Source organism: Podarcis muralis, chromosome 11 (genome assembly GCF_964188315.1).
Source record: "Podarcis muralis chromosome 11, rPodMur119.hap1.1, whole genome shotgun sequence".
Taxonomy (NCBI): Eukaryota; Metazoa; Chordata; class Lepidosauria; order Squamata; family Lacertidae; genus Podarcis; species Podarcis muralis.
In genome coordinates this window covers 63,684,534-64,253,675 of record NC_135665.1, presented here as the reverse complement: position 1 = coordinate 64,253,675, position 569,142 = coordinate 63,684,534, and the positions used below count along the sequence as shown (strand labels likewise).

At 47.2% G+C, this 569,142-nt stretch overlaps 14 protein-coding genes, 2 long non-coding RNA genes and 1 other non-coding gene across 30 annotated transcripts in view; 10 read left to right on the top strand and 7 right to left on the bottom strand.

Annotated features, from left to right (window-relative positions):
• Window positions 1-20,556: 20,556 nt before the first annotated feature.
• Window positions 20,557-25,646, top strand: DCTN3 (dynactin subunit 3). The gene is made up of 7 exons (XM_028749020.2): window positions 20,557-20,713; window positions 23,075-23,159; window positions 23,454-23,540; window positions 23,865-23,948; window positions 24,412-24,470; window positions 24,959-25,018; window positions 25,266-25,646. Exons 1-7 carry the CDS (start codon window positions 20,600-20,602, stop codon window positions 25,353-25,355), a joined length of 579 nt encoding a protein of 192 aa, XP_028604853.1. The 5' UTR covers window positions 20,557-20,599; the 3' UTR covers window positions 25,356-25,646.
• A 3,499-nt stretch (window positions 25,647-29,145) lies between these two features.
• Window positions 29,146-49,368, top strand: LOC114606682 (NACHT, LRR and PYD domains-containing protein 3-like). The gene is made up of 7 exons (XM_028749145.2): window positions 29,146-29,586; window positions 39,212-39,511; window positions 40,754-42,425; window positions 43,234-43,404; window positions 45,573-45,743; window positions 47,020-47,190; window positions 48,054-49,368. The coding sequence occupies exons 2-7, from the start codon at window positions 39,229-39,231 to the stop codon at window positions 48,178-48,180; spliced, it is 2,595 nt and encodes an 864-aa protein (XP_028604978.2). The 5' UTR covers window positions 29,146-29,586; window positions 39,212-39,228; the 3' UTR covers window positions 48,181-49,368.
• TRNAV-GAC (transfer RNA valine (anticodon GAC)) lies at window positions 42,729-42,802 on the top strand. Its single transcript has one exon. It is a non-coding gene; the product is annotated as a tRNA-Val (tRNA).
• A 2,227-nt stretch (window positions 49,369-51,595) lies between the features above and the next one.
• Window positions 51,596-71,714, bottom strand: SPATA31F1 (SPATA31 subfamily F member 1). The gene is made up of 4 exons (XM_077935957.1): window positions 71,285-71,714; window positions 67,453-67,457; window positions 65,785-65,827; window positions 51,596-63,639 (listed from the first exon to the last, which is right to left on the bottom strand). Exons 1-4 carry the CDS (start codon window positions 71,712-71,714, stop codon window positions 51,596-51,598), a joined length of 12,522 nt encoding a protein of 4,173 aa, XP_077792083.1.
• Window positions 71,401-75,153, top strand: RPP25L (ribonuclease P/MRP subunit p25 like). Its single transcript, XM_028749015.2, has 2 exons — window positions 71,401-71,555; window positions 73,769-75,153. The coding sequence occupies exon 2, from the start codon at window positions 73,797-73,799 to the stop codon at window positions 74,352-74,354; it is 558 nt and encodes a 185-aa protein (XP_028604848.2). The 5' UTR covers window positions 71,401-71,555; window positions 73,769-73,796; the 3' UTR covers window positions 74,355-75,153.
• Window positions 75,154-102,070: 26,917 nt separating this feature from the next.
• Window positions 102,071-266,922, bottom strand: DNAI1 (dynein axonemal intermediate chain 1). Its single transcript, XM_028748145.2, has 20 exons — window positions 266,736-266,922; window positions 255,159-255,203; window positions 248,751-248,849; window positions 247,061-247,141; window positions 242,551-242,677; window positions 241,164-241,282; window positions 239,564-239,683; window positions 235,353-235,412; window positions 232,434-232,568; window positions 220,578-220,662; window positions 218,410-218,527; window positions 214,047-214,090; window positions 195,918-196,168; window positions 182,098-182,187; window positions 177,433-177,520; window positions 175,178-175,257; window positions 167,812-167,960; window positions 166,282-166,381; window positions 146,247-146,432; window positions 102,071-102,198 (listed from the first exon to the last, which is right to left on the bottom strand). Exons 1-20 carry the CDS (start codon window positions 266,766-266,768, stop codon window positions 102,094-102,096), a joined length of 2,115 nt encoding a protein of 704 aa, XP_028603978.2. The 5' UTR covers window positions 266,769-266,922; the 3' UTR covers window positions 102,071-102,093.
• Window positions 266,923-267,242: 320 nt separating this feature from the next.
• On the top strand, window positions 267,243-325,139 carry FAM219A (family with sequence similarity 219 member A). 2 transcript variants are annotated; one of them, XM_028748147.2, is made up of 6 exons: window positions 267,243-267,573; window positions 301,147-301,246; window positions 317,625-317,727; window positions 320,054-320,134; window positions 320,942-320,996; window positions 322,593-325,139. In XM_028748147.2, the coding sequence occupies exons 1-6, from the start codon at window positions 267,514-267,516 to the stop codon at window positions 322,746-322,748; spliced, it is 555 nt and encodes a 184-aa protein (XP_028603980.1). In that variant the 5' UTR covers window positions 267,243-267,513; the 3' UTR covers window positions 322,749-325,139. The 2 variants fall into 2 exon arrangements, with proteins under 2 accessions (XP_028603980.1, XP_028603979.1); XM_028748146.2 differs by having other exon boundaries at window positions 267,244-267,573; window positions 322,590-325,139.
• Window positions 325,140-341,004: 15,865 nt separating this feature from the next.
• On the top strand, window positions 341,005-370,135 carry SPMIP6 (sperm microtubule inner protein 6). Of its 3 annotated transcripts, none has more exons than XM_028749580.2 (7): window positions 341,005-341,874; window positions 353,888-354,035; window positions 359,740-359,852; window positions 361,430-361,505; window positions 363,491-363,704; window positions 367,473-367,562; window positions 369,984-370,135. In XM_028749580.2, exons 1-7 carry the CDS (start codon window positions 341,740-341,742, stop codon window positions 370,087-370,089), a joined length of 882 nt encoding a protein of 293 aa, XP_028605413.1. In that variant the 5' UTR covers window positions 341,005-341,739; the 3' UTR covers window positions 370,090-370,135. The 3 variants fall into 3 exon arrangements, with proteins under 3 accessions (XP_028605413.1, XP_028605414.1, XP_077792696.1); XM_028749581.2 differs by having other exon boundaries at window positions 341,019-341,874; window positions 363,491-363,699; XM_077936570.1 differs by lacking the exon at window positions 341,005-341,874 and adding an exon at window positions 349,163-349,975.
• Window positions 370,136-371,025: 890 nt separating this feature from the next.
• On the top strand, window positions 371,026-402,538 carry LOC114606350 (myogenesis-regulating glycosidase). 2 transcript variants are annotated; one of them, XM_077936569.1, is made up of 3 exons: window positions 371,050-371,158; window positions 393,313-393,511; window positions 399,044-402,538. In XM_077936569.1, the coding sequence occupies exon 3, from the start codon at window positions 399,242-399,244 to the stop codon at window positions 401,276-401,278; it is 2,037 nt and encodes a 678-aa protein (XP_077792695.1). In that variant the 5' UTR covers window positions 371,050-371,158; window positions 393,313-393,511; window positions 399,044-399,241; the 3' UTR covers window positions 401,279-402,538. The 2 variants fall into 2 exon arrangements, with proteins under 2 accessions (XP_028604322.1, XP_077792695.1); XM_028748489.2 differs by lacking the exon at window positions 393,313-393,511 and having other exon boundaries at window positions 371,026-371,158.
• A 13,320-nt stretch (window positions 402,539-415,858) lies between these two features.
• Window positions 415,859-422,052, bottom strand: LOC114606349 (myogenesis-regulating glycosidase-like). Its single transcript, XM_028748488.2, has one exon. It carries the CDS (start codon window positions 421,761-421,763, stop codon window positions 419,679-419,681), a length of 2,085 nt encoding a protein of 694 aa, XP_028604321.2. The 5' UTR covers window positions 421,764-422,052; the 3' UTR covers window positions 415,859-419,678.
• Window positions 422,053-431,068: 9,016 nt separating this feature from the next.
• LOC114606352 (uncharacterized) lies at window positions 431,069-444,395 on the top strand. 2 transcript variants are annotated; one of them, XM_028748491.2, is made up of 6 exons: window positions 431,069-432,031; window positions 436,816-437,289; window positions 438,298-438,432; window positions 440,604-440,660; window positions 441,382-441,472; window positions 442,775-444,395. In XM_028748491.2, exons 1-6 carry the CDS (start codon window positions 431,977-431,979, stop codon window positions 442,992-442,994), a joined length of 1,032 nt encoding a protein of 343 aa, XP_028604324.2. In that variant the 5' UTR covers window positions 431,069-431,976; the 3' UTR covers window positions 442,995-444,395. The 2 variants fall into 2 exon arrangements, with proteins under 2 accessions (XP_028604324.2, XP_028604325.2); XM_028748492.2 differs by lacking the exon at window positions 440,604-440,660 and having other exon boundaries at window positions 431,079-432,031.
• Window positions 444,396-445,618: 1,223 nt separating this feature from the next.
• Window positions 445,619-451,758, bottom strand: NUDT2 (nudix hydrolase 2). 2 transcript variants are annotated; one of them, XM_077936567.1, is made up of 3 exons: window positions 451,602-451,758; window positions 448,125-448,267; window positions 445,619-446,139 (listed from the first exon to the last, which is right to left on the bottom strand). In XM_077936567.1, the coding sequence occupies exons 2-3, from the start codon at window positions 448,258-448,260 to the stop codon at window positions 445,826-445,828; spliced, it is 450 nt and encodes a 149-aa protein (XP_077792693.1). In that variant the 5' UTR covers window positions 448,261-448,267; window positions 451,602-451,758; the 3' UTR covers window positions 445,619-445,825. The 2 variants fall into 2 exon arrangements, with proteins under 2 accessions (XP_077792693.1, XP_077792694.1); XM_077936568.1 differs by lacking the exon at window positions 451,602-451,758.
• Window positions 451,759-452,175: 417 nt separating this feature from the next.
• On the top strand, window positions 452,176-490,682 carry KIF24 (kinesin family member 24). 5 transcript variants are annotated; one of them, XM_077936563.1, is made up of 14 exons: window positions 452,176-452,790; window positions 452,892-453,091; window positions 465,289-465,910; window positions 466,142-466,331; window positions 468,806-468,903; window positions 471,726-471,941; window positions 474,950-475,037; window positions 477,477-477,598; window positions 479,297-479,402; window positions 481,036-481,107; window positions 481,902-482,011; window positions 485,262-487,589; window positions 488,109-488,202; window positions 488,447-490,682. In XM_077936563.1, exons 3-14 carry the CDS (start codon window positions 465,303-465,305, stop codon window positions 488,585-488,587), a joined length of 4,173 nt encoding a protein of 1,390 aa, XP_077792689.1. In that variant the 5' UTR covers window positions 452,176-452,790; window positions 452,892-453,091; window positions 465,289-465,302; the 3' UTR covers window positions 488,588-490,682. The 5 variants fall into 5 exon arrangements, with proteins under 5 accessions (XP_077792689.1, XP_077792687.1, XP_077792688.1 ...); XM_077936561.1 differs by having other exon boundaries at window positions 465,286-465,910; XM_077936562.1 differs by having other exon boundaries at window positions 452,882-453,091; window positions 465,286-465,910.
• LOC144329242 (uncharacterized) lies at window positions 469,092-471,731 on the bottom strand. Its single transcript, XR_013394733.1, has 2 exons — window positions 470,394-471,731; window positions 469,092-469,922 (listed from the first exon to the last, which is right to left on the bottom strand). It is a non-coding gene; the product is annotated as an uncharacterized LOC144329242 (long non-coding RNA).
• UBAP1 (ubiquitin associated protein 1) lies at window positions 482,044-526,929 on the bottom strand. Of its 3 annotated transcripts, XM_077936565.1 has the most exons (8): window positions 526,739-526,929; window positions 525,370-525,539; window positions 513,341-513,381; window positions 504,134-504,258; window positions 499,490-500,404; window positions 495,059-495,259; window positions 493,960-494,061; window positions 491,791-493,036 (listed from the first exon to the last, which is right to left on the bottom strand). In XM_077936565.1, exons 3-8 carry the CDS (start codon window positions 513,372-513,374, stop codon window positions 492,896-492,898), a joined length of 1,518 nt encoding a protein of 505 aa, XP_077792691.1. In that variant the 5' UTR covers window positions 513,375-513,381; window positions 525,370-525,539; window positions 526,739-526,929; the 3' UTR covers window positions 491,791-492,895. The 3 variants fall into 3 exon arrangements, with proteins under 3 accessions (XP_077792692.1, XP_077792691.1, XP_028604323.2); XM_077936566.1 differs by lacking the exons at window positions 491,791-493,036; window positions 525,370-525,539 and adding an exon at window positions 482,044-482,310; XM_028748490.2 differs by lacking the exon at window positions 525,370-525,539 and having other exon boundaries at window positions 526,739-526,928.
• Window positions 526,930-534,612: 7,683 nt separating this feature from the next.
• Window positions 534,613-559,648, top strand: DCAF12 (DDB1 and CUL4 associated factor 12). Of its 2 annotated transcripts, XM_028748329.2 has the most exons (9): window positions 534,614-534,929; window positions 539,212-539,466; window positions 543,007-543,213; window positions 543,660-543,720; window positions 545,704-545,897; window positions 553,737-553,802; window positions 554,945-555,107; window positions 557,657-557,835; window positions 558,940-559,648. In XM_028748329.2, exons 1-9 carry the CDS (start codon window positions 534,861-534,863, stop codon window positions 559,096-559,098), a joined length of 1,353 nt encoding a protein of 450 aa, XP_028604162.1. In that variant the 5' UTR covers window positions 534,614-534,860; the 3' UTR covers window positions 559,099-559,648. The 2 variants fall into 2 exon arrangements, with proteins under 2 accessions (XP_028604164.1, XP_028604162.1); XM_028748331.2 differs by lacking the exon at window positions 539,212-539,466 and having other exon boundaries at window positions 534,613-534,929.
• A 2,837-nt stretch (window positions 559,649-562,485) lies between these two features.
• The window catches only part of LOC114606283 (uncharacterized), a 7,023-nt gene continuing 366 nt past the window's right edge, over window positions 562,486-569,142 (bottom strand). The window contains exon 2 of the long non-coding RNA XR_003708816.2: window positions 562,486-562,752. This is a non-coding gene — a long non-coding RNA (uncharacterized LOC114606283). The remainder of the gene's footprint in view (window positions 562,753-569,142) is intronic.

Below are 569,142 nucleotides of genomic sequence, written 5' to 3'. Positions count from 1 at the left end.
ACCCAGAGCCAACTCTGTGAAAGCTGATAGTCCCCTAATTTTATTTCAAAGCAGTCACTGGCATCATAAGCCACTTGAGTTTGATTTTCTCCTAGAAAGGTGGAACAACAAGCAACCCTTTCCAAGCGAAGTGGAGTCCAGTAGCAAAGGCCCTCTGCCCTCCACTTTTTAAACTCTTGGTACATGTGGGGGAGGGATGCGGGTGGCACTGTGGGTTAAACCACAGAGCCTAGGACTTGCCGAACAGAAGGTCGGAGGTTCGAATCCCCGCAACAGGGTGAGTTCCTGTTGTTCAGTCCCAGCTACTGCCAACCTAGCAGTTCGAAAGCACACCAGTGCAAGTGGATGAATAGGTACTGCTCCGGCGGGAAGGTCAACGGCGTTTCCGTGCGCTGCTCTGGTTCACCAGAAGCAGCTTAGTCATGCTGGCCACATGACCCAGAAGCTGTACGCCGGCTCCCTTGGCCAATAAAGCGAGATGAGCACCGCAACCCCAGAGTCAGCCACGACTGGACCTAATGGTCAAGGGCCCCTTTACCTTTACATGTGGGGAACCTGTGGCACTTAGCTCTTGCATTCCAAACCCCATCAGTCCAGGCTGGCAGAGTCAGTGGTCAAGGCTGATGGGAGTTGTAGTTTAGCAGCACATAGAGGGCCCTGACTCGGTGGTGGAGCATCTGCTTGGCATGCAGAAGAAAGGAAGAGCCTGCTGGATGAGGCCCATGGCCCATGGAGTCTTGCGTCCTGTTCTCACAGGGGCAAACTAGATGCCTGTGTGAGACCAGCGAGCAGGATTCGAACACAGGTGCGCTCTTCCCTCCTGCGGTTTCCAGCAACGGGTATTCAGAAGTGGAGTCAGAGCAGAGCTATGCTGGCTAGTAGCCATTGATAGCCCTCTCGTCCTCCACGAATTTGTCCCATCCTCTTTTAAAGCCATCTGGGTTGGCGGCCTCCTGTGGGAGGGAGTTCCACAGTGTAACTTTGTGCTGCACGAAGGACTTCCTACCATCTCTCGTGCTGGGATAAAATTATGCCTCTCAAAATACTTCATTTACTACCTGTCCATAAGAATATCTTATTTATATCCCGCCCTCCCCAGCCAAACCAGGCTCAGGGCGGCTAACATCATAGTACAGTATATAATACACAAAATCCAATTGAAACAATCCAGAATAAACCATTACTGAAGAAAGTCAAACATAAAGTATACATTCAAAGCAACAAAATTAGCAGGAAACTAAAACGTTTTCTTAAAGTTTCCCAAATAAAAAAAAATGACAAAGGAGAATTACGACCATGGAATGCACATTTAACACAGCAAAGTTACCAAAAATGAAAACTTAAAAAATCCTAAGGCTCTAAACCAACACATCCCATGCTACACCTGTGTGTAAAGCCAATCTGTTTAGCTGGAAGCTAAATTCAGGGCTGCAAATGCATCAGCAAAGCCTTAGAAACTGGATGTTAAGAGTCGCAAGGATGGAATGAGGGGACAGTGGATTAACCCAGCCACCCTAAAAGCACCTTCTGTGGATAATTCTCCCTTCTGACACTTTGTAGGGAAACGGCTGGGCCTCTTCTTATGCAGTGGCACATAATCTATAAGGTAATCTATATTTATAGAGTGTCGGTTGTCCAAGGATCTCAGCAACTGGAGTCTATTATTTAACTTGCACTGACATGGACATTCGTTGTGAGCAAATAATAATCTGAAGAGGGTCTGGAAGCAGCAGGAGGTTTTCGGTGAAGCCACAGTTTGTCACGAGGAATCTGTGGCACGTCCATCGTCAGGGGGTGTGGAACCCAGAGAAATAAAACCACTCGGGTAATAGATTGCGTTCATCACAAACTTCACTTTATCTGTAGCTTGGAAGTGGCTCAGACGTTTGTTGAAACAACAGCATAGCATTTCACAGGCTTTGCATGGCATGTTAGAGAGTTTAAAGGACTTCCTATGCCATTAGTTCAATGATCCGCACAACAGCCAGGCAAGGGAGGGCAGTATTAACAGCCTTTATCCCCTTATGTCCCTGGGAGACACATTTCTGAGAGCTGTTCAATGAACTCATTGCCTGAGATCCTGTTATGAAACAATATTCAGATAATAGCCCCACCACCACCACTGTTAATATAGAGGGAAGTCTTCCAGTGTAGGACCCTGTGACTCCTAGTGAAATCTGGGAAATAATCTCTACTCTAAAAAATGAGAAGGTGGAATCATTGGAGAAGTGTATAAGGCAGCCTGAAATTGATGGGTATCTATCCTTGCACCTCTAGTTACATAAACACTGGTCACTTTCCTTCTCAGTGGAATATTAGCATAGTCCTTCCTATCTTTAAGAAGGGTGATCCTAGCAAACCAGCCAATTATCACCCTATTATATACCAAATAGGGGCGCAGGTGGCACTGTGGGTTAAACCACTGAGCCTAGGACTTGTTGATCAGAAGGTCGGCGGTTCGAATCCCCGCGACGGGGTGAGCTCCCGTTGTTCGGTCCCTGCTCCTGCCAACCTAGCAGTTTGAAAGCATGTCAAAGTGCAAATAGATAAATAGGTACCGCTCCGGTGGGAAGGTAAATGGCGTTTTCGTGCGCTGCTCTGGTTTGCCAGAAGCGGCTTAGTCCTGCTGGCCACATGACCCCGAAGCTGTACGCCGGCTCCCTCGGCCAGTAAAGCGAGATGAGCGCCGCAACCCCAGAGTTGGCCACGACTGGACCTAATGGTTAGGGGGTCCCTTTACCTTTACTATATACCAAATGCCCGTTAAAGAAATCACATTATTGGAATGGAATCTAGTATTAACATTGCAATCTTGTAGGTGGGAACTTAGACTGATAGAGGAGCAGCCTATCTATGGTCTGTCTCTGAGCTCATGGCAGAATTAAGTTTTGAACTCAGGACCGTCTTATTCAAAGGCACACAGTCCTTTAGCCACTGCCCTAGGTCACTGTTACTCAGGTGGGCTGGGTCAAAGGAGCATTTCCGTTTTGTAGGCCGCCTCGCTCCCTTTGAGTCCAACCCTATGCATATTTCCCTGAAAGCAAGTCCTACAGGTTATATTTCTGAGTAAATAAACCACATTGCAGCTTCTGGTTGCCCAGTGTTTACTCACAAAGGAAGGTGGGTGCTGCAGCTGAACTGAAATTTGCTCCCCTAGATTCTCCTCCATAACTTATGATGTTGAGTTTCCTAGGACGCAGGTGGCGCTGTGGGTTAAACCACTGAGCCTTGGGCTTGCCGATCGGAAGGTCGAAGGGGTGAACTCCCGTTGCTCGGTCCCTGCTCCTGCCAACCTAGAAGTTTGAAAGCACGTCAAAGTAATAGTAGATAAATAGGTACCACTCCAGCGGGAAGGTAAACGGTGTTTCCGTGCGCTGCTCTGGTTCGCCAGAAGCGGCTTAGTCCTGCTGGCCACATGACCCGGAAGCTGTATGCCAGCTCCCTTGGCCAATAAAGCGAGATGAGCACCGCAACCCCAGAGTCGGTCACGACTGGACCTAATAGTCATGGGTCCCTTTACCTTTACCTGACCTAGTACCCTCCAGTTGTTTTGAAAGACAATTCCCAGTGGGAATTGTAGTCCTGAGCATCTGAAAAATACCGTGTTGTGGGAGGCTGCTCTAGATATTTATTCACTGAACGCTCAAATATTGGCCCATATCCACAAGTGTTTCTGCAGGCTCCTTCATCCTCCTCCATAGCTGATCCTTCAAAGTGCCTGATAGACCTACAGTTTGCATTTGAGAGTTGCCCTCAAACGATACAGTGGTACCTCGGGTTAAGTACCTAATTCGTTCTGGGGGTCCGTTCTTAACCTGAAACTGTTCTTAACCTGAAGCACCACTTTAGCTAATGGGGCCTCCTGCTGCCGCCGCATGATTTCTGTTCTCATCCTGAAGCAAAGTTCTTAACCCGAGGTACTATTTCTGGGTTAGCGGAGTCTGTAACCTGAAGCGTATGTAACCTGAAGCGTATGTAACCTGAGGTACCACTGTATTTCACACTGAGCAGTATTTGAGAGAGAGCATGCCATGGCACTGGGCAGTCAAGAGAAACGCAGAGTTCCCAAGACATAAACAGGACATATTTCTCCTGCCCTTTCCTCTTCCTCCTCCCCTTCGCACAGCTGACTTTGTTGTGGGTTAAGCTGCAAAAGGAGAGTTCTTGCAAAGACGGGTGGTGGCTAATAAACTCCATTAACATCCCAGCATCCACCAGCATGTTTATGTGGGAGATAAGCAAGCAGAAAGAGGCAGGGGGAGTTGCAGAGCAGGTGGTCTTGCCCTGGAAGTACCTCAGGACAGCCTTGTAGGATCGCTGCTCTCCAGGCATCCTTGGGAATCTCGCTCTGCACCCCCACCCTGATCCTCAAAGGTGAAATCCTGCCCTGCAGCAACAGCCCAAAGGCGGTCAAAAGGGGACATCGATTTCGGACAGAAATACTCAGAACTGCAGGGAGAGGAGGAGTAACAGCAGAGCAAAGCATATGGGGCAGTTGACTTCCTTATGTTCATCTCACAACATTTTGGCCAAGAGTTCTGTGTTACCCCGAAGCTCACATGTCTGTGCACAACACGTTTTATCTACAGTGGTCTGTTACAATAATGCAAAGCAATTAAATGTGTGTGGTTGCTTTAGTCTTTTCTCTGGAAGCGTTGACGGAAGAGCAGCTAACCAATATCTTGAATAAATTTTTTAAATGCATCAGTTTGATCCAAGGGCTTGACCACACTTGAGCATTATTTTGCTGTTTATCCACTCTTTCCCCATTTGAATCAGACCAGAGGGGTCCACACCTGCACGCATTTGAATTTGTACTGTATATGAGGAACCACGTAGGTTTTCCCCACTCACGCCAATAGGCACTCCCTTCTGTGTTTCCCCACCTTCTGATTTGTTGAGTCTGTTCTGCCAATAAAATTCAGACAGCATGCATGCAGATAGGTGCACTTGCACCTTCTAAAAAAACCCCAAATATCCCGACCCAAGAAGTGTGCAAAAGCACAGAGTCAGGCAACTGTAAATTTGCTTGTGCAATTTTCTGGTTTTATGAAAATCTGGGGGTTTGAAAGAATATCTATGGCTAGGGCTTTTTGCTCGTGCAGTTTTCCAGTTTTGTGCAAATCACAGGCATCAAAAGAAAAATGGATATGCACACACATATGCAGAGAGAGAGAGGGATGGTTAAATTCCTGACACACCTTTACTAGCGTACTGGAAAAGAAAAGAAAGCAATTGTAAATTTTCAGCAGCACATGCTTTTCAGATTGCTTCCCAATAAACCTGGAGTCGAAATTTTAAATGTTTGCTTGCACAGTTTATCTGTTTGCACGAATCTGAGGCTTCAAAAGAAAAGAAAAACTCAGGGCATTTCTGAGAAGAAATGAAAGCACTGGGAAGCATCAGGCACAGAAAGGGGAACAGGAGGAAGTGGCAACACTAAACAACACCAAAACAAATCCTTTGCAACCTCACACAGAGCAATTTGGAACTCTCCCATTTTTGGGATTGTCCCTGCATGGGGCAAACTTGAATTTACTGGGGGAAGGCATCAAGACTGGTATTTTTTGAGGGTAATGCCATGTACACTATGCAAATTAAGCAGGAATGCACTGTGAATTCTGGTGTGGACAAGCCCTTGCAGTATCTCATTTTTATGAGAAATTCTCTCTTATTAAACCCCAAACAACCCTCAAACCCTCTTCAACCTCTAATTTGTTAAGGAGGCAAGTGTCTGCTCTAGCAGATGGATATCTTCAGAAATAAACATCTCTCTTCTGTAGGGTTCACTACACACTGCCATTTCTGTGACAGGTGAAGGCTGTATTCCGGCACACTTTCCTGGGGGTGTGGCCCGTTGAAAAAGTGAGGCTAACTCCTGAGAAAACATGCTTGGAACTGCAGCGAACATTTCCTCCGTTCCTCTCTACTCGGGCCACTGCTAACCCATTGCTAATTGGATAAACGTACTGGCTATCCCATAGTTCAGGATTTGTCAATGTGGCGCCCATCTGATGTTTTGGATGACAACTCCCATCAGCCCCAGGTGAGAAACCAGGTAAACTCTTAATAGCTACAATAATTCCTTTCTGGTACAGTTGATTTAATGTATCTTCTAGGTAGGTATCTGCATAAATATAGATTGATGATGATTATTTCGAGCCCCCTCAGCTCACCACCCAGTGCAGGTGAACTGCCCACACTGACCGAAATCCAGCACTCTTCCATACCCTCCAACATTCCTCCAATGAAAATAGGGACATCCAATTCCATAATGGTAATATTTTACTATTTATCTTTTACTGGGTTGCCCCAGCCACTCTGGGAAGCTTCTGACACATATAAAAACATTGAAAAACACTTCCCTATAACAGTCATACCTCATGTTACGTCCGCTTCATGTTACGTTCTTTCAGGTTACGTCCTGCGGCAACCCAGAGGTACTGGAAACTGTTACTTCCAGGTTTTGCAACTCGTGCATGCGCAGAAGTGCAAAATGACATAATAAGCATGCGCAGAAGTGGCAAATTGCAACCATCGCATGCACAGATGCGCCACTGTGGGTTGCTTTCTTTTCATGTTGCAAACGGGCCTCCGGAATGGATCCCATTTGCAACCAGAGGTACCACTGTACAAGATTGCCTTCAGATGGCTCGGGGGTCAGATAACTCCATACCCTCCAACATTTCTTTGATGAAAATGTGAGCTGCTCTGGTTCGCCAGAAGAGGCTTAGTCATGGTGGCCACATGACCCAGAAGCTGTACGCCGGCTCCCTCGGCCAGTAAAGCGAGGTGAGCACCGCAACCCCAGAGTCGTCCGTGACTGGACCTAATGGTCAGAGGTCCCTTTACCTTTACAGAAAAGTAGGACATTCTGGGATCAAATCCGAAACCGGGGTGGCTTCTCTAAATCCAGGACATCCCTGGAATACAGGGACAGTTGGAGAGCCTGCTGTTCTGAAGACAAAAGAGATTACTGTGGACTTTAGGAAATGTAAACTGAATATTCAGCCACTCATTATTGAGGGGAAGTGCGTGGAACAGGTCTCGATGTTTCGATTTCTGGGAATGGAGTTGAGAGATGACCTAACCTGGGGAGAAAACAGTAAAGACCTGATGAAGAGAGCACAGCAGAGGTTATATCTTCTGAGAATCCTCCGGAAAAACTATCTCTCAAAGGACCAGTTGGTGGCATTTTACCATTGTACCGTTGAGAGTGTATTCACTTATGGTCTCTGTGTGTGGTTTGGGAGCTGCACAGTCAGGGGAAAAACAATGCTGTCCAGGGTTGTAAAGACTGTGGAGAGAATAATTGGGTGCACTCTTCCCACCTTGGATCAAATCTATGCTTCCAGGTGCCATAAGAAAGCTGCAGAGATAGCGCAGGATAGTGCGCACCCCGGAAATGACCTCTTTCAGCTTCTGCCTTCTGGAAGAAGGTCCAGGGTTATAAAGACTAGGACTAGCCGCCTGAGAAACAGTTTCTATCCAAATGCGATTTTGGTTTTAAATGCAGTGTAAGGAGTCTCTGTGGGAGTATATTGTATTTAATTATGGGGTATCAGAGTTTTTAGGGGCTAACCAGGCTGGGATAGCAGGCTTGTGGGTTTTTGAATGTCTGATGTAGATTTTCAATTTCGTTGTTCTGTATGGGACAATGATAATAAAGATTATCATATCGTAAGGGTCCTGCTTTGGGGCTTACAATTGGGGCATCTGGTTGGCCACTGTGAGACGAGGATGCCAGACTAGATGGGTCATTGGCCTGATCCAGCCACAGGCTCTTCTGATCTTATATTCTTTAGCTGGTTTTGCCTGCGGGGGGAATGTTGTCATCTGGCTCCTGGAGAACTGCTTTCTACTATCAAGCATCCTAGGAGAAACAGCCACAAGCTGTTGGAATTTCCCCCCTCCAAGTGATGTTTGCCACCTTTGAGCAGAAACGGTTTTTAAACACTTAGACTAAACGTGTGTTTATTTCACATTTCTCATGGCATGGGTGCTGCTGTGTTCCTGCAGCCCTAGAAATGCAAAAGGTAAGAGAGAGAGAAAAGGAGAAAGAGAGAGAGAGATTCATTCTGGCCCCTTCCCTCCCCTTGAAAAGGGCCAGGCATTTGACTAAAGTTATTCCGCACATGACTGGGCCTGTCCAGGAAGGCCATTCGGACATGCCAGAGATAGATGCTCTGGGATTAGAGGCGCTAGTTTAAAGTGCATCCGAGAGGTAAATATTATTACCCTGCCATGTGTGTTCTGGGGAAACTCAGGGAAGTGTTCATTGCAGCAACAATCGCGCCTGTTGCTAGGATGTTGTCACCTAACACTGATATTTATTGTTTGTTTATATCGTTTATATAAATCCTGCAGCTACCCCCATGCAAACCTGCCTAAGGATTAAGGGCCTGGCTATATATTTTGAGCAGGGTTCTAGTGCTGTTTGAGAATGGTTTTGTTTGGAGTTAGTCTTATGTGAATAGCTGAATAAGTCTAACAGATCACATCTTTTTGTTTTTGGTCTTTTTAAAATCGTGAACCATCCAGAGGATGCAATTAAGGGACAGTCTATCAATCTTAAAGGGGGGGATTAGGATCCTGATCAGAGGTAATTTTCTGGGGGGCCCTGTGAGGTGGGTGGTGACCAGAGAGAGGACCCCCTTATTGCTGGTGGTACCCACTTTTAGAATACGCCCCCCAGAGACGTCTTTTTAGCACCTTCCTTTTTTTATTTTAAGCACCAAGTTAAGAGATTTTAAACTTCCCAGACTTTTAATGAGCAATGCAAACTGATCTCAACTTGATTTTTTGATTTTTTTTACAGCAGTTGTCTATTTCCAATTTTATCTGTCATTTTATCATGTGACACTGCTGGTTTATCTGTTTATTGCTATGATTCGGTTATTATTTGCATGTTTCAATCACTTTTTATGGATTCCAGATTTAAGCTTTTATCTCAAGATTTGAAGGCGGCTATAAATCCTTGAAATGAATGACTAATAATAACCACCATGATACCTGTTATTTGGCAAACTGCCCTGCAGTCTCCATTAATGCTTGCATTCTGCCTGGTCCTCTCCCATTTTGCACCTACAGTGCGGAGAAACCAACTTACCTTAGATCACACAGTGGGTCCCAGGTGGAAGCGAGACTTGAACCCAGGACCCAAGTACAGCATGACACCCCCTGACAACCAGCGGTTTTTTTTCCTACCTCTTGTTTGCTTTTAAGTTACTCGTTTTAAATATTTTATTCTACCTCCTGGCAGTTTGCAATGTAAGCTAAAACGCTACATTGTATTCTCAATAAAATACAATCAGCACTTAATCAAAAAAAGTCACAAAATAGAGCAGGGAGGCATGTTTATTTTTTAAAAAAAATATTTATATACAGCTCATGAATAAAGAAAACATCAAAGTGGTTAACAACAACTGCGCATAAATCCATGCACTATTTTTTTAAAAAACCATTTGAAAAAAGTTAAAATCAGAAATTTAGATAACAATTCCCCAGACATACACAGAATACTGCAGTCTGAAGCAGACTGCAGAAATCTGTAAAAAATGTCCTGGAAAACCTGGACGTATGGCAACCCATGTCAGCACTGTTGTTTTTGCAAATTTTTGTTTAAAGAAGGCACACACTGGATCTCTAGTGGCAAAGAGTTCCACAGAACTGGGTTGACGATGCTAAAGGCTCAGTCTCTTGTTGCTGTTAAATGAGCCTCACCAACAATATCCATTGTGGGTCACAGTGGTGGTGAAGGAGGCAGTGATGGCTGAGTAACTAATTCTAGTTCCCATAGGCATCTATGAGATGCTGAACTCTGAAGCCAAATCATCCTTGGAGCAATTGCATCAGGGTTCATGCTTGCAAGGGACCCCAGAGTTTGAGAGCTTTCAATTATTTTATATACCGGTATATTTTTTGATCGTCTTGTGTACCGATTAATCCCCCAGGGTCTGAGAACTTTTGCTCGTCATTCTGCGGCTGTTCCTTGTGAAAATCTGGTCTTATCCACTGAATCAGAACTTATCAGATGCACAGAAAAATCTAAAAAAGAATTTTGCTTTGATTCAGTGGCTAATATCAGATTTTTGTAAGGAACAACGGACCCGGGGAAATTACCGTAATTGGTCCACCATATGGTCCAAATGCCCAGCAAGCGAAAGTGCAGATGAGGCCTAAGTCTCTAGCTCTTCAGGAAGTAAAGTTAGGAATCAAAATGTGCAGGGCACCAACCAGACTGGAGACGAGGTTTTCCTGAAGTCAGGGATGCGGGATTCATATTGCCCTGCAGAGAAACTCCAGACATTGGAAGGGCCTCTGTCCTTCAACTCTGTTTGGCTGTGAAGTCAACCTCTCCCCTTCTCTTGCAGGGATCTCCGAGAGCTTGTGCGGCAGGTAGTTTTCGGCAGCCACGGGTCGGTCCTTGACATTCCTTTTGTGGGTTTGGAGAAGGGTGCTTTGGGGGCGAAAGGCAGCGAAGGAGTGATGGTGGAAGATCACATATTTTGCTGTCCCGAGCTAGGGCGTTTGAATGGGAGTGAGGGAGAAAACTGATGGCAGTTGTGGCTTCCTCTGTGTCTTCAACCACCTGCTCACCTGTGTGCTGGCACACTTGCTAAGGATAGGACCTTGAAGGAGGTGGGAGAAAGAAGTGATATGCCGTGTTCCTTCCAACATCACCTCCTGTGTGTTGCTGGTGTCATGGATCTCCTGCTTTGGCAAGAGAGAGGAGGGAAAGAAAAAGGTGGGGTGATTTCCCTTCTTGCCTGGTTGTGATCTTCTGCATGGGATCATTGTCCTCGCCAGAACGATTTGTTGAAATGGGCATTCTGTAATGGAGGAGGAGGACCAAGCATCTGTTGATTAAATAAAACTAAAACTTGGTGCCCAGATGCAGGAATGGAAACGATCAGGGGCCCAATCCAGACCCCTCCAGGTTTTATCCATCTCCAAGGCAGATTTTCAGGGGCTACAGAGAGGAAAACATGCCATCTAGTGAGCAGATGGGCTAACTACAATTTGGACTGAATTTGCAAAATGAGAATCAGAAGTCTCATACCGTGCGTGTGCTTTCCTGGGAGTAAGCCCCATCAGTGGGAGATCTGAGTAAACTGGGCTGCAAAACTTCAGTTGATACAAAATGAGTTTCTTAATTTCTTCTGTCTAATTTTGTTTTATAGTCTCATATGCCGCCGCAGTGCCTTTAAACGTTGAGCTGGCTATAAATGTTTTCACGAGAGAGCTTTGAGCTGCGGTTTTGAGAGCCGGTGTCATGCAGTGGTTGGAGTGTTGGGCTGTGACCCGGGAGAGACAAGGATTCAATCCAGACTCACTCATGAAAGTCACTGCCTCTCAGCCTAAACTACCTCTCAGGGTTTTTGTGTGGATTAAATGAGCAGCGGGGAGAACTATGTACTCCACGTGGAGCTCCATGGAGAAAAAAGTGGGATATAAAAGCAATGGAAAATAAATAAATGAAACAGCGAAGCAAAAGTGAGACAAAATAAAAGAGAACATTTGTGGCATAAAAATTTACAGGATTTTGGCAGGAATGTGTGTACAGACTGGAGATAAGCAGTGTTGGAAAGGTACTTTAAAACTTTATTTTTACAATTCATTATATACCATTTCCCAATATTCTGTTACCCTTTATCAAGTCCCCATCCCAAAACTTTCACAGGTGCAAGCTGTATTGAAAGTGGGATCCACGTGTGACTGCTCTGATAGCATCATGGGCACAAATCATCATGTATGTGCCATAAAAAGGATGCTTTGAGGGGCTCTTTGTAGAGTTTATGGGACGCGGGTGGCGCTGTGGGTAAAAGCCTCAGCGCCTAGGGCTTGCCGATCGAAAGGTCGGCGGTTCGAATCCCCGCGGCAGGGTGCGCTCCCTAGCAGTTCGAAAGCACCCCCGGGTGCAAGTAGATAAATAGGGACCGCTTACTAGCGGGAAGGTAAACGGCGTTCCGTGTGCGGCTCTGGCTCGCCAGAGCAGCAATGTCACACTGGCCACGTGACCCAGAAGTGTCTCCGGACAGCGCTGGCCCCCGGCCTCTTAAGTGAGATGGGCGCACAACCCTAGAGTCGGACTCAACTGGCCCGTACGGGCAGGGGTACCTTTACCTTTACCTTGTAGAGTTTAGTTGTGTGTAACCCACTGGGGTTTTTACTTCTGAAGAAAGATGCAAAGAGGATCAGACTGCAAGGGGCAGTGCTGCATGTTCCCGCATTATTTCTGTCCAGAAAGGCGCTCTTGCCCTCTAGCTTTCTTTTAATTATGACATCTCCTCTTCCATTCCCATGCATACCCCTCTTCCCCAGTTGCAGAAATAAATCCACTCCACGGGTTTTCACCTGGTGGTTCATGCCTTTTACACTCTGTTAATGCGTTTTAATGATGAATTCTTTTGAGCTGGCCACAAATGCAGAGGGCTTGCTCTTATTTGTTTATTTAAAGCCCCCCAAATATGGGCTGCTTCCCCTACCTGCCGCCGTAAAGAGAGAAGCAAATGAGAAGGCTGTCGATAAATATTCTGGGCCAACCCTACGTGCTGATGGATGCCGGAGGTAAACGGCTAGACAGCTGCTGCAGACAGACAGATAGCTGCAGCAGATATCCAGATAACTGTAGACTAAGGGATACAGGAGATATATAGACACTTCATGGAGAATCCGGGCAGAGCTCTGCTAGACAGATAGCCCTGTAAGCAAATCAATGGCTACTGTACACAGAAGGACAGCAAGACAAAGCCAGAGCCAGGGAGAATAGGTTTTGAGGAGCAAGGGACCACATTTGTACATGTCACACAGATTGGAAGCAGCAAAGTGTGGACCTGAAATTTCCCCTTCAGCAGGTTGGAACTATGGGGGCTTCCAAAGTCTTGCTACTTTTTTAGGAGGGGGGTTCTATCTCATACTGGAGAATTACAGCAGTTTGCGAAATCTCTCCTGGGAAAAAAATATAGTTTATTGTTTCCACTACAACCAGCAATATTCAACAAACCCAGCCAACCCCACAGAAGCACCCAATGTCTAGTTACACTTAGTTTTAGAGTCAGTTCAGTTTTTAAGCAAATGTTTCATTCCACAAGTTGCTGTGTGTTCTCAGAAGCCTATAACCTTCTTTTATAGAAATTGCGTATGTAATAAAACTAGGTCAGGAAAAGTGGTGGTTTTTTGGTCCATTCAGCTCTCTTGGACATAGGTCGTCAGTTTGTCCCTTGTTATTCGGTCCCAAAGTTGTGAGATCCAGATCTCAAAGGCATTTAGAGCCTTCCAATACCTTGCCACAGTAAGCTATATAAAGCAATCACCAGGTGAGTAATGAGCTTGACAGCTTTAAGAAAAATGCAGAGAGCAAACCCAACCCTGTATATGGCATTTATTGACATGACTAAGGCCTTCAACACTTTAAATTGCACTGCCCTGTGGACTGTCCTTCTGAAAATCGGCTGCCCAGGTAAATTTGGCTCCTCCACATTAACATGGCGGCAACAATTGCGGATAACAGTGGCTCTCATACTGAACCATTCACAGTGGGATCAGGCGTTAAACAGTGATGAGTTATCGCCCCAACTCTATTTATTATCTTCATCGCCATAATCCCACACTTTGTTGAAGGGAAACTCCCCACCAGAGTAGAAATCATATATCGAACAGATGGAAAGCTCTTCAATCTGAGTAGGGTGAAACCAAAGAGTAAGGCTACTGTAACTTCCGTCATAGAGCTTCAGTATGCTGATGACAATATAGTGTGTGCACACGCAGAGGATGACCTCCAAACCATCCTAAATATCTTCGCAGAAGCTTACGGAAATCTTAGCTTATCGCTCAATATCCCAAAACCCAAGGTGCTGCACCAACAAGCACAAAATAACCCCTCTGCAGCGCCACGAATCCAACTCAATGGTGTGACGTTGGAAAATGTTGACAGCTTTTCCTACCCGGGCAGTTATCTTTCCACAAGGGCCAACATCGATGCCAAAATCCAGCATCACCTGAGCTCTGCGAGTGCGGCTTTCTCCTGATTGAAGTGTTTAAGGACCGGGACATTCACAGGAAAACCAAAATGCCATTGTACTATCATTGAACATTCATGGGATTACGATATGCTGGCACTTCCGTCCCTGAAATTTCAATAAATATTTTCAAAATAATTGTTTTGAAAAACTTGTAAAAAGGTAAAAGTATACTGGGAAATGATTTATAATGAATAAAAAAAAATGTTTAAAACTGCTTTCCCCCCAAAAAACCAGAGTCTTTTTTGTTGGGAATAACCCAGACAGAAATTCCTAGGTGTCAAAAAAGGTTATTTATGTATGTAACAACTGCAGCCTGTGTTTTGTTAGCCCAAAAATGGAAAGTGAGTGAGGTCCCAACTAAAGAGGATTGGCAACTTAAGTTGACAGAATATCCAGAACTTGCAGATTTAACACAAAGAATAAGAGAGCAAGAAAAACATATAGTTGAAGAAGAGTGGAAAACATTTATTGAATATATGGAAAATAACTGTATACAGCTAAAAACACTGGAGGCATTAAGATAAATTCAACAGAATAAATAATTTTTGATGGATGTAAAAGTTTTAAAACCGATTTGAATGGTTTAGTAAAATATGCAGGAATATGTGATATGTAAAATGAACCATGGAAAGAGAAGGGAAGTCATTGGATATTTTAAAGTTTGTAAAATGTTTATTTGGAATTGTAAAATTAAAAACTTAATTTAAAAAATTTTAAAAAAAACAAAACACCTTTTTCGTAATAGTAAATCCAGCTATGTTTGTTTCACTTTACGTAGGAAATCTCGTTTCAATAATTGACTAGCTCTAATGATCTGTCTGCACACCATTTCCTTCTTTTTCCAGGTTGTGAGTATGGCATGTGTTCATGATTATACTATGTGTTAATGGTCTCATTCTTTTAAATAGCCCTAGATTTTCTGGAAGGGAGTGGGGCATAATAAAATTGTGCAAACCAAAATGTAGTATCGGTTACATGGTCGCAATTCATGTTACAAAACAAACATCAAAGTTTTCGGAAACGATTACGAAATCTTACACAGGTTGAGCATGCAGAGATGAAAGAGCGTCAGAATTACGAAAGGGAAAGAACTGCGAAACAGGATGGGCTGAACAATTCACGAAAAATGAAGGAAGCGAGATGATATCTCCAATTCCATCCCTAGTCCACAGCTGGGTAGGAACACGACTAGGAGGAACCCAAAAGTCACAAAATGTGACAAGCATTTTGAGTTCACCAGAGCTCTTCATCAAGCAAGACGTTTCACAGTGGGATGAGGAAAAATAGCAATGAAAGAAGTGGAATAATTAGGCTGGATGTTACACTCATGAGCCATTCATCCTGATGCATTTGCAGGGAGATTAGATGATGTCAACTATTTATTCTGATTTCCTTGCAGGTAGTTTAGACGATGTTGTGTCAAGCAAGTGTTATCCCACGTTTCCCAATGCATTTTTCTGCAAGACCTCTGGTGGCACCTCCTGACCTTCTGCCCTGCCAGTCCCAAGGGGCACTAGACCCCATTGGAGAGAGAGGCAAGTAGGAGACTATGTCAGCACAACAGTCTTCCCCCAAACTGCTGCCCTCCAGATGTTTTGAACTACAACTCCCAGCCAGCGCAGATTCATGTGCTGCACTTCCAGAAATAAACATGGCAGGGGTTCGAATGGACGACCCTTGGGTCCCTTCCAACGCTGCAACTCTATGATGCCATGAGCTAGCGGCAGTAGCAGGAACTGTCTCCCTGCAGATAGGAAGTTGTGCTTGAAGCTTCTGGGCTGTGTGAACGACCTCTTACAGCCTTGAATGGGATTGTTTGACCCTTGACAACTGAAGCTTCACCCGACTTCCCAAGAGCTGACCCCCTGGCCAGTATTCCCTCTTTGCTTTTCCCCTGCTGGCTGGGCCTGACCCCGAAAGGGACGGCACATTGTCTGCTCCCAAGAGTTAGAAAACGCACCCAGCAGCAATCCGACCGAGAGAGGCAACATGATCTTGCTTCTGCGGGTCGCAGTGATGGCAGGGAAGGTCACCGCAAAGGACCGACCCTTCCCGTTAACGGCGTGTTGAGTGAAGTGGCCCCCGAACGCGCAGAGAGACTGCCTGCAATTGGGTTATTGACACACAATCTGCGGAAAACACTATCGAGATGGTTCACACTAATGTTATTTAGCTGCAATACTTCCGTAATAAAAGGAATCAATGGGGGAGAGAAAAGACCTGTCTGGGGGTTTGATTTTCTCATTTTAATGGCATACTTATTTACTCCCGCCAGCCCTCCGATCGGATTTTCATTACACCGGCTTGCGCTGTAAGTGGACCGGTATTGATAGGAGATGCTGACTTCAGCTGGCTTCCCGAGGGCACAAATTAAAAATTACTCATATTCAGTGACACGGCAGTGTGCTAAATGACTGGGCACATAATGGTTGTGCAGTTATTTGGGAGCACGTAAAGTTTTTAACATACATGGTCATGGATGTGTACACCAGCCCAAAGAACCAGGCATGTTTTCCATGGCTTCCTGTATGTTGAAGAGAAAGCCTTTTTAGGAGCATAGGAAGGAGCCTTTTACTGAGTCAGACCACTGCTCCATCTCTAGCTCATGGTTGTCTGTGCTGACTGGAAATGTCTCCCCAGGTTTTCAGCCCTACTTGGAGATCCCAGGATTTGAACATGGGACCTTCTGCTTGCAAGGGAGAGGCTCCTCCTCTGAGCTACAGACCTTTCCTGGGATGAAGGTGGAGCCTCTAGTTATGAGTGCCCAGGGGTATGGGACACAGAGGAAGGCATTTGAGCAGGGTAGCAGGAACTCTGCTTAGAGGTCAACAGTCTTTGTTCAGTATAAACTGCAGCAGAAGGAGGAAAACTGGGGAAAGGGGGAGTCTGTGAGCAGGAATAAACACAAGAATTTCCTTGTTGGATCAGACAGAGTCCATCCAACTGCCTTACTTCATCAGAAGAGGGGCATCAAAGGCAGGACTTTCTGTGTCCAAGACTGTAGGGTGCTTTTCCTGGGACAATCCACCAGACCTCCTTTATCTGCTTTGAAATGCACAGCCAAAATGGTTGCCACAGACTTAGTTTTCCCATTTTAATCCCAGCTGAAGGCTGTGTTGGATTGTTTCTGCCGCTCTGCGCTTGACTAGAATTGCTCTGTGATACGTTTAGCAGTTATTTTAAATGTGTTAAAATCCACTGTTGTGTTCATTTGATTAGCCACTTTGGTTGTAAGTTTTGTAAGACAGCAAAGCAGAAGTATGGCAAGAAAATAAATCTGCCTCCTGTTCCCCATGGTAGCCATCCAAATGGCCCTGGGATGCTGCTGAACAAGACCACAATGGACATTTATGGTGACTGTGCTGTCCCCAACATATGGAGGACATCAAGCTAGAGACAGTTGAGTCAGTGTCTTGATGGACTGAATGGACTTGATGGGGTTACCAAAGGTTTACCCACGCAAGGCAGAAATGCTTATCATCAGTAGAAATACCAACACAGAAGGCTAGGAGCCCACCCTTTCTTGGATGGGGTACTGCAGGAATCAAGAACCTCAAGACTCCAGTCCTCAAGACCCTCCACAGGCCACACCCCTTAAGAGATGTACATATGGAGACACTTTCATGCGGCTGGAATACAGCATGCTGCGGAAAGTTTGTGTTGCTTCTGTTGCTCTGCTTCCTTCTGCCTCTGACCTTGCCCACCACTGACATACAACCCATGGACGGTTGCCCTTGAGCTAGAAATGTGGCCCTTGAGCTGGAAATGGTTCCTCGTGCACCCCTTGAGAATTCAGGGCTTCCATTCAGATCCCTTAGAGGATTTAAGGTGAACCAGGGCTGCAAAGGCTGAGGGCTCATCCACAGTTCTGCTTGTGCCTAGAAAGCAGCTTCCCCCTTCTCCCATTCCTTTCCATGGGACGACCCGCTCTTTAGTGATAGATCAGAACAAACAGCAATCTAGGGAAACCCACAAATTGCCATTTCCTCCGAGCACTAAAGAGTGGTCTTCCCAGGGGGAAAGAAGCAGGACAATGCTTTCTAGGCACCGGACAAGCGGAAGTGTGGACCCCTGAGAAGAGGGGTGCCAAGTGCTTTTGCCTCACCACTGTCTTTCCACATTGAATCTTTGCAAATATCCTTCACCCATGACTGGGCTACCCAGCCAGATGGGTGGGATAGAAGTAATAAATGTTGTTGATGGTGTGAAACCAGGCAACAGGGCTCTTCTCTGCCCCGAGGGTGGGATCGGGGCCTCTGGGCATGAGCCCCAATGCTGACCTTTTCAGAAACTAGCGGATTTTTTCAGTCAATACTAGCCTTCCCTTCCTAACACAAAGTGAAGCTCAAATGCTTTGTAAACAAGTAAAGACTGCTATTCTGCATTGATTTTTTAAAAATACTTATTGTACTGTATTGTACTACTGTACATGTTGTAATGCCTTCTGGAAGCCCATTACAGATGATTTTCCACACCTTTAAAAACACTTTTCCAGACAGTGTGAAGGACGGTATAGAAATGTAATTAATAATAATAATAATAATAATAATAATAGTAAAAATTAAAACCTTTGGCCTTCCAGATGTTGCTGAACTCCCATTATCCACTGGGCTTGCTTGCTGGGTCTGATTAGAGTTATAGTTCAGCAACATCTGGAGGGCCAGAGGTTCCCCTCCCCTGAAGTATATGAACTGTCTCTCAGTTGACTCCTAATCTTTGAATCTCTGAAGTTTCTGCAGGATTCTGTTCACAGAAATGGCTCTGCAATAACTAATCCCATTGTTCCCAGCATACACCAGGGAATATGTTTTTAAAAGAAGATGTCCGCAAAGTGAAACTGTGAGGGGAAATTAAGCTTATCTAATTTAACGGTTTTAGGTTATTTTAAAAAGCAACACTGTTTTGAAAAGTAGAAAATTGGCTCTCAGAAACGGGGTGAGGGAGGTGAGTTGATGTATCAATTTTCTGTGAGAGCATCTGAAGACTACATCTAGTACCTAGAATGCCAATGTTCTGTGAAACACGGTGGACTATAAAATACAAAAATATCAGTGTGTTTGCGTTGTATTGCAACTAGCAGGACCAAGCAGCATTGAAACCAGACGACTTCCGTTTGCTCTGTGCACGATGCACATCAAATTTTTATTGTTTGCTTTGTGATCCTAAGCCCATATTCTTCTGTGCTATGGTTCCAGTCACCCAACAGCTGCAATCTGCACAGTTATTTTTACCAGAAATGAAAGAACATCTACGAGAGTTGCTGAGAATAAATGAACAACACAGGGAAGCTAGCAGGAAGAGCTTTAGGATGACAACAGAGAGGTGCAAGTGGATGTAGAAACCGCACAAGAGAAAAAACTGTGCCAATTGATACACACAGAGTTCTACTTGTGACCCGTCTAATTCCCCACCCAGACCCACCTGTAACCTCACTAAGGGCAAATTCATGGAGAACAAGGGTATCAATGGTTACTAGCCATGGTGGCTGGGGCGTGGGTGGCGCTGTGGGTTAAACCACAGAGCCTAGGACTTGCCAATCAGAAGGTCGGTGGTTCGAATCCCCACAACGGGGTGAGCTCCCGTTGCTCGGTCCCTGCTCCTGCCAACCTAGCAGTTCAAAAGCACGTCAAAGTGCAAGTAGATAAATACTTCCCTCTGGCGGGAAGGTAAACGGCGTTTCCATGCGCTGCTCTGGTTCGCCAGAAGCGGCTTAGTCATGCTGGCCACATGACCCGGAAGCTGTACACCTGCTCCCTCGGCCAATAAAGCGAGATGAGCGCCGCAACCCCAGAGTCGGCCACGACTGGACCTAATGGTCAGGGGTCCCTTTACCTTTACTTAGCCACAGTGGCTACGTTCTCCCTTGCTGGAGGCAGCAATGGATAGTTTTCCTCCCTCTCTCAAACACTAGGGCTTATGGACAACCCCTGAAGCTGAAGGTTGGGAGATTCAGGACGGATAAAAGGAAAGTCTTTTTCCCCCCATGCAGCGCATAGTTAAACTATGGAACTCCCTGCCACAAGAGGCAGGGATGGCCACCCAAATTCATGGAGGCAGCGAAGCCTCCGGATCCGGCTTATGGCTTGTCCCATTAAAGGCCTCATCCCACCCCAGGGCTCTATCTTCACTTCCCAAACTTTAAATGGCACTGGCAAGCGGCGGGAGAGATGCTCTGCCTCCCTCAACTAGGTGCCCTCCGTCGCTTCCGGACTCCATTTCCCAGCATTCCCAGCGCCGCGGCAGCCGCAGCTGATGGGAGTTGTAGTCCTCAACCTCGGGAGGCGGCAAGGCTTTCCGCGAAGGATCCGGAATCCCAGGGTAGCAACCCGGCCTCCCCCGCCCTGGCTAAAGTTCTCTTACCCGGGGCCTCGCAGCGGAGAACTAGGCCTCGGCGTCTCCATGGCAACGCCGAAAGCTGCTTCCGGGTCGCGAGAGGGGCAACTTCCGGGCGCCCGTTAAGGAATAGGATGCCATCACGTTCCCCCTCCGAGGCCCCGCCCTAACTTCCGGCGGGCGTCGCTTCTGATTGGCTCCCTTCCCGCCCGGCATCCGCCGGCGCTTCGGGTGTTGCCAAGATGGCGGCGGCGGCGGCTGTGGAGGTGCAGCAGCTTCAGGGCCGGGTGGACGCCTTGGAGGGCCGCGTCTTCGGGGCGCTCGCGGGGAGTGAAGGCGCGGCGGGGGCCCGAAAGGTATCGCTGCTGCTTCTTTCTAGCTAGAACCATCGTTATTTATTTATTCGTAGGCCGCCTTTTCCCCTGTCAGGGACTCGAGGCGGCTTGCAGATTCAAAGTCAGAAGAGCCGAAAGCGGGTCCGCTTCGGGCCAGGCTCCTGGACCAGGCCTGTATCTCCGGCCTGGCCGGCAGCCCCTCTCCGGGCGTTTCCCCAGTTCCTACATGGAAGCGCTGCCGGTGACAGAAGCAACCGCCTCCTTCTGGGCCAGACCCTTGTTGATCGTTTTCCAAAGCAACTACTCTATTCCGAACTTAAACATGGGAAGCGTCATGCTGGTGGTCAACAAAAGAGGTTAAAAGACTGTTTCAAGGCAAATCTAAAAAATGTAGCATGTTGTTGTTGTTCAGTCGTTTAGTCATGATGGCTAATATGAATAGGGAGAAAGAGGAGGAGGCTGCAGAGACACACAGGTTGAAAACCTCTGCCTCACTGCATTAACTCGCACGCGGATGATGATGCTATTATACTAATAAGCCTGAGAGATTACGGTTTATATCTGGGCACAGAGGAATATGTTGCTGTTTAGTCGTTTAGTCGTGTCCACCTCTTCGTGGCCCCTGGACCAGAGCGCGCCAGGCACTCCTGTCTTCCACTGCCTCCCGCAGTTTGGTCAAACTCATGCTGGTAGCTTCGAGAACACTGTCCCACCATCTCATCCTCTGTCATCCCTTCTCCTTGTGCCCTTCATCTTTCCCAACACCAGGGTCTTTTCCAGGGAGTCTTCTCTTCTCATGAGGTGGCCAAAGAATTGGAGCCTCAGCTTCAGGATCTGTCCTTCCAGTGAGCACTCAGGGCTGATTTCCTTCAGAATGGAGAGGTTGGATCTTCTTGCAGTCCATGGGACTCTCAAGAGTCTCCTCCAGCACCAGAATTCAAAAGCATCAATTCTTCGGCGATCAACCTTCTTTATGGTCCAGCTCTCACTTCCATACAGTGGTGCCTCGCAAGACGAAAATAATCCGTTCCGCGAGTCTCTTCGTCTAGCGGTTTTTTCGTCTTGCGAAGCAACCCTATTAGCGGATTAGCGCTATTAGCGGTTTAGCGGCTTAGTGGCTATTAAAGGCTTAGCGGCAAAAAGGCTATTAGCGGCTTAGAAAAAGGGGGGGAAAGCGAAAAAAAATCGCAAGACTCGCAAGACATTTCCGTCTTGCGAAGCAAGCCCATAGGGAAAATCGTCTTGCGAAGCAACTCACAAACGGAAAACCCTTTCGTCTAGCGGGTTTTTCGTCTTGCGAGGCATTCGTCTTGCGGGGCACCACTGTACATCACTACTGGGAAAACCATGGCTTTTACTATACGGACCTTTGTTGGCAAGGTGATGGCTCTGCTTTTTCAAGACTGTTTCAAGGCAAATCTTTAAAATGTAGTATAAACACCAAGAATTGGGAAAGACTTGCCTGCTAGCTCTCCAGTTGGAGAAAAGCCTTTACCAAAGGTGTCATGGGCTTTGAAGACACTCGAACTCAGGACGCAAGGGAGAAATGTGCCAAGAGGAAGGCACGCTTGGCAAATCCACACCATTATCAACTCCCACCTGGAAACCAATGCCCCCACTGTGGAAGGACTTGTGGGTCCAGAACTGGCCTCCACAGTCACAGACTCATTGTTAAAGCCGTGTTTATGGAAGACAATCTTGCTCAGCTAGGAGGGATCGCTAAAGAAGAAGATGATTTATTGAATTTATAAACCCAGAGTTCTCAGACCCTTGGCTTGTCCAGCTCAGCATGGCCTTTGTTGGTGGCTCCCCTTGGTTCCTTAAGCTCGTTTCTGCCCCCATTCTGCAAGGAAGAAAACTCTCAAGCTGACCGAATGCCCAGTTTTAATAATGATTTTTAAACCGTGTCATATAATTGCTGCTTTTCAATGCATTTATGCTTCTTTTTTCTTTTTTGGGCAATGGCTTCGAGTACACAAGCAAATCATATCCATAGCCAATCATCCCCAGTGGCCCCTACCCTATTAAAAAGCATTGTTCAGAATAGCTGTTTGCACAACACTCTCCTCCCAGGTATTCCCACCATGGACAGCACTCCCTCACACACATGCATGCAGTCATGCCTTCATGCATAAACACCCAAGCACACATTCGGTATTTGCAGCCCTCCCCTCTCCATTGGGGTGAGGGTGGCAGAAACACTGCCTTTTACTCTCAAAGAGGAGGCATAGGGGTTTTATTTCCCAACTGGAGATGAAGCTGTAGGTGTGGCGGGTCACTCACTGTATCTGGTTTACTTGACCAGATCCAGCTCGGTGCTTAGCCACTCCTGCTGTATGTAATTTGTCTTATAAGTTGTTAACAATGTCTTTTCTCTTGTAGATAGCAGATGGCTTGGTTAAAGTCCAGGTGGCTTTGGGGAACATTGCAAGCAAAAGAGAGAGAGTTAAAATTCTTTTCAAGAAAAGTAAGTACCGATTATATTTTTCAAAACAAATCAATCTGCAATAGGCTTAGGAGCAGCTGAAATAAAGGAGGTCTCATGATTGTCAGAGATTGCAGAACTCTAGAGAATGGCATCTGGGCTTATTGTGAATGTCCCTTGACCCTCATGGCAAATTCATGGCTAGAAGTCCTAGAAAAATTATTGAAAGTCATAACTGGCTCTGATCTGTTTCCAAGTATTCTGCCTAATCTGACAATACTTTTTCTGTCATTGCTATGTTCTAAATTTCTGATTCTCTCTTCTTTCTGATTCAAGTTGAAGATGTCATAAAATATTTAGATCCCCAGTACATTGATCGAATGGCTATTCCAGATGCTATGAAGCTGCAATTCATTTTAGCAGGTAATTCACAATATGAAATAGTTTTGGGGGTGGTTGTTTTGTTTTGGGTTATTCAATGTGCAGTGCATTCCTAAACATATCTGTCTAGAAGTAAGCACCACTGAATTCAGTGGCACTTACTTGAAGAAGAATACTTGCACTCTTAATGTCATATTCTAGATACATTAATCTGTTCTTTAAGCATTCTGTTTTGCTTCAGCCCAACTAAAGAGCCAGCTCCTTTCATTCGTTCATCTGCTGTGCTATTTGCTCTGTTGCCATTGAATGACAAAGTCGACTACTCTTCCCTCCACTGATGTATGTCATTCTATACTTCTCCAACAGAAGAGCAGTCCATCCTGGCTCAGGCAGCACTTCTGGAGCAAGTCAACAACCTGCAGCCATATTTGGACAGTGCACATATCAAAGGCAAGTCTTGTCCCTGATCCAAGTACCAACATCTGTTGCGGCTGGTTCATTCTGACTCACATTATGTTTTTATGCATTTACAGTCATTTTTGTGAAAATCATTGCATAATAATTCCATCTTCTCGTTTTGTAATATTGTTATCTACAAGCCTAGGTTATATGTCTTTAAAAGCAGACTGCCAAGCTAGCCCAGAAGAATTGCTCCCTGCCATTAAAGGGGGGGGGGCTGGATCATTGGCCTAATTCAGCAGGCTATTATGCCCACCAAGAAGAGAGGACATATTCATAGACATTTATAGCTGAGCTACTTGCCACCTTTCCTCCTAAAACTAGCCCCCTAGTTGTCTATATACCTATCCCATACGGAAGCCTGTTTCAAGGACATTACATCAGAACACCTAATAGTATTGAGTACCATTCCTGAGAATCAAGACCCCGACACTCATTCTGTGGTCTCTTGCAGCTGCTCCTGACCACGCTACCAAGCTGCAGAGGCTTTCACAGATCCACATTCAGCAGCAGGTAAGCTGGATGCTTGAGAACAAAAGCAGAGAATCATTGTTTGGCTTCCTCCTCTCTTTTCCAGTCGAAAAACTTGGCAGGAGCTGACACAGTTATCCTCTAGCTTTATCTTCTGTCACTCATATAAGCAAAGCGTATGAAGAAATTCTCCATATGCCCTGGACAAATGCCCCCCTGCATTCTAGGCCCAGCACTCTGCTATTTTGAGGTGCTTTCTTGCATGGCTGCCTAGTTGAGTTTTCTAAAATCTGGACTCAGATGTTCTGATGCAGCACAGCAGGAGCCTCAAATTCCCCAGCTGCATTGATTCCCTTCCCCCTTTTAGCAGTGCGTCAGGAAACGTTGCCATCCACACTTAAGAATGTCTGCCCACGTGGCAGCTCTTCTGTGGGAAGAAACAACCCTTGTTAGACTTACATCTTAGCACTGAAACACCAAATTGGCAACGTCATGAAACCCTGTCTGACTGAACCCTTCCGCTGTTGCAGGATCAATGCGAAGCAGTGACTGAGAACGTCCGGTTCCTCCTAGAAGATTACAACAAAATGGTATCCTTTTTGCCACAGTGCGGAGTACATCATCCCGCAGGGTGTGCCTTTGCTGGCTGCCGTGTTGAGGGACATCTGCCCCAGCTGTGTCAGCTCAGCTTTCCACTACCTGCCGCAATACTTCCATCTCGGACTATTTCCGGTCTTCCGTTTAAAGTCCTTCCCTTTTGGTGCTCTCTCTCTCTTCTGCTTTTGCTGATTGTGTTTGTCAGACTCCCAACTTCTTTTCCTTAAAAGATTGCCCCAGACACTTCTTCTTTCTAAACAGTTTGTGCAGTGGGACGAAATGCTGACCCAGCTTGAAGCAGCAAAGCAAGTCAAGCCTGTGCCCGAGTGAGGGCAAAGCGGCAGCTGGGTATCAGCTGGCACCTGTGGCTTTCTAGCATCCTCCATTCATATTCTCCTTGAATCTCGCAGTGGCTCTGCTGGTGGTTCTTAGAAATGATATCATGGGTATTCATCTGTAAGCCACATTTTTTCCTTTCCTGGCCTTACTGTGGGGCTCAATGTCTGTATATATTTCTTTTCCAGCTTATCATTTCCTCTTTAATTTATTTTATTCAACCAATAGGTTGAAGGAGCATGATCTGTCACACTGTGGACAACAATAAAATCCTAACAACCCCCAGTGCTGATGTGGCTTTTGTGTAGAGAAATGAGGCAATTCAGCTCAGCGTTTGCATTTCATTCGTATTTGTTTATAAAAATTAATAGTTCACTGTTCTCAGTGCACACAGCAATCGCATTAAGGAACACACTGTTATATGTTAAATTTAAAAAACCTCATTAAAGTAAAACCTAGTGTGTTGGAACTCCACCCCACAGCATCCTGAGCTACCCAAAATAGTATCCACAGCTTCTAGAAGGTGGTTCCCTTCACTTCTGGAAATTGTCAAGAGGGGAGAATTCTGTGAGTAAGAGGGAGCCAGCAAGGTTGACTCTCTACATGTAAATGTGATACATGCACGAGAAGATGGAGAGGGAGCTCTTGGTAGTTCTTGGAGAATGTGTGGGGATTGCAGGTCTCAGATGGGTTGGGCCCACTTCCTTTAAGAACTGACACTTCAATTTGAGTCCAGATGGAGCAGCTTGAACGTAGAACTGCGGCATCATCTGTTTCTGGTGAGCAGCTCTTTTGCCAAAGAGGCCTCTCTGCTATGCTCAAGAGCAGCATAAAACGGGGTTTGTTTTTATTATGTGTTTTGTAAACTCTTTCTGTATTTTTATGTTGTGAACCACCATGAGATCTTTGGATGAAGGGCGGCATACAAATTAAACGAATAAATACATAAATAAAAAACCCACTCACAGTGCTTTTCAGGAGCCTTTAGTCTAGGAAAGCCTGAATGCTGGTCTTGTGATCTGGCATAACAGCCTTCTTTCCAGGCGGAGTTGGTCCTGGCTCAGATTTCTAGGCACAGCAAGAGAGTGACCAGTATCCCAAGGTTGGAAGCCTCATTGACCAAGATAAGCTGAGTTGTGTGGGACCTGTGAAGGAGGATGGTGTTGCAAACTCCCAAGACTTGCCAGGCATAATTTTCAAGTTGGTTTGAAATGCCTTCTGATTGATTCATCCATATGTACGCCGGCTCCCTCAGCCAATAAAGCGAGATGAGCGCCGCAACCCCAGAGTCGGCCACGACGGGACCTAATGGTCAGGGGTTTCTTTAACTAGCTGCCAGAGGAGAACAACGGTGTTTCACAGCTGACGCTTCCCAACAGTCTCCATACTTGCAATAGCCACAATGAGGGTTAGTAGCTTAGCTTTCCTTCAAAACAAAAACTGACCCCATGCCCCCACTTTGTTTACTTACGATGTACTCCTGGGGAAAAGGCAGCGCCTGAGCCCAAGAGCAAGTCAATCTTACCCAGTTTTCAGAGTCTGGGAGCAAACTCAACAGCAATTTGTCCCAGTATGATTCCCATCAACCTGTATTCAGAAGCATTACTGCCTCACAACAGTGGAGGAAGATCACAGTCCTCATTGCTTTACTAATCTGATCTGCTGATTTGTTACGTATTTTGTATTAATTTTTTGAATGTAATTTTATTGTTGCTTCAGTGCTGTTCGTTGCAATATTTTTTTCTTAATGTTGCTGTTTTACAAATAAAATTGTGACTCTGATGGGGCATCTAGGGATTGGGATGGGATTTCCCAACAATTGGACTACAGTGGTACCTCAGGTTACATGCGCTTCAGGTTACAGACTCCGCTAACCCAGAAATAGTGCTTCAGGTTAAGAACTTTGCTTCAGGATGAGAACAGAAATCGTGTTCCGGTGGCGCAGCGGTAGCGGGAGGCCCCATTAAAGTACTAAAGTAGTGCTTCAGGTTAAGAACAGTTTCAGGTTAAGAATGGACCTGCAGAACGAATTAAGTACTTAACCTGAGGTACCACTGTATGCCGTTTTTATGATAGTATTCTTGTTCTGCTGCTAAAGGCGCTTAGAATAAAACACAGCCCCCTGGTTCTGCTGTGTTACCGGCTCCTCCATAAAGCTTTGATAACTTCTGACATCAGAAGAACCTGCTGGATCAGGCCAGTGGACCTTCGAGTCCAGCATCCTGTTCTCACAGTGGCCACCAGATGGGAGAAATTGCAAATTGTACTAGAGCGCAACAGCACTCTTCCCAGTTGCGATTCCCAGCCACTGGTATTCAGAGGCATAAATTTTCTGACAGTGGAGACAGAACACAGACATCCTGGCTAACAGCCATCGATAGTCCTCTCCATGCATTTGTCTAATCCTCTTTTAAAGCCATTGGTAGCCATTGCTGCCTCTTGTGGGTGTGAGTTCCATAAGTTCAACTATATGCTGCGTGAATAAGCCCTTGCTTTGATCTCTCCTGATCTCCAGCATTTCTCCAGGACATACATCCTTTTGGAAACTTCTATCGTGTTTCCCCTTCCTCGCCTTTCCTCTAAATTAAACCATCCTAAACACTGCAACTTCCCCTCATGGGAACATTGCATAGAATCTTAGAATTGCTGGGTTGAGAGGGTCCCCGAAGGTCCTCTATGTCGATATTTTCGCCCCCCCCCCATTGCGAGAATCTCCTGATCTGATGTTTTGAGAAAGGAGGGGGCGGAAACTGCTCTTCTATTCTGGAGAGAGTCTTATCTATGTAGTGACTAGATGGCTGAGTGGGAGCTGTAACACTCATGCAAGCGAGTAGTTCTTTAGCTTGTAGCAGCTATTAGAAATAAAAGAAGTTATTCTTCACAGCTAGCTTCCGCGTTATTTATACTCTGGCGCTCACAATGCAGAGTTGTGAGTCCAGTGCACTGAGACCTGCGTTCCAGGATTGGAAAGTCTCTGAAAGTGCTCCAGTTGCCTAGCCCAGTCGGGGCAGAACCAGTTATTGAGCCCAGTCGCTGACATCGGTTGAAAGGCATACTGACACTCTAGTCCAGGGGTCTGCAACCTTTAAGACAAAAAAAAGAGCCACTTGGACCCGTTTCCGAAGGAAAAAAAACTGGGAGCCGCAAAACCATTGCGACATTTAAAACAAATATAACACTGCATACCGTATTTTTCGCACCATAGGACGCACTTTTTCCCCTCCAAAAATGAAGGGGAAATGTGTGTGCGTCCTATGGTGCGAATGCAGGCTTTCGCTGAAGCCTGGAGAGTGAGAGGGGTCGGTGCGCACCAACCCCTCACGCTCTCCAGGCTTCGCACACCTCTCCGCAAGCAGCGGGAGCCCAGCGCTGGGCTCCCGCTGCTTGCGGAGAGTTGCCTGCATGCCAAAGCCTGCGCGCGCTGAGATCAGCGCGCCCAGGCTTTGCGGACCTCTCCGCAAGCAGCGGGAGCGCTCCCACGGCTTGCAGAGAGCTGCCTGTTTGGGGGCTGGGGTCGGGGGAAGCTCGAGCTTCCCCCGCCCCAGCCCCGCGCCTGGGGGGGAAAATAATTTCCCCCCCTTTATTTCCCCCCCAAAAAACTGGGTGCGCCCTATGGTCCGGTGCGCCCTATGGTGTGAAAAATACGGTATATTGTTTCTTACCTTAATGTCCGATCTGACAGCGGGCGGGAAGGTGACGTCGGGACAGTGCGTGACTAACGCATGCACCACCCCCATGCGACGTCACAGCCAGTACAGCGCCCACCACAGTGGGGAGTGTCGGGGCGCACAATGCGCCTCCTCCCCTCGCTAGTATCCGCCCCGGAGCCGCGGCAAAGGTGTAAAAGAGCCACATGTGGCTCCAGAGCCGCAGGTTGCAGACCCCTGCTCTAGTCCAACCTGCTGCAATGCAGGAATCTCAGCTATAACCTACATGACGGATTGCTATCCAGCCTTTAAAAAACTCCAAGGAAAAACATTGGGGCATTGCTGCCAGAGGAGGGGAAATGGTTGCATGTGGGTCTTTCTGCAGCAAGCCTTTCGCGTGACTTTTGCATCATAAGCGACGCTGCCAGAGCTTGGGGCCATGGAGGGGGAGCGGAGGGTTGGATTTTGCTTTCGCTTCGTTCTGTGAGAGCTGCCAGACAGTCTGCTCTGAGCTCTGAGGAACTTCCATCGCTGTGCATTGTTAAAACTCTGTGGCCTTCCTTCCTCAAAAAAACAAGGTCAGTGTGGTCTTTTTTTAACCACAAGGGACGGGCTGGCGTTCTTATTAATGGTATTGCATAAAGGTGACTCATCAGTCAGTGGATTTGGGTGCTGCCAAGGGTGGCACAGGAGGAGATCTGATCTCTGTGACAGGAGGTTATTTTTTCCCTGCTTAACCCTCACCCAGAGGTGTCCGAGGACACCTTGGGGTGCAACTCCCATTCACCTTAGCGAGGCTTGAGCCAGGAGTGTGCCGTGCCATGTGAACCGTGGGCAAGTGTGCTTCTCATTTTGGACTTGGCAAATGTTTTGGGGACGGCTCATAACGGCAGAAGAGAGAGTGCGCAGAGAAGAGGAACGACGAGAACAGGAATGCAGACTTGTTTTTAAGGGGAAATCCCTGTTTGGCTTCGGAAAGAAACCACATGTTTTTGCGCTGCAATGCTTCTGTGGGGGAAAGGAGGTGATGATTTCTAGGCATCAAGGAGCCTGAGGAGCGAGTGGGGAGGTGTGAGCAGAGGAAGAGGGGGATGACTTGGGGGATGGGGCCAGTGATTTGTGCGATCCGGTGCCATCAGTAAGGAGAAACCTTCCTCCATCACCAGTGCCTTCCTTGTCTCAAGGGAGCTTGAGTCCTCAGAGCCTTTAGAGCATGGGTAGTCAAACTAAGGGACGCGAGTGGCGCTGTGGGTTAAAGCCTCAGCGCCTAGGACTTGCCGATCGAAAGGTCGGCGGTTCGAATCCCCGTGGCGGGGTGCGCTCCCGTTGCTCGGACCCAGCGCCTGCCAACCTAGCAGTTCGAAAGCACCCCCGGGTGCAAGTAGATAAATAGGGACCGCTTACTAGCGGGAAGGTAAACGGCGTTTCCGTGTGCTGCGCTGGCTCGCCAGATGCAGCTTGTCACGCTGGCCACGTGACCCGGAAGTGTCTGCGGACAGCGCTGGCTCCCGGCCTATAGAGTGAGATGAGCGCACAACCCTAGAGTCTGGCAAGACTGGCCCGTACGGGCAGGGGTACCTTTACCTTTACCTTTAGTCAAACTAAGGCCTGGGGGCCGGATCCGGCCCAATCGCCTTCTAAATCTGGCCCACGGACGGTCTGGGAATCAGTGTGTTTTTACATAAGTAGAATGTGCCCTTTTATTTAAAATGCCTCTCTGGGTTATTTGTGGGGCTTGCCTGGTGTTTTTACATGAGTAGAATGTGGGTTTCAGGTTTCAGAAATATATATCATATAAAAATAAGATGGGCTCAGGCAGCCGTTTTTCACCGCTTTGCCGTTTTCACAATTGGTGGTGATCAGAAAAAACAGCTCAGTTGAAACAATTCCATACAAAACATACCAGAAAACACAGATCTTTAAAGTTCTGGAGTCAAATGCCTTTTTAAAAATGGAGCAAGCCCACAAAGTGACCTATAAATACATTGTAACTGGGTTTGAATACATTTGTTTTTATTTGGTGTTTTCCTCTAAGCCCAACCCTCTTGTGGATTTTATTCTGAGACTAAATTGTAAAGAAAAACAAATTTCGTTTTCAAAACAGCCTTGCACATTTTGTCCAACTGTTATTTAAATGCCTTCTTTGGGAGCTATAAAAACAAAGACCAGACACGCATGAATATTCAACATTTGAAAACAAACTAAACTGATTGCATACAGGTTGCCTATAAGCCTGCAGATACTTACTCAAAACCCAAATGAGCCTGCAGAGATCTCTGTTAATTGCATCATCTGCTCACATAAACAGGGGGCTGAAATTATTATCTGAAGGCAACAAATTATATATTTTCTTAAGAACTGTACACAGGTGGTTTTAATATGTGGTAAGGAATCAAGGGCCTGGTGGATATGGGTTCAAATCCCCACTCATCCATTAAGCCCAGTGGGTGATCTTAGGCCATTCACCTCCTTTCATCCTGACCTACTTCACAAAATTTAGGGAGCGTAAATAAGGGGGGGGGGAGAGAGAGACCCATGCATGTACCTTCAGCTCCTTGCAGGTGTAATAAAAATCTACCCTTATTCCCTTATGGGGGACACAAGAGCCCTTATAGAGTCCGTTGTAGGTTCTCCATCGGTCGGAGAAAATAACAGGCCAAACAGTGAATATTGAGAAGCAAAGCAGCTCGTAAGCCTGATCTTTATTGAACTGTTGCAACAGGGTGCTCCCCTCACACGCAGGAAAGGAGGAGGACCCAGAACCAAGGTGTGCCCACCCTTATATAGACATTTTAAATTGCCCGCCCTGGAGTCCAAGACCACCCCCAGAAACATCATACCCACATCACAGAAAGGGCGGTCTACAACAGAAATCTGAGTGCATTGTTTATCTCCTGTCTGGCAGGTTACCTGTTAATGGTCACTTGAATGGATTGCCTGGGGAGCCTGGCCAGTCTTTTCTAATGAAAAATACTTAGTTCCTGAGCCAGGTCACAGGCTCACCCTATTCAAACACAGACAGACATACCCTTAAGACAGGATTTGTGAACAAAAAGACAATGGGGAGGCTTTTCCATTTTCCTTCGACCTTGCAAAGAAATATTTGAGGTCAATTTGGGAGGGCCAAAATGGTTTCAGGGCTTTTCCTGTGGGGTTTCAGACATGTGGTTTATATATGCAGTTATGAACATTTATTATATATAATAAAGGAAAGGCAGGATACAGTGGCATAGCGTGGGGGGTGCCAGGGGTGCCGGCCGCACCGGGCGCAACTTCCGGGGGGGGCGCGCTCGCTGCCTCCGGAATCGCCCAGAGCCCCATGGCAGCGGCTCTCAGCGCTCGCTGCGGAAGGCGCGCCAGGCAGCCCCTCCTCACCGACGGGCAGCGTTCGCCTGCGGGGCTCGGCCAGCGCGCAGGGCTGGCCGCATGGAGTTGCCGGGGAGCCACCGCCGCCTGCCATGCCGCCCTGGCTGCTTCAGCCGCGTCCGACAGCCGGCTCGAGGCTCCTTCCGGCCAGGTCTCCCGATGGGGTGCTGCGGGCGGAGGCTTCGGCACCAAGCGCCACGCTGCCCACCCGCCCCGACGGGGCCCGCCCACCCGTTTGCCCCAGAGTAGAGCCGTCAGTATTAATGACCATAGTTAGGGGTTAGGGGGCGCAAATTACTTGCCTTGCCCCGGGTTAGGGGGCGCAAATTACTTGCCTTGCCCCGGGTGCTGACTACCCACGCTACGCCACTGGCAGGATAGAGATGTAATAAAAGAATAAATAAGTTAAATATATCTGACTTCCGGAGGCGGCGCGAAACGGCAATGGCGGTCCTCTTCAGCTGCTGAAGAGGGGCTCCGCGGAAAAGGGTCGTGCGCTACGGCACAGCGACGACCCATTTAGAAAATCCACGGGTAGAGTGAGCCCGTGGCCGTGGGATTCGGCGGGCACCAGGAGCTACCTCGGAAACGCAGAAGGGACCCCGTAAGGGGCTCCGGAACGTGGAGGGGGTAGCGGTGCTGTGAATCCATCGCTCTTTCCGCGGAAGTGAAGCCGCGCGGCTGCTGCTGATGAGCGCTGACCTTTCTTCTTTGAACATTTGATTGGAAACAACATACTCGTGAGTAAGAGATTTGAGACTTTATTTGAGCAGTAAAATTGTGAATTTCGGCTGAAAGCGGGAGATGCTAAAAAGGAAGTCAGTCTTCCGTCCCTGTTTAAAGTGCTGAGCAAAGTCTTTTCAAAACGGAAGCATGGAAAGGAGTTAAAAAGAACCTGGAATTTACCCTGCAAATTCGGAAACGACTGCCAAAAGTTAAAGACAAATTAAGACTGTACTATAAGTGGACAGAGTCTGGGTTATTCCTCTTTCTCTTTTGTGGATTATAAATGTTAAGAGACCCAGCTCTCGGGCTGGCTGGATACAAAGTAACATCAGACTGTGGTGACTGTGTATAGGGATACAAAGTTTCAGTGGGCTATTTTGCAAGTTATAAGAAAGGAACTGTTGCAAGCACCTTTGCAAGGATCTTTTATACTCTGCAGATTAAAGGGAATTTAGAGGGTTCCCCCCCTCTGTTTTGGATTTACCTTACTTGGGAACTTAAAGGAAAATTTTCATCTTTCCTCTCTAACTTCTGGGGTGCTCCCCCTGCTGGATTGTAGAACTATAAGTCTCTGAGAACTGCTGGTTGTTTTGGAATTTTTTTGTGTCTGGATGTTTACTTTCTGGATTGCCTTTCCCATGGGATTTACAATTTGACCTTGGAACATAGACAGCTGTGGAATGAGTGGTGCAGGAAAAACAAGGGCTGGCAAAAAAGCAAAACAAGCTGAACTATTGCAATTAACTTTGCCTGTGCAGCATCGTAGGTCATCGGTCCCAATTGTGACGGGTCTGCAAGAAGGACAATCTAAACAGCCAGTTTTGGAAGATATGGCTGCAGGAGGGCTAGACCCCATCTCTAAAGAAATATTGGACCAACTGGCAGCTTTAAACAAAAAAGCTGATGAACAAGCGGCTAAATTTGATCAGGTGACAGCTACAATTAATAAATTGACAGACCAAGTTGCTCAAAACACACAGGCGATAGGAAATATTGAAAAGACTTCAACAGAGAGTCGTAAACTAGCCGAGGAAGCAAGTGCAAAAGCAGACCAAAATACAAAAAGGATAGAGGAACTAAGAGGAGAAGTAAGACCACTGAGTAGACAAGTTACTGAACAGCAGGCCTACCTGTCTATGGCGGAGCTGAAAAGCAAAGAAAGCAATCTTAGGTTTAGAAATATCCCAGAATTAGAAAAGGAAGATCTGATCAGCTTTTTGACTGCAGAAATATCCAAGTTCTGGGGTTTGGCAGAAGAGAAGGACTTTAAAATTGTCACCGCCTTTAGACTGGGAAGAGTGGCCAAAAAGGATAAACCAAGAGATTGCTTGGTCATATTGAGATCTAAGCAAGAAAAAGATAATATACTCGGTCTACATTTCAAAAATTCATTGGTGATACAGGGAAAGACAGCAGAAATCTTCAGAGACATACCAAAACAGCTGCTGGACTTAAGAACTACATATAAAGATCTGGCAAGATTACTCAGAAACAACACAATTCCTTACAGGTGGGAATTCCCCCAAGGCCTATCTTTTAACTGGAAAGAGAAGAAGGTAAGAATTAGAACAGCGGAGGAGCAAGAAAAGTTCCTGAACGATCACGGGGAGGACCTTCGGAAAGGAACAGCAGGTACCTGGCCACCCCCCTTGCCTGGTCAAAAAGATCCACCACCAGGAATAGACGACAAGGGAGACAACCCTATTGGCTGACAAACTGATCCAGGATGTCTCTGCAGCTCTTTAGTTGGAACATTCATGGTGCAAATTCCCCTGAAAAAAGGAAAAGGATTTTTCACATATTGAGGAAAGAACAACTAGACGTCATTTGTCTTCAAGAAACTCATGTGACTAGGCTCCACAGAAGAGTATTAATTAACAAGAGACTAGGCCAAGAATTTATTTCATCAGACAAAGTCAAGAAAAGAGGAGTAGTGATATATGCTAAGGAGAGCCTAGCACCAAAATTTGTGTTCAAAGATGAACAAGGAAGAATTCTGGCGATTGAAATACAAACACAAGGAGAAAAATTTCTGATAGTAGGAATTTACGCACCGAACGAGGGGAAATCAGAATTTTACAAGAAGCTGCATGAGACAATGCTGGACCATGTTGACTATAATAACATCATTCTGATGGGAGATATGAATGGGGTTGTCTCCACACACATGGACAAGTCACAAAACCAAAACTTGACTAAAGATGGCAGACTACCAAAGACTTTTTTTGAACTTACAGACAATATGGACTTGATTGACATTTGGAGGGTAAAGAACCCTCTAGGTAAAGAGGGAACATTCTTTTCTGAGGCCCACCTATCTTGGACACGAATCGACCAAATCTGGATATCTAGAGGACTGGCACCTAAGACCAAAAAAATTGAAATCTGCCCCAAAACTTGCTCCGACCATAACGCCTTGAAAATGGATTTGAGACTCACACCAGCTGGATCCTTCAGATGGAGAATGAATGACTCTTTGTTTAGAGATCAGGAGATTGTAAAGAAGGCCCAAAAAACGATGAAAGACTATTTCGAAATAAACTTGAACACTTCGGCGGAAAAGAAAACAATCTGGGACGCAAGTAAAGCTGTTATGAGAGGGTTTCTGATACAACAGAACACTATTAGGAAAAAACTCTGGAATGGTAAAAAGGACAAGATTTTGGAAAAGATAAAGGACGGGGAGAGAAGGTTGAGACTTAACCCAAAATCAAAAGAAGTTTTAAGAGAAATAAAATTCCATCAAGCACAATATGCGAAACTGATAAATCAAGAAGTTGAATGGAAAATTAAACAGATGAGACAAAGATCATTTGAATCGGCAAATAAATGTGGGAAGCTGCTTTCATGGCAGCTGAAAAGGAGACAAAAATTGAACTTTGTTACCAATCTAGAGGTTGAAGGAGAATGTATTCAGAAACCAGAGGAAATTAGAAAGTGTTTCCAGAAATATTTTAAAAAATTGTATACCCAAGGACCCCAAGTTGAGACTGAGATAAATAAATTTTTAAAAAGCTACGGCCTGGAAAAACTAACACAAGATAAACAAACAGCCCTGAACTATAAAATAACACAACAGGAAATTGAAAGTTCCATTCAGAACATGCAATTAGGCAAATCCCCGGGCCCAGATGGACTTACCTCCAAGTATTACAAGACATTGAAGGAATACTTGACTCAACCATTGATGGAGGTATGCAACCAAATTATGGAGGGGAAGGGGGCACCAGAATCGTGGAAAGAGGCATTCATTACTTTGATACCAAAATTGGAATCTGAAAAGACTCAACTTAAGAACTATCGTCCTATCTCACTCCTAAACGTGGATTACAAGATTTTTGCTGATATTTTGGCAAATAGATTGAAAAAAGTTTTAAATGAAGTAATTCATAAAGACCAAGCAGGCTTCCTCCCCGGCAGACATTTGTCTGACAACACTAGGAACATTGTGGATGTCCTGGAACCACTACAGACAAACTTGAATACGAAAGCAGTTTTGATATTTATAGATGCGGAGAAGGCCTTTGACAACATATCTTGGAAATTTATGAAGAAAAATTTGGAAGGGATGGGAGTGGGAAGGGCGTTTCAAAATGGTATTGAAGCAATTTATTCAGAACAAAAAGCTAAATTGATAGTAAATAATGTGGTGACAGAGGAGTTTAAAATTGAAAAAGGAACACGACAGGGGTGCCCCCTATCACCCTTGCTATTTATTTCTGTCCTGGAGGTGTTGCTGAACTTGATTAGGAAGGACCAGCGGGTGGAAGGAATACAGGTCGGAGGAAAACAATATAAACTGAAGGCCTTTGCAGATGATTTGGTTTTGACATTACAGGAGCCAGAACCCAGTACAAAAAGAGCCTTAGAACTAATCTCTGAGTTTGGTCGGGTGGCGGGATTCAAGCTAAATAAACAAAAAACTAAGGTTTTGGTGAAAAACTTGACACCTTTAGAAATAGAGGGGTTTCAGAAGGAAATGGAGCTAAATGTGGTTAAAAAAGTGAAATACCTGGGGGTTAATTTGACTGGAAAAAATTTGAACTTGTTTAAAGATAATTATGAAAAATGTTGGTCTGAAATTAAAAAGGACTTAGAAATCTGGTCAAGACTGAAACTTTCCTTGTTGGGAAGAATTGCAGCAGTTAAGATGAATGTATTGCCAAGAATGCTGTTTCTGTTTCAGGCCCTGCAGATCGTGGACAGGGTGGAGTGTTTTGGAAAGTGGCAGAGGGACATTATGAAGTTTGTCTGGCAGGGCAAAAAGCCCCGAATAAAATTTAAAATATTAACAGATGCAAAGGAAAGAGGGGGATTTGCCCTGCCGGACTTAAGGTTGTACTATGAAGCTGCATCCCTCTGCTGGATGAAAGATTGGTTTTTGCTAGAAAACACTGATGTCCTAGATCTGGAAGGGTTCAACAATGCTTTTGGATGGCATGCATATTTGTGGTACGACAAGGTAAAGTCTCATAAGTTATTTAAAAACCATATTGTCAGGAAATCTTTGTTTATTGTCTGGATTAAATACAAGGACTTACTCGAAAACAAAACTCCGAGGTGGCTGTCACCAATAGAGGCTAAAGCCACAAAAATACTTAATATGGGGGGTGGCTGGGCAAAATACTGTGAAATAATAGAAAAAGTAGGGGACACTTGGAGGTTGCAGAGCTTTGAAAAATTGAAAGGAAAGGTGCGAGACTGGTTTCATTACGCCCAAATTTTAGAGATCTTTAAAAAGGACAAAAAAATTGGTTTCCAGGTGGAAAAATCAAAATTAGAGTCAGAACTACTTGAACCTAAGACGAAAGTGCTTTCAAGAATGTATAACTTGTTGCTTAAATGGAATACTCAAGATGAGACAGTTAAATCAGCCATGATAAAATGGGCACAAGATATTGGATACAACATTATGTTTGAAGACTGGGAAAGGTTATGGACCACCGGTATGAAATTTACGGCATGTAGTGCCTTAAAAGAAAATATTATGAAAATGATGTACAGGTGGTACATGACCCCAGTCAAACTTGCAAAGATATATCATTTGTCTGATAATAAATGTTGGAAATGTAAGGAGGCTGAAGGAACATTCTTTCACCTCTGGTGGACATGCCCGAGGGTGAAGGCCTTTTGGGAAATGATTTATAACGAGTTGAAAAAGGTATTTAAGTATACCTTTCATAAGAAACCAGAAGCCTTCCTCCTGGGCATTGTGGGCCAGAGAGTGCTAAAGAAAGATAGAACTTTCTTTTTATATGCAACTACAGCAGCAAGAATCCTTATAGCCAAATACTGGAAGGCACAGGAGTTACCCACACTGGAAGAATGGCACACGCAACTGATGGACTACATGGAATTGGCTGAAATGACCGGCAGAATCCGAGACCAGGGAGAAGAAGCAGTGGAAGAGGACTGGAAAAAATTTAAGGACTATTTACAAAAACATTTTAAGTTATATGAATGTTGAGAATTTGCTAAGTTTTGAGAAAAACAAGCTTCAGTATTGAGATTCGGAAATGATTGAAACTAAGTTATGTTTGAGAAAAGTTTAACTTTTAGAGTAAATAATTAGATGAAAATACAAATACACATGAAACAAGGTTTTAATTTGCTGTTGATTTTTATTGTAAAGAAAGCAGGGATGGAGGATGTGGGGAAGTCCAGTTGATGTTGAAAAAGGATCTGAAAAAGTGCTCTTTACTTTGTAAAAAAAAAAAAAAAAAGCTTTTGTTGTGTTATTGATGATGTATCGGTGTTGTGTTTTGACCCTGGAAAACAAAGCAATAAAAAATATTTAAAAAAAAAATAAAAATAAGTTAAATATATCTGAAACTTCAAAAGCTAATTGATAAAGCCTTTTTTGTACTTTGTTCAGTGTTGGGTCTCGATTCTTAGTTACATTAAGGGAGCCTCTTGTGGCTGTTTTAATGTTTAACGGTGGCCTGTTCCTTTAGTTGATGATTAGCAGAATGAAAAACGAAAGTTGCCACAAGGAGGTTTCCGTTTCTGGATAAGGTTTTTGCTTTTTGTGTGTGCGCAGTGAGATAGCAAGCCCAGGAGCAAAGGCAGTCTAACTCAGTCTCTCCCCCCCCCCCCGCTTCCCATTTACAGACACGTCTTGACTTGAAATGGAAGATTCGGGAGAACCCCTGGAAGATGCCCTCCTCTTTGCCCTGGACAACCTCTCTGAGGAGAACTTCAAGAGGTTCAAGAACAAGATCTGCTTCCTGAAGATGGAGGGCAGAGCCAAAATCCCCCGGAACAAACTGGAAAGCGCAGACACAATGGATACTGTCTGGCTCCTCTTGGATGCCTATGGCCAGGATGGGGCCTGGGAAGTGGCCGTGGCCGTCCTCAAGGCGGTCAGCTTGCGGGATTCGGCCACCAGGCTCCAGAAATGGAAACGGAACGGTAAGAGACTTGCACTCTGCTTACTAAGGTTGAATGGGGTGAAATGTTCAACAACTTTGGGCCATCTCCCCTCATTTTCTTAAAATTGAGCCCCCCAAAATAGGGGGGGTCTTATACATGGGAGCGTCTTATAGACAGAAATAGAGAAAGAGTGGAGAAATAGGAACAACCATACATATGTGGTGGAGGTGTGAGGAAATTAAGAAATTTTGGGTAGTAGTACATGAAGAACTAAAGAAGATGTTGAAAATATCAATAACAAAGAAACCAGAGCCATATCTCCTTGGATTGATAGATGAAGAGATATTTTTCTATATGCAAGTACAGCCGCTAGAATAGTGATTGCTGCTAGGTGGAAGTCACAAACTATACCCACAAAGGAGGAATGGATTTGTAAACTAAATGAACATTTAATTTTGGCAAAATTAACTGCTGTAATAAGAAACCAGTTGAATCAAAAATTAAAAAAGGAGTGGAACTGTTTTGATGACTATATGGCAAAATATTGCTCAAAAAAAAAAAAAGACACGCTAATATGCCTAGTTTAAAATGTGAAGTACTGGATGGAAGAAAAATTAGCAAGGAAAGTGAAATATACTCAGAGTTGCACAGTGATTTCATGCTCTTTATTCAGCTCATAGTGGTGAGGAGGAATGAATGAATGTCCCCTCAAAGTATCTGCTTTATATATCATATATCATCTGCACATGATTGGCTAATTCCGGAATTCTACTGTAAGCCAATCAGGTTGTGGATTCACTTCTATCTGGAGCATGATTAGGTGGTTCCTGCCAACCAATCATACTGCTGCATTGTTCTAGGACCAATCAGACTGCTGCCTTTTGGATCCTATTGTTCTAGGACCAATCAGACTGCTGCAGTTTGGATCCTATTCAACTCAGTACATAACAGAAAGATAATAAGAACATATAGATGATTTGAGAAGATTGTAGAATGCAAAGGTTATTGTAAATTGTATAATGTGGAGGAAATTGAGTGGGGGTGGAGGGAAGTGGGAGGAAGGAGAAAAGAATAATATGATGGATTGAGGAAATATAAATGTAAATGTACGGGGGGATGGGGAGGAAATGGTGTTGGCTTTGGTACATCTGTATTGTATTGTAATATGTGAAAACCAATAAATAAAAAAATAGAAAAAGATGGCACTTGCTAATAAAACAACTTATTTCCCCATGCTGTGGCCCCTCCCCTGACACCCCTCTCATTGTGTGATTACATTAGATCGCAGGAAGAAATATAAAAGCTGTATCCAAGAGAGCTTCGGGGGCATTCCTGAATGTGACTCCCCTTCTTCCGGCCAAGTGGTGAACCTCCCCCAAAGATACACAGAGTTGCTTTTCTGCAGGAAATGGGATCCTCAACAGGGAACCCACAAGGTTGCAGACATGGAGAGGAAGCGACGGGAGTTGGAGGTTCACCAAGGAGACGGGCCGGAAGAAGTCAGCATGGAGAATTTGTTTGGTCCAGACGCTCAGGGGGAAAGCTCCAGAACCATTGTGCTGCTTGGTCCCACTGGGGTGGGGAAGACCACAGCCCTGCGGAAGATAATGCTGGACTGGGCATCTGGCAAGTTCTGGCAGGAGAGGTACGAGCATGTCTTTTACATCTCCTGCAAAGCAGTGAACTATGGCAAGGGACCCGTGACCGTAGCTGAGCTGGTACTCAGCAGCTGCCCTCCAGGAACTCTCCTAGCAGAGGATGCCTTCATGAACCAAGACAGCATCCTCATCCTCATTGACGGCTTTGATGAGCTGGAGACCAGCAGGCTTCCAGGTGACGTCACGTGCAGCGACCCCCACAAAAAGCAGGCCGCCGTGTCTTTGGTGATGGGTCTACTCAGGAGGAGGCTCCTTCCCAAGTGCCATCTCATTGTGGCCACGAGGCCCATGGCTTTGGGGGCCCTACTGCCATGCTTGAGGTCTCCGTGGTTCGTGGAAGTGTTGGGATTTAGACCGGCTCAGAGGGAGGAATATTTCCAACGCTTCTTTGAGGCCAAGGAAGACGGCACTCGTGCCTTTGAAATCGTGAGAAGGAATGAAACTCTGTTCAGCTTATGCTTCCTCCCTGCTCTGTGCTGGATTTTCTGCACCGCCTTCAGGCGGAAACCCCAAAAGGACCTCCTTAATGCTATCCAGGAGACTGCGACCATCACAGAAATCCACCTGCAGCTCCTCTTCAGCTTCTTGGGTTGCAACCCAAAGCTGAGCAACTTGAAAGGTCTCTGCTCCTTAGCCAAGGATGGTGTTCTCCATAAGAAGGTGAGCTTTGGCGAAGAAGAGTTGAAAGAACATTGCATGGCCTGTTCGGACTCAGAAACCCTTTCTGTCCTCCGTAAAGAGGTCCATGCGGCGATAACTTACAGCTTTGTTCACTTAAGTTTCCAGGAATTATTTGCAGCCTTGTTCTATCTGCTGGGCACAGATGGGGACTCATCATTCAGGATCCTGAACGAGGGACTGGGAAACAAGAAAGAGTGCAGAGGCAACTCTTTCACGCTGGTGCGTTTCCTCTTTGGCCTCACCAACGCAAAGAGGATGGACCTCCTGCAAGAAGCATGGGGCTGCCAGATATCCAGGGCCAGGCTCTGGCAGGAGATGCTGAGATGGGTGGACCAGGAAGCAACACGTCAGTCCTTTGGGAGAGGGGAGCAACTCCTGGAGCTCTGCCACTGCATCTACGAGACGGAGGACCTTCAGTTTGCCGAGAGCATCCTGAGGCACGTCCATGACTTGGACCTCCGAGACCTGCTCTTCTCCAAGCTGGATTTTGCTGCTCTTTCATTTTGCCTAACAGCTTCTCCCTCTCTCTGCTCGCTTCGGCTCTCTAGCTACGAGTTGGGGCCCACAGCATTCCGCCAGCTCTTGCCAGGACTGCTGAAGCCCTCGGAGATCCAGTAAGTGCATCTGAAAGACCCACCAGTGATCCTTGTTGGGTCAGTGGGACTTAAGTAGGGTGGCCCTCTGTCCAGAATAGGGGCTCACCTCGTGGCTCAGTGAGTTTAGCCACCCAGGGCTCAAATTAGAAGGATGGCCCTACCATTGAGCAGAGGCAACTGCTTCAGGTGGCAGAAGCTTGGGAGACGGGAAGCAATGGCTACTGTTTTACAAGGCTACAGTGAGCCACTATTTTGGCTGAAGTCAGAGAGATGGGGCTTGTGGTTTTTGTTAGCAGCTTTTCCCCCTCACAAATGAACCAGGACTGGATAGCTCAGTTGGTTAGAGCGTGGTGCTGACAACGCCAAGGTTGCAGGTTCGATCCCTGTATGGGTCAGGTGCATATTCCTGCGTCACAGGTGGCTCGGCTAGATGGTCCCCAGGGTCCCTTCCAACTCTACAAACATATGATTCTATGGCTGGCTGCCCCAAAACAGAGGCCCTTGCGAGGAGAGAAGGCTCCCTGCTCCATCAAACCAGAAAACCAAAGACCACTTCCTAAGGTTTATATTGACTTGTGGATCACTAAATGGGAACATTTTACATAATAATAATAATAATAATAATAATAATAATAATAATAATAATAATTTTTATTTATATCCTGCCCTCCCCAGCCGAAGCCAGGCTCAGGGCAGCTAACAACAATAAAACAGTACAAAAGTACAGCATAAACAACATTCTAAAATCATTCATTATAAAATTAATTAATGTATACTGATACCGTTTGCCCTTTGTCCTAATCCTCCTGCTTTCGGTTTTCTCCAGGCTGAACCGCTGTGGGCTCCTATCTGCTGCAGGCCAAGATCTTTCCTCTGTCGTGGCGACTAATCAGCGTCTGACCGGTCTGGATCTGGGTGAAAATCCACTGGGCGATTTGGGAGTGATCCACTTATGCCAGGGGCTTCTCGATCCGCACTGTCAACTACAGAGGCTCCGGTACGTGGCTCCCTCTTCTCCAGCATTAAAATAGAGACACCCCAGACACGCCCTTCCTTTGATGCTGGAGGCAGCACATAGCATCATTCCCAGTAGCCAAGGGTAGCCTTACGCTTTATGAATTTATTTCATCCCCTTTTAAAGCCAACTTGGCAGCCATCGTTGCACCTCTTCCTGGTAATGATGAATGTGAAACGCAAAAGCATGAACGTTTTTGCAGTGCCTCTGCCTGCCTCGCCCGCAATAACAAGAAGGAAGTGCTCACTCTTACATTGTGTCCTATGGAACTCATTGCCACAGGATCTTGTGGTGGCTTTTTGTATATATGGCTCTGTGTGTGTGTGTGTGTGTGTGTGTGTGTGTGTGGCTCTTTGTATATATGGGTGTGTAACGTGTGTGTAACGTGTGTAACCTGGCGTGCTCTGGTCCATGGGGTCACAAAGAGTCGGACACACCTAAATGACTAAACAGCAACATGTGGTATTACAAATACATGGGATACAGATCTAGCAGGTGCTCAATAATAATTTAATAATAATAATAATTTATTCTTTATACCCCGCCCATCTGACTGGGTCTCCCCAGCCACTCTGGGCAGCTTCCAACCAAATATCAAAAACAATACAGCGTCACACATTAAAAACTTCCCTAAACAGGGTGTCTTTTAAAAGTAAAATAGTTGCTTATTTCCTTGACATCTGAAGGGAAGGCGTTCCACAGGGTGGGTGCCACCACCGAGAAGGCCCTCTGCCTGGTTCCCTGTAACCTCCCTTCTCGCAGGGAGGGAACCGCCAGAAGGCCCTCGGCGCTGGACCTCAGTGTCTGGGCTGGATGATGGGGGTGGAGACGCTCCTTCAGGTATACGGGACCGAGGGCTTTAAAGGTGACGTCTCAACTATCTGCCCCCTATCTCCTTAGCGGAATCAACAAACATAGGTAACATTAAAATCACAGATCACGCCCCAGTAGAAGTCACCGTTAAAATAGGAGAGGGAACACAAACCACTCCACCATGGTCCTTCAGCCCCATCCTAACTACAAACAAACAAATTAGAGAGAGTCTCACAAAAACTCTACAAAACTACCTCAAGTTAAATGATGTAGACAATATAACAAACCCACTCCTATGGGATGCAGTGAAAGTGGTCCCCAGAGGAGCTTGCATAAAAGAGAAAGCATTCCTTAAAAAACAAACGTCCTCAAAAATTAACGAAATAGAACAAGACAACTATCTGCCCCCTCCCTTCCGGTTCTGTTGTCATTATCTTGTAACTGGGTAATTCCTCCCCAAGCTGTTCAGCTCCTGTCTCTCTCTCTGCTTCTGAACATGCTACGGACAAGGGGAGCGCGTGACTACGTCCCCGCCAGATCTCCATCAGATAGAAGCTGGTCTGCCATGGAATGTATTCCCCAGTCCTCGTCTTCAGACCATTCCCTGACAGGGAGCTTGATATGATTAGCCCCATATTATAGATGAAGAGACTGAGTGTGTGTTCAGTTTCTGCCAAGATACTCAGTAAGTTCACACCTGGAAGTGAAATTTGGGATGGGGATTCCTCTGCTCACAGCAAATGATCATAACCACTTGTAGCTTTCATGAGCACATCGTTCTGATCACCAAAATCGCGGCATCTGCTGCTGCAAACAGTATGTCTCTGGCTACCAGATGTCGGGGAAGTAGCCCTGTGACGGAGATATCCACATCCCGCTGTTAATCTTATTTCATTTATTTTATTCCGTTTATGAATTGCTCCCCATAAAATATCACAAAGCAATTTCACAACAGAAACAACCAGCAATAAAAACAATGACACCATTTTGTTGATGAAAACCATGATCATTTGTTATTTCAAAAAACCTATCCGAAGCACTTTAATATGTAGAAACAATTTCAATGGTTATGTGGATGTCAACATCACATGGCTGCCTGTGAATTTATCTGCGGCACGTGGCTTCGTAAGACTCAATGCCAATATCCAAAACTCCCCCATGGGTATTCAGGGTAGAGGAGATCACATACCATGAAACCCACAAGCCTCTCATTAGCTTTGTGCTTCCTGAACGATGGGAGGAAAAGGTTACGGTCACATCCCAGCCTGGCGCTGCGAGCACCTATCCCAGCTGCAAAGCCCCTTTCTGGAGCTCATTTCCACCTCCATCTCCTGCAGGCTACATTGCTGTAACCTGACAGCTGGCGCATGTGAGCCCCTTTCAGAGGTCCTGGCATCCAAGCCGTCTCTCTCTGAGCTGGATCTGGGAGAGAACAACCTGGGCGATGAGGGGATCAGGAAGCTGTGTGAGGGGCTGAAGCACCCACAATCCAGGTTGCAAAAACTCACGTAAGTAGCTTCTTCTTCATCTCTGCTAATTCCCCCACCTCCAAGAGCTCTTCTCGCCGTTCCACAACTGTGCCCTGCAAAAATCCGATCGGCACGTAACAAATTTCATAGAATTGTAGAATTGTAGAGTTGTAAGGGACCACAAAGGATGTGGGTGGTGCTGTGGTCTAAACCACAGAGCCTAGGGCTTGCCGATCAGAAGGTCTGCGGTTCGAATCCCCATGACAGGGTGAGCTCCCGTTGCTCCGTCCCTGCTCCTGCTGACCTAGCAGTTCGAAAGCACGTCAAAGTGCAAGTAGATAAATAGGTACCGCTCTGGCGGGAAGGTAAATGGCGTTTCCGTGCGCTGCTCTGGTTTGCCAGAAGCGGCTTAGTCATGCTGGCCACATGACCCAGAAGCTGTACGCTGGCTCCCTTGGCCAATAAAGCGAGATGAGCGTCGCAACCCCAGAGTCGGCCACGACTGGACCTAATGGTCAGGGGTCCCTTTACCTTTACCTAAGGGACCACAAGGACCACCTAGCGCAGACAAGTCCAACTTCAAGTAGGTTGTGATCTACTACCCAGTATCAAAAACTGGCAGTGATCTACCACACTCTCCCATTCTCATTATTCACCAAGTGTTCCCTTCTCCCACCCCTCCAAAGTCATTTAAGTTTGTTTAATTAGTTAATTAGTTAATTAATTAATTAATTAAGGGATATTTATTTCCCAGATACAGTAGTTCTGTTTGGATATCATCATGACAGATCCAAATAGTTACTAGATGGACAAGTGAGAAAAGTTAAACTATATTTTTATATTAGTTTGCACAGATCTAAGAGGCCAGTTGGAGCGCTAGGCTTCTTTCTCTCTCTCTCCCTCCCCCCCCCCCCACCAGCCCTTTCTCTCTCTGAGGAGCCATTTGGAGCGTGCTGGGCTTCAATAAATCGACCAAAACTAATCCTGTGATTGACAGGTCGATCGTGATTGACGTGTTGGACATGCCTGATCCAGCCCCCTGCAATGCAGGAATCGTTTGCCCAACCTGGGGCTCAAACCCACGATTAAGTCTCGTGCCCTAGCAACTGAGCTATTTGAACAAATTAAAACGGGCATAACCTTCCTGTATACATTTGAAAAAGATCAGCCAAAATATAACTAAACCAAACTCTTCTTGTGTGTGGCATTTGGGACGTTCAGGTCCCAGTTTGTTATTTTGCCTGTGGGACATATTTTCTCTTCATTCAGTTTCATCTTTCCAGGTGTCGCAAATCCCCTTTGTCTTCCTTTGCAGGTTGCACCTTTGCGGTCTCACAGCCGGGGCGTGTGAGGATCTGGCCTCCGTCCTGGAATCCCACGAGAGCCTGGCGGAGCTGGGCTTAGGGGGGAACAGCCTAGGAGATGTGGGCGTCAGGCACCTGTGTGCCTCACTGGCAAAGCAGCACTGCAGACTCCAGAGGCTGGCGTAAGTATTCCCTTGCCCAACCTCTCCCATCTTCAGCTTTTCTGCATGTTGTTTAGAGTTCATAAGGGACGCGGGTGGCACTGTGGGTTAAACCACAGAGCCTAGGACTTGCCAATCAGAAGGTCGGCGGTTCGAATCCCCGCGACAGGGTGAGCTCCCGTTGCTCGGTCTCTGCTCCTGCCAACCTAAGCCACTTCTGGCGAACCAGAGCAGTGCATGGAAATGCCATTTACCTTTCTGCCGGAGTGGTACCTATTTATCTACTTGCACTTTGACGTGCTTTCGAACTGCTAGGTTGGCAGGAGCAGGGACCAAACAACGGGAACTCACCCCGTCGCGGGGATTCAAACCTCTGACCTTCTGATCAGCAAGTCCTAGGCTCTGTGGTTTAACCCACAGTGCCACCTGCGTCCCTCAGCACTATATAGAGAAGTCCTAAACAGCTGGAGTGGTTATGGGAGAGAGTTAGGACCATAGCTGTCAACGTTTCCCTTTTTTAAAGGGAAATTCCCTTATTCCGAATAGGATTCTTCGTAAGAAAAGGGAAAAGTTGACAGCTATGGTTAGGACCTGAAGGCCTTGGAAGGGATGGATTGTAGGCTGCTAGGAAACTAGGTCTCTGCTGTGCTCCGGGGAGAGAAAATGGCCCCCCAGGAAACTGTTCCCTGTTTCTGGCGTCAGCTTAGAGGCTTCCAGGTCTCAGTCAAACTAGCCAGTTGGCATCAGCTTTGGCAGCCATGAGCCTCTTTGCCTGAAAGCTTCGCCAAGTGGATGACCCCACTAGAGATTTGCAAGCAGACTTTTCCCTCTTGGGGGAGCCTCCTTTCTGACGATGCGGTTTTTCTCCTCCTTCCTCCTCCCAGACTTACAATGTGGACCCTAAATCGCATCACCCAGAAAAAACTGCAGGCAGCCCAGGCTGCACGTCCGCAGCTGATCCTGACCTCCTATTATCCACCCGGCTGTGCCGCCTTCCCAGGGGACGAGTAATGGGATATTCACACACGACTTAACACTCGAGCACCGGGAGATTGCTTGCAGATTGTGTGAAACCAGAGCCAAGCAACACCGGTGATTGCCACCCACCAGGTGTTGAGCTGCAAACAGCCACTTGAACATTGCACTGCTTACACGCATGTGTGAATTGGCCCAAGACTTCAGCAGTACTTCATTGTGGCTGGTGACCCTGCCAGGTAACAGCCCCTCCAGCCTTAAATGGAGAGCAGCAGGCCATCGAAATGTCTGACCTACACAGCTGAAAAACAAAACCTTCCAAGCTACCCAATGACCTGGATTTTCCAAAATCAGGTGTGGTGCCTCCAGGGAGCGAGGCAAACGTGGCTTATTTTTGGCAGCTATTGGGCTTTTGGCTTTCTGCCTGGACGCTGAGGTCCAGCACCAAGGGCCTTCTGGCGGTTCCCTCATTGCGAGAAGCAAAGCTACAGGGAACCAGGCAGAGGGCCTTCTCGGTAGTGGCACCCGCCCTGTGCAACGCCCTCCCATCAGATGTCAAAGAAATAAACAACTACCTGACATTTAGAAGACATCTGAAGGCAGCCCTGTTCAGGGAACTTTTTAATGTGTGGCATTTTAATGTATTTTTAATCTTTGTTGGAAGCCGCCCAACAGTCAGTGCCACATTCAAACTTGTGATTTATAAGGGAAGCCCTTCTAAGGGCAACAGCATAGTATTGTTAGGAATTTGGGGGCTCAGCCTGGATGATGCCCCAAGTCCCTTCCAATTCTTGGGATCCTGTTTTGCAAGGGGTGGAATGTGTAAGGGAAACCTTTTTTTAGGATTGAACTTCTTGAACTTTTTTTAGGGTTGAAGATGTTGAGGTTAGGATTTCAGATTAAACTGACCAGCAGGCCCCCGAAACGGATTTTGGACACCACTGGCCTAGGTGATGGGGTTTTCTGGCTGACCAGTTAAGCACTGCGATGGGCATACCCAAAGAAGTTGCTCTGTGCCATAGAACAAATGGGTGAGCCCTCAGCCAAGTGCTAGGTAGGACAATAACCAAGAATCACGTGAGAGCGCTGAGCTAGGAGCAGGCTGGAAGGTGGAGACACAGAGACCTGCTTGCTCTGTGCTGCGACTAAGACAGAAGTTGTTCAGGCTGCGAGCCCCTCCTGAGCTTATGCTCAGGTTGTTCCAATAAAACCATATATCCTAAAAGTGCTAAAGACAGCACTATCTCTACTGAGCTTCATTCCAAGGAAACCAATTCCTTGTGTACATAATTTTCAGAAAAATGTAAGAAGAGCCATGCCGGATGAGGCCACAGACCTCTCTAGTCCATCATCCTGTTTTATTTATTACATTTCCATACCGCTCTTCATCCGAGGACCCCAATACACAGTTTAAAAGGCCATGGATTGTTTAATTAGCCCAAAGGCCTAGGAGAAGGGGAATATTTTTTGGCTGGCACCTGAAGATATGGAATGAAGTCTCCAGCCAAACCTCCCTGGGGACAGCTTGCCACAACCAGCGATCCACCGCAGAAGAGGCCTGCTCTTGTGTTGCCGCCCTCAGGACTTCTCATGGAGGAGACACACAAAGAAGGGCCTCAGATGATGAATGCAGAATATCTGGGTTGGTTCATATGGGGAGAGACGGTCCTTGAGGTATTGCAGTCCTCAGCCATTTAAGGCTTTAGAGGTCCGACCCAGCACTTTGAACTGGGCCCAGAAACTAATGGGCAGCCAATGCAGTTGGGCCAGAATCAGTGCAACTGTTAGAATTCCTGCTCCATGATTGCAGTCAAGGGATTTTTTTTCTATCACATGACGGTGTATGTTTTGACTCCACAGAGTGAGAAGTGGCGAAGACAGGATGTTTGTGTTGCCGTGTTCTGTGAAGTGGGACTATTGTCCTTTGCTCTTTGCTGTCTGATGCTAGAGAGAGAGGGAGCCATGTTGCAGTGCTCCGTTTATGTTTATCTTTAAATAAAGTAGATTAGCCAAAATGCTGAGTCGCTGAGGTCTGTTAGGCAAGCTGCGAAGACTCTGCGGATCCCTAAGTGTGCCAGTGTCTGTTGGCATCGGTTGCTGTGATGTTCGGGCTGAAGAAAGCTTATGAAGCTCCTGAACGAACGAACAGGAGGGAGAGAACATGCCAGCCGGGCATGTGTCTCTGCCAGGGTCCTACTCGAGTGTAGGCTGAACTCCTGACAGCAACATGCTCAAACCGTCCTTCACCATTGAGCAACCTTAGCAGCTGGATTCTGCACCAGCTGAACCATCTTCAGAGGCAGCATTGCCGTATCTAGCCTAGAGTTGCCAGAGCATGGGCAACACATGCCACAGCCCCCAACACCACTGGCCAAGTAGATGCACCCATGTCCTGCTTGTGGTCACCCCAGAGGCAACTATGGTATGTTCTTCCCACTCATCTTCCCTAGAAATAGTGCCTCTGATACCAGGCCATGCGCTCGGCCTTCTCCTCCATGAATTTGTCTGGTCCTCTTTTAAAGCCACCTAGATTGGTGGCCATCAGTGCTCCTGTGGCAGGGAGTTCCATAGTTAAACTATGTGCTGTGTGACTTTATTTTATCTGTCCTGAATCTGTCCTCATTACAAAATGTCAGTTATGGGCTTGTGAGCACCACAAACAGCATTGGTCTGCAGGATGCTTACATAGGAGAATAAAATCACCAGCAAAACACACCTGTGGAGACAGAGGTGACCTATGATTACCTATGATGGTAGAGGAGCCCTTGTAAAAACAAACAAGCCACATATTCATGTTTTGCAGCACAGCTGCACTGGAAAACATTGGCTCTGAGATGGGAACTGTGAGTTGATGGTAGCTGGCATGATGGGAATTGTGTTCCCAAACATCTGGGGGGCACTAGGTTGGAGAAGGCTGCTATAGGGTCACCTGTGAGTGGTTTGTGACCTTCGTGTCCGCCAGCAGCCCTGAAGAGTTCATTTTTATTTATTTCATAAAATTTATACACTGCTTGATTGTAGAAAAGCAAAAACAACCCAAAAGCTCAAACCGGCTTACAAAAAACAGATAAAATTATAATTCTCAATAAGAAAAAAATAACTCAAGTTTTCCAGAATTGAAACTAACAACAGACTAAAAAGAGATTAAAACTCACATCAACTTTTTAAACATCTGGGCACGCTTGTGTGAACAAAAATGTTTTTAGCAGGCGCCGAAAAGAGTACTGCGAAGTTGCCTGTCTGGTATCAATTGGCAGGGAGTCCCAAAATGTAGTCGCTGCCACTAAGAGATTGTTTTTTTAGAAATGCAGAACTAACTCTTGAGAAAGTGGCATGCCAAGAACAGGTGCACTGCAAACATGGGAGCCCCCAGAACACAGCGCTAATGAGCTAGGCATTTATTGGTGAATATTACAATATGCAATCTTCCCGTTTAAAACCCAGAATTCTCCTACTTGCTTCGCCTCTCGCCACCGTGTCTGAGGACCCGCAACCCTTGATCCAAGGACAGTTTCCTCTCCAAGATCTTACTAAGGAGCGTCACTTTCTCATCAGAAGGCGCCGTGCCTACGAACTGCGAGTAGCGGCTTCGCTCCCCAGATCCCTGGCTGGCGGCGGTTTGACCAAGGGCCACCATCCCTCCCGTAACCTCTTTTGCTATTGCCTGCTGTGGCTCAGAAGCCGATTCTGTTGCCATATTACTCAGGACGAATCTTGCTTCCCAAAGCAAGGCCGTTTGGGAAGCTTTCGCCTTCTTCAGGGACGCCAGGGAATGGCTGTTTGTTGGGGAATTTTCACGCCTGCGGCTCCCCGTTGCTCCTCGGCCTGCACCCGGCCAATTGCCGCCACTGCTGCCTCCTCCTTCCTCCTCCTCCTCCTCTTTTACCATCCAGTCGCTTTTTGCGAACCCTTCCTCCTTGCTGTCCCAGTCCCCGACCTGCTCCCACTCCCACTCAGTGCTGAACTGGGACATGCTCCCCACCGACACGGGCCGTTGCTCCTCGGAGCCCGAGGAGGTGCCCTGCTCCTCCTGTCCTTCCACCGCCGCTTCGTTGTCCGGGGCTGAGTGCCTCTGGAACCCTCCCTCTGCGCCCAGGAAGCCTTCCTTTGGAGACGCAGGGACCGCTTGCCACTCGGAGTCTTTGGGGCTGTCACTCGAGGCCTCCTCCAGGCCTCGGGCTCCTTGATGGAGCGGGGCCACCACAGAGTCCTCCTCGCTCCCTTCCTTCCAGGAAGGAGATTTCAGGCTGAGGCATTCCTGGCACAGGGACTCTGAGGAGCATCTTCCCAGCTCCTTGGTGGCAGAAGATGCCTGGCGCCCTGTGTCGGTGGCCCAGTAGGCATCTCTCATGGTCTGGCTGGGCGAGTCCATCCTCTTCTCCCTGCCCCAGCCCACCTTCCTGCCTCCTGTCCGCAGGCCGCTCCTTGACTTCACCTGGCGAATGCTGCCGGCCATCCTGTAGGTTCTGGCCACGACGTCCTCGTAGGACGCCTGGGGTTCGACGGCGTACGCCTGCTCCAGGAAGGCCTGTTGGGGGGCAAAAAGGCTGCTTTGCTGCATGCTCTCTGTCCCCTGCAGAGGCCTAAGGTCTACCTCAGTGGCTTCCTGCTCTGGTAGAGAAGCATCCCTGATGCTTTCTCCAGAGGATGGACCAGGAACCTGCTCAATATCCTCTGAGAGCAGAGAAGAGGAGCCTCCCTCTTTGCCATTTTCTGCACCTTCCTCTTGGTCCTGCTGCCGCCATTTCTGCTCTGCCGCCAACTGTGAGGAGGAGGAGGTGGCAGCAGTGGCCTTCCTCGAAAAATGGGATGAAGAAGAGCACTTGGGTAGCTTGCAAACCTTCCTGTGCTCCCAGCCAGCTTCAGAACCCTTTGGCAACAGCGGAAGCTGCCCAGGTGAAAGGTGGCTGTCGTCTGCCATCCCTTCAAAGCTACCCTCCGGCTGCCATGGAACCCTCCTCGTCGTCTTCTTATTCCTCTTCCCAAGGGATGTATTTGAAGAGCGGGCTGCCAGGTGAGTGATTCTTCCGCAAGTATATCTCACCCTCTGGGAGCTGGGATTCCTTTCCGGCCGACGGCTGGCATTGTGTATGTACTTTGGGGGTCTGCGAGTGGGCTGTGAGAGAGGGGGGACCCCAGGCTCCTGCATCCTGTCAGGAATCCTTGAGCGCTGCACTTGCCTGGGCTTCTTCAACCAAGATCCCTGCAAAGGTTTCTCCTGCAATCGGCTCCTGCGGGGAGCTCCTCTCCCAGCCTCCCAGCCTCCCCTTGCCTCCTGGGCAGCTGTGTGGTTCCGCGTTTTTCCGCAGAGGCAGAGGGACGGCTCTTCTGTTTCCACCCACGACGCCTCTCCGCTGTCTTGCCCTCGTTCGGGAAAAAGCTCTGGGTGGTAGATGCGTGGATCTTCCCAACTCGAGCTGGAGTCTTGTTCCGTTTCCGTCTTAAATGGGGTGTCTGACGTGTCGAGGGTCTGCTCATACGTGGACAGCTGTTCCTCTTCCTCCTCTGGTCCATGAGCATGAAGAATAAACGCCCTTGCCGACTCCTGGACCACTTTGGGAACGTGCCATCGGTGCTCCACTTTCAGGCCCCGGATGTGCTTCTCCAGATGTTCCTTTGTGCCTGCATGCAAGAAATGCAGCTGTTTGGCACCAACTTGGACCTCCTTGCCTACGCGTCCTTTCTTGGTGCCTGCTCTTGTTCCTGCGGCAACGCCCTTTGCTCTTGTTGCAGCGATGCTCACTCCTGTGCCGGGCAGATGACTCTCCTGTAGCCCCCGGGGAACTGGAGCAAATGCACGCAGCGACCTTTGGACGGTGGCTGGCAGGCCCCAGTCATGCTGGATCTTCTTGCGTTGAATATGGAACTCCAGAAAGTCCTGGAGATGGCCAGCAAGGAAAGGCAGCTCTCTTTCACAGCTTATGCTTGTTGCAGAAGTGGCAGACAGGGTCGCTGCCAACAGCGTTTCCTCCTCCAGCTCACCTGACACGTTCTGCCTGTCCTGCCGTTTCCGCACAGAGCTTCCCAGCTCAAACGGGGAGCGGATACGAAAGGCCTCTTGAGTTTCCGGCCCCATTTCTACAACAGAAGGGGGCCTGGGAAGCCGAAACGCTCTCACGGCTTCCTGAGCGTGTTTTTGGAGGCCCCACCTGTGTCCTGCAGTCAGACTCCTCACGTGCGCTTCCAGGCGCTCCTTCACCTCTGAGTTGATGAACAAGAGCCCCCGAGTCATAATTTTGACGTTTCCCTCATCCCAAGGAAACGGATGGGCTACGCTCTTTCTTGGTGGCCTTTTCTTGTGCGACTCAAGGGGAAGAGGGGCGAATGCCTGCAGGGACCTGAGGACGGTGGAGGGCAGGCCCCAGGCATGCTGGAGTCTCTTGCGTTGGATGTGGAACTCCAGAGCATTCTGGGCCTCGTGCGGCAGGAAAGGAGACGTCACCTCAGGAAAGAAGAAAGTTGACACATCAACATGGGCAGCTGCAGCTTCTCTCTTGTGGTGGAGTTTCTGCGTTGCCTCTCTGCTGGAGTCGTCTTCATTGTCTCCTTCTGTCCCAGAAGCCAACTGGTTGTCGCCTTCAGTCTCAGAATCAGCCGCATCTTGGGGGGATGTTGAGGGAGGAGGCGAGGGCCGCCGTGACCGACCCAGTTCAGGTTGGGAAGCAGGCCTGGAAGTCATGAAGGCCCTCAGCGACTGCTGGACGCGTTCTGGAAGGCCCCACCTGCGTTTCTCAATCATACGCCTCAGGTGGCCATTCAGATGCTCCTTCCTTTCTGGGCTGAGGAAGGAGAGGCTCCGACTAACACTCTGCATGTCTCCTTCCTCCCATGGAATCCGACCGGCCACAATCTTTCTTGGTGGCCTTTTCTTGTGCGACTCAAGGGGAGGAGGGGCAAATGCCTGCAGGGACTTCAGCACAGTGGAGGGCAGACCCCAGGCATGCTGGAGTCTCTTGCGCTGGATGTGGAACTCCAGAGCATTCTGGGCCTTTTGCGGCAGGAAAGGAGACGTCACCTCAGGAAAGAAGAAAGTTGACACATCAACACGGGCAGCTGAAGCTGCTGCTTCTTTCTTGTGGTGGAGTTTCCCCCTGGGCTTCTGCGTTGCCTCTCTGCTGGAGTCGTCTTCATTGTCTCCTTCTGTCCCAGAAGCCAACTGGTTGTCGCCTTCAGTCTCTGAATCAGCCACATCTTGGGGGGATGTTGAGGGAGGCGGCAAGGGCTGCCGTGACCGACCCAGTTCAGGTTGGGAAGCAGGCCTGGAAGTCATGAAGGCCCTCAGCGACTGCTGGACGCGTTCTGGAAGGCCCCACCTGCGTTTCTCAATCATACGCCTCAGGTGGCCATTCAGATGCTCCTTCCTTTCTGGGCTGAGGAAGGAGAGGCTCCGACTAACACTCTGCATGTCTCCTTCCTCCCATGGAATCCGACCAGCCACAATCTTTCTTGGTGGCCTTTTCTTGTGCGACTCAAGGGGAGGAGGGGCGAATGCCTGCAGGGACCTGAGGACGGCGGAGGGCAGACCCCAGGCATGCTGGAGTCTCTTGCGCTGGATGTGGAACTCCAGAGCATTCTGGGCCTCATGCTGGAGGAATGGCAGCCTCACCCCGGGAAATAAGAAAACACTTGCTTCATGCCCCACACGTGTCGCTGTTCCCCGCTGCCCTTGCCAGAGGACCTTTTGCTTCTTGGTTGCCCTCCTCCTGCCCTCTGTTCCTTGAGGAGAGCTTTTGTTGTCATCGTCACTTGTCTGATAATCGTCTCTGGCCGCCTGCCAGGATTTGCACTGGCAAGGCAAGAGACCCACTTCAGATCGGGAGGGGGGCCTGGAGGCCATAAAGGTCTTCAGGGATTGCTGAACGCGTTTCGGGATCTCCCACCTGTGTCTGGTGGTCAAGGTCGTAATGTGGGCCTCCAGGCGCTCCTTGGTGTCTGGCTTGAGGAACGAGAGGTCGTTGGCGATGACCCTCACTTCTTCTCCATCCCAACGATGCGTCTTGGGGGCGTCCTCTCCCCGGTGGAGGGCAAACGGGGCCAGGGCATCGAGGGACTTCTGCAAAATAGACGGAGTGGCCCACGCATGCTGAATTCTCTTGTGTATGATGTGGAACTCAAGCAGCTGAAAGGCCTCATCCGTGAGGAAAGGTGGCTGCAGCGTGGGCGATATCTCGGCAGTTGTGCCCACGTTTCTGGCCGGCCGTTGTTTCCTCTGATGACCCTTTGGCTTTTGAGGGGATGCTTTTTGGGACGGCTGCAGCGCCAGGGACTCTTTGCCCTCAGAATAGGAATGGATTTCTTGCCGCTGGGACGAGACGCGGTGGTGTTTGGAGACTTGTACAGGAGACCTCCTTTCTCCAGCATGGAGAAGCCCTGGCAATTCTTCTCCCTCAGAATGGGAATGGATTCCACACTGCTGAGAGGAGTCGCGATGGTGTTTGGAGACTTCTACAGGGTACCTCCTTTCTCCAGCATGGAGAAGCCCTGGTGACTCTTCTCCCTCAGAATGGGAATGGATTTCCTGCTGCCGGGGGGAGTCACGGTGATATTTTGAGAGTTGTACAGGACGCTTGCTTTCTCCAGCATGGAGAAGCCCCTTAGACTCTTCTGCCTCAGAATGGGAAGGGACTTCGTGCCGCTGGGGTGAGTCGTGGTGACGTTTTGATAGCCGCACGGGGTGCTTTTTTTCTCCCGCACTGGACTTCTGTTGAGCAGGAAGAGCTGCCCTCACTGAACGCCGAACCATCTGGGGCAGCCCCCACCTGTGCTCTGTGGCCCACCTCTTCACGTGGGTTTCCAGGCAATCCTTTACATTCGGACACAGAAAACGCAGGATCCGGCGAGGAATCATCGCCTCCGTCACAGACTGCGGTGGGTGGGCAGCTGCGCCCCCTTTCCCTTGGCCCCCCGATTTCTCAGGGCTGACGAGTACTACTGCTCTAGCCTTTGCAGGCCCTTGCAGCTCCGGGGGAGGTGGGGCAAAGGCCCGTAGGGATTTCTGCACAGCGGACGGCAGGCTCCACTCATGCTGGACCCTCTTGCGCTTTACATGGAATTCAAGATATTCCCTGGCCTCATCTGTAAGGCATGTTGTTACCACTGGCAACAGGTCTAATTCTCTCTTTGGAGCCTCTCTTCCATGCCGTGAGGTTTCCGGGTGCCTCCCTCCCGGAGATAGCTCTGAAGGTTGCCCTCCTGTTCTGGGTAGTTGCTGCCGTTCACTTTCCACCTGCTTCTCCAGCGGGCTCTGGGCTTCTCCTCCAGCTGCCTGGAGGCCCTGGCCACCTGTGCCCAGTGGCATTTGGAGGTCTTTGCTGCAGGTGTATAGTGGAATTTGGTCAGCTTGGGAAGGCGATGCAGCTGCCTGGAGGCGCTGGCCACGAGTGCCCAGAGGGGTTTGGAGGTCTTTGCTGCAGGTGCATAGTGCAATTTGGGTCTGGTCAGCTTGGGAAGGCGATGAAGCTCCCCGGAGGCACTGGCCACGAGTGCCCAGAGGGGTTTGGAGGTCTTTGCTGCAGGTGCATAGTGCAATTTGTGCCTGATCAGCTTGGGGAGCAGACCCAGGAGGCAGGAACACCTTGACCGACTCCTGGACCAGTTTGGGAAGGCCCCATCGGTGTGCCGCAATCCGGCGCTTCAAGTGGGCCTCCAGGCTCCCCGCTGTGACGGGATCCAGGAAGACCAGGCGCTGGGTTGTCACGACCCTCACTTTTACTGCACGGGTTGGAGACCTTTGCAGTTTAGAGGGGGGCCGGAGAAAAGCAGAGAGGGATTTCTGAACTGTGGCTGGCAGGCCCCACATGTGCTGCAGCTTCTTCCGCAGAACGTGCATCTCCAGAAGATCTGAGGCGTCCTGTGTGAGGAAAGAGGCACCCCACTTCCAGGGTTTAAGGCCTGTTGCTGCAGGGCCCTTGGGTGTTTCTCTCCCTAGGGCCTTCGCCGAGCTTCTGACTGTGGCGACTTTTCCTGGCAGCAGCGGCCCAGGAATTTTCCCGTACATCTTGGTCAAGGATTTGATTTGCAAACTGGGTAGGCCCCAAAGACATGTGAGATGCTTCTGCTTGATGTTCAGCTGGATCTTCAACAGAGCCTCTTGCTCGACAAAAAGCAGGAGGGGCCTTCTGGGTCTCACCCCAGAGGGGAGGGAAGGAGGTTTAGGGAGAGGGGCTCGTCTGATGGGGCCGGCAGGTGCCTTCATCAACTGGAATTTGCTCTCCAGAGCCTTCTTCTTGAGATGGGTATCCAGAGTAGCTTTGGTGGAGCTCTCCAAGCATTGATTCTTCACTGGGGGAACATTGCAGGTCTTCCTCCGCCTCGCATCAGCCGCCCGGGATCCCGTGGCCTTTGTCAATTTCTTTTCCTTGCCACTCTGAGGAAGCGGAGCCCTTCCTGGGGGAGGAGTGGGGAGAAATTGCTGCAGGGAGTCCAGGACCTTCCGTGGCAAACCCCACCTCCGCTGCAGCTTCCTCCTCTGAATGTGAAATTCCAGGAGGCGGCACATGCGCCGAGGAAGGAACAGCAGCTCTTGATGCAGCACGCAGATCTGAATGCTGGTCTTGGGAAGGCCTGGCAGCCTGGGTGGTCCCTGCATAAAGCCCCAGAGCGACCTCTGCACGAGGGCAGGAAACTCCCACATGTGCTGCATCCTTTTCCTCCTGACGTGCAGCTCCAATTCCTCTCTGGACAACCTCTGGAAGAACAGCGTCTCCACTGCCAAAAACTCGAAGGCGGCCCCTCTGCGCCTGGCCGGAGTTCGGAAGGGCGGCCAGGGGGCCATCGCAGCCACTGCCTCCACGTAGCGTGTCCCCAGCCCCCACAGGGAGGCCAGGTAGTTGTGCTGCACGGCCAGTTCAATCTGACCCATTTGATCTACACTGAACAAGAGGCAAGAGCTACGGGGTCTCAGTGTCGCCAAGCTGGGACGGATCAGCCTGGGGAGAGTCTGGCTCAGGGACAGCGATGCCCTTTGCCTAGAGTGTCTGGGCACAGCAGGGAAGGCTCCTAGGTGCACCTCCAAACTCTTCTTAGTCACGTGAAGCTGCAGCTTCTCCAGAGACATGCCCTCCAGTGGGAGACACAGCTTGGCGGAATGCGCGGCCGCACCCACCATCCTTCTGCCCTTCTCCCCAACCGGCTCAGCACCCTTGGCACCAGCTGTCCACGGTTTGGCACAAGCCCCAAAGCTGGACTCCCGCGAAGAGCTTCCTGCCGGCAGCATCTTCTCCCCTGGGAACAGCAACTGCATCGATTCGAGGATCCTCCTGGGCAATGCCCACTGCCTCTGGAGCTTCAGCCGCTGGATGTGGTGCTCAAGGCGCACGCGGGTGCTGCGAGGAAGAAACAAGAGCTCCCTGTGCATCGTCTGGACCCAGATCTTGGTTCTGCGGGAAGCCCCTGGAAGCGGCACCTGTCCTGGAAGGGGGGGACCTTGCATGAAAGCCCTGAGAGAGCTCTGGACAGAGACAGGGAAGCCCCACTCGTGCTGGAGCTTCTTCTTTCTCACGTGCCGCTCCAAGGACTCCCGGTCCTCTTGCGGGAGAAACAGAGTCTGGACCTGGGAGAACCCAAGAGAAGCCTTCCTGGACCTGGGAGGTTGTGGGTGCGGCGCAGGGGCCATTGCGCTCAGGGCCTCCACGTACCGCTGGCCTAGCCCCCAGAGGGAGCTCAGGTGGTAACGCTGCACAGACACCTCAATCCTCTTGAAGTCCTCAGCCAGTACAAAGGTCAGGATGGGCTTCCGGGGCTGCAAGGGCTTGACGCCACGGAGAATCCGCTTGGGCAGAGGCTGCCTGGATGTCAAAACCACCCGTCTCCAAGAGCTCACAGCAACGGCCGGGAAAATCTCCCAATGCACCTCCATGGACTTCTTGGCCGAGTGGACCCTGATCTTCTCCAGGTTCTGGCGTCCCACGCTGGGGAACCCCCGGGACACTGCGTCCGCTTTCCTTTTACGGCAGACGGCGCAGAGGGTGCCCACGACGGGGGTGACGGGGAGGCTTTCAGGCCCAGCTTTCCTGAGCGTGCTTTCCGCCCCCCGTTCAGCAGGTGATTTCTGCCGGTGGGCAGCAGCCTTGAGCTCCGGAAAGAGCGACCTCAGAGACTCCACCACCCTCCTCGGCAGCCCCCAAAGGCGCTGCAGCTTCATCTTCTGCACATGCAATTCGAGGCGGTTGCGGAAGCTCTGCGGGAGGCACAAGTCCTGCACCAGGACACGGGCAGAGACCCCCATCTGCCTCCGGGGAAGCAGAGGAGGTGGTTCACATACGAGGTACCTGAGTGACCTCTGGACAAGGACTGGGAAGCCCCACTCGTGCTGGAGCCTCTTCCTGCTGACGTGACGCTCCAGAGCTTCTGCTTCCGTTTGTGGAAGGATCGTCACTTGCACTCCGCTGAAGGTGAAGGCTGTCCTCCTCCGCCTGGAAGGTCCAGGGGACCTCATTGCCCTAAGCGTCTCCGCGTAGCGGGTGCCCAGCCCCCACAAGGATGCCAGGTGGTTGCATTTCACCGCCACTTCGATCCGGCTCACCTGCTCTGCGAACACCGAGAGAGGCACGGGTCTGCGCGGCAGCAACGGCTTGTGGCCTGGGCGGATCACCTTGGGGAGAGGCCTCCTCAGAACGAGGAGCCTGCATCTCCAGGAGACTCTGACTGCAGCAGGGAAGACCTCCAAGTTCATCTCCAGGCTCTTCTTTGCAAGGTGGGGCCGCAAGACCACTTGAGTCTTGGCCAGCTGAGTGGGCGGGAGCAGCGGTGGGGCTGGAGCAACCATCCTCTGGGCCTTCTGCCTTCTCTGCCGACCGACAGCACAGGGCTTGGGGCCCGTTATGTTGCCAAGCTGACCCTGTGGGTGGAGGAGCTTCATGGAGTCAAGGACCCTCTGGGGCAGCCTCCAACGCTGGTTGACAATCCTTTTCTGCACGTTCTTCTCCAGCTCCCTCTGGGTGGCCCTGCTGAGGAAGGAGAGCTCAGGTATGGAAATGGACACCTCACTAGCCCTGGCGTTCCTGGGGCGAACCTGATGGCAGGTTGATAGGAGGATCCGGAGGGACCTTTGAACAAGCCCTGGGATCCCCCAGGCGTGCTGCAGAGTCTTCTTTCTGACATGCCACTCCAGCTCCTCTCGGGCCTTCGGACAGAGGAACCGAATGTGTGTAGAGGTGAAGCCGAACGCCGCAGATCTTCTGGGCAAGGGGAAGGTGGGCACTTGAAACACAGCACCCGGGAACAGCTGGGCAAGGGACCTATGGTACAGCGAGGGCAGCCCCAAGCGATAGGTCAACTTCTTGTGAGTAATGTTGAGCTGGATGTGACTGAGAGCTTGCAGGTCCAGAAAATGGATCTGCTGAGATCTCAGCTCTGGAGGTCTCAACCCGGGCGGGATGACTTTGGGGAGCGCAGGCTTCGGGGCTTGAGGGGAGGCTTTCCGAAACTGCTGGATTTTAGGAGCGGACACACCCAGCTGTGTCTCAAGGGCTCTCTTGGCCAAATTCTTCTGCAACGCCTGCTGCTTCCGGGCACAACTCAGCACCGAGCAACTCTCTTTTGCAAGCTTCTTGGAGGAGCTCGGCTTGGGGCCCGTTATGTTGCCAAGCTGACCCTGTGGGTAGAGGAGCTTCATGGAGTCAAGGACCCTCTGGGGCAGCCTCCATCGCTGGTTGACAATTCTTTTCTGCACATTCTTCTCCAGCTCCCTCTGGGTGGCCCTGCTGAGGAAGGAGAGCTCAGGTATGGAAATGGACACCTCACTAGCCCTGGCGTTCCTGGGGCGAACCTGATGGCAGGTTGATAGGAGGATCCGGAGGGACCTTTGAACGAGCCCTGGGATCCCCCAGGCGTGTTGCAGAGTCTTCTTTCTGACATGCCACTCCAGCTCCTCTCGGGCCTTCGGACAGAGGAACCGAATGTGTGTAGAGGTGAAGCCGAACGCCACAGATCTTCTGGGCAAGGGGAAGGTGGGCGCTTGAAACACAGCACCCGGGAACAGCTGGGCAAGGGACCTATGGTACAGTGAGGGCAGCCCCAAGCGATAGGTCAACTTCTTGTGGGTAATGTTGAGCTGGATGTGACCGAGAGCCTGCAGGTCCAGAAAATGGATCTGCTGGGATCTCGGCTCTGGAGGTCTCAACCCGGGCGGGATGACTTTGGGGAGCGCAGGCTTCGGGGCTTGAGGGGAGGCTTTCCGAAACTGCTGGAATTTAGGAGCAGACACACCCAGTTGCATCTCAAGGGCTCTCTTGGCCAAATTCCTCTGCAACGTCTGCTGCTTCTGGGCACAGCTCAGCGCTGAGCAGCTCTCCCTTGCAAGCTTCTTGGAGGAGCTTGGCGTCTTCTTCTGAGGGAATGTAGGCGTCTCTCTGGGCTGTGAAGGTGGCTTCATTTGCCTGAGGGCCTCCTGCACCCTCTGGGGCAGCTGCCAATGCTTCATCTGGACCATTTTCTTCAGGTGGAGCTCCAGCCTCTTCTTTGCTCTTTCAGCCACAAAGGAGAGGGCTTGAGGACCCGTCACCACAGTAACACCCACAGGGCCCCGCTGGGGCGCAGGACGTGGAGCAGAGGGCACAAAGCCTTGGAGGGACCTGAGGAGGGCCGAGGGCAGCCCCAGAAGGTGCTGCACCCTCTTCCCCAGCAGGTGCGATTCCAAGCTTGCTACCACAGCCTGGTCCAGAAAGGAGATGTCAGCTGCTGTAAACACAAACGCCTGAGCCCTGCTGGAAGATGGGTCCCTCGTGCTACGGGGGGCTTCACTCCTTCCCTCTCGAGGCGACGTCGTCTTGCGTCCCCGGCCACGGCTGGCCTCACTGGGCGAGCTCTGCGAGTACATTCTCATCCGGAGAAAGAAACTCTCCGTGTCTCTGCCGCTCGTCTGGGATTCCGCAGAGCTCTTGACCCGGCTGGAGTCCCTACGGCGCTTGCGCGGTTTACGGGGAACCTGGCCGCACCTGCAAGATTTGCCGCCCTCCAAGCTGCTGACAGACAACTCGGACAGGTCGGAAGCAGACGCCGCCCAGCTCATCTGTGACATCTCTTGCGTAGTGGACGAGAAGAGGACATCTTCCTCCTGTCCGATTAGGCCGCCAGAACGGCGGCTGCTTCCCCTTGAGCCCTCGGAAACACGCTCTGCGATGGAGAAGGTTTGCTCCTTATTGTCCGCCGGGAAGTTGGAGGGACGTAGAGGCCTGCCGCACGAGGCCGGTCTTGTCGGGGTGACGGGAGGATCTCTAGAGATGGGGTCAGGAGCGCTGGCACTCTGTGGGAAGGAATCAGGTGTGTCAAGCTGGAGCGGGCGCCCCACACAAGGCCCATGGGAGAGCGGGGCCCGGATGCTGGGGAAATTGTAGCCTCCTGCTCTGCTGCTGCTCATCAGCTGCGAGGCCTCCTGAGCTGCTTGCTCACACACCTTGCAGGCCACGTCATCGCACAGCAGTTGGCGGACAGAGCTCCCAGGAGCCCTCTGGGCGACGCCGTCTGGTAGCCTGCAAAACACCTTGTGCTTGATACCTGCGATGGGAAGAAAAGGCTTTATTAGATTTCTAGACCACCGTTATCTTCCAAGGATCTCAAGGTGATGTTCATGATTCTCCTTCTCCCCATTTCATCCTCGCCACAACCCGCTGAGGTAGGTAAGGCTGGGGGATATCCAGTTCCCAAGGTTGTGATAGGTAAAGGTAAAGGACCCCTGGATGATTAAGCCCAGTCAAAGGTGACTATGGGGTTGCGGCACTCATCTCGCTTTCAGGCCGAGGGAGCCAGCATTTATCCACAAGCAGCTTTCTGGGTCATGTGGCCAGCAGGACTAAACCGCTTCTGGAGCAATGGAACACCGTGACGGAAGCCAGAGCGCACGGAAACACCGTTTACCTTCCTGCCACAGTGGTACCTATTTATCTACTCGCACTGGTGTGCTTTTGAACTGCTAGGTTGGCAGGAGCTGGGACAGAGCAATGGGAGTTCACTCTGTCGTGGGGATTTGAACCGCCATCCTTCTGATCGGCAAGCCCAAGCGGCTCAGTGGTTTAGACCACAGCACCACCCGCTGTGATAGATCAACATTGTGATAGATGACAAGCTAAACATCAGTGATATTCTGATTTAACACTATGTCTGAAATAAGGATGGCTTCACGGTTTTCCTTGCATCGTGCTGAGGCAGCAGAGTTAATAGGCTGTAGGAATTGAGAGCAACAATGGTTGGCTTCATGGTTTTTCCCACATTGTCCTTTTTGCATAGCAAACACACACACACAAATCACGATTCACAATATATTGCTAGGTCAAAAACCAATATCATGATATGGACCTCAAAGTGGTTTTGGATGATACATTGATATATCGCCCAGCTCTGGAGGTAGGTTAAGCTAAGAGATGGTGACTGGCCCAAGGTCACCCAGTGAGTTTTGTGGCTGAGTGGGGATTCAAACCCTGCTCTCCCAGGTCAAAGCCCAAAACTCTAACCGTTACGCCACCCTGGGGCTCCTGCTCCCAGTTAATGGCGCCCTTCTGCAGTTTTGTCATGGTGAATTTATCTTCTTTCTTTCGAACTTTAATAAGTAATCAAGAGAGTTCACAACAAAGCAAAGAAACAGGTGGCAACTTCCTGTTAGAGATCCATAGGATATGGCTGAATATGACCTCAGGATGTGAAGAGGTTCGATCAAAAGCCAAACAAAATGAAAAATAAAAATAAGGATTCTTGTTCCCCTGCAGGAACAAAGAGGACTAGCTGTAATGGAGATTGGTATGTAACCAGTACCAAGTAAGACCAAATTTGGTGGGGATGTGCCAGCCCTCAGTCCATCGGATTGGTGGTGCCTCGTGAAACACCCATAGGAAACACAAACACTTGTTCTTCCCTCCCTCCCTCTTTCCTTTATTTCTATCCTCGCTTTGTTTCTTTCTTCTGCTTTTTTACTTATTCCATCTGTAACTTCTGTCATTGCGATTTTACTGTGTTATGGGGAAAGCTTAATAAAAAATCTTAAAGGCAGAAAGAAAGAAAGAAAGAAAGAAAGAAAGAAAGAAAGAAAGAAAGAAAGAAAGAAAGAAAGAACTGATGCCTTATTGAGCAGTGGGGGGAGGAAATGTCTGGCCCTTCTCTACCCCTGCCATCAATCCGTGTTCATGAGGTGGGGCAGCTGCCCCCTAAAAAATAACAAGATCCACCGCAAAGCACCATCTCCCAGCCTTCTCTTGGCTGGTAAACAGCAATGGGCAAATCTATCCATTTTGGTTCCTACTGCCCTTAATGACACAAGACCCCCATAAAAGTGCGTGGTTTAAAATTGTGCACCAAAAACTCCTCTCCTGTGGACTCCACCCACATCAGCTTCTCATGACGGGCTTCATTAAAGCAAAAAGGCTAATTGGACAGCGTCTGAAGGACTTAGAGCAACAGAACAATCTGGCCATTATAAAGAAATTCTGTCCTTGGCATGCCTTCCCCCCCCCCCCTTCTCAGTTTGATTCCCTGGCACCATATTTGTATAAATTAACCATCCCAAAATACAGAGGTGCCTTCACACTGGCCAGATTGGATGTGATGCCCTCTGCCGTACTTGAGGGCAGATACCAAAAGATACCAAACGACTCTGCCCCTGTGGAGATGGCAATCTGGAAGAAGCTGGGGGCCTGGAAGGAGACCTCTTACCTTCCTCGATCTTCTTCCGCCAGTCTGTGACCGTCCGAAAAAACTGCAACGAAGGAAAAAACACAAGCAGAGAGAGGTGTCTGTCTTGGCAGGGAACAAGGGAACAGGAGGCCTCTGCCTTTGTTTCTCCCCACAGCCCTCCCCATCCCAAAAGACTTCTTAACCTACATCCGTGGTTTTCAAGCAGTGCCTTGAATGGTGGTCAGGGATGCCGCGGGCAGCACTGGCCTCAGTCCCTCTTCCTTTCCCTTCCCTCCCTCCTCTGATGCCCTCTTGCATCTCTGATCCCAAAGGCTTGCACAGCTGTTTGTTGCAGCAGCCCTGGCTACAAGCTCCCCAGGCGAATGGCGTGTCTGGAGCTGGCCAGGCGGTGCTGGGTTAGGGTTACCAATGTCCCCGGTTCCCAGGGACAGTCCCTGGATTTGCAACTCTGTCCACGGACAAATTCCTTCCCCGGATTTGCAAACCTGTCACCGGGAAATGTGGCAACGGCAGCCTCAGCAGCCCGGAGCCAGCCTGGTAGCACAGTTGGCTCTGGCTGGCTTCAGGAGCTGATTGCTGCCACTGCCACTGCCAGAAAGAATGTACCGTATTTTTTGCTCTCTAAGACTCACTTTTTCCCTCCTAAAAAGTAAGGGGAAATGTGTGTGCGTCTTATGGAGCGAATGCAGGCTGCGCAGCTATCCCAGAAGCCAGAACAGCAAGAGGGATTGCTGCTTTCACTGCACAGCGATCCCTCTTGCTGTTCTGGCTTCTGGGAGTCAGAATATTTTTTTTCCTTTTCCTCCTCCAAAAACTAGGTGCGTCTTGTGGTCTGGTGCGTCTTATAGAGCAAAAAATACTAGTTGGTCGAGGGAGCCATGGACTCTGACCTACATCATTCATTGTCTCCCTCCCCCCGCAAACAGAAACAGAGCGCTTCCGGATCACCAGTTTAATAAGCGTTCATCCTGATTTGGGGAGGTTAAATCAGGTTTCATCAGGCAAGTCTCATCCTACATTTCCAATGTGTTTTCCAATCACTTTCCTTCATGCAAAAGGCACACAATCTTTCGGGGGAAGTGGGATTTGCTGCACAAGGGTTTCAAATCCACGTTAATTGTGCAACTGCAATATGCTAGCATGAGACGGAACCCCACAGAAAAATAGCAACATGTCAGGGCTTTGCACATCTCTGCGCGCGCACACAGTATGTCTAGGAGTTAAAACCCCCGCACACCCCAGCTCTCTGATCAAACACAACCTGCACACCTTGAACTCCCACGCTAACACACCACCCAGTATGAGCAAGCAATTAAACCCGCTGCATTTTTAAATCTTCCAAGTGTCTAGTTCTCATGAGAACTTTGAGTAAAGTTTGATTGAAAAGGTTGGCAATGCCTCATTCCCACACCCCGTTTTATACCGCAAAATCAGCACAAATTATATTTTCACTTCCTAACCCCTTTTCGAATTTTGGCATCCTAACCAGGGCATTTTGTTCCTCTCCCGCTTTCCCTAGCAGACAATAACTGCACAGTCTTACGAGGCGCCATAAGACGCCACATTCATGAGCATCCTGCCCAAAGCAGAGGAACAAATATTTCCTTACTGATTTCCAGCAAACAGAACCCTTGGATTATGGCTGTTTGCAAAGACTCGGTGGGCCAACCAAGGAGACTTACTTACCGGTTCTGCGAGAGAAAGGAGCTTTGGTGAAATTTCAGGGCAGAACGAAGGACGTCTGCAGTTTTTCCGCAGCCAGGAGTAAGCGCTGGCCAACATAGGGAAACCTCCCAGAAGTTTCCACATTAAATAGAGGACCAGCACCAAGACGGCATTCCTGCTCAGGGAGGAGAGCATTTTCCAAAGGAAAGCGATGCTTTTGTAGGAAACCATCTCCAAAGTCGAAACAAAAATCCACGGCATTGCGTTCCTGGCCAATGCTGGATTTGCTTCTGAGCCGGATGCCGGGAGCATTCTGGAGCGCATCACAAACGTTTCCGTGCAGGCGGAAAACACCTTTATTGCATCATCGTTGGACGTAAGAAAGGTCTGCTGGATCAGGCCAAAAGGGACCCATCTAGAGCAGCCAACCACAAGAAGGATCTGAGCACAAGAGCAACTGGGATGCAGAAGCACTGCTGCCTCCAACTGGGGATAGCAGCCATCGATAACTGCCTCCACCATGAATTTGTCCAATCATATAATAATAATAATAATAATAATAATAATAATAATAATAATAATAAATTTTTATTTATACCCAACCCTTCCAGGTTTAAAAACTGGGCTCAGGGCGGCTAACAGCAAATATAAAACATTGATTAAAATACGACTTAAAAACAGCACAAAACACAACATAAAATGCAGCATCAATATCAATCAAATTCAAAAATTCAGGGGTAATTCTTTGGGGGAAAACAAACAAACCCCAGTCAGTAGACATCAAATGACCACCAGGGCTAACTGGCCAAGTTGCTCCTACTAGGGCCAGCAAGGAGACCAGGGAAGAATTTAAATGTGGGGTCCCAGAAAGGCTTTCTTCACAGAAGGGAAAAGGGAATAGAGGAACAGGGAATAGAGGATCCTTGACATCTGATGGGAGGGTGTTCCACAGGGAGGGTGCCACTACCAAGAAGGCCCTCGGAGCTGGACCTCAGTGTCCAGGCTGAACAATGGGAGGGAAATGCAGTTCCCCAGTCTCAGCACCCCCAATCTCTGCCAAGCAATAGCAAGATTCCAGGGGTTTCTTGGTGCTCACCCAGGGTGGTGTTCCCGTTAGGGAAACCGAGGCACAGTGGAGGCTAGTGTCTTTTGTAAATGCGGTTTATTTTACATGTATTTACACCAGGGTTTTTTAGGGACGCGGGTGGCGCTGTGGGTAAAAGCCTCAGCGCCTAGGGCTTGCCGATCGAAAGGTCGCGGTTCGAATCCCCGCGGCGGGGTGCGCTCCCGTTGCTCGGTCCCAGCGCCTGCCAACCTAGCAGTTCGAAAGCACGTCAAAGTGCAAGTAGATAAATAGGGACCGCTTACTAGCGGGAAGGTAAACGGCGTTTCCGTGTGCGGCTCTGGCTCGCCAGATGCAGCTTGTCACGCTGGCCATGTGACCCGGAAGTGTCTCCGGACAGCGCTGGCCCCCGGCCTCTTGAGTGAGATGGGCGCACAACCCTAGAGTCTGTCAAGACTGGCCCGTACGGGCAGGGGAACCTTTACCTTTACCTTTACACCAGGGTTTTGTTTTGTTTTTAACAGGAATTCAAGTTCCCCCAACTTTTTCCCCAGAAAAAAGCACTGATTTACATCTGCAGACTTCAATGGTAGGGGTACAGAACATTATTGAAATTGAAATACTTTATTGTTACTTGTACAACTTGTATGCAGTGAGATTACAGGCGCACCCCCCACTCAGCTCTCTTATTCTTAATTCCCCTCGTTTACTGACGCACACCCACCAAACCCAAAAGTCCATTGCCCTGTTGTTATCTTTTCATTCAGCAGCCTAACAGCCCACGGATAGAAGCTGTTCTTTACCCTGTTGGTGTGACTAATCCTGCTTCTATATCTTCTGCCTGAGGGCAGGAGATCAAGAAAGTGCCTGCCAGGGTGTGAATCATCCCTGAGAATTTTCCTCACTCTCCTGAGGCAACGTTCTTCCGCAATATCATCCAGCGGATTCACAGGACAGCCCATAATATCTTGTGCTGTATTCACCACCCTCTGTAGGCACTTCCTATCAGATGATGTCAAACCAGCGCCCCACACCATGATGCACTATGAAAGGACACTTTCTATTGTGGACTGATAGAAGGAGATCTTTGTCCATGGAGTTTTCTTGCCAGGGAGACTGGAGTGGCTTGCTGGTTCCTCCTCCAGGTGGATCATGTTTGGTCAAAACTCTCCACTATGACATGTCCATCTTGGGTGCCCTGCTCAGCATAGTTCATAGCTTCTCTGATGTTATGTACTGAGTTGAATAGGATCCAAACTGCAGCAGTCTGATTGGTCCTATAACAATAGGATTCAGAATGCAGCAGTCTGATTGGTCCTAGAACAATGCAGCAGTATGATTGGTCGGCAGGAGCCACCCAATCCAGCTCCTGATAGAAGTGAATCCACAACCTGATTGGCCTACAGGAGAATTCCGTAATTAGCCAATCACGTGCAGCCCATTGTGTAAATAATGTACAGTGGTGCCTCGCAAGACGAAATTAATCCGTTCCGCGAGTCTCTTTGTCTTGCGGTTTTTTCGTCTTGCAAAGCACGGCTATTAGTGGCTTAGCGGCTATTAGCGGCTTAGCGGCTTAGCAGCTATTAACGGCTTAGCGGCTATTAAGGGCTTAGCGGCTATTAACGGCTTAGCGGCTTTAAGAAAAAGGAAACAAACTCGCAAGACGTTTCGTCTTGTGAAGCAAGCCCATAGGGAAATTCGTCTTGCGGAACGACTCAAAAAAACCTTTCGTCTAGCGAGTTTTTCGTCTTGCGAGGCATTCGTCTTGCGGGGCACCACTGTATATAAAGCAGATGCTATGAGGGGACTTTCATTCCCTCCTCACCACTATGAGCTGAATAAAGAGCATGAAATCCACTCTCAACTCTGAGTATATTTCATCTGAGTTATTCAAGCCCCTTCGCCATGGCAAGGCAGTGATCCATGAAGGGGTATGGACGTGAGAGCTGGACCATAAAGAAGGCTGATCGCCAAAGAATTGATGCTTTTGAATTATGGTGCTGGAGGAAAGAAAAGAGGGGGGGGGGCAGAAAAACTCTGAAATGTGCTAAAAATTGGAAAACACAAGAACTACCAACAGTGGAAGATTGGCAGATGAAGATTTTTCGGAGCTAGCTGACCTGACTGGAAGAATCTGCGACCAGAAAGGAGTTTCAAGAGGACTGGTGGAAATTTAAGGACTATTTGAACAAATATTGAAATATAAAAAATTTGAAATTACATGAAAGAAATAGGCCTAGGATTAAACTAAATTATAATTAAATAAATGGGATTTAGAATATTAAGAAATGTGAATAAGATGGACTATAATTGGAAATTGTTTTAGTTTAATAATGATATTGGAAAGCTGTTCAACTACGAGGAAACTCAGAAGGGAGGGACTAGAGGAAGTCAACCAAGGTGTTGGATTTGTAAAGAATTAAGTTTGTTGTTCTTGTTTATCTGTTTATTGTTCCTTTTTTTCTTCTCCCCCCCCCCCTTTTTCGTTCATTGATGTATTTTTCTATTTTTCCTGTTTTTGTGTATCATTTTGCCTTGTGGTTTTTGTTATTATTGTGGAAAATCTAATACAATTTTTTTAAAAAAAAGAAAGAAAAAAGAAAAAACTCTGAAATGAAGAATTTTCATTTTGGAAAAAGAGCGACTCGCTGAGAGCCTTCCTCCTCCGCCCGCGGAAACCCCCCCCCCCAAAAAAAAAACCCCAGGGGGGAAATCTTATTTGCAAGGACTCCGCGCATCTTCCGCGGCTGGGATCTCCATCTCTCGCAGCGCCCCCTGCAGGCGACCAACCCGCCCTGCGCGGCCCGCCCGTCTGCGGCAGGGGGAGGGACCCGCCGCGCCCTCGCCCAATCGCTCGTCGGGGGAGGCGGGGCTTCCCTTCGCTGTCTGTCTGGCTCTCTTTTCGCCCCGCCTCCTTCCGGCTCGCCGCAAGATGGCGGCCCCTCCGCGCGTGCGCAGTGCGGCAGAGCGCCCCCCTCTCGTCGCTTCCGCTCCCTGAGAGGCGAAGAAGGCGAGCGAGAGAGCGAGGCGGCGGCCGCTCCGTCTGTCCGTCCTCCGGCAGGTATGTCCCTTTGGTCTCTGCCTGGAATGCCGGAGAGGAGGGCGCGGAACGAGGAGGCCGCGGGGGCGGCGCGTCTCCTTCGCTCCCAGCAGACGAGGGAGCCTCTGGGCGCGTGCAGAGAGCCGCCTCCCCCCCCCGGCAGGAAAACACTCTGCGCATGCTCAGGGGAGCCCTCTGCCGGCTTTGCCTAAAAGAGCTGCGGTACCTCGAGGTGGGGGGTGCTCTGTGTGTGCGCATATATATATATATATATACACACACACACACACACACGTATGTATGTATTTTGTGTGTGTGTACGTATATATATATATGTGTGTGCGCGCGCGCATATATATATGTGTGTGTGTGTGTGTATGTATTTTGTGTATGTGTGTGTGTATGTGTCTCTGTGTGTGTGTATATATATGTGTGTGTGTACTGTATATGTATATGTGTGTCTGTGTCTGTGCGCGCGCACATATATATATATATATATGTGTGTGTGTGTATTTTGTGTGTGTGTGTGTATTTTATGTGTGTATATGTGTCTCTGTGTGTGTGTGTGTGTGTGTATGTCTGTGTGTGTGTGTATATATGTATATGTGTGTGTGTCTGTGTGCACGCATATATATATATATATATATATGTATTTTGTGTGTGTATATGTGTGTGTGTGTGTGTGTGTGTGTGTGCGCATATATATATATATATATATGTATTTTGTGTGTGTGTGTGTGTGTATATATATGTATATGTCTGTGTGTGCACGCATATATATATATATATATATATATATATATATATGTATTTTGTGTGTGTATATATGTGTGTGTGTCTATGTATATACAGTGGTACCTTGGGTTAAGTACCGTACTTAATTCGTTCTGGAGGTCCGTTCTTAACCTGAAACTGTTCTTAACCTGAAGCACCACTTTAGCTAATGGGGCCGCCTGCTGCCACTGCGCTGCCAGAGCACGATTTCTGTTCTCATCCTGAAGCAAAGTTCTTAACCCGAGGTACTATTTCTGGGTTAGCGGAGTCTGTAACCTGAAGCGTATGTAACCTGAAGCGTCTGTAACCCGAGGTACCACTGTATGTGTGTGTGTGTGTGTGTGTGTGTGTGCATGTGCATGCAGTCTTTTGTGTATAGATAGATGTGTACCTCTTTGTGTACTTGTACTGCACCGTTTATCTCCCTCTCCTCCCTGCATGCATGCACACAACCACCCCGCGAGGTAAGACAGGGACAAGGCAGGCCGTGTGTGAGTGTCTTCCAAGGTCACAACTGAGTAGGAGGATCCGGGCCCTGGTCTCCCCCCCCCCCCGGGTGCTAGTCCAGCGCCCTCAGCACTCAGCTTTGGGGGTGGCCCCTGAGCACTCAACCCCCCATCCATCCCCTATGAACCACAGGCTCACCTCAGCCATCCTGGCAGCACAGTATTGGGGAGCCCCCGAGACCTCTGGAAGGGACAGAATTGGACGAGGCTGCCCTTTCGGATCCCCAGCCTTAAGCATGTCTGCATCTGCCTCCATCCTTTTTGTGGTCTCCCTCCCTTCTCTCTCAGAGGCCTGTGATTGGGTAACATGGCATTCAGTCCAGAGTTGGCATTTGGGGCAAATCTTTTTTCTGACACCAGCTCAAAAGTTGCGGGGCTCTGCTTTTTGACTCCACGGTCCGCAGCAGCAACGCTTCATCCGAAGATCTCGGGACAGTTCACAGCATAAAAATACAAGATAAAAAGAAAAAATACATTTAACAAGTACAGTGGTACCTCGGGTTAAGAACTTAATTCATTCTGGAGGTCCGTTCTTAACCTGAAACTGTTCTTAACCTGAAGCACCACTTTATCTAATGGGGCCTCCTGCTGCCGCTGCACAATTTCTGTTCTCATCCTGAAGCAAAGTTCTTAACCCAAGGTACTATTTCTGGGTTAGCAGAGACTGTAACCTGAAACATCTATAACCTGAAGCGTCTGTAACCCGGGGTAGCACTGTACAAAGAAACAAACAACCAATGACCCCCTCTTGGCTTTCTATTTAGAGTTTAGCTCCTCTCACTTTCCTCCCCTTTTTGGTCACTGTTAGGAGATGGAAGGGTGGAGTGCATGAAACCCTGATTAGTGAAGCAATTGCTTTGTTACGTATTCATGGTATTTTATTTTCCTAGCCTTAATTGAGTCCCTGGATTTATTTGTGACTGTTGTGTCTTTCCCTTTCCCCCGTCCGGCCAGCTCAACCCAGGTGCCGGCAGTGGGGATCATGGAGAACTATCAGAAGTCCAAGACCGTGGAGAAGCCGTCGCCTCTTCCCTTCACCAACTTGCCCTCCGATATAATTGAAATGAAAGTGAAGGACGGCAGCAAAATCCGGAACCTGATGGGCTACGCCATTGGCAAGATGGAGTCGGAGGCCGTGCGGCAGGTCCTCTTCAGTGGCGCCGGCAAGGCCATCAGCAAGACCATCACCTGCGTGGAGATCATGAAGAGAAGGCTCCAAAACCTCCACCAGATCACCAAAGTGTTCTTTAGGCAAACGGAGGAGATCTGGGAGCCCATTGTGCCAGAGGCCGGCCTTGATTCTTTGACTGTGAAGCGGAATATTCCTGCCATTTGTGTCTTGCTGAGCAAAGATCCGCTGGATGCTCAGGAGCCAGGCTACCAGGCTCCCGGGTCGTTTGACGCCTTCTGGTTAGAAACGCTGAAATCCTCGGAGTCCCAGGGCCAAGCCAAGAGGAAGCAGGGGGGAGGCAGAGGGGCTGCTCATGTTAGGAAGCTACCCCGCTCTGGTAGACGGGAGGACTCTTACAAAAAGCCCTGAGCGAGCCCAGCTTCAGAACGGCAGCAACTGCTCCCCGAGACAAGGAAAGCCAGCTGGCTATCAGAATAAAGTGGGAGGCGTTAGGAACACTGGCTGCATCTGGAGAGGAAAGGAAAGGAGAGTCTGTCTGAATTCAGAAGTCAACTGGCGTTGGGCAGACTGAGAAGGGGGGTCTTGTGTTGTGGCTTTCCCCCTCGTTTGAACAGGGGACAAACAGGAAATGTGTCACTGGTTTGTGCCCAGCACGTTCAGGATTTGGGTGCTTGAAATGGCAATGTGCAGAATCTTTCTTCGTGGGACGGATAATCAAAACAGGGAGGAAGTCTTAGATGATTCCTTCGCTGGTGCCCTGCTGCCTCCCGTTACCTGTCTCTTCTCCTGATTCTGCGAGAGCCTAGCCCTTCGCCATCTAACCCACTTCCGTTCATATGAACAAGATCAGCAGATTACCGCAACCCCGGGATATATTTTCACATTGTCATCGGAAAACATTGCTGGTTTCCTTGTGGCCTGAGGGCCTCCATGCTTTTAGATTTTCTTGCTTTTGCATTAAGGTCCTGGGCATTCAAAGGAAGGGATACAGCACAAAGGTGAGAGGCGAGTGCCTCGTGTGTGATTGTGCCAATGGACTTCCTGATGTACCTGTACATGAAAAAGTAACATCTCATCAGGTGTTTGTAACTTAAGAGCTAGGAGTTGGACGCAATGTAATTTTGTTCAGCAAGTTTTATTTTTGTCTCCAAAGCAGTCTTGCCAGTAAAAGATACCAGGCCATTAAAAGGTTCGCTGCTCGTCCACATACCTGATGTTGGTCTGTCATCTCTGAACACATCAACCCCCAACTCCCATTCCATCTAAGGTGCTGCACTGCTTCCTCTCTCCTGTGGTCTTAATACACCTTGTTCAGTTCTTCTCTGGACCTGTCAGGGTCTGGTACTCCAAGGACCTCCCTTGGGGTGAGGGGTGGAGATTGAGGACTTGGTTCTTCTGTCCTCCTGGCTTCAAAAAGTGCTGGAAAGGGCTGACAATTAAGCCAGTAAAGGTAATAATTCAAATTTATTGTTATCTCCAAAGTTGACAGCTGATTATTCATTCAGGAGGGCTGTCCAAAGACTAAATTGAGATTACCAGCCCTTAGTTAGTTGAGGACTCTTGATTTACCTTTGCCAGGAGAAAATCCCATGTTTTCTTTAATAAGGCAAGGTAAAAGGAATTAAGAATTGAACGTTGCCTGTGGGTGAGCAAGAAGTATTGGTCCCAAACACCCTGTGATCTTGCTCCTTGGAGAACAAGTGGTGTTTGCATGATAGCGACTTTGGGAGTCCTTGAGGTTATCAGCCTTGTGATGTTGCAGCCGCTGCCTGAACTGAGTTGCCCCTGATAATATCTGGGTGTTGTTCCTTTAGCAGGGCCCATCATTGCTGTCACCCTCGCTTCATTCTGTCCTCTGCCTCTTTGAAACACTTTCTTCCAGACTGTGTCTGTGTCTGAATGTTGCCGCCTGCCTCTCAGGTCTGTTTCCTAAACTCATCTTTCCCTTTGAAGTGGCTTTCCTTAATCTTTTATGCTGTTTGCTGCGTGTAATTTGAGGTGGGATGTGTCTGCCAGTTCCCTTAAAATATTCACAAAGCCCCCTTCAAGCCCAAGGAAACCTTGCCTTTGATACTGAAGGCTGGCACTGCCGCGCTGCATTGCATTGGGTGGTCAGCCTCGATTCCCTCTAGAAACCAAAGCAGAGGAAGGCAGAATGTTGCTCATGGTCCCCTAGTCAGTTTCTGCCGGAATGAAGAGATGATGGATCCCTTCAGCTTGCATGAGCTGCTGGGATCAAGGGTTATTAATCCTCTGTGTCTGCCTGGAATGTGCTTTGTTCCTGCGGCTTGCTTTTCCACCTAGAAGTCCCTATCCACTTCAGGAGGGGCAAAGCAACTGAGTTCCATTTTCTAAGGCAGCCTCTGAACTCTCCTTCTGTGCCATTCTGGCTGCTCCTAGACAGTTGATTGCCTGCTGACAGCAATCCATCCTGGAGAAGGAGTCTGTGCCTCTGACGTTCTACCTAGACGTCATTACTGTGCCATGAAAGACTTCCTCTTGGCTGCTCAGGAGCAGTAGGGGCAGCAAATCTGAAGCAGGCACTGAGACCCAAGACAAGATCTGCCCCAAATAAGATGCATCACCCCAGAAGCTGCTGAGGACCCAGCAATCAAGCCAGCTCTCAAATGCCTCAATGACAACTTTTTCTCATTGGCATGAGAGAAACCGCCATTTTGTCATAATGGCCGAGAGATTAAGCCACGCATCAGGCTTGAAAATCACCTCTGCTGTGGACTTCATAGTTGGGCACAGTTATTATTCCCCACTCCCAGTATTCCAGAGAGGGGAAGCTGAGAGTGCCTTGCATATTGTCGATGCTTTTAACCAGGCTTCCTCAACCTCGGCCCTCCAGATGTTTTGAGGCTACAATTCCCAGCATCCCTGACCACTGGTCCTGCTAGCTAGGGATCATGGGAGTTGTAGGCCAAAAACATCTGGAGGGCCGAGGTTGAGGAAGCCTGGTTAAAACACTAAATGCAGCTCTTTGAACATTACCGGTTATTGGAGTGTAGCATGTTCCGGATGGGTTTAGCCCCTCAGTCGCTTTCCTTCAAGCCACCACAGCATGGAACGCACAAACAGTGAGCTTGAAAAGATGCTTAAGCACTGGGGCAGTGGATGGGTTCACTTAGAATAACTTTAAAAGAGCCATAGCTGTAGGAAGATTTGCCAGGAAAATTGAGATTTACCTGAAGCTCTTTGCTGTGCTGAAATGTCCCACCAGGGGGTGCCTGGCATTCTCCATGCAAAAAATGGCTGCGAGCCTTGATTAATTTCTGCTCCAGTTCCCTTGCAAACTGCCACGGCTGATCTATGGGTTTAATAAAGCAGTCTTTTGACAGCATCTTAAGTAAGCATCTCATCCTTTGGCCTGGGGCAGAGGAAGATAATCTGTGGGCAGTATTTTCCTACAGAGTCAAAGGTCCTGCCAGAAATCAGCATGAGTCCCAGGTTAGAACAGCCTGGGTGTGCAGAGATGTCAGCTGGGCTGTGGAATAAGGGAGGAGGTGCCTGCTATCGGACAAGCAGCCCCTAAAGTGTACCAGTTTAGGAAGCAGTTGGGGGGGCAGGGGAGTAGCGTTGAGACTGGCAGGGCCCAGAGGAAGTGGGCAAAGGGCACCTGGTGGTTCAGGTGGCAGAGCTTGGCTGTGCCTGGTGGTTTAGGGGGACGAGGTGGAGATTGATATATTCAAGACAAAACAAATAGCTCTCAGGCCAAGCTGAAAATGGCCTGTCTTCCATTATTATTATTATTATCATCATCATCGATGGCTATACTCTGTCTCCACAGTTGGAGGCAACAATACTTCTGAATCCCTATTGCTATAAAACTCAAGCGGAAAGAGGGCTTTTGTGTTCGAATCCTGCTTCCGGGTTTCCCATCTGGTTGGCCCCTGTGAGAACAGAATGTTGCACTAGATGGGCCATTGGCCTGATCCCGCAAACTCTTCTTATGAAAGGCCCAGGTAGGAGAGGAATGGAGAACCTGTGCCCCCAACTATTTCTTGACTCAGGTCAGAGGGCCATAAGTTTCCTACCTCTAAAGTAGTCTCTTTAACGCAGCTTGCCGAAGAGAGAGAGGTGGAAGAGATTGTGCGTGGGGTGCGGTCTGCCCACAAGGATCCAGAAAGCTTTGCAAACATGGTGGACTCAGAAATGCTGACCAAATTTACTCAGAGCAAAAAGCTAAACTGATAGTTAATAATGTGGTGACAGAAGAATTTAAAATTGAAAAAGGAACACGACAAGGGTGCCCTCTATCCCCTCTTTTATTCATATCAGTCCTGGAGGTGTTGCTGAACATGATTAGGGAGGACCGGTTGGTACAAGGGATAGAGGTCGGAGCGAAACAATACAAATTGAAAGCTTTTGCAGATGACTTAGTTCTGACACTACAGGAGCCAGAACCCAGTACAAAAAGAGTGCTAGAACTTATAGCAGAGTTTGGTCGGGTTGCGGGATTTAAGTTGAACAAACAAAAAACTAAGGTTTTGACCAAAAATTTGACATCTACAGAAACAGAGGGGTTCCAGAGAGAAACAGAATTAAGTGTGGTTAAAAAGGTGAAATACCTAGGGATTTATTTGTCTTCCAAAAACTTGAATTTATTTAAAGACAATTATGAAAAATGTTGGTTGGAAATTAAAAGGGACTTAGAGATTTGGTCAAGATTGAAACTTTCCTTGTTGGGAAGAATTGCAGCTATAAAAATGAATGTATTGCCGAAAATGTTATTTTTATTCCAAACCCTACAGATCGTGGACAGAGTGGAATGCTTCGGAAAATGGCAGAAGGATATATCTAAGTTTGTCTGGCAGGGCAAAAAGCCCCGAATAAAGTTTAAAATACTAACTGACTCAAAAGAAAGAGGGGGTTTTGCCCTGCCGGACTTGAGGTTATATTACGAATCTGCAGCCTTCTGCTGGTTGAAAGATTGGTTTTTGTTAGAAAACACGGATGTCCTAGATCTGGAAGGCTTTGATAATGCTTTTGGTTGGCATGCATACTTATGGTATGACAAGGTTAAAGCTCATAAATTGTTCAAAAACCATATTGTGAGAAAAGCAATTTTTGCAGTCTGGATGAAATACAAAGACTTACTAGAGAGTAAAACCCCGAGGTGGTTATCACCGATGGAGGCCAAGGCTCGAAAAAGGCCCAATATGGAGGCCAAATGGCCGAAATATTGGGAAATAATTGAAAAAATTGGAGACAATTGGAAGCTGCAGAGCCAAGACAAACTAAAAAATAAGGTGCGAGACTGGCTGCATTATGCTCAAATTCAAGAGGTTTTTAAGATGGATAAAAAAGTTGGTTTCCAAGTGGAAAAATCGAAATTGGAGACAGAACTACTAGAACCAAAAACTAAGATACTATCGAGAATGTATAACTTGCTGCTTAAGTGGAATACACAGGATGAGATAGTTAAATCTGCCATGATAAAATGGGCACAGGATGTGGGACACAACATTATGTTTGAGGACTGGGAAAGGTTATGGAACACCGGAATAAAATTCACGGCATGTAGTGCCCTGAAAGAAAACATTATGAAAATGATATACCGGTGGTACATAACCCCAGTCAAGCTAGCTAAGATATATCACCTGTCTGATAATAAATGTTGGAAATGTAAGGAGGCAGAAGGGACATTTTTCCATCTCTGGTGGACCTGCCCAAAAGTGAAGGCCTTCTGGGAAATGATTTATAATGAATTGAAAAAGGTATTTAGGTATACCTTTCCTAAGAAACCAGAGGCCTTCCTGCTGGGCATGGTGGACCAGAAAGTGTCAAAGAAAGATAGAACGTTGTTTATGTATGCTACCACAGCAGCAAGAATTCTCATCGCAAAGAACTGGAAGACACAAGATTTACCCACGTTGGAGGAATGGCAGATGCAGTTGATGGACTACATGGAATTAGCTGAAATGACCGGCAGAATCCGAGATTTGGATGAAGAATCAGTTGAGGGTGATTGGAAAAAATTTAAAGACTATCTGCAAAAATATTATAAGTTGTATGAATCTTAAGATAGTGCATGTTATTGAAAATGTTATGCTTTAGCAAATATGATTAAGCAAATGGTAAAATAAGTTACAAATGAGAAAAGAAGACAAGTGAACCAAACATATTATGTTTATTTTAAAGGTATCAAAAGTGAGATACAACATATTGAATGTGGAGACATAATAATTGAAAGTTGTAACAAGGTTTGAAATAAGGTAACAAATTGCTGATAATGTTATTACAAAGAACGCAGCTTTGGAGGGTGTGGGGAAGTCCAATGTTAAAAAAAAAAAACCCAAAAAAATGTTTCTTGCATTTGGTCTTTCTGTATAATTTGAAATGTACAAAACTATGAAAAGAAACGCAATAAAAATATATATATATAAAAAAAAGAAATGCTGACCAAATTTAGAAAAGATCAGGATTAGGCCTTGGAACAGAGGTCGCCAGCTTGGTGCCCTTTGAGGATGTGGAATTAACAACGCCCACCAGCTGCAGCTACAAGGGCCAGTGGACAAAGATTATGGGAGTGTTCAAGAACATCTGGTAGCAGCTACTCTTCCAGACGATGCCAGCAGATTTCAGGCATTTGCAAAAAAATTGCAGCAGCTATATATATATATATTTGCATACCATAAGATTGTCATATTCTTGATTGCTTTTCTTCCTTCAAATGCTGAGGCATCTCCCCAAAGGAAACCAGATTACTTCTCTTTAATCTCCTGTGTACAAGTCTGCCCTGTAATCCTTTTATAGGGAGGAATTAATCCATTATTCATTTGTTTCTTTTGTCTGATTGGGATTTGTAAATCTGCTTTGCAATGCACATCAAGTTCCTAAAGTGGAGAGCAGCGTTCAGAACTGAACTCGTTTATCTCCTGTTTTCCCTAAGCAATCATGGGCCTGATATAAACCCAAGCAGATTCCATTGCATGTTGGCGGTTAAAAGTCTGATTAATGGGATGGCTCAGCAGCCGCTCTTGGAGCTGACCTCTCTCAAGATGGCACGAGTTCCCCAAATTGAACAGAACATGCCCTATTAACTTCCAAGGACGGAAAGTCCTGGAGCAGCAACTGGTTTCTGGTTTTTGGTTATCTGGAAGGTGCAGTGGGGAGTCCCTTGAGGACACGCTGGAAGAATGAATGAACAAACAAACAAACAAATTTATACCCCACCCTCCCCAGCCAAGACCGGGCTCAGGGCGGCTAACACCAGGTATAAAAACAACTGATACAACTCAAAAACAAGATTAAAATACAATATTAAAATACAGCCTCATTTCAGTAGAAACTCAAATCAAAAACTTTTTAGGGATGAAAACATCAAATCTTCACCAAGGCCAACTATCCAGATTGGTCCTACATGGGCCAGAAAAAAGCCAGGGAAGTCTCCAAATAGGAGTTCCATCACAAAAGGAAAGAGGGGAAGGGGGTCAAGTTGATTCCAAGCCAAAGGCCAGGCGGAACAACTCTGTCTTACAGGCCCTGCAGAAAGAAATCAGATCCTGCAGGGCCCTGGTCTCATGAAACAGAGTGTTCCACCAGGCCGGGGCCAGTGCTGAAAAGGCCCTGCCTCTGGTTGAGGCTAATCTGACTTCCTTAGGGCACGGGACCTCTAGGGTGTTGCTATTTATGGACCTTAAGATGGAGATGGAAACCTTTAACAGTAAGGACTAGATGCTCGAGATTGCACAGAACAGATTTGTTCCTTTCGTTTATTTAAAAGCATTTATATTCGGCAAGATAAAATGGTCTCCAGGCTATTTCTCACTTTACAGAAGAAGCAGCAGAATACAAGAGGTTAATAGTGAGCTGGAACGCACAACAGCATCCCCCAACTTGGTGCCCCTGCTGTGGCAGGCAAAGCAACACCAGGCAAAGTCAGGCTTGCTTCCCAGTGTCTTGTTACATTCAGGCCCCATTCTCTGAGCTCTCCAGGGCTGATTTGCACCTCTCCACCTTCGGTTCCCGTGCCGGGGTCTCTTGCACTGCTCTCTTAAAAAGAGGGATGGAACGTGGACTCCAGATGGCAGGCAGAGCGTGCATCTGTCAGAGTCACTAATAGAAAGCAACAGAGCCTGGTGAAATCGCATTAGCTGCTTTCTGCTTGCTGCATCTTATTAAACAGCCTGGGAGGAGAGCTCTAGGACCATTTTTCTGGAGTGTGTGTGAGAGAGAGAGAGAGATTCTCAAATGTTAACTCAAATGTGCTCCCAGTACATTTCCGAGCACAATTCAAAGTGTTGGTGCTGACCTTTAAAGCCCTAAACGACCTTGGTCCAGTATCTCTGAAGGAGCATCTCCACCTCCATCGTTCAGCCCGGACATTGAGGTCCAGTTCCGAGGGCCTTCTGGCGGTTCCCTCACTGCGAGAAGCCAAGTTACAGGGAACCAGGCAGAGGGCCTTCTTGGTGGTGGCATGGCCCTGTGGAACGCCCTCCCACCAGATGTCAAAGAGAAGAACAACTACCAGACTTTTAGAAGACATCGGAAGGCAGCCCTGTTTAGGGAAGCTTTTAATGTTTGATGCATTACTCTATTTTAATATTTTGTTGGAAGCCACCCAGAGTGGCTGGGGAGACCCAGCCAGATGGGTGGGGTATAAATAATAAATTATTATTATTATTATTATTATTATTATTATTATTATTATTATTATTATTGCCTGTAAGTCAAAGATTCCTCCATCCATATCAGTATGCATCCTCCATTTCATATCAGTATGCAAACATCAGCCTTCGCCTCTACAGCTGCTGGTTGTGGCTCCATCCTTTTTGTGTTTTGCTCTTCCTCACATTCCTCCGAGCCCTGACCCTCCTTCACACGGTGCATATTTAACCTGTGGAACTCCCTGCCACAGGAGGCAGCAATGGCCACCAACCTGGATGGCTTTAAAAAACGACCAGACCATGGAGGAGAGGGCAGTCGATGGCTGTCAGTTTGAGACAGCAATGTTTCTCAATACCAATCACTGGAAACGGCAGGGAGAGGGCTTTTGCGCTCGGATCCAGCTTGACTCCGGTCAGCCACTGTGAGAACAGGATGCTGGAGTGGATGGGCCATGGGCCTGATCCTGCAGGGATCTTCTTAACGTTCTTACACAGTAATTTCGCTATTGGCTAAGCTGCAAGGAAACAAAAGCTGTCTAAGGCTTCGCAGGATGTGCATTCACCAGTGCACGCAGTAAAAGGAAGATGCATGCAATTGCCACACGTGGCAATTTACTGGCTTGCCAGCTTCTCCTAATGCAAAAAGTCCAGGATGTATTTTCCAACAGTCTTACAATATTGTTCAGGTTGGCACACACTCCTGTTTTGCAGGGATTTAATTTTTCAGATGTCAATTCTAGGATATTCTAGATGTCAATTCTTTGGATTTCCAGTACAGCGGTACCTCGGGTTACACATGCTTCAGGTTACATACACTTCAGGTTACAGACTCCGCTAACCCAGAAATAGTACCTCGGGTTAAGAACTTTGCTTCAGGATGAGAACAGAAATCGTGTGGTGGCAGCAGGAGGCCCCACTAGCTAAAGTGGTGCTTCAGGTTAAGAACAGTTTCAGGTTAAGAACGGACCTCCGGAACGAATTAAGTACACAACCAGAGGTACCACTGTATAGAATATTGGCGGTGGCTGCACTCTGTCGCTCTACCTCAGTACATGTAGTTACGAGAGTCTCAGGCTTGGAGTGGGACAGTATTGCAGAATGTGCAGAGTGGATAAAACCATTTCTTAAGGTTGCAAAAAAAAAAATCACCAGTGAAACTAAAGAATTTTAAGAAAACTGCAGCAGAAGACAGGCATAATATACAGACCCACACAAACTACTTGGACATGCTGGATGAAGTCGAAGTAGCTGTTGCAGCTCCAGGCCAGCTATCACCGGTGTCTACAGGAGGAATAATTACCCCATTCTGAAAAATGAAATCCCTGCACAACAGGAATGTGTTCCAACCTGAGCTTTTCCTAGTGAGCTATGCCGCCTGTAGGAAATTTATCCCATTTGAAGAAGCCTTAAAGTTCAAGACTCTTAGGCTGGGACGTGCTGCCCAGGGCTGGTGAGAGTTGTACTGAGAAGCACTCAGAGAGTGGCAGGTTGGGACAGGCTCTGTGGCAGCCTTTTCAAGTTCCCACCCACATTTAGCGGCTTTATTAATCTAACTCCATGTCCCGCCCCATTTTCAAAGGCCCCTTGATGAATAAAGCTGAAAGCGTGGCGTGCCGTTTCATGATAACAATCTCCCTGTTCTGTTATCAAAATCTTTTAAGGGGAGATCAAGGCCTCTCAGAACGTGCCTACTGAACAATTATGAGTGTTCTTTGCTTCCTTGAAGTTCACTTGAGCTCAAAATGCAAAAAAAAGCTGCTGGAATTTTGCTGCAGTGGGAAGGCCCTGGAGGGAAGGATCCTGCAAACTGGACAGGCGAACAGCTCACAAAAGGACCACCATGGGAAGGCAGGACAGGAGTGTTGCAGAACACAAGAACTGGTTTTATGGGATTGTCAGGCTAGACAGCTGGAATATGTTGTCTTTTTTATGTGTGTTTCTTTTACGCGAACCCAAGATCTACCAGAGAGATCCAGCGGCAAAAGCCCTACAGTCAGAACTGAAGGCCAGGGCACCTCAGGGCACATTCTTACCCTAGGGGTTTATTTTCAGTACCAGAACTGAGCTGAGTTTGCATTTCTCCCACACAAACATCCTAATACGGTTCATTTCATTTCTCTTCATTTCAGCCGCCCGATTCACTCAGGAATGTTGCTTTGCTCCTGCCATTGTTAAAACAATTTTGAGGTCAGAAATCCTACAGCAGATCAGCCAGAGAACTCCCCACCGGATCCCGATTCAACTTCTGCAGCCCCCAGTGTTAAAAGAGCTTCCTACACAATGTGGTACAATTAGTGTGTGGTAATACAATTTTGGGACGCGGGTGGCGCTGTGGGTAAAAGCCTCAGCGCCTAGGGCTTGCCGATCGAAAGGTCGGCGGTTCAAATCCCCGTGGTGGGGTGCGCTCCCGTTGCTCGGTCCCAGCGCCTGCCAACCTAGCAGTTCGAAAGCACCCCCGGGTGCAAGTAGATAAATAGGGACCGCTTACTGGCGGGAAGGTAAACGGCGTTTCCGTGTGCTGCGCTGGCTCGCCAGAGCAGCGATGTCACGCTGGCCACGTGACCCGGAAGTGTCTCCGGACATCGCTGGCCCCCGGCCTATAGAGTGAGATGGGCGCACAACCCTAAAGTCGGACACGACTGGCCCGTACGGGCAGGGGTACCTTTACCTTTACCTTTTAATACAATTTAGTACACACCAGTTTTATTAGTACAATTTAGTACATGGCGCAAAAGAAAAAAGGAATGAGGAGGGAAGAGGAAAGCAAGCCCTGGAGCAGCTGCCGCTATTTTTAGCTTCTGAAACAGGGCAGCGTTTAAGGACAAGGAATCAACAGAGTCGTGGAGATGGAAGGAAACTCGCCAGATTCAGCCTGCTGCTGATGCAGGAAATCCATGGCTACAGCATCCCTGCAAAATTCGAAACAAAATACTGTAGATGAATACACAAATGCTGAATTTTGCAGCTGGCATAACGGAGTCAGATGGAAGTAGGTTAGTCGCAAGCACAAAGGGCCTGGCATTGTTTCAGAACTGCCATGTTCCCAGAGCCCTGCCAACACAAGTCAATCTCCTTTTGCCAATGCTGTCCAAATTAGTGACAGTCCACCGAACAGAAATGCCGCCAGCCCTGTCCGTCATGCAGTTTTGGTTCCACCCAGAAGATGGCAGAAGCAACACAATGTCCAGTATTATATAGTGGTACCTCGGGTTAAGTACTTAATTTGTTCCGGAGGTCCATTCTTAACCTGAAACTGTTCTTAACCTGAAGCACCACTTTAGCTAATGGGGCCTCCCGCTGCTGCCGCGCCTCTGGAGCACAATTTCTGATCTCATCCTGAAGCAAAGTTCTTAACCTGAGGTACTATTTCTGGGTTAGCGGAGTCTGTAACCTGAAGCGTATGTAACCTGAAGCGTCTGTAACCCAAGGTACCATTGTAGATAGCTTTGCAAAGTTCTTCCCTCCTGGGTTCCACAACAATCCACAAAGGGTTTCAGTAAAAGGTAAAGGGACCCCTGGCCATTAGGTCCAGTCATGATCGACTCTGGGGTTGCAGAGCTCATCTCAATTTATTGGCCGAGGGAGCCGGCGTACAGCTTCCGGGTCATGTGGCCAGCATGACTGAGCCGCTTCTGGCAAACCAGAGCAGCGCACGGAAATGCCGTTTGCCTTCCCGCCAGAGCGATACCTATTTATCTACTTGCACTTTGACGTGCTTTCGAACTGCTAGGTTGGCAGGAGCAGGGACCGAGCAACGGGAGCTCACCCCGTTGTGGGGATTCAAACCGCCGACCTTCTGATCGGCAAGTCCTAGGCTCTGTGGTTTAGACCATAGTGCCACCAGCGTCCCTTAAAGGGGTCAGTAGGAGAAATCATAGGTGATGGGGGACCCCTCTGGCTCTGAGAGCCAATGGTCAGGCGCAATCTGCATTCTAATGGACACAGGTATTTTGTGTGTTTTTTCCTGGGGGCGGGATGCAGGGGGACACATACCCCTAAAAATTTTGTGAATCTAAGTTTGGCCCCATTGAGGGGTAGTATTTCAATATGAGTAGGAAAATGAGATTACCTCTAAACTTCTTCTTTTTTTAGAAGAAAAGCACTGCAGATATTATTGGCCTGTTTTGTTATAGCAGCTGGGTTTTTCAAATGTTGGATTCTGGCTAAACATTAGGAATCCCTTTCTGAGGGCAGGAACCGTTCAACAGTGGAAGCTCTTGGTCTCTCCATCATTGCAGATTTTTAAAGAGAGGTTGGGTGGCCATCTGCTGGGGATTCTTTAGCTGTTATTCCTGTGTCGCCGGGGGCTGGACTAGATGGCCTCTGGGGGTCCCCCCAACTCTATGATTCTACAAATTAGCTAATGCAGGACAGAGTGCAGAAGTCAAATCTATTAAAGCTGAATGTTCATTCCGGCCAACAGAAGAATCTAAACAATGTGGGGGTCGAAATTGCAAACACGTGAGAGAAATACGAAAAAGCCACATGATTTAAGCCTCGCTGGCTGCAGAGGCTTCCGCTCTGGCCAGTACATTGCCAATGCTTTGCCATTTCCACTGACGGCTTTTTCTTGGGGTTCTAAATCAAGACTCTCAGCCAGAGTCTCCTGTTGTGGTGATAAATGGCTTATTGTATCTCACGCTGGTTTTATATATATGGATGTAACTGGATATTTTAAGCGTTCTGAAGGTTTCATTGTTATATGGCTTGTTCGCTTGCAGAAGCCTTGCTGAAAAAGCAGCACAGAAAGCTTTGAAATAAATAAAAAAAACATCTTAAAAGCGACACACGTTTCTCTGAAGATGGCAATCAGCACAAGATGATGGTTCTGTCTCTTGTTTCCTCTGTGCGTTCCAGTCCGTGGGATCAAACCTGCCTCTCCTGTTATTTATGTTTTTTACCCATTTCTTGGTACTGCTGTTTCAATTAAAATGGCTGCTTCCCATATTATTGGCCCCATCAATCACATGTGCAAATTTGTCGTTTATCCTAAATTAGAAAGAAAAAGCAAGCTCCTGGCATCTCTTGAAGGCAGAGACCTGAACCTTTTCTTCCCCAACTCCTCTTACTTTCTCTGGATGTTGAAGCCCACACAGGGCTGTCCTCAGACAACCTCTACTCCTTCCTCTGGCCTAACTTTCCATGTGCCCCCACCCAGTCCGAGTCCTGCACAGACGAGGACAGCGTCCCTCGCCCAACCAGTCCGTCCACAGAAAAGGCGACAAGAAGCCGTAAAAATACAGTCACATCTTAAGACCATAAGAAGAGCCCATCGATAGCATTCATTTACTGCAGGGAAGTCCAACAGGTCGATCGTGGGGGGTCCGTGGTAGATCGTGGTCGATGGCCCCCCAAAATAATAAAGCTCAACAACTTTTGCTCCCTAAAAATCCAATGGGTAGATCACTGCCTGTTTTTTGATAGTGGATCGCAGTCTCTTGGAAGTTGGACATGTCTGATTTACTGCATTTAAATCTCACCCCCACCCCCAAGGAGTTCAAAGGTGGCCTACATGGTTCTCCCCCTCCTCATTTGATTCCCCCACAACATCCCTGTGAGGTAGGCTAGGCGAAGAGGCAGTGACAAGGTGACTCACTGAGCTCAAGTTCAGGATTTGAACCCTGGTCTTCCAGGTCCTAGTCCAGCACTCTAACCACTCTGCCATTCTGGTTCTAGTTGGGCATCCTGTTCTCACATGGGCCAACCAGCTGCCCCAACTGGAAACCCGCAAGCAGGATCCGGGCACAAGAGCCCTCTCCCTTCCTGCAGTTTCCAGGAACTGGAATTCAGAAGCATACCCTGCCCATCTGGCTGGGTTTCCCTAGCCACTCTGGGCGGCTTCCAACAAAATATTAAAATACAGTAATGCATCAAACATTAAAAGCCTCCCTAAACAGGGCTGCCTTCTGATGTCTTCTAAAAGCCTGGTAGTTGTTTTTCTCTTTGACATCTGGTGGGAGGGCGTTCCACAGGGCGGGCGCCACCACCAAAAAGGCCCTCTGCCTGGTTCCCTGTAACCTCATTTCTTGCAGGGAGGGAACTGCCAGAAGGCCCTCGGAGCTGGACCTCAGTGTCCAGGCAGAACGATGGGGGTGGAGATGCTCCTTCAGATATACTGGACCGAGGCCGTTTAGGCCTGTAGTAAACACTGGTAGCCCTCTCTTCTATGAATTTAGCCAATCCTCTTTTAAGGCCATTCAGGTTGACAGCCATCACTGCCTCCTGTGGCAGCGAGTTCCATAGGTTAATTATGCAGAATGGAACTGTGGTTCCATCTAGTTCAGCATCGTCTACTACGCGGACTGGCAGTGGCTCTCCAAGGTTTCGGACAGGGGTCCCTCCCAGCCCTATCTAGAGATGCCCCTGGGACGGACTGAGCTACAGCCCCTTCCCTAGCCTTGAGTTTCCAGACTGACGGTTTGCACGACCCACTACTGTACACAACTTTTAGAAGACATCTGAAGGCAGCTCCGTATAGGGAAGTGTTTAATGTTTGATGTTTTATTATGTTTTTATACGTGCTGGGAGCTGTCCAGAGTGGCTGGGGAAACCCAGCCAGATGGGTGGGGTATAAATATTATCATTATTATATATTCTTCATTCCAGCAAGAATTTTAAGCAGCAGTTCAATTTGCAGCTTTAACTGATTAAAGCTCTCCCCCCCAATTGCATCCTTCTTGACTGTTTATACGCGATTATACTGAAATGGCATCCAAATCCTTTATATCAAATAAAATAAATAAAAGCTCCCCCTGCCCCCCTCCCAAACACCTGCAGCCTTCTCACTTTGATCGTACTGTGGAGAGAAGAAGCCACTCGTTGGAATAACCATTATATATATATATATATATATATATATATGCTTTCGTAGATTTTCACGGGTATAGGTATGTAGGTTTTGGTGTCCTCGGGTGTCTTCCCGTGTAAAAGTTGGGGTGTCTAGGCGACGTTTCGACGAGGTCTCACTCGTCATCTTCAGGCTGGTGCTTTCGGCTTCTTGTTACTGGAACAGAGCAGGATCTCAGTGTTTGAGTTCCTATAAATACTGTTGAGGGGTGTGGTGTATAGCCTCCAATGTTCTGGGCAGAGAGGAAGTTCCCAGGCTAGTGTGCCTTTTCTTCTTTTGTTCCTTAGTTGCTTGAGGGATATCTTGAGTGATTTCTTGAGTGATATCCTGAGTACCACTTAGGTGGGTCATTAGGTGTGGATTAGTTGCTAAAGCCTTTGTGTCTTGACCTCTTGAACTTTGTGAAGAGTTTTTCTGAGAAGATGGCTGTAGTTGTGCTCTGGCTTGGCTTCGTGTATAGGGGCGAGCTGTGGTTTTGTGGCCTAAGGAACAAAAGAAGAAAAGGCACACTAGCCTGGGAACTTCCTCTCGGCCCAGAACATTGGAGGCTATACACCACACCCCTCAACAGTATTTATAGGAACTCAAACACTGAGATCCTGCTCTGTTCCAGTAACAAGAAGCCGAAAGCACCAGCCTGAAGATGACGAGTGAGACCTCGTCGAAACGTCGCCTAGACACCCCAACTTTTACACGGGAAGACACCCGAGGACACCAAAACCTGCATATATATATATATATATATATACCGACTCTTCGTGACCTCATGGACCAGAGCACGCCAGGCCCTCCTGTCTTTCACTGCCTCCTGCAGTTTGGTGTATATATATATATATATATATATATATATATATATGGTAAACGGACCCCTGACCATTCGGTCCAGTCGTGGCCGACTCTGGGGTTGCGGCGCTCATCTCGCTTTATTGGCCAAGGGAGCCGGCATACAGCTTCTGGGTCATGTGGCCAGCATGACTAAGCCGCTTCTAGCGAACCACCCGCCGGAGTGGTACCTATTTATCTACTATTACTTTGACGTGCTTTCAAACTTCTAGGTTGGCAGGAGCAGGGACCGAGCAACGGGAGCTCACCCCGTCGCGGGGATTCAAACTGCTGACCTTCTGATTGGCAAGTCCTAGGCTCTGTGGTTTAACCCACAGCGCCACCCACGTCCCATACACACACACACACACACACTCACTCACACAGTGGTATCTTGGGTTAAGTACTTAATTAGTTCCGGAGGTTCGTTCTTAACCTGAAGACCACTTTAACTAATGGGGGCTGCGCCGCAGGAGCCCGATTTCTGTTCTCATCCTGAAGCAAAGTTCTTAACCTGAAGCACTATTTCTGTGTTAGTGGAGTCTGTAACCTGAAGCGTCTGTAACCTGAGGTACCACTGTATATATATCCACATATCGTATTATATCACGCTTTCGAGCATCTCTCCCCTTCACTTTATTTTCCGATAAAAAACGAAGAAGCCACTCTGCACATGCTCAAGGGCGCCCGTGTTTTCAGCTCGGGGAGCGGCGACCAGGAGCCCCGCTCCAGGCACCTGGGGGCCGCTTCTTCGCGGTTTCCTCCTCCAAACGCCGCCGCGCGAACCCTCCCGCGGTTCGCCTCCGTCCCGCGATCCCGTCCCGGCTCCGCCTCCCCGCGCCCAGCTGCTGCTCACGTGCGGCGAGGCCGAGGGGGCGCGGCCTGGGAGGGCCAATGGGCTCCCCGCCAGCGTGAGCGCAGCCAATGGCGGGGCGGGGGCGGGGCGTCCTGCAGCCCTCCCGGCCCGCGGAGGAGAGCGCGAGGCAGGCGGGGGCCGGAGTCCGCCGACGGACGGAGGGAAGGAAGGAAGGAAGGAGGGCCGGCCAGCCAGCCAGCCTCGTATCCGCGGGGACTGCTCTCTGCCCGGTGAGTGCCTGGGGGTGAGTGGAGGCAGCGAGAGCGCCTCTGAGCGCGTGCAGAGCGCCCGGAGAGGGAGGGCGGCGGGGCTTCCTCGCGAGGAAGCGGATCGGGTTCGGAGTCGGGAAAGCGGGGTGGCCCCCATCCGAGGGATCGGGGCCAGAGGCAGCTCGGGGATCCGCCTTTCCCCCCCGTCTGCTTTTGCCTTCGCGGGTCGACTGCCCCCCCTAGACCTGGAGGTCGCGCTTCTGCCCCGGGACTGCGTCTCGAAGTGCGTTCACACGGCACTTTGGACGCGCGTCATTACCCCGCTTCCCAAGCGCTCCGGACCGACGGGCGTGCCCAGAATTCTCCGAGGCGGGAATGTGCTGCCAAGGTATCGTGTGAACGCAGCCCTTTATGGACCCCGTCTCTACGAAGCTTCCCTGCTTCTCCCACTAAACGGCTCTCCATCAGTGATGCAGTTTTTGGCTGAGGCCACTCTTAGTTTTTTTTGGGGGGGGGGCGCTCCCTTGAGGTGCAAAGCTCTACCCCTCCACTCCTGGCCTTTTGACTTTGCTCCTGAAAGGGAGGGGCGCTGGCAGCCGGCCCTCCCGGGATCCTTACCTGCCAATTTTCACCTGGCTCTGCACAGGTGAAATCTGAACTACTTCTTCTGGACTTTGGGGGTGGGGGTGGTCTCCAGGAATGTAGGAATCCCAAGTCAGAAAAAGTGCCCACCTGCTCCATCAGCTCACCTGGCAGTGGTCCCAGGAGGAAGAGGTCTGTCCGTGGGTCCGATCCTTTGGGAGCAAATGCGCTACAAAACCTGAGGATCCTAGGGAGCTGGCTGGGCAAAGCAAATCGGGGGCACTGCCAGTGAGCTATGATGGCGCCCGACCCCTTCCAATTAGAGGGGGAAATAGCAGGGTACGTCAAATAGTCTTGCACGGCGGCGGCAATATCTCACTTGAAATTGACAGACCGGGATGTGCTGGTCCTTGCTTAGCGTGTAAAAGGTCCCGAGTTCAGTTTCTGACATGTCCCATTAAACCTCTACAAAATCTAGGGCAGCCTTCCTCAACCTTGGCCCTCCAGATGTTTTGAGACTACAATTCCCATTATCCCTGACCACTGGTCCTGCTAGCTAAGGATCATGGGAGTTGTAGGCCAAAAACATCTGGAGGGCTGAGGTTGAGGAAGCCTGATCTATGGCCAAGTCATCTTTTTATTAGGCCAGCCGAACTGTAGAAATTAGTGGCTTTTTGCTTTCTTCTCATGGGGCAACCTGGCTCCCTTTGCATTTCCCTATATTGGACGGAGCATTTGGGAAGCAGCTGTCCATCAGAAGATACCCAGTTTCCCCAGCCTGGTACTCTCCAGATGTTTCGGACTACAACTCCCATCAGCAGGTGTGGGATTTGTAGTACCTCAGCATCGGGGAGCCAAAGGGTCCCCCACACCTGCAGAAGGTAGAATCATGGAAGTCTGGGTTTGTGTCACGCAGGTGTGAGGCCCCCATTCAATTTCCTGGGGGAAGTCCTGGAAAGTTGGTGAAGTTTGGGATAAAGATGTGTCAACAGATTTAATTCTCTATAAGGCAGTCATAGCTGTAAAAACGGGTGTTGTTGTGATCGATCTCACAAAGCTGTTGTGAGGGCAAAACATCACCCAAATTTCCAAGGTGTTTTGCACTCCGAAGTTTTGCAACAGCAGTGAGGAACCTCTCTCGGAAATTGCTGGCTGGGGCTCCGGGATTGCAAATACCGAGAATAATTCTGGGTGTTGTTCAAGGCAGGTCCTTGCCCCGTATTTCTCAGCCATGAGTAACCAAAGCCAAGCCTAGTGTACAAAAAATGGGCTAGACCTTCTAAATACAAGCAAAATCAAGTGCTAAAATTATGTATGTGTGTATCTCTAGGGTGATGCAAATAAACCCTCATTTACATAGGCTCCCCCCCCCCCCAGGGAATTATCCAATTCAGAATTTCCTGGGAAACCCCCGTCTCTGGTCTCGGCACCTGCAGAGGAACAGACGAATGTCGGGGAGTGTGTTGCGGCTCTGCTTTTCAACACAGGGCACTTGGGAAGTTTCCTGCCTGGCTAAGGCACTGCCTGCTAGTGTTGTTGCTGCACGTTTGTGCAGAAGGACTTCGGCCAGGCTCTTTTCCTTACTATCGTTTCGCACAGCCAACGGCTCCAGGGGATTTTCCAGCCTTCCATTGTTTCGGGCGCCAAAACAGCCCCCCCCTGAACAGGCATCTCCACCCACAACCGTGCAACTAAGACGGAAACAACTGCTAGTTCAGAAAACATTTTCCCATTCAACTTCCACATGCTCAGGCTTCAAAAAACATTTTTTCACGCTTCAGTTTCAAAGCCTAACAAGCTACAGCTGTTTTTTCTGGGACTGTCTTTGTGGAGGTTTGGGACGAAGACCAGAGAGGGTCTTGGTCCTACTAATTCTTGTTTCTGGACTGAGGTTGAGATGTTCTGGCGTCCGAGACCACACAGTGAGTTTTGCTCCAGAGCTGGACTTTGGAAACAAGCTTTCCCTAGTCCTGAGGTCTGTTCCATTGGACCACAGGAACTGCTTGTACTCTTTGGACAGCAACAATTGTCTCTTGCGGTAAAAGCACGCGCAGCAGAGCCTCACTTGCTGCCCCTGGCTCCAGGGGGATTATGGGATGGAGGTGAGAAGACTGTGGATCTTAGCCTGCTCTGTTGCAAGCACCCAGCTGGGCTTGGGTAATGAAATCCAGAAACTGCCCAAATCTTCCCTGGGAACTTTCTAACTGGTGCAGGGCCCCTGGCTTCAGCGAGCTGGTGGCGGGTGTGTTTGTCAGGCTAAGTTTGGGTCTGGAATGAGTGTTTTATTTTAATGGAGAGGGAGGAATGTTTTCCAGAGTGACGGAATCGTTTCTCCAGGCCCAGATTCCCCTGCCCTGCTTTGCAAACTGGGCCCACCTCCTGTTGGAGGAGACGGAAGGAGGAAGGCCATAGAAATGTAAGGAAAGCCCTGGATCAGGCCAAAGTCCCATCTAGCCCAGCAGCCGGACATGAGAGAGGTCCTACTCGAATGCTTAAATCCCCCAGAAACTGCTATTTCAGAGGCACACAGCCGCTGTGGCTGGGCGTATTGCTCAGCCATCACGGTTAGTAGCCACTGGAAGTCTTTTCCTCCTCTTCCGTAAGTTTGTCTAATCTCCCTTTGCAGCCATCCAAGTTGGCGGAAATTATTATTTCTTGTATGTATTAGGAGGGAGAAAAATGTTTCTCTTTCCACTTTCCCCCACTGTGCATAACTTTGTGCCCCTCCACCACGTTCTCCTTCAGTTTCCTCTTTCCTAAGCTAAAACACTCGCAGCTTTGTCACGTTCCCTTGTGAGAGTTGTTGCTGTTGTGTGACTCTTGCGTTTCTCCGGGGGTTGGGCCGGATGACCCTTAGGGGTCCCTGTCCCAGCCCCCTGATCACCCGGCTTCTGATTTTCTCCTCCCTTTGGAAACTGCCCTCCAAGGCCACTGCAGGAGTTGTTTGGTCCGAAACCGTCTCTTCTGGAGGTTTCTAAGATGCCCCCTTTCAAGAGAGGCAGGCAAACTGCTCACTTAAGGCAGCGTCTTCCTAGGTTAGGAGGATGCGAGAGAGAGGCCCTGTGATTTCCATTTGGGTTGGGGTGTGTGTGTGGCTGGGTTCCTTTAAGGTCACCAGCGCTGCAATGATCCCTCGAGACACGAAATGAGGTGGAAGATTCTGTTGCAGTGGCAGCCCTGAGGCTGGAGCAAAGTGTTGGCCGCTCCAAAAAGCAGACTCAGCCACTCGGAAGGGATTCGGCCACCAAAGATGTGCTTGCGAAGCGGGGATCTCCTCTTTGCGGGGAGCCTGGAGACGTGCTTCTGCTTATGTAACTGAGGCTGGTGTGCAGTTCTTGTGGACTGAGGCTTCGGGGCACTCCGATGAGAGTCGGGGGCCCCCTCTGTGCTCTGTCCCTGGTGGGGACCAGGGTGAGCTGAGCCCATGACATTGCCCCACAGTGTCCCCCAAAGGGGAAATGGGTAGCGTGCCCATGGAATGTTTAATATGCCTTTCCAATGCTTATCAAGAGCCTCGTGGGCAGCCTGCCTCCATCTGGGGCTGCCCCATTTTGGCAAGGATGTTGTTAGACTACAACTCCCATCATCCCCGAGGGCATTGGCCACACTGACCGGTGGGAGCAGGGAGTCTCAAAGCCCCTGGAGGGTAATAATAATAATAATAATAATAATAATAATAATAATAATAATAATAATAATAATAATAAATTTATTATTTGTACCCCGCCCATCTGGCTGGGTTTCCCCAGCCACTCTGGGCAGCTTCCAACAAAGACCAAAAATACACTAAAATGTCACACATTAAAAACTTCCCTGAACAGGGCTGCCTTCAGATGTCTTCTAAATGTCAGGTAGTTGTTTATCTCTTTGACATCTGGTGGGAGGGCGTTCCACAGGGCGGGCGCCTCTACCAAGAAGGCCCTCTGCCTGGTTCCCTGTAGCTTTGCTTCTCGCAATGAGGGAACCGCCAGAAGGCCCTCGGCGCTGGACCTCAGTGTCTGGGCAGAACGATGGAGGTGGAGACGCTCCTTCAGGTATACTGGACCGAGGCCATTTAGGGCTTTCAAGGTCAGCACCAACACTTTGAATTGTGCTCGGAAACATACTGTGAGCCAATGTAGGTCTTTCAGGACCGGTGTTATATGGTCTCGGCGGCCACTCCCAGTCACCAGTCTAGCTGCCGCATTCTGGATTAGTTGTAGTTTCTCCGTCACCTTCAAAGGTAGCCCCACGTAGAGCGCATGGCAGTAGTCCAAGCGGGAGATAACAAGGCCCTCCTGGCAGGGACATTCTGCTCTGCTAACTGGATTCAGGGCGCACCTGCATTTGCTCAGAAGTCCCCTTTTGTTTTTAATTCACTTCGGATGCTTAGCCGACAATGCTCAGCTTCATGGAGATGGTCGTAACTTCTTGGAAGTTCGCGATTCCTCAGCTGTTTTGCAAGTTCCTTTGAAACAGAGACGTTCCTGCTCAGTGCCTTTGCCTTTGCCGAAAGGAGAGTTTTGTTTGGCGGCAGTGAGGCTTGTGTTTCCGACTCTCCTTCCCACTGTGACGATTCTGTTAAATCCCAGGAGCTCCCGGCTGGAGGGTTTCCTGGGTGCAAGTTTTCCAGCTGGCGGGAGGCTGGGAAGGGAGGTAGGGATGGGGTTCAGCGCCTGGCAGAATCTGACCCTGGCTATCTGAAGGAGAACAAAGGCTGCGCTGTCCCTGGTGAATGAATGGCCTCCTCTGAGTAGCCGGGGGTGATATTTCCTAGGAGATGGCTTTGTGTTCTCAGCTATCTGGCAGTTCTGGCCTTGCTGTGCCAGCTGAGGCCCCGGCGGCCTTGACGTGAGCAGCAACTCAGCATCCAGCCCCTTAAAAAGAGGCCGCAACAGCAGCAAGGAGACACACACCCCCAAGTTACTCCCATGGGTGATTTAATTGCATAATTCAGTTGGCATTTTTGAGGTTTGATGGATTCCAGGTGTTTGGGGGAAGAGGAAAGGCGAGGGTCCAGTTTGTCTGTCCACTGGGAGCCACTGGGCGGGGGGGGGGAGGGAAGAGTGTGGAAGCAATCGGGGTCAAGCTCCTACGCCCGTCCTGACTCGAACTCAGGGCTCTCTTGGGGTTTCAGGCATTCATCCAATGCTGCCCAGAGGCTCTAAGCATTTCCTCCTCAACCTTGAGATATTATTATTATTATTATTATTATTATTATTACCCCATCCATCTGGCTGGATTGCCCCAGCCACTCTGAGCAGCTTCCAGCACATATAAAAATATAACATTTCTCTAAGGTAGTCTGTCTTAAAGTTTTTTAATGTGTTTATATTCCTATCGCACTTTTAAACTTAACATCAATTGTTGTATATTGCTTTAAATGTTTGTTTTGCTATTGGGATCGCAGTTCCATTTGTGTTTCTCAAGCTGGTCTCTGACCGTAATAAATTTCATGTTTCATGTTTCATAACATCAGACATTAAAAACTTCCCAATACAGGGCTGCCTTCAGATGTCTTCTGAAAGTTGTGTTGTTCTTTATCTCCTTGACTTCTGATGGGAGGGCGTTCCGCAGGGATTTGCCCAAGGCAAGAAAGTCAGCACACTCCGAATGGCCCACATTTTGGCCTTGTGTGAATCGTGGAGAAGGGAGATGTTGTGGAGAAAGGGCAGCAAGTGGGTGGCTCCTGGGGGCCACGGGAGGAAGTAGAGGGCCGCGCTGTGGCTTAAATGTGGTGGGAGACAAAGAGGGTTGAGGGAGAGCAGTGTTTCTCAACCTGTGGGTCCCCAGATGTTGTTGGACTACAACTCCCATCATTCCTAGCCAGCATGGCAAGTGGTCAGGGATGATGGGAGTTGTAGTCCAACAAGATCTGGGGACCCACAGGTTGAGAACCGCTGGCTTAGAGGGGGTGGCGGGGTTTTCAAGGGGGGAGGCAAGGAAGACGTGCATCTGAGGGAGGTGTGTTTGGGGCAGGGAGGTGGCAGGCGTGTGAGATCCCAGAGGGGCAGGCGAGAATGTGCAAAGCTGTTCTGGGTTCTGCGTGAGACTTGGGAGGTGAGATTTTTGTCCAATGCAGCTTCTCTGACATGGTTTGGGGAAACCTGTGCCTGCTCCTGGGATCAGTGTTGGTGTGGAAGAAGCTCTATCCTTTCCTAATGATTCCATGGGCCTTTTCTGTTCTTGCAGGGATTCACTTTCACCCCAGAAGATTGGTGAGGCCACAGAAGCAGCCGTGACCTCCTTTGGCCCCTGCTCTCTGCCTCGGGGGCCCCTTCTCGAGCACCGCCATCAAAGAGGACCTTTGCATTTCGGGACAGCGTCTGCAGAATCCGCCCAACAGGGAGAGTGACTTGCCGCAGTTTCGCAGGATGACCTTGGCGGATTCGAAGCCCGCCTCGTCGCACAAAGAGGAGCGGCATGTGGCGGGTTGATGGCGCTCGCTTAGAAAGTGGGGCTGCGGTTTTTCCACCGGGGGCGAAGCCATGTGGGCCTCTGGCAGCGGAGCCCTGGGGTAGCAAGGAGCGTTGCATGGTTCAAGGGAGGGAGAAGGAGAGAAGCAGAAGCGACAACGGCGCAGGCCCGTCTTCGGAGAGAGCCTGTCGGCCGCATAGGCAGCGGCGCGGCCTGCCTCTCTTAGCTGTGCCCTGAGTGCCACCTCCGCACCCCGGGGACCCAGGATGGGGGCAGGCCTCTCCACCGGGGCAGTCGTCGCTATCGTCTTCAACTGCGTCATCGCTTTCCTCATCCTCATCCTCTTCCTGATCCTCTGCAAGGCCTGCCGGACGCCATCTTGCCCCGACCAGAGCCCTTCTTCTGAGACGGACGACAGGGGAAATGAGGAGAAGTACCTGCTGCATCCATGACCCTGTTTGTCCGGCAAAAGCCCCCGGAATGGGGATTTCAGCCTCCCCTGTCTAGAACCCAGTTCGGTCCAATGGTCCTGGAAAAGCTGAGAGAACCGCAGCCTCATCGCCGGGCAGCTTAGGGACACGGGGCATTGGCCACGGCGAGGGCAGGGGTCTCTGGACCATGGAGGAAGGAGCCCCTCGTGGGAGCCCGGAGGAAGCTGAGTGGCATTCGCAGCTGAGGCGCAGCAGACGGAGGAACAAGCTGGGCTTGGTTCCGCCGTATTATTCAGGATTGCCTTGCAGGGGACTTGCCTGCGTCGAACTCAGAGGCTGGCCCTGTCAAGATGGCGGCCGGCATGGTGGCACAAAGGCAGCTTTGCCCGGGATCTTCCGGAACATTCTGCCCCGCCAGCCAGGCTTCAGTAAAACCTCGGATGGTTCAGGGTCCCCTTGAAGGAGATTCCTGTTTTCCTCTTGTGGAGGGGCCTCGCCTCCGTCTCTTCGGGGCCCTCAAGGCAGCCCAGCGGCGGAAGGGGAGCAACCGAGCCATGTTCACAGATCAGTGCCTTTTTGGAAGCCGTCTCCCGCGGGCCGCTGGGCATGGACGAAGCGTGAGGGTTGGGGGGCAGTGCGGAAGAGCACCCCCTTCTCCGATGGATGAGCTGGGCTCCCTCTTTCCAGCAGCCGGTGTCGAAACCTGAGGGGGCAGACAAACCTGCTGGGCGCTTGCTTGTGCCGTTGGGCGAGAGTCCAGTCCTGGGTCAAGTAGTATCTTTCCTGCCCACTCTCCAGAGCTTGCCCCCCCCCATCTCAGTGATGGAAGTAGGGATCCAGGCCCCAAGGGAGACAGGTTGGGGCTTATACAAGGGTGCAGGGTTTGGGTAAAGGCTGGTACCACAGATGGCAGTACTGGTAGAAGTGGCGGAAGGGAGCTGGGTTGAGAACATAGATGGATCATGATGAAGTGCCTCTTGGGAACTGACCTACCTGCTCCCATGGCCACATGATGAGGGCTTGGGTGGTCGAGAAACTTTGGGGATCTGGTCAGGCAGGCAGTGTTTTGTTGCACGCCCTCCTGCGTTCGCCCATCTTTGCGGCCGAGTCTCGGGGTCTGTGAGGGCGCCTCCCTCCTCCTCCTCCTGGGGGTCTCTGCCTTCCTCCCCCGTCCCACCCCAGTCACCTTCTCTAAGTGAAGCAATTTCCCAGCAGTCTTGCCCCAAGAGGCAGGAGCAAGGCAGCCGAACTAAGCAGAGTGCGTGTCGGGCCAGAACTGGGGTGGTTCTGCCACCCCAAAGCAGAGCCGTTGCAATAAAGAAGGGGGAAGTGGGGGGTTTGGTGCCTGGCGCAGCAGGATTCCCAGGGAGTGTGTATGTTTGTATGGTGGGGGGTCTCTGGGGGTCTCTCCGCTTCCTTGTGTTGCTAAGAGGCAGAGAGCGGCTTGTTCCCTTCTCATGCTAATGACTCTCCACTGGGCTTAACATGTCCTTTCCTGACTGTGATTTTACTGGAACAATGATAATAAAAAAACAACTTGCCTAGTTTCTAGCAGACAGAAAACCTCTTATGTTCCGCTTCTGTTTCCTGTCTCCAAAGGAACCTGCTGGGCTTCCAGGGAGGGGGAGGGCGAAGAGGCCGTGCACCCCTGAAAAGTGCTCAGCCCCCTTTTGGAGGGAGAGAGGCCAGAGTTGGGTGGGTTTGATGGAGGCAGCTGCGAGGCAACCGGCTTCCTCATCCTGGTTGTGAGGACAGCGCCGCTTGGCTTTCTGCCTCAGCCCTTCATCACGCAGGAGCTTAACTGCACCAGACAGTTCTGTGTCAGCGCATGGCAGCGGGGGAGCAAAGGTCCTTTGCGCTGCCCTGGGGTGGGCATGGAGGCATTCACAACAACAGGAGGAGTGAGGGTTAGACTGGAAGCACCCAGTTTTATTGAATTCATGTCTGTACCAGAAGGGACGAGGACACGGGTGGCGCTGTGGGTTAAAGCCTCAGCGCCTAGGACTTGCCGATCGAAAGGTCGGCGGTTCGAATCCCCGCGGCGGGGTGCGCTCCCGTCGTTCGGTCCCAGCACCTGCCAACCTAGCAGTTCGAAAGCACCTTCGGGTGCAAGTAGATAAATAGGGACCGCTTACCAGCGGGAAGGTAAACGGCGTTCCGTGTGCTGCGCTGGCTCGCCAGATGCAGCTTGTCACGCTGGCCACGTGACCCGGAAGTGTCTCCGGACAGCGCTGGCCCCCAGCCTCTTAAGTGAGATGGGCGCACAACCCTAGAGTCTGGCAAGACTGGCCCGTACGGGCAGGGGTACCTTTACCTTTTTTACCAGAAGGGACAGGATGAAGCTGGTGCTCAGAGAGCATCTCGACTTTCCTCCCCTTGTTGAAAGCAGGCCTGGGAGAGGAAGATTATAGTCGACACAGGGGGCAAAGGGTTTAAAAGAACTCCCTCTGCCCCATCGCTATGGGTCCCAATTTGGCGTGGGGGTTGGGCACATGCCATTTTGCAAAGATCAGCTAAAAGGTAAAGGGACCCCTGACCATTAGGTCCAGTTGTGGCCGACTCTGGGGTTGCAGCGCTCATCTCGCTTTATTGGCCATGGGAGCCGGCGTACAGCTTCTGGGTCATGTGGCCAGCATGACTAAGCTGCTTCTGGCGAACCAGAGCAGCGCACAGAAACGCCGTTTACCTTCCCGCCACAGCGGTACCTGTTTATCTACTTGCACTTTGACGTGCCTTCGAACTGCTAGGTTGGCAGGAGCATGGACCGAGCAACGGGAGCTCACCCTGTCGCGGGGATTCAAACCGCCGACCTTCTGATCGGCAAGTCCTAGGCTCTGTGGTTTAACCCACAGCACCACCCGCGTCCCAAAGATCAGTTAGTCAGCACCAAACTGCGTGACAGATATCACACATCCCCGTTTGGCCCTTTGTGGGATTCTCAGTAGGGTCTCTCTGGAGAATCATCTTTTTTGATGGTAGACATTTTCTCACTCCAAGCCAGCAAGTGGCATCTTCTGCAGAGGGCAGGACTGGGCCTCTTCCTCGTGATCAGCTGGAGAGACAGCTTTGCATACACACACACACACACACACACACACACACACACACACACACACTTTTTCTCCCCCCCCCCCCCCGATGTGCGGCTGGACGAGAGTCGTCCTGCATGCTCACTCTGCACAGCTGTCAAGCCTCGGCTTTTATTTTTCTGTACGCAAAACCAAAACCAAATCTTCTTTTGTGCCAGAACAAAAAGGTCTTCGGTGCAGCTGTCTGTGCGGGTCCAGGGCCCTTACAAAGGGGTGCTTGTTCCTGGAGTGCAGAGCTTCCAAGTTGCACGCAGGGTGGGGAGCGGAGGCAGCGGGGGGGGGGGGCACACTGGCCAGGCTTCACTTGCTGGTTTTGGCCACCGGTTCCCTCACCAGATTCAGCAGCTTGTCCAGCTTTGCAATCTCCACTTCTGGGCCTTTCTGGACCTCCTGGCCTTTCTTCTCCTAAGGGAGACAGGAGAGACGTGGTCAGAGGAGAGGCTCCCTCCCTGCTTGATTAAGGGGTTCCCCTAGTGCACAGTTTGAAACCCCGAGTCGGTGCAAGATGTGGGGTGTTTGCCTGCCTGCCTGCACAGTGGACTGTAATGCAAGTACTTTGGCTCTGTTGTCATCTAAGCTGACAAGAAAGGGTTGATTTTGGCCTGGGAAGCACTAGACGAGCCCCCTGCCAGCCTCATCAAACCTTTTCTGAATGGGTTCATCAGCTGCGTCCCTGCTGAGAATCTTGACTCCTGTCCGTGTGCCCCACTTAGGATTCCTCTAGAAAGCAAGGAGTGCCTTTCTGCCACTCCAACAGGGAAGGGAGAGGTGTCTAATGCAGCCTGCACAGCTGGTGTGGGGCAGCCAGGAGGCTCTCAGTGGGATGGAGGCCGGCCAGCCACAGAAAGGGTCGAGCTAAAAGCACTTCTGTAGCTATTTAAAAACCTCTTAAGTAGACCCTTTATTCACTTATTTATTCCATGTGGCTTAGTATAATAAAAAAAAAATAGCTTTACCTTAAAGCGATAGAAATACAACAGCTTTTGTTAAGAGTTCCTTAAAAGTCTAGGTGGGAATGTGGGCTGCGGGGAGAAAACTTGACAAATAAAAATAAGCAGCGTACAAAATGAAAGACGCCACGGGTCCAAGAAAGCTTCAGTGAAGAGACATTTTTAGAAGTGTCTAAAGGTCGTTACTGTCTCTGCCCCACAAATTGCCCGAGGGAGAGCATTCCAGAAGGTTGGTGGCATCACCAAGAAGTCCTGCTTCTGCGATGGCACCAAGTGACAATCTGCAAGGCTCTCTCAGAAGGTCTGAAAGATGTGTTTGGGCTGCTGTGGGGAAGGCAGTCTGCTAGGTACATCCTGGTTCCAAGTAGTTTAGGACCTTACATGTCAAAAATAAGATCTTGAGCATGAGGGAGCTTGCTGTCCCAGAAAGTGCCCTTGCAGCTGTCTTTTGCGCTAGCTACAAGGGCAGCCCTACGGACAGTGCATTGGAGTAGTCTAATCATGAGGTTGTCAATGTGTGGGTCACAAGGCTCTCCTGGTCCTGGAATGGTTGCAGTTTGTGCACCAAGCTAAGCTGGTATAGCTGAGCAGAGCAAGACAGTAATGGGAGTGGTTGCTCTGGTGTGCGAGAGTCAAACATCGCTTTGCAATCATACTTCTCAAAATAGCAGGGAGCCCAGTAACAGACTGGTGACTGGGAGCGGCCGCCAAGATCATATAACACCGGTCCTGAAAGACCTACTTTGGCTCCTAGTATGTTTCTGAGCACATTTCAAAGTGTTGGTGCTGACCCTAAACGGCCTCTGCCCAGTATACCTGAATCAGCGTCTCCACCCCCATCGTTCAGCCCAGACACTGAGCTCCAGCTCCGAGGGCCTTATGGTGGTTCCTTTCCTGCGAGAAGTGAGGTTACAGGGAACCAGGCAGAGGGCCTTCTTGGTAGTGGCGCCCGCCCTGTGGAACGCCCTCCCTTCAGATGTCAAGGAGATAAAGAATTACACAACTTTTGGAAGACATCTGAAGGCAGTCCTGTTTAGAGAAGTTTTTAATGTTTGACGTTTTCTTGCTTTTTTATTATTATTAATAATATTCTGCTGGGAGCCGCCCAGAGTGGCTGGGGTAGAATTTCTACCCTGCCCATCTGGCTGGGTTTCCCCAGCCACTCTGGGCTGCTGGCACTGTGGGTTAAACCACAGAGCCTAGGGCTTGCTGATCAGAAGGTCGGCAGTTCGAATCCCCGCGACGGGGTGAGCTCCCATTGCTCGGTCCCTGCTCCTGTCAACCTAGCAGTTTGAAAGCACATCAAAGTGCAAGTAGATAAATAGGTACCACTGTGGCGGGAAGGTAAACGGCGTTTCCGTGCACTGCTCTGGTTCGCCAGAAGCGGCTTAGTCATGCTGGCCACATGACCCGGAAGCTGTACGCTGGCTCCCTTGGCCAATAAAGCGAGATGAGCGCTGCAACCCGAGAGTCGGCCATGACTGGACCTAATGGTCAGGGGTCCCTTTACCTTTAACTGGGCAACTGTCTGCCAGCATTGCTCAGCCACAGGCTCCCAAGCCAGGTTATTCATTGCATCTGTGGGGCCCCTACAAATATTTCTCCTGGACACCTTATGCAGTTGGGCCACCTTGTCTCTGGGACAGGCAAGGGTGCATGTGAAGCTGACTCTAATCTGGGGAAGGGGCCAGGGTTTCAGGGATACGCTTCCCCTTCCCCTTGCCTCCAAACAGCCAAACCTCAACTTTTCCATCTACTGGTCCAGTCCCTACATGTTCTTAGGGAAGGCACAGTGTCTACGGCAACGGGACAGAAGCAGCAGCAGCAGCAGTGTGGGCTCTCGCATTTACAAAGGTTTGCGAGGCGACACTCAAGTTTGCACAAAGCAGGCAGTAAAGCATGGCGAAGAGTGCAATTTAATTAGGAGAGGTTTGTTTTGCTTGCCTAGGGCACATGGCCAGGAGTGCAGCTAATCTGCCGTCCCTTTCCATAATCCACCCAATCGAGCATCGTGGATTCCAGCTGACTCACGGAACAAATGAGGGCTACACACCATTGCAAGCAATTCTCTGCAACGGCAGTTCTGCAGGAGCCTGCACTGTAACTGAACCAACGGGCAGGTGGTTGTGCATTAGCACTTCTGAGCGGAGAGAGAGAAAAGTGAATGGGGTAGCAGAGAGGAATGGTGCTAAAAGGTTAGTCTGGGTGGCGGCAGTGCCTTTGGGGAGGAAGTGGGTCCCTGTCTACCCCACCCAAACTGATAAGGCAGATAGCATTTGCTCTCATAGCATTTGATAGGATTAGTGCTGGATTACTCGTCTGCAACCTCAGTTTAGAGACCTTGGGGATTAAGAGAGGCCACCTGGAGAGGCAAGGAAGCTTTGCGCACAGAGTGGATTCAAAGGAGGTGGCGCTGGTAGACTTCTCTTGTAGACAAAAATGACAGAGGCATTTCACAACTTACACGGAAGCAAATTTGGGTATAAGATGAACTGGAGGTTGCTGTACAGTGTAGCTCCCTAGAGAGTGTGGATTTACAAACATGTTTGTTACATTTACATTTTAAGTGTGCACTTTTAAAGGCAAAAAGCAAACGAATTCATGGAGCATAATGCTCTCAATGGCCACTGCTATTGATCACTGTTATGCTGGGCCCGGGGTAACCTGTGAAACTTGTCCAGGTCCAGTCCAGAATCTGAAGGTCCCGCTAGAAGTCAGTCCAACAGGGCCAAGGCAGGACACGAGGCAGGAAACCAGGCAAGGACAGGGGCAGGATCTCAGGCAGGATCTGGCATACAGCAATGTTGCTCTCGCAACCTGGGACGGGGTACGACAGCCTTTTATCTTTGTCGGGGTAACGGCCGGTCCTGATCCCCTGGCGACTCACTTCCATGTTTCGCCTGAAGGCGAGCACTCCTCCTGTGAGTACTCAGGTCTCTCCTTCTCTCAGACCTAAGTCTCTGCAGCTCAGGAGACGTTGGTGGGTTACTAGACCCAGAGGCCGCCTCAGCCTCCCCTGACCCAACCAGTAGTGGAGCAGCTGTAAGTGATGGCCCAGCTGGAGGCAACGAGGTCATCCCCGCATCTGGAGCCAGGGCAGGCTCAGGCCCCTGACTCGGCCCAGCTGGTGCTTGTTGCAGGGGAACCTGTGCAGACTGGGACTCTTCAGGATCAGGCCCCAGACTTGGTTCAGGTGATGCCTGAGGCAAAGGATCCGGTGCAGACTGAGACTCCTCTGGTTCTGAGTCCGAGCCTGAGTCCCAGGCCATCACACCTGTGTCCTGTTTCCAGGCTCAGAGGTCATATGCCTCTGGATACTGGTTACTGGGAACTGCAAGTAGATAGAGTGCTCTTGTGCTCAGGTCCTGTTTGAGGGCTTCTCATTGGGACATCTGGTTGGCCACCAGGAGAACAGGATGCTGGAGTAGATGGGCTTTGGTCTTGTGTGAGATGCCTCCATCAGAGTGTTTCTGATCAAGGCTGGTGGGAGCAACTGCTTGTGCTGGTGCCAGTGTGGGAAGGCAGCTTGATAGCCTTGTCCCTGAACCGAGAGGTCCTTGTGGTCCTCAGCAATGGTCCACTTGTGCAGATAACACCACTTGATGCATCACCTCTGGATTCCTTGCTGGTGGAGATCTCAGCTAAATGTAGGAACTGTCTCTCTTGAAAAATCGTCATGTTGAAGAGCATGCTAGGCAATATAAAAGCTCCATCTGTGGTGAGGCAGCAATGGCTCATTCAGACAAGCTGGTCATCACATACAAATCAACGAACGCTGAACACATTGGAAGGAATCAGTCCTCCTTAATTTGCATGCATGCACAGATCCAGCTGCAAAGCTTTGTCCCACCAGGGCCTGTGCTTCTATTTTTCTTTTTTTGCTGCATCCCTGTACCCTTCAAAGTGCACATGAGCAGGAGTTCGATTCAGGCCCACAGGCCGCTTAAGAGAGAGATGCAAAAATGAGACAGACAGCCTCGTTCATTGTTTATGGCAACTTGTGAGCAGGGAATTCTTGGGCCGGCTTGCCTCTGCATCTCTCAAACGGACAGCCTGCTGTTTATGCGCTTGCTTATCCTGCAGTGCTGGTCCAGAGGCCCCCGGTGCTGGTGCGGGGGGCGGACTCAGTTCACATCAGCCTTGGAATCGGGCAAATGAGAGCCAAAGACTGCAGCAAAGCGAGGCTGGGATGTGTGGCAAAGCGAGCCATTTCACCTGGATCCAGTGGCGTATCGTGGGGGTGCAGGGGGGGCCGGCCGCACCGGCCGCAACATCTGGGGGGGGCACTCCACGGGTTAGGGGGCACAAAATCCACAGGTTAGGGGGCGCAAATTACTTGCCTTGCCCCGGGTGCTGACAACCCACGCTACGCCACTGTCTGGATCCAAGGAATAATTCCAAATGAGAAGCCTACAGACTTGCACACTGTCGATGCAACAGAGGCTGGAGAAGAGGCTCTGAGAAGCTGGCTTTTCTCCCCATCCACAATTCTGGTAGCAATCTGAGCTGAGGCTCGGGTGCCATTTCCACAGGGTCCTCGACTTTCTAAAAGATTCTGTGCCCAAGTGGACCCAGCACGCTGCACACTCGGCTGCGACTCCGAAGACCGGCGAAGTCCCTTCCAGAGCCCTGAAACTCTCTGCATTCTTTGTTTTAAATGGCGCCTGGCTGATAAATGGAAGTGGGTCAGTTCTCAGTTGCAGAGGAGGTCTCGCTATCAAAGGGAACATTTTACTGCTGCAGACCCCCCTCCCTCCCTTTTCAGACGGCTACTCTTTCAGCCATTGTCCTGAGTGAATGCATGCTGCTCATATGGGTTTCTTTTAACTTCTGTGAGCATTTTGGGAGCTGCTCAGCTTGGACCGTATAGTTAACGTCTGTATAGTAAAAGCTATGGTTTTCCCAGTAGTGATGTATGGAAGTGAGAGCTGGACCATAAAGAAGGCTGATCACCGAAGAATGGATGCTTTTGGATTCTGGTGCTGGAGGAGACTCTTGAGAGTCCCATGGACTGCAAGAAGATCAAACCAATCCATTCTGAAGGAAATCAGCCCTGAGTGCTCACTGGAAGGACAGATCCTGAAGCTAAGGCTCCAATACTTTGGCCACCTCAGGAGAAGAGAAGACGCCCTGGAAAAGACCCTGATGTTGGGAAAGATGGAGGGCACAAGGAGAAGGGGACGACAGAGGACAAGAGGGTGGGACAGTGTTCTCAAAGCTACCAGCATGAGTTTGACCAAACTGCGGGAGGGAGTGGAAGACAGGAGTGCCTGGCGTGCTCTGGTCCAGGGGGTCACAAAGAGGCGGACACAACTAAACGACTAAACAACAACAACAACAGCTCGGACTGGGCAAGAAAGGAAGTTTGCCTGAAATTCGGCGCCAGCTCCTAGAGGCCGAGGTCCCTTTGCCCTCCCTGATAAAATATTTGAGGGGGCTGGGCCCCCCAAGGTTGATGGGCATTGCCATTCAAATGGTATGGGTGAGGCCCGCCATGTGATCAATTATGTGGGATGGGGCTTACCTGCCCCCCAATATTTTATTCAAGTTGGCACCCCTGCTCCCGAGGTCCACCCTCTTAGCAGCATAAGGAAGAGCCCCCATTGTACCCATGGCTTTGTTCTGACCCTCTCTCCCAAGTCTCTGTCTGCTTTCAGGGCTCAAAAAGGATACTGTAGATCTGGGGAAGGTTCAGCAAAAGGCCACCAAAATGATCAAGTAGTTTATTTCTCACCAATAATATTTTTCTAGAAAAGGAGGTGCCAGAACTCACCATGAACACCTCCCTTGTTCTCTTGTAATGGCAATGGCGCCCACCTGAGAGGTGCTGGAACTGAGTTCCCATGAGTGCTGGCCAAAAAAAGCCCCACTCCTCACCGAGCTGTAATTCTCAGCAACCTTAGCAAACTCCAGTGCCCCAAATTCTATGAGGGGAAGACCGTGCTTCAAAGGCAATTTAAAGGCGCAACGTGTACACAGCCAAAGACAAATGGTACGCTCCACGATGACCGGCATTTATTTGCATGAGGTGGCTCAGTGGAAAGAGTTATTTGCGGAGGAACAGCAGCTTTCCCACGATGATTTTCCAGACTGAGATGCTCAAAGCATTTCACATACATTCTTTCGGAACTCTTTATGACAACCATCTATGACAGTCCATAATCCCCATATTGCCAGTGGCTGTGAGAAGGTGAGGTCTGTGTCATGTCAAGTGAGATGCAAATAATGAAGGATTTCTCGGTTTGGGCGTTTGTTTTACCTAGAAGTGCTGTGCTTTATTTTACACACACACACACACACACACACACACACACACACACACACACCTGCTCTTCCTATCAATTTCTGTTTTCAGAGTCTCAGTCTGCAGGAGATGCCATTTCCAGGCAAGTCCTAATTTAAATGCAATCGCATCCGGTGTTCAAATGCTGTACACAATTTCAGGGGCTTCTGCGTTTTAATTAGAAGCCTCCTTTGCTCTGCCTAAAGCAGTGTGCTGTGCAGAAGCAGATTAGTCATGTAAAAATATATATATATAAATAGCAACTTCGATTCCCTTCGTATGTTTCCTTAGTGGAGGAGCAACAGAGCAGTGAGTGAATGAATGCAGATGAACCGGAGAAGTCTCTCTCTTTGCGTGGATTCAAAGTTCTCTTATGACAGGCTGTGAGTAAAGCTTTGTTTCACTGCTCAGCCCGGGTCAGGTCATCCGTCTCAGCCACCTCCAGTTAGGAATGCACTTTGGAGGGGAATCACTTTGCTGCAATAGGGCTGTGAAGAGCACAGAGGCGGCTCCCCATCCTTAGGACACTTCTCCCCCGGAGGTGGCCTGGATCGGATGACTTTGCGGAAGGAATGTGAGAACGTTCTACTGAGGCCAGTACTTGGGGTTAAGGGACAAGTTGTTCTCGGAGAACCTGCATTTTCAAAAGAGCTGATGAAAAACAGAGCATGCTGTGAGCTAGGAGGAGGCAGATAATGCTTTTAAAGTGATAAGGAAATCCCCTTTTGCCTCTCTTGTAATGCCCAAACTGAAGACTATCCAAGAAGCTGAATGTTAGAAGCTTCGGGACCAACCAAAGGAACTCCTTGCAGTGCAGAGTTGGGATTTGCTCCCATGAAAGGATTGGGCAAATTCATGGAAGGTAACGCTCTCATTAGCTGCTAGTCACGGTGGCTGTGTTTTACCTCCTGAATACCAGTTGCCTGAGTCCTCAGCAGGGGAGAATGTGGGCTTCTCATCTGGGCATCTGGCTGGGCACTTGGAGAACAGGGTGCTGGATGAGACCAGCCTTTAGCCAGCCAGAAGCTAGGCTCTTCTTAGCTCTTCTTACATTCTTGTTGAAGGTGAAAAAGAAAGACCACTGATGGCAGCAAGCCTTTCTGTAGAGGGAGTCACTTCGCTTCTCATCCCTCACTGGTTTCTTAAGAACCTTTTCAGGAAGATAGTAAGCTAGGAAGCCACCACCTTATACTGAGATAGGTCCTTGGTCCATCTATCTCAGACTGGCAATAGCACATCTGGATTTTAGGCAAGGTGTTCTACCTGGAGATGCTGAGTGCGTTTGAACCTTGGACCATCTGCCTGCAGAGCAGATGGACTGGTCCTGAGCTACGGTCCTTCCTCAGTTGTGCTCCTCCAGCCTAGGAGGGTGGGAGCACTCAGGCTCCAAGGATGAGGACCACAGGCTAGCCTAGGTTCTTCCTCGGGTAAGCATGGAAAAGGAGGCTGCCCCACCATGGCAGATTTACCTGACTTCAAGCATCAAGCCCAGCAGAAGCTCCTGAGCCACTTCCAAGCACATGTCTTTGTCCGCACAGTAAGATCCTCGAAGGATGCCTCATGCCTCACGGTCCCTTTGGATGGATGCAGCAAAATGCTCAGAAACACTCTGCCATGCCACGCAGCCGAGCGGAAAGCCCATTTCTATGCAGAGATGTAACTGGAGACAATCGTCTCAGGGAATTTGCTCCGAGGGCTGCCAGACGGCCTGTGCAGTTCCTCTCCAGAACTCTAGCCTCTCCTGATGCGACAATAAACTCAGAGAATCGTCTTGGTTTTATTTCGCTCCCCAAACGCCACCAGCACATCTTTCTGGGAATTAAAAGTCTGATAGCAACCAGCTGTGCGCCATGTTTTAAACTACCTTTGCCAATGTTTGTATTTTAATACGTGACTGACATTTCTCTTATATCGTCTGGCTGCCTTCCTCTTCATGCTTCGGCACTAAGAACAAGTTCACATGTGCAGAGGTGCGCACACATTGCCAAACAACTTTGTCACAGTTCTTTTATACCCTAAACAGTATTCATCAACCTGCACTTTAGGGCCAAATTGGAACAAACAGCAACCTGCAGAAATCCCAATTGCCATTTGTTCCGAGTCAGTGCTGAACTGTGGGTTTTCCTGGGGGGAAAGCGGTGAGGTGTGGAAAAGCCCTAAATTTGGCTTGGTCTACCCTTGCATGATCCCTCCTGCAAAAGAGGCCAGCTGCTGGATCAGGCCAGAAGTGGCCCAAAGGGAAACCTGAGAACAACCTGAAGGCAACAGCAGGGCTCTCCCTGCCTGTGATCTTGGCCTCTCTGCTACACTGGCTCTCATGCTTCTGCATCATGCGCCTTTGGGGCTGGGCAAGAAGACAACCTAGTGAGAGAGTTTAAGATTCCAGTCCCTGCCACGTTTGCACAAATGCCCAAGGCTGCATCCCTCTGTACACTCCCAGTGAACTCAGTGGGATTTACCTCTGAGTGGACAATCATTCTCCCATTAATTTGGATTGCACATTTAAGTGGCACGGATCGTCTGCATTCTCCATTTGTTGGATTCCTCTGGGCTTTGTATTTCCCCTGATGCAGAAGCAGGGATCTCCCTCCTATCTGATGTATCCTCTCACTCCTTAGCTTTATGTTACAGAAGCCCCCCCCCCCCCAAGTTGACTCGGCCATCCCTTGGGAGACAAGCCGATGTCACACCCAATTCTTCCTTTCCCCCCTGCTTTTTACAATGCACTACTCTGGTGCAGAATAACAAGGGGACCGATAATGCGCCATGCTGATTACCGGAGCATGTAATTTAATGCCAAGTCACTGGAGAGGATGTGCGGAGCTGAAAATGAAAACTGTAATTTCCTTATCACCAGGAGAACTCATTCCAGTGCAGTTATTTTCTCTCTCTCCAAACTAACCTTTGCAAAATACAACAATACAGGTGATGCTCACGCTCTGGTGAGAGAAGGCAGGGCGGCAGGGGAACATACGGCAGCTTGGATGAAACCAAGCAACTCAAATATTCCGTTCTTCCTTATAGCAGTTGGGTTGGTTCACCCCTGAGAGTGTGGGTGAATGGGCTTTGATGTCCTCTGGCATCCCAGAGGCAGCAGCAAAACTCGCTTGCAACTGCCCTGAATTGTGAAGCAGCTGTTCAGCTAGATAGCTCAGCTGGTTGTTGTTCTTTAGTCGTTTAGTCGTGTCCGCCTCTTTGTGACCCCCTGGACCAGAGCACGCCAGGCACCTCTGTCCTCCACTACCTCCCGCAGTTTGGTCAAACTCATGCTGGTAACCTCGAAAACACTATCCAACCATCTCGTCCTCTGTCGTCCCCTTCTCCTTGTGCCCTCCATCTTTCCCAACATCAGGGTCTTTTCCAGGGAGTCTTCTCTTCTCATAAGGTGGCCAAAGTATTGGAGCCTCAACTTCACGATCTGTCCTTCCAGTGAGCACTCAGGTCTGATTTCCTTAAGAATGGATGCGTTTGATCTTCTTGCAGTCCATGGGACTCTCAAGAGTCTTCTCCAGCACCATAATTCAAAAGCATCAATTCTTTGGCGATCAGCCTTCTTTATGGTCCAGTTCTCACTTCCATACATCACTACTGGGAAAACCATGGCTTTAACTATACGGACCTTTGTTGGCAAGGTGACGTCTCTACTTCTCAAGATGCTGTCTAGGCCTGTCATTGCCCTTCTCCCAAGAAGCAGGTGTCTTAATTTCGTGGCTGCTGTCACCATTTGCAGTGATCATCTGGTTCAGCTGGTTAGAGCATGGTAATGCCAAGGTTGCAGGTTTAGTCCCTGTAAGGGACAGTCCTGCATTGCAGGGGGGTAGACTAAATCATGGGTAGGAAAATTAAGGCCCGGGGGCTGGATCCGTCCCAATCACCACCTCAATCCGCCCCATGGACGGTCCAGGAATCAGTGTGTTTTTACATAAGTAGAATGTGTGCTTTTATTTAAAATGCATCTCTGGGTTATTTGTGGGGCATAGGAATTCGTTCGTTCCCCCCCTCTAAAATATAGTCCGTCCGCCCCCCACAAGGTCTGAGGGACAGTGGACCGGCTGCTGCAAAAGTTTGCTGACCCCTGGACTAAATGATCCTCAGAAGGTGGGGGACTCTCCTTCATTGGAGGTTTTTAAGCAGCGGTTGGGATTCTTCAACTATGATTTCTGCCTTGCGGGTACAGTGGTACCTCTGGTTGGGAAAGTGATCCGTTCTGGAGCCCTGTTCGCAACATGAAAGGAATGCAACCCGCGTCTGTGCATGTGCGGGTCGCAATTTGCTGCTTCTGTGCATGCACGTGATGTCATTTTGCATGTCTACGCATGTGCGAGCAGCGAAAGCCAGAAGTAACCCTTTCTGGTACTTCCGTGTCACCGTGGGACGCAACCTGAAGCAAACGTAACAAGAGGTATGACTGTAATTGGGTTAGATCATTCCAACTCATGATTGTATGACTTTAGGAAACTTGAGTCACAGAGCCAGAAAGGACCCAGAGCGCACACACAGACACACCCAACACAAGGCAGGGCACCGACCACCCCTCCAACCAGACTACACAATCCAGCAGCCCTCAATGTGCCACAACCAGGGATCAGGTGTGCTGCAGCGCAAAGAACTTCTAAGATTCAAGTGGCATTGAAACCAAGTGTTAAAAGGAGGGGATTGAAACTGGAATTAAGGGACCAATACTCCAACATGATCTGACCGGACTTGAACTCACACTTGTCAAGAACAGAGAAGTCCAACGTCCACTTTCATTATGCAATGTTTGCTCAAGCAGAGGGTTGGGGTCAACAGGTCCTGGCTATGAAAATGGCTGATAAATTTCCACCAACAACCTGCACCTGGATGCCACTGCTCTAATGCCTAACAAACACACACTTACTCCCTTGGGAATTCAAGATATGAAATAGTTTTTGCATTATGCTGAAAAGGTTGCACATCACGGATTCCTTTGATGTACAACTTTCAGAAGCTTCAGTGCTCTTGGTTTTTGTTCCAGACCCACATCACATGAGGAAGGGGGGCAAATCCTGTCTCTTTTATAGCGGGCAACTCCAAATAAGCATAGGTTGGGCTGGGTGAATCTGTGCAGCAGTTTATTCAAAAGATTTGTGAGCCACGGAGAGAAGCAAACATGACTCCCTTTCCCATAAATCCAGGGCGATTAGCAGAATCTGTTCAATTAACGTCACCTAAGGTCAAAGGCTGACTCACTTCTGAACTGGGGCTGCCCAAATCTTGGCCTTTTGCCTCTCTGTCTGGCATCGATCTTATGTTCTCACCATCCCATAATCAGGAAAATGACAAAATTAATTGCCGTGACATGAGACTCACTGCAGACATTTCCACTCACTTTTACTGCTCACATACAGTATTCTCTCAGTTACTCCACATAATAAACCGCAGAGTTAATAAATACTCCTATTAAATAAAAACAATGACACTCCTGCCATCTCCCTTTGATGGAACAGCTATTAAACATCTGCTGCAATTTATTCATGCTTCAGTTTATGCATTTCGATCTGAATTCAGCTGAGCTGGGAAGAATGGGAGGATTTTTGCAAGCTTGGCTGAGAGTACCTCCTGTTCTGCTTCTCAAACTATGTCTTCTGCCTGTCCTCAGACGCTTCTAGTCACATTTCTGTGTGGGTCTGTCACACCTTCAGGTAAATGTTCTTTGTGCAATAAGAGTGCACCTTCATAATCCGTTCAAAAGCCAACAGACTCTTTGTCATAAATAACAAAGGCCGAATATGCTGCTGTGCGACAAATCCCAAAGACATGTTGGTGGCAAGGAAAAAATAAACTATAGAAAGGATCATTCCTGGATCCAAAACCAAGTTTGGGGCAAGAGAACCCCAGCAGAGTTTTAAAATCACAAAATATGCAGCAAAGTAAAACATGGAAATATAGGCTGTTACACATTTAAAATATGCCCTTCTATGTTCCTTCCAAAGTTCCCCTCTTCTCCAGCATAGAAAAAGACAACACAAAGCTACATATGGTTTACTTACAAACTCTTCAAAGGTCAGATTCATGTGCTTTTCCATACAGCATTCAGACAAAGTTGCACAGGCAGTAAAACTTGGTTTAGTTACAATGGTGAAAGTTCCTAAATTATTGGTATAGGAACCTGAGAGGCTTGTTAGAGCCAAGTGGTATGAGCTTGGAGCAACCACACTGAGCTGCTCAGTTAGGTGAACAAAGGCCTTGATTACCTTAGTCCCTAGCTAAGCCTGGTAGGACAGCTTCCTCTATGGTCTTAACCTTTTTGGGACACGGGTGGTGGTATGGTCTAAACCAACAGGCCTCTTGGGCTTGCCAATCGGAAGGTAAGGTTCGAATTCGCTCAACAGCGTGAGCTCCCATTGGTTTGTGCCAGCTCCTGCCAACCTAGCAGTTTGAAAGCATACCAGCACAAGTAGATAAATAGGTACCACTGAAGTGGGAAGGTAAATGGCATTTCCGTGTACTCTGGCATTTGTCACGGTGTCCCATTGCACCAGAAGCAGTGTAGTCATGCTGGCCACATAACATGGAAAGCTGTCTGTGGACAAACGCCGGTTCCCTCGGCCTGAAAGCAGAGATGAACACCACATCCCATAGCCAAATTCGACTGGATTTAACCATCCAGGGGTCCTTTACCTATTACCATAACCTTTTCTTGCTTTAATTAGACTTAAGCATGTTGGTTATATGAGGCTGGGTATCCCACAAAATGTTCCTTTCACGATAAGAAAGTTGATGGAAAACACAGAATGGTAGCCACACAGCACAATCACGGCACAAATTTTGGGGAAACAATTTGGGACAATTGCACTGGAAAATGGCCCACCGAGAGATCATTCTGTTCTCTCTCATTGAGGGGTGAGAGGCCAACACTCAGCCTTCGCGAACCCATCGTGTCCTGCAGATGGTTTGGAACTACAACTCCCAGCAACCCCAGCAGAGTCCAAAACATCCGTAGGGCAGGCAAAGCTCAGCAACAGTGCAACAGGTCCAAGGTTCAGTCCCCAGCCCCGGAGGTCCCTCTGTTGCCCACCCCTGCTGTAAACCACCAAACCCTTATGAGTTGCCGAAGGGACAGGGATAGGGATGTTGCAGGCTCCAGTTGTAGCTACAGGTGGTGCTGATGGGACCAGTAGCTTCCCTCTCTGAAAACATGACCTTATAAAAGGTAAAGGGACCCCTGACCATTAGGTCCAGTCGTGACCGACTCTGGGGTTGCGGCGCTCATCTCGCTTTACTGGCCGAGGGAGCCAGTGTAGAGCTTCCGGGTCATGTGGCCAGCACGACTAAGCCGCTTCTGGCGAACCAGAGCAGCGCACAGAAACACCGTTTACCTTCCCGCCGGAGCGGTACCTATTTATCTACTTGTACTTTATGCTTTTGAACTGCTAGGTTGGCAGGAGCAGGGACCAAGCAATGGGAGCTCACCCCGTTGTGGGAATTCGAACCGCTGACCTTCTGATTGACAAGTTCTAGGCCCTGTGGTTTAACCCACAGCGCCACCCACGTCCCGAAAACATGACCTTAGTTTGAGGTCCCCAAACTAAGGCCCACGGGCCAGATAATAATAATAATAATTTATTATTTATACCCCGCCCATCTGGCTGGGTTTCCCCAGCCACTCTGGGCGGCTTCTAACTGAATATTAAAAACAGTACAGCATCAAACATAAGGCCCGAGGGACTCATTTATCTGGCCCACAGCCATCCCTGCCACCCGCTGCCGCAGCCCGCTCTTACTAGCACTGTGCTGTGCAGCTGCCCACTTCCGGGTCGGAGGAGAACTGGAAATAGCTTGTGTGAATGCACAAGTGTTATTTGTGCATGGGCAAGCATTGTTTCCAGTGCACATCCGGGTCGGAGGAGGCCCGTGCACATGTGCACAAGCTATTTCTGGTGCTCCTCTGACCTGGAAGTGCGTCGGAAATAGCGTGTGCGCATGTGTATGGGCACACGCTCCCCCGCCCTCCGGAGCTGGAGACACTGGCCTGAGGCGCGGTAAGTTTGCTGACCCCTGCCTTAGGCTCACTCACTCTGCATTTTAACGAAAGCTACAAACACTCTTTGGTTCCACTGCTTGATGCTTATGAAAATAAGTGGTTCTTTATGGCAAACAGAAAGCAAAAAACAGGCCCAGTCCAAACCAGTCCCACCGCCCTTGCCTGGCTGTTTTTTTTCAGGCACGCAATTTGATTAGTCGGTGAAAGAGAGAAAAGTAATTCGATTTCTAGAGCCGCCTGCTTTGGAAGCAAACGGCCCGGGCTTCATTTGACAAATGCGGAATTAAACCTACACACAAGCCGGCGTGATGAGTAGCAATGACCAGCGCAGGTAGGCTGGTCAGGAGCAGAAAGCCAGAGGACCATTGTGAAGGCATCCGCTGGTTCTCAATTTCTTTGGGGAGAAATGTCTCCTTCTCCTCACTTTCCTATCTCAAGGGATTACATGGCGGAGGAGTAAGGCTGTTTACCTTCCCGCCGGAGTGGTACCTATTTATCTACTTGCACTTTGACGTGCTTTCGAACTGCTAGGTGGGCAGGAGCTGGGAGAGAGCAACGGGAGCTCACCCCGTCGTGGGGATTCGAACCGCCGACCTTCTAATCGGCAAGTCCTAGGCTCTGTGGTTTAACCCACGGCGCCACCCGCGTCCCTCTGCCCCGTATACTTGGATGCAATTTCCCTTTGAGTCTTGTGGGAAGAGAGAAGGAATCTATTCCTTGCCTCTTTGCTGACCTGCACGCCATTTGCTCTCCCAAACTGAGTTGCCAAGCGTTGACAAAAGGGCCATAATAACCCATATGCAAAATGGGGTGTCATGTTCTAACAATGCCAAAACAGGCTAGTTCTTCCTTCCTCCTCACCCCTCTTCCATCCACAAAATCCATGTTCGACAATGAAGGAATGGGTTTCCCAAATCTAAATCTGACTGCGCAGTCAATCTGAAACGGGCCCCTAAATCCCATTTTTCCTTCTCCAAGGGTGCATTAGCTAAAAACAATTAACTTGAGCTCTTGAGCAAATGTATAAGAAGAACACTGCTGTATAAACAAAGCTCTTTCCTTTATTAGTCCGTGACGCCTAATGAATGGCCTTGCCAGTTCCAAAGTGGAGCAGGGATGACACATCTGGGTCTTATCTTACATCCTGACCACACTGATGCACAGACCTTGTCAGCCCCCCGGGAACGGCGCCAGGAGTGCTCTTAGAGTTGGTGACCTTCTTACCCCAAGATAAGGAATACAGGAACAGGAACACCCTTTTATGGTCAAGAGTACAGGAACAGGAACACCCTTTTATGGTCAAGAGTACAGGAGCAGGAACATCTGTGATGTCAACTTACATGTATAAGCTTACGTGTCTGGATTCCTGGGGAAGGGGGGAGAGGGTGCCTGGAGGATATATATACTGTATGCAATTTCTCTTGCTTTTGTGCTTGCTGTGAACCGATTCATGCAGTGCCTTCTGCTATCCGGAGAGCAGAATAAACTCTTTCTCTGAACCAACCTCGGTGTCATTTGACTCCATCCTCCCTGTTCTGGGAGCAACGCTCACCCTACCAATCGGCAAAGTCTAATAAGGCTACAACACAAGACTTCGGCCGTTCAGAAAACACTGAGCAGGGCCTGTGCCAGACCTGTTGCTGGTACTGAGCTGTCCACTACATGGGCATAGAAAGGTCAGGTGGTACCGAGTGCGAATTTTTTAAAATCTTTTTTTGTAAACTGCTCTGAGTTTTTCTTTTTCTTCAATGAAGTGGTGTATAAATTTCATGAAGTACTAACACTAATGATAAAATATCATCCAGTAAAAGTCTTGGCTAAGCATTCTGCCTTATTAGCCGACTTTGTGATTCATCTTTGCTTGCTAGAGTGCGAAAGGCTGCAATATGTTTCGGCCGGACTGTGAGCTTGCAGAGACTAAATATTTAATCGTGTTAGGCAACGTTAGCCAACATTTTCTGATAATGCTTTCCATCTGATACCAATTTGAAACGCAGGAAGGGCCAAAGCTATAATCTAATGCAGGACTATCATTTCCTAGTCTGCACCCCTGACACTTTGATTCAGGCGTCTTGGGTCAACAGACAACTCCTTTCAAAGTTTCTGTGTTTATTACTGTAAACTTTAGGCAGCAAACTGAAATCCGCCTTCTGCAATTATTCTCTGCCCTGAAGTAAAACAGGCAGGAGCTTCCTGCAAAATCCTTTTGCTGGGTCTGGTGCTGTTCGATGTGTATTATTCGCTGACTGGATGAAGGACCAGGCAGCAAACCTGCCGAATGTGTGGCTGATGCTAAAGTAAGATGAATTGCAAACATTTCGAAAGAGGCAGCATGCTTAAAAATATCTCAGCAAACTGCAGAGCTAAGCTGATAGGAGTAAGAAAAAGTTCAGCAGGAGCAAACAGAGGGAAGTGCTTAGCATGGGAAGGAAGGGTTGAGCGAAACCCCCACACGTTGCTTTCCTAAATCAATGGTTCTATTTGCAATCGCTTTATTTTTTACCATTCGTTTCAGGGCCTGCATTTAACCAGCCAATGAGCCGCTCCCGAACCGAGCCATCCGCTCGGCTCATCCCCACTCGCTGTGCTAAACCAATGCAGCGCGGTGCAGGGACTCACTTCGCACGGCGCCAGAAATCGCATCTGTGCATGCGCAGACACCAGAAATTGTGTCTGCACAGATGCAGGTGCCGAAAATTGCGGGCGTGTGTGCTCACACACACTAGCAATCCAGCCCACAGAAGGAGTGAACTGGCCCAGGCAAGGTAAACCTTGCCAACCCCTGGCCTAGGACTTGCCGATCAGAAGAGCCATCCGCGACCAGACCTAACAGTCAGGGGTACCTTTGCCTTTACCTTTAATGAAGAGTACTGGGATGCGGGTGGTGCTGTGGTCTAAACCACTGAGCCTCTTGGGCTTGCCGATCAGAAGGTCGGCAGTTCGAATCCCTGTGACAGGGTGAGCTCCCGTTGCTCAGTCCCTGGTCCTGCCAATCTAGCAGTTCAAAAGCACGTCAAAGTGCAAGTAGATAAATATGTACCGCTCTGGCGGGAACGTAAACGGCGTGGTGAATACAGCACAATATATTATGGGCTGTCCCATGAATCCATGGATGACATTGCGGAAGAACGTTGAGGAAAATTCTCAGGGATGATTCACACCCCGGCCGGCACTTTCTTGATCTCCTGCCCTCGGGCAGAAGATATAAAAGCATGATTAGTTGTGCCAACAGGGTACAGAACAGCTTCTATCCGTGGGCTGTTAAGCTGCTGAATAGAAAGATAACAACAGGGCAGCTGACTTTCGGGTTTGGTGGGTATGCGTCAACAAACAAGGGGAATTAAGAATAAGAGAGCTGAGTGCTCCTGTAATCTCAATTGTATAGGTAAAGGTAAAGGTACCCCTGACCATTAGGTCCAGTCGTGACCGACTCTGGGGTTGTGGCGCTCATCTCACTTTATTGGCCAAGGGAGCCGGCGTACAGCTTCCGGGTCATGTGGCCAGCAGGACTAAGCCGCTTCTGGCGAACCAGAGCAGCGCACGGAAACGCCGTTTACCTTCCCGCTTTGACATGCTTTCGAACTGCTAGGTTGGCAAGATCTGTTGCAACAGGGTTCTCCCCTCACACGCAGGAAAGGAGGAGGAACCCAGAACCAAGGTGTGCCAGCCCTTATATAGACATTTTAAATTCCCTGCCCTGGAGCTCGAGACCACCCCTCCATACATCATACATACCTCACAGAAGGGGTGTAACCCAAGACCACCACCCCCAGATACATCATACCTACATCACAGTAAAGGTGGTCTACAGGAGAAATCTGAGTGGATTGTTTACCGTATCTTGTCTGACAGGTTTACCTGTTAATGCTCACTTGACCCTGGGGAGCCTGGCCAGTCTTTTGCAATGATAAATACTTATTTCCTGGGCCAGGTCACAGGCTCACCCTATTCATACACAGACATACCCTTAAGACAGGATTTGTGAAGGAAAAGACAATGGGGAGGCTTTTCCATTATCCTTTGACCTTGCAGAGAAAACATTTGGTCAGTTTGGGAGCCAAAAATGGTTGGTCTTCCTGTGCTGATCTACGTACGTGCTTGGTTGGTACATTTATGAACATTTATTATACATCTAAGACCTTAAAATTCTTACCACACAGCCATTGATAGTCCTTTTCTCCATGAATTTGCCTAATCTTATTTTAAAGCCATTCAGGTTGCTGGCCATCACTGCCTCCTGTAGCAGGGAGTTCCATAGTTTGCTCTGTGTGAAGAAGGACTTCCCTTTATCTGTCCCGAATCTTCCAACATTCAGATTCCTTGCATGTCCATGACTTCTAGTGTTACATGAAAGGGAGAATGACTTTTCTCTCTCCACATTCCTCCGTGCCGTGCAAAATTTCAGAAACTTCTGCCATGCTGCCTCTTACTTGCCTTTTCTCTAAACTGAAAAGTCCAAAATACTGCAAGCATTCTTTATGGGGGAATCACAGAGCTCCCCTCCGACTTGGGACAGGGCAGGGGAAGGTGGCAAGATAGACTCAGGCGCTGAGCAGCCGCAGGACAATTGGAGGGGCTGTCCTCGCAGGCGTGCGTGTGTTCTCCCCTTCTGAGTGATCTGAAACACTCAGCTATACTTTGGACGCTGTGTTATACCCAATTCTTTGGCTCTCCCCCAAGCCCTGTTATCCTCCCAAAATAGCAGGCAAGTTGGCAAGGGCTGAATGTCTTCCTGATGCTAAAGGCCTTTGTCCTTTTAGCGAGACTCTCTTTCCTTTCACTCTGGAATTTTTGGACCCGGTTGTTGTGTATCTGGGCTGCCAGTGGCCTGTTGTTATATCGTACCATGATATACACGTTAAATGTGGGTTTGCATTTCCCAAGAGCAAACTTTCTGCTTTCCAACTTTATTTTCTCCTAACACTTACCTTCTGGTTTCGAGGCATGAGGTGTTGAGAGAGGGGTGCTGTTATGTACTGAGTTGAATAGGATCCAAAAGCCAGCAGTCTGATTGGTCCTAGAACAATAGGATCCAAAAGGCAGCAGTCTGATTGGTCCTAGAACAATGCAGCAGTATGATTGGTTGGCAGGAACTACCCAATCATGCTCCAGATAGAAGTGAATCCACAACCTGATTGGCTTACAGTAGAATTCCGGAATTAGCCAATCATGTGCAGCCCATTGTGTAAATAATGTACATAAAGCAGATACTTTGAGGGGACATTGATTCATTCCTCCTCACCACTATGAGCTGAATAAAGAGCATGAAATCACTTTGCGACTCTGAGTATATTTCAGGTGCGATATGAGAAGTTGTGCATTGTCTACTAATTATGATGGCTCTGCTTTGCCGCCACCGTCAGAGGCAGAAATGCTTCCAAGTACCAGTTGCTGGAAACCGCAGGAAGTGAGAGGGCTCTAGTGCTCGCATCCTGCTTGCAGGTTTCCCAGAGGCATCTGCTTGAAATCGAAATACTTATGCAATTGAGATTGGGACGCGGGTGGCGCTGTGAGTTAAACCACAGAGCCTAGGACTTGCCGATCAGAAGGTCAGCGGTTTGATTCCCTACGACGGGATGAACTCCCATTACTCGGTCCCTGCTCCTGCCAACCTAGCAGCTTGAAAGCACCTCAAAGTGCAAGTAGATAAATAGGTACCGCTCTGGCGGGATGTAAACGGCGTTTCCTTGCACTGCTCTGGTTTGCCAGGTCCCTTTACCCTTTATGTATGATGATGATGATGCTGTTTGTCTCAGGCCTGGACAAAGAGGAGGTCCAGGACTTGGATTTAGGAGCCCACCATTTCTCAAGAGCCCATAAGACTTCATGCTTCCTGCGTGGGATAAAAATAATCCTTCTCGTCAGCTCTGCTCACTGTGATGGACAAGACACCCAATTCCTATGCGAATCCTTCTCTTCTCTCATTAAGACAATTCCCCGGGGAGGCCATCAAATTAATTTTGGCAGAAAAATAGAAAGACGAGCAGTTTGGGCTGTGAGCTTGAATAGGTGCCTTGAATTGCTCTCCCTGGTTCACTGCCTTCCTTGCTCTGCACGGACGCAGCCCATCGTGGGGCATTCCAGCACTGGGAACGAAGAATGCTCTTTAAGAAAAATCATAGGATTGTAGAGTTGGAAGGTACCCTCAAGGGTCATTTAGTCCAACCCCCTGCAATAAAGGAATCACAAGAGAAGGACCAGATGCTTCAGGCACCAACTGGGCAGGGTGGAAGAAAAGTGTGCAGGAGATGCAGTTTATCAGTTTCCCCCCAACCTGTTGCCTCCCAGTCGCTCTGGACTACAATTCCCATCAGCCCCATGACGGGTCTGGCTTTGTTGGCAGATTCAGGACAGATAATATAATAATAAATAAATAAAGAATTTTATTTATACCCCGCCCTCCCCAGCCAAGACCGGGCTCAGGGCGGCTAACACCAAATACAGTGGTGCCTTGCAAGACGAAAAGAATCCGTTCCGCGAGTCTCTTCGTCTTGCGGTTTTTTCGTCTTGCGAAGCAAGCCCATCAGTGGCTTAGCGGATTAGCGCTATTAGCGGCTTAGCGGGCTTAGCGGATCAGCTGATAAGCGGCTTAGCGGCTTAGCGGATCAGCTGATAAGCGGCTTAGCGGGCTTAGCGGATCAGCTGATAAGCAGCTTAGCGGATCAGCTGATAAGCTGCTTAGCGATCAGCTGTTAAGCGGCTTAGCGGATCAGCTGTTAAGCGGCTTAGCGGATCAGCTGATAAGCGGCTTAGCGGCTTGGGGAAAAGGGGGGGGGGAGGGAAAAAACCCTGCAGGAACTTGCAAGACATTTTCGTCTTGCGAAGCAAGCCCATAGGAAATTCGTTTTGCGAAGCACCTCCAAAATGGAAAACCCTTTCGTCTAGTGGGTTTTCCGTCTTGCGAGGCATTCGTCTTGCGGGGCACCACTGTATAAAAACAATTGATTGAAATACAGCTTAAAAAACAAGATTAAAATACAACATTAAAACATTAAAATGCAACCTCATTTCAGTGGAAACTCAATCAAAATCTTTTTGGGGGATAAAAACGTCTTCACCAAGGCCAACTATCCAGACTGGTCCTACACGGGCCAGAAGAAAGCCAGGGAAGTGCCCAAATAGGAGTTCCATCACAGGAGGAGAAAGGAAAAAAGAAAGAGGGGAAGGGGATCAAGTTGATCAAAGAAAGCACTTCTTTGTACAGTGCAGAGTTAAACTTTGGAACTCCCTCCCCCAGAAGGCAACAATGGGCAGTCAGCTTTTGAAGAGGGTGAGACAAATTCACAGAGGAGAGGGCTATTGGTGGCTATTAAGCTCTTCCTCCAACTATGCAGGCAGCAATGCTTCTGGCTAACAGTTGCTGGAAACCACAGGAAGGGGGAGTTGGAGGAAGTCTAGGCGTCAACCGTATCCCACTGCACTCTGACCCCTCCACAATGTGGTGAATGAAAAACAAATGTTGTCGCTTGTGCAATAGGAATGAGAATCCAGATTGTCCTGCTCCTGTCTTGCTGCTTCTTTCTGCTAACCATTAGCACAGAACCTGAGACTATCAGCAGCCACTCTCTCAAAAGGAAACCCTCACAAAAGGAAATTAGCCCAGGGCAGCAAAATGTTTGTCAGCTTTCCCAGACAGAAAGAAGCATCGCAGCCAGTCAGAAAATGGAACAGTGCTGTGCAAAATTATGGAAGCTTCCCTGGTGCCAGCCCTGAGAAGCCTGGCCGTCACATGCTACTTGACAGGGATCCAAAAGGATGGGTTGTCGTTTTTCATGAGATCAAGAGGTTAGAGAAGATGCATGTCTAGCAATACAGGTGCAGCCGACCCAAATTCTTAATCAGTAAGTCAGAGTACGTTGCGTCAAATCCACTGAGCAGGCTGAAGACACAGCAGAATTAAACACTCCGAATCTAATTCATCTTTGAACTGAGGTGGTTTTCTGAGCATCTGATCAGAATATTGTTCTGCTGGTTTTGGTAACAGTGCAGACACTTGATATGATATGGCAGTAGATACTAGAATCTGTAATTTGTCACTAGCCAATAGATTTTCACCAGCTATTCCTGCTCCAGGGTCTCCCTTTCATCTCCACACCTGGGGCATCGCATAACATTTGCATGTGCCAATTTACATGTATAGACTCTTCTGAGACCAGCAGGTTGCTAAGATCTCAACAGTATTTGCAGAGCACCCACTAGGTGACCTTGGGCCAGTCATTCCACCGACCGTGCCTGCGTCACAGGGTGGTTGTGTAGATAAAACAAGGAGCAAGCAATAACAGGAGCATCACCCTGAACTTCTGGGAAGAAGAGTGATATATGAATACAGTTAAGTTGTGAGTGAACATATCAGAAGACACAGCGATTCTTCAAACAGCTCTTGTTTATTCACAGGCCAGAACAGAACTGAGCTGAAGGGTTCAGCCAGCCTGCTTATATAGAGCTCCACTACAACGCAACAGTAACAATTTTCTAAAACTATCCAATCACTGAACGTCACTTTCAACCCCTTATTTGCATATGCGGACCTGAATGAAAACTATCTACAGTATCCCCCTGCTGGCCCAGGGTGAGAACTTTAATACATAACAAATATGGTACATATCTGAGGCAGCGGATGTGGCTTTTAAAACTATCTCACCCTGAGACCTGTCAGGAGCAAGCATGGACCAATGGTACCAAATAGTATGGGAAACAGCCCTATTAGAACAATTAACCAACAAACTGAAACTGACATGGGGACAAATAGAAGAAGACGCCTTCACCCCGGTATGGCTCCCCTACATCACATACACAGCCCAACAAGACAATGACAAGAATCCACCAACAGCATACAAATCAATATGGCGAACCTGATCCAAAACACCCACCCACCCCACTCACACGTGAAAACAAAGACCACCACAGCCAACCACAAATAAACAGTCACATCCTAGGCCAACCCCAACCTCTCTCACCACCAAAGGAACACAAGCGAACAGCAGAGAACCTGCACAAGCGACGCTGACACCAAACCCTACATATATTAAGGAAAATAGAAACATCACCACCCGACCCCACCCCCACCCATCTTTCCCCCCCTCCACCTCTTTCCCCCTTTCCTTCCCAATGTCTCAACAAATGAAACTGATTTGTAAAAAATGTTACATTGGGGGGGGGGGAATACGAGAGAGAGACATTTTGTAAATCAAGAAAATCTTTTAATAAAAAACAAAACAAAACCGTCTCATCCCCTTCTTGAGTTGTGTTTTCAGAAGGAAATCTTAGGAAAGTCATAAAGAGAGAGCAGTTCAGGACTGGTTTGGCACAAGCAGCCCCAGCAAACGCCACGGGTTTTCACACAGAGAGAGTAGCAGGTATTTTTGCCTGAGGCCCAAACACACTCCGTGCTCTGCGCTGGGCGGCTGAAGATGCTGCAGGCTGGACCTGCCTGCCAATTGCTTCTCCAACCCTCACTCGGGAGGCAGGGATTAAAATGTATCCAACGGCGTCAGGATCCAGGTCCCATTTATATCAACGAGAGATTTACCACCGACTCTGGGCTTAACTCAAGGCGCAACCAAAGCTTCTTTGCTGCGAGTTAGACAGGGAGGATGCAGAGAAGAAGCTGTAGTGGAAATGCGGAAGACAATTGTATTTCGAGGAGTTAGGTGGCATGTCCCTTTCCCTTTAACGTCCCCAGTTTGAGGACTGGTGGATTCTTGTGTTTCACACACCTGTCGGGAGTTACTTGGGTTCTTCTGTGTTGCAAGGCCTGACTGGATGCCTGGCTGCAGGTAGTGGGAGACTCTCAGCTGCGCGGGGTGTGCTCCCGTTGTTCGGTCCCAGCGCCTGCCAACCTAGCAGTTCGAAAGCACCCCCGGGTGCAAGTAGATAAATAGGGACCGCTTACTAGCGGGAAGGTAAACGGCGTTTCTGTGTGCGGCTCTGGCTCGCCAGAGCAGCGATGTCACGCTGGCCACGTGACCCGGAAGTGTCTCCGGACAGCGCTGGCCCCCGGCCTCTTGAGTGAGATGGGCGCACAACCCTAGAGTCTGTCAAGACTGGCCCGTACGGGCAGGGGTACCTTTACCTTTACCTTTAATGCCAGGTGCACTTGATTACATCAAGGCGGGCTATGAAAGCCACAGGTGGGAGGGGCCCAGAGAGCTTCTACCCAGATCAAAGGACCTGATGCTGGGAGACCGACGGTTGGGGTCTTTCTCCTGCTGCTCTACCTGGGCCTCCGGGCAGCTGAAGGGGAGATTGGGTAGCCCCTTTTGGGTATATTTTATGCTATGCTTTGCATGTCTGCTGTTTGTTTGTTAATAAAACTGTTTTGGTTCCCCTTCTACCTCCTCTTTCCTTTTGTCCTGATATCCTTGGAAAGTACTGCTGTATTTGGCAGCAGAGAAGCGGACAGGGGGAGGTCCACTGGCTTCCCCATCTCCCTCCCTGCTGCTTCCCTCCCCTGATGAGCTTTTGGCAAGGGCAAACTAAGCAGCCACCTGGAGCAGGATCTGCTGGAGAGGGGAAGAGGGCTGAGGTCCCAAGACTGTCCTGCTTTGTGGTGCGGAAAGACATGGCCAAAGCCCGGCTGGGCTGTAAGACAAAGCAAGGTTCAGGTAGGACACTGAGAAACTCAGGGTTCAGGCTGGATACAGGATTCAGGCCACGCTCCTCTGGGGAAGACAGAGTTTTGAGTTCTGATGCTCTTCCAGTAAGGAACAAGCTGAAACCTGAAAGCCAGTGTAATAATAATAATAATAATAATAATAATAATAATAATAATAATAATTTATTATTTATACCCCGGCCATCTGGCTGGGTTTCCCCAGCCACTCTGGGCGGCTTCCAACAGAACACTAAAATACAATAGCCTATTAAACATTAAAAGCTTCCCTAAACAGGGCTGCCTTCTAAAAGTTTGGTAGTTGTTTTTCTCTGTGCCATCTGGTGGGAGGATCCAGTGTGGATTAGTGGTTTGTGTCAGAACAGGACCTGGGAAAGAGCAGGGCTCAAATCCTCCCATACAGGCAGGATACTCGCTGGGTGACCTTGGGCCACCCACTCAATCTCAGCCTAACCTACCTCACAAGGTTGCAAGGGTTAAGTGAGGAGAAGGAGCAGATCCATGTCTGCCAACTTGAGCTCCTTGAGAGAAAAGCTGGGATAGAAGTGCAACAAGATAAATCCAGACATATGTAATAAACTCTTGTGCAGGAGTCACAACTAAAGGATTCATGACAGGTGGCCATCCAACCTCTGCTGAAAACCTCCAATGAAGGAGTTCTTCCTGGTGCTTAGTCGGAATCTTAGCAGGAAACAAGCTGGCTCCATCTTCCACGGAAGTTTCGTGTGGCTTGAGATGTGCTCTGCTTCCTTTTATGCACACACACACACTCGTTTCTTTTTGGTCCACCGCTGCCTGTGCTCCAAGTGGGCTTCCAGGTTTTTAAAACAATGCAAGAGGTGGGGTGGAAAAACCCCTGCCAAGCTCATTTATCAGAAATGGCCATAGGCGCCGACTCCATGGGGCATGAGGGGGCCCGAGCCCCCTCAAAAATTCGTTTGGGGGGGCTCCGCCCCCCCAATAATCTCCGGCGCCCCTCCAGCAGAGCGCCATCGCCGCCCCTCCCCCAGCCCAAAATGCACAGGGAGGGGCGGGCTGCATGCCTCCTGCCCTCCCTCCCGAGCAAAAGCTCCACCCAATTTCCTTTGGAGCTGATTAATAGGCGCAGCACGCTCTCCCCTATTCGCTCACGAGGAGGCGGCGCCACTTTATTTGCATATTCATGAGCTTATTTATTATTCATGAGCTTTCCCGGGCCCCCCCAATATTTTTTATAAGTCCGCGTCCCTGGAAATGGCAGAAGTGGGATAACTGTGCTCTCTCTCTCTCTCTCTCTCTCTCTCTCTCTCTCTCTCACACACACACACACACACACTGCCAGCAGAGAGTGCGATCCTGCAGACTTCAACTAATGAATTGCAATCAAGACTCACCAGGTTAGACTAAATATAGTCATTGGCCACATCCAGCTGTAAAAAAATTTAAAGGGCAATCACACATCACCATATGCTCCTCCAACTATCAGGGTATTTTGTTTGTTTTTTAAGGTGCTTTTACATCGCTGTCTTGACTGGATCACATTTCCAATCACTTCTTAATTGAACTTTTAAAATGCTCCTTGCTAATGTTTGCTTTTGATTGTGCATGAAATGTTTATGGAGTAGTTTTGAGACTTCAGAATAACATTAGGAATATCACATTGCTGGGTGGGAGGTGGGGGTGGCTGGCTGGCTGGCTGGGACCCACAATTCCGGGGCCAAACACATGCTCTGCACTTTCTTGCGCTGCTCCAGGGACATTTCTCCCAAGTTTGGTTCACTCCAGGTATCAGAGCCAGGCTGGAGAGAAAAGCGCCTGCCGCAGTGGGAAACTGGGAGGAAACAGGGCAGAAACAGAGGCTCAGCTCCCCTCACCCAACTTTCCACAGCCCTGGAGCTAAGAGCTAACCTTTACTCCTGGCTCCTCAGAACAGTTAGCACAGCCTAGGGCCAATGGATTAGCCATCCTTTCTCTGTCTCTCTCCCACTTCCCTTGGTGTGGGATGTGAATCTCTGCTGGAGAAAGTTTGCTCCAAATGGCCCTGAATCATCAAAATGAGGCACCTCAGAGTCAAGTCCTGCTACAGCTGTCTTCCCCTTCTCTAGCTCTGGCCCAGAATGAACTATTTCTTGCCAGTGTTTTGCTTTCTCACTTTGTTTTGTGCGTATGTGTTTAAAAAAGCACAACACATCATCTCCTCTCCACACTCATTTTCTTTCAGTTTCAGGTGGAGGGGGGTGTCAGGCATCTGGGATATTATTATTTTTTCAACGCACAAACCCTTTCTTCTATTCATGGAGACAAAAGTTTGTTATTTCCTCTTAGATGAAATGAAATTTCCTAATTAAAAAACAGCGCTGTTGAAACCGGATTCCTTCTCCCAGGTGAGAACAGCCTCTCCAGTTTGAGTGCAAATGCCTACCAATTTATCTTTCTCTCCCAAATGATCCTATTAAATATTTAAGTGCATTTGGGAATCCAGAGGTGCAGTGTGCATCTGATAGCACAGACACCCCCATTTCTGGTTACTGGTGCAGAAGAAAATAATTAGCAGATGAAGCCATTTGGACTCCCATCACTCTCATTCAAGAAGGAGTTGAGCCCCTGTGTCTTCCAAGGCCCCAATCGTTAGAAAAGAAGGCAAGTGTGGAAGATCTCTCTTTAGGGAATCTTGCAAAATGGAACAGGAGCTGCCCTCTGCTCTGAGCACTTTTTCCAACCCAAGGCTGAGTGATATCAGCATCCAGGCACTCCATATCTAGGGTTTCAATATCTAAAAGACCCCTGAAAGTCAAGGGATGTGAATGCTAGTTCAGGAACAATGCCCAGAGCCCCAGTTACCTTTCAGCCTCAGTCCACCCTTCTATGAAATAGGAATATTAAAGATCAGCCTCAGACTGTTGTGAGAACAAGCAAGATAAACTTTCAGTATCACCATCCTAAGCCTGTTTACAGGGGAATAAGTACCGTATTTTTTGCTCTATAAGACTCACTTTTTCCCTCCTAAAAAGTAAGGGGAAATGTGTGTGCGTCTTATGGAGCGAATGCAAGCTGCGCGGCTATCCCAGAAGCCAGAACAGCAAGAGGGATTGCTGCTTTTACTGCACAGCGATCCCTCTTGCTGTTCTGGCTTCTGAGATTCAGAATATTTTGTTTGTTTGTTTGTTTTCCTCCTCCAAAAACTAGGTGCGTCTTGTGGTCTGGTGCGTCTTATAGAGCGAAAAATACGGTACCACTGAGTAAGGATGCTTCAAAAAATGGAAGAATTTAGCCAGGTCGGCACACTTTTCCCCCCCAGGTCTTCTTTGTTCAGGGAGGGCTAAGGCAGGGGGCTTATGTGAAGGGGCTGTAAGAATTTTAAGGTCTTAGATGTATAATAAATGTTCATAAATGTACCAACCAAGCACGTACGTAGATCAGCACAGGAAGACCAACCATTTTTTGCTCCCAAACTGACCAAATGTTTTCTCTGCAAGGTCTAAGGAAAATGGAAAAAGCCTCCCCATTGTCTTTTCCTTCACAAATCCTGTCTTAAGGGTACGTCTGTGTCTGAATAGGGTGAGCCTGTGACCTGGCTCAGGAACTAAGTATTTGTCATTACAAAAGACTGGCCAGGCTCCCCAGGGTATCCAATCAAGTGAGCATTAACAGGTAACCTGTCAGACAAGATAAACAACAACGCACTCAGATTTCTGCTGTAGACCACCCTTTCTGTGATGTAGGTATGATGTGTCTGGGGGGTGGTCTTGAGCTACACCCCTTCTGTGATGTATGTATGATGCTTCTGGGGGTGGTCTTGGACTCCAGGGCGGGCAATTTAAAATGTCTATATAAGGGCGGGCACACCTTGGTTCTGGGTCCTCTTCCTTTCCTGCCTGTGAGGGGAGCACCCTGTTGCAACAGATCAATAAAAATCAGGCTTACTAGCTGCTTTGCTTCTCAATATTCCCTGCTTGGTCTCTGTTATTTTCTCCTACCAATGGGGAACCTACATAAGGACTCTATATGGGCTCTTGGGTACCCCATAAGGGAAAAGGGCAGATTTTTCTTTACAACACTAGGAAGAAAAGAGCTCAGAGCCTTAAGGAGGGGCAGGAGGGAATCTAGAATACAGGAGTTGCAGTGTGTGTGTGTGTGTGTGTGTGTGTGTGTGTGTGTGTGTGTGTGTTTAAGGCCAGAAAGCCTCTAACCTTAGGCCCGTAATCCACTTATTATATCCAGGCCACAGTACGTGACAGAAAGCAGGCGTGCCCTAGGAAAGTGTCTGCTCATGAGATCTGTCCAGGTGGCTGCAGATGCTCCCAGAAAGCAAGTCAAGACACTGACTCTACGGAATTAATTAATTTTTTTTTAAAAAAAGGTTGCAAGATCTCCATTCCATTTGTGCTGGGGGAAAGTCCGTCCAACGGCTGACGTTGCAAACCAACCCACTGAATCTTCTAAAAACATGGGTGTCTGCTCAGAGTAGACCACTACTCCGTGGGGCCAAACCCCCAGTGGTGGACCTCTCCGATGCTTGACCCCCAGGTTCCCTGAGTTGCCGGTCACAGTAACCCTTATCTATTAAAATATTGATTGTTGAGATGTTTCTGTTTGGGGGCAGAGAAGCAACCTTCTGCAACGCACAGCAGATCGCAAAATGGCAAGGGCGGAGAGCATATTCATGGCTCAATAGAAGCCTGCCAGAGCCAAGGGGTTGCATTCAGAAGACTAAGCACCCTGGTCTTTCCTTTCTCTAGTACTATCCCCTTCTGCCATTGAGGGGGAAGGTGGGCATCCATACTGCCAACTTGTCAATCACTTTCTCTGACTCCCCCTTTTTTTTAGGGGGAGGAGTCAAGGGTCAAGGGCATAACCAGCCCAGCTCAGGAGATCTTCCCCACAAATGGAGCCATTCACCCTGTTCTCTCTCATTTGTGCTGGGAACTCTTGTACTGGGAACCCTTTCAGCTCAACTGGCTTTTCAATCGGAAGAGAGAATATGCAAAGAATGAAAAGGGAAACTCTCCGGGAAGTGGCAGAGCAGTCTGACTTTGCCTCTCCAGAGAGAAACCCGTCTGCAGCAGTGAACTGGCCACCAAAGGCTAGACCAGGGGTCTGCAACCTTTAAGACAAAAAGAGCCACTTGGACCCGTTTCCGAAGGGGGAAAAAACTGGGAGCCGCAAAACCATTGCGACATTTAAAACAAATATATCTCCGGAGCCGCGATCTGACAGCGGGCGGGAAGGTGACGTCGGGACGGTGCATTACTAACGCACGCACTGCCCCCATGCGACGTCACAGCCAGTACAACGCCTGCCACAGTGGGGAGTGTCGGGGCGCACAATGCGCCTCCTCCCCTTGCTAGTATCTGCCCCGGAGCCGCGGCAAAGGTGTAAAAGAGCCACATGGCTCCGGAGCTGCAGGTTGCAGACCCCTGGGCTAGACACATTAGGCTGCATTCACACAGCCCCATTGCCACCTATGTCCAGCTGCCCTATGGCCTGCTTCAGCCTCTCATCCCAGGCTCACATGGCCTCCGGGATTGCTTCATTAGTTCTTGGGTTAAAACGAACCTTTTCTGTGACCCTTCCCTTCCACATCTGCCAGGCACAATTGACAAGGAAGATATAGCCACAGGAAACAAATTGCAGAACTGTTTTCACAGGCAAGTCTCATGGGGAAAGCCCTGCGGGGTTGAAGAGAACATGGATGGGTGCAGAATTCTCATCTGGTCCGTTAATATTCCCTGGGTTTTCCGTGCATTAGGGAAATCCAGTATCGAGGCTCGAAGCCTTAACCACCTGCTCTGTATTCTAAAAGCAAGTTCCATGGATATTCATCACACTGCAAGATGGCCTCCTGCTGGCTGCAAAGCCTTATCGGAAACACCAGTTCTGCTAGTGTTTCCTCCGAGGAAAATACTCAGAAGTACAGCTCGCCTGAGGTGACACAGACAGACAGACAGAATGACAGACATGCCTGGCATCTGCCCCAACAACAGCCACACTGGTCAGAAAGCACTCACACCAGACAGTAAGAACTTCAGAGAAATAACACTGTAAGGTATCTCGGGTTAAGAACTTAATTCGTTCCGGAGGTCCGTTCTTAACCTGAAACTGTTCTTAACCTGAGGTACCACTTTAGCTAATAGGGCCTCCCGCTGCTGCCGGAGCACGATTTCTGTTCTCATCCTGAAGCAAAGTTCTTAACCTGAGGTACTATTTCTGGGTTAGCGGAATCTGTAACCTGAAGCGTCTGTAACCTGAAGCGTATGTAACCTGAGGTACCACTGTACTGCCATTAAAAGGTAAAGGATCCCTGACAGTTAAGTCCAGTTGTGAATGACTGGGGTTGCAGCGCTCATCTCACTTTACTGGCCGAGGGAGCCGACGTTTGTCCGCAGACAGTTTTTCCAGGTCATGTGGCCAGCATGACTAAGCCGCTTCTGGCAAACCAGAGCAGCACATGGAAACGCCGTTTACCTTCCCGCTGGAGCAGTACCTATTTATCTACTTGAACTTTGATGTGCTTTCGAACTACTAGGTTGGCAGGAGCAGGGACCGAGCAATGGGAGCTCACCCCGTCACAGGGATTCGAACCACTGACCTTCCGATTTGACCTTCCCAAGTCCTGGGCTCTGTGGTTTAGATCACAGTGCCACCCGCATCTCTTATTACTGCCGTTAAACATATGCTGTAAAGCTGGGGTGGACTTGAATATCTACTCCTCCACCACTGAAGTTTCCCCACTGCACCCAACCAGCCTGTGATTATCATAAGAACAGAGGAAGGGGCTGCAGGATCAGGCCAATGGCCCATCTAGTCCAGCATCCTGTTCTCCCAGTGGCCAACCAGACGCTTGTAAAAGTGTCACCCCCCCGGATCACTCCCAGGTCCGGGGGGGTGACACTTCAGCTCTCAAAATTAGCTCTTATCCTCCAGTAAAATTACTTATACTGCCAAATCGTGAAATTAATATCTTTTACTCAATAGAGAAGACGTTCTCTCGACCTTAGTTAGTTAGTCCTTGCTTTAAATTATTTACAGGACGGGGAGACGGACTTCCTTTTTGCGCCTTCCCCGATCGTGCCTAATTCAAAAAAATTTTTTCCTTGCAAATCCAATTTCTGTATTACTCACGGGTTGTTGCTTTTAAAGTCCAATTGTTCAAAGGAAGAAGTCAGCGCTCTCCGGCCATGGCATGCGGCTTCACTCCGCAGGAGGAGCAGTCGACTCTCAGCACTGCGCCACTCACCCCGTCCCCCGTTCCGTAGCCTTTAAAAAGGCTCCTTCGCGGGTCGGGGGGGCGCAAATGGTGCCCGCCGAGTCACCAGGTTCACAGGCTACAGCGCCTGTGATTTCTAGGGGTCCCCGCGTCGCCGCAGCGGCCAGACCCAACTCCTACGGAGCCGATTCCCTCCGGAGCTCGGAGGGAATCCACCATTAGTCGATGGCGCTAACCCGGAAGTCTCCACAGTGGGTGGAGTTATAAACCTCCAGCGTTGCTCCTGGCACGAAACTGCAGGCAAGAGTTGACAGGCAGCGATTATCAAAGGATTCCCAGCCAGAGCAGCCGTGTCTGTGGCTTTTGTTGCCATGTTGTTGTTGTTGTTGTTGTTGTTGTTGTTGTTGTTGTTTAGTCGTTTAGTCGTGTCCAACTCTTCGTGACCCCCTGGACCAGAGCACGCCAGGCACTCCTGTCTTCCACTGCCTCCCGCATGCCGCGTTAAACCGGTTGAAACTATCAAATGCTCAGTCTCTTTGCTGGACGAAGAGGATGCAATAGGAGGAGGTGGCAGAGCCGCTCAGAAACAGAGGCTGCTGTTTCGATTTTGTTTCCGTATTTTTATTAAAGATTTTCTTGATTTACTAAAGTATGTGTAATGTCTCTTTCTTGTATTTTTTCCATGTAACATTTTTACAAATCAGTTTCATTTGTTGAGACATTAGGAAGAAAAGGGAGAGAGGGGTGGAGGGGGGATGGGGGGGTCGGGTGGCGATGTTTCTATTTTGCTTAATGTATGTAGGGTTTGGTGTCAGTGTCGCTTGTGCAGGTTCTCTGCTGTTCATTTGTGTTTCTTTGGTGGCGAGAGAGGTTGGGGTTGGCCTAGGATGTGGCTGTTCATTTGTGGTTGGCTGTGGTGGTCTTTGTTTCCATGTGTGAGTGGGGTGGGTGGGTGTTTTGGATCAGGTTAGCCATATTGATTTGTGTGCTGTTGGTGGATTTTTGTCATTGTCTTGTTGGGCTGTGTATGTGATAAAGGGAGCCATACCGGGGTGAAGGCGTCTTCTTCTGTTTGTCCCCATGTCAGTTTCAGTTTATCGGTTAATTTTTCTAGTAAGGCTGTTTCCCATACTATTTGGTACCATTGGTCCATACTTACTCCTGACAGGTCTCTCCACTAAACCAGTGTTTCCCAACCTTTTTTGGGCAAAGGCACACTTGTTTGATGAAAAAAATCTCGAGGCACACCACCATTACAGCCCCGTGACGTCAGCGCGCAGCGTCACGCCGGGAGGGACGCACGAAAGTGTAAGTTTCAATTTTTTCCCCTCCCCCTTGCCGGGGAACCTCCAAGCTTTGGGGGTGGGGGGGAGGAGGCAGCAAAGCGAGGGACTGAGGGACTCCTCCAACGACAAGGGTTGGGGAAGAAGAGAAAGGGCTATTCCGCTCCAGTCACGGGAGGGGAATATGTACTGGCCCAACTGGTGTGCGGTCTTCGGAAAGCGGGGTGCGGGAAGGAAGCCTAGGCTCGGGGTCCACCGACCTCGGCGGAGAAAGGCAACAACCGAAGCCTCCCGATGGTTTCGGGGGAGACGTTCAGAGCTTCCCTGGGAGTTTCTCAGCCTGCCTTTCGGAGGAAGAGGCGGAGGGGGCCTGGGGATGGCGGTGGCCTCGGCCTCGCCCTCCCTCCGTCCCTCTACCTTTGTAGTGGACGCGCAGGTTGTTCTGCGAGAGGCCAATGTAGCTGAATTTGTCCTTCGGGCTCCAGGAGCGCAGCAGCGGCGTCTCCTGCTCGTCCACGGCCGGGTAGAGCCGCTTGAGGCGCCGCTTGAGCTCCTTCTCCTGCTCGTTCAGGGCCGGGTCGCCGCCGTGAGGGAAGGGCACCGGGGCGCTGCTGCTGCCGCCGCCGTTCCCGGCAGGCATGGGCCCAGCTGAGGCGGCGGCAGCTGTTGTGGTGGTGGCGGCGATAGCGGGCGGAGGAGGGGGCGGCGGCGGGGCCGAGGTGGCCGGCGGGTGGAGCAGGAGGGCGGCCGAGGCCGGTGAGGGAGTAGGGTTGCCCGGGGCTTGAGGAGCCGTCGCCGGGAGTTGCTGCTGCTGTTGTTGCTGCTGCTGCCCGGACATGCCGGCCTCCTCCTCCTCATCCGCTGTCTCGCGCTCCTCCCTTTTGCGCGCGCTGCCCCGCCGCCGCCCCATTGGCCGGGTCCTGTCAGCTGATCCTGTGCTATTTCCTGTGTGTGTGTGTGAGGGGAGAATGGAGAGAGAAACCTCGGCACCACCACCGCGGAGCCGCCCCCGGCTCGACGCGGATCCTCGCCGCCACCGCCCCGCCTCTCGCCGCCCGACTCGCCCGCCTCCCTCCCACGGCACACCAGGCACCAGGCAACCGGAACACCGGTTGGGAAACACTGCACTAAACATCTTCCAAGACAACAATGCCCATTTACACCACAAAGAACTCATAACCCACCAACTTTCAGCAGCCAGAAACAGTAAAGGTAAAGGTAATAGTAAAAGTAAAGGTAAAGGTAAAGGGACCCCTGACCATTAGGTCCAGTCATGGCCGACTCTGGGGTTGCAGCGCTCATCTCGCTTTACTGGCCGAGGGAGCTGGCGTACAGCTTCCGGGTCATGTGGCCAGCATGACTAAGCCGCTTCTGGCGAACCACAGCAGCGCACGGAAACACCGTTTACCTTCCCGCCGGAGTGGTACCTATGTATCTACTTGCACTTTGACGTGCTTTCGAACTGCTAGGTTGGCAGGCGCTGGGACGGAGGCTGCTGTTAAACTGTTCTCAGCAAGGAGCTGGCATCCAGGCAGTCTGGAAAGCTACAAAGAGAATTTCGCCAGAGGGAAGACTTTCCTGTCGCCCAGGAGGCATGCAAACAACTATCAAAGGAAAGTGGAGAGGGACAAGGGGTAGGAGGAGCCCCTGCGAAGGTTGCATCTGCCAAGCATCTGACTCTGCCTTCTAGCAGACCTGAAGGAGAGCCTTCAATCAGGCTGATGGGTGACTTTCAAGAATGCAGGAATCTGAAGAGGCTTCTGAGGGAGGGTCCTGAGAAAGAACAGAACCATTTGCCCTGCAATGCTGGGTGTGTTTACTTGGAAGGAAGGCCCAGGTGAGTGTGCGCAGGATTACAGCTTGAATTCGGGTGCAGAGGCTGATGGCTCTCAGAGACGGGTGGGAGTTGCAGCAGCTGGAGGGCATCAAGTTGGGGAAAGCATGTCACACCATAATCTTATTTATTTCGTAAAATTATTACACCGCTTGATTGTAAAAAACAAAAACAAAAGAACCCAAAACATATACATTAAAGTGGTTTACGAAAAGATAAAAAAATCAAAACCAGGAAAAAATAGCAATACATATCAAAAGTTAAAATACTGAAAGAGATTAAAATTCACAGCAGCATTTCTAAGCATCTGGGGAGGCCTGCCCAAACAAGAATGTTTTTAGCAGGCACCAAAAAGAACACAGTGAAGATGCCTGCTTGATATCAATACCCAGGGAGTTTTGAAGTTTAATAATAATAATAATAATAATAATAATAATAATAATAATAATAATAATAATATTTATAACCCACCCATCTGGCTGGGTTTTCCCAGCTACTCTTTAGGCGCTGCCACACTAAACAATCAAGTTCTTCCAAATGTGGAAATTGCTTTGCAAAAAAAGGCATACAAAAATGTGCACATTGTGAGAAATTTGCTTTAGAATGCTGATAAATTTTCACTAGGGCTCAAAAAAAGAAAGAAAGAAAAAATTGTGAAATGAGCTTGAAACTGGGGGTGGGGGGTGGGAAATGAGAAACTTGGAGAAACAGACATTGGCAAATTGACCCATCCCTAATCTGGCCCACGCCAGATTTGAATTTGCGCCCTCAGACTAGAGCTGGGTTTGAATTCCAGGTTGATTCGCACGCCGGTTTGTGGTGGTTGTTTTGTAATTCATTGGTCTTGGAGAGAAGGATGCTCCAATCTTTCTGCCATCCCAGTTCACACTCCCACAGGGCTTCTTCTTGTGAGTCAAGGACCCGCCACCCGCATAGGCGTATAATAAGCCACAAAGACACATTATTTTACGTTAATGGGCAAAATTAGGCCACAACTTTTATTGGTTACAGCATGTGAGTAGTATTGGCTTAGGCATTGAGTGAAACAGCAATACCAGACTCCACGGGAGTCATATCAGGGTTAACAACCAATGGGAGGAGCTTGTTGATGCAAATACAACTGGAAGCTCCCCCAGACGTCACCGGGGATCGTGCCATGGCCCTAGCCACCAGCAGGGCATCGGACAGGATCCACGACCGCCGGATTCCTTTAACGGAATACCCAAAAGAGGAGGGCTGGATGATGGCCCATACCCAATCCTCCAACACAGCACACATATCCCAATGCCTAACTGCCACCCGAGCCAAAAGGCTCGCTGCCAATACCCTCACTGATGCAACCAATTCCTAATACTTCTGATGATGCCTGCCAACCACACATCATTCCCTTGATCGGAAAGATGGACACCATCATCACAAAAAAGAACCACGTTGCTGAAACAGATGTCAGGGTGTGCGATCATGTGGCCATTCATATATAGCAGCTTGCGGGCCACCACACCATTCAAAAGTTTCCTGGATTTGTCAATAGCAGGAACAGGCTGGGAGCTGAGCGCTGCCACGGCTGTTTAAATGCAGCTAGCCCCGCACACCAGCCGGCCCTATTGGTTGGCCTGAAGGCTTGGCCACGGCAGCTGAACCAATCAGGAGCAGGGAGCCGTACATGCCTCTCTGCCCCTGCGGGAAGCTGCTCCCCTCACAACCCCTCCTATCTGGGAGGAGGAGAGGCCTTCAGAAATAACAGACGTGGCCCTCACAGTGTTTGATCTGGGCAAAGATCCCCACGGGTCTCCCGTCCACCTGCCTGGCAGAAGGCAGGGGGCAGCTGCGAGTCTGGCCTGAGGAGGGCAGGATGCTATGCACATCCCATCTGAGAGAAGTTCCCTAAAGAACCGAACTTCCAGTCTGGCACTGAAGGAGACAAAGACTAGGAAAGTCCCACACGATGGAGGATGAAGTTAATGGACTATGCAGAACTAGATAAACTAACAGGAAGGATTCGAAACCGGCAGGACCAGAAATTCACGGAAGACTGGAGTAAATTTACGGACTATTTGAAAAGTATTTGTGAAGATCAGACGACGTTTGTAGGTTTGCAAGAAGTTTTGTGAGAAGTATTATTGGAAGTATTGCAAAAATGGAGAAGGGGAAGGATGATTTGTTAAGAGATGTAAAGGCAATATAAAGTTAGGAAATGCATAAGAAGTGGTTAAAACAGTGGATCATCAGAGGTGCTGATGGAAGTCTAAAAAGATTGTATAAGTGATAAGTTTTGTGTGTACATTTTATAATTGATATGTTAAAATAAAAAAAAAATTAAAGGAAAGTCCCACACGAGGAACCTCTTTGGAAAAAGCTCCCCATTTCACTAAACGCCATTTACCGAGCATGGGGTGAGCTTCTGCGTAACGCAGAGGTTCAAAATGCCATGGCGCCGTGGGTGGCAAGGCCATTCATCCAAAGAGAATGCCTCTGGCAGAGAGCGTGCGCTTCCTTTGTAATTACAGATTCCCTCCCATTCATTAAGGGATCAGTCAGACAAGGTCCATGCGCAAGCCCACCCCTTAGATTAGCCTGTAGATCACAACCGCTGCTTCCCCTGCGGGAAACACTGAAATTCCTTGGCAAACGCCCCTTTAAGTGTAACAGGCAAGCGAGACCAGAGACAAACTGCGAAGCGAATTTTGTCTCCCTCCAGCTGTCTGTCTCTCCAGCTTGAGCTGCCCTTGCTAGCGATGCACAATGTCACGTTTATCCTCACCATTGGAGGCAATCGAGAAATCAGAGAAAGGGTCTATAAAAAGCACTCAGGCTATTAATACCTGTATGCAAGGGAGAAAAGCAGGACTGAAACAAGACAGGGAGGGATGATTCCTGGCCGTGCTGAGCTTAATTTGTTAGGGTTTAGAGCTGCCGGATACCAGGCAGTTCCTAAAAAGCGCTGGAACACAGATTTGTCTTAATATCAAACACTGGCAGATATTGCATGGTTTCCGCACCTGCAAGATGGCTGGTTCGTCTTGCTCAGTGCCTCTCCACTTATGAACCAGCCCATCCCTGTGGTCTTCATTAGAGGCCCCTCCCTGTGCGCCCCTCCTGAGGAAGGTGCAGAGGGTGGCCACACGAGAACAGGTGTGATGGCCTGGGATTCAGACTCAGAGGCTGAACCTGAGGAATCCCAGCCTGCACAGGAGTCCCCGACTCCAGAACCAGCTGAGCCGGGGCTGGGGCATGAGTCTGAAGGGTCCTCACCTGTGCTGGATCCTCAGAAGCAGACACCAGCTGAGTCTGCTCTGGCTCCTGAGGTGATGGAGGACCCATTGCCTGCAGGTGCTCCACTCTCAGCCCTGTCAGAGGAAGCAGAGGTTGCCTCTGGGTCTGATAACCCTCCAGCCTCTCCTGAGCTGCAGAGGCTCCAGGCAGAGAGGCGGAGGGAACTAAGTTCCTGCAGGAGGAGAGCTGGCCTCCAGGCCAGGAGAGGCGAGTCACCAGAGGATCAGGGCCACCCTTTGCTTCCGGGCAGATAAAGCTGGCCAGCCCCAGTCCCAGGTTGCGGGAGCAATGTTGTTGCTAGCCTGTTCCTGCCTGCACCCTGTCCCGCTCTTCTGCCAGAGTTCTTGACCCCACCCGACTCCCCACCTTGGACCCGGCTACAGCTTTGACGGACTGCCTCCATACCGCACCTTTGACCTCGGACTGGACTCGGACCTCGCCTCTCAGTTAGCCCCCGGGACCAGCACAACAGGCCTTTTCAGTGGTGGCTCCCCATCTGTGGAATTCCTTCCCCAGAGAGACAGGCCTGGTGCCATCCTTGCCAGTCTCTGGGGTTTTTCTTTCCTTTGGGAATCACCTTGCCTCCCTCCAATGGTGGTGCTCATCTTTTAGTGGGGTGGGTAGGACTTGACCATATTAACAGACCCTCCAATTGTCCCTACTTTCCAGGGATGTCTTTGATGTAGATAAGCTGCCTGGTTTCTGATTGGCTGTCCCTATTTTCATTGGAGAAATGTTGGAGGGTAAGGAGTTATCTGACCCTTGAGCCGTCGGAAGGCAATCCTGTATAGGGAAGTGTTTTTTTAATATTTCATGTTTTATTATGTTGTTATATACCGTATTTTTCGCTCCATAAGATGCACTTTTTTCCTCCCAAAAAGTAAGGGGAAATGTCTGTGCATCTTATGGAGCGAATGCATGGTCCCTGGAGCCGAATTGCCCAGGGGCAAAAAGCAGATCATGCTTTTTTTTTTTTTAAAGAAAGAGGGAAGTAGGTGTTGAAACAAAGCCGCTGATCAGCAAGCGATCGGGAGGGAGATAAGGGAGGCTAGCGGCAGACGAAGGTGATTGACTATATGGGACTGGCAGAGATGACCGGCAGTATCCGTGACCAGGGGAAAGAGACAGTGGAAGAAGACTGGAAGAAATTTAAAATATATCTTAAAAATTGCTGTAAAATTGAGGAGTGTTAAGATGTTAAGGAACTAAGAAATAGAGAATTGCAACTGTAATCAATAAGTTAAAGAAAAAAAAAAGATTCAATGAAAGTGAATTAAATAATTAGTTAATTGGAGGAGTTGCTGAAGAAATGTAAAACAAGGATGCAGAAAAGGGGAGGTATGGGGAAGTCCGGGAAGTAAGGTGTATGAAAATAAGATTATGAAATTATACATGTTTTTATGTTTGTATGTTTTTGTTCTGTGTATTGTTTGTTTTTATTATGTGTTTGGAAAATTAATAAAAATTTATTAAAAAAAAAAGAGAGATAAGGGAGGCTAGCAATAAAGGAGGCTGCCTGGGAGGGAGGAGGTAAAAGCACATGGATCCTCAGGATTTTTGCACTGGGTCACCCCAAATTCACCATCAGATCACATAGCATGTCCATGGCTACAGCCTGCCCCCCAAAAAATCACACTTCCACTGTTTCGTGGGGCCTCGATGGCACAAAAATGTGGTTACAAAGCACGGACCCACATGGATCCTCAGGATTTTTGCATTGGGCTACCCCAAACTCACCATCAAATCACATATCATGTCTTTGACCACAGCATGAACCACAAAAATCATACATCCACTGTTTCATTCAGAATATTTTTTTTCTTGTTTTCCTCCTCTAAAAACTAGGTGCGTCTTATTGTCAGGAGCATCTTATGAAGCGAAAAATACGGTATGTTGGAAGCTGCCCAGAGCGACTGGGGCAACCCAGTAAGATGTGTAGGGCATAAATAGTAAAATTATCATTATGGAATGAGACATCCCTATTTTCATCAGAGAAATATTGGAGGGTATGTATTAATATGTTAATGAATGAATATTTTGTATTGTTAATTATTTTAATTTATTTCTGATTTTAAATTGTTTTTGTTGTATTTTATCTTGTCGAGTTGCTTTGAGGTTTTGGGTTTTGTTTGCTTTTTGACTGATAAATAATATTACACCCCCCCCCTCATTGTTTTAGGCCTCATCCGGACTTCCTTCTGCGCTGCGTTTCCACAAGTCCAAACTTTAAAACTCCACGTCGGAGTGATTTTATTTTTGTCTCAGCACGTTCCTTGGGAAAACCCACATTTTACCACTGAAATGGAGCAAACAGCAGCAGGATTTTCTGCAGATTGCTGATGCAGAGGTAAATTGCAGATTTCGGTGGGGAAAGCTTTGGGACAAAAACAAATGGAGAAACACTCAGATACAGAGCTTTAAAGCGCAGATCTGTACTTTGAAAGCACAGCAAAAAAGTAAGTCAGGATAAGCCTGTCAGGATATATATGTCGTATTTGTTGTTTTCGTAAACAGCTCGGAGACTGTTTCAGTATTAAGTGGTTTGCAAATACCGTATTTTTCGCTCTATAGGACGCACTTTTCCCCCTCCAAAAATTAAGGGGAAATGTGTGTGCGTCCTATGGAGCGAAAGCAGGCTCCTTGGCTTCAGCGATAGCAACGCGAAGCCTCCGAAGTGCAGAGGCTTCACGTTGCTTTTGTTGAAGCCTAGAGAGCGAGAGGGGTCGGTGCGCACCGACCCCTCTCGCTCTCCAGGATTCAGGGATAGCTGCCTGAAGCCTTTGGAGCACAGCGCGAGTTCCCGTTGCGCTCCGCAGGCTTCGGGTTCCTTTTGCTGAAGCCGGGAGAGCAAGACTCTCCTGGCTTCAGCAGAGCGGGAGAGCTGCGCAGCGCCCCTTCAGCGAAGCAGGAGGAGAAATGGAAGGGGCTCCGTTTCTCCTGCCGCTTCGCTGAAGGGGCGCTGAGCAGAGAGGGGGAGAATTTTTTTTTCTTTTTCTCCCCCTCTAAAACAAGGTGCGTCCTATGGTCGGGTGCGTCCTATAGAGCAAAAAATACGGTATATGCAAGAAATCCTGGCCATTCTGTCTACTGCTTTTAGACATGACCCGGACACCTTCCAACCATTGTACCAAAAAATTTGATTGCACAGTGGTGGGACCACGGGGTCCAGCTCTGCTGCTGAAACATGAAGCAGCTCTCACTTAAAAGAGAAAATCATGAAGAATTTACAATGCGCAACAACAGCCAGTGTTTTGAGGGTGGGGCTTACGGCAGAAGCCCCATTTGCGTCCTGATGCATTATTTAGTCCAAACTACTTTTGAGTCCCTGTGAGGAAAAGCAGAACAAACAAAATTTGAAAAAAGAGATGCCGCTGCCGGCCTGCTGCATTCCCATGTTTTCTGTACTCCTGCCTTTTTCAAGACCTCATTTGTGGTCACTTCTTTTCAGTAAGCCTAAAACCCTGCTGACGTCAGGCAGGCAAGCAGGCGCCTTCGCTGTACCCTTTTTGACACTTGCTAAAAACATTTCTGTTCAGACAAGCCTCCCCAGATATGGAGAACGCTGATGAGTTTTATAACCTGTTTTTAGTTTATTGCTGATTTTAATTGCTTGGCAGTTTTAAGTAGATTTGTATTGCTTAATTAATATTAATTGTTTTATTCATTTTGTAAACCACTTTGAGGTTTCAGAGGATAATTGTGCTTCAGTTTGTGCATTGGTTTCAAAAGTGCCAACTGGGTACCTTCTTGTAATAATAATAATAATAATAATAATAATAATAATAATAATAATAATATTTATACCCCACCCATCTGGATAGGTTTCCCCAGCCACTCTGGGCGGCTTCCAACAAAAGATTAAAAATACATTAAAACATCAGTCATTAAAAACTTCCCTAAACAGGGCTGCCTTCAGATGTCTTCTAAAAGTCAGATAGTTGTTTATTTCCTTGACATCTGATGGGAGGGCGTTCCACAGGGAGGGCGCCACCACCGAGAAGGCCCTCTGCCTGGTTCCCTGTAACCTCACTTCTTGCAGGGAGGGAACCGCCAGGAGGCGCTCGGAGCTGGACCTCAGTTTGAAAATGGAATTTCTTCTCTGTCTGCAGCCACCCCAAAGCTTGGTGGTGAAATAAAAAAAAATTAAGGTCTTATGTATATAATAAAGGTTCATAAATGCACCAAGCAAACACGTACATAAATATGTAAACCACATGTCTGAAGCAGCACAGGAGAACAGCCATGAAGCCATTTTGACTCCCAAACTGACCAGGTGTTTTCTCTGCAAAGTCAAATGGAAAAGCCTCCCCATTGTCTTTTCCTTCACAAATCCTGTCTGTATGTCTGTGTATGAATAGGGTGAGCCTGTGACCTATTTGTCACTACAAAAGACTGGCCAGGCTCCCCAGGCAATCCAATCAAATAAGCATTAACAGGTAACCTGCCAGACAGGAGGTAAACAACGCACTCAGATTTCTGGCAAACAACGCGCTCAGATTTCTGCTGTAGACCACCCCTTTCTGTGATATAGGTATGATGTGTCTGGGGGGTGGTCTTGAGCTACACCCCTTTCTGTGATGTAGGTATGATGTTTCTGGGGGGTGGTCTTGGACTCCAAGGCAGGCAATTTAGAATGTCTATATAAGGGCGGGCACACCTTGGTTCTGGGTCCTCCTCCTTTCCTGCGTGTGAAGGGGCCACCCTGTTGCAACAGTTTAATAAAGATCAGGCTTACGAGCTGCTTTGCTTCTCAATATCCTCTGGTTGTCCTCTGTTATTTTCTCCGACCGATGGAGAACCTGCAAAGGACTCTAGAAGGGCTCTTGTGTCCCCCATAAGGGAATAAGGGCAGAGATTTTGTTTATTACCGTGGCTAGTTTGGCCCTCAGGTTCCATACTAGCAGCTACAACATGCCAATGTGAAAACCTCAAAGGGGGGGGGGTATTTTAAACCACATCCTGTAGAGCAAATCACCTGCTTCAGCCTGCAGATGCTCCCTCTCTGGTCCAGCCATAAACTGCCTTACCTTTGGCATCTTGCGGAGGTTGGGAGACAGCTTCAGGCAGGTGACGTGGCCCCGGTCATCCCCGATGATGATGATGGGGTAGATGGCATTGAACTGGACATGGGTGATCTTGTTCCTCTTCTTGGCCACCACCGGCTGGTTGCAGATGGGCTCGTATTTGTTCACGCTCAGGTCGAAGACGTGGGCCTGGCGGGAGACACAGGCGACGGCTGAACAATGTTCCTTTTTTATTTCTATTTTTTATTTATACTTTTCAAGTTTATACCTGTCAGGGGCTCAGGAGCAGAGGCACAGGGGAGAGAGGAAATGGAGAGCGAAGGGGAAGAATCTGAGGGCAGCGGAGGGGAGAATGACAGTGACCCGAGAGATTCCATGAGCCTCTCCAGCGAACCAGAAGATTCCCAGAAGGGGGCGCCGATGGTCAGGGCAAGGGGGGTCCCAGGGGGGACGCACCAGAAACAAGGGGCCAGCGGGGACTCCCAAAGCAGCAGCGGGAGATCAGGACCAGCTTCCCCACCAGAGCATAGTGGGGGGGAAGAGTCCCATGTGTCAGGGCCAGCGTCTCCTCCAGCGGGGAGAGAAGATGAGTCAGGGGTGACCACGCCTCTATCGGAGAGTGGGGGAACGGAGGGGAGGTCAGATCCAGCTAGCCTCACCGAAGGGGGAAGCAGTGACAGGAGCAGTGTAACGGTCAGGAGGAAGGTTGCCGGCTGGGTGCGCGCGCCAAGTTCGAATGTACAGGCGCGCGGGACAGCAGAAAACCCGGATTGGGAACCAGGTCCTAAAGCCCGCCGGAGGCAGGGGGAAGACTCAGGGGACTCAGCGTCAGAAGAGTCTAGGAAGGGCAAGACCCCAGCGGACAGGCGGAACCAGATGAGGAAAGAGCAAAGGAAGAGGTGGAGCAAGGCTAGAGTCTTAAACTGGTGTCTGGGGGGAGGAGATTCAGACGGAGCTTCAGCGGTCTAGAGTTTGAGACGTAGAGTTGCGCGCTGGGGCTGTGAAAGCGAAACTGAACTTCAATAAAGACTTTTGTATATAACAACGAACTGGCGTTGGTCCTTTGTGAGCTGGGACCTCGGGCAGCTCTGACAATACCATTCACTAATTTTACAATCGTTTTGACATTTCAAAACTTGACTTCCTTCCCCCTCTCTCTGCGGTTCCTTAAATTTATTTTTCACATCTTCTGCATATCCAAATTAACTTAATTTGCTCATTTATTCATCTTCTTTAAATATACAGTGGTACCTCTGGATACGAACGGGATCTGTTCTGGAGCCCCATTCACATCCTGAAGTAAACGTAAGATGCGACTGCGCGTCTGCGCGTGTCATGTTTTCCCACTTCTGCACATGTGCGTGTCATTTTGAGCGTCTGTGCATGCGCAAGCGGCGAAACCCATAAGTAATGCGCTCCGTTACTTCCGGGTCGCCGCAGAGCACAACCCGAAAATACTTAACTTGAAGCTACTTCAACCCGAGGTATGACTGTATACTCTTATGAAACTGCAGGTTATTGCAACAATCCTGCCAATGTTTTTATCTGTTCACAATTTATCGGTAAATATTCAATAAACCATTTTCATTTCTTTTTTAAAAATATAATTATCAGGGAACTGCCATCGGCTCAGGGGCGAGAGGGGAAAAGGCGGATGGATTACAGAGAGCCCCCAAAGATCGTGGGAAGCAGCACTTCCTCAGCAGAGGAAGGAAGCCACGCCTCCAGTGGAGAGGAGATGCAGGGCTTGGAGGAGGCGAGGCGGTGCCAGGACACCTTGCCTGAGCAAAGCGGGGAGGAGGGAGGTCCTCCGTTACCCACCCCTTCCTTGCACAGTAGGCTTCTGCGCAGAGAGGGGAGGCGCAGACTGGGGGTCAAAAAACTACTCTGCTGGGGAAGATTTAAGCACCGCCCACTCCCAGATTCTGCCAGTGCATGAGCAAGACATGGAACAGAGGCGCTCTGCTTTGCAAGGGTTTTTTTAGCACCAATAAGAACAATAAGAACAGAGCATGTTTTAAGAAGAGCGTGGAATGTATAAGAGCTCTGAAATGACGCAGTTAAAAATGCCGTCGCCATATTGGGAAGCTCTGTTGGAGGACTTAAGTCTGAGAGGAGAAACAGAGAAATAGAGCTGCTTTTATATCGTGGGTGAAACTCCTCAGAGGGATTTAAGAGTGACAGATCTGTAATTAATGATGGAAAGAGCGATGTTATCTATGAAGGCGATGATAGATGGAAACCATCTCGATTTGAGGATTGGAAGAACGGAAAAACTCTCACAGGATTATTATTATTGGTGTTTATCCGCTTAAGGAGACTATCAGAAGAGATCATAAAGAAAAAAGAGAAAATATATGAACAAGATGTGATGTGGAAACAGCAAGATAAGACTGGATAGAATTATGAACTTTGTTTGGACTGATTTGGTCTGATTTGGACATTAATGCAGTAGTAAGAAGATGATCAGAATCCCCCTTCGGATCTTGAAAAATGGGTCCCCCCAACAAAATTTAAAATTTGGCTTTGTAATTCGGAATTTATGTGATGTGATTTAATTTGATGTGATTGGCCGGTTAATAAAAAAATTTTATTTAAAAAAAAGAAAGTTTTAGCACAGAGTAGTGAGGCATCTTGCCTGATTGCTCTTGAGCAACCACCCAATACCCCTAACAATAATAATATATTGTTATCTTGATTCCTTATTCTTCCGGTAAGTTTTGCCATTTCTGCATGTTCCACAAGTTTTTGTAACCATTCTTCCTTTGCTGGGACTTCTGCTTCTTTCCATTTTGGAGTAAGTAACATTCTTTCCGTTGCAGTTGTACACATGAATAAGTTTCTGTACAGTTTAGGTAGTTCTGTCCCTATAATTCCCAAAAGAAAAGCTTATGGGTTGTTGTTTTTTACAAAGTTTTTCTTTAAAAAGGTTATTTTAAACATCCTTTTCATTTCATTATACATCATTTCCTATGGGAAATGGCTCAACAACGTTCCTAACGTTGCACCGGTGGAGAGCACATAAGCCTGTTACGCCCCATTATGCCCCGCCCCTTTTTCGGCCACTTCTGGGTTGCACCGACGCGACCGTGTGCTGTGGTGCATATATTGGACAAGTATAAAATGTCCATTGCCTGTACAGTGAAGGCACCTGCCTGGTATCAATTGGCAGGGAGTTCCAAAGTGTTGATGCTGCCACACGAAATGATTAAGTTCTTACAAATGCAGAACAGGTATTCCGTGGCACCTGTAGCAGTGCCAATTCCACCAATTGAAGCGGTGGACAGAGTGGGCAGATGTGGAGTGAAGCAATCTCATAGGTAAACTGGTCCCAAGTCGTTAAGGGCCTTATATACGGTACTAAGGTCCATGAATAATCCTAGTTTAGAGGTCCCGGGCCCTAAGGAAGTCAGACTATCCTCCACCAGAGCCAGGGCCTTCTCAGCGATGGCTCCGACCTGGTGGAATGCTCTGTCCCATGAGACCAGGGCCCTGCAGGATTGAACTTCCTTCTGCAGGGCCTGTAAGACAGAGCTATTCTGCCTGGCTTTCAATCTGAACTTACCCTGATCTTTTATTCCCCTTCCTTCCCTCCCTCTCCTCTTTTTATGAAGGTTACCCGCTCTGGGATCCCACAGCTAATTCTCCCCTGGTCTCCTCGCTAGCCCAAATAGGACTATATTTAGCCAGCTAGCCCTGGTGATCATCTAATGTTTATTGGATGGATTTACCCCCTAAATTGATTTTGGAATTCTGAATTTATTGTTATTCACTTTTTATACTGTATTTTATGCTGTTTTTTGTTGCATTAATTAAGTGTTTTAAATTTATTGTTAGCCGCCCTGAGCCCGGTTTTATGAACCGGGAAGGGCGGGGTATAAATAAACATTGATGATGATGATGATGATGATATCTCTTGAAAGGCCAAGGGATGCTCTCTTTCCAGTGTGCATTTATCCTTTGAAACAGGGAGTGCATTAAAGAGGAGCGAATAGGACCAGACGGTCACCTGTCACTGACGCTTTAGCTGAGATGCCTGTGTTGCCTTGCAGGGGGTTGGACTAGATGACCCTCAGGGTCTCTTCAAACTCTGTGATTCTGTTCTCCTGCTGCTGCTGGCAGCTGCTGCATTTGCACGGGAACAAGGACCCTACACATCTGTGGCTGGAGGAGGCTGGCACCAATACAGCTCCAAGGCGGGTGGAAGCACATCATTCAGAAGCACCATTAGTATCACCGACTCTTAACTGCCCAAGCTAATGTCTAAAATAATCAGGCAATCAGCTCTTAAGTGGAGGGATTCCTGCGCTGGCTGACAAATGCCTGATTTGACACACACACAGACTTGCTGCCTCCACAGCTCTCTGCTATTCAGGGCCTTGATGATACAATCAAGAGGGCCAGGGAGGAAATTAATGGAGAACGAAGTCAAGGGGTGGGAGAGAAGCAAGCTGAGCTAATGGATTTAAACAGGGAGGGGATGCGGGGGGGACGGGGGACACTGAACATGATGGAACCTGCCTCCCTCCGCAATGCCCAGCTCAGCTTCAGAGCCAGAATGTGGGCACTTTGTGTGTGTTATGTACTGAGTTGAATAGGATCCAGAATGCAGCAGTCTGATTGGCCCTAGAATAGGATCCAGAATGCAGCACTCTGGTTGGCCCTAGAACAATAGGATTCAGAATGCAGCAGTCTGATTGGCCCTAGAACAATAGGATCCAGAATGCAGCACTCTGGTTGGCCCTAGAACAATAGGATTCAGAATGCAGCAGTCTGATTGGTCCTAGAACAATAGGATCCAGAATGCAGCAGTCTGATTGGTCCACAGGAGCCACCCAATCCAGCTCCAGGTGGAAGGGAATCCGCAACCTGATTGGCCTACAGGTGAATCCCGGAATTAGCCAATCACGTGGGGCCCATTGTGTAAATAAGGTATATAAGGCAGGCATTCTGGGGGAACTTCCATTCCTCCTCACCACTGTGAGCTGAATAAAGACCATGAAATCCACTCTCGACTCCGAGTATATTTCAGTGTGTGTCTTGAAATCAGCAGTGAGCAGACCTGCCAAGGAAATTCAAGAACATCTTTATGTTCGTGACAACAGCGGCAAGAGTCTTAATAGCACAAGGATGGAAGAACGAAGAAATCCCAACCAAAGAACTGTGGCAAGAGAAACTGGTGGACTATGCGGAATTGACGAAGTTGAAACTTTGTGATAAGGACAACTGGGACTTTAAAGAAGAATGGGAACCTTTCGCAAAGTACATAAAGAAACAACAAAATGAATTGGACTCCTTGGCAGGTTTTGAACAAACACTCACAAACTTTTTATTGGTAACATATAGATAGATAAATGAAGGATCTTTACAATTTTATAATATGCAGAGAATAACATGTGTGGAAAAACCAGAGAGGGGAACTGAGTGAAGTCCGGGGTGGGTGGGAGGGGGGCTTCTTTCTTGGGGAGAGGGGAGGAGGAAATGGGGAGGAAAAATGAGAATGATGTGTTTTTGATGAATTGTTATGTTGAAATTCCTAATAAAAAATATTCACACCAAAAAAGAAAGGAAGAAATCAGCAGTGAGGTGCAGATGGGGCTCTTCAGCCTGGGAAGGGAGCCCATCTGGGAGAAGGAAACCCTGACCCTCAACCTCCGCTGCCTTATGAGACATCTTTGGGAGACGAAAAGGCTAGGGAGAAAACCCTACACAAATCTGGAGTGAGTTCCCTAAGGCGGTTGGATGGCGCCTTGCACGCCGCCTCCTGCCAACTCCTGCAGCCAGGCTGGTGCTAAACGCCTTGCTCTGCTTTCCTTGGGGCCCCCTATTATGTTTTTACTGTGATTTTATTGGTGTTAGCCGCCCTGAGCCCGGCCGGGGAGGGTGGAGTACAAATAATTTATTATTATTATTATTATTATTATTATTATTATTATTATTATTAGGAAAGGTCTTTCTAGGGTTCTTAGACATGAGAAATGCATGGATCCTCCATGTGCAGGAGCAGCCTACCTCTGTCTGACTGGGTCCTGGGAAGAAACTAGGAGGGCGGGCATTTGCCTCCTTCTTCTTCCCAGCAGCATTTCTGTCTTGCTCCGACCTTCTCTATTCTGGCTCCGCTTGGCACATTTCTGCAGCAGTCCGGGGAGGTCCCCAGTCGCTGTTATGAAGAAAGAGCCATCTGTAGGATGTTGTTTTGAAGTGCACAGGCAGGCGCTGACAAATGCAAATTGCTTAGGATGCTGGCTCCAGGCTTTCCAAAACACGACAGCCACACGCAGGCAAGAGGCACCAGGGACGGAGGCTGAGAAGCTCGCAAGCGAGCAGAAGGTCAGAGATAATCAAGTCCCTGAACTTTCCAGCCACAAACTCTGGGTTCCGTGAACTCCCAAAGACAAAAGCTTATTATTTGTTTATTGACTCGGCTACAGAAAAGAATTGCATTTCTCTCTTCTTTTTTTCCCTGGCAGAAGGCAGAGAAGGAACTGAAAGAGAGTTCAGAAATGCACTTATTGGCGCTCCTGAAATAAAACGGTGCGATTGGCCTAAGTGTCAAAGCAGGAGCTGGGAGCAGGTTGGCATAACTCATAAGGTGTCAGCATAGCTGTCAACTTTTCCCTTTTCTTGAGAGGAATCCTATCGGAATAAGGGAATTTCCCTTAAAAAATGGAAAAGGGGACAGCTATGGGTGTCAGTGAAATTAACTCTTTATTCAAAGAAACAAAAACTGCTCAGGCCTTGTGAGCACATCTTCCCTTGGATAATTTGAGAAGTGGAGACAGCAATGGCTTTAAAACTTAGCTGTGATTCCTGCACTGCAGGGGTTGGACTAGATCAGTGTTTCCCAACCTTGGGCCTCCAGCTGTTTTTGGACTACAACTCCCATCATCCCTAGCTAGCAAGACCAGTGGTCAGGGATGATGGGAATTGTAGTTCAAAAACAGCTGGAGGCCCAAGGTTGGGAAACACTGGACTAGATGACCCCTGGGAGCTATTTCAATTCGACAATTCTCTGATTCCTCTTAATTCTCTGTTTTGTGGGTGGGGAGAGAGATTTGTTCTGTTTTCATCTGGTTTCCAAGAAATGCTACTGAAGGTTATTGTTCATGTTTTTATTCTGTTTATATGTAAACGTCTTTCTCCAAACTTTCTTGGGCTCCATGATCACTGCAGATGGTGACAGAAGCCACGAAATTAAAAGACACCTGCTTCTTGGGAGAAAAGCAATGACAAACCTAGACAGCATCTTAAAAAGCAGAGACATCATCTTGCCAACAAAGGTCCGTATAGTTAAAGCTATGGTTTTCCCAGTAGTGATGTATGGAAGTGAGAGCTGGACCATAAAGAAGACTGATCGCCAAAGAATCGATGCTTTTGAATTCTGGTGCTGGAGGAGACTCTGGAGAGTCCCATGGACTGCAAGAAGATCAAACCTATCCATTCTGAAGGAAATCAGCCCTGCGTGCTCACTGGAAGGACAGATCCTGAAGCTGAGGCTCCAATACTTTGGCCACCTCATGAGAAGAGAAGACTCCCTGGAAAAGCCCCTGATGTTGGGAAAGATGGAGGGCACAAGGAGAAGGGGATGACGGAGGATGAGATGGTTGGACAGTGTTCTCAAAGCTACCAGCATGAGTTTGACCAAACTGCGGGAGGCAGTGGAAGACAGGAGTGCCTGGTGTGCTCTGGTCCACGGGGACACGAAGAGTCGGACATGACACTAAACGACAACATGTAAACAGCTCAGAGATTTCATTCCACTGGGTGGTATTAAGATAATTAGAAACAGATTTCTGCGCCACTAGAAAAGTCCACCATTAAGTGATTAAAAAGTTGTACCTCCCTTCATGTTGGATAATAAGTACCTTTAATTTTAAATTTATGGGGTTTAATAGATTTTATAGTTCATATGCCACTTTGTCACGATTTTGCAGCGTTTTTCTCAAGTTAGTCAAGAGTGAGGTTTTTATTTCAACAATCTGAGGTGTTTAATTATGTTGTGCATGTGCTTCCAATTAATCGGTCTTAAACCACCCTAGCCTTGATATGGCATGAAGCCGGCCTGGAAGTCTTATCGGCGAGCGAATGAAAGGCCAGTCTGTGTCACCAGATCTCCTCTAATCAGTGCAAGAATCCAGGATGAGTCAGAAATAAAGGCAGCAGCTACAAAGCAAAAGATCCGGTAACCTGGCAACATCGGATGGAATCAATACGGCAAAGAAAGGTGAGGGATGATTAAATACCAACATGGCCTTTATATCCTGACGTGCATCTTTCTGACATGCAGCTTCCGCTGGCCTCGTGGCGGATCCTTTCGCCTCCCTCTGCTGAGGCAGAGCTCAGTGTGCCCTGACACAAACATGCCAGGGTTTTTAAGCTGGCAGGTCCTTTGGGGAGAGGGGGCGATAAATTTAGCAGCAGGCTTGGGGTGTCGCTCTCTGGCGTGCAGGAGTATCTGTGGTTGTAAGGAGGACAGAACCAGCAAAGGATGCTCCTGTCCCGCTCCAGAGACCACGTTCCCAGCAACGTGCCAATAATAATAATAATAATAATAAATAATAATAATAATACCCCGCCCATCTGGCTAGGTTTCCTCAGCCACTCTGGGCGGCTACCAACAGAACACTAAAAACAGAAGAAAAAGCAAACGTTAAAAACTTCCCTAAACAGGGCTGCCTTCAGATGTCTTCTAAAACAGTGTTTCCCAACCGGTGTTCCGCGGCACACTAGTGTGCCGCGAGATGTTGCCTGGTGTGCCGCGGGAAAAATTAAAAAATTCGAAAGATATCCGGAGAGGCGGCCTTCAGGCGAGTTTTAATTTTAATTTTCCTTCTCCCACTTAATGCCCCACGCTCGCCCGAGCAGCTTGCAGTCCTCGGTAACCACGGCGACCCGAGGGAGGGGAAGGAACAGGGAAGTCGAGGGCGGCGGCGAGCCACGATGACGTCAGTGGGCCTCGCTGCCTCGCCCTGGCACGGTGTGAGAGCCCCGGCTAGTGGCGCGAGCTTCAGAATAAGTGGGATCCGCGTGCGCGAGACCGAGATCGCGGGTAAGGAGCTCAGCCCTGGGCAGGAGGAAGCGGGGCCGCGCGTGCGGGCCACATCCCCACAGAGAGCGAGCCTCCCCCGGCCCACCACTCCGGGCAGGTCCACTCGCATGAGGGGGCGGCGATGGCGACGGCCGGCAGCTTGCCTGCAATGCCATCCCTCGAGCAGGCGAGGAGCCCGGAGGCTACCAGATGCGAGTCCTCTTTCCCACCCTGCTCGGGAGTCCAGAGCACTTGGTCGCATTCAGGATCTAGAGTGGGGAAGCGGGGCTTGTGTCTGGGCTGGACACATTGGGCTGCCTGTGCCGCTCGACCTGCAGGGAGAAATCAGGGTGGGAGTCACGACCGTGAGGCAGGGCTGCCAAGTGTGGCACAAGAGGACACGGCCGTCGCACCTGTCCTTAGGTAGGAGCTTCTTCCGTGTCGACCTGCTGCCCTAAAGTCTTGGCTTTTTTCTTGGCTTTTTGGCGGTTGGCACAGAAGGAAGGCAAGGGGGAGGGGAAAAAATTGAAACTTACACTTTCGTGCGTCCCTCCCGGCGTGACGCTGCGCGCTGACGTCACGGGGCTGTAATGGTGGTGTGCCTCGAGATTTTTTTCATGAAACAAGTGTGCCTTTGCCCAAAAAAGGTTGGGAAACACTGTTCTAAAAGTCAGATACTGTGGTACCTTGGGTTACATACATTTCAGGTTACAGACTCCACTAACCCAGAAATAGTGCTTCAAGTTAAGAACTTTGCTTCAGGATGAGAACAGAAATCGTGCTCCGGCGGCGCAGCGGCAGAAGGAGGCCCCATTAGCTAAAGTGGTGCTTCAGGTTAAGAACAGTTTCAGGTTAAGAGTGGACCTCCGGAACAAATTAAGTACTTAACCCGAGGAACCACTGTAGTTATTTCTTTTCTTTATACCTTAAGGAAGGGCATTCCACAGGGCGGGCGCCACTACCGAGGAGGCCCTCTGCCTGGCTCCCTATAACCTTACTTCTGGTAGGGAGGGAACCGCCAGAAGGCTCTCGGAGCTGGACCTCAGTGTCCGGGCAGAATGATGGGGGTGGAGATGCTCCTTCAGGTATACTGGGCTGAGGCCGTTTAGGACTTTAAAGGTCAACACCAACACTTTGAATTGTGCTCGGAAACGTCCTGGGAGCCAGTGTAGGTCTTTCAGGACTGGTGATTACAGTCATACCTCGGGTTGAAGTAGCTTCGGGATGAATATTTTCATGTTGCGCTCCGCGGTGACCTGGAAGTAATGGAGTGCATTACTTCCGGGTTTCGCGGCTCGCACATGCGCAAACACTCAAAATGATGTCATGTGCATGCGCGGAAGCGGCTAAACGTGACCCATGCATGCACAGATGCACAGTTGCGTCTTATGTTCACTTCAGAATGCGAACGGGGCTCCAAAATGGATCCCGTTCGCATCCAGAGTTACCACTGTATTAAGATTCTTTTCTCCAAAATCCCACACACCATGTTCTTCTGGATCAAGCACAAATAAAGCCCCGCACAGAGCAATCCCTGTGCTAGATGCACAAATTAAAAAGTGGTTAGAAAATCTGCAGAGCCAAAAGAGGAACGGAAAAGAGGCTAAGTTCATAACAAGAAGTTTGTCACATAGCTCCTTCATTAGCGACCTGTGCCAGACAACTGATTAATAGGTGGAGAGGCTGTGCCCAAACTCGCTTTTCCATGAAGGAGGTGTTGAAATAGCACTCAGCCAATCTACTGGAAAAGACCTTTCTTTACTTGTGATTTTGCAGCTGGTTGCCAGTACTGAACTAGCAGGTCTGACTTAGGGCTTGTCCACACTTCCACTTGGCTTGCGCCTAGAAAGCAGTAGTTTTACCTCTGCCCCGCTGCTTTCTCCCAGAAAACTCACTCTTTAGTGCTAAATCGGAGCAAACATCAATCTAGAGAAAACCCAATTGACGTTTGCTCTGATTCAGCGGCAAAGATCAGGTTTTCCCAGGGGAAAGCATTGGGGAAAGTGAGAAAGTGAACAAGCTCTTAGCAGAAGGCCAGTTTCACACATACGATGCAAACAGGATGCCATCTTCTAATTTTGTATGGGCTGCATGCCTGGGAAGACAGGATGAGTGCCATGTTTATTCAAAGTGTAGCCTTATTGGAGTTCACTGATTGGGTCTTCGTTGCTCCCGAGAGTGAGGAAGGAGGTCAAATGACACTGAGGTTGATTCCAGGAAAGAGTTTATTCTGCTCTCCGGATAGCAGAAGGCACTTGCGTGGTCAGTCCACAGCAAGTCCAAAGAAATGGGAAATTTCATGCAGTATATATATCCTCCAGCCACCCTCTCCCCCCTTCCCTAGGAATTCAAGCACGTCAGCTTATACACGCAGGTTGACATCACAGATGTCCCTGCTCCGACACTCTTAACCATAAAAGGGTTTTCCTTCCTGTACTTCTGACCATAAAAGGGTATTCCTGTTCCTATACTCTTATCTTGGAGCAAGAGGTCACCAACTCCAAGAACACACTCTGGCGCTGTTCCCGGACTAGGTCTGTGCGTCTTTGTGGTCTTTGTGGTCAGGATGTAAGATAAGACACAGACGCGTCATCCCTGTTCCACTTTGGAATGGACAAGGCCATCCGTCATTACCAGCCTTCATGGACTGATAAGGGAGAGAGCTTTGATCACTTGTTTATACAGCTGAGTTTTGGCTCAAGAGCTCAAGTTAAAGCACTTTAGAAATGCTCCCTTGGAAAAGGAAAAAAAATGGATTTTGGGTCCCGTTTCAAACTGACTGCACAGAAACCCATTCCTTCAAAAGTGCTCCCTGGCTAGACACACATCATTTGCCAACAGGGGTGATGAAAGAGCCTGAGGGTGATGGAAGACAACCATCAACACTGCAGAGTACAGAAAACAATATCCTAAATATAGATGCTGCGTCCTGTGAAGTCAACCACCTTTGCAAAAGACTCTGAAATTTCTGGTTAGATTTTTAACCTGTGCTCTGTTGGAAAGGCTGCTCTCTATCCAGACTGGGTGGCATATAAGATTTATCTGTTTTATTTATATATACATATGCCCAAATTAAAACCGAAAAAGTCCTCTTCCTTTGCGCAGCGCTGTCAAGCGAACAAGAGGAGAGGAAAGAAATATTGAAAAGAGCAAAGCAGTCAGAAAAGAGATGATATTTCCTTGCTGCATATTAAGAGCCACCCAACCCTTCCTTCCTTCCCCACGGAGGCTCTTTGGATCGTGGAATGAAATGAAATGAGAAAGCTGCGTGGCACACTGATTTTTGATCATTTCTTCTTCATTATCACAACGATTCGTTTAAGCAGCCAAGCAAGGGAGCCCAAATGCGTATTATTGGAGACGGAGGCTTGCTTAAGGGAGTTTGCAGGTGGGGTGAAATGTGAATTGGAGTCTCCTGACTCACATAACCCTACACACATGTAACTGGCTCTAAAGTAACGCAACATTATATATAATAAAACTGTAATCGTATTAAAAAATTGCAAAGCACAGTTCCTGATGGCAATAATGTATCATATTACTATTAACCTTCTATACATTTTTATTGTCGTAAAGTCCAAGGATAGTCAAGTCCAAAGCTTGTCAAGTCCAACGATTACAATGTACAGTTCCTGTTGGCAATGCCATTTCATACTGATATCTTCCTTCTGCTTCGTCCTATGTCTTAAAAGTGTAACAAATGAACTTGCCTTCTGCATAGCCCTATGTCTTGAGAGTGTAACAAACAGAACCAAAAGGTAAAGGGACTCCTGACCATTAGGTCCAGTCGTGGCCGACTCTGGGGTTGCGGCGCTCATCTCGCTTTATTGGCCGAGGGAGCCGGCGTACAGCTTCCGGGTCATGTGGCCAGCATGACTAAGCCGCTTCTGGCGAACCAGAGCAGCGCACGGAAACGCCGTTTACCTTCCCGCTGGAGCGGTACCTATTTATCCACTTGCACTATGACATGCTTTCAAACTGCTAGGTGGGCAGGAGCAGGGACCGAGCAACGGGAGCTCACCCTGTGGCAGGGATTCGAACCGCCGACCTTCTGATCGGCAAGTCCTAGGCTCTGTGGTTTAACCCACAGCACCACCCGCATCCCTTCAACAAACTGAACTACTTAGTAACAATAAAGCAGTTACGTGTGTGTTGTGGAATTCTGAACATGAGTTACGTAATGAGGCAATTGTGGTGTGTGTTCACATAACCCTACAGCAGAAAAGTTGTCGATACTCTGCCTTGCGATGGTGTCCTTGTGCCCTTGTACAAGGAACATTTCAAAGATGACTGAGGCACCTCTTGTGCCAGGGTTGCAAAGTCACTTTTATTAATTATGGAAATTCCTTCCAATAGCACTTTAGAGACCAACTAAGTTTGGTCTCTAAGGTGCTATTGGAAGGATTTTTTTTATTTTGTTTCGACTACAGCAGACCAACATGGCTACCTACCTGTTATTAATTATGGGACATGGTTGGTGATCATTTCTAAAAGGTGGTGGGATCCTAACTCCAGGGTCCAGGAAGTCACATGCTTGGATACCAAAGCACTGCCCTCAGTCCTCGATATATGCTTGTGGTCATGGCCGTAGCTGAGATTTGCTGCAATGCAGGAATCTCAACTAAAGCACCCAAGAGGGATGGCCATTTGTTCAAATGTTCAGGAGAGGTTGCACCAGTTTGCAGCCTTTGGCACCAAATGGGACATTAGAGAAGTGGTGAAATACAGAATGTGTAAGTTGAGGATTGGGACGCAGGTGGCGCTGTGGGTTAAACCATGGAGCCTAGGGCTTGCCGATCAGAAGTTCAGTGGTTCGAATCCCCACGACGGGGTGAGCTCCTGTTGCTCAGTCCCAGCTGCTGCCAACCTAGCAGTTCAAAAGCACGTCAAAGTGCAAGTAGATAAATAGGTACCACTCTAGCGGGAAGGTAAACGGCGTTTCCGTGCTCTGCTCTGGTTCACCAGAAGTGGCTTAGTCATGCTGGCCACATGACCCGGAAGCTGTACGCCGGCTCCCTCGGCCAATAAAGCAAGATGAGCGCCGCAACCCCAGAGTCGGCCACGATTGGACCTAATCGTCAGGGGTCCCTTTACCTTTAAGTTGAGGATTAATGGCGGAGACTCCTAATGGGAGCAGCCTTGATAAAAACTGACATGGGAAGCCAATTTGGGTTGCCATTTGTTATACAAGCAACTGCTCAGTACTGTTTTGTTGTTACCCTGCAGAAAAGGGCAAACCTCCTTCTTCTGACTGACGGAAAGTGGTTCAGAAAAACACTGGCAGGTTTCCAGAAGGTCGTTGCGGAGTTTACAGCCTTCTGAATCTCAAAAGGTTGCTCCGTTTAGCAAGGAGGAATTAAAGGCCCCGGGAGCAGCCATCAAAGAAGCATTTGAGCCACTCAAGGAAGCCACTTGGCAGGCTGGTATTTATCCTGAGGTCATTTGTCATGGCAAGAATAGCTCCATTACCACCAACGAAGGATCTATCCATCTCAAAATATCTCATTACTACTCAGTCTTCGTGATCAATACATTAAACTGCCTTGCTTATTTGTATGCCTTTCTTTTCTTTTCCTTTTTGAAAAAGAAGCAGCTTAATTCAATCCTTTGCAACATGGCAGAGAAATTATTTAGCCTTTGATACCTTTTCTGAGAAAAGGATGCGCTTGATGACTCGCATTTTCAAGCTCGCGCCATTAAGGGCCTACCAATATGTTCTGCAAATCCATGTAAGCGAACCACAGCAGCCCTCGTCTATCAAGAGAGACGCTCAGGAAAATCAAGAGTGGGAAGATAAGAATCACTTTGCTGGGTCTGCCAAATAAGGCTGCTTGGGGAAGAAAAAACCAGAGCAGGCAGCATTTGTGTCCAATCCACTGCTAGAATCCATCCTATTTTGGGGAGAGAAGTGATCAAAAGTCCAATCTGGTACCCCGTTCATTAAAAAACTCTCCCCAACACTGAGTGAGATTCTAAAGCAGTGATGGGGGAGCCTGTTTGACGCAATGGGCACATTCCTTTCTGGAAAATTTTATGGGGGCCACCTGGGAGTGGTGGGTGCGGCCGGAGTCCAAAATGGGCGCAGCAATGCATGTAATACCTTTGTGCAGTAGGTTAGCTTCTTCTGCACAGCCCCCATGCAGAGAAGCAAGAGACACTGCCAGGGTTCGAACACATATTCCAGGCAGGCAAAAATGCTCATGGGAGGTTCAAAGGAGGGCTGGTGGAAAGAGGGAGCATGGCTAAGGTGTGCTGTCTCTGAACATGGAGGCTCCGCTACGGTAGTCCTGCTCTCCCTTGAGTCTATGTCATCCTCTTTCTGAAAAAGGCATCCTAACCAGTGGCCGCCTCTGCATTCTTGTTCCTGCAAGTTCCATAGTTACACTCCCTGCGAAGAAGGGAAAGCGCTTTTGTGCAACTCCATGCCTTTGCCGAAATACCTTGTGCAAATTATTTGAAACAAAGCCTATCTTACTCATAATCTTGTACTCAAAACAAACATGAAAATCAGTTGATTGTTACAGTGTCGGAAGCCTGCAGCCAATAGAAGGAATGATGCGCTCGCCACAATATATTAAGGTTCTTTGAAAGAGATTTATTCCAGAGCTGGAAAACAGGTATCCTGATGGTACTGGGTTATTGCAGCAGGACCTAGCCCCCTGTCACACATCAAAAGTGGTGAAGAAATTCGTGATAGAGCAGCAAATACAGGTATTTGATTGGCCAGGGAATTCCCCGGACGTAAATCCCATTGAGAATTTGTGGGCTATATGCAAAAGTTGCCTCTGTGCTGTAGACTGTATGACTATGGAGAAGAAGCTCATTCAGGCTCTGATTCGAGTGTGGTACAGGGATCCGAAAATGAACAGTGACTGTTTGAAACTAGCAGACTCCATGCCAAACTGTGTTCAAACGCTGCTTAAAAATAGCGGAGGTCATATCTGTTACTAATGTACATATATGTGAGATTTGTACGTGTATGTGTGAGTTTTGTCCGTAAAACTATGGTTTTCCCAGTAGTGATGTATGGAAGTGAGAGCTGGACCATAAAGAAGGCTGATGGCCGAAGAATTGATGCTTTTGAATTCTGGTGCAGGAGGAGACTCTGGAGAGTCCCTTGGACTGCAAGAAGAGCAAACCTCTCCATTCGGAAGGAAATCAGCCCTGAGTGCTCACTGGAAGGACAGATCCTGAAGCTGAGGCTCCAAGACTTTGGCCACCTCATGAGAAGAGAAGACTCCCTGGAAAAGACCCTGATGTTGGGAAAGATGGAGGGACAAGGAGAAGGGGACGACAGAGGACGAGATGGTTGGACAGTGTTCTTGAAGCGACCAGCATGAGTTTGACCAAACTGCGGGAGGCAGTGGAAGATAGGAGGGCCTGGCGTGCTCTGGTCCAGGGGGTCACGAAGAGTCGGACACGACTAAACGACTAAACAACAACATGTGAGTTTTGTACGATAAACTACATTGTTTGTTTCAATTAATTTGCACAAGGGTGTAGATTACAAACCTACGCTGATCAATCACTCATTAGCCCTCTGAAATAGCCAAGCAGTCCTGGGCCTTCACTCTGGCCAGCACCACTGCAGAGGGCAACTGTTCATTCAACCTGTGGTTCTCAAACAGCTCACCTCCCTTTCTTTACTTCCTTTTATTTTAGGTTATGGTTGTGGCAGAGAGGAGAACAGTTTTCTGCCACGGCAAAATAGGTGGCTGCTCCTGAATATCAAAGTCCACCCTCCCCTGGCCGTGCCTCGTGTAGCTTCATGTATCCCTATTAAAGCACATTCCTTTCCGGAATTGATGCCAGCAGCACTTCATTAGGGGACGGGATTGAATTATCCGCAGTAATTGAGCTGAGCCATTTGAACAGGAGGGACAAAAAGGTTATGAGCGATTCTCAGCTCCCCTGATGTGGGGTAGGAAAGACTTTATTAAAAATGAATCTTGGGCACTTGTTTAAGCATCACCAAAAAGGTCTATTCTGCCCCAGTGAGCTCAGCTACTGCTACAGCCTTTCCCAAACGCGCTGGTCCATGGAGAAAGGACCGTCTTTAAGAATAACTCTGCCCAAGATCTGATCTCCATCTAAATAGAGAGATCTTGCAGCCGCTCCTAAGGGAAAGCTGTGTTTCTCCCCCTGCCAATTATTTTTTTTAATGGTGAACATGACCATTGCATGGATACAGATTGTTCAAACCTCCAAAGAGAGGGGCAGTAAGCTGTTCTCTTCTCTGCCTTTGGATGTAGCCGATAAACAAATGTTTCCAGGTTGGGGGCATGGGAGAAAGCACCCTTCCATGGCCCTGGATTTTATCCAAGGAAGCGAGAGAAAATGCAGGACATTTCTTCACTGCTTCTTCTGCTTTATGCCGAATATTCTTTTGCTTTATGTTCAAAGGCAGGCCTCGCACGTCCTGATACCCCACTAAGTAAACGTCAGCAAGCTTGCTTTCTGCCGCTCCACTGGAACCAATGGATCTCCATTGCGAGAAAGGAGGTTCCGACTAAACTTTAGGAATTGGCAGAAATGACTGGCAGAATCCAAGACCAGGGAGAAGAGTTGGTGGAAGAAGACTGGAAGAAATTTAAAGACTATTTGCAGAAATACTGTAAAATTAATGAATGTTAAAATGATGTTGGATTGAAAATAAGCGGTATTGGTATTAAGATTAACAAGAATATGCAAATATGGATTGATAATGAATGAAAATATATAGTTATAATAGGTTAAGATATAGAGTAAAGATGGTTGAAAGAGGGTAAGGATTTGCTGAAATGTCTTTGTGAATTGGAATACAAAAAGGGGAGGTGAGAGAAGGTCAAGGAAACAAGTAAATGAGTCCAAAGATATTGAAAAATGGATATTTTTTCTTTTTAAATTTCTTTTTCAACTGCCTGTTTTTTTTGCATTTTGTACCCTTTTTTATTCTTTTTTCTATGTGTGTTTTTTCTTAGTTCGTTAATTGTTGTTATAATTTTAGTTTGTTAATTGTTGTTATAATTTTTTCTATTTTGTAAACTTACGTTTTTTATTTTGTAAAATTTGAATCAATATCTTTTTTTTAAAAAAAAATAAACTTTAGGAAGAACTAGCAACATCAACCCTGCCGTGTGGCAATCCCTTGCAGATGACCGCGGTGCCAGGAGACAGAGACGGTCAGGTTGTGCATCCACAGCAGTGCCCAGAGGAGGAATGGCCGCTGGGAGGAGCAAAGAGAGAAGAAATGCCCTGGTGCATCTGCAGCAACACAGCTGGACGCCTTCCCCTGCCCCAGCCAAAACAAAACATGTGTCTCCCCACAGCAAGCGCTGCAACCGTCCAACAGCTCCAAAGTTGCACTTGTCCATTATCTCCCAAGGCAGGCGGTTGCCAATCAAAATGTCCAACAGTAAGGGCTGTTCGACACTGGGCCTATGGATGACCTTGGAAGGTGGTGGCCTCTCCTTCCTTGGAGGTTTCCAAACACAGTTTGGATGGCCATCCGCAGAAACTGCTGCTTGCCTTCTATCACTGTGCCATTGAGAGCGTGCTCACTTATGGCTTATGTGTGTGGTACGGAAGCTGTACTACCCAGGACAGGATAGGGTTGTGCAGAGTTGTTAAGGCAGCAGAGAGCATTGTTGGCTGCCCACTCTCCACCTTAGAGCAGATTTATGCCACAAGGTGCCATAGGAAGGCACTGGACATAGTAAAAGATCCATCGCATCCTGGTCACTGTCTCTTCGAGCTCCTGCCGTTGGGACGGAGATACAGGACGAGGAAGACAAGAACGAGCCGTCTTAAGAACAGCTTCTTCTCCAGAGCGATCTCGGCCCTGAATGGGAAGCCTGGACTTTGAAAGTCATCTAATCTTCCTTGCTGTACTATACTGTATTGTTTTAATTAGTGTTTTTAAAGTTGTTTTGATTTTGTGTGGAGTGCCCTACCTGGGTGGATGGAGCAGCCAAGTAATTTCGTTGTCCCCGAGAGGGGGCAATGACAATAAAGATATTATTATTATTATTATTATTATTATTATTATTATTATTATTATTATTATTATCATCATCATCATCATCATCATCTGTCAGGGAAGCTTTAGCTGTGAATCCTTCATTGCAGGGCGTTGGACTAGAGGACCCTTCGGGTCCCTTCCAACTGTACCGTTTTATGATTCATTGCTCTCGCTTGGTTTTTCTGTGCATTGCACCAGCATCCACATCCACCACCTGCTGCCCCTGTTTCCTGCCCACCTGCGGTCCCTGTGTCCACACCTGCCAGTGGTACTTTGTGTACAGACCCAGGGGGGAATGGCCAGCTAACAAACGAAAGATGGCAGAGGCACCATCAACAGGTGGTCAACGGCTTCCTGCCATGATACAGCTGGTCTAGTACCTGTGGGATGTCCAGATAGGCACAGAATATCCATCTTTTCCTTAAGATGCATCAGCATCACTTCTGAAAGGTTGTCAGGTGTGCGTGCAGGAGCCAGGCCCTGTGACCAGTAGGACTTTGCAGGACTGGGGCCTTCCTAAGTTTGTTTTGAAGAGGCAAGGCGCGGCCGCACAGGTGAGGCTGATTGGTAACTCACAGCACCTGGTGGCAAGAGCCAGGAAGGGATATAAGGTCAGCATTTCCCTTCGGCTCTTTGCCACAGCAACACGCATCCTGCCTTGATTCTTGATCCTCAGACCCCTGCCTTCGTGCCTCCTTGCTTCCTGACCCTCGGACTCTTGGCTTCTTCACTCCCAGCTCTCTGACCCTCGGACTCCTGGCTTCTGGACCCCCGTTCCTGCTCCCACTCTGCCAACTTGCCCCTGGTCCTGACATCCCCTGCTGGGACTTCAATTGCCTGTGAACCGGAATGTGACAATGGTTGGTTATATGCATGTCAGAAACCAAACTGGCATTACCCCAACAGAGCCTACGGTCAAGCTCACCTGAGACACCAGCAGGACCCATCAATCCATGCAAGAGATGATAGATAGGCAGGCAGGCAGGCAGGCAGGCAGACAATCAGCTTACCTTCCCGTCAGTGGTAACCGCAGCAAAGACGGTGGAGGAATATGGAGCCCAAGCAACATCTCCAACAGCAGAATTGAGGTCGTAGATGAACATGGGAGTCCTGCAAGCAAAAGACCCTGGATGTCAGCAGATGCCACCTTCTGAGTCAGGGCTGGGCATAATCCGTTCTGGGCAGAAGCAAGCCAAGAACAGGCCCAGGCAGAGAGGCAGGCAACTGCGCGAGGAATTTGAGCCAGGCCACTGGTTTAAAAGAAAGGGTTACAGATGGCACAGAGAAAGTGGACATGGATATTCCAAAAAGGGCAGGTTCTGTTCAGTTCCATAGAAAGCAAAGGAAAGTTCCCTGGAGGCAGAAAAGTTTAACCAGTCTGCCCAGAAGGTCTCTTTTCTGCTCCCCTTTTAGGGCCGTTGAAGCCAGTGGGCAGCTGAATAAGTCCTCTCTGGTGTGACCCACTGCAGGGCGAGGATGAAGGTTGGCACCCACATGTGGGCCAAGGAAGGGCATCTTTTGGCCAGAGTCTGCCAGGGGCATTTTGCTCCCCCAAGTGGCTGCACTGTGTGACCTCAAAGCTGCGCCCCGACAAGGCAGCCCCCCCTGCTGTGCACAACTGAGTGTGATCCAGCTGTTTGCTCCAGACAGCATCCTCCAGAAGGGGTTTTGGGGGGCACCTTTTAGATTAGGGACTGCTTCTCTGGCCTCCCAACCCATCTTGCCCATCTGCTCAGGCTACTTCTTGTGCCAGCCTTGCTTTCTCTAGTGACACATCACCTTTGCAGAAGGAAAGCTGTGGCCATCCCATAGCCGTGGAGAACAGCCACAGAGAACTCCTGCCCATGTGGGCATAATTTGTTTTCTTTATTTCATAAACTTTATATACTGCATGATTACACACACACACACACACACACACACACACACACGAGTGGACACTCGGGTTGAGAACGTGACCCATGCGGGAAGCACGTTCGCAACCCGCAGCGCCGCGTCTGCACATGCACGGGTTGCGATTCGGCGCTTCTGCGCATGCCCAAAGCGAAATATATCGCTTTCGTGCATGTGCAAGCGCTGAAACCCGGAAGTAACCTGTTCCAGTACTTCTAGGTTTGGCACGGTGCGCAACCCAAAATCGCACAACCCGAAGTGTCTGTAACCTGAGGTATGACTGTATACACACACACACACACACACACACACACACACACAGCATCCACTATTCCCCACCCACCCCGCCAAAGCAGTTTGCTAAATTATAAATAAGAAGCATTAAGAACAACAATTTAAGACACTGAAAAAATAACCACAGGCTAAGGACAGATTAAAACCTGCATCAACTCTCTGAGCAGGCATGTCAAAACACACACACTCAAAATAGTTTTTTAGCAGGTGCCAGAAAGAGTACAGTGAAGGTGCCTGCTTGAGATCAATAGGCAGGGAGTTCCAAAGTTTATCAGCATAAATCACAACTGCCCTCCACCCCCCAGTGCACGGGGATGACAGCAGGGCAATGCACAGGCTGTGGCTGGACATACTTTATGTTGTGGTCCCAGATCTTCACCGTCCAGTCTGAGCTGCAGGAAATGAAAACCTTGCTGTGGAACGGGTTCCAGCTCACGGCATCGACGGCCATATGGTGGGCATGAAAGATGTCCAGGAATTGCGTCGAGTAGGACTTTGAACACTGCAAAAATACAAGGAGTCGGTGACATTCTGCTGCTCAGCTCTCTGCATTATTTCCTCCCCCCCGGAGATGAGTTTTCACTTAACACCTGATACCTGCTTTGTCTCTCTTCGGCACACAGCACGGAGCCCTTATCATCACAGTAATTTCCTCACTCTGCTCTGCAATCCTGAATCTGGCCAGTGAAATTGGGCTTAATGGAAGTATTTTTAGAGCTGGGCTGTTTATTAAGCGTCCATTTCCAGCCCCATGAAGAATTCCTACTCGCTCCTCGGGAGACGCTGCCGCAAGCTAATGTATAGTAATGCAAAGAACCCGGAGTTCAGATTGGACGTCAGATTCGGGTGACTGCAACTTCTGCTTCTCATTTAACAGACATGTAGCATAAACAGCATGCTAGATGCTGCACAAGCGACAGGGGTAAGGCCATCATGGACTAGAAAACCCAGACAAGGGAGATGTTGGGGAAAAGGCTAGTGGCTGTGCCATGAGTAGCTGGGCAGAAGATTTGTCACACTGCATTTTCCAGAGGCCTTCTGATCATTGGCATTTCCAGAATTTGTTATATTAAAGAGCTTGTAAAATGCCCCCCTGAAGTCTGGAAGTACTGAAAGGTACCATTCCCAAGAGATATTTCTGCACGTTGCAAAATCATTCCAAGGGAACAGCACTTTTGGTCCAATTCAGGTCCTATGAAGTTTCCCTAATTTGGGTCCTATGCAGAGGGATCCCTTGGGGCAGCGGGGGTAGGGGGAGGTGTCAAGAAGTCATGGTTCATTCTAGCCAGTCATGCAATTGACGGCTATCTGTTATGTACTGAGTTGAATAGGATCCAAAAGGCAGCAGTCTGATTGGTCCTAGAACAATAGGATTCAGAATGCAGCAGTCTGATTGGTCCTAGAACAATAGGATTCAGAATGCAGCAGTCTGATTGGTCCACAGGAGCCACCCAATCCAGCTCCAGATGGAAGGGAATCCGCAACCTGATTGGCCTACAGGTGAATCCCGGAATTAGCCAATCACGTGGGGCCCATTGTGTAAATAATGTATATAAAGCAGATTTGGGGGGGGGGACTTCCATTCCTCCTCCTCACCACTATGAGCTGAATAAAGAGCATGAAATCCACTCTCGACTCCGAGTATATTTCACTATCCATTGAGGGAACAGAAACAGGCTTAGTGAGGATCCTGCTCGGGATAATGAATTTTACAGCCTAACTTGGGGGCTGCTAATTTGGTCTTGATCCAGAGCCATCATGGCTAGGAGCCACCTACGAGAACAAGCCAAGTTCCCCAGAAAGATATAGTCTGGAATCATAGAAGAGTAGAGTTGGGAGGGACTCTGAGGCTCATCTAGTCTAACCCGCCTGAAATGCAGCTTCTTTCAACTCTTGCCAATACATTGCTTTGCACAGACTAACAAGGAAACTGTTCTGGATTTGATTTTAGAATAAGGAAAAACATTCGCACGTATATTGACTAAATACTATACCAGTTCATCTTAAAAAGAAGACATCACCTTGCCAACAAAGGTCCGTATAGTTAAAGCTATGGTTTTCCCAGTAGTGATGTATGGAAGTGAGAGCTGGACCATAAAGAAGGATGATTGCTGAAGAATGGATGCTTTTGAATTCTGGTGCTGGAGGAGACTCTTGAGAGTCCCATGGACTGCAAGAAGATCAAACCTATCCATTCTGAAGGAAATGAGTCCTGAGTGCTCACTGGAAGGACAGATCCTGAAGCTGAGGCTCCAATACTTTGGCTACCTCATGAGAAGAGAAGACTCCCTGGAAAAGACCCTGATGCTGGGAAGGATGGAGAGCACAAGGAGAAGGGGATGACACAGGACGAGATGGTGGGACAGTCTTCTCGAAGCTACCAGCATGAGTTTGACCAAACTGCGGGAGGCAGTGGAAGACAGGAGTGCCTGGCGTGCTCTGGTCCATGGGGTCACGAAGAGTCGGACACGACTAAACAACTAAACAACAAAAGACCAGTTCATGGAGGAGAGGGATATCAGTGGCTACTAGCCATAATGGGTATGTTCTGCCTCCACAGTCGGAGGCAGCAGAGCTTCTGAATACCAGCCTTCACGTTCTTACTACTTGCAGCTGTATTTAATTAATTATTTTAATAATAATAATAATAATAATAATAATAATAATAATAATAATAATAATAATAAATTTTATTTATACCCCGCCCTCCCCGGCCAGAGTAGCTCAGGGCAGCTAACACCAATAAAATCACAGTAAAAACATAATGGGGGGGAATAAAACCAGTTTAAAATACAGGTTAAAATGCAATTTAAAATGCAGCCTCATTTTAAAAGTAGCTGATAGATCAAGACCATAAGGGAAGGGAAACATAAAGGTCAGACTGAGTCCAAACCAAAGGCCAGGCAGAACAGCTCTGTCTTGCAGGCCCTGCGGAAAGATGTCAAGTCCCGCAGGGCCCTAGTCTCTTGTGACAGAGCGTTCCACCAGATCGGGGCCAGTACTGAAAAGGCCCTGGTCCTAGTTAGCACAAATGTGCTAAAAACACACACAGAGCATTACTGTATTTCAACAGAGAGCGTTGTTCTTCCTAGTTCGTACCATAGGCCACCCCACCTCTAAGTCTCACACGAACAAGTAAACCCTGCAAGATCAAAAAATAAACCCATTTTACAGAGGCTGAGATGGAGTCAGTTGGCCACAGCTGGTCAGCGACTTTAAAGCTTATGTCAGAGTTGAACGAGATTAAGTTCCAGCATTCAAACTTGGCAAGACCAAATGCAAATCCCTGCTACACCTTTTCCGAAGGTCACTATCTTTGGTAATCCTCACAGAACTCTAGCCCATGGCTGCCATTAATTTGATTTAAACTGATTTTATACCGATTTGATTTTAGAATGCTGTATTATTTTACTGTTGTTAGCCGCTCTGAGCCCGGCTTCGGCTGGGGAGGGCGGGATATAAATAAAATTGTTGTTGTTGTTGTTGTTGTTACAGTGGTGCCCCGCAAGACGAATGCCTCGCATGACAAAAAACTCGCTAGATGAAAGGGTTTTCCGTTTTTTGAGTCGTTCCGCAAGACGAATTTCCCCATGGGCTTGCTTCGCAAGATGAAACGTCTTGCGAGTTCTTGCGAGTTTGTTTCCTTTTTCTTAAAGCCGCTAAGCTGCTAAGCCGTTAAGCCGTTAATAGCCGCTAAGCCGTTAATAGCCGCTAAGCCGCTAAGCCGCTAATAGCCGTGCTTCGCAAGACGAAAAAACCGCAAGACGAAGAGACTCGCGGAACGGATTAATTTCGTCTTGCGAGGCACCACTGTATTATTATCATCTCCAGTTGGCCAGTTCTGCCTGAAAGCAAAGTTATTAATTTCTGACTCGTGGGGTATCCCAGGGCCTTCCAGATAAGCTGATCTTCCCTGTTAAATTGCATTGGTTCAGGCGACAGAGTCGCCTCTTTGGGTGAGTTGGACGTTCCAGCATCCCTGAAATTTTTATAAATGATTAAGGTCCAGGAATCTTTCCGAGAGGCTGAGCTGCTGGTCCTGCACATAATTATATTGCTAAAAGCGCACCTGCAAAGCAGCAACCCTCCATCATTGCTAATGATTCCCGAAACCAAAGATCAGTATGTTTCCTCACCAACGCCTTCCTTCCGGCAATCAGGCCACGGGCAATTTAACAGAAGAAGGAAGACGCTGCCTTGCCTGAATGTTTGTCTCTAGTGCAGAAGAGGTTTTACAGGGCTGGAGGGCCAGGAAATATTAGCATTCGGATGGCTGTTGAAGATGGTGCTATCTTGGCAGGAAGGCTCCCCTTAGCCCAAACCACATATGGCAAGAAACCTATGAGGTCCAGGCTCAGAGAATGACCCAAGCAAAATTATACGGCCAACTCATTAAGGGCAGAACTGCACCTGCTTCCATGGGCATAGCCAGAATTTTTATTGGGAGTAGCAGGACTTTTTGGGGGGGGGCAGAACCGATGTGATTGGTCAGTTAGTTACCATATTTTTTGCTCCATAAGACGCACCTTTTCTTCCTAAAAAGTAAGGGGAAATGTCTGTGCGTCTTATGGAGCGAATGTGTGGTCCCTGGAGCCAAATTGCCCAGGGGCAGAAAGCAGATCGTGCTTTTTTTTTTGAAAGAGGAAAGGGGGTGTTGAAACAAAGCCACTGATCGTTTGCCGATTGGGGAGAGAGATAAGGGACGCTAGAGATAAAGGAGGCTGTCTGGGAGGGGCGAGTTAAAGATAGCAAACTTGCAAGGAGAGGAGACAGGAAGACTAAAGCAATGAGGAGAGAAATTAGAAGAAAAGGAGGAGCAAAAAACTACTCCAGCTAAGGAAAAGACAGCTAAGGAAAAGACCCCCATCGTTCTGCCCAGACACTGAGATCCAGCGCCGAGAGGCCTTCTGGCGGTTCCCTCATTGCAAGAAGCCAAGTTACAAGGAACCAGGCAGAGGGCCTTCTCGGTAGTGGCACCCTCCCTGTGGAATACCCTCTCACCAGATGTCAAAGAGAAAAACAACTACCAGACTTTTAGAAGACATCTGAAGGCAGCCCTGTTTAGGGAAGCTTTTAATGTTTAACAGACTATTGTATTTTAGTGTTTTGCTGGAAGCCGCCCAGAGTGGCTGGGGAAACCCAGCCAGATGGGTGGGGTATAAATAATAAATTATTATTATTATTATTATTATTATTACTTCTACTACTACTACTACTACTACTATTACTATTCAGCTGTCTCCCGTTAAGGCCTCAAGGCCGGTGTCACAAGGTAATTGGGTGGAAGAGTTGAACACCTATGGTCTTAGGTAAAGGTAAAGGTACCCCTGCCCGTATGGGCCAGTCTTGCCAGACTCTAGGGTTGTGCGCCCATCTCACTCAAGAGGCCGGAGGCCAGCGCTGTCCGGAGACACTTCCGGGTCACGTGGCCAGCGTGACGAAGCTGCATCTGGCAAAGCCAGAGCCGCACACGGAAACGCCGTTTACCTTCCCGCTGGTAAGCAGTCCCTATTTATCTACTTGCACCCGGGGGTGCTTTCGAACTGCTAGGTTGGCAGGCGCTGGGACCGAGCAACGGGAGCGCACCCCGCCGCAGGGATTCGAACCGCGACCTTTCGATCAGCAAGTCCTAGGCACTGAGGCTTTAACCCACAGCGCCACCTGCGTCCCAGCCTATGGTCTTAAGTCCCCATAAAACCTAGACCGGTGGGAGCTCTCAGCACCCAGCCAGCCAGCCAGCCAAGGTCAGTGTCTGTTTGAGCTTTTGGCAGCATCCTGCTCCTTTGCTCAGCCTTTAAGTGTAAGCCTTTATGTTCATTAGCTGGATAAGTTACTGTTTGTTGTTTTCTTACCTTCTGGGCTATTTTAATCTGTGAGTTTAAATTGGGAGTTTCTCTCTCTCTCATTTTAGTAAAATCTGTGCATGATTTCATGAAATTGGGTCTGGTCTGAGTGCCTGAACCCTTTAATTTTGACCACGTTTTTCAGAGCAAGGGTCGTCCACCACAAAGCAGATGTCCCAGCATTGGTAGCCTCACAGCTGGATTACCGCAATGCACTCTGCGTGGGGCTACCCTTGGGGCTGGTTGGTTGGAGGCTGCAGCTGATGCAGAACAAGGCAGCTAGATTGCTTGTGGGGCAGCGGTGGTGGCAAACAACCAGTGGACCCTCTGCTTGCTGCGCTTTCACTGGCTGCCAATCTCCTGCTGGGCCAAGTTCAGGTTGTATTAACATCAAAAGCCCTATACAGCTCAGAACCGGGTTACTTGGTTAGATTGGTCTCAACCAGGGCCACAGACATTTCAGCACTGGTCCCGACTTGGTGGAACGCTCTGTCACAAGAGACCAGGGCCCTGCGGGACTTGACATCTTTCCGCAGGGCCTGCAAGACAGAGCTGTTCCACCTGGCCTTTGGTTTGGACTCAGTCTGACCCTTATGTTTCCCTCCCCTTATGGTTTTGATCTAAGGGCTACTACTAAAATGGGGCTGCATTTTAAATTGCATTTTAACCTGTATTTTAAATTGGTCCCCCCCCCCTATTATGTTTTTACTGTAATTTTACTGGTGTTAGCCGCCCAGAGCCTGGCTCTGGCTGGGGAGGGCGGGGTATAAATAAAAATTATTCTTATTCGTATTCTCCCTTATACACCCAAAGATCCTTGCAGCTGGAGGTAATGTCCCTCCTGCAAATATCTCGGAAGCCTGCTCTGCAGAAACTTGGAGCAGGGCTTTTGGTGTGGCTGCCCCTCTTCTAGGGAACAGCATTCCTGTGGAGTTATGGCAGGAAACTGGGTTTCTGGAAACAGTGGGATACATTTTTGTTCCCAGCTGGATAAACCTGTCCTTTCTGTGAGTGACTATTTTATATTGTTTTAGTTTAGTTTTCAACTGTTTTTCACTGTTTCTACCTTGGGATGATTGCATAGAAGGCAATTAATAGATTAAGAAGGAGAAGGAGAGTTTCCACAAAACTTCCGTGCACAAAGTCGATGCCCTTAGTTTCTTCTCCTCAAATCCCTGCTCCCAGCTCCCGTCAAGAGAGGGGTTTTTTTGCCTGGCAGATTCATAAGCAGGGCATGCACGCGGAGTACGTGGCAGCCGTTTAGGGCAGCACGTCTGCATTAATGCAGAAACAATTTATCTGCAGAAAAGGGCAGCAGATAGGGCTGGGTTTGTAATTAAGATAATCACTTCTTGGCTTCCGAAATGCTATTAACAGGGCTACTCTCTGAAATTTGCCACAATTGTTCTGCAGCCAAAAATTAGAGCATTATTGGGCTGATTGTCGGAAGGCGTTAAAGGCAACGGCATTCTCTTCCAATAACCATTTAACAAACAAGCTCTACAGACAGGATGGCTGGGCTTGCCACTCCTCGTTCTTGCGCATTCTTAAAAAGCTGGATTATTATTTTTTGCATGGCAGGGAGTTTGGCAAGGCCAATTTCATTTCCTTCACTGGGGCAGTCCTTCCTGCCCCAAAGTGTCTCTCACAGTCTGGTTCTCCTGGAGGGGAGAAAATCCTCCTCAAACTCAGTCGGTGCAATCTGTTCACTTGCTTTACTTAAACATCCCATCTTGAGAGGATTCTGGCAAACGTCATGCAGGCATCGCCGCATGCAGACACAGAAGCCTTTCAGAGCATATTTTGGGACTGGAAATGCCAGACATCATTCTGCAGAAACAGGCAGAGCAACAGCTTGTAGAGGGAAGGGCCTTACTTTGTAGATTTTGCCTTCTTCTGTGCCCACAAGGAACAAATAATCAATCTTCTTGTGAAAGTCAAACGAAGTCCCGCAGCCTGTTTGGAAGGAGAGAGAAATAAAAGAAATAAAAGTTTGTCATGGAACTCTGTTAGGGCTCCATTTTCCCTGGGAGGATCTAGCTATTCAACCTGCTGTTTAACAAGAGCAATAGCTCCAGATTCACCAGCCGTTTAACTGGGGCAGGGAACAATCACAGCTCCCTTTGGCTGATCAGGAGTTATATGGGAATTCCGAAAAAGCGAAACAAAGGGGCTGCAGTTTTCGGCCCAGGAAGAAAACATGGCCATTTTTATCTAGCTGTGCTGAAAAGAGAGGCTTTGCCAAAGCAGAAGAGAGCTGTTGGATCCTGAGGTGCGCACCCATTCTGCATGGGAAATAGCTGCGTTTCTGCTAGCTCCCCACTCCCTTCAACCTCTAAGACAACACGGCTGGTTTTGCAAAGACGTCGGTAAGCCTTTAATAATCTATTTCTTCCAGAGGAAACTGCTCTCGGAAATATCCTGAAAGTCTGAGTGACCAAAGGGAAGCGAGCGAAGCGTAACTCTGTGGAACCAGGTTTCTTTTTGGAAGGGCTAAGGACTAAGGGACGCGGGTGGCACTGTGGGTTAAACCACAGAGCCTAGGGCTTGCCGATCAGAAGGTTGGCGGTTCGAATCCCCGCGCCGGGGTGAGCACCCGCTGCTTGGTCCCTGCTCCTGCCAACCTAGCAGTTCAAAAGCACATCAAAGTGCAAGTAGATAAATAGGTACCACTCCGGCGGGAAGGAGAATGGCATTTCCATGTGCTGCTCTGGTTCGCCAGAAGCGGCTTAGTCATGCTGGCCACATGACCTGGAAGCTGTATGCCGGCTCCCTCGGCCAGTAAAGCGAGATGAGCATCGCAACCCCAGAGTCGGCCACGACTGGACCTAATGGTCAGGGGGGTCCCTTTAAGAGGGCTTATTGGAAGGAAGCTGCCTCTAATCGCACGAACGGTGGAAGCCCATGGAGACTGGCTCCCGAGGGTGGCTGAGCCACTGCCCCATCAACCTCAGCCTGCTCTTGTCCTGCCCCCACCTGCTCTCTTTCATACAACGGGTCCCTGGGGATGGGGGACCCTGCCAGTTAGCTTCCTCAGTCTCAGTGTCGCCCCTAGTAGTTGCAGTTGGAGATTCTGGCCACTCCATGTCCTGCTGGTCTCTCTGACCGGCCCCAAGAGGCATCAACAGAAGCCACTGCTGGCGGAAACTCAACGTGGGGCAGCTTCTTCTCTGCAGGCCTATAGTCCTTCTGATCAAATGGTGGCCTTGCCTTCTCATAGGATCACTGTGGAGTTAGGAGGGACCCCAAGGGTCATCCAGTCCAACCCCTTGCAAGGCAGGAATATGCCGCTGTCCCATATGGGGATCGAACCTGCAACCTAGGCGTTATCAGCACCATGCTCTAAGCCAGGGGTCAGCAACCTTTTTTAGCCGTGGGCTGGTCCACTGTCCCTCAGACCATGTGGTGGGCCAGACTATACAGTCATACCTCGGGTTACAGACGCTTCAGGTTGCGATTTTTCGGGTTACGGACCTCCGAAACCCGAAAGTACCGGAACGGGTTACTTCTGGGTTTCGGCAGTCACGCATGCGCATAAGCACTAAATCGCACTTTGCGCATGCACAGAAGCACCAAATTGCAGCCTGCGCATGCGCAGACGTGCCACTGCAGGTTGCGAACGTGCATCCCACACGAATCATGGTTGCAACCCGAGCAAGGGAAAAAATGAACGAATTCCTATGCCCCACAAATAATTCAGAGATGCATTTTAAATAAAAGGACACATTACACTCATGTAAAAACACAGATTCCTGGACCGTCCATGGGCTGGATTGAGAAGGCGATTGGGCCGCATCCAGCCCCCGGGCCTTAGGTTGCCTACCCCTGCTCTAACCAACTGAGCTATCCAGGGTACAAGATGGCTATCACATCCCCTCTTCATCTTCTCCCAGATAAGCACACTTGGCTCCCTCAACCATTCCTCATAAGGCTTGGTTTCTAGACCCTCTCCTGAGGACACCCCACTTGGGTTACTTCACTGCAGTTTTCTGGGTGTGGTTACTTGGGAGCAAGTCCCACCGAGCTCTGTGGCACTGGCTCCCAAATAAGCTTTCCCGGGACTCCAGCCCTCGGTGCCAGCATCAAACGGGGGGCTTTGGGGGCGCAGGGAGGAGAGATTTCAGCCCGTACCAAAAGTCTGCAGCTGCAGGCCATCTGGCCCTTCCACCGTGGTCCCTTCCACGAGAAGCTTGATGACGTCTGTATGAACCAGCTCGTTCTGTTGGGGAAAAGGAGAAAGAGATCAGAACAATTGCCGGCACTGGCGTCACAACAATGAGGCACCACTTTGAAACAGAACACTTTGTCAAGGGGGTTTGAAACAAAAGAAGAGAGAGAGGAATCAAAACTGCTGAATGTTTCATGGCGGCGGCCGACAGTTTGCGGCAGCTGGGTCTTAATGAGAAGTTTGCGAGTCTAGCATGTGCCCTTGCATCCTATTATAAGCACATCTGGGCTGTTCTCTGGGATCAATCTGAGGGCAGTTCCACACCCATCACAAAAGCTTTTCCTCTTGCGCAGAAACATGATGGGGGTGGGTGCTCCAGATGTGTCCAGCAGGGACGCTCAGACAAGACAAAGAAAAGAAAAGATGAGAGCTCTTTCCATTTGCCTTCGGGAACACAGGGTCGCAGAACCATAGAACTGGAGAGTTGGAAGGGACCTCCGGGGGTCATCTAGTCCAACCCGCTGCAATGCAAAAATCTCAGCTAACAGAGGCTTGGGTTCCAACTAGCTCTCCACAAATAGAAGAACTCCTTCCATTCATGGGGGGAACTGGGATACAGCAGAGCATTCCCCTTGAGGACGGGGGGGGCAGCAGGTTAGTTGCTGTTCTTTGCTGGTGTTCTTTGTGCAGCCCCAAGTACCACCTCCTCGTTCTGCTCCAGGGGCCCCAATCCTCTGCAGCAGATATTTTCGGAGTCCAGGGGCCCCAGGGGGAAGGAGAGATGGGCGAGAATGCTGCCAGGAACCTTCTGAAGGCAGGAGACCCAGCTAGCAAAACTCTTCCACCAGTGAAACCTAGAATACAGTGGTACCTCAGGTTAAGTACTTAATTCGTTCTGAAGGTGCGTTCTTGACCTGAAGCACCTCTTAAGCTAATGGGGCCTCCTGCTGCCACCGCGCTGCTGGAGCACGATTTCTGTACTCATCCTGAAGCAAAGTTCTTAACCCGAGGTACTATTTCTGGGTTAGCGGAGTCTGTAACCTGAAGCGTATGTAACCTGAGGTACCACTGCATAAGAAGATCTTTCTAGATAAGGGCAATGGCCCATTCAGCCCGGCATCCCATTCTCACAGTGGCCAATGAGATGGTGGGAAAGTGTTCTCGAAGCTACCAGCATGAGTTTGACCAAACTGCAGGAGGCAGTGGAAGACAGGAGGGCCTGGCGTGCTCTGGTCCAGGGGGTCACGAAGAGTCGGACATGACTAAACGACTAAACAACAAGGCAAACTAAAGGCCCAATCACCTTCTCAATCTGGCCCACGGACGGTCCGGGAATCAGCGTGTTTTTAAATGAGTAGAATGTGTGCTTTTATTTAAAATGCATCTCTGGGTTATTTGTGGGGCATAGGAATTCATTTCTCCCCCCCCCCCCAAAAATAGTCCGGTCCCCCACAAGGTCTGGGAGACAGTGGACCGGCCCCCTGCTGAAAAAGTTTGCTGACCCCTGCTTTTATGTGTCTTCCCACATTCAGCTTTGCTGGGTGTCCACCTTAGTTAGGGCACCAGCCACAATTTGGAAGTCACAGCCCTTTTTAGCCAACAGAGGTTTCGCTGTTAATAGAAGTAATACACAAAATAGACATCAACGTTTAAGGGCTAGATTTCACTTCTTCCTAGAGAGGTGTGCTACAATTGGAAAAATCAATGCCTGCACAGCCCTTTCAGCTCCAGAATTGCTGCTTTAGTCTATTTTGCTTTGAAAGTTCTTCCTTTCTTAAAAAAATAATAATAATGGAGTGAATGGGGGAAAGTAGCTTAACATCCTTGGTCTGTACCCCACGAGAAACTCTCAACAAAGCACTGCCAAAGAGCTGAGATGTCTCACCTCAGGAATAAAGCCAAAAAAAAAAAAAAAGCGCCTGCGTCTCTATTTTTGGAATCTGTTTCAAAAACCTGAATGCCTTTGCACAATGGAGTGAAGATGAGGCTTTTCACTGAAACCAGAGACCACAGCGTTAGTCAAGGAGTGCGGCAGGAGAGTGAAGTGAAAGGTTTGCCACCCAGATGTATTAAGGTGGTAAAAGTCGCCTGCTTCTTGGGAGAAAAGCAATGACAAACCTAGCCAGCATCTTAAAAAGCAGAGACATCACCTTGCCAACAAAGGTCCGTATAGTTAAAGCTATGGTTTTCCCAGTAGTGATGTATGGAAGTGAGAGCTGGACCATAAAGAAGGCTGATGAAGAATTGATGCTTTTGAATTATGGTGCTGGAGGAGACTCCTGAGAGTCCCATGGACTGCAAGAAGATCAAACCTACTCATTCTGAAGGAAATCAGCCCTGAGTGCTCACTGGAAGCACAGATCCTGAAGCTGAGGCTCCAAGACCACCTCATGAGAAGAGAAGACTCCCTGGAAAAGACCCTGATGTTGGGAAAGATGGAGGGAACAAGGAGAAGGGGACAACAGAGGACGAGATGGTGGGACAGTGTTCTCGAAGCGACCAGCATGAGTTTGACCAAACTGCGGGAGGCAGTGGAAGACTGGAGTGCCTGGCATGCTCTGGTCCATGGGGTCACGAAGAGTCAGACACGACTAAACAACAACAACATGTGGCCTTTTGCAAAGAGAGCAATTGAAGGTAGTAGTGACTCTGAATACCAGTTGTTGGAAGCCACTGGAGGGGAGAGTGTACTTGTGGTTGGGTCCTGCTACTCCTCTTTGGGGCAACTGCTTGGCCACCATGAGAACAGAATACTGGACTCCTCTTTTGTTCTTACAAGCACAGCTAACAGTGCAACTGACTCCCTAAAGTTTGGGGGCAGCCACCTCAAACACCTGAATAGCCCTGCAGAGAAGCATTTGGACTTATGAAGCAGATCAGGAAAGGGGGCTGTGGGCACAGCCAGATCTGGGGTCACCAGCTGCTCCTACTAAGGGTCACAAGGGAGTAGACTCAAGGTTCAATGAACGAGCAAGGAACTGGATGCCAGTTTGTTTCCAGGCCCATTTCAAGGGCCTCGCAGCAGAGTTTGAAGCCCAGAACCACTTAGGCCCCAAATATCTGAAAGACCACTTACTGTCCTACAGAACCTCTCAGGTATTAAGCTCAGCAGGGTGATAGGCAATCTTGTTAGGTCTACCGTCCTCAGAATTGTTGGGAATGGGAGAACAGGAGAGGGGAGTCTCTGTGGCAGCCCCAAAATTGTGAAACTTCCTACCCACAGAGGAGCATCTGACATCTTCACTGCACAAACAAATCTATCTTTATACCCCGCCCATCTGGCAGGGTTTCCCCAGCCACTCTGGGCAGCCCCCAGCAGAGTAGTAAAAACACAATAAAACATCAAGCATTAAAAACTTCCCTAAAGAAGGCTGCCTTCAGATGTCTTCTAAAACTCAGGTGGTTGTTTTTTTCCTTGACATGCTGAAGATGAACATCTATGCACACAAACCTGGCCTTTTCAGCTACAATATTTTGTATTTATACTGTTCTGTACTGGCTGGAATGGATTGACTTGCTTTTCTAATTGTAACTCTTTAATTTATTTGTAAGGGACGTGGGTGGCGCTGTGGGTAAAAGCCTCAGTGCCTAGGGCTTGCTGATCGAAAGGTCGGTGGTTCGAATCCCCGCGGCGGGGTGCGCTCCCGTTGCTCGGTCCCAGCGCCTGCCAACCTAGCAGTTCGAAAGCACGTCAAAGTGCAAGTAGATAAATAGGGACCGCTTACTAGCGGGAAGGTAAACGGCATTTCCGTGTGTGGCTCTGGCTCGCCAGATGCAGCTTGTCACGCTGGCCACGTGACCCGGAAGTGTCTGCGGACAGCGCTGGCCCCCGGCCTCTTGAATGAGATGGGCGCACAACCCCAGAGTCTGGCAAGACTGGCCCGAACGGGCAGGGGTACCTTTACCTTTACCTTTAATTTCTTTGTATAACTGAATACAATACTATTGTAACCATCCCGGGACCTGATGGTTAAAGGCAAGGAAGGAAGGAAGGAAGGACAATAATAATACATGTGGCCCAGCCAAGAATATGGAAGCGGGGCTTGAGCTACACATGGCAGCAGCTGAGAGTGGAAGAATTAAAGAGCTCTTAGCAGTGCATAATCCAACAGGTCAATGATCTTGCTGAACTAATTTTTAAAATAGAATACAAGAAGGGAAGGCGGGTGGAAGTAAAGAGAATAAGGTGTTGAAAGTTACCAATATGAAAGAGTGTTCTTTTTAATGTTAACTTTGTATTCTTCTTTTTTCTGTTTTTCTGTTTGGATTTTTGATGTTTGTTGTTTGTTTTTTTTGTTGTGATTTTTGTTGATTTTTGTTGGTTGTTAACTGTTGGAAAATTTTAATAAAATATTATTATAAAAAAAAATATAATCCAACAGGCCAGGATCTCACCACAGCTACTGGATAAATCCTGAAAGGGGGCAGGAACTGGTTCAGTGCCTTAATGTTCTCAGTTTTGTCAACTCCTCTTGTTTTGGTTTTTAAATAGGTACGTGCAATTAGGAATAGTGAGGCCGAATGCGGAAAAGACGAAGTCCCTTCTTTCATAACAGCCGCATCCCCAAACACTACACATAGCAGGATATTAAACAGGGGCAGGAATGATAGGCTGACACCAAGCTTACCTTAACCAGAGTCCAGGACACAACGCGCCCATCGGAAGAGACGGAGAAGAAGTTCAAGTTGTTGTCCATGTCATCTTTCTGCCACTTGACCTGGGAAAGAGAAACACAAAGATTTTCCAGCAAATGAAAGGTTTTATTTGGAATTTACCGAAAGATGCTAAACTCTGTTCTTTCTCCATTCATCCAGTTAATCCACAGTCCAATTGCCGCCACCCCCACCCCCCCCAGAGAGGCCCTAACATTTCACCTTGGTTTGCCTTTCTGCTTAGACAGACTTATTCTGCTGCTAGGCTGGTTGGGTGCAGGGTGAGTCCAACACTCCATTTAGAAGGAATTTGTGCAGGGGGGAAACTTGGTGGATCATGCCACCAAGAGCTGCCACAGAGCTTGGGTTTCTAACACCAGTTTGCAAACTTCCTTGCAGGAAAATGGATTATGTTTTCTACGTTTAAGCAAACTTTATACATTAGATCAAGGCAATAGTCTAAGGTTGCAACCATATACTCATTTACCTGGCAGCAAGTCCTCCAAAATGCTCGTTTTCTCCCACCTTACGTCTAAAGTGGGGCAGACAAGAAGTTACTGCCTCATTTTGCATAACTCTTTGGCTGCTTCTGCAAGGAGAACGGAAATCCACTCTGTATTTTAGCCACCCGTGTAGAAAACCAGAGAGATTTGCCTTTCGGATTTTGACAGTTCAGAAGAGGGCAGTTAGAGGAGGATAAACACTTGGAGGTCTGTAAGACAAATCTCAGCTTGAATCAAATGCCTCATAATTGATCCAATTTCCAGATGTGGAAATTCAATCAGGCAGCAGAATAAAAGATGGCCTGGCTTGCAAACTGTCTGCCTGGACCTCCCGATGCATCTATCAGCCGGACCAGCCATTTCCCAATAACATTCTGCGCTGCATGAAGGTGGCATTTGTCTCTGTCGAAGCCGTTCCGTAGATATAGATCCCTGTTAGCATCGCCTAATGTAAATGAGCCCCATCAGCCGAGAGCCTAGTGCATATTTCTTGTGTGACAATCTATTCATACTGTATCAGCTCTCCCCCAAAATAAAACCGCAGGCTGAATGGTGGATTCTGCTCTTAAAGCAGTGGTTGCACGCCAAGGAACCATGACCCCGATGCAACGAAATAACCAGTTAGGACAAAGAGTATATCTTGGGTTAAATAGGCCACAACTTTTGTTCTTGTTGTTGTTTAGTCATTTAGTCATGTCCGACTCTTCATGACCCCATGGACCAGAGCACGCCAGGCACTCCTGTCTTCCACTGCCTCCCGCAGTTTGGTCAAACTCATGCTGGTAGCTTCAAGAACACTGTCCAACCATCTCGTTCTCTGTCGTCCCCTTCTCCTTCTGCCCTCCATCTTTCCCAGCATCAGGGTCTTTTCCAGGGAGTCTTCTCTTCTCATGAGGTGGCCAAAGTCTTGGAGCCTCAGCTTCAGGATCTGTCCTTCCAGTGAGCACTCAGGGCTGATTTCCTTCAGAATGGAGAGGTTTGATCTTCTTGCAGTCCATGGGACTCTCAAGAGTCACCTCCAGCATTATAATTCAAAATGCTTTTCCTTAGGGCGTCCCTATTTTCATCGGGAAAATGTTGGCGGGTATGGAATAGGATGTCCCTCTTTTCATCAGAGAAATGCGGGAGGGTATGCACTTGGCCATGAAGCTCGCTGGGTGACCTTGAGCCTGTGGCTCACTCTCAGCCAAACCTGCTTCACAGAGCTGTTGTGGCGAATGTGCTCCAATCCACCATCAGCCTAGATGAACAGCTACATTAGGAGTAAGCGACAGACGGGATGTGAGGGCGATCTGGCTGCGACATCTGTCACCCCATTGATCGCCAGGGTTGATTCGGCTGATCTGGCTGGCTAGGCGGGTGTCCCCTTCCTCCCTCACCGCTCCATGTGCGTCCCTCCCGAAGCTGCACGCTCGGTGGAAGAGGACGACCATCCCAGATAGAAGGAGTGTACCGTTCTTCGGTCAAGGGTATACGATAGCTGCGCTCTCCTGCTAGAACCTCCAAAGAAGCTCAAGGAGTAAGCGACAGACGCTCATTATGGGCATAGCCTATGATTACCAGATGTCCCCGTTTCCCGGGGACGGTCCCCGGATTCACAAATCTGTCCCTGGACAAAATCCGTCCCCGGACAGATCCCTGCATTGCAGGTGTTGGACTAGATGAATCTGGATAGGGAGATCTAGGGATTGCCATGTGGCCAGTGGGCAACCATCTTTCCCCGCTCAAGGACGGGAAAAGGCCAGTACGTAAATCCTCTTCTCAGGGAGTGGCATGCATTGGCATGCAATACTGCACAATATTGGCCCATTTAGAGGAGCTATGATATGCGGGAGGGACGCGGGTGGCGCTGTGGGTAAAAGCCTCAGCGCCTAGGGCTTGCCGATCGAAAGGTCGGCGGTTCGAATCCCCGCGGCGGGGTGCGCTCCCGTTGCTCGGTCCCAGCGCCTGCCAACCTAGCAGTTCGAAAGCACCCCTGGGTGCAAGTAGATAAATAGGGACCGCTTACTGGCGGGAAGGTAAACGGCGTTTCCGTGTGCTGCGCTGGCTCGCCAGAGTAGCTTCGTCACGCTGGCCACGTGACCCGGAAGTGTCTCCGGACAGCGCTGGCCCCCGGCCTCTTAAGTGAGATGGGCGCACAACCCTAGAGTCTGTCAAGACTGGCCCGTACGGGCAGGGGTACCTTTACCTTTATGATATGCGGGGGCTTCTACTTCCCATTGAAATGCGCATGGGCCCTCAATCCCATCATGCTATGCCATTTCGCTACAAAGAGATGGTATTATCACCCTCTTTATCTTCTGATAAGTGGCAGAACTCAAATATTTGCATTTAAAAGGAAGCCCTGATAGCTTTTTTAATAATAATAATAAAAAATAACACTGGAGAGATTTCGGGTTTCCTTTTTAATATAAACCAAAGCTATTTATCGGTATCATTCCATCAAGCCGTATTCACAGCCCCAAGTCCTATTTATTTCTCAAAAGGAATCCATTGAAGTCTAATCTGTTGCTGTGAATGAAACAGTCACAGTATGGTTACACTTGAGAGAAGGCAAGCCGGGGTAGGAAAAGCGAGATTTGGAAGAGGAAGGAGAGTTCGTTTTTTAAAAAGAAGCTGGGAAAAGGCTTCTTGGTGGCTCTGGCACATTTTGTGATGCAGGTCCAAACTTTGGGATGGGGTGGATTTGGAAAGGGGGGAGGGTCCTTGGGATCTACCTAGACAAAGTTTCATATGTTTTTAATGTTTGGTGTATTATTGTATTTTAATATTTGGTTGGAAGCCGCCCAGAGTGACTGGGGAAGCCGGGCGGGGTAGAAATAATAAATTATTATTATCATCTTATCATCATCATCATCATCATCATCATCATGATCATTATCATACTGCTGGATGGAATTGCATCTCAGAGGTGTTGGCACCTGACTTTGGAATGCCCTCAGTAAAGCGCTCTGACTAGCACCCGCATTTACAAACTTTTCAACATCAGTTAAATATATTTTTTCTTATTTCCCCCGGCCTTTTAAATGGTCCTATTACAGTAATTTGTTTCATTGGTTCCCCTCCTTCTCCGTTTTGTTGTTTGGATTCAAGTTGTTTTTAGCGTATTGTATGTGAACAATCTCTATTGATGCCTGTTGCACGCAGCTCCAGAATCGATTTGGATGGAGGACAATGTATAAATATTTTGAATAAATAAAATAACGGAGACGTTTGTAACCAGCGAACAAAAAGATGATACATCTAATTACACCAACGTGAGCCTGTTATCAGTGAGTCATGGGTGTGGGGAGAGTCGCTTTGCTGCATGAGGTGACACCTTACCTGGCTCCTGGGTAGCGAAAGGGAGGGCAGGATCTGTCCTCGGCCATCACCTGCAGGAGTTCAGGGTTCAGAGAGGAAGTCCCATTAGCCTGCTTTGCTAGAATACGGTGGGACCTCTGCTTCCAAAATGGATTCAGAATATGTTCCATTGCCTTTCGTTTTTTGAGTTTCCTTGCTGTTCTTATTGTTCTAGTGTTCAGTGTTCTCTTTTATTGACTGCACGCTCCCCTGACGTCTCTGTAGCAGAAAGGTGGTTAGCAGACGGTTATGTATGAATGAATGAATGAGGGAAAGGGACAAGCATTCCCCTGCCGCAGATATATCAGCCACAATGAGGAGGCCAGGGCAGCCACTCTCAGGAGGGGGAGCTGGAGCCCTGAATATACGCCCCAGAAGGCGATGAGATATTCCCCAAGAAGACAAGTACGACAGGCTAAGTAACTCAACTCCATTTCACCTGGCAGTTTTAAGCTATTTTATTTCCCTGAAATACTCTTTAACATTCTTCTTCTGGTTAGAAAAAAAAAACTGCTCTGAGCTCAAAGCAGCCAGCAAAATGTACTTCGTAAGATGTGATCAGTTTGGTGACCAGCAGGTAAACAAGGATCAGAAGAGCCAGAGTCAGATGAGTAATTGGGTGCACTCTTCCCACCTTGGATCCAATCTACGCTTCCAGGTGGCATAAGAAAGCTGCAGAGATAGTGCAGGACAGTGCGCACCCCGGAAATGATCTCTTTCAGCTTCTGCCTTCTGGAAGAAGGTCCAGGGTTATAAAGACTAGGACTAGCCGCCTGAGAAACAGTTTCTATTCAAATGCGATTTTGGTTTTAAACGCAGTGTAAGGTAGTCTCTGTGGGAGTATATTGTATTTAAAAATGGGGTATCAGAGTTTTTAGGGGGCTAACCAGGCTGGGATAGCTGGGATAGCAGGCTTGTTGGTTTCTGAATGTCTGGTGTAGATTTTTTCAATTTCGTTGTTCTGTATGGGACAATGACAATAAAGATTATCGTAAGAATGCAAGAAGAGCTCTGCTGGATATAGTCCAGCATTCTGTTCTCACAGGGGCCAACCAGATGCCCGGCAAGCAAGGAAACTCGCAAGTGGGATCCGAGTGTCAGCATCGCCCTTGAGCCAGTGCCACCAACTGGACTCATCCACTTCAGCCCCGACTGGGCTAGGCGAGCTGGGTAGCACTTCCAGAGACCACCTTCTGCACAGGAACAGGTCAAAGTGCTGTGGACTCACAGCTTAGAGTTGTGAGCACCGGATTCACTTCCACAAGAAGACAGTCGTCGCACAGCAGAGTATAGCAGAGTATAAACGACTCGGAGAGCAGCTCTGTAGAATATCTTCTTTATTCTATCTACAACTACTATACACAACTATATACAGAGCTAAATGAGGTCTAAACGAAAATGCTGAACTGCACTGAGTGTCTGCAGCTGCTCTTAGCAGCAACCTTACAGAGATAACACACTCTCTCTCTCTAACACTCAGTCTCTCTCTCTCTCTTCCTGCTCTTTGATGTGAGGCTGGAGCGGAATAAGTAGAGAGCAGAAACCGCCCCCTCCTCTCTGGAGAATCAGCAGAGAACATCAGCAGATTCTTGGATATGGGAGGGGTGAAATCTCCTCACCGAGCACCACAGCCCTCTCCCCTCCAGTGGTTTCCAGCAACTAGCATTTGGGGGCATTGTTCTCCAACTGTGAAGGCATCCTGGCTAGTAGCCATCTACAGCCGTCTCCTCCTCCATGAATCCGTCTAATCTTCTTTTAAAGCCTTCCAAGTGGGTCATCACTGTCTCCCAAAGGAGCAAATTCCATTATTTAACTATGTAAAATGGCACTTTCTCTTCTCTATCCTGCAGAGACTTTGCGCCTGCGCTACGAAGCCCGGTGGCTGGGGCAAGTGTTCCCGCCCCCCACCCCGCTTCGGAGCAGCGTTCCGAAGCGGGGTGGCTGGGGCAGGTGTTCCCGCCCCCCGCCCGGCTTCGCAGCAGCGCTACGAAGCCCGGCGGCTGGGGCAGGTGTTCCCGCCCCCCCACCCCGCTTCGGAGCAGCGTTCCGAAGCGGGGTGGCTGGGGCAGGTGTTCCCGCCCCCCGCCCGGCTTCGCAGCAGCGCTACGAAGCCCGGCGGCTGGGGCAGGTGTTCCCGCCCCCCCACCCCGCTTCGGAGCAGCGTTCCGAAGCGGGGTGGCTGGGGCAGGTGTTCCCGCCCCCCCACCCCGCTTCGGAGCAGCGTTCCGAAGCGGGGTGGCTGGGGCAGGTGTTCCCGCCCCCCGCCCGGCTTCGCAGCAGCGCTACGAAGCCCGGTGGCTGGGGCAAGTGTTCCCGCCCCCCCCCCGCTTCGGAGCAGCGTTCCGAAGCGGGGTGGCTGGGGCAGGTGTTCCCGCCCCCCGCCCGGCTTCGCAGCAGCGTTCCGAAGCGGGGTGGCTGGGGCAGGTGTTCCCGCCTCCCGCCCGGCTTCACAGCAGCGCTACGAAGCCCGGCGGCTGGGGCAAGTGTTCCCGCCCCCCCACCCCGCTTCGGAGCAGCGTTCCGAAGCGGGGTGGCTGGGGCAGGTGTTCCCGCCCCCCCACCCCGCTTCGGAGCAGCGTTCCGAAGCGGGGTGGCTGGGGCAGGTGTTCCCGCCCCCCGCCCGGCTTCGCAGCAGCGCTACGAAGCCCGGTGGCTGGGGCAAGTGTTCCCGCCCCCCACCCCGCTTCGGAGCAGCGTTCCGAAGCGGGGTGGCTGGGACAGGTGTTCCCGCCCCCCGCCCGGCTTCGCAGCAGCGCTACAAAGCCCGGCGGCTGGGGCAAGTGTTCCCGCCCCCCCCACCCCGCTTCGGAGCAGCGTTCCGAAGCGGGGTGGCTGGGGCAGGTGTTCCCGCCCCCCCACCCCGCTTCGGAGCAGCGTTCCGAAGCGGGGTGGCTGGGGCAGGTGTTCCCGCCCCCCCGCCCGGCTTCGCAGCAGCGCTACGAAGCCCGGCGGCTGGGGCAGGTGTTCCCGCCCCCCCCCACCCCGCTTCGGAGCACCGGGAGAAGCGATCTCCCCGCAGCCCCTTGCTTCAAAAGAGGTCCGGGGGCAGACCTCTTTTGAAGCAAGGGGCGGTGGGGAGAAGCGATCTCCCCGCTGCCCCTTGCTTCAGAAGACCCGCTGTCCCCGGGGCAAGCTTCGTTTTGCGAAGCAAGCCCATAGGGAAATTCGTCTTGCGAGGCAACTCGAAAACGAAAAAACCTTTCGTTTTGCGAGTTTTTCGTCTCGCGAGGCGTTCGTCTTGCGGGGTACCACTGTATATATTTTTAGGTGTCCTTTTTATGTTGAGATTCGTAGAGGCTCGCCGAACTTTCAGACAAGTCTAAACTTAATTCTCTCCGCTTAGGCAAAGATCATAAGACGACCTGCCTGGTAGCCAGATTCTGCGCCCAGATTTGTAGGCACAGATCATCCTCTGGAATAAAATAGCTCACTAGGGAAATGCTGAAGTTGCCCTTTGGGGCGCCTCAGGGTCAATTTTTTATGGTAGCCCAAATCTCAGTTGTACGGGTGTATGTATATATCTCAATCTTAATTCATGAGCTATTGCTGCAATCTGCTCCGACTGTAAATTTTATCTTTATGAATGCTGTTTTTATTGTGTTATGTTATGTGAGCTGGTCTTTGACCGTAATTATCTATCCTGAATCTTCCAATGTTCAACTTCATTGGATGTCTATGTTAGTGTTGGAACTTGGGGAGATCCAATGAACTGAGCAAAGAGTTCCCGTGGCCCGGGACCTCCAAGATGTTTTTATTTGAAGACCGTAAGGTCCTCCGTGGGACATACTAGGAGAGGCGGTCCCATTGGGTTTTAAAGGGCATATTTTAATGGTCTTTTATCTGTTATCCTTTCAGTTGCTAGCTTGTGGTTTTAATTCATTGTTTAGAATTGCATTTACTGTACCGGTATTCCTAATTGTGCAGCTACTTTCCTGCAAAAGGTGTCACAGACATTTGAGAGAGGGAGAGAGGTATGTGTTTATATGCATTTACTTCCAGATTCCCCCATCGCAGTGTTACATGCGAGAGATGTTGCGGCGTCTATTATCTATTACCGAAGCAGAAACAACAATGGATTTATTCATTCACAATGGTGCCATCAATATGCACAGTGTGTTGCAGAATAACGTAAGCAGCAACAGCAGCAGCAACAGAAAGGTCCCTGGCCCAAGAGGATTCCAACATCTATTTCGACAGCAGGAAAGATGAGAGGGTGAAGAAGAGAAAGGGAAGAGGTGAGGGGGCCAAGGGAGGAATGTGAGCAGTTGTGTTTACAGTGGTACCTCTGGTTGCGAGCGGGATCCGTTCCGGAGGCCCGTTCACAACATGAAAAGAGCACAACCTGCTGCGGCGCGCCTGCGAACGCGCAGGTTGCAATTCACCGCTTCTGCACATGCGCGTGCCGTCATTTTGTGCGTCTGCGCATGCGCAAGCGGCAAAACCCGGAAGTAACCCTTTCCGGTACTTCCGGGTTGCCGCGGGACGTAAGCTGAAAGAATGTAACATGAAGCTGTGGCGATCACACAGGGTCCCCGGACATTTCACCGTCTATTGATCCCTGTGCCACCACTTTATTTCTCGCTGCCACCACCCAGGCCCTACCTGGTACAATACTGAGTCCAGTCAGGGTTAAATCGGAACATAAACTTCTGTTTATTTGTTGCAGTTTAACAAGCGTGTGGTTTCATAAAGGGTATCGGTCAATTACAATCATGGGGTGTCTATCCAGACCTATAACTTCCGCTACCTGCTCTCACTCACTAAACCACCTCTCAGATATTTACTTGTCTTCCGAGCTCCTAACTGTTTTTGACTCAACTTATTTCGCTACACTAACTCAACCTACCCACAGACCCTATCCCAATTGACTCCCACTCCAACCAACCACCCAACTCCCAACAAACTCCCCCCTTTGCCCCTCCCAGAGCTGGTTTTATAGTCCCTCTGACTCCACCCCCTGGGTTCTGATAGGGTAACCCGTTTAACTATTTCACCTCCAGCACTCTCATATGGTAACGTCACAGCGCCTGACATCATTTTGCGCTTCTACGCATGCACGAGTGGCAAAAACCCGGAAGTAACCCTTTCCGGTACTTCCGGGTTGCCGCAGGACGTAACCTGAAAGAATGTAACATGAAGCGGACGTAACATGAGGTATGACTGTACTTGAGGATTGTTTCCCCTGGGGGTGTAGACTATTGGGGGGCGGAGCAATGAAACCAGCAACATCTGGACTTGTGGGGGATACTCAAGTGGTGGTGTGGATACCCTTGGTGACATGCTCAAGGCCGCCTTCTCTTGTTCGTTTCTAATGTTTGAAGGCTAAGCCGTGAATCTCCCTCTTTGGCCGCTCAGCTGAGTTTGTTTCCCGCCCGCCCGCCTTTCAAGGTTTCCCTTCTGACCTTGCTATGGACCTCGGTTGGTCGCCGTTAAGGGGCCTGGTAGGAATGTTTTCCACTTGGCACCAGCCATTTGGCACCAGCCATTTGGCACCAGCCATTTGGTTTTTTGCCTACCTCGTAGCGAATCGTCACAACTTTCTCGGCTTTGGTGGTTAGGCATTGGTATGGGTATTGTAATGTAGATGTATGGGGCGGGGAGCGCCATCACCTTCCCCAAATATTGAAGGGTAGTCCGGTAAAGGATTCCGGGGGGCGTTGCCCTGTCCAAAACCTGTGGAGGTCAGGGCCTAAAGCTCCCCCCCCCCTGAGCGGTGACCCCAGGGGAGTCCCTAGTGGATGTGCATCAGCAGGGCTCCCCCTGCTGGTGTTAATCCTTCCCGGTCTTCAAGTAACCAGGCTGAAGCCGGATAGTCAATAGGACCAATGCCTAAGCCAGGGGTCTGCAACCTTTAAGACAAAAAGAGCCACTTGGACCCATTTCTGAAGAAAAAACAACAACTGGGAGCCGCAAAACCATTGTGACATTTAAAACAAATATATCTCCAGAGCCGCGATCTGACAGCGGGCGGGAAGGTGACATCGGGACGGTGCGTGACTAACGCACGCCCTGCCCCCATGCAACGTCACAGCCAGTACAGCGCCTGCCACAGTGGGGAGTGTCGGGGCGCACAATGCACCTCCTCCCCTCGCTAGTATCCGCCCCGGAGCCACGGCAAAGATGTAAAAGAGCCACATGCGGCTCCGGAGCCACGGGTTGCAGACCCCTGGCCTAAGCCAATACCGCTCATCACCTGTAACCAATAAAGTTGTGGCCTAATTTTAGCCCATTAACCTAAATTACTGTGTCCTGTGTCTTTATTTCTACTGGTGGGAGGCGGGATCTCGCCACGCAAAACAGATTCGAAAGCCAAGCTCTGGCGCTGCCTTTCCTCAGAGTACCCTGAGCCACCCTGCAGAGCCCAGCACAGGGCTTGCGAAGGCAGCACCGTCACAGAGCAGCTTTCCTTCTAGACAAGTAATCCGGGGACACGTTCAGCGCCAGGCAAGAAGCCGTCTGCAGACCCGACGGTCTCCGTGCCTGGAGAGCAGTTTAGAAATAAGCGAGAGCATTAATCACGCGCAAACAAAAGACCAAGGAGAAGCAACATCGGCTGCACAATGGCTTTGTCCCTGAGTTTCAGAGACTGCTGGGGAATATCCAAGCAACTCCAGTGTTTGGGAGGGTTTGCAGGTCTGGTTCAGTGCTTTGCATGTCCCAAATGTGGCAGAGGAAGGTCTCTGATGCAGCCCAGCCTTCCTCCACCTGGTGATTCCCAGGTGCTTTGAACTACAACTCCCATCAGCCCCTGCCAGGGCACGCTCCTGCCAGTGCACACTCCACAGCTGGCTTATTCAGAATAGGGCACTTCAACGTGTACAAAAAAATGTACTGCAATGTCAACCTTAAGTTGATTTTTTACCTCCCCACCAACACGCAACAACATTTGTGTGGATCAGGCTCAACAAGACCATCACATGAAAACAGCACACATTTTAAAGTGATCTGAATAATTCAACACATGCAAGACCCCCATATCTCAGAACTGATTTCCTGTTTTCATGTTCTGCAAGCCTATTGAACATCGTAACACTGTTGGACTTTAAAGCCGGTCATAATTCTGGCGGTTCAATAGCATGACTTATTGTACAGTGGTGCCTCGCAAGACGAAATTAATCCGTTCCGCGAGTCTCTTCGTCTTGCGGTTTTCTCGTCTTGCGAAGCACTTAGCGACTTAGCGGCTATTAGCGGCTTAGCGGCTTTAAGAAAAAGGAAACAAACTCGCAAGAACTCGCAAGACGTTTCATCTTGCGAAGCAAGCCCATAGGGAAATTCGTCTTGCGGAACGACTCAAAAAACGGAAAACCCTTTCATCTAGCTAGTTTTTCGTCTTGCGAGGCATTCGTCTTGCGGGGCACCACTGTATTTGTGTCTTAATATATATTTAGTTTTATTCTTTTTAAACCTTTTGTATGTTGCAAATTATTAGTAGCAGTAGAATTTCTATATACTAGATTTTAATGTAAATACATACAGACACTGTTCTTCAGTATCTAATGAGTGTGTGCATGTTTTCCTGTAGCTGATATCAGCATGAAAAACCAGGCAACCACCACTGTTGTGCCCTGTCCTGCTCACCCTGCACCCCTGGTGTTCCCTGGGAATGTTTTTAGGCTAATCCTCGCCCCATTTACCTGGGGAAAAGACCCAAAGCATTTAATACAGTTTACTTCTTACAAGGTGGTTAGGATTTCCCCTGTAAGTTACAGTGGTACCTCGGGTTACATACGCTTCAGGTTACAGACGCTTCAGGTTACAGACTCCGCTAACCCAGAAATAGTACCTCGGGTTAAGAACTTTGCTTCAGGATGAGAACAGAAATTGTGTTCTGTCGGCGTGGCGGCAGCAGGAGGCCCCATTAGCTAAAGTGGTTCTTCAGGTTAAGAACAGTTTCAGGTTAAGAACAGGCCTCCGGAACAAATTAAGTTCTTAAACAAAGGTACCACTGTCTTGCTAAATGCAGCTATTTTAAGGCAGCTGCCATCGTGCATCAAGATTAACGGCACCCGTGTTTTCTGTGGCACTTCAGACATGTGATGCTCTGTAAAAGCAAAGAGGGGAGGCAGAGATGCTTTCTACCCCTGCAGAACTTTTCAACAACGCGTGGCCTCTCCTCCTAGCTTCTCCATTCCCTTCTACCCCTGAAGTGAACAGGGCCAAAGCCCTGCATGTTTGGCTTTGTCAGAAACAAAGAAAAGCCACAGAGGCCCTTTGTCTGGCCACGGGTTTCAATGTGATCATTAAAGTGCCAGGCATCAGAGGAGAAACTGCTACCCAACTGGAAGCAGGTTGTGAGTTGAGGACCCGCAAAAAGACACAAAGACACATTATTTTAGGTTAATGGGCAAAATTAGGCTACAACTTTATTGGTTACAGCATGTGAGTGGTATTGGCTTAGGCATTGGGTGAAACAGCAATACCAGACTCCACGGGAGTCATATCAGGGTCAACAACCAATGGGAGGAGCTTGTTGATGCAAATACAACTGGAAGCTCCCCCGTGATGTCACCGGGGGTCGTGCCATGGCCCTAGCCACCAGCAGGGCATTGGGCAGGATCCACGACCGCCGGATTCCTTTAACGGAATACCCAAAAGAGGAGGGCTGGATGATGGCCCATACCCAATCCTCCAACACAGCACACATATTCCAATGCCTAACCGCCGATACCAGAAAGGTGTGAAGAGTTGCTATGAGGTAGGCGAAAAAACCAAGAGGCTGGTGCCAATCTGCCAAATGGATAAAAAAAGTCCTACCAGGCCCCTTGGGCAACCAAGGCAACCAATGGAAGTCCATAGCAAGGTCAATATGAAAAAGAAGCTGACCTAAGAGGGAGGGAGGGAGGGAGATCCGAAGAAAGCAGGAACAGGCTGGGAGCAGAGTGCTGCCGTGGCCGTTTAAATGCGGCTAGCCCCGCCCACCAGCTGGCCCTATTGGCCGGCTGCAAGACTTGGCCATGGCAGCTGAAGCAATCAGGAGCAGGGAGCTGTACACGCCTCCCTGCCCCCCATGGGTAGCTGCTCCAGCTCACAACCCCTTCCCTCTGGGAGGAGGAGAAGCCTTATTGATGGCACTCCTTGCCCCCTTCTCGAAGAGCGCTCTTATTGCTGCACCATATCCAGAAGACTCGTTTTCAGAAAAGAGGGTGCAGGAGAGGAAGAAAGGAAAGGGACAGAGATATATGCTGAACAATATTCAATAGCTGGGAAGATTTATGTATGTTAATGACATGCCAACATCTTTTAAAGAAGAGAAGAAGAAGAGTTTGGATTTGATATCCCGCTTTATCACTACCCTAAGGAGTCTCAAAGAAGGGACACGGGTGGTGCTGTGGGTTAAACCACAGAGCCTAGGACTTGATGATCAGAAGGTCGGCGGTTCCCCGCCGGCGAATCCCTGCCACAGGGTGAGCTCCCGTTGCTCAGTCCCTGCCCCTGCCCACCTAGCAGTTCGGAATCACGTTAAAGTGCAAGTAGATAAATAGGTACTGCTCTGGCAGGAAGGTAAACAGCATTTCAGTGCACTGCTCTGGTTCGCCAGAAGCGGCTTAGTCATGCTGGCCACATGACCCAGAAGCTGAACACCGGCTCCCTTGGCCAATAAAGCGAGATGAGCGCCGCAACCCCAGAGTCGGTCATGACTGGACCTAATGGTCAGGGGTCCCTTTACCTTTAAGGAGTCTCAAAGCAGCTAACATTCTCCTTTCTCTTCCTCCCCAACAAACACTCTGTGAGGTGAATGAGGCTAAGAGACTTCAGAGAAGTGTGACTGGCCCAAGGTCACCCAGCAGTTGCATGTGGAGGAGCGGAGACGTGAACCCGGTTCCCCAGATTATGAGACTACCGCTCTTAACCACTACACCACACTGGCTGGGAACGCCTTGGTGAGACACTGCGATTTATCCGGGGATCAAGCCAGTTTTCAGAAAGAGCAAGGGGGCCACTCCACTCACCTGCCACACGGGGTCGGTGTGCTTGCCAGACTTGGCGGTGCTCTTGTAGCCAGGCTGGGAGCTGGCGGGCTTCTTGAGGTTGTAGATGGCCACATTGCCATCGTAGAAACCCACCACAATCAGGTAGGGGTGGTCCACGTGGATGTCGAGGCACATGATGCCGCTCTCGCTGTTGAAGATGTACTCCGGGAAAGAGGGGTTCTTCAAGGTGTACAGCAGGAGCATCCCTCGGCTCTGCTTCACAAAGTCGTCTGGGCAAGAGAGAGAGAGAGAAAGGGTCAATTGGCCTGGAGCATCAAGGAGCTGGATCTTCAAAGGCCCATCTCAGCTAGCGGCCATCATCACCCTCAACTCCTGGCAGGGAAATCTGCAAGCTGCTGGTGTGGATGGCCCCAACAGGCAGCCCTGATGGGGAGCAGGGGGACAACCAAGACCCCTGTCACAGCTAAAAATTGGCCGCTGTTTCTTTAATGCTAAAAGAACTAAGTCGGCATGAGTCAGCAGCCTACAGTGACTCATGCAACCTTTCACCAAATTGTACCTGTATATATAGAGTGGTCAGTGTTAGTGTTGGGTGTGGGTTGGCTGGATGGTAGAAAGCTGGTTGCGTTTGATATGTATAAAGCTGTCGGTCGTGGTTGGAGAAGACGACTTTTAAGAATAAAAGCAGCATTCTGCAAAGTACTCTTTCTTAAGGACTCTGTGCCAACTAGGGTCTGAGGACCAGGCAAAGGAGGTCAGAACCTTTTTCATTTACAAACACTGACAACCCCCTAGGCTTATAATTGCTTTAAAGGGATTTGGGTGGATTGGACAAGAGGAATCCTAAACGTAAGGTAGGTCAAGGCTCAGATTTGGTGCCTTGATGAAAGATGAAGGCTCTTACACCAGATTAGATCTGTAAAACATCATCATCATCAACACGAACAACAACAACAACAACAACAACAACAACAACATGATGCATCTGGAATTTTCTACACACTGTATAGAAATTAAAAGAGAAGAGACTTCTTACCTGTAAGCTCACAACCTAAAAGACATGATGCGTAACGGGGGGAGAGGAGAGAAGGGAAGAGGAAAGCGCAGAAATTCAGGTACCGGTTTTTGAAGGTACCTAATCTCAGCAGGTCAGGGACGTGGGTGGCGCTGTGGGTAAAAGCCTCAGCGCCTAGGGCTTGCCGATCGAAAGGTCGGCGGTTCGAATCCCCGCGGCGGGGTGCGCTCCCGTTGTTCAGTCCCAGCGCCTGCCAACCTAGCAGTTCGAAAGCACCCCCGGGTGCAAGTAGATAAATAGGGACCGCTTACTGGCGGGAAGGTAAATGGCGTTTCCGTGTGCGGCTCTGGCTCGCCAGATGCAGCTTTGTCATGCTGGCCACGTGACCCGGAAGTGTCTCTGGACAGCGCTGGCCCCCGGCCTCTTGAGGGAGATGGGCGCACAACCCTAGAGTCTGGCAAGACTGGCCCGTACGGGCAGGGGTACCTTTACCTTTACCTTTAATCTCAGCAGTGTCATATGATCTGAAGGGAATGGGGGACATTTATTTAAAGGCTACCCAAGAACTAAAGTTCCTGGGCAGCAAGAAGTAAGAGTACATTAAAAAGCGCATTTGAAAAGTATGTAAAAAGTTAAACCACAAAAACAAAAATCTGAGATACAGCTTTTAAAAAGCAGCAAAAAAGAAGACCACTGTTATAAATCTAATAAGAACAACTCTTTTTTTCACAGATGTTTAAAACTTCCAGAAATTTCAAGAGAGTTGTAGATCACTCGATGCTTTTAAGATAAATATCTTTAAATCTCCCTGCCTTTAAGTATGCATATACCCACAAGCCAACAGGCTCCAGGCTGATGAATAGGAAGCTACGTGGTGCTGAGTCCAAATACTGGGTCCATCCAGCTCAATATTGCCTCTGCACTGACCAGAAACAGCTCTCCAGCATTTGCCACAAGTGACTTTTCCCAGCCCTACCTGGAGATGCTGAGGATTCAACCTGTGACCTTGTACATGTGAAGCTGATGCTCTACTCTTGCCTTTCCCATGGTCTGGATAGGGCCAGGTCTTCTTTTCCTCCTGGCTGCTTCAGTCCCAAGGCATCTGGTCATTGGAGCCCAAGCACTCCTTCTGGCAAGGGAGCAGGGAAGCAAGCTCCTTGCAGCTCCTCCTCCTCTGGCCGAGAGATGGGGCCAAAACGGCCTCCCTCTTGGCCCCTGGCGCCCTGGCTTGTGGGAGAGACCAGAGGCTGCCTCCCTTCCATTCTGCACTTCCAGGGTCATTAAAAATCAGACGCACAGAAGCTGAGCCACTAGCTGCCAAACATCTTGGCCATCATAATGCACTCTGCCATATTCTTGCTAAATCTGCCCCCACGCCCTTGGTGAACCTTCCTGGTAAAGAAGCAATACTTTCTCTCTCACACACACCCACACACTTATACACACAGGCCTATTACAAGTCTTGAAGCAAATTTTATTTCTCCTCATCCCTCTTCCCACCCACCCAGACCCCACACAGCATCTATTCCTCTTTCTCCTCCAGGGGTTTCTCCCTTATCGTTTCCAGTTCCTTGTGCATTTAATATAATAATAAGTTATTATTTATACCCTGCCCATCTGACTAGGTCTCCCCAGCCACTCTGGACAGCTTACAACAAAATATAAAAAACAATACAGCGTCAGACATTAAAAATTTCCCTAAACAGGGAAGTTTCTGGTGTCTTTTAAAAGTAAAATAGTTGTTTATTGCCTTGACATCTGCTGGGAGGGCGTTCCAGAGGGCGGGTGCCACTACTGAGAAAGCCCTCTGCTTGGTTCCCTGTAACTTGGCTTCTCACACTGAGGGAACCGCCAGAAGGCCCTCGGCACTGGACCTCAGTGTCTGGACTTGAACGATGGGGGTGGAGATGCTCCTTCAGGTATACTGGACTGAGGTCATTTAGGGCTTTAAAGGTCAGGACCAACATTTTGAGTTGTGCTCAGAAATGTACTGGGAGCCAATGAAGTGAACAATTTAAGTGAATAATTCCAGCGCTCAACAAAAAAGAAGAAAATGTTGGTCAAGTTGGGGATACCAGGAGCAAAGGCAGAGGATTGCTAAACTCCACAGCTCAAATGGAAATCCTGGAGGCGACTCAACCCATAATGGGAAATTTACTCGCTGCTGCTGCTGCTGCTGCTGTCACCAGCACAGAACATCTTCTAGCACTCACCGTGCAGGAAGCACATTTATCCCTTGATAGAAATTTCTTAGCCCTCCGGCACATCCCATATGCACTGCCATGGAAAAAAACCAAACTCAGCTTCTGTCTTGCGTTCATTCTCAGCTTTGTAAATTTTTATTCTTAAACACCACCCCAATCTCTGAGAGGCAAGAGAAGCAAGGAACTCCTGCACTTGCCCAGATTTGGTTTCCTGGGAATGAAGGTCAGCAGACACTGACTTTAGGAGATATGGTTTTATTTACACATATGCACAACCTGAGAATAAGGTGGGAGGGGTTCACAGCATTTGTACCCCAACAGATCCTGCTTCCCCATAAGTCACAGCGTTGGATCCAGCACTGAGCAAGCTGGTCTCTGCATCTCCAGCTTCCAGCCAGCTTCTGTCAGGTGTGCGTGCAGGAGCCAGGTCCGGTGACCAATAGGACTCTGCAGGACTGGGACCTTCCTAAGTTCCTTGCCTTGCTGCGTTTGACTCCGTGATTCTTTGCTTCTTGATCCTCAGACCCCTGACTTTGTGACTCCTTGCTTCTTGATCCTCGGACCCCTGACTTCGTGACTCCTTGCTTCCTGATCCTCGGACCCCTGACTTCGTGACTCCTTGCTTCTTGATCCTCAGACCCCTGACTTCATGACTCCTTGCTTCTTGATACTCGGACCCTTGACTTCTTGACCACTTGCTTCTTGACCTTCGGACCCCCGACTTTGTGACTCCTTGCTTCTTGATACTCGGACCCTTGACTTCTTGACCACTTGCTTCTTGATCCTCGGACCCCCGACTTTGTGACTCCTTGCTTCTTGATACTCAGACCCTTGACTTCTTGACCACTTGCTTCTTGATCCTCGGACCCCCGACTTTGTGACTCCTTGCTTCTTGATACTCGGACCCTTGACTTCTTGACCACTTGCTTCTTGATCCTTGGACCCCTGACTTTGTGACTCCTTGCTTCCTGACCCTCGGACTCTTGGCTACCTGACTCCTGGGCTTCTGGCTTCCTGTTCCTGCTCCCACCCCGCCATCTTGCCCCTGGTTCCGACGTCCCCAGCCGGGACTTCGATCGCCCATGAACTGGACAGTGACAGCTTCTAGCTCAGTTCACACACAACACTCTTAGTTATTGTTCTCCTCCCTAGCAGCTGGGGAAGAACACCCATTTAATCCATAGCACATCTTTAGTTATACTAATAATGGTGCTTAACCCGTCAGCCAAAACCATGACCTAGACAAAGGGACTGGGCTGGCAAGCTTGCTCACATACAAAGGAATGCAGAGCAACACGCTTGGTACCAGCTTCGCTGCAGGAGTTGCCGGAAGGAGACGTACAAGATGCCATCCCACCATCTTAGGGAACTCTGCTGCAGATTTGTGTATGTTTCCTGCTGCATCGACAAAAGTGCTGCCTTAGGCAGCAACTTTTGGTCTTCTCTCAGTAACATGACCCTGTCCAGTGTGTGTTTTAGTGGGTGTGGGTGGCACTGTGGTCTATACCACTGAACCTCTTGGGCTTGCTGATTGGAAGGTCGGCGGTTCGAATCCCCACAATGGGGTGAGCTCCCATTGCTCTTTCCCAGCTCCTGCCAACCTAACAGTTCAAAAGCATGCCAGTGCAAGTAGATAAATAGGTACCACTGCGGCGGGAAGATAAACGGTGTTTCCGTGCTCTCTTGGCACTCGCCACGGTTCTCTGTGCACAAGTAGTGGTTTAGTCCTGCTGGCCACATGACCTGGAAAACTGTCTGTGGACAAACGCCGGCTCCCTCGGCCTGAAAGTGAGATGAGTGCCACAACCCCATAGTCACCTTTGACTGGACTTAACGGTCCAAGGGTCCTTTTCCTTTTTTTAACTTTATAGTGGGCTTCTATACACCCAACTCCATTCAAATTATAGAACTTTCAAAGAGAAGTCAGAGAGAACCAGGAGTGAATAAATTAATTAGGACCACCCAAAGCATGAACACCTGGACTACAAGGCAGGAGCAACTGTGAGGTCACAACTGCATTTTGGAAAATACTTTTCCAAGCGAGATCTAATCTTCTGGACGGCTGCTACTACATTTCTCATTCACATAAGTTACCCCTTACTCATCACGAAAACAGTAATTTCCATGGCTACTGGTGAATCAGACCCTAGTATATGCCTCTGTCAGGAGAAGGACACTTGCGAATGAAAGGCATACCAAGAAATATTAAAGGAACTAGTACATTCAGCCTTGAGAAAGTACTGTGATGGGGACTGATGCATGAAAGCAGCCTCTGGCTATTATAAAACTGCCATTAAGGAGACTGGGACCACCTGCCCCTTTTTGATGCTGCAAGAACAGATGGACAAAAGCATAGACTGCTGAGAAGCACCACAGACTCCCATTTTCAGGGTTTTCAGATAGATAGGCTTCTGTTTGGAACAGTTTGTTTCATGCAAACTCCAAACTGGGATTGCGTTAGTGTGTGTCTTTGGCATTTGCAATTCTTAATCATGTGGATCATGATGCAATTTTTTTTTATCAAGTTTAGGAAGTCAGGGTGAATCCAGCTGCTTTATGAATACGTCTTAGGATGCAAAACCAGTCTTCTTGGGGGCAAATCTCCCGCCAGACTTCCCCAACTTGCTCACTAGTCTGAGTTAGGGAAGTTACGTTGACAAGTTTTGGTTTTATTTTTAATTTTTGGCACCGTAACACTTTTATCGAGATACCCCTAAGCTGGAGTGTGGTGCTGACTTGCTGCATTCTGACTTGTTTTCTCCTTAGTTTGCTCGTGATATTTGTGGGGGTTTTAAAGGCACTCATTAAAGTCCACCATATGAAGTTATGAAATGCGAGAGGTTTGGGAAAACTCAAATGAGTAATTTGTTACCACATTTCATTAGCATATGACACAGCCAGCCCAGGTGAGAAGCTTCCAGTGCCTTTTTCTGCAGCCTATTATCATTATCATTAAATATACAATATACATATAAAAGTCCACAGATCATTACATCAAAAGCATCACAGAATCAGCCCTTCCCTTAAAAGTAAGCAGCCCTAATACAGAAGAAATTTTCCAAAGGGCTGAATGTGGAAAGCTACTGATTCAAACCAGTCATATGAAAGTTGACAAGTTTTAAATAGATGTGGACACGGACACACATAAAGAGAGAGAGAGAGAGAGAATGAGTGCAACGAATATTCAACTAACATTGAAAGCACACGATGTCCCCAAAGAATCACAAGAACTGTAGTTTCTTATCACAGAGCTACAGTTCCCAGCACCAGTGGCAGATCTTGGGCTCTCAAATTTCAGCTGCACCTTGTGCAATGCTAAAATGTGCCCCCTCTGCGCCTCTCATGCTCCGTTATAGAGCATTTTGGCACCCCCTGCTGCGCAGTGACCAGTGCAACCATACCCGTCACGCCCCCCTAAAACGGCTTCTGCTGGCACCATTAACTTAGGGTTGCCATGCATCCAGAATTTCCCAGACATATCCGGAATACTGTGGTTGGTAGCAATGTCCAGACAGAAATCGCCCCCACCCAAAAAAGTCCAGGAAAATCTGGACACATGGCAACCCATGTCGGCAAACTTTGGGTCCGGATTTTCACTGTTTGAAATATGGCAACCCTAAACAAACTAGTTTACAGGATTCTCTGTGCAGAAACTGTTTGCTTTAAACGTGCACTGAATCTGCTTCATACATTTAAAGTAGATTTAAGTGGATCTGCTGTCAGTCACAAGTTTGCTTGGGTTTTGTTTGGTGTTTTTTTAAAAAAGTGGAGGTACAATCAGTCATTCCACTCCAGGGTGATTGTCCTTCCTCTGACACCTCTTTTTGCATGACACCTTATGCTAGCCTGGTTCGCACGTTGTGATAAGCCAAACATGCAAGTGTCAGAGCTGCCCTAGGTCCCAGCTCACAAAGGACCAACGCCAGTTCGTTGTTATATAAAACAGTCTTTATTGAAGCTCAGTTTCGCTTTCACAGCCGCGGCGCGCAGCTCTACGTCTCAAACTCTAGACCGCCGAAGCTCCGTCTGAATCTCCTCCCCCCAGACACCAGTTTAAGACTCTAGCCTTGCTCCACCTCTTCCTTTGCTCTCTTCTCCTCTGGGCCCGCCTGTCCGCTGGGGTCTCGCCTCTCCTAGACTCTTCTGATGCTGAGTCTCCTGAGTCCTCCCCCTCCCTCCGGCGGGCTTTAGGACCTGGTTCCCAATCCGGGTTTCCTGCTGTGCCGCGCGCCTGTACATTCGAACTTGGCACGCGCGCCCAGCCGGTCACCTTCCTCCTGACCGTTACACTGCTCCTGTCACTGCTTCCCCCTTCGGGGAGGCTAGCTGGATCTGACCTCCCCTCCGTTCCCCCACTCTCCGATAGAGGCGTGGTCAGTCCTGACTCATCTTCTCTCCCTGCTGGAGGAGAAGCTGGCCCTGATACATGTGACTCTTCCCCCTCACTTCGCTCTGGTGGAGGAGCTGGTCCTGCTCTCCCGCTGCTGCTTTGGGAGTCCCCACTGGCCCCTTGCTTCTGGTGTGTCCCCCCTGGGACCCCCCTTGCCTTGGCCATCGGCGCCCCCCTCTGGGAATCTTCTGATTCGCTGGAGAGACTCATGGAATCTCTCGGGCCACTTTCATACTCCCCTACGCTGCCCTCAGATTCTTCCCCTTCGCTCTCCATTTCCTCTCTCCCCTGTGCCTCTGCTCCTGAGCCCCTGACAGCAAGCATGCAGGCTCTGGGCTCTGGAAGGGAAGAACTGAGGTTCCTTTACTCCACCCCAGTCATCTTGCTGATATGCAACCTGAGCTATGCCATGGTTTGGCTTGATGTGTTATCTGAAGCCCGGGCTCATGGCTTAGTTCTCCAAGATAAACCATGAGCTGTAAACCAGAAACGAAAGCTTGGCTGTTGTTGTTTAGTCATTTAGTCGTGTCCGACTCTTCGTGACCCCATGGATCAGAGCACGCCAGGCACTCCTGTCTTCCACTGCCTCCCGCAGTTTGGTCAAACTCATGTTAGTAGCCTCAAGAACACTGTCCAACCATCTCGTCCTCTGTCGTCCCTGTCTCCTTGTGCCCTCCATCTTTCCCAACATCAGGGTCTTTTCCAGGGAGTCTTCTCTTCTCATGAGGTGGCCAAAGTCTTGGAGCCTCAGCTTCAGGATCTGTCCTTCCAGTGAGCACTCAGGGCTGATTTCCTTAAGAATGGAGAGGTTTGATCTTCTTGCAGTCCATGGGACTCTCCAGAGTCTCCTCCAGCACCAGAATTCAAAAGCATCAATTCTTCAGCAATCAGCCTTCTTTAAGGTCCAGCTCTCACTTCCATACATCACTACTGGGAAAACCATAGCTTTAACTATACGGGTCTTTGTTGGCAAGGTGATGTCTCTGCTTTTTAAGATGCTGTCTAGGTTTGTCATTGCTTTTCTCCCAAGAAGCAGGTGTCTTTTAAATTTATGGCTACTGCTCATAAATAGGCCTGGAGAGAGCTAAACCATAAGCCCAGCTTCAGATGGCATGCTGAGCCAAACACACTAGACTAAAGGGATTGCTATCCGTCTGCTTCAACAACAGGAGAAAGGAAAAAGGCTCTCTTTAGGATATGTTTAAGCTGTTTAGTTGGCAAGCTCAGGCCTATTTTATGCTGGTGGGCCAGCTTAAACTCTTCCATGATCCTGGAGCATTTTACGCACCTCCATTCAATGCCAAGTAGTGATTTCACCATGATCACAACTGATTTCAACTGTGATTCCCAGGTAGGGAGAGGCCCCTGTCCATGTAGACCCGGCATAGGCAAACTTGGCCCTCCAGATGCTTTGGGACTACAACTCCCGTCATCCCTAGCTAACAGGACCAGTGGTCAGGGATGATGGGAGAAGTAGTCCCAAAAACATCTGGAGGGCCAAGTTTGCCTATGCCTGGTGTTGACAATGGACCAGTAGTCTGGACTCATATTAGGCAATTTACTATGTTCTTCCTATGCAGAGGGCATTCTTAGCCAGCGTGTCTACATCCCCATGACATGGTTAAGCCACAGGAATCAGCCTCCTTCCAGGAGAACAATTCTGGAAGCAGAACCAAATGAGCATTAACTAGCATTATCACATACTCAAGAGATATAATGAAAGACAATGAAGTAAATTAGCGCTTGCATTTCCGTCCTCTCAATTTAATTAAAAAAAATTTTTTAAAAAAAGTTTTATTGAAGCAACAATTACTAACAACCCAAAAGAATAGTAGCAGGGATATTACGTCATACCAAAGAGGAGGAGAAGGAGAAACACAGTAATATATGCATATTTCTCAAGCTGGCATGAATGGTGAATGTTGATCATCTAAGTATAAAGCATAAGATGATATAGAAGCTGGGTTCTGCATCACTCTGGACATCTACAATTTGTATGTTATTTTTTCAGCAATAGCCAAAGTCTATGAGTTTTTATACCACAAAGACAAATCTAGATTTTCAAAAATTTCTGTGGCTGGACTACTGAAATCCTAGCTGCAGATAGCATCCATGGGGAAAGTTCTTTAGAGTGACAAGCTCTAAATACGGTAGATAGTTGAGTATATCACTTTAGAATTTTGTTTTGTTTGAACCTCCTGGACATGCTATCTTTTACGAGGATTTTAACATTCTGTCCCCCGCCCCCCATCTTACTGCTCACTAAATATTTAACAGTGCCATCAAGTGGCAAAAGCTTTTGTTAGCTCCAGATTCTTAGAAGCGCTCTGTGATTTGCAGCAACCAGACAAGTGAGAGGAGCTTTGGTGCAAAACATCTAATTTGTACATGTCAGCCTTCCACAACCTGGTGCCCTTGAGATGTTTTGGACTTGTTTCCTTGGTGTGAGGTTTCTCAAGTGGGAGTTAAATGAATGCTTTGCTTTGCTCCTCTTCGAACACTAGTGCCAGGCCAGTCTCCCTGTCCAGACATCTTCAAATGCACAACTGCAGGCTGCTATCGCAAACACCTGCATGCAGAAATCACTACGCACTTCTCTCCCAAACGGACAGGTGCAGGGTTGCTAGACCGCCAGGGCTGATCTGAAGTCTCCAGGGCTACCTGCCCCCCCTCCAGCTGGTGGTACAGGGTTAGGCTCCCTAGAAGGGGTCGAGTAAGTTTAGAAAGATGGGGGTTCAAGAGGTGTGAGAAATATTGCTTCAACATGTAAAAACAGCAGCATAATTGCATTATCATAAAGGGAAATATGATGGGCTAGGAACACTCCCCCCCCGATACATCATCTATCAAGAGGCAGGCTTGGAGCGCTGATTATGTAAGGCTAGATAAACTGATAATTGCAATCACAGCCAAACACCACAGTGAGCTGATTGCAGATTGCCAGCTCTCCTCTGACATTGGTGGTGTGTTCATGTGACTGCCTTAGAGCACACTGAAGTTGCTGGAGTTTTCCCCCCAATGCCGTTTCACAGCTTTCCGCATTAACTGTTCACCTCGGCAAGGCCTCTTTAGTGTTTATATTCATTTCTGTGTTTTTGGTGGGCTTGAAGGGAATGGTGGAGGGCCTTTATCCCATGCAAATGTGTTCCCAGCTTGGCCAGAGAAATTATGAGTGGTTTAAGACATCCAAGCAATGTGAAGCTGGTTTGAGAGACAAGGCATTGGGCAGTAGCATTTTGTGCAAACTACAGGGTGCATAAGCATTTTGGAGAATATTGTGTGAGCACAGATTAAACGCCAAGCGTTGGAAGCACATCAAATGCACAGTGCACTTCACACAGTGAAGTGTGAACATAGCCATTCACTGGGAATATGCTTTCTCACAAGCACCCATGTACCCATGTGTGTGCGTCTGCACAAAACAGTACACTGAACATCACCCGACAAATTAACCAAGATTAGCAGCAATCTCTGCAAAGCCCCAGAGCCTATCTGAAGCCGAAGCTCTGGGTGCAAAGCAGCGAAGGCCTGGAACTGAATTAGTCAGTTTGGGATTGCATCCTCATCAGCTGACGAGCCGCATGTGAAAAGCGATAAGGAGGCCTTCTAAAGAAGGAAAAGAAATTGCTCTTTCCAGAGCGAGCTGAAGAAATATGACAGGTGAGATTTGCACACAGAGGAAGGAGCCTGCGGTGCAACAAACTTGGAATGTCTGGGGGCAGACCAGAAAGAAAGTTGCTTCCTTCTCTTTTTCTCTCTAGCCGGAGACAAGTGAAGTTTTCTGTGTTCTCAGATTCACCACTTGATTGGAATACAGCTGAGGGAAAACCAACCTTTGTTTAAAGAAGATAAGCAAGTTTCCACCCCTCATAGCTTGGAAATAACTAGGAAGAGCTACTGATCATAGAATCATAGAATTGTAGATTTGGGAGAGTTGGGAAAGAGCCTGAGGATCACCTAGTCCAACCCCCTGCAATGGAGGAACATGCAGCTGTCCCATACAGGGGTTGAAACCTGCAGCTTTGGTATTATCAGCAACATGCTAATTGGGAACCACTGATCTAGGTTAATTCAGAGCATGAAATTATCTCCTTCAAGCAGCTTCCATGCTGCCCAGCTTGAATCCGCCCTCCTCCACGGCAAGAATACTCATCGCAAAGTATTGGAAGTTGCAAGAACTACCCACCTTGGAAGAATGGCAGATGAAGGTGATAGACTACATGGGACTGGCAGAAATGACCGGCAGAATCCGTGACCAGGGAAGAGAGACGGCGGAAGAAGATTGGAAGAAATTTAAAGACTATCTCAGGAAACATTGCAAAATTAATGAATGCTAGAATGACGCCGGATTAGAAAATATGTGGTTTTCAGCAGTAATGGTTAAGTATAGAAATGAAAGGTTAAAAAATTTAAAGGGAAAATAAGGGAGAGGATTTGCTGAATTAATAAATTGGACATTAGAATACAGAAAGGGGAGGTATGAGGAAGTCGGGGAAGTAAGTTGTAAGAAAATAAGGGTTTGAAAGTATACTTGTTTTTGTTTGTTCTTTTGTTTTGTCTTGTTTTTTTAATAAACTTTGAAAACTTTAATAAAAATCTTTTTTTTTTAAAAAAAAAGAATCCGCCCTCCTCCAGCTCTTGTCATTCCCTCCCCCCGCCCCCACAAAAAAACCCCTTTTCCATTTGTCTTCAGTGAACACACAGGCCAGTGTGGACACTTGAGATTCTATCTTGAGAGTCTATTCCAAGAGCTTACTTGGAAAATCAATACAACCCAGGTGGTTAAGAAAGCCCAACAGAGACTCCATCTCCTCCGAGTATTGCGGAAGAACGATGTCAATCAACATCTGATGATCTCCTTCTACCGGTCAACAATAGAAAGTGTCCTTTCGTAGTGCATCACGGTGTGGTACGCTGGTTTGACATCATCTGATAGGAAGTGCCTACAGAGGGTGGTGAATACAGCACAAGATATTATGGGCTGTCCCGTGAATCCGCTGGAAAAGATAACAACAGGGCAACTGACTTTCGGATTTGGTGGGTGTGCATCAGTAAATGAGGGGAATTAAGACTAAGAGAGCTGAGTGGGGGGGGGTGCTCATGTAATCTCAATTGTACAAGTGACAATAAAGTATTTCAATTTCAATTTCAATAATAAGATCCATTCCTTAGCGTGGGAGCTTTGCAGCGTTGCCATATTTGACCTACGCAATCTGTATGGGGGCTCTGATCAGTCGTGGTTTGATTGTCCATCAGTTTGTATCAAGACAGTAGGATCCACAGAAGTGATCGACGCAGTGCTCTTGTGTTCAAATCCTGCTTGCGGGTTTCCCTTTGGGGCCTCTGGCTGGCTGGACTAGATGGGCCATTGTGGCAGATGTTCAGGCACCACTTATGTTCTTTCCAGGCATTTCTGCTCTTTCCATAGGGAAGGGTCTGTAGCAGAGCACATCCTTTGCAAGCAGAAGGTCCTAAATCCAATCAATGGCGCCTCCATTTAAAAAACGAAGACGACTTTAGGTATCAGGTTGGGAAAGACACCTGACTGAGACCTTGGAAAGGTCTGCTGCTAGCAGGTCAGAGGGGCCAGAGTTCACCCGTCCAGATGGGCTGCAATGTCCATCAGCTGTGATGGCTGGAGCTGATGGGAACTGTAGTCCCAAACATCTGGAGGGCAGCAGGTTAGTTAACGCCAAAGTAGACAATATAGATTGACTGGTGGTCCGATATTAGCAGATCCAAACTAGACACAACAACAAATGCAAGTGGCTTTTTAATTAGGATTGCTTCCTCTGGGTGAGTTTTAATTGCCCTGTACGCTGAGACTGGCGGTGATGAAAAGGAGGTTGGAACTGTTCAAAATAAAAGATGAATAAATGAAATAAGCTCCATGTCATGTTCACTGGAACCAGCAGCTCAGCTCAATTTTTTGTTCCATCTGCGAAGAGTCTTCCCATGTCAGAAGCAAAGATAAACAGGAAGGTTCCTCTTTGTGTGGGAGCAGTAAAGTGCTTTCAAATTGCAGGATAATTTGAACACAAACACCCAGTGACTGGAACAGCACATTCTTGCTGTAAGGCCATAGCACTTCATTGCAAACCGATGTTCTTATTGCTCCTCTAAAGGCTCATTGTTAGGGATTCCTCCAGCACTCAGCGGCCTTATGACTGAAATACGGGTGCTTTTCGGAGCAAAAATAGCCCCTGCTTCGAAGTGGGAACAACCACTCACTAAATTGCAGGCTGCGCAATACGCTTCACATTGGAAGAAGTTCTGGATGGAACTCTTCCTTATTCCTGTGTCTGTTATTTAAACAGTTCATGTTTAAAAGGAAATCATCCCAGGAATGACGAGGGCACAAAGAAGCATGAGGCTCTTTTGAGGGTAGAGAAATGCAACATGAATTCCCAAAATGTATTTTAAAGGTTATCCGCCCAGGACTTGAATTGGGAGTGAGACAGGCAATCCATTTACCACAAGAACTGGTTTATAAAGCAAAGAGAAGCATTTTCAACAATGGAAGAAAAATTATAACATGGTACTGGGCATGGGAATTCAGCATCCCAGGAATCTCAAAAAAATAAAAGTTACTAGCCCTCATGGACATGAAGGTAAGCTTATTCTTCACTCCCAGTGTGGAATAAGATGGGGAAGAGGCAGAGTCACAGCCCCACAGCACTGAGGAGGGGCCACCAGTCCTACAGGCATCGGTGAGGGCAGGTGAGGGATCCATAGGGATCTACTGCCACCCACTGGAGGGTGCAGATCCAATGTCTGTCCATGCTCCTTGCCTGTAATTCAGTGCGCTGTAGTTTTCTCAGGCTCCAACTACTTATTTCCCTCCTTGTTCATAAATGCCGCAGGATAGGGCTACATTGCTGGCCAATTAAAAATGAAATTGACATACCGGCTGCCCTGGAAGAAATTATGCAAAGTATTGAAGAACTTAAATGACTGAACCGCAATCCAGCTCCCGGCTAGGATTGACGACACACTTTGGGACATTATTCTCCATGTGCTATATTTGTTCAGAGGCCGTGCAGTCTAATGAGGGTCGTCAGCTTCACACGTGCCTAGCGATGCTTTATGCTTTGGAAATGTATTAGTACAAGGGATTGCATTAGAGAATTCATTCAGGCTGATTCGCAGAGGCTAATCTGCAACCTCCAGCAATCAGGCAGGAGAGTCTTTAGCCTGCTCTAATGATGATCTCTATGTGGGACAAGAAGCTACAGTTAGAACAGGATATGGAACAACTGATTGGTTCAAAATTGGGAAAGGAGTACGGCAGGGCTGTATATTGTCTCCCTGCTTATTTAACTTATATGCAGAATTCATCATGCGAAAGGCTGGGCTGGATGAATCCCTAGCCGGAATTAAGATCGCCAGAAGAAATATCAACAACCGGACATGCAGATGACACAACCTCGATGGCAGAGAGGAGAAATTAAAGAACCTTTTAATGAGGGTGAAAGAGGAGAGTGCACAATATGGTCTGAAGCTCAACATAAAAAAAACCTAAGATCATGGCCACTGGTCCCATCACCTCCTGGCAAATAGAAGGGGAAGAAATGGAGGCAGTAAGAGATTTTACTTTCTTGGGCTCCATGATCACTGCAGATGGTGACAGCAGTCACAAAATTAAAAGATGCCTGCTTCTTGGGAGAAAAGCGATGACAAACCTAAACAGCATCTTCAAAAGCAGAGACATCACCTTGCCAACAAAGGTCCGTATAGTTCAAGCTATGGTTTTCCCAGTAGTGATGTATGGAAGTGAGAGCTGGACCATCAAGAAGGCTGATCGCCGAAGAATTGATGCTTTATGAATTATGGTGCTGGAGGAGACTCTTGAGAGTCCCATGGACTGCAAGAAGATCAAACCTATCCATTCTTAAGGAAATCAGCCCTGAGTGCTCACTGGAAGGACAGATCCTGAAGCTGAGGCTCCAATACTTTGGCCACCTCGTGAGAAGAGAAGACTCCCTGGAAAAGACCCTGATGTTGGGAAAGATGGAGGGCACAAGGAGAAGGGGACGACAGAGGACGAGTTGGTTGGACAGTGTTCTCGAAGCTACCAACATGAGTTTGACCAAACTGCGGGAGGCAGTGGAAGACAGGAGTGCCTGGTGTGCTCTGGTCCAGGGGGTCACAAAGAGTCGGACACGACTAAACGACTAAACAACAACAAACGATGATTCAGAAGACCTTACGACACCATCAGGGTGGTCGCCCTGCCAGTGGGCAATGCCTTCACTTTCCCAAACCAAGCATCTCCCAGCTCCTTCGCACAACCAGAAGCTATGCCTGGCCAAATATCCAACTCAAAGTGCAACTCACCACACAGCCAAATGGCTGTCAGAGGAAACCTGTCATGTGGCCAAGCCATGAAACTGCCTTGTAACTGGGTTAGATGGTCTGTCAATCAAGCCAAGGTCTGCTTTAGTCTGATGGGCAGTGGCTCACCAAGGCCTCAGGTAAGGATGGGGAAATCTGTCCATTTCGGGTTCTCTCTGTTTCTCATATTTGCAGTCACTGGTTTCCCACATTTCTGCAAACAATTTCCCCTAATAACAACCCGGTTTTGTACATTATGCCTGCTTGTTTTATATCTTTCCCACATACGTATATGCATATCTTTAGTCTAGTATATGCATTTTTTTTTTTGTACACATTAGTTGGCTGCAGAACAGCACTTCAAAATCTGGGTAAACGTCTATTTCCAAGGATGGCTGTGTTTTGGTTTGCATGTTGCTTTTGTTCTGGACCAGGAAGAGGGCAGGATGGAATGTGAGTGGGGGCCAGGAACAAAACCCCAGCGGAAAATGGTTGTTGGCTGTATTAGTTGCTGAAAACCAGAGGAGGGGAAAGTGCTCTCGTGCTCAAATCCTGCTTGCTGGTTTGACACAGGCATTGGGTTGGCCACTGTGAGAACAGGATGCTGGACTGAGCAGCCTATGGGCCTCATCTTGCAGGTGGTGGTTCTTATGGGCTCATCCGGACAAGTTTTCAACAGCGTAGCAGCGCAGCTCCTCTGCTTCTCCTGACTGTCCCAAAGAGAAATGACAGGATCAGCAGAAAGCACCTTAATGCCTTGCGCTCTGGTTCCATTTGTGAGTTGGGTGTGGAGGGGTTATAGATGGGGTCTGCGGCATAACTTCCTTACGCTACGTGTGCCTGTCCATGCCACCAAGTGAGCAAAACAGGCGTACGCACATAAAGACTTACGATAACAACAAATGCCAATGGTCAGAAAGGAAAGAAAGCAGGTTTTCTCTGGAAAGTTGGGCGGGTTTCAGCAGAAAGTATTAATAATAATAATAATGATAATAATAATAATAATAATAATAATAATAATAATAATAATAATAATAATAATAATAATTTATTTATACCCCACCCATCTGGCTGGGTTTCCCCAGCCACTCTGGGCAGCTTCCAACAAAAGATTAAAATACAATAATCTATTAAACATTAAAAGCTTCCCTAAACAGGGCTGCCTTCAGATGTCTCCTAAAAGTCTGGTAGTTGTTTTTCTCTTTGACATCTGGTGAGAGGGCGTTCCAAAGGGCGGGTGCCACTACCGAGAAGGCCCTCTGCCTGGTTCCCTGTAACTTGGCTTCTCGCAGTGAAGGAACCACCAGAAGGCCCTCGGTGCTGGACCTCAATGTCCGGGCAGAATGATGTAGGTGGAGATGCTCCTTCAGGTATACTGGACCAAGGCCGTTTAGGGCTTTAAAGGTCAGCACCAACACTTTGAATTGTGCTCGGAAATGTACTGGGAGCCAATGTAGGTCTTTCAAGACTGGTGTTATGTGGTCTTGGCAGCTGCTCCCATTCAGCAGTCTAGCTGCCGCATTCTGGATTAGTTGCAGTTTCTGGGTCACCTTCAAAGGTAGCCCCACGTAGAGCGCATTGCAGTAGTCCAAGCCAGAGATAACCAGAGCATGCACCACTCGGGCAAGAGAGTCTGCGGGCAGGTAGGGTCTCAGCCTGCATACCAGATGGAGCTGGTAGACAGCTGCCCTGGACACAGAATTGACCTGCGCCTCCATGGACAACTGTGACTCCCAGGCTGTGCACCTGCGCACCAAGACAAGCACAAAGCTATTCTGCTTCTTCGCTCTGACATTTTAGAGTAGCATAAGAAGGAAGCAAAACAAGCCTGGCTCCAGATCCTTGGAAGCGCCAGGGTGAAGATATGTGGCTGTCAGGGATCGAGCCAGACCCTGCGTCACCTCCTTGGTCCAGGCAGCAAGGCTCAGTATTGACAGCCGTGAGCACAGCTTGCTCAGCAAGTGAAAAAAGAAGACTGTTTTGATATGCATTGACCATGCCTTCCCCAGAAGCCCAGAGGCAAGGAGCAGTAAGGATAGCCGGACTCGGCAGACAGCACAGAGAAGAAAGAGACAAAGTGTCCTATGTGTCAGAAGTGGTCCAGGAGGAAACGCATCAGCCCTGGCAGGTACACCATTTGAAAAGCTCTCCTCGCACTATCAGTTAAGAAGAATCTCCATCGTTTCATTTTCAAACTCACTTACAAGAGCCGTGTCCCACGATAAACAAATCCTTGTACTTGGGGTTCCTGTAAGAAAAATGGGGCCATTAGCATTTAAGCCACCTAAATGGTATGCAGCGACACATGCTTATCCTGTGCACGTTAATAATAATAATAATAATAATAATAATAATAATAATAATAATAATAATAATATATTATTATTTATACCCTGCCCATCTGGCTGAGTTTCCCCAGCCACTCTGGGCAGCTTCCAATCGAGTGTTAAAAACAATACAGCATTAAATATTAAAAACTTCCCTAAACAGGGCTGCCTTCAGATGTCTTTTAAAGATAGGATAGCTGCTTATTTCCTTCACATCTGAATGGACTTTTGTGGGTCTACAGATGATGACTGTGTTCTTGGAGACACTTATGAACAGCGGTGTGTCAATGTGGGCCTTGTGCGCTCAGGCACTTTGGAAAATTCCTCCGGAATATTTTAAGCCAGATGAAAAAATAGGGGACCCTTGCCCAGTGCTTATGGATGTGGAGCACAGATCCAGATTTACATCCATTTTCACCCATTTATATTTGATATTAAAGGCCTCTATGACCTCCTGACTTGGCTTCCCTAAGCTTCGAGTTCAGCTTGTTAGGAAAATTTAACGGCTGCTGCTAGAAGCTTTGAGATGGAGGCACAGTTCATTAAAGCCAGCGTCCACTGGTCAGTAGTAGAGACACTGCTTTTTTCTGGGGGTACACATTCCCCTAAACATTTTGTGAATCTAAGGTTGGCCTCATTGAGGGGCAGTATTTCAATATGAGTAGGAAAATGAGAGTATCCTTAAACATTTTTTTTAGGAAAAAAAGCACTGAGTAGAGCTCCCGTTGTTTGGTCCCTGCTGCTGCCAACCTAGCAGTTCGAAAGCACGTCACAGTGCAAGTAGATAAATAGGTACCACTCCGGCGGAAAGGTAAACGGTGTTTCCGTGTGCTGCTCTGGTTCGCCAAAAGCGGCTTAGTCATGCTGGCCACATGACCCGGAAGCTGTACGCCGGCTCCCTCGGCCAATAAAGCGAGATGAGCACCGCAACCCCAGAGTCGGCCACGACTGGACCTAATGGTCAGGGGTCCCTTTACCCTTTCCTTTAGAGTGCATGAATGTTTTGCATACAAAAGGTTCCACGTACAATCCCTGATATCTCCAGCTTAAAAGGATCTGGTATAATGTGATCCGAAAGGCCTCCACCACAGAGTCTACAGACGAACTTGCCATCAGCGGAGACAACACAAGGCCACATGGACAGTCAAACCCAGCATAAAACATCTTACCTATGCTCCTAAAAGAAATAACCTTACAATTTCCAGGAATGCTATGATCCTGGCGGTAGGTGGCAAAACAACGAGACTGGCTATTTCCTGGAAAACCACTGAATTTGGGAAATATTGTTGACAGGATTAACTAATAAGGACACTCAGGAAAGATGTTTCTCAAATTCTGAACTCTGCTTCAATTTAAAGAGGATTTTGCCCATGTGGAATGTGCTGGTTGCTTGTTCAGGAATATGCTAACCAATCAAGCGTATTTGCTGACTGTTGCTCCTTATGTCGATTGACAGAGAGCCAAATTAATTAACTAGCTAATTAAAATACAATAATGTGTGATTTTTGCTGTGAAGCTGATTTGTGCACACCAGGGGGAAGAATCAAGGAAGAATGCGGCAAGGTGTGGTCTCTGACCCACACACTGAATATGATACCTTGCCCAAACTAAAGGAGGGGGGAGAGCTTTTGTGCCCAAATCCTGTTTTTTTGTTTCCCAGAGACATCTGGTTGGCCGCTGTGAGAACAGGATGCTGGTCCAGCAGGCACTTCGTATTTCTCCTTTCGAATGAACATAAAGAATGATTTCCTCTGTTTCTGTCACCCCCTGGTTTAGCTGCGGGATCCCAGGGCCATGCAACAGGCTGTCAGAAGGACCTCAAACCGTAAGACTGTGCCACCTTTCCCCCTGCCAACAAGAATGTCTCCCTTTTGCTTGGAGGCCAAGAAGAAGCTGAGGGAAAGGGCAAGACGCATATTGTCAGAAATATGTTTAAATGGGCTTATAATAACTGAGACTCTGAACCAACTGAAGGTCTTTAGAACATCTCGCTGGATTTTAAACTAAACAACTACACTGATTAATCAAAGCATTGCATTTACATATTGCAATCGGTGATTTAAAAAAATCACGGTATGCATTTCGTTCAGCAACATCTGGTTAATAATACTAATACTAATACTAATAATAACTTATTATTTATACCCTGCCCATCTGGCTGGGCTACCTCAGTCATTCTGGGCGGCTTCCAACAAAATATTAAAATACTGTAATGCATCAAACATTAAAAGCTTCCCTACACAGGGCTGCCTTCAGATGTATTCTAAAAGTCTGGTACAGTGGTACCTTGGGTTACATACGCTTCAGGTTACAGACGCTTCAGGTTACAGACTCCGCTAACCCAGAAATAGTACCTCGGGTTAAGAACTTTGCTTCAGGATGAGAACAGAAATCGTGTGGCGGCAGCGGGAGGCCCCATTAGCTAAAGTGGTACCTTAGGTTAAGAACAGTTTCAGGTTAAGAACGGACCTCCAGAACGAATTAAGTTCTTAACCCGAGGTACCACTGTATATTAAAAAACACAAGGAAGAGTCATTCCCCTCCTTTTCCTCCTGCCCTCTCTGTAGCCCCACCAGCAATGAGCAGGGGCAGGGGCAGGCAAGCCCCTCACCCGCCTCTGGTTGGGGACAATACTGGGGGACTGGCATGGCCAAGGGTGGCAGGAGGGGTAGTGGATAGGGCCCGCCCACATCGGAACATAGGAAGCTTATACTGAATCGGACCGTGGGTCCATCTGGCTCAGTATAGTCTACACCGACGGGCAGTAATGGCCCTCCAGGGTTCCAGCACCCTGCTGCCACCGCTTCCTCTTCCTCTTCCCCTGCCCAGGTGGGTGACTGGCTGAGGATGAGGACCAAAGGTGCCTGTGATGCCCCTCTCTTTCCTTTCTAGTTCTGCCCCATTAAGAACTTTGCTTCAGGATGAGAACAGAAATCGTGCTCCAGTGGCGGGAGGCCCCATTAGCTAAAGTGGTGCTTCAGGTTAAGAACAGTTTCAGGTTAAGAACAGACCTCCAGAACGAATTAAGTACTTAACCTGTAGTTGTTTTTCTCTTTGACATCTGGTGGGAGGGCGTTCCACAGGGCGGGTACCACCACCGAGAAGGCCCTCTGCCTGGTTCCCTGTAACTTGGCTTCTTGCAGTGAGGGAACCGCCAGAAGGCCCTCGGCGCTGGACCTCAGTGTCCGGGCAGAATGATGGGGGTGGAGACGCTCCTTCAGGTCTACTGGGCCGAGGCCGTTTAGTAAGCCACCTCTGCTTTATTGTCCCTTTAACTTTTGTAAAAATGTCTTTGCCATAGGTGTCAAGTGTCCCTTATTTGAAGGGACAGTCCCTTATTCCAGCGCCATGTCCCACTGCTGTCCCTTATTGATAGATGTCCCTTAAATGTCCCTTAAATGATGTCCCTTAAATTTCAAAGGAAGCAGCTCCTCTCCCTCCCTCCCTCCCTGCCGGCCAGGGAGAAGGGAGGCTCCAACTGTGTTGCTTGGCTGTGTTGCTCACCCAATAAGAAGTCTAAGAACGACTGGGGGGTGGAGCTTGCATGCGTTGTGTGTGGCTAGTTAATGTAAGCTGAGGGGGTTTTTGAATGCTGGACGCCATTTTGTTGTACGTGCTGCTGCAAACTTTGCAGTGCAAAGCCAGGCCGGGGAGCCATCTTAAGTTGAGGCTGCATAGGCCTTGTGGTGCATGTGATTCAGATTCTATTCAGTTGAACCTCTGGTTACAAAGTTGGTTGGACAGTGTTCACGAAGCTACCAGCATGAGTTTGACCAGACTGCAGGAGGACAGGAAGACTGGAGTGCCTGGAACAGGTGAGGCTGCAGGTCCCTTATTTTGGCTGCTGGTCCCTTATTTTCAAGGCTGCTGGTCCCTTATTTTCAAGTCTGTAAGTTGACAGCTATGGTCTTTGCATAGTCACCTGAAAGCAGCTGTTTTCAAGCCAGGGATATGAGCTGGTGGAATGTTGCACTAACTTCCATAAATGCATTCCAGAAAAGCCCATTTGTGCCCGGCAAACGCATGAGAGTGTGTGCATTACAGTGGCATTAAAAAAGGAAGACTGAAGGCTGTGCACTAACTGGGTAGCTCAAGCAGTTGTCTTTCACCCACTTCTGCGCAACATTTTGTATGAATCCCCAAGCAATGAAGCAAAAGCAACCCAGGCGATACCAAAGGCATGCCCTCCTTTTGAAGCGCTCTTAATGAAGCAATTGAAAGCTGCATGGAATTGACTCACCAGCAGAGGGCAGTGACTGCCAGTCTCTTGGCTTTATCATACTGAAACTTCCACAGTGGAAGGAGGGTCCCCAGGTTATCTCTGTACTCATCAGAGGTGTCTTCGAAGTATTTGAAATCTAGGAAGAGGAACAATCACATTCAGAAACAGGTTTTTGATCCATGTACGGCTGGGCCAACATGATCCACAGTCAGTGCCAGTTTTCACTTGACTCAGGTATAACAACAACAACAACAACAACAACAACAACAACAACAACAACAACAATTTATTATTTATACCCCGCCCATCTGGCTGGGTTTCCCCAGCCACTCTGGGCGGCTTCCAACAAAATATTAAAATACCGTAATGCATCAAACATTAAAAGCTTCCCTAAACAGGGCCGCCTTCAGATGTCTTCTGAAAGTCTGGTAGTTGTTTATCTCTTTGACATCTGGTGGGAGGGCGTTCCACAGGGCGGGTGCCACTACCGAGAAGGCCCTCTGCCTGGTTCCCTGTAACTTGGGTTCTCACAGGGAGGGAACCGCCAGAAGGCCCTCGGGGCTGGACCTCAGTGTCCAGGCAGAACGATGGGGGTGGAGATGCTCCTTCAGGTATACTGGACCGAGGCCGTTTAGGGCTTTAAAGGTCAGCACCAACACTTTGAATTGTGCTCGGAAATGTACTGGGAGCCAATGTAGGTCTTTCAAGACTGATGTTATGTGGTCTCGGTGGCCACACCCAGTCACCAGTCTAACTGCCACATTCTGGATTAGTTGTGGTTTCCGGGTCACCTTCAAAGGTAGCCCCACGTAGAGCACATTGCAGTAGTCCAAGCCAGAGATAACCAGAGCATGCACCACTCTGGCGAGACAGTCTGTGGGCAGGGAGGGTCTCAGCCTGCGTACCAGATGGAGCTGGTAGACAGCTGCCCTGGACACAGAATTGACCTGCGCCTCCATGGACAGCTGTGAGTCCAAAATGACTCCCAGGCTGTGCACCTGGTCCTTCAGGTGCACAGTTACCCCATTCAGGACCAGGGAGTCCCCCACACCCACCCGCCCCATCCCCCAAAAACAGTACTTCTGTCTTGTCAGGATTCAACCTCAATCTGTTAGCCACCATCCATCCTCCAACCGCCTCCAGACACTCACACAGGACCTTCACCGACTTCACTGGTTCTGATTTGAAAGAGAGGCAGAGCTGGGTGTCATCTGCATATTGATGAACACCCAGCCCAAACCCCCTGATGATCTCTCCCAGTGGCTGCATGTAGATGTTGAAAAGCATGGGGGAGAGGACAGAACCCTGAGGCACCCCACAAGTGAGAGCCCAGGGGTGTGAACACTCATTTCCCACCACCACTTTCTGAACACGGCCCAGGAGGAAGGAGCGAAACCACTGTATAACAGTGCCCCCAGCTCCCAGCCCCTCAAGACGGTTCCAGAAGGATGTTATGGTCGATGGTATCAAACGCCGCTGAGAGATCCAGCAGAACTGTACAGCAGACACTGACAGCTGAGAATCAAAGAATCAGAGAATTGGAAGGGACCCCAAGGGTCATCTAGCCCAACCCGCTGCAATGCGGGAAGTCCATTTCCCCCCGATGTGTCCTGTCAAAATTAGGGATGAAGTGAATTTATTTATTTATTCCATTTATATTCCACTGCTTTCTCAAACGAGCTCAAAGGGGCAGGCATGGTTCTCTCCCCTTCCTCATTTAATCCCCACAACAACTCTGTGAGGTGGCTTAATCTGAGAGGCACTCACTGGACAAAGGTCACCCAGCTGGCAGGTGAGGATGTCCCCTCCTTCATCCCAGTATTACTGTGCTATGAGTTTGTTCTGTCCTGCACTCCACTCTGCCTGCTTTCCAGTTTAACTCGGATCATTTCTCAAATTTAATTTCAGACTAGGAGCATATGCAATCTCTACTCCACCACCACCACCCTTCTGTTACTGATGAGCACACAAACATTTAATTAAATCGCAGCGCAAAGGGGAATCCATTTGAACCTGGAGAATCCTGCTACATCACTGCACACATTCACTGGTGCTCGTCGGTGAACTGTTAAGGAGGGAGGGGAGGGTAGGAGCTAGAAACCGGAGGAGTGTGGATTTGCGGTGATTTGAACAAAATACGGGAACAAAAAAACGGGACTCCTGGTTACTCCAAAGGTGTCGCACACCTTGGGCAATGTCGTCAAAGGTGTTCTGGTTGACCATCCGCTCCACGATCTTCGCTGCCTTCGTCACCTTGGTGACGTCATCACTCTGTTGGGAAGAAAAAACAAAACAGGGAGAAGGGTCATACCCCTGCCGTGCTGGAAGAAGAGGAATTAGACGGAAGACCTCTGCCACTGGACTCCCTTGCATACCTCTCTGTTGGAGGAACTGGACATGAATAATAGTAAATAATAATAAATTTTATTCATACCCCGTCCTCCCCAGCCAAGTCTGGGTTCAGGGCGGCTAACACCAGGTATAAAACAATTGATTAAAATACAACTTAAAAACAAGATTAAAATACAACATTAAAATGCAGCCTCATTTTAACTCAAATCAAAAACTTTTTGGGGATGAAAATGTCAAATCTTCATCAAGGCCAACTATCCAGACTGGTTCTACGTGGGCCAGAAAAAAGCCAGGGAAGTCCCCAAATAGGAGTTCCATCACAGAAGGAGGAAGGGAAAAGGATAGAGGGGAAGGGGATCAAGTTGATTCCAAGCCAAAGGCCAGGCGGAACAACTCTGTCTTACAGGCTCTGTGGAAAGAAATCAGATCCTGCAGGGCCCCAGTCTCATGAAGAAAGGGGTTGGTTTCTTTCACGGGCACAAAGCACTCCATATATTAGATAAGCTAACAGGTACAAGGTCGGCGAGGACAGTTGCTATGGTAACAGCACAGTGCCGTCTATATAAGTGATTAAGGCATACCAGTTCAGCAGCCCGGGGTCTTGTGCTGAGATTCAGTCTGTGAGTCTGTTCCTAAGTGGGCGTCTGTGTTATATCTTGAAGCTGGAGCAACAGAGATAACTTTGCGCTTGTACAAACTTCTATAAATTATGACTTCTATACAATTAAGCACTACTGGGAGCAATACTGGGAAAAACCTGAAGCATAATCTTCTTGGTTTGTCTCCATATTTCTGTCCTCGAGGCTCCATAATTCATCAATGGAAGCCATCTTTTCAAGAATGTCACATTTTAAAGTTTTGATCTCTGCAGGCATCTTATCCATAAGAAGCAATTCTGTAATCTTGTCAGACTAACCCTTGGCAGATAGTCATCCACGACACTTCCAAGACTAGACTGACAGACTCAGCTGCTGTCTAGAAACCTATCACATATAACATCCGCTGGGATTCTTTTTGTGGAATTAGAATTGCCCAGAGAAGCCACGGACTTGCAGTACAATCCTGTGCAGTACACAGAAGTAAGCCTTATTTAAATCAATGGGCCTTATGCCCAGGAGGAAAAGGAGGTTAGGACTGCAGCCTTAGTCGAGCTCCCTAAACTGTTATAATTTATTGAAGTATGTGTGCCTAATACCAAATGATCCTAGGGCAAATATTTCAAAGATGAATGCCTCTTCCAAGATGATGCTTGCCATGAAATATAGACATGCATAATCAAAAAGTAAGAATATATGCTTGCTCCAAAATATTTTTACTCTTGTGGTAATTTGAAATCAAGATATCAAAACTCATTAATCAATTAAAATTTAGCTCAGAGTATCACTCGACAAGCGGACAGAACTACTGCACAAGGCAAAAAACGAACTCTCTTTTTTTAAAAAAGATTTTTATTAAAGTTTTCAAAATATTACAAAAAGAAAAAAGAAAAAGAAAAAATACAATGTAAAAACAGTTAAAAACAATTCAATCTTTCCATGTCTTATCTTTCATTTGCCTGTTCCCCAGACCTCCTCACACCTCCCTTTTTTGTATCCAGTTCAATTAGTTGTTTCAGCAAATCCTTTCCCTCTTTGCTTTTATCCTAATCTTTAATCTTAATGGGACGCGGGTGGCGTTGTGGGTTAAAGCCTCAGCACCTAGGATTTGCCGATCGAAAGGTCGGCGGTTCGAATCCCCGCGGCGGGGTGCGCTCCCGTCGTTCGGTCCCAGCGCCTGCCAACCTAGCAGTTCGAAAGCACCCCCGGGTGCAAGTAGATAAATAGGGACCGCTTACCAGCGGGAAGGTAAACGGCGTTCCGTGTGCTGCGCTGGCTCGCCAGATGCAGCTTGTCACGCTGGCCATGTGACCCGGAAGTGTCTGCGGACAGCGCTGGCTCCCGGCCTATAGAGTGAGATGAGCGCACAACCCCAGAGTCTGGCAAGACTGGCCCGTACGGGCAGGGGTACCTTTACCTTTACCTTACCTTAATCTTAATATATTATAACTTTAGATTATCACCCGTTAACAATCCATTTTTACACATCTTTATAACATTACTGCTAAAAACCACTTAACTTCAATCCAACATCATTCTAACATTCATTAATTTTGCAGTATTTCTGTAAATACTCTTTAAATTTCTTCCAATCTTCTTCCACCGACTCTTCTCCCTGGTCTCGGATTCTGCCGGTCATCTCCGCCAGTTCCATATAGTCCATCACCTTCATCTGCCATTCTTCCAGGGTGGGTAGATCTTGTGTCTTCCAATACTCAAACTCTCTTGCACCTAGCAAGCTGGAATGTCAGGACCATGTATCCTGGGTTGTCCAACCATCATGGACTGTGAGCTGAAAATGCTCAACATTGCTCCGGTATCAGTCTCTACAGCCACAGCAAGCGCTATAACTCTCCAAAGATTTGACTTCATCCTTGAAGGCGCACTCTTCCATTGTCTTCCGCGACAATGCTAACCAAAAAAGTTGCAAGAGTATCATCATCACCATCATCATCATCTATACTCTACTCCAGGCTTCCTCAACCTTGGCCTTCCAGATGTTTTGAGACTACAATTTCCATCATCCCTGACCACTGGTCCTGCTAGCTAGGGATCATGGGAGTTGTAGGCCAAAAAACATCTGGAGGGCCGAGGTTGAGGAAGCCTTCTCTACTCCGTCCCTGACTGTGCTTTTGGAACTCAACTCTGCTGGGCTCCTCAACTTGAAAAGATTCACCCACACTGAACTGTCTAATCACTTTTTTATTAATAAATATTTCAGGTGAACAAAATGAAATAGAAATAGAAAAGAAATTAAAGAGGGAAGGTATATTATAGCGTTATATATGCAAACAACTACAGTTCCATATATGCTTGTCTAGTATATAGGGAAAGGTAAAGGGATCCCTGACCGTTAGGTCCAGTCGTGGACAACTCTGGGGTTGCAGCGCTCATCTCGCTTTATTGGCTGAGGGAGCTTCCGAGTCATGTGGCCAGCATGACTAAGCTGCTTCTGGCGAGCCAGAGCAGCGCATGGAAACGGCGTTTACCTTCCCGCCGGAGCGGTACCTACTTATCTACTTGCACTTTGAAGTGCTTGCAAACTGCTAGGTGGGCAGGAGCTGAGACTGAGCAACGGGAGCTCACCCCATTGTGGGGATTTGTACTGCTGACCTTCTGATCAGCAAGCCCTAGGCTCTGTGGTTTAACCCACAGCGCCACCCGCGTATATAGGTATATCAATGTTATTATTATCCAAATACATAGATACAGTGGTACCTCAGGTTAATAACTTAATTGGTTCTGGAGGTCCGTTCTTAACCTGAAACTGTTCTTAACCTGAAGCACCACTTTAGCTAATGGAGCCTCCTTACTATCGCTGCACCGCTGCTGCACGATTTTTGTTCTCATCCTGAAGCAAAGTTCTTAACCTGAGGTAATATTTCTGGGTTAGCAGAGTCTGTAACCTGAGGTGTCTGTAACCTGAAGCGTCTGTAACCCAAGATACCACTGTAGCGTTATTTATACCCAGATATATTTTTTTTATAAACACGTTCCAAATATCGTTATACTTGTCCGTACATAGCCTACAAGCAATCTGTTCATAAATTGTGAGGGTTGTCATATTTTCAATCCATTGACTGAAGGGGGACATAGATTTATCCTTCTAGTGCATCCTTATGTCTTTTGGCCATAGTAAGGGCACAAAAGAATCCATTTACATTGTCCAGTTGTCAAATTCCATATGACAGGTACATAATTCAAAAGAATATTTTCCTCTGGAAATTTTAACTTTTTCCACTCAGTCATGTTTATACAGCTCAATTCTTTCTCCCAAAACTTAGCGAGCGAAGGAAGCTGTCTGTGCTGTGATCTTGGGCCAGTCCCTCGCTCTCAGCCTCGCCCTACCTCACAGGTAGGAGTATATCAGTCTCCCTTCATCTCTCCAGGGGGGAGAGATGCCGTTTTCACCCGCTGTTGCCATAAATCACCCCCGAGTTCGGAAGAAGGAGGGGGTGAGGCACTGGGTGCACAACCCTCGGCGGGCCTCGGAACTCCTCCGAAGCTGCTTCCAGGAGCGAAACTAGTTGCGTTACTTAAAAGGGAAAAAAATTGGGAAAGATAACGCACATGCTTCAAGAGAGGCAGGAGGTTTTTATCTGCTAACAATTTTACCACTGAAAGAAAGAAGACTGAGACGGACTGAGATGGAAGATTACCGTATTTTTCGCCCTATAGGACGCACCGTCCCATAAGGCGCACCTAGTTTTTTGGGGGGGAAATAAAGGGGGGGAAATTATTTTTTCCCCCAGGCGCGGGGCTGGGGCGGGGGAGGCCCGAGCTTCCCCCGACCCCAGCCCCCAAACATGCAGCTCTCTGCAAGCCATGGGAGCCCAGTGCTGGCTGGGAGCTCAGCGTGCACAGGCTTCGGCATGCCGGCAACTCCATTCTTAATATGGAAGCAGAACAAATATTCGAGGATTGGACTCCTGCTAATCAAGAAGCATGGGTACCCCCACAAAAATTTATAATTTGGAAAACAATTGGATTATATGATATGTATTGTTATAATTTGGACTAATTGATTTGATGTGTTTAATTTGGAAATATGAAATTTAATAAAAATTATTTAGAAAAAGAAAATGCTCAACGTTGCTCCGGTATCAGTCTCTACAGCCACAGCAAGTGCTATAACTCTCCAAAGGTTTGACTTCACTCTTGAAGGCGCACTCTTCCATTGTCTTCCGAGACGTGCGGATGCCAACCAAAAGAGTTGCAAGAGTATCATCATCATCATCATCTATACTCTACTCCAGGCTTCCTCAACCTCGAGCCTCCAGATGTTTTGAGACTACAATTCCCATCATCCCTGACCACTGGTCCTGCTAGCTAGGGATCATGGGAGTTGTAGGCCAAAAACTTTTGGAGGGCCGAGGTTGAGGAAGCCTGCTCTACTCCGTCCCTGACTGTGCTTGTGGAACTCAACTCTGCTGGGCTCCTCAACTTGAGAAGATTCACCCACACTGAACTATCTGCGCTGTGATTTTTTTAATCAGTTTTTTTAAAATAAATATTTCAGTTGAACAAAATAAAATAGAAATAGAAAAGAAATTAAAGGGGGAAGGTATATTATAGTGTTATATATGCAAACAGCTACAGTTCCATATATGCTTGTCTAGTATATAGGTAAAGGTAAAGGGATCCCTGACAGTTAGGTCCAGTCGTGGATGACTCTGGGTTGTGACGCTCATCTCGCTTTACTGGCCGAGGGAGCCGGCGTACAGCTTCCGGGTCATGTGGCCAGCATGACTAAGCCGCTTCTGGCGAACCAGAGCAGCGCATGGAAACGCTGTTTACCTTCCTGCCGGAGTGGTACCTATTTATCTACTTGCACTTTGACGTGCTTTCAAACTGCTAGGTTGGCAGGAGCAGGGACCGAGCAATGGGAGCTCACCCCGTCGCGGGGATTTGAACCGTCGACCTTCTGACCGGCAAGCCCTAGGCTCTGTGGTTTAACCCACAGTGCCACCCGCGTATGTAGGTATATCAACGTTTTTATTATCCAAATACATAGATACAGTGGTACCTCAGGTTAAGAACTTAATTCATTCTGGAGGTCCGTTCTTAACCTGAAACTGTTCTTAACCTGAAGCACCACTTTAGCTAATGGGGCCTCCCGCTGCGGCTGCGCAATTTCTGTTCTCATCCTGAAGCAAAGTCTCAACCTGAGATACTATTTCTGGGTTAGCGGAGTCTGCAACCTGAAGCGTATGTAACCTGAAGCATCTGTAACCCGAGGTACCACTGTAGCGTTATTTATACCCAGATATATATTTTTATAAACACGTTCCAAATATCGTTATACTTGTCCGTACATAGCCTACAAGCAATCTGTTCATAAATTGTGAGGGTTGTCATATTTTCAATCCATTGACTGAAGGGGGACATAGATTTATCCTTCTAGCGCATTCATCTTTTGGCCATAGTAAGGGCACAAAAGAATCCATTTACATTGTCCAGTTGTCAAATTCCATATGACAGGTACATAATTCAAAAGAATATTTTCCTCTGGAAATTTTAACTTTTTCCACTCAGTCATGTTTATACAGCTCAATTCTTTCTCCCAAAACTTAGCGAGCGAAGGAAGCTGTCTGTGCTGTGATCTTGGGCCAGTCCCTCGCTCTCAGCCTCGCCCTACCTCACAGGGGAGAGAAAAACTATGGACAGCACCTTGATCTCCTTGGAGGAAAGAAGTGGTGTTTAAATGCAGTGAAATAATAATATGAATAATGCCCTCCAGTAAGTCAAGAGACTTAACTGATTATAGGAAGAGAGCTGTTTTTATGTGGGCCCTGATTCTTCGGAGAAGCACTGTGTCACTGCGCAAAGGGAGTGTTACAAGTTTGTGTGTCAGCAAATAAATATCCTAAGATAATTAGGATTCTCCAGCAGCGAGACGCTCCCTGTGCAAGGTTCGCTGAAGCCACCAGCGCTCCTGATTGGGCTGCCCACTGTTTCCAGGTGTGATTTATGCTGTATTTTATTGAAATGAATCTTCCGAGGAACTGATATGCCTAATTTATCTCCTTTTAAGATCCTTTTGGAATTTTCCCAGCAACGGCTGCTGACTAGCAAAGTCCTGAAGTGGCAGGGCCAGCTTACCAGCACACTAATTCCTTCCTTCTGGGGATATTTAGCGGCATTATTTTATACAATGGCAATAACATTAATGGAAGCATCCGTTATGACTGCGTAATGGTCTGGAGCTAGGAAAACAAACGGCCTGGGCCAGCCATGATATTCATCCTCGATAAAACTCTATGTTTATCTTGGAGCAGCAGGCTGCCTACAACATATAACTCTTCCTTCATGGCCTTTTAATTACCTAGAAACAAACAAACTGCTGTCGTGAGTAATACGTGCAGGGGTCTCCGGGAATTTGGTACGGGGGTAGCTCACACGCCCTAGAAGAAACGTGATGCAGCCCAGAAATGGAACAAAGATCTAGTTTTCTGCAGGATTCTGGAAGGGCTGATACTTCTCCCATTGGAATTCCACAGTTTGCAGTCTTGTACAGCAGAGGACTCTGCCACACAAAAAGTGCCCTGCCCAAAGAAAGCTAGTAGGTCAATGACTAGGGAAAAGGGCAGGCAGGAATCCTGAAGTGCTAGTTTGCTGTGTGCAGGGAGTACTGTTCTATATTGCTATTATTTATTACATGTATTAGTTGCTTTCTTTTCGATCCAATGGATCCTTGCAGTCACTGGGCATGGGGAGGCCTGCTCCCCCTGCTCTACTTCTGAAAGGGAGCCGGCATACAGCTTCCGGGTCATGTGGCCAGTATGACTAAGCCGCTTCTGGCGAACCAGAGCAGAGCACGGAAACGCCGTTTACCTTCCCGCTGGAGCAGCACCTATTTATCTCCTTGCACTTTTGACGCACTTTCAAACTGCTAGGTTGGCAGGAGCAGGGACCGAGCAACGGGAGCTCACCCCGTTGCAGGGATTCGAACCGCGATCCTTCTGATCGGCAAGTCCTAGGCTCTGTGGTTTAACCCACAGCGCCACCCGCATCCCTGCATTTGCCTAGCAAGCTTCAAATCAGGTTTGAAAGGCAGGCACTCTCTGTTCCCGTTGTCCCTCTGCTGTTCCTCATGGCCATGTCCACCAGCCAGCAGCAAACAAACCCTCCCTTCCTCCCCATTGCTAGCCTGTTACTCACTGGTGCTAATTAATTCCCAAGCGTCTCAGAGGCTCTGCCTCCTTCCTCTGAACAGTTTAAAGGCACATCTGACATCCGGGCAGACTGCGCTCCGAGACCAGGCGGGAAATGGCTGGATTGCTCAGCACTTAATGGATGCTTAATTTCAGTTTTCATCTACAACTGAGCTAGCCATGACATCTATCATCTCTAATTGGCCAGTGCGCGCCTTGCCCCTGCTGGCTGTTGACTCCTCAGTGCTTCCCATGCAGGGACTGGCTCACATCCAAAAGCTGGCTGGTTTCTGTTATAAAGGCAGCGCCAGGAGAGTCATAGAATCATAGAATGGCAGGGTTGGAGAGGAGCGCTCTAGTCCAGCCCCTTGCAATGCAGAAATCATAGCTAACAGAATCAAAGAAAGCTGATGGTAAGGTAAAGGTAAAGGACCCCTGGACGGTTAAGTCCAGTCAAAGGCAACTCTGGGGTTGTGGCGCTCATCTCGCTTTCAGGCTGAGGGAGCCGGCGTTTGTCCACAGACAGCTTTCTGGGTCATGTGGCCAGCAGGACTAAACCGCTTCTGGTGCAACAAACTCCATGACGGAAACCAGAGTGCACGGAAACGCCCGTTTACCTTCCCGCCACAGTGGTACCTATTTATCTACTTGCACTGGTGTGCTTTCGAACTGCTAGGTTGGCAGGAGCTGGGACAGAGCAACAGAAGCTCACCCCGTTGCGGGGATTCGAACCGTCAACCTTTGATCAGCAAGCCCAAGAGGCTCAGTGGTTTAGACCACAGTGCTACCCCCATCCCTAAAAGTGCAATAGCACTTTTACTGTTAATTACTGCAATTCTCTGGGTTGGCTAATTTGAGCCTGCTGCAGATAAGGGGAGGCAGTGGGGTCTTTTATAAAAGTTTTGCCTTCCCCATAATGACAACTGGGCCTCCCTTTGACTCTTCTATCTGACACAGGAAGGCACCCTCAGAGGTTGGTTCAAACGGTTGAGATTGCTATTTCTAGGGTTGCCATATTTCAAAAAGTGAAAATCCGGACAGAAAAGTCATTGAGTGTTGGTGGGTTTGGGGCAAAGTTTGGAGCTTTTTTTTTCTTTTTTCTTTTTTGCAAAATCTCAAAAAAGTTTTTGAGCTCTTTTTAATGAACATCCCCAAAAACGACACTGCCGACATGGGTTGCCATATGCCCGGATTTTCCCGGACATTTTTTTAGCGATTTCCTCCTGGACACAGTATTCCTGCTAGGTCTGGGAAATTCCGGACGTATTTACAAGCTGTATAACTTTGTGGCGTCCACTTTGTAACCTCCTCCTCCATTTTGACAGTGTTTGTTCATGCCCAGACACTTGGGGGCGTTCCCAGAGCACTTGCAGCGCATTTGGTGCAAAGGCAAAAGCCCTTTTTCTGCCTCAGTTCCACTTCAAGTCCTGGATTCATCAGGTTGCCGCAGCCAATCACTACAATCTCAGTTCTGCCCGAGATAGAAGCCACGATAACTAAACGAAAGGCTGGTATGGGGCAGTGTATTCACAAGATAAGTCTGGTGTCCTTAAGCCTGTTGAGATAAGAAGAAATCTCCCCCTTTTCTTCCACAGCTGCCCAATTTAATCACTGGGGGAAGTTTGGGCCAATATTCTCCACCCAACCACCTGGAGCTCTGAGCCATGTGTGCTCCCATCCCTGTGCCCACCACCATCCCGTGGCTCTCCTAGAATTAGCAGCAGAAAACAATCAAGAGGGGAAAGCAAGAGACAGATATCGGCAGTGCAAGTGCCAATTTCAGGCTCGCAGTGGGAATTAATGAAGCATGCAGAAGGCAAGGCAATAATGAAGCCCCCCCCCCGGTGGGGGCAATATCTATTTTCTCCTAATGATCTATTTCTGGCAGCCTCATCCTTCTGAGCCAATAATAATGAAGCTGACACAAGACCCAATCCTCGTGTGAAAGGAGGCTCCCCCCCCCCACATGGTCCCATTGAGCCCCACACCCAAGAGAGAAGCTGCCAAATGGGCTTTTTCCATTTTCTAATTGTCTGTAACTGCAAACCCTCAGCGATTCTCACACCCTGGCAGGAGGGGGCAGCGTGGGGCAAAGTTGATAGCAGGCTGGGGTCTCAGGAGGACACGCCCACCGTTGGGATCTGGAGGAGGGGGGTGTAGAAATTTAAGAAAGAAAATTTTAAAAAAATACTGTTGCACAGCACCAAGTGATTCCACCTGCTCTCTCTACAACTGGGATGAAAACGGGGACAGGTGTGCGCACGTTCAACCTCTTCTCCAGCAACAGCTGGAATGGAGTATTTGTAGGGATCATTTATCAAAAACACCAGCGCCGGCAATGTAATTTTTCTGTTCATCTATAAATACTCGGTTTCCACACACATCGCAACCAAATGTGTTGGAGTTCGGTCAGAATGATTCTAGCCTCTCTTCTCCCTGCAGTGCTGCAATGCCACACGCTGCTCTTACTGTTCGGACAGCTGAGACAAAAAGAATCAGGCCCAATAGACAGGATACTGGAAAAGATGTCCTTTGGCCTGATCCAGAGGACAGGCTCTTGTGCTGTTAATTTACACAGAAGAAGAAGAGGAGTTTGGATTTGATATCCCGCTTTATCACTACCCGAAGGAGTCTCAAAGCAGCTGCATGTGGAGGAGCGGGGAAGCGAACCCAGTTCACCAGATTACGAGTCTACCGCTCTTAACCACTACACCACACTGGTGGTAAAAAACAGGCAGCATGTGATGAACCATGCACACATAGAACAGGTCAGGGGCAAGCATCCTCCACATTGCTATTTGCTCACACTGCATGGGCAGAAGCAGTGCCTTTTACCAGCTTTGTCTGGTTGACGAACTGCAGCTGTTCCTGTGCAGGGAGAGCTTGGCCACTATAGGCCATGTGTGCAGAGGAGGGCAGCTAAGAGGATCAAGGGTCGGGAAGCCAAGCCTTATGAGGAATGGTTGAAGGAGCTGGGTCTGTTTAGCCCATAGCTGTCAATGTTTCCCTTTTTTTCAGGGGAATTCCCTTATTCTGAATAGGATTCCTCGCAAGAAAAGGGAAAAGTTGACAGCTATGGGCCTGGAGGAGATGGAAAGGAGATATGTTAGCCATCTTCTAACATCTCAAGGGCTGTCACATGGAAGAGGGAGCACGCTTGTTTGCTCCTGCTCTGGAGGGTAGGACTCGAACCCATGGCTTCAAGTGACAAGAAAGGAGATTCCAACTCAACATCAGGAAGAATTTTCTGACAGTAAGAGCTGTTGGACAGTGGAACGGTCTCCCTTGGGAGGCTGTAGACTCTCCTTCATTGGAGGCTTTCAAGGAGAGGTTGGATGGCCATCTGTCAGGGATGCTTTAGCTGAGATTTGTGCATTGCAGGGGGTTAGACTAGATGACCCCTGGGTCCCTTCCAACTCTACGATTCTCTTATTCTATGTGTTGGCAACCTTGAGGCTGGATTTCTGCAATGTGCTCCATGTGGGGCTGGCCTTGGGGCTGGTTCAGAAGCTCCAGCCTACGGAAACTGCAGTGGCCAGATTACCGGATCCCAGGTACCCCAAGGGCTGTGAGGCGCAGGCCTGAGAAGCCATGGAGCAGATTGTGGAGGACCTCCAGGTGATGAACTCCCAAGGGGATCTCCGATTCCTTTAGCCCGGCCTCTGCAGACCCTCACAAGGTTCCACCTGCACACAAAACAGTCACACATCCTGAACACGTGGAGATCTGGGATGGGGCCCGATGGCTTTAAACCTTACAGGAAAACATTTGAGCCAGGAACTGGAGAACATGGACTAGGGCAAAAACACAGGGGCAGCAAGTATTTCACCAATGATACAGGGGAGAAAACACCTAGGATGATGAAGGGAAAGGGATGTTGAAAATATAAAAGGCACAAAGCATTGCCGTGTATTATCACCACTATACGCAAGAACAGCACCTGAGATTCCAGCGACGTCAGTTTTCTTCCCCGCATCTTGTCTTCTTTCTTTGCAACTGGGGCCTTTTGTTTCTCTTTCTCTTTCGACTTTTCCAGTTTCTGGAGCTCCTCCACATAGGCATCGTAGATTTCCCACTGAAAGAGACAAAGAGTGAATGGTGAGACAGCAAGGAACTTCACAGAACTAGTCACAGGTAGCAGAAGGCAAGTGTACTTCTTGAAAACATTCCCTACCCGGCTTCCACCCAAACCACCAAGAAAGAAGATGGGTGATGACAACGTAAGAGAAATGTCACCCTAGAGCCCTGTGGCCCTGAGCACATAGAGAAGAGGAGGAGGAGGAGGAGGAGGAGGAGTTTGGACTTGATATCCCGCCTTTCACTCCCCTTAAGGAGTCTCAAAGCGGCCAACTATCTCCTTTCCCTTCCTTCCCCACAACAAACACTCTGTGAGGTGAGTAGGGCTGAGAGACTTCAGAGAAATGTCACCAGCCCAAGGTCACCCAGCATGTGGAGGAGCAAGGAAGCGAACTCGGTTCACCAGATTACGAGTCCACCACTCTTAACCACTACACCATGCTGGCTCCATGCTAGAGAGGCAAAATGAGTACTCTAGCAGGAACAGGAACAGAGCTGGAGGGAAGACTGGGGCAGATCCACAGGTGCATGTTGGGATGCAGCCAGGGAATCAGGGGCAATTCACTGGCCCCAGTCCACCGGCCGGTGTGCCGGGCAATCTCCAGTCCTTGGAGCAGCATGAAACTGCAACCCTAGCTTCAGAAGCCTTCAGAAGCTGGGCATGCACACTCAGCAGAGTAAAACACTGTGCAACAGAAGTGGCATGGAGGGTTTGTGTTGAGCATATTTACAAGTAGATTATTCAGCATACATCAGGCAAAATGAAAACATGTCTTCTCTCCTTCATGTCCAAAGCAAGACACCAAAAGCTATACGCAAGCGGAAGTTCCCAGCAAGCTGTGCTGGAGTGTAAACAGACATGTGACACATAACAGTCTCATGCCTGTCCCTTAAGGTGGAACAGAATATTCTGATAGTGCACACATCCATCCATCCATGGGCAGAGGCAGTTATGAGCCAGATAATGGAGAAGGAGCTGGAAGAAGGTTGCAGGCAAGAAGGAGGTGAAGCTGATAGCTGGGAGGGAGCAGGGAAGCAGAAAGGCAAACAGAGAGGAAGAGAAAACTTGGAGCCTCACAAACACAGGCCAGTCAAGGAAGAAACAAGGCCTTTCCTGGGCGGTGGGTGACAATTCTGCCCCTTCCTCCTCCCACCTGCAGACACAGGTTCTTTGCCACATGAGATTCTGGAAAGGCTCTTGACTCAAATTCAGTAAATAGAAAAGGGACTGTTGGCAGGGAGTCGGGGAATGAAGAAAGGAAGAGTTTGAAATATTACTTTATATTCATAAAATGGCCCAAGATGGGGGTGGAGAAGAGAGATGTGGGATTTTGTCCTCTCTCTAAAACTTCAGCTGCGTTCTGACAAATTTAGCAAGTTGTTACTCTCAGCCACTCAAGCTGTGCTCAGCCTGAAGAGAATTCCACTAGCGAGCGAGCTGGAGATTTGCATTTATTCCAGCACTTTGATTAGAAACACGGGTGTCCCTTTAAAGGACCAATTTGCTATAACAGAGATGCATCCCTTTCTCCATCTCTCCATGTCCCTCTAGGAGGGAGAGACGCTGAGTCTGTGCATTGTCTTATCTACTGCTGTGTACCAAGTACAATAGACAAAATCAGTGGTAATTGGGACAATTGTCACAGGGACCACAAGAAATATGTGCGGATCAATTCAACTTCTGGGCAACAGTAAGATTTAAAAAAAGAGAAAACGTAAAGAAACAAAAACTGGTTGAATTCCATCCCACACACTTCAGCAGCAAAAATGCACTTCTCCTAATGGCACTATTGTTTCAAAGATGCAGATTAAAGAGACACCCCCAGGGAGACTTTTCAGCATCATTTCAGAGCCTGCCACAGATCTGTTTTCATCTACACCAAGCCAGAGAGATGGGCCTCCACATTTCATCCTGCAGGTCTTTCCCTGGTACCTTCAAACACACCAAAAAGCAAGTGGATGAGAGCCAGTGTGGTGTAGTGGTTAAGAGCGGTAGTCTCGTAATCTGGGGAACCGGGTTCGCTTCCCCGCTCCTCCACATGCAGCTGCTGGGTGACCTTGGGCTAGTCACACTTCTCTGAAGTCTCTCAGCCCCACTCACCTCACAGAGTGTTTGTTGTGGGGGAGGAAGGGAAAGGAGAATGTTAGCCGCTTTGAGACTCCTTAAAGGGAGTGAAAGGTGAGATATCAAATCCAAACTCCTCCTCTTCTTCTTCTTTATCTCACACACAGGAGTGAATGAAGGCTGCTTACCTGAAGTCACTCACCTGGGGCATACATTTGAGGAGGCATGGATTGTGCTGTAGGGCATGCCATGCTTTCAATCAAGGATGTGGGTGTTGTCTTGGCCCTGTAATCCTCACAGGCCATTAGGAACGAGCAAAGGCACTGAGGGACTGGCAGGGATTAGATGCACAGACTACCTGGGCATGCCCAGTGTTAAGACTGAAGACTAAAGGGATGAGATTCCGGCTCCATCCAACTTTCTCTTCCTTAGCTGTCACCTCAGTGGCAGAGTAGGAAGCACAGCTCAGCTCCACCAGGAAGCCCCTGACCCAAAATTGTGGCAGCTGGTCATTATGGGAACAAACGCTTAGAAACTGGTGGCTGAGCTTTGGTTTGTCTGTTTTTCCCTCTGCCCTCCATGTCCCTTTCTCCTTCTGTGTTGTAGGGTTGTAGGTCTTGTGCTGACGGTATGTAAACTGCTCTGAAAGCCCCCCTTTTTTTGCTGAATGGTGGGGCACAAATGCTCTAAGTTAATATATAAATAAATAGCATTTACCTGGTTGGCAGTGTCAGAGAAGGTAGCTCTCGGCGGGGGCTCCATCTGACATGCCCTGTCCTGGAAGAAAGGATTTGAAGCAGCACACAGTTAATCCCGTTGTCAGCGCAGGATATATATAAAAGTCAGCTCTTGCTTAGCTGCTGAGAAACCGCCTGAGACTTGAGCAGCACCAGCGGAGTGTGACTTCCCCCCACCATTTATCCAAAAGGTCTGTGTGCTGCGAGGGTATTGCAAATGGATCTGTGTTTACTATCAACGTGACATTTTATTTGTGACAAGAGCTGGCCTGTTGCTGCGATGACCCCGGGCTCACGTGCGTCCAGGGAAACAGAAAGCACCTCGATAGGAATGTACAAATGGAAGGATCATTGGTTTCGGCAGAAATTGCTGCAAGTTTGCCGCAGGTGGATAGGTTTTACTGCTTCTGCCTCCGAGAACAGTGCAACACGCGGGCTAACTTATGGCATTCTAGAATTATAACAGCCTATGTAAAAAGCTTGGGCTTACCCCTCTCTGGGGAAAGGGGCTTTTAAAGAAAATGTTCAAAGCAATCTAAGTTTTCTCCTTAGCACCTGAAGTCTCTGTAAGCAAGGGAGTCCTAAGAACTCTGGGGTGAGAGAATGAGACCGAAGAACTGGCCACTGGCTGGCTGCCCACAAGTCATATTCAGCTCCACTAGAACTAGAAGGGTGTTGTGGAACTGAAGCTGGGATCTAGGAAAACAGGACTCTGGGGAGGGTTAGGCTGTGGCAGAAATGGGGACATGGGAGTCCAGCAATATCTGGAGGGAGACACAAATGGTCTGATATAAAGGCTTTGTGTAGAGCTGGCCAAGGAGCAGAGAGGGCAGAGCTGGTAGCTTTGAGGAGACGCTGCAACCATTTTCTGCTTTCCACATCGGCATGGCAGGAGCTATTACATAGAATCATAGAACTGTAGAGTTGGAAGGGGCCACATGGCTCATCTAGTCCACCTCCTGCAATGCAGGAATATTTTGCCCAAGGTGGGTTTTGAACCCAGGATCCTGAGATTAAGAGCCTCATGCTCTACCGACTGAGCTATTCCTTTGTAATAGTAGTTCTACGGACATCTCAAATGCCTCTAATGCGTGCTTCAGATGCAGCATAGTCATAGGATGTTTCCAAGCAGAATTCAAAGTCTTGGTGCTGACCTTTAAAGCCCTAAACACCCTTGGTCCAGTATACCTGAAGGAGCGTCTCCACCCCCATTGTTCAGCCCGGACACTGAGGTCCAGGGCCAAGGGCCTTCTGGCGGTTCCCTCCCCGCAAAAATCAAAGCTACAGGGAACCAGGCAGAGGGCCTTCTTGGTAGTAGCGCCCGCCCTGTGGAATGCCCTCCCACCAGATGTAAAAGAGAAGAACAAGTACCAGACTTTTAGAAGACATCTGAAGGCAGCCCTGGTTAGGGAAGCTTTTAATGTTTAACAGACCACTGTATTTTAATACTTTGTTGGAAGCCACCCAGAGTTGCTGGGGAAACCCAGCCAGATGGGCGGGGTATAAATAATAAATTACTATATATTATTATTATTATTATTATTATTATTATTATTATTATTATTATTATTATTATTTTGGAACATAGGAATCTGCCTTCCACCAAGTCAAACCAGTGGTGTACCTAGCTCACCAGCTAGAAGCATCTCTCTGGGGTTTCTCTCTCAGCCTTATAATAATTAATAATAATAATAATAATTTATTATTTATACCCCACCCATCTGGCTGGGTTTCCCCAGTCACTCTGGGTGGCTTCCAAAAAAACACTAAAATATAATAACCTATTAAACATTAAAAGCCCCACGTGAAGATGCCTGGGATTGAACTTGAGTTCTTTCGCATGCAAAACAGATGAGCTACCACCAACCAGTCCCGTTACACACAACGCCGGAATGAGTTTGCAATTATCCTGAAGTCGCTGGTATTTTTATTGTTATGGATCACATTATTATTCATTACGATATTGCTTTCTAGTGTCTGAAGTGCTTTAGGAGTCTTAATTGCACCGTCAGAGCAGATGGCCCAGTAAATCTGTTTGCTTCTCTGCATCTGCAGCCCACCCAACCCCACGGCCTCTGTGTGGATAGCAGGCATTCGGTCTTTGAAACAAAAAAATGAGAAAGGGCACATCCCTGTTCCCGAAATCAAAGTCAAGGGCAAAAGAAGGCAATATGGGAGATGCCCTGTTCTCTCCTCTGGAGCACCTACTACTGCTGCAATGAGAGAGAGGCCTGAGCTCATTGCAGCATCTTGTAACTCATGCCCACCCCTTTCCAGCCTCGGGAACGTATCAGTGTCTCTTAAATCTTGCCACACAATTTATCCACAGTCAATCCTCATATGATTAACCTTCTAGACCTTTTCTAACCTCCTGCTCTGGAGGGCAGGACCTGAAGCAACGGATCCAAGTGTCAAGACAGGAGATTCCGGCTCAGCACCAGGAAGAACTTTCTGACAGTAAGAGCTGTTTGACAGTGGAACGGTCTCCCTCGGAAGGCTGTGGACTCTCCTCCCTTGGAAGTTTTTTAGCAGAGGTTGGATGGCCATCTGTCGCAGATCCTTTACTTGTGATTCGTGCATTGCAGGAGCTTGGACTAGATGATCCTTGGGGTCCATTCCAACTCTACAGTTCTATGGTTCGGTCATTCTTGCAGCATTCGCGCAAGATAAGCTAAATGGAACCTTCATGTGCAGAGACAGAAATACCTACGGAAAGCACATGCTGCAGACAAACAGGGGAGAGATTAATCATTCCTTACGGGGTCCTTGCCGCGGGATCAGATTCATCCAGTGCTTTACCAACTGCACTGGCTCCCGGTGGAGTACAAGGTCAGGTTTAAGGTGATGGTTTTGACCTTTAAAGCTCTATGCGGCCTAGGACCCATGTACCTAAAGGACCGCCTCTCCTGGTATGCCCCACGGAGGACCTTAAGGTCCACAAATGACAACACCTTGGAGGTCCCAGGCCACAGGGAGGTTAGGTTGGTTCCAACTAGGGCCAGGGCCTTTTCAGTACTGGCCCCGACTTGGTGGAACGCTCTGTCACAAGAGACCAGGGCCCTGCGGGACTTGACATCTTTCTGCAGGGCCTGCAAGATGGAGCTGTTCCGCCTGGCCTTTGGTTTGGACTCAGTCTGACCCTTATGTTTCCCTCCCCTTATGGTATTGACTTTTAAAATGAGGCTGCATTTTAAATTGCATTTTAACCTGTATTTTAAATTGGTTTTTTTCCTATTTTTCTTATTATGTTTTTAGTGAAATTTTATTGGTGTTAGCCGCTCTGAGCCCGGCTCTGGCCAGGGAGGGCGGGATATAAATAAAATTTATTATTACTATTATTCCCATCACCCCCAACTTCTTAGCCTCTTTGGGGCATCAGGTTGGCCACTACTCAGTGGGAAACGCTGGACCTGGTGGATCTCCAAGCCTGATCCAGGAGGGCAGTTCCTGCATCCTCTTAACAGTTTCCATGATGCAGAAAGATTATTTGGAGAGAGACTTCCCACTTAGTTCGCTTTTGATCTGTCACAGCCTGAGAAAGTGCCCTGATAGCAGAACAGGCCTGCTGAAAAATATTCAGAAATAAACCACGTCAGCGTTCTCTGGCTCATCACCTTTCATGGACCATAGGAAACTGCCTTATGTACTGCCAAACTCATGGTCCGACTAGGTACGGTTTTAACCAGCCTGACTAGCAGGGGTTCTCCAGGTTTTCAGACTCCAGTCCTCATGATTCTGAATCTCTAGGTTTTTGAGGCAGGGGAGACCCCCAACCCTACCTGGAGATGCCAGGAATTGAACGGAGGACTTCCTGCATGCAAGGCATATGTGCTACAGCCCTTCCCTTCTAGGAAACAGCCTGACAAACAAGCGGTTGAGGACAGACCCTGAAAACTGGTGTTTTTGAGGTGGGCGAGGAAGAGTTTGTGTCAAGCATCCACAGAGAGCTTGGAGATGACCACCATGAATGCTGCACATCCGTAATTCCACCATTTCCAGGGCACCAGGAACCTCTGATAGAAGAAGCATCTGTCTTTGCCACTGTGCTTCTAGCTGCCAAAGGCAAAAGGCAATCAATATCTTCTATGTCCATCAGCAATTAGCACTCGATGCAGAGAGATGGCCATAGGCGTACAAGAGGAACTTTAGCCAACAGAGAAGGGTGTGAAGAGACCAGCAGTGACAGCCTACCCTCACAGGGTTGTTGTAGGTCTGGGAGGCTCTCTCGCTGAAGTTGAACTGGTTGGTGAGCTTCCGTTCACCCACCAGACGGGGACGGTATTCTTCTTCTTTCTCTTCCTGGGCTGCAGCCTGAAAGAGGGAAAAGCGATCACAGAATTGCAGAGTTGGAAGGGGCACCAAGGGTCATCTAGTCCAACCCACCCATCTCTTTTGGGGAGGCAGACTGGGCAGAACTAGAAAGGAAAGAGAGGGGCATCACAATCACATTTTGGTGGTCCTCCTTTGGCTGGGGATGCAGCACCACAAGGACCTTGCTGTCACCCACCTGGGCAGGGGAAGAGGAAGCGGTGGCAGCAGGGTGCTGGAACCCTGGAGGGCCATCGCTGCCTGTCGGTGAGCCAGATGGACCCACGGTCCGATTCAGTATAAGCTTCCTATGTTCCGATGTGGGTGGGCCCTATCCACTACCCCTCCTGCCACCCTGGGTCAGCCATGCCAGTCCCCCAGTATTGTCCCCAACCAGAGGCGGGTGAGGGCCTTGCCTGCCCCTGCCCCTGCTCATTGCTGGTGGGGCTACAGAGAGGGCAGGAGGAAAAGGAGGAGAATGACTCTTCCTTGTGTTTTTTAATATACAGTGGTACCTCGGGTTAAGAACTTAATTCGTTCTGGAGGTCCGTTCTTAACCTGAAACTGTTCTTAACCTAAGGTACCACTTTAGCTAATGGGGCCTCCCACTGCTGCCACACGATTTCTGTTCTCATCCTGAAGCAAAGTTCTTAACCCGAGGTACTATTTCTGGGTTAGCGGAGTCTGTAACCTGAAGCGTCTGTAACCTGAAGCGTATGTAACCTGAAGCATCTCTAACCCGAGGTACCATTGTATCTTCAGGATGAGAAGAGAAATCTGTAACCTGAGGTATCACTGCTTCAGGATGAGAACAGAAATCGTGCTCCGGCAGCACAGCAGCAGCAGGAGGCCCCATTAGCTAAAGTGGTGCTTCAGGTTAAGAACAGTTTCAGGTTAAGAACAGACCTCCAGAACGAATTAAGTTCTTAATCTGAGGTACCACTTTAGCTAATGGGGCCTCCTGCTGCCGCTGCGCCGCCGCTGTGCCATTTCTGTTCTCATCCTGAAGCTAAGTTCTTAACCCAAGGTACTATTTCTGGGTGAGCGGAGTCTGTAACCTGAAACATATGTAACCTGAAGCATATGTAACCCGAGGTACCGCTGTATATCAAAAGCACCCTTAACAAACTATGATTCTCGGGGTGGGGGGAGATGAGACATTTTCTGATTTGCCTCAGGTGGCAAAATGTCTTGGGCCAACCCTGAACAGTTTAAGCAAAGTAAAAAAAGGAAAGAAATACAAGCTAGCTGCTTGCACGTTGCCATGAAGTCTTTATAATAATAATAATAAATAATAATAATAAATTTTATTTATATCCTGCCCTCCCCAGCCGAAGCCGGGCTCAGGGTGGCTAACAACAATAAAATAGTACAACATTCTAAAATCATTCATTATAAAATTCATTCAAATCAAATTGATGGCAACCATTGGGCTAGAGTTCTGTGAAGATTGCCAAAGGAGGGAGTCAGGCTGTGCCCTTACCGGCTGATCTGTTTTTTCTCCTTCTCCTTCTCCTGCTTCCCCTTCCGGCTGCTCTTCTTCCTTAAGCTCTTCATCCAGGGCCTCAAAGTCCAGCACAGCAGATGGGACAGGAAGCACAGCTGAGAGTCATAAAGAATCATAAACAAAGCTGTAGAGCTGGAAGGGACCACGAGGGTCATCTAGTCCAACCCCCTGCACTTCAAGAAAGTTTTGCCCAATGTGGGGCTCGAACCCACAACCATGATATTAAGAGTCTTATGCTCTACCAACTGGGCTACCCCAGCTGAGAATAGAACAGGACAGTTTGGCAAACACAGCAGTTATTGCAGCAGCCCATATCAGAAACACCGGGACGGGGTGGGGGAGAGAGAGCTTTGTGTCTGTAGGCCCAGTATCTATGGCACTGGGTGGAAGACAAGCATTTAAGGCCCGTCTTCTACAGCTTCAAAGATGTTCCAGCTTCAGAGTGCATCAAAGCACGTTCTCCATGCAATGCACAATTCATTTATGTATTTCACTACTTTTTAATAGAATTTTTATTAAGTTTTATTAAGTTTTCCATATTTTATTACACTTCAGTATCAAAGAATTAAATAATAATAATAATAATAATAATAATAATAATAATAATAATAATAATTCATGACTTAAAACATTAAATAAAGCATCGACCCCCTTCCTTCCCTCAAACAGACTTCCACATCTCGTTACCGATTTCTCCACATTCCTAAATTCACTTTTTTACCTTAAATCAATCTTTTGACAATCACCTTCTTATAAGTAAATCAGCTCCTTAATTTCCCATTACCAAACATTTCAGCTTAGACCTACAAACGTATTCAGCTGTTTACAATTTTCTTTCATATAGAGTATAAATTTGCCCCAGCCCCAGATGTTTGTGTAAGCTGTATGTTATAATTATACTTGTAATGAGAGAAAAGAAAATCAATTTTAAAAAATATTTTAAAAAAATTAAAACTTCCTAAACAGGGCTGCCTTCAGAAGTCTTTTAAAAGTAAGATATTTGCTTATTTCCTTGACACCTGATGGGAGGGCGTTCCACGGGGGCTAGATGCACCAGTGATCTGACACAGCCTTAGCCAGATCTATATATACTAAGTCACACCTCTCTGCTCCTCTCCTCAGCACCAGTTTCCCATTATTTGTACCTCCCGCCAGACTGCTGCGTACCCCCCTGTCCAGAGAAGGTATGTCTGCAAGAGACCTCCTACAAACGGCTGTTCACCTGTTCATTCATGCTAACAGGCCCCCGTGTGACAGTGTTCCCCCACCTAAGGCTACAGGCACACATTTCCTCCAGCACCCAGAGTAGGTGTGGCGGGCGCATGGCTCAATAGCTCGCTGTCTGCTGACCCACAAAGCCTACCAACAGTCAGACTCTGCTTCATGCTCTGCCTCCGACCCTCATCCGAATCTCGGAATATCAGGTTCCCGTAGAGAGTGAAGTGCGTGGCCATCTGTTCCACCACACTAGTCTGCTTGTAGGATCTCTCCTACGGAGAAGGAAAAGACCAGCACTGATGTGACGACACACAGCCACGTTTCTCTTTCGTTCATAAAAGGGTTTCTGTACCGCTGTTCCATAAATTATCAGAGTGGTGTGCAGTGATAAGACATAAACATTATTAAGAAGCCCCACAAGGAGGTCAACAGAACTCTCCCCCTTCATAGAATCATAGACAACTGCCTAATGCCTGGAGGTAGTGTTGATGTTTTGGTTTTTTGCCAAAGCTTTTGAGTGTTTTTTTTTTAGTTTTGTCCAAAGTTGTTGAGCTTATTTGGCAAATCCGGGACATTTCAGCGATTTCTGCCTGGAAACTGCTTCCGACAGCCGATTTCCGGCTACGTCTAGGAAATTCCAGATTTATGGCAACCCTAGTCCAACCCCAAGGGACGTGGGTAGCACTGTGGGTTAAACCACAGAGCCTAGGACTTGCCGATCAGAAGGTCGAATCCCCGCGACGGGGTGAGCACCCGTTACTCGGTCCCTGCTCCTGCCAACCTAGCAGTTCGAAAGTACATCAAAGTGCAAGTAGATAAATAGGTACCACTCTGGCGGGGAAGGTAAACAGTGTTTCCGTGCGGTGCTCTGGTTCACCAGAAGCGGCTTAGTCCTGCTGGCCACATGACCCGGAAGCTGTACGCCAGCTCCCTCGGCCAATAAAGCGAGATGAGCGCCGCAACCCCAGAGTCAGCCACGACTGAACCTTATGGTCAGAGGTCCCTTTACCTTTAGTCCAACCCCAATTCAACGCAAGATTCTCACCCAACATGGGGTTGGGGCTCAAATCTACAACCCATCCATTTTTGGCTGGATCTAGTCCCAGCAGGAATGAAGGAGCATCTACATTTCAATCTAGCTCAGATTACCTCACATTTACACCAGAGTGGGAGGTTAAGGAGAAGCTACAGATCCCAGGAATGTCGCACGAAGCCTGGTCCGTAAAAACGGTCAGTTGCAGGACTATCTAAGGTGAATTCTAGGGTGAAGGTTTTAGTTCATGGGAGTCACCTGCCTCACAGGGATGTTGTGAGGATAAAATGGGGAGACATTTACCACCTAGAGCTCCTTGAAAAAGTGGTATATAAATCTAATAAATAAATAAATGACTCCAGCGAGCCACTAGGTAAAGGTAAAGGTACCCCTGCCCGTACGGGCCAGTCTTGACAGACTCTAGGGTTGTGCGCCCATCTCACTCTAGAGGCCGGGGGCCAGCGCTGTCCGCAGACACTTCCGGGTCACGTGGCGAGCGTGACGAAACTACTCTGGCAAAGCCAGAGCCGCACACGGAAACGCCGTTTACCTTCCCGCCAGTAAGCGGTCCCTATTTATCTACTTGCGCCCGGGGGTGCTTTCGAACTGCTAGGTTGGCAGGCGCTGGGACCGAGCAGCGGGAGCGCACCCCGCCACGGGGATTCGAACCGCCGACCTTTCGATCGGCAAGCCCTAGGCGCTGATGCTTTTACCCACAGCGCCACCCGCATCCCCTATAGCGAGCCACTAATCCCCCTAATTTAGCAGAACGCTGTCCCTAATTGCTCAAATATGCTTGCTTGTACAGCTCTCCTGTCTTTTCTACCAGGTTGGCTCAGATCATAAAGCCTTTGAGCCATGAATATCTCAGGGATGAGGGGAATCGTTCACAGCCTCCTTGCCGACCGTGGCAGAACGGAAGGATTTATCACCCAGCATCAGGCAATTCAGCGATGCTCACCTTCCAAACAATCTGGAGCAGCTTGAATCTACAATTTCCGGTGATCAATTATGGTAACACTATATACTTATTTATTCATTTACCTCCCCTGCTTAAACGCACAAGAAAATACCAAGGAAGAAAGTTTGAAAGAAGGAACGGGAGGGGAAGAAGCCCTTATTAACAACAAAGGGCAAAATCTGAGCAGAACTGACCCTGCGTTGTCGGCCAAGGCAGGGATGGAGCTCACAGAGCCGGATTTACATATAAACTAAACAAGGGTTTAGCTTATAAGGTTTAGCTTAGGGCCCCACATTCTTGGGGGCCCCCCAAAAAATTAAAGGAAAAAAACTGGATGTACATTTCCAAAATATAAGATAAAAAACAAATAAAATAAAACCTACATACAGCAACAGTGTTTTGTGTTGTGTAGGCTCCTATGATGTAAGTAATGGGCCCCTGCCTGCTAGCCTGCTCCCTAAAATATCACTGGTTTGCTCCTTTCTATATATAGGGTGCCTACATTCTGCATGGACTGGCTGCAGGGCAACAGGTGCAAATGGCTTGAGATACCGATTAGGTCCATAAATTACCATATATTCAACACAAAAAACAGTGACTTTTGTCATTGTTGTTGACAAAGCACAGCTGGACATATAAAGGGCCCCATTATCTTCAGGAACTTAGGGCCTCACAAACCTAAATCCGGCCCTGCTCACATCCATTTCAACAAGGCTTGCCTAGAAGGCATTAAAAAGGTAAAGGGACCCCTGACCGTTAGGTCCAGTCGTGGATGAATCTGGGGTTGCGGTGCTCATCTCACTTTACAGGCCGAGGGAGCTGGTGTACAGCTTCCGGGTCATGTGGCCAGCATGGCTAAGCCGCTTCTGGCAAACTGGAACAGTGCACGGAAACGGAAACCTTCCCACTGGAGTGGTACCTATTTATCTACTTGCACTTTGACGTGCTTTCGAACTGCTAGGTTGGGAGGAGAGAAGGCATTAAGGGGGGATTGACCAAAGAACCAATTTGCTGTCTCCTCTGCAATTTCTCCCTTGTGAATCTTCATGTCAAACATATACAGGCCTGACTTTATCTGGTAGCTTTTGAAGCTTGACTTGATGGAGGGCTTCTCAGAATCAGGGGAGATCTGATATATTGATTATTTTATGTATTTATTCAATTTATATAGCCCCGTTTATCCTAAGATCCCAGGACGGTGTACAACATTAAAAACATAATTTACACAGCACAATATTAATAATACACAGCATAATAATAAAATAATCATAATAACAGCCCCCCCCCCCATTTAATAGACCACAGATTATTTAATAGCCAAAAGTCTAGGTAATGTTTTTGCTGGGCACCAAAAGACATGTGATGGTCTCTCTCTTTTGCTTCAGTGGTTTTTGTTAAAACAAAATTATGTTAAAAAAGAGTTGGCATATTACATAAAGTGAAAAATTTAAAAAATAAATAAATGGATTTCCATAGGTCCAGATTTTCCCAGACATTTAAGCAATTTCCACCTGCACGCTGTTTCCGATGGCTGAATCACAGCTATGTCCAGGAAATTCCGGATGTGAGAACTGGTGGTTTAACTCATTAATGGGTAAAATATAAGTAGAATAGCAGCTTTCTAGGGTAAGTGGGGGAAATGCCATGGAAGGGTGGATGGGAAGCCAATGGACATTCGATATTTGTCCTGAGTGTTGTTTAAAAGAATTTGTAAAATCTGAAAATTAAATATAACAGGTATGCCAAAATAAATAAACAAAGCAAATCTTGTCTTATATAACACAATCCTATTAAAGGCCCCCTGAGCTCAATGGAGCTTTCTCCCAGGGAAGCAGGTATAGGAATGCAGGCACACTGTTTCACTGCATATGTATGAAACCACTTTAAAGCGAAGAAAGGCAGTGTAACAATATTTAAAGTAAGCTCGCTAAATTCAAGCGTATTTGATATGCTATTTTTCTTTTGTTTCAAGCCTTTGCATTCTGCCTTTTTAACTTCTAAGAAATTTTCAGGATGGCTTCCAAGGAGAAACTTGAAAACATCATTAAAAGTACAAGGAAATGGGAAAAGCATAAACTCAACAAGATCACTAGAATATGGAATGTAACATAAAAAGGCATGGCAAAATCTCAAAAGCAACCCTAAAAGCAACCTCATTTATTCATAAAAAATCTGGACAAGCAATATCTATCTATCTATCTATCTATCTATCTATCTATCTATCTATCTATCTATCTCACCTATAATCGTACAAATCAGGGGACAAGAAAACATCCCTGTAGTGTCAACACAGAGAAGGCTCTCTCTCCTTCTGCTACCCACCAAGCCTCTGTAGCAAGGGCTTCTAGAGAAAGATGTCCAAATATCTCATATTTGGATCATGATATTTTGCTTCCAGTTGTATTTGACAGTTGACATGCAATGGCATCAGCCCTCTTTGGTAGCAACATGCAATGGTATTTTTGTATTTGACAGCTAATGGTATTTTATATGTGGTGTTTGTCCAAGTCAAAACAGCCAACAGTTGCCAACAAGCATTATGCTCCCAAAATTAAATATCCCAAACGCAAATGCAAATATCAGGTGTGTTTTTAAAAGCATACATTAGTGAAGCAATTGCCCACATCTCATATGAATTTCAATGAAGAGTAAAGTACTCACTTTAAAACTGTATCTGACAATGTTCTGTGGAGCATGAGGATTATTGGCTGTCAGGATGCGAGTGATCTCTTCTTTCAATTCCTGCAGAAGGGGAAAAGCTGGCTTAAAACACACATACACCCTTTATAAAGTTAATATTCAGATACATTTGTACCATCCTGTAATTCTTCATGAGCTGTATTGTCACATTGAACTTTTGCTGAGAGCTGCAGGAGACGGCTTAAAATGATTTCCCCCAATAAAAATAATGACAGTACTGATTTGATGTATTTCATGAAAACGTTAGGTTCAAATGAACATTGCATGGAGAAGGAAGTATTTATTTATTGATTTATTTATTTACGGCTATTAGCCCATAAAATATGTACAAACATAAAAGCACAGAGGTATAAAGACCGATATATCAGACAACAGAAGGTGAACACCACGATGCAGGGGAGGGTCATTGAGTAGAGCCAAATAACAGGATGGGGCCCGGAGAGCTCCAAGGGACGGTTCACAGAAAAAGGAAAACTGAAGACGAGATCCGACATGCACTCTCATCATAACTGTCCGATTAGTTTTTGATGTTGTTGTTGTTTTTTGGTGGTTTTTGTGTGTGAGATAACCGCATTCAGGAATCTCGCCACCTGCAGAGTTACAGAAGGATCTGTATCCTGCAAAAGCAGTGCGGCGTGTGACTCAACAGGCCTGCCAACCAAGTGCAGTAAAGCAGGACCCAGGAGGAGAAGGAAGTAACTGAACTTTCTTGATATATTCGGGGAGGGTGTATTATTTTCTTGGGGGGGGGGAGTAAATGTTATGATTCAATGTTCTCCCATTTTGTGTGCAAAAATGAGTAATTCCCTTCAGCCAGTCATGCATGCTTCTTGATAAAACGGTTATCCTTTGTGGGAGAAAACACGCAAAGGATAACCTGTGGGACTTATATGACCTCATTTGCAATCAAACAAGCATAATCCCTTTGGCTTCAAGTTCCACGTTCTTAAGACCTGGAAAAGGGAAGGCTCATTTGTTTGTCGGGTACAATTAAATGAACCCACGGCCCAGAACTTTTCATGGCTTTCCAAAATCCATCACAGTTTGGGCTGCTTTCAACAAGGAGGGCTTGTTGCTCAGGGGACATGGGATTAATATGCTCATGGGTGCAATCCCTGTTCCTACAAGTCTCTTAAGTAGGAGAAATAGGGAAAACTTTTGCATAAGACCTTGAAGAGCTGCTGCTCCTGCCAGTCAGGTGAGAGAAAATATTGAGCTTGGTGGCCCTCCACAAATGGAAGTGTAGCAACGGACACAATAGCATGGAGTACTGGGGAAAGTACTAGTCCAGTGCAGATACCATCAAATAACAATCGAGCTCTGGAGAAAGAAGGGTAAGTCTTTTTTCCCCTGGGGGGTTCCCTTGGGGATTCCCCAGCTGTATCCAGCCAGCCCATGACATTAGCACTGCAAACGAATAATAGCTCTCCTATAAGATCACTATGACAATCATTTCTCATTTTTATAGCACTTACTTAAACCTCTTCTATGCCTCATCCCCAGGGGATCATGACTTGGCTGAGCTGGGCAGAGCAGGGATTTGAGGCTGGGGTCCCACATCCGTGCTCGGGGTTATTATGCATGCACCGTAGGGGCCACCAGATGGGCTGGAACGAGACCCTGCAGTGACTCCCCTCCAAAATATACTTACAGCATCTGTCAGCTCCAGCTGGTCTGGGGGCTTGATTAATGTCTTGGCCTGTGCCCATTCATCTGCCCCCCCTTCCACTTCAGCACCGCCTTCGTCATCCTAGAACAACAGAGTTAAACAACAGGGTGAGGTAGATTCTGTCTTGCCAGGGCAGCAAGAAATGAACAAATGCCTAATGGAATGGTCTCGATGGTGGGGTGCACATTTTTATTCTTATTTATTTATGATTATTAAAGGTAAAGGGACCCCTGACCATTACATCCAGTTGTGACTGACTCTGGGGTTGCGGCACTCATCTCGCTTTATTGGCCGAGGGAGCCGGCGTACAGCTTCTGGGTCATGTGGCCAGCGTGACTAAGCGGCTTCTGGCGAACCAGAGCAGCGCACAGAAATGCCGTTTACCTTCCTGCCAGAGTGGTACCTATTTATCTACTTGCACTTTGACGTGCTTTCGAACTGCTAGGTTGGCAGGAGCAGGGACCGAGCAACGGGAGCTCACCCCATCGCAGGGATTCGAACCACTGACCTTCTGATCGGCATGTCCTAGGCTCTTTGGTTTAACCCACAGCGCCACCCGCGTCCCTTATTTAAGATTATTACTTTGTCAAAAAAATAAAAAAGGAATGTATAAAATGTAAATAATTGTATAAAATTTAAATAAAATAATGAATTAAAGAAAGAAAGAAGAAAGAGAAGAGAAAAGAAAAGAAAAGAAAAGAAAAGAAAAGAAAAGAAAAGAAAAGAACAAATGCCACTGTGGTGTCGTTATGGATTGTTTGCAAAGGAGCAGGCTAGAGGCACCATTCTTTTGTGATTCTGTTCCTACCTGCCTAGGAGATATGGGGTTACCAACATGGTGCCCATGGGCGCAATGGCACCCTTGTGAACTTCCGCTTCATGACATCCCTCCCCTCCCACAAAGTGCACATTGCTGAAGGAGGAAAGGAGTAAAACTCTTCCCCTTCTTCACCTTTTGGCCAAAGGTGCTTTTCAACATCCAGACCAGCGCCTGAGTCGCCACTCGGAGCCTTGGAAATCACCCGAGCAGTTGAATGGAAGGAAGGTGGAAGGGACAAGAAGGTGGGAGGGGAAATGGAGTGACCTGGGAGACTGGGTAGAGACAAAACAGAGTGACTGGAGGGGCAGAGAAAGCGGGGTGCTGTAGGAGTCCGAGGACAGGAGGAGAGACAATGGAGTGCTGTCGTCAGAGATCTACTCTGTGTTTTGCTCGTATCATCTTGTGTACAAATGTGACTCTGGAGAAGCGAGAGAAGCAGAAGGGCCATGACTAAATTTCAAATGCATCCATGGACCCCCCCAAAGGTTGGTGACTCATGGGTTATCAATTTAATAGTAACAACAAGATCCAGAAGATGACGCTTGGAGTTTATAGTTCAGCTCCATGGCACTGAGGCGGTGGTTTCCACAGTGACCTGTTTCATCACTACCTGTCTTTATTAGAGTCTCCATCAAGCCTCTGGAGATCTGGGATGAAGCGCCACCAATGACCTCCACCTCTGCTGGTCCTTTTCATCCAAATCCTGTGGTGTGGCTGGGAATTGTTAGGAGGCTGGCTAAGGCATACACAACTGTGAAGCAAGATGTTCGACTAGGTGGGCCATGGTTTTGCCTCTCTTCATCTGCTGAAAGCCGGTGATCTCAACAGTGAAATGAGCTTGTCATTTCAACAACTTGTTTCGGGAAATGCTGCATTGTGACAGCCTTTATAGCTGCAAGGGCTCGCAGAAATCACCTTCCATATTGTATGTCTAAGCACTGCAGAGGTTTCTGGCTTTTGTCCGATGGGTGTTTTCTGAATGCAAAGTTAAGCACCAGGAGCTTGGTTAGAACCGTGTCTATAGAAAGGTTGGCCTCAAATGAGAAGACGAGAGGGCAGGAAGGAATAACTTTCTGCTCTGCTGTTTTCTGGTCTGCATATCTTTCTGGATTAGTAACTCCTGCTATGCTGGGTTTTTGAGCATCTATTTGTGGTCAATTAAAAAGCAACAACCTAACATTTAAGGCATTGTTAAGTGATATAACATAGACCAAACCCTTTCTGTCTGTCCCATAATATTCACTGTCAATGGACATTTCATAATCAGCTTTTCCAATCTGGCAGTTCAGGAGCCACAAGAGCCTGACCAGGTATGGAAAAGAATGTGGGTGGAAGATCTTGAGGGAAGACTTTTGTCCCAAGGGCTGAGGGAGATTTTGTCATTTGGCGGATAACTTCTAATCAACATCTGTTGACTGAACCCACTTGGATTAGGGTGACTATCAAAGTTACTACCATTCCCATGGATCATTTATTTCTCTCCCCCCCCCCCATTCTTAGTTCTCTTTTCTTTTTAATCATCTAGGTTTGAAGAATGACACTTCCTGCTCCTCTGATCTAATTCCTGAATTAGTCACAATTCAATGCATATTCCATTGATGATCTCTAGACAGTGGCTCCTCAAAGGCTTCAGAAAATAAAGTAATTTCAAAGTGTCACTTCTGTGAGATGTTTAAAATATGAAGATAGGAGAGGTGACACATGTTAAGAACCACGTTCTTCCAAAGCTAGCTGGGTGTGCAGCAGAGCAAAAGAAACACCTATTCTCTTCTGTAACAAACAGAATAAAATATTTAACTATGGGTCAGGGCACAAGCAGTGCAGATTGCGATTGCCTCCCCTCAAAGTTTCATGAACCATCAAGCTTTTCTCCGACACATAAGCAGTTTCCAAACTCCACTGTCTGGACCTTCAAAAAATGTTATTGTTTACTGCTTGAGTTCCGTATAACGTGGTGTGTTCAGGGTAGAGTGGTTACCCACCAGGCAAAAATATTCCTCTTCTTTGGCTAATTAAACTATGGGATTTTAAACTGGGGAGAAGGTTATTGTTTTTGTTCGTTTTGTTCGTATTTTGTGTTTTTATATTGTAAACATACCTGTGATCTTCGGGTGAAAGGCGATATAGAAATTTAATTTAATTTGATGATGATGATGATGATGATAGCACCCCAACCCTGAGATCATCTTTATGATGCTACAGAATTCTCCATATTTTTGCTTAAGAGAAAGTCTCTTTTCTGCCCAATGTCTTCCTCTGCGACTCTCTTAGGAAGTTGGCTGTGCCTCACACACAGTCATGTCCAATGGGTGCTAGAGTAACTTTTGCTGAATTGCTAAGTTCCTATACAACTGACTTGTAAGGTTCCGGCAGGTGTAACCAGACACAAGCCAGGACTCAAAACAGGCTCCCTTTCCCCATGCAACTGGGCATGCTGGTCGGAAGAGAAAAGTCCAAGAAGAGCAGGATAGTAAAACTCCTAGACAGCCTCTTAAAAAGCAGAGACATCACCTTGTCAACAAAGACCCGTATAGTTAAAGCTATGGTTTTCCCAGTAGTGATGTATGGAAGTGAGAGCTGGACCATAAAGAAGGCTGATCACCGAAGAATTGATGATTTTGAATTCTGGTGCTGGAGGAGACTCTTGAGAGTCCCATGGACTGCAAGAAGATCCAACCGATCCATTCTGAAGGAAATCAGCCCTGAGTGCTCACTGGAAGGACAGATCCTGAAGCTGAGGCTCCAAGACTTTGGCCACCTCATGAGAAGAGAAGACTCCCTGGAAAAGATCCTGATGTTGGGAAAGATGGAGGGCACAAGGAGAAGGGGACGACAGAGGACGAGATGGCTGGACAGTGTTCTTGAAGCTGCCAGCATGAGTTTGACCAAACTGCAGGAGGCAGTGGAAGACAGGAGTGCCTGGCATGCTCTGGTCCATGGGGTCACGAAGAGTCGGACACGACTAAACGACTAAACAACAACAGTAAAACTCCAGAGGAGAATCCTCCTAATCTTGGAGTCAGGTAATCCTAGGCAGGCAGTTCTGGGCCACTTACTACCTGATACAAATGCCTCCAAGGTCTCTGTACTCTATCTAGCTGACACATGGTACTGAGAGGCAATGAATCACTAGGCTATCCCTTGTCCCTGCCTGCTGTCCCTTCTGTTCCAGGTACTTGTCACCAACTGTTGCTGGGGGGGTCAGGCCTTGCACACACCTGATGCCCAACACATGGGTCCAATCAGTGTCACTGCGTGTGCAGTTCTTGGGAGCTCTTTGTCCCATTGGTAGCAAGAAACCAACTGCAGAAGAAATTAATTTAAATTTATATCCATTACTGGTGTGCAGCACAGAGCCGTTGATTGAAATGAATTCAGGGGCTTGGGGCAATTTCTCCCCTTTGCTCTGAAAGGCTGCCATGAGCTGAATTTCAATACGTCAACCTCCCTTTTCAATCCGGTTTTCCTAGGAGCGTCGCTCAGGCCTGTGCCCTGTATGAATGCAGCGGATACGGAATCCAGGGTCTAATTGGATCTTCCTATGCATGACTGCTCTCAGCAAGGGTGAATGGAATATTGATCAAAGGAGCGCTCCATTCGCTGTCCGGCATGCACACAAAACAGGGGGTGGGTCTCTGGGGAGCCCTCCCTCCAAACACCAAGGAAAAGACTTCAGGGGAGAAAACGGTGACTCCACTTGGGAGCAGCTGCACCGTTATGCATTCTGCTGCGTCCACAGTATCCTTTTTGCTTAACGCAAAGCTGCACACAAATATGCCTAATAATACGAAAAACTCTAAAGGCTAATGAACAGATTTTTAAAAAAATAGTTTTAGCATACGCCACATACCAAGGTAACACCAAGGCCATCTTTAAACATTGGGTGTGAAATTTTGATGCAGCAGATTCTTATAGATAGTGAATTCTAGAGGGAAGGCTTTCTGAAGAACTCAGGCTATATCCTTAAAATGATCAAGAGACACCGTTTTATACCAGCCTGATCCTTAACCAGTGTGCGTGGAGAAGGGCATGCGACTTTCTTTCATGTAGTTTAGAACATGATGGACATTTCTTTCCAAATTCAGGGTGTTAAAATGGGTAAAATGGAGCTTTAGGTTATCCTCTTTGATGGCCCAGCGCAGCGTCTGTCTTCCCATGACCTCAGATGAAAGCCAAGACCGTGTCTCAGTTTTATTTTATTTCGTATTCCGTTTTTCTTCATTCTTTTTGACAGGGTGGGAGCTGTTCATTTAACTCAGAGCTGGAGAACCTGTGGCTCCACGCCCCCTGCAGTTCCCATTCACCCTAGCAGCATGGCTGATGGTCTGGGGGGATAGGAGTTTTAATCCGTCAACAAAATGGGGGACCACAAGTTCTCCACCCCAGAATTAGCTAGTTCTCTCTCAGGGTAGAAAGATTTCTTTGTTCCTCCGAAACGGGAATGCTCCAGGAAGAATAAGAGGAAGAAGAAAAATGCCCAGTGCTATTTCTCTTGAAAAAGAGATGCCAGAACTGAGTTTGGGTGAGTTCCAGCTGAAGAAAAGCCCCGAGAATGTCCTTCCTCTTTCCCCCTCCTTGCCTGCAAGGTGAGCCAGCAATCGTTTTTTTCTTCGAAGGATTGAAATTTAGACCATTAATTCACCTTTTGTTTATTATATTTCCTATACATCTTTGGGGAGAAAAACCTGACTGGGACAAACCTTGTTATGCTGAATTCATATTTTGCACAATTTGTATACGGTGTTTGTTTGATAATGTGTGGTTTACTATGCCTAATAAAGGACTGATTGATTGATTGATTGATTGATTGATTGATTGATTGAAAAACCTGCCTCCTCCCTCATTGTGTATTTCAACAGGATAATAGTTATAGGCAATGCCTTGAAGAAGACTGATGCTCAAAACATGCTGGGATTATCATACGTCACCCTGCTTTCAGATACTTTATGCTTGATAATATAAAATATTAATCCTGCACCTCTGTGGTTTTTCATATTTTCTTTCTTTTACCAAGCACAGAAGTGGCCAGATCTGTGAAGGATGCTTTGGGCCTATGACTAAGAAGCATGTGAGCTGCCTCCCCAGGACACAGCCCCTCTGCCCACCCCTCACCCTTCACTGGCCCTGCCCCACACCGTCCTCAAATGCTGCCCACTGGCTGAAATCTGATAATGCCTCTGCTGGCTGAACCTTCATCTTGGATGCAGGGTGGAGAGGCATATGTTGTGTGGAGGTGTAAAAGCCTCTGACTTTTGCACGACTGGAATGTCGTTCCTTCCAAAAGTAAGAGTCACATCCATGGCTCTGACCACTTTTGTCTCTTGCAATCTAAAGGTCGCATTCTGAATACACACTGTTATTGTTATTTCCTTTATGAATTTCCATTTAAAACAGTGAGGTCTGCTCCCTAGTAAATTCATTCAGGTGCTAGTGCACAAAAGAAATTTAATCCAGCTCTCTCCCAAGTCTGCCATTTTAAACACACTCATATTTCAAAACAAACAAACAAAAATCCACTAAGATTGCTGCCCTGAGTTGCCAGAAAATGAATTTAGAATTGAATCTCTTACCCGTCTCCTTATAGTTGATTTGGAAGGTTTAAGTGTAGGCTGGCTCTAGAAAAAAACATAAAGATGGGGTCAAACATGGTCAAATTTTACACAAGGTCCGTTGATGATCAAAGAAGAACTAGGAACAGTTGTCAAGAATGGCTACTTTAGCCAAAGATCCCAGTTCATTCCACAGAAAATATTCAAAAAAACTTTTCTGTGTCTTTCATTATCTACTGAAACACTTGAATCCATAGTGGTACATGTTTGCTGATAAAAATAAGCAGAATGCTACCAAGAGAACTAGGCATTACAGTCATACCTTGGGTTGCGAACGTGATCCGTGCAGGAGGCACGTTCGCAACCCACAGCGTTCACAACCCACAGCGCCGCGTCTGCGCACGCACGACACGATTCAGCACTTCTGCGCATGTGCGTGATGTTATATTGTGCTTCTGTGCGTGCTTGAGCACCAAAACCTGGAAGTAACCCGTTGCGGTACTTCTGGGTTCGACGCGGTCCGCAACCTGAAAACACACAACCTGCAGTGTTCGCAACCCGAACTGTATAATTTCAGTTCTGGAAAGGAACAGAAACTTTCAGAGAGGAAAAAGCTGCCGCACCTCCAGCCTGATAAACCCCACTGTTATTGCCCAGATATACTGTATTTACTCAGATGTAATGCACACCTTTTTTGGGCCACATTACGACGTGAAAATTAGGGTGTGCATTAGATTTGATGGCGCGTTAACATTCGCCAGCAAATACTTTTTTGGTTTCAAGGTTTTGAAAACTGAGGTGCGCATTAGGTTCGTGTAAATACGGTAATATGCACATTGAGGACGACAACCCATGCTTTTTTCTGGGGGGGGATGCATACCCCTAAACATTTTGTGAATCTAAGTTTGGCCTCATTGAGGGGCAGTATTTCAATATGAAAGGGACGCGGGTGGCGCTGTGGGTTAAACTACAGAGCCTAGGACTTGCCGATCAGAAGGTCGGCGGTTCGAATCCCCGCGACGGAGTGAGCTCCTATTGCTCGGTCCCTGCTCCTGCCAACCTAGCAGTTTGAAAGCATGTCAAAGTGCAAATAGATAAATAGGTACTGCTCTGGCGGGAAGGTAAACGGCGTTTCCGATTGCTGCTCTGGTTCGCCAGAAGCAGCTTAGTCATGCTGGCCACATGACCCGGAAGCTATACGCCGGCTCCCTCGGCCAATAAAGCGAGATGAGCGCCGCAACCCCAGAGTCAGTCATGACTGGACCTAATGGTCAGGGGTCCCCTTTACCTTCATATCAATATGAGTAGGAAAATGAGAGTACCCCTAAGCATTTTTTTAAGGAAAAAAAGCACTGATGACAACCATCAAGCAGGCCTGATATTTTGGCCCACGAAAGGCTCACAATAATCCACGAGACCAAGCTGCAAAGAATATTCTACAATGATATGAGTGCCAAATGGGAAAAAAAGGCCCTCTGTTCACACGGGGGGAGAGAAATGGTCATGATCATTTTCTTGTACAATGAGCCTCCTGGATGCTTGTTTAATGGGATTTAGGGAATACAATTGATAAGAGATTTCCAAAGCACAGATTAATTTAGACCCAATTCAACCAGCAAATTGCTAATCTAAAGCATGAAACAAAGCCGGGCTGCCATTAGCCTCCACAGATGAGTCTATAAAAGTATTTATCTGGCAGGAAAGGCATTGACAAGACAATTGGAAGCTAATTGTTTTGGGCAGTTACACATATTTCAATTAACTTGACATAAAATGCAATCAAGTAAATTTCAGTAAATTTGTTTTAACTATATGGGGGGGGGGGGACCCAAAAGCAAAGCTGCACATAAGAAGAGACTGGACATGCAGCAAAAGGCAATTCAGCCCTAAATCTCTGGTCTGGTTCGTATCTCACAAACCCCAGATGAAATGGCAAACTTGTACCTGGACTGTACCAATTCAGATTACAGGTGGGGGAGGCACTTAATTTTAAACCCTGCCATATAAAACCATACCTGCTCCTCAAATTCTCTTTCTCTTTCTTCCTTTGCATCCCTTTTTTTCTTTTTTCTTTTTTTTTAAATAAATTTTTTATTAAAGTTTCAGAAGTTTCAGAGCAACAAAACAAAACAATAGAACAGACACACAAAAGATAAAAAACAAGTATTTCAACCCTTATTTTCTTATAACTTATTTTCCCGACTTCCTCATGCCTCCCCTTTCTGTATTCCAATTTCTAATTTATTATTCAGCAAATCCTTCCCTTGTTTTTCACTTAATTTTTGGCCTTTCTTTTCTTTTTTACTTATCCATTACTGCTGATAACCACATATTTTCTGACCCAACTTCTTTCTAACATTCATTAATTTTACAATATTTCTTTAAATAGTCCTTAAATTTATTCCAATCTTCTTCCGCTGTTTCTCTTCCCTGGTTTCGGATTCTGCCAGTCATCTCTGCCAGTCCCTCTTCCTTTGCATCCCTTATTGTCTGCTTACATTTCTTTTGCCAAAGTTTGTGTTAAGTTGTGGGCGCACATATCAGACGACACAGCGATTCTTCCAAAGCAGCTCTTTATTTGTAAGCTGGAACAGAACTGAACTGAGGAGCTCAGTCAGCCTGCTTATATAGAGCTCCACTAGAATGCAACAGTAACCATTTTCTGTAACTAGCCAATCACTGAACGTCACTTTCGATCCTTCATTTGCATAACTATCTACATTATCCCCCTGCTGGCCCAGGGTGAGAACTTCAGTACATAACAGTTTGTTTTTTTGTTCTCATGTGAACAAGCACTTTCTGAAATAACTCTTCATCCCTCCAAACATTTAAAGAATATCCCTTCCCCAAAGAGCTATAATTTGTTAAGGCTGCTGCAGATCATAGCTCTGTGAGGGCTGAACTGTGTATTATTTATTAAATTGATATCCTGCCCTTCCAAAGAAAAGAGGCCACGACAGTTAACAACAAGAGACCCCTGATATAGTGTGTATGTAAAGGTAAAGGGACCCCTGCCCATTAGGTCCAGTCGTGGCCGACTCTAGGGTTGCGGCGCTCATCTCGCTTTATTGGCCGAGGGAGCCGGCATACAGCTTCCGGGTCATGTGGCCAGCATGACTAAGCCGCTTCTGGCGAACCACAGCAGCGCATGGAAACACCGTTTACCTTCCCGCCAGAGCGGTACCTATTGATCTACTTGCACTGGTGTGCTTTCAAACTGCTATGTTGGCAGGAGCAGGGACCGAGCAACAGGAGCTCACCCCATCGCGGGGATTTGAACTGATGACCTTCTGATCAGCAAGTCCTAGGCTCTGTGGTTTAACCCACAGTGCCACCCGCATCCCTGTATGTATATGTAGCCATAGTCTAAAGTGGTACAACTCGGGTACAGGTTTACAGCTTCCTCTGCTGTTTTATGCAAACTGTATCTCTTTCTCATGATGAGCAATCAAGGGGCTGAGTAATTTTAGTGTCGGATGAGCAGAAACTGTTTCATGGCATGCTGGCATTTAAAAGAAGAAAGAATTCAATTTTAGTCCACCCAAAATTCAAATCATAAGGGAAGTTCACACAAGGTTTGTCGAGCTCACAGGGCCCCTCATCACTTTGCTTAGGTGCTGGGAGTTGGCCCCCTTTCCCTGTTGCTCATCCCCAGTGCCCTGAAGAGGCCCATGCATGCAATGCAACAACCACAAAACGGGAAAGGTCACGTGTAGACTGCAGCATAGAATTCAAAAAGCCATAGTTTCCCATTTCATTTGCCTGGAACCAGTGCAAACCCTATACAGCAGAGCTTTCCATGTTGGTGACACACTTTTTGGACATGCGTCATTTCATGACGCAGTAATTCGGTTTTACTAGCAAACCGGAGGTGATAAACTAACCCCTTTCCAGCCTCAGGAGGAGCATTCACACGACACACCTACACACCTGCAGCAGACACACTAACGTGTCGCCACACACAGTTTGGAAAGCTCTGCCATGCAGGCAGAAAGCTTGCCTCATATTAAATATATCTGTGTTTGCTGAGGCACCAGCCTTGGCTAAAGCCAGGGATAGGATTCGGCCATTAAGCATGAAATATGTTCTCTTTGGGCTTGAAGACACCTAGAGGTGATCCTGAAAGCTTTTAAATCCTGAGCACTCTCCCTGAAGTATACTGAAGTCAAAAGAAGTAATTTCAGAGCCGCAGCCAACAAAAGCTATACATCCTGCGATCTTCCTGGGCTTCCATCTTGAAAGAAAGCGCTCCTCAGGACATATAAATGTCAGCTGCTTGAAACCCAGCGAAGTTGCATGCTTAGCCCTGTTCAGTTCATCTGTTTATATTTATAACTTGTTTTATTTGCAAAGGCTTGGAGAAGATAACAGCAGTTGCAGCAGGGAATATGGCAATCCATAAAATATGCATAATGTTGTAACATAAAGCATTACTTATAGCTTTGAGAGATAAAAACGTGTCTATAAAAGCATACTTTTCAGAATATACTGCCAAGTTTTACTTGTTAGCTAATTATAGCTTCTGAATAAATAATATATTAGCATCCCTCTCTATACCAAAATGCCTTGAACAGAGACTTAGGGACAATAAAGCCTCTGGGAGTTACAGCGGAGAGCGGCTCTTATGTCAAGAAAGGTTGGGCAGAACGAGTGGCCTCTGGCTGGGATGCTCAGAACCACTGTCACCCTCTGTTTATTATGGTCAACAGGCCAGAAATAAACCATGCGGTAAACCAAAATCTTAAATACAGGACAAATACAGAAAAAGTAACACCACAAAAGCAGCTCCATTAAGACCAGAGAACCCAGAGAGTGGCAGAGAAGGCAGAAAGAAAGTGCCTAGGACAAAAAGAGGCAGCTGCTTCCAAGAGGATGGGAGGAAAATGGGAAGGAGTGAAAGGTGAAATACAGATAGCTCAGTTCAGATCCGAGCTCAGCCAACCAAGCCGCTGCTCCTTCTAAAAAGAGAGAGACACATAACTCAGTTTATTCTAAGGCTAATTTGGACCTGGTCACACTTGCAGTGACACTACTGAGAATGTGATGCAATCCAAACACCTACTCCAATCTCTGTGAGCCTCCCGAGCCCATATCCATGCACCCTGTAGCTTGCGCCAAACTGTCAGTATACAGAGGGTTGCAAGGCCAGCTGGCTATCCCCAGCTGGGTCGTCCCCTTCCAGCCTTCCCGACGTAAATCAGTGACCCAGGCTTCCAAGCCAGGGCACACTATATCAGCAGAGTGAACTGCACACACAGAATAGGCCTGAGGCTTGTGGAAGCCTACTACAACTACGGATTTATTAATCATAAATCAGGACAAAGAAACATGTCGTCTCTCTCTTTGTCTTCTCAGAGAGACAGAAAAAAGCAAAAGCTATACACACAACAGAAGTTCCCAGTAAGCCATGCTGGTATGTAAACAGACATGTGACATGCAACAGTTCCATGTCTGCAACTAAAGGTGGAATAGAATTTTCCAACACAAACACCTTTCCTATGCATCTGGCTTTGTGGTAGAGGCAGCAGGGAATTCTGGTGGTTTTATAGAAGCAGCAGTGGCAGCTGGAGGGCCTCACCCACCTTCCACTCTGGTACCAGCCGGAACACTGCTGTGGCAGCATGCCTGGTGCCAGAGACAGCGGGAACTGCAGTTTCCCAGGCCACCAGCTGGATCATTACACAGACCCCAACATTTCTGGAAACTATGGAGCTAAAGGCCACATGGTTTCCAGGACACAATGTCCATGCAGAAGAGTTAAAATGCCCCAGGAAAACTACATTTCCCAGGGAAGGGCCAATTCCAGTTTTGTGGGGGCCCTGGGCAACCCCCTCTATCCCTCCCCTATTACCAGGTCCTTTCTCCTTCTCCCTTACCTGTCATTAGGCACTCATTTCTTCTGCTCTTTTCTTTCCCAAAGTTTGAGCTGGTTCTGGGTGGGCCTATTGGGTGGCCCAGCAGTCATGACGGGGTGATGGGGTGAATGGTGGAGGTGGGAATGGGATGGGCCAGCAACAAGACAGGGTGCGGCTGAAAGAAGTACTGGTTGGTAGCCATTTGAGTTCCCCTGCAATCAACGCAGACAAAGTGTTGCTCCAGAATGATGCTACGGGGTGTGGGGAGAGGGTGTGTGTATACACACACACACACACACACACACACACTGTATATAGCGATCAACCCAATGCAGTATCTCTGGGACACTTCCATGGCAGCATTCCAACAGTTGCCAGAGTAAGTTGGAGAGAACTCCCTACTGGCAACACAGAATGAGAAATCAAGCGGTGTTTTTACCAATGAGGCAGAGGAAGAATGTGTGTCTGAGCCTTCTTAGGAACCTTCTGCAACCAGCTAGGTTCAAAAGTCCTGCTCTATCATCAACAAATGTAAGTTATTAAATCAGAAGCAGCAATTTGCCTTTTGTTTCTTTGATGACGAGTCTATATTAATATTTTCTGCTTTTAATCAATAAACTTCATTTCTTAAGGAAATCATGTCAGGGCGAGGGGAATTCTGACAGGCTTAAGCTCCATATAAGTTTTTCTTGGGCCTTCTCTCCGGTGAGCCCCAGGCTGTGGAATGACCTCACCCATGGTGTGTTCTGCACCCGCACTGCACGTTAAGACCACCTCTTCAGTTAGGCCTTTGGGTGAGGGGGTGTCTTCCCTCCTTCTGAATTGCTGTTCTGAGCTGCTGATTTATTTTTTGTCACGAGTTGTTTTGCTGTTTTATTTTCGTGGTTTTAATGCAAATTGATTTAACTGTGACATGTTTGCAAATCACCCTGGGACCATCAATGGTCTTCATACAGGTGTGTAACTGAGCCACTGGTTTCAAATAAGAGTGTTGCAATTGCCACTGCTATGTCAGTATGCACATAGGTCAGGAGCATACCAGCTTCAGGTTCTTCCATTCCACACCATTTCAGAACTGGGTATTGCAACTTGCAATCTCTTCATCCCACCTCATGTTCTGTCAGAGCAGTGGTGGCAGCAGGGAATGCAGATACAATCTTAGACTCATCCTGCCTGGTAACAGCACTTTATCTTTCCGTCCTTATTGCTGTGTCTTTGGAAAAAGCAAAGGCTGATGTGTACTTAAACCCGGCAGGTAGCCCATTTCCTAATCCTGTTTTAAATTTCAGCAAGCCTACACATACCAGTGAAGGGCTACTATAACAAGCAGAAGAAATGCAGTTCTTAGTGTTCCCTGCAGCGGCTACTAGCAGAGCAGCTAAATCACCCCTATTCACCAGTGTGCTTAAATCTGCTGCCTGAGACACACAGAGCTGCCATTGAACTTTTGGAAGATAGTTTTATAAACCTCTAGAAATAGCAAGCATCTCTGTAACCACCCGCTGGGTTATGACTATAGTCTTGGGAGACTGCTCACATTTTCTGCAAAACTTCCTTGCAACACTTTGCCTTATGTTTCACAGATATGATTCATACACCATTGACTCAAAGTTTGCCCAAGTCATTAGTTTTCATGATCCCAAAACCAATCACCCAGGGTTGTTTGAAAGGCACCATTCATTTGACAATGTGCAGCATCAACAAACCGATCTAAATTGATCCTTTACTGTATGTTCAAGCAAATGTGACTTTTGGCAGAGGAACCATTAGAGCAGTTGAATGTATTATTTGAGGTCATTCCAGAAATTCTTCTTGCCTTCAGTTTTGCTGGGGCAGACATAAAAGGACTGCCAGGCAATCCAGTACATTAGAGCAAGAGAAAACCAAAGGTTTTCTTTAGATGATGCAAGTCCTTTGAGAAATATGTACGGTACAGCATTCCGTATCTCAGGCTGCAGGGTCTCCTCGGAGCTGTCCAGGATTCTGAACTGCCAATCAAGGACCCTGGTCAGCTCCTTGTGTGCCTTACAGGCTGAACTACAGTTGTTCTCAGCAAAAGACCAGCCAGAAGCTGTCCTTTCCTGATGGCTCTGCCCCCTGGAAGAGCTGTCTGCAACCCTTAAAGCGCCTGTAGCTGATTCTGGAGTCACATACTCCTACGTGACTTTGAAGCAGGAGAAGGTATAAGGCAGTCATTCCCAGACCAGGAAGGTATAGTAGAGCAGGTGTTGAGGCCTTCCCTCTTTGGAGTGGGGTGACCTGTGAGTTGTCCAAATCTGAGTCTACCTTGGGGCCACAGCAAACCCAGATGCACTGGAATTGATAATAGAGAATTGTTGTGCTTTATAATGATACAGAACATTACAAGGTCGTTGCACACACACACACACACGCGCGCGCACACACACACACACACACACACACTTCCACACCTGCAACTACTGAATAAAACTGTAACTGAAGTACATCTATGCTAATCCAACACCCGAGAGACAAAATATTTTTGTTGTTGGAAAAACGGAATACAAATATTAAATCAAATCAAAACCTGGGGAGCAGGGGGAGCATACACACAGGTCACTAGGGTGAGGTGGGTCGCAATTCCATCTAAATTTAGTTACGTCTAAATGTATCTCTCTATAGTTAGCAGTGCGGCATAGTGGTTAGAGTGCCAAACTAAGACTTGGGCGACACTGGGGCTCAAATTCCCACTTGACCATGAAGCTCTCTGGGTGGCCTTGAGGTATAGCATCTGCTTCTCTCAGACTAACCTACCTCACAGGGTTGCTGTTTTGGGGTTTAAGTGAAGAAGAGGGAGAACTACTTCTTGGAGGAAAAGGTGAGATATATATCCGTTCCAGAGCCCCATTCGCATCCTGAAGCAAATGCAACCCGTGTCCGCGTGGGTCGCGATTCACCACTTCTGCGCATGACGTCATTTTGACTGTCTGCGCATGCGCATGCGGCAAAACCCAGAAGTAACGCACTCCATTACTTCCGGGTCGCCGTGGAGCGCAACACGAATATACTCATACTGAAGCTACTTCAACCCGAGGTATGACTGTAAGTGCAACGAGTAAATAAATAATAAATGCATATAATAAGTCACATTTTATGCAGATCAGCATAACCTTTTGTCTCTTTTTTAATGACACCCCTCCCCCTTAAGATAATACCCTAGCCATGGGCTGTCCCCTTCATGAGAGGATGAGGAACAACACAGGATGGGGGTGCTGTTGATGTTCCTCTCACCCGTATTCTTGAGGGAAAAGGTGGAAAGGGTGCATGTGGGAACCTTAAGTGCTGTAGGAGGCAAATCACCATATCTGTGACCTTTTATCAGCTGGCAAAATATTAGTAGTCAGTAAGTGGTGCAGTTGTTGTGCTGACTCACAAAATGTGATTTTTCTCAAGGAAACGCATATCACTCTCACGCCAGGTGTCCCCCATTCTATAATTGTGCCAGTGGTTTTTCCTGCCTAAGTGCCTAAGTGCAGACATTTGTCCCTATTGAAATTTATTTTGTTAGTTTGGGCCCAGTTCTCCAATCTGTTAAAGTCATCTTGAATCCAGTTGCTGTCTTCTGCAGCATTAGCTACCCCCCCCCCCAGTTTGGTATCATCTGTAGATTGGATACGCATCCCCTCAATTCCTTCATCCAAGTCTTTTTATACGTTGAACAACACCAGGCCCAGGACAGAACCCTGAAGCACCTCTGTTTTAACTTTTCCCCAGGATAATAAGAAACCAGTGACAAATCTACCCAATAGTTACCTCATCCCATGAGAAGTCCAGAGGGCACGAAACAAGAACGGGCCTTTTCTGTGGTGGCTCCCTGCTTGTGGGATGCTCTCCCCAAAGAGGCTTGCCAAGCACCTTCGTTACATATCTTTAGGTGTCAGGCAAAAAGCATTCCTCTTCTCCCAGGCTTCAACTAATTAAGCAATCTATGGCCTTTTAAACTGTGGGGGGGGGGGTATTGTTTTTGTTTGTTATTATGGTATGTATTTTTTGCATTTTTATATTGCAAATCACCCTGTGAGCCTTAGATGGGCAGAAATTTAAATAATAGATCAAATAATAGAAATTGAATAAATTAACAACAACGCAGATCTCCAAGTGTCCCTATTTCCCAGGGACGTCCCTGATTTAGAGAAGCCGTCCTGGTTTCTGAATTGATCCTGGGATGTCCAAATCTTCCTTAAAGGTAAAGGGACCCCTGACCATTAGATCCAGTCGCAGACAACTCTGGGGTTGCGGCACTCATCTCGTTTTATTGGCCGAGCGAGCCGGCGTACAGCTTCCGGGTCATGTGGACAGCATGACTAAGCCACTTCTGCGAACCAGAGCAGCACACGGAAACGCCGTTTACCTTTTCACCAGAGTGGTACCTATTTATCTACTTGCACTTTGACATGCTTTCAAACTGCTAGGTTGGCAGAAGCAGGGACCGAGCAACAGGAGCTCACCCTGTCGCGGGGATTCGAACCGCCGACCTTCCGATCGGCAAGCCCTAGGCTCTGTGGTTTAACCAAATTAACAAAAACAACACAGACCTCCAAGTGTCCCTATTTTCCAGGGACGTCCCTGATTTAGAGAAGCCGTCCTGGTTTCTGAATTGATCATTGGATGTCCCAATCTTCCTTAGGACGCCCCTATTTTCGTGGGAAAAATAATGGAGCGTATGGAGTTATCCGACTCCCGAGCCATCTGAAGGCAATCCTGTCTAGGGAAGGTATTTTTAAAATATAATATAATATAATTAAATTATTAAAGGTAAAGGTAAAGGTACCCCTGACCATTAGGTCCAGTCGTGGCCGACTCTGGGGTTGAGGCGCTCATCTCGCTTTATTGGCCGAGGGAGCCAGCGTACAGCTTCCAGGTCATGTGGCCAGCATGACTAAGCCACTTCTGGCGAACCAGAGAAGCACACGGACATGCCGTTTACCTTCCTGCCGGAACGGTACCTATTTATCTACTTGCACTTTGACTTGCTTTCGAACTGCTAGGTTGGCAGGAGCAGGGACCGAGCAGCGGGAGCTCACCCCGGCACGGGTATTCGAACCGCCAACCTTCTAATCGGCAAGTCCTAGGCTCTGTGGTTTAACCCACAGCACCACCTGTGTCCCTTAAGGAAGTTAGATTAGCTTCAACCAGAGCCAGGGCCTTTTCAGCACTGGCCCCGGCCTGGTGGAACGCTCTGCCTCATGAGACCAGGGCCCTGCAGGATCTGATTTCTTTCCGCAGGGCCTGTAAAACAGAGTTGTTCCGCCTGGCCTTTGGCTTGGAGCCAATTTGATTCCCTCCTCCTCTTTTTTTTTTCCTTTTCCTTTCTCCTCCTCCGGTTTCAATATTTTAATGTTGTGTTTTAATTTTGTTTTTAAGTTGTATTCATTCAATTTGTTTTTATTATTGCTTGTTAGCCGCCCTGAGCCCGGCCTTGGCTGGGGAGGGTGGGGTATAAACAAAAATTATTATTATTATTAAAATATTTAATATTATTATTATTAAATATAATAATGTTTAATTCTGTTTTTATACAGTATATGTTGGAAGCTGCCCAGAGTAAAATTATCAGTGTAAAATGGGACATCCCTATTTTCATTGGAGAGTATGACAACAACAACAAGAACAAGAACAACAAAACAACAACAACAACCACAGGGGGGTCGTGGGCAAATGCACCTGGTGACGTCACGACCGACCCCCCTCCTTCCTTCCCTCCCCCCTTCCCTTTTCTCACCTGCCTGCGCTTGAAAGGCTCTTTCGGGGGCATGTCTGCGGCTCTCCTCCCTCCGCGTCAATGGCCGGCGGTGGTCGCCCGACTCTCTTCCTTCACTATTTCAAATCCTCCTCTCTTTCTTTTCACGCCCGGCTTTCGTCGGCCAGCTGCCGGAAGTTGATCTCGGCATCCATGGCAACCAAACGGAAGTGGCAACCATCTCCTCCTCCGCCGCCGCTCCTTTCGACCACAGAGATTGACGAGAAGGCGCGCCCGCCTGCGATTGGCCGCATCCACCGTCCGTCTACGCACCGTCCCCGAGTTGGAAGGTCAAAGAGCCAATGGGCGGAGAGATGGACTCCTGAGGAGGGCGGGGTCCCGCCCGAGGGAGAGCGAGCGCCGCTCCGTCACGCAACCCCGCCCCTCTGATGAATATGCAGATGTGGTGGGCGGGGCGCATGACGGGGCTGCCGGAGAGCCTCCAGGGACCGGAGCGGCGCTTCCCCCCTCCCCCCCCGAGTTCGCGCGTGCGCACTGAGAGGGCGGAGTCACCGCGGCCGGCTGTGGAGGGTTTTTCTGAGGCGCGTCTCCTTCTCCTTCCTCGCTCGGAGCATCTCTGAGGGGATGAGGCAGGCGGCGGCGGCGGCAGTGGCGGAGGGCGAGCCCCAGCGACACTGAGGCGGCGGCCGGGCCTCCTCCTTCTCCTCCCCTCCCTTCTCGTCCCTCTTCCAGCTGCCGGTTCTCGCCCGCCCTCCGCCCGCTCGGCCTTCCCGGCCCGGCTCCCTCTCCCGCCGGCACCATGATGGAGGAGATCGACCGCTTCCAAGTGCCCGCCGTGAGAGCCGAGATGCAGCCGCTGGTGAGTCCCCTCAGGAGCCCTCGCCGTTGAGAATAATGGGGGGGGGGGGGAGCTAAGTCGCCTCTTTCCAAACCCCCCCCCTCAGCATCTTCTCTCTGAGGGGGGGGGACATGACCGCACGCACCTGCTGCTCTTTCTCTCCCCCATTATTATTATTATTATTATTCCTACACCCCCGCAGGACTCAGGGCGGTTCAATATGAGAAATATTGGGGGGGGGGAATAGGGTGCGAGAAGCCCTTTAAGCCCCCCCCCCGGTGGGAGGAAGGGGCTCCTCACCCCACCACCACCCTTGAGGGGTCTCGGGGTTGCGCGGCCGCACCTCTGCGGCAGGCTCGGCCCCGGCCTTGGCAGGGGGGGGGGTGGATGGATGGATGGAGGGGAGACGCCCTTCCAGGCCTCCTTCGCAAAGGACACGGCTGGGGGGGGGGAGAAAGTGATCAGGGGAAATGGGCGGGAGGGGAGAAGATCGTTTATTGGGGGGGCTGTTTCTCCAGCCGCACGCAGCAACCCCCCCCCCCCAATAGTCACAAAGTGTATTCTTCCTCTTCCTGCCTTGGACACCTTTGGGTGGAGAAACATCCTTTCCCCGTTGCTTTTACTTGGCCAGGATTTGAACTGAGGTCTCTCCTCTGTGGCCCCTCCTCTCCTCCTGCTCCCCACCCCAACCCCGCTCTTCAAAAGGAAGTTTTGAGAAGCTTGACACCCCACTGCGTTTTTTGATGGTGGGGTGATTGACCTGCCTTTGCTCCCACCAACCCGCCCCCCAAAAAATGCCCAGGTGAGCAGTATGGCATAAGGGGAGCTGTAGTCCCAAGGGTCTCTGGAGAAGCTTTCTTCAGGAGTGTGCTTTTTTTTGGGGGGGGGGTATGGTTTTTGGTGAGAGTGTTATGAAGCATTGCTTAAAGATCTCACTCCAGTGGATGTTAGGATCCCAATGGAGCCCTGAGAGCCCAGTGCCCATCTCAGGTGCACAAGGTCAGGGTCAAGGCAATTTTATTTTTAAAAGATCAACAGAGGCAGAAATCCAAAACGGATATTTTTCTCAGGATTCAAAGGAAATCTTGTCCTTGAGCAGTGGTGAGACTGGTCTCACTTTAAGGCACATTGCTGTGCTGGCATAAGGAGGAACAACATCTGCCTGTGCTAAGGTGTCTCAAACCCCTCCGTAGAAGGAAAGGGGGGCGGGAAGCCCCTTTTGCTATCAACTACTCTTTCTGTTGCAGGGAAGCTGCTTACCCTCTGTTTGCTCAGCTGTTTCTTCTCTGCAGCTCTGCTTACTCTCCCTTTTCCTGAAGGATCCCCCACCTTAGCTTGTTCTCTTAAGGTATGGCGTGATGATCTCGTGCTCTAGGGATCTGATTGCTCCAGGCCCCTTTCATCAAGAGGCTTATGGAAGCCTCTCTTGCTACTGGCAGGCATGGAAGGGACCGGAACATGACTGGATGTTTTGGGTCCATGTCTGGCTGGCTTGATGACGTAATCCTTTTGTAAGCATGTAGGGGAGAGGGATAAATATTGCATGTCAGTAGCATCTACTGGCAGCAAGAGAAAGAACAGATTTGTTACCATTTGACTGTACCTTCGTGCTCAAATCTGTTTTCAGAATCTTTGCATGCCGAGAATCACTACTGGTCATTTTTGCTTTTAAGAGAATAGCCTCGCTGCATGACCAGAGTTGGTCTAGGAGGGAAAGGTTGCTGTTTCGAAGCCTGGGTTCCTTGCGAGATGTGATGGGTTAAATTAGAAGCGTAGGGCTGTGTGGTAGGTTGCTGTCCCTCGAAATGGTTCTGAAAGAGGCTTAGGCAAACAGTTTTCAGAGATGCTGCCTCCCGCCCAAAGATTCCATATGTAGAGCAACTTCTGCGCACCTCCCAATCAGGGGTTGACTCCCTTATTGTGTGGGTGATAAAATGTCACCACCATGTCATGGAGTTCATTTTACAGAAGGTGAAAATTGGTTTCTTTGCATTCCCTCTCCTTTCTCACTGACTGTTCCATATAGTGATTACCAGGCTTCTTGTTTCACACACTCCCTGACACACACACACACACACACACACACACACACACTTCTGATTCCTACTGATTTGTATATGCTTCTTAAACCCAAGCCATTCACATTGTTGCCATTCACATTGTTTACATTATATTTTAAATTACTACAAGGCCGTGTGTTGCAGCTTCTGGGCACCTGCAGTACTTCCAACCATTTTGTTCCATCCTCTACACCAGTGTTTCCCAACCGGTGTTCCGCGGCACACTAGTGTGCCGCGAGACGTTGCCTGGTGTGCCGCGGGAAAAATTAAAAAATTCGAAAGATATCTGGAGAGGCGGCCTTCAGGCGAGTTTTAATTTTAATTTTCCTTCTCCCACTTAATGCCCCACGCTCGCCCGAGCAGCTTGCAGTCCTCGGTAACCACGGCGACCCGAGGGAGGGGAGGGAACAGGGAAGTAGAGGGTGGCGGCGAGCCGCGATGACGTCAGTGGCGCGAGCTTCAGAATAAGTGGGATCCGCGTGCGCGAGACCGAGATCGCGGGTAAGGAGCTCAGCCCTGGGCAGGAGGAAGCGGGGCCGCGCGTGCGGGCCACATCCCCACAGAGAGCGAGCCTCCCCCGGCCCACCACTCTGGGCAGGTCCCCTCGCATGAGGGGGCGGCGATGGCGATGGCGACGGCCGGCAGCTTGCCTGCAATGCCATCCCTCGAGCAGGCGAGGAGCCCGGAGGCTACCAGATGTGAGTCCTCTTTCCCACCCTGCTTGGGAGTCCAGAGCACTTGGTCGCATTCAGGATCTAGAGTGGGGAAGCGGGGCTTGTGTCTGGGCTGGACACATTGGGCTGCCTGTGCTGCTCGACCTGCGGGGAGAAATCAGGGTGGGAGTCACGACCGTGAGGCAGGGCTGCCAAGTGTGGCAGAAGAGGACACGGCCGTCGCACCTGTCCTTAGGTAGGAGCTTCTTCCGTGTCGACCTGCTGCCCTAAAGTCTTGGCTTTTTTCTTGGCTTTTTGGCGGTTGGCACAGAAGGAAGGCAAGGGGGAGGGGGAAAAATTGAAACTTACACTTTCGTGCGTCCCTCCCGGCGTGACGCTGCACACTGACGTCACGGGGCTGTAATGGTGGTGTGCCTCGAGATTTTTTTCATGAAACAAGTGTGCCTTTGCCCAAAAAAGGTTGGGAAACACTGCTCTACACTCCCTTTCTCTTTCTGCATGTACATACATCATTAGTAAGAGATTCTATCCCGTTTTCCAATCAAGGGCTCTTTGTCATCTCTCAGATAGCTTGTAAACACTAATTTGATACAGAGAGAGAAGCTAATGACCTATTGGGTTTGGATTTCCTATCTTGTAGTTTAAAACACAGCTCATAGTAGTCATTTGAATATTAGGGAATCAGAGGGAGTGTCTCCTACTTTCTCATCAGTAATCATTAGTCTGAACATGTGTCTTCATTGGCAAGCATTCTGTGCTCCTGTTTGGATGTAACTTTCTTCCCCTTTTCTGTTATACTGTGTTGTTTTCCTCTGCAATGTTAAATGCTAAATGGAGATTTGACTTCTTTTGGCCTGCATTAGTCTTATGAAGTTCTTCTAGTAGTTTTAATTATTTGTCTATTTGCTGACCAGCCTTTAATTGTAGAGGAATCCTTTAATTGGTTATTCTGGCAGGCTCATGCTTTGCTCAGATGTTTAACTTCCCATACAGTACCTGGTATCCCCATAACAGGTAAAGGTGGTCGGTAATGTCTTGGCATCAGGGTATGTTTCACTCTCTGATCTTGAAGACTCATGATTGTGAACTGAGTGGTGCAGTAACAGTTCAGCAAAATGTCACATTAACTGGAGCCATACAGATCGAGTGCCTCGAAGCACTGTGTCTATTCCCCCTTCTCAATTAACCATATGCAGTTCGTCATCCTTGCAAAAATCTACCCTTGTTCATGAAAATAGTGGCAAAAGTGTTGCTTAAACATGAATTTTAGTTTGAGATTGCATTATGAAAATGTTATGGCTTGAATTATTCAGTTGTCATTATTTGAGGGGGAAGCCAGCTTACTGGTTCAACATCAGAGACCTTGCTATACATTGCACCACTTTGAGAGGTTGGTTGGGACATGGGATGAATCTTTATTCTACTCTAGTATCCAGGTTATGCAACTCTTTCCTTAGAGAAATGTGTCTGGATCCCTCTGTTCTAAGCAGGAGTGGGGAACCCTTTTCAGCTTGAGAGTCACATTCCCTACTGGTCAATGTTCTGGGGGCCACATGGGGGGAGCAGGGCCAGAGGCAAAGTGGGAAGAGCAGCACAGGTAAATTTTACCTTGGGGCAGTAAGCTGGTTTCTTTCTATACTCCTTTTTTTATTCCAGTCATTAATAAGGTTTAAAGGCACATTCCAGCCAGGCAAAAATACGCAAGGATTGTGGGGAGCAGGGATGTTGAGAGGGGGCATTGTCTGGAGAGTGTTTCCAGGAGCAGCCAGAGAGGCCTGGTTGGTCTCATTCAGCTGCCAGTCCTGCAGTTTCCCACTTCCACTTTTCAGCTTCAGGCATGCTGCTAAAACCTTTTATTTTTTTCATGTTTTAATGTGCTTTGGTGCTTTTATCTTCCTTCTTTAAAATTTGTGTTGACCCACCCTTGTTCTATCATTTTATTTTTTTTAAAAAAAAAGATCTGATTGTAATTACTTTGAATGTTTTTGTAAGGTTCTTTGAATCTATTTATAAAGAAACGTGGAATAGACATATTTGGCTGAATTCAACTAACCTGTTCTGTTAGTGGAAGCCAATGCAAGGACCCGTGCTAGCACAATAGGGTTTCACCCCCTCTCCAACCCCATGCCTCCTGCAAAACTGCGCTGGAAGGTCAGAACATTGTGCAGCAGGAGGAAAGGGGAGATTGTTCTGATAGCATTTCTCTAACAGTGATGGAACAATCTCCCTAGTGCTTGGTTGTATTCTATACTTTAACATTAAAAAAAGGAAGAGAGAATAAAGTGGCAATGGAGATGTCAAAGAATATAAGGTTTTGTGCAGCCCATAGAAACACCTGTACCTGCCTTGGAATCCTTGTTGGGGTTTGCTTTATTTTGCTTCTTTAGCAAATATAACTATCATATTTTGAATTTTTGTTGCTACAAGAATATAAAACTTCTTAAGAGAAACTATGCCATGATTTTTGCGAAGGGTCTATTCCGTAGCTGCAAAATTCACAAACTATTCAGCGAAGCATGTTATATATTCAATCTGCTGTCTGCCCTTGTGGTCAGTTTCTCTTGATATTCCGTGAACTTTGTTTTACATTTTCACTCTGGCTATTGGAAAATGGCTTTTCAGCCCCTGGATAAGAACCTCTAATGTGTATAACATCTTGCGTGCTCTCATCTGCAGTCCTTGGAAATTTGGAGTACAGGCAGAAATGAATTTTAGATATTTGTGCAAATAGCAGATAAAACTGAAGCTCTTAGTTGTGGCTCATAAAGCATGAGATATAATCACTGTTGCCTGTCTTAGCTTTTCTTAATGTCTTCATGTCAATAAATACCTCTTCTCATCGATACAGCGTTTTGTGTGCGTAAAAGTGCGAGTGTGCATATTTTCTCTTATAGCAAACAGGACTTTAAGGAAAAAAGGACAACCTCCAGAACTTAAAAGTTTTGTAAGCAGGAGCTGGCAGAAGTCATGGTCCCCAAGGACTGGGGGTGTCCTGAGGGAAGAATGCAGGCTGATAGAGGCTGCTCTTGATTTTTCTATGAGTCTGCCTTCTCATATGGGGGACCCGTAGAAGGAAAGGTATTGTGCTTGCATCTTTATGCCCCTTTGATTTAGCAGCATCAGGTCTGCTCTTTTGTTGGGAGCACACTCCATAGTGCTTGCTTGTTTTGGTAACAAGCCTTAATTGCTTGTTCTCTTCTCTGGTCCCATCCATGCAGAACACTTCAGCATCTTTGCTCTTCTCTCTCTCTTCCCCCTCCTCCTCCTCCCAGAAGATGGAGGAGAAAGATCACCTCTTAATCAAGGCACAAGTGCTCTTGCAAGTGAAGTGGCACGTGGTGGCAATCCTATGCACACTTGGAAAGGAAGACTAATTGCCTTCAGTGGGATTCCTGTGTAAGCATGCAAAGTGTTAGGCTCCTGGTATGTGAGGTTTTCTCCTCTGTTTCGCTTCCACTGTGTTATCTGTATATTTAAGCTTGGACGTAAATGATATGGGCCAGTACCTCTACCTGTTGTAGTAAGCAAAGTCCACTAGAGGTATTAAGAACTGTGTAAAAGTGTAACTCTGGAGAAGAGGCTGTTTGCACATGAATATAGTGCCTAAATTTCAGCCTTATTGGAAAACCAGGGAAAAGCTGCCAAGTGCTACTCTGTTCTTTTTGCTTTAGATGTAGAAACTATAGCATGCTGCAGTAAAACACTCAAATTCAGGTAGTCTTAGGAGATGGAAGAGTGTTCATTACACATGACATTATCTCCTGTCGGCATATTTGTTCAGAAAACATTTTGATAAAACTAAATAATATTGTATACTTTTTTTAGATTCCACATATACGTATTAGACTTAACTGTTCTGCATTTTTAAATTAACTAAATTATGATTTGCAAGTTCAGAATCCATGAGCAGTAAGCCAATTAATTATTTGGGAATCTGTCTTATCTTGACCTGAATAAGTATTTATTGATTATGATCCATTGTAAAACATTTCCTTTTCAAAGGTTGGTATATTGGAATAGGGTAAATCTAACACGGGATTTATTCATATCAGCAGTAAAAATTAATATAAATCATGAATACATTATTAGTTTTTGGTTCACCTCCACTGTTTTAGTAGTACTGGTTAGCTTCATTCAGTAGCCAAATATGATTTTTTTGTCGGGACAGAGGAGAAAGCCAGGAGTTGATATTTTAATGCTTCAAAGGGAGGAAGAGCTAGATTATAGGTTCAAGTGGTTCCTTACGTTTTATATTGTTCCAAGGCTGATTTATAGGATGACTTAATATACAGTATTTATTACATTTCTGTTACCTTTTCTAAAAAGCTCAAGGTGTACAAGAATAAATGCGTAACTTAATATAAAATAAATAAAATCAGACACTGAATGATTGCTCACAGAATTGCTTTAATCAACAGTAAGAGATGCAAAACCGCAATCAGTAGATGTTTTACCAATAAGATGTGGATTTGCTTCCATGCATCTGTGACGGTGGTATATACAGTAGCTGTCAATGTTGAAGAAACACCCAGTTGCTTGGCTGCCATGGGTACTTTTAAAATTCAGTCTCTTTTTCTCTCTCCCTGTATAGCAATTTGGTGAACATGGGGAAATTCTCTACCAGAGTTTGTGAAAAGGAGGTCACTTACAGCTGATCATGTTTGGAACAGACTATTTAGTTTTCCATATCTTAATAGCATCTGATCCTTGCTTCCCTACTCCATGAAATCTATGCTTAATCCTCCTGTGTGTTTTTCCTGATAAATGCTTATTTTTGGAGTTCAGAAAGCCGTCGTTGGAGAAGTAAACTGCAACACTTTTGAACTCCAGGATTTCTGCCTAAGGTTTCTTAAATGTAAATTCACCTTCGTTTGGGCTGGCCTGTGTAGCTTGATAATGCAGTTACAGATGTGTGAACTGAGAGCTGAGTGAACCTTTGTAGTTGTGCTTAAAAACTCACCTGAAGCATTTCTGGCCTAAACTCTCCAGCCACCTGACAGTTAAGCTAATTGATTCGCTATCTGTAAATAGCTGTGGTATCACATGATACCTTACTCCATCTAGTAACCTGGTTGGACAGTTACTGGAAGAATTGAAGACCTGGTTGGACAATTACTTTGAAGAATTGAAGACTTAACTCTTACTTTTTTTTCTTCAGTAACTTTCTTCTGCAATAAAGCAAGACTTGAAAGACTGCTCCATTTCCAAGCAGGTCCTACCCTTCTAATTATTTGAGTGAGTAGCTGAAATAACTACTTATGACTCAACCGAGGTTACACATGCAGGTAGTTAGAAGTTCAAGAATAAATAAAACGATTGTAGCTTTCAGGAGGCCATATATGCTCAGGTGGAAAAGCAACACTGCTGGCGCAAATCTCACAGAGTAATTCCATTCAATATGAGATCACTCCAGGGACTACTGGAACATAGAATAGTCCTCCTAGATATACAGTGGGCATCCTTTGTTGCATATTCTTCTAGCTTTCCTTTTTTTGGCCTTGCTTCATGCTGAGAAACTAGATTCAGTTTTAGGATGCCATCCATGAACTTGGCTGCCGACAGTGTAGGCGAATCCATGCAGGGTGTGGGCACATCCAGTCTGTAGAACGCAGAAGAGCACTGTGCTCCCTCCAAAGATTCTTCTGTGACTCAGCTGGTTTCAAATGAGTATTCTCTACTCATAGCCTTTGGTAAGCCAAACAAGTACGAAACAGCTGGGGAAGTAATTCAGACTGTAAGCTCCTCTTACAATCTGAATTAAGATGAGAAACATCCCAGTTCTGTTTGTTGCTTGGAGTGAAATACCTTTTGAGTTGGGCTCGCTTGGATGTAGAGAGGAAGATTCTCAGCAAGACATTATTTTTGAGATCTATATGGGTGAAGTTACTCCGTTGTCATCCCCAGTCCTTGCTAGTGGTGGCTTTACTTCTGACAGCCAACTTGCTAAAATCAGAATTAACTGGGGAAGCCACTCCAACTCATGAGAGCATTTCCTTTCCTAGTCTGTGCTTATCTGAACACCAATGCACCAATGAGTATTTAACTCAAAAGCTCACTTCCAGCATATACCTCCTCTGTTTTCTTGCCCTCTGGGGCCAGCATAGCTACAAAGACTTAAAGCACCTGCTTGAGAGTAAAAAGGTGGGATTAATATGACTCCTTGAGCTATACAAAACCTGCTTGGAGGACGCGTTGCCCACTCCTGTCCTAAATCCATATGCAGAAGGTATAGCTGCCAGTGTGCTGCTTTTGTAAAACTAGTTATGTGCTCATGCTTGTTTAAATTGGGCTTTGTGTGCTCTTGCTAAGAAACTGCTTGTTGATTTATTCCCCAGGTCAGTTTAACCTACTCAGATCTGAAGTACTGTATTGTCGGTGACCAGAACAATAGGGCTGCTTGCTGATTGTGCTTTCCCCCTTTTCTGATATTGCTGTAAGCACTAGAAAACCTCCTTTGGTCCTGGCTGCAGTAATATGTTGCCAGCCAATGCTCTTGGCAGTGGACCAGTGCTTCAGGGCTTCATTGGTAGAAGCTTCTTCTATTGAAGTAGACTGTAATGTACTTTTGCTTGCTTGCATGGGCTGTGATCATGAGCAGAAATCAATGGGACTTTCCTTCCATGTAGATGTGTCTTGAATGTGAGAACTGAACAACTTAGGATGGTGTGTTTAAACAAATATGTGAGGTTAGCGGGAAGCAAAGCCACTTTTTTGAGCTTGAATGCGCACATGATCTACAGTTGCAAGTCTAAGAGGAGCCTTCCCCCCAGAGTACTGTGGGATATGCTGAAGTAAATAATTGAGTGTCACGTTTTTTTATCCCACCCTTCCTCCAGGGAGCTCAAGGTGTTGAACATGTACCAGCACATTGCCCTCATTAGAGGGTAGCTTAGACTGAGTCACAGAGACTGGCCCAAGGCCAACTTGTGAGTGTCATAGTGGTGGTCTGCTTTGAACCCAGCTCTTCTGGATCCATTCTCTCTTCTACACAACATTGACTCTCTTATTTTGGCTTTCTCCTATTTCAATGAATATTCAGATACTTGCTTCTCCAGTAAGCTTGTGCATTTCTGTTTCTCATTATTACTTGTTTTATCCTCTTGTGTACCATGTACAGTCATACCTCGGGTTACAGCCACTTCAGGTTGCATTTTTTCGGGTTACGCACCCGCCGAAACCCGGAAGTACCAGAACGGGTTACTTCTGGGTTTCAGCAGTTGCACATGCGCAGAAGCGCCGAATCACAACCCGTGCATGCACAGACGCGCTGCTGCGGGTTGTGAACATGCATCCTAGAGTGCACAGATCACGTTCGCAACCCGAGCACCCACTGTATATATTTGCCATTTGCTCAACTTCAAACGTCAGCATTTAGCTTAGGGTAGCTCATGTCACGCGCAACTGTCCCCACAATGCCATCTCCTTTGGTGATTTGTAGTAATTACTATTGTTGTTGTAATTCATTATCTACTCTTCACCCTGAGGTCCCAGAGCGGGTTACAACAATATGACTTGAAAAACAATTTTTAAAATGACAAAGATTGCAATTTTCAAAAATATGGTGGACCTTTAAAATATGCATATCGGATGTGAAAGGCTGGAGTAAAGAGGTGCATTGACCTCAGGTTGTCTAGTCTGCACTAAGCAAGCTTCTTGCTAAGAACGGTTTCTTTGTCTTCCTTTCTGGAAAGGAAAACATTTGACATAGCAAGACTCCTATGCCATTTTTAAGAGAACACTTCAAACTATGTGGCTGACTTGAATAAATGGATTCTAGCCCTCAGGTGGTCAGTGAAGGTAAGGAAGCAAGCTCCTTTTATCTTAGAAAAAGAGTGGTTATTGTTTGTTGGTATTGATTTTGATCGCTGGATATCAGTCGCTGCCCAGGCAGCTTGCTTCGGGGACCTTGTGGGAAGATAAAACTAGAACTGATAAAGGAAGAATTGCTGTTGGCAAATGAAACCTGTCAAATCCTAAAATTCAAAACAATGTCTGGCCAGAGGCTAAACTTCTAAGAAAACAAATTATTGTCCCAACACACAGGGTAAAGTTTGAATTGCAAATAAATAGTAGTGTAGAATTTCCCCTTTTATTGACTATCTTGTAAGACTGCATTCAAGAGTCTTGTGCATTGTTGAAAAACAGTGCAGCAGCAAATGTATTCCAAGGCAGAATGCTGTTTACAAGGGAAAGAGACACATCATGCTGGCTGTTCATTCTTTGACTATACACAAAGTGCAGGGGTCTCTAAATCCATCGTGCATAAAATGAAAATACTTGGGTGAATTGGTCAACAAAAGAAAATAGATTTACAATCCCTTATACATAATGCTTATGTAAAAATTATGCTGAAATTCTGGTTTTACCATGCTGGCTGTTTAGCCGTAATAATAAAGATTCATTCTTATACATAAAGTACTCTAAAATAGCTTTTTGTGCCCAAAGTGCTTCACATACATTCTCAGTCATTCTTAATAGTAGCTCTGTAAAAGTAGGTCAGTACTATCCCCATGTAAAGTTCAAGGGACAGGGTTAACTGTCGTTTTTCTAAGACCAACTAATAGCTATATGGATCAGGTAATACTTGAACTTCTTAGGTCACATTATCTACTACATTGACAGTTCTTTTTTTCTAGCTATTGTACATAAGCCTTCAGTTTTGCTTTCACAGATACAACTAAGAAGATGAGGTGTTTTTACTGCAAGATTACCTTCTGCTTGTGTCTAAAATATGAATGTGCAGAATCCCAGCATAGGAATTTGTAGAATCTCGGTAACTAAATCCATATTTGCTTTTGAGTAACTGAAAATGGTGTGGCATTGAAATAATGATAATAATTATTATAATTATTATAAATAATTATTATTCATTTATTCGTACCCCGTCCATCTGGCTGGGTTTCCCCAGCCACTCTAGGCAGCTCCCACAGAATATTAAAAGCACAATAAAACATCAAACATTAAAAACTTTCCTAAACTTTCCTAAATAGGCCTCTGATGCTCATTTGGAAAGGAGTTCTGTGTTTGCAGATTCACACATGTTCTTACATCAGTCAGGACTGTTAGTGACTTGTGGAAGACAGTTGGTAGTCTGCCATACCTCAACCCGTGTGATGTATCAGCAGAGTAAGCAGAGCCCCAGCAGGCAGGGTCTCCAGAGATTTCCTGCTCCCAACAGAACAGCTTCTTCCAGAGTCCCCAGTTAAGGGGAAAACTCCTCTCCCACACAATTTTAAGGAACAATATGTTTATTGTCTCCAGACACAAAAGCTAAACACTCCTCTCTATGCAATTCTTCTGATCTCTAAAGTAAAGGTACCTAAGTACAGAGAGATCCGCTCACACCATCCCCAGGCTACCTAATGCTGCTGTGCAAAACCCACAGCCTCTTTTCCTGACACGCACAGATTCAGAGTCAGACCCTGACACGCAAGCACAATAGGACTTCGACAGGACACAACAAGACATAAGGAAAACAATAGTCCTAGAGACTATTATACCCGTCTCTACACATTGGCATATTTTCTTTTTAATTTTTTTTAAAATTTTTAATTCAAAATTATAACAAGACATATTATCCAAAAACATATCATCCTTGTCCCCCCCCCCCATTTTTCCTCCCTCCCCCCTCCCACACAAAACCCACCCACCCCCTGACTTTCCTCAGTTCCAGTCTTTGGTTTCTCTAAGAATGCTGTTTTCTGCATGTTACAAAGTCTTATAGATCCTCAAACTATTTAGCTGATTATTATCAATAAAAAGTTTGTGAATGTTTATTCAAAACCTGCCAAGGAGTCCAGTTCGCTTTGTTGCATCTTCAGATACTTTGTAAAGGGTTCCCATTCATCCTTAAAGTCACAGTTATCCTTGTCCTGTAGCTTATATGTCAGTTTTGCCAGTTCTGCATAGTCCATCAATTTTTCTTGCCATGATTCTTTAGTTGGGGTTTCTTCAGTCTTCCATCCTTGTGCTACCAGAACTCTCGCGGCCGTTGTCGCATACATGTAGGCATATTTTCTGAACCAATGGGAATGTGAATGACTCAGCCAGTCATACCCTCGACCTCAGTAGTGTTGCTATGGTAGCCCAGTGCACCTGACATCCTTATTGCAGGACATCCAGACCTGGTAGGGGGGATTGTACTCCTCAAGACATGAGCCCCAGCACTGTAATTTAACCCATTGTTCACATTACACCAACAAGGAAATCCACGAAGCTTGTGCTTGTAGAGGTGTGTGCTCAGGGTAACTAAATACCAGTTATCTGTAATGCCCTTTAACTATTTGTTACTCTCAATAAAGATGGATTGTTCTGCCCTTTCAACCTGCAGCCTCTGGGGGAAGGAAATCTAAACTCTGCTACTCCCTTTGCCCTAAGAAGAGATGTGTGGTTGTACTCATGAATTAAATGACATGTATTATAGGGGTGTGATCTTATTGGTAGTGCTAGTTTGTATATGATTTCCCAGCCCACCAAAAGAAGCCACAGTTTTTTGCCCTGTCGCTATGAATGATAGAGCTGCTTAGAGATTGGGCTGGCATGTTAGCTTCCCAGAAGGAGGTGCTGTTTGTCCTGGGGAGATGGCTAAGAGCAAGGTTGTCATAATGGCTTGGGAAAGGGTGAGCGCTCTGCATGTCAGGGTATTGGATGGCAACAGCAGTACTTTGAAGCAGGTTGCCACATGCGTCTGGCTGGAAGAAAGACTCAGAAAAGCACAGACGAGAATTCAGTCACTGCAGAGGGGACGAGATATAGAGTGCATTATTAATGACGCCATCCTTTGTTGGAAAGCAGAGGGAGGGGGCAGTCTATTTGCTATAGTCACTGTGCTGAATGAGTTATAAGCACACCTATTAAGCCAAACAACTGAATCACATTTTCTTGAAAGATCTCTGCCAAGGAGGGGATTGGGGCAACAAGAACTTCAAAAGAGAGCTTCAGTTTGCATGATTGTGGCATTTTACTGCATTTAGAAGATGAGGAAGTATAACTCCGGTGTGGCTCTGACCTATCCCAGCATGTCACTTTAGGGTAGCTCAGTGCCTCTGGGTCTCAACATCCATGAGGAAAATCTTCATCCCCTCCAGTAAAGGACCTTGTTGCCTCACAGAGGAGGTGGTCAAATATAACAACTCACCTCCCGGCCAAAGCCATCTCCCTTGCTTTGTACTCTAGATCCTGGCTGTTGTCCTGGCTAAATGGCACTCATGTTGTTGGAAGGATGGAGCCCCTTATTAGTCAGCACTGAAAGCCTTTCTGAAAGGGCCTGTTGGTAGATATACTAAATCTCAATATCTATGCCTATTTCCTGCAGACTAGCCAATCAGAATCGTAGGTTTTGAAGGCATTTGGGGACAAGAGACCTGTCAAATCTAAATCAATATGCCTTTATGTCTTCAGACTCTTGAATCACTGCTTCTACTTGTAGTCCCCAAACACTGGTTGCCTTGGGTCTCTGTAACAACTCTGTGAAGTGATTGGATAAGCAGGTCATTATATACTTCCACCAACCATTTCAGTTTTTAGCCTTTCTAGGACACGTAGCATGGTAAAAGATTTGCTTTTTTTTTTTTTTAAGTTACTGCTCAAAAGGGCTGTGCATCTGTCTCTCTTGATTTTGTCAGAGTAGAACCAAAGGTTACTTTTGTGGGGTGCTGCTGACCATTTCTGATGACAACTATTTTTTTCTATTGACTTAAAAAAGTTCATTGTTGGGAGAGTAGCATTACCAGATTGACTATTAGCATATACTTGCAAGAGCTCCTTTAAAAAATTAAAAATTAAACGGCCTGCTTCTTTCTAGTAGCATTCTTTTGAAATGCAAAAATAGCCCCTCTTGAAATGTAAATAATCTCAATTAACCATGTCTCCTTGGTGAAAAATAGGCATTGTTTTGGCTTCATGGGTAGGGAGATGAGGAAGAGACCAACCGTGACTCTGGAGTGTGAGGTGTCCCTCTATTAGGCAGTAAATAGCTTCTCAAGTACAAAGGTAGCTGTCCAAGTGAAGATGTAGTTCTGCCAGCAAAGCATGCTGGGATGTGTTTATTATTTTATTTTTTACTTTGAAGTCTGCATTACCCCATAGACAGCTGGGATGCAGATACACTGCTAAATATGCATGTATTACTGGATCAGCTGATCCCCTCTAATGATGATGGTAAGCCAGGAGGGAGATTTCGGCATTCAGAGTGCCTGCTGACCCTTCTCTCTGAAATGCCAGAAGATAAGAAAAGGAAAAGGGCAAATTCAATTTGGCTTGCACAGTAGCTTCAAAAGATTCTCTCTCCTCTGTTCAGGAAACTGCTGCTGGTTGCTTAATAGGAAGCAGCCAGTAATTTTCCCTATGTAAACGGTTCTCCTTTTGCAATCCTTTTTCCTCCAGAGATATTTTTTTATTAAAAATGCTATCTTGCAGACCTCTTTCAAAATCAAGTGTCCTGTCAGTACTGTGCATTGACTAAGCTATTCGCTTGGGTTTCCCATTTTGATTGACTATGGAAAGTATTTATTGCAAGCCTATATACTAGTAGCGAGCTCATTCTCCCACTGTGGATCATGGTGTAACCAAAACAGCACACCACCCTTGTAGAGAAGGGGTGGGGTACAGGGTTGGAGGAACCCAAGACTTAAAATACTGAGAGCAAATCCAAAAATAGCCTGAGTAACAACTGAACATATTTTTGGAACTCCTGTTTGCTGAGGTGGGGTAGGGAATGGGAGGGACTATCCAGGAACAGAAAGTGTGGTTGGATAAGTGAACAGAAACACAGTACAGTATTTTGTTTCAGGTTCCAGCTAAGTCTTTAAAATGCAGCTTCCCAGCATTCCATTAAACTCTGATCTAACCAATCCAGGGTGAGACCATGCAGGTAAGCCCTGGCTTGAGCGCAGTGTCTGGAAGACGGGCAAAGGTTTAGTACAAACACCTGCATGCTATCTCAAAGTGCAACCTTTTGCTTGCCCCCATATAGATACATAACTGTATATTTGGGGGAGCTGTTTTGTTTGTTAATACGTTATGTATTTTTGTTATAAACTGCCCTGTGATCCTTGGATCAAGTGTGGCATAGAAATTAATTATGTGTATAAATAAAATAAATGATTGACATTCACCTTATAGGGGGAAATAAATAGTTGGACAGGGCTCTATTGCAGCAAGGGCAAAACTCTGCCCTGTCAACAGAATTTTGGCAAAATACCATTTTTTTTCCCAGTGGGAAAAAAGGTTGTAATTTAATGGTTTCTAATCTGTTACCTGAGAGACATTCCAGCTCTCAGATATTAAACCGTTTTTCAAGCATCTGGGTAGGCTTGTCTAAACAAAAATGTTTTTAAGCAGGCACCAAAAGGAGTACAGCGAAAGCACCTGCTTGATATCAGTAGGCAGGGAGTTCAAAAGTGTAGGTGCTACTATACTAAATGACCGAGTTTCTTACAAATGCAGAAAAGGTACAGCATGACACCTGTAGCAATGCCGGTTCTGCTGATCAAAGCAGTCAAGTGAGCACATGTAGAGTAAGGCAATCTTGTAGGTAAACTGGTCCCAAGTTGTTAAGGGCTTTATAGACTAACAGTAGCATCTTGAACCTGGCCTCCTAGCAGATCAGCATCCACTACAAATCTCTGAGCACAGGTGTTACCGTATATCAGGGGTCAGCAAACTTTTTAGCAGGGGGCCGGTCCCCAATCCCTCAGACTTTGTGGGGGGGCCCGACTAAATTTTGAAGAAGAAGAAAAAATGAACAAATTCCTCTGCCCCACAAATAACCCAGAGATGGATTTTAAATAAAAGGATGCATTCTACTCATGAAAAAACATACTGATTCACAGACCATCCGCAGGCCGGATTTAGAAGGTGATTGGGCCGCATCCGGCCCCCAGGCCTTAGTTTGCCTACCCGTGCCATATATGCTGACATGGCCTCAATTGTGCTTGCCTGCAATTGTGCTGAAGCATTTTGTACTAACTGCAGCTTACGGGATCTAGTGCGAGGGGAGCTCCACAGAGAGCCCATTGCAGTAATCCAGCCTTGAAGTAAACAATGCTTGAACTAGTCCAGGGATCTGCAACCTTTAAGACAAAAAGAGCCACTTGGACCTGTTTCCGAAGAAAAAAAAACTGGGAGCCACAAAACTCGTCATTATAAACATAAGTTTTTTGTCACTTTTTTATTATTTCTTTGCTTGACCCCTCAGAATTACTCCTCCTCATAGAAATAAACGTTAAATTAACAAGTTACCTTTTTTGCGTGTGTGTTCTTCACTCCCCTTCAAAACAGTGACCAGCGTACATGCCCCCTTTCAATGTAGTGACCAGCGTACATGCCCCTTACAATGTAGCGGGTGGGCGGGCGGGAAGGTGACGTCGGGACGGTGCGTGACTAACGCACGCACCGCCTCCATGCGACGTCACAGCCAGTACAGCGCCCGCCACAGTGGGGAGTGTCGGGGCGCACAATGCGCCTGCTCCCCTCGCTAGTATCCGCCCCGGAGCCGCAGCAAAGGTGTAAAAGAGCCACATGTGGCTCCGGAGCCGCGGGTTGCAGACCCCTGAACTAGTCTGTGACAAGGTTTTCCTGGTCCAGGAGTGGCTGTAGCTGGCAAACCTGTCACAGTTGGTAAAAGGCACTTCTAGCCACCAAGAAAGCCGCTTAATTAAGACAGATTCCACCTCAATACTATGGACTGAATCCAGATTTGCCTCTCCATTAGCAGGAGACACCTGCTGGGAGGTGATACTTACTGATTCCTCCTTCTCCTCGTAGCCACCAGCACCAGTTTCCATACTGTTCTGGAGAGTTCCCCAGCCTTTCTGAAAGGCTTTGAGGGGGGGAGGCCTCCATGTTTCCTTCCTCCAGTGTAAGTGGATCTTTGCTCATTACATATCTGGATCTAGCCCTCTCCTTACGGCCAGCCTACCTGCGCTTTTTAGATGGCGCGAGTTATTAATGTTGATTGCAGCTGCAGTCTGAATTATATGGTGTTGCCATAGACAACAAGCAACATCCTTTTTCTCCCTCACCCAGTGTTCCCTGTAGAAAATGGGGTGGGTGTAACGTAAATATTAAATAATGCTAAGAATTCAGTTTTAGGGTGTTTTCATTAAAAATTGGAATCTGGGGGTGTGAAGAAATATTAAATGGAATGCTGCAGTATTACTTGTAGTACAGCTCTTCTTTTGACACTGTATCAGAAAGTCAATTTACAGCTCAAGGTTTGACTTCTTGGGGGTTACAAGCCTTCTTAGTTGCTGACTGTGTTATTTATGAAGGCCAAGAAATAGAGATTTCTGCCGCAAGGAAAATCTTATTATTTCTCCAGTTCCATACTAAGAAAAATGGTATTGGTCAGGAATTTCAACTGAAGAATCTGATGCTGTTTGGGTTTTCTGATCCTAGAACTGTGCTTGTCAAATTACTGAGAAAACACTGCATTGGTTGTGGCTTGCAAGACACATTTTCCCACATCCAAGAAGCAATGGGAGGGGATCCAGAGGACACAGTTTTGGTCCTTCTTTGTGGCCACTGTAATTCAGTTAACAGATTTGACTTGAGACCTACCTAGTTATATTATGAAATCCATATTAGGACAATACTTTTATTAAGCCAACCAGATAGGGTGCAAGCTTTTGAGATCTCATAAACTTTTTATCGGTCCAGAGAGAGAAGAATTTGGTTGATGTTGAAGCTGTAAGAAGAACAGTGTGTATCTATTTATCTGTTTTTGGTTACTCCATCACAAAGTATAGTTTCTTGCAGCTCCATAGGACTGAATGGGGCAGGGAAGAGGAGGAGAACAATGCATGTACTCTAAGGAGGTGCAGGTTGGCGGGCAGGTAAAGGCAAAGCGACCCCTGACTGTTAAGTCCAGTCGCAGATGACTCTGGGGTTGTGGCGCTCATCTCGCTTTACTGACCAAGGGAGCCGGCGTTTGTCCACAGACAGCTTCCAGGTCATGTGGCCAGCATGATTAAGCCACTTCTGGCGAACCAGAGCAGCGCACGGAAACACCGTTTACCGTCCCGCTGGAGCGGTACCTATTTATCTACTTGCACTGCATGCTTTTGAACTGCTAGGTTGGCAGGAGCAGGGACCGAGCAACGGGAGCTCACCCCGTCGCAGGGATTCGAACCGTCAACCTTCTGATCGGCAAGCTCTAGGCACTGTGGTTTAGACCACAGCGCCACCCGCATCCCTTGGGGGCCAAGCTAAAACTGTGTGTGGATGTTTGCTCCTTTGGGAAGAAGAAGATCCCTCTGCTGCCTTTTTGTTATACCAGTTGATGCAGTGGTCCTCCAAAACTTAAAAGGGAGTCTCGAGGACACTTGATTCTGATGAGTATTTCACCAGCACAACATAGGTACTTGACTGAGTTATTCTACTGGTTGAGCACCTGCAACAGATCACACTACACCAGTTCTCTATTGAGAAAGATACTATTGCTCCTGCAGGTTGGTATTTATTTTCACATAGACGTTTGAAGGTGGGAATGTTACTTGGCTGTTTAACTCTAAATATGTGAAACACTGTATGTGTGTGCATGCACACAGATATAACTGCCACACAGTAAATTGTATGGAGGTTGTCTTGTCAAGACAACCATGCTACCCTAGGGAATGGTTCCTGAAAGCCCACATACAGAAAAAAACTCACTTTCACATGCAGAAATGTTACTGGGGTTGCAGAGACTAGGCACACAGAAAATGCTTTAGGAGAGGGATAGGGGATCTTTTCCAGACTGAGCACTGCATTCTCATCTGGGCAACCTTCTAGGCATTATATGCCAGTGGTGAGCAGAACCAGAAGCAAAAGTGGGTGGGGCAGTGGTGTACGGTAGGCTAGTTTCTACAGATGCTCAGATGAATTGTGGGGGCATCTGGTAACTAGAGCCTTATATGAAAGTATGCCCTTGATAGTCTCTCAAGTACAGTGCACTCCTGATCTCCTCACAAGATGGTTTCTGAATTCACCTCACGTGTTAAAGGTGCAAGCTTTAATCTTGCCTCACTTAGTCTTCTTCAAAAAATTATTTCGGTTGACTATTAGTTTTGTATGATTAGATTTCTAAGGTTCACTTTTCCAGTGCTATGATTAACCATTTACATTTCTAGAGTGAATCCCAGCCTTCTATTCTGTTTTCTAAGTGGCCCATTCCTGCCATAACTGTGCTTTGTTTTTCCTATATGTGTGTTGGAACAGTCATCCCTAGCACTCCATTCTGTATGGTTGTCTATTCATATTTTGACCAGTAAACGTCCCCACGTATCTTTCTTACGACTCTTGATTGATCAGCCCTCGTCTGGGGAGGGATTGTGCAGAAGGAGCCCCAAGACACACCAAACAGTAGGATTCCAGTAATAAAGCTTTATTAAATCAAATAAACAGCAGTTGATCTAAGTTCCTATTATAACGCTGTATACTTACGTCACCTCAGCTGTCTAGACTGCTCATAGAAAAAATATTGGAAGCTGGAGTCTTGGCAGTACACTGCTGCTTTAAAAAAAAAAGTCTCACCCAACTTGCTTCTGTACTGTGCTCTTACAGCCATGTGTCTGCCATATTTTGCCACACATTGGGCATTTTGTGTGTCTGTTGCTTCAGTGCCAACATGGCTAGGTGGCCTTGGCCACATCTCCTTGGCAACGTCTTCTGTCTCTCACGGCTTCTGGCCTACTGCCTAGAAAGAAACTCATACAAACCTATTCACTCCATTCCTCATACCAAGTGTGTTGCAGACATGTTGTCAAGCATGTCGTGTGTCAATATGCAGTCAGTATACACTGGTAAAGGTAAAGGTACCCCCTGACTGTTAGATCCAGTCGAGGATGACCCTGGGGTTGCGGCGCTCATCTGACTTTATTGGCCAAGGGAGCTGGCGTATAGCTTCCAGGTCATGTGGCCAGCAGAACCACAGCAGCGCACGGAAACGCTGTTTACCTTCCCACCGGAGTGGTACCTATTTATCTAGTTGCGCTTTGTGCTTTCCAACTGCTAGGTTGGCAGGAGCAGGGACTGAGCAACAAGAGCTCACCCCGTCACGGGGATTCGAACCGCCAACCTTCCGATCGGCAAGCCCTAGGCTCTGTGGTTTAACCCACAGCGCCACCCATGTCCCTGGTACTATCTTTCAAACAGTTGGCATGAGCTACATCACTTTTCAATTTTAAATGTGCTAGAAGTGTTGGTAATTTAACTCGTCAGCATAAGTTTGCCTTCCTGTAGTTGGCTTCTTGTTTTGTTATGACAGAGAGCATATTCATCTACTGGCTTACCTCAGGACATGACATCTGAAGCCAAAACCAGCTGATTTTCTTGACCATCCTGCTTTACCATATAGACCAGAATAAAGGCACTGCCACTATCAATCTGCAGACATCTCAGACTGCAATCCGGGAATCAAAATCCACTTAGAATAAATTTTCTTAGATGTAAGGGACAGAGCCAAGACTTACATAATTTGTTCTTTGTCTTTTCAACCACAGTGATGCAAAACTAGACTTAAGGCTGATGGTGTATTAGAATGTGCCCAGTCTAAAAGGGTGGAATCACACAGGAAAAGGAAGAGTCAAACGGGCTGGTGATTCCAGCTGTAGCAGTAAAATGCACATCTAACTTTCTGTATATTTTGTTTTTCAGTATTAGTAGAAAAGACCCGAGTACACTTCAACCTTTCAACAGCACGACTGAGAGCTTAAAACTCCTTCTTAGCTCCACAATGTTTTCACAGGCATAACGTAACAGGTTGGATGATAACTGGGCTGCAAAGCCAGAGAAGCCAGAAACTGGCTGCAAAGCCAGAGAAGCCAGTTGAAGGCAAAATCACGTTTGCCAGAGTGGACTGAAGGGTATTCAGTTAATAGGATGATTCCTCCCACTGGATTGGAGTCCACCTATTAGCAGAATATCCTCCAGTCTACTCTCCAAACAGAAATTCATAGTAAATTGTTGTTATTGTTATAGACAAGCCCAGGGGGTATGTAGTGGGGAGGAGAGAAATAGCGGTAATTATGTGATCCACTGAGGAAAAGAAACTACTGTAATTCTGATCATAACTCAAAAGGGATATTTTAGAATTGGAAAAGGTTCAGAAAAATGAATACAAGATCGGAGGAATGGAGTGGCTCGCCTGTGAGGAAAGGTTGGAGGGTTGTGAAGGGTTTTTAGTTTAGAGAAAAGGTGATTAAGGGATGACGTGATAAAAAATTATGAAATGATGCTTGGCATGGAGAAAGTGGATAGAGAAATTTTTCTTCCTCTCTCATAACACTAGGACTTGTGGACATCTCAATGAGGCTGAATGTTGGAAGATTCATGATAGATAGAAGGCGGCTGGTTGGTCACTGTGAGAACAGGATGCTGGACTAGATGGGCTATTGACCTGATCCAGCAAGCTCTTATGATCTGGTATCACAGGCTTTCCCGGCAGCTGATTGGCTTAATATTTTAAGCATATTTAGTCATCTACCAATGAGGGGTGTTAGTAAAAATGCAACACTCAAGGGAAATAGGAAAAGAGAACTAACTCAGGTCTGTATTAAAGGTGTGAGGCTGCAGTACCTGAACAACTTGCTCTATCACATGTGGATTATGGGAAGATTTTATACGTGCCAAAAAAACCTCACCAACCTCTGCTGTATCTAAAAAGTACTATGTATTTTGGAATGGAACACGGTTTCCTTCACAGGTGTATACAACATGTCGCAACCATCTCTGCCACCATTGGTGTTAAATGGAAAACTACAGTGGTAATTTTCTGTTCTACGTAGCTTTGTCCTCCATGCCTGAACAGGCAGGTTCATGACATTACTGATGTGTTTGCTGCTGAACTCCCAGAAAAGAAAGTTAGTAGCTTTTGGTTATTTTGAAAGAAATGTTCATCCAATTACATTCTACAGATTGCCACTTGGAGCTGCATTGCGGCTCCTTCTATTTTCTTACCCCTGGTAGCTATTTCAGGATAAATATAGGAGCCTCCATTAGTGGAATGAAAACATAGGATCTCTAAGAAGGAGATTTCTCATTTTACATGTCCCTTAATTTCTGGAAATATTCCCCATCAGGTTAAACTTTCCAGGTTTCTGCAGGCATGAGAAGTTTGTTAATTTTGCAACTCGTCATAGGTAGCCGGTCATACATGGCTAAGCTATAATTCCTTATCTATCTATAAAAGGATCCTGTTCTTCCGCTGTCCACAAAGGCATACTTATTATCAACAACTAATATTCTCCTAACAGTTTGCAGTCTGAGACAGTTCACACTTCAAAATAAACATGCATAGAATTGTGTTGAGTTTTTAATCCTGGAATAATTTTCCAATTTCTTTATGAAGCCGTTATCTGGAGAGTTCAGTTGAGTCAAATGATGTTCAAGTCAGATTCCTATAAGCCTTTCTACAGATTCCATTATGTGTTCCTAATGCAGCTATATTTATCCAACTCAAAACTTGCTTTGCAACTTCTCTGTCCTCTTGGAGGTCAACAGGCATTGTTCCCATTCTCAGTACAACAGTAAAAAAACAAAACAAAAACACAAGTTGAAACAGATCAACAGTTATTAAAATAATAATAATCAGTTTCTGCTTGTGAGACAACTCATCTTCCAGTAAAACCTGTAAAAATGGGATGAGGCAAACTTCCAAGTTCCAACAAAATACAGTGGTATCTCTGTTTTAGAACAGTCTGGTTTAAGAACGATTTGGTTTACAAACTCCACAAAACCGGAAATAGTGTCAAGGTTTGCAAACTTTACCTCGGTCTAAGAACGGAATCCAAACGGTGGAAGGGCACCAGCGGCGGGAGGCCTCATTAGGGAAAGCGCGCCTCGGTTTAAGACCGGTTTTGGTTTAAGAACAGAGTTACAGAATGAGTAAAGTTCATAAACCAAGGTACCACTGTACAATGTACACTGGAGAAGAGGAGGTTAAGGGGTGATATGATAGCCATGTTCAAATATATAAAAGGATGTCATATAGAGTAGGGAGAAAGGTTGTTTTCTGCTGCTCCAGAGAAGCGGACACGGAGCAATGGATCCAAACTACAAGAAAGAAGATTCCACCTAAACATTAGGAAGAACTTCCTGACAGTAAGAGCTGTTCGACAGTGGAATTTGCTGCCAGGGAGTGTGGTGGAGTTTCCTTCTTTGGAGGTCTTTAAGCAGAGGCTTGACAACCATATGTCAGGAGTGCTCTGATGGTGTTTCCTGCTTGGCAGGAGGTTGGACTTGATGGCCCTTGTGGTCTATTCCAACTCTATGATTCTATGAGTGTTGGAAACTCTAACTTCACTGGGCTCTGCATTCAACAAGGCAAATAACCACAGGTTGAAGGTTTTCTTTACTCACCAAAATTGCCGCACACCCCATAGAGCATAAAAAGAGCCTTGCTGGATGCCACCAAAGGCCTCTCTATTGCAGTGTCTTTTCCTACAGTAGCCAGGCAGAAGCCCATAAGCAAGACATGAAGGAAAAGCCCATCTTGGCATGTTGCCTCTGATCCCAGAGGACCATGACTAGTAGCCATTTGATAGCCTTATTGTCCATAATCCCCTTTTAAAGACATCTAACTTTGCGGCTACATCTTGCGGCAATGAAAAGATCCCTGACTGTAGCCCATAAAATGGAACTTTAAAGGCAAACAAATTCTAAGGTGTTTCAGCACTCCTCTGTAGTATGGAGAAACTTCTCCCCCAAGCAATCAGAGACTAAACTGAAGCCTTTTTTGGTTTGAGTGTTTAGTGAACAGTCTGCACTGTTAAGTTGCTCAGTTGTGACTGCTGGAAACAGCACCTTGTTTATGAGAGGTTAGAGTGACATTCCTATATAATCACCTGCACTAGAATATTTATTGAAGAATTGTGAAGCCTTGAGGCAAGCAATAACGTAAAGTACATTGTTTGCAGTATGCCCCCCTTTATTTTTGTTACAACTATTTGTATCTCAGCTTTCAGGATACAAATCCTTACAAGTAACACTAAAGTACATGTTTTTAAAACCACAATAAACAATTTCAATAGGGTTCCTTTTAGCTGGATATGTTTGGGACTAAGAACCAAACTTGATAGCATGTTTATTGCATGATTGCATTTAGCATTTCTGCATTTATTTATTTTAAGTAGTAGCCCACAGGGTAAGCTGAGCAGAGTAGACCAATGTGGATTTACCTCTCCTCCCCCCAACCCAATAACCCCTTCCCAAAATGTTCTGTATGCCCTGGGAAGAAATGTTCCATTGGCACAAATGGAGGGTTCTCCCACCTCACTCCAGCTGAGTTTTATTGCGATAGGGTGATTTTCACTGCCGTTGCAGCATGGAGAAAATAGTTATCCCCGTCCATGATTTCAGCTCTGCTAGGAGGTCTCCCCCCCACCACCATGGGGTTAAAAAAATTATTAAATAAAAAACCACACATCTGATATGCTAATTGCTGTCATGAAATGAAAACTACGGTATGTCTAGTTTAGCTCTCAGTCCCAAGCATCTTCCATTAAAGGAATGCTGTGACCCCAGTGCTGATCACACACAAATCCCATGAGGCCATGTTTAAAATTCTAAAACTAGATAAATTCATTACAGTAATGCAGTTAACATTGCATCTAGCTTGACCTTGAACCTCAGACAGTCTGCATGTAAATCACATGCTGTTAACCACTGAGGGCCAAAACTGATATGTCACTTCATGTTGCATCTTTCTTTCTTTTTAAATTGCTAACGGTAGAGGCAGGGGCCCTGTTTTTCACCAGAAGCAGAGGGTTAGCTTTTTCCTCCCCTACTGCAATCCCAACAAGTTGCCTCCATGGAAGCTTTTCTCCTGGGGCTTATAGCAGGTACAGGTCAGGATCATGTTTTGGTTTTTGTTTAAAAAAAAAGAGAGAGAAGAAAAAAAGAGTTTTAAACCCTCCACTTGCACCAAAGTGCTAATTAAAAATGTTCCTGTTTAATTGCTAATAACAATTAAAAAGCCAAAGCTTCAACAACAGTAATATGCTTAGCATCATGGCTAATTTGGCCCTGACCCATTGCATTTTCTAAAGCAGAGGAGGGCAGACCTGAGGCTTGAGGGATATCATTTGTGTGTTTTTTCTAGGATCTTGGTAGCCCTCATTTGGTATGAAAGAAATACATTTTGGATTAAATAATTCTGAGCCCAGAAATTTGCTTTAAATCCCAAAGGCACACAAGAATCCCTTCCTAGTTACCCCAAGCTTCCTGCATTTCAACAGTACAATTAAGGCAGATGGAGTCATTTTGTTATTCCTGTTATTAAACATTTGAGAGTCAGAAATTATTGATGATCTGCTGTAAATCATCCAGACACACCAGTAAATCCCAACCTACCTTCCACCCCCTCCTCCAAAGGCTAGCTGGAAGCTAGGAGGAGAAAATGTAAAATGAATACTTCCCAGGTGAGTGGGTGTTGACCTCTAGACAATATATCAGAAGCTATCCATACTTGTGTATCTGTTCACATTGCGGACCAAAAGCATACACCTAGAGCATGTCAGAAATATTTTTGTTGAAGTGTGGGTTTCCTTCTGATGTGTGGGTACCCTTACCAGCTAAGTTTGCATCCTGTGTGTGTACAGCCAGCCTCCTTGCATTGGACTCTCATTCTGCTGCACAGCAATAAAATAGAAGCTTTCAGGAACAAGCTGCACCTTCCTTCACCTAACCTTTTAGCCACTCTGCATTTGCTCTCTGACGCGTCTCCCATTTTTCCTCTTCTGAAAGCGAGACACTGCTGTGCTTCTTAGGGGGCTCTCTTGGCTTTGATTAGCTACTATTGAAGTTTTCACGCAGGCTCTGCTCTCCTTGGGCACAGCAGGTGGCCTCTTCCTTCTCTTAAAGTTCTGCTGCTCTGCTCCTCAGCTCCCAAAGTTAAAACATGTCCGTCTGGTTTCGCTCCTACCACAAATGCGCACTAACAAATTTGTGGAGTGCTTTCTCTGTTGAACGATTGTAGGGTATCCTGCCAGGGTAGATGATGAAACTAGATGTCCTTAATAATAATTTAAATAATAATTTTATTATTTATATCTCCACACTTCCAGCACCCAACAGTAAATGACATAGTTGTAGACAGTGCTCATTTTCTCGAAAAAGAGGTGCCAGAACTGAGTTCCGGCTGGAAAAAAAGCCCTGGTTGTGGAGTATGAGGTGCCTTGTTGTTATTCAACAAGGTGCCTTGGTGTTATTCAAAACCTATATCTCTGAATAAGGTACAGCAATACACAGAGCATTTACAAGGGTGAGGAAAATGTCTGTTGTTGCCCTAGCTGTTCCAGTAATTTGTTGCCCTACCTGTTCCAGTAATGCAGGCTTGTTTGATCAGTAACCAAGTTTTTGGTCTAATAGAAATTTATGAGCACTGAAAAGAAGGTAAAGGATTTTAAGATTTGCCCCATTGGGCACAATGGTTTTCCTACATGGGAACTGGAAGGGACTTATCTTTCACAAATACTTCTCTCCCTGCTCCTCTGGATTTATTGGATGCACTCTTTTATGCATAATCGTGAGTGCTCAGCACAAAATTATAACCGATGATGGCGTTCCAGCTTATTGGAGCACAACTGCTTAAATTTTGTTGGTTTTGGTTTCTGCATTTTTATGCTGTCTTTTAAACATGTTCCCCGGTCAGCTTACAAGGTTTCAGAATAAAATACATAATGAAAATCTACAACCACGAATGAACAAAAATTCACAGTGGTCCTAATGAAACAGACAACCAAGCATACTCAGAAAGCTAAAACTGGAGTTAAGCCTGCCTTAGTAGCCCCACTGGGACCCTCAGGGCGGTTTACAGAAGAAGAATAAAGTCACAAGCCATTTTTAATGCTGCTGCACTAGAATGACCTGCAAACAAAATGAGTTTGCACTCCATACTCTTACGTGAAACATAAGTTTTGGGGAAATAATGTGCTTTTAGTACTGTAAACCATAGTACAGGGGCTAGTTAAATCCTGCTATCCTGAAACTTGCTCTCTTTGAGCACAGCGGTTTCTGTGTTTCAGTCGCAGTTCTGCTGCAGGAACCATGGGATACGTTGTGAATTCTGAATGACTGAACTGGCTGTGTTACAGAACTTCTGCATTCTTTCTTTGGATCTTCCTCCCAAATCACTGGAACTAGCGTTTGGACCGTTATGTGCTTCTGTTTAGTCATTTTCCCAACTCCCCATAGCATCTGGAAGCTGAATTGTAATGCTCTATAAATTTCAGAGGAGTATCTTGAGTTTACTTCAAGGAACTAAACCCTGGTACATACCATGCGTGAACACAAGAGTATGTGGGATGGCCACACAACCTTTTAGCCAAACCACCATTGTCATGTGATCCCTGGTGGGTTGCCCAAGGGTGAAGGTGTCACTTGGGCAAAAAAAATTTACTTATCCCTGCTTTTAAGCATCTTGGGACCCCCAGATCCTAGTATCATGAGTAAGTGAAGATAACTTGTGGCCAATTATTATTATTATTATTATTATTATTATTATTATTATTATTATTATTATTATTTATTTGTACCCCGCCCATCTGGCTGGGTTTCCCCAGCCACTCTGGGCGGCTTCCAACAAAGATGAAAAATACACTAAAATGTCACACATTAAAAACTTCCCTGAACAGGGCTGCCTTCAGATGTCTTCTGAATGTCAGGTAGTTATTTATCGCTTTGACATCTGATGGGAGGGCGTTCCACAGGGCGGGCGCCACTACCGAGAAGGCCTGCTGCCTGGTTCCCTGTAACTTGGCCTCTCGCAATGAGGGAACCGCCAGAAGGCCCTCGGAGCTGGACCTCAGCGTCCGGGCAGAACGATGGGGGAGGAGACACTCCTTCAGATATACTGGACCAAGGCCGTTTAGGGCTTTAAAGGTCAGCACCAACACTTTGAATTGGGCTCGGAAACGTACTGGGAGCCAATGTAGGTCTTTCAAGACTGGTGTTATATGGTCTCGGTGGCCGCTCCCAGTCACCAGTCTAGCTGCTGCATTCTGGATTAGTTGTATGTTTTCTGCACCATGCATTCTCTGTCATGTCTCCCTTATTCACTTTTTTCCTAAAGTGGAAAGTCGCAAATGTTTTATCTTTTTGTTTGCCCTTTTTATACCCCTTTCCCAACACTCTAGTATCCTTTTGAGATAAGGTGACTAGAACTGGAAGTCAGGTAGAAGTGGAAATTTCTAGCCTTGGTTCCCTGGAAGAAGGGGAGAGGAGTATGCATGAGCCAGAGACTTGCCTCTGCTTGTTCTGGATCCTTCAAACCACAGTTTGAAGAATCCGCTGAACTGAACCTTTATCTTTTCTTATCTTTATCTGTGTGCTTCATAGGTACCAGGTGTTGTAGCGACAATTTCTTCTAATAGTAGAGGGTCTTCTTCCTTGCCAGAATATGCTGTTCAGACCCGGTAGTTTAGTTCGTGAAGATCTTGCCTGTAAAGCTTAAAGAGGAAAGAAATTGTGTGCTGTTTAAATTATTTCTTTTTTAAAAAGAAAAATAACTAAAGGTTTTATGGCAGAGGCTTCAATGGCTGGCTTTCAGTGGTTTATTTCTTGCTACCCACTATCCTTCCTGGTCTGCTTTCGGAAAGCTACAGGCAACAAAGGCAAGGGCTTGGGTGTTTCCTCAATCTGCAGTGTTAATGACCTGATTTATGCCATGGAAAGGGCACAAGCACCCCTTATTATTTATGAGGGAACTCATGCAGGCAGAAAACAACAGAATGGGTTTTCGCAGAAGTATTCCATTGTGCACAATGGGGCTCATTCCCTAGAATGGAACATTAGGATTGGAGCTCACCCCAAAATTGGAGCACATTTTGGGTTGCTCGTACTCCATAAATATTTAGGGTTGAATCCAGTGAAATAATTTCACAAGCAGAACACTGGGGTCATAGTGGATAGCTCCATGAAGTGTATGGAAGGAATAAGGAGAATTCCATTCTAAGGCTCATTATGAAAGGAATGGAAAATAAAACTGACAATGCAGTAGAAGCTCTACTTGCAACCACCTCTACTTGGGCCCGATCCAAGTTGCGACCACAGCAAACCCGGAAGTAAATACCAGGTTTGCTGTTATTTGCACATGCGCAGAAGCAGCTTCTGTGGTTTGCGCATGCGCAGAAGCGGCTGCCGCCATCTGCACATGCTGAGAAGTGCGTTGCCACTGAATGCGCCTGCGCACAACGGCGCTTCTACCAGCGACCCAGATCGACATACGGACCTCCGGAACTGATTATGTGCGTAAGTAGAGGTTTCACTGTATAATAATTGTGTTCACACTTGGAATACTGGTGTATAGTTTTGGTCACTTCACCTCAAAAAGGATATTTGTATAATTAGAAAGATTTGGGAAAGTTCATCAAAAATGATCAAGGGGGTAGAGCAACTCCCCTATGAAGAAAGATTGCAGCATGTGGAACATTTTAGGTTGGAGAAAAGATAAGAGGTGACATGATAGAAGTTTATAAAATTATGCAGCACATGAAGAAAGTGGCTAAATAACAGCTTTGCTCCCTCATAGCACTGGAACTTGTGGACAGCCAAGGAAACTGAATGTTATAAGATTTAGGACAGATAAAAGGAAGCCCTTATCTACACAGCACATCGTTAAACTATGGAACTCCCTGCTACAGGAGGCAGTGAGTGATGGCCAGCAACCTGAATGGCTTTAAAATAGGATTAGGCAAATTCATGGAGAAGAGGGCTATCAATGGCTACTAGCCAAAGTGGCTGTTCTCTGCCTCCACAGTCAGTCAGCAATGCGTCTCAATACCAGTTTCTAGAAACCACAGGCAGAAAGAGTACTCTTGTGCTTGAATCCTGCTTTCGGGTTCCCCACAGGCATCTGGTGCCACTGTGAGAACCGTGTACTGGATTAATGGGCCACTGGCCTGATCCAGCAGGCTCTTCTTACGTTCTTTTCAGCGAGCCTTGTGTGACCATTTCAGGTGCTTGCAACATTCAAATTCCCTGACATTGTACTGTGATCCTGGCTGGGTCAAGAGCTTGGATTGCACAGAGTAGCTTTGTCCCCTTAAAGAAGAGTGGATGCTTCTCTCTCTCAGCCCCCAGGATGACACACTTGCAGACACGAGCATAGATGTGCGTGCTTTAGCCAGTGCAACAGCACATGTAGTGCCTCCCAAGTGATTCCTTCCACGGTATGTCAAGGCTGAGACGTACTGGAGAGGCTGGGAGGCATCTTGCTGAAATGCTGCATCTTCCACCCGCCAGAGTGCATGTCGGTTGAGTCACTGGCAGTTGTTGTTCCTTATTTTCCCTGCAGAAAGGAGCAGACAGAAGATGCCGTCACTGCTGTTTGCTTCTGTTCCCAGCATTGAATGTGTGTTGATGAAAGGGTTCCTTCTGCCCCCAAAGAGCTGCTTTGTGGCCACTTGCGATGAGGCTAAACGTGCCTGTCCTCCACCGCTTTGTCTTTTCCTAGCTGCTTTTGGTAACTTGCACTGGAATTGGGGGGGGGGGGGCCTTGAAATATTTTTGTTTACTGGGGCCAAGCCCAAAATTTTGCTAGAACAGGAAACCAGCAGCCATAGACGTCTCTTGAACGCAGTTTAAGAGGGACCACAGTGACTGGAATTATTTCAGAGCCACTTCTGAGCAGTTACTGGAGCTTGGAGAAGTGGCAGTCGGCAGAAAATAAATAAAGCTGGGTGTGTGGCTTGGAAAATTAATAGGGCTGCACTTGGAGTTTTCAGTCCATTCTTGCTAAGTACTACGGAAGTAACAAAAACATGAAGTCTCCACTTGATTTGCCCCTGTGTAGTTCATACCCCACAGGTTAAGTGAAGTGTCATCGGAGCAGAAGAGCACCCACAGACTCCTGTAAACAAAGGAGTTAAAAGCTGTTGCATTAGTTGGTGTCTGGTTCTGGCAGAAGAGATGCAGAAATAAAAATATTTCATGCAGTTGGGAGAAGCATTTGTGATTACTTGCCAAAAGTCAAAAGTGAATGAAAATACAGTTTTTGTTAAACATGTAGCCTTAGTGCAGCCTGCGCAGGCTGTGGCTGATGTGAGCTGCAATCCAAAACTTGGAGGGCACCTGGCTGGTGAAGGCTGCCCCCCCCTTTTTTTTAAAAGGCAGAACTGGCAAGTTACCAGCTTTAAGAGGCTGTGTTGCTTTAATCATTCAAAAGGAACAATGCATGTGAGAAAACTGCATGTGATAAAGAGCAACAATTGCAGAACACAATCTAAGCTAAAGTACCTATAATGTTAGGTGTGTTGGAGTAGTCCTGTTGCTTAAAACGCTCTACTGTCTTAATCACACTTTTCCTCAAGCATATTCTGTGCACAGCTAAGGGGCTTGATGCTGGAAGAAGGGTTGGTTGGTGTTATGGTTGTGGCATTCTGGAAAAACCATTTCACTCCGTTTCTCATACATATTGTTGGCAGGGAATCTGTTGCTTATGCACTCTCCCTCTTTCATAATCCTCTTGCAATCAGAGTTTTCCAAGTCAGGTACCTTTTTGCATGAAAGGGAGCTTGGTATATATGGAGTAAAATGGGGGGTGAGATGGAATGTTGCCACCCTTACAAAGAAGACATATTCTAATTTTCCTCCACGTTGAGGTCAAGGGTGCTTCTTCCGTTGGCAATATTCCTTGAATTTGTAATCCACATATCATGCATCTACACACAAGGTTGTCTGTTTAGTTTCTGGTGGGAAAAAGTGAATAGGTTTTGTCAGTCTGCTCTAATTTCGGACCTCAGCTTAATTCCTGAAGAGTAGCCATGGTTTGTTGGTTAGCAAGAAAAGATAAAAAGTGTTCCAGCTCCTTAGGAACTGACAGGCCTATTGTGACATGAGCTTCGGGGCAGCAGCTTACTCTTTCAGATGTTTTTAAAAGAATTAAGATCATTCATAGCTTTGAAGTTGGCACTGAATGGATTTTAGAACATTTTAAATCAGCAGTGGAATTCTGTTTCTCGGTAGCATGTGTTAGGGGATTCCATGGAATAATATATCCTAGAATGCAGTGTCTCATGGATATTGTGCAGATTGCATGGAGGAAAGAGTCTTCAGTCTTTTTTTTCTTGAAGAGAACTTTATAGCAATAAGAAAAGCACTTGAACAAGCCTCAAACAAAGGGTTAGAAAGTGAAAATTCTGTCTTTGGTGATTATCGTCAAGAACCTCAGAAGATCCAGTTCCCTTTGTTTCTGTGGGTTCTACATAGAAGAGCTTCTTGGTGGATTGTACCCAGTCAAAACCTATTTATATACACAAGCATTTTAAAGTTTTAAGATGGAATTAGTATGCGTTGATTCTTTTGTCTGTCTCCATATGTTTGGTGAATATGTTTTTTTGTTTATGGTATATTGTAGTTTTCATGGGTATAGATGAAGAGCAGGTAAAAGAGTAATAGTAATTAGTTACTAAATCATCATCTCCTTGACATAACCGTAATATCAGTCTGTTGGGGCCAACTCTATGTGAAGTGTTGACATCTTCTAGGAATCAAAGTGAATCAACCAAAATATTTTGTACAGGCTGTTTACCACCTTTCACAGCTTAATGGGTTTCGGACATGACCAGCGTGGAGTGTATTTGATCTAGTGACCTTGAGATGTAACTGCCCCCACTCCCAGAATTCTGTTTGCAGCCTCCTGGATGATCCATCATAGAAGTTTGCAGGCCAACTTTTTTAAAAGATAGCAACCTTAATTCAAAGTGAACTTAAAGTATCTGGACTCTAACCTCTTGAATATAAATCAAGTATGCTTTTCCTGCCTCGCCAAACACAAAGACCAATATGTTATCCCAGCTCTAATTTAGAGGGTAGAAAACATTAATGATGTGATATCTTCCCTTGTTCAAACATAGCTGACGGTTTTCCTTTTCTTCCAACAGGATCCAACAGCAGCCTCTATATCTGACAGAGACTGTGACACGAGAGAGGGAGAAACTGTAGCTATGAATTACAAACCATCCCCCCTACAAGTGAAACTAGGTAGGTTTTATGCATATATTGAAGGAGCTCTGTGGTTTGGGTACTTGGCTATGGCAGTTGCACATACGGTGGCACCTTGGTTCTCAAACTTAATCCGTTCCGGAAGTCCATTCCAAAACCAAGGCACGCTTTCCCATAGAAAGTAATGCAAAACAGATTAATCCATTCCAGACTTTTAAAAACAACCCCTAAAACAGCAATTTAACATGAATTTTACTATCTAACAAGACCATTGATCCATAAAATGAAAGCAGTAAGCAATGTACTGCAGTCACACAATCAATCAGTAGCATAACTGGGTTCTACACAGTCGCAAAAACAAAAAAAAGAGCTACAAAAACGCAAAATAAATAGCAAAAACAGCATAACGCTCAAAACGGAACTGTGACACTCAAATCGGAAGTGTAAGACTCAAAACGGAGCACGTTCAGCTTCCGAAAAAAGTTCACAAACTGGAACACTTACTTCCGGGTTTGTAGTGTTTGGGTTCCAAGTTGTTTTAGTACCAAGGCGTTTGAGAACCAAGCTGCCACTGTACTTAATTTCCTAGAACTTGTCTCCATTTTGTTTTCTCCTTCTCTCTCTGCCTCTCAGGGCAAATGTATGCTGGCAACATACACTTGTTTCACCATCATCTCATTTCTTTAAAGAAACCTTGGAACGGCATGTGAGAGTTGGAGGGAGGGGGTAAAGAACAGAACTCTTGGTACCCACACTAAGCTGCAATTCTCAAGATTTGGGCTAGAGGAATCCATGACAATTCATCTTTGTATGAAGCCAGTATGATTTAAGGGTGTACACATACAACACTCTTTCTCCTCCCCCACATAAAAACCCTCTTATACCAAAGACCTAGTCCAGTATCCTTTCCCCTCACAGATTAGAAACCAGCAAGTGGGACAGGGGGACAATAGCCCTTCTCCTACTGCTGATTCTCAGCAACTGGTATTCAGAGGGGTAATGCCTTTGATCCTGAAGGTGGAATCTAGCCATCATGCCCCGTAGCCATTAAAAGACACATTCTGTTAGAATTCCTGCTCCATGATTGCAGTCGTGGGATTGTTATCTTTCACATGACGGTGTATGTTTTGACTCCACTGAGTGGGAAGAGACAGAGACAGGACGTTTGTGTTACTGTGTTCCGTGAAGTGGGACTATTGTCCCTTGTTCTTTTTTTTCTTTGCTGTCTGATGCCACAGAGAGAGGGAACCATGTTGCAGTGCTCCGTGTGTGTTTATATGTAAATAAAATAGTTTAGCCAAAATGCTGAGTTGCTGAGGTCTGTTACACAAACTGCGAAGACTCTGCAGGTCCCTAAGTGTGCCGGTGTCAGTTGGCATCAGTCGCTGTGATGTTCGGGCTGAAGAAAGCTTTTGTAGCTCCTGAACGAATGACCAGGAGGGAGAGAACATGCCAGTTGGGCATGTGTCTCTACAAGGATCCTACTCAAGTGTAGGACGAGCTCCTGACACATTCTCCATGAATCTGTCTAGTCCCCTTTTCAAAACATTCACATTTGCCTTCTCCTCATTTCATGGTGAATTCCATAAAACAATATACCATGAGAAGAAGTATTATCTTTTGTCTGACTGACTGACCGACCATTCAGCTTCATTGAATGACCCCAGGTTCTAATATCATAGGAGTGGAAGTAGTGCCACTGATAGGAACCACCATAAGTTTTACCATTTTATTAATTTATTTAATAAAAGTTTTGCACCACATGATTGTAAAAAAACAAACAAACCTCAATGCGGTTTACCAAAAGATAGAACACTTAAATTGATGAGAATTCACAGCCATACTATGTGTTGCTGTTGTTGTTTAGTCGTTTAGTCATGTCTGACTCTTCATGACCCCCTGGACCAGAGCATGCCAGGCACTTCTGTCTTCCACTGCCTCCTGCAGTTTGGTCAGACTCATGTTTGTAGCTTGTAGCCATACTATAAAGCACCCAAAAGTTGAAATACTAAAACAGATTAAAATTACCTCAACTTTCTAAGCATCAGGGTATGCTTGTCAAAACAAGAATGTTTTAAGCAGGTGCCAAAAATACAGTTAAGGCGCTTGCTTGATCTCAAATAAGCAGGGAGTTCCAAAGTGCAGCTGCTGCCACACTAAGTGATAGAGTTCTTACAAATGCAACCATGACCTACTATTGGAAATTGATGTACTATGCAAAAGGCATGTAAATAGATATGTCTCTAGTTGCTGTGGATCACTGATAATATTGCAACCTTGAAGACACCTTCTTGTTTGGAAGCCTTGCTTGTTACCCATATCGGTAGGATTTTCCCTGTTGCCACTTCGCGGCTTCTGTTTGGTCATCACCCCTGCCCCCTATTTATTTCTACTGTTATTCTGCTCTTATGCAGGCCTTCCAATGGGGACTGATAATTTTATGTTGTCTGTTTGCTTTGGCATTTGTGCTAATTTTGGGTGACAGGTCATTTTTAAGGACAGGCACCTTGTCATTTGTTTGGAAACTTATATGGTAAATGACATAGCCTTGGGAGTTAGAGGCAAGAGGGCTCATCTGAACAGATGCAAGGCATGAAATTAATAATGGCAAGCCAATGAAAACATGTCAGAGCTAGGAGGGGACAAAAGGTATCAAAATCCTTCTATAATAACAAACGCCTTTGAAAGTCCGTTTTGTAGAGCAGCAGACTTGGGGGCGGGGAGCAGTTCCCAGAACTGCACAAACTGTTGTTAATGAAGCTTATGCAATCTTAAGTAGACCTTCTGGTTTCTAATGAAATCTGTTGACTCCTGGTCACCTCTACTGAATATCATGTGCTTAACTTGTAAAATGCATATTATAACTCCTGTAAAAAGTGAAGATCTAGTCCTAGAAGGGAAAGCAGGTGGGATTTTTCAGATGTACCACCAACTCACTATGCTTAATACTTTGCATTTGCATAGCATATTAACTTACATGCATTACCTCAGTAATCATTAGACGGGGAGTAGGGCACTGTGGGTTAAACCACAGAGCCTAGGACATGCCAATCAGAAGGTCGGCGGTTCGAATCCCCGCAACGGGGTTTGCTCCCATTGCTCGGTCCCTGCTCCTGCCAACCTAGCAGTTTGAAAGCACGTCAAAGTGCAAGTAGATAAATAGGTACCGCTCTGGCGGCAAGGTAAACGGTGTTTCCGTGTGCTGCTCTGGTTCGCCAGAAGCGGCTTAGTCCTGCTGGCCACATGACCTGGAAGCTGTACGCCGGCTCCCTTGACCAATAAAGTGAGATGAGCGCCGCAACCCCAGAGTCTGCCACGACTGGACCTCATGGTCAGGGGTCCCTTTACCTTTAGGGAACCTCCAGATGTTGTTGGACTGCAGCTGCTATCAGCCCCAGCCAGCACGGCCAGAGGTTGAGTTGTCGCCCAGCAGCTTCTAGAAAGCCACAGATACTTCATTCCTGCCTTAGCACAATTCTGTGTAAGGTTCAGCATTATTTGTATGTTGCAACTCTGGGATTGAAGCGGAAAGTGTGATTTGCCTAAGGCTACCACATGAGTTTGATTTGAACTGAGGGTTCCAGGTTGGCAGCTCCGTCTCTTGTAGCATTTAGATTTTTTTCCCACACCTCCCAGTGTGGAGCATGACTTTCACTCATTTAAGTATGGGTAATCCATAGATCAAGAAATGCCCCCCAAGGTTTGAACTGAACAATGCCATGAAATTTTGTTATATCTTGCAGGATGAGTTGAGTCACCCCAAGTAATTATGAGGCCTCCAGTGCTGAATTGCTACAAGCTTGTCTTGTGCTAATATTGGAACCCTAAAGTATTAAGCATTAGGGACTGCCAGTTGTAAACCAAAATTCCTTCTCTTGACTATGTTATCTGCACTACAGCTACTTTAAAAGTGCTTTGAATGTCTACATAGTGTGGGTAAGGCACCTCTTTTAGTGGTGATCATATCAGAACATGAGCTGGAAAGCTGCAACTAAATGTGTATGTACATTGCAAGAAATTAATATTACTAAAGCCCTGGTCTGTTTGGTGTGTCCTTCATTTCCAGGCGTCACCAGGAGCTGTGTTAACATGTGAAAACCTTAAAGCCATACAGTCTAGAAACATGTTTGTTTCAAAATGAAAGCCAAAGTTCACACATTTCAAGCAGATAGTTGTGCACTGAGCTGTCCGGTTCAGAATTGTGTAGGCACATAATTCCTCTTCCCTCTCATGAAGTGGTTGTGTTAACTCCAGGCTTCAGTGACCTCAGGTTAATGGATTGTCTCTGCTTTTCAGAGGCTGTCTTTGCGGATGTCAAAGGAATGATATGTTTGGGGAAGTAGAAAGGAGGCGGCAGAGACTGACTTGCACATGTCATGTGGTGGTCTTGTCTATTGAATGGTATTGATCCATCAGGGGTACTAAATTGCTCTGCTGACTGGAAGAGGAAATAAGGGAAGGAAATACTAATCATTGTCCATTCAGAAGGTGACACAGTTCCAGCATTCAAGATAATGGCCTCATGTTCATGTCTTGACAGTTTGAAATCTTGATTGATGCACCCCTGACTTGGGAAAGGGAATGTGCACCCTCCTCCCTGCATCTCCCAGTTTCCCAGACCAAATGCTATTTTTCCTCAAGAGTACCTATGCGTTTGGCCATTATGGGAAATAGAATAACCACCACAACTGTATCAAAGAGCAGGTATTTGAGCACTGCTATGAACCCACCAACCACCACCACCACCACCACCCCGCTCCCCAAAAAACTCTATGAAATGCTAATAACATAAGAAAAACCTCCGGCCAGTGGCCCCTCTAGTCCAGCATCCTGTGCTCACAGTGGCCAACCAGGTGCCTATAGGAAGCTAGCAAGCAGGACCTGATTACAGCAGCATTTTCCCCACAAGACATTCCCAGCAACTGGGATTTAGACATGGAGGCAGAGCATAGCCATCATGGCTAGTAGGCATTGATAGTCTTTTACTCCATAAATTTTGTCTAATCCCTTTTCAAAGGCATTCAAGTTGGTGGTTAAATAATGCCTTTGAACAGCCAGGGTAATGTTCAGAAATGGATTTGATAGCATAAGAAACCTGTAATGGTCCATCTGGTAACAAAAATGTGAAACATCAGGAAAATCAGCCTGCTTCTTTGAAGATTAAAAAAGGTAAAGGGACCCCTGACCATTAGGTCTAGTCGTGACCGACTCTGGGGTTGTGGCGCTCATCTTGCTTTATTGGCCGAGGGAGGCGGTGTACAGCTTCCGGGTCATGTGGCCAGCATGACTAAGCTGCTTCTGGCAAACCAGAGCAGCGCACGGAAACGCCGTTTACGTTCCCGCCAGAGCAGTACCTATTTATCTACTTGCACTTTGACGTGCTTTTGAACTGCTAGGTTGGCAGGAGCAGGGACTGAGCAACGGGAGCTCACCCCGTCGCGGGGATTTGAACCGCCAACCTTCTGATCGGCAAGTCCTAGGCTCTGTGGTTTAACCCACAGCGCCACCCGCGTCCCTATTTGAAGATTAGGCAACCACTGTTATCACCAAACTTAAAAATGACACTGGGGAATTGCAGGCCTCTCTGCATGATATCTGCGCTCAGTGAATTGCACTAGTAAAGCTAGATTACGAATAGGTAACTGTCTAAACAAGAATCAAAGAAAGGTAAGAAGACTACCTTCACAGTGGTGGGAAGTGAACAATTACACACACACCCATTTGCATCCCCTTTGGGATTGCTGCTTTCTGCTTATAAATCATCTGGAGTTAGATTGGGCAGTAAAATAGTAAAGTTTTTGCTGGCATGAATTATTAAGTATGCCAAAACCTTGAAAAGACACAAAGAAGGGGCAAAATACACTGGTACATACAATTTCTGGATATGCTGTGGACATATTCAGAATTTTTTATGAAATCTCAGTTTTCCAGGGTCAGCGCCAGGTCCCCCATAAGGCATAGTGAGGCAGCTGCCTCAGGCAGTGGCATGTTGGAAGACAGAGCTATGTGCCCTTTGCAACCTCTACTTCACATTAATGCACAACATATGGAATTTGCACTGCCTTCGATAGCTTTCAGAAGGAATCAGACATAATTCTGGGGAGTAGGCAATATCTGCAGCTATTAGTCACAAGAGCTAAATGGAACGTTTTAGAGTTGGTGTAAGTGGAACCTGCAACATAATACTGCTGTGTAGAGTGCTGGTGTTCAGAACTCAGCCGTTCCATCCAATTCCACCCCAGCCCACTCTCCCCCTCCCATCTCTGACCCAGATTTCAGCCCTCCCCGCCCCCCACCCAGCAGTGGGTCAGCATTCCGTAGCACTGAGTGTCCTCAATCCTTGTTAGGCTGTTTTGGTTTCTACTTTTCTTTTTCTAAATAAATGACTGGAAAAATCAATGCCATTTGTGTGGTATCTCTTGTTGATTTCTTGAGTACTGAAATTTCCCTAGCATCTTCCGTAATGGGGCAATTAATGCTGATTAGCTATTTTTGGGATCAGGCTTTCTGGGCGGATTCTTCTGAAGGATGCTATAATTTACCTGCTTGGCTTCCAGCTCCTGTCTCTAAAGCTGCAGCTCTCCTTCTCCTCGGATTTAAACAAGGACAGTTGTCTTCCATTGAGGGACTCTAATTCCACTTTAACCCTTTCTCTTCCTTTACAGCAGAGAATAAGTAGAAGCCAGAATGCTACCCCATCAACGAAAAGTGCTATCTCTCGTGGGTGGACTAGACATGAAAAGAACAAATTTAGGGTTCCCTATGTTGCTAAAAGCTTTATACTGTGTGCATTATTAGATTAAAAGTGGGGGATTTGTGGCCCTCCTGATGTTGCTAGACTGCAACGTCCAGCATCCCTTACTGTTGGTTATGCTGGCTGGGCTGATGGGAGCTGAATTTCCATGATATTTGGAGGCCCTAACTTATGGCTTCTCTGCTCCAGTTCATAGAAGCAACCTGCTTGCTTTCTCCTCAAAAGAGCCTGTGCTATCCCTGGAAGCAGTTCCCACAGCCCTGAGCAGTGAAGCAGAAATCCAATTTTAGCATCTTTTGTCCTGTTTCTTACTTTATTACCTCCATAGGCTTGTTCAGACATCAATCATGCTTGCATACAAGATGCTGAAAGCACTTACCTGTGGCAGTGCTCCATGTGGAATAGGAAATTATGGAAAACCATTTATTTATTTATTTATTTATTTATTTATTTATTTATTTATTTGAATTTATATACTGCCCTATACCCGGAGGTCCCTGTGGGTTGTTGTTTTTTATTTTTTGAATGCAACATACCTGGCACAATTGCTTAAGTTTCACAAGGCTCAGGAACTTGTCCCTTGTATATGAAGCCTCTGACATGCTCCTACCAGCCTTCTTTGCACATCATGATAATGTGCTTCTCCCTTACTGCGCAGGTCCCCGGACTGAACCCGGACCATGGTTTGCTTTTGTTCCAAACAAACCACAAGGAGTAAGCCAGAAGTAAACAAAGAACAAATATTTGGACCCAGATGGCATGTCATAATATGGCTTGTTTGAGCTACACAGGAGCCACACAGACTGGGGGAGCTGTGCAGGGACCCAAGTGGCACATTCCCAATTGTATCATGGTTTTTGTGGTGAATGAACCAGCCCTCTGAAACAACCTGTGTTTAATTGTACTGTCAGAAAGAGACGGGAACGTTCTGTCCTACTCGGAGCTCCTCTTCTTCCCACCCCCAATCCAACAGTCAATTTCCTTGGTATCTCCTTGCCTTCATGACAAGTGTAACCACCCACAGCTACCAAATATTCCCAAGCAAGGCAACAAAGCCAACCTTGCTGCCTCCATTGCATCCCTCATATGCAGTGTGGCTTGACAAAAGCTCCAAGGGCCAAATAGGGAGTCCTGGAGGGCCACATTGGGCCCTTGAGCTTAAGGTCACCAGCCCCTGACCTTAGGTCACCAGAATGCTCTCCAGTTGCTTTAATTTATATTCCGCAGTGAATTGTTCACAGAGTGACTCACAGGAAATCTCAAAAGACAGCATCTTAAGTGAGATGTCTGTGTGAGCGGGTGTGAGCTCATACTAAAACCCAGGCACCTGCGAGCTTGTGCTTTGTGCTGTTGTCTTTTGTTCATGCACTCTGGTGCGCAGTCCAGCCTTCATGTGACGTAGTTTAGGCCTTTTAACTCTCCTTCATCTCCATTTATTTAGGTTTTTAGGCAGCAAATCCTTCCTGACCCAAGGGAGGTTGTGGGAGATCCTGGCTTTCTGAGGAGGCCTCAGCTCTTGTGGACCTACAAGCACCATCATCATAGTGTTTAAATGCTACTCCTTGTGTGAAAAATTGTTGCAGTATGCCATGCACACTTTTCCTGGGTGATAAATGTTCCTTTTCCTGCCCAGAGCGTTGTTAAGAGATAACTGCTCCTGTGGAGTTGCATTGTGGGGCTGGTAATGGTGTTCTCCCTTCCTTATGACAATGGCGCTATGCTTCAGTCTGGGTTTTTTCTATTGTGTTTGTCACTCTAATGGAAACATAGTTAGTCATCTTGAACGATCCTTAATGGAAAGGAGAGGGTGGCACACAGGTGTATTCATAATAAATGATCGGCAGGAATACTGCAAGCTTATCTTGCTCACTCTTCCAATGGCCCTGGGAGGGCTTGTTCTTGTTATCCTACTGTTTGCAGCAGCTGGGCCATGAGCACTGCCGTTTTATAGGAACAAGTTTCAGGTGACCGTAATCAGCTCCCATTGACAAATCCATGAAGCCCATGGTCAAGGTCAGGCCAGAGGTCCATTGCACAGTATTGTCTGTACTGATTAACAGTGGCTTCTTTCCTAGTCCTCCTTGGAGATGCTGAGGGTTGAAATTGAGACCTTTTGCATTCAGTATCTATGCTCTCCCTGCTTATTTAACTTATATGCAGAATTCATCATGCGAAAGGCTGGGCTGGATGAATCCCAAGCCGGAATTAAGATGGCCGGAAGAAATATCAACAACCGCAGATGACACAACCTTGATGGCAGAAAGTGAGGAGGAATTAAAGAAGCTTTTAATGAGGGTGAAAGAGGAGAGCACAAAATATGGTCTGAAGCTCAACATCAAAAAAATGAAGATCTTAGCAACTGGTCCCATCACCTCCTGGCAAATAGAAGGGGAAGAAAAGGAGGCAGTGAGAGATTTTACTTTCTTGGGCTCCATGATCACTGCAGATGGTGACAGCAGCCACGAAATTAAAAGACGCCTGCTTCTTGGGAGAAAAGCAATGACAAACCTAGACAGCATCTTAAAAAGTAGAGACATCACCTTGCCAACAAAGGTCCGTATAGTAAAAGCTATGGTTTTCCCAGTAGTGATGTATGGAAGTGAAAGCTGTACCATAAAGTAGGCTGATCACCGAAGAATTGATGCTTTTGATTTATGGTGCTGGAGGAGACTCTTGAGAGTCCCCTGGACTGCAAGAAGATCAAACCTATCCATTCTGAAGGAAATCAGCCCTGAGTGCTCACTGGAAGGACAGATTGTGAAGCTGAGGCTCCAATACTTTGGCCACCTCATGAGAAGAGAAGACTCCCTGGAAAAGACCCTGATGTTGGGAAAGATGGAGGGCACAAGGAGAAGGGGACGTCAGTGCTGCAGCCTCTTCCAACAAATTTGGAACCTCCCTGATCCAACCAGAGATCCATCTACTCCAGCATCCTATTCTCATGGTAGCAAAACAGCTGCCCAAATGGGAAAGGCCACAAGCAGGACAGGAGCTTAATAGCCCCCTCCTGTTCTGCCTAAGTTATTTAATTTTGTACCAAGTACTGAGAGAATATTGTTCTTCCAAGGTGATATTTTGGTCCGTAATCTTGGATTCTCCAGTAGCAGGTAAACTTGTTAAGATTTCACTTCCACTTCCTTAAAAAGGTCACCTGCCCTAAAGAAGATTAATTTTCGTGGCAAGCCTAGCCTTTTCCCCCAGGACCCCCTTGTGAATCCCCTGGGCTGACATTCATTTTCCTTTCATTAGAAAGTGAAACTGAAAATTAGATCCTGGATTGCATTTCCTACAAAAGCCTGGGCTGAGAGAATGAGCTTTTGGATTAATGCCTAGTCTTTCACCTCTGGAGGCCTGGAGCAAGCTTCTTGTTAATGGGTGACTTGTGGTGTTCGCCATCACCCTTCTCCTCTCCCCTACCCCATTCCTTTGGGAGTGATTGCCTGCATTGTGCGAAGAAAAGACTGGTGGGCATATTGCTACAAATGATACCCCCTCCCCAAAAAAGATCGGTGTGAGTTTTGCATGTAGTGTCTCAAGGACACCCAAGGACATATTCACATCAAGCTCTTATTTTTAGGGGTCCTGACTTCATTACCATCTATGAAAAGAGAGTAGGACACAGAGTTTTGGCATCCTCACCACACACGGCACCTACAGGGTGACATATCCCCCAATAATACACTGGATCTCCCTGTCTCATACTAGTGCTTTAACAGCACATGAAATTTCAGTACTTAATTCCTGATGGCGTGTGGTTTAACTGCAGCATATCTTCTGCGAGCATGCTAGGAACTCTGTAACGTAAGCTGCTTACTGCCTGATTCCCCTCTTTCACATCCTTGAAAAAGGGTTCATAAACACAATTGAAACAAAGCAGAGACGCTGGTGGTAGGAGGTTTAGCTGATCATGTAAATTATATTTGGAGTGTTCTGGTTGGGGTTGCACTCCCCCATCGGGATTAAGTTCAGAGCTAATGGCTGCTTCAAGACCCAGCTTCTGTTCCGGATGCCGGCGGAGTCTGTGGCACAGAGCACTTTTTACCAGCTGTGATGTACTAGCTGCTTTGATCTTGGACAGGTTGATCTTGCCACTGTTATTCGTCCTTTGGTAATATCTGGGTTGGATTGCTGCCTTTGAAAAGTCTTCAGAAATATCATCTGGGGGGCTGGATCATTTTATGTGTGCTGCAAGCAAGAGTGTGCAAAGGATCAATGCTTTGTGTATGTTCATTCCCCTTCACCAGGGCCCCCAAATCTACCTTGGACGGGAAAAGGAGGGTGGCAGCAGCGGCCTCTAGCTTCTCTGTGGAGAATCATCTTCCTATCAAGTTGGGCACAAGACCAAGTGTCCCAGCGTGCCTGACAATATCGTTATGCTAATTGTGTCCATTTTGATCGAAGTGGATGTAATTAGAGTCACGTTCTTGAAATACTTTTGGAATAAATGATTCATAAACCGCTCTGTGCATCTAACAAGAGAAGAGAGAGTAATGTCTTTCCTGGGATCTCAAAAGATGAGATGGCATCATGTTGTGTGGCCACCTGCCACCAGCCACCAAGCCAAGGAGAGGGATGTTAATGGCCAGCAGACTCACTGGCTGCTTACAATTGAGGACACAGTCTCATCGCTTGCAGATGGGATAGCCTTCCCCTAATATAAGAACTGCACCAAGGTTCTATTGCAGTACGAATAGACGCATGCACACAAAACCCAGCCCTGTTTAGGGAAGCTTTTAATGTTTGATGGATTACTGTATTTTAATATTTTGTTGAAAGCCGCCCAGAGTGACTGGGGAATCCCAGCCAGATGGGCAGGGTATAAATAATAAATTATTATTATTATTATTATTATTATTATTATTATTATTATTATTATTATTGCAGTTGGACAGGAGTGGGAACTGGTGAAGGGGTTCCTGTGATAGAGCTGATCCTTTAAGGATGTAGCCTGCCTGACACAATCTCTTTCTAGGCAGACTTTTAGAACCTGCTACAGGTGAGCCAGTGGCCTGACTGCAGTTGCCCCCTTAATTTGGCACTGCCTTCCAGAGAACAGAGGGGCAGCACTGTTTCTTTTTGTGTGAAGGGGCAGAGCTGTGCTCTAGCTGGAACCCTACGGGACTGGTGATTAGGCCTGCTCTGCTGCTTCACCACTCGCTGCTGGAGAAAGCAGAGAGAGTTGCTGGAGCAGCTTGGTGGTGTCCCACTCGACTTCCCCTTTCCCTCCAGGAGACTCAGCACATACAAATCAAAGAGAAGTCTCAAACTGGTATCCTCCTGCATCCTGAGTATTCTCCAAGAGCTTCTCCCCTGTTTTCCAGAGGGCATTTGTCAAAAGGGCAGTGCATCTGTTTGCTCCTGTGAAATCAGAGCCATGATGTCAGTAGCCTACAGTGGTTGAGTGTGGGACATGTTCTCTGAACTGGGAGGACAAAGCATGTTTTTTTGACATCATGTGCCCTTTAAATAAGCACACAAGGGCTGTGTCTGCTGTCCCAGGCAGAGATAAAAGCTGCATCCATGGAGGTCTTGGCAGATTCAGGATATCGTTTAGTCATGCTTGTAAGGCATTTGTGGATATAATTAAAGAGAGCCAGCGCAAGGGGTGAGGCACTGAGTGATGGGTTTTGTAGCCATTTCATTGCTGAGAGCCTGCTTTTATATACACTGGGAACAATTCGGAGAGGAGTATTAATGCTTAAGGCGCATCAGTCTAAACACAAAACTTTCTTTGAATTGTAACCGTGATCTATCAACATAGGCTTTAGAAATGTCATTTTCAAAGTTCTGTTTTTGATATGCTTGTTTTGATGCTGAGAATAAAAGAAGCGTTGACTCTCTTTATTCAGACTAGAAATGAAGATGGTGAGACCAAAATGTTATGTCCAAATCGATTTCTTAAAACTGCTAGATCAGGAGCGTGGTGTAGCTTGATAAACAGCTTTAACCCCTTTTAGGAACCCTTAATTGTTTTGGAGAGAAAGTAAGAAGCCTCATGGGTGCTGTTTAGAATTGGCTTCTTTCAGCAGGTTAACTGAAGTGATAAAAAGCAATAAGAACCTTGAAGAAAAATGGAACAACATAATTTCCCTAAATACCAATCTATTGATCTGATTGCTCTGATGTGCACAAATAGAGTTTTTTAATTTCTTCTTGGGAAACTTAACCTTATTGGCTTTTTCAGAAAGTGACTTTGCTGCTGCAGTCATCCAAGTTTTTTGGATAGGATATCCTGAAAAGGAAAATATTTCCCCATTTGGTCCTAGCTAATTGAGGGGTGGAGCAGAATGCAACAGCAGACTCTTCAAGATCTGCAGGCAGCTCATCCTCATCTCTTCATTTGCTTCCCCCCACAAATGATTCTCAAAGCAGCTCATAGCAATAAGGACAGCTACACATCACACCAACATCAGCAGTCAGTTGGCAGAGTGCTGCTTTGGGTGTGTCTTTGGAGAAGCATGATGGGAAACATTAAGAATTCTGTGCTGTTAGGCCAGAAAGAGCAGCTCTATGTTGGGTCCCATGTGCTTTTATTTATTTATTAAATTTTTATACTGCCCTTCACCCGGGATCACAAAAAATTCATAGCATTGTAACAAACAAAAACAAAAACAATACCCATCCCAAGCTTGACTTGTGCAATCACACACCAGTTCCTTAGTCAGTTGTAGTAATGCTGTGCTCCACATAAGGGACTGAGCAGGAGTCATTCTATCATGCCAGTGTGTCCACAACAGAGTTTAGGGTGAAGCTATGCAGGTGAGAGCAGGCCTGGTTTTGAGTTTAGGGTGGGGCTATGCAAATGAGGGCAGGCTTGGTTTTGAGTTTAGGGTGGGGCTATGCAGATGAGAGCAGGCCTGGTTTGGGGTTTAGGGTGGAGCTATGCAGATGAGAGCGAGACTTGGTTTTGTGTAAATGCAAGTTTTAAGTATCCCTTAGCAACAGATGGTCCTCCTCACCTATGGGAAAGAGGAAACCGTCATCTAGGAGCCACTGCAATAGGAAGGGCAAAGCCTGCTGGCCCCCTATCCCCCAACACTGGATGACTTAGGAAGGAGCTGTTGAAGTGAGTTTTGGCACAGTGCATGCACTCCCCCCCCCCCCAAATTGTCATAATGATGGGCATAGTACCAGGCCAAACAACATGTGAGGTGGTAGTTGTTTTTTAATCCAATTTCCCCTTCCCTGCTATGTTTGCTATTTGTTTTCCTTTGGAAGGCATGGAGGTTATAATTGTTGGTCTGATAATCCTATAACCAGGCTGAGCTATATTGATGAGATAACTTTCTTATCTGTGCAGAGCTCAGACACACACGCACCCGGCTGCCTCCTGGGTGTGAGGCAGGGAGGGAGCAAATGTTCTGCTTCAGGAGGGAGATGAGGTAGAAGATGGCTTCTATTTGAAATTTATTTTCATTTAGTCTTTGTTAGGCAAAGTGACTGGCTGGGATTCTGAATGGAGGGATGTGGATGGGTGTTCAGTTGTGGTGGAATAGTATAGCATTATTAGTTTTTTGTTTGGTTACATATTGTATTGCATTTGAGTTCTGTTTGTACACTGCTTTGATACTCATTTGAATGAAAAGCAAGGAGGAGCTTTGTAGGAAGTGATTAAGGCATTTCCTAAATAAAAATAAGTCAAGTACGTTGCTCTGAACCTAGTCGGTACGTAGATCAGTGAGGAATTAAGTCTGGCAAGCTGCCTCATCATCATGTTTGCTCTTGCTTCAGCTAGAAGGGAAAACTGTCTCACATAGTATGTAACCGGGGTAGGGGGTACAGGCATGACTGGCAGCACAATTTGGATGCAGTTCTTGCCAACACAAATCACTTTACTTCACTGACTGCCATCCCTTTTATGGCAGGGCATAATGAAGGGTACTCTTCTCTCAGGGCTGACCCTCCTGCGTTCTGCATCATGCTAAAAAAACTAAATGCTGTGCTTCTCCTCTGAGTGAAAGGCTTTAAGCTGCCAACAAAAGAGCGTAGCAGGTCAGGAAACAACCGTGGCCTTTCGCCGTCCTTTTCCTGATGTTGAATTGCAGACAAGCGCAAGGCTTTGTAATTCCCTGAAGGCCTTGCATTTCCCTTCCTTTCACCTCCCTATTAACAAGCCACGCAGAACTGTGAGAACAGGATGCTTGTCTCCAACCAACCCTCTCTTTCTGTTTACCATTCCGTTTTCATCTGCTTGCATGGCACTTACAAATTCTTCATATGTCGCATTTGTTTGGAGCAAAACTTTACAGTGCTGTGTGTTGAGCTGTCAGTCAAATGAAATGATGTGCTATTGTGTGAAAATTACCTAAGAATCCGTGTTGCTTATGTAAGGTGTGTTAACTCTGTGTCAGATGTGTCGCATGTGACAACGCTTCCTTGAGACAGACACAGAAACAGCCTTGACCTTACAATTATTTCTCTTTTCAAGTATTTTTATTATAATGTAGCTCACAAATACAGATTAATACAATACACTAAATCAACCAACACCGGTAGAAGTAGTGCTGTATGGCAGGTGTCCCTGACCTTTTTTTTTAAAAAAGTAAGTCTCTAGCCCTCCTAGAAAGTAAGGTATAGGGCAAAATGTGCAGGTACCTTCTAAGCAATTTCTATGTTCCTGTTGCTATAGACCAGGGATGTCCAACAGGTTGATCGCGATCTACTGGTAGATTCCTGCAATGTTTTTGTCGATCGCGGTCGATCCCTGGTCCCCTTCCGGCCCTGCCCTCCATTGTTGGAGAATGGAAGACGGAGTTTACAAACTGAGGCTGTTTTCCCCCTAGTGATCCTTTTGTGAGTGGCTGTTTCTCTTTCTCCCCAAAATACTTAAAAAATGTGGCGCTCCCCCTCTCTAAAATAAGCAAAGCAACTTCATCCTCCCGAACCCCTTCTCCAAAAAAACCTCAACAGCTGCAACCTTAACCCCAATACTTTGACCCGAACCCCTAAAAAACAGGGGTAGATCACTGCCAGTTTTTAATTCTGTGAGTAGATCGGTGTGTCTTGGAAGTTGGCAACCCCTGCTATAGTAGACGGCAACAGCAAGTGCGGTTAAGTAAAATTTCAGGTATTTTCCTCCAGCCCAGGACCATCAGTGCATGGCTAACCATGGAGGTTATGAAAATTATTCTACCACCTCTGAAATGACCCTTTGAATTACTAAAGAAAGCCTGTAACTTAGATGGGGGTTACGTCCCGGAGCTTACACCTAAAGCCAGAATCGTGTCGAGTCAAAACTCTTTGGGTTCATTGGTGGGCAGGGTTGCCAACGTCCCGAGTCAGTTCCTTTCCATCCCCCTTCTAAATGTTTTAATATATACTTTTGGCACCCATGTAAAGCTGAGTGAGCACACATTAAATGTGCATAAATTGCGGGTTTACTGTATTTCGCAAATAGTGAAATGCACCATTTCTGTTCTGCGTGTCAAAGCAAAGCTTTCGCTTGGTCACACTGGAGCCCACATCCAAGCAACAAAAATCATAAGACCCTTTTCCTATGAGATTGCATCCTTTGTTTCATAGCCCACCAAGAATGTGGAAGTGGTCGGATAATTTTCAGAGAACGGGATTGATAGTCTGTGGCTAACCTTGCTATAATTAATCAGCGTCAAAGGAGAAGCAGCCTCGCTAACTTGGATGTTAATGTCTGCCTTCCTTCTGCAGAGAAACAGAGGGAGCTGGCTCGCAAGGGGTCCCTGAAAAATGGAAACATGGGGAGCCCAGTTAACCAACAGCCCAAGAAGAACAATGTGATGGCACGAACAAGGTAGACCACTTCACAATGTTCAAGTGCTTAATTTGTAAACCATACCAGTGGACTTCAGTTTGGGTAGGCATGCCCTGTTGTTCATGCAGAACTCTTTTGGGAGTAGAGTTTTGTCAATAGCCACTAGCTTAGAAAATGGGTTAAACGACTCCATAGTTCTGCTTGAGTTAAGAGGTAAATCAGCACCTGCTGATATAATTGTGTCTGCCTAGGAAAGAGATCAATTGTGTAGCTTTCCCCTAGTATAGGTAAGAGCTACAAGTGAGAAAGCTGCAAAATGTCCAGCCTTTCGAAGCACATTTCTGCTCCACAAGGATGGAAAAATCTTACCGAAAAGGGTTTCCTGTTTCACTACAAAGGTCAAATTAATTTAGCAATTTAAGGGCAATGTTAATTCCAATTCTGCTGTTGTGATTGTCATTAAATGTCAGATATTGCATTTCATTTGGCCCCACTGTTCTTTACACACCCAACTGTGTGTTTGTGGGGGGGAGGAAGGGAGGAGACAGCCCCCCCCACACACACACTGTGGGTAACAACTTTATGTACCTGACGACGTGGATTATAGTCCATGAAAGCTAATGCCATAATATATTTTTTGAGGTACTCCTTTTGTTCCAAAGTGTTTGCAACAATGTGAAGGTTTGAGAAGAATTTTGAAGTGTGAACATCTTCTTCAGTCATGGAAGCTCCTTTGTGGTAGCTCCCCCCCCCCCCCAAAAAAAAAAAAAGTCAGACAGCTTAGAATCCAGAAAACCTAACAGTACTAAAATACCATGTTTAAAAATAATAGAATGAACAGATAACATCATTGGAGTTAACTAATTTTAAATGTCTAGGTATTAAGAAAAATATTGATGTGGTACATTATTCCTTTTGTAAACTGCTTTGAAGGTGTTTTGTTTTTTACAGTCAAGTGGTGTATAAATTTTATGGAATATATAAATCCTGGAATTTTATGGAATAAAATAAATAAATCCTGGAAGGCTCCACTAGGCGAGCCTCCTGGAGAGAACATTCCATAAGTGGGGGGCAAACGAAGATCTTATCAGTCAGGTTCATAGAGGAGGGAGTCCTTCAAATATTCAGCTTCCAAACCTAAGAGACTACCAGATTACAGTAGTCTAATCTTGATGCCTATATGCAGAATTCATCATGCGAAAGGCTGGGCTGGATGAATCCCAAGCCGGAATTAAGATCGCCGGAAGAAATATCAACAACCTCAGATATGCAGATGACACAACCTTGATGGCAGAAAGTGAGGAGGAATTAAAGAACATGAGGGTGAAAGAGGAGAGTGCAAAATATAGTCTGAAGCTCAACATCAAAAAAACGAAGATCATGGCCACTGGGCCCATCACCTCCTGGCAAATAGAAGGGGAAGAAATGGAGGCAGTGAGAGATTTTACTTTCTTGGGCTCCATGATCACTGCAGATGGTGAGAGCAGTCACGAAATTAAAAGACGCCTGCTTCTTGGGAGAAAGGCGATGGCAAACCTAGACAGCATCTTAAAAAGCAGAGACATCACCTTGCCAACAAAGGTCCGTATAGTAAAAGCTATGGTTTTCCCAGTAGTGATGTATGGAAGTGAGAGCTGGACCATAAAGAAGGCTGGTCGCCAAAGAATGGATGCTTTTGAATTCTGGTGCTGGAGGAGACTCTTGAGAGTCCCATGGACTGCAAGAAGAACAAACCGATCCATTCTTAAGGAAATCAGCCCTGAGTGCTCCCTGGAAGGACAGATCGTGAAGCTGAGGCTCCAATACTTTGGCCACCTCATGAGAAGAGAAGACTCCTTGGAAAAGACCCTGATGTTGGGAAAGATGGAGGGCACAAGGAGAAGGGGAAGACAGAGGACGAGATGGTTGGACAGTGTTCTCGAAGCTACAAACGTGAGTCTGACCAAACTGCGGGAGGCAGTGGAAGACAGAAGTGCCTGGCGTGCTCTGGTCCATGGAGTCACGAAGAGTCGGACACAACTAAACGATTAAACAGCAACAATCTTGATGCCTTGAGGGTTACTCAGATTGTAGTTGGAAATAGGGGGCTTTGTACTACTCACACCAGTCTTCCCTGTATTCTGTAAGGATTCACTAGAGCTGACCATATTTCCCAGATGTTTCATGCTTCCTTTTACAGCATCCCTAGAACTAGATTGCTACCATTTCTCTCCGCAGCTTCTACCTAATCTCCACATCCTGCCATACTAGGTCCTCTGATATTCTGAAACTAAAGGAACAGCTTCACACACCCCTTGCTCCTTGCTTAACTTCTGCTTTCAATGTTTACATGGTGATATGTATAATGTTTTCTTTTTAATTTCAGGCTCGTTGTTCCCAATAAAGGCTATTCCTCATTAGACCAGAGTCCTGATGAAAAGCCATTGGTAGCACTGGACACAGACAGGTATAGATTCAGATGATTGCAGTAAAAGACAGTTGTTCTCTTGGAAATTTTCTGAGAACCTTTTCCTGTTTTACATACCACTGTGATCAAATCTAATTTGCCCGGCCAGCATGGCAAAGTTTCTCAGTCTCCAGAGCTAAAACGTGGAAATTTTTTTATTGTCTGTATTTCACAGGAGGGATTCAGTTGCCTATTGGGAAATTATATCCAGTTTAAGTGGGTTAAAATGCTTGTCTCCCTAACACAACAAATCCATTTGCAAAAAGAGCCTGACTTCTTGCAGATAGCAAAGTTGAAGTCAAAATGCATTGAACAGTGTGGAATGAAAGAATGATTAACGGGGAGACCTCATAAGTAAATCGGGATGTATGCTCATTGTTGTATAATCTCCCTGCAAAAGAAATGGGGGTGGTCAGTAAAAACCAGGTTGTAATCTAATTTCCACATGAGCTTTGTGCAAGTAGCTCTGGAGGAATGCTCAATAAACAGGTCCTCCGGAGGTGCCCAAATTTCTGGGGGAGGCCTGCCAATAGCCACTCCTAGACTCATGCACAGTGTACCTTCTGAATGAGTGTCAGGTGTGAGGAACAACAAGAGAAGAAAGGCATCACCTGGCATGCCTTGCTTGAGTGCTACCTGGAGCCATCTGGGTGGCCACTCTTGGAAGCAGGTGCTGCTGTTGGTGGATCCTGCAAATCTGCCTGCATGTTCACTCTCTGAACAAGAGTGATGTGGCCAGTGAGCTCTGGAGGATCCCTCTCACTCACTGGGTTCTCTTTCCTCATTGCGCTTTTTCTTCCTCTGCAGTGATGACGACTTTGACATGTCCAGATATTCCTCCTCGGGATATTCTTCAGCTGAGGTGAGTTCCTGTGCCTTCAATTCATTCCCCTTAGTAAGATTTAGAAATATTTTTCTCTTTCCCGAAGGGACGCAAATTTCTGACTGCTGTTTTTACAAAGGCAGCATCCCTTAGTGGTGGTTTTCTTTCGCTGAAGCAACCAATCGTCCCTGTATTTCTGCAGCCCAAATCCAGAAAGTGGCCTAAGAAGACCTTTTACAGAGTTTTATCACAGAAGTGAAAGAAGCCTAAGGCCAACACCTTGATGGGATAGGACCCCTATGTAGCCCATTCAAATCTCAGGTGCTACCAAAAATGTTCTTGTCAGACTACCGTATTTTTTGCTCTATAAGACTCACTTTTTCCCTCCTAAAAAGTAAGGGAAAATGTGTGTGCGTCTTATGGAGTGAATGCAGGCTAAGCCAGAACAGGGAGAGGGAGCGATGTAGCTCTCCCTCTTATTGTTCTAGCTTCTGGCTTAGCTGCACAAAGCCTCTGCAGGGCAGCAGGATGAAGGCACCCCGCTGCCCTGTGGAGGCTTCACGGGCTATCCCAGAAGCTAGAACAGCTCCGCGCACTCTTTAAAGGGAGCAGCCGTCACTAACAGGCTGTCCTTCTCCCACCTCGTAGAAAAGCCCGCAAGAGCCGCGCTCCCTTTAAAGAGCGCATGGCTCTTGGCTGGCTTTTGCAGGAGGTGGGGGGAAGGGACAGAGGGCAGCTTAGCCGCCCGCAGTCTCTTCTGAGCAAGGGGAGCCTTCATCCCGCTGCCCGGGAGAGGTTTCGGTAGCTATCCCATCTGGTGCATCCTATAGAGCGAAAAATCCAGTACTCTTGTATCCAAAGTAGACAAGTGACACATCAGCCCAATGTTTTCCACCTGCAAATGGGAATTCCACCATCACATGCCTGCTAAATCTCTTCTAGGGATTCCTCCAAGCCTCTGGAGCAGTTCTGAGAAAGACTCAGGGTGCACGCTGGGATCGAGGGTGTCCCACCGCATACGTGAAAATCATTGTGCTAATGGGGCATGTTAGTTGGATTACACACCCAAAGCAGAGTTGGTAATAAAAATGAGTAACTGTCAATGAAACTTCGGCAACGAATGCTTAAATTTCAAGTAAAAGTAAGTTAGGAGGCCTGTAATGATGATAATAATTTTGTTACTTATACCCCGCCCATCTGGCTGGGTTTCCCCAGCCACTCTGGGCAGCTCCCAGAAGAATAGTAAAAACACCATAAAACATTAAAAACTTCCCCAAACAGAGCTGCCTTCAGATGTCTTCTAAAAGTCAGAAAGTTGTTTATTTCCTTGACATCTGAAGGGACATCAGTAAGTCATGTTCCATATCCATTTGGTTCTCTGGTAGCAGAGCTGGGAAAGATCTTTGCCCCAGTAATTTCAGCCTCACCTGGTTACTTTCTAGGGCCTCAGGCAGAAGGATTTCCTTCTGAAAATTGGAGAAGCTGTGAATTGACACCTTGTGCAGAGCTGTGGCTTCTGTCTAAGCACTTGTCTCTTTCAAAATGGACCAGGCCATTGCCGTTCAGCCATGTTGGGTATGGGAGATGATGTTGAACTGTCAGTTCCTTGACTCGTTGACTCTTTGTCTGCAGCAGATCAACCAGGACTTGAACATCCAGCTGCTAAAGGATGGCTACCGGTTAGATGAGATCCCAGATGACGAGGACCTCGACCTCATCCCTCCGAAGTCGGTCAACCCCACTTGCATGTGCTGTCAAGCCACCTCCTCCACTGCCTGCCACATCCAGTAATGAGGGAAGCCTGGCAAGGGTTGATCAGTGCTTTCCACTATAACTGTAAAACTTAACAGCCATTGCTTCCTCCTATGGTAGGACGTGCACCTCTTTGTGTTCATGGAGCCAGGAGAAACCAAAAAATAATATATATATATATTATTCATTTTATGATCCTCTTCTCATTTTTATTTTAAAACTACAGTAAGTGAACCAGATACGGCTCCTTGGTCTGGAAAGCCCTTTGGATCCCTTTGGACTTGGGCTCAGCTTGTAAAATTCATATACAGGAGTTTGGAGGGGGTGGAGGAGATCAGATGTGGCTGCTGCAGTTAGCCCTCCCCAAGTTCACTCTAGCGGGCAAGAGTTGAAATCAGAGTTTGAAACGCAAAAGTCTCTGACCAGAAATGAAAGAACGAGCTGGAATCAATCTTGGGGAGCCTATGTCTTCTGTGATGGACTGGCCCTGAATAAGGAGGTGGGATCAGGAGTGAAGTACAGGAAGGGAAGATCTAGTCAGCTAGGAAGAATCAACATAAAAAAATACTGATTATAGACAAAATGCAAATGGCAAGAAAAGTTGCATTTGCAACGTGCTTCCAAATAAGAAGCATTAAGCAAAGGATAATGCATTGCACAGCCTAATAAGACAACATTTACTGAAAAATTAAGTCTACCCTTATTTGTCCTTTGCTTGTGTTTGCAATCCTGAATACCAGCCTGTCATTGTAAAACAGCAAAGCAAAACACCGTGTAGTTTATCAGGTTTAAAGTGTTGCCTGAACTTCCCATGAATGGGAGTTGAGAAGCATTTGTATGACTTTTGAGACAAAGTCCGTGTACCCATCCCCCTTTAATGGCAACGAAAGAGATGTGTGTCCCTGCCTGCGTTAGCAGAATGAGATTTTTCTGACTCCAGGGACCACACAGGCTGTGTTGGTCAAGCTTCTATCGCTGCCTGGCGTTGTGTAGAGCTAATCCCAAAGGCTGTGTGTGCTTTGCGCATGCAAGAGATTGATCTTAAGGTGTTGGCTCACCCAAACACACACCCAAACTCGTGAGTGGCTCTTCAGCTCCCAAGAACCAGATGCTTCGATTGCCACAAAGTGAAACTTCTAAGCCAGGGAGGGAAAGGGACCATCCTTGCTTCTGCTGCTCATCATACAGTGCCTGTGTTGCTGTCTTGACACCAGCATCACGTTGCCATCATTAACAGACTGGTGCCCGGAGATGTGTCCCATCAGTTATCAGCATGGCTAGCCAGTTTGGTGCTTTGGGAAACTTCTCCAGCATTTGTATGGCCACAGACCATCAGTGGTGATGGAGGCATGCAGAAGCAAATTGGCAGATTTGATTAACTCCCGTATTACTCTGCTTGCTAACTCAGGTTGTGTCAAGCTTTGTAACAAAACAGGTGAGCTCTTTGCCTTTTTAAAAAAAATAATGATTTGATACTCTACCTCTTTAGAGGGCTCTATTGGCCAAGCTTCGAACGCCATAAGCACACGACAGATTGGTTTGCCCTGTTCCTCGGAATGCCAAGTTTCTTGCCCCATGTAGACTTTCCACTGGAGCTGTGCTTGTGAATTGCCACAAATCTGTTAGAGAACAAAGAAGTGGATTTCAGTCTCCTCCCATCCAATGCAGTATTGTCACCTGGGGAGACTACATATCCCAGTATTCCATGCAGGTCGTCCTTGTGTCAATATGCAGAGTGATCTCTGCTCTTTCCAGAAGAGTATTGGTTGAAAGGCCACTGTCACTCCCATTTGTTGTTCCAGAACAGGAGAAATAAGGAGCAGGAGGGGTTGCAAATGAAAACAAAGATTGCCTCATTGAGATTTGGGGGTAGGGAAATGCCATCAGGAGTTTGAGTACTGAGCTAGGTGTTTGAAATTAAGGGAGATGGCTAAGACCTAAACACAGCAACAAATGAGGTGCAAGTGGTGAATAGCAGCCCAGCAGAGATTGAAAACTCTGAACCTGGAGTGAAACTACCTTATCAGAAATAATACCTAGGCCTAGGATGATTGATTTGGAAAACACATTTTAATTCCTTTTAAGAGCTTCTCCTCAGAGATTAACTAATCCATATTTAATTTGCACACCGTATTTTAAATTGTTAATGCACAATCCCTAGTTTTTATTTTCTTACTGTTTTCCACCAGCCTTTTGGATTGTGACAAGAAGGGCTGTGCTTTGAATTTAACCTTTTTCGTGCGTGCATAGAAGAGATGAGATTTGAAAATATTTGTCCTACACGTCATTTTACTTACCTGTGAGCTGTTCCCCCTGGTCTGTGCATTCCACAGCAGTTCCCTTTTCCTTGTTTACCAAAATCCTCAGTAGTGGCACAGTTTTAGTGAGGTCAGTGCAGAGACATAAAACGGAAAACAAAACAAAAAAACCTTTTGGCTTCTCCTGGCTCCTAGGCTTTGTGTCTGTATGTTTTCTGAGGAGGGGGGTGGATACAAGAGTGGGGGAGAATAAGTGATGCGGTGTTGCCATCAGGAAAGCTGAATGTATTGACTGAAGCCCATGCGGCTGCCACAGAAAGCTTGCCAACAATCCTGCTATATTGTAGTTTCTTCGGGCCATTTCCCACATTGCACAGAGACCAAGCTGGGCATCCCTTCAGCCCACCACAGCACCTCAATGGGCATATCAGCCTCGGCCAAGCTGGTGCCATCCAGATGTTGCGGGACTATAGGCCTCCATCAGTTCTAAACAGCACATCTTTGTATAGCCACACTGCTGGAGGGCACCTGTTTGGCGAAAGGTGATATATCTGCAGCACGTGCTTCCTGTGTTTGCATTCAGGCTTTTCATCTCCGGGTTGAAAACGGATGTGGCAAGGGGCCTTCTAAGAAACTTGAAGCAGCTTTATAAAAATTAAGGAGTTTACATTATGGCTGCCTCTCAGTCTCTGCAACATGTAAGCCTTGGCTCTGAGCAGTCATCTTTCCATCTTTCGCATTTTAGCTTCAGATTTTAAAGAAGGGGAGAGACACGCCCATAGGTTGTGGGGGTGTACTTAACTGCTTCCTAGCTCTGTAATTCAGGTGGGGGTGGAAGGAAGAGAACATACTCGGGAATATTCATTTGCCTTTTGGAAATCCTGAAGCAGGAAGAGCTTGCCACCCCAGACAGTTCTGTTTGGGAAAAATTTGTTCCAGTTGGATCACACTCCCCATAAGCAGGGTGGTATTCTGGAAGGAGGATTTGGTGTCTATAGATATTTTGATATCAAAGCCTTTCTGCACTGCCTTGATTTACATTAGAGCATCAAATAGCATAAAGGGCCCGTTTTCACTTGTGGCCATGCAAATATCTGCTAGCTTTAAATGCTGCAAATATACATTTAACCTGCAAGCCCCCATTAGTCATTCAGTCTTAATTAATGGTAAGCTTATGTCCTCATTTTTGAATGCACTTGGATATTGGCTTCTTGTTTCTGGTGCTGCTGGGGGGAAATATGTGAAATGGGGCATCCCTTCCCACAAGTTGCTGTGGGCAATATTCTGCCTGTCAGTCATCTCCCTTCCTCCCCGCCCCCCAACCCAAAACATTCTGAAGACTTGAAGCAGCGGCTGATTTTAACCAGGCTTCCATTCCAGGGTGTATTTCTATCTACTCACCCACGATATAAAGTCTCAGCCTCCACAGCTGGTGGAAGTGCTGACTTTTCCTGCTGCACAACGTCTAAGGGCCATATTTTTCATGCAGTGGAGCTGTGGATTCTCCTCTTGGGCTCCAGGGTGCTTCCTGGAGCGAAAAGCTTCTTATGGTAGAAAACCCAACAGTGCTTGCAGCCAGATTGAAGTGGGTAGTATCTCTTGGCTCCACCTAGAGGGAAACCAAATGAGTCTGCTAAGCAAAGCAGCAGAGAGTGGTTAGCTGCTTTCGTCAAGAGACCACAGAAGTTGTTCCCAGTCAGTGGGTACAAGAAGCAGAAATTGCGGATATAAACAGTCCGCCTCTCCCAGGACACAAAGAATTGTATACAGCAAAGGCATTGCGTGGCTACTCCCTCCCCACCCACAAGTGGAATAAATGAAGACAACGGACACAGAATTTTAGTTTAATGGGCGAAAATGGCCACAACTTTATTGATTACAGGAAAGAAGGGTATTGGCATTAGGCATTGGCCCCTAACCGACTATCCGGTCTAACCGGGAAGGGTTAAACACCAACAGGGGGAGCCACCCGAGATGCATATCCCTAGGCGCTCCCCGAGGGGTTACCGCTCGGGGGCGCGCTTTAGGCCCTAGCCTCCGTAGGTTTCGGACGAGGCGTCGCCCCTCGGAGTCCTTTAACGAACTACCCTTCAAGCATTGGGGGAGGTGATGGCGTTCCTCCCCCCCAACCACATCTGCATGACAATACCCCGGCCAATGCCTACCGCCAAAACCCAGGAAGTTGTGACGATTTGCTACGAGGTAGGCGAAAAAACCAAGTGGCACCAAAACAAGCCAATTAGCCAAATGGAAAAACTCCTACCAGGCCCCTTGCGGCGACCAGCCGAAGCCCATAGCAAGGTCAGGGGAGAACCTAAAGGGCGGGAGGGTGGGAAACTGCGTCGACTCCAGGGGCCAAAAGGGGCGAGCCCAGGGCTGCCCCGACCTTAAGTGGCCTCGCTAAGGCCCGCCTCCGCCGCCAGCCGATTGGCTGGCGCAACAGGGGATGGAAACTGGGGGGAAATCCCTGCCTCCCGCGAGGCTGGCGCCAGCCTCGCGGGAGTGAGTGTGGGTGGATCGTGATCACGCAAACCCCCCTCCTCCCGACGCTCGGAAGGGGCATTGCGTGGCTACTCCCTCCCCACCCACAAGTGGAATAAATGAAGACAACGGACACAGAATTTTAGTTTAATGGGCGAAAATGGCCACAACTTTATTGATTACAGGAAAGAAGGGTATTGGCATTAGGCATTGGCCCCTAACCGACTATCCGGTCTAACCGGGAAGGGTTAAACACCAACAGGGGGAGCCACCCGAGATGCATATCCCTAGGCGCTCCCCGAGGGGTTACCGCTCGGGGGCGCGCTTTAGGCCCTAGCCTCCGTAGGTTTCGGACGAGGCGTCGCCCCTCGGAGTCCTTTAACGAACTACCCTTCAAGCATTGGGGGAGGTGATGGCGTTCCTCCCCCCCAACCACATCTGCATGACAATACCCCGGCCAATGCCTACCGCCACCGAGCCGCGAACCGGCTCGCCGCCAATACCCTCAGACCTGTAACCAATCCCTAACACCTTGAAAAATGTCAGCCAACCAGATATCATTGCCGGCATCAGATAGATGCACGCCATCCCAGCGATAAAGCATTTCCACGTCAAACCGTATGCGTGGGTGCTGGATAACCCGACCGCCCCATGCGGCCACTCTACGCGCCACCGTGCGCTCCACAATCCTCCTAGCCTTATTCACCGCCGCAGGTTTCTCCGCATCCCGCCAACATCGCCTTTCCAGCAGGGATGACCACAATATTGTAATGTTCTCATGGGATGCCCTCAACCCTTCCAAGTCATTTATAATATTCCACATCAAGTCCACCCCTTTTCTATACGCCAGGTCGTTCTCGCCCAGTTGGATGACCAAGGCGCTAGGTGGTCCCTCAGCCGCTATTTTTTTGGATACAGCTGGGAAAAACTCTTCCCAACGCATACCCCTCCTAGTAATCCATGACAATTTGACCCTGCTGGGTAGCCGTAACTCTTTATCCCAGCCCCTTTGTTCGGCACGCTGCTTTGCCCAATAAACGATGCTGTGGCCGAGGATCCACAGTCGAACCACACCAGTACCTGAAATGAGAGAATCGGAAAACCGGATCAGAAGGAGAGTCTGGGGGCAAGCTGAGGGGGGGGGAAAGCTGAGGGGGGGGGAAAGCTGAGGGGGTTTCAGAAGGGCTTCCGAATGTAACCCCGGTATGCGTTAGATTTCCAGCGCCCCATGTCCATAATTCTTTCAGCTGGTAAACCCATATGCGCGGCGGTGGTTGCCGCCCCAATGCGAAAGGAGTGCGCGGCGTACTCCTCCTGAGGAAGCCCGATGGCAGCAAGTGCCTTGCGCATGACCCTCGTGAACTGTTGTTTAGAGAGGGCTGAACCGTCAGAATGTACGAAAAATGGGCCACTAGACTCCGGTCTTACGCACAGGTATTTCCTAGCGTCCTTTACCGGGCAAGGGCCCGCCTTTTGCGTCGCCTGCAGGCGAACCAAGGCGCCCCTGCCAAGCTGATCAGTCTTCGAGCTACGGATTTTTAACATTACGTGCGCCCTGTCCACCGTTACGTCCTCCAACAATAACCCCTTAGGTGCTGTGCGGTCCTCACAGACCACTTCGCCTATGCGTAGGGCGCCGAAAAATGCGAAAGAAAACGCTGCTGAAAATAGCCTGGCTTCATATCTTGACCAACACAAGGCCCTCAGCTTCCTACGGATTTGGGTGAGTATGTCTAAGGTTATGGGCCGTCTCCTGTCCAGGCCGTGTGGCCTGGACCTGCGCCAACCCTCCAGCATCTTCCGGACCACGAAATGCGAACAGGGATCAGTGGAAAACAAAGTTTTGGAAAAGAAGGATATAGCAGCCGAATGAATATTAAGGGTTTTGGGGGCCCGGCCAAGATCTCTAAGGTGGACCAAATACTCTATGACATGCGACTTGGATGGTGGCTTGCCAGGCTTGAACCGCTCCTTTTTGATGCGGAAGGATGTGAAGTCTAGCCACGCCTTATTATAAGATCTCAGGGTAGAAGGCGCAAGTGCAGACAATACTCCCTTTAATGCTTCTCGTTGCCAATATTCCAGAGGTGCTCCGGGAATGGTTGCGGCTGCTGCTGCGCATCCGGCGCCAATGAGCGAAAGCGTTCCATCTGGAAACGAGATAGAGCATCCGCGATGTTATTATCAATACCAGGTACAAACTTGGCTGAAGCGTGGAGGTTCAACCGCAAGCAGGAAAGGACAAAGTATCGTAAAAGGGACGCTACTCTGGGTGAACGTGACGATTGTTTATTCAAAACTGACACGACTGCTAGATTGTCCGTCCAGAAACAGACCCTATGGTTTTTAAACTGGTCTTCCCATAAGTGGATCGCGACTACGATGGGAAAGAATTCCAAGAATGTCAAGTCCCGTAGTATTGGTTTACCTTGCCAAGAGGGAGGCCAGTGCTGGGCACACCACTGGCCCCTGAAGTACACCCCGAAACCCAAAGACCCAGCAGCATCCGAATGCACTTGGAAATCTGACTGCAGCGCCAAACTATCCTGCCAAAGCGATATGCCGTTGAAGCCCTCCAGGAATTGCAGCCAAATACGGAGGTCCTCCTTTACTGCCTTGGAAAGGCGTACCCTATGATGGGGTGATCGCAAACCAACGGACAACTTTGCCAGGCGGCCGCAGAAGGGGCGGCCGGGGGAGACCACACGGCAGGCGAAGTTAAGGTGCCCCAGGAGAGATTGGATTTGCCTCAAGGTGACCTTCCTTAAAGGTAACATCTGGCCGATAAGCTCTCTAAGAGCAACCAATTTTTCAGCTGGTAAGCGCGAGGTTTGGGCTACGGTGTCAAGTTCAATGCCCAGATAGGTCATGGTGGTGACCGGACCTTCGGTCTTCTCGCCTGCCAGAGGGACCCCCAATTCCCTGGCCAAGGACTCAAAAGCCAGGAGGAGAGACCTGCACTCCTCCGCGTCACTTGCGATCAAAATAAAATCGTCGAGATAATGACCCACCCCTAAAGAGCCAGTTCTAAACTTTAGGGCCCATTCCAGGAATGTGCTGAAGGTCTCGAACGCAGCACAGGCAATGGAACAACCCATGGGCATTGCTTTGTCAATGAAGTAAGAACCCTGGAATTTAAAACCCAGCCAGCGGTAGTCCTCTGGGTGTACTGGGAGTAGGCGGAATGCAGACTCAATGTCACATTTTGCCATAAAGGCACCCCTGCCAAAGCTCCGAACCAACCGCACAGCTTGATCGAAGGAGGAATATTTCACCGTACACATCCCTTGGGGAATGGCGTCATTAACCGAAGTTCCCTTGGGATAGGACAGGTTGTGTATCATTCTGAACTCTCCGGGGGCCTTCTTAGGGACAATACCAAGCGGGGAGATATGAAGCCCTTCGATAGGCGGAGCTGCGAATGGACCGGCCACCCTACCGGCTGTAATCTCCTTCTGTATCTTTTTAAGCGCAATGTCTGGCCTTTCTAAGACTGATTTCTGGTTAGGGGGGCAACAGGAATTGGGTGTGAAAACAACCGGAATTCTAAAACCCACAGAAAACCCTTCGTCCAGTAGGTGAGCTGCATGTCTATTTGGATAGAACTTTAACAGTGCTCTCAAAGGCTCCAATTTTATCGGAGAGCACGCGAGGTCTAGGGAGATGTTAGTAATGAGCCCCAGCTGGCCCTTGGGCGGGGGCTGCAGGTCCGGCGGAGCCACCCCTGTTTCCCCGGGAGAGGTGACCCCTGCCCGCCCGAAAGGGCTGCTGCTTCCCTTTGAAGCAATTGACCGCTGGGTGGCTGCCTAAGCACCTTTCGCATTCGTGCAGGTACTTACAGGTAACGCGCTGACAGGTACCCTTGTTGAAGTCCCAGCACTGCCTACGACGTTGGGTCTCCACCTTACCAGATTTTGGCTGTTGAGCGGTTTTCTTCTCTATATTGGGCCCCACATGGTCAAACCAGCAATTGTTGTCCTTTTGGTCCCAGCGCGTTGAAGACAGCAGCGAGGCATTCCTCCTGAAGTCTTCATCGTAAGCCAAAGCAGCTTCCTCTCCTGCCATCTCCCGAGCCTTCCTGACATGTGCCAGGTAGGACACGAGGTGCGCGCCCCTCTTAGGATAGCAACTTGACACCACAGCCATAAACACTTGATAGCCATTAAGCCAATTCTCAAAATTTCGCTCCACTCGGGGTACCCTGTACCTCCTTTTCCCATAGTACTTGATTTTTTCCCCTTTTCCTTTAACCTGAGCTGGGGGCAGCAAGGAAAACATATCTACGTAATTGCCATTCAATATCTTGTTCCTCTTCCTCTTAGAGAGGTGGTTCCCCAGAATAAAGTCCGTGGCAGCGTTGGTTGAGACTTTAACGTCTGGGACCAGAGCCCCATCCTTCCAATCAAGCGTGCCATTAAATGCCTTCCTGTGTGAATTGGCCCTCCGCTCATGCACCCACTGGGGAGCTCCAATGTCCTCGCCCTCCCCCCAATATGTCTCCATAGGAGCGTCACTATCCCCGTCTGATGAAGATGTACCTGTTTCCTCCTCGGAGTCCGATGAGTCCCTCTTCTTGCTTTTCTTCGACCGGTGCTTCTTCTTCGCCTTCCGCTTCCCGCCCCGTGGCGGGTCGGGGGCGGGGTCGCTGCCGGCAGCCACCTGCTGGGGGGGCAGCTCCTCCTCGGACGATGACTCCTCCGAGGTGCTTGGTTGCCTAGGGTTATCCTGGAAAACACTGGGAACGTCATTCACCTCCTGGCGCGGGGCCGATGTGGAGGCCACCGCTGGCCTGGCCTTTTGTGGACACGACCTAGGTTTTTTAGCTGGTGCCTTGCCTTTCTGTGGACCCGCCTTAGATTTTTGGGTTCTAGCAGTTTGTAAGCGCGTCCGTGGCCTGTTGGGGGCCTGCTCAGCCACGATGGCTTCACTAGTGGAGGGACCATCCTGACCCTGCTGACTAGGGGCGGTGTCTGGTATGCAATCTTGTGACACTTCGACGATGTTGGGAGAGGGAGTGATCGGTGCCCTGCACTGCGCGTAGAATGATTGCAGCGCGGAAAAGAGCTGGGCCAAGGCCTGCGGGTTACATGGGCCTGTTGGCATTAGGGCATTGCCACACTGAGATTGTTGGGGGTTGTTGTTGCCCTCCATGGCCAAGCTAAAAGCAAACCGTAGGCAATTGGAAGACTACTGTATTTATTGTTTTTTTTTTTTTTTTTTTTAGTATTATTTATTTTTATTTTATTTTATCTTTTTTTTTTTTTTTTAATATTTAAGTATTTATTTATTTATTTATTTATTTATTATATATTTTAATTTTATTTATTTATTTAATTTATTTATTTATTTATTTATTTAGATTGCTTAATATATGAGTATTACTTGTCTATTTATTATGTATATATTTATTTGTATTTATTTGATGATAGGGTATCTATGGCAACAAATGAACTAGTCAGCAGCAATAGCAAACTTGGATGCCAAAGACCCAGGCGTTATATGGCAATAGCAGCCTGGAAGAGCAAGGCTGGAAGAGCAACGAACAAAGCAGGGATAACCAGTATTTAACTATTTGTACCCAATGAAATTGAACAAGTTGGGAATAGCCTTAAACCACCAAGTAACCTTTAAAATACCCTGTGTAGGACTAACAAATAAAACTTAAATCCAATTATAAAATGCTACAGTAAAAGCTAAATCAGTGAGCCCCACAAATGCTTTCACAGGTGCTGCTATGACGTTGTGCTGCCACAAGGGGGCCCGCTCAACCCTATATGAGGGGACTCACGGGCTAGCCTGCCTATGGCAAAATGGCGGCCGACACGGACCACGTGGGCAGAAGAAAATGGCCGCCGGAGGTGACCCGTCGCCTAGCAACAGGGCCGCTTTTGATCCGAAAACAGGCAAGCGACAATTGTTTCCCCAATAACTGAGAGCAAGCCCTTAAAATGAACCCAAAGCTAAGCAACCGGTTTGTAGTTCCCGCACCAGTCGGCCCCTGGACGGCAAAAAGAATGTACGACAGCAGCGAAAAAAAAAAACAAAAAAAAACAAAAACAAAGGAATCCCCCTCCGTCACCTTCTGAAATGAAACGGTCCCTTTTATTTCCCGACACCCGTTGGTTCCCACCCGGCCGGGGGGACGAAAAGAACGCTCCCCTGGAGCCCACCACTCTCTAGCCGCCCTCCCCCGCGGAGCCCCCCCGTCCCTGTAGTGGCGCCCGCTGAGCGTTAAAATGTGGCGCTGGGGGGCCCCTTAGGAAAACCTGTGCGATGCCGAGGCGTGAGAGCGAGGAATCCGATGAATCCGGTGGGCGCTGGAAGGCTATCAAGGTCGTCTGTTACCCGCTCTGGAATGAGCGGCCGGCGGGAAGCTGCCGAGGGCGACGGCGCTCCGATCCGCTGCCGCGTCTCAGCTGATGAGCGGCCGTTTGCTGGCAGGCCGGCGAGAGGCTGCAGGCAATCCCTTCCTCTGCCGCAGCTCAGCCGATGAGCGGCCGATCGTTGGCTGGCTGCTGAGAGGATGAAGGGCAATCCTTTTCGCTGCCGCAGCTCAGCTGTTGAGCGCCCGGTTGCTTGCGAACTGCTGCTGGCTGCCGGCACGACGATCCGGGACGCCGCTGGAAAGCGGTAGCAGGCGATCCAAACTGCGTCGACTCCAGGGGCCAAAAGGGGCGAGCCCAGGGCTGCCCCGACCTTAAGTGGCCTCACTAAGGCCCGCCTCCGCCGCCAGCCGATTGGCTGGCGCAACAGGGGATGGAAACTGGGGGGAAATCCCTGCCTCCCGCGAGGCTGGCGCCAGCCTCGCGGGAGTGAGTGTGGGTGGATCGTGATCACGCAAACCCCCCTCCTCCCGACGCTCGGAAGGGGCATTGCTAGAATTGAACAACTTTAGCTCAAACAATGGAACTTCTCATCTCCCCCATGCCGCCGCCCCCCAATATGCTCTGGGGGTTCACCCAATCCTCCAGAGCATTTTTTGTGGCCGGGGGGATGTGATTGCAGTGGTACATGCAAGGAGGAAAGGGAGTGGAATTCCTGTTACATGAGCAGAAGCAATTGCAGTCAATATTGGAATTGATTGCATACATAATGGGTGGTTGCAGCACAGAGACAAAAGAGAGAAGGCAGTATGTGCCCCTGCAGGTAGCTTGGCCAGAATGTCTTCTGTGGGTGGCCGGATGGTGTCTCTGCATTCCTGCGGCCCATTCTGCTCTTGACCTCCCGGCAGTGCAGCCTCCTGAACAGCTAGAGGGAAAGACAAAGAGGGACAGTGAACCCCCAGGGCACAGGAAGTAGGAGAACAGAATAACCAGCAGGATCCTTGGGGTAGCCAGCACATGAGGAACATGAAAATTCCTCCTTTCTTGTGCGCACAACAAACTAAGTTGCAATATTCAGTTCTCTTGTATTTCAAGCTCCTTCTTGAGTCTGTTGTTATTATTATTTTCTAAACCTTGCGGAAATGTGGCTACTCTTAATAGAGAATGAAATATGCCTTGTTGCATGTTACTAATTTTTGGACATGGCACTATATACCTTTCAGGTCTCCTTTGCTTACCCCCTTCCCTCCCTCCCTCCCTCCCTCCCTCCCTCCCTCCCTCCCTCCCTCCCTTCCTTCCTTCTTTCCATCTGCCTGTGACTTTCTCTTATCCTTTTTGCTCTCAGCCTCTTTTCATACATACAACAGGACTGGAAGAGTTGCTCCATTACACCCAAAGCATGGCTTGGCAGTCACTTTATACAGTCGTACCTTGGAAGTCTAACAGAATGCATTCTGGAAATCCATTCGACTTCCAAAACATTCGGAAACCAAAGCGTGGCTTCTCATCGGCTGCAGGAAACTCCTGCAGCCAATCGGAAGCCGCAGAAGCCCCGTCGGACGTTCTGGTTCCAAAGAACGTTTGCAAACCGGAACACTCAATTCCGGGTTTGCGGCGTTTGGGAGCCAAAACATCTGAGTACCAAGGTGTTCGGGGTCCAAGGTACGACTGTATTGAGGATTCCTGTGGGTTTGCTTCATGTACGTGAAGTTACATGTACACACGTCATTTGGGAGCATGTAATTGTTTTTGTCTTGCACAAAATATGTCAAAAGTGGCTTCTGAAAAGTGAAGCCACTTTGTAGGTTTTGCTCTACTGCATTCCAGCACCTTAGAGTCTCATGCAGAAGGATTCCGTCTGCATAGCAGGCAGCTTCTTGCAGATTTGCCTCCATCAAGATTCAAGTAAGTCAGCAAATCATGGCCCTGTCTTGCATTCTGGGACCTGTAGTTTTTCACCAAGCCACTTCTCAGAGTCGGTGGCTGCTTCAGAGTCTGTGAATTGCAGTTTACAATTTCCTCTTTGCATTCTTCATCAGCACTGCAATTCTTTTAATCCGTCATATCAAGTTGACTTCCGCTATTTTCCGAATCCCGCACTTGTTTGTGCCTGTAGGAGAGACCCAAGGGTTCTTCCAGCGGTTATCTTTAAGGGAAAACGGAGCTTAGTTTTTCAACTTCATGATAGACGATTTGGCTGTGACACAGCTGTTTCCATAGCAACAAATTATGATCTAAGAAGTCGCCTGACATCAAGGGAGACCAGGATTATGATACAACTCATTAAAATTCATGCTAGAGACAGGCTGACGCTCTGGGAGAAATCTCACATGCTGAAGGGATGCTCAGGCTCATGTCTGTGCTTTCCATGTTACACATCCAGACATCTGATGCCTTCTTAATGATGCCATCTTTTAGGGCCTCCGCAAACTCTAATAGGCCAGTCTCTCTGGTCTCTTTGGTCCTTGGCTCCTTGTGAAAAAAGCACTGAGATTACTTTATCCATTTGTCGCACACCTGAAACTTTTAAAAGAAATCCTAACCACTTTCTGCATCAGTTTCATCCCTTTTCACCACAACCTTAGCACACATGACATTGTTGGGACTGCTCTGATCTGAGCTCAGAACAAGAGCGAACATCTCAAGGAAAACTTAACGCAAAGCAATGACATAAGTAGGGGTCAGTTGGTGAGGGAGGTTTCTGATCCTGCAGGAAGAGGGAGGGCTACAGCAGTACCCAAAATGCTGAACTGGCATTGAGAGCTACCAAAGTTGCTTGGTGCTTTTAACTTGAGAGCTAAGCGAGCCGGTTAACTACCGGGAAAGAACCTATCTCTTGTTCATTACGTAAGGACGTAATCTGGTCATGCCAAACTAAGGATCGCTTGACTGTTGTGGAGTGGGAGCACCCCTCAGCTGCATTGCTGGAGAATTCCATGTAAGCTTTTAAAAGTACTTGATCTTGCTGTGCCCTATTCAAAACTCACCACTGGGGGAGCATTAAAGCAAAGCATTGCCCTTTCTCTTGGCTTGACATGGTTGTACAGTGGTACCTTGGTACTCAAACGACTTGGCTCCCAAACAAATCAGCTCCTGAACACCGCAAACTCGGAAGTGAGCGTTGAGGTTTGTGAACGTTTTTCAGAAGCCAAACGTCCAACACAGCTTCCGCGGCTTCTGCTTGGGTGCAGGAAGCTCCTGCAGCCAATCAGAAGCCGTGCCTTGGTTTCCAAGCGGTTTCGGGAGTCAGACTGACTCCCGGAATGGATTAAGTTTGAGAACCAAGTTACCACTGTACTTCGAAACAAGCAGTCTGGATGCAATCTTCCCTTGGCTTAAAGGATTCTGTCGCATCTTAGTTGATCTTTGGATCCTTGCCCTTATACACTACTGACTGCTTCTGTCTCCCTTTGGGTTGCAGTCTCTGCTCTGTGTTGTTCTGTGTTCCTGTCCTATTGGACGGAGGAACCAAACTCTTTTTCTCAACTGCTTCTGTAGCCGGGAGCAAGTTCCGATAGGTGACTGCTGAACACTCTGCGGCTGTTAGCCAGGCAGGGAGACAGGTTGTCTGAGCACTGTCTCCCGTTGGGCTTCTTCTTCAGTGATGGCAGCTGTTCTCTGAAAACTCTTGGATCTGTCACGAACACAGCCAGGAGTCTCTTCTCTGCCTGGCCGAGCCCACCAGTTCCAACTGGCATTTGAAGCAGCTCTGGCAAACTGGGAGATACTGTGACATGTCACAGCACCCTTGAGTAAAGCTCTGTGTTGTACCTGGGCAAGATCAGGGTCCCTCTGTTTATGTGCTGCAGTGAGGAGGTTAGGTGAAAACACAAAATCGCCATGCCACATATCCTCCTCTGTTTCTAAACAAAAATTTAGAGAGAACTAGAGGAGTTGCAGGCAAATAGGGGGTGGTTGAATGGCCGCAAGAGCCGTACAAGTGTAATTTAGTTGTCACAGGTAAACCTTGGTATCCGTGTCCAGTGCTTAGTTCTAGACTCACAAGCCTTGTTAAATTGCACAAATCCATCGTTCACACCTTGATTTTTCACAGTTAATGTTTTCTTTCCCACTTCCTCCACCCCCCAAAAAACCTCCAACAGCCCAGCTCTGTTCTGTTGAAACGGCCCTCCCAGTTGGCTCTTTCCTAACCTCGCATTTCTGGCACGCAGGGCCTGCCCTGAACACCCTGAAACAGCTGCCCCACACATTCCAAGAGAGGCACGCCACAGCGCAGTGATGTGTTGGAGGATTCTGGAGTGCAATTCCTTCGTGGGTGCGCATAGAAACATGGCAGCCACACCAGCTGCTTGGGTGTCTTGTGCGTTTGGTGGTTGCCGTGGCTGCAAGTGGCTCTGTGGGGCATAAAGAGTGGCTACAAATTGTGTTCCACTCCTCACCCCGGCCAATCCTTCACTCATGGTTGTTTCTTTTAACCTGTGTTGTAGCAATTATCTTTCTGGGAATTCTTTCGGAAGTCTTTAGTTGATCTGCCTGTGGCTTTTGGGCAACCCGCACCTCACTACCAACGGCGGATGGGTAAGATCTGCCCTGACCTTTTTTTGCGCACACGACAATTCATTTGGGAGAAGTGGAGGGGTCCTGCCCATGGAAGAAGCTCGCAGGAAGCAGCTGTTTTCCTTTTTATTTTGTGGAGGGCGAGGCGACCTTCGTTTTTTCGTTTTTACCTTTTTGCACTATCTGCTGAACCGCGCCTGCCCTCCACTCTGCTCCCCCACTCCGTGGCAAAGTTATCAGGGCTGCTGCATCAGGACGTGATGCTGTTCTGGTACAGCGGACATGATCCAGTGCATGACTTCTGTGTTCTCCCTGTAATATGTGCCATGACTGATTGTGTGTAAACGTATTTGCAGAGGAAGTGGTGTCTTCGAGAGAAAGCAGTCTTAGAGGAAATGCGTCTTGCGTGTGTCTGTGCTCCCAAACTGGAAAAATATCTCTTTAAATGCCAATCCTTTCAGGAGTGTCACCTCCTCAGAACTGTGTTCTGCAGGGCCAGAAAACCTGGATGACTGGGCATCAATTGCTGAGACTCTTCCTGCAGGAAGAGCCCTTGACATACATTGCTGATCACGAGCCAAGCTTTGTATTCCCACCAACGTCTGGCTCTTGGGTGCGCCAGACAACCAAAAGTGAGATGGGTACTCAGTCTGAATCAGCCTTTCCCAATCTCAGCTGGCTGGAGCTGATGGGGAATTGTAGTATAAAACGTCAGGAGGGCACTAGCTGGTCTAAACTATTGATTGATTGGAAATCCATGTTGGGTGTTAAAGCTTGGCTCTGTTCTGCAATGCTTTGGGAGACACCTATTGCCTCGCTGCCCTGTTAACCTTGCCACAGAAACAGGTTTAGGGTGGTGGAGTTGGGACTCTCTCATACTGGTTTATGCCCACTCATAGTAAGCCAGCCTCCGTCTTCTAGCAAATGTTTGTCTTGACTTTTGCTTTCTGATTCAAATGATGTAGCACAGTCCTCATTTTCCCATCATGTAGAATACTGCCTTAAACAGATCCGTTCAGTTGTGTATTATTATTTTATTATTGTTATGATTTACCAACAGGTTTATGCATTAATTTATTTTTGAAATGTGGTTTTTGGAAGACATGAAACATGTATAATATTTTTTTAACATTTCCATTGCAGTATTTATCATTGTTACTGGTTGTGTGTAGTGTAACAGAATTAATATTAAAAAAAAGCATAGATATGAAACCTGCCTCTGCAGCTTCATTGGGTGTCTCTCAACCGCTGGAGAAGAAGAGAAGAGGACGACTTTCTGCCTATAATTCCAAAAATCTGTCAGCAAATAATATAAAAACCTTTTGCTTGCTTTTGAGCCTAAAACATGACGCCCAATTGCCCTTCCACATCCCTTGCTGTCATTAGTGCGCAGCTTCTCCAGTACCTAACAGGTGTGTGACCTGCTCCTTTTAGCTCGCGCACCACTTTCTCAACTGCCCCGTTTCAGTCAAGTTCATTTTCTGCAGGACATACAACCTCCATATTGTTGGCAATAGGTAATATTTATTGCAATGTAGACAGACCTTGCACATCTGTTAACAAAAGCTGTCCTGATCTTGAACATTCCGTGACTAGCACCCTTCAGTAGTTAACTGCAGGGAACTTGTGAGCTTGAGGGGCTTGCATGCAACAGCCTAATTTTTAGCCCTATGACAGACGTGCATCACAGACACACTTTTAACCCACCTCACAACACAGGTGTATGGTCTCTAAAGGAAGCTACGTGGCAGAAGTTTCTCCAGGGGTGCTGTGTGGCAGAGCATTTGCAGGAACCTGTCCCTTCCACAAACAACCCCCCCCCCCACTCCATCCCATTGTACGCACCGCACAGAGAGACCAAAAATGGACTCGCGAGGATGGAGTTTCCTACTTCCTGGCAAGCCTTGCAGTTCCTAGCTGCGCCTATCCCATTTGCAAAGCAGCAGCCCTGAGCGGATCTATGAAATCTAGTTAAGCTGTTGCCGCACACTGTTCAGGCCCAGTTCTTGAATCATGTCCAAAGCAGGCGTCTCTGTGCTTCCAATCCAGTCAATTGTGTCTTGTTTTTTCACACACATATTTCTGTAAAAATATGCATCTGTGCCTCATAGCAGAGATGAGAGTAGTAGAAATAGGGACTCTCCTCTTCTTCCTCCCTCCCCACCCCAGTTAGCGGTTTGATTTAAACTATTGGTCCTCACTCTTAACGGCTGGTTCAGAAGATCCTTTTGCAGTGCTGTTATGTGAATATTCCAGCAGCGAGGGTCACTTGTGCGCCGATTCCACAGCAGGGAGCTAAAAACGCGCTTCGATCCGGATGTGGACTTCCAAGTGATGCTTAGTGTCATTGTGCAGATGATTTCAAATGGTGCATTAAAGAACTTCGGGGACTTCTCGGTCAGAAGATGAGCAATAACTGACAAATTTCCCTACCAGAAAAATTGTTTGCTATTACTGATCATCTGTGATAGAAAGTGCAAGGGAGTGTGTTGTGCTCTATGCTTGCAGAATACACCCGGGTGTGTGGGTGTCTGTACCCCGTGACAGCTTAAGTATACACCATAGGATATGCTTCTACACTCTGCAATGTAGCAGCTGCTCTCAACGAGGTTCCTTTGCAGACGACTTGATGTGCGAAGTTTTAAAAAAATATGCAAAAGCCCATTAGTCCCCACAAGAGGGAGCATTTTGCAAACTCACAGCCTCTGTGCTCTGAAGAGGAAGGGCTCTGCAGATCCTTCCTCAGGCAAGAGGACGCCACAGAGCAGCTTCCTCCCATCCATTACCTGCCACAGTCTTCTCCTTGACCTCACTTTTCTAGGTCTACATGATCCAAGTGCTTTTGCATAGGAGAGATTCTGCTACAAGTTTTGCTAGCATCTCATCTGCCTATCACTACAATGACTTCAGAGCTTTAAAACAGTAATAAACAGGAGAGCTAGGAAGTAGATCACTTGCTAGGAAGGGAGAGAGGATTTCCAAGGCAGGACTCCTCCAGTGGGAGAGGGGACCTCCCTCCTCCCCCTGCTTCCAGGGGGCAGCAAGGCGCAGATTCCAAGCGAGCCAACCAGCACCCCTTGCCACAGAACCAGCCACTACTCCTACTCAAAGCCTTTGGCCCTTATCCCCATCATGCCTGCCTGGGCCTTCTCCCCCCACTTCTGCAGCACTGACCCTGCCAACTGTGACATCACACGTGATGCAAGAGGCTGGCTGCTGGGAGGGGCTATGACCCTCAAGAAAAGCCACTCACCAATTTTGCCCCACCGGCATGAAGAGCCCCTCTCCCCTTCTGACCACTCACGGCAGCAACAGCGGGGGGGTGATCTGTGAACTCGATGAAGTTGAGGCTCAAGACGTCCCTTCTGATGAAGTGTACCCCACCAGTTGTCCCAGTGACCGTTGTGGTGACTCCCAAGTTCTCCAAGATCTGCCAGTCCCTGAGTCAAGATGTTCCTCTTCGCCAACAAAACCAAGACCCCCATCAGCACCTACACGGACTCCTACAGGGCTCCAAATACCATGAAGAAGGCCTATGATGAGGCTCCATTGGCCCTGTGGAGTGAAAACAAGTTCCTGACGCAGGTACGACGCTTGGCGGGTGGGGTTTGGTCTAAAGCAGCCTTTCTCAACCTGTGGGTCCCCAGATGTTGTTGGACTACAACTCCCATCACCCCTAGCTAGCAAGGCCAGAGCTCAGGGATGATGGGAGTTGTAGTCCAACAACATCTGGGGACCCACAGGTTGAGAACTGCTGAAAAGGAAAGGGGAGGAGGAGGCATGACAGAGGTGTGTAAAATTATACATGGCACAAAGGAAATCGTCCGTATCCCCTTGTAACATTAGCAGCTCTCCAAGGAACGAGGGACACAGGTGGCTCTGTGGTCTAAACCACTAAGCCTCTTGGGCTTGCTGATCGGAAGGTCATTGGTTCAAATCCCCGCGACGGGGTGAGCTCCCGTTGCTCTGTCCCAGCTCCTGCCAACCTAGCAGTTTGAAAGCATGTCAGCACAAGTAGATAAATGGGTACCACTATGACGGGAAAGTAAATGATGTTTCTATGCACTTTGGCTTCCATCACGGTGTCCCGTTGTGCCAGAAGCATTTTAGTGCTGCTGGCCACATGACCCGGAAAGCTGTCTGTGGACGAACGCCAACTCCCTTGGCCTGAAAGCGAGATGAGTGCCACACCCCTTTGGCTGGACTTAACTGTCCAGGGGTCCTTTACCTTTACCTTACCCTTACCTCTCCAAGGAAGCTGAGTGTTGCAAGATCCCAAAGAGACAAAAGGGATTGTCACACAGTGCATGATTAAAAGTAGAGATGGCCACCAACTTGGTTGGCTTTGAAAGAGGATCAGACAAGTTCATGGCAGAGAAGGCTCTGTTGTTGGCTATTAGCAGGATACCTCTGAATACCAGTTGCTGGAAACTACAGAAGGAGAAAGTGCTCTTGTGCTCCCGCTCTGCTTGCGTGCTTCCCATCTGAGTCTCTGCTTGGCTGCTGGAAGAAAGGGCACTGGACCCGAAGGGGCACTGGCCTGATCCAGCGGGGCTCTTGGGTTAAACTCCCATGTGGCAATAGTGCCTCTGCACAAAGGGGGGCTAACAAGGCTTCTTGGCTGCAAGAGATTCAGGAGCCACACAGAGTTGCTGGGTCTCCCACCGTGTCCAGCCAGGTGCCCCAGGGAAATTTGTACAGCAGGTTCCTTACTTTTGTCCCTATTGAAATTCATTTTGTGAGTTTGAAGTTGCAGCTGGCAGTGGGGTGGTTAAGGGGATAGAGACAGAGGCCTTGCGGGGGGGGGAGAGCTTTGAAGAGAGTTATGATGAGAAGGAAGGGAAATTGTGCATTAATAGGCTTTGAGAGGAGCAAGCTTCCCCCTGAGTTTTGGGACAAGGTGGGCTCCACACACAGCCTGAGCTTATGACAACAGGCATGAATAAGGCACTCATCATTAATTTTATTTGTACCCTGCTTTTCCACAAAAAGAATAGTGCTCAACATGGCTTAAGGGACGCGGGTGGCACTGTGGGTTAAACCACAGAGCCTAGGACTTGCCGATCAGCAGGTTGGTGGTTCAAATCCCCGTGATGGGGTGAGCTCCCGTTGCTCAGTCCCTGCTCCTGCCAACCTAGCAGTTTGAAAGCACGTCAAAGTGCAAGTACAGTGGTACCTTGGGCTAAATACTTAATTCGTTCCAGAGGTCCGTTCTTAACTAATGAGGCCTCCTGCTGCCGCTGTGCCGCCAGAGCACGATTTCTGTTCTCATCCTGAAGCAAAGTTCTTAACCTGAAGCACTATTTCTGGGTTAGCAGAGTCTGTAATCAGAAGCGTATGTAACCTGAAGCGTATGTAACCCAAGGTACCACTGTAGATAAATAGGTACTGCTCCGGTGGGAAGGTAAACGGCGTTTCCGTGCGCTGCTCGGGTTCGCCAGAAGCAGCTTAGTCATGCTGGCCGCATGACCCAGAAGCTGTACGCCGGCTCCCTCGGCCAATAAAGCGAGATGAGCGCCGCAACCCCAGAGTTGGCCACGACTGGACCTAATGGTCAGGGGTCCCTTTACCTTTACCAACATGGCTTATAACAGGAGTGCACCAACTACTGGAAAAAGAATTTCATAACAACGTAATAGCAAATATCACAACATTTCAGTACTAGAAATGTATCAAGCTTGCATTATCAACGTTCTGTGGCTCCATGCCTCTTGGCAATAGCAAAAATAGCAAGGGAGCTTGGCCGTGGCGATGCTCAGAGCCCTTCTCCTGAAACAGCCTCTTGTAACGTTTCCAAAGGAGTGGCTGGAAAAACTCACCCCATAATGTCGCTTCCATGCGCATGCCAGCTTAGAGAGATCTGGCGGCTGGGGGCTTGGGGGCTTTTGCCGTTTGGCCTGGGGCTCCCACTATGACAAGTCTGGGAATGGGAGAGGGAGCTGGCTCCCCCCCCCGGAAAAGATGAAGATGGTCGTGTGAAAACGCCAAAACCTTCCTAGGTTTTGGTCTGTCGTTGGGAAGGCGGCGCCCTCTGCTGCGTAGATGGCGCACAGGCAGTAAAAATTGAGTAGATCTCCGAGGCGAAGCTCATTCAGAAAAGTGGTTTCTGTCCAAGGCTCTGTCCCTAAGCTAGTTTCCCAGGCTGCATGCTCCCAAACCGCGCCCCCCCCCCCAACTGGTGGTACACGATGCAGTGCCTCTCTCCCCCCCCCCCATGTTTGCTAGGCTTCCAACAAACAACACCTGCCTTTCCACTAGTACTTATTTATTTTGTTTAGTTATTACATTGATATTGCAGCTTTCTATATCATGCCAGAGCCCTACTGCCAGAGCCAGCACCCAGGAAGGCATGAGCCACGCCACCTTGCCCAGTTCCTCCCAGTTCCGCCACTAGCCTCAGTGGGGTGGTCCAGGTCAAGCAACACTGCTCCAGCAACCGTGCGCTTGGCTTCAGTCTTGTTTACTAGGTCCTCCCACAGGGCCTTGCAGAGCCAGGCAGAGGCCCGGGCCAGGTAGATAATGTGCCCCCCCCCCTCTATTTTTTTTTACCCTGGGGATAACCGAAGCCTTATAAGTAAGTATGTAACATAGTTTTTTATAATGTATTATAATTTTAAATACATTTTACAATAAATACATCATTCTTTTAAAAATGTATTACACAATTTTTAATAGTTCAATAATGTATTTAAAAATCTATTTTTAGGTAGACAACTTTGACTATTATTTATAGTTAAATTATAATTATAATTAAAACTTCTCCGTCTTCTTATTCTACTCTTTAAAAAGATGTATGCTTGGAGAAAGCCACTATTGCTCATAAGCCACTATTTCTTTAAAAAAACACGGTTTCCACCAAATTTTATCCTCATTGAGTACTCCTCGGGTGTAAGTAATATTCCTGGCCTAGTCAACAAAATTTTAAACAAATGGCCACATCTCCATCAATTTTTCATCATTTTCCAAAAAAAAATAGCGATAAGAAAGCCAACACACTTATCTTTGAGATACGTGTGGTTTTAATTTTTGGCAAACAAGTTTTCAAACAAAAACCAACGTTTAACAGCATGAAAAACATGGTCCAGCATCACATTCGCAGCGCATTGGCTGCTGGAGCCTTGGTCGCCTCCACTCACCCGGCGCCCATTCCGCACTCCTCTGCGGAGTTGATCACAGGCCCTGCTCCAGACGCCGGAAGCTTTTCTCTCTCGCTGCCAGCCATGGCCCCAGGGAATCCGCCCACCACCACCTTTGCGCCTCCACGTTCGCCCCAGTGCATCCCCTGCAATTGTAATTATGTTGACCGAGGCCCCCTTTGGAATCAGAGTCCCGGGCCAAGTAGCCCATATCCCCCCCCCCCTCGGTCTGGGCCTGTCCTCCCAAACCCATTGCGCGTGTATTCTTCACTCGTAGATGCCTTAGGCAGTATTGCATGCTGTTACTGTATTTTTTGCTCTATAAGACACACTTTTCCCCTCCTAAAAAGTAAGGGGAAATGTGTGTTCGTCTTATGGAGCGAATGCAGGCTGTGCGGCTATCGCTGAAGCCAGGAGAGCAAGAGGGATTGGTGCGCACTGGTTCCTCTTGCTCTCCTGGCTTCAGGGATAGCCACGCAAAGCTTCTTGAGCGCAGCGGGAGTGCTTCTGCCTCTTCGCTCAGGAGGCTTTGCGTTGAGGCTTCCCGCTTGCTGTCCTGGCTTCTGGCTTAGCCACTCGTAGCCTCTTCTGGGCAGGAGGAACCTTCATCCCGCTGCCCGGGAGAGGCTGCGCATGGCTATCCCAGAAGCCAGAACAGCAAGAGGCTATCCCAGAAGCCAGATCCCTCTTGCTGTTCTGGCTTCTGGGATTCAGAATATTTTTTTCTTGTTTTCCTCCTCCAAAACATAGTTGCGTCTTATGGTCTGGTGCGTCTTATAGAGCGAAAAATACGGTATTTCACAACAACCCTGTAAGGTAGGCCGTAGAATCACAGAACTGAAGAGTTGGAAGGGACTCAAAGGGTCCAATCCCCTGCAATGCAGGAATCGCAGGTGTGGCTTGTAGTGGGCAGCCAACAATCTAGATATTTTATAAATATTTTTGTATATCCTCCCCTTTCTCCAATCTCGAGCACAGGGCAGCATAGCATCAATCACAGGTGGGGAACCTCAGGACATCTTAGGCCTGGTAGGGGTCCCAATTTGACATGCAGGGCTGTTTCCTTCCTGCTACGCTCTCCTCCTTGCCTGCTTCCTCCTTTGCAAGTCCAGCTTGAATTTTGCACTGTTTAAATCTGCTACCCTATGCCAGCTGCGCTGCCAGAGTCAGGCCCACTCAGGAGTTCCCGAGTTCAGCTGACAGCAGCTGAAAGGAGCACAGTATGTCATAAACAAAGACCAAAGCACTATAACTTGTTGGATAAGTATCAAATTCAAACCACACAATTAATTTAAAAACCATTAATGGCAACGACAACCCACATAACCGCAACCCCAGTGTGGTGCAGTAGTTAAAGTTTCAGACTAGGACCCAAAGTTATAAATGCAATTAACAAACTAGCCCCAAAGAGTGCAGCTTTCGTGACCCAAATGCCTCAAAAATTGCAACCATGTTGTGCTTAAAACAGCAACCATGGGGGCATTTTTCATAGTTTCTGTGAGTTGGCATTTGTTTATTTGCTAAGTTTATTTGCTGCCTTTCATTTGTTAAGGGGTGCTGTGGGTTAAACCACAGAGCCTAGGACTTGCCGATCAGAAGGTTGGTGGTTCGAATCCCCGTGACGGGGTGAGCTCCCGTTGCTCAGTCCCTGCTCCTGCCAACCTAGCAGTTCGAAAGCACATCAAAGTGCAAGTAGATAAATAGGTACCACTCCGGCGGGGAAGGTAAACGGCGTTTCCGTGCACTGCTCTGGTTCACCAGAAGCGGTTTAGTCCTGCTGACCACATGACTAGGAAGCTGTACGCCGGCTCCCTCGGCCAATAAAGCGAGATGAGCGCCACAACCCCAGAGTCAGTCACGACTGGACCTAATGGTCAGGGGTCCCTTTACCTATTAAAAAAACAACAACAGTAAAACAACTCAAAACTCCACTCAGCCACAAGATGTTGCACAGAAACGTCATAAAACAAAGGCAGCCACGAAATTATGCAGCAGAAATAACATTTGCCTGACCGCAATTTAGTTTATTGAATGCATTATGATGCCACACAAGCCCAGGAAGATGGGGTGGACGAAGGGGCATACATTAATGTGGTTAAAGTTTGTACGTATTTCAAAACTGGGAGGGGGAAACTATGAATAGCAACTGCTCTGTGTAGCAGTAACTGGGAAGGGTGGTGAGCTGACTCCGGTGCCTTGCAGACTTGGCCTTGAATCCAGCTCCCTGCTGCGGTTTTTAAACAAAACAAAACAAGCAGCGCTCCTTATCTTCATCAGCAGATGTCCACAGACAAATAAGGCGGATGCGCTGAATTATCTTAGCTGCGGAACTTGTTTCTTGTGACTGTGCGCTATATAGTCAGTTGACTCAAGGCTGGGCAGGGTAAGGAAGTAACTTCCACAGTGGTTTAAATTTTTAAGGAACGCTTTGACCTTAAAAGCATGCTCACGTCCTCCTCTCCGACCCCCCAAATTTGGGAAGCAGCGGTCTAGTAGGTTTTGCACCCAGCAGGTTTCCTGCCTAGAAATATAACAGCCCATACCAGTCCCAAAGCTGTGACTGAGATCACAGGCAGGAGGCTAATAGGTCATTTTAGCAAGGCAGCCAATTGACGCCCGCAATCCCACCTCCTCTGCAGGGCGGAAGTGGCTTTGCGAGGGTATCTTGGGGAGAGGAACATAACCCTACTGGATCAGACCCATGGCCCAACTTGTGCAGCATCGTCTGTGGAAAGCTCATACGCAGGATCCAAGCGCCAGGGCAATTCTCCCCACTCCTGTGATTTCCAGCAAACGGTATTCAGAAGCATTGCTGTTTCAAACTGGGGATGCAAAGCAGAGCCACCCTGGCTACTAGCCATTAATAATAATAATAATAATAATAATAATAATAATAATAATAATAATAAATAATAATAATAAATTTTATTTATACCCTGCCCTCCCCAGCCAAGACCAGGCTCAGGGCGGCTAACACCAAATATAAAAACAATTGATTGAAATACAGCTTAAAAAACAAGATTAAAATACAACATTGAAACATTAAAATGCAGCCTCATTTCAGTGGAAACTCAATCAAAAACTTTTTTGGGGATGAAAACATCAAGTCTTCACCAAGGCCAACTTTCCAGACTGGTCCTACACGGGCCAGAAAAAAGCCAGGGAAGTCCCCAAATAGGAGCTCCATCACAGAAGGAGATAGGGAGTAACCCTCTCTTCCCCCATGAATTCGTCTAATCGTCTTTTAAGGCCATCTAGTTTGGTTGCCATCACTGCTTCCAGTGGGAGAGAGTTCCGTAGGTGAACTCTGCGCTGGGTGAAGAAGTGCTCTCTTTTATCCATCCTAAATCTTCCAACATTCAGCTTCATGGAATATCCACGTGTCTTAGCATTATGAAGGAGGGAGGAAAAGTCTTCTCTAGCCACTTTCTCAATGCCATGCATGAGTTTATAATCTGTTGTGTCACCTCACCCTTGCATCTTACTCTACTGAGAAGTAATTCAAAAATCTAGCTTAAATATATCACTTTGAAACTATACTGTTGCATCCAACTTAAATACTAGGCAAAGCAGCTTTTTAAAAAAACTGCTTCCCAACCCAGCTGGCCCTTGTAAGACCTTTGCAGCTAAGAAATGGTGTATGGGTTTTGCTTTTTCCTCCTCCCTCCCCATCCATGGTTCTTTCTGTGTCGTGCCTTTTAGATCGTAAACCTCAGGTGTTTTTTTATTAGCATTATTGATCTGAAAGCCATGGTAGGACCTTTTTCATACGACATGCAGGGTTTATGTATAAATAGATAACGTGCAATGAAGTCAGCTGGCAGAAGTCTAAAATGGATTGGAAAGGCTGGATACAGCTTGTTGGACCTGCTTTGTGTGAAAATGAGGTGCAAAGGTGTGTTGTATTAACTGAGCATTTCGTATAAAACAGCCAGAGGGGTTGGACTGGGCGCCTCTTGGGGACCCTAGAATTCGATGGTTCTGGGATGCAAGACTCAGTGGCTACTTGGCCCAATCTAAGCAGGGGGGCGGTGGCGGTTCTTGTCATGCATTTACACTCCAGGGGAAAGTCTCTCCTTGTTCTTGAGCCCTTTAACACAGTCCCTATGCCTGACACCCCTGCCATTTTTATTATGCCCCCCTCCCTGACTGTGACATCACAGCTGATGCAAACAGGGTCAGTGTCAGGGAGGGAGGCTGTGAGTTTAGAGAGCCATTAGCAGGTTGTAGTTTGTTACTAGAGTGCAAAGCGCCCCCTTTCTATTTTCTTACCTTAAACTCACACTGAGCTGTTTAGTGGACCCTTTAGTTTAGCTTGGCGTACGGGGAGGAAAAAGCCCTTTTGCTAGAAAACCCTGAGAGTTTAGTTTAGGTCCCCAGAGGGAAATCTTCAGGGAAGGCCAACCTGTGGCGAGATGTTCATCTTTGCGCATAAGACAGACACCCCCATCAGCACCTACAGGGACTCCTACCGCGTGCCATGCCGCACCGACAACTCCTACAAGGAGCCCAATCTCAGTATGGGCGACATGAGCCACCTCGTGTCCAAGGTAAATCTCGACGTGTGTCCGGAGTCGAGGGGGTGTGGTGAGAACACAAAGGAACCTTTTGAAGAAGAGTTGCTTTTCTAAAGAACAACTTGGGACCAGTTTACCGAGGAGATCCGTATGTGTTCAACCACTTTGATCAGCTTGTTGAATGGTCTCTTTAAATCTGAAGGTTCACTATTGTTCCACAAGATGTGTATTTCTTTAAGGGCCAGAGCAAATAACGTGACCCAGTTTTACAGCTGTGAAGCAGTGTAGCAGGTGCTGTTAAGTTGTGTTACCGTATTTTTCGCTCTATAAGACGCACCAGACCACAAGACGCACCTAGTTTTTGGAGGAGGAAAACAAGAAAAAAAAAATCTGAATCTCAGAGTCCAGAACAGCAAGAGGGATCGCTGCGCAGTGAAAACAGCGATCCCTCTTGCTGTTCTGGCTTCTGGGATAGCTGCGCAGCCTGCATTCGCTCCATAAGACGCACACACATTTCCCCTTACTTTTTAGGAGGGAAAAAGTGAGTCTTATAGAACAAAAAATACAGTAATTAAGCTGTGTCAGCAATTGGGTATAGTATATAAAGAGCAGCACCTAGCTCTCTCAGATACCCTGGTATGCTTATTGATATATTATAATTAATGTAAAAAGAGTTTTTGTTTTTGTTATTAAAACCTAGCTAAAGTTGTTTTGCGTTCCTTGTAATGTGTGGTCTCCCCAGCACGCCTTCTGCGGTGCAACTAGTCTGCAAATAGCCAACACAGCTGACCTGCCACTGCTAGAGTTGCCAAATAATAATAATAATAATAATAATAATAATAATAATAATAATAATAAATTTATTATTTATACCCCGCTCATCTGGCTGGGTTTCCCCAGCCACTCTGGGCGGCTTCCAACAAAATATTAAAATATAATAGTCTATTAAACATTAAAAGCTTCCCTAAACAGGGCTGCCTTCAGATGTCTTCTAAATGTCAGGTAGTTGTTTTTCTCTTTGGCATCTGGTGGGAGGGCGTTCCACAGGGCAGGTGCCACTACCGAGAAGGCCCTCTGCCTGGTTCCATGTAACTTGGCTTCTCGCAGTGAGAGAACCGCCAGAAGGCCCTCGGCACTGGACCTCAGGCTGAACAATTGGGGTGGAGATGCTCCTTCAGATATACTGGACCGAGGCTGTTTAGGGCTTTAAAGGTCAGCACCAACACTTTGAATTGTGCTCAGAAACGTACTGGGAGCCAATGGAGGTATTTCAAGACTGGTGTATTGTGGTCTCGGCAGCCGCTCACAGTCACCAGTCTAGCTGCCACATTCTGGATTAGTTGTGGTTTCCAGGTCACCTTCAAAGGTAGCCCCACGTAGAGCGCATGGCAGTAGTCCAAGCAGGAGATAACTAGAGCATGCACCACTCTGGCGAGACAGTCCGCGGGCAGGTAGGGTCTCAACCTACGTACCAGATGGAGCTGGTAAACAGCTGCCCTGGACACAGATTTGACCTGTGCCTCCATGGACAGCTGTGAGTCCAAAATGACTCCCAGGCTGCGCTCCTTGTCCTTCAGGGGCACAGTTACCCCATTCAGGACCAGGGAATCCTCCACACCTGCTCACCTCCTGTCCCCCAAAAACAGTACTTCTCTCTTGTCAGGATTCAACCTCAATCTGTTAGCCGCCATCCATCCTCCAACCGCCCCCAGACACTCACACAGGACCTTCACTGCCTTCACTGGTTCTGATTTGAAAGAGAGGTAGAGCTGGGTATCATCCGCGTATTGATGGACACCCAGCCCAAACCCCCTGATGATCTCTCCCAGCGGCTTCATGTAGATGTTAAAAAGCATGGGGGGAGAGGACAGAACCCCGAGGCACCCCAGAAGTGAGAGCCCAGGGGTCTGAACACTCATCCCCCAACACCACTTTCTGAACACGGCCCAGGAAGCAGCGGAACCACTGTATGACAGTACCCCACTTGAACGCTTAGTGTGGTATCTCCTTACATACTGGAACTCCCTGCCACTTGATATCAGATAGGCGCCTTCAATGCATTCTTTTCTACACCTGACAAAGACATGTTTATGTAGACAAGCTTGCTGAGACGTTTAGAAAATTTGTATGAGTTTTAATTTGCTTTAGTCTTATTTTAGTGTGGGTTTAACTTTATGTATGTTTTAAATTATGGTTGTACTTTTTACTGATGATCTTATTGTTTTATCTTTCTGCATAAACGCTTTGAGGGTTGTGTTATATATATATATATATATATGGAAATAAATACACAAATAAACCTTTGGAAATGGAGCGTAGGTGGTAATTTAAGAGCAGTAGCACATAAGGCTGGGAGGGTTAAGTCTGTAAGATGTGGATTTCGAGAACAGCAAGGAAAGTATAGGATCCAAGGAAGTTGTTGAGCCTTTCTTATTTAATTCATTTATTTATTTCTGTTTTTTAAAACCCTCAAAACAGTTTATGAAAAGAAAAAAAGCAATAAAATCACGAGAAAAATACAATAGTTTAAAATATAAGGTAAAGGGGCCCCTGACCATTAGGTCCAGTCGTGACCGACTCTGGGGTTGCGGCTCTCATCTCGCTTTACTGGCCGAGGGAGCCAGCATGCAGCTTCCGGGTCATGTGGCCAGCATGACTAAGCCACTTCTGGCGAACCAGAGCAGCGCACGGAAACGCCGTTTACCTTCCCGCCAGAGTGGTACCTATTTATCTACTTGCACTTTGAGGTGCTTTTGAGCTGCTAGCTTGGCAGGAGCAGGGACTGAGCAACAGGAGCTCATCCCATCGCGGGGATTCGAACCACCGACCTTCTGATCGGCAAGTCCTAAGCTCTGTGGTTTAACACACAGCGCCACCCGCATCCCCAGTTTAAAATATACAAAGCGTTAAAATACTAAAACAGGTTAAAATTCACATCAGTTAAGTGGCTTTATCTTGCCCAATGTGGCCAAAGCAACTTACAGCCCAACAGAACAATAATGTTTTTCGCAGGCGCCAAAAAGAGTATAGTGAAAGCGGCACTTGATATCAAGAGGCAAGGAGTTCCAAAGGGCAGGTACTGCCACACTAAACCATCCAGTTCTTGCAAATGAAGAAGTGGTGTTATTTGGTACCTGTCGAATCAAGATGGCAGACTGAACCTTTCGAAAGAAACTGTGCTGGTTTTAACCACTGACACAAATAACACCTCTGAAATGGAAGGCAGAAGGGGGGGTCTTCTCCAGATTATTATTATTTATTTTATTTATACCACGCCCTTCCCTGTTCAAAAACCGGGCTCAGGGCAGCTAACAACAAATTTAAAACACTTAATTGTAAAAGCGGCATAAAATACAGTGTAAAAACATGAATAACTATAAAATTCAAAGTTCAGAAATCAATTTAGGGGAAATCCATCTAGTAAGCATTAGATGATCCCCAGGGCTAGCTGGCTGAATTGGTCCTACTTGGGCCAGCGAGGAGGTCAGGGGAGAATTAGCTGTGGGGTCTCAGAGCGGGTAATCTTCATAAAAGGGGAGAGGGAGGGAAGAGAAAGGAAATAAAAGATCAGGTTGAATACAGATTAAAGGCCAGGAGGAATAGCTCTGTCTTACAGGCCCGATGGAAGGAGGTTAAATCCTGAAGGGCCAGAGCATTCCACCAGGTCGGAGCCATCACTGAAAAGGCCCTGGCCCTGGTGGAGGATAGTCTGACTTCCTTAGGGCCCAGGACCTATAAACTATTGTTACTTGTGGACCTTAAGGTTATCAGGCTCCTATTAGCCCCTAGCCAACCTGGCTGATGGGCCAGGATGGTTGAGAGTCCAGCAACAACCCCCGGAGAGGTCTCCAGCCCTGCAGGAAGCGAGTTGCCCAGGGCCAACAGATCACCAACACCCCTAAACAGGGCACCCAAGGGTTCATGAGTCTTTTTCCTGCCTTGTAGGGCTTGAGCGTGCCCAGAATCGACCACCCGATAGACCAAAACCGCCTGGAGAATATGGTGAAGAAGGCAGTGCAGGAATATACCTATAAGAACTGCATAGACCCAACAGCTTACCGGCCGTACAAATATTGGGTGACCAGGGAGGAAGGTACGTTTCACTTACATATGCACAAGGGGTGGCTTCCATAGATATATTTGTTAAATTTTCTGTTTTGCAATTTAGAATACAGTGGTGCCTCGCAAGACGAAATTAATTCGTTCCGCAAGTTTTTTCTTCTTGCGAGTTTTTCGTCTTGCGATGCACGGTTTCCCATAGGAATGCATTGAAAATCAATTAATGCGTTCCTATGGAAACCAACTTCAGACCAGGTCCGGGGACATTCTGTCCCCCGACCTCTTCTGAAGGCTGGGGGGGGGGGGGTCAAGGGCTTTTCTTCCCACCCCCCATGGCAGCATTTTAAAATCGCCCCGGACAGCGGAGGACTTCTCCGCTGTCCGGGGCGATTTAAAAGCCCCTGGGAAGGCAGGCAGGGGGGACAAAGACTTTTGCCCCCCGCCAGCCTTCAGAAGAGGTCCTTCTGAAGGCTGGCGGGGGGCAAAAGTCTTTGTCCCCCCTGTCTGCCTTCCCAGGGGCTTTTAAATCACCCCGGACAGCGGAGAAGTCCTCCGCTGTCCGGGGCGATTTCAAAATGCTGCCGTCCGGGGGAGCAAAGACTTTCGCCCCCCTGGGAAGGAAGGCAGGGGGGACAGAGACTTTTGCCCCCCGCCCGCCTTCAGAAGAGGTCCTGGACCTCTTCTGAAGGCTGGCGGGGGGCGAAAATCTTTGTCCCCCCCTGCCTGCCTGCCTGCCTTTAAAAGCCCTCTCCCGGGCTTTTTTCTCACTTAAAAGCCTTTAAAAGCCGCTCTCCCGGGAGGGCTTTTAAAGGCAGGCAGGCAGGGAGGACAAAGACTTTTGCCCCCCGCCCGCCTTCAGAAGAGGTCCAGGACCTCTTCTGAAGGCGGGCGGGGGGCGAAAGTCTTTGCTCCCCCCCCCCCCGCCTGCCTTCAAAAGCCGTCGGGGAGAGCGGAGCGTTCTCCGCTCTCCCGGGAAGGCAGGCAGGCGGGAGCAAAGTCTTTCGCCCCCCGCCCGCCTTTAGAAGAGGTCCAGGACCTCTTCTGAAGGCGGGCGGGGGGCGAAAGTCTTTGCTCCCCCACCCCGCCTGCCTTCAAAAGCCGTCGGGGAGAGCTGAGCGTTCTCCGCTCTCCCGGGAAGGCAGGCAGGCGGGAGCAAAGTCTTTCGCCCCCCGCCCGCCTTTAGAAGAGGTCCAGGACCTCTTCTGAAGGCGGGCGAGGGGCGAAAGACTTTGCTCCCCCGGGACGGCAGCGTTTTAAAATCGCCCCGGACAGCGGAGAAGTCCCCCGCTGTCCCGGGGTTTTTTAAAAACCTCTCCGCCCCCCTGCCAGGCTTCGGAGCAGCCTTCCGAAGCCTGGCGGCGGGAGGAGGTCCGAGGACAGTGGGGAAGACGCGCTAACCCACTGTCCCGGAGATTTCCCTATGGGCTGTCGTCTTGCGAAGCAAGCCCATAGGGAAATTCGTTTTGCGAAGCGCCTCCAAAACGGAAAACCCTTTCGTCTAGCGGGTTTTCCGTCTTGCGAGGCGTTCGTCTTGCGGGGTACCACTGTATACATTTGAACAACCTTAAAATATCAATGACTCCCCTTCTTCTCTTGCCATGGTTCATTTTGCACAGTGTAAATCTCTGCATATTTTATATTAACGAAACCGTTCAGTATGTTGGGATACTGCCAGGGAGATAACGTCCATCTGAGCCCCCAAGCCGGCTGCCGGACGATCCATCGACCTCCCGTAGTCATGCAGTCACGCAGTATCAGCAATTAGCGACACGAAGCCTTAGAATCCACATTCCTAGGCTGGTGCACACTCTTTCAGCAGAATCCACACAGCAAAAGATGCACAGCAGGAGAGCATATTTACAGTTTATTCAACGTTGGTCAGAACAAAGGAAAGACATGACCGTCTGCTTCAGCGTTCAAGCACAGACAGAGAAAACGAAAGCAATAGCAAACATAAACATCCTGCAACAGGAAATACGCAGACTCTGTGACTCACAAGCCTGCTCTCTCTTAAGGTGGAACGGAAATATCCTAACATCCTCCCCCTTTCCGTGTAACCTGTAGTACCTGTGGTTCAACCCAATTGCAACCTTTGTACGTAAACCTTAAGTTGTTCTCTGTTAACAACCTTAGACAACAGATCAGCAGGAATTTCATTTCCTGCCATGTAGGACACCCGAATCAGTCCCTTTTGAATACACTCTCTTGCACGATGTAGCTTAATCTGCAAGTACTTGGTTCTCTGCTTGCAACTCTCTGAGTTCAGCAAAGTCAAACAAGATCTATTGTCTTGATACACTTGTATAGGACATTTCACAGAAATGTCCTTAAACAGTTGCATCAACCATTCACAATACATGACAGAGCATTGAGTTCTGCTTCACAGGAACTTAGGCTCACTGTCGTCTGCTTCCTGCACAACCAGTCAAACAGGCAGTGGTTGTACATGTAGCATACTCCAGAAGTGCTTGTACCATCCATGGTGTCACTTCCAAAACTTGCATCTGCAAAGATTTCAAGACCTCCAGTCTTCTGACTGGTGAACCTCAGCCTGTAGTGCAAAGTCCCTTTCAAATACCGGGCTATGCACTTCAGAGCTTTCCAATCCTGAACAGTAGGATTGTTAGCATGTCTGCTAAGCAGGTTAGTGCTTACAGCAATGTCAGGTCTTGAGCATCTAGCAATGAAATTCAACTTGCCTAGAATACATCTGTACAGCGTAGTGTCAGAAAACGCTTCAGCAGTACTATCTACCTGGTAACCTGTCACCATCGGTGTGTCTGCTGGGTTTGCATCAACCAAATTCAACCTGGTTAATACATCAGCAATTTTCTGTGTTTGGTGTACCAGAAAATTACCTGCTTGGTCCCTCTCCACCTGCAGAGAAAGATAGTTGGATACCTCACCAAGATCCTTCATGTCAAAGTGCTCCTTCAGCTGAGCTAGGGTGCTTTGATAGAAAGCCTGATTCTTCCAAAACATCAGAAGATCATCAACAAAATATAAACAATACAGTTTGTTTTGCCCCTCCTCCTTGACAAACACACATGGATCAGCTTTACCCTGGTGAAAACCTAGAGAAAGCAACGTCTCAGTGAGTTTTGTGTTCCAACACCTGGCACTCTGCTTGAGACCATATAAGGATTTCCGCAGTTTACAGACCATTCCCTTCTGTATCTGCATCCCGTCAGGTGGAAGCATAAACAGCTCCTCGTTCAAAATCCCGTACAAAAAAAGCTGTATTTATGTCATGATGGGAAACATGCAGTTTATCCTCCGCAGCAATCTTGAGCATCAGCCGAATGCTCTCATATTTGATGGTGGGCGAGTAGGTCTCGTGGTAATCCTGTCCTGGTACCTGTGAAAAACCTCTGGCAACCAATCTGGCTTTGTGTCTGACAACCTTGCCATTCTGGTCTGTCTTGGCCTTGAAGACCCATTTGCTGCCAACCAGTCTCATACCTGGGACTACCGGTACCAGTTCCCAAGTTTGGTTCCTGTTCAAGGAATCAACTTCAGCCTTCATGGCATTAAGCCAAGGCTCAGCATCTTTAGAGGTTAACTCCTGAACCTCTTTGAAGCTTGAAGGTTCCCACACCTTCTCTGAGCTACTAAGAACAGCAGTTGCTGTTTTAGCAAACTCATCAGCATACCTCTTTGGAGGTCTGCCTTTGGTCGCCCTTTCAGACCTGCGAACCAGACGCAAGTCTTCTGGACTCATCTCCTCCTCCTTAGGAGAAAAGTGACCAATGGTGAACAGTGGTTCTTCCAGTTCATTGTCAGACGCATCAGATGGTCTGACTGAGGCCTTTGCGCTCTTGTAGTCTGCAGTGTCATCACTGTCACTGACACCAGCAGCAGCGCCGCCCACTGAACTGGAATCCAAACTCTGATCATCATCATCATCATCCTCATCCTCATCTTCCTCAACATCATCTGCCTTTTTCACATCACCTTCATCCTCCTCTGGGTAACTCTGGAAAATTCCCACATTTCCCCCCCACTTAGGATTGTATTCAACACCCCTTGTGAACTTAATGGACTTAGAGTCAGTCATCCATACCCTGTATGCACCTTTTTTGTACCCCATGAACAAACCATGTGCCCCACGCTTCCCAAGCTTGTTGCTCTGTGGGGTGTGTACCCACATGTCAGAACCAAAGATTCTCATGTGCTTGACGTTCGGTTTCTTACCAAACATCTTCTCGTACGGAGTACAACCAATAGGTGATGACAGTCTGCGATTAACGGTATAAACTACCGTTGACAGAGCTTCCCCCCAAAACTTCTCAGGGAGGTTGGCATCATGCAACAAGGTTTTCATTCCTTGCAGCAACGTTTGATTTGCTCGCTCCGCAAGTCCATTCATCCATGGCGATCTAGGCGTTGACATGTCATGCTGGATTCCCTTCTCAGTCAGGAAAGCTTCAAACTGCTGAGAAGTGAACTTATCTCCCTTTACTGGCCAAGGGAGCCGGCGTACAGCTTCCGAGTCATGTGGCCAGCAGGACTAAGCCGCTTCTGGCAAACCAGAGCAGCACAGAAACACCGTTTACCTTCCCGCCAGAGCGGTGCCTATTCATCTACTTGCACTTTGACGTGCTTTAGAACTGGTAGGTTGGCAGGAGCAGGGACTGAGCAACGGGAGCTCACCCCGTCGTGGGGATTCGAACTGCCGACCTTCTGATCAGCAAGTCCTAGGCCCTGAGGTTTAACCCACAGCACCACCTGCGTCCCATAATTTTCTATAAGAGGCATTAAAAAAAGAAAAAGTACTTGCTGAGAGAGGCAGCAGTTTTTACGCACTTAATTTCACATGTCCTAAATCATTCGCCTACATTGGATGTCCCTGTTGAGTTCCAGCATCGTGAGAGAGAGAGAAGTTTTTCTCCATCTGCTCTCTCCATGCAATACAGGATTTTTACACGCTCATATCACCTAGACAGCATTTTAAAAAGTAAAGACATCCCCTAGCCAACAAAGGTCCATATAGTAAAAGCCATGGTTTTCCCAGTGGTGATGTATGGAAGTGAGAGCTGGACCATAAAGAAGGCTGATCACCGAAGAATTGATGCTTTTGAATTCTGGTGCTGGAGGAGACTCTTGAGAGTCCCATGGACTGCAAGGAGATCAAACCGATCCATTCTGAAGGAAATCAGCCCTGAGTGCTCACTGGAAGGACAGATCCTGAAGCTGAGGCTCCAAGACTTTGGCCACCTCATGAGAAGAGAAGACTCCCTGGAAAAGACCCTGATGTTGGGAAAGATGGAGGGCACAAGGAGAAGGGGGCGACAGAGGATGAGATGGTTGGACAGTGTTCTCGAAGCTACCAGCATGAGTTTGACCAAACTGCGGGAGGCAGTGGAAGACAGGAATGCCTGGCGTGCTCTGGTCCAGGGGGTCACGAAGAGTCGGGCACGACTAAACAACAACAACATCACCTCTTTTCTCTAAACAGAGAAGTCCCAAAAGCTGTGACATTTCCTCCTAGCAGAGTTGCTGAAACCGCTCGATCATTTTGGTGGCCCTTTTCTGACCCTTTCCCAATTCTACAGCATCCATTCTTAGGCGAGGCGACCAGAATTGCTCATGGTATGGCCAGCGCAGTGTCGCCATAGATTTGTATAGCAAATGCTTTGGTCTTCCGTGGCGCATTCCTTCCTCTTTTTTTGCCCCCTCTGGGCTTTCCATCCTCAACCCTGGTTGCAAAACTCTCCCGTCTCCTTTTTAAATCGCAGAGAGGTTCAACCCAGTCTTCATCGGTGACAACAGGTACGCAACGTGGAGAACAGGGCCCTACAACAGCGCGGCATGGAATCGATACACCACGTACCTTCCACGGATCCCTCGGGTAAGCCTCGTGACTCCGTGGAGATCTGGGGTGGGGTGCAGATGTGAAAGGAGGCCCCTGCTGTGGACAGGAACTGCCCCTGCACACCTGGTAGCAGAGCAACAGAGGGTCAGGCTGCAGCGAAGTCGCTCTTAAGCAAGGCGACTCTTAAGCAAGTGATATCCAAGGCAATCACATAAACAGAAACTCTGGAAGTCACAAAATATGCACTCTTAATGGATTCTCTAGAAAGCATAAAACCAAATAAATATGTCTTATAACCACTGACTTATGACTACTGCTCCATAGCAATTGTTGTTATACCGTATTTTTCGCTCCATAAGACGCACCTGACCATAAGGCGCACCTAGTTTTTAGAGGGGAAATGCAAGAAAAAAAAATTCTTTAAAGGGAGCGCTGAGCAGAGCCTGTATGCATCCCAGGCTCTGCTCAGCGCTCCCTTTCACGAGCTGCGTGGAGCGTGTGTGTGGCGCTTGCAAACTTTTTCCCTCCTCGGGGAAAATCCCCCAAGAGCTGCACACACGCTCCACGCGGCTCGTGAAAGGGAGCGCTGAGCAGAGCCTCCCGCCTGCATTCGCTCCATAAGACACACACACATTTCCCCTTACTTTTTAGGAGGGAAAACATCGTCTTATGGAGCGAAAAATACAGTACTTTTCCATTCACCATATAGATGGGTTTATGAAGCAATTCTGTATCCTTCTGCTGTGCTGAAGAAGAATTCCACGAAACAGTGGCTATATCCGGAATCACTGTTCACAACGTCTGTTTGCGAACTACTTTGGCAGCGTTGGACGCCATAAACAAAGCCTTACAGCCTGTTTTCACCAGATAGGAATCTGATCCATTGCTTCTTTCAGAGACTTGCATAGTCTTCAAAGACTTTCAGAGACTTATAAGACTTATGTTTATTTGGTTTTATGCTTTCTAGAGAATCCATTAAGGGTGCATATTTTGCGACTTCCAGAGATTCAGAAGTTTTCTGTTTATGTGATTTCATATATTTCATGTTATATAAAGAGTGTATATTGATATCGTATCATTGTATTTGGTCATCGTGTTGCCTTGGATATTACTGACTATTGTTTGCAACACAGGAGTTAAATGGTTTGGTTACTCTTAAGCAAAGCCAGTTCCACCATCAGACAGAGCCGGGCAGCAGCCTTGGGCGGGAGGTGCTTGTGGTGAGGAATTATAGAGTTGGAAGGTACCCCAGAGGTCCTCTAGTCCACCCCTCTCCTGCAATGCTCCGCTAAAGCATCGCTGACAGATGACCACCCAACCTTGGCTTAAAAACTTCCAAGGAAGGAGAGCCCAGCACCTTCTAAAGGAGTCTGTCCCACTGTCAGACAGCGTCCCCCAGCTTAAATTTGTGCAGCTGGTTCTTCCGGCCTAAGCGTAGAACCTTACATCGGTTCCTCGTGAAAATCCTTTCGTCAGTTTGGGCCTGGTTCTCCCGCCTCCATGGAGCACACGGGGTCCCGAACTTGAGCACTGCGCTGCATCGTGCCAAATGCATGTGTCCCTGCATAAATCCCAGAGAAATGGGCTCACGCTGTTGCAATCTTTCCTTGCAGGAGGCTGGGTTAGAGTCGATCCTTCGCGGGATGCCCATGCAGTACCCTCCGAAACCTGAGCGTCTCAACAATTACGGTAACTCCTCTGCGATCTTGCACGTCCTGCCTGGTTTAGGAACATAGTAAAGGTAAAGGGACCCCTGACCATTGGGTCCAGTCGTGGCCGAGACTGGGGTTGCTGCGCTCATCTCGCCTTATTGGCCAAGGGAGCCAGCGTACAGCTTCCGGGTCATGTGGCCACCATGACTAAGCCACTTCTGGCAAACCAGAGCAGTGCATGGAAATGCCGTTTACCTTCCCGCCGGAGTGGTACCTATTTATCTACTTGCACTTTGACGTGCTTTCGAACTGCTAGGTTGGCAGGAGCAGGGACCGAGCAACGGGAGCTCACCCCATCGCAGGGATTTGAACCGCCGACCGTCTGATCGGCAAGTCCTAGGCTCTGTGGTTTAACCCACAGCGCCACCCACGTCCCTGTTTGGGAACATAGGAACCTGCTTTATACTGAATCAATGCTCTCTGTTTGCACTGATGGACAGAGGCTCTCCAGGGTTTCAGGCAGGAAGTCTTTCCTAGCCCTGCCCGGAAAGACAGAGCTAATAGTCTATGCCTTAGCTATGGCCCTTCCCTTAGTTTTCTCCACGTCATCCTGCAGGTCTCTTAGTTACCCATCACTGTCCTTAAAGCCCATCTGACCCATCATTCTCCCTCCAGCCACCAGATGCTTTTGGGTGGCGTGGTCATAAAGACCAGCAGCTCATCTTTTGAGAGTATACTGCCTCTCAACCTGGAGATTCTGTTTAACTGTCTTGGCCTAACAGCCGTCAGGGAGTTTCATCATCTGTCAGCTTGGATAACAATTCCTTTTAAAGGCACCTGGCTAGCAGCTATCGTCATCACAAGCAATTATTCTGAATGCCCTTAATTTAAATTGAGGTGTGATTCCTACATTGCGGGGGGTTGGTCTAGATGGCCCATGGGGTCCCTTCCAATTCTGCAATTCTATGCGCTGCAAGAAAAGCGGCTTCCTTTTCTCTCTTGCCCTGAACCAACTGGTTTACTTGGCTGGCTGGCTGGCATCCTGCATCCGAATGTCCACTTCACTGTCATCATCATAATTTGTTATTTGTACCCCGCACACCTGGTTGGGTTTCCCCAGTCACTCTGGGCGGCTTCCAACAAAGATGAAAAATACATTAAAATGTCACACATTAGAAACTTCCCTGAACAAGGCTGCCTTCAAATGTCTTCTAAATGTCAGGTAGTTGTTTATCTCTTTGACATCTGATGGGAGTGTGTTCCACAGGGCGGGCGCCACCACCGAGAAGGCCCTCTGCCTGGTTCCCTGTAACCTCACTTCTCTCAATGAGGGAACCGCCAGAAGGCCCTCGGCGCTGGACCTCAGTGTCCGGGCAGAACGATGGGGGTGGAGACGCTCCTTCAGGTATACTGGGCCGAGGCTGTTTAGGGCTTTAAAGGTCAACATCAAAACTTTGAATTGTGCTCAGAAACGTACTAGGAGCCAATGGAGGTCTTTCAAGACCGGTGTTATGTGGTCTCAGCGGCTGCCCCCAGTCACCAGTGTAGCTGCCGCATTCTGGATTAGTTGTAGTTTCCGGGTCACCTTCACAGGTAGCCCCACATAGAATGCATTGCAGTAGTCCAAGCAGGAGATAACTAAAGCATGCACCACTCTGACGAGGCAGTCCGCGGGCAAGGAGGGTCTCATCCTGCATACCAGATGAAGCTGGTAAACAGCTGCCCTGGACACAGAACTGACCTGGGCCTCCATGGACAGCTGTGAGTCCAGAATGACTCCCAGGCTGCGCACCTGGTCCTTCAGGGGCACAGTTATCCCATTCAGGACCAAGGAGTCCTCCACACCTGCCCTCCTCCTGTCCCCCAAGAACAGTCCTTCTGTCTTGTCAGGATTCAACCTCAGTCCATTAGCCGCCATCCATCCTCCAACTGCCTCCAGGCACTCACACATAAAACTCCCTCCTAGTTTTCCAGGGGCACAAGCTCTCCTCTCTCTCTTTCTTCCCCTCCCATTTTCTTCAGAACGGGAAGTGGTGGTGAACATGTTGAACAGCTTGTCTCGGAAGCAGCTTCCATCCATACAGCACCGTTACACCATCCCGGGAAGGATGCCTTATCAGGGCTACTACAGCCCCTGCACGGGACGCCATTACTGCTTGCGAGGGATGGACTACTACGTCGACGGGGCGCCCACCAACGAGCGACAGATCAGCCAGCTAGTTGAGAAGATTGTAAGGTTCGGAGGGTTTTGCAGACCACACCCCAACTCCTCCCCATCAGGGCTCGGGGGGGCTTGGAAAGGGAGGCATAGAAAAGACTCTGTGCTGGGCCCGGGGGTCCAGGTCCGGTCCCGAATCCAAGGGTCCCGCAAGAAGTCAGTCCAACAGGGCCAAGGCAGGAAACCAGGCAAGGTCAGGCATAGGATCACAGGCAGGATCTGGCAAACAGCAATGTTGCTCCTGCAACCTGGGGCAGGGTCCGACAGCCTTTTATTTTTTTCGGGGTAACGGCCGGTCCTGATCCCCCGGCGACTCACCTCCCTGTTATGCCCAGAGGTGAGCACTCCTCCTGCGAGTACTCAGGTCTCTCCTTCTCTCAGACCTTTGTCTCTGCAGCTCGGGAGACCGGTGGGTGACTAGACCCAGGGGCCGCCTCAGCCTCCCCTGACCCAACCGGTAGTGGAGCAGCTGTAAGTGATGGCCCAGCTGGAGGCAACGAGGTCATCCCCACATCTGGAGCCAGGGCAGGATCAGGCCCCTGACTCGGCCCAGGTGGGGTTTGTTGCAGGGGAACCTGTGCAGACTGGGGCTTTTCAGGATCAGGCCCCAGATTAGGTTCAGCTGCCGCCTGAGGCAAAGGATCCGGTGCAGACTGAGACTCCTCTGGCTCCGAGTTCGAGCCCAAGTCCCAGGCCATCACAGACTCCACCATAGGCTCCTCATTGGAACATACACACAGGGTGCACACTGCAAGGTGTCCTCATGTGGGGTGGGTTTAAATAGGTAGGAGAGGATAAATGAATTGCGATTCATCCCCCCCAGGTGCCCACATGTTTGTGTTGAACGGACAGAACATCAGCTTACTGTATGCATTTAAATGCGAAGCTGAGTTGAAAGTCCCATCCTTAGCAGCAAATTAAAAGCGTATGAATTAGGCTGCAAAGCCTTCTTTTGAACAAGTCCAACTGCGGAGCAAGATGGTTCCCCCTTTTCTTGCCCCGCTTAACAAAGAATCAGACAGCAGGCTGAGAAGTAAGTTTAAAATGGGGTTTACTTACTCATAGCCATGCGCTGGTTGTCAGCAACCGCAGCAGTAAAAACTATGCGGGTAAAATACTTACATTTACCGAAGGAATAGCCTCAGGCATGCATGTGTGTGAGCTGGAGCAGTTAGACAAATTAAATAATAATAATAATAATAATAATAATAATAATAATAATAATAATAATTTATTTGTACCCTGCCCATCTGGCTGGGTCTCCCCAGCCACTCTGGCGGCTTCCAACAAAGATTAAAAATACATTAAAATGTCACACATTAAAAACTTCCCTGAATATGTCTGCTCCGAGCACTGGTCTAAGAGAGGGAGGGAGGGGGAACAGGAAATACTATTATGTTCCTTTCCCCTCCTGTCCTGAGGGGGAAATGACCTCACACAGAGCCCTCTCTACCAATTACATGTCTATGGCTTGAGTCTTCCTATCAGCAACACAGCTCTGTGGTCTTAACTCCTCCTCATGCTAACTGGCAAGAATATGCATTGTTAGATTTGGCTCCTAATCTCCCACAAACCCCTTCTCGGGCAAATATAGCAATTGCATGCACAGTTTTATTAAAGCACACGGAGTCTCATATTGACTCAAAGGTTTTCAAAACTATCTCTCGGTCGAGGTTTGGTGAAGATGCCAGCGGTCATCTCTTTGGCAATGCAGTGGTACCTCTGGTTGCGAACGGGATCTGTTCCAGAGTCCCGTTCGCAACATGAGCAGAACGCAACCCGCGTCTGTGCATGCGCGGGTCATGATTCACTGCTTCTGCGCAACCCTTTCTGCTACTTCTGGGTTGCCGCAGGATGCAACCTGAAAATGCGCAACCTGAAGCAAACGCAACACGAGGTATGACTGTAGGCCAATTCAACTAGGCCATTGCGCAGGCAGCAGTACTGCCCCCGCCCTCGCCCCCCTGATGTGCTTGGTTCTCTCTTGGAACTTCTCGCTCTGCAACACCTTCAGACAGCTCTGCTTGTCTTCCATCAGTCAAATAGGTTTCTCCTGCGCCAACCCCAAATCCATAGTCAGCCAGGCCAGCTCTCTGCATGCTCAGTTGCAGCTACTACATACTCTGACTCTGTGAAAGACAAAGCTACACATCCTTCTTTATAACTGCCGTAAGAAAGGGGACCGTTTCCAAACATAAAGACATACCCACCTGGCTCCCTTGTAATCTTTAGCGCCTCCAGCCCGGTCAGCAACCAGTCAGCCTAACAGTTCATAGTCAAGGTGAAGGGACCCCTGACCATTAGGTCCAGTCGTGGCCAACTCTGGGGTTGCGGCGCTCATCTCGCTTTATTGGCCGAGGGAGCCGGCGTACTGCTTCTGAGTCATGTGGCCAGCAGGACTAAACAGCTTCTGGCGAACCAGAGCAGCACATGGAAACGCCGTTTACCTTCCCGCCAGAGCGGTATCTATTTATCCACTTGAACTTTGACGTGCTTTTGAACTGCTAGGTTGGCAGGAGCAGGGACCGAGCAACGGGAGCTCACCCCGTTGCGGGAATTCGAACCGCCGACCTTCTGATCTGCAAGTTCTGGGCTCTGTGGTTTAACCCACAGCGCCGTGCTCCTCTTTTTATGAGGGCCCGATCCATCTCAGTGGGAGCACTTCCTTTCCTGCTTCAAATTCCCCCTGCATTTGCAATGTCTGGTTTCGTTGTCTTGGTAAGGTGCAAATGTTTCCCTATTGATGACCTGCACTGGTTGTGGTCAGGCAAGAGCTTCGATTCATGTTCGCTCTCCAGGAAATCAACAGTCATTGGTGTGGCTACTGGGTTGGCTTCTCACAGCTTCAGGCTGTCAAGCAATTCAGCAACTTTCCTCCTTTGGCTTAGAATATAAGATCCATCCTCCTAAATTTCAATTCTGACACCCCAAAAGCGGGAGCCACTTCCTAGTTCTTTCACCTCCACGTCTTTGCCTAATAATAATAATAATAATTTATTATTTGTATCCCGCCCATCTGGCTGGGTTTCCCCAGCCACTCTGGGCGGCTTCCAACAAAGATTAAAAATACATTAAAATGTCACACATTAAAAACTTCCCTGAACAGGGCTGCCTTCAGATGTCTTCTAAATGTCAGGTAGTTGTTTATCTCTTTGACAACTGATGGGAGGGCGTTCCACAGGGCGGGTGCCACCACCGAGAAGGCCCTCTGCCTGGTTCCCTGTAACCTCACTTCTCGCAATGAGGGAACCGCCAGAAGGCCCTCGGAGCTGGACCTCAGTGTCCCGGCATAACAATGGGGACGCTCCTTCAGGTCTACTGGACCGAGGCCGTTTAGGGCTTTAAAGGTCAGCACCAACACTTTGAATTGTGCTCGGAAACGTACTGGGAGCCAGTGTAGGTCTTTCAGGACCTAAGTGTCTTAAGTGGGCAGCAGCCTGGGAGGGAAGGGTCAGTTAGCCATGATTGTTAATTAACCATGATAGTTAAGTGGAACCTCCATGTGCAAAAGCAGAGTACCTCTACTGGGAACCAAAAACAACACACACACACACCCAACATATTAGGAAATGGTCATCAACTTTGCGCCCTGGCTGTGAGAAGCTGCTGACCACTCTCGGGCACAGAACACTGGGCTGGTTGGGTCTTGGTCTTCCCATGTGTCCTGCTTTCCCCTCCAAGCTCTTTCCCATGGCTCTAGCTCTGATCCACCCGCTGAGATGCCAGCCAAGGTCTTTCTGCAGCCCTTTAATGGCAACCTCTCTCTTTCCCCCACTGCCATTCCAGGAATTTCCCGTACTACGACCACCACCACGAGATGACTCTTTGTGCACGAATGCCCGACCTGCCGCCTGGTTTCCCGTATATGAACCTTAGGTAAGGAACCCAAACAGGTTTGGTGAGGGGAAGGAGCTGGGCTGGGGAAGTGTGGTTGCTCACAAGGGATGTGTGTTGCCTGGGGACTGTTCCTGGAGACCAACCCTGGTGAACAGATTTCCCCCAAGGACAGCTTGGTTGCCAGTGAACCAGCTTATAATAATAATAATAATAATAATAATAATAATAATAATAATAATAATAATAATAAATGTATTTATACCCTGCCCTCCCCGGCCAGAGCCAGGCTCAGGGCTGCTAACACCAGTAAAATCACAGTAAAAACATAATAGGGGGGAAAGAGGGGGGGGAACCAATTTAAAATACAGGTTAAAATGCAGTTTAAAATGCAGCCTCATTTTAAAATAGCAGATAAATCAAGACCATAAGGGGAGGGAAACATAAGGGTCAGACCGAGTCCAAACCAAAAGCCTGGTGGAACAGCTCTGTCTTGCAGGCCTGCGGAAAGATGTCAAGAAAGTGATGTCAGAGCTTTGCAAAAGCTGAGCTGGTCCAAGTGTGAGCAATTGCCTGGTTAGGGAAAATCAGCTTAACAGCCCGCCCCACCCCACCCCCCACCCCCATGCCTCCTTGGATTCAATGATGGAAGTAAAAAATGAATGTGCCAAAAGAAGCACGTTCAAACTGCGCTCGAGAGGAACACAGATTCCACCCCCACAGATGCAAATCAGTCCTACTTATGGAAAAAGGGAGTGTCTCTTGCAAAATTGCTCCGTTTGTGTGCTGACACCGGTCTGGAATCTGGAATCCTGTGCCAGAAGGAGAGGGGAACAGTCTAGAAGGGCCAGGAAGGAAGGAAGGAAGGAAGGAAGGAAGGAAGGAAGGAAGGAAGGAAGGAAGGAAGATGGAAAAGTGGTCCTTCAGAAATGAGTCATGGGCATAATTGGCTCTTTAGGTTGTTTTTACTATCTCAGCCAGCATCAAGGAAATAATGTTGAAGACAACGCAGAAATAGTACTTAACCTCAGTTAAACTTTCAAATACAGTGGTACCTTGGTTTACAACCATAATCCGTTCCGGAGGTCCGGTTGTAAACCAAAGCCAAGGTGCGCTTTCGCCAATGGGGCCTTCCCCCCAAAATTGGTTGTAATTTTAAAAAAAAAATGGGTTGTATTCCAAAAAAAGGGGGGGGGGACATGCACTTCCGGGTTTGACGTGGTTGTAATCCAAAGCGGTTGCAAACCAAGGTACCACTGTATACATTAAAAAAAACTTCACCAATGTGCTGGCGCAAGGGAGAAAGAGGCAGCTATATGGGCTGTTGTGGTGGACATGCCCAAAGGTAGTACATTTTGGGCAAGTGTTTAATGATATAAGTAAAATTACACATTTAAATGGTGCAAACTTGAATGCTTGGTACAAGAGAGCATGCTTGGCGTATCGCCCTTATGGAAAAATGGGCTCACAAATCACGACTGGCAAGAGGAACAAAGCACAAATAAACCTTTGCGGGAGAAGGGGGACCCTTCATTGGGTTTCCAAAACCTCTGGAAAACCAAAGACCAGTTTCAAAGGTTTATACTAACTTGTGGCTCATCTAATGTGTGTTATAGAGGTTTACTGTTATAAATCGTGGTGCACATATGGGAATACAGCTTTTCATAATGAATTTTTGTGCGTCTCCAGGGAAATAAAGAAAGTTTTTTTTAAAGTTAGTTATAAAATATTTTTTATAAATAAGTAAGTGTGCATCACGGGACGCGGGTGGCGCTGTGGGTAAAAGCCTCAGCGTCTAGGGCTTGCCGATCGAAAGGTCGGCGGTTCAAATCCCCGTGGTGGGGTGCGCTCCCGTTGTTCGGTCCCAGCGCCTGCCAACCTAGCAGTTCGAAAGCACCCCCAGGTGCAAGTAGATAAATAGGGACCGCTTACTGGCGGGAAGGTAAACGGCGTTTCCGTGTGCGGCTCTGGCTCGCCAGAGTAGTGATGTCACGCTGGCCACGTGACCCGGAAGTGTCTGCGGACAGCGCTGGCCCCCGGCCTCTTGAGTGAGATGGGCGCACAACCCCAGAGTCTGTCAAGACTGGCCCGTACGGGCATGGGTACCTTTTACCTTTACCTTTTAAGTGTGCATCACTACCATCTAAGTACAATAGAGAAAGCTTGGGAGGCCCCTTACTGAAATATTGTGAGAGAGAAATATGTCTCCATATTTCCTGCATCGCAGGGGATTGGACTAGATGACCCGTGGGGTCCCTTTTCTACAATTCTACATGTGGTAAGTGTGCATGTGGTCTGTAGGTGTGCTGTATGGGGTTGTGTATCTCATAAGTGGCCCATTGAGTTGTGTCTGAATAGCAATGGGACCCATAGGTCAAAAAGACACACACACAATCACAGTCTGCAAATCAAAGTCATATTCTGCTCCGTGTAAAATCTTTTTTCTTTCTCTCTCCCTGCCAGGTGGGATACAAGCCATTTTAAGAAGGCTGGAGGGGCACAGAGGGACAGCTTTATCATTCATCCTGAATTTGTTTCGGAATCATTCCCCCATCCACCGTGTTGGTAGTAGAGAGTTGAGACAGGCTGCCATTAAAATTGCCGCTGGTGACTAACTGCGCCTCTGTCCCTTCCTTGGCCTTGCACTTGTTGTTGTTGTTGTTGTTTAGTCGTGTCCGCCTCTTCATGACCCCCTGGACCAGAGCACGCCAGGCACTCCTGTCTTCCACTGCCTCCCGCAGTTTGGTCAAACTCATGCTGGTAGCTTCGAGAACACTGTCCCACCATCTCGTCCTCTGTTGTCCCCTTCTCCTTGTGCCCTCCATCTTTCCCAACATCAGGGTCTTTCCAGGGAGTCTTCTCTTCTCATGAGGTGGCCAAAGTCTTGGAGCCTCAGCTTCAGGATCTGTCCTTCCAGTGAGCACTCAGGGCTGATTTCCTTCAGAATGGAGAGGTTGGATCTTCTTGCAGTCCATGGGACTCTCAAGAGTCTCCTCCAGCACCAGAATTCAAAAGCATCCATTCTTGGGCGATCAGCCTTCTTTATGGTCCAGCTCTCACTTCCATACATCACTACTGGGAAATCCATAGCTTTAACTATACGGACTTTTGTCGTCAGGTGATGTCTCTGCTTTTTAAGATGCTGTCTAGGCCTGTCATTGCTTTTCTCCCAAGAAGAAGAAATCTCCACTCATAGAGTCACCCTAGTCTCTGCTGGACCGCATTCCCAAAAAGAAACGGGGACCTTGAGCGTGAGCGCCTGAATCCCCTGGACTCTCGCCTCGATCGGAGACTGGGATGGCTTGCAACGGGAGGGGATCTTGGATCTGCAAAAGATCCTGCAAGAGCAACTCCAAAGCAGCCGCCGCTGCGCCTTCTTGGCGCTCGCCTGCTTGCAGCTCGAGCAGGCGGAGAGGCGAGGCGGCGGCGGCGCGCCCGGGATCCTCCTCGGGGGCTGCTCCTCCCCTTGGCAAACTACATCTCCCAGACTCCTCTGCCCTCCCTCTTCCCTCTCTCTCCCCCCTCCCCTCCTCCTCACACCTGAAGAGCAGCCCGGCGGCGGCGGCAGGAGCAGCGGCAGCACCAAGTCAGCAGCCCCGCAGCGGAGGCGCCTCTTGCGCCGGGGACCCCGGACGGAGGTGGGCAAGGCGCGCGCGCGCATGCAAGGGGGTGGCCGCCGGCTCCGGGTTTGCAGGCGCCTCGGGGCGGCGGCCGGGCCGACCTCGGCTGCCCTCCCTTCTCCCCGTGGCCCGATAGGGGACGCGTAAACAAGCCGGAGCAGCGCCTCCCAGCCTCCCCATCCCGGGCCCGCTTGGCAAGGCTGGCAGCGCCCTCCCCCACCCCGGGTGGGGGTGCAGGGGGCGGTGGGGGCTCCTCTTTCCCTGGTCACATCCTGACACGGGTCTGGGTCCTGCCCTCTCTCTCCCCGTGGCCAGCGCGCGTGCTGAATCTCCAAGCGCAACCGCCTGACAGGCTCGCTTTGCAAAACGCTCGGCGGCTGCAGGTCGAAGTTGAAACTTCTGGCCTGTTGCAAGAGTTTGGGGGGGGGTTGTTGTTGTTGCTCTTGCAGAGCCAGAGGGAGGGAGGGAGGGAGGCTTGGAGGCAGCCCGATTTGGGAGTGGGGGGCGAGAGGTCTTTTCTGCCTCTTTGCAATTCGGGGGAGGGGGTGCGTGGAAAGTTGCACAACACACACACACTCCGTTCCTTCTCAGTAGTGTTTGCAACCAACGAACCCCCTGCCCGGATGAACGCGCACTCTGTGACCCCCATAAAGAGCGTGCCTTCCCTCTTGCCCAGAGCCGGAGAAGGGAAGGGGGGGGGGGTACGAGGCCAAAGGGTGCCGGATCAGCTGTTTCCCAGCGCGCAGCCCCTTCCCTGAGTCTTCTCCCTCGCTCCTTCCACCTCCCTCCCCGCCTTCTGAGCTGTTGACTTTGGTCGAGCCGAGGGAGAAGCTGTTGATCCTCTAGTTAATAGATAATACGCCCAAGTTCTTCGTGGAACATTAAACTCTTGTTTCCTTGCAGCCGCGGGCGGGCGGGGGGGGGGGGGTCCTTGCCACGTTATCCGGCAAACCCCAAACTGGTTCCCGAAGGCAGATCTCCAGCGACGCAGGCTAGATGCTCCTTGCTCGCTTTTCTTGTGGGTTCACGAATCCCGGGATTAATATTGCCTCCTGTTAGTTTTGGTGTGCGTTTTTTGTGTGCAGCAAGTCACCTCTGCCTGTCACTGCAGCGTGCATCTGTTGCGTCCTTGGAGAGCTGCCAGGGAGCCATGGGAACATGTCAAATTATGTGTCATTCTAACCCAGTTTGCCTCGTGCTCTGACTGGTGGCTGCTCTCCTGGGTCTCCACTTCCTGCCTGTTCCTCTTGACTAGAGATGCCAGGGGTAGCCTTATGGCAAGTCAGGCTTTTCATCTACTCTACCTCCCTCAGTGCTGTCTGCACGGACTGGCAGCAGCTCTCCAGGGTGTGAGGCAGGGAGCCTCTCCTAGCCCTACCCGGGAATCGAACCTGAGACCTTCTACAGGCTAAGCGGATGCTCTACCGCTGAGCTACGCCCCTTCGCCTGTATGCCCACAGCCACAGAGCTACAGTCATCCAGGTGGTTGTGTGAATGTAGAAGTCGGCAGGAGGAGAAGGGGGAAATCCCCATTCCGGAGTCAGGTTCAGTTCTGCCGGTGAAATTTGCCCTTGAATAAGAAATGGCACTTTATATTTTAGAATCATGGAATTGTAGAGTTGGAAGGGGCCACGAGGGTCATCTAGTCCAACCCCTTGCAGTGCAGGAATCTTTTGCCCAACGTTGGGCTCGAACCCACGACCCTGCGTTTAAGATTCTTGCGCTCTCCAAACTGAGCCATCCCAGAAGGTGATGTCTTGCCTGTCTCATTTCTGGATTACTTAAGGAAAGGTGAACGGATATTATAGTGTTTATCTTTTCCTTTCTAGTGATTTGACAGGGAAATACCAGCCCCACCCTCCCCATCAGAGGCAGAAGCAACACACAAATTTTCTCCCAGTCCCTAACTAGCAGGAAAGGAAAAGTGTCCTGGTCCAGTTTTAGCTTGTCAAACTTAGCAGTAAAGTCTAAAAGTAGGGAAGGAATCTGTCAGGTGCTTCACAAGGCAAAACTCTGCTTTTGCTTAAATGCAACGAACAAAGCATCTTGCCTTCTTTTCCCCCTGTCCCTGGGTCTGTAGGGGGCGGGATTGTGGAGAGAGACCGAACACAGACACAACTTTTGTGTGTGTGGTGGAGCCGCCCTGGAAACAGCAGCACTGTGTTCCATTCAAATGTATCTCTTTCTTTAGGGCTCAGCCGTGGGGTGGTGATGGTGCAAGTCTGATGCATAGCACTGACTGGCTAGTGCCTGTAACATCATCAAGAAACTGCTCCCTCCCCTGAGCAGTTCCGCAGTTTGAAAAAGCTTCCTTTTGAAAGATATACACGAACAGTCAAATGCCTTAATGTTCCTGCAGAGTTTAAAACTGAAACTGCAGATAGGCAGCTGGCCTGAATCATGAGAGAGGAAGCAAAACTGACAGAAGGCTCTGATTTGCCCCAGCAAATGAATGTTTATAATTTCGGTTGCAAAGCCGGGCGGAAGCTGAGCAGTCCCTGTGGCGGCTTAATTTTTTAAATATCAGTTCCTGCCTTTCTAAACAGTTCAGGGTGGTTTTTACCCCTTGCTGCCTTTCAGATGCAGCTTTTCTGGGGAAGAGGAAAAACTACCACCAAGATAAAACTGACAGTGTAAATGAATATTAATAGTGCGCTTAAAACAAACACGCACACTCAGATTACTATTTTTAAAGTTGCCATAATGAATGGAAATAAACAGCTGCTGTACTAAAAAATGAGGGGTTCTCATTTTAAGCCTCATCAGGGCTAAGTGGCCTTCCTAAATCTGTTCCCTCGTTCCCAAAAGTGCCTCCGCAAAGTGAGAAGCCTCTGCTTGACTGTAGCAGCTAGTGGTTCCAGCAGCCACCCACACAGAGCTCCCTTCCAACCCTCTCCCTCTGCTGTCTTTCCATCAGCCACATGCTCTGGTAGCGCCTGCCTGTTCTTGCAGGAGAGGAATATGGCAGTCAAAGGCACCGCGATTCCTTTGTCTAGTTTTTGCCAAGAAAACAGTCAGAGGTAGTACGGGGGTGGGGGGATGACTGAGCCAAGGGGGCAGTGGCAGCACTGAAAGAATCCTGGAGGGGAGTGGGTTATTGCATGTGTCTGTGACAGCTGTCAGGCATACTGGGCTGCTACAGTCACCCGGAGACTTCTGGCTGTTTGTGGCCTCATTCACAGGCTCCTGCGCACGTACCAGTTCTGTGATTCTGATGAGAGAGCCCTTGAGGCTGTGCACACTTACCGAGGTGTAAGCTCCTTTGAATTCAACAAGACTTTCTTCCATGTAAACATGTCCAGGGTTGTGCTGACAGCCCCATTTTGCAGGCTGCTTGTTGTTGTCGTTTAGTCGTGTCCGACTCTTCGTGACCCCCTGGACCAGAGCACGCCAGGCCCTCCTATCTTCCACTGCCTCCCGCAGTTTGGTCAAACTCATGCTGGTAGCTTCGAGAACACTGTCCAGCCATCTTGTCCTCTGTCATCCTCTTCTCCTTGTGCCCTCCATCTTTCCCAACATCAGGGTCCTTTCCAGGGAGTCTTCTCTTCTCATGAGGTGGCCAAAGTCTTGGAGCCTCAGCTTCAGGATCTGTCCTTCCAGTGAGCACTCAGGGCTGATTTCCTTCAGAATGGAGAGGTTGGATCTTCTTGCAGTCCATGCGACTCTCAAGAGTCTCCTCCAGCACCAGAATCCAAAAGCATCAATTCTTCGGCGATCAGCCTTCTTTATGGTCCAGCTCTCACTTCCATACATCACTACTGGGAAAACCATAGCTTTAACTATACAGACCTTCTCTTTTCATGTGGTGGCCAAAGTATTGGAGCCTCAGCTTCACGATCAGTCTTTCCAGTGAGCTCTCAGGGCTGATTTCCTTAAGAATGAATAGGCTGTCTATAAGTGGGTAAATGTTTTTAACGGATAACACACAAACAGGTATGATCAGCTGGGAACATCTGCTCCATGAGGCTCGCCGAAATGAATGGGGCAGTGCTGTAGGGTGGTAATACATGCTCATTTTCTGCAGGATCTTAGGGCGAGCGGTTCTCTTCAGACTCTTGTTTTTTTTTTTCTAATTAGGCATCCTGAATGTCAAATGACTGTAATGCTTTTTAAGAGGCGGGCTGTGTTGCTTAGAAGAAGCCCTCTAATTTCCCCATCTGCCGTTCTCTCTTCCCCTCCATCTCCCAAGTCTGTAATTCAAGGAACAAAGTGAGCAAAGGTTTGTGTACATCAGCCTCCCACAAGCTGGTGCCCTCCAGAGATTTTGTGTCTCTGCAGGGTGCCATATATACGCTCTATAGGACGTACTTTTTCCCCTCCAAAAATTAAGGGGAAATGTGTGTGCGTCCTATGGAGTGAATGCAGGCTCCTTGGCTTCAGCGATAGCAATGCGAAGCCTCCGAAGCGCAGAGGGAGCGCTCCCTCCATGTTCCAGAGGCTTTGCGTTGCTTTCGCTGAAGCCTGGAGAACGAGAGGGGTCGGTGCGCACTTTTTTTTCTTTATTTCCCCCCCTAAAAACTAGGTGCGCCCTATGGTCCGGTGCGCCTTATGGAGCGAAAAATACGGCACCTCATTTGATCCAAGCAAGAATAGGCGAGACTTGACTGTCTCTTTCTGGATCAGGAACATTATTATTATTATTATTATTATTATTATTATTATTATTATTATTATTATTTATACCCCGCCCATCTGGCTGGGCTTCCCCAGCCACTCTGGGTGGCTTCCAAAAGAATATTAAAATACTATAATACATCAAACATTAAAAGCTTCCCGAAACAGGGCTGTCTTCAGATGTCTTCTAAAAGTCTGGTAGTTGTTGTTCTCTTTGACATCTGGTGGGAGGGTGTTCCACAGGGAAGGCGCCATTACCAAGAAGGCCCTCTGCCTGGTTCCTTGTAACTTGAAGACTCCTGTTTTGGCTCCAGTGCTGCCCTCTACCAAAGAGGTTAGGGTCAGATCAGTGTGGATTAGGAATTAGACTTGGATCATCAGGGAAATGTGGGTCCAAGGCCCACGACTGCGAATGGAGATGGAGATTTTGCAGGAAGTTAATGAAGCTATGCAGGGCTGCTAAGACTCCCCAACTGTTTGACACCTGCTCTGGGCTCTGAGCTGCCCTAGGAATCAGCCTGGCATTTCTGAGCGATTTGACAGCAACCATGAGGACTAGCCCCGTGGTTTGAAAACACTGTTCCTTAGCAGGAGACCCACGAGGCACGGCTGTTTCCCCATGCCACTTCAATCAAGCTAAGCAGTTGTGATTTAAGGCAGAGGGTTTTCTTTTAAGATGTGCAGGAAGCAAACTATCAAATTGTTGATTGAATCATAGAATTGTGGAGATAGAAGGGACCCGCATTATTTATTTCCTGTGATTTTATTGGTGTCAGCCGCCCTGAGCCGGGCTCTGGCCAGGGAGGGTGGGGTATAAATAAAATTTATTATTATTATTATTATTATTATTATTATTATTATTAACAAGTTGGGAAAATGGGAAGCGTTTCTGCCATTGGTGATGGGAGGAAAGGTCACCTCGAATCTTTGATTCGGTCACCTTGCTGCTAGGAACGCAGAATATTGGCTGCTGCAGTTGCTTCCCTCTCAGTGCAGGTGTGCTGATTACTTCTCCCTCTCACTCTGTGTAAATGAGACCTGCTAATCTGCTTTGTCCTATAACAGCATTTGCTGCGGAGTTCATGTGGTGTGAACACACCGCCTGGCTGTCTTGTTTGCACAAATCATGAATCGTAGAGCTAGCTGTCGATCTGGACGGGACCCAAATGGCCATACAGTCACAATAATCGCAACTAAATAATAATTCCGGCCCGATTTATTGTTCCTTATAGAAGCTCTACATCTTTTGAAGGAAGGGAGGAGCAGAAAGAGAGGGGGTTTCCCCCTGTAAGCATGTATTTTTAAGGTAATGAATAATTTGACCTTCACTTACACATATTTGAGTATAACATGTTCTGAACCCGGAAGATGATCTGTTAGCACAATTAGGCCACTACACTAGCCTCAGTTTGTCGTGCCTCCCTGCCTGCCTTCTTCCTGGTATGCCCCGCAGAGGACCTTAAGGTCCATGAATAATCCTAGTTTAGAGGTCCCGGGCCCTAAGGAAGCCAGACTATCCTCCACCAGGGCCAGGGCCTTCTCAGTTATGGCTCCAACCTGGTGGAATGCTCTGTCCCAGGATTTCACTTCCTTCCTCAGGGCCAGTAAGACAGAGCTATTCCGCCTGGCTTTCAATTTGAACTTAGCCTGATCTTTTATTCCCCTTCCTTCCCTCCCTCCCTCTCCCCTTTTTATGAAGATTACCCGCTCTGGGATCCCACAGCTAATTCTCCCCTGGTCTCCTCGCTGGCCCAAGTAGGACTAATTTAGCCAGCTAGCCCCGGTGATCATTGAATGTTTATTGGATGGATTTACCCCCTAAATTGATTTTTGAATTCTGAATTTACTGTTATTCACGTTTGATACGGTATTTTATGCTGTTTTTTGTTGCATCAATTAAGTGTTTTAAATTTGTTGTTAGCTGCCCTGAGCCCGGTTTTCTGAACCAGGAAGGGTGGGGTATAAATAAAAAATTATTATTATTATTATTATTATTATTATTATTCACAGAATTGTAGATTTATATAGTTGGAAGGGACCTCAAGTGTCATCTAGTCCAACCCCCTGCAATGCATCCATTGCAGATGACCACCCAACCTCTGCTTAAAAACCTCCAAGGAAGGAGAGTCCACCATCTCCGGAGGGAGACCGTTCCACTGTCAAACAGCTCTTCTTGCCAGAAAGTTTTTTTTGTGTGCTTAGTCAGAATCTCATTTCTTGTCATTTGAATCCATTGATTTGGGTCCCGCCCTCCAAAGCAGCAGAAAACAAGCTTGCTCCATCTTCCATGGGGCAGCCCTTCAGATATTTGAAGATGGTTCTCATACCTCCTTTCAGTCTCCCCTTTTCCAGCCTGATATACCCAATTCCTTCAACCGCTCCTCATAAGGCCTGGTTTCCAGACCCTTGATCATCTTGGTCACCCTCCTCAGTTTTCTGCTTGAAACCCTGGACCATGTTGTTGTTTAGTCGTTTAGTCGTGTCCGCTTCTTCGTGACCCCCTGGACCAGAGCACGCCAGGCCCTCCTGTCTTCCACTGCCTCCCGCAGTTTGGTCAAACTCATGCTGGTAGCTTTGAGAACACTGTCCCACCATCTCGTCCTCTGTCATCCCCTTCTCCTTGTGCCCTCCAACTTTCCCAACATCAGGGTCTTTTCCAGGGAGTCTTCTCTTCTCATGAGGTGGCCAAAGTCTTGGAGTCTCAGCTTCAGGATCTGTCCTTCCAGTGAGCACTCAGGGCTGATTTCCTTCAGAATGGAGAGGTTGGATCTTCTTGCAGTCCATGGGACTCTCCAGAGTCTCCTCCAGCACCAGAATTCAAAAGCATCAATTCTTCGGCGATCAGCCTTCTTTATGGTCCAGCTCTCACTTCCATACATCACTACTGGGAAAACCATAGCTTTAACCTTTAAGCAGAACCGTAGCTAGGTGATCTTGCACCCCTGGCAGAACTGTCCAGATTGTGCCCCCAACCACTGACAAATTAGCTCTTCTTTCTGCCGCTCCTCCATTCAATTCACCCTCAGTTAAAAACCTTTTCTTATGAGCCAATAATCAATATTTTTATTTATAGACATATTTATGGACACATTTTTAGCCGATTTTGCACACACACCCCTCGCCTGCGCCCCTGGCAGGGGCCCATCTCACCACCCCCTAGCTACGGCCCTGATCCTAAGGAATAGCGAGACATTCTGGGATCACATCAGAAACTGGGACAGCTTCTGTAAATACAGGACTGTCCCTGGGAAATAGGGACATTTGGAGTTCTTGCCACAGTTCTTGCCCAGATGTTTGAAAAGGCTGCAGAATGCAAATCCCGCTGGTGGGATAACGGATGCAGATCGCTGCCTGACCCCGAGCGCGTGGTTCATGTTGGTGCTGAGCCATTGGTTTCCTTGGTGCTGAGAGCGGCCAGCATGGGGAACCGTGAGTGAGAAAGGCCTTTGCCATCGGTCAGGTGCAGCTGGGCTTTGTTTAAAGCCACCTGACACCTGATCTACCGAGGTTTATCTGCTGCAGGCCTGCTTGGGGTCCTGCCAACTCGTGGCAGTTCAACACACACACACACACACCCTTGGCAGCTGCCTGGGAAAATGAGAGGCTCTGTGGGTCTGGATCCCACAAGTGGAATGTTAGCCAGGAGTATTTTTAAACGTGGTTTCGAAGACGCAGAGGCAGCAGACTGCAGTTGCGAGCCAAGTCACACCCAGAAGCCTTAGAGGGGCAGGGTGGCGCTGAAGGTGACAGGCGCAGAGCCAAGTCAATTATTTCTTTTATTTCGTTCCGTAAAATTTATACACCAGTCTTTTTGCGTTATTATTTCATGTACAGCGGACGCTCGGGTTGCAAATGTGATCTGTGCGGGATGCAAGTTCGCAACCTGCAGCGGCACATCTGCGCATGCACAGGTTGTGGATCGGCGCTTCTGCGCATGCGCAAAGCGTGATTTAGCATTCCTGCGCATGCGCAACCGCCAAAACCTAGAAGTAACCCATTCCAGTACTTCCGGATTTTGGCAGGTCCATAACCTGAAAAAACCGCAACCTGAAGCATCTGTAACCCGAAGTATGACTGTATATAAAACAGAGAGAACAATTATAACAACAGGCGAAAATTAAAATACCTGCCTTGCTTGTCTCACCTGAGATCTAATTGGAAGGTAAGTGGGGGTGAGTTCCAGGAAAGTGGGGTGAAGAGAGGGAAGCAGGGAGGAAGACAGAACAGATAGGCCAGTTGCCTGTCTCTGGACCCTAGCTGTGAAACACCCTCTCAGCACAGGTGGATGGATTGAGCTTGCTTATACGCTGCTTTCATTTGCAGCAACCATTCAAAACATCAAAATACAGAGCATTGAAATGTGCGTCCTGTATGCAAAACACAGGACATGTCAGTATTTTTTTAAAAAATAGCAAGCAATTCAGCAAACACACAATAAATTCGGTATTACCCCAAAAAATAATCTATGCTTAAGTACAGGGCAAAACAAGAGTTGGCCAATATTATTTCTGCTCCTCATCTTGCTGCACTCCAAGGAGCCTGGCTTATATTATTATTATTATTATTATTATTATTATTATTATTATTATTATCATCGTTATCATCATTATCATCGTTATTATCGTTATTATCGTTATCATTATTATCATTATCATCATCATTTATTTATTTATACCGTGGTGCCTCGCAAGACGAAATTAATTCGTTCCGCGAGTTTTGTCGTCTTGCGATTTTTTTCGTCTTGCGAAGCACGGTTTCGGAAAAGTTTTGGAAAAGCTTCAAAAATCACCAAAGTCTTTAAAAACCTCAAAAAAGGCTACCACACCACGTTCTATGAGTTGCTCCTCGAAGTCAAGTCGCAACTGTATTAACGGTGTTAAGAAAAAGGAAACAAACTTGCAAGACGTTTCCGTCTTGCGAAGCAAGCCCATAGGGAAATTCGTCTAGCGAAGCAACTCAAAAAACCAAAAACCCTTTCGTCTAGCGAGTTTTTTGTCTTGCGAGGCATTCGTCTTGCGAGGTACCACTGTACATACATACATACATACATACATACCCCGCCCATCTGGCTGGGTTTCCCCAGCCACTCTGGGCGGATTCCAACAAAGTATTAAAATAAAATAATCTATTAAACATTAAAAGCTTCCCTAAACAAGGCTGCCTTCAAATGTCTTTTAAAAGTCTGGTACAGCGGTACCTTGGGTTAAGTACTTAATTCGTTCTGGAGGTCCGTTCTTAACCTGAAACTCTTCTTAACCTGAAGCACCACTTTAGCTAATGGGGCCTCCTGCTGCTGCTGCGCCTCTGGAGCACAATTTCTGTTCTCATCCTGAAGCAAAGTTCTTAACCCAAGGTACTATTTCTGGGTTAGCGGAGTCTGTAACCTGAAGCATCTGTAACCTGAAGTGTATGTAACCTGAGGTACCACTGTAGTTGTTTTTCTCTTTGACATCTGGTGGGAGAGCGTTCCACAGGGCGGGCGCCACCACCGAGAAGGCCCTCTGCCTGGTTCCCTGTAACTTGGCTTCTCGCAGTGAGGGAACCGTCAGAAGGCCCTCAGCGCTGGACCTCAGTGTCCGGGTAGAACGATGGGAGTGGAGACGCTCCTTCAGGTATACTGGACCGAAGCCGTTTAGGGCTGAATACAGTGCAGAGGGGAGGCTTGGATGACAGACTGCTGGCTCCCACATCTCTCCTCCAAAGGAGACTGGCACCCTTGCTGTTAACCTTCAGGTGTCTCCTGAAGGCTTCTTCTTTTCCTTTTTAGTGTCAACAGGCTTATTCAGTTGTACGTTTTTAATTTTTTGACAAACCATCATTTTTCATTATTGCTCTGTGGTATTTTGTGTTCTGTAAAAGGGTAAAGGGGACCTCTGACCATTAGGTCCAGTCGTGGCCAACTCTGGGGTTGTGGCACTCATCTCACTTTACTGGCCGAGGGAGCTGGCATACAGCTTCCGGGTCATGTGGCCAGCATGACTAAGCCGCTTCTGGCAAACCAGAGCAGCGCACGGAAACGCCATTTACCTTCCCGCGGTACCTATTTATCTACTTGCACTTTGACGTGCTTTTGAACTGCTAGGTGGGCAGGAGCAGGGACTGAACAACGGGAGATCACCCCGTCGCGGGGATAGGAACCGCCGACCTTCTGATGGGCAAGCCCAAGAGGCTCTGTGGTTTAACCCACAGTGCCACCCGCGTCCCATTTGTGTTCTGTACTGTCTTGCTATTTTACGCAACGTCTGGGGGTCTGCAGCTGGAGGTGAAGCAAGGACTTGCAAGAAACTGGATCTGAGGGGGAAATAATAGCCCAAATTGGTTTGCGTTGTCATGCCTGACCTTGCTGATGGATCTGCTGTGCTAAATTCCTGTCCCTGGCGTTGGGTAATCAGCGCTAAATCTGATGTGGCTACCGGTGACTCTCTTTGCAATCTGATGAAGGAGCCTCATCTCGCCTAGGAAAGGTCAAGCCGCAACGAATTCGTTTCCAGGCTCTTTGTCTATCTGTCTCTCTCTTCCGCACCTGCCGGAACACCCAGCAAACGCTCCAAACAAAGCAGAAAAGAAGTCAGGTGAAAAACAGCCCGCCGAGGCTCTGATAACGTTTGTTTTTTTGCAGGACATGTTGGACAAAGGCAGCAGCAAAAAGGGCAAGGAAGGGCACTGGCGGAGACTAATTCAGTCTGTGCGCAGCAAACGCATTGGCAATCTTCGGGGATAACACAGGCATGTGTCTCCTCTGCAGATTTCCCTTCCTCTCCTGTAGAGCTTTACTGGGGGCTGTTGGGCATCTGCAGGGAGATTAACTTGACTCATGCAGGCACAGTTTTTCACAATCCAGTTTCATGTTCTGTGCACCAATTTCAAGCTGTTCTGCAGGGCCAGCGATCCTGTTAGGCAAAGTGAGGCAGATTTGGGAATGCAGCCGAGGCAGCCACCAGGCCATTACTAAGGCTGGGTGATATTATTATTATTATTATTATTATTATTATTATTATTATTATTAATTTATTATTTGTAGCCCGCCCATCTGGCTGGGTTTCCCCAGCCACTCTGGACAGCTTCCAAACCAAAAATACATCAAAATGTCACACATTAAAAACTGGACAGGGCTGCCTTCAGATGTCTTCTGAATGTCACGTAGTTGTTTATCTCTTTGACATCTGATGGGAGGGCAGGCGCCACTACCGAGAAGGCCCTCTGCCTGGTTCCCTGTAACTTGGCTTCTCGCAATGAGGGAACCGCCAGAAGGCCCTCAGTGCTGGACTTCAGCGTCTGGGCAGAATTATATATATTGATATATCGTCCAAAACTGGTTTTAAGTCCATATCATGATATCAGTTTCGTATCTTTTGACCTGGCAATATATCACAAATCATGTATGTGTGCTATGTAAAAATCACAATGTGAGGAAAACCATGAAGCCAGCCAGTTCCTCTGCATAGCTCCATCCTTATTTCAGACATTGTGATTTATCAGGATATTGTGATGTTTAGCTGGTGCTATATCACAGTGTTGAAAAAACCAGATATCACCCAACCCTGGCTATTACCCTTTGCCGAAGGACAGAGATGACAGACAGACAGACAGACAGACAGACAGACAGACAGACAGACAGACAAACTTAGTTGGTCTATAAGGTGCTACTGGATGATTTTTTATTTTTATTTTATTTTTATTTCGACTGCGTCAGACCAACACGGCTACCTACCTGAATCTAGAGACAAACAAACAGACAGACAGATTACTCTAGATTGTCACTGTTTGCTAATGAGAAAAACCCTGGAAAGTCACTCCCAAAGGATAAAATTACCTGGGGCAGATGGACAAACAGTCGGACGTGATATAAGGCATCTTCCTATTCTGGGTTTGCAAAAGATGGAGCCAGGGTTTCCATAGAGTGGCAAAAAATAGTGTTTAGAATTGTTGTATAAACTGGCCACCATGCAGAATATTGACAAGTGTTTGATCTGTGGTTGCAGCCATTCACCAAAGGCTTCGTTTTATTTATTTATTTATTTATAAATAATTTTCTATTATTTTCCTTATACATACTTTTACAATTCAATACATTAAATCACATAAATACTTTTAGCTCTGCCGAGCTGGCGACTTCCCTCCATCCCTTCAGCGGGTATCTCTTATTTTCTTATATCGTGTGTTCTCCTTTTTAACCTTATATCTGTCGCACATTGTAAGAGGTATTTCAATCCTGCCAGTGTTTTTAGAGTTTTACAATTATCCTTTATATACACCATAAATTTACTCCAACTTTCTTGAAACCTCTGATCGTCCTGATCCCGAATTCTTCCTATCAGTTTGGCACTAGCTCCGCCAAACTCATCATTTTCGTCTAGCACTCCGCAATAGTAGGAATTTCTTGCAATTTCCAGTTTGGGGCAAGCATGTTTCTTGCCATAGGCTTCATTTTAATGTTGTTGTTGTTGTTGTTGTTGTTTAGTCGTTTAGTTGTGTCCGCCTTTTCGTGACCCCATGGACCAGAGCACGCCAGGCACTTCTGTCTTCCACTGCCTCCTGCAGTTTGGTCAAACTCATGCTGGTAGCTTCACGAACACTGTCCAACCATCTCATCCTCTCGTCCCCTTCTCCTTGTGCCCTTCATCTTTCCCAACATCAGGGTCTTCTCCAGGGAGTCTTCTCATGAGGTGGCCAAAGTCTTGGAGCCTCAGCTTCAGGATCTGTCCTTCCAGTGAGCACTCAGGGCTGATTTCCTTCAGAATGGAGAGGTTTGATCTTCTTGCAGTCCATGGGACTCTCAAGAGTCTCCTCCAGCACCAAAATTCAAAAGCATCAATTCTTCGGAGATCAGCCTTCTTTATAGTCCAGCTTTCATTATATATCGTTTTAATAGCCCGCCCCTTCTCAGACACCCTGCATGTTCCCCGTTGCTGGAGTCTGAAATGGCTTCTGTACAGCAAAATCCTTGGCAGTTTCAAAGCCAGCCGATGCCAGACTCCATTGGGGCACCAGTCTCTGTCTTAGGCTGAATTTGCTTGCAAAGCCTGTCCTGTCCATTGCCTTCCCTTCAGGGCTCTGGGTCTTTCACACTCACAAAGGAAACATCACCCAGCTGGCAAGCGTGGTGCAGAAATTTGCCTGCAGCTGTTTTAACTGAAATCAACGTGCTGGGAGGCAGGGGCAATGATCTCTCTCTCTCTCTCTCTCTCTCTCTCTCTCTCTCTCTGCACATGCAAGTGGGGTCAGGATGAGGCCTTGGCTTCCCCAAACAGCATATAATTAGCTACCAAGAAGGAGAGCCAATCAAAGGCTCATTCCCAGATAACCGGATCTGAGCAGGCAACAATTGCCGTGCAATAGAAAATAAATGCTTTGTTATTAAAACTGCAATATCCATTTTTGGTCCTTAAAGAGGCATCTCAAAGTCGGCACTTGATTCAATTAATTAATATCGCTGTGGGTTAAACCACAGAGCCTAGGACTTGCCGATCAGAAGGTCGGTGGTTCGAATCCCCACAACGGGGTGAGCTCCCGTTGCTCGGTCCCTGCTCCTGCCAACCTAGCAGTTCAAAAGCACCTCAAAGTGCAAGTAGATAAATAGGTATCGCTCTGGTAGGAAGGTAAATGGCGTTTCCGTGCGCTGCTCTGGTTCGCCAGAAGCGGCTTAGTCATGCTGGCCACATGACCCAGAAGCTGTACGCCGGCTCCCTCGGCTAATAAAGCGAGATGAGCGCCGCAACCCCAGAGTCGGTCACAACTGAACCTAATGGTCAGGGGTCCCTTTACCTTTTTAAGCCTAACATAGAGCTGCTTTCTTGAATTCTTCCAGGGGGAATGACTTTCTCCATCATATCTGCCGTGCAGAGTGCTCCCATATTTTTGCAACGTCAGCACAGAGGCACAGGTGGTCTGCCTTATACAGAGTCAGACCATGGATCTATCTAGCTCCATATTGGCTGCACTGACTGACTGGCATCAGCTCTCTGGGATTTCAGGCAAGGAGCATTTCCGAGCCCTTACCTGGAGATGCCAGGGACTGAACATTTTGTGGAAGACAGGGCTATCGGCGACTACCAACCACGATGGCTAGGCTCTCCCTCCCCTGTTGGAGACAGCGTGCCTCTGGATATCAGTTGATAAGAACCACAGGTGGGGATGATGCTGTTGAGCTCCTCTCCTGTTTCCAAGATTCCTAAGACACATCTGGTTGACCACTGTGAGAACAGGATCCTGGACTAGATGGGCCACCTTTGTCCTGATCCAGCGGGACTCTGATTATGTCCTTACATGTATACACACACACACACACACACACACACACACACACACTGTTGTTGTTGCTGTTTAGTCGTTTAGTCGTGTCCGACTCTTCGTGACCCCATGGACCTGAGCACGCCAGGCACCTCTGTCCTCCACTACCTCCCACAGTTTGGTCAAAGTCATGCTGGTAACCTCGAAAACACTATCCAACCATCTCGTCCTCTGTCGCCCCCTTCTCCTTGTGCCCTCCATCTTTCCCAGCATCAGTGTCTTCTCCAGGGAGTCTTCTCTTCTCATGAGGTGGCCAAAGTCTTGGAGCCTCAGCTTCAGGATCTGTCCTTCCAGTGAGCACTCAGGGCTGATTTCCTTCAGAATGGAGAGGTTGGATCTTCTTGCCTTCCATGGGACTCTCAAGAGTCTCCTCCAGCACCAGAATTCAAAAGCATCAATTCTTCTTCGATCAGCCTTCTTTATGGTCCAGCTCTCACTTCCATACATCACTGCTGGGAAAACCATGGCTTTAACTATACGGACCTTTGTTGGTAAGGTGACGTCTCTACTTCTCAAGATGCTGTCTAGGCCTGTCATTGCCCTTCTCCCAAGACACATACACATACATATACACATATACCCAGTAGTCGCTCAGGTTGCAAATGTGATCCGTGAGGGAGACACGTTCGCAACCCTCAGTGTTCACAACTCACAACCCGCACGTCTGCGTGGGTAGTGATTCGGCACTTCTGTGCATGCGCAAAGTGCGGTTTAGCACTTCTGCGCATGCGCCGAAACCCAGAAGTAACCATTCCGGTACTTCCAGGTTCGGCATGGGGCACAACCCGAAATCGCGCAACCCGAAGCATCTGTAACCCGACGTATGACTGTATAATTTCAGTTCTGGAAAGGAACCTCAGGTTACATACACTTCAGGTTACAGACGCTTCAGGTTACAGACTCCGCTAACCCAGAAATATTACCTCGGATTAAGAACTTTGCTTCAGGATGAGAACAGAAATCGTGCTCCGGCGGCGCGGCAGCAGCAGGAGGCCCCATTAGCTAAAGTGGTGCTTCAGGTTAAGAACGGACCTCTGGAACGAATTAAGGTCTTAACCTGAGGTACCACTGTATATAGATATAGATATAAAATTTTATTATACGTACAAGAATACAAATGTTTGAGAGATGTAGAAACAAACAGGGGCTTGACTGTTTGACATCATATGTGCCGCAACTTACGAAAACGATGGAGAGCAGAGGGGTTGAAAACAATGCCACGAATAGTAAGATCAGAATTGCACAGAGGCACAATGGAGCAGTCGATAATAAGTCCTGGAATACGGCCAAATCCAGGGAAAACCATACTTTGCAAGAGCCTGACAACCATGTCTTTTGATATATGTCTGGAACGACCACTGTGTAGCTGCACAGGTTTGTCTTTGCACTTGGAAACTCATAAAGAATGGGTTTTTCGGATATGGCAATAAATAAGACCTTCTTCGAACCAGGTATTATGAAGGGGAAAGGGCAAGTTAGTCCTCCATCCCTGGGCAACGGTTAGTTGAGCAAATCAATTATAAGGCGGCAAACAAATAAATTATAAGATCAGCATTATCACTGGGGAAGATGGACAGCAAATGGAGCTGAGGATTTTCTGAATCTCATGCAGCCAAGAGAGCGCAGTCTGTCTGCAGCTGCCTGATTCCGATGACAGCCCATTTATTGTGGCAAACTAGTATGGAAAGCCCTGGCAAGGGCTCATGTCAAACTGTGTCTCTCGCCCTTGGATACGGGAAACTCACTTGCTCCTAAGTGCATTCTAGCCTGCAGCCCAACTCAGCCAGCTTCTGATGCTACAGTCTGTTGGAAGTCCCTCTTGGATTCTTCCAGCTCCCTCTCCTAATCACAAGATTCTTTGTTGCTCTTGTTACGAAACACATGAGCTTCTGGCAGAGGCGGTTGCGTTGCTGGCACAGGGCAGAGGCAGCGGGAGGAACTTTGTAGCTGGAGGCCTGAGGACTAGGATGAGGCAGACCAGAAACCTGTCTGCACCCGAAACAAATTCTGGAATATCCTCTCGCCGCCTCCTTTGCAGCCTTCCTTGTCTGACTTGATGTACTGTTGGAAACATGCAGTACTTGAGGAGTTAATTTCTGAGCAATGCGAACAGAGAAGAATGTGGAGAGAGAAGAGCAAGCCAGAGGCTGGGTCTAGACATATCAAAGAAGCGTTGCAGATAAATGCGTGGGAAATTTAAACAGGGAAAACAGGTAGAGAAAAACAGGACACCACAGCGCCATCTGGTGGCACAATGTTATATCGCATATACAATGCATATACCGTATTTTTTGCCCTATAGGACGCACCATCCCATAAGGCGCACCTAGTTTTTTTTGGGGGGGGAATAAAGGGGGGAAATTATTTTTCCCCCAGGCGCGGGGCTGGGGAGGCCCGAGCTTCCCCCGACCCCAGCCCCCAAACAGGCAGCTCTCTGCAAGCCGTGGGAGCCCAGCGCTGGCTCCCGCTGCTTGCGGAGAGGTCCGCGAAGCCTGGAGAGCGAGAGGGGTCGGTGCGCACCGACCCCTCTCGCTCTCCAGGCTTCAGCGAAAGCCTGCATTCGCCCCATAGGACGCACACACATTTCCCCTTCATTTTTGGAGGGGAAAAAGTGCGTCCTATAGGGCGAAAAATACGGTAAATTGCTTTTTCATTAGCAATCTAAGTGAGTCCAGAGGTGCAGAATAACAGCTCATTTCTCTGGGGGGGTGGGGTTAATGTAGCGTGGTAGCTTGAGTGTCAGGGAAGAAGTCCTGGATTCAAATCTTCATTAAATCACAGAACTGTAGAGTTGGAAGGGACACAAAGGAATCGCTCTGTTTAAAAACCTCCAAGGAAGGAGAGCTCGTCACTTTCCAAGGGAGTCCATTCCACTGCTGAACAGCTCTTAGTGTCAGAGTGTTCTTCCTAATGTTTAATCAGAATCTCCTTTCTCGTAATTTGAATCTATTGGATTGGGTCCTGGGGCGGCAGAAAACAAGCTTCTTCCCTCGTTCATGGGGAAGCGCTTCCGATATCTGAAGTCTTACCCAGGCTGTGAGTTTGCTAGGAACCCTATTCTTGCAGCCTGACGATTCTCTTGCCAGCATCATCATTGCTGTTGCTTATGGTTAATAATTATTGCAATACATTTCTGCCTTTTGGTAAAAACAAAAATACACCCAAGAAATTCAGTAAAAGCAAGCAGGCTCTGAATAGCACCCGTATTAAATGAGGCCAGAAACTAAAAACAATATTTGGCGAATCCAGGGAGACACCAAGTTCTGAAAAGTCCACAGGAAAAGTCCAGCCTGGTCTTGCTTGCTGGGGAGACCCTATACAGTGGTACTTTGGGTTACAGTGGTGCCCCGCAAGACGAATGCCTCGCAAGACGAAAAACCCGCTAGACGAAAGGGTTTTCCGTTTTTGAGTTGCTTCGCAAGACAAATTTCCCTATGGGCTTGCTTCGCAAGATGAAAATGTCTTGCGAGTCTTGCAATTTTTTTCCGCTTTCCCCCCCTTTTTCTAAGCCGCTAAGCCGCTAATAGCCTTTTATCCGCTAAGCCGCTAAGCCTTTAATAGCCGCTAAACCGCTAATAGCGCTAATCCACTAATAGGGTTGCTTCGCAAGACGAAAAAACCGCTAGACGAAGAGACTCGCGGAACGGATTAATTTCGTCTTGCGAGGCACCACTGTACATACGCTTCAGGTTACATACACTTCAGGTTACAGACTCCGCTAACCCAGAAATATTACCTCAGGTTAAGAACTTTGCTTCAGGATGAGAACAGAAATCATGCAGCAGCGGCGCAGCGGCAGTAGGAGGCCCCATTAGCTAAAGTGGTGCTTCAGGTTAAGAACAGTTTCAGGTTAAGAACGGACCTCCAGAACAAAGTAAGTACTTAACCCGAGGTACCACTGTACTTTGGCTTTCATAAGTTTGAGCAGAGTGAGCTGGATTTAAGTTTGGTGTCCTTTCTCTAACCTTCAATCCTGTCCTACATCGGCTCAGGCCTTCCGTAGCTCGTCTCCTTTTGGAACAGCTTGCAATGGGATGAAAACCAAACGTTTTGACTTCCCTGCCCTGGTTGCAAGGACCCAGCACCGACGCTTTTGTGTCACCCCCTAGAAAACCAGCCTTTGTCTTTTGCTTAACGTAACTTTGATTTCTAGATGAAACAGGAAAAGCTCGGCTGCAACGGGAGGGAAATGATATTTTTAGTAATCTTGTTTTTCTCCCAGGATCCACCGCCATAGAAAAGAAAGGGGGGAGAATGTGCAATTTTTTTATGGACTTGAAAAGAAGCTGCCTGTGAGAGACTTTGTCAGTGGAGGCGTAAATATATTAATAACCCACCGGGCATCGCTGTCATAGTTGTTTTCAAGCATCTATCATTCCTGAAGAAGAGAAATGATGCTCAAGAATGAAAAGGGGACGAGGACGATGAGTAAGAGGATGCTATATTAGTTGATCCATCCATTTAATCGGGGGGGGGGGTGAATCTGTAGCTCTCCCTGATCTCGTTGGACTACCAAGTCTCATCCGCTCTGACCATTGGACATGCTGGCTGGGACTGATCTGAACAGGGAGACCAACAACATCTAAAGGTTCTTCATCCCTGGTTTTAATTAGCCGCAGAATCTTTTGTTCATTTAAAATGGTGCTCCCTATTAACCCTATTAACCAGGCAGCTGGCTTTGGAAAAAAATTGGGTCGTATCCAATGTATTGCAGCGGTTTAGAATAAATGACCCTTGGGGTCTTTTCCAAATCTGCAATTCTATGTTGTTCAGCTGATGGGCCAGTATGCGATATGATATGATATGATGATAATCTTTATTGTCATCGTCCCATACAGGGCAACGAAATTGAAAAAAATCTACATCAGACACTCAAAAACTAACAAGCCTGCTATCCCAGCTATCCCAGCCTGGTTAGCCCCCTAAAAACTCTGATACCCCATAATTAAATACAATATACTCCCACAGAGTAAAGGTAAAGGGACCCCTGACCATTAGGTCCAGTCATGGCCAACTCTGGGGTTGCGGCGCTCATCTCGCTTTATTGGCCGAGGGAGCCGGCGTACAGCTTCCGGGTCATGTGGCCAGCATGACTGAGCCACTTCTGGCGAACCAGAGCAGCGCACAGAAACACCGTTTACCTTCCCGCCAGAGCGGTACCTATGTATCTAATTGCACTTTGACATGCTTTCGACCTGCTAGGTTGGCATGAGCAGGGACCAAACAACGGGAGCTCACCCTGTTGCAGGGATTCAAACCGCCAACCTTCTGATAGGCAAGTCCTAGGCTCTGTGGTTTAACCCACAGCACCACCCGATACCTTACACTGCGTTTAAAACCAAAATCGCATTTGGATAGAAACTGTTTCTCAGGCGGCCAGTCCTAGTCTTTATAACCCTGTACCTTCTTCCAGAAGGCAGAAGCTGAAAGAGGTCATTTCTGGGGTGCGCACTATCCTGCACTATCTCTGCAGCTTTCTTATGGCACCTGGAAGCGTAGATTTGATCCAAGGTGGGAAGAGTGCACCCAATTATTCTCTCCCCAGCCTTTACAACCCTGGACAGCATTGTTTTTCCCCTGACCATGCAGCTTCTAAACCACACACACAGACAGGATACTATGGATGGGAAAGGATAAGTCTATCAGTGGCCACCAACCACGATGCCTCTGTTCTGCCTCCACTGTCGAAGGCAGCATGTGTCATGGGCCTTTTGGCTCCTGCAGAAACTGGTGTGAGTTGGCAGCTGCAGACTCTAGAGGAGGAAGCAGAAGGAACAGATGGAGGAGCCAGCAGGGATGGAGGGAAGGCGGCCTTCCCTTCTGTCTCTAGGTGTCAGAGAGGAGGAAGCAAGCCTGCTGGCCTCATCGGGGAGAGGGGAAGGACCTGGACCAGCCAGAAGGTGAGGCTGAAGAGGAGGAGGGTCATTGGAGCTGGAGGCAGAGGGGCAGGACACAGTCTCATTGCCAAGGGGCTCATTGTCAAGCTTTGTGGATAGGATTGTTGGTATTTTGCTGTAATTTGGTGAAAAGAAAAATACTTGACTATAGAAAAGGAGAATTCCCTGGATGCCTAGATTCAGGTTTGGAGCAAGTCCAGCCATGGTCCAGTATATCTGAAGGAGCGTCTCCACCCCCATCGTTCTGCCCCGACACTGAGGTCCAGCGCCGAGGGCCTTCTGGCGGTTCCCTCATTGCAAGAAGCCAAGTTACAGAGAACCAGGCACAGGGCCTTCTCGGTAGTGGCACCCGCCCTGTGGAATGCCCTCCCATCAGATGTCAAAGAGAAAAACAACTACCAGACTTTTACAAGACATCTGAAGGCAGCCCTGTTTAGGGAAGCTTTTAATGTTTAACAGACCACTGTATTTTAATACTTTGTTGGAAGCCGCCCAGGGTGGCTGAGGAGGCCGAGCCAGATGGGCGCGGTATAAATAATAAATTATTATTATATTATTATTATTATAAGTACTCTTTGGTGAGAGAGCCCCAGCAGATACTTAAACGCACAAGATATGCAGCAAAGTAAATATTGCCTGCCAGACCTTTAAAATAGCCCCTTCTAAACGGCTTCCAAAGTTCCCCGTTTCCCTTAGCATAGGCAGAAACCGCACATTTGGTACATTAAAAATGGTTTACTAACCCTTCAAAGATCAAATTCATGCGCTTTCCCATACAGCAGCAAGAAAAACACAGGCGGTGAAACTTAGGTTCCAAAAGTGGCAAATGTTTCAAAATTATTTGTATAGAAACACAAAGATGTAGGGGTCCACATGGTGGAATGGGAGGATCAAAGACTGGGGCAATCAAGTCAGATTGACAGTGTATAAGAAATAGATGATGATGATGATGATGATGATGATGATGATGATGATGATGATTAACCCTTCCTGCCAAGGTGAAGGGGAGAGACCTGGCTAAGCCTGGCAGGACAGCTTCCTCTACTCTTCATGCATTTATTAGATTTAAGCATGCTGGTTATATGAGGCTGGATGTCCCACAGGGATTAAATGAGCCCACCCAGATGGAGTGAGCAAACCCAAAGGGTGAGAAAGCCCCACAAATGAGCTCACTCTGCCCTGTCTTTAAAAGCTTCGTAGGAGGGGATGTGTCAAGCGTCAGAACATCTCTATAGCTTCCGTTCGATCATGAAACTCTCGCCTGCCTCATGGACCCTGGAATCTTGACTTGGAATGATAATCTGCTGAGCTTTTCAGCCTTTCAAGTAAGAGTTACAACTCTGTTTTGGGATGTGTGCTTCTGAATTCCAGTTGCTGGAGACCTCAGGAGGGGAGAGTGCTGAAGGGCCCAGATCCTGCTCGTAAGATCTGCTATCAGCGTCTGGATGGCCACTGTGAGAACAGGATGAGGACTCAATGGGCCACTGGCCAGCTGCAACATCAGGGTGGTTTTGTGGAATGCAAAGGTGCCTTTCCAGACTCATACCCCGTGCTGGAGCAACGTGTAAAGGTAAAGGGACCCCTGACCATTATGTCCAGTCGTGACCGACTCTGGGGTTGCGGCGCTCATCTCGCTTTATTGGCCGAGGGAGCCGGCGTACAGCTTCCAGGTCATGTGGCCAGCATGACTAAGCCGCTTCTGGCGAACCAGAGCAGCGCACGGAAACGCCGTTTACCTTCCCGCCGGAGCAGTACCTATTTATCTACTTGCACTTTGATGTGCTTTCGAACTGCTAGGCTGGCAGGAGCAGGGACCGAGCAACGGGAGCTCACCTGTTGCAGGGATTCAAACCGCCAACCTTCTGATAGGCAAGTCCTAGGCTCTGCGGTTTAACCCACAGTGCCACCTGCATCCCAACGTGTAAGAATAGTAAATCCCACTACGGAAGCATCATGTTCTCTGGATGCAGCCCAGTGCGTCTCCAGATAGCCCTATGCCAATTTATGCATATTTAACCGAGAGAAAACTCTCACATAATTAATTGAAGCCTTTAATTGGGTAGTGCCCTTAATGGGTCGCAAAGTGACCTCCTGCCTTCAACCCGCCCTTAGTGCGGGGACTTGGCAGCTGAACGCTTCCTTTGGTTAAATCTGTTGCTTGCTGTGGCTAATCTCTTCTAATGCCGCCATAATCCCATTATTGAAAACAACTGAAAAGCTAGGAGTTAAAGGGATGAAAAGATTTATTTAGTCCGTGCTGCTGGGTGAGCTTGATGGGGCAGCGACTTTTCTGCACTTTTCTGTATGGCTGCCGTTCACCAAATCATCTTCGGGTGCAGCCTGCATTTTCCCAAATTTATGATTGCTCTCCCTGCTTCAGCTAACTGGTGACTCTGCTGGACAGTTTCCAGAATTCCCTGGGGAGAGGAACAGACTGTTAACCTATCCTTCTGGGGAATTGTAGCTCTGTTCAGGGAACGGGGGTCTCCAAACAAATCTCAGCCCGTTTAACAAACCACAGTCCTCTGGGTTCTGTGGGGAAGCCACAAGTGTTTAAAGTTGTGCACGCTCTAGTTATCTTCCGCTTGGACTACTGCAGTGTGCTCCACGTGGGGCTACCTTTGAAGGTGACTCGGAAACTACAACTACAGTGGTACCTCGCAAGACGAACGCCTCGCGAGACGGAAAACCCGCTAGACGAAAGGGTTTTCCATTTTGGAGGCGCTTCGCAAAACGAATTTCCCTATGGGCTTGCTTCGCAAGACGACAGCCCATAGGGAGATCTCCGGGACAGCGGGGAAGCGCAGCGCGTCTTCCCCGCTGTCCTTGGACCTCCTCCGAAGCCTGGTGGCGGGGCAGGGACACCTCCTCCCGCCGCCGCCGGGCTTCGGAACGATGCCCCGATGCCGGGGGGGAACGCCTCCGCCGCCGCCCGCCATCGGGATGATGCCCCGATCCCGGGCGGCGGGGGGCGGGAACGCCTCCCCCCGCCGCCCGCCATCAGGACGATGCCCCGATCCCGGGCGGCGGGGGGGGGAACGCCTCCTCCTCCACCCGCCATCGGGACGATGCCCCGATGCCGGGCGGCGGGGGGGGAACGCCTCCGCCGCCGGGAACGCCTCCCCCCACCGCCCGGCATCGGGACGATGCCCCGATCCCGGGCGGCGGGGGGGGAACGCCTCCCCCCGCCGCCCGCTATCGGGACGATGCCCCGATCCCGAGCGGCGGGGTGCGGGAACGCCTCCCCCCGCCGCCCGCCATCGGGACGATGCCCCGATGCCGGGCGGCGGGGGGGGAACGCCTTCGCCGCCGCCCGCCATCGGGACGATGCCCTAATGCCAGGCGGCAGGGGGGGGAACACCTCCCCCCGCCGCCCACCATCGGGACGATGCCCCGATCCCGGGCGGCGGGGGGGAACGCCTCCTCCGCCACCCGCCATCGGGACGATGCCCCGATGCCGGGCGGCGGGGCGGGAAGCCTGGGCGCGCTGATCTCAGCGCGCGCAGGCTTCGGCATGCTGGCACCTGTCCGCAAGCAGCGGCAGCGCTGCCGCTGCTTGCGGAGAGGTCCGCGAAGCCTGGGCTGGACAGCTTTTGAAGGCAGGCGGGGGGAGCAAAGACTTTCGCCCCCCGCCAGCCTTCAGAAGAGGTCCGGGACCTCTTCTGAAGGCTGGCGGGGGGCGAAAGTCTTTGCTCCCCCCCCCCCGCCTGCCTTCAAAAGCCCTCCGGGACAGCGGAGAAACGCGCTTCCTCTTCTGAAGGCTCGCGGGGGCGAAAGTCTTTGTCCCCGCTGCCTGCCTTCCCAGGGGCTTTTAAATCGCCCCGGACAGCGGAGAAGTTCTCCGCTGTCCCAGGTGATTTTAAAATGCCGCCCGTCAGCATTTTAAGATCGCCCCGGACAGCGGAGACGTCCTCCGCTGTCCCGGGGTTTTTTAAAATGCTGGGGGTGGGAAGAAAAGCCCTTGTCCCCCCCCCCCAGCCTTCAGAAGAGGTCGGGGGACAGAATGTCCCCGGACCTGGTCTGAAGTCGGTTTCCCTAGGAACGCATTAATTGATTTTCAATGCATTCCTATGGGAAACCGTGCATCGCAAGACGAAAAACTCGCAAGACGAAGAGACTTGCGGAACGAATTAATTTCGTCTTGCGAGGCACCACTGTAATCCAGAATGCGGTAGCTAGACTGGGGACTGGGAGCGGCCGCCGAGACCACATAACACCGGTCCTGAAAGACCTACATTGGCTCCCAGGATGTTTCCAAGCACAATTCAAAGTGTTGGTGTTGACCTTTAAAGCCCTAAACGGCCTCGGTCCAGTATACCTGAAGGAGCGTCTCCACCTCCATCGTTCTGCCCGGGCACTGAGGTCCAGCTCCAAGGGTCTTCTGGCGGTTCCCTCCCTGTGAGAAGTGAGGTTACAGGGAACCAGGCAGAGGGCCTTCTCAGTGGTGGCGCCCACCCTGTGGAACGCCCTCCCACCAGATGTCAAGGAAATAAACAACTATCTGACTTTTATAAGACATCTGAAGGCAACCCTTTAGGGAAGTTTTTAATGTTTGAAGTTTTATTCTGTTTTTAGTGTTCTATTGGGAGCCACCTAAAGTGGCTGGGGAAACCCAGCCAGATGGGTGGGGTATAAATAATAAAATGATGATGATGATTATGATGATTATACTGCTTTAAATGTTTAGTGTAGATAGGGTTTACATTTTGACTCAGGTATCCAGTCAAGTGACCTGCTTCGCAAGTCACCTGCTGCCTAGATATTGCGTTGGAGCCAGAATTGCAGACCCATGCCATCTGCATTTGGCCAAAGCGAGCGAAAAACAGCCATGTGCTGTGGCTGGATATTACATCTCAGAAACTGGGATTAGCAGGCCCATCTTTTGGCAGCTGATACTGTTCCAAGGGTTAAACCACAGAGCCTAGGACTTGCCGATCAGAAGGTTGATGGTTCGAATCCCCGCAACGGGGTGAGCTCCCGTTGCTTGGTCCCTGCTCCTGCCAACCTAGCAGTTCGAAAGCATGTCAAAGTGCAAGTAGATAAATAGGTACCACTCCAGCGGGAAGGTTTCCGTTTCTGTGCGCTGCTCCGGTTCGCCAGAAGCGGCTTATTCATGCTGGCCACATGACCCTCGGCCTGAAAGCGAGATGAGCGCCGCAACCCCAGAGTCGGCCACGACTGGACCTAATGGTCAGGGGTCCCTTTACCTTTACTGTTCCAAGCAGCAGGAGGAGCAGCAAGTGTGGGGAGGCAGGCAGGAGGACGGCTGGCCCTTAGGAATATTCCCTAGAGAGGCCCCAGGATCTGTTAGCAAAAAATAACTTGCTTCTCTGACCAGCGGCATTTGGATACGATGACAACATCGGGAGTGGGAGAGGCGCTCCCCATGCCAGCCGCAACCTGAAACCTCCCTTGGGGTTACGCGTTCCTCTTCCAGCGAAAGATGAAACCTGATTTTGCAGGTTTGTGATCCCTATTTAGCGTCATCCTTGGCAAGATGTTAATTAGCATAGCTTCATGGAGGTTCTGAGAACAGCGGTTTGGCTCTGAGCTAACAAACAACACTGCAGCTGCCTTCATCACAGCAGATGTTTCAAGGCCACCTCCTTTTACTTCACTGAGCAGAGGGGGGGATCTATGAAGTCACCAGGTTCAAGCCCCAACTCAGTGCAATCCGACCCCTGCTTCAATATCTCTGCCCTCTTTCCCTGAGAAAGCTCTGCTCCATTGCTGCCATTGGCAAGCTTCTACCTAGAGCTTAGCTGAAGTCTGACGCCTTCTAATTCCCACCTACTGACTGTATCCCTGTAGCAAACAGTATTGAAAGTGGGTTTGTGTGTAACCACCCCGACACCATCCTGAGCACAAATCACCAGCAATGCACAGTAAAGGGGGGGGCGTTCCTGGAGGGCCCCACATTTAAATGCTGTGCGTGTGTGCATTTAAGCAACCTTGGGCAGAACGGCCTGTAATGGATTTAAAGGCCAGGGACTACGGGATCCCTGTTATTGGAGACGGGAACAAATCTGTCTCCTAAAGTCAAGGGAGCAGTTCTCATTCGTACAGGCAAACAGGAGACTTCCCAATTTTGCATTTGTCCTCTAATGCAAATATGGTGGGGAGGGCATTCTAGGATTTGCAGTACCTACGTGAAAGAAAATGTGTTGTGCCAAATTCAGGCATAAAGGCAACAGGACAGTTGCCACTGCAGGTCGGTGTGTGTGTGTGTGTGTGTGTGTGTGTGTGTGTGTGTTCTGGGGGGGCGGGTTATAGCATTCCAGCCACATGGAAGCAAATCTGTGCCATTGGCTCCCTTGCTGTTGTGTCCCCCCCCCCCCCACGCCAAGCACCACCAGCTATTTTCAGCTGGCAAAAGCAGCCACTGGGTTATGAGGCCTTGCATTCATAAAACCCAGTGGTTAGACAGCCGGGCCAACTTAATAGGCCACCAGCGGATACACTAAAGTAAAGGACATATAAACATTTTAAGGTTTATAAGCCAGTGTGGTGTAGTGGTTAAGAGCGGTAGTCTCGTAATCTGGGGAACCGGGCTCGCTTCCCTGCTCCTCCACATGCAGCTGCTGGGTGACCTAGGGTCAGTCACACTTCTCTGAAGTCTCTCAGCCTCACTCACCTCACAGAGTGTTTGTTGTGGGGGAGGAAGGGAAAGGAGAATGTTAGCTGCTTTGAGACTCCTTAAAGGGAGTGAAAGGCGGGATATCAAATCCAAACTCTTCTTCTTCTTAAGCCTGGGGTCCCCAACATGGCACTCGTGGGCACCATGGTCTTGGCACCTACCAAGGCTCCTGGCCCCTCCCAGTTTTTAGTTTTTAGTTAGTTGTAAATTGAGGGGTGTTTTTTGTTTTTACTTTTGAGGTGGGTTGTTTCGGGAATTGCCTGTTTTTCTGTTTTTTTATATATGTGATTTGCCTGTTGTGGGGAGTGGGAGGCAATGATGAACATGTTTTAATTCAGTGATATTTGTATTTTGTTCTTCGATTCTGAAATGTGTCCTCAAAGGCTGTGGGCCCCTGTTTTCGCTCCATCGTTTTCCTGGCCTCCTTTCCTCATTCTCCCTCTTTTTTCCCTTCTTGCCTTTCAGATAATTGCATTCTGGCATTGAATTGGAACGGAAAGAAAATGGTGTGTATTCTAAAGAAGACAAATGCCCTTATTTCAATGAGAGAGACCCGGTCATAAGGAGTGGAGGGCAGAGAGCCCTTTGCTACAAGACAGATATTTGCAGATAAGGTGACGCAATCTCTGTTTTGGAAAGAGCTCCTCCAGATAAGACACAGCCATGTACTCGTTTCTGCCGGAGAACTTCACCCCCGTGAAGCAGAAGCCGGTCAAGGAGTTGAAACCCATGATAGTGGCCATTGTGCTCGGCCTCATCCTGCTCATCGCAGCCGTGGTGGCCTGGTGCTACTACGTGTCATCCCTTCGGAAGGCGGAGAGGCTGAAGACAGAGCAGATGGACCTCCATCAGGACGGCTTCACCATCAAAAACCAGGATGGGGAGATCGTCTTCAGGTTGGCCTTCCAGTCAGGTATCCTTGACTTGGAGTCTTGCTCCAGGGAAGGTGCGAATCTAACCTGCACCAGGACTGACAAAGGGAAGCTCAACTTCTTCATTAAGATCGTCACCCCAAAAGACACGGTGATGTGCTACCGGGTCCGGTGGGAGGAGTTTGTGGCGGACACCGTGGTGGAGCACAAGATGTTCTGGGGGGACGCCCACTGGTATGGGGGCTGCGAGATGAGCGTGCAGCACTGGCCCATTAAGCTGCCCGGGTACCAGGAGCCCATGCCGTTTGTGACCAGCGACGTGTACTCTTTCAGGAACAGCTTTGGGGGCATCCTAGAGAGGTACTGGCTGTCCTCCAAAGCAGCCGCCATCAAGATCAACGACTCTGTGCCCTTCCACCTCGGGTTCAACGCCTCCGAAAGGTCCCTCGTCTTCCAGGCCAGGTACAAAGATTCCCCCTACAAGCCTCCACTGGGGCAGCCGCCGTTCCCAGAGCTGAGCTACCGTGTCTGTATCGGCTCCGACGTGACCTCCATCCACAAGTACATGGTGAGGAAATATTTCTACAAGCCTTCAAAGATCCCCTCAGAAAACGCCTTCAAGTACCCGATCTGGTCAACCTGGGCCTTGTACAAAAACGACATTGACCAGGACAAGCTCCTGCGCTTTGCCGAGAAGATCAAAAAGTACAAGTTCAGCTGGAGCCACATTGAGATAGACGACACCTACACGCAAGCGTACGGGGACTTCGACTTTGACCCGGTCAAGTTCCCGAATGTGACGGAGACATTCAAGAAACTCAAAGAAGACGGGTTTCAGGTCACTCTCTGGACACACCCGTTCATAAACTACAATTCCTCCAACTTTGGGGTAGGAATAGAGAGACAGCTTTTCATCAAGGAGCCGACAGGGAGGCTTCCTGCTATGGTCGAGTGGTGGAACGGGATTGGCGCCATATTGGATTTCACCAACCCTGCAGCCAGGGATTGGTTCCAGAGCCACCTGAGGCAACTCCGGAGTAAGTACGGCATCTCTTCCTTCAAGTTTGATGCTGGAGAGACCAGCTACCTTCCCAAACAGTTCAGCACCTTCCGCCCCTTGTCAGACCCAAGCATTTGGTCCAGGCGCTACACAGAAATGGCCATCCCATTTTACGAGCTAGCGGAGGTCAGGGTTGGCTACCAGTCTCAGAACATCTCCTGCTTCTTCCGCATCATTGACAGGGATTCTGTCTGGGGTTATGAGCTTGGGCTGAAGTCGTTGATACCGACTGTCTTGACCATCAGCATGCTGGGATACCCTTTCATATCGGCCGACATGATTGGCGGGAACTTCTTTCCCAACAAGACAGATGGGGCGGTGGAAATCCCAGACCAAGAGCTCTACATCCGATGGCTGGAGCTGTCGGCCTTCATGCCTTCCATGCAGTTCTCCATTCCACCGTGGCTTTACGACAGAGAGGTCATAGACATCGCCCTGAAGTTCACCAGGCTCCACGAGTCTTTGGTTGCCCCCCTCTTGCTGGAGCTGGCCGGGGAGATCACCGACACTGGGGACCCCATCATCCGGCCCATCTGGTGGATTTCTCCCCACGACGAGGCTGCACACAAGATCGATTCCCAGTTCCTCATTGGGGACACCCTGATGGTGGCCCCCGTCTTGGAGATGGGCAAGCAAGAGAGAGACATTTACATCCCAGCTGGCAAATGGCGCAGCTACAAAGGAGAGCTCTTTGAAAAGACACCCACCTTGGTGACGGATTATCCTGTCGATTTGGATGAAGTAGCTTATTTTGTGTGGGTGTCCTAACCGCCTTCAGCTACTGCTGCCACCACCAGCTTTGAAGCTTAGTGAAAGTCAACCAGGCCTTATTCTAGGAATATTAACAACAAATAATTCTAATCCGTTAAGGAGGCAAAAGGGGGTGGGAGACTGGAAATGGCTATATATTTGTCCCTCGCATATGCGGTAAAGATCTAGCTTCGTTCTTGTGATCTAGAAAAATGCTGGATCACAATGGCGTGGGATTTGCACATTCGAGGAAACAGTCTTTCCGGTCTCCCCTCACAAGGCCCATAACTGCACAGGATCTCTCCCCCAAGCAAATTTGTTCCATTTTTCAATGTGGGTCTTGGGGGCCTTTGCAATGCCAGCTGCGATTATTTACAAACCCATCTGTAGTGTCTCTGGTGCCTCGGATTGGGTGCACGTCGCAGGCTGTTAGCCAGACCGTCCAGAATGGATCTTTTTTTAAGCCGTGGGAAGCTGCTCCCTGCCTATAGCTTTTCCAAATATGAGCCAAGGGAAAATCTTGAGCTATGAGCAAAGGATCCCTACCCTTCTAGGAAAGGGGTTCTTTCCCCAGAGGTGTTCAGGGTTGCTATAGCACAACTAGCCTTACATTTTACAGTGCAGTAAGCTATTATTTGAAATAACTGGGGAGGTTTTCCTAAAGAGTATAACTTCGGTTTATTACAGGCACAGATACCCCCCCCCCCACACACACACACACATATATATATTCCTCGTCTGGTGTTAGATGAGGCTGGCTTATCATGTTGTGTAGGCCTTTAGTTACCAGGCTGGGCTGGTTACTCAGCTCTGGGGCTTTTGAACAGGACTGGCACCTCAGCTTTCCCCTCGCTGATGCCAGCCACCTTCTTGCCAAGGCAATCTTTGGCTAGCAAAAAGGATGATAATCTCCGATATATGGGTGGCATGCTTGCTCCCACAGCAAACAGGTGTGTTTTAGAGGTGTGGATCGGGACTTAAAAGCCCTTCCTTGCTGCTGTTGTTGCTGCTGCGCCTCCTCTGGGGTTATTTTCAAAGGTGCCTTTGCAGCTGTGTTGCCAATAAAGGATTGACTTTCAACTCATCAACGGTTCCCAGGAAGAAGAGCATCGCCAGACTCTTCCAGAAAAGACGGCAAGCTCTTGTTGGCAGCCCACGGGACTCTTGTGTGTTCAGAGAGGCAACTGGGGGGGGCGGTGAGAGCAGGGGCATCAAAGCTCTACTGTTAACTTACTAATAGGACCCGGAATAAAAATGGTTCGTCCTGCTCCCAAGTGACGCTGCGCCAAATGGGCAGGTTCATGGTTTCTCCTTCTGGAAGGCAAACTGAAGCTAATGCAACCTGGTGTGTTACTGTTTTCATTAGGATTTGACAAGGGGAATCCTTATCCTTATAGTCGACTGCAGTGAGGAATTTTTATGGGGTGGGAGCATAGCTGTCAACTTTCGGATTTGAAAATAAGGGATCAGCAGCCTCACCTGTCCTGGGGACAGTCTACGGGATATCTAACAATCCAGGATAGCAGTGGGAAGCAGCGGGAAACGGCGCTGGAATAAGGGAATTTCCCGCAAAAAAAGGGAAGGTTGACAGCTATGGGTGGGAGATCTACTCTCCAAAAACCCCTACTTGGCTCCCCCTTGCATCATGGCGACTGCCATTTTTTTGGGGGGGGGGGGGAATTGGCAGGCCATATTACGATGTGCCCTCTTCCCTGAGTGGTATAATAATAATAATTTATTATTTGTACCCCGCCCATCTGGCTGGGTTTCCCCAGCCACTCTGGGCGGCTTCCATAGAAACCAAAAAACACTAAAATATCATACATTAAAAACTTCCCTGAACAGGGCTGCCTTAAGGTCTTCTGAATGTCAGGTAGTTGTTTATCGTTTTGACATCTGATGGGAGGGCGTTCCACAGGGCGGGCGCCACTACCGAAAAGGCCCTCTGCCTGGTTCCCTGTAGCTTTGCTTCTCGCAATGAGGGAACCACCAGAAGGCCCTCGGCGCTGGACCTCAGCGTCCGGGCAGAACGATGGGGGAGGAGACACTCCTTCAGGTCTACTGGGCCGAGGCCGTTTAGGGCTTTAAAGGTCAGCACCAACACTTTGAATTGTGCTCGGAAACGTACTGGGAGCCAATGTAGGTCTTTCAAGACCGGTGTTATGTGGTCTCGGCGGCCGCCCCCAGTCACCAGTCTGGTAAACATCTTAAGGACCTTTCGCTCCCATTTTTACGCCCTCTCAAGCTATGTATTTTGCTTTTTAAAAGGAAAAGGGCTCAGAATCCTGAAAAGAGGAAGGATGCTCTGTGTTGCTGAGGACCAGCGGGAATAGCGCCCAGGAGTAAAACGGAATGCAGAGGAACCTATTAACTGGGTATTCAGGGCAGCATAAACAGTAAAGAAAACCCTTCACTTATGAAGGGGTTGATAATTATTATTATTATTATTATTATTATTATTATTATTAAATTTTATTTATACCCCACCCTCCCCAGCCAAGACCGGGCTCAGGGTGGCTAACACCGGTATAAAAACAATTGATTGAAATACAACTTAAAAACAAGATTAAAATACAACATTAAAATGCAGCCTCATTTCAGTAGGAACTCAAATCAAAAACTTTTTTGGGGATGAAAATGTCAAGTCTCCACCAAGGCCAACTACCAGACTGGTCCTATGTGGTCCAGAAAGAAGCCAGGGAATTCCCCAAATAGGAGTTCCATCACAGAAGGAGAAAGGAAAAAGGAAAGAGGGGGAAGGGATCTACTTGATTCCAAGCCAAAGGGCAGGCGGAACAACTCTGTCTTACAGGCCCTGTGGAAAGAAATCGGATCCTGCAGGGCCCTGGTCTCATGAGACAGAGTGTTCCACCAGGCCGGGGCCAGTGTTGAAAAGGCCCTGGCTCTGGTTTATGGAACTCACTGCCACATGGTGGGGGGAGGGGCTGACCGCTAGCTTAGATCTCTTTTAAAAGAGATGAGACTTTCATGCCAGACAGATCTAACAGCGGCTATGAGTCATGACAGCTAAGTGGAACTTCCATGTCCAGGCAGAGTATCTCTGAATTCCGGGTGCTGGGGCATGAGCAGTGTGGTGGAAGGCTGTTGTCCTCATTTTCTGCTTGCAGGCTTCCCCCCGGGACACGTGAGAAAGAGGGTGCTGGGCTTAGATGGGTCCCCTTTGGTCTGATAACTTTGGAGCTACCTTGATGCAACAAGAAGAGCGGACATAAGCTCAAGGTCCAGCCTGGATGTCTTTGCGTCTTGTGCTTGCTTATTCACAGGGCTGCCCACTTCCCATACGAGGCAGGGAGTGAAACCTGCCATTTACAACACGATGTGTTTGTGGGTGAGAGGAGCAGATCCTGCACCTCACGCCTTTTGCTTCCAGCCAGTTTCTGCCCAGTTTCTGACTCCGTTTCTGGGCAGGTGCGTGGTGAAGGCAGGGGGTGAGGCTCAGATCACTCACCTGAGCACTCTTTCACAGGCAAAAAAACAGATCCCCCATCTCATAGATTGATCGATGGAGCGGTTGATGATGATAATCATCATCATCATCATCATAATTTATTATTTATACCCCACCCATCTGGCTGAGTTTCCCCAGCCACTCTGGGCAGCTTCAAATTGGGTGTTAAAAACAATACAGCATTAAATATTAAAACCTCCCTAAACAGGGCTGCCTTCAGATGTCTTTTAAAGATAAGATAGCTGCTTATTTCCTTCTCATCTGAAGGGAGGGCGTTCCACAGGGCAGGCGCCACCACCCAGAAGGCCCTCTGTCTGGTTCCCTGTAACCTCACTTCTCACAGGGAACCACCAGAAGGCCCTCGACACTGGATCTCAGTGTCTGGGCTGAATGTTGGGGGTGGAGACGCTCCTTCAGGTATACAGGACCGAGGCCATTTAGGGCTTTGAAGGTCAGCACCAACACTTTGAATTGTGCTCAGAAACGAACTGGGAGCCAATTTAGGTCTTTCAGGACCTGTGTTATGTGGTCCCGGCGGCCACTCCCAGTCACCAGTCTAGCTGCCGCATTCTGGATTAGTTGTAGTTTCTGGGTCACCTTCAAAGGTAGCCCCACATAGAGCGCATTGCAGTAGTCCAAGCAGGAGATAACCAGAGCATGCACCACTCTGGCGAGACAGTCTGCAGGCAGATAGGGTCTCAGCCTACGTACCAGATGGAGCTGGTAAACAGCTGCCCTGGACACAGATTTGACCTGTGCCTCCATGGACAGCTGTGAGTCCAAAATGACTCCCAAAAAAAGCAAACATAGCGAGTCCATGTTTAGGGAAAGGGCTGTAAGAGCATCTGCGTTGGAATCTGAAGCCCCCAAGTTCAATGCCTGATGTCTCCAGGTTGGGCTGCAAATGTCCCTTGCATGAAATCCCGGAGAGTCACTGCCAGCCTGTGTAGACAATACTAAACTAGATGGGCCAGGGTTTTGCCTTTGTATAAGGCAGTGTCCCGTGTCTTAAGAGTCGTAGCTCAGTGACAGAGCATCATCCACTCTGCATGTAGAAGGCCCCGGGTTTGAACTTCAGCCTCTCCCGGTACAGCTGGGATCGTCGCCTCTCTGAAATCCTGAAGAGCTGCTGACAGTCTGAGTGAGCAATACTGGACCCTAGGTCGGCCAGTGGTCTGGGGCAGGATCAGCCAGCTTCCTGTGTTCCCTGTTCTCCCACCATGACTTTGTTGTTGTTTAGTCGTTTAGTCATGTCCGACTCTTCGTGACGCCATGGACCAGAGCACGCCAGGCATTCCTGTCTTCCACTGCCTCCTGCAGTTTGGTCAAACTCATGCTGGTAGCTTTGAGAACACTGTCCAACCATCTCATCCTCTGTCGTCCCCTTCTCTTTGTGCCCTCCATCTTTCGCAACATCAGGGTCTTTTCCAGGGAGTCTTCTCTTCTCATGAGGTGGCCAAAGTATTGGAGTCTCAGCTTCAGGGTCTGTCCTTCCAGTGAACATTCAGGGCTGATTTCTTTAAGAATGGAGAGGTTTGATCTTCTTGCAGTCCATGGGACTCTCAAGAGTCTCCTCCAGCACTATAATTCAAAATTATGGTGACCATGACTGGGTTGGTCCAAAGATGATTGTCGTATGGAATCATAGTCCCCTGCAATGCAGGAATCAACTAACAACTGATTTGCAGATGACAGTCTCTGAAAACTGAATAATGCAGTTCTGGGAAGGTGATAGGTTGATCTTATGCTGACCACCAGCTAGCCGCATGAAGGCAGATTGTGAAGTTATAGGAGCCATCATTTAAAGGCATCTCAGCCCAATCTCTTGCAAGTTGGGCAGGTGGCCTGTTATTTTATTTTAAAGCAACACATGTTCGCTGATGGAGTCATCGCTCGCTTTCCCCCTAAAGAAAGCAAGCAAGCCACAAACATTTAAAGTGCTCTGCGAATTCTGCGATTGTGATGGTTTTGCCTTTGCTGCATAGAGGTTCCCACCCAAAACACGCCTCTGTAGCTGACACTTCCCTGTTGAAGGAGAGCGCCTTCAAAATAAAAATAAATCACACAGAGCTGGAAAATATGTCCCCACCCCCCACGCCACCCGAATAGATCATCCAAGGACAGAAATGTGTGTCTTTGCGAATAGAACTGCAGAGTCACCAGGAAGCTGCCTGGGCCTCACAATGTTGCGTTTTTCCTCACCCCGACCGTGTTTCATTTCAGCTCCAGGGCAAAACATGATTTACCTGAGCTCATTTTTTTAAAAAATAAACATGTTAACATACAGTCTGTCACTGCCAAATAGGGACAATCCAGTTTAAAGCAGTGAGTTTGAACTGTATGGGTAGTTGTCTGCATTTCTGCTGTTTCATAACTTACCCAGGCTTGAGATGCAGCTTTTTCACACAAACCATCGGAAACACAACCTTCATCAAGTCACAGAATGGTAAGTTGGAAGGGACCCAGAGGGTTACTGAAATATACTCGGAGTCGAGAGTGGATTTCATGCTCTTTATTCAGCTCATAGTGGTGAGGAGGAATGGAAGTTCCCCCAGAATGCCTGCTTTATATACATTATTTACACAATGGGCCCCACGTGACTGGCTAATTTCGGGATTCACCTGTAGGCCAATCAGGTTGCGGATTCACTTCCACCTGGAGCTGGACTGGGTGGCTCCTGTGGACCAATCAGACTGCTGCATTCTGGACCCTATTATTCTAGGACCAATCAGACTGCTGCATTCTGAATCCTATTGTTCTAGGACCAATTAGACTGCTGCATTCTGAATCCTATTGTTCTAGGACCAATCAGACTGCTGCATTCTGGACCCTATTATTCTAGGACCAATCAGACTGCTGCATTCTGAATCCTATTGTTCTAGGGCCAATCAGACTGCTGCCTTTTGGATCCTATTGAACTCAGTACATAACACTTACCTAGTAGCACCCACTGCACTGCAGGAATCCTGCCCACAGCTACCCCTGGGTGGGCTCAAACCCCCAACCTTCATGTCAGCAGCCACACACACTGACCCATCACACCACCTGCTGTGAACAAGCCAGAGGGTTCTGGATTCGCAATGGAGGTGGTTGATTCTAGAAGAGGGGAAGGGGATCTCAGGCTTGGGGGCCAAATGCGGCTCTTTATCTGGCCCCTGGGACTCTCCACAGCCAACCCGCCTCCTCTCAGGCCACAGCCCCTTCCAGCTCTTACTTCATACCTTCCTTGAGTGTTTTTGCCTGGGTGGGATATATCCTTGAACTCTGTCATGCCTCTTGGCTGTCTGGAGGGCGCGTGGACACCAGTCTGCTGTAGGTAAAAATTTACATCAATTGCTCCGCCCTCTCTTGTCTTTGGCTCCACCCACCACTGCCATGTGGCCCTTGGGAGGTTGCCTAGACAAGAAAGTGGCCCCTGATCTGGAAAATGCTCCCAGCTCCTGCTATTGAAAGTTGCACACTGTTAAGTTGTGGGTGAGCATATCAGACAACACAGCGATTCTTCAAACAGCTCTTGTTTATTTACAGGCCAGAACAGAACTGAACTGAAGGGTTCAGCCAGCCTGCTTATATAGAGCTCCAGTACAATGTAACTGTAACAATTTTCTAAAACTATCCAATCACTGAACGTCACTTTCGATCCCTTATTTGCATAACTATCTACAGTATCCCCCTGCTGGCCCAGGTTGAGAACTTCAGTACATAACACATACCACCACCATCATTTCTCCAGTGTCTTCTGCGCCCTGCCAAGGTGAGAGGCCTCCTTTGCTCAGAGAACTGCCCTCTCGTCTCTGGAGAAAAGGCTTGTCATTTTTTCCTTACAGGAAACAGGATTCTGCCCGATCTCATTGTGCCTTTAAGACGAAAACTGCCTCCTCCAAATGCAGGTCAAGTTCAGAGCAAGGCAAAGGAGGAAGTCCTGGCTGGTTTCAAAGGTTCTCAAATTGCATACCCTCCAACATTTCTCAAATGAAAATAGGCACATCTTATTCCACAACCATCAGCATTTTCCCAACGAAAATAGGAACGTCCTATAAGTGAGAGCTGGACCATAAAGAAGGCAGAGCACCGAAGAATTGATGCTTTTGAATTCTGGTGCTGGAGGAGACTCTTGAGAGTCCCATGGACGGCAAGAAGACCAAACCTCTCCATTCTTAAGGAAATCAGCCCTGAGTGCTCACTGGAAGGACAGATCCTGAAGCTGAGGCTCCAAGACTTTGGCCACCTCAGGAGAAGAGAAAACTCCCTGGAAAATACCCTGAAATTGGGAAAGATGGCGGGCACAAGGAGAAGGGGACAACAGAGGACCAGATGGTTGGATAGTGTTCTTGAAGCTACCAGCATGAGTTTGACCAAACTGCGGGAGGCAGTGGAAGACAGGAGGGCCTGGCGTGCTCTGGTCCAGGGGGTCACGAAGAGGCGGACACGACTAAACGACTAAACAACAACAAATTCCATTGCCTCCAGCATTTCTCCAGTGAAGGAAAAGAGGGACATTTCAGGGTCAAACCAGAAATCGGAATGGCTTCTGCAATTCTGGGACTGTCCCTGGAAAATCAGGACAGTTGGAGGGTCTGATTGCAGGCTTGGGAAATACTGAGACAGCAAAGAGCCTCTGCTAGTCCTGGTGGACAATATGGGGCTTGATGAGTTGCCGGCGTAAGGTACCACCGCATTTGGGTTGGAAGCGAGTGGCAGAGCATCTTTCCCCCAAAGATCCCACATCCTGTTCCCGGCATCTCTGGCGAAGAATGATCTCGGGCAGTAGATTACTCTCTGTTTGCCGTGAAAGCTGCTGCCAGCCAATGTTGGGTCTACATAGACAAATGGTCTGGCTTGATCTAAGGCAGCTAAACCGCCTGTTGCTACGAAGAGAAGGAAGCCAAAGGGGTGAATTTGGGGGCTCCATTTTCACCACAGTTCTGCTAGCTATAAGGATGCAACATTTCGCTATCATGGAAAAGCCTCTCTTGCTGATTCAGGTACCCAGGGAAACATCTGACAAGGCTTTTCTTTATATATTTCCACAAAGGGAACTGCAAAAAGGAGCACCTTCCTTAGCGGAGAGATTTGAACTGCTTTAATAAGCAGATCTGCTGTGGATAACGTGCTGCCAAGATTAATTATTCAGGGGCATTTTTTTTTAAGTCAGCGCAAAGGCAAAACAGCAGTTGCCTCACTTCAAAAAGGATATTGCAGGGTTTGAAAGGGTCACAAAGGGCGAACAAAGTGACCCAGGAGAAGGAGCAGTTTCCCTGTGAAGAAAGATTGCAGTGTTTAGGACTTTTTAGTCTGGAGAATAGGCAAGTAAGAGGAGACATGACCAAAGTTTATAAGATTATACACGACATAGAGGAAAGGTTTTGTGCCTCTCTCCTCATGGTCATCCGATGAAGCTAAATGTTGGAAGGTTCAGGACAGATGAAAGTCCTCCTTCAAGCGGCGCAGAGTTAAACTGTGGAACTCATTGCCACAGGAGACTGTGATGGCCACCAACCCAAAAGGTAAAGGGACCCCCGACCATTAGGTCCAGTCATGACCAACTCTGGGGTTGCAGCGCTCATCTCGCTTTACTGGCCGAGGGAGCCGGCGTACAGCTTCCGGGTCATGTGGCCAGCATGACTAAGCCGCTTCTGGCAAACCAGAACAGTGCACGGAAATGCCGTTTACCTTCCCGCCGGAGTGGTACCTATTTATCTACTTGCACTTTGACGTGCTTTCAAACTGCTAGGTTTGCAGAAGCAGGGACTGAGCAACGGGAGCTCACCCTGTCGGCTTGGTGCAAAAGACTGACTTGGTGCAAAAGGATGACAAAAGGGCCGGGTGTGCCTTTCCGGAAGCGTCCTCTTAAAAGCCGTATTTATTATTTAGCATTCCCGCAGGATTTCTGCACACACAAAGCCTTTTTGTCATCTGCATCTCATTCATTATAGAAGACCACCGAGGGGGACGTTAATCCGGAATGCGAAAATGTGTTCCTTGCTCCCAGAGAGCGGCAAAACATATCTTTGCTGCCAGGTTGTTGTAGAAAATAATTTATTTATTTTTAATGCATCGTGGGAGAAGAGCAGCATGCCTTTTGCATTCAGGCTCAGCTTTTCCTTCCTTGGGTTTCTGTAATTAATGAGGTATGAACTGTAAAGTACTGTGTATACACAAAAGTGCCGTGCAAATCGGAGGTAATAAACAAGGCTTAAAGAACTGGCTTAAAGAGGTCTGTTGCCTGGGGTTACAAACTTAAGCAAAGAGCAATAATGCCTTTTTTATTGGGGTTAAGTAATCTGGACACACCGGCCAAGTTAACTCAGTAACAGCTTCTTATTCGTAACCAAGTTAAGGCTTGCAGACACCCCTCCATTACCATCTTATCGATCCAATATCTGCACATCATTCCTTGGAATTAATGCTGTCGAATTCACAGGGGTTTGCTACCTATGAATACCCGCCATCTTATGCATACTTATTTGGGTATGAGTGCCATTCACCCCAGTGGGTCTACTTACTTCCAAGTAAAAAATGCAAAGGATCAGGCTGCGTGGCTGCAAAATACAATTTAAGACTGAAACAATTTGCAGAGGGCGGCTTAACGGTTAATACCACAGTCTCTCTCAGAAGCATCTGTTTTCCCTTTAAAAAAAAAACCACCAAAATCTTCAACATCCAGCCTGGGGGTGAGTTCTGTATAGCTCAGAAGTCTGCACATGGCATTGTGAGCATTTGTTGGTCCCAATAAAGCTATTGATTTTACTGATCCTGTGTATTTGTGCCCTGTTTTTATGGTATTTTGTGCACTGCCCTCGGATGAAGGGTAGTCTAGAAAAAAAGCGATCTTTTAAATTGTTTTTGTTTTGTCTTGTTAGCTTTTAGTGTTATGTAGTGTCTTTGTATTGTAATGTATTGTTTTTTCTTTGTTTTTTTTGTTAGTGTTTAAATTGTTGCAAAAGTAATAAATATTATTATAAAAAAAGAAAAAGAAAAAAGCGATCTTAAAATATTCTGTTCAAGTGGACCGGCACGGCTACCAGTTTTTTATATTAAAATATTGTTATTTTTATAGAGCAAATAAAAGGTTAGGCAAGTAAAAGGTTCCCGTTTCACTCACTCTCTTTTCTCATGCAGCTACCAACAAGCTAATAATTTACTTCTGTGTCCTCACAAAGAATCACAGTTCTGTATATATCGAGTTAGCAAAGGAATTGCACAACTTATGTTGAATCTAGTCTGGTCCTTACATATAGATAGTTACCCAAATGTCTACCCTACTGCTACCCCCCCCCCGGCCAAATCTCTGGGAGTTCTTTTGGGCTAGAGAAGGGAAGCAGACAAATGAGAAAATGTTGTAGGAACAGGTGATTTCAACTCTCCTCACACAGACTGTGTAAAAGTGCGTTCAAATTTTGACAGAGAGACAGCATTTCAAGATGTGATAGCAGACCCCTTAACTGCCCCAATTTAATCAGGACATCCCTGAGAGACGCGTATTTTGGGGGGGCATGCTCTCATGGGGGGTGTCACATGACTCGCACAGGATTGTGGGCTCCCCAAAGACGTGCACCCTCATTTTCCTCTGGGACATGTTGGAGGATATGTGGGAGATGACTGGACCCAACTGGACCCTCATCTTAATCCTGAATAATTCCTAGGCTCTGGTGCAAACGTTGCTATACTAGTCAGGAACGAAGACTAAGGACTCAGCTATACAGCTGCAAATAAAACGTTTTAAATGTAAAGTGCAATGTACAAATGTGACACAAGATGGCGACAGTGAGCTATGCAAAATTCAATTGCTTTTTCAAAACGTTTTTTAAAAAAACATTTTCACAGTGTTTCTTATATGTGTGCAGATTCCAGCTAAGTGTTGTCAAACACACACAAACCAACACCAATATATCACCTCTCCTCCAAGCAGCTAAAAGTGGTTCCCCACCCCCAATTTTATCCTCCCAACACCCCTGTGAGGTAGGGTTGGTCTCTCCCAGGTCACGATCTGACACTTTGACCATTACACCACACTTAAAACATATAAAGCTTATGGTACAATAGCAAGGCACTACATTTTCAAAAATGGGGAGCAGCTACTGCTATTTGCTATGCCCCTCACAGAGCTACAATTCCCAAGCAGTCCTTCCTCCTCAGGAACTCTGGGAACTGTAGTTCTCTGAGGAGAATGGGAGTCTCCTAGCAAATGTCAGCCCTCTGAATAAACTACACCTCCCAGGATCCTTTGACGGTCATGCACTTTAAATGTGTAGTGAATATGTTCTAAATGTATAGCATGCATCTGAAGGCCCCAAGCTGTGAAGGTGGCTTTAAGAATTGCCTATATATCTGCATTATGGTCTGAAGCTCAACATCAAAAAAAACGAAGATCACGGCCACTGGTCCCATCACCTCCTGGCAAATAGAAGGGGAAGAAATGGAGGCAGTGAGAAATTTTACTTTCTTGGGCTCCATGATCACTGCAGACGGTAACAGCAGTCACAAAATTAAAAGACGCCTGCTTCTTCGGAGAAAAGCAGTGACAAACCTAGACAGCATCTTAAAAAGCAAAGACATCACCTTGACTGTAGGAATCAGATGGGATTACCATGAGGAATTATAGAATATACATCAAGCCATCGTGTCCACGATGAAGACATTGTGTTGACTGGGTTTGATATATTGACGATAATTTCTGATTAAATCCCATAAGATTCTACATTCATGCCCTTTTGATGCCCTTTTGCCTCTACTGCCCATTTCTCTCCCCTCACATGTCACGTACACAGCAGTACACAGCAGTTGCTTCGCCAGGCAGGCATCCTGGGCCATAAAGATTGTGGGCAAGCTTATTTGAAGTAGCTCTCTAATGTATATTAATCTTAGGATGTTAATCTTAAGGCCAGGAAACAGATCTCACATGAAGGTGATAGTGATTGTTGTCCTCCTGGCCATCCTCCTTATCATGTCCACGGAGGCGCAGGTCAAATCTGTATCCAGGGCAGCTGTTTACCAGCTCCATCTGGTACATAGGCTGAGACCCTATCTGCCTGCAGACTGTCTCGCCAGAGTGGTACATGCTCTGGTTATCTCCCGCTTGGACTACTGCAATGCGCTCTATGTGGGGCTACCTTTGAAGGTGACCCGGAAACTACAACTAATCCAGAATGCGGCAGCTAGACTGGTGACTGGGAGCGGCCGCCGAGACCATATAACACCGGTTTTGAAAGACCTACATTGGCTCCCAGTACGTTTCCAAGCACAATTCAAAGTGTTGGTGCTGACCTTTAAAGCCCTAAACGGCCTCGGTCCAGTATATCTGAAGGAGTGTCTCCTCCCCCATCGTTCTGCCCAGACACTGAGGTCCAGCACTGAGGGCCTTCTGGCGGTTCCCTCATTGCGAGAGGCCAAGTTACAGGGAACCAGGCAGAGGGCCTTCTCGGTAGTGGCGCCCGCCCTGTGGAACGCCCTCCCATCAGATGTCAAAGCGATAAACATCTACCTGACATTCAGAAGACATCTGAAGGCAGCCCTGTTCAGGGAAGTTTTTAATATGTGACATTTTAGTGTATCTTTCATCTTTGTTGGAAGCCGCCCAGAGTGGCTGGGGAAACCCAGCCAGATGGGCGGGGTACAAATAATAAATTAATTATTATTATTATTATTATTATTATTATTATTATTATTATTATTATTATGTGTACTAATTGTTTATGACCTCCGGGGTTGCTGTATTCGCTCCTTTGTAGTATTCATTCATTTACCCCAAAAGTATGCATGGATAACTAGTGTTTATAGTTTAACTTTGTCCCCACTTGAGGTTTGTTTGAATGCTCAGAAGAAATCTGATTGGTTCTTATGAACACTGTAAAAAGTTCTTTTGTGAATAAAAACGGCTTGGGCCAGGGGGCTGCAGACATCGGACAAGCACAGAGAGACACGATTATACGCACCCTTCCCAGAGTCTTGCTGGTTCAAGTCTCTGTGTTTATTCTTATTAATCAGAGTTCAATCCTTCCTTTACTTTGCAAACGCAACATTGACGACAAAGGTCCGTATAGTTAAAGCCATGGTTTTCCCAGTAGTAATGTATAGAAGTGAGAGCTGGACCATAAAGGCGGCTGATCGACAGAGAATTGATGCTTTTGAATTCTGGTGCTGGAGGAGACTCTTGAGAGTCCCATGGACTGCAAGAAGATCAAACCTATCCATTCTGAAGGAAATCAGCCCTGAGTGCTCACTGGAAGGACAGATCCTGAAACTGAGGCTCCAATACTTTGGCCACCTCATGAGAAGAGAAGACTCCCTGGAAAAGACCCTGATATTGGGGAAGATGGAGGGCACAAGGAGAAGGGGACAACAGAGGATGAGATGGTGGGACAGTGTTCTTGAAGCTACCAGCCTGAGTTTGACCAAACTGGGGGAGGCCGTGGAAGACAGGAGGGCCTGGCGTGCTCTGGTCTGTGGGGGTCATAAAGAGTCGGACACGACTAAATGACTAAACAACAACAACATATATCTGCATCCAGCCCGAATGCAAAGCTCCCCCTTCATGTCAGTGGGGCTTACGCAATAAGCTGGCAAGAAGGGGACTGGGCCTTCAGTTGACATTTACGTCAATCATCTTGCTGCCGCTTGCAGTCTGGGAATGGAGCAGACAAACTTCCAGATGGGGGAGCCAGGATGGCTGGCGTTGTGCGAAAGTCTTGTTGTGCTTCCAATCTGCTCTTCAAACTAGAAATAGACTTTGCTGTTCTTCCCGCACACACCCCACACACTTCTCACCCTCCGAGACGAAGAATGAAGCTCCTCAGAGCCAATGGGAAGGTGGTAGAAAGAACACTCTGTCTTCAGTTATTTAAGAAAACAACCCACCACTTTTTAAAATGATGTGTTTGCATCGAGTTCTTACTCTCTATCTCTAGTACAGAGAAAAAGGGAGAATTTTCCTCATGATGAGATCGAGTAAGTCGAGGTTCCCACCTGTCTGGAACTTCCATCCCCAACACGGCTGGTCCGATACATTTTAATGTATTTATATATACAAAATATTTATATACCTCTATTTCCAATCAAGGGTATCCAATCAAGTGAGCATTAACAGGTAACCTGGCAGACAGGAGATATACAATGCACTCAGATTTCTGTGATGTAGGTATGGTGTGTCTGGGGGTGGTCTTGGACTCCAGGGTGGGCAATTTAAAATGTCTATATAAGGACAGGCATACCTTGGTTCTGGGTCTTCCTCCTTTCCTGCCTGTGAGGGGAGCACCCTGTTGCAACAGTTTAATAAAGATCAGGCTTACGAGCTGCTTTGCTTCTCAGTATTCTCTGGTTGGCCTCTGTTATTTTCTCCTACCAACAGGGAACCTACGAAAGGACTCTATATGGGCTCTTGGATACCCCATAAGGGGAAAAGGGCAGATTTTTGTTTACAACACGGGAAACCAGCAAACAGGATTCGACCAGCAAGAGCCCCTCTCCCCTCCTGTGGTTTTCAGAAACGGATTCAAAAGCATTGCTGCCTTTGATCATGGAAGCAGGACAGAGCCTGTAATAAACCCAGAGGCCAACTTTGCTACCACAGACACCCGGACAACACCATCACTGGACCCAACAACATCAAACATACCATCTCAGGACTATTTAATTGCTCATCTTCTAACATTGTGTATGCCATCAAAGGCCAACAGTGCCCTTCAGCCCTCTATATTGGACAAACAGGACAAACCCTGCGCCAAGGATAAATGGACATAAATCTGACATCAGGAATCACAAGACAGAGAAACCAGTAGGAGAACACTTCAGTCTCCCAGGACATAAATCTGACATCAGGAATCACAAGACAGAGAAACCAGTAGGAGAACACTTCAGTCTCCCAGGACATTCTATACAAGATCTCAAAGTAGCTGTCTTATTACAAAAGAATTTCAGAAAAAGACTGGAAAGAGAAGTTGCCGAATTACAACTTATTACCAAGCTTAAAACCATGGAGAGACCTGGTCTGAATAGAGACATTGGATTCTTATCTTGTTATACATGATAAAGCTATTTTTGGCCATCTCACCCTTTGCTTTTTCCTTAAGACCAACTGCAGTCGTTAACGGTCGTCAACAGGTTTACCACACCTATCAGCCAATCACGCATTCCCACCACCCTTCTGAGTAATACCCCTCCCCACCCTCTCACTATATATAAGGGTCTGGTGACTTCTGTTTCAGTGTATCTGAAGAAGTGTGCATGCACACGAAAGCTCATACCAAGAACAAACTTAGTTGGTCTCTAAGGTGCTACTGGACAATTTTTTAATTTTTTTAAAAATATATATTCCATCCTGGCTTGCAGCCATCAATAGTCCTCTCCTCCATGAATTTCTCAAACTTGTAACATGAATTTGTTGTAGGTAAAACTATGCAATGAAATCCACTCTGCTGTAAGTTATTTACTTTATTATTGTATCTTGATACATTCCCTGATAACAGAAACATAGGCAGCTACTGCACAGCAGGCCAGACTGGTTTGGCTTGGTTGTTACACGCAGGTAGGCAAGAAAACTCTTTCTATGGCCCATCCCTCTGTACTGTTTGCAATAGCATTACCTTCAAGGCATGTCTGTCAGCATGCCACTCATGCAACGACTTTGTATTTGTCTTGGCCTTTTTTCCTTTCCTTCTAGTAGATACGCCTCTATTTGTCCAACCCTTGGACCATTAAATACAGACCCTGATATTGCGATAGGAATGTTGAGGTCTTAGATACATGTTAAATGTTCATAAGTGTACCTACCAACCAAGCACGTACATAGATCAGCACAGGAAAACCAACCTGAAACCATTTTGATTCCCAAACTGAGCAAATGTTTTCTCTGCAAGGTCAAAGGAAAATGGAAAAAGCCTCCCCATTGTCTTTTCCTTCACAAATCCTGTCTTAAGATATGAATAAGGTGTGAGCCTGTGACCTGGCTCAGGAACTAAGTATTTATCATTACAAAAGACTGGCCAGGCTCTCCAGGTATCCAATCAAGTGACCATTAAACAGGTAACCTGGCAGACAGGAGGTAAACAAAGCACTCAGATTTCTGCTGTAGACCGCCCTTTCTGTGATGTAGGTATGACCTTCTCTCTCCTGCGTGTGGTGAGTGAGGACCCTGTTGCAACAGATCAATAAAGATCAGGCTTAGTAGCTGCTTTGCTTCTCAATATTCTCTGGTTGGCCTCTGTTATTTTCTCCTACCAGTAGGGAACCTACGTAAGGACTCTATATGGGCTCTTGGATACCCCATAAGGGGGAAAGGGCAGGGTTTTTTGTTTATAAGAACACAGACTGTAGCTTTTGGAAAACATCAGTGTTGCTCAGTTTAAAGCAGAAAGCTTCTAGACCTCATTGAGAACATTTTGCAATTAGCCGGGCAGGGTTTCCAGTGGCCCAGCAGCCAAAGGACACTGAAGGCAAGGATGGAGAACGTACAAAGTCCTTGTTGAACTCGAACCCATCAGCCCCTGCCAGCATGCCCAATGGTCAGGGATGGTGACAGGAGTCATAATCCAACACCACTTAGAGGGCTGCAGGTTCACCAAACATGACTTAACACCCTTTTTCTTCTTGCCAAGCGGCAGGTAATGCAAAGCCCCATCTCTTCCTGCCTCTTGTGCCTACTATCCGGTCCAAGACTTAACCGCAACCATCGCTCGGCTCCACCTCAGCCCTTGCTAGATTCTTCTGAATTCTGCAAAACACTCTTTCTCTTGTCCTGAAAGACCTACATTGGCTCCCAGGACATTTCCGAGCACAATTCAAAGTGTTGGTGCTGACCTTTAAAGCCCTAAATGGCCTCGGTCCAGTATACCTGAAGGAGCATCTCCACCCCCATCGTTCAGCCTGGACACTGAGGTCCAGCGCTGAGGGCCTTCTGGTGGTTCCCTCACTGCGAGAAGCCAAGTTACAGGGAACCAGGCAGAAGGCCTTCTTGGTGGTGGCACCGCCCTGCGGAACGCCCTCCCAGCAGATGTCAAGGAAATAAACAACTATCTGACTTTTAGAAGACATCTGAAGGCAGCCCTGTTTAGGGAAGTTTTTAATGTTTGAAGTTTTATTCTGTTTTTAATCTGTTGGGAGCCGCCCAGAGTGGCTGAGGAAATAATGAATTATTATTATTATTATTATTATTATTATTATTATTATTATTATTATTATCATCATCATCATCATCATCCACCAGGCTTGGTGGGGGGCGTGGAGGAAAGGCAATTCAACTGGAGGAAAGGCAATTCAGGTTTTCCCTGGATTGATATTTGTTCTGATCTATTGCTAAAGAGTAGGAAAGGGGAAAGCCTCATGGCACAAGCAGAACAGAACGAGCCCTCAGTTCCACCTAGTGGTGCTAATTATTGTGCAAAAGTGCATGCTTAATTTATTCTGAAAGACAAAAATTCCACGATGCATAATTTGGATAATTTTTGGCGTAGGAAACCTCCATTTTTGCAGCTCACAACAGAAATTGCTTTGACTAGCGAGAAGCGTCCAGCTCACAGAACATTCTCTGCAATGCCCGTATCTATTTTCCGTGATGCTGTCACTGCATGGTCCTCTCTGGAGAATCATTCCAAAGGACCCCCGTTGCAGTGTGTGCATGCAGATCTGTGTGTAGAATTGGACCGTGATATCGAAAGCCTCCCTTCATACGCACAAAACGTCAGTGAGTTAACCTGGTCCTGACTTTCGCCTTCTGCAACATGGGAGATAACGGCCCTTCCCCATCCTGGAAGAGTGAGATAAAAAGATTGCAAGCTGCACAGATTCAGCAGAACTAAAAGCCAGATGAGGTCTGTAACTGGAATACATTAGCATTAAAAAAAAAAAAAACTGTGAAAAAAGAGCTTTTCTTTTAAGATAAACTGATTAAGTCAAAGTCACCTTGAGGGCTAGAGACGAGGTCGCTCCAAGGCCTTTCCCTGGCCCCAAGGCAGCTTACGAATTCAAAACAAAATAAGGCGCTTCGTCCAAAGGGACAGAGTAGTCCTTAAGAAGAAGGGGTGTCTTTTCAAAGAGCTCCCCTTTGTAGCTGCGCCATTTGCCAGCTGGGATGTAAATGTCTCTCTCTTGCTTGCCCATCTCCAAGACGGGGGCCACCATCAGGGTGTCCCCAATGAGGAACTGGGAATCGATCTTGTGTGCAGCCTCGTCGTGGGGAGAAATCCACCAGATGGGCCGGATGATGGGGTCCCCAGTGTCGGTGGTCTCCCCGGCCAGCTCCAGCAAGAGGGGGGCAACCAAAGACTCGTGGAGCCTGGTGAACTTCAGGGCGATGTCTATGACCTCTCTGTCGTAAAGCCACGGTGGGATGGAGAACTGCATGGAAGGCATGAAGGCCGACAGCTCCAGCCATCGGATGTAGAGCTCCCGATCTGGGATGTCGACAGCACCTTCCGTTTTGTTAGGGAGAAAATTCCCGCCAATCATATCGGGCAGTACAAAAGGGTATCCCAGGAGGCCAATGGTCAGCACCGTTGGTATCAAGGACTTCAGCCCAAGTTCATACCCACAAATGGAGTCCCGGTCAATGATACGAACAAAACAAGAGATGTGCTGGGATCGGTAGCCGACTCGGACTTCGGCAAGCTCGTGAAATGGAATGGCCATTTCCGCATAACGCCGGGACCAAATGCTGGGATCTGCCAAGGTGTGGAAAGTGTGGAATTGTTTGGGAAGGTAGCACGTCTCACCGGCATCAAACTTGAAGGACGAGACACCGTACTTAGTGCGGAGTTGCCTCAGGTGTCTCTGGAACCATTTTCTAGCCGAAGGGTTGGTGAAATCCAATATGGCGCCCACACCGTTCCACCACACAACCATGGCAGGGAGTGTCCCTTGTGGTTCCGTGACAAAAAGCTTCTTCTCTATTCCCTCCTCAAAGTTTGGGGAACTTTTATGTACAAAAGGGTGTATCCAGATGGTGACATTGAAGCCATCCTTCTTAAGCTTTTCGAACATATCTGTTGCCTGAGGGAACTTCGAACGGTCAAAGTCAAAATCACCATAATTCTGTGTGTACATGTCATCAATTTCAATGTGGCTGTATTTGAAACCGTGCTTTTTAATCATCTGTGCAAATCCCAGAACTTTCTCTTGGTTAATCTCCTTCTTGTACATGGCCCACGTTGACCAGATTGGAAACTGGAACATCCTTTCTGAAGGCACCTTCAAAGGTTTCCTGAAATGGACCTGGGCCATGTACCGGTGGACAGAGGTAATGTCTGAACCTATGCAGACATGGTAACTCAACTGTGGGAAGGGCTCGTTCAACGGCTCATATGGAGAATCTTTATACCTGGCTTGGAATATGAGGGACCTTTCCGAAGCGTTGAACCCAAGGTGGAAGGGCACAGAGTCACTTATCTTGACGGCAGCTGCTTTGGAGGACAACCAATACCTCTCCAAGATGCCCCCAAAGCTGTTTCTGAAAGAATAGACATCACTAGTCACAAACGGCGCAGGTTCCTGGCTTCCAGGTAGACTGATTGGCCATTGCTGTCTGCTCATCTCGTAGCCTCCATACCAGTGGGCGTCCCCCCAGAACATTTTGTGTTCCACCGCAGAGTCTGCCTCAAACTCTTCCCAGCGGATGATGTAGCACGTCACCGCCTCGTTGGGTTTGACAGTCTGCATGAGGAAGCTGAACATCCCCCTTTCTGTACCAGTACAGCTTAAAACTCCCCCTTCCTTAGAACAAGATTCCAGGTCAAGGACGCCTGATTGGAAGGCCATCCTGAAGACCACTTCTCCATCCCGGTTTCCAATGGTGAAGCCTTCCTGCCACAGGTCCACCTCCTTCACCTTTACCCTCTCTGCCTTCATAGGAGGAACCGTGTAGCAATGCAGACCCACGGCCACAGCTATGATGAGTCCTGTTGCCAGTAGCGCAGCTCTTCCAAGATAACTCTGCCGGGATGTCTGAGACTCCAGAGAGGAATGAAGAATTGGCTTTGTCCCGGAGCCATCTTCCCTCTGACGCTTCTCTCCTTTTCCTTGGCGACGGGACAACTGAGCTTCCATAATATCACAGATCTAATAGCTGCGGCCAGTGGTTGCTTGGCCCTCGTGGTAGCGAGTGTTTTTCTCAGCTTTATAAAGACTGTGTTTAAAAACAGCTCTGCCCTCTCTCTCCCTTGCTGTATCCAGGAATGCAGATGACTACCATTCAGAATGCAGTGACAAAACACATCTCAGCCAGGCTAATAAATGAGCCTAATAAATTAATCCTGGTTACCGGGAGCAAGACTTCTCTGCCGCTGCAACCTCTGCTGGAGCCAGCATCCTGCTGCTTTCCTCAACTGGATAAGGCGATCAGCTGACCGAGGAAGGTTATTACGCAAGTGAGAGATGGCACAACTCCCTGCGAAGCTGCAGCCAGGTTTTCCTTTTCTGGATGGGGAGAGGGAGCAAAGAAATTGCTTCGGAACGAGAGGCCCCAGGAGCAGGAAACCAGGCGATTCAAAGACCTACAACTGTGTGCAAAGGCCCCAGGACCAGGCTGCCGTTCTCTCCGAAGGCAGGGGAGTCCTCTGGCGGCTGCATCTCATACCTTGCTAGCTGCCCTTGAGATGTCTTAGTGTCGCCGCTCCCTGCCCTGCCAATAATTTTCTCTGCGGCAGTTCAGCTACATGAATGGCTCTGAAGATTTGGAGTGATCGCCCTTCCTTTTCTCTTGGATTGGGTTTCTTGTGTGATCTTTGGTGGCTCTCTGGTTGTATTTCTAGATGCATGCCTTAACACACTGAAAAGTTATATTTGTGATAAATGAAGATACGTCCAAGGAGCTAACAGAGAGAAGAGGAAGGGGCTGGTATGAGAGCCAGGCCAGAGTGGGTCTTCTCAGGGTGGGAGACTGAGGAAGAGGAAGGTCTCCCAGGTGGGAGGTGGGAAGATTCAATTTTTAAAATGAATTTATTTTAGAATGCTGTGCTACTTTTATTGTTGTTAGCCGCTCTGAGCCCAGCTTTGGCTGGGGAGGGCGGGATAGAAATAAAAATATATTATTATTATTATTATTATTATTATTATTATTATTATTATTATGTGTGAAGATTAAGAGAAAATGCTGACTGAGTGCAACATAGATATATTTATAATTTTGTGTTTTATGAGAATCATATGAGGATTGTTATATGGAAAGCCCAGCCAGATGGGTGGGGTAATAATAGAATCATAGAATCATAGAATCATAGAGTTGGAAGAGACCACAAGGGCCATCGAGTCCAACCCCCTGCCAAGCAGGAAACACCATCAGAGCACTCCTGACATATGGTTGTCAAGCCTCTGCTTAAAGACCTCCAAAGACGGAGACTCCACCACACTCCTTGGCAGCAAATTCCACTGTCGAACAGCTCTTACTGTCAGGAAGTTCTTCCTAATGTTTAGGTGGAATCTTCTTTCTCGTAGTTTGGATCCATTGCTCCGTGTCCGCTTCTCTGGAGCAGCAGAAAACAACCTTTCTCCCTCCTCTATGTGACATCCTTTTATATATTTGAACATGGCTATCATATCACCCCTTAACCTCCTCTTCTCCAGGCTAAACATGCCCAGCTCCCTTAGCCGTTCCTCATAAGGCATCATTTCCAGGCCTTTGACCATTTTGGTTGCCCTCCTCTGGACACGTTCCAGTTTGTCAGTGTCCTTCTTGAACTGTGGTGCCCAGAACTGGACACAGTACTCCAGGTGAGGTCTGACCAGAGCAGAATACAGTGGCACTATTACTTCCCTTGATCTAGATGCTATACTCCTATTGATGAGGCCCAGAATTGCATTGGCTTTTTTAGCTGCCGCGTCACACTGTTGGCTCATGTCAAGTTTGTGGTCAACCAAGACTCCTAGATCCTTTTCACATGTACTGCTCTCAAGCCAGGTGTCACCCATCTTGTATTTGTGCCTCTCATTTTTTTTGCCCAAGTGCAATACTTTACATTTCTCCCTGTTAAAATTCATCTTGTTTGTTTTGGCCCAGTTCTCTAATCTGTCAAGGTCGTTTTGAAGTGTGATCCTGTCCTCTGGGGTGTTAGCCACCCCTCCCAGTTTGGTGTCATCTGCAAATTTGATCAGGATGCCCTTGAGTCCATCATCCAAGTCGTTGATAAAGATGTTGAATAAGACCGGGCCCAGGACAGAACCCTGTGGCACCCCACTAGTCACTCTTCTCCAGGATGAAGAGGAACCATTGATGAGCACCCTTTGGGTTCGGTCAGTCAGCCAGTTACAAATCCACTGAGTGGTAGCATAGTCAAGACTGCATTTTACCAGCTTCTTTACAAGAATATCATGGGGCACCTTGTCAAATGCCTTGCTGAAATCAAGGTAGACTACATCCACTGCGTTCCCTTCATCTACCAGGCTTGTAATTCTGTCAAAAAACGAGATCAGGTTAGTCTGACATGACTTATTTTTCAGAAATCCATGCTGACTATTGGTGATCACAGCATTCCTTTCTAGGTGCTCACAGACTGTTTGCTTAATGATCTGCTCCAGAATCTTCCCTGGTATTGATGTCAGACTGACTGGGCGGTAATTATTTGGGTCCTCTCTTTCCCCCTTTTTGAAAATAGGGACAACATTTGCCCTCCTCCAGTCTGCCGGGACTTCGCCTGTTCTCCAGGAATTCTCAAAGATGACTGCCAGTGGTTCTGAAATCACATCTGCCAGTTCTTTTAATACTCTTGGATGCAGTTCATCTGGCCCTGGAGACTTGAATACATCTAGACTAGCCAAGTATTCTTGTACTATCTCCTTAGTTATTCTGGGCTGTGTTTCCTCTGCTGAATCATTTGCTCCAAATTCTTCAGGTCGGGCATTGTTTTCTTTATCGGAGAAGACTGAGGCAAAGAAGGCATTGAGGAGTTCAGCCCTTTCTGTGTCCCCTGTTTGCATTTCACCATCTTCTCCTCTGAGTGACCCCACGGTTTCTTTGTTCTTCCTTTTGCTACGAACATACCCATAAAAGCCTTTTTTGTTGCTTTTAACCTCTCTAGCAAGCCTGAGTTCATTTTGTGCTTTAGCTTTTCTGACTTTGTGTCTACACGTGCTGGCTATTTGTTTGAATTCCTCTTTGGTGGTTTCCCCCCTTTTCCATTTTTTGTACACATCCTTTTTTAATCTTAACTCAGTTAAAAGTTCTTTAGATAGCCACCCTGGCTTCTTTAGGCACCTTCCATGTTTCCGTCTCATTGGTATTGCCTGAAGTTGTGCTTTTACTATCTCCCTCTTAACAAACTCCCAGCCATCTTGAACTCCCTTTCCTTTTAGTATTACTGTCCATGGGATCTCACCCAGCACTTCCCTAAGCTTTATGAAGTCGGCTTTCTTAAAGTCGAGAAATTGAGTCCTAGTATGCTTGGCTGCTCCTTTCCGCTGTATAGTAAACTTCAGAAGAGCATGATCACTCGCGCCTAATGATCCTTCCACTTCTACCCCACTAACCAGGTCATCAACATTGGTTAGGACCAGATCTAAAATGGCTGTTCCTCTTGTTGCTTCTCCCACTTTCTGGACAATGAAGTTGTCTGCAAGGGCAGTGAGGAATCTGTTTGACCTTATGCTCTTGGCTGAGTTTGACATCCAACAAATATCCGGGTAATTGAAGTCCCCCATTACTACTATCTCCCTTCCTTTTGCATGTTTGGCCATCTGTTCCAGGAAGGCATCATCTATGTCCTCCGTTTGGCTTGGGGATCTATAGTAAACTCCCACAATGAGGTCACTGTTATTCTTCTCTCCTTTAATTTTGACCCAAATGCTCTCACTTTGGCTTTGAGGTTCTAAATCTTGGATCTCTTCACAGGTATACACATCCCTGACATATAACGCCACTCCTCCTCCTTTCTTGTCTGGTCTGTTTCTTTGAAATAGATTGTATCCCTCCATTATTACATTCCAATCGTGGGATTTATCCCACCAGGTTTCAGTGATTCCTATTATGTCATATTTAGTTTGCTGTACCAGGAGCTCAAGCTCATCTTGTTTATTTCCCATGCTTTGCGCATTAGTGTACAGACATTGAAGTCCATTAATCATTCCCCCGTGTCTCTTATTTAAGGATTTTCTCCTCCCACCACTAGGTCTGCATGCTCTTTGCTCCATTCGGTCTATGACATTTGGATGATCATCTTCATCAATTGATAGACTCCTACCTTCAGGAGCACTGTCTCCCTCCCCCACATTAGTCAGTTTAAAGCCCTCCTGATGAGGTTTCTGAGATTTTTTGCAAAAACATTCCTCCCAACCGTTGTGAGGTGCAGCCCATCGCTTGCCAGAAGTCCATCTTCAAGAAACTGCATTCCGTGATCTAAGAATCCAAACCGTTCCTGTTTGCACCATTTGCGAAGCCAGTTGTTCACTTCCACTATTTTTCCCTCTCTCCCTGGGCCACGTCGTTCAACTGGGAGGACAGATGAGATGACAATTTGTGCATTTAATTGCTTCAATTTCCTGCCCAGAGCCTCGTAATCTCTTTTGATCTTCTGGAGGCTATTGCTTGCAGTGTCATTGGTTCCCACGTGAACCAAGAGGAAGGGGTATTTGTCAGTGGGTTTTATGATTCCTTGCAGTCGTTCAGTTACATCTTGGATCTTAGCCCCGGGGAGACAGCACACTTCCCGAGACATCTTGTCAGGCCCACAGATCACTGCTTCTGTTCCCCTCAGTAGGGAATCCCCTATCACCACTACACGCCTCCTCTTAGGTCTGGTCGGGGTTCTTCCGTGAGCTGTCGGTTCCAAGGTCGCCTGGACATTCCCAGAGGACTGCCTTTGCTCCTCGTCTTCATATACCTGATCGACTGTAATGAGGGAGAGATCCTCAAATGGAGTCTGCTCTTCGTCTTCCATGCTAGGGGAAAGGACCTCAAAGCGATTGCGTATTTCTAAACAATCAGAGCGAACCCTGGGCCTCCTACTTCTTTGAGTCACGTTTCTCCATATATCTGGCTCCTGTGTTGGTGAACTAGCCACCTTCTCAGGGGAGTCCCCTGTCTCTTCCTTGGTGGAGACGGTGTGCTCTGTTGCTTCCAAGAAGAGTTCCAGCTCTCTAATTCTTTGGAGCGTAGCTACACGTTCCTCCAGTTGCTGGACTTTGTCTTTTAAGAGGGCAATCAACATGCAATTGCTGCAGGTAAAGCTGCCTGCAACCTTTGGCAAGATGGCAAACATTGCGCAGGAACCACAGGCGACTGCAGCTGTTCCCTCACCCTCCATCTTGGGAACGTGTCGTTGGGGGTGACTACAGTGGTCCTCTATCATAAAAAGTGTGGAGACAGGACAAATAAATCCCTCCCAAAAAACCTAGGTCTCCCCCAACAAATGTTTGAGACTAGCTCCCCTAAATCTAAAATATGGATCAAACTGAGAGAGCAGCTAATCAGCCACAAGAAACTCACACAAGAAAACCCTTTTTGTTCCTTCTTCAGCTGCTGCCCTAAATAATAATAATAATAATAATAATAATAATGTATTTTTTATTTTTTATTTTCTTCTTTTCTGATTTTTTAAAAGAATTATCTTTATTTTAGTTTCAATTTTATATTAGGTTGAAAACCTTTAATAAAATTGATTAAAAGATCCTGTCATGGATGCTTTAGTTGAGATTCCTGCATTGCAAAGGGTTGGACTAGAAGATGACCCTCGGATGCCCTTGCAACTAATCTAGTCTATTATTCTATGATAAAATGCTCTGTTGACCTAGCACAACAAATCCACTTTTTTATTTTTAAAAAACAGACTTTTGAGGCCCCTAGGTTGAGCATTCACCCTAATGAGCATAGCTGTCAACTTTTCCCTTTTCTTGCGAGGAATCCTATTCGGAATAAGGGAATTTCCCTTAAAAAAAGGGAAACGTTGACAGCTATGCTAATGAGCCTTCATCCTAATTTGCTTGCACAGTGGTTACATGCCTTCCTGTTAGTCATTTGTGCATTTTACATTTCTCAGTGCGTTTACGTGTCAATTTCCAAGCTGCAAAAAGTCTGGTAAACGCCCCACAAGCAAATCAGGGTGAATGCAGAAAGGATGCTCGCCGACCTGAAAACAAATAAGAATGAACGCTAAATAAAGACCAGATATAATCTAACCTCCATGTATACTTTGTGTGAGCAAATTGAGATGAATGCTCAATTAATAGATTGGCTGAAGGGGCCCTTGGATAACAATCAGAGCACAAACTGTACCACCCGGTCACAAAAGTTTCTGAAGTTTTCCAGCTGCAATTGAACTTGGCTCCTGCAGGTGGCAACAGAGGAAAAGCAATTTAGATTAAGGGAGTGAAGGCTGCATGAAGCCACCAAGGCGAAAACAAGAGAGGAAACTCTTGATGTACAAGATGAAAGTTTATTAAGCTCCGTGCATTTCAATCTAAATTTTCTGCAAGGGGAATAAAAGGCTGAAACCCTTCTGCAAATTCTGTGTTGCAAAGTAGGTTCTGACTTGACAGTTGGAGCAGCCGGGTGGAAATCCATCTCCTCCTGCAAAATTTCCCTGAAACTCTTGTAAGAGTCTGCTTGCTTCCACAACACGCAGCATAGTTAATGCTGGTTTGCGGTTGTGCGTTTAAATATATTGGGCTGGATCCAGGAAATGGCTTGGAATTTGGCCCCATATAAATCAGTGCGGAAAAGTCAAGTCTCGTTGATTTCAATGAGAATCGAGCACAAGGAAGTTTCAGTGCAATCCTGGGCATATCTAGGTAAAGGTAAAGGGACCCCTGAGCATTAGGTCCATTCATGGCCAACTCTGGGGTTGCGGCGCTCATCTCGCTTTATTGGCCGAGGGAGCCGGCGTACAGCTTCCAGGTCATGTGGCCAGCTTGACTAAGCTGCTTCTGGCGAACCAGAGCAGCGCACGGAAACGCCGTCTATCTTCCCACCGGAGCGGTACCTATTTATCTACTTGCACTTTGACGTGCTTTTGAACTGCTAGGTTGGCAGGAGCAGGGACCGGGCAACGGGAGCTCACCCCGTCGCGGGGATTCGAACCACGACCTTCTTATCGGCAAGTCCTAGGCTCTGTGGTTTAACCCACAGCGCCACCCACGTCCCATGAGAACCAAGGTACCACTGTACAAATTAATTAGCCCCTGTGAGAAGGATGATCCCCCCCCCCTTTTAAACTTCTGGGGTATCTTCTTGCCCTTCTTTCTGGAATTTTGCTACAAAAGAGAGAAGGAACGCCGGTTGCAGAAAATGACACTGCGTCCTGCCCCCCCCCCCCCACACACACCCAGGGCAAAGGACATGTTTGCAAGTGTCTGTGGCTCCCACTGAATTTTGAGGAAACTCTTTATTCAGAGAGACATTTTGATGGTTCCCAATAAAAACTGCAGAGGGGGGAAATGGTCTGGAGACGTTTGAGGAGCATAAAAACATCTTCCTCGATAAAGGATGCTTCCAGACAGGTGTTGAATGCTTGCTGGAAGCCAGTTGCTGAGATGTTGCAAATGGGTTGTTGGCAACACAGTTGTTGTTTTTTTAATTTACTGGATTTCTACCCTTAATCTAGATTAAGTGAGGGATTTAAAAATACATTACTGGTGACAATAATAGTATGTGAAAGCTGGGGAAAAAACCCCAAAACCTTGCATGCATGGGGAGGGCAGATCTCATGAAAATGGCCTGTTTTGAGGCACCCAAAGTTTCCTCCTGGAATCCCTGCTTGTGGTCTCATGATGCCACAGCTCTGATCTAATTTACACTATTCCCTACCAGAATATTAATATAAAAGGTTAATAAATGGAAAGAACGTCTTTCATTCTGCAGCAAAAAGAGCACAGCTAGCCAAAGGCAGGTGCGGGGAGATCAATACGAGGACGCTGAGGAATAAAGCAAAGGATCTTTCAAAAGTCTTGCTTTCTGCATTGGGGGAAGAGTTTCTCAGTATATTTCCTATTTTCCTACAGCTGCAGCTAGCAATGGAGGATATATTTAGTTTGAGGTTTAATGTGAACCTACTTAATTTGCAACACACAAACTGAAACATGGCACTTCTCGGAGTTTTGCGAACCAAAAGATACACGTGAAAAGGCATTTGTAAGTGGAAAGTGTGTACATATTTGTGCTATGCTCTTCCCCTGCGCTATGGCCCTTTCCTTTAAAAACGAGCTAAGATTCTAGTCCTCATTGTTCTGAATACAGGTCTGATTCCAACAGGAACATGGGGAGGAAGCCATCTTGCTCAGTATTGTCTACACTGGCCGGCAGCAGGGGTTTCAGGCAGGGTGAACTTCCCAGCCCTGCCACCAAGGATTGATCCCGGGATCTTCTGCAGCAAAGCAGGTGCTCTCTACCGCTGAGCGATGGCGCTAAGGACCAGACTAGATGGGCCCCTGGAATAAGTCTTATGTATTCAGTGGTCTGTGTTTGCCTGAGCTTGAGTATGGAGCTCCTTTGTTCTGATTCGATACAGGGTGTCCAATCACAGAACACTTCAGGATTCGGGCCTCTGCCATTGGCCCTTGAACTCGTGAGTAGTGATTCGCAGCTTGGAAGTTTAGCTAACCAATCATGCTGGGAGTGGGAGTGGCCCAGGCTTTCAGAAATGTATATAAGCAGTTGCTTTGCCCCTGTTTCCCAGTTATGTACAGTCATACCTCGGGTTGAAGTAGCTTCAGGATAAGTATTTTCGGGTTGCGCGCTGCGGCGACCCGGAAGTAACGGAGTGCGTTACTTCTGGGTTTCGCCGCTCGTGCATGCGCAGATGGTCAAAATGACATCACGCGCATGCGTGGAAGTGGTGAATAGGGACCCACGCATGCGCAGACACACGGACGCGGGTTGCGTTCGCTTCTGGATGCGAATGGGGCTCTGGAATGGATCCCGTTCGCATCCAGAGGTACCACTGTAGTTCAATAAAGGTTCTTGCTGTTATCACTATGTCTTGCCTCGTGGGAACCCACATGTGATGGCCTGGGAATCTGATTCAGAGGCTGAACCGGAGGAATCCCAGCCTGCACAGGAGTCCCCGCCTCCAGGGCCGGCTGAGCCAGGGCAGGGCCTTGAATCTGAAGGGCCCGCACCTGTGCCGGATCCTCAGGAGCAGGCACCAGGTGAATCTGCTCTGGCTCCGGGGGTGATGGAGGACCCATTGCCTGCAGGTGCTCCTCTCCCAGCCCTGTCAGGGGAAGGTGAGGCTGCCTTCTGGGTCCAGTAACCCTCCAGCCTCTCCTGAGTTGCTCAGGGCAGAGAGGCGGAGGGAACTAAGTTCTCTCAGGAGGAGTGCTCGCCTTAAGGCCAGGAGAGGCGAGTCACCTGTGGGCCAGGACCGCCCTAGGCCCCAGAGGAGATAAAGGCCAGTCAGCCCAGTCCCAGGTTGCGGGAGCAACATCACTGGAGACCTGTTTCTGCCAGCGCCCAGACCTGTTCTTCCGGAGTTCCCGACCACGCCCGGCTTCTTGCTTTGGACCCCACTTCACCCTTTGTGGACAGTCTCCAGACCCTCGACCCAGGACCGGACTCTGACCACGCCTCACGGTAACCTCCCCCCGGGACCAGCACACCACACTTCAATACGGGCAGCTTCGTAAGTCCTCGTGCAAACGCCACAGGCTTTCTAAGTGTGAAAAGAGGATCCGCAGCAAAAGGGAACATCCTAATCTGGGAGCCCAGAGGCCTTCCCTTCTCCTTTGTGGGCTGAAGTGCCTGTTTTGGCTCCTCTCCAGTTCCCAGCAGCGACCTCACCAGCAACAGCTCCAGTTCTTTAGAATTCTCTGTCCCTATTCAGGAATCACAACTTGTAAAGAACAGAGCCCAGCAGCTCTGTTGCTTCTCCCTTCCCACTCCCCACGTTGCTGCTGCAATTACTGCGCTATAGTTTTTTTATATCCTTTTAGGGCACCACTTGCCACCCGGGCGGGAAGGTGGTCTTCTTCCCCAAACCCACCATCACCCTGCCTGAAGAAGAAGAACTCTGCACTTCTCAAAAGTTTCCCTTCTCTTCCATCAGCAGGAGCTAGCCAGCACTTTTTGCAATTTTTGCTGGATGTGATTTTCCTCGGACATGGGCTTTCTCACAGCACTTCCCCTGGGATCAAAACCCTGCTGCTATCTTGGGTGCTAAAGGGTGCTGGCCGGGAGAGACAGAACTTGCTTCTTTAAATTGTATCTTCGTCTTTTGTCGCATCCTGTTCCTCCCTCTGGATGAAAGGCAGGCAAAGCAACTTCGCAGTTCACTTTGCCCTTTGCAAAGGCTCTTCTCCCCATCTATAACCCCCCTCAATTTCTTTCGCCTGGGAGACAATGAAGCTTTTCAAGCTGAGCTTGAGTTGGACTTTCTTCCTTCCTTGGCTGCAGGGTAAGTTTGCTTTCGCTGCTGCTTCTTTGCACCCCTTTTTTCTCCTTGTCCGTAAGATTATTACTTTTACATACAAATACTTCCCCTGCATGGACAGTGTTTCAGTTCGCCTTCGCTGGCTGATCTGTGTTTGTTTTGATTGTGAAACGGATTCTCCTGGTAACGAGAAGTGGGGTTTTTTTTAATGTACCCTTCTCTGTGTGTGTGCAGCTAGGTGACCATTGAAGGCTATTTGAAAAGGAGCAACAAAACTGTTCCAGGAATTCTGAGACCTACAAATGTTGTTAGGCAAGTCATGAATATGCAAACCGAACATCCTAAATTTTTGAGATCCTGCGCAACAAAATCAATAGGGGGTTGCAGTTGGACCAGGGAGCGTTCACCTAAAATCTGTGTGAGTTCAGCCTCCATGAAACACTGGGTGGCCTTAGGGAAATCACAAGCTCTCAGTGTATCCTACCCATAGCTGTCAACTTTTTCCCTTTTCTTGCGAGGAATCTTATTCGGAATAAGGGAATTTCCCCTTTAAAAAAGGGAAACGTTGACAGCTATGAGCCTACCTCAAAAGAAAGTTCCAGTTACAGATGGGTAGCCGTGTTGGTCTGCCATAGTCAAAACAAAAAAAATTCCTTCCAGTAGCACCTTAAAGACCAACTAAGTTAGTTCTTGGTATGAGCTTTCCTGTGTATCTGAAGAAGTGTGCATGCACACGAAAGCTCATACCAAGAACTAACTTAGTTGGTCTTTAAGGTGCTACTGGAAGGAATTTTTTTTGTTTTGTCAAAAGAAAGTTGTGAGGCCAAAATGGGATCTCCCACTCTGTTCAGTCTCAAGGACCTTGCAGGAAGGTGATAAAATAATAAATAAGCACTCATATTTTGGGTTGTCTCCAACGCATATTTTAGCTCTACTAATTTGGAGGGGGGGATCTGGGATATTTAACTGTTTTAAGCATTGCACAAATGTTGGGTGCTTTCTGGGTGGCAAGGAGAGCGCTGGCTTATTCTTAGCGTTAGCTTTAATCCTGCACAGTAGTCAGCGGTGCAGTCTGTTCGCCAGATGTTTTGAACTACAAGGTGCTGGAGAAAGTTGTCATCCAAAACATCTGGAGCATACCAGGTTGGCATAATGTGTAGCAGAATCTGCAATGGACGGAGCCCTTCGGATGTTTCTGGAGTCCCCTCCCTCTTTTTTCTGCAATTTATGTATTTATTTATTTTGTTCTGTTCAATCATCGTTCAAAAATTAATTTAAGAACATACAAAACACACTCATAAATAAATATACCACATATATATAGCATAATCTCTTCATGCTAGATGATGCAGATGTTCATTTTCTTCCAATGTGTCAATAGTATCCCAGCGCTCTCTGTGCTATCTGATCTCAACTTTCCCATCATACACCTCGCTGCTGGATCCCATTTCCTTGTCCAATATTTTTTGTGAATGTGTCATCAATGTGTTATACTAATGTCCCTGCCGCTCCCAAATCTTATCGAACAGTTTGGCCTTACATTTGGTTACTTTCCCTCATTTTAACAAGCACATACTTTAGCAAGGAAATATTAGCAAAATATTAGCCAGCAATCAGTTTGAGTCTATCAGGGCTGTCTATCAGCAGCTATAAATCCCTAAGTCCAACCTTCCCAACCCTGGCATCTTCCAGTTGTTTTGGACCACAACTCGGCTGCTGGCTGGGGCTGAGGGGAGGTGTATTCTGAACATCTGGAGGGCACAAGCTTGGGGAAGGCTGCCTTAGACATGCCCTCGCAGGATGGCCAACAGGAGAGGCACCTGGCACCAGTGTACGGAAACACTTTTAGAAGATGAAATCGGACCACTTTCTCTGCCTTGTCTTCTTCCATTTTCAGTGGCTGGTTGAGACATCGCCTCAGTCAACCTTCAGCAAAAAAAAGCTCCTCTTTTTCTTCTAAATCCAAAAACTGGGAGGAATGCATATCAGGCACATCAGGTTTCCTTTAAGAAAGCAATCCTTTAATCTATTGTGTGCGGTTCCCCAACCTGGATTCTGTTTATAGTGCAGATCCGTTGTTTGGGCCTGCCCTGGGACCTCCGCATTAGGGATTGTTCTTGCAAAAGACAGGAAATTCTGCGGGGCTTGCTGTTTGTCTGTAGCAAACATCTCCCCACCCCAGCCCTGCCCCCACTGGGTGCCCCCCTGGAGGTAGCAGGCAGGGTGCCAAATAATTTGTTGTCATTTAATCGTTTAGTTGTGTCCGACTCTTCGTGACCCCCTGGACCAGAGCACACCTGGCACTCCTGTCTTCCACTGCCTCCCGCAGTTTGGTCAAACTCATGTTGGTAGCTTTGAGAACACTGTCCATCCATCTCATCCTCTGTCGTCTCCTTCTCCTTGTGCCCTCCATCTTTCCCAGCATCAGGGTCTTTTTCAGGGAGTCTTCTCTTCTCATGAGGTGGCCAAAGTCTTGGAGCCTCAGCTTCAGGATCTGTCCTTCCAGTGAGCACTCAGGGCTGATTTCCTTCAGAATTGATAAGTTTGATCTTCTTGCAGTCCATGGGACTCTCAAGAGTCTCCTCCAGCACCAGAATTCAAAAGCATCAATTCTTCGGCGATCAGCCTTCTTTATGGTCCAGCTCTCACTTCTATACATCACTACTGGGAAAACCAGAGCTTTAACTATATGGACCTTTGTCGGCAAGGTGATGTCTCTGCTTTCTAAGATGCTGTGCCAAATAATATCCCCTTCCAACTGATGCAATATGCCTACAGGGTTTCTCAAACTTGGGTCCCTAGCTGTTGTTGGACTACAACTCCCATCATCTCTAGCTAGCAGGGGAAGTTGGGAGTTGTAGTCCAACTACAGCTGGGGGGGACGATGACCCAAGTTTGAGAAACACCATAGGCTTTCCCAACCTGCTGCCCTCTGGGTGCTTTGGAGTACAACTCCCATCAGCCCCAACAAACACGGCTGTGCTGATGGGAGTTGTAGTCCAATACATATAGCAAACTCGCATGGCAGGGGGTTGGACTAGATGACCACTGGGGAAAGCCTTCCGATCCTCCGATTCTGTGGCAATGTGTATAAATGCAATGCAGTTGCTTGGAACGGGCTCCCTCGGGGCTCTCGCTTCGCTGGAGGTTTTTAAGCAGAGGTTGGGTGGCCATCTGTCATGGATGCTTTAGTTGAGATTCCTGCATCGCAGGGGGTTGGGCTAGATGACCTTTGGGAGTCCCTTCCAACTCAGTGATTCTATTTTACATGCTGTCCTGACTCATTTGGAGAAGCAAGGGAACCATGTGAGATTATTATTTGTAGACTTTATTTAATACTATTATACTGCATTTAATACTATTATTCCGCATAGATTGGTGCCCAGACTATTAGACCTGGGACTTCAGCGTGTTTGTGCAGGTGGATATTAGATTTTCTATCAAACCGTTCCCAACGGGTCAGGATGGGTTCCCACGTCTCTGCGGATCTCATCATGAATACGGGGACGCCGCAGGGATGCGTGTTGAGCCCGCTTTTATACACGCTCTATACAGCTGACTGTACCCCCAAATACCCCAGTAATAAGATCATTAAGTTTGCAGGTGATACAATGGTGGTTGGTTTAATCACGGCTGGAGATGGGAAGGTGGCCTATAGGAACGAAGCTGAGCAGTTGAGGAAGTGGTGCAGGAAAAACAACTCACTTCTTAACTTAAAGAAAACAAAAGAGATTATTGTGGACTTTAGAAAATGTAAATTGAATATTCAACCACTCATTATTGAGGGGAACTGTGTGGAACAGGTCTTGGTGTTTTGATTTCTGGGAAGAAACCTAACCTGGGGAGAAAACTGTAAAGACCTGATGAAGAGAGCACAGCAGAGGTTATATTTTCTGAGAATCGTCCAGAAAAATAATCTCTCAAAGGACCTGTTGATGGCATTTTACCATTGTACTGTGGAGAGTGTATTAACTTATGGTCTGTGTGTGTGGTTTGGGAGCTGCACGGTCAGGGGAAAAACAATGCTGTCCAGGGTGGTAAAGACTGTGGAGAGAATAATTGGGTGCACTCTTCCCACCTTGGATCAAATCTATGCTGTCAGGTGCCATAAGAAAGCTGCAGAGATAGTGCAGAATAGTGTGCACCCCGGAAATGATCTCTTTCAGCTTCTGCCTTCTGGAAGAAGGTACAGGGGTTATTAAGACTAGGACTAGCCACCTGAGAAACAGTTTCTATCCAAGTGCGATTTTGGTTTTAAACGCAGTGTAAGGTAGTCTTTGGGACGCAGGTGGCGCTGTGGGTTAAACCACAGAGCCTAGGGCTTGCTGATCAGAAGGTCGGCAGTTCGAATCCCTGCGACGGGGTGAGCTCCTGTTGTTCGGTCCCAGCTCCTGCCCACCTAGCAGTTCGAAAGCCATGTCAAAGTGCAAGTAGATAAATAGGTACCGCTCTGGCGGGAAGGTAAATGGTGTTTCTGTGTGCTGCTCTGGTTCGCCAGAAGCGGCTTAGTCATGCTGGCCACATGACCCGGAAGCTGTACGCCGGCTCCCTTGGCCAGTAAAGCGAGATGAGCGCCGCAACCCCAGAGTCAGTCACGACTGGACCTAATGGTCAGGGGTCCCTTTACCTTTACCTTTAAGGTAGTCTCTGTGGGAATATAGTGTATTCAGTTATGGGGTATCAGAGTTTGTTGGTTTTTGAATGTCTGATGTAGATGTTTTCAATTTCATTGTTCTGTATGGGACAATGACAATAAAGATTATCGTATCGTATTGTATTGTATTGTATCATATCGTATTCTTCCCCAGTGCCGGGAGGAGATGGCTTCCTCATCAGGAATGCCCGCTTGCAAAAGTGCATCCACGCCTCGTCCCACGAAATCGGAAGGGTTGGTCTGGCCGACTGCAAGCCCCAGTCTGCGCAATATCACTGGACCTGGGATGCCGCCACCCGGGCCATCGTCCACTGGAAGACCGGGCTGTGCCTGACGGTCCCCAAAGCCCAGGAATTTGCACCCGCTCAGCTGGAGTCCTGCGGAGGAGACAGGGCGCGCCAAGCCTGGGTGTGCAGCAGGAAAGGCCACCTCACTTTGCAAGGCCTGGGGCTTCACCTCAGCACCAAGCAGGAGGGACACAAGGCCTTCCTGGCCCGAGAGAAGGACAAGTTCAGCAGGTGGAAGACGGAGACGGAGGAGATCGTCTGCGCTGCAGACCTGGCAGCGGCCCCTGTGCTCAGCATCCCAGTGGAGGAATTTGTAGACCCCCAGGTGTGGGTCCCTGAAGGTAAGGCAAGAGGGATTCACTTGCAGAAAACCGCTCCCATCCGTAACCAGGAGCTCTCTCCCCCTCACCACTGAATGTGGTTATTGCGCTTAGAACCAGTGCTGAATTGCTGCAGCCAGCTAAACCCAGCAATGCATGAGGTGGGAAGCTGCATCGTGAGGAATAATAATAATAATTTATTTATACCCGCCCATCTGGCTGGGTTTCCCCAGCCATTCTGGCAGCTTCCAGCAGAATATTAAAATACAATGGTTCATCAAATGTTAAAAGCTTCCCTGAACAGGGCTGCCTTCAAATGCCTTCTAAAAGTCCGTTAGTTGTTTATTTCCTTGACATCTGGTGGGAGGGTGTTCCATAGGGCGGGTGCCACTACCAAGAAGGCCCTCTGCCTGGTTCCCTGTAACTTCGCTTCTCGCAATGAGGGAACCGCCAGAAGGCCCTCGGAGCTGGACCTCAGTGTCCGGGCTGAACGATGGAGGTGGAGACGCTCCTTCAGGATTACTGGGCCGAGGCTGTTTGGGACTTTAAAGGTCAGCACCAACACTTTGAGTTGTGCTTGGAAACGTCCTGGGAGCCAATGTAGGTCTTTCAGGGCCGGTGTTATGTGGTCTCAGTGGCCACTCCCAGTCACCAGTCTAGCTGCCACATTCTGGATTAGTTGTAGTTTCTGGGTCACCTTCAAAGGCAGCCCCATGTAGAGCGCATTGCAGTAGTCCAAGTGGGAGATAACCAGAGTATGCGCCACTCTGACAAGACAGTCCACAGGCAGGTAGGGTCTCAGCCTACGTACCAGATGGAGCTGGTAGACAGCTGCCCTGGACACAGAATTGACCTGCGCCTCCATGGGCAGCTGGGAGTCCAAAATGACTCCCAGGCTGTGCACCTGGACCTTCAGGGGCACAGTTACCCCATTCAGGACCAGGGAGTCCTCCACACCCACCCGCCTCCTGTCCCCCAAGAACATGGATTGCCCTCATATCCCTCTCTCTCCCCCCCCCCACCTTCCAGATAAAACTACTGCGTTGTCAGAGATCGGCACCTTCTTTATAGACACCAGACCCACGTCTCCAGCCATCGTTGAGGAACCTAATATCACCAGCAATCTTCCAAAGAACGAAGATGTCATCCTGGAAGCAGATGACGGTGAGTACGACAAGCAGGGTGGGGACTTCAGCCTGAAGAACAAAGGACCATAGGATTGCAGAGTTGGGAGGGAACCTGAGGATCATCTAGTCCAACCCCCTGCAATGCAGGAATATGCAGCTGTCGAACCTGCAACCTTGGCATCAGCACCATGCTCTAGTCAGCTGAGCTACCCATGCAGGATAAAGCAAATGGTCCCAAGCAAGCCAGAGCTTCCCGTTTCCAGCAGAGCTCAGGGGACTCTCCTCCAGGGCTTGCAGGAAACAGCTCTCCTCAGCAACTGGTATTCGGAGGTAGACTGCCTCTGAACCTGGAGGTTCTATTTAGCCACCACAGTTAATAGTCAGGGATAGACGCATGCTCTTCCATGGGTTTGTGTAATCCTCTTTCAAAGCCATGCAAGCCAGTCGCCAGCACTGAATTAGATGTTTCTGAATTAAGCATTAATTCTGGGTGCCTTTCAACAGAAAATAAAACAACGCAGCAGAACACCACACATTAAAAGCTTCCTGAAACAGGGCTGCCTTCAGATGTCTATCGAATATTCATCTCCTTGACATCTGACGGGAGGGCAATCCACAGGGAGGGCGCCACCACCGAGAAGGCCCTCTGGCTGGTTCTCTGTAACGTCACTGCTTGCAGTGAGGGAACTGCCAGAAGGCCCTCGGAGCTGGACCTCAGTCTCCAGACTAAATGCTGGGAGCAGAGATGCTCCTTCAGGTACACAGCACAAAATCCAGCAGAAAAAGAGCTATTAAACTGTCCTCCTTGCTTGGATTTAACTTGTGCAATTTCAACCAGCCTGCCTTCACACACGTATGGAATCGTGCAAGCTGCATGCATGTAAGGTGCAATTGTATTGTAAGTATCGCCCTGCTTGTGAAAAACCTAGTTCACCAGGATGTAGGGTTCTGTAGGCTGCCGTTTTTTAACAGGGGCGTCCTCCAACACGTAGGACGTGGGTGGCGCTGTGGGTTAAACCACATAGCCTAGGGCTTGCCGATCAGATGGTTGGCAGTTCGAATCCCCGCGACGGGGTGAGCTCCCGTTGCTCTGTCCCTGCTCCTGCCAACCTAGCAGTTCGAAAGCACGTCAAAGTGCAAGTAGATAAATAGGTATCGCTCTGGTGGGAAAGTAAACGGCGTTTCCGTGCGCGGCTCTGGTTCACCAGAAGCGGCTTAGTCATGCTGGCCACATGACCCGGAAGCTGTACGCCGGCTCCCTCGGCCAATAAAGCGAGATGAGTGCCACAACCCCAGAGTCGGTCACAACTGGACCTAATGGTCAGGGATCCCTTTACCTTTACCTCCAACACGTGAATAGTGCATTCGTGGTGGATTTACAGGTATACTGGACCTTCCACACATAATTTCGCTCTCTCCGTTGCTCTGCAATGCTTCTTCCGAGTTACTGCATTATTGCCATTTGCAGGCAATAGGGATGGAAGGACTTGCCCTTTGCATTTCTCTCCGTTTCTTATCTTTCCAATTTTAATTTCAGTTCTCCCCATTTCAGGAGCAAACTGCGATTTTAAAAACCCTCGTGAAAATTCACCAGCGTTTTAGTGCAAAGTTCTCCAAGGAAACACATTTTTGTACGTAGTTTTGAGTGACGTACATATTTCTGCAAGCAGTTTCCCCTAACATAATGTATTTTTGTAGGTTATTTTCACTGCAGGGCCGATTAAAGTTGAACATCCTTCAGGTAGACTATTATAGGAGCAGGAGTCCTGGTCACCCTAGTGTGATTTCTTGCCCTCCTCCTCACAGTACCTGCCTGGGCTCCCCGGGCTTGTTCTTGCTGAAATAGCCAATCTAACACCCGGTGAATTGCATGCGGCATCTCACAGGAGAGAACACTCCTCCATACAAAACAACAACAAAACAAAAATCCCTGCACACGGAAGACTAGCATGCCAGGGACACTTTTCCCTGACACACTGTTTTTCTATCTGCATGGATATTTTTATTTTTTTATGGAGGGCATGCCTTTGGCAGCATCCTGAAGAAGCCAGGTACGTAGCCCACCCAGAGGTTGACCTTTGCAGTGACAACAAATCCTGAGTGTAGCTGACCTGGAAACAAAGGTGCAGAGGCGAGCGAAGATGGCAAGATTTTCTCTTCTTGCTCCGAATCCTTTAGTTTCATTCTCCCTCTTTCTCTCCTTGCCAGAAAGGCACATGCCTCATAAGAAACATCAGAGGAAGGGTGCAGCTCCCCGATCTACAGGTATGATGGATAGCGAGTGGAAAATGGAATATTCACTGTAGTTACTAGTCTTTTGAAACAAATAAAAATAAAAATAAAAGCCCGTATTAAATTCACAAACACAAAATGTGGTATTAGCCACTGGCCTGGATGGCGCTAGGATTAACTGAACTCAACAGGGAGCTTAGTAGAGCCTCCCTGGACAGAGACACTGTACCCTGAAATACAAAGCCACATGCCCTCATAGCTGAATTTCCGGGGTCTGTACGTCAGTTTTGGGTGGGGTCTCCCAGAGGGAGCCAGATGGGCGGGGTATAAATAATAAATTATTATTATTATTATTACGCACACATTCAGATACACCCATTCTCCTCCATAATGCACATCCATTCATTGACTCTCCGCTCCTGCCTCCCCATATCCCAGCAATCCAGCTTGCAGGGGAAACAGTCTGGGAGCCCTGCTACCCAACCCCTGCTGCAATTTCACAGAATCATAGAATTGTTGGAAGGGATCCTGGCGGTCATCTAGTCCAACCCCCTTCAATGCAGGAATCACAGCTAAAGATGGCTAATCCAACCTCTTTTTAAGAACCTCCGATGAAAGAGAGGCAGGCCATTTCCCCAAATATTCCCCACCCACCCAGGTGTACGAGGAAACCGCCTTAAGATGGTAATACAGGAGATGTGGGAAGAGCACAGGAATGATGTAATTAAACATACAGGGTGCACTGCACTTTCAGGGACCAACTGGAAGACGGTCATACTTGTCCTGAGCCCGCTGGCCTTTATCCTGGGAGTGACAATCCTCATTCTCAATATCCGGTACAACAGGTAAGAGGACCATTCATCCCACAGTGTTGCTGTCTCACCAGCAAAGTCTCTGTTTTGCTCCGCTTTCTCTCCTCTGCATCACGAATGCCCTGGCTTCAGATTCTGCCTCCTCTGCTGTAAGTTCCCTCCCTTCCTCCGGGGTCTCAGGCTACAATGTGGGAGCAAATAACGCTGACCCCCACCCCCCATGGCTGTTGCACAGATTGCAAGAAGATATTATCTGTTGAGTGCTTGAGCTCTCCAAAGCGCCATAAGAATACCAAGCTCTACCTTACTCTAGGTGCGCCCGCTTGACCACTTTGATCTGCAGAACTGGCACTATTACACGTGCCACATATTACCTGTTCCGCATTTGTAAGAACTCGATTGCTTAGTGTTGGACTTTGGAACTCCTTGCCTCTTGATATCAGGCAGGCGCCTTCACTGCACTCTTTCTGGCACCTACTAAAAACATGGTCTAGACAAAACTACCCAGAAAGTTGATGCGAGTTTTAATGGTTTTAGTCTACAGGTAACTCACATCTTTCACCTGTTTTACTTGCATGATCACAGTTTTGCACAGGGGGGGGGGGGGAATAAATGAATAAATGGAGAGTGGAGGAAACCCACTCTCGTTATTTGTTTCACCCCAGAGCCCTCACGCTGCCTCCCCAAAGTCCGGCACGGGGGCCAGTTCCAAGGGTTCCTTACTCTACACGTTTTTGCATATACATTTGGACCCCCTAAACTGAACCTCGTGTAAGATGCGAGTTAACACTATTGTTCTTTTAACAATTTCACAATCTTAAATTGTTACTAATTCTTCTTGATAATTTTCTTTCTTTTTTGCAAACTGCTGCGAGGGCTTTTCTTTTAAAAACAGCCGAGCGGTGGTATGCATTTTATAAAACAGAATACAATTTAAATTATGCAGTGACCAAAACCACCAGGTTGCAAAGAGTGGAGAGTTTGGTGGTAACTGCAGTGGAGACATTTCTCTACTGGCATTTCTTAAGAGTAGCTCTCATTTTTTAGTAATTTTTTGCTTTCAAAATAACCAAGCCTGCTGCCCTGATAATCAGGATTGGGGAAACCTAGTCAGATGGTCAGGGTACAAATAATTAAATTATTGTTATATTTCAAATGGATCAAAGCTGATTAATCAGTTTTAAGTTCATGGCTGCCATAAATTGGCCCCACAGAATATTCAAGACGCCACTTGCCATGTTCACTTGCCTAATAGGCCTCACAGGTACTGTGCAAATACCATTCTGGGTCTCTCAGTAATTTCAAAGCATAACCTGCTGCTGCTTCCTGATTTAGGAAGAAGCGGAAGCAGAAGCTGTCTCCTCTGAAGACCTGCCGCGTGGTTCACGAGGAGCGGCCACCCTTACCTAGGGCACCTAGCCCCAGTCCCAGCCCCAAGGGGCAGATCATCCCAGCGTCCCCCACTCCTTCGCTGAAGCATGGCGAAATCTTGATCGAATGGAAAGATGGGACCGTCACGCCGCTCTTCGACAACATGAACTATCAAATATGCTGAACGTGACGGCCGCTGACTCAAAGCAAGCGTTTCTGGCAGGGCTTGTTTGACCAAGATCCATGCAGCCTCTTTCATTAGACTAACAGTCCTGATAAGAAAGCAGGTCACCTTGAGATAATTTCCTTAACAATCACATCTGCACTGCACAGCTACGCAGCTAGGCACAGAGCTTCGCTTTGTCTCAAAAAGTACAACTGGGTTGCCTGCATTAAGAAACGGCTGAGGGGCTAGGCTAGGTTGCTGCTCTGAGATGGTACGGTCCTTGCACAGGGTATGTATTTGCATGAAATCGAATTCTGGATCAGGCAGGTTAGTTGTCAAGCATATCTGCCACCCCCATGCGGGTGGCAGGTAGGTCAAGATGGCATCTTCCCATCTCACGCTACTGTGGTACATTCCTCCCACTAGAACCAGTCAACCTCAGAAATGCAAGTATGAAATTGGCCTCTGAAAGGACCACCTCAATGGAGATTGTTTACATCACAGTTCAAGTCCTTGTGCTTCTTACTGTATGATTGCAAAGGGCTTTTTCCAGTCCACACTGGGTGTGGCGAGCCTGAGACAACACCGGAGAAGAGGGTTGGGATACCTGTGCCCATGTTGGACCTAAAAGAGGAGGACAGCAGCAACAAACAAGAACCAGCTTTTTGTGCAAGGTCACCTTGGGGCAATCTTTGCTCGCCCCGGGCGAGCAGCTTGTTTGCAAGCAGCGAAGGAGCATTAGAATACAGCTTGTATATAGAACTTTGCATTCAGCTAACACGGCCCTTTCTGGGAGGCTAACAAATACGGTCTCCTTGGCTATGGCTTAGCTTCTAACAAGGACGTACCAGGCATTACAGAATGATGCAGGGATGTTAGTTCCTTGTCTGGAAGGTTTTCACTCTCCAGGTCTTCTCTAACCCAGTGCCTTCCTGATGCTTAGGGCCACACCTCCCATTATCACTCACTATTGGCCACGGCTGCTGGGAGATAGTGCCCCAAACCTATGGGAGGGCACAAAGTTGGAGAAGGCTGCTCAGGAAAAAAGAGGTTTGAGGGAAAGCTGAGTGATGAGCAGCCCCTCGGGCAACAGAGGATGCACAAGGGAGAGTGAGCTGTTCTTAAGGACTCTGTAGCTTGCTTTACTCATGTCTGGTTTTCAAAGGCAAGCTGTGGCTCCCGAAAGCAGTGTGCAGTATTAAAACCATAGTGATACAATTACATCCTTAAAAAAAAAAAAGCAATTGAATTCTACCGTGCACGACACGCATTCCAATCACTCTCGGCAGATATTAACTGGAGCATGCTGCTGCTCCCAGCTCGATTGTTCTGGATGTCACTAACTTCAGCCTGGCACCCTCTGCCTTCATTCAAGCGGCTTGTTTTAAACCAGGCTCAAAATAAAGGACTAAACCTGAATGGGGATTCTTTATTTTTAAACAAAAAGCACACATCCACACACAGAGAATTGATCATGTGACACGCTAGTTTTGTGCAATCACTGTACAAGGGCTTTCCTGTTCCTGACATGGATTTTCCTCAACTCGCTGTAAACTAAGTGGAGTCCAGTGGCCTACAGGCAAGACCTGACTTGACCTGTGGGATGAATGGATGGACTTCTGCCCAAATTGCAGTACTGCAGTAGCACTGGGGACAGCATTGGTGCAGAGAGGACATCTGTGCCACACACAGGAAAATTATCATGCTCTTGAGCTTCTATGCTTTGTCAGAAAGGGGTGTGTGTGTAGCATCGCGATCATGCCCACACGTATTATTTTATTTTTATATCCCGCCTTCTTCCCTCCAAGGAGCTCAAGGTGGCGTACATGGTTCTCTCCTTTCCCATTTTATCCTCACCACATCCCTGTGGGGTAGGTTAGGCTGAGACGCAGCGAGTGGCCCAGCGTCACACCCAGCAAGCTTTATGCCTGAGTGAGGATTTGAACCCTGGCCCTAGCCGGAAACTCCAGCCACGATACCAGTCCTGGCTCAAAGGCAACGATGGAAGCCCACAAAGGCGTTAAGACAAGGATTTTGGGGTCAGGAAAATGGCTAGGTTTGCCTACGTGAAAACTCTCTATCTCACATATGGGCAAACTGCTTGTTGCCCTTGCAGGACTTCAGCCTGCGAGGGTGGGTTTCTCATATGTGATGAATTTGTCCCTGCTGCTACAAGTTTATACAAATGCATAAGACACTGCCTTGCTGGATCAGACCAGAGCAGCATTCTGTTTGCAACAACGACACACAAATGCCTCTAGGAAGCTCACAAGCAGTCACAATGTCGACAAGTGTGTCTCTCTCTACTATTTGCTGCCTGCCTCTGAAGCTGCCACTTAGTTAGCATGGCTAGCAGTTCTTGATAAAACTCTCCTCCATGAACATCACTGAGCGCCACAAACTGTAGGTTGCATCCAGACCCTGTTTCGCCAATTGTCAATGCCCAGTATAAAGGCTCAGCATATAACTTATAGAGGCTGTTTTGAATTCTGCTCGCGCTAAACACCCCTCTCTAAGAATTCGGGGGGGGGGGGGGTGGAAACATCCATGCTTTAAGTAGCTTGACATAATTAAAGTGCATCTTTAAGATTTTTGCATTTCCCCCCTAGCATTCTCTGCTTTTATTTTTATGGAATCGTCAGTTAAACTTTCAGCTAAAAAAAACAAAACAAAACCCCATTCCTGCATCCCCTGGAGCAGTGTTCCCCAACCTTGGGCCTCCATTCCAGCTGTTTTTGGACTACAATTCCCATCATCCTTGACCACTGGTCTTGCTAGCAAGGGATGATGGGAGTTGTAGTCCAAAAACAGCTGGAGGCCCAAGGTTGGGGAACACTGCCCTGGAGCATTCAGCCCTTGGAGCAGAGAAAGTTGTGTGCTTCCCTAAAGGCGCCTTGCATGTCCTTGAACTCTGCAAGCCTGCAAGCCTCATTGAGGGTCAGCCAGCAAAAGGCCTGGTGCTCCGATGAGAGCTTGACCTCTGTGTTGTTGTCCTTCATTTCAGCCAGCCAGTAGATGACGGTTTTGGCTTTGCCGTTGACAGTGTAGTTCAGCTCCTTTTTAAACCCGTCGACGATGGTGAACTGAGTGGAGTCCAGTCCAGCCTCTTCCTGCGTCTCCCGGAGGGCGGTCTGCAAGTCATCTTCCCCAGGATCAACATGGCCTGACACGAGGAAAGGAAAGAATTTTCAGGAAAGCAAAAACAAGGGGCTATGTTTTTTATCTCCTCCTGACACTTGGTTCTAGAATACTTTTTCTGTTGTCACAGAAAAAGGAAGTGTTTTGTGGTTGGCTCCAAACATCACCATGCTTTACTGCAGAGCTGCCTGCATTTAATGTATCTCCAACATATTTACAGACCGCCTTATCCTCAGGGCTTTGGACAGGTAGCAAGCAAAGTCAGAACCATTCTAAATCAACACTTTCCAGATTTAAATCTGAGCACCAAAGGCCAGTCTAAACAGAGGAAGCTGCCTTGCGCCAAACCAGACTATCTGCAAATCCAGCTCAATTCTTTTCTACCCTGATAGTCAGAAATGGCTCTCCAGGCTCCTTCTCAGCACTTGCTACCTGATGCTTTTTTGAAATGGGAGATTCTGGGATTGAGGCTAGGATGAACAGGTGCTTTCTGCAGGCCCACTATTTCCTTTTCACACACTTGCTGTCTGCAACTGACGCAGCAAAGGCCTAATGGGTCACAAGTAAAGAGACAGCATTTAAGGTGTGTCAGATCTAAGCCATTTATTCACTGAAACATTAACTGGCAGCACATAAGCTGTGGCCTTTTAGAAACGGGCGAGATGTGTTTAATATATTTCTTTTTCCTCTTGGTTTTAATGTATTTACGTGAGATGTTTTGTCTGTTTGTTTGGTTGTAAGTCACTTTGGGTTGCCGTGAGCAAGATAAAGCAACTAACAAATAGATAGATTGATGAATTAGATAGATCAATAGATAGTAAGGCAGTGATGGTCAACCTGCAGCCATCTTGGACTCCTAAAAGCCCCAGCCAGGATGACTAAGAGTCAGGAAAGATGAGAGTTGTAGTTTGGCAACATCTGAAGTGCTACATATTAGTCACCAGAGTTTAATTTTTGCAATAGTCACTAGTGCAAAAACAGGAGTATCACTGCCATAAAATTAAGGAAAATGCTACACTTAAGTTATTTTGAGGAAAGTGAGTAGGGCTGGGCAATATATCGATATAGCCAAAACCGGTTTGAAGTCCGTATCATGATATTGGTTTCATAACTTTTTACCTAGCGATATATCATAAATGTGTGGGATTGTTATGCAAAAATCACAATACTGTATGGGGGAAAACCGTAAAGTCAGCCAGTGCCTCTGCACAGCTCTATGCATATCTCAGACACTGTTATATATCAGGGTGTCATGATGTTTAGCTTGTGATATATCGTGATGTTGAAAACTAAGTATTGCCTGGCCCCAAAAGTGAGTTGAACATGGGGAAAAGCACATCTGGGGAAGGCAGCTATCCTTGCCAGCTACACCATTATTTCTAACACAAAGATCCCATTTTCAGTCAGGTATAAATATAGCCTGTTTTCAAGCTAGCTTTAGCATTCCCTGAGAAAAGTCAGCCTTTGCTTTCACACAGATATATTACGGACAGAAATATAAACACAGCAAGCCACATGGGGTCTAAGAAAAACAAAGGCAACATAAATAATGCCTAGGCCAGAGCTCCTGCCCTGAAATATCATAAACAGCCAGCCAAGGAGTCTTATCTGTAACACAGCGACTCCAAGAGCAGTTTCCAGGAAGCAACAGTCCAAAGAAGACTCAAGAGTCAAGGGGAAAGGACTTCTGAAGTCACAGCAGAACGGCATGTATCACACTATGTCAACATTATTATTATTCACTTGCAAAATACAAGAAAAACATGTACTTGTCTTAAAATACAGATGATTTAATTCAGGCATAGGCAAACTCGGCCCTCCAGATGTTTTGGGACTACAATTCCCATCATCTCTGACCACTGGTCCTGTTAGCTGGGGATCATGGGAGTTGTAGTCCCGAAACATCTGGAGGGCAGAGTTTGCCAATGCCTGATTTAATTCCTTGATCATTGACAGCCCCGTTGAGAATCTCTCTGAAGTTGCTAGATACCATAAAAACTTAAGACACACCTTTCGGAGGGGTCCAGTGATGAGACCCATAGGATGTCTGCAGGAGAAGGTACTCAATGTTGTTCCCAGCAGCAGAAGCAGACGATGTTTCACGCAGCTTCCTGAAGATAATCAAGCCACATGCTCTCAATGACATGGTTGTCCTATCCAGAAAAAAGTACAAATGAGAGGTATTAGTAAGTGCAAAGTCGTGGTAGTCCTACAGTGAGCCAAAGTAAGGATGGGTGGGACTGGAGAGGCTAGACCTGTGGGTCACTGCGAAACTCCGTATCTGACCATGAGCCATGGGAGTTGTCGTCCAAAACATCTGGAGGGCACAAGGTTGGGGAAGTCTGCTTTTAAGTGTTTAGCTGATCGTTCTTAAGAATCTTCCTAATTTCACAGGGTTCCTGATTTTGGGGCAGGAGCTTCTAAGTTCTTCTAAGAATCCTCCTAAAGAACTTCCTACTCAAATGCAGAAATGCCCTGATTGGAGCAGGAGGATCTGGCATATTCAGGGACACTGGGGTTGGCAGTTGTGCCCCACAAATCCAATATAATTTATTCCACTGGGGTGGAAACACTTCCAGTGCTTTATTTTTCCATGGAAGCTTTTTATTTATTAAATTTGCATACCATCCAAAGAGCAGAGGCAGTTCACAACATAAAAATACAAAATGAGAACACAAAATACATTATAAAACAAAAACAAACCAATAACACTCCTCTCACAAACGTATTTAAAAGGTCATAGAATGTTAATCAGCCAAAGACCTGGTTATAGAGAAATGTTTTTGCTAGGAGCCTAAATATATATAATGAAGGTGCCAGGTAAGCATCGCTGGGGAGAGCATTCCACAAATGGGGAGCCACTGCAGAAAAGCCCCAGTCTAGTGTTGCCATCCTCCACCTCTCTTGGGGGAGGCACACAAAGAAGTGCCTCAGATGATGATCACAGGGTCTGGGTCAGTTCATATGGGGAGAGGCAGTCCTTGAGACAGTCCTGAACTGTTTTAAGGCTTTGTGTCAAAACCAGCTAATTGGTAGCTAGTGCAGCTGAGCCAGGATCAATGCAAAAAAAACCCCATCTTGTCCCAGTGAACAGTCTGGTTGCCAAAATCTGCATGAGTTGAAAATTTTCAAACCATCTTCAGAGGCAGCCCCACTTATAACGCGCTGCAGTAATCTAAACTAGAGATTAGGTAAAGGTAAAGGGCCCCCTGACCATTAGGTCCAGTCGTGGCCGACTCTGGGGTTGCGACGCTCATCTCACTTTACTGGCCGAGGGAGCCAGCGTACAACTTCCGGGTCATGTGGCCAGCAGGACTAAGCCACTTCTGGCGAACTAGAGCAGCACACAGAAACGCTGTTTACCTTCCCGTTGGAGCAATACCTATTTATCTACTTGCACTTTGGCGTGCTTTCTAATTGCTAGGTTGGCAGCAGCAGGGACCGAGCAACGGGAGCTCACCCCGTCGAGGGGATTCGAACCGCTGACCTTCTGATCGGCAAGTCCCAGGCTCTGTGGTTTAACCCACAGCGCCACAAGCGTCCCTTGCAAACTAGAGATTACCAGAGCAAAAATAACAGGCTGTCCCTGTCCGTGTAGGGGCACAGCTGGGCTACTAGCCAAAGCTGATGGAAGGCACTCCTTGCCACTGAGGCCACTTGAGCCTCAAGTGACAGCAATGGATCCAGAAGCATCCCCAAGCTACATGCCCACTACTTCAAGAGCAGGCCATTTCTCATCAATCCAATCTAGGGAACCACCCACTTACAGTGCCTCAGTCTTATTTAGATTGGGCTTCATTAGTAACAACGAACAGATACCAACTGCAAATACAGTGGTGCCTCACAAGACGAAATTAATCCGTTCCGCGAGTCTCTTCGTCTTGCGGTTTTTTCGTCTTGCGAAGCATGGCTATTAGCGGCTTAGCGGCTATTAACGGCTTAAGAAAAAGGAAACAAACTCGCAAGAACTCGTAAGACGTTTCGTCTTGCGAAGCAAGCCCATAGGGAAATTCGTCTTGCGGAACGACTCAAAAAACAGAAAACCCTTTCGTCTTGCGAGGCATTCGTCTTGCGGGGCACCACTGTAAGATGTTAGACAAGATTGGCAGTCTTAAAGTTGCAATTAATGTTTTTTAGGTTATTATCCTTAACAAGCATGTGAGTTAGCATATCATGCCCCATTCTCTGGGCACCAGGCTGGCGCAGTACTAATGGAAAGATAAAGTCTTTATTTTTATGTATTTTAAGTAGGTCCCTCTCCTTCATTTTGCTGCTTTAAATTGCCTTGGTCGCAATCAAAACATGCTGCTTCCACCTCAAGCTGCGTTACAACTATGATGGCAAATCATGATTACTGAACAATTTTAGATCAGAGGGGTAGACGAGCGAGTCTGCTGCAGCCAGAACATCAGTCTTGCGACACTTTGAAGACATTAATAACTTTTAACATGGCATAAACAGATCACTTAATCAGATCCAGGAAGTGTTATACTGAGTTGAAGGCATTGTTGGAAGGGTTGTGTATGTGCAATTACAAAGTGGGCTCAAAAGGAAATGAAAACCAGAGAAGTACAGGGGATTATAATTGCACTATTAACCTTGGACATTCACTGTTAATTTGTTCACTGACTGCATTTTCATTTACCTCTGATATCACTGATTACTATTCCCAAGACCAGGGCCTTGTGGTCCCTTCCAACCCTATAATTCTACGATCAACCATATTACCATAATTAAGATATCAATTAACAACATTGCTGTCATTATTAACAGTAACATTGCTATTATTTGATTATATAACTAAATTGTGTGGAGCAAAAAAAGCAGTCATTAAGACATGAAGGAAATACTAGCTAAGTAAACAAATTATGTAGAGCACCAGAATTATTATTCTGATAATCATAAATAATAAGAATAAAAATGTACAAACCCACTCCCAAAATTGCAACACCTCTTGCGATGGTTTGACCCCTTTTTGTTTTAACAGTACAAATTCTACAAACACCCTCTGTATCTCCTCAAAATCATTTCCCCTGCATATTCCCTATCTTAATGACACATGTTAATTTATCATTAATGCCTATATCCCCCACTTCTTCTTCCATTTTATATTCTGCTTGCCCCTTCCTCTTCTTAGCTAGAAATGAATTTGTGAGCAAGTCCTTCACAGGCTGCGAACCTTCCACCCCATCGTAAATTGATAATAATGTTACCTCTGGACTTTCGGTCAACTTTAACCCGGCGATTTCTATTATCTCCTTACAGGATTATTATTAAGATATTGAGCAAATAAACTTTTAGGTGAATCACTGCAAATTAATGAAACACGAGAATGCAGTGCTGCTGTTATTGAGATAGGAAGCACGAGGTCTTGATGAGTTATTGCTATTAATTCACCAGATTGTGAGGAGAATTATTAGGACTGTTTATTCTTAAAAAATCAGGTTATTATTATTTCTTAAGGTATTGAAGGAATATTCTGATTACGTGAAGCAGGAAGAGGAGCAGCTCAGGGGAGCGGGGACAGGCGCGCGGCCTCTTCCAGGCCGGCCTAGTGAGCGCTGACTGGAGCTTCTCCACCTTCCCCAACCGCGACCGCTTCCCTCACCTCGAGGCAGCCCGAATGGGAAGGAAATTTCCCTCACCAGAGCGCGCACTCAAAGGGGCTTCCCCATTGGGCGACAGGCCTGCCAATCTTTCAGTCACCGCCGGCCTCAGCCCAATCACAACCCGCGGGTAGCGGCAGAGGGGAATTCACGAGGCTGACCCTTGGCAACAGCGCCCGCCGCCGCGTCTACGGAATCCAATCAGAAATCGGGAGGCGGTGCAATACGTCAAAGTCGAAGCACCATTGGACTCTTTTTATCGCAATTGACGTGCGCCGGACGAATAGCAAAGAAGCATCCGCTTCCGTCTCATGCTGCGTGAACAGCCAATAGATGCTGACGCGCGGGAAGAGTGCCGCCTCTAGGATACCCGCTTCCCGCCTTTTTTTGGTCGCCTCTCCAATTGGCGAAGAGCGGGACTCCCCCCCTTGCTCAACGTCCTATTGGGCGGTTTGAGGTGACGTCTTGCGGCGCGACATACAGGCGCGAGTCTTTGAACGTAGGCTTGGCGGCGTCGCCATGGAGACGCGGCCTAGCCGGGCGGGCGGAGCGTTCCCAGCGCACCCTGAGGGAGTCCTTAGCGGGGGTCGGACAAATCTGAGGAGGAGGGGGGAGACACGCGGCTGGAGATCCCTGGCAGAGGAGAAAGAGGCCCAGTTGCCGCAGCCGTTCCCCGCCCCACACTCGGCTAGCTCCGACCTCTGCCCTGTTGCCATGGCGACGGGCTCGTAGAAGCGGGAGCGTCCTCCACGAGGCCTAGCGGCGGTTCAGGGCCTCCGCTTGTGAGAAGTTTCTGAGGAAAGTCAGGAGAGGCCGGCGCTGGTTTTGCGCTGCACCTGCCGGATCCCGCACATTCGTACAACCCCGTTAGGATAATACGCTTTTCGGATTTCGTTGGCCCTTGAGCCATTATTTAAATGTGCAGCCAGGCCTTGTTTTAAAACCAGTTTAAAAATTTTAAAGTGGGGGCATGGAGGAACCAACCACGGATCTGAAAAGACTGACGGGCTGCCGTGCTTTTCCCCTCACATAACGTTTGGCAAGATTTTGGAGGCATCAGTTTTCAGCAGGTAATGCTCCTTGCACGTATCTCTGGTGCTGCCGTTTATCTTCAGTGAAAGCCTGATTTAAGGTTTGTTTTTTGTCTCCTTGTATTCCTAGAGTCTGGCAGCCCGCGCTTCAGTCCAGGAAGGATTTTGTGCAGCCGTTTGTGCGAAATCCGAGCTTGCCTAAAGCGATAAACTCAGAAAATCCGAAATAACGATGAAAGTGGAGTCTGGCCTGGATGGTATGAAAAATACAAAATTCGGAAGAGAATGAAAATCAGCAGTTCTGAAAGACCTGGGAATATAAAAAGAAAAGAAGAAAAAGGTATTAAACTTCTTGTCTGGCAGATCTCCCTGGGGAAAGAATTGCAGAGCTGGTGGCATCACCACAAAGAAGGCTCTGCCATTATCATTGTCTTTGTTACCTCTGCTTCTACTGGATACAAATAAGGTCTTAAAGAACCTATATTCATGGGCAAGTTCATGTGGGAGAAAGCACTCCTTATGATGCCTGGGTCTTTAGCTATTATCTGCTTTGTGGTGGTGGTGGGGAGCGGTTAGAGGGGTCACAGAGACCCAGGTTCAGATCCCCATGAAATATACTTTGTAGCTGGTCAACTCCCTCTCTCACCTAACACGGCATTGTTGAGAGCAAGAATTGAGTCATGGGGAAAACACTTTTGCCACCCTGAGCAGGGATAGAGAGTTGAATATGGCCAACAGGGCAAAGTCACCACGATGTCAGGTAATCTGTTTTCAGTTGTGCAGATAATCAGTTGATTACCAGAGCTTGTATTTTTTTTTATAATAATATTCTATTAAGTTTAACAATAGAGAAAAAACAACCACAAAGAACAATGAAAACACAGGGGAAATATAAAACATAACAGTACAAAGTTTCACAATACAAAAATACAAACATTTAACCTAACAAGGGAAAAAGAAAAAGTCAATAAACACACAAAAAAGAAAAACACAAATCACTCTTTTCTATTTTCTCATCTTTGATTAACTTATTTTCCTGACTTCCTCACGCCTCCCTTTTTTGTATCCCTTTTTGACAGTTCAGCAAATGATTACCAGAGCTTGTAAAGCACCAGGCTCTGCTGATCAGCTGGTTGTTGGTGCTTGCAAAGCACTGTGCCCGCAGGTCTGCAAATTCCCTTTAGCCCAGCTTCATTTTTACCTGCCCCACACCTGATGTCATATGTGGGTGGGTGTGGCTTGGCCAATAGGTTCATCACCCCTTTAAGAGAAACAGCAGGATATACCGTATTTTTCTCTCTATTACACGCAGATTTTTTTCTCCTAAAAAGGAAGGGGAAATGTCTGTGCGTGTTATGGAGCGAATGTGGGGGGTCCCTGGAGCCGATTAGGGGAGCGCAGGAACAAAAATCAGCAAAAATCAACCGTGCGTTGTGTCGGAGAGGGAAACCTGAAAAGAGGAAGTGGTTGCTTTCCTGCATTCTGCCTCAGGGTCTTACTGCCCACCCTCCTCTGTTTCGTTGCTGTGTTTGCTCAAACGGAACAAAGAGCAGGCAAATCCCCTCCCCTCCAGGCAAGCAGAGGGGAAAGCAGAGGTCTTTCCTTCTAATTCCTCTCCCTGCTCCTCGCAGGCAGCCAGAAAACATGCAGGAGGAGAGAGAGAGCTCGCTTCGGTTTGGGGAAACTTTTGCCTTTCTTTCCTCCCTCCAGTTAAATCCCGTTAAATCCCTCTCCTGCTTTCTTAGCCAGCTGCTTCTCTGCACACCACTCTCTTGTCCCTTCTGTGTTTTTCCTTCACTCCCCACTTAAAATGTAGTTACAAAGCATGGATCCACATGGATCCTCAGGATCTTTGCATTGGGCCACCCCAAATTCACCATCAGATCACATAGCAGCCTGCCCCCCTAAAATCACACACCCACTGTTGCCTGGGGCTGCAATGGTGCAAAAACGTGGTTAAAAAGCATGGATCCACATGGATCCTCAGGATCTTTGCATTGGGCCACCCCAAATTCACCATCAGATCACATAGCAGCCTGCCCCCCCAAAATCACACACCCACTGTTGCCTGGGGCTGCAATGGTGCAAAAATGTGGTTAAAAAGCACGGATCCACATGGATCCTCAGGATCTTTGCATTGGGCCACCCCAAATTCACCATCAGATCACATAGCAGCCTGCCCCCCTAAAATCACACACCCACTGTTGCCTGGGGCTGCAATGGTGCAAAAACGTGGTTAAAAAGCATGGATCCACATGGATCCTCAGGATCTTTGCATTGGGCCACCCCAAATTCACCATCAGATCACATAGCAGCCTGCCCCCCAAAAATCACACACCCACTGTTGCCTGGGGCTGCAATGGTGCAAAAATGTGGTTAAAAAGCATGGATCCACATGGATCCTCAGGATCTTTGCATTGGGCCACCCCAAATTCACCATCAGATCACATAGCAGCCTGCCCCCCTAAAATCACACACCCACTGTTGCCTGGGGCTGCAATGGTGCAAAAACGTGGTTAAAAAGCATGGATCCACATGGATCCTCAGGATCTTTGCATTGGGCCACCCCAAATTCACCATCAGATCACATAGCAGCCTGCCCCCCAAAAATCACACACCCACTGTTGCCTGGGGCTGCAATGGTGCAAAAATGTGGTTAAAAAGCATGGATCCACATGGATCCTCAGGATCTTTGCATTGGGCCACCCCAAATTCACCATCAGGTCACATAGCAGCCTGCCCCCCAAAAATCACACACCCACTGTTGCCTGGGGCTGCAATGGTGCAAAAATGTGGTTAAAAAGCATGGATCCACATGGATCCTCAGGATCTTTGCATTGAGCTACCCCAAATTCACCATCAGATCACATGTCTGTGGCCACAGCATGAAGCACAAAAATGATACATCCACTGTTTCATTCAGAATTTTTTTCCTTGTTTTCCTCCTCTAAAAACGATGTGCGTGTTATGGTCAGGTGCGTGTTATAGAGCGAAAAATACGGTAACTGCCTTGTCTCTTCCCAATTCATTGCTCCTGCAGAATCTCTCTCTCTACACTGAGCAAGGTTCTAGCATGGGGAAAGCTCTGCTTAGCACCAGCTGCAACTATGCAAATTGGGCTGGGGTGGGAGATGTGAGAATTCTGGGTAAACAGGTGCTGCCTTGTCGTAGATGGGACATTGCTTCTATGAGACTGACCTCATTTTGAGCACGCAATCTTTGTGCAATAATTGGAAATGAACAGGGCTGAGGCATTGTTTCTTGTAACCTCAGCTTGTATCGGATAATGCATTCCTATTTGGAAAAGCAAACAGGCTGAGTCTTTCTCCTCAGCATCTTCTAGGCTGCAGTCTTATGTACTGTGTTGCAGCCTAAAGATAGAGAGTGGATTCTATGCTGGGGTCATTCTGTTTATGGTTCTGTGTGCTTATACATGCCCAGGAATTACTGAAACGCAGCTGCCTTTGAGGAGGGGCCTTGCAGATACTTGAAAGCAGTGCTGTAAGCACATGTGCTTTAAGCTTTGTAGTGCCAAATTCTTTGTGTGGCACAGTTGGCTATACTGGCATACCATACTAAGCCTATTCCTGCTTCTTGCTGGGAGTCTCACCAGCGCTGTGCTTTGCAGTGTGCTGAGCTGCCCTATAAGAGGGAGAGAAGGTGTTATGGGAGGGGAGCAGCAGGAGATTTGGGGCCTGCTGCAAAAGATCCAGGGCTCAGGATCTGGCAACTCCAACAATGTCCCACCTCCTTGGTTCACATTTTGAGGGCCATGGTAAGGCTGTGGGATCATAGCACCCTTGGTGGAAAGCCGGAGAAAGATAGGGAGTGATCTCTCCAGCCCTGTGCTGCGTCAGAGTGTGCCCTGCTTCTCCATCAGTGTTTTCTATGAAATAGGAAAGGTCAGTATGTGCTGAATGAATTCCCCATTCTGTTTGTTCACTGGCTTATCTTGCTGAGATTCACATTGCGTCCCGGTGCTCCTCTAAATTTCCTTTGGCATTTCAGTAACACATCACTTCAGTCTTCCAAGCAGTATACTGCTACGCTTCCTCCCAAGTAGATTTACTTTAGTGGATGTTTCTTTGTATGCCAAAAGGACACATTCTCTGTCCTGAAGCATTCAGGCCTCCCTCCACCTTAGCTTGATTGTCGGGAAGACCCACATTGATCCTAGCGAGTGGCAGTAGGCGTCCCTTTCCTCGGCCAACAAATATGGCAAACTTTGAGAGGATCCTGCTTCAGTGCTGAGATTTGGACCTGGTGACCATAAGATGAATCCTTTCATCCCAATGGATGTTGCGTGAGACTTGTGCACTGAGGGGATTTTGCTTGCCCTTGATACCTCTTGCCCAACAGTCTGAATACTCGGTGCTGCCTTTGTCTGTGGGCAAACTCAGTAAAAAGCAGAATGCTCCTTGCATCCTCTCTGTTGTTCATTTGCTATGAGCTACAAATTGCAGCATAGCTTAAAAGCCCCGTTAGAGCTTTGGAATGTCTTTCCCCCCTGAGCTGGAACAAGAACTTAGTAAAGTATAGGCAGCTTTCCTCCCTCCTATCATTTCTATAACTCGAAAGGAAGAAGCTGGTTGCTATGTAACAGAAACCATTAACATGGCAACTGAAGCACAGGGAATGAAGCAATAATAGCTTCAACTGTGTAAAGACAGATTTCCTTTTATACAGAAACATAATGAAGAAAGCATTCTTGGATTTCTGAAAGCTTTCCTTGCAGGAAAGAATCGCATGCAATTTTTAAATGATTAGCTGCCCACTATAACTCATACTTGTTTTATTCACGTACCAGGAAAATGAGAAGTTTCCAGGAACCACAACAGCTGTTGTCTACAGCAGTTGTCATACATTGGCTGTGGAGCAGAGGCTTTTTCACTGAGGTCATCAGGCTAAAATTAATGTGAAAGAATGATCAGAAAATGGATCAGGCTGCAGTATTTGAAATTAGTGATGAGAAAGAGTAATGCTAACTGGCTAGCTTTTAGCCACAGTTACAAAGTAGGTTGTGATTTCATTTTTATTTGATAAAACTTTGATTAGCATTTTCAGTTTTACAGAACTATTTATGTAGGCAGTATGAAGAACTTAAAAGCACAGACTAGAGTTTGTGAGATTAAAAATAAATGAAAAATGAATGGATTAGAGAGATCCTGGATTGCTATGATTTGCACAGGCAGACCCACCCACCCACCCACCCACCCACACATACACACACACACCAAGGGTGTACAATATTTTATATGCTAAGGGAAGGGTAAGCAAACAATATTACTTTGTGGATTCCATTGGCAGCTTTCAAGGGGCAACAGTTTATGATCATCCGTGCAGTTGAAGATGGGCAATGATACTGTATTGGTAATAAGCTCTTCTCTTCCCACTCCCATCTCCGAGTACATCAGGGTACCATTAGGTGAGGCAGAATATATATCCCCGCTACCCCTTTCAATGTAATGCTGGTCATGCTCCCTAATGTTGGGAATGCCCTCTTGGGTTCATCGGTTGGGTGCTAGGTTAGAGCTGGAAGGATCATACAGTGGTACCTCAGGTTACATACGCTTCAGGTTACATACGCTTCAGGTTACATACGCTTCAGGTTACATACGCTTCAGGTTACACACTCCGCTAACCCAAAAATAGTGCTTCAGGTTAAGAACTTTGCTTCAGGATAAGAACAGAAATCGGGCTCTGGCGGCGCGGTGGCAGCAGGAGGCCCTATTAGCTAAAGTGGTGCTTCAGGTTAAGAACGGACCTCCGGAACGAATTAAGTACTTAACCCGAGGTACCACTGTATAGGGAGAGCTTCTCGGCTGCTTCTGTCAACCAGGGTTGTGCCCAGTGGTGTCCACACACATGCATACCACTTGCACACAGGCATTTCTCCCTCCCCCAGTCTACAAATCTGTCATTTAGACAGAGTACCAGAAGATTCAAAATATAGTTCCTTTGTGAAGGGGAGGTGGTGGAGCTATTTCACTGTGTCTGAACAAGGAAAGAATATTCTGCTTGGCTTTGTTGTTCCGCTATGTGCCCTGTGGCCACTTTGCACTAGAGTAAAACAGAGCAGAATAGAAAGCAACAGCTGCCCCTTGTGAAGCTGAAATTTATATCTGAGCAGCAAATTCCTCCCCACGCCCTAACCCAGATCCTCACCCTGGTGCCATTTATTCCTGTGAATGAATTTCCTGTGGGAAATGTATGAGCGCAGGAGGTGTAAATGATATTCAGCATGCATTATTAAATTTAAAGTGATTTTTTTCTGGAGGCCAGGGTTTTCTCTCTTTTGTACTTACGTGGATATCATTGCCTCATGGGTCTATAGCATGGGTAGGCAAACTAAGGCCCGGGGGCTGGATCCGGCCCAATCGCCTTCTAAATCCGGGCCGCGGACGGTCCGGGAATCAGGGTGTTTTTACATGCGTAGAATGAGCCCTTTTATTTAAAATGCATCTCTGGGTTATTTGTGGGGCCTGCCTGGTGTTTTTACATGAGTAGAATGTGTGCTTTTATTTAAAATGCATCTCTGGGTTATTTGTGGGGCATAGGAATTTGTTCATTTTTTCCCTTCAAAATATAGTCCGGTCCCCCACAAGGTTTGCGGGCCAGTGGACCGGCCCCTTGCTGAAAAACTTTGCTGACCCCTGGTCTATAGCCAAATACTGTACTGTATTTACGTGATGTGATAAGTGGCTTTTCCCTTCTGTACCAGCAGGTGGCACTGAAGATAAGAATGTAGCTTTTTTCAATTATTATTTTAAAGAACTCCTGTTCTTTCCTCAGTGTAGCTGGAAATATATACAGTGGTACCTCGCAAGACGAATGCCTCGCAAGACAAAAAACTCGCTAGACGAAAGGTTTTTCCGTTTGCGAGTTGCCTCGCAAGACGAATTTCCCTATGGGCTTGCTTCGCAAGACGAAAACGTCTCGCGACTTTGTTTCCTTTGTCTAAATAATAATTCGCAAGACGAAAAATTCGCTAGACGACAAAACTTGTGGAACGAATTAATTTCGTCTTGCGGGGCACCACTGTACTTGCTTTTGAGAAACGCTTTTTGCATTTTTAAGTGGGGGTCACAACAGTTAGGAAACAGATGAGGCCACAGGCCATGTTTTCAAACTACTGTTGTATAACGGATAGTGTTTGGGCATAAAATTGTAATTCTTTTCTGCCATGAAATTTGCTGAACGACCCTGGTGCCTAGCCTACCTTTTTTTTTTTTTTTTCCAATAAATTTTTATTGAGTTTTCAAATTTTTAAAAGGCAGACAGACATATAAAGACAAAACAAAAACATACATAATTGCATAACCTTACTTTCATTACCTTCTTTCATTGACTTCCCCGCACCCTCCTTCCCACATTCCAGTTTCATTAATTATCTCAGCAAGTTATTTGCTCTCCTCCCTTAAATGCTTCTCATCCTTTCTTAAGATTTGTCACTTATGCTTGACCCAATTTGAACTTATCCAGTTTTACACAATAAATCTTTTCTCTAAGGACGGCCTAAATTCTTCTCCCATGAATTCCTCCCTTCACATATTGCATCAAAAATCATAATATAACAGTTCTAAATCTCAGATTTTAACTATTCTCCTCTTCCCTCCTACCCTGCCCCGGTTTCTGTCCCTTCCCAAACCAATGTCCCAATAGATTGGCTGCTTTAGCCCGGGTTTCTCACATCAGAGGCTCTTAAGCCCCAGTTAGTCTCTCTCCACCAATTTTGTTGGTAATCCATTTTGTTGGCCCTCTCTTCTTGAAGAGGTTCTGTCACCAGCCCCTCATTTTTTCCTCCTTCCAATTCAATAAGTTTCAGTTTCTGCTCAGGACCACTCAGTCTCTCATACTCCCGCCTGATGAAAAAGCCCCACTCATACTTGTTTGCTCTTATATAGTCCAATATTCCAGTTATTCCGGGGACTTCTTCCTTTGTCTTTCTCTCCTTTTGCAGATTTGTAATCCACTTGTCGTTTTCTTTGTTTCTTTTGTTCCCAGAGGTTGCAGGCTTTTGGTTGGTTTTTTCCACCTGAAGTTCCTCTCCTTCTTCTTCTTCTTTTTCCCCCCGCTCCAAAGTTATCTCCTCCTCTGCAGCTGCAGAATTTCTTTCCATCAACTTTGTATCATTAGCAGAGTTGCTCAGTTCCAAACCGAAAGTCTCCAGTTGTTTACTTATTGTGGTACTTTGCTCTTGTAAAGTTCCCACGAGAAAAAACATCCTTTCAATCTCTGCCCATAGTTTCCCTTCTGCAGCCATTGCAATGTCTTTAGTTCCCTCCAGGGGGATTTCCATCATGATTCTATTCCAACAATCCGTTTCTTTGTTGTTCCCAGCCACTTTGTTATTCCCAGTCACTTTGTTTCAAAAAGGTCAATTTTAATGTAGCTTTTTTAGTCCGAAAAAGTACCAATAACACAGTCCCAAGTCTTTGCCTCCCGTTTGACAGCTCTTTTGACAGCTGTCAAACTCTTTATTCTTTTTCCTCGGGCTCTCACGCAGGGCGCTCCCGGGTCCAAGGGGGGGGATTACCAGGAGAAAAGGAAACTTTCAAAATTCTGCTCTTTTCCACTCCAGCACAATAACTTTGTCATCCAATTTGTGAGAGTTATCTATTTAAAGCCAAAGTCTTTCCGCCTTAGTACTCCTCTCTTTGCTTTGAATCTTTCTGTGGGGGGGGGTGCGGACTTCCTTTTAACACACCCCCGATCGTACTCAATTTTAGGTATAAAAACTTTTAATGCCAAAATTCCCTTCTACTCACGGGTTATTTGTTTCAGTCCAAATTTCAGGAAGAAAGATAGCGCTCTCCGGTCATGGCTCGCGGCTTCGCTCCGCCAAGGCAGCGATCGACTCTCAGCGCCACGCCACTCTCCGGTCCACTCCGTAGCCTTTAAAAAGGCTCTTCGCGGGTCAGGGAGGGCGATTAAGGTGCCCACCGAGTCACCATGTCCGCAGGCTTCCGCGCCTGCGGTTTCTAAGGGTCCCCGTGTCGCTGGCACGGCAAGACCCGTCCTTAGCGGAGCCGATTCCCTCCGGAGCTCGGAGGGAATCCGCCATTACCCGTTCGCGCTATCCCGGAAGTCCCGGTGCCTAGCCTACCTTACAGGGTGGTTGTTAGAACAGATGGGAGATAGAATAGAATAGAGGGAGAAGGAGACCCATGTATAATGCTCTGGGGCCCATGAAGGATGGGTGGGATAAAAATGCAACACGCTGGATTAAGAGGCTGGAGTAAACCTGCCCCATGATGGCTAGCTGCTCTCAAATACAAAATCCAGTGGCTGCAGTCCAGCTGAATTCAGCTGGGAATCCTGCCATTGGCTTCAGGGTAGAATGCTTCTTAAACCTGCTTTTTGCACAATAAATGGACCTGATTCTGCTTGTAGCTCAGAATTGTTTCTCTCCGGTAGGTGGCGGCATGATCATTCAAACTCAACTGCTGAATTTCTAGATGTAGCATAACATTTTAAACATCTATTTCACGAGGCACCGGGGCATAAGCAAGATAAGTGAAATAAACATGTAGAGAATGGGAAAATGTGGGGTTTTTTACAGCCTTTTTTACAACCTGTTCTTATGCTTTGTTTGAAGCAGATCCCATTGATTTCTGTATGCCTAGTACTAGGTCTTAAAACCACAGTGTGTGCGTCCAAAATTGGTATTCTTGTAGATCAGGTGAATTTTCTTACTTATCATTTTTTATTTCTCCTAAATGCAAACTAAAAATTATGTGGCTAGTGCTCTCTGCATCTCATCCAGAGATCCCTCCCATGTAGCAAGTGGTTCTGCCTTCTGGGTAGTTAAAACACGTTGTTGAGCTAGTGGTTGTTTTAGCCTCATTCTTCATAACTTGTTCCACCACCCCAGTAATGTTTAATCATCCTTTTGCCCATGTTTCTGGCCTCCCAAGTGCACAGGATATTATTAGAAGCACCTTTTCAAGTGCGCTTTTTGGATTGATTGCTTCTTACTTTGTTATTGGATTTTGACATTTTGGGGCTAGTTGTTTTGTTTTTTGTTGCTGTTTTTATTATATTTTGCTGTATTCTGTTTTATCTTGTAACCCACCTTGAGGAGGCTTTTATTTTTTCTATTTATTGAACAAAATTTATATACCACTTGATTGTAAAAGTCGCCCCAAAAAAAGCCCTCAAAATGATTGCTCTGAAAGGTGACCTGAAAATATTTTAAATAAACAATAGAGCATTTGATTTCAGCAGATTCAGCTAACAATTTGCTTTCCTTCCAGCAAGTCTTCTTTCTTTAACACTGAATTGCTGGTGACTGAGATCATAATTGGTTGACAAAGCATGTATGAAGCTTTCAGCATTTGTTTGATCAAAAGGGAAATTCCACCAAGAAACAAATGGAAGTTTTTGTTTGGGGATTTGTGAGTTGCTATCAAAAATTTTATAAGAATGCATCCTGGATGTAGGTAGAGGGAAGTGTCATTAGCTTGAATGTGAATGTGAATATGAATAAAATCCTACTTAGTGCATCAAGATTGTAAGATTTTCTCAATAATAATAATCAAACGGTGCACAATAAAAAAGGAAATATAAACTTGAAATTGTGTCTAGTTGATCATCTTAAATACACTTAGGTTGGAGTGAAACTTTTTGATTTCCAGAGCAGCAGTAGCACACTTAAGATTAGAGCAGAACCTCTTTTATATATTAATACATGCAGGCACCCCTTTGTCTTTGTGACATGATGACCTTTTGAATTGGTCCATATCCATTTCACTGCCTTTTGATCATTAGCTGTGGGGAGCCTTTGGGACACATGGTTGGCCTGGAAGAGGCACATCTAAATTTAGGCACATCGCTTTCTGTAGCTGGTAGAGTCCATCTCCGCAGCTTGTAGCATTAGTTGTAGATACTTTGCAAGTGTAAGAAGCCGGGAGACGCAAGTAAGTGATTGCACGTTCTAGTATGTGCTTCTCAGTGTAGTGTTATCGTATACTGTGAATATTTGTGTATGACTAACTGTCTGACTTGATTGATTGACTGATTCCATTTACACACTGCAATACTGCATTAGAGGTGCTTTTTAAGGCTCCTGAATGAGGGTCACCATTTAAGAAGATCTATTTATCAGTTCATTGGAGAAAAAGAAGCAATATTCATTATGATACAATTTGTGTTTGAAGTAGGCACCTTTCTGCCTTAGGTTCATGAGTTTAATGGGTAGATCTGGGGCTTCAGGATTCCATTCTCCTCATAAACTCGTATTCTACAGCTGTGATTTTAAAGTCACTTGTTTGTTAATTTTGTCAGAGTGACAAGGGGAGCACAGCTCATTCGCAATGAGAAGCATTGCTGAACACCTTTTGATGAAAGCACTGATTTACCCTGGATATCCAGAGTTTCCTTTTTCTGCTCTCTATATTCCTTCGCCATAAGCTGCTCTGGGAGGAATGATGATGAAGGGCAGGTTAAACAGGATCAAAATTAGGTAATTAAATTTTGAAGCAGAAAATGATTTATTTTCTTTGATTTATTTTTCTTTGATTTTTTTAAATGCATTTCCCACTTTTCTTAAATTACTCAAAGCACACACAAAAATCATAATATGGTAAAACAGTAATCCAGCAATAACAACAAAACAATTAAAAATCTAAAAATTAATAAGCAATCAGAATAAAAAGGGGAACCAAACCCATTTACAACAAACAGAAACGAACCTAGTAATTCCTAATGTGTTAAATGTACTGAAGTAGCCAGTGTAGTGCCATTTCCAGAGTTCTGCCGACGTTTAGTGGGCTGGAGCAAGATGGCAAAGAGTCTTGTGGGACCTAATTTTTATGGGAAGTGTCAGTAGCTTAGTAGCAGAACTACTGGCACCTCCAGTTAGGGCTGGGAATGTCTCCTGCTCCCAGTCAGTGTACAGACAATACTGAACTAGATGAACTAGTAATCTCACTTGGAATAAGGCAGATTCCTAGATTTCAATGGTGTCGGCTTTTGTGGAGTAGAGGCCACTTTGTTGGAACCACAAATTGTCCCGTTGGCAGGTGCACATTTCTAAAGGGAAATGAAATGCAAGCCAGAAGGCTTCTGTTTCCAGTCTCATCAGCTGTTCGCTCACTGGGGAGTTTCGCTAAGCCACTGTTCTTCAGCTCCCTGCCTGTAATAGGATGGTAATATTACTTGCCTACTTGACAGAGTTGATGTAAGGATTACTGAAATGGCAGCTTCACAGATGAATGGGGATCTGAACTTGGGTTTTCCTTTTCCGCTGGTACTAATGGCAGTGTTATTTTCATGTCTAGAAATAATTTAAATATGAATAAAACTTTGAATGGTGAGGTACTATCCACCAATAAACTCTGCCATGTAAGCACTGCTGCTGCTGCTGCAAGACCCTGATTCATTTTTTGCAGGATCTTTGCCCTATTCCCAGTGAGCCCTTTAGCATGAAGCAGATGCTCTGTTGCAGCTGCCCTTAATGGATAGTTTCCATGTTTTTAAAAAGTCACTGTTTCATACAGACATGTTTCACTTTGTCTTTTTTGCTTTATTTAGCAGACCTTGAATAGAAGATGGCCTCCTGTCTATACGATTGCCTTTGTGAAGCAGAGCTTGAGAAATACTTTCCCCAGTTTAGTGCCCTTGGCTTTCAGAGGATAGATGAACTTGCCAAGGTCTCCATGAAAGATTACACCAAGCTGGGGGTGCATAACATGAAGGACCGCAAGCGCCTCTTCCAGCTCATTCGAATAATCAAAATGTTGCAGGCAGAAGAGGAAGCAATGAGGAAAAAACAGCATTTACAGACAGGTGCTCTCTACCTCCGGCCTCAGGCAACGAGATGTGGCCCTCGAAGACAACTGCACTTTGATTCCCTCTCGGAGGAAAGAGATGGAGGGAGAAAGCAGCTTGAGCCTGAATTGTGTGCCTTATCCAATTGCTCTGTAAATGAAGATAAAGATGATTTAGCTGCAGTGTTGAGCCACGAAGCTGAATACAAAAGACCTAGGAAAGACTCTTTGAATGCTGCTGCAACATGGGCAGAACATAAACTGGGCATTCCAGCTATCAGTTCATCTAACGATATTGCTCCTCTCCTAGGGGATGCTGAAGCCCCCATTGTACAAAGAGTAGCTCATATTTCAGGTTATAATTATGGAGTGCCTCATTCTTGTACCAGGTAATAAACCTTTTATCTGTATTCCTTTACATGGAACAATGTAATTCTCTCCTTCATACATGTGGGGGAAGTTAAAAGTTACAAAATAAAATAGAATTCTGCAACCAATTATCCTACATACTGTTTTAGGAATACATTGTGCATACATTTGATTTACACATATAAATTTCTATAGTGTGGGCTGACTTTGAAACTGCAAATTTAGCATTTTTGACATCCTGTGTTTCGCAGACCTAACGCTTCTGAGAAGGAGACTCCGTGGACTGAGACTGACAAGATCCGTGTGTGCGTTCGAAAGCGTCCCCTTGGCTTAAGAGAAGAGAGGCGTGGGGAAGTGAATATCATCACAGTAGAAGATAAAGAAACCCTCCTGCTCCATGAGAAGAAGGAGGCTGTTGACCTCAGCCAGTACATTTTGCAGGTTGCAGTATTTTGGCTCCTTACGTCTTGTATCATGTCTTAAAGTGTTCAAAGTCATGGTATCAAACTGATCTTTTTACAACCAAAGAGGAGATAAAACAACAACTTCCCACAGCAGAACTTGGAGTACTAATCTGTATTCTTAAAATTTTGTAAAAAATAAAATAAATCTGAGCATACAAAACTGTAAAAACCATTAAATCCAGAATATTCATCAACACCTTATCCACTGAATATTAAGCCCTTTTTTGAAAATGAGAACTTTTGCATGGACTTTCATAGGCCTAGTGGATAAGGCTTTAGAGACAGGAAAGGTGAGAGAGGAAGCTGCCTGTGATAGAGGGCATCTTTGTGCTTTTGCGATGGCTTGCCGACAGGTGGAGAAGGATCTCCTCCAGAAATCTGAATGACTGCTTTAGTCCCTGGGGTCTTATCTTAATGGATAACACTGTCCTTGGGCCTAGGAAATAAGAATTTGAAAGTTGAAGCCAACACCTTGATTTGCTCCTGGAAGCTGAAAGGGAGCAAGCATAGTTGCAGCAGTGATAGCAAGCAAGGAGCATTGCAACAGTACTGCAGTCTGTAGAAGAATGCTATAGTGTATTGTAGGCCAACAAAAGGCAGATGTCCTCCAAGGTCCATGGACCCCTATACTCTTTGTTTATTTTAGATATTTTGGGCCGTGGGTGGCACTGTGGTCTAAACCACTGAGCCTCTTGGGCTTGCCGATCGGAAGGTCAGCAGTTCGAATCCGCACAATGGGGTGAGCTCCCATTGCTCTGTCCCAGCTTCTGCCAACCTAGCAGTTTGAAAGCATACCAGTGCAAGTAGATAAATAGGTACCGCCACAACGGGAAGGTAAATGGTGTTTCTGTGCACTCTGGCACTCATCATGGTCCTCCATGCACCAGTAGCAGTTTAGTAATGCAGGCCACATGACCCAGAAAGCTGTCTGTGGACAAACGCCATCTCCCTCGGCCTGAAAAGCACTGCACCCCATAGTCGCCTTTGACTGGACTTAACCATCCAGGGGTACTTTACCTTTACCTTTAAGATATCTGTTACATTTATAGCAGCAGGGAATTTGACATTACCAGAAAATGATTGCATAATAATTAAGTGCTGCTGTATTATATTCTCATATTGAACGACAGTGTTTCATGAATCATTCTGGTGTGAATGCCTATGGTACAGTAGAAGAGGTCACTTTCTTGGGGATACCATATTCTAGATGCCATTTTGTGCTCAAGGGAGATATTCCTGCCACATAAGAGCCACAACCTGTGATTGGCGGGTGGTGGTGGGAGGCATCTCAGACCAGTACTGGAACACTCCCCAAATAACATTACAAATGATGCTATAAGGATGACATGATCCAAACATGACTTATTTAGACTGTGATAAACATGCAATTTCTATTACTTGAAACTTTTCTGTAATTCTGTTGGACTTGCCTCTGATTTACACCATCCCCCAAAAAGAGAAATGGGTATTTCTAAAGATTAAATGTTCTCCCTTGCATTGTCTTCTCTCTTTTCTGTTGGAAAGTGAGCATATTGTAATTACTGCCCGAGGCGCCTGTGCTTAACAAAGGCAACAGAACTGGGCTGCCAGCCTAGTGAATTCCCTTTCCCCCAGTTTCCATTGTACTAGAGAGCAAGGTTCTCACAGGCCTTCAGTGCTCCAGTTCTGGCTGAATGATCTATGCTCTCTCTTCCTCTGCCCTCCTTCCCCTCTGTGGTTAATGATTTTTCCGCTAATAGTCTTGCATCTTTTTTCTCTCTTGGTCCCAGGTACCTTCTGCTGCCTAGATCAAATTCTCATTCCGATTGACAGCAGCAGGAAGGTAACCAGTCTGCCGAGCAGCATGTTATGTACACACATGCCCCTCCTCTCCCTGGTGCTTCAGTTCAGTGGAGCTCTTGCCAAATAATAAATAAAGTCCTCATAGATTGTGCCTACTGACACAAACAGCTTAAGAGGAAGAAGCCTTAAGTGCAGGAAGTTTTACTTCTGAAATGAGGATTTCCTAGAAATGTCTTTCTAGGTTTCTAGTTTCCTTTGCCTCAAAAATACATCAGAATTTGGTAGTGGCAGTTCCTTTTCAGCAGCAAGAATCCACGGCTTGATTTTGGACCTTAACTTTTATTTTGCATCATTCCATGTTATCATTGCATACCTGTTCGCTTAAGGCAAGATGAAGTATTCTCTTCTACCTCCCTCCCTCCTCCCTTTCTTATTTTAGCTCTGCTCACATCTTTGTTTCCAGAGACACCTGCTTGGTACAGTTGCTGAATCCATTAGCTTGCTCTGGCTGATAGTGATTGCATGATGTCTGAATTTGGCTATGCGGGGTCTCAGCTTCCTGGTTTCACTTTGAATGGGATTCACATCCACAGCTGTGTATCTTATCATCATGGGTGGGTGAAAGGAGTGGAATTGCTTTTTGTGTAAATATCCCTTTTCTTTTTGCAGCATGTGTTTTACTTTGATGAAGTCTTTGGGGAGGCCTGTTCCAACCAGGATGTGTACATGAAGACTGCCCACCCCCTCATTCAACACATTTTCAATGGGTAGGGTGTTGTGTATCCTTTCCCTATCTGTGCCTATGAACATTTTCATTGTTTATATATGTTTATTGAAGTTTTCATGGTGCTCACCTTTCTTCCTCTGTTTTTCTTTTGGTGATGCCCCCCCCCCACTGTCCTATATCTGAATTATGTGTCATTTTAAAATAAATGAGCAGATAAGAGAAGGAAAGTAAAAATTGTTTTCCATTTTATTTATTTAGATTTATATCCTACCACTTGACAAGGTAGCTCACAATTTAAAAGGTGAATAATCAAATAGAATAATCATAAAACAAACAAGGGGAAAAAGGGCATCCGGTATAAAATCAGTAACAGGCGTAGCATAACTCAGTTGTTCCCACCATCGTAACCCCAAGGCCAGAACATTTTCATGGCCGTCTTGAAGACTTCCATGGCATTGCTGTAATGGGCACCCACTTAGGGAAGTATTTCCTAAGGAATGCCATTCTAGCAGATATTCAGTGGCAAAGGGGGTCTGGCCTAGGGTTTGCAATGGCAACTGAAGAAACAAGCTTTCCGCTTGACTACTTAGGACTTTAAAGGTCAAAAATGGTACTTTGAATGGAGCCTAGAAACCAACCAACAACCAGCCGCACTTCTTCAGTATGAATGTTCTTGCATCCTGTGACTGTTTGCAGCCAGTAGCTAGGCACCAATTCTAGTCTAGCTGCTGCTTAACACCCTTTCAAGGATAACCTGAAGCGTATGTAACCCTGAAGCATATGTAACCCGAGGTACCACTGTATTGTGAATCAAATCAGCTCATGGGCTGGAAAACCAGTGCTGGTGGTCCCAATTTGTTTGTTAAACTAAGGCTTGCTTCTTTTAATGCCGTCTCACTCAGCTAGAAAAAGAGCAGCCTCTTGTGGCCATTCAGGATTTCAGATGCTGTTTCAAAATAAGGCTCAGTATGGAGTGTCAGACTTGAGAGTCATCTGCCGGAGGCACTGCCCACTAATTTTTGATGCCAGAGAAGCCGGCAGAGATTTGAGTAATACTACCTGGGTTATACATATATAACTGTATGAAATGTATTCCATACATATAGTGATGTATGGAAGTGAGAGCTGGACCATAAAGAAGGCTGATCGCCGAAGAATTGATGCTTTTGAATTATGGTGCTGGAGGAGACTCTTGAGAGTCACATGGACTGCAAGAAGATCAAATGCATCCATTCTTAAGGAAATCAGACCTGAGTGCTCACTGGAAGGACAGATCGTGAAGTTGAGGCTCCAATACTTTGGCCACCTCATGAGAAGAGAAGACTCCCTGGAAAAGACCCTGATGTTGGGAAAGATGGAGGGCACAAGGAGAAGGGGACGACAGAGGACGAGATGGTTGGATAGTGTTCTCGAAGCTACAAACATGAGCCTGACCAAACTGCAGGAGGCAGTGGAAGACAGGAGTGCCTGGTGTGCTCTGGTCCATGGGGTCACAAAGAGTCGGACACGACTAAACAACAACAACAACACCTGGGTTATAAGCATTTTGTGGATTGTACCTTGGCCACACCTAAAATTTCTTTCCTGCCGTATCCCAAATGTTCATGGTGGATTACAATAGATAAGCTGGGTCAGGGACATTAAAAATGGTGCCCTACTGATGGTGCCGATTTGCAAGGCTCCATTATGACTAAGCAGGGATTCAAATTTGGATTTCTGCTGCTCTGCATTGCACTGCAAAATAACATAAAGGTACTTCAGAGACAATCTTCTTTGGTGTAAGTAGAAGAAATATTTATTACAAGGTCATTGTCTTGTACCACTGGCCTCTACTTCTTTAACTATACCAATTTAGTGTCGTCCCCTCGCATCTTTGATGTTGCTACTTAAAACAACTGGTATTCAGCTACATAAGGAAAACCCACCAGTATAATTACATTTTGTTTTCAGCCTTATGACTTTTGGGAAAAAGTCAACTAGATGAAGATACTTTTAGGATGCAACCATATTAAATCAGAGCGTAACTTGAGAAAGGTCAGATATAATACTGCTCACAACTTCTATATCAATATTTTTATCTTTACCATTCAACTGTACATACAGACACAAGACGCTTTCATATTTAAGGAAGCAAAAAGACCAAATACCTTCTCTCCATCTTCCAATCTGGCTATTGTGATTAGTTAGACTGACTAATTGGCCAAGCTGAATATCACAAAAGACTAAACTCCACATTTTTGTCACCATTATAATGTGAACATAATCAATTATGGTGCCAGCTTAATGGAGAGTGCCCCATGCTGTGCCCAAGCCACAGAGGCATCACGCAGGAGTTCTTTTTGAGGCAGCTGGGAAGGTTGTTATCGGAGTGACAGCCGCTCCTAATGGAGCCATCGTGTTGTGGAACATGCAAGATAGGAATCAAAAGGAGGGCAAGGAGGTCCAGGGGACTGTTTTAAAGGATGCCATCCTTGCCCCGGTTAGCCCACCAGGGGGAGGACTGCATTAGTATTGAAGGCAGAAAAGCTTAGCTCTTGTAGCTTATTTATGGTGGTTCTCTTGTATAGCCACTGAACTTCACGTAGCAGCTCTGTACATGATGTTCCCCACTGATGGCTCTTCCATATGCTTTGTTGCCTTTTCTACAGTCAAGCCTTTTGAGAATGTCTTATGTGCAACAGATCTAAACAGGATGTGAGAGGACATCAGGAGATGTCTTGGAGGCTGCTTCCATATCTCCACATTTGATTATCCCACAGAAGTAGCTTTGGGCAAGCATTCAGTGTCTGTGTTTTACCATAGTCTTTTATGTGCTAATAGGAGCTGCTATATTAAAAGGTGCTTCTCTTTCTTTTGTTACAGCGGCAACGCCACCTGCTTTGCATATGGGCAGACGGGGGCTGGCAAGACCTATACTATGATTGGCACTCACCAAAACCCAGGACTCTACGCCCTGGCTGCTAACGATATCTTCAGGCAATTGGAAGCATCTCAGACTAGAAAAGACCTCCACGTCTGGATCAGCTTCTATGAGATCTACTGTGGACAGCTTTATGACCTGCTAAATGGAAGGAAGAGGTGCTTAAAATCCAAGAGTACAGCTTCTGAAACCAAGGCCGTTAATCAGATATAGCTGAACAGAATTAGAGTTGCCTGGGACAGCGAAATCTGGGGACAAGTGGGTTATTGTTGTTTTTTTAGTGAAGGAATGCATGATAAAGTCCTGTCCCAAGAGCTGTGCAGCTTGCTCAGTCTGCCTAAAAGAGGAGGGAGGCTTTGATTTTGTAGTTTCATAAGTGTGCAGTTTAGGAGTTGGTAGCTAAATGCCCAGAGCCAAATCTGCCCCCAGAGAAGTATCTACTGCTCCTTCCGTTGCCAGGGCTACACAGCAGGGCTTGCTGTCAGTCCATACTGAGGGAAGGGGGCGATGGAGCCTGGCCCCTCCTTCCCATAAAATTAGTTGCTGATATAGTTTGTTCAGTAAAAAGCATTAAAAGCCCACCCCCCTTTTTGTGTGTGACCATTCTAGCAACTGCTGTAACTTGATCTTATCTTTTCAGTACATTCCAGAATGGAGACATCTCCCGTGTGGCTCAGACATGTCAGCTTTTGTCCTTCCTTTGACAGGGTGACCTGAGGGATGTGTTGATGTTTGCATGGCACAGGGAGTGCTTTCCAGCGGAGAGGTGGCGAGAGCGCTGTTTCGTGGGGGCTCTGTGGGGATGGAGGACTGCAAACACTTAATCATCTCTCTGGGTTATTAATTCTGCAACAGGCAGATGACAATTTAAATATCAACATAAATTAATTCCCCCACTCCTGATTGTTCTAGCTGATACACTCAGCAGTGTCTGCTGCCCCTGCGATTTCAAGTGTGAAATGAAATGAGGAGCTCCCGCTGGGAAGTTTCAGCTATCAATTCTGCTTCAGAATGGGGTGGACTGTGCATTGAAATAAAACCATTTTCCCGTGAATGGCTGTGTCTTTCAAGGGCAGCTGGTGCTATCCCACTGTTGGCAGGGTTGGGTGAGGATGCGGATGTGAAATTGTGGAGCCTTACCTTCCATTGTTCATGGTGGGATCGATATCTACATAAGGGTTGCTGGATCAGGTGCTGTGTGTCTTCCTGTTCTTTGGTCATTCATTTCAACCAGTGAGTGAGGTCATCAATAAATTTTGGCTGAGGCCACTTGAGGAAGCAGGATGTTGCTCTAGATCAGGGGTCTGCAACCTTTAAGACAAAAAGAGCCACTTGGACCCGTTTCCGAAGAAAAAACAACTGGGAGCTGCAAAACTAATGCACGCACCGCCCCCATGCGACGTCACAGCCAGTACAGCACCCGCCACAGTGGGGAGTGTCGGGGCACACAATGCGCCTCCTCCCCTCGCTAGTATCCGCCCCGGAGCCGCAGCAAAGGTGTAAAAGAGCCACATGCGGCTCCGGAGCCGCAGGTTGCAGACCCCTGCTCTAGATAGTCTTTTGGTCCGATCTTGCTGGGATCTTAATTATCAGCATGCTGATGATGCTCAGCTCTTGTGTTCGTCTAATTTGAGTGTGTCAGGGGATGCCCCAAGTTTCTGGAGTTAGTCAGGGGTTGGGTGAGAGCTAATAAATGGAAGCTCCACCCAGGCAGTGGCGCTGTGGGTAAAACCTCAGCGCCTAGGACTTGCCGATCGCATGGTCGGCGGTTCGAATCCCCGCGGCGGGGTGCGCTCCCGTCGCTCGGTCCCAGCGCCTGCCAACCTAGCAGTTCGAAAGCACCCCCGGGTGCAAGTAGATAAATAGGGACCGCTTACTAGCGGGAAGGTAAACGGCGTTTCCATGTGCTGCGCTGGCTCGCCAGAGCAGCTTCGTCATGCTGGCCACGTGACCCAGAAGTGTCTCCGGACAGCGCTGGCCCCCGGCCTCTTGAGTGAGATGGGCGCACAACCCTAGAGTCTGTCAAGACTGGCCCGTACGGGCAGGGGTACCTTTACCTTTACCACCCAGGCAAGGTGGAGGTGCTGCTGGTGGGTGCCTCAGCTGGCCAGGAAGGAAGTATTCATCCTGTGACTGGTGGCGTTGCACTCATGGAGGGACAAGTTCAAAGCCTGCAGTTAGATCCAGCCTTGACTGATTGCATTCATATCCCACTTTTCCTTCAGGGAGCTCAAGGTGATGTTCCCCTCCTCCCTGCTTTATCCCCACGAAAACCCTGTGGGGTAGATCAGGCTGTGAGTGAGTGATCAGGCCTAGGGTCACCCAGGGAGCTTAATGGCTGAGTGGGGATTTGAACCCTGGTCTCCCTGGTCCAACACTGATCACTACACCGCGCTGGCTCTTTGATTGTGTATAGAACAGTGATGTCTGTGGCATGAAGCACCACTTTGGTGCAATGGTTGCAACATTTCTTGGAAAGAGATGGACTCGGTAACATGGTTCCGCTTTTCAAGATTACATGGAAGTGAGCTGGTTTGGAGTATCACGGCCAGGTTATTCATGGAACCTGCTGGACTATGACTCCCATAATTTCTGACAATCGGCCATGGTGCCTGGGACTGACAGAGTTGGGGTTCAGCAACATCTGGAGAGCCACAGGTTCCCCATCCCTGATCCAAATGTCCTGTGCCCAGGGCATTAAAAACACTGACTTCTGTCATATGAACCTGTCCGTTTACAGAGATGATTGTCCAAACATCAGTCAAGGCTCCTTGTGCCCCTCCCCTTCAGAGATTTTTAGAATAGGGCATTTCCTGTAATGACAGCTTGATTCTGAAACACGATTTCCAAGAGAACTCACATGGCACCCATCCTGTGACTGTTGAGGCGCCAGCTCAATAATTTGTCATCCAGACAAATTAAAATTGGTTAAAATTAGCATTATGGTTTTCTGTAGTTTGAGTTTTGTTCCACTGCCCCTTCCTTGGACTCTGTTGTTTTTCTGATTGTTGTTACACTGAATTATTTAATGGGTGCTTATTGTAATCGGCTCTATTTGGAAGTGGGGGCTAAAAGTAAATTTCATGTTTTGAAAATTAAAAATGGGCATTTGTTGAACCTTTTCCCCAAGCACTTTCACAACTAATCTATGTGGTTTCCTCCCCAGGCTTTTTGCAAGGGAAGACAGTAAGCATATTGTGCAGATAGTCGGGCTGCGTGAGGTCCAAGTGAACACCGTCAGCCTGCTACTGGAGGTAATTCTGACCACCCAGACATACACATTTGATTAAGCTTTGAGGGTGCAGGTACCATGGAAATACCACTGTGCCCCACGTAATGGTCATTAGATGTTTTAGGATGTGCATGTGGCCAATTGTTCTCATTAAGCATTTTCTTAAGGAAAATACTGGACATACCTGGGCTATCATTAGATTATTTCTTCTCTCTCTCCTCATTAGATTCTTAAGACTCACGGGTTTTCTTAAAAAACGGATTTCCCTTGAAAAAAAAGTACTAGAAGGAACCAAAACAAAAGTTAGGTCTCATCACCTCTGAGCCCAGTTGATGTCGTTAAAGAATTTCTTTCCCCACTTTGGGGTTAAGAGTTCTGAGGATTTTATTTACTTACTTGGGGCATCCTGTTCTCCTGTGCCTCCCATCCTGCCTCGAACTTACAACAAGCCGTTTTCATTGCTGAGCAACTTCCACGACTTGGTTCTTTCAGCTTTCAAACAGTGCAGTTGTTCTCTCTCTCCTACCACCCCCCAATATTTTTGTGCTGATAGGAGCTTCAAAGTACTTTGTGCACTGCAATAGATGTAGAAATGATATTGCAAAATTTTAACACTGAGGGGTCTCAGCCCTGGCACCAATTCCTTCTTCGGTTCTATTGACTAGAAACTGAAATTGCTGTGCATCCCATCCGCCCCGCCCCCCGCCTGCCCAGCTGTTTTGTTTAGTCGTTTAGTCGTGTCCGACTCTTTGTGACCCCATGGACTAGAGCACGCCAGGCACTCCTGTCTTCCACTGCCTCCCACAGTTTCCTCAAACTCATGCTGGTAGCTTCGAAAACACTGTCCAACCTTCTCGTCCTCTGTCGTCCCCTTCTCCTTGTGCCCTCCATCTTCCCCAACATCAAGGTCTTTTCCAGGGAGTCTTCTCTTCTCATGAGGTGGCCAAAGTATTGGAGCCTCAGCTTCAGGATCTGTCCTTCCAGTGAGCACTCAGGGCTGATTTCCTTCAGAATGGATCAGTTTGATCTTCTTGCAGTCCATGGGACTCTCAAGAGTCTTCTCCAGCACCATAATTCAAAAGCATCAATTCTTTGGTGATCAGCCTTCTTTATGGTCCAGCTCTCACTTCCATACATCACTACTGGGAAAACCATAGCTTGAACTACACGGACCTTTGTCAGCAAGGTGATGTCTCTGCTTTTTAAGATGCTGTCTAGGTTTGTCATCGCTTTTCTCTCAAGAAGCAGGCATCTTTTAATTTCATGACTGCTGTCACCATCTGGAGTGATCATGGAACCCAAGAAAGTCAAATCTCTCACTGCCTCCATTTCTTCCCCTTCTATTTGCCAGGAGGTGATGGGACCAGTGGATCAGCTGTTTACTTTGGCAGTATTTTCTTTGCTGTTGGCTATGGAGACAGATGAGCAAGCTGGCCTTTCATAGTGCACTGACCTGATTGTGTGTCTCTTCACTTTCTGGCTCACTAAATCCTTTTGGCATGCTTGGAATGTATAGTTTCGGGTAGGGGGATGAGAAAAGAAACTGTCCAGCTTATGTCCAGCCTTAATGAAATACATTTTGCTTTGCTCATTTCCAGTGAGTGATTGTTGCACATGGGTAGGATTTTCAATGAGTTTTTCAGATAGTGATAAATGGGCCATATGAAAGGACCTTGTGGCAGAGATGAGGACTCCACAAGTTGCTGGGCTTAAATATCTGCCTCCTGGTTTTGTGGCAATGCTGGTGATGATGGAAAGAAATATTTTTTTGGGGGGAATTACCTGCCATCAAACTGCCATCAGACATTTAAATTGCAAGGACATTGAATTTCCTATTTCTCTTTTTTAAAGTAATTTTTATTGGGCTTTTTAATATAAAGGTAAAAACATAAAACACTAGATGAAACAACTCAAATATGGAATAAGAAAACAAAAAAACAAAACAAAGAAGAGTAAGGATCAAACAGATAATAAGACAAATAAAGTAATTTACAAAAGATGGCATAAGTAGATGTTGTGTTCCTATAGTATAAAAATAAAAAGACTAATTAATGTGAAGACTATAAAGTTCCCAAATGCCCAATGATGCTGGAGTTTTGCCTCTCTCTGAATGAGTGGCGTGGTCTGCCTTGAGTCATCTGGGGCTGATTGGACTGTACAGTAGTACCTTGGGTTACAGACGCTTCAGGTTACAGACTCCGCTAACCCAGAAATATTACTTCGGGTTAAGAACTTTGCTTCAGGATGAGAACAGAAATCGTGCGGTGGTGGCGTGGCAGCAGTGGGAGGCCCCATTAGCTAAAGTGGTACCTCAGGTTAAGAACAGTTTCAGGTTGAGAACGGACCTCCAGAGCAAATTCAGTTCTTAACCCGAGGTGCCACTGTACTAGTACATATGCAGTTTCACTGTGGGGTTTATGTGGGGAGTCCTAGTCTTAGTTCTGCTCCTCCTTCATTCCAGGTAATTCTGAAAGGAGGAAAAGAGCGCAGTACCGGGGCAACTGGAGTCAACTCGGATTCCTCCCGTTCTCATGCCATTATCCAGATTCAGATTAAGGACCCAGCAAACAGAGTGTTCGGGAGGTGAGTGGTAAAGAGCTGGAAACATTCCCTTCTGCCTCCAAGACCTTGCAGTCCTCTTCTCAGAATGCAGCCACCATGTGAAGAGTGTATGTACTCTGCTCATAGGAAACTCCTGGTGAAGAGCTTGTTAAAAAATGTACACTTACCGTATTTTTCGCTCGATAACACGCACCCGACCATAACACGCATGTAGTTTTTAGAGGAGGAAAACAAGAAAAAAAATATTCTACACGAAACAGTGGATGTATGATTTTTGTGGTTCATGCTGTGGCCACAGACATGTGATCTGATGGTGAGTTTGGGGTAGCCCAATGCAAAAATCCTGTGGATCCATGTTTGTAACCACGTTTTTGCACCACTGCGGCCCCAGGCAACAGTGGGTGCGTGATTTTTTTGGTGCAAACTGTAGCCATGGACATGCTATGTGATCTGATGGTGAATTTGGGGTGACCCAGTGCAAAAATCCTGAGGATCCATGTGGATCCGTGCTTTGAAACCATGTTTTAAGTGGGGAGAGAAGGAAAAGCACTCAAGGGACAAGGAGCACTCGTGGAGCAAGCTCTGCTTCTCTCCCCCCCCCCCCCCTTAGCGAGCTGAAAAACTTTGCTGGAGGGACAGAGAGCCTGCTTGCTTTAAAGGAGCCAACCGGACAGCAGCCGCTTACACTCGTGTAAGCAGCTCCTCCCCTCTCCCGGTTTGCTCCCTTAAAGCAAGCAGGCTCTGCTTCTCTCCCTCCCCCCCCCCCAACGCCCTTAGCGAGCTGAAAATCTTTCCTGCTATTTCCAGCAAAGCGGGAGAAGAGCCGCTGAGTGGGGACGAGAGAGATACAGAGAGCCTGCTTGCTTTAAAGGAGCCAACCGGACAGGAGCCGCTTACACTCGTGTAAGCGGCTCCTTTCCCCTCCCGCTTTGCTCCTTTAAAGAAGCAGGCACTCTGTCCCTCTCTCCTCCCCATTCAGTGGCTCTTCTCCCGCTGGAAACCACGGAGGAGGGAAGCATTCGCTCCGTAACACGCACACACATTTCCCCTTACTTTCTAGGAGGAAAAAAATGCGTGTAATGGAGCGAAAACTACGGTAACCCCTCAAGTGTACTTACATCACTTAAAGTGGTTTACAACAAGAATGAAAATCCCATAAAATAAATGAAAGAACACAAATGTTCTGAGGTGAGAGTCTACTTCTAAGCCTAACAAGACAATTTCCTTGTTGAAGTAGGAAAGTTTTAACCAGCCGGCCAAAAGAAGGAATTACGAGGGAGCAAAATGCAGTTCAGTGGGCAAGGTATTCCATCATTTAAGTTCAGCCATCAGGAAGACCTCTGTTCTCCTGAGTAGTCACCCCCCCCCCCAGCTACAGATGGAACATGAAAAAGGTTTGGTCCCATACCGTAGATCCTGCTGACTGGGCAGATTGGTGCTGGAGGCTCTCTTGGACATAAGCCACTTATGGCTTACCGTTCTTATGTTGACTGGTTGGGGATGGAAATGGCTCAGGTAGTCTGATGGAATGGCTGTCGCTAAGTGACAATAGGAGGGAGGCTCAAAGGCAGCAGCAGTGAAGGTGGAAAAGCTGGCTTAATTGGCTTCGAGCAAGCCCGTCTCTAGGTGTTGAAGATAAAACCTCGCTCTGGACCCGCTGGAAGAATTAATTAATTAAAAGATGGATAAGGTTGCGCTAAAATAATTTTGGTTTTCCAGGATCTCCTTCATTGACCTGGCTGGCAGCGAGAGAGCTGCGGATGCCAGGGACTCCGACCGGCAGACGAAAATGGAAGGTGCAGAAATAAATCAAAGTCTTCTGGCTGTAAGTTGGTGTGAATTGTGGTGCTTCTGAGATTATTTGAAGGGCTGCAATACAGTTCCTAATATTTGACAGTGATTTTTTAGAAGATAAGAAAATTCCTTCCAGTAGCACCTTAGAGACCAACTAAGTTTGTTATTGGTATGAGCTTTTGTGTTCTGAAGAAGTGTGCATGCACACGAAAGCTCATACCAATAACAGACTTAGTTGGTCTCTAAGGTGCTACTGGAAGGAATTTTCTTATTTTGTTTTGACTACGGCAGACCAACCTACCTGTTTTTAGAAGATGGAATTGTCTCTGGGGTGAGAACTCTGTGCAGGGCTGCTTGTGTTTAGTAGAGTGCCAGATCTGGATGGTGGTGCAGGAATAGGAGGCATTTAAGATTGAGCCACAGTGGGCCCTCACAAACTTCACATCCTGTTTTCAGCTTGCAAAAATCCTCCACCGTGGACATAAAGTAGTGATGCTCTTTACCTCTGCTGGGTACTATCTTTCTTTCTCTCTCCCTTTTTTATAAGACAGATGGTGCCTGAATGCATTGCCCTAACGTTGATTCGACTTCAGAATGTTATCACTTTACCAAATCTCATTGGCTGCATTGCATAGTCAAAAGGGCCAATCCTGAACCTTCTAAGAAGACTCAGAACCTGATTATAAACCGGGTCTTGCCCTAGAAGCTGCAAATAAACTGCTGAAAGAGGAGATGGGTGGAGGGAACCTTTGCCTTGGAGAGTCACTGTCAGTGGGACCAAACTAGGCTAGAGGAAGCGGTGGCCTCATTCAACAGAGGTCTATAGCAGTGTTTCCCAACCTTGGGCCTCCAGCTGTTTTTGGACTACAACTCCCATCATCCCTAGCTAGCAAGACCAGTGGTCAGGGATGATGGGAATTGTAGTTCAAAAACAGCTGGAGGCCCAAGGTTGGGAAACACTGGTCTATAGTCTATAGAGAGAGCAGAAATCCTGAAATGCTGAATTCATGGGGGTTTTTTGTGCCAAGGAAAGACTCTCTAGGCATGTAACACAGAAAAAGGAAGTTTGCAACCTTCCTTCTTACCCTTGGTTTTTAGGGGCAATGGGCGTATAACATAAGCTGCCCCCCCCCCCCAAAAAAACCCACTGGGGAAAGCAACAGATGGTTGCTCCATGGTCCCAAGCACTGGTGACTGACCTAAAGATTGCTACTCTGATGCCTGCTCCAGGCAATGCAATCTTGAGTAGAGCCAGGGAGGAACTGACAATATCCCTCTGCTTGCAAAGGCCGATCCAATACAGTGGTACCTCTGGATGTGAGAACGGGATCCATTCCAGAGCCCCATTCGCATCCTGAGTAGAATGTAACACGTGTCTGTGCGTGTGGCGTTTCGCCGCTTCCGCGCATGCATGAGATGTCATTTTGAGTGTCTGCACATGCGTGAGCGGCGAAACCTGGAAGTAACGTGCTCCGTTACTTCTGGGTCACTGTGGAGCGTAACCTGAAAACGCTCAACCTGAAGCATATTTAACCGGAGGTATGACTGTACTTTGAGAGCCTCTGCTATAGAGCAAAGTGTGGTCTTGTAAAAAAACAACCCTGTGTGCTGGCATTTTTACACTCGCTCCCTGTGTGAGGCCACCTGTTGTTGTCTTTCTCTAGCTGAAAGAGTGCATCCGCGCCCTGGATCAGGAACATGCTCACACTCCCTTCAGGCAAAGCAAACTTACTCAGGTAAGGCCCAGGTCAACACCAGAACACTTTCCCCAAAGGCTGCTTTAAACGAGCGTTACTCCAGGGTTTGTGGATGGGAAGAACAGCAACGTTAACAAAGGGGTTCAAGTTACAGGAAAACAGCACCATTCTGTGCTCTAAACTTGCTTTGTTTTTAAACCCTCAAATGGCTTTTTCCTCCTCAGTGAGCTCTGGGAATTGTAGTTTTGTGAGGATGCTGTACATTGCCTGACAGAATCCCAGATCCCCACAGTTGCAAAATACAATGTGGTCTCCTTGGATATCTGGAATAAATTCCATCTAGACTGTTTTCCCAATAAAGTTTGGACTTCCATGGCGGGAGGAAACCTTGGATTGGCTGGCTTGCATCCCAGGCATCCTGTTGAGGTCAGGAGTAGTGTACATATCAGGCTAAGACACTTCATGGCACGTTCTCTCAGCCTAGCCTACCTCACATGGTTGCTGTGAGGATAAAATGAGAAGTTTTTAATATTTAACGCTGTATTGTTTTTAACACTCGATTGGGAGCCGCCCAGAGTGGCTGGGGAGGCTCAGCCAGATGGGCGGGGTATAAATAATAAATTATTATTATTATTATTATTATTATTATTATTATTATTATTAGGGATAAATGTATGCCACCTTGAGGTCCTTGGAGGACGGGTAGGATATAAGCATATAAACTTTTGAAAAGCAGTTACCATCGTTTATTCAGTTCCGTTTTATTTAGTTCTTTAAAAATGTGTTTGGGCTAAAGAGCTTTAAGATGTGCCTTCCGTTCCTCTCCCTTCAAGGTCCTGAAAGATTCTTTTGTTGGCAATTCCAAGACCTGCATGATAGCCAATGTCTCCCCCAGCCACATTGCGACTGAGCACACCTTAAACACCTTGCGCTATGCAGACAGGTAAGTGGTGGCACTGAACCAAAATGGACTTGCTGCAATCACTCCTGGACCCGAGTGAGATTCCAGATTGTGCAGTTGTGATGCAAATATTACCTTTTGTTGCCTAGCTTCACTTATAAGGTGAGGTGTTGCTGGTTCCTATCTTTAACTGTCACTTCTTGTCAAGCGTGGGCTGAAGATTGAGCTCTTCCGTCCCTCTGGTTCCAAGGAATGAGCTGCTGGCCTTGCCATCAATCCATGGTTTAAACTGATGAGCAGCCTTGGTTCATGATCTGAGCTACGCTGGCAGCTTCTTTTCTCTATGGGAAACAAGACGAATGGCACAATCCATCGGGAACTTTTTACACTGCAAGCTTCACTGAAATTACCAAGAATCGCACAGTGATAAGGACGCCTGTAAAGCTGGGCTGCCATCCAGAAACATAAACAGAAATGCAGAAATGCAGCTCAGATATTTATTGGTGTCTTGAACTTGTTTTAGTTGCTAGAATCTATATTTAAAGGTAAAGGTACCCCTGCCCGTACGGGCCAGTCTTGCCAGACTCTAGGGTTGTGCGCCCATCTCACTTAAGAGGCCGGGGGCCAGCGCTGTCCGCAGACACTTCCGGGTCACGTGGCCAGCGTGACATCGCTGCTCTGGCGAGCCAGAGCCGCACACGGAAACGCCGTTTACCTTCCCGCCAGTAAGCGGTCCCTATTTATCTACTTGCACCCGGGAGTGCTTTCGAACTGCTAGGTTGGCAGGCGCTGGGACCTAACAATGGGAGCGCACCCCGCCGCGGGGATTCGAACCGCCGACCTTTCGATCGGCAAGCCCTAGGCACTGAGGCTTTTACCCACAGCGCCACCCGCGTCCCAGAATCTATATTTAGCTAGTGGATTAAAATGACTGGTGGAGTGAATATTTCTAGCCAAATTAACTTGCTTAACTGTGGCTTGGTCCATTGCAAGAAGCAAGTGAAAAGACATTTCTTGCGCTTTTAACAGATAGTTATAAATGTATATGCATTTGTTTAAATTTGCACCCCACCATTCCTCCCAGCTATAACTATTAGAAATCTTCCAGAGTTCCTACTTGAATGGCACTATTCTATTGGAGATGCTTGTCTAGGTCTACATCCTGCTCTCCCTGCCCCCCCCCCCCCAAGGACTGGCAATGGGTGTCAGCGAGGGCAAAGCTGAAGAATCCTATGTTGACAAAGGACAGTGTGCTGGGTGCTGTACAACGAAACACAAATCCAACTTAATGGTGTAACGTTGGAAAATGTCAACCACTTTACCTACCTGGGCAGTTATATTTCCACAAGGGCCGACATTGATCCAAAATCCAGCATCGCCTGAGCTCCGCTAGTGCAGCTTTCTCCCGATTGAAGTGCAGAGTGTTTGAGGACATTCACAGGGAAACCAAAATGCTTGTTTACAAAGCTATTGTACTACCAACCTTACTATATGCTTGTGAAACATGGACCACTTATAAACGCCATCTCCAACTCCTCAAAAGATTCCATCAACGGTGTCTCTGAAAATTTTTACACATCACTTGGGAAGACAGGCGAACAAATGTCAGCGTAGTGGAAGAAGCAAAGATCACCAGTGTCAAAGCATAGATTCTTCATCACCAACTTTGCTGGACAGGTCATGTTGTTCAGATGCCTGATTATTGTCTTCCAAAGCAACTACTCTATTCCCAGTTTAAGAATGGAAAGTGAAATACCAGTGGACAACAATAAGTTTAAAGATGTTCCCAAGGCAAATCTAAAAAATTTAACATAAACACTGGAGATAACATAAACACATAAAAAGGAGAAATGTGCTAAGAGGAAGGCATGTTTGGCAAACCCTCACTGTGATCAACCTCCGCCCAGAAGCTATGGCCTCCAAAGTCACTTACAGACTCACTGTTTAGACTGTTTTCATGGAAAACCATCTTACTCGGCTACAAGTGATCACCAAAGAAAGAAGACAACCCCCCCCCCCCCGCAAAAAATAATGAAGTGATACAGTCTGTAGCAAGGGGCTGGTAGTTACATGAGGTGCAGTCAGCAATGAGGATCTAGTGACAGTAGACGAGCAGCAGGGTGAATTGGGGATTTCAGGAAAAGCTTTGCTGCAGCTTAGATCTTGACGAATTCTAAAGAGAAGAGTTGGTTGGTGAATTAAGAGGGCTTTGGAACACATAGCAAAAACTGGGAACTGGAACCAGGGAAGGAAGCAAAAGGACCCAAAGAGAGGCAATATTCGGGGCAAGTGAAGAGTTGGGAATAGAGGGAAGCAGCGTTTATTTTTTAAAAGAACTTTTAAAAGAACACACCCAGATTTCTATTTTCCCAAAGCATATGCAGATTCTCCCTTATATAACTTTTGACAGGAGCGAGGTGGAAAGTGCCTAGGAAGTCAGTCTTGTTACCTCCTCTCTGCATCTATGCCCCAACCAAAGACAACATCTCCATTTACCCTGCAAGCCCCAATGTGTGGGAGTCCAGTTAGGGGTGACCTCACCCCAAAACCTATGGAATCCTCTGCTATGTGCTTTTGAGGGCCTGGACCAGTATAGATTAAGATTGCTCTTTCTACTCAGCCTCAGATCTTACAAGATCTGAAGACCTGAAATGGACACAAATGAAGGGAATAAAGCTTGCATCAATATCCTCAAGCACAACTGCTAACTGATGTCTCATTTCTGTCCTGTCCCCCTGACCTGCCACCAAAGAGACCCTCTCCCACTGACTAGACCCCCAGCCCTTGGCAAAGTATCCCCCCCTCCTGCCCCATATTGGGTCCTGCTACTCTTTCTCTGTCCTGTGAAGAAAGAAACTCAGAAGACGATGTGTTTCATTAAGCGGATGAAGAAATCGGGCAGAAACTAAATAAGAGCATTTGGGTTCTACCTTTGTGTATCTTGATATGAAAGATTTGTGGAAATCCCTCCTGCCAGCGTAGAGCCATTGGTTCTGATGGAACTGCAGCAGGATAAGTATTCCTTACAACTGCCCACAGAAAGAGCTCATCTGCTACTGTGGCTAATGGTCTCCACTACAAATTGGGGATCCTCCAGTTCAGAACTGAGCAAGTTGCTGTGTTGAGAGGGCTGTGATCTTTATTGCATGGTTGCTGTAAGGCCGGCAAGGAAAAAATGTATCGCAAGGGCCCTGAACACTTGTAAATACTAGAGACATTCTAGGCATTATGTGGTAATAAAATCTGGGCTTGAAAGCCTTTCTTTCCCTAATGTCCATCTTTTCATTCCTAGGGTGAAAGAGTTGAAGAGAGGCATGAAATTTTGTACACCTGTCGCACAGCGACGGCGAACGCCAGGCAGCGTATCTCCCAAACGCATTCAGAGTTCTCTTTGCTTGCAAGGTGGGGAAAAGAGCTCTCCTAAGAAAGTGAAGCTGGGGTTGCAGCACCCCCCAACACCTACAGCTTCCAAGGTGAAGGCTTCACCTTTGGGGTTTCACCCGCTGCACCCTCCTTTCTCTTCCACCCCAAAAGGACAGGCCCGCAAAGGTCATTTTGGTGCCCTGTGGCTCGGCTGCACCAGCCCAGTTAAAGGCGTTCCGAGGGCAGGACCAGCGGCCAAAAAGACAACGGAAGACTCACTGCTGCATCCTGGGAACAGCCTTGTTGGGAAGGACTTTGGGTCCAGGAGAGAAAGCGGCCAAGCAGACAGACCTCGAGCCAAGTGCCTGAAAGCCCAACCTGTGCAGAAACAGCTCATTTCCAGAGCTGATTTTTCCCTTGCTGACACGGACCAACCATCCTTCCGCACGGAGGACGGCGGGAGAGTGTTTGCAGAGCAGTGCACTGCAGCATGGACAAGGCTCCCGCCCCACCAGAAAGACCGGGAGCAACACCTCCGCCTTTACCACCAGCAGTTCCAGCAGCCTCCTATTCTGCAGCAGAAGCTGAACTACCAACCCCTGGAGAAGTTCTTGGCCCAGTACATGCCTCAGGAGATCCGGGTGAAGCAGGAGCCCCCTTGCCAGGCTCTGGCATCTCCTCCCCAGTGCCGTGACGAGACGATGCAGCTGGAGGACCTGGAGGACAGCGACTTCAGCGAGGATTCCTTCTCCGTCGGTCCCAGCCGGAGGAAGCCAGAGGCAGAAGCCGGAAGGGAATGCAGCCAGGGGGGTTCGTTTTTCCTTCATCAGAGAGAATGCGCTGAAGGGCAGGAAGTCCAGGGCGGGCAAGACCTGCTTTTCAAACCGTGCGAGCTTGAGAGTAAAGGCACAGCCTTGCCGGGGGCGGAGGAGGCCTGCATGAGCTGCGAGGAAGGCAACAGCAGTCTGCTGGACTGGAGCACAGAGGACACCTCAGCAGGGAGTTCTTCTCCAAAGAATGACGTGCCAGAGAAGCCTTACTGCTCGCAAGACAACACTGTGTGCGACAGGCTAAGCACCGAAGAATCGCTTCTGGGGCAAAAAGAGCTCGGATGCACAGATCTACCTCTAAGCTGCCCTGATGAACAATTCCCTGGGCCAAAAAAGGCAATGCAAAGCCCACCTTCGGCCCATACCTTGGGATCCCCAAGCTGTAATGTGGGCGGCTTGATGGAAGACTCTTTCAAAGGGAAAGATGGTCCTCTTTCAGTAACCGCAGGAAAAAGGCATCTCCAAACAGGAACAGGCCTTTGTGGGACTCTGGATTTTTCAGTGGATGTTGCTGCTAGAGAGACGACCCCTTTGGCTGTAAACCTTCTCAATGCTTTGACAACACGCAATCCAGAAGACAACCCTTCCCACCAGCAGCAAGAAAAGGCTCCACAGAAGGAGGAGATGGTCCAAAAGAAACCCTTTGGCCCCAGAAAGCGACTGGACGAGGGCACCAGGCACCTTCATGGGGAAAAAGCATCCCCTGCGCCCAGTCTATATGAAACGGGTAATTGGAGAAAAGTTGGCTTGGCGCTTTCACCGCAAGCCAAGACTGAGTGGCTTTCACAGCCTTGTCAGAGCCCAAAGGTTTCTTCTCCCTTGGGCTTGAGTGAACTGTATGGTTGTATTTGTGGATACTCGCCCAGAGATGGAGGCCTGGTGGATCTCCTCTCCCCACACAGAGACAGCGGGGGCACCCTGCTCCTTAGTAACCTGCAGGTCAGTGAGTATGTGACCAGCCCACAGTATGATGCAGACACTGAAGCAACCATGATTGCCTCGTTGAGCTGTTCAGGGCAATTCAGCCTGGGGGAAGAGGATGGCTCCAAGTCCATGACACAGCTCAAACATACCGATACAGAGAGGAAAACCTCCATTTCAAAGGCACTCTCCATCTCTAATGATTCAGGGAAGAAGGAATTCACTGGGGAGAGCATCACACCGCAGCCCAGCTTGGCATTTGGGAAACTGGAACTTGGCCATTTGCAGGAAGCATTCAAATTGACGTTCAGTAGTGATGAAATGGGGCTTCTTAAGAACGAATTTTCTCAGAATATGCTTATGCACACACCTTCAAACGATGCAGAACAGGATTCAGGGGTTGTCTCCAAAGAGGTGAACACCAGGTCTTCCAAGAACACACTGAATTCTTCTAGCCCACAGGATTTATCTCCAAGCTCACTCCAGTATAAGGAAGCTTTAGGAAGGTGAGTTTTCTGGATTCTATCCTCCACCCCACTCCCCATTTACAATGGTTGGCAGCTGATAGAAAAACATCTTAGCCACTGGGTAGGTCAGAGGGCTATGTCCTTTACAGAGAGCAAAACCCATGACCATTTCTGTAGCAACTACCCTGTGTTTCTAGTGCAACAACTATGAAAATATGAGTGAGCTGTGGAGAAGCTTCCACTTCAAACCTTGCAGGCAGCATTAGGCAAACCATGGTCTCTCAACCTGTCATTTGCAGTATAGGGACAATTAGTCTCTGGGTGGCTGTCAGAATTACTGAGAATGGGAGTGATGTGCTCTGAATGCTCAAACACTAAATAAAGGCTACATACTGTCTGCCCCCAGCTTTCCCCTTTTCCAGAAAAAGGTTTGTCAGGATGGCAGCAGAATGGGCCTGGCGAGCTGGTTTAGCTTTCGCAGGCCAAATCTGACAGTTGCAGCGAGGCAACACTGAGGATTTTGTTACCAGGGTTCTTATTTTTAATTGTGCCCAATAGGCAGTTTGTGCTCCAAATCCATCAGGAACAGCTGGATGAAATGGCAGCCCTCTGTTTCCAGGAAGAGGGCTTGATCAGTAAGATGTCAGATCTGGTGAGTTGTGTTTGAATATTCTTTAAAGTGCCTGCCCCCCTCAGCTGTGCTTATTTCTCCATGGAGATACATGAGCTGCATACTGTGTGCAGTCTGCTGGGGTTGTGAAGGCGAGCCCCTTCAGCAAACATTGAAAAACACAGGGCAAGCAACTTGCAACTCTGATTCTAGAAATACCCTTCACTTGTAGAGTTCATGATCTTTAACACACCCATCCTTATTCCTTACATTTTCCCTCTGCTAGGATTTCAAGGACTTTGTGGCACAGCTAGATGAAATCCTGGCGCTGAAATCCAAATGCATCCAAAGATTGCGAAGCCAGCTGCAGCCTATTCTAGCTGCTCCTGCAAGTGGGACGGCACAAGAGAACTTCCCTATGAAATAGCAGCATGGGTGAGGACTGCGCTGAAGCATTTGACCTTCAGTGACCAGCAGCTCAAGACAGTAAGGACTTCCAAAAGTTTGGGTCTTCTACATGGCATGTGCTTGAAGACTTAAGGCTTAACTTTAGCAGCATAAACTCAGCGGAAGTCCAGATTGTGTGCTCTGCCATTCATCTAAATACTTGACCACTGTGGCAAGACTTTGAGAAGTGGATAAAGTGATCCCTTTTCTCCTGCCATCACTCAGGCAACTTCACATTTATGGCAGTTTTGCGTACTGACAAAAAACAATAGAAAACCCAGCCAGATGGGCCATCAGAACTAGTCCTGTTCTTAGGCAGTGTAGCCTTTGAAAAAGGGGTACTAGTTACTACCAAAGCCCCATATGGCTAGGCTGCTTTGGCAGCTAAGTATCAAGAGAGCCAGTGGACCTGTTTTATCAGCATTACCGATCAGAGACAGAGTTCACATTCTTGTAGTTATCCCTCTCTTCTCCCCTCAGCCATATTTACCAAGCATTCTACACTTGTGCCTTGGCGATCTGCTCATCTGGTGCTTCCACACTAAAAAGGTTTTAAAATTGCATTTTATTTTCAGGATTCACTTTCTTTTACAGTTGTATCTTTTTTTTTACTGTAAGCTTTAAAACTGTTTTTGATGTTGTATTTTATATTGTTGTAACCCATTCTGGGACCTTAGTGTGAAGGGCAGGCACTAAATTAAATAACAACAGCTGATTTCAGTCAAGCCTGGGTGGGCATCACTTTGCTCCACACATGACCTTCAAGAGCTTCGTGAAGATGGGTTAGAAGAAGCAAGCCGACAGACTGCAAGTGGGAAGGCAGAGTGACATGGTGCCTGAAGCCTTTGCATGACTATCGTAAACATAATGTGCCTAACAGCTCTGCGAAATTGGTGCTCTCGTCTTGCTAGACAGGATTTCTAAGCAGGAACTTTTGACATAACCAAGCCACTTTTATCAAGCCATCAACACTAGTCTGAACAAACAGAACTCAATCCAACTTGTACAAAAATAGGTGAATACTTGGTTTATGGCAGCAGCCCCAAAGAGGATGCAAGCATTATGGACAATAGCTAGTCCATCTTGTGAATGAGGCTTTTCCAAGATGGTGGAGAGAAACAATATTAAAAGGATTCACAGAAAGTGATAACTGGAAATTTTGAAATCCCAAACAAGAGCATAGGGCAGCAAAAGCCAGTATCCTTTAAAACCTTATCTTTCTTGGAGAACAGAGTGCTGCACATCACGATAGCTGCTCTTAATTTGTTTCTTTCCATGCATCAGGGAGACAGCACAGTCAGGAGTTGAGATTTACTCTGTCAAGCCCATCGCTTATGAAAGATGGGCTTTGTATCCATTAACAAGGTTGTTCCACCCCAAGGTTCATCGAAGTTGGAGGCTTAGCAGTCAGGCGGCAATATTTTCCACTTGCGTGGTGCCTCCAGACTACATGCGTACCCTTATTTCACAAGAGTAGCATCAGCATTCACATGCCAATAGATGCGACAACCTCATCTCACCCCATTCTGGCTTGACCTTTGTGACTTCAACACAACAGTTCAGGGGTCACAGCACTGTCCTTACAGCAACATTGGTCATTCCCTTTCCCACATAGCAAGCACCAACTAACCAAGTCACATTCAGAGCAGCAAAAGCGGCTCTTTGACTGACCTTTCCCACTGCTAAAGGAAATCATGGGCACATTAAGTCCTGGTGCAGGTACGTTCCTTGGCAGGTATATTCCTGCTTTTCAGGTACAACTTAACCAATTAGTAAAATGGTCGAGAATCTAGCTGAGTGGCATTACACGAGAGCTGTGTACTACAATACATGGACATGTTTCTAAGAGTTCTTTGTTTTAAGAGTCAGTAGGTTAAAGTGAATTCACTTAGAATGAGTATTATGCATGTTGCTTTTATACTGAATTTTTAATTGAAGTAAAAAGATAATTGAGCAAAACTTGCACAGAGGTCTAAATTGTGTCAAATTCAGTATTCTGATAAAATGAAATTGGGTTTGAATGCAAAAGTAATTCACAGCATGGCAGAAGTGCTAAATAGCAGCAGCAGCAGCTGCTGCTGAAAAACAAACACTGATGTGCAACAGGATCAGTAGCTGCTTTTGGCTGCAGATATGAGAGGCTGACAACATCTTGATCACAACTCAAGTAAATTGTCCAGCAGCAGAGGTCTCCCTCAAGGGAGGAAATGGTAGAAAGGCTTTCCTGCCAGTACACACAGTGCAGCAAATCACATTTCCCTGTGCTCTGACCATTGCAGCAGTTGGTGGCTGCAGGATCCACACATGACTCTCTAAGTTTACAGATGCAGACAGAGAACATCAGCAGCAGCAACAACTTACTTTGGTTCTGCCACCAAAACCTGCACCTCAGATTCTGTTGCAGCATTCTTCCTTCAGTGTCTCATTTAGTAATGAAGCGTCTCTTGTCAAAGCTGTTCGTTCCCTCCCTTGAAATGCCAGAGCCAAGCTGCTGTCATTAGGAAAGCGATAGGTAAGGGCTTACATTATAACTCAGGTGTAAAAACATGGTCAGCCATAGGGATCTGCTCCAGATTCATCCATTGAGTGCTTGTTTACAGTCAAAATTCAGACACACTATCAGTGTGTTTTCTATACCTGGGGGTGATAGTTTATGCATGAGATATAGTTCCTTTTCTGTTCAAAGTGATTTGATACATCTAAAACCAATTCTAATCACAGAGTTACTGCTGCTGTCACAGGACACTACTGCTTGGGTCACTGACAACACAGTATGTCCCCATATTGAATTATGAGCTCCACAGATAAATTCTACTATTGTTTCCATTATCCCTTATGGTAGTGGAGATGGCAGCTTCTACCGAGATCAATGCCTCCTAACTGAACTCAAATCAGGTATTGAAAAAGTTTGGTAGTGAGGTGTTGCCCCAGTTATGTGGGACAGGCCCCAAGATCCAGGTTGCTGAAAGTGTTTTCATACTGTACTTGCTGAAGTCTATGTAGTGACCTGCGGGGGGCGCGGGCGGAGAGAGATTACTGCAGGGGTGTTTGCTGGAGAGTTGGAAACCTTTTTTCAAACTCAAGACACAAGATGTTCTAGAGATATCGGAGATTTATAACCATTCCAGATTCATTCCGTTTCTTTTCCCTACCGCTAAAGCTCTAGAGCAGGAGACCACCAGCCACATTTTAAGGTTTTATTAGTATCTCTTTCTGCAGAACCAAAATACTTAGCAAATTACTCCAAATATCAAGACTGCTTATATTTTTTTTATGTATTTAGATCTTTTAACCATGTACAACATAATACACTATTGTACTATCAAAACCAAAAGTCTGATTTCTATTACTAGATGTTAATAGATTAATGATTACTATAGCAGTGTGGAAAAAAAGGAACCAATGCCGTGAATATTAAAAAGAAAGTGCTTGAAAGACAGACCTCCAATTTCACACTGTGTATTTATTTTAAACTAATGGAGTAGCCGAGTTCCCAGATGGGTCTCTGCTTAAATAATAAAACCTACCAGTCTGGGGAGGACAGTAGAGCCAAGAGGTTCAAGTCTCTTCCTCAGACTTCAGAAACCAGCCAGTGGGCAAGGGCTCCAGGTGGGGCTTCACAGCTTGCCTGTTCTGAGAACTTATCTGTTCAAGCACACTGGCCAGAGCGTGTGGGCAGCCAGGGTCAAAACACCAGAAAAGGAAGCATTGCAGCTTCTCCGTATGCATAGAGGCAGTTTCAGAACCAGTGTCACACTTAAATTACACGCTAACCTTCAACCAAAGCCTCTCCCCCCTCCACCAAATCAAACCGAAATTCCATTGCACTAAAGGTGGACTTGTGTTAATCTTGACCAAGGGTCAAATGTTTTCAGTAGAAGCAGACGCACAAATGAAAGCAGCTTCAAGGAGCCAAAGCATTGTTCGTTTCAGAGCCAGGCTGAGTCCAGTGCAAGACGGGGGAGTGGGGTGGGGAGAAATACAACTAGCCTGGTCTGACTATGTACAACTCCAGTCAAGATTCTCCGTGGCCGAGCCAAAAAAAGAAAACTTAGGAAAGGACACTTAAACTTTAATCGAAGAACGTGGGCTGGGGTCTCTCCGCTGGGAATAGCACCCTGGAGTGATGCGTGCCCACGGAGCTGCTCCCCCAGCTCTCTTCGGCATCTGGGAAAGGCAGGATCCTTGCGGTGTTGTCCTCCTTCCAATGCCTGCAGGGAGAGCCACATGATGGTGGCGGCAAAGGGTCTGGTTAGCAGGGCAATGTCTGTGCTCCGTCCCGCATTCTTCAACTGGCTCCTGCTCGGGTCATTAGATCTTCCAGTGCATTGTTCTGGTCATTGTTGTGTAATAATAAAACCTCTTTAATGTCTTTCAATTCAAATCCCATTTCTTTAAATTTACTCATTAGCTGGAGAAGTTCTGTTGTCTACGAAAAAGGGAGAAAAAAGGAAGAGGACATCTTTAAAGAGCATGCTAGGAAGGGACCCCCCATCTGGAAGGAAGATTACTTATATCCTGCTGAGCGTCTCTGGATCAGTCTTCCATCATTAAGGAGTAGCCACGGAAAAGCACAGAGCCCCATGCAAGAACTTCCAAGACATGACATTTAAGAATTTGCATCCAAGCAATTAAAAGACACTTAAGAATACAATTACATTAAGTAAGAGCCAGACGGATCTCCTAGGTTAGACAGTTCTTAGCAACCTGGGCATTGCACACCTAAATAAATCTATATGAAGCCAGTGGATACCATCTGAACCAAATGAAACCACTACTGGAGATGACCCAGTGATTGGAGGTAGCAATGGGTTGAATGAGGAGGACAAACTGAAGCTGCATCCTAACAAGACCGAAGAACTCCTGGTGGGTGGTTCTCATATCCAAGAATTGGGGTGTGATGCCTGTTGATGGAGTCTTACTCCCTCATATGGAACAGAACTACGGTCTGGGGTACTTCTGGATCCAGCACTGTCACACTTAAGACCCAGGTGGTGAGAAGTGGTTATTATCAGTTCCAGCTAGAGCACAAGGTACACCTGTTTCTGAAATGGGGAACAGGATTTCTACTGTGGTGCTCCTTTCCTCAGATGTTGTAATGCAAGGCACCAGGCCCTAGCTCCACCCTGAGCCTGGGATGAAGTTGGCGGGGAGCCGAAGGAGGATTACAACGAAAGAGTCACAAGTGCAAGACCACTGCTCCTGATATTCAGAATACAAGCCAGAGGATTTGACAGTCACTACAGTCAAAGAGCAGCACCAGTAAGATTAGCAAGCCAAGCACGCATGATTAAGCTGAATCACGGGAGTGGTTCTACAGCACCACTGCGCATCCAGCAGCTGAAAACTCACCTTCTCCTCTGAACACTGATACATTTCAAGAGCAGCTTCTACAAGGAGTGGATCAAAGCCCTTCTCGCAGAGCTGCCCATGGACAAACAGGTAGTCAAGGACCTACAAGGAGGAACAGGACAGAAAGGAACTGAGGCAGTCACTCCGCAACCATGATCCCACTAACAAGCCTTTTCTAACAATTATCTGAAGCTTATCAGGTGTTTCTGCCACTGGATCTTAGTGACAGGTTATCCACATGAAAAGCTAAAGAGGAGGGAGAAGCTGCACAAACAAACCTGCTTGGGCCATGCAAAATCACGCCTGCACTGATATTTTTTGAGTACAAAGAGATGAAGCTATACCAGGTCAAACCATTGCTCCATCTAGCCCAGGAGAATCTACTCTGGCTGACAGCAGCTCCCCAAGGATTTAGATGACAGTTTTTTTACCAATCTCTGGCACCCACCCACGTTCCTTTGGCTTGAAATGCTAAACCTGGGACCTTCTACAAGCAAAACATGAGCTTTACCACTGAGTCATAATGCCCTCTCCCAGTCTCCACAATTCAGAGATTGTTTTAAGTCCAATTGGCTACAAGGAACACTTATCACAGACATAATGAAAGCAAACTAATACGGCCGTAGTCTTAAGGTCTGAAAGTACAGTGGTACCTTGGGTTAAGTACTTAATTTGTTCCGGAGGTCCGTTCTTAACCTGAAGCACCACTTTAGCTAATGGGGCCTCCTGCTACCGCCGCACCGCCGGAGCACAATTTCTGTTCGCATCCTAAAGCAAAGTTCTTAACCCGAGGTACTATTTCTGGGTTAGCGGAGTCTGTAACCTGAAGTGTATGTAACCTGAAGCATATGTAACCTGAGGTACCACGGTATTTTGTGGCTAGTTGTTGCTCCAAGCACCCCCTTCCCCTGCTGGAGCACCATAGGTTCTTGGGCCCAGTATTACCAAGATGTGTAGGAAGCAAGGCTCTACAACTCACATCCTTTCAGACATTGTAGAGCATCTACCATTCAAAACCCAAACTAAGGCCAAAGTTGGCTTTCATCCACTCTCACTACCTTTTCCTGGCTTGCCTAAGCAGGGAAAAGGCTCCTCTTACCTGTTCTATGTTCTGGCCCTTCTTCTTCATTGCTTTCAGGACATCCTCGTAGGAATAGCCCATGTTGACAACAGTTTCAACACACTGCCGCTCACTAGAGGAAAGGGCCTGCAGCACGTTGATATACGTGGAGCCGCCGGGCCGTTTTGCACAGCTGGTGGTATTGGGCACTTGAGACGTCAGGAAACTTTGGTGAGTTACCTAGTTGAACAAGAGGGAAACAAACCTCTTTCAGGAAGAGAGAGAAACTGGGACGCTGCAGTCTCAAGGTAAGTCAGTGCAGAAGTCTTCCTATAAACCCTTAATAGCCACTGGACAATACAGTGGACGCTTGGGTTGGGAACGTGATCCGTGTGGGAGGCACATTCGCAACCCACAGCGTTCGCAACCCACAGCGCCATATCTGCGCATGCGCATGTTGTGATTCAGTGCTTCTGCGCATGTGCAAAGCGTGATTTAGCGCTTCTGTCCATGCGCTGAAGCCCAGAAGTAACCTGTTCCGGTACTTCCGGGTTCGGCACGGTGCGCAACCCGAAAACGCACAACCTGAAGCGTCTGTAACCTGAGGTATGACTGTAACAGAATGTGACTGATCTGTGGTCAAGCCCCTCCTCCTCTGTGGGCAAAATAATAGCCAAGAGCTCAAGAACAAGAGGTGGAGAGTTAGAGGTAAGTACTTTTGGGCTCCATGGGAAGCGGGTGGCGCTGTGGGTAAAAGCCTCAGCGCCTAGGACTTGCCGATCGAAAGGTCGGCGGTTCGAATCCCCGCGGCGGGGTGCGCTCCCATTGCTCGGTCCCAGCGCCTGCCAACCTAGCAGTTCGAAAGCACCCCCAGGTACAAGTAGATAAATAGGGACCGCTTACCAGCGGGAAGGTAAACGACATTTCCGTGTGCTGCGCTGGCTCGCCAGATGCAGCTTTGTCACGCTGGCCATGTGAACTGGAAGTGTCTCCGGACAGCGCTGGCCCCCGGCCTCTTGAGTGAGATGGGCGCACAACCCTAGAGTCTGTCAAGACTGGCCCGTACGGGCAGGGGTACCTTTACCTTTACCTTTTACTTTTGGGCTCCATGCACAGCTCCTCTGAGAACCACATGAAACCCCAGAGGTTCCTCCATGTCTAAAGCTAATCTTGGCCTGGCTAATAACTGGACAGGAAGCCACAGCAAGACTCGTTACCTCAGAAAGGGGTGAGCCCAAGAAAGACAGCCCCTCCCGGCAACATTTGATTTCATACCCTCGCCAAACCAGAATGACAAATTCATGGCAAGGAAGTCCTTGTTGGTGACTAGAACAGAATGATATATGCTGCTATAAAGGATAAAGCCACCTACCCCTTTCCCCTACAGAAGCCTGTTGCATTTCCATGCAGGCCAGAGAAAGGAAGCTCCTTTTTTTCCATGTCAAGCACAGAAGCCAAGCGAGTTGGCTTCGCTTGCTGCTATGGAATTCCTTGTGACCTGCCTCTAGCAGGCAAGTACTTGCATACAAAGCTGCTTTGTGTTAACTTTAAGACACAATCTAATTCCAAGTAGGGCTGTGCAATATTGGTTTTCAGTATCGCAATATATCACCAGTTGAATATTGTGATATATCGATATATCATGATATCTGGAATAAGGAAGGAACTATGCAGAGGCGAACAGGATAATGTCCTGGCAACTCCTACTACTTAGGGATCTAAAATGGATAAATGATGGTATCAATCACTACACAGTTTCATCAGCAGACAAGCCAAAATGCATCCAAACAGGACTCGTGGTTTTGGGCTTGGATACCCAATTGTGGTATTCAGGACAATCCAAAGTACAGCGATGAGTCATAGTGAATACAAATAATCTGGGTCTGCCAGCAGACCTGCTTGGCAGCGGAAGCGGTGGTGGCAGAAACAGCGGTGACCTCGCAGGCCTTGCCACGGGACCTGGCAGCAGTAGGAGAGACAGTCTGCAAGGCCTCGTGGCAGCGGCGGGAGGCGGCGGCAGTTGCAGTGGCAGTGATTGATAATATCATCATTTATCTGTTTTAGACCCCTAAGTAGTAGCAATTACCAGGACATTGTCCTGTTCACCTCTGTATAATTCCACCCTTATTTCAGACATTGTGGTAGACTGCAATGTTTAGCTGATGATAACAGCCCTCACACACGTTGCAATTCACAATATAGTGCCAGGTCAAATATTATGAAACAGTTATCACAATGTGAACTTCAAACCGGTTTTGGACGATATATTGATATATCGCCCAGCCCTATTTCCAAGTGTGTTCTAGTTGCAGAGCAACTAGCTGGAATATATAGTTTTCAAAATGGGAACCTATCAATAAATTGCATTGCTCTTTTTAATCCTTAGCTATTAGTCAGCTTTCTTGAAATCAATTCATCCTTGAATGACAGCATTTGGGAGGAGAGGGACCCCTCTTTAGTCTGCCAATGTAAAACAAAAAACCCAATGAGCTGGCCTATTTACCATTTACCTGCCAGAAAACCCAAAAAAAGTAGTAAGCGTACCTAGAAGAACTAATCTGGGGACACATTTATGGAGACCAACTACTCTCCCAACCTGACTGCCTTGTTTCAAGATTTCCCTAAATGCAAACACAGTTCAGTGTAAACTAGACAAAGCCCCTGTATAGCGAGGCATACTGCCAGCTTTTGCCAAGCCAGCAAGATCAGTAAGACAGGCAGAATCAATTACACGCTGGAGATAAGCAGCTGGAGAAAAAGCAGGTCCTGCAAAAAGGAGGATTCCCTTTAAAGGGATTTCCTAAAACAAGAAAACCCAGAGGAGAAGTAACAACTAAGGCAAGAACCGACAAGAGACTCTGCTGCAGGGAAAGTTACGAATGAACTCTCATACCTGCACGGCCAGAACTCACATTTCAGAGACTCGTCATAGGAAGAAGCCTTGTAAAAATAACTTCCAGGATGCGCAATAGGATTATGCTTAATCCACACAGGCCAAGAATCAGGATAATCTCTACTGGGAAATATACTCAAGTCACTGCAACATTTCAGCTTGCTGGGCAAATGCTAGCAACGCCCTCTCCAAGGGGCCGAGTTTTGTTGTTTTTGTTTTTACATGAAAAGAAGTCTTGTGGCACCTTAAGGCCTAACCAATTTTATTATGATATAATAAGTTTTCGTATGCTAGAACCAACTTCATATTGAAAAGGGCCCTAGTCCACAACAGCATGATTGAATCATGCATGACCACGTATACGTGCGACACCAGGGAATAAAAAATAGATTCAAACCAGGAAATGGCATGCAAGAGCTAGAGAGTCCTTGTGGCTTGTGAGGACACCCTCCCCAGAGCCCAAAGAGGACTTCGGTGAGGGCAGAGGAACCCCCAAGGAGACCTGAGGAGCAGTGGGGCGTTTTAAAGGCTGCTCAGTCTCCCTGCCTAGCAGCTGACACATGCATGGGAGCAGCAGCTGCTTTTCCGCATGTCCTCCAACCAGCCCCAGAGCTTCAACTCTAGTTGAAGAGACAGTTGTATGGTGAGAGAGCTGGAGAGCAGGAACAGACAGGTGCTGAGGCTTTTAAGAGGATGCTACCCACTGACTCGATTTTCACTTATGCATAGGGGGCATGTAACCCCTGCCTAACTGGGGGGGGGGGCACGGGACGCCTGTATTTAAGGCTTTAAAGGTGCCCAGCTTCCTAGAAATTAATTTCCATCGCACACCCTGGTACAGACTGCATAGCCATCCCCAGGGAAAGCCATGGAATATACCAGATTGTGCATTCAGCCACACTGCCAACTGAACCAGAGCAACCCTCACTAGCTTGTTCTGCAAAAACACTAAGCTAGCCAGGCAGAATCAATGGCAGAATAGCTGCTATGAAGGGAAGGGGTGTACACTTGCACGCCCTGCAGAACAAACACTTGCTTTCATCAATTTATTTTGTATTGTATTTATATACAGCGGACACTTGGGTTGCGAACGTGATCCGTGTGGGAGGCACGTTCGCAACCCGCAGCACCGTGTCTGCGCACGTGCGGGTCACGATTCGGTGCTTCTGCGCATGCGCAAAGTGCGATTTGGCGCTTCTGCGCATGCACCGAAACCCAGAAGTAACCCGTTCCGGTACTTCCGGGTTTGGCACAGTGCGCAACCTGAAGCGTCTCTAACCCGAGGTATGACTGTACCACCCTTCATCCTAAGATCACAGGGCAGTTTACAGTATAAAAACACAAAAATACCGAACATAAGGGCACCTGTAGGCATTAGGTGCAGGAAGGAAGACTCGCCATAGACCCCCATGCAATACAACACATCGATCACCCCAACAGCAACAGAATGGCAACAAGGCATCTAAATGTGATTTGGGTTATTTTAGCCAGCTGCGGCCCAACCCAGCCATTCCCTCCCCTGCCCACATCAAGGTCTCCATTCCCAAAGCAACGTTTTCAGTTGCGCAGGAACTTACCACCGTGGCTGTGGTGAGCGCTGGGGTTTCATCTGTACATGCTACTGAGCTGGGCAGGGAAGGCAGTCTGGAGGTGGGGGGCAACGTCTGTGCCTCTGGGCCACCGTCCACGCTGAGGTCAGAGAGCCCAGCCACGTGGTGCCCATTCAGTTCGCTGGCTTTGCTCTGCAACGAGCTGAGGAGAGTGCCGTTGCGAAGGCAGGCTGTGCCGGGGAAGGTGCTCGCCAGCTTTGCCGCCTGCAAGTCGCCCTCGTCCGAGTCGAGCTTCGGGAAGGAGAGCGACTTGATATTGCTCACCGACGTCACGGGTGAGAGGGACACTTTGGAAGACAGGGACATCTTTTCACAACCCCCCAGCTGCGGTAAAGCGATAAGACCGTTTGGTTTGTGAAGGGGCTTGAGGTCCAAACTGACCCTTTCCAAAGACGCCAAGACCTCCTGGTCTTGTAATACAGACTCAGGTGCTACTTTGGGCAAGCTATTGTCTAGAAGTTGGGCCACGATTGGCCCCGGAGTACCAACGTGGAGCTGCAGAATGTTCTTCAGCTCCTCTTTATCGTCGAGTGTTTTTAATTCCAGTTTGTCAAAGGGGTCTTCCTCGCACTCGAAATCCGCCGGGTTGAAATCCGCATGGGGCGGACTCAGAACTTTCTGCTTTGCGGTGCTGCTGTGGGCAGGGGTAGGAATGAGGATGTAGTTGTGATGCAGGCTAGCAATGATGGGGTTGATGGGAGGTGGAACGGCGTTCTCTGGGCAGCCGCTGTCCGGGAAGCCTGCTCGCCTCTGCTCCTCGAAGGCTGCGTTTTTATTTGCTAGGGCCTCCTCGGCCCTCTGCTCAGCCTCTTGCTGGGTAGCCTGGATTCGTTTAATGTTCTCAGCCCACTCAATAGTCCTCTTTTCCAAGGAGAAGTCATACTGGGGGGGAGAGGAAAACACAAGACAACAAGGTAAGAAAGAGCTGCAGGAGCTATGCTGGCAAACACATCTTCTCCAAAGCTTACTTTGGAAATCAACCCCTGCCAAATTAGGAATGGAACTGCAGAGGAACCATGCCTCCAATTTCAAGAACCTTTTCAGAAGGATACTGTGAGCAATGATGCCAAAGGCTGCTGAGACACTAAGGAGAATTAGCAATGCCACACTCTCTCAAGAATGTGAGGGGTGGTACCTCTAATGACATGGCTAAGTGTATAAGCAATTTGGGACCTACTGCCAAACTGAGGATGAGCACTCCAGTTTGTCCAAAAAAATTTTTAGCCTATGCTATCATGGCAGCTTGGTCAGGGTGGGAGAAAAGAATCACCACAGTTGCCCATCCCTATTACGGGCCGTGAGATGTCAAGATACGTTGCACAGAACCAAGAGGCAACGTGAAGCACAGAAGACTGAAAGTATACCAGATACAGAGATGCTTCTGCACCTTCATTATACTGCTTTTGGAGAATGCTAAAAGGGCACCTCTTTACACTTGAGGTTTATGTTCTTAGGACCTACATCATTCCATTTATATACCAAATAAATATCAAAATATCCCATGGGGGTGTACTATATATATATATATATATATGGACGCGGGTGGCGCTGTGGGTTAAAGCCTCAGCGCCTAGGGCTTGCCGATCGTCAGGTCGGCGGTTTGAATCCCCGCGGCGGGGTGCGCTCCCGCTGTTCGGTCCCAGCGCCTGCCAACCTAGCAGTTTGAAAGCACCTTCGGGTGCAAGTAGATAAATAGGGACCGCTTACCAGCGGGAAGGTAAACGGCGTTCCGTGTGCTGCGCTGGCTCGCCAGATGCAGCTTTGTCACGCTGGCCACGTGACCCGGAAGTGTCTGCGGACAGCGCTGGCTCCCGGCCTATAGAGTGAGATGAGCGCACAACCCTAGAGTCGGACACGACTGGCCCGTACGGGCAGGGGTACCTTTACATATATATATATATATATATATATATATATATATATATATATATATGACAGACAGCCCAATAATAATGGTTGTACGTGGTTTTAAACTGTTTTTAATGTTGTGCTTTTAATGTTGTAACCTGCCCTGTGGCCTTAGGGTGAAGGGTGGAAAACAAACAAGCAAATAGATACTAGGGTGATGACTGCTGTTTCCAGGAACTCTTCTGGTTGTGAGACTTTTATGGGTGAGCTGAGAATCTGTTTCGACCCTGAGTGAGAACCCAGAGGCTGAGAGGAAGAGTGTGTCAGAAGGAAAATGAACTGATATTGATTTATATGTGTATTAGTAACTGTATTCATGTAAACTTTTTTTATGCAACTGCATATTTCTGTAATATTTTGTTAAGCTGTTTGTTGTTGCTTCTGTTTGTTCACCGCTTAGATATATTTTTATTATACAGTGGTGCCTCGCAAGACGAAAAGAATCTGTTCCGCGAGTCTCTTCGTCTTGCGGTTTTTTCGTCTTCCGAAGCAAGCCCATTAGCGCCTTAGCAGATTAGCACTATTAGCGGCTTAGCGGATCAGCTGATAAGCGGCTTAGCAACTTAGCGGATCAGCTGTTAAGCGGCTTAGCGTATCAGCTGATAAGCGGCTTAGCGTCTTGGGGAAAAGGGGGGGGAGGAAAAAAACCCTGCAGGAACTCGCAAGACATTTTCATCTTGCGAAGCAAGCCCATAGGAAATTCGTTTTGCGAAGCACCTCCAAAACGGAAAACCCTTTCGTCTAGCGGGTTTTCCGTCTTGCGAGGCATTCGTCTTGCGGGGCACCACTGTATTAAACAGCACAGAAATTAAATAATCTAATCAAACCGAATATTATATGCCACATACTGGAAGAAAAGCCAAAGCCAAACTAAAATAGAATTAAATATGAGATTATGGGGACAAGTGGGAATGATTAAACTACAGCAATGTTAGGAGAAAAGGAAGAGGATGATAAAGAAGAGCTAAGTAACTGGAACCTTGTGGTCAAATATATTAAGGAAAAAATAAGAGCTGCTGATATCAGCACAGATTTTCTTCTCTTGTGCATTTATTTGCACAATAAAGGTGAGGCCCAGATGAAGCACGACCATTTTGCAGTAGTCTGGTTGCCAGTAAATGCAATGATTTATTGATTATAATCATCATGAATTATACTCAATATTGTATACTTCTCTTTTATGAAATATTAACCGAATATTAAGTTATTAAATAGGAATAATTCCCTTTTTAAAAAACCTTTTTCTACTCCACGGTTTATTTATTTTTAAAACCTAGAGGGTCTTTCAGAGTTGTCAGTTCCAAATGACCTGAAATTGCTGTTTGCTTCTTGAGAGCACGCAAGGATTTATTTTTAAAAACTATACAGAAATAATAAGGCAGACTCCACCTGTGTTAGTGGATAACATTCACCTGGAACAGGATTAAAACCCTTAAATGTATTATCTTACAGTTTGCAAAGGTTAAGTGAGGCCAATATCAACCAGCTGTGAAGACAAAGCCACTTCCGAACCTGAGCAGGAGGTGGGGTTGCGGGCTTCACGCCCACCCCACGTGAGCGGGGGCTGGTTTTCAGCCCCCGCAAGAGCAGGGGAATCCCGGCCACGTCGTTCCCCCCAGCCAGCCAATCGTGTGGCTGGGGGGGCGGGGCCTGCCCTATTTAGGGCCAGCGAGGACGGGGCTCACCCTCTTTTCGCCGGCTAGCCCCCACATTTTCCCACCCTCCCTCCCTTTAGGTAGGTAGCAGGTTTCTGACTTTGCTATGGACTTCAGTCTGTCGCCGCAAGGGGCATGGTAGGAATTTTTCCCAATTGGCAATTTGCAGCCTTTTGGTTTTTCGCCTACCTAGTAGCAACTCGTCACAACTCCTCGGCATTGGCGGTTAGGCATTGGTAAGAAGGGGTTTAGAGGTTGTGGAGGGGGGAGGAGGGCCATCACCTCCCCCCAGAGAACGAAGGGTGGTCCGGTAAAGGACTGCGGGGGGCGTGGCCCTGTCCGAAACCTATGGAGGTGTGGGCCTAAGGCACGCCCCCGAGCGGTGACCCGGGGGGAGCTCCTACTTGACGTGCCTCAGCAGGAGACTCCCCCTCTATGGTGTTAACCCTTCCCTTGTCTCCAGCAAATGGGCTGGAGCCGGATAGTCGATAGGACCAATGCCTAAGCCAATGCCTCTCATTCCTGAATTCAATAAAGTTGTGGCCTAATTCGCCCATTTAACCTTAAATTCTGGTGTCTTGTGTTTTCATTTATCCTTGGTGGGGGGCGGGAACTCGCCACGCAAAGCCTTTATCCAGCAACTTTTAGAACACCCTTAAATCAAGCAAGGGAAGAGGTTCTTCTTCCTTATCTTCAATAAGAATTTTCTGCTGTTGGTTAACAAAGGTGGATGTTGCATTGAAGACTTGAGCTTGCTTCAGAAGCTACTTCTCCTTATCTGGCTTTGAGATGGATTAAAGCAGGCACAGGGCAGGTGTTGACAAACTACCCAAATCTATTTTAAGGGAACCAGAAGCAGCCGTTCCAGTGCAGTTAACAAAAGAGGGACCTGGCTTTAGTTGTTCAGAGTGAAACACTTTTAATCTTGGATAGTAGGTTAATGCAGAATAATCTGTTACCTAAAAGCACAGTCCTATGCAGAAGGAAGCCTCCACAAATTGTTAGACGACTTTCTATTGCAACCCTGTACAAAACAAGCTAGTCTCACCTGGGCTTCCCTTACAAGCTGTGGAGAGTCATGCAAACAAAAGCCAATGGGCAAGCCAACTTTGGCTGGTGCTCTGAACTTGTCTCCTATCTTGAACGGGACGTCATCGAGGTAACTGAAGGTCCCTAAAGAGAGGGAATGAAAGACATCAGTGACTTTGCATTTGTCAGTCAATACAACCCAATTTCACCCATCTAGGTCAAATCCCCAGTAACAGCAAGGCTTTAAAAGTCTGAAACCAACAGAAAAGCAAATGAATGTTGGGGTTTGTATTCAATTCGAATGTGACACGGTGTCTGGCTCTGCAAAAGCCTTCCAAAAACTGCTTCATCCCAATTTCCCTGAACACTGATAAAAATAACCACACTAGCAGTTTTAGTTAGAAATCGCCTTCTATTTTTATGCTTTAAAGTTCATGTTTTATATAAACATGAACTTATATAATAGTCAGCAGCGCCTATATAATAGTCAGCAGCAGATGCCTTTAGTTAAACGGACTCCATAGATGGGAGATGGGCTTAATGGGGTTCCCAGGCACCTTGAGCTCACACACCTGCTTCCAACAAGCTGCTGGCATCCCAAGTCTATTTTTCATATTGCTGCACTGTCCAATATTATCAGGCAGGGGAGGGACAGTTCATAGTATTATGCAAGTAAGAAGAGCCAACAGGAACCAAAGGGGAGAGCAACAGATTCAGGGAATCAGCAGGCCTTATTATGCAGCTTGTGAGGTGCATGCATGTTGGATATATTAAGCTGCTTTGCACCAAGCCAGACTATTGGTCCACCAGGCCCCATCCTGTCTACTCTCTGAGAGCACCTGCTTCCCAATTCAAAGTCCAGGTCTGAAATAAGAAAAACAAGGAGGGAACTGCTCTGAGCATCTTGGAATCTCCCATACCGGCTGCTATCTAAATGGCCAGTGTAACCCTGCATAAACTCACAGGCTGGAGAACCAACACAAGAGTCACCTTCCCCACAGCCATGCAGCCACTCAATATCTCCAGTGTGCACTGCTCAGTACTCTGCACTTACAATGTATGCCTTGGTCAGTTATCGAAAACAGAGGAGGGAGGCACAGAAAACAAAGAGAATGCAAAAAAAGGGAGAAAGCTAGGTCTCAAAGGCGCAAACTAATAATACTTATTGCTGGAAAAAGAAGAAAAAACCCACTTCAGAAATGAAATACCTTCTTGGACAAAGGAGCAACATTTGCGTAAAGACTTCCCAAAGCACCTATCTGGCACTATAGGCACTTCACTACAATGAACATTAATAGTTCCTCCTTTCTACTTCTTCTTTGTTAATTACATCACACCCCTTTTATACATAGTGATCACCTTAGTACAGATTCTTTCTAAGTGCAAAAGAGGCCACCTGAGACAGTCTTGAACAAATATTACGCATCTAGGTGACAATATTGCGCAACTAGGTGAGGAAGTCCCTGAAATAAAAGGCACGTGCGCCATATTCCTTCTTCTCGGGGTGTTTCCAGTTACAGTCGTCCCCCACCAATGAATTTTCCCTTCGCAGAGCTGATACAGGATGTCAATCACAAGAGTCCTACAGCTCCTAAGTCCAGTTTCTGCACAGATTAGTGGTAGAACATGTGCTTTGCTTGCAGAAGAAGACCCCATGTTCAATCTCAGAAATTTAAAAGGGTCTCGGGTAACCGAACAGATTAAAATCAAGTAGCAAACAAATTATGGAAGAAGAGTGAATGGGTTTGCGGTTCTAAAATGCTAGCGGATTCGATCACTCAAACCTGGTATTAGACAGACATTAGACAGGGAGGTAAGAGGTGTGTGTTTTGACTGAAGGGGAAAATATTTATCTCAGCAAATGCTTAGTACGTTGTACAAGTAGGACAAAAGAAAGAAGATATCTGTGCTGTTCAGCTTGCAGTCTCTTCTACTTTTTGTATGCAGACACAGCTTGAACTCTCCAGAGCTGTGCTTGCTGCAAAGCTCTCTTATGTCATAATTAGCTTCCTTTAGGTGAAAATTTTGTATTGTCAACTTGAAATCACATCGGGGGGAAAGGGCACTGTGCAGCAAGAGCCACAGGATAGAACAGTGTTTCCCAACCGGTGTTCCGCGGCACACGAGTGTGCCGTGAGACGTTGCCTCGTGTGCCGCGAGATGCCTGGAGGGAGGCGGGCGAGTCGGGCGGCGAGAGGCGGGGCGGCGGCGAGGAGAGGCCGCGCCTCCTGCTGTTGCCTGGCGCTCCTCCTCGCAGCCGGAAGCGCTGCCTGGGCGCCTCCGCGCGACTCTGCCTCGCTGGGTTTGGTCTCCCAGCAGAGACGGGTCACACGCGCCCCTCCCTCCCTCCCTCAGCCTGCGCGGAGGGAAAGCCAGAGAGAGGCATCGCTCCTGCGCGGCGGGAGAGGGAGCAGCCGGAGCGATGCCCCAAACGAACGCATGGGACCGGAGGGGAAATCCTCTCCGAGGCGGATTGAGCGCAGCTGAGAGAAGCCTTTCGAGATAGTGAAGACACACGACGTACTATTACGGATCAACTGTTCTGCCCCTGATTTTTGCATATGGTTTTACTGATTATGGATTTGTGTTTTTTTGTGGGGAGTACATAGAGATAGTAAATGTAAATCCCAGCAAGGAAGGAAAGTGAAAAGTGAAAATAAAGAAACAGTGGGAGGTACTAAGAGAGGGTGGGAGAGAGGGAGGGGTATAAAGGTATAAAGGGGTAAGATGTCTCATACAGGGAAGAAAGGAACGAATGGGGGAACCCCAGGAGAGAGGAGGGGCTCGAAACAGGAGGTGGATTTTAAGTCGGATATTCTGAAAATGTTTGCAGAAATTAAGCAAAGCCAAGCTAACGTAGAGCATAAGTTAGAATTGGTGGACAAAAGAATTGGGATATTAGATAAAAAAATGGAGGAAACTGTGAATGAACTAAAGGGCCAAGTAAAAGAAATATCTAGGAGGACGCAGCTCACAGAAGAAGGATTAAAAAGGACAAAGGGGGAGATAAGAGATATTAAGAGGGATAAGGAAAAGATCAAATCAGATGTAATGGAGTTAAGTAGGACACAGGAAGAGATAAAAGATATTATAGCGATGAATGAACTAAGGCAGAGGGGGGTGAACCTGAGGCTGAGAGCGGTCTCAGAGACACAGAATGAAAATGTTAAAGAAAGATTGACGAAGGAGCTAGCGGAATGGATGGGTATATCAGTGGAAGAAATGGCCAATAGTGTACTGAACGCATTTAGAATGCGGGTCAATGCAACAAAAGCAAAGAGATTCACAGGTGACTGTTTGATTACTTTCAAAAATAAAGAAATGAGAGACAGGATCCTTCAAAGGAATAGAGAAAAGAGATTGAATATAGACGGGAATTACATAATTTTGTTTAAAGATATCCCAATTAGATTACTTAAAAAGAGAGACTCTTATAAACCCCTGGTGCAGACATTGAGGAAAAATAAGATTGAGTTCAGGTGGGAATTCCCGGAAGGGATATCATTTACATACAGAGGTAAAAGACATAAGCTTATAAACCAAGAAGAAACTGGGAAATTCCTTAGGAAATACAAGGAGCTAAAAACGGAGGAGCAAGAATTAGGGAGAGGAGAGAGGGCCCCATCAGGAGAACCAAGAGTGCTAGAGGAGGGAGAAGAGGAGGGGAGTGGGTCGGGAGAGGAAGAAGAAGAGGAAGTGGAAGATTCTGAGAATATATAACTGATAGGAAGATTCTAAAGAGTAACGAAAGGAAAAGCTAAGCATTATGGGATTAAAAATTTGGAATTGGAACATAAATGGGATGAACGACAAAAAAAAGAGAAATAAAATTGAACAATGTTTGAAAAGGAAAAATTTGGACATTATCTGTCTTCAGGAGACGCATGTGGCCAGAAAGCATAGAAAGGTGTTGATTAATAAACGGCTAGGAAATGAGTTTGAAACCCTGGATAGGGTAAAGAAAAGAGGTGTGGTACTGTATATTAGTAGTAAAATAGAAGCTAAAACAATGTTCAAAGATGAGGAAGGGAGGATGATAGGGGTCAATATCAACTGGCAAGGAGAAAAGATGCTGGTAGTAGGGATCTATGCCCCGAATGGTAGTAAAAATGAATTTTTTAAAAGATTAGAAGAAAAACTAATGGAGTATGTCGATCAAAAAATAATCCTAATGGGGGATATGAATGCAGTCGTCTCGCCTGATATGGATAGACTTAGAGACGGAACAAACAGAGAGGGGAAACTACCAAAATCTTTTTTCGCCTTAGCGGAAAACTGCAGTTTAGTGGACATCTGGCGCCTCAGACACCCACTCGAGAAACAATTCACTTTCTATTCAGAACCTAACCAATCACTCTCACGAATAGACCAGATTTGGATCTCAAAAGATCTATGTCCAAGAGTTAAACTTATAGAAATAAGACCGAAAGTAATATCAGATCACAATCCATTAGAGATAGAACTAGAAAGCTTAGAGAAGAGACCCTTTAGATGGAGATTAAAGGACTATTTGTTAGATGATCAGAAAGTGGTGGAAACGGCAAAGGAAAAATTGACAGAGTACTTTAAGGATAACTGTGATAAAGGAACAAAAGAGAGCGTAATCTGGGATGCAAGTAAGGCAGTAATAAGAGGGTACTTCATACAACAGAATGCAATTAAAAATAGAAATAGAGAGAAAAATAAAGAAGAGATCCTCAGACAGATAATGGCAAATGAACAAAAGTTAGTCCAGAAGCCTAACTGCCCAAAGACAAAAGAAAAAATAAAAATACTGCAAACCCAGTTTGCCACAATAATAAACAGAGAGGTAGAGTGGAACATTAAAAGATTTAGACAAAGAAACTTTGAATTTGCGAACAAACCAGGGAAATGGCTTGCCTGGCAAATCAAAAAAAGGAAAGAGCAAGGGACAATCAATAAAATAATAACAGACGGGGAAGAAAGAACTGATCCCAGAGGAATAAGGAGTGAGTTTCTTAATTATTATAGAAATTTGTATAAAGATCAAGAGAGAGTTGCCCCAAGGAAGATAGAAAGATTCTTAAAGGAAAAAGGGGGACAAAAAATTCCAGCAGAAGGGAAACAAAGACTGAATACCCCAATTGAAAATGAGGAAATAGAGGAGGTAATTAGAGACCTAAAGAGGGGCAAAGCACCAGGCCCTGACGGATTTACTGCAGGATATTACAAAGAAATGAAATCTATTTTGGTGGGACCTTTGAAAAAGACTATGAACATCATCTTAAAGGAAGGAGAAATCCCAGAGACCTGGAAGGAAGCATACATCACGTTCCTCCCCAAACAAGACGCGGATTTAACCCAGGTTAAAAACTATAGACCAATCTCACTGCTGAACACGGATTATAAGATATTCGCAGGAATCCTGGCAAAAAGGTTAAAAAATGTGTTAGTAGATATTATTCATACGGACCAGGCAGGATTCCTGCCAGGTCGGCAGATGAGGGATAATACAAGACATATTATTGATATGTTAGAATTTTTGTCTGTTAGGATTGATAAGCAAGTCACAATGATGTTTATTGACGCCGAAAAGGCGTTTGATAATGTGATATGGAACTTTATGTTGAGAAATCTAGAATATATGGATGTAGGTAACAACTTCTTCAACGGGGTAAGGGCAATATATACTGAACAAAAGGCCAAACTGATTGTAAATGGTACGGTTACGGAAGAGATAAAAATAAGGAAGGGCACAAGACAGGGCTGTCCGCTCTCCCCGTTACTATTTATAACAGTGTTAGAAGTACTCTTAAACTCGATAAGACAAAATGGAAATATAAAAGGAGTAACGTTAGGAAAGAATGTGTATAAAACTAAGGCCTTTGCCGATGATTTGATAGTGATGACAGAAGACCCTATAACCTCAGTAGAAGAAATCTTGAAGGAAATAGAATCATTCGGAGAAGTGGCTGGGTTTAAACTAAATAAGGAAAAAACAAAAATGATATATAAAAACGTAGATTCAAGGACAATAGAGGCAATCCAACAGCAATCACAGATAGAGACGGTCAAAAAGGTCAAGTACCTCGGCATCTGGCTAACACCTAAAAATATAGACCTATATAAAAATAACTACGAGCCGATGTGGAGGGAAGTAAAGAGAGACTTAGAAAAATGGGGACGGTTAAAATTGTCAATGTGGGGAAGGATGAATATGATCAAGATGAATGTTTTATCAAGACTAATGTTCCTATTCCAGTCTATCCCTATAATAAAAGGGTGCAGGATTTTCAAAGAATGGCAAAGGACAATTTCGAGGTTTATATGGCAGGGCAAAAAACCCAGGATTCAATTTAAATTACTAACAGATGTAAAGGAAAGGGGGGGCTTTGCCCTGCCAGACCTGAAATTATACTATGAGGCATCTTGCCTAAGTTGGTTAAAAGATTGGGTTAAATTGGAAAATACGGAGCTCCTCGATCTGGAGGGCTTCGATAACTACTTTGGATGGCATGCCTATTTATGGAAGAACAAAATGAAAGCACATAAGGGGTTTGGTAATCATATATTTAGAGGACCGCTAATCGAAGTGTGGGAAAGATATAAAAATGTGTTAGAACCGAAAACACCACACTGGTTATCACCCCTTGAAATAACAAGCATAAAAACGATCAATATGAGAAGCAACTGGGCAACATATAACCAGTTAGTTATCAAAGTGGATGGGAAATGGAGAACAAAACCTTATGAACAGATAAAAGAGTATGTTTACGATTGGCTTCATCACCAACAGATTAACCAGATGCTTAGCAGAGACATCAAGGAAAGAGGCTATGCGGACAATGACTCGAAATTTCAGACGGAAATAATAAATAATAAAGTGAAAAACATATCCAAGTTGTATAGGATGCTGCTAGACTGGAATTTAGCAGACGAGGAAGTTAAATCAGTGATGATCCGCTGGGCAAAAGATATAGGGCATAGTATACAATTCGAGGACTGGGAAAGATTATGGAGAGACGGGTTGAATTTTACGGCGTGTACTGTGATAAAGGAAAATGTCATGAAGATGGTTTACAGGTGGCACCTGACACCCATGAAACTTTCAAAGATGTATAAGGTGGATAATAAGTGCTGGAGGTGTAAAGATGCAGTGGGCTCCTTTTACCACATGTGGTGGGAGTGTGGAAGGGTAAAGCTGTTTTGGGAGAAGGTTTATACCGAATTAAAAAAGATACTAAAGTACACGTTTGTAAAGAAACCAGAAATTTTCTTATTAGGGATGCTAAGACAAGAAATAAAAAAGGAGGATCGCAGATTGGTATACTATGCGGTAACAGCAGCAAGGGTTTTAATAGCTCAGAGGTGGAAACAGCAGGAAATCCCAACAACGGAGGAGTGGAGATCTAAACTATCGGAGTATGCAGAACTCGATAAATTAACGGGGAAAATTAGATATATAAAAGACCAAGTGTTCATTAAGGATTGGGGAAAGTACGCAGATTATCTGGAAGGTATTAGTGATGGACAAATAACGCTAAAGGGATTTAAAGATGCACTGTGATAGACTACGGGTTATTGGGTAAGGAAAAGAGAGAACAAAATTGGAGACAATGACAATAACAATATAGAAGATGAAACGTGTAACTTTATTTATTGCTTCGAACGACTTGCGGCCAAGCTGAAGGAAGTCCTGAAAGAAACAGCTATGTTATAGGAGATTGTAAAAACAATAATTATGTGTACCTTTTACTTGTTTCTTTTGTTTTTTCTGTATGTTCTTTCTTTTTTGTGTTGTTGTCTTTGTTATATGTGTGTTATCTTTGTTTTTCTTTTTATGGAATAATCAATAAAAAAGAATTTAAAAAAAAAAAAGAGAGAAGCCTTTCGAGGAGCTGCCGTGTCCCCTGGAAACCCCCTTCCCAGCTCTGCCTCAGCCGCCGCCGCCTCAGTTGCCGCCGTCCCTCAGTCCCTCGCTCTGCTGCCTCCTCCCACCCCCAAAGCTTGGAGGTTCCCCAGCAAGGGGGAGGGAAAAAACTTTCACTTTTGTGCGTCCCTCCCGGCGTGACGCTGCGCGCTGACGTCACGGGGCGGGGCTTTAATGGTGGTGTGCCGCGAGATTTTTTTTCAGTAAACAGGTGTGCCGTTGCCCAAAAACATTTGGGAAACACTGGGATAGAAAACCACAACAAGGGCTATGTGTCTATGCAAAACCATCCCCCATCCCCCACCAAGTGGAGCACGGCATGTTTTTCTCCTCTGTCTTCCAACCTACTGCATTTTCTTCTTCCAGGTTAAGGCTGCCCATTAAAGGCTAGCCTAATTCCTTATCTGAAGATGGCTTATTTTTAGGTTGACCCCTGACTAGACGGAACCTACTATTGTCATCTCACTAGTCAAAAGGGAATGCTTTCCATTCAATACTACTATTTTGGGACCAGAGATCCTCACCACATCTCAGGTTACAGATCCCAACTCTGTTGTAAGTAGGGGTGACCCAGGAAAGGGCCTTGTTTGCTGTGGTGCCAAACCTCTGGAACTCACCCCCTGTGAAGCTGCATTGTCACAATCAGTTATCATTATCCCTGTTAAACTTTACTTTTCAAGATGCTTCATTCTGACTGATGGCTTTACTTAGCTTCACACTGCTATTCTATTTAATGCTGTATAAATCTATTTGCTGGCACAGTTTCATTTTCAACATTCTGTACACCACTTTGGGACACCGTGTACCTGAAAGTTGTGTGTAAATGCTTAAAAACAACAATGAAGCTAGCTCTTCCATGAATACCTTCAGAAATATTTCTTATCCAATTGCTAAGGTAAAGGTAAAGGGACCCCTGACCATTAGGTCCAGTCGCTAACGACTCTGGGGTTGCGGCGCTCGTTTCGCTTTATTGGCCAAGGGAGCTGGCATACAGCTTCCGGGTCATGTGGCCAGCATGACTAAGCCGCTTCTGGTGAACCAGAGCAGCGCACGGAAACGCTGTTTACCTTCCCGCTGGAGCGGTACCTATTTATTTACTTGCACTTCATGCTTTTGAACTGCTAGGTTGGCAGGAGCAGGGACCAAGCAAAGGGAGCTCACCCTGTCGCGGAGAATCGAACAGCCAACCTTCTGATTGGCAAGCCCTAAGCTCTGTGGTTTAACCCACAGCGCCACCTGCGTCCCTATCCAATTGCTTAGGAACACCCTAACCTATCTTTAGAAAGACAGCCTTCCCTTGCCACACCTGAAACAAAAGACACACATTTCACTTACCGTGAAAGTCGGACCTTGACTTCGGAGCAGCCATTTAGAATCTGAAAGACATTTTGAAACAGCATTAGTGACCTTGCATCTTCACACCTCCAACACATACTCTCCATCCAGTGGAGTCATCCCGTAAATATTAGTTCAGCTTTTTTAATGTGACAGGTAACACAACCTTCTTTATCAACAGAGCTCCCTGTGTTCTACACCCTTGAGAACTGGCACAAAAATTTAGATCCTACTTATCATCGTTTTTGTTTTTTTTAAAAAGGGTTATGAGAATCAGAAACAAAATTGAGGAGAGGGCCTTATGTGGGCAGGGAGGGGGGAATGTGCCTCCTTTGGCCACTCAGTTTTGTTAAACAACTTGCCACTGTGACTGCTCAGATTGCTATTACTCCATTCCTCTCTAAACTCTGCACCAAAAATATTGTGATCCCAATTATGGTATGTGTGCATGCATGTTAGCACAACTCTTAGTATGCAATCAGGAAATTCACAGCTTCTCCAGCAAAAATGACTGCAAGAAACCATGAAGTGTCAGTTTATCAAGACCCCCCCCATCTATACCCAACAGCCCTTTCCCCTGCACAACCTCTACGCCATAAACTGTCAAATGTCAGTATCAATTATCAGCAAAGCAAGGGTCTGTCTGTTGCCCCTTCATCAATCTAACGTCCAAGGGTATACAAACGTACTAGTTCCACAACACAGCTTACAGCAGGCAGACAGAAGGAAACTTCAAGCCTAAAGGCTTCGCTTACAGTATGATCAAAATCTGCAAGTCTGGATGCTGCTGATCTAATCTTACAGATGTGCTGGGTATTCCAAAAGTGTTTCCACACATGCACATCTGTGTAACCCAAGGCCTGGCCTTACCTGGAGGAGATCCTGTTGCAACAAAACTGCTCCTATTCTTTACCAGCAACAGAAAACCTGAGGTGGTGGCACTTGATTATAGGCAATCCAAGGTACCGTATTCTGAAGAGTATTTTTGACATGGACACAGCAACACCCCCCCCCCCCCAATTACTTGAGGCATAAATAAATCAAAGGATGAGTTAAGTCCCTGACATTACTGGGGCATGACACAGGCTAGAACTGAACAGGGATTATGAAAAAGGAGTCTCTCCGTCAAAAAAATGAAGGTTTTGGGGATATGAACAAAGCACAACCACTTGGCTTCAGCCGAAATAAAAATGTGAAGTCATGTGAAATTATCACTGTATTGAAATCTGTGTCAGAGCAATGACACAGCATTCCTTTGGGCATTTTGTTTTCTGTGTATTATCGCAAAGAAGAATATACTCTTTAGTTTTTATCCTGCTGTATCCCGAGTGACAAAAATGTAAACTCAAAAGACATTCACTTTTATGCAAAGAAATTTTAATGCTATAAGCTGCCCTCTGATCTTTGGATGAAGGGTGGTATATAAATTTAATAAATATAAATTAAAATAAATCCACAGTGGACATGAAGATTAAAAACCCTGATAAACCCCAAACATATCTACATACAGTACTCTCTCTTGCATAAAGGACTCAACAGATTCAAGTTTGAAACAGAGGTATGTCCGCACCTATTCTTATACAGTGATTCAACAGGAGGCTCCTCTGAAATTAGGCAGTTCTGAATGAATCAGGACAGGGTGGGGAGCAAGTTTCCCCATTTCCCCCAAATTGCACTGCTTATAAACCGGATCCAATTTAGCATGGACTTGGACTATAGAATACCTTTCATTGATTGTCATTCAAGTGAGAGCAAAAACTGCAAAAAAATTAACAGGGGCAATTAGAGTAAGATCTATTATTTGATTATTGATGTAAACCTCCAAAATGTATTTTGTATACATATTCTGTACTATTCCAGTACATTTTTTTTTTTTAATTTTACTGCTATGGCTAGTAGCTGATGCAAATAAAGATTGTTCTGATCTGATCTTTCATTGACTGTACCTGTTATTCCACACTATTGTCATAACAGCTGTACTTCATAGACCACAGACCTTAAGGTTGAGGGGGAGAAATGTTTCTTAAAAGGAGTTTGGAAGAGACACACTGATATATCTGTTGTGACAAGTGGTGCAACTATCCATGTATATAAAAATGGAGTGCTTGCAAATCTTTCTATCTCTGTCACATGGAACATAATGCTGTTGGAGAGAAGCAACTTTTGTGAAGCATTTCCTAAGGATGCAAAATCCCTCACCATTACTCTTAGGACCCTGATTCAAAACAGCGTTTTTTGACAGCCAGCGTGGTCTAGAAAGAACAGCAGCCTTCCTCAATCTGCAGCTCTCCAGATCAGGGGTCAGCAACCTCAGACCTTGTGGGGGGCCAGACTATATTTTGGGGGAAAATATGAATGAATTCCTATGCCCCACAAATAACCCAGAGATGCATTTTAAATAAAAGCAAACATTCTACTCATGTAAAAACACGCTGATTCTTGGACTGTCTGCAAGCTGGATTGAGAAGGCGATTGGGCCACATCTGGCCCCCGGGCCTTAGGTTGCCTACCCCTACTCCAGATGTTTTAGACTACAATGTGACTTCAGCATGCCTGAAGTAGATTTGTTAGGACTTAAAAGCAGGTCAAGCCCTGATTTAAAAGCCCTTCCTCTGCCATGAGCTCATTGCGTCATCATGGGAAAGCCCAGTTCTGTACATGGGAGTAAACTGGCTTCATCTCATAAAGATAAACCTAATGAAAATGAACCATATAATTTTAATGAATAGATCAGGGGTGGCCAACCTGGTGGTACTTCTACTGAAGACTTGGGTCAACAAAGATAAATCAAAAGTAGCTTTATTGTATGAAAAAGAGCATTAAACCTAATAAGGAGAAGCCTTCTTCTGAGCCTTTTCTCACTTGCCACTACTGTATCTTTCTGTAACTCTTCTCCCAGTTGCATTCTTCTAGCATAGTTCCAATACAGTGGTACCTTGGGTTAAGAACTTAATTCATTCTGGAGGTCCGTTCTTAACCTGAAACTGTTCTTAACCTGAGGTACCACTTCAGCTAATGGGGCCTCCTGCAGCCGCCGCGCGATATCTGTTCTCATCCTGAAGCAAAGTTCTTAACCCGAGGTACTATTTCTGAGTTAGCGGAGTCTGTAACCTGAAGCATCTGTAACCCGAGGTACCACTGTACTTGGTTTCCTGGTCAAAGTGGACCTAAATGGCTGAAAGAGATCTTCGGGAGAAATGAAGCAGATAGAGAGTGGCTTTTAACCTGCAATCTGTCTGCAACGTCTCTTTCCCCCAACCCCGCTTTGTATGCTGGAAGCAAATTCAGGGAGAGGAATCCTGCAGTTGTTGAAGTTCTCATTTTGCCCTTAAGTACCACCTCTATATCTCTCCCTGCTCACATGCAGGCCCAAATAGGTTTGCCTCATATTTCTCTCGCACATTAAATCGAGCATTTAATTTTCAGCTTCTCTGTTATACGTTTAACCTGTAATTGGATTTCGTTCAGGGAACATTAAGTCATACATTTTTATTGTCTTCATGCAACTATGCAATTCCATACTAATTACCATCTTTCACCTTCAGCCTCAATGAGGTGTATATAATAAGCCAGCCTTTATCTTTCATACTATAGCAGCTTTTGCAAATCAGTAAGAATTAAGCAGACAACACACATCATCACAAGCTAATGCACGGTTCTCTTAAATTAACCAGCCCTCTTTCCCTCAGTATTTCAATGGAAACACAAATCAGATGCAAACAATTTACAAAATGGAGCTGAGTAGGGATAGGATCCTGGATATCACACTTTTAATAGTTGGGCGAAGGCACATTTCATCCACCAATAAGCAACAGTAACCCACCTAGAGGGAGATATCAGGAGACACAAATGCTATGTGAGATCTGTGGCTTTCATGCCCGACTTGTAAGCTTTATAGAGGCATGACAGCTGGGTAACTGATGTTGTAAAAAATATAATGCAGGACCAGATAAACATTGGGCCTCAACACATAGGGCTCTTTTATTATTGCTATACAAAGTAATTTGCATAAGCCTTTTTTCAAAAAGGCCGAACAAAAGATGTGGGCATCATGCGGATGGTCATTTTGACAGCCAAAATGATGCCAATTAGTGCATGCCAAAATTTTCCCTGTTTTTGCATGCCACCTCCTTCCCATCCCCGTCCACTGAACATTTCCAATCTGACTGAATCGCCCAGTGTGCCATAGCCAAGGCTGCTCACTTCATAAAATAAATCCCATGCTTCATGGCCACGTGCAGACAACTGGAGTTCTTGGAGAACCAAAGGGTGTGCTGTTCCAGCCACTCTTAAATTTGCTCCACAGGAAATTTGTGACCAGAATAAGAAAAAACACTGCGGCACAGCTGCCTCTCACATAGTGGATAAGCCCCCAAAGTTCTCAGTAGTGATATAATAACAGTATTTCCCTTAAGGCTGAGTAACCAAGTACGACATTTGGCTAAGTGGATTTCTACTCCTAAATAAATGAAGGGTGCAAGGCAAAGAACTTGGCATCAGGTTACCTAAATGACTTTGACCCCTATATCGTCAGATGGGGCACTGCTGAGAATACCATATGCCTCAGGGGTGCACTTGGTTGGCACTATAAGCTGGGATTTTATTGTTGCAGCTCCAGGCCTCTGGAATCAGTTACCAGCCAAAATTAGTCCAGCACCTAGCATCTTGATGTTTAGGCAGCTACTGAAGACATTTTGGTTTAAGAAGCCCTTCCCAGAAATGTGGCTCAGTCATTTAATGAAATATTAATTCTATAATTGTAATCAATGGTTTTTATTGTTTTAAAAATCTAAATTACTTGAAGTTTATCTTATTGTACACTGTTTCAATAGCTTTGGCTGTGAAGCAGTTTATAAATCTGTTAAATAAAAAACAATTCTCCTGTTGGACAAATATAATAATATCCACAATTTACTGGAATGGTCAGTACAGGGACGTCCAACTCCCAAGAGAATGTGATCTACTCACAGAATAAAAAACTGGCAGTGATCTACCCCGGGATTCAGGTGGATGTTGTTGACCTTTTTTTTAGGGAAGAAAGTCGAAGTTGTTGACCTTTTTTGGGATTCTGGTCAAAGTTGTTGAGCTTTACTTAGGGAGGTATTTTGACCTTTTTGAGGAGGTTCAGGTCAAAGTTGTTGCTGTCTGCTAGTGACTGCAAGCATACCCAACCAAGATCGACAAAAATCTGGAACAGAAAATTTAGGATGAGAAGTAACCACACATGAACAGCAAAGGCTTCTCTCTCTCTTTTTTAAGGCAGCTGGAATTTTGATTTGCAATAAAGGCACAATGAACCCTGCTGTGGTCTTCTTGTGTTGCCCTTGTAACAAAGAGTTACATTAAAAGGTACTTCGCACTTAAGACTATTCCAAGAGAGTCTGCAATAATATCCATCTTCTCATTCATCCAAAGATTTTCCAGATCATTAAAAGGTAGTTTTGCCCATTCATACAAATTACTCATAGGATGGTGTTGAACAGAAAGGATGTTCGCCTATCAATCCACTGCCTTCTCTCTGTACACAAAGAACATTTGTGCCTTTCTCCTCCCCCCCAAAGAACAAGGGTCAGGGGACCATGCAGCCTTCATCCAGGCTGATTTTCTGGCAACTGAAGCAAGTCCAATTTTTAACACAGCATAGCTACAGGGTAGAACAGTCTTCTACCATAATAAGTAACTGCTGTCTGTCATTGGGTCAGTAACTCATTCTCAAAGTATGTGCAAGATTATTACCTTGAGAAAACACACACACACACACACACACACACGGGCTACACCCAAAGGGTCATGACCTAAATGGCACAAAACAATAATCCATGTAGGAAAGAATCAAGCTCAGCTGGCAGCATAAGCTGAAACTGATCCCACAACCAGTGTTGAAAACTCCAATATATAAGCTAGGCACCCTATGGCTCCTTGAACCAAGGTTACAGTCGCCAAAATGGAATGTCTAGTCGACATTTTGATGGACTGACTAGTGGTGTGAGGTGAGAATATTCTCTGCTAGAAAATTCTCTGGAGAATGTTCTCCACAAACTGTAAATTCTAATGTAAGAACCAGTTTTACAACCCACATTAAAAAAATCTAGTAAATAATAAGTCAAGCTGTGACATTGCCAGTGTAAGTAATGAGTAATGATTTTTTTTTGATCCAGTTACATTACTGAGCATTGTCTCATTCACCATTGGCAGTTCTGAAATGTGAACTACAGAAAACATATTTCTTTTTTTTAGTTTTAAAAATGCTATTCATTTAATTTGATGAACATTTGGATTCAGATGTATTTCAACTATATGTAATAGCCTTTTTTTCTATTTTGGTGTGATTTTATTCTTATCGATTCTATACCCTTGGACATACAGTGTGATTTTTTTTTACAGAGTCGCTTTAATGCTTTATACACTTAAATTACCTAGGCCTATACAATTATGTGTAACAGCATGTGAGGTGGCCTTGATTTAAACAGTTGACGTTTCTATATTTTTATTTAATGCCAGTAACTGGTTTTTGCTGTGCCATTCAATGGTAAAAGGTGCCATTTACCAGAAATTGACATACTGAAATATATGATCATATAATAATTTATTTAATGTTAACAGCTTCTTTTTTATATGTATTCATATAGTTTTATCAAGCTGTGTTTTAGTCACCAAAACAGTTATTAAGTGTTAGAGCTATTACAAGCACAAGATAGCCTATTACTGAATTTACTTGTATCAAACCTTCACTGCATTGCCCCATTGAATAAAAGTATCTGTACAGTTTTTGGTTGCCATCTGAACAAGTTTACCCATGAATAAACATGTATATTAACTAATTATATCGTTTTCAATGCATTAAAATGAATATTCTCCTATTTTAAAGGAAAATCTCTAATATTCTCATTAATATTCTCCAAAAGATTATTCTCGAGAATTTAACATCACTAGGACTGACTGTGATCAATTATCAGTTAAACATCTGGAGTCATTCTACATCAAATCAACGCAAAAAACAAGGGTTTCGCCACCCACCGTCTCGGATTTTGATGAAACATGGTGTTCACCCTTCCCTTATGGTTGAAAGAAACCCCCTTAAATTTTTCCACTCTATCTCAAATGGTTTTAATTTTATAGCACTTCAAAGTTTCGTGAAATCTGTGTTTCTGTCCCTCTTGAGATCCTTGGCCTTGTGTGCATTTTATATTTTTCCTCTATAACCAATGATCAGATCTCTTTGAAATTTTACACAGAGCTCAATAACATGATGAGGATTTGAGGAAAAAATACACCAGCACTCAAAAGATTTTATAAATGCCTAAAGAAATGTATAAATGTAGTTTATGTAGTTTTTTGGTGGAAAAATGAGGTTTAGAAATGAGGTTTAGAAAACCTAAATTTTCAGTGTGAGGGCACGATGGAATCAAATGTTTTTGATGGTGAAAATTATTGCAAAGACACGCTCTTTCTCAACAAAGAATAAAATTTATAAAATATCACGCGGGAAGCAGCCCACGGAGGCTGTTTAGCTGGCCCATGAGCTGCCCCTGACCCAAGCTGCCCGCTCGGTGAGTCCCCGCGCGCTGCACTAAACCGGTGCAGTGCGGCACAGGAACTCTCTTCCACGGCTCCGGAAATCGCTTCTGCGCAGGCGCAATTTTGAGCATCTGGGCATGTGCAGAAGTGATTTCCAGTGCAGCAGACATGCACAGACCTGATTTCCAGCGTCGCACTGCGCCGGTCTGGCCCATGGAGGATCTCCGGGGGAGTGATCCGGTCCATGCCCGGTAAGCCTTGCCGACCCCTGGCCAAAGGTGAAAATGATTCCACAAACCGTTCCCAATAGTGGCACTGGGTACTTCAACTGGAGATGCAACAAGCAAAGAGTCAAAGTCCCTCCAAAGTCAAGCGACTTTATCCTCAATATGTGTAGGGTGGGTGTGGCGAATGCCTCCTAGGTGGGTCATAAGGAAAGGGTTAAAAGGAGGGTGGTGTGATTGGCCAGTGGAATCTGATAGGAGGAGTTAGGGTTAGAGGGGGAGTTGTGTGAAAGTCAGTTGAGAGTTGGGGGTTAGAGAAGGAAGAGGGAGGAATAGCCTGTGGGTTGGTCGAGTTGTGTGGTGAGAGAGTGAGAGGAATTATTAGATGGAGTCAGATAGATAGATAGTTGGGATAATCAGTTTGAAGTTGTTAGGAACGAATAGGACAGTTAAGGAACTAAGAATAAGGAACTGCCAAGAAAAATTAACTGAAACCATAAGCTTGTTCATGCCGATAAAATAAACTTGATTATTTGTTAATGTTAACAACTGTCTGGACTGTCAAACGTCCGGGGGCCCTGTGTCATCGCCACAGTGGGTTTTCATGGGGCTTTAGAGGGCCCTCCCCCACACGGGGAGCCAGTAACTTCCAAACTATCCAAGATAACTCCACTGGCCTGCTACTAGAGAACATAATGCGAACTGCAAAATGAACCTTTTGGCAGCCCACACTGCCACATAGCAGGCACTATTATTTGTTCTTACCAGTGTTTGGTTGACTTCAGAGCGAGACTTGCGCCGTTTAACAATCATTTAATCAATGTGTTTTTTTCTGTACCAGGTCAAGGATTTAACATCGACAAGAACACATTTTTACATCTCTGCTTCTAATGCCCTGCTGTATGTCTATGCAACTTAATACTGCGTACATGGACAATTGGAAAGGCCCTAGGGTATCACGGAGATTGACACCTCCAACTCTCAACACGTTTGAATTAAGTGAGCTGTACTGAACACCAATAGACCTTACTTTCAGGTCAACAATGTTAGGATTGAAAATGTTCAGAGTCCTTTTAATTCCTAAACATCTTTCAAAGTAAGTATCATCCCACAGAAGAACACTGAGAGCATTTTCCCTATCTGAAAACCTCAGTCGAAATGTTTCTTTTAAAAGCTGTCACAAGACAGCACACATGTTAACATCTGAAGTTAAAGAACACTCATGATTCAGATTATTTTTTGCTTGCTATTTATTATGCCAGCCTTAGGATGGAAGCCAAAATACTCGGCATTCCCCTAACTTTCTACAGAAGATTAAATTGCAACAGCATTGCAAGCAGTGTACATTGCTCAGTTTGCAAGAATCTTATGTTTGCATAAAATTGGGTGATGTTCAACTCAGTCATACTCGGAACAGACGCAGGGAAATCAACGGACTTGTCTACTCTAGGTGTGACTTAGCTGGAATCACCAAGTGTGTTTTGTCCCCCTTTATCTGCATGGCTAACTTCTAGAAATGTAAAGTGAAAAGTTATTCAGGCCATGAATTAATTCTTGCTGCACACATTATCATCAAGTCTAAGTGCTACCTTAGTTTTAAGAGAAGATTCATTTCTCCAACTTTACTCAGGGCTTGATATTAGCAGGGAGCCAGGCACATTTTGCACCAAAATATTCACCATTTGTGAGCACTTCAAAAACTCTGGGTGCCATTTTTGGAACCTGGCTGACACTCAAGGATTACTGAAATTGTATGAGATTTGAAACCGCAAAGTATATGTTAGGGATAGACAATATGTTAAAGGAGTTTAACAATAAAGAGTAGAGTGTTTTGAAAACTGAAGTACGTTACCAATGACACTTTTGTGTCAATGCAAAAGTGAATTGCATATTAACTCATGCTTATCAAAATAATAAATAAAATGTGTTGCAGACCCCCACAGTGGGGACTAGATTTCCTGTTTTGGCACCCACAACCCAGGTGCCAGAAGCCATTTGGCTCCTAGCTTTTCTATCCCAGTTTCTAACACTGACTTTACTATGCTCCAAATAACCATAGTTTGGAAAGCTAGTGTGTTCTAGTGTTCCCAGTGTTGGGCTAGGATTCAGAGCACCAAGTTCAAAACACTATTCAGCCTTGCAGCTCACTGTGGGACCTTAAGCAAGTCACTTCTTGCCTAATCTACCTCAGAGTTGTTGGGAGGATAAAGTGGAGAGAGCAAGTACCATGTAAGTCAGCATGAGGTCCTCTGGTAAGAGATGGAATGTAACAGCAATAATCAATCAATTAAATATACTGTAGATATATAGCCTGTTAAGATTGTATGTTAATTGTGCCAAACAAAGTCCCATTCATCATCACCTCTGCTAATTTTTTAAAAGGTTATGTCTGAAGGACTGGCAAGGAACCCATGAGAAGACAACACGCCAAATGAAGTAACTGTGACTCAGTAAGAGGAAGTTGCACTGCACACTAATTAACGGTGTCATCACCTACAGAGTTCCCCACCTCAGGCAAACTCAAAAATTGAAATAAAAGAATACAGCCTATTATAGCCAATCAGAGCACAGCATTCCTCACCTGAATTCTCTTGTCTTTTAATTTTAAATCTTGCTCTTCTTTGAGGGAGCTCACAATAGCACACATGCCCCCCAAAGGTTATGCTCACAACAGCTATGCGAGGTAGGTATGGCTGAGAGAGTATGACTTGCCCAGGTCCTCTCAATGAGCTCAGGGCAGAACAAGGATTTGAAACTGGGTTTCCCAAGTTCTAGCCCAACACTTAAACCAGTACACTGTTTCACTGATAATGGGCATTGATTAGAAAAGGTATTTACTTCCGCTGGGATCCATGTCCCTTACAGTATGTGTGTGTTTTGAGCTGACTGGAATCCACCCCAGGCCAGAAAAAGGCCTTTCTGTGCAGCCCTTCCCAGTCAGAACACCTAGTAAACACAACTGACAAAAGTACCTACAGAGAACAGTGAAAGCATTATTCTACTCCAAAGACAGGACGGAAGGCTTTCGGGATGAAAGCCTGCAACAGTGTATTGAGAAAGGTGGTGACCTATGTTCCCAATTTTGAAGCGTGTGGAAAATAGCAGTACTGTATTAGTTACAGCACAATCCCATGCCTGTTTTACATGGAGACCTCATGTTAAACTGGGCTTATTCCCACGCATGTAATAAAACTGTGCTACTAGGCTCTACTCAAGATATAAGGAGATCATTGGAGGATCAAAGTTGGGGGATATCACATACAAAATGAAGTCTCCCATTCTTCAAACCTTTCATAAATATTTTCTGAGACAGGAGCAAGGTTTCCAATAAATAATGTGACCCAAGAGATTTTTCACATGGGAAGCTACTCCACATGGGATGTTTGAGAAAAGGACTCCACATTAAAATGACAGAATGCTTATATACTTTGGGATCTTACCAGTCAAAAATGAGGTGTTTTTTTTCTCAAGACACACAAGCTCTGTAAGTCCAACACCAACCAAGTTAGGTAGTGATACCCCTCCACCCTTTCAAACAGTCAGAAGCATATCCTGTTAAATAAATACACATATATGCTTTGAACAAACCAGCCAAAAATTTATTACCTGTCAAATGATGCAGTTCCTCACTTCAGGAGAAATGTACATTTTGAAATACTGATACTCTGCATTAAACAGTGACAGTGCTGTGTTCCACACAGTCAAGTCAATTCAGCCATTAAACTCAGCAAAGGGAAGGAGCGAGACCTGAACTCTCTACCTCAAGTAAATGTAGTTGGGCTCAAACACTGGTCTAAGGCTCTAAGCTATTTTGAAGGAGGCAGGATATATATGACAAATATATCTCCATAAAATAAACATCTCCTCTGTTGGGCAGCCTTAGTCACCTGCTCTACAGTCTGCTCTGAGAACGGTAATCTCTACAATATCCTTACAAAGTACACCCTCATTATCTCCCTCAAAATGCAAGTCAGAGGACAATGAGTTGTTTCCTTTAAACTACTTATCAAGAACCAACAAGGGTGAGATTTCAGAACAGGGAACTTCTGTTGCTATTTGCATTGCAGCAGCCAAGGACTCACATTTAAACAGAGCTTACACTGTTCAAAGCACTCAAAACACACTATCTTTTCCAGAACTGGAATATGCTAGTCACCAAGATGAGTCTGAGAAATCACCAGTTTGCTTCTATCCCTCTGCCACAAACACACAAGGGCACCTTAGGGAAGCAACTGTCACTCAAGTTGTTCCAACTCACACAACCAAGAGCTGGTAGGTCCTGCTTACCTTAAGGACTGCTCTAATCACAGCAGGATAGTGCAACATGAAGGCCTCTGACTAATCAGGAGCATTTCATTCCTTACAACAGCCCTGTGAAGTCGATTGAATCCTACAATTCCCATCCGTCAGCCAAAGGAGCATGAGTCACCTATTGCTATTCAAGAAGGAATGCCAGCCTGGACGGAACAGAACACAAATGCATACAACTTTGCTTTGGCCTTGAAAAACTGATCCCTCCAGTGATCGACTTTTCACCCCACCGTCCCCACACACTCCTTAACTGGCCTCTTTCCTATTCCTATTGTATGGGTGGGGGGAATTGTTGGTTTGTTATGTTCTTCTTTCTATTATGCCTTTTGTGTCCTCATCTTGTATTTCTATGTTGTGAACCGCCCTGAGACCTACAGATGAAGAGCAGTATACAAGTACAATAACAAACAAAATTCTGTGACCACTGTTGCCAGGAGAGGACCCAGTCTCTCCCTCTTTAGCCAACAGGAGGCCAGAAAGGCGGGACATAAACACACACACGCAATATATATACACATATACATATACACAGACACACACAGTGCTTTTTTCTGGGAGGCCGCAGAGGTACGCATAACTCTAAGTATTGTGTGAATCTATGTACTTTTGTCAATTTACTGTATTTATTTTTAGCAATCTGAACTAGGAAATGGTGATTTCCTTGAGTCAAAATGAGAATACCCCCTCATTCATATATATATATATATATATATATATATATATATATATCACACACATACACAGTACAGGGAAGAACTGTGTGTGTGTATGTGTATATATATATATATATATATATGCGTGTGTGTGTATATATAAAATATGTGTGTGTGTTTATATATCTGTGTGTATCTGTGTGTGTGTGTGTGCGTGTGTACATATATATATTATCTAAATCTACACCTACATAGTTAGCTAGAGGCACTTAGCGTCAGTGAGGGCCACCTGAGGATGACAAGCCGGGCCGCGAGGGTGGAGCTGGGGCCACAGGCGTTCAGACCCCCGGGGCGGGGAGGGAGGGGGCAGGGATCTTGATGTCGGCCAGAACTCGAACTCGGGACCTTCCAGGCCAGGAGGGCTCTCGCGACCACCGAGAAGGGGGACGGAGAAGCGAAGCCCCCGAGTCCCTGTCAGGGATGGAGGTTCGCCCGAGGGGCGCCGCGAAGGCAGCCTGGGCTCATCCCCACCTGCGGGGGTCTCTCCCTTCCCCAACCCCGCCCGCCCCAGCGCGCCTGCGCAGAAGGACGCGCGCGCGCACACCCCTCAGCGGTGAGGAGAGAGGCGCGTCGCCCCACCGACACTCGCCCCCTACCTGAGGGGCGACCTCCGCCGCCTCCGGCCTACTCACCCCGGATAACGGCTGCTGCGGCTGCTACTCGTACTCGTCACGCTCGCCCCGCGGCTCTGCCAGCTACAAGTCCCCGCCGGCCGCGGCCACCACGACGACGAAGACGAGCCGCCTCCCCTCTCCGTACCCGCCTCGGCAACAGCGCGACGCCATCTTGTCTCCCCGCCCAACGCGCACGCGCACAGGCCCCCCTCCTCTCCGGCCGGCAGCGACGCGTGGCGTCACGACGCCGATGACGCGGCGCGGAAGAGAGCGAGAGCCGAGGGGATCGAGAGGCGCTTCCGGGTTGCTGGCTGCGGCCGCTTGTCGTTGCCATAAACGGGGAGGGAGGAAATTATTATTATTATTATTATTATTATTATTATTATTATTATTATTATTATTATTATTATCATCATCATCATCATTATTATTATTATTATTATTATTATTAATTTCTATACTGCTTTTTAAATACAAAATTTTATTGCTTTTTAAACAAATACAAGATATACCGCTTTATATTTGTAAAGGGAGAAATATCTCAGAGCGGTTTGTTGTTGTTATTGTTTAGTCGTGTCCGACTCCTCGTGACCCCGTGGACCAGAGCACGCCAGGCACTCCTGTCTTCCACTGCCTCACGCAGTTTGGTCAAACTCATGCTGGTAGCTTCGAGAACACTGTCCAACCATCTCGTCCTCTGTCGTCCCCTTCTCCTTGTGCCCTCCATCTTTCCCAACATCAGGGTCTTTTCCAGGGAGTCTTCGCTTCTCAGGAGGTGGCCAAAGTAATGGAGTCTCAGCTTCAGGATCTGTCCTTCCAGTGAGCACTCAGGGCTGATTTCCTTCAGAATGGATGCGTTTGATCTTCTTGCAGTCCATGGGACTCTCCAGAGTCTCCTCCAGCACCAGAATTCAAAAGCATCCGTTCTTTGGCAATCAGCCTTCTTTATGGTCCAGCTCTCACTTCCATACATCAGAGCGGTTTACAGCACATTAAAACTTCAAATAAAACAATACAGAACAAAATGTTCCTGAAGAAATTCAAATTTAAGTGCACGTTCAGAGCAATGTGATTAACAGGAAACTAGAGATTTGAAAATAAAACACTGCTACATGGAGTCCTATATAGAATGGACATGTAAGGCAGCACAAATAACAAGAGGTTAAATATTAACATATGCATAGTTCATATGCATTAGTTGTCAATCCTGCCAGTGGTGTGGGTGTGGTGTGCGTGCTGCCATCGGTGCTGGATTATGATTGTTGTGTTCTGGTTATTCTCTTCTGTTACCTCCTTGATGTTTCTTTTGAAATGAATACATTATTATTAATAATTACCCAGTCAAGCACCAGCAAAGCACAGGCATCCATTTATTTATTTATTTTAAATAACAATAGCAATAATTTGATATTCCAAAAAACTACTCTGCTTGTCATGAGGGCGGGGACAGAACTTTGTTAGACTTCCTTACACTCTACTGCACACTCCCCCCACCTCCCATTTTTCTGTTCAAGAATCATAGAATTGTAGACTTGGAACTGGTCCTGGGCATCAACCCCCTGCAATACAGAGATCTCAAGTCATTTTATTAAAGTACACTCCTCCCCCCACCAGGCTTGGGGGCGTCCCTAATGTCCAGTTGTTGTTGGCGTCCAATTGGAAAACAGCCTTTACCAAAGGTGTTGTGGACTTTGAAGATGCCCAAACTTGGGACGCAAGGGAGAAACGTGCTAAGAGGAAGGCACATTTGGCAAACTCTCACTGTGACCACCTCCCGCCCAGAAACCTATGTCCCCACTGTGGAAGGACGTGTGGATCCAGAATTGGCCTCCACAGTCACTTACAGACTCATTGTTAAAACCGTGTTTATGGAAGACAATCTTACTCAGCTACGAGTGATTGCCAAAGAAGAAGAAGAAGGTCTGTAGGAGGTTTGGCTCTGAGGAATTAGTCCAGCTCCAGACTGTGCATGATGGCAAGGGAGAGAAAGAGAAGTGCCAGTGGAGGCCCCATCTTCCCTTTTTCTGTGGTTATAAGTTGTTTTAGGTTGTTTTTAAAGTTGTGTTTTCATTGTTGTAACCAGCCTGGGACCTTAGAGTGAAGGGTTATAATTGCTGATGATAATAATGTTACATTTAAAGTGGTTGTTTTTGTTGAGTCGTTTAGTCGTGTCCGACTCTTCGTGACCCCCTGGACCAGAGCACACCAGGCACTCCTGTCTTCCACTGCCTCCCGCAGTTTGGTCAAACTTATGCTGGTAGCTTCGAGAACATTGTCTCACCATCTCATCCTCTGTCGCCCCCTTCTCCTTGTGCCCTCCATCTTTCCCCACATCAGGGTCTTTTCCAGGGAGTCTTCACTTCTCATGAGGTGGCCAAAGTCTTGAAGCCTCAGCTTCAGGATCAGTCCTTCCAGTGAGGACTCAGGGCTGATTTCCTTCAGAATGGAGAGGCTGGATCTTCTTGCAGTCCATGGGACTCTCAAGAGTCTCCTCCAGCACCAGAATTCAAAAGCATCCATTCTTTGGCAATCAGCCTTCTTTATGGTCCATACTCTCACTTCCATACATCACTACTGGAAAACCATAGCTTTAACTATACGGACCTTTGTTGGCAAGGTGATGTCTCTGTTTTTTAAGATGCTGTCTAGGTTTGTCATTGCTTTTCTCCTAGAGATGCAGGCATCTTTTAATTTCGTGACTGCTGTCACCATCTGCAGTGATGCTGAAACCCCAAAAAGTATAATCTCTCACTGCCTCCATTTCTTCCCCTTCTATTTGACAGGAGGCGATGGGACCAGTGGCCACGATCTTAGTTTTTTTGATGTTGAGCTTCAGACCATATTTCGCGCTCTCCTCTTTCACCCTCATTAAAAGGTTCTTTGATTCCTCCTCACTTTATGTGGTCATCTGCATATCTGAGGTTGTTGATATTTCTTCCGGCAATCTTAATTCCGGCTTGGGATTCATCCAGTCCAGCCTTTCTCATGATGAATTCTGCATATAAGTTAAATAAGCAGGAAGACAATATAAAGCCTTGTCATACTCCTTTCCCAATTTTGAACCAATCAATTGTTCCATATCCAGTTCTAGCTGTAGCTTCTTATCCCACATAGAGATTTCTCGGGAGACTTATGAGGTGATCCGACACTCCCATTTCTTTAAGAATTTTAAGCTTGCTGTGGTCGACACAGTCAAATGCTTTTGCATAGTCAATGAAGCAAAAGTAGATGTTTTTCTGGAACTCTCTATCTTTCTCCATAATCCAGCACACATTTGGTCTCTGGTTCCTCTGCCCCTTCGAAATCCAGCTTGCACTTCTGGGAGTTTTCGGTCCGCATACTGCTTAAGCCTGCCTTGTAGCATTTTAAGCATAACCTTGCTAGCGTGTGAAATGAGCGCAATTGTGCGGTAGTTGGAGCATTCTTTGGCACTGCCCTTCTTTGGGATTGGGATGTAGACTGATCTTCTCCAATCCTCTGGCCACTGCTGAGTTTTCCAAACTTGCTGGCATATTGAGTGTAGCACCTTCTTTTAGCATCATCTTTTAAAATTTTAAATAGTTCAGCTGGAATATCATCACTTCCACTGGCCTTGTTATTAGCAGTGCTTTCTATCATACCACTTTAAACAGTCATGGCTTCTCCCTAAGAATCCTGGGAACTGTAGTTTATAAGTGCTGAGAGTTCTTATCTTTACCTTAGAGAGCTACAATTCCCAAGGTGGTTTAAGGATCAATCCCACTCCTGGGAATATTGTAGCTCTGGGAGGGGAATAGGGGTCTCCTAACACAATTCAAAGTGTTGGTGCTGATCTTTAAAGCCCTAAATGGCCTTGGTCCAGTATATCTGAAGGAGACCAATCTTTAAGGTGCTACTGGAAGGATTTTTGTTTTGTTTTGACTATGGCAGACCAACACGGCTACCTATCTGTAACCTCTCCTCCCCCATCGTTCTGCCCGGACTCTGAGGTCCAGCTCCGAGGGCCTTCTGGCGGTTCCCTCACTGCGAGAGGCCAAGTTACAGGGAACCAGGCAGAGGGCCTTCTCAGTAGTGGCGCCCGCCCTGTGGAACGCCCTCCCATCAGATGTCAAAGCGATAAACATCTACCTGACATTCAGAAGACATCTGAAGGCAGCCCTGTTCAGGGAAGTTTTTAATATGTGACATTTTAGTGTATCTTTCATCTTTGTTGGAAGCCGCCCAGAGTGGCTGGGGAAACCCAGCCAGATGGGCGGGGTACAAATAATAAATTATTATTATTATTATTATTATTATTATTACTGCTCTCAGCACCCTTTGGGGAAAGCCTGAAGTGTGCTTTAGTGCTGCTGCCTTGAAATAAAGAATAGAAAGACAAAGAATAGAGTGGTAGCTTTTTTTAAGGTTTATGTTCCAGGAAAACAAACGTGGATGGAGTAGGTCACTGAATAATGTGAAGGGAAATGCATATGTCATGGATTAGAAGGATGGGATGGAGGATGGCTTCAGAGTTAGGGCACATTGTTAATAAAATATATAATGAAGGATGCTGGTGTCTTGCCTGCGGCCTTCCCTTTGGAGCATCTGGTCAGCCACTGCAAAAACAGGATGCTGGACTAGACCACCTTGATCTAGCAGGGTTTTTATTACTGCTATAGGTTTGGGAAGGGATCTCCCTAAACCCTAGGTAAAGGTAAAGGGACCCCTGACCATTACGTCCAGTCGTGGCTGACTCTGGGGTTGCGGTGCTCATCTCGCTTTACTGGCCGAGGGATCCGGCATACAGCTTGTGGGTCATGTGGCCAGCATGACTAAGCCGCTTCTGGCAAACCAGAGCAGCGCACGGAAATGCCGTTTACCTTCCCGCCACAGCGGTACCTATTTATCTACTTGCACTTTTGATGTGCTGTCGAACTGCTAGGTTGGCAGGAGCAGGGACCGAGCAACGGGAGCTCGCCCCATCATGGGGATTCGCCGGCGGGGAACCGCCGACCTCCTGATCGGCAAGTCCTAGGCTCTGTGGTTTAACCCACAGTGCCACCCGCGTTCCCCCTAAACTCTATAAATGAATAAATGGTAGGATTTTCATTATTTGTGATAGGAAGTGAAAATACCACCTGCAGAGGAATTCCTGGGCTAGCCTATGCAAAATGACCTGGCCAAACTAGGGCCATTAAGAAACAATACAGGGCCATACATTAGCAGTACAAGAGAACTGTTCTTCCCCCCCTGCCCTGAGGTATGAATGGAGACAAGGGATTTGAAAGGTGGCCAGGGTAATGGGGTGTGATGTCAAAGGAATAGTTTGGGAAGGGGGCAGAAGGATCTTGGCTGGCGGCTGGTGGAGAGAGATACCTTGGACCTCAGTACTGCACTCTGCTGTGGGGAACAAGCCCCTCTTGTGATGACTGTACTGCAGGATCTGACTCTCTCCATCTAATTTCAGGTTTAAACATGTGAATAAATATTTTTTAAAGCTTTTGCCTTGTCTTCAGTTCTCCAAAGGAGCACAGACCCTGGTTGAAGGCCAAGACCCCTGGAATGTCATGCACGGCTCAGCAGCTGTTGGGGTGGCCTGCAACATTATGATCTTAATTATTTTATTTATATGCCACATTTCCAAAGTTAAAACTATGCATAGGGCAGCTACAATGTATAACAAACATATCAAAAGTAGTAATAAATAAACAAGGCATCACAAAGTACACAAATTGAATAAATTCCACATCATTCGTAAGATAAAAAATAAAGATACTGTTATAAGAAAAAACTGCTCCTTTATGCCTCAAGGGTATCCAAGAGCCCTTATAGAGTAGCTTCTCTCCTGTCTGCCAGGATACCTGATAATGATTGCCTTTTCTGGCCATTCCTTTGAGATGCTAAATACTTGTGTCTAAATACTTGTGCATATTGATAGTGTGATCAGCTTAACAGATAATTGCCAGGCTGTATTTCAAAAGGGAAGTGTAAGCCCCTACAGTCCAAAGACCATTGGAAAGCTTTTCCCATTTCCTTTCTTCTTGCAAAGAAATATTTGAGGTCAATTTGGGAGAGTCAAAATGGCTTCAGGATTGTTCTCCTGTACTATTTCAGACACGTGGTTTATATACCTATGTATGTGTTTGCCTTGTACATTTATGAACATTTATTTTATATATATAAGACCTTTGTTGTTGTTGTTTAGTCGTTTAGTCGTGTCCGACTCTTCGTGACCCCATGGACCAGAGCACGCCAGGCACCTCTGTCCTCCACTACTTCCCGCAGTTTGGTCAAACTCATGCTGGTAACCTCGAAAACACTATCCAACTATCTCGTCCTCTGTCGCCCCCTTCTCCTTGTGCCCTCCATCTTTCCCAGCATCAGGGTCTTCTCCAGGGAGTCTTCTCTTCTCATGAGGTGGCCAAAGTACTGGAGCCTCAGCTTCACAATCTGTCCTTCCAGTGAGCACTCAGGGCTGATTTCCTTAAGAATGGATGTGTTTGATCTTCTTGCAGTCCATGGGACTCTCAAGAGTCTCCTCCAGCACCATAATTCAAAAGCATCAATTCTTCAGCGATCAGCCTTCTTTATGGTCCATCTCTCACTTCCATACATCACTACTGGGAAAACCATGGCTTTAACTATACGGACCTTTGTTGGCAAGATGACGTCTCTACTTCTCAAGGTGCTGTCTAGGCCTGTCATTGCCCTTCTCCCAAGAAGCAGGCGTCTTTTAATTTCGTGGCTGCTGTCACCATCTGCAGCGATCATGGAGCCCAAGAAAGTAAAATCTCTCACTGCCTCCATTTCTTCCCCTTCTATTTGCCAGGAGGTGATGGGACCAGTGGCCATGATCTTCGTTTTTTTGATGTTGAGCTTCAGACCATATTTTGCGCTCTCCTCTTTCACCCTCATTAAAAGGTTCTTTAATTCCTCCTCACTTTCTGCCATCAAGGTTGTGTCATCTGCATATCTGAGGTTGTTGATATTTCTTCCGGCAATCTTAATTCCGGCTTTGGATTCATCCAGCTCAGCCTTTTGCATAATGAATTCTGCATATAAGTTAAATAAGCAGGGAGACAATATACAGCCTTGTCGTACTCCTTTCCCAATTTTGAACCAATCAGTTGTTCCATATCCAGTTCTAACTGTAGCTTCTTGTCCCACATAGAGATTTCTCAGGAGACAGATGAGGTGATCAGGCACTCCCATTTCTTTAAGAACTTGCCATAGTTTGCTGTGGTCGACACAGTCAAAGGCTTTTGCATAGTCAATGAAGCAGAAGTAGATGTCTTTCTGGAACTCTCTACCTTTCTCCATAATCCAGCGCATGTTTGCAATCTGGTCTCTGGTTCCTCTGCCTTAGAACTCCTATAACAATACAAAAAATTAACATCAACAACCCACCCCAACAACTCCCCCCTAAACAACACCCCAGCCTGTGCTTATACCTAGCTACTGTATATATTATTATTATTATTATTATTATTATTATTAGAATTTTTATTCCCCTCTATACCCAGAGGTCTCAGGGCGGTTCACAGAATAAAATCAAAATATAAAACCACAAATAACAAAAGGTGACTAAACTTATTACAATATTTAATTTAAACTAAATAAGGAAGTTGTTGTGGGAGGACGCAGCAGGCGCGCGTTCCTCTGCTGCCCTCCAGGGGGCTCCATAAGCAACCCTCAGCGCGCGCCTTGGCCAATGAGCCCCTGGGGCTGGGATCCCAACGCGCAGAGTATTGGTACGCCTGCCTCCCTCCAGTTGCCCGGCAACACCCCGAAGGGCCCGCCCCTCGGAAGAGCTCCCGCGGGGCGAGGCTGCCGTTGCCAGGCAACCCCGCGCGGCTGTTGCGCAGGCGGGCGCGTCATTGGCCGGACGCGCCGCAAAGCGCGCGCGGGGCCGTAAAGCGCCTTCCTTCCCTCCCTCCTCCCCGTCTCGGTTTCCGGGCGCAAAATGCCGTGAGCGGCGCCCGGTCGGGCGGGCCTGTGGAGGGCGGTCGGTCGGTCGGTCGTTTGCTCGCTGGCTCGGTGAGGGAGAGAAAGAGAGAGGCAAGGCCCGGCCGAGAGGAAGGGGAGGGGGCGACCCGGCTCCGTCCCATGCTCCGTCGGCGGCGGGCGGCCCTTTCCTCCCCCTGCCCCTTCATGCGGGGCCCGGGCCGGGGTCGCGCCGGAGATGGCCAGGAAGACAGTTAGCAGGAAGAGGAGGGCGGCGGCCCCCGCGGCGGGGCCCGGAGGAGAGCAGGTAGGCCCGCGGGGAGCGGAGAAGGGCCAGGGGGAGGTGGGGGGCTGGCCCCCCAAATACTGCATTTGGCCCTTGAGACTTGGTTGGGGAGGAGGGGGCTTGTTTTAGGGAGCTGGCCCCCAAATAATGCATTTGGCCCTTGAGACTTGGTTGGGGAGGAGGGGGCTTGTTTTAGGGAGCTGGGGGGCTGGCCCCCAATACTGTATTTGGCCCTTGGGACTTGGTTGGGGAGGAGGGGGCTTGTTTTGGGGAGGTGGGGGGGCTGGCCCCCAAATAATGCATTTGGCCCTTGGGACTTGGTTGGGGAGGAGGGGGCTTGTTTTAGAGAGCTGGGGGGCTGGCCCCCAATACTGTATTTGGCCCTTGGGACCTGGTTGGGGAGGAGGGGGCCTTGTTTTGGGCAGGCGGGGGGCTGGCCCTCAAATACTGTATTTGGCCCTTGGGACTTGGTTGGGAAGGAGGGGGCTTGTCGCGGGGAGGTGGGGGGCTGGCCCCCCAATACTGTATTTGGCCCTTGGGACTTGGTTGGGGAGGAGGGGGCTTGTTTTAGGGAGCTGGGGGGCTGGCCCCCAATACTGTATTTGGCCCTTGGGACTTGGTTGGGGAGGAGGGGGCTTGTTTTAGGGAGCTGGCCCCCAAATAATGCATTTGGCCCTTGAGACTTGGTTGGGGAGGAGGGGGCTTGTTTTAGGGAGCTGGGGGGCTGGCCCCCAATACTGTATTTGGCCCTTGGGACTTGGTTGGGGAGGAGGGGGCTTGTTTTGGGGAGGTGGGGGGGCTGGCCCCCAAATAATGCATTTGGCCCTTGGGACTTGGTTGGGGAGGAGGGGGCTTGTTTTAGAGAGCTGGGGGGCTGGCCCCCAATACTGTATTTGGCCCTTGGGACCTGGTTGGGGAGGAGGGGGCCTTGTTTTGGGCAGGCGGGGGGCTGGCCCTCAAATACTGTATTTGGCCCTTGGGACTTGGTTGGGAAGGAGGGGGCTTGTCGCGGGGAGGTGGGGGGCTGGCCCCCCAATACTGTATTTGGCCCTTGGGACTTGGTTGGGGAGGAGGGGGCTTGTTTTAGGGAGCTGGGGGGCTGGCCCCCAATACTGTATTTGGCCCTTGGGACTTGGTTGGGGAGGAGGGGGCTTGTTTTAGGGAGCTGGCCCCCAAATAATGCATTTGGCCCTTGGGACTTGGTTGGGGAGGAGGGGGCTTGTTTTAGGGAGCTGGGGGGCTGGCCCCCAATACTGTATTTGGCCCTTGGGACTTGGTTGGGAAGGAGGGGGCTAGTCGCGGGGAGGTGGGGGGCTGGCCCCCAAATAATGCATTTGGCCCTTGGGACTTGGTTGGGGAGGGGGGCTTGTTTTGGGGTGGTCGTGTCGGAGGACGGGGACGAAGCAGCCTGGCGAGGGGCTTCCATCCCAGCTAGGCAGAGCCTGCTCTTTCTTGTACCGGGGGGGGGGGGGCGTGTGATAGGAATTTTCCTCCTCCTTTCCTGCGTGTAAGAGGAGCACCCGGTTGCAACAGTTCAATAAAGATCAGGCTTACGAGCTGCTTTGCTTCTCAATATTCTCTGGTTGGCCTCTGTTCTTTTCTCCGACAGATGGAGAACCTGCAAAGGACTCTATAAGGGCTCTTGGATACCCCATAAGGGGAAAAAGGGCAATTTTTGTTTACAACAAGGGACATAGGCTTGGGCCTCGAGGTCGGGTTGGCATCCGCCTGTCTCCGGACACACACGGAGATGTGCCAGAGGCAGACGTGAAACATACGTGTGAATACACGCGCGCGCGTCCTCTGCTCCCTGCCGATCAATCAGTAGTATAGTTCAGTGTATAATCAATATATGATATAAGGTAACGTGCAGGTTATTGTGGGGACAGCGGCGGGGGAGCGGGAGAAACGGAGGGGAGCGACACAGAAGGTAAAGCGGGAAGGCGGTGCGAGGAGTAATGGGAGGAGTAAACAATGCGCATTCATGTTTGCGCGGATCTGTAGGGTTACCTATTTCCTGTAGGTACCGGATTCCCGCCAAGGTGCCCAAGGCAGTTTGCAGTACTGTCTATTTCTCTTCCCTCGGTTTTCCCTCGATCCGTACCCGACACCGCCCCCATAATAACTTTAATATCACGATCGATCGACCCACACGGTAGTGTGTTGCTTTGGAGGACAGAGAAAGGCCGGAGGGCCCGACTGCTCCATTGTCTCCATTATTTGCAGCTGCCCCCCAGCTCAAAGCGCAAACAATGAAATCGGCAAATAAAACCAGTCCCGTCGCTCCTCCTCCACCCCCAAAGCAAGCAAGCGAGGGTTTGCGCGCGTTAGCTCCGAGCCGCGGGTCCCAGCGCCTTGTCTCCCCATCCCCTTCTTCTGCCGTGGGGACCCTTCCTCCTCCCGCCGCTTGCTTTATCGGCGTTCAGAGGTAGGCTGCCCCTGAACATGCAGGCTCCATTTCCTTCCCACCGCGCTCCTCCCCGCTGGCTCTGATCCCTCCAAGCTGCGGCAGGTGCGTGGAGTTTGGAAAGGGCGATGAAGCCGCCCGGATCGGTGCCGGTAGAGGCGGCGGCGCAGCCAGATGACACTTCCCGGTTGCCCAACCCCCGGGGCCTTCTTGCCACCTGCAATGGCGGTGGCGAGGGTTGCTGGATGCGTCCTTGGACCGGGGTGGTGTTCGCGGAGCGCAATTGGAGAGGGGACCAGGGCGCATCGCAGCTGCGCCCTGGAGAGCGCCGGGGGGCTGATCGGTGCCTGCTATGCGGCCGCCCCCTGGAAAGACCTGCTCCCCTCCTCTCTCCCTCCAGCCCGAAGGAGAAGCCAGCGGCTCTCGGCAGCGCCCGAGCCCTGGATTCGGCGTTCGGAGCTTTGCAACCGCCTCGGCCCCGAACGCCAGGAGGGCACCAGGCGCGCCGGCCGCTGCTCCGCACCCAGTAGCGCCCAAACGCCGCCCGGGCTCCGGATGCTGCGGACCGCGTGTAAACGGAGGGGGTGGAGGCGGGGCTTGGCTGGCCAGAGGAGGGCGCATCAGGTTTGTTTTCGGGGGCTGGAGGGGAAAGGGAAGCTGGGCATCCGCGTGAGCGACAAGCCAAGGCCCCCATCTCCCCGAACCTCGCTCGCCGATGTAGCCCCGACGAGCTAAGAGTCCTTCAGAAGCCGATGGCAAAGACTATTAAGCTTATTTATGGTTCTCCAAGCAGAAAGGGGGAGGGGGTGAAAATCCCTGTAGGTGAAAACAACAACAACAACAAAGCAGCCCATCTGGAAGCTTGGGTGCAGCGGATTGACTTGCCAATTTCCCGTGTGCAGGGATTTCATTTTCAATTTTGTGTATTGGAGGAGCATTCTATGATGTAAGTAGCAGTCAGGCCTGCTGCCTGAAGACCTACAGTTTAGATGCAGTTTACTGTCTCCGGGGAATTAAGCTTCTGGTGTTTGGGTCAGCTGAAAATGTAAATTTACGTGAACACGTCTTGGTCCTCCGCAAATGTCCACATGGTAGTCCATCTTCATGGTACTGATGGTTCATTGTTTTCTATTTTAACCCAAGGTGTAGGAACGATAATGCCTCAGAAAGTAAAGGTAGCTGTACTGGCCAGTAGGTAAAATGGCAAAATCCACATCGGAGCAATCAATATCTTTATTAGGCAAACCAATATGCCACGAAATGACGAGCAACCTTTCCAGGTCTCCAGAACTCTTCGGGCTAGATGGTAAACAAGTGAGGGAATGGCTGGTCGTAATTAGAAATGAATTAACCATAAAATGTAAAATGAGCTAAAAAGCCAATGCTTATCACTTTACAATAGATTGTCAAAAAGCATATATATCATATGTGTAAGACAATAAAAAGTGTTAACAAGACTTCTGAAATGAAACAAATCAGTGCCTTGTGGATACTGCTAGAGAAGAGGGTGTTGCATAAAGTGGGAGCCACCACAGATGAAGTCCTTCACTTGTTTGCCACCCTAACCTAACCTCTGAAGGCAGGGAATGTCTTAAGAGAAAGGACAGATTCCTGGGGGGACGGGACCCCTGAGAAAAGATCCCCAGGATTCCCTGGGGTGGTAGTCAAGACAGTTAACACTGGTTTAAATCTTTAGGAGGACGTGTCATCATCATCATCATTATTATTTATTATGCAGTAGAGCAAGATCCTAGAATATATCTCTGGTCCAGTGAAAGATGTGTCATATTCTTAAGGGGTCTCTGATGTTACATGAAATGGATCTTCCCTCTGGGGCAGATAGGCAGACTCCTTTGAAGGTCATAAGTTACATGAACTGTTGGTATTTCCCCACAGTATGGCTGGGACCACTCAGCTCACAAAAGGAAGCGGCTCCCCCCAGTTAAAAGGTCACTGGTATGCTACCTGAAAGGAAGAGAGGTGCGGATGCAGGATGAGTCCAGCTACCACCGACTCCTGCACGGATATGCAGCCCAGCAACTGCCCAGTCTCCTGAAGGAAAGAGAGTTTCACCTTGGGACCCTCAATAAAGTGTTTGCATCTCAGTGGCTGAATCACCGGCAAGTGGTGTGTGGGACAAAATGCAACACAGTAAGTGCAAATCTCTCTCTATTTCCTTAAGCTAGAACCGCTCCTGGATATTGTGTAGCTACACGAACTGTTCAGAAAAAGACAAATGTGAGACCGTTTAAAACCTTGCCTGCTTTTTCTTAGCATTTGCTGCATTGTCATACACACTTTCTACTTTCCCTTTTAGTTTTATCTGTAAGCTGCCTTGAGTCCCTGTCAGGGAAAAAGACGGGGTAGGAATAAATATACAGTATAGTAATAATTATGCAACGTTTGTCTTTAATTGAAAGCGAGTTCATTACTGTATTATTTCAGCCTTGTATATAAACTGCTAGAACCTCCTAGCCTGCAATTATTTTTTTACTAGTATGGTAGAGAGACCTTTCCTCCTCTGCCAGCCCATTTATTCTCCTGCCTGCAGTTCCTGGTTTCCTGTTGCAAGCCTGCCTGTACCTACCATAAATCGAAGGCTATGTTATTGTGTATATGCTCTGTGGCACAATGCCCTTTTTGAGGTGAGGCAACCTGTACTGTGGGCAGTAGCTGAAGTGCAGTTGCACCATAGTTTTGTATAAAAGCATGATATCAAAGTTTCTTTTTCACTTTCCTAATGATCCCTAGCATAAAATTCACCCTTTACACTGCTGTCTCTCACTGTGTTGGCATCATTGAACAGTCCAGTTACAACCCCAAGGTCTGTTTGATCTGGTCAATCGCTGCCAGTTGAAACCATGAGCTTATATGTGATCCATTTTTTCAAAATAGGTTTTACATTGGTCATTTTCTAGTCCTCATTTATGGAGGCTGATTATAGGGACAAGTTACGTATTTTTGTTAGGATGTCAGCCGTTTCTCATTTAAAAACTCTTGGGTGGATGCCTTCCAGACCTGGTGATTTGTCAGTTTTAATTTTCTCAATCAGGCGGGGAATAATGCTGCATTTAATCAGAGCAGAGAATCTTGATCTGGCTATGTATAGGACTGTTTCATGTGTTCTTAAATTGTGTGAATGCCAGTTACATTGTAGAACACACAGAGATCACGTTTTGACTCACAGTTCTTTTGTTGAGCTGTTAGCTTCAATTTGGTGCACTAAAATCCATGTTTTCATTTCACTGACAATCCTTCTAAATGGGAAATTTTTACATATAGGCAACCCTCTATTATCATGGGGTTGCATTCCTGGCCCTTGTGCGTGTCGGCGGAGCACGCACGAGCCTGTCCCATTCTGTCCTCTTCTGGGTTCAAAACTACCTGCGCTTTAGTGGTTGTGCATCGATTGAACATGCAAAAAAATTGTTTCCTGCTTGTTTGATACACTTGACTAAGTTCATTTTTGGTTCATTTGGGTTTTAGTTTGTGTAATGTAGTGGAGAGATGCATGGTGAACTGGAATAGTCAGGCTGATTGAAGAAGTCAGGGTATGAATTGTATCGGAAGATGGTCTTGAAGACACGTGTTTAGGTTTTTTTAGCATATGTAGGGGAATTGCATAAGCTGGCTTGAGTTTTACAGATGAGCTGAAGCAAAACTAAGCAGTTTCGATTAAATTCAAATTTGAACTGTATAATTTGGGTTCCTAAGCTAGCATGAAATAGGCCTTGAGACCTTGTGGAAAAGAGTTTTGTATCTGGTGAGCAATGTTTTACATGCCTGAGCAAGAAGCAGATGACTGAAAATTTCCCAGTCCAGGTCTACAGCATTGCTGCTGCTGCTGCTGCCAACTTTTCTGCAAGGAGCACTTCAAATCTGAAAATGGATTCTGTGTCTGATTCATGCATGAATTGATTTAGCTTTGAGTGAGCAACTTGCTAGGCTTCCTAGCTACAGTTAGGATAATGAAACAAGTTCATTCATCCACTAATAAGACCAGAAGTAAAGCAAACCTGGAAATACTTGGATAACCTCTTCCCCCCATATACAGGTTTCTGCACACTACATGGTTAAATTGAAATTAGTAGTTTACTCCAGAATTACACCCCATGATGTAAACACTCCCTCTTGTTTTCATAATGGGGACTGTTGCTTTGCCATCAGTTTTTAAAGGATTTTTTGTTTGAACTTTTAAAATTTATTACTTGCATATTTTGCTTCTGCCCGTGGTGCTACATACTGCATTTGTTGGATTGTTCTGCCTGAGTCTAAAAACAGGACTTCGATTTAAAATGGCTTGCATGCCCTGTGACAGAGCTGGGCTGTGCAAGACCCCAGAGGGAATTCTGGGTAGCTGATGGGCTTTTGTTACTCCTCAGAACTCTAGCTCTTCATTGTCTAAAGTGAACTTCTAGCCTTCAGGGACGCAGAAAAGCAGTATGTTTGAAAAGCAGCATAAAAATGCTCCGTATGTATATAGAAGGCTGCCATATACAGAGCCGGGCCCATTGATAGAGCTCAGTATTGTTGTCAGTCCCTGGCAGAGGCTCTCCAGGTTTTCAGACAGGAGCCCCTCTCCCAGACGTGTCCAGAGAGGTCAGGGATCGAATCTGGAATGACTGAGCTACAACCCTTTCCCTTGCAGAAATATTCGTTGGTTGAATGCGGTGTCTAAAAGGGGCCCCTGTGACTTGGCTTCCTGATTGTATTTTTCACGGCGTTCCCCTAGAGCAGAACAAAGCATCTGTTTTGTAGGCAGCTGCAACCTGCTAAGTTAGCACGCCAGGCTCTGCAAGCAGCCTCTTGTTGACTCTTCCTTAATAGATCTGGAGGAAAGGCAGCCAAGCAGGGTAGATCTGCGTGAAGGTAGCAGTGCTGCAGTGTGGTTTGGTAGGTTGCATATTTCCCCTTCTCTCTATTACGTTTGGGTCTCCAGAGCACACAAGTACTTACTTGGGTTCCTGCCTCCCATGTGCTAGCATGGGTAGGTAAACTAAGGCCTGGGGGTCTGATCCGGCCCAATTGCCTTCTAAATCTGGTCCACAGATGGTCCAGGAATCAGTGTGTTTTTACATGAGTAGAATATGTGCTTTTATTTAAAATGCATCTCTGGGTTATTTGTGGGGCATAGGAATCCGTTTATCTTTTCTTTCTCCAAAATATAGTCCGGCCCCCTGCTGAAAAAGTTTGCTGACCCCTGTGCTAGAGCATACTTGAGCAACTTCCCAGCTTGCTCTTGGAATGGAGACAGTAGTGGGATTGCATTCCCTCAGGTGATCTGTCAGATCCCAGCTGCTGGTAGTGCCAAAGTTGTTGTGGGAAGGAACACCAAAGTCATCTTCACCTGATGATGCAGAAAAAATATTAACAACAGTAATATGCTTTTTCAGTGTTCACTGTTTCACATTATCTTGCTTAAATCCTGACAACAGCCCTGCGTGGTTGGCCAGCACCATCCCTATATTGTGGATGGTGGTAGAAGAATTGAACCAGTGACTTCCTGGTTCTTTGTTTATCATCTTTGGGCATGTTACCACAAAAGCATGGGCTGCTTCTTCTCTTCATGGAAAGCACGTTTGGTTAAAAATGTCCTATAATCGCAGTGTTCTCTGTGCAGATTCAGGTTTAGGAATGAGCCACAAGCACTTTCTGACCACAGGTGTGTATTCCCTCCTTCCTTCCTTCCAGTTGTTTGTGGTCGATGTCCAGACGGGTCAGATTACCAAGATTCCAATTCTGAAGGACCGAGAACCAGACATGGTGAACCAGCAGGGCTGCGGGATTCACGCCATTGAGCTGAACCCTTCCAGGACCCTCTTGGCTACGGGAGGTGACAACCCAAACAGCCTTGCGATTTATCGCCTGCCTACACTTGATCCTGTCTGCGTGGGAGATGTAAGTGCCCCTACATGCTTCAGACGTTTTATTTCATTTTCATGGAAATTCTGTCTCAATCTGGTGACGGGTCCATTCGATGATGGGCAGATTAAAGAGGGCATCTTTATGTTAGTTGTCAGAAGTTGGATGGTCTGAAGTACTTCTACGTAACAGGAATGTTTAATATTGTGAAGCTGAGTGGGGGACTGCAGGGAATTGGGCTTTTTTGACATCTCGTGTACTTGTTTATAATCTTCTAGTGTAGAAATCCAAAAACCGCCCCCTCTCATCAGGCATCTCTGATTGCCTTTTTGGAGAACAACCTTGCATGCTTCTTATCAAGAAAACCAGTTGCATTTATTTGATGTTTAAGGAAATACATGAAACCTTTACCTTGATATATGAAACCTTTGCCTTGAAAGAATTCTCCTGCATCCTCATTCTTCCTTCCTTTCTTTCTCTAGGACGGCCACAAAGATTGGATATTTTCTATTGCATGGATCAGTGACACCATGGCTGTTTCTGGTAACTTCTGCTAATGGCTTTATTTCTGTGCGCCCTAACATCTAACGGACTGTAGCTTCTCTTGTAACTCACAAGCTCCCCTCAGGCATTGTACACGTGTGTAAAACCAAGAGGAGTGGGAGCGTGCGTGGTAAACTCGGCTCCCACCCTGTCTCCATCCTTTTCCAGGGTTCCACATCCTAGGAAGCCTCTGTGAAAACCGGGAAGATTCCTGCTTCAGGGAGTTGCTTTCCAGGTCATCGAGTGTTATGACAATCGCGATTAGCATGCCTGTTGCTTTTACACAGGAGTAGAATGCCTGAGGCTTCAGATGTGTCTTTTTGAATTTTTAATCATATCTGTCTTAAGTACTTAAGCTGATTGTGGCAGCTCCCTTTTCCATATTCCCCCTAGCCGTCAACCCAAAAGAAAACTGCACTTTTTGCAAGGAGTTAGATGTCTCTAACATCTCTGTGTCCTCCGCAAAGTATATATCACACAATTCCTCCTACCCCCTTGCAGTTTGTTTTTGAGAGAATCTCACATTTTTGGCACCCAAGAGCTAGATTCCCCGCCCCACCCCCCGAGAGTTTTGTCATTCCATTCTAAAATTCGGCAGAGAACAAAAGGGCATGGACTTAGGCATGGAGGGATAGGTGGCCACTTGCAAGTTAGCAGAAAGGTGAATTTTTATCCATGGCAAAGTGGCCAAGAAACTGTGGAGAGAGCACTGATGTCTTCTGAAAGACCTGCCTAGGCTCCCTCTAGTTTCTGAGCCTCATTGTGGATCCACACCTTGAACATTATAGTGGTTTTTCTGTAACCAGAAAGGGTAGGGGCTTGAGGTTTCAGAGGAAATCTCTTTTTTATTTATAAAGTTTTTATTAGTTTTCAATACAATATACATATGATACCATACCAAAGGTTTATCACAAATTATATATTATGGACTTCCTTCAGCTTATCTGCCAATCATCCGTAGTTAAATTTTAGTTACGCATTTCCTAAATTTAATACTGCCTTTTTATATACCTTTCCAGTCTTATTTTTCTTTTTTACAATACTCCTCAACCTTTCACAGAGCTTCTTGAAATCCCACGAACGTTGTTTGTTCAGAGGTTTCAGAGGAAATCTCATAGCCGCCACCCCCCCATTGCCAAACTGCTTCCAATTCTATCCCAAAGTTCTGAAATACTGATACTTGAACCACACACCTGCTCTTAGAAGCTGGCTGCTTGGCCCCAGTTCTGAATTGCCACTTCCTTGCCTGGAAGCTAAAATGGGCTTCTGAGCCTTTCCTGTGTCACCGTATGCTGTGATAATGGTTGCAGCATTTGCATATCTTCAGAATAGCAAATGAACCATGGCAGATTTCACTCTTCCATAGTGATTATAATTGCGCTGTGTTACAGCCAAGCTGAGAAACAGCCCACAGGATGTACTGAGCGACGCTGACAGCGTTCAGCATAGCTCCAAAGCCCTCGCAGTGGAGGCTGACTGGACTTTGTCCCACTGTAACACATCCAGTGGAGAACTGCCAGGACGCTGTGGCATGATCTTTATTTTTTGCTCTTGTTTACAACCTTCTGTAAAGTCTACAGTTGTGCCTTTGTCAGGGTGCACTGCAGGACTGCGTTTACACAGTTTTTTTCTGCAGTGTGCTAACCAAACAGACTGTTGCAGGAGGCTGTCAGAGTTCAATGAATCTTGAAAGAATTTCAGATGTGTGCCCCTTTTGGAATGCACTCTGTGTGCACAACCTTTTCTCTGCGGGAAACTGGGTGTTCGGCTCTCCTTGCTTGCCTGGAACATCCTGCGCCAAGATAGACAGTGCAGTGTTCCTGGCTTGGCCTGTGGCAGACAGAGAGCTGCGTTATGATTGGTGCGTGACTGAATACGTAGCGCTTGCCTCTATTTAGACATGTACCCCATCGCAGTCAGAGAGCGGCATAGTACTAGGAGGGCATGTGTTTAATGTGTCCTTGGGTCTGCTGTCCCATTCAGGCTCCCGGGATGGTTCAATGGGGCTCTGGGAAGTGACGGATGAAGTCCTAGCCAAGAGCGATGCAAGACGCAACTTGTCTCGAGTTCCCGTCTATGCTCACATAACACACAGGGCTCTGAAGGACATCCCCAAGGAGAACACCAACCCGGACAACTGCAAGGTTCGGGCACTAGCTTTCAACAACAAGAACAAGGTCAGTAAGATAAATAAGCTCCGAGGTATCTGACCATAACCTTCTCATTGCCAGTGCTGTAAATGCGTTGAAAGTAGCTACGATCCCGAGAATTCCAGCGTTGGAATTATTATTATTATTATTATTATTATTATTATTATTATTATTATTATTATGCACTCTGCTCCCACCCCCACTTTCTAGCTCTCAATCCTTTGGTTCCTTTTCTGGCTGAAACCACATTGTTGTCGTTTAGTCGTTTAAGTCGTGTCCGACTCTTCGTGACCCCATGGACCAGAGCACGCCAGGCACCTCTGTCCTCCACTACCTCCCGCAGTTTGGTCAAACTCAAGCTGGTAACCTCGAAAACACTATCCAACCACCTCGTCCTCTGTCGCCCCCTTCTCCTTGTGCCCTCCATCTTTCCCAGCATCAGAGTCTTCTCCAGGGAGTCTTCTCTTCTCATGAGGTGGCCAAAGTACTGGAGCCTCAGCTTCACGATCTGTCCTTCCAGTGAGCACTCAGGGCTGATTTCCTTAAGAATGGATGCGTTTGATCTTCTTGCAGTCCATGGGACTTTCAAGAGTCTCCTCCAGCACCAGAATTCATTTTTTTTTTTTTTAAATATTTTTTATTGGTTTTTTACACATATAAAAACAATACAAAACAAAACACATACATCAAAAACACACAACAAAAATTGGACTTCCCCATACCTTCCTTTCACCACATCCTTGTTTTAACATTTTTTCAGCAACCCTTCAGTCGATTTTAGCTCAAATCTCTTTTAAATTTACATAAGATTTACCCTTTACAGCTGTAATTCTCGATTTCTTACCCCTAACATCTTAACAGTCCTCAATTTTACAATAGTTCTTAAGATATATTTTAAATTTTCTCCAGTCCTCCTCCACTGTCTCTTTCCTCTGGTCACGGATTCTGCCGGTCATCTCTGCCAGTCCCATGTATTCCGTCACCTTCGTCTGCCATTCTTCCAGAGAGGGTAGTTCTTGCATCTTCCAATACTTTGCTAGTAAGATTCTTGCTGCTGTGGTTGCATACATAAAAAAATTCTTATCCTTCTTTGGTACCAATTGGCCGACCATGCCCAAGAGAAAAGCCTCCGGTTTCTTAGCAAATGTCCATTTAAGGACTTTCTTAATTTCATTATAGATCATTTCCCAGTAGGCCTTGATCTTTGGGCAGGTCCACCAAAGATGATAGAATGTACCTTCAGTCTCGTTACATTTCCAACATTTATTATTGGGCAAATGATAGATCTTTGCCAGCTTAACTGGGGTCATGTACCACCTATAGATCATTTTCATTATATTCTCTTTCAAGGCACTACATGCCGTAAATTTAATACCGGTGGTCCATAACTGTTCCCAGTCAGCAGCCGCAATATCATGACCTATATCCTGTGCCCATTTAATCATGACTGATCTCACCGTTTCATCCTGTGTATTCCATTTCAGCAGCAAATTATACATTTTAGATAAGTTCTTAGTATTGGGTTCTAGCAGTTCTGTTTCTAACTTTGACCTCTCCTCCTGAAAGCCAAGTTTCCTGTCCTGCTTAAATGTCTCATTTATCTGACGATAATGTAACCAGTCTCGAACTTTATGCTTTAGCTTCTCAAAACTTTGAAGCTTCAATGTTTCACCTTCTTGTTCTAAAATTTCAGAATATTTAGGCCAATTTGAGTCCATGTTAAGTTTTTTCACTTCCTTAGCTTCCATTGGTGATAGCCACCTGGGGGTTTTACTTTCCAATAGATCTTTGTACCTATTCCAAACATTGTACAATGCTTTCCTGACTATATGGTTTTTAAAGCTTTTATGCACCTTTACCTTGTCATACCACAGATATGCATGCCAGCCAAATTTGTTATCATATCCCTCCAGGTCCAAAATGTCTGTATCCTCCAGAAGTAGCCATTGCTTCAGCCAGCAAAACGCTGCTGATTCATAATAAAGTCTTAAGTCTGGCAGGGCGAAGCCCCCTCTATCTTTCGCATCGGTTAAAGTCTTAAATTTTATTCTGGGCTTTTTGCCCTGCCAGACAAATTTAGATATATCCTTCTGCCACTTCTTGAAGCAGTCCATTTTGTCCAGGATTTGCAACGTCTGAAACAAAAACAACATTCTCGGCAATACATTCATCTTAATAACAGCAATTCGGCCTAACAAGGAAAGTTTCAGCCTAGACCATATATCTAGATCTTTCTTCACTTCTGACCAACATTTCTCATAGTTATCTTTAAATAAGTTCACATTCTTAGATGTTAAGTTTACCCCCAGGTACTTAACCTTTTTTGCCATTTCCAATCCTGTTTCACTTTGAAACCTAACCTTTTCTTCATTTGTTAGGTTTTTTTCCAACACCTTTGTTTTCTGTTTATTTAGTTTAAATCCTGCCACCCGGCCAAATATCTCAATCAATTCTAAGACTCTTTTGGTGCTAGCTTCTGGCTGTTGCAAGGTTAACACTAAATCGTCTGCAAATGCCCTTAATTTGTATTGTTTGGCTCCGACCTGTATTCCCTCTACCAGCTGGTCCTTTCTGATCATATTTAACAAAACCTCCAGGACGGATATAAAAAGTAGAGGGGATATAGGACATCCCTGTCGTGTACCCTTCTCTATTGGTATTTCATCCATTACCACGTTGTTAACAATTAATTTAGCTCTTTGTTCAGAGTATATTGCACCTATACCATTTTCAAACCCTTGGCCTACCCCCATCCCATGGAGATTCTTCATCATAAACTTCCAAGAAATATTGTCAAAGGCTTTCTCCGCATCTACAAAGATCAAAACTGCTTTTCTGTTAATGTCCACTTCCAACAACTCCAAAATGTCTATAATGTTCCTCACATTATCTGACATATGTCTCCCTGGGAGAAAGCCTGTTTGATTTTTATGAATCTCCTCTACCAGTACTCTCTTGAATCTTTTTGCCAAAACGTCTGCAAAGATTTTGTAATCCACATTCAAGAGTGATATAGGGCGGTAGTTCCTAACTTGATGTTTCTCAGTTTCTGTCTTCGGTATAAGTGAAATAAATGCTTCTTTCCACGATTCGGGAGCCTTTTTCCCCTCTAATATTTCATTACATACTTCCTTCAATGGTTGTATTAACCATTCCTTAAGTGCTTTGTAGTATTTCGCAGTCAAACCGTCTGGTCCTGGTGATTTCCCCACTTTCATGTTCTGAATGGCACCCTCTATTTCTTGTTCTGTAATTTTTTCATTTAAAATTCTTTTACTTTGTTCTGAGATCTTTGGTAATCCATATGTTTTAACAAATTCCTCTATTTCTTGTTCGTTTATAGGCCCTTGCGCATACAGTCTTTTAAAGAAACTTTGAAAACAGTTGCTTATCTCATTTGGCTTGTTAATGACTTTCCCATCCATTTCCAAAAATGACACAGTGTTTAACTTTTGTCTCTTCTTCAGTTGCCATGACAGTAGTTTCCCACATTTATCTGCCGATTCAAATGTCTTTTGCCTCATTTGCTTTATCTTCCATTCTATTTCTTGATTTGTCAACTCCATATATTGCGTCTGATAATATTTTATTTCTCTTAAAATCTCATGAGACTTTGGTTTAGATCTCAATTTCTTCTCACCTTCTTTTATTTGTTTCAATATCTTTTCCTTCCTTTCATTTTGTTTTTTCCTCTTTATGGAATTCTGCTGAATTAGGAAACCACGCATCACGGCCTTGCTTGCGTCCCATACTATTCTTTTTTCCACCTCCGTTCTCAAATTTATCTCAAAATAGTCCTTCAGTTTCCTTTGGGCCTTTTGGTAAATTTCCTCATCTCTAAATAGGGTGTCATTCATCCTCCATCTGAAGGTTCCAGCCGTTGTTAATTTCATTTCCATCTTTACTGCATTATGGTCGGAGCAGGTTTTTGGACAGATTTCAGTTCTTTTCACTCTTGGTGCCAGATTGCTAGAAATCCAGATTTGATCAATTCGGGTCCAGGTCATTTTTGCTTCGGAGAAAAAGGTTCCCTCTCTTTCCAAAGGGTTCCTTGTCCTCCAAATATCAATCAAGTCCATGGTATCAGTCAGTTCGAAAAAAGTCTTTGGTAGTCTCCCGTCTTTAGATATTACTTGTCTTTGTGCTTTGTCCATGTTTGTGGAGACAACTCCATTCATGTCTCCCATCAAAATGATTTTAAAGTCCATATAGTCCATTAAGGTCTCATGCAACTTCTTGAAGAACTCGGCCTTCCCCTCGTTGGGTGCATAGACTCCCACAATTAACGTCTTTTCTCCTTGGATTTGTATTTCTACTGCCAGATATCTTCCTTCATCATCCTTAAAAGTCATTTTTGGTTCCCATTTCTCCTTGACGTAGATCACCACCCCTCTTTTCTTGACTTTATCTGAAGAAACAAATTCCAGTCCTAATCTTTTATTTATCAAGAATTTTCTATGTGTCCTGACAATATGCGTTTCTTGCAAACAGATTATATCCAAGTGTTCTTTCTTTAATATATGATAAACTTGATCTCTTTTTCGGGGATGGTTTAGGCCATTACAATTCCAACTCAAGAGTTGCAGAGACATTTTTGCTACTGGGTAGTTTTCCCGCCGACTGCTCCAAGTTCTTGTTCCTCGTCTGTCGGTGCTGGGTTCAGTCCAAAGGATAAGTTTGCAATATCCACTATTTCCCTCTCTCTCACAGTTCCTTTCTGGAAATCCTCAAAGTTTCTTTCCAAAAAATATTCTTTATCTTGGATTGTTTTTATTTTGATTTTCTTCCCTTTGAAGTTAAAGGACAGCCCTTGTGGGAATTCCCACCTAAATTGGATGTTATTTTGTTTCAATAAGTCAACTAAGTCCTTAAATTGTGTTCTCACCTCCAAAAAGTATCTGGGGATATCTTTAAAAATCTGTATTTGGGCGTTTTTAATAACCAGTGCCTTCTGGAAATGGAGGTTCAATAATTTGTCTCTTTCTTCCTTAGTTCTCAAGGTAATTAAACAGTCCCTTGGTTTCTTGCCTTGCTTCCTGCCAATCCGTAAGGCTGTGGTTATTGCGAATTCGTCTTCCTCTCCCTCTAATTCATCACTCCAGAATTCTTGAAACTTATCTGTAAGAAATTCCCCAAGCTTGTCCTCTTCCTCCTCCGGTACCAGTCTCAATTTCAGATTCTTACTTTTCCTTTCCAGTTCCATGAGAGCCAAAGCTGCATCATGTTCATCCACCTTTTTTGCAATAGGAGCAAATTTCCCTTTAGTTTCTTCGGCAGTACTCTTTGCACTCTCGGCTATTTGCCTTGTTTCTGTAGATTCCTGAACTAAGCGATTTATAGACTCCGTATTAGTCGATATTGCCGCTGTGTTCAGATCCAATCTCGTTGTCAGTTCTGTCAGTTTTTTAGAATTCTCTGTAGACTGCTTAGTGAGTGCTTCTAAAGATTCATTTATCCTGAGCAAAGCCTGTGTCATAGAATCCATTGATGCTGTTGTTGCTTTTTCCTGTGCGGCTAATGCTCCTGATAAAGAGCCTCTTTTCTTTTGAGCCTGCTTTGTTTTAGATCTTGTTCCTATTTCATCCAGTGGACCACTCATATCTCAAGGTCGTTCCCACAGGAATAGTTGCAAGTGGAAAATCCCACAGTTTCTGTCTCAATAGAACAGTCTCTCTTTCAGTCCTCTAGAGGGAGTACATTGTATCCAATACAAGAACAAAGAAACAGGAAGAGAAATGGCTATACAAAGTTCCAAAAGTGAAAGTCCAAAAGAGACCCTACTTTGTTGCAATTTCAGGTCTTACAGTTTTGTCCCCTAAAGCTTGGTTATTTTATTTCAGAAAAACCTATTTGTATCCACAATACGGTTTGACAGCTCAGTTCCAGGCACTCTCTGCTCCGGCAGCCTGGCCAGAGGTCTCGGCAGTGGAGGTTTCCCGTTTAAAGCTCCTTTCTTTTTAGCAGATAGATTTAAGTCAAATCTCTTCCCCCCCTTTCCTGCCCTTTGGGGGGGAGGTCCTCTTTTGATGTTAGGTTTAACAGGGTCTAAAAACAAAGTACGTTCCCTTTAAGCACAGCTTGCTCTTTCGTTGCTGAGTCGGTCATGCAGTTCCGGGAGGCAGACTTCCTTAATTTTTGCCTATCCCGTTTTCAGCCAAATCTTCTTAATTTTTAAAGTCCCGTTCCCTTTATTAGTCGTTCTTACTCACGGGTAATGTTGCCAATCAGTAGTTTCAGGAAGGAATCGGCGCTCTCCGTCAATGGCGACGCGGCTTCGCTCCGCGGGCTGGGTTGCGATCCTCAGCACCGCGCTCACACCCGATGCCGCTCCGGAGCCTTTAAAAAGGCTCTTTCGCGATACCGGGGGGCGCAAAGGTGCCCACCGAATCTCCTTGCTCACAGGCTTCAGCGCCTGTGATTTTAGGGGTCCCCCGCTCGCCGTAGCGGGTCAGACCCGAACTCGCGGAGCAGTCCTGCCTCGGAGCTCGAGGCAAGGACCGCCATTAACGCTGGCGCCGACCGGAAGTCTCCCCCAGCACCAGAATTCAAAAGCATCAATTCTTTGGCGATCAGCCTTCTTTATGGTCCAGCTCTCACTTCCATACATCACTACTGGGAAAACCATAGCTTTAACTATACGGACCTTGAAACCACATTAAGTAACTGAAAAAAGTGTGTGCTGAAAGCTCAAAACAAAAAAGCGGCATATTTGAGTTTTCCAGGAATTCTCATGTGTGACCCCTCCCCCCCCCCAATAACACCCAGCTGGGCTTCCCCCCACTTCTGCATTTTTACTTAAACACCTCTCACCCATTCTATCATTCCGGCCTGCCCCAGAATGCAAATTCTTGATGCTGGGAGAGGCGGAAGAAGAACACCCATATTTCTGCAGGTGTTGCAAATTAAACAAATGTTAAAAATTGTGATGACGTTGAGGCAGGCACCTGCTGTGCTTCCCATTGGTTTGCTGACGCAAACACTGAAATTGAAGGGGGGAAGCCAGATACAATTATTTGTGTTGCAAATGGCAAAGGCACTGAGGGTGTCATGCCCCATGGGTCTGTAGAGCAGTGATGTTGTGAAATAAGGGACTTGCTTTTAAAATAAGGGATATCTGCCAGTCCTGCTTGGCTTTCGCCATCAGATTTTTGCAACCTGTGCCTCTGATTCTGAGGTCTAGAAACTGCTGAGTGCTTCATTTTTAAATAAAAACTAGGGCACTCTGGATTCTTAAGAGCTGCACACAGCAGCCTAGAGGTGCATGCAGTTCTTCTCTTGACCACTTTTGGATATAAGCTTGCGCTGTTCTTTCTTCCCGTGCTACCTTTCTGAATTTTAATGGTTTGCAGGAAGCCACTGAAAAATTATAGTGCGCAACCTGTGGTTCTGCTGATGTTGCTAAATAACAACAACAACTACAACCCATTATTTATACCCTGGCCATCTGGCTGGGTTTCCCCAGCCACTCTTGGCAGCTCCCAACCAAATATTAAAAACACAATACAGCAAAAAAATTCAAAAACTTCCCTAAGCAGTCCCATCATGCCTGTGCTGTGCTGGCTGGGGCTGAAGGGAGTTTGAGTCCAGTAACACCTGGAGGGCTACACTTTCCCTCTCCCTTTTCCAAAGCATTTTGTTTTAAATTACTTTAGTAATCCTTAAAAAAAACCATCCATGTTAGGTCAATGGTGGTTGAACCCACATTGCAGATGGGGCGGGCGGATGAGTTTGTGTCAGTGCTGAGATTCTGAGATGGGGTCTCGTCTTGTTTTAGCATTGTACGTTGGCAGACTTTTAATACTGATTGGTACTCTGCATGGATCTTCTGCGGTGGCCGAGTGGATTACAAAGCTCTTTCTGTTCTAGGAGCTGGGAGCAGTGTCCCTGGATGGATATTTCCACCTCTGGAAAGCAGAATACACACTTTCAAAGGTAACCTGCTAGTGCGGGGAAAATGTATGCTGGGCTTTATTCCTGATTTGGGATTGAATAAATAAGTTTTGAGCTAAATTGCAGCACTTCCTGACTGTTGGGAGGGCTGACCAGAATTGTTGAACTTTTTTAAAGGGGAAATGCTCACTGAAAAATCGACAGCTAACAAACGCACGCAGCGCTAAACCCAGTCATCGTATCCCCTATTGACATAAATGACCACCAAACCACCGCTCGCTTGACGCGATAGAGGAACAGAGAGAGAGTGGAGGGTGGCAGAGACATTTCATTCCCCCGTTCTTTTAATCCCGCAATCAATAAGGATCCCGGGATTGACCGGGGATCTATCTGTCGATCATGGTTGACCGGCTGAACATGTCTGCTCTAAAGCATAGCTGACTGATTTATCAAAGGCTCTCTTATCTGCTGTAAAGCAGTCTCCGTGTTCCCAGTGACAACTGTTACAGTGGGTGGAGATTTGCAGTCAGTTTTGGACAGAGTTGCACCCGCCCATGAAATACCAGGCACATAGTTTGGGGGTTCTCCTAGGCTCGGTGCTGTGTATGGAGGGGCACACAATGTCTGTGGCTAGGATGCCTTTTACCAGCTTAGAGTGATGGCTGGAGAGAAAGCAAAACTTGCCAGTGACACAAGCTCTGCTCACAGCAAGGGTGGATCTCTACCATGCATGTTCTGTCAGGTTGCCGATAAGGATGGCTGTGGATTGCCTGCTTGCTTTTAAGAGCTGCTTCAGATACCCTGCTTACTGGCCCATCACAGGTTAAACAGACTGGCAGGTAATGGAGCAGGGCCTTTTCAGTGGTGGATCCATATTTTCTCCTGAAAGGTGGGGCATAGGAATCCGCCTTAAACTGAGTCAAACCATTGATCCATATAATCCATTATTGTTTGCACTGATTGTCAGCAGATCTGTAAGCAAGTTTAGCCTGCAAATACACTTCATTTCTCCTATTATTTGTTTGCAAGGCCTGCTAATTCTGGCTGGCAAACATTAAAAAAATCTAATAGTTGAATACAAGGAAGTATACTTTCTTGATACTTCATTGCATCCTATTGTTCATCGTCCTCTCTACTGCTTCTCATGTGGGTTGTTTTCTGTCTTCATCCCCCCCCCCCCCCAGCTGCTGTCAACGAAGCTACCGTACTGCAGGGAGAATGTGTGTCTGGCCTATGGTCAGGAGTGGTCTGTGTACGCTGTTGGATCTCAGGCACATGTCTCCTTTCTGGACCCAAGGCAGCCTTCCCACAATGTCAAGTCTGTCTGTTCCAGGGAGCGAGGCAGTGGTAAGGATTCTTCGTGAGAAAACCTGAGCAGTGGAGCTTCAGCCTTAACACTAGGCAATCTGTTACAGCGTTCCTTCACTGGATGATGTTGGCAATGGGATGGTGTTGTACATCCTCTATAAGTGGGAAGGAGGAAAGCTGGTGCTCCTGCAAGGATCTCCTCTCTGCCAAATAGTATAGAAGTAGTCTGCCCCATGGGTTGTTCTTAATACAGTCATACCTCAGGTTACAGCTGCTTCAGGTTATGTTTTTTCGGGTTGCGGACTGCCAAAACCCGGAAGTACCGGAACGGGTTACTTCCGGGTTTCGGTGGTTGCGCAGAAGCGTCGAATCGCAACCCGTGCATGCGCAGACATTGGTTGCAAATGCTGCGGGTTGCGAACGTGCATCCTGCACGGATCACGTTCAGAACCCAAGCGTCCACCGTATTCCTTTTAATACAATGTTATATGGTGAGAGCTCTGTTTGCATGGACAACTTGTCAGCTATGACTGCTTTCATTCCCCAAGTTCTTGCGATGGATCTTGCCCAACTGCAGGTCTTTGCGATTACTAATTCCAGCATCTCCATTTCTGCCCTTTCCCCCAATAATCAATTCATTTTTAAATTGTGATCATATCTTCTGAAGTAGTTGGAGTTTCCCATTTCGATGCCCTTTGAAATTCTTGCCTCCAAGTCACTATTGTATTGCTGTGATAGTACAGAACATCAGTACTGGAGTTCTTCTATTACTCAGGCAGATTCTGCACAGTTTCCTAAGCAGTTATATAAACCTCCTAATTCTACTCCAGGTTGGATTTATAAGCATGTCTTGTGAGACACCGTGTCTAAAGGTCTTTTTAAAATGTAGATCTCTTAACCTACTGGCTCCAGCTTATCAATAAGATGTGCCACACTTTTAGAGAGAAAAATCAAATATGGCATGGCATTCATTAAATCTATGTCTTTTCTTGAGCACCACTTTAATGTTTTCAAGGATCTAAATTGTTCTGTTTTGTTCCTACATCTTTCCTGGTGTCAAAATGAAGCTGGCTTGTCCAAAATCCCTGGGTTTTCTCCTCTTTGTTCAGTTATACTTCCCAGAACCTCGCTGATCTTTTATGATTGCCAAGGCCTTATTTTTAGCCAAATCTTGGGCCTCACTTAATGGCATGGGCCACGTCATCTGGCTGCTCATGTTGGTTGATATACGTTAAGAAGTCAAAGCAGACCTTGCACTGGCTCAGGGCTGTGCGATAATAATTCTTTCCTGTCTGGATTTTTTTAATAACAAAGTTTGGTATACTGCGGCATTGAAGTGTAATTCATCATGTTCTTAAACCTCAGCAGCAAGGTTCTGTGACTAGAAGTTCATGCCCAAAATAGTTCAGAGAGTGGGTGCACATGAGAAAAGGTTTCCCATTATCTCCAGGTACCATTTGTGCCTGTGCATGACATTAAATCATTTAACGTTCAGAATTTTGAGACTGGTTTTTGAAGTATCATAAATTTCAAAATCTGTTCTCGTATACTCCCCCCCTTCACCGCCCCAGCTAATTGGCATATTGTATATCTCCTTCATTTATTTTGTAATGTGGAAAGGGGCATTTTTTTGCTACTAATGAGACATAAACCACAGCAGTTGCTGACATTCAGGTTCCCGTTAAGAAAAGTACAATGGCATTGACAGACTGGAACAAATCAAGGGGGTCTGTGACCTTTTCTCCTGCTCACAAACCTGGCAGGGTGATAACCGTGTTATCTTTCTCCACCACCTAGTAAGCAGAGGTAATGTAATGGTAATGGGGCCCCTGACCATTAGGTCCAGTCGTGACCGACTGGGGTTGCGGCGCTCATCTCGCTTTACTGCCCAAGGGAGCCGGCGTACAGCTTCCAGGTCATGTGGCCAGCATAACTAAGCCGCTTCTGGCGAACCAGAGCAGTGCACGGAAACGCCATTTACCTTCCCGCCGGAGCAGTACCTATTTATCTACTTGCACTTTGATGTGCTTTGGAACTGCTAGGTTGGCAGGAGCAGGGACCGAGCAACGGGAGCTCACCCCGTCACAGGGATTCGAACCGCCGACCTTCTGATCGGCAAGTCCTAGGCTCTGTGGTTTAACCCACAGCGCCACCCGCGTCCCTTCTAGTAAGCAGAGGTAGACTGCTGCTAAAGGTGGAGGTTTCATTTTTAGCTGTTCTGACTAATTGTCCACACTGACACTGGCATTAATGAGGGAGAAGCAACTCCATCATGTCCTTTGATATAAGGAGCCCAACTGCCATCAAGTCAGCTGTCTGTAGAGCTTGGGGGGGGCAAACAAAATGGGAGGAAATAAATATTCTTCCCATTTTTTTTTGCTGAGGCCTCATTTCCCTTGCAAAAATTGTAAATTTGTGGAAATGCTGGAGGAAAATCCTCCTGGGCAATGTTTTCTCTCTTAGAATGAGTGAAATGCTTTTGAAGATTTTTTATTTTTTGAAAAAAAATGAAGGCAGCATTCTGAAATGATGATGATGAAAACCATGGGCACAGATCTTGCCATTGACCATCTCCCATTCCATGACAGGTATTCGCTCTGTGAGCTTCTACGAACACATCATCACGGTGGGGACCGGGCAGGGTTCCTTGCTGTTTTATGACATCCGAGCCCAGAGGTTCCTGGACGAGAAGCCGCCGCACAGTTGCTACGGAACAAAATTAGGAGGAAGTGAAATTCTCAAGTTGTCGACTGGCAAAGGTTGGCTGGTGAGTAGCTTGCAGCTTGAACGAGAGGCAGCCTTGCCACAAACATTGCTTTTTTAAGGGCTCTTCCACTGACTGAGGGCTCTGTTTCTGGCAGCGTTGCCAGGTACAGGTGAAATAAGCTGTTTGCTCTTTCCGGTGAACAGATATGCCAGGCTATTAGAAGCTCTTTCTTTTCCTTTCCGTAAGAGTTTGGTCCACAGAGCCGATGCAAGAGATTGAGCCACCGCCCTCCCCGCATCTTCTCCCGCCACTGCTGCCACCCCTTCCTCTCCCTTCTGGTGGCAGCACTCTTGATCCTCCTCTCTCCATCCTGCCTTGGTCTACGTAGGGCCAAGAAGGTCCTTCCTCAGAGCGAGGCGTTCTGTGCTAGGAGGGTGTGAGAGTGCCGCTCCCGTTTAAAGGGGCAGTACAAAGCGTAAAGGCTCTCCTTAGAGGGAGAGGAAGTGAGAAGCCTCGCCTGGCGGGCAGCAGGCCTGTGTGAATTTGCCACCTTCCTGTACCTGCGACTTTAGTCACTTGCCTTATGAAAAGGACTTGCCTCTTAATCAAAAGGGGGTGGGGTGGCCTCTGTCCAGTATACCCGAAGGAGCGTCTCCACCCCCATCGTTCTGCTAAGACACTGAGGTCCAGCTCCAAGGGCCTTCTAGCAGTTCGCTCCCTGCGAGAAGTGAGGTTATAGAGAACCAGGCAGAGGGCCTTCTCGGTAGTGGCACCCGCCGTGTGGAACGCCCTCCCATCAGATGTCAAAGAGAAAAACAAGTACCAGACTTTTAGAAGACATCTGAAGGCAGCTCTGTTTAGGGAAGCTTTTAATGTTTAATTGACTATTGTATTTTAATATTCTGTTGAAAGCCGCCCAGAGTGGCTGGGGAAACCCAGCCAGATGGGCGGGGTATAATAATAATAATAATTATTATTATTATTATTAGGCTGAAAACCAGCTTCAGCTTAAATTGGTGGCTCTTATTTTGCTGCTGTTAAACAGCTTGGGTTTCTGAGCTGGTCGGCAGCTTCCCAGTTCCCTTTGAGTGCTCCCGGGGATGCGTAGCAGCCAGTTGCGGGGAAGGTCATGACTGACTCAGTTGTTGTCCTTTCCTTTGACAGAATCATGATGAAACCTGGCGGAATTACTTTTCAGACATCAGCTCCTTCCCAAACGCTGTTTACACCCACTGCTACGACTCGTCTGGCACGAAACTCTTTGTGGCAGGAGGTCCCCTTCCGTCTGGACTCCATGGGAATTATGCTGGTCTCTGGAGCTAAGAACAATTTCCAAACAAAGATCTTTCGTGCAAATTATTTCCCCCTCTGCATTTCTTTTTTAAAACACAAAGGAATTGTGTGACGACTACACTGTTCTCTTCTGGTTTTGATGCAACATGGGGTCAACCTTTTCTTTTCTTTTGTTTTCTTTTCGGAAGGGGCGCAGAATCTTCCACCCGTCTCCCAACAGTTTTTGTACATTTTTTGAACAGTTTTAGTTTTGGTTTAATCTCCTTTGATCTTTCTACAACGGGGTTTATAAGCCCCTCTTTTTATTGCATTTCTTAAAAATGGCTGGGTCTTTGCCCTGAGCTTAGGCTAACCAAACTTACATGCCCCCTTCTCCCCTTACTTTGCTGTGAGGTAGAAATCCTCCATTAGATTGGCTGCTGCCAAGCTTTCTGTGAAAGCCCAGGGGCTGCGAGTGCGAGTGTGTGTGTGTGCGTTGGGGTGTATGTACGTACGTGCTGGTACTTTGTCAGTCACATTACCTGGAATAAAAGCTTCTTGTAATTAAAAGGAAAAAAATTAAAAAGTATTTATATAATGAGATATGTTACTACTTTATCCACAGAGCCCAGCTTGCACCTGGCTTCACATTATTTTGAAAAGTACAAGTTTAATGATGCTGTACTGTGGTCCAACATGTGACCTGTGGACTAGGCCTGTCTTGCCTTCTCTTTTCCCCTTTCTTCCCCCCACAGATTCACAGGAAGGATATGAGTGTGTAGATGGTTGCAGGGCAAAATTCGTGGTCCATGAGAGCTCTGTGAAGGGAGGTGGTGGAGGAAGAAATGGCCAGTTTTCACAGTCCACCTGTGTTAGATTTTTAGTTCTGCTGGGTGAAATGTTTCTGAGACTGGCCCCATAGATCTGCCAAATAACTACCCCAAATGGCCTCCAGCATTGAAAATTGTGTGTGGCCCAGCTCATTAAAGCCGCTGAAACGTCTTTTAGCACGGCAGCGATAGTGACTAAAAACCTAAAGGAAGCAGCATGAGCCATAGGCTGGTCTTCTGGACTTACTGCGCACGAGCGGAGACTTTTTGCCCGTGCCTGGCCTTTGGAGCTTTCTCGATGGAAGTCCCACAGGGACCCATGTGGCTGTTCAGCCGCTGACCCTCTCTAATTCGTAACCCCTCTAAATTGGACCATCCAAGAAAATGCACTTGCAACTCGGCGTTTGTTGCTATGGCAAAATGCTTGGTTTGCTTCCTCTCTGGCCAAGACAAGAAACAACACCGCAAGACAAAATTGGAGCTTAAATTCCTTTTGCTTCTTCTCAGCTGGAGTTCAGTTTTCCTGCCCAGTTTGCCAAAGGATGCTGTTGTTGCTGCTGTGCCACAAAGAAACTGCAGTTGTGGGGCTGGAAATAAGTAGTGAGCTAAAGAAATCCACGTCTTGGGCGAGACTGGCTGATGCGTCCCTCTGTGTGATTTAATACTCTGGCCTGGCATTCTTCCCAAGCAGCTTCTGTTGGTTCTGGATAATGTTAGCCCCATGTCTGCACTGGGCATGGTGCAGAGCTTTCTGCCTCTCCTATTGCAACGAAGGAGCAGGAGTATTGGCCTTCGGCTGTGGTTGTCAATTGTGTCTTCGGTTTCTTTGTTATGGAGGCCTGTGTGGAACACAGACTCATGCAGAAGAAGGAGCTGTGCTGCTCTGAGCATTGAAAGAAGCCCTTTCTCTAGATGGCATAGTCTGAAAGTCAGCCTGGTTTTACCCCTGGGGTTGGGCAAAGAGATGGATGAAATATGCCTCCAATTTCTAATTCATATGATGGGTTCTGGCTGTCACAATTCTGAGATCTAAAGAGAGCCACTGCCGTGATACTTTTTTGGTGAAGGGCAGCAGCTGGCACTGAGTTGCGGCTTTATAATACTGTGCAAGCTTAAAGGGTTCCTTCGAAATGCAACTGTGCTCCTGGTCTTTGGTCTGGAGCCTGAAGAAAGCATATTTCATGGTAACATTAGCTTCTCTCGTTCCACTTACGATCTGAGATTCTTTCCTACAAAAGGGGGAGAGAACTTCTAAAAGCACCTGTGGTGTCAAATGTTGGGATCCTTGTTAAGTCCTTATTTCATCTTCCATCTTACAATTGAGAAAAGCGGAGGCCGCAAGAAGAGCTTATGCCTCCAGACATTGAGGCTGCTTCATGTATTCCAGGGCAGCCATTTTAACAGCAATGTTTTTGATCCATTTTGTATTTGTTTTGTGGTTCTCTTTCGCAGGCTATCTTGAAAACCTAGATTAATAAAATTTAAGAAAACCAAAAAACCACAGTGAGCCAGACACACGATGTGATGCTGCCTGTCAGCTCCAGCTCCTAGGTCTGCGTCCCTTCGTCATAAACATAGTCATAAACATGGTACAGTTTTACATGTGTACATGTAAACACTCTCTATAGGCACATGGCTGCAAGGGCCTTTTTCATGCATTTATGAGAGTTCGTTGAATAACTGCCCCCCTTCCCCGAATAAAACAGTTCCCAAAAAATCATTTCCACTCTTAAGTGCCTGGACACACAGGAAACACTGAGGGCTGTTTCACAGATCATGTGTCACAAAGATGGGCCTGCTAATGAAACATGGGTTAGCCAGGATTGGACCCCCAGCTAACACCTATATGATATACCAGTTTGCAAAGGGTCTGTGCCATCAGTGTGGCATGTTTGGGTCCAGTGGTGGTGCTCAATTGGTGGTAAAACATCTATCAGTGGAATGGAGTGAAGCAGGGATTTGGGTTTTGTTTTTTGTTTTTTGTAATTCCCCTTTCTACCCTACAGCCACACTACCCTTATTAAATCTGCTGCACAGTAATCAGGGCTCCTCTAGAGAAGATTTAGGGGAGGCCCCGCCCCCTAAATTCCACTGATGGATACCTGAGTGTCAGGTAAGCTACACTGTTAGATACATACCCTGGGGAAATTGTGAATCCACTCGTAAGTCAAACCAAGTGGGGTGTTTCTGAGACACCATCCCAGCAGCTTTGGAGACCCTAGTGTCCTTCCCAGCCTTGCACGAAGAATGCCGTTTCCTTCCATTCCCTTGAAGTGAAATGAATGTCGTCATCTGGGTGCTGGATCTTAAACCTCGTTAAACTTGTACTTTTAAAAATGGGCCTGTGCACACCTGGTCAACTCTTGCTCATAGCCTCCCACAGTCTCAGGGTTATATGTCACTACAATTTTCATCCAAATGACAGCACACAGGACCAATCAGAGGTTAACGTGCCTTTCTCCCATGGTACCTTGATCTTTGCAAAGCTGCCTACGACAGGATCTGCTGTTTGTCACAGTCTTTCATCTGGATATTGTTTTGTCTCTTTTCTAAAATATACATATATATATATAATGATAATGAAATGTTCTAAGCTGCAACCAACCTGTTCAGTGAATTGTAACTTTTTTAATTTGATGTTCAAGAGTGGTGTATAAAATCAAATGTGTGGATTTGTCTGAAGTGCGAGTTTTTCCGCTGCCACGCTTAACTTGTTGAGGGGACGGTGGTGCACCTCTTTTTATTTCCGGGTGGTGGTTTGCAAACTGCACTGCTTGGCTCCAAATAGATGCTAATTCAATCCAAACAGATGGTTTATTAGGCAGATAGTCTAAAGCAAAGTCTTTTTATTTCCTCAAAAGCTTTCTCTGTACATCTGTGAGGGACATACACACAGAGAGAGAGATTTGCGGAGTTTTCAGAAGCTTCTGGAAAAACCTGACTTGGAACTCACACGTAAGCTTGAGAGAGAGGTAACATCACAGTTACAAAAAAGAGAATACAGTGGTGCCTCGCAAGTCGAAATTAATTCGTTCTGCGAGTTTTTTCGTCTTGCGAAGCACGGTTTCGGAAAAGTTTTGGAAAAGCTTCAAAAATCACCAAAGTCTTCAAAAACCTCAAAAAAGGCTACCACACCGCGTGCTATGAGTTGCTCCTCGGAGTCAAGTCGCAACTTTATTAACAGTTTTAAGAAAAAGGAAACAAACTTGCAAGACGTTTCCGTCTTGCGAAGCAAGCCCATAGGGAAAATCGTCTTGTGAAGCAACTCAAAAAACCAAAAACCCTTTCGTCTTGCGAGTTTTCCGTCTTGCGAGGCATTCGTCTTGCGAGGTACCACTGTAGCCCTTGACAATGTATAATTTGGAAACTGCGTATTTGAAATTGCATGCAGTTTGCATTTTTAATCCTCTTGGAAGCCTGTGGACTGCATGAGGAACCAATGCTATGGGATGCGCAGAGAACTTGGAAGTGTTGCTGCATTAAAGCAGTGAGTGGAGTGGAATGGGGTAAACTAATGACTAATAAAGCCAGAATTGTTTCTGCTGCCTTCTATGTTTGAAAGCAAGATATACCCCATATCAGTCAGTCCAGGTGTTTTCCAGGATCACGTTAAAGTGGCTGTTTGGTGCTTTCCAAAGTAAGGGCTGTAGCTCAGCGATAAAACACATGTGATGCATGCAAGAGTTCCCACGTTCAATCCTTGATATATCTCCAGGTGTGGTTGGAGAAGACTTTCCTGTCTGAGGCCCTGGAGAGCTGTGGTCAAACTCTGGACAATCCTGAACTAACCAGGCGGGTTCCTGTTTGCATGTGACAGAAACAGTAGGTTCTGGGAGTGGGTAACTTGTATGTCGAGGTGGTCAAAACTAAGCATGGCTTTTACACTGCTGGAACAGCTGCTTCTTACTATTAAAATCTGCATACCACCCTGTACCTATAGATGTCAGGGCAGTTCACAACATAAAATTGCAATATAAAAAACACATAAAACTTAATAAAAATAAAACAAAGACAACCCAATAAGAAGTATGCACCTGCCTGGGACATGTGAAAATATTATTATTATTATGAATTTTATATCCCGCCCATCTAGGTAGGCTTCCCCATCCACTCTGGGCGGCTTCCAACAAAATATTAAAATACAGTAATGCATCAAACATTAAAAGCTTCCCTAAACAGGGCTGCCTTCAGATGTCTTCTAAAAGTCTGGTAGTTGTTTTTCTCTTTGACATCTGGTGGGAAGGCGTTCCACAGGGCAGGCGCCACTACCGAGAAGGCCCTCTGCCTGGTTCCCTGTAGCTTTGCTTCTCGCAGAGAGGGAACCGCCAGAAGGCCCTCGGCGCTGGACCTCAGTGTCCGGGCAGAACGATGGGGTGGAGACGCTCCTTCAGATATACTGGACCAAGCCCATTTAGGGCTTTAAAGGTCAGCACCAACACTTTGAATTGTGCTCGGAAACATACTGGGAGCCAATGTAGGTCCTTCAAGACCGGTGTTATATGGTCTCGGCGGCCGCTCCCAGTCACCAGTCCAGCTGCTGCATTCTGTATTAGTTGTAGTTTCCGGGTCACCTTCAAAGTTAGCACACGTAGAGCACATTGCAGTAGTCCTAGCGGGAGATAACCAGATCATGCACCACTCTGGCGAGGCAGTCCGTCTGAATGGTCATTTAACTTGCATCTAAACTTATTAAATAAGGGATGTGGGTGGCGCTGTGGGTTAAACCACATCTCGCTTTATTTTCTCATCTCGCTTTATTGGTCGAAGGAGCCGGCGTACAGCTTCCGGGTCATGTGGCCAGCATGACTAAGCCGCTTCTGGCGAACCAGAGCAGTGCACGGAAACGCCGATTACCTTCCCGCCGGAGCGGTACCTATTTATTTACTTGCACTTGACGTGCTTTCGAACTGCTAGGTTGGCAGGAGCAGGGACCGAGCAACAGGAGCTCACCCAGTCGTGGGGATTCGAACCGCCGACCTTCTGATCGGCAAGTCCTAGACTCTGTGGTTTAACCCACAGTGCCACCCACATCCTTGTTGCACATGCTACTACCCCCCAAAAGTCAACCTAATCCTTTCTACCGTGGCTTGCTCTATAGCAGCCTTTCTCAACCTTGGCTCCCCAGTTGTTGGACTACAACTCCCATCATCCCTGACCGCTGGTCTTGATAGTTGGGGATGATGGGAGTTGTAGTCCAACAATATCTGGGGACGGAATAATAATAATAATAATAATAATAATAATAATAATAATAATTTGTTATTTATACCCCGCCCATCTGGCTGAGTTTCCCCAGCCATTTGGGTGGTTTCCAACTGAGTGTTAAAAACAATACAGCATTACATATTAAAAACTTCCCTAAACAGGGCTGCCTTCAGGTGTCTTTTAAAGAAGGTCGAGAAAGGCTGCTCTATAGTCATTGTTCTCAAGTGCAGTTTGTTTTTTGTTTCTCCCCCATCTCACCTCTCCCTTGAGTAATTGAAGTAGTGTGAACTGAAATCTGGTGAGGGGAAACATTTCTGCATCTTAGTATGGGTATCTCAATAAAGTGCATTTGCACAGTGATCCCAAGTGCTTTTTTTCACCCCTGTTTCTCTATGAGCTTCCCAAGATGCTGGCCATACAGTACTATACTAGAAGATGTGGATGGCATCGAATTATTATTGTGTGCTCTTAAAAAAAAAAGAAACACCATAAAATAAATTGCAGCAGAGCAGAAAACCCAGTGTAAAGTAAAACCTCCACGTTAAAACACCTGAATGGCCTTGCCAAAAAAAAGAAAAAAATGAGTTTTTTATTTGAGAAAATTGGTCCCTGGCAAACCCTTTGGGGGTGCGTGTGCAAATTTCAGAATCAGGGCACCAGAATAGAGAAGGCCTGGTCTGCAGTTACTGCCTGCCTTCCGTCAAATAGCAGGCCTAAAACTGGGTCCGGAGAGGCCGGTCTTAGCATCTAGGCAGGCTCAAGTGCTAAAATGCAAGCCTTCAACCTGTGCCGTTTTTCTTGGCTGTGTGCATAAAGGTCACGCTTCTTGGATTATGGCCTGTTGTGCAAATGTAAAAGGCACAGAGCTTTTGCTGGGCAAAAAGGTGTCAGCTCTATATGGAAGAGGCTGAGAGAGACACTTCTCTGTCTCCTAGGCTGCTAAATCCCAGCATTCACACTGGGTTGGGCAGGTGGCTCCTTCGTACCAGCAAGAAGCGAAGCGGTGACTCACTTTGGCACCAGTGTGGGCAGGCAACTGTCTGCTTCTGCTGATGAGCGAAGGTGCACATGGAGTTCCTTACCTCTGCTTGGCAGGCTGCTGCCCACACAGCATACAAACAGAGAGGGTGGCTTCAGGCATGACAATTCTTTGCACCCAGTCAAACCCATGCTTGTTCGCTGCAGCTACGCATGGCATCTGAAAAGGAGTTTGCAAAGGGATGTGGCTGTCAGGAGTTCAGCCTACACTTGAGTTGGACCGTGGCAGAGACACATGCCCGACTGGCATGTTACCTCCCTCCTGGTCGATCGTTTGGGAGCTTCATAAGCTTTCTTCAGCCCAAACATCACAGCGACTGATGCCAACCGACACCGGCACACTTAGAGATCCGCAGAGTTTTTGCAGTTGCGTAAGAGACCTCAGCAACTCAGCATTTTGGCTAATCTACTTTATTTACATATAAACACACATGGAGCACTGCAATAGTCCCACTTCACGGAACACAGTAACACAAACATCCTGTCTCCATCACTTCCCACTCTGGAGTCAAAACACACACTGTCATGCGATGAACAAAAATCCCATGACCGCAATCATAGATCAGGAATTCTAACAGTGGCCAAAGCTATAGGGGGAGATTCTTTAGAATTCCAGTTGTAGGATCATAGTCCAAATAGGCTAAGTAAGCTGTGTGAGGCCTGTAATACAGGTGTACCTCGCAAGACGAATGCCTTGCCAGACGGAAAACTCGCTAGACGAAATGGTTTTTGGTTTTTTGAGTTGCTTCGCAAGACGATTTTCCCTATGGGCTTGCTTCGCAAGACGGAAACGTCTTGCAAGTTTGTTTCCTTTTTCTTAACACCGTTAATACAGTTGCGACTTGACTTCGAGGAGCAACTCATAGCACGCGGTGTGGTAGCCTTTTTTAAGGTTTTTGAAGACTTTGGTGATTTTTGAAGCTTTTCCAAAACTTTTCCGAAACTGTGCTTCGCAAGACGAAAAAATCGCAAGATGAAAAAACTCGCGGAACGAATTAATTTCGTCTTGCAAGGCACCACTGTAATATCATTTCCTGATTGCTCAGCTATCGCTCAGCATAATCCTCTTTGTAGCATTAAGCAAAATACGAGTTGGGCTTACAACAAAACTTCACAATGTATCCCTAACGTGTAGCTGTAGGCAGCTCCTCCCAGATTCTGTTTTACTCATGAGGAAGGAAAGGTTGATGTGCTGGTGTTTGGAGTAAAAAAAAAATCAACAACAACTCAGCAGAAGTTGGATTTATTAGTGAATCCCTTTTGGGATTTGCAACGTCACATTCGAACCGTGCCTCTCTAGTGTCAGCCTAAAGGCATCTGAAACTGCTGCCAGTTTTGCTCCACAAAAGTAACAGGTCTAGGCCTCTCCGAGACACCCTATACATATGCATATACAAATCTATGCATCACATTTGCTATGTCAAACAATTTAAAAAATGACTTTTGTTAAGACTGCACTCTTCCTTCCAATACCTGGAGCACACCCAAAATCAGTTTCATGGCCCCTAATAATTAAAATTCACAGGGCTGTCTAATTATTGTTTTTAAAAGTAAATGGCACCCTCAAAAAAAAAGGAATAAAATAATTGATATGCTGCCAGTTTGCTGTTACATCACCCATGCGTGACTCAACTTTTAGCATAAACTGGCCACCTGTCTTTTGTAGAAGTCTTGCACAAAATTTGGCCTGTGCAGAATTCCTCTCTGCTCCAAAGTTCTTAGGGAATCAAGGAGCTATAGGGCCTTTGTCCTGGAAAGTGGCAGCCCTGATTCACCTTTTCCAGGAGGTTGTGATGCTGCGACATGGACAAGTGACCCCCAACCGCAGCTCCCACCAGCGTGATGAAGCACTCTCCTCTTCAGCTTCTATCTTTGTTGCTGGGTGCTGGTTGCCAACAAGCCATCTTCATTAGAAGGGGGATGCCAAGTCACGATTAGAAGATGCTAATAATAGTCATTAGCACTGCGCAGATTAAGAGAGCACAGGCACTTGTTTGTAGCAAAGCGTGGCAAAACGGCTCTGAGACCTGCAATTATTCCCCCTCCCTGGTACAGAGACAATGCAAACGAGCAAAGCACAGCGCGTTTAGGCCTGCGTCTCGATTAGCTTGGGTCTCTTTCGCACATCACGCAGCAAAAGAACAGGGCTTGCCATGGTGTGTACAGAGTAAAGAGACACAAGATCCATAGCTTGGTAATGGAGCGTGTATGTGCTTTGAAAGCAGAAAGGCCGGGCCTCACTTAACCAAACCCATCTGCGGAAGTGCAACGCAAGGACGTCTGCTAGTGCAATGGGGTTTCCTCGTCTCTACTCACTCAGCTACTCACTCAGCGCCCCCTTAAATTGGCTCTGGAGGGTGTGGTGGGGCAGCCCCTGAACGCTGCACATGTGGAAGGTGTGCTGCGCTGGTGCTGGCTCGCCAGAGCAGCTTTGTCACGCTGGCCACGTGACCTGGAAGTGTCTCCGGACAGCGCTGGCCCCCGGCCTCTTAAGTGAGATGAGCGCACAACCCTAGAGTCGGACACGACTGGCCCGTACGGGCAGGGGTACCTTTACTTAGCTGTTACTCAGTGAATAAAAAGATCAAAACAACTAAGGACTGCTTTATGTTACCTTATATTATATGTTTATATTAGCCTACATTTATATAACAAGTTCATATTGCATAAAGCATATAATATAATATAATAATAATTTTCATTTATACCCCGCCCTCCCCAGCCAAGGCCGGGCTCAGGGCAGCTAACAAGCAATAATAAAAACAAGTTGGATGAATACAACTTAAAAACAAGATTAAAATACAACATTAAAATATTGAAATATTAAAATGCAGCCTCATCACAGGAGAAAGGAAAAAGAAAAAAGAAATATATATATATATAATACTTTAATATTATATATATATATTATATTAAATATAAATAAATATAAATATATAAAATATATATTATAATATGGAAGAGCAACAAACTTCGCTGCTTGCCTCTTTAAGGACTTTTAAGTATTCCATAGCGAATATAA

Bases quoted from the DNA above. Each gene is read 5' to 3' on its own strand.
- DCAF12 (XM_028748329.2), top strand. From the start codon at position 534,861: ATGGCCAGGAAGACAGTTAGCAGGAAGAGGAGGGCGGCGGCCCCCGCG. The intron at 543,721-545,703 runs GTAACTTCTGCT...TGTCCCATTCAG, and splicing joins TGACACCATGGCTGTTTCTG to GCTCCCGGGATGGTTCAATG. The intron at 553,803-554,944 runs GTAACCTGCTAG...CCCCCCCCCCAG, and splicing joins CAGAATACACACTTTCAAAG to CTGCTGTCAACGAAGCTACC.
- SPMIP6 (XM_028749580.2), top strand. From the start codon at position 341,740: ATGTTCCTCTTCGCCAACAAAACCAAGACCCCCATCAGCACCTACACG. The intron at 359,853-361,429 runs GTAAGCCTCGTG...CTTTCCTTGCAG, and splicing joins ACCTTCCACGGATCCCTCGG to GAGGCTGGGTTAGAGTCGAT. The intron at 367,563-369,983 runs GTAAGGAACCCA...TCTCCCTGCCAG, and splicing joins TTCCCGTATATGAACCTTAG to GTGGGATACAAGCCATTTTA.
- SPATA31F1 (XM_077935957.1), bottom strand. From the start codon at position 71,714: ATGCGCAGAGTGTTTTCCTGCCGGGGGGGGGAGGCGGCTCTCTGCACG. The intron at 63,640-65,784 runs GTAAGAGGTCTC...TTCCCATCGCAG, and splicing joins GCGGAAGAAGATCGAGGAAG to GTATCAAGCACAAGGTGTTT.
- UBAP1 (XM_077936565.1), bottom strand. From the start codon at position 513,374: ATGGCTGCTCCGAAGTCAAGGTCCGACTTTCACG. The intron at 500,405-504,133 runs GTGAGACTAGCT...TCTCCCCCCCAG, and splicing joins AGCTTGTAAGGGAAGCCCAG to TATGACTTCTCCTTGGAAAA. The intron at 493,037-493,959 runs GTGAGTTTTCAG...CCTTTTTCGTAG, and splicing joins ATCAGTGTTCAGAGGAGAAG to ACAACAGAACTTCTCCAGCT.
- LOC114606350 (XM_028748489.2), top strand. From the start codon at position 399,242: ATGTACTCGTTTCTGCCGGAGAACTTCACCCCCGTGAAGCAGAAGCCG.
- KIF24 (XM_077936563.1), top strand. From the start codon at position 465,303: ATGGCCTCCTGTCTATACGATTGCCTTTGTGAAGCAGAGCTTGAGAAA. The intron at 471,942-474,949 runs GTGCTTAAAATC...TTTCCTCCCCAG, and splicing joins CTGCTAAATGGAAGGAAGAG to GCTTTTTGCAAGGGAAGACA. The intron at 477,599-479,296 runs GTGAGTGGTAAA...TTGGTTTTCCAG, and splicing joins GCAAACAGAGTGTTCGGGAG to GATCTCCTTCATTGACCTGG.
- FAM219A (XM_028748146.2), top strand. From the start codon at position 267,514: ATGATGGAGGAGATCGACCGCTTCCAAGTGCCCGCCGTGAGAGCCGAG. The intron at 267,574-301,146 runs GTGAGTCCCCTC...TTCTTCCAACAG, and splicing joins GAGCCGAGATGCAGCCGCTG to GATCCAACAGCAGCCTCTAT. The intron at 320,135-320,941 runs GTATAGATTCAG...CTTCCTCTGCAG, and splicing joins GTAGCACTGGACACAGACAG to TGATGACGACTTTGACATGT.
- RPP25L (XM_028749015.2), top strand. From the start codon at position 73,797: ATGGAGAACTATCAGAAGTCCAAGACCGTGGAGAAGCCGTCGCCTCTT.
- LOC114606682 (XM_028749145.2), top strand. From the start codon at position 39,229: ATGGAAGATTCGGGAGAACCCCTGGAAGATGCCCTCCTCTTTGCCCTG. The intron at 42,426-43,233 runs GTAAGTGCATCT...GGTTTTCTCCAG, and splicing joins CTGAAGCCCTCGGAGATCCA to GCTGAACCGCTGTGGGCTCC. The intron at 43,405-45,572 runs GTACGTGGCTCC...CATCTCCTGCAG, and splicing joins TGTCAACTACAGAGGCTCCG to GCTACATTGCTGTAACCTGA.
- LOC114606352 (XM_028748491.2), top strand. From the start codon at position 431,977: ATGAAGCTTTTCAAGCTGAGCTTGAGTTGGACTTTCTTCCTTCCTTGG. The intron at 437,290-438,297 runs GTAAGGCAAGAG...CCCACCTTCCAG, and splicing joins CCAGGTGTGGGTCCCTGAAG to ATAAAACTACTGCGTTGTCA. The intron at 438,433-440,603 runs GTGAGTACGACA...TCTCCTTGCCAG, and splicing joins CATCCTGGAAGCAGATGACG to AAAGGCACATGCCTCATAAG.
- DCTN3 (XM_028749020.2), top strand. From the start codon at position 20,600: ATGGCGGCGGCGGCGGCTGTGGAGGTGCAGCAGCTTCAGGGCCGGGTG. The intron at 23,160-23,453 runs GTAAGTACCGAT...TTCTGATTCAAG, and splicing joins TAAAATTCTTTTCAAGAAAA to TTGAAGATGTCATAAAATAT. The intron at 23,541-23,864 runs GTAATTCACAAT...CTTCTCCAACAG, and splicing joins GCTGCAATTCATTTTAGCAG to AAGAGCAGTCCATCCTGGCT.
- DNAI1 (XM_028748145.2), bottom strand. From the start codon at position 266,768: ATGCCCCCGAAAGAGCCTTTCAAGCGCAGGCAG. The intron at 255,204-266,735 runs GTGAGAAAAGGG...GTTTTTTTCTAG, and splicing joins AGCCTTTCAAGCGCAGGCAG to AGCCAGCCTACACTTAAACC. The intron at 196,169-214,046 runs GTAAGTGAGTTT...TCTCTTGCCCAG, and splicing joins TATCGTGGGACACGGCTCTT to ACGACTTTGTGAAGCAGAGC.
- LOC114606349 (XM_028748488.2), bottom strand. From the start codon at position 421,763: ATGGAAGCTCAGTTGTCCCGTCGCCAAGGAAAAGGAGAGAAGCGTCAG.
- NUDT2 (XM_077936567.1), bottom strand. From the start codon at position 448,260: ATGTCATTGAGAGCATGTGGCTTGATTATCTTCAGGAAGCTGCGTGAA. The intron at 446,140-448,124 runs GTGTGTCTTAAG...TCCTCGTGTCAG, and splicing joins TCACTGGACCCCTCCGAAAG to GCCATGTTGATCCTGGGGAA.